This window comes from Sarcophilus harrisii, chromosome 4, assembly GCF_902635505.1.
Source record: "Sarcophilus harrisii chromosome 4, mSarHar1.11, whole genome shotgun sequence".
NCBI classification, from domain to species: domain Eukaryota; kingdom Metazoa; phylum Chordata; class Mammalia; order Dasyuromorphia; family Dasyuridae; genus Sarcophilus; species Sarcophilus harrisii.
The window spans coordinates 89907939-90484654 of record NC_045429.1 but is presented as its reverse complement, the minus strand read 5'-3'; the positions used below and the strand labels follow the sequence as shown (position 1 = coordinate 90484654).

The window sequence follows — 576716 nt, the reverse complement described above, 5'->3', positions numbered from 1 at the left end:
ATTTCTACTCTTCTAGATTCAATAGCTTGACATATTAAAGATGAAAACTGAAATGTGCTTTGCTTTAGACCAAAGATAGGACCTAAAAAGCTACTCTAAAGTGAATTTTGGTAACTCTAGTCATATATTAAATGCACCAGGGGGAGCTAGCTATTTAAAAGTAACTTCTGATATATTCTCTTGAAAAGTGGATGATTACTTCCTAAACTATATTCTAAATGGTGTCATACATTTATGTTTTTGTGTGTATAGTACCACTGTCAGATTTTTATATATATATATATATATATATTGATTGTTACAATATATATATATATATATATATATATACACACACACATATATGTATATATGTGTGTAATATGTCTGTATATACATATATAGCACAACTATCAGATAAATATACATATTTGCACATATATGTCATTTTCTTTAAACTAAGTTCACTTGTTGATATCAGGCTTTAGATAAAGATATACATGGCAGATCCCTCATAGGCAATGAAGAAGTTTAAGAGGAAAAATTAGTATGATGATTACTATCATGAAATTAAGATGAATGAATACAAAGATCTGGAAATATGAAGGTAATACTGGAAATGCAAGATAGATCCAAAAATCTGATAAGAAATTTATGAAATAATGCAAGTTTAAAAAAAGAAACAGAATCAGAAGAACAGAGTCACACTAACTAAGTTCTAGTTATATATATATAGCTGAGTATAAGTGAATGGAAATGAATGACCAAAGAATCTATTGGAGTATTAAAAGGAAAAACTGAAAAGATATTATGATATTTTATGCATTGGATCAATTAAATTAAATGTAATGAGTTACTAAGCAAGTTTAGTTGTTAGTATTGATGTTCATAATATTAATATTTTAACAAAACCTACATTTAAAAATAGTAGGTGAGGTTTGGGAACAAATCCCCAATCTGTGAAAATCAGCCTTATGATGGACAACTATCTTATTTTTCCCAATAAAGTCCTCTGGTACCAATGGTCCCATCATGCATAGCATTTCTTACAGAATTATTTTCTGGTTTGAAAACTAGCTCTCAAATCTGTTGTTTTACTGTAAACTTTAAGCAAAAATAATGAAAACAGATGTTGTTTAGCAGTTACATCTCTTTCATTGACAACAAACAGATTATATTCTCCCCAGTTAATTTTATAACCCAGGAAGTGTCAGTATCTCAATCAAATACAGAAATAAGGGAACAGATGTAAAAATATTTCCATATTGAGTTTGGAAGAGCTTCTCCCATTTGAATTTCTGATCAAACGAGAGCATTTAATTTTTTTTCTGATTGCTAAACTCAAAAATTTTTGGGAAGAGGTTATCATTAAATGGAAATAACACATATTCAAGTATGTCCCTTCTCTTAATAATTTTGGGAAATGATAACAAGTAAATTGGTCAGTGGTTTAATTCATCGTAAGAACAAGAAGAATGAAAATATCATCAAATTTCCATTCAGACTTCAGACTCCATTTCTCACTATATCTATATAAATATATACACCTGATAATAAAAAGTATGATCATAACATCATCATCATCTCAGAATAGCATATTTTAAATACTTTTAAAAGTTCTCTTTTGAATGATTAATTTGATCATTAGAACTTGAAGAGATCTTATCAGTCAACTCGTGCAACCCCACCTTTGTTAATGTGCACCAGGTGATGAGTTTTTGAGGTATGGAGAGATGTAATTAGGTCTGGGAATAAGGAACATCATAGGATCATTGATTTTTGGGCTTCAAGAAAAGTTATGAGATATTTAGAACAATCCTTTCCTTTGCAGATAAGGAACTGTTAAACAGAATGGTCAAATGATTTGCCCAGAGTCACATAGGTAGTAAATAGCATAGCCTACATTGAAACCCTAAGGCAATCTTTCTGCAATGTAATAGCAATGTCAACAATAACTGGAAGTGAAATGAAACTAGAAATGATAAAACTCAGTAATAGACTAAATAGTTCAGAGGAATCAATATTTTCATGATACAAAACAATTAGAAATAAAAAAACCTATATATGTGTATATATACATATATGTATGTCTGTATATAATCATAAATAATAAATCATCTTTTTCATTCACTTTTATTCACCAGCTCTAGTTAGTGTGACTCCATTCTCCTAGTTCTGTTTCTTAAATGTGAATTATTTTATAAATGTCTTTCCAAACTTTTTAATTCATTCTGCATTTCCAGTATTTCCTTTGTACTTTCAGATATCTGTATTCATTCATCCTAATTTCATGATAGTAATATATATATACATACATATGTCATATATGTCAAATATACATATAAGAGACAGGTATGGCATGAGTTGTGTACATTAATGCCAAAGAACATGAAATAAGGAAATTTTATATTTGGAACTGGTTAATTAGTTGAGGGCTGCTAGATGGTACGGCCCTGGGATCTGAAAATCTTAGCTTCCTGAGTTCAAATCTGTCCTCTGATACTTACTAGCTGTATTACCTGGACAAGTAACTTAACCTTGTTTACCTCAGTTTCATCATCAAAATGAATCAGAGAAAGACATGGTCTTTGTGGAGAAAATCACAAATGGAGTCACAAAGTGTTAGGCATGTGGGTAGGGAAAACAAAAAAAAAAACAAAAAAACAAGTTGGGTAGGGAAAGATTTTTGAATAATAAAGTTTTAAGTTAAATTTAAAAGGAAAAGAATAAATTTAAAATTGATGGCATGGAGGTAAGAGAATATTTCAGATATGGAAAAGTAACATAGAAGTAGAAAAGAGAAGTACTTACCTAGGATGATATAAGGAAAGTGTATTGCCTATCCCTAAAGAGCAGTGAACCCTCAGGTTAAATAATGCTAGTTGATGGAAATGCAAGACTGAAGAGGTTGAGTTTGACAAGCAATTAGGAAATCATATTTGTGGGGCATGTTTAAGATGAAGAAAATGTTTTGCCTTGTTTTAAATCTGTCTTATCAGGCATTCAACCCAAGTACTGAACTAGAAAAAATGTCCTTAATCTTTCTTTGAAAATGCCCACTTTCCTTGAATTCACAGGGGTAAGAGATGGTTTTGAGTCCATTACAATAATATCCAAGAGGATCTGGATACCCCTGACAGTCCCATCACTTCTCTATTGGGAATGCTAAAATTATAGAAAAGGGTGTTGGCTGTGTCCCCCAACCCACTTAAGAAAATGACAGGGTATAGACCTTTGTCAGAAAGGGACATTTCCCATGAAGACACATGTTACTCAGGCCAATGGAACTTGCAACCAAGAAATACCAATCTGAGAGATAAGAAAACAATGACAACAGAGCAACAACATAAAAACCTAGGGAGAAGAGACTTTGCAGAAGGGGGGGTTTGTCAACAATGTCAATTGCAGAGGGCACAAGAAAAAAGTGATTTTGAAAAGGTGATTCATCAGAAATAGAAATCACTGTTAACCTTAAGAGAAAAGTTTCAATTGAGTGATGAGAACAAAAGCCAGATTGCAAAAGTTTGAGATGTGAATAGGAGGTAAGAAGGTGGAGAAAAAAATTATGTAAACAGCTTTTTTCCTAGAAATTTGGACATGAAAGTGAGGAGACAAAGGATGATTGGTTGAGGAGATATGGTAGTCAGACAATAGTTTGTTAAGGATGAGAGACATCTGATTATGTTTGTAGGCAACAGGGAAAGGGAAAGTAAAAATAGAAAATGGAGAGGGAATTGGATGAATGAAGAAGCAAGCTTCCAGATGAGATAGGAGAGAATTGGATCAAAAAAATGGAAGGATTATCATTGGTAAGAAGAAGGAACGTCATATCCTCTGAGCCTGGAGTAAAGGAAGAGAGACTTAAAAAGCAATTTAGGATTGGAGTCAGAAAAGAAATAAAAAGCCATTATTTTAATACTCACCCAAAAATGTGATAGAAGCTATAGGTAATAGACTCAAATGTCCATTTTTCTATTGTAAAGATTTTATGAAAATCAACATAAGCAATGAGAGCATCCTCAAAGAGCATATTAAAGAATAGATAGCCTTTTATAAATGATATAGCAGAAAATATCATATCTTTATCATCATGTACTGATTGAATTGACTCAAAAACATAGAGAATTCAAAATCCTTTTTAAAAATTTTTTTCCTCAAGTATTTTAATTCATCTTTTCCACAGACATATAAACTTAAAATATGGAATGACAGGAAGGCAACTACAAAATGTAAGTTCTCTTTCAAAGAAGTAGCATCTAAAGCATTAAAAAGCGTATGCCTCAGGACAAGCTTCAAAAGAACAAGAAGGGAGAGGATATTGATGAAAATAAGGAATACACAATATACAATGCAAAAAATATAGGAACATATAAGACATAAAAGTACATTTCAAATAAAGTATTGTAAAAAACAGGCAAAAAATGCAAAAACAGTATTAGAAACTTTTGTTAGAATACAATGAACTGGTGATAAATATTTGGAGCTGAAAAAAATAAAGTATTTTGAATATTCTTCAGCTAAATAAAAAAAATCATGATCTGGGATTACATAGAAGTGACAGTACGAGAGATATATTAGATAGGGCACTATGGACAATTAAACCCCATTAATATTATATGTGTGTATTTATATATATATATATATATATATATATATATATATATTTATGTGTGGGTGCTGCAGATATTAATGTCATAACAACTAAATATTTAAAGTAAATAAAATCTACAAAAATGGAAATAGCCAAATCAACAAAAGAGAAACAGATAAACTCAACAACACAATTTTAGTATCATGCTCAATGTTAGGAAGTCTCCCCTGCATTGCAGTTATACTGCTATTTTCTTTCTGAGCTCTTCAGTCTTGCCTGAGTCCAGGTTAACTTCCAAGGTCAAGCAAAATGGTAAAAGGATTCCAAGTAATAACAGTCAGGTTCAGATTATCAGCAGGGGAAATATCTTATTCACTCTCAAATAACTTACCACACACAAATTTCACCTCCTACTGGGTTTCACAATATAGCTCAACAGTGATTGGCCTGACCCTATCACTAACAACTACCAACACAGAACTTTTCCTCCCAAACTGAGCATTGTTTCTTCTTCTTCCACTCAAATAAATCTTCAAATTTCCCTGAAGTTCTCCTAACTCTCAGCATCCCTTGTCTGAACTTATTAGTAGTGATAGCTATTAATTAAGTGTGGACTATTAATAGTCCATACTTATTAGTAGTAATAGCCCATTACCCACATAGTGGCTTTATCTGTGGTCAAATCCTGGCTCCATTTTCATAATGTTTCTGTGGCAAGAGAATTTCTGTCCCAGATCCTTTGCTGACTTTGAAATAAAAGAAAAACTGTGATGGGAAAGAAAATCTGGCTCAGAGTTCTTTCCACCTCTCCAATAAGAAAAAAAGATATTGACTCCATCACATAAACTCCAAGCTTAGGACATAAACACCAAGCTGTAATTTTAATCAACTAATTCCTTGTTCTTCCTCATACAGAATCCTTACCTCTCCTTTATGATGTTTATAATCTTATTTCACTTCCTATTTTCTGGGAAATTCTTTGTATTCATCCTGCTTGCATGTACACATACTACATTAAATTCCTGAAGATGATAGTGTGGTCTTGCTGACTTCTCCTCACTCCCATTACCAACTCATCCAGATGAGCCTGCACCCTGAGCATAAATTAATTATGCAAATAACTATTTCTGCATCTCTGACAATTACCTTATCTGTAACAGATTACTTAATCAACAAACCCCTCATTCTGTAAGAAACCCCATATTTGGCCCTATCTTTCCTTAGTAGAAAGAAAGATTTCTTTACTAGCTTTCAGGTGGACCATACCAATGGAACTATCAGTTCCTTTTAAGTGAATCCCCAAATGCCACACCATAGCCCTGACACAGTTAGCTGTGTCATTAATCATACAAGAAAGAATTTTTACAATATTTGAAAAAAGCTTTCACTTTTGGTGTTATGATATACTTATCTGGATCAGTTTCTCCTTTGGCATTCTGTGGATTCCTCAAGTTTCATGAAAAGAAAAGCTATAATGGCAGACAAGTCCACTTAGCAAACCTGTTCAATCTAATTGTTGCTATTAATTGTACCCAATGTTTATGCTCAGTCAGTTCAGAGAACCATAAAAATGAAGTCAAAGTGCATCACTGTTAAAAAGTTGTCCTCTTAATGGCCTGAAATCAGTCACTTTATTTGCTAAATAATGTATGATATTTAGTTGGTTATAACCTGATTCAGTAGACTAAGTCATTCAGAGTCTATTTGTAGTCTTAGTTTTTTTTTAAACTTCATTGTTTCTTGTAGCTTGGAGAATGGAAAGGTTTTACCTTGCTTTACCAACTGTCTTCTCTCTCTTCTTGAGTTATTTTCTGAAATCTTTTCCTTAAAATTAAGTCTTCTTCACTTAAATTGTTCCCAGAGTTATTTCAAATTATTTTAGATTACTCCTGCTGCCTGACCTTCTTCACAAATTTGAAGTCAGACAAATCATCTTCATGATCTCTCCATCACCAATCCTTTTTTTCTCTTTACCCTACATTTATCTTATGGAAATCAGACACTAAATAAAGTTTGAAGACATGAAAAACCAATAGAATTAATAACCAAGTTTGTAATGAAATGAGTGTAACCCTCATTTTTTCCATCCACAGGGTCATTAGAATGGAATCTAGGTGAGCCAGGACTTTGACTGCCTACTGAGCAGGCTACCCAGGTCCTAGTCTTCCTCTTGACATTGAACAAACTTCAACAAAGATGTCAAGGAAGTCAAAGAAGAAGAGACAATCTGAAGAGATGACAACAAGATAAATCTGGTTTATATGAATATCCATAAATCTATTTCAAGTAAGAATTCATATACATACACACACACGTATATAGTAGTAGTAGTGGTAATAGTAGTAGCAGCAGCAGTAGTAGATGACACATCCTTTCCAATCCTCACTCTCTATCCTCCATGGAGCACAATCAGTTAATATTCTTGTTTCCAAGTAACCAAGAATGAAGGGGGAAGGAGAGAACTGCTTAGCTACCAATTAGGGCATTCTGTTATTTTTGCATTGTAAATCAGAAGCAGGTTCCTTGTCCCCAACCCCTTCCATAGTAGACTGGAACCAAGAATGACTTTTGAGAAGACTTTATTGAGGGAAGGGTGCTCTACACAGATAAGATATAAATGACATCAAGTACTGATGTGGATTTATATCTAGTGTTCAATTTGCTGTATATCCAGATTTTCAAACATAGCTCCATGGTTTTGCTAAAAATATATAAACATCGATGTCAAATTGTCATAGTAAAAAAGTGTTTTCAATTAAAACAATTTCCCTAGAATATTGTTTTATGTTAATAACTTGCAAATGCTAACAAAGTACTTCCATTCATAAATTGTTGTGAAACAACCTACAAGGTAAGTAACTGTATCCAATATTACTTCCACCTATGAAACATTCAATAGCAAAATGTGGAAGATAGGGTTCTGTTTTGGAATCAGGAAGAACTAGAGTTATTCTATCTCTGACGTGAACAAGTCACTTCCCCTTTCTGAAGCTCAATAATACCTATTGCCCTTCCCCTCATCATTGAAGGTCAAATAAAATAATGTTTTAACGTACTTTCTAAAGGATGAACAACAAAATAAATGCCAACTATCGCAGCTATACTACTACTACTAATATTACTATTACCACCACTACTTCTACTATCTTGTTTGTTATATGTAGAATAAAATTTATCTAAAATATTTTAATAAACCTTATGGTGTAATGTACCTATTAGTAATAGACACTTAAATCATTTGAAAAGATTCTATTACCAGACTTCTGCTAGTTTTCTTTAAGGGTTTCTGTCACTATAAACTCTGAAAATTAATACTTTAAAACTAGAAATAGTAGATGTTCATCAACTGGGGACTGGATAAACAAATTGTAGTCCATAAATAGAATGTCACTATGTAGCAAGAAATGATAACTGTATAAATAAAGATAAGCATAAAAATGGATGTTAGTTCATACAAAGTGAAGTCAGCAGTGTCAGTAAAACTATAAATATATACTCCTCTGACAGTGTAAAATGGGATGAGATTGCAACAAAACAACTAAAACTGAATTCTTAGAAATTGTAATGACAAGATCGGCCTTAAAGAAGATTTTTGAGAAGATAGGTGAGGAACCATGGATAAGGTCCTTTTTTTAAAAAGCAAAATGTAGGTTTTTTATTATTTTTTAAGTGGGTCTATTTTTGCTTTTGCTTTGTCTGAAGTCATGATTGAAACCCCTGTTTTCTTTATTCAGCTGAAGCATAATAGATTCTGCTCCAGACACTTATTTGAATTCTGGGTGTATCTTTCTGTTTCAAATTGTTTTTTTGTCCAACATGTTGTTGGATTTTGGCTTCTAATTGATTCTGCAATCCTCTTCTATTTTATGAGTGAGTTCATCCCATTTTCATTCACAGTAATGACTGCTAAATGTATATTTCCCTCCATCCTATTATCTTACATTTATTCTTCTCTTTTTTTTACCCTATTTGTAGTCTTCTTGAGTCTGTTTTGCTTCTACACACTGCTTTCTCTAACTTTTTATCCTCTGTCCCCTTTCTTTTAACCTTTTCCCCTACTTCCCTTCTGAGTAAGATGAATTTCATTACTGAACTGTATGTATGTATATTTTTTCCTCCTTAAATCAATTCCAAAAAAAGTGAGATTCACCTATAACTTCCTCCTATCTTCATCCTCCTCTGCATTATATAAACTCCTCTTTTTATGCTCTATTTATGTAAGATAATTTTCCTCATTCTTCTTTTCCCTTTCTACCCTCTCCTGATGTATTGCCCTTTCTCACCCTTCCATTCTTCTTTTGAGATCATCCCCACATTATAGAAGCATGCCCATATTCTCTATCTAAGGGCACTCCCTTCAACAGGCCTAATGATGATTAAAATGTTGATGGGTTAAATATATCATCTTCCCATATAGAGATGTACACAGTTTAATCATGTTTAGTCCTTTATTGTATCTCACATGTGTTCACCTTTTTATGTATTTCTTGAGTCTTACATTTGAATGTCAAATTTTCTATTCATCGCTAGTGTTCATATCAGGAATGCTTGATAGTCCTGTATTTTATCAAATATTCATTTTCCCCAGTAGAAATATACTCAGTTTTGATTAGCATATTATGCTTGATTGTAATACTAGTTCCATTACCTCCTGGAATATATTCCAAAGCCTCCATTCCTTTTTATGATCCTGTCTGTGTCTCTAAAGTATTTATATTCTTTCTTTATAGTTGCTTTCAATATTTTCTCTTTGACATGGGGGTTCTGGATTTGGGCTATAATATTCCTGAGAGTTTTTATTTGGAATTTTTTTCAAATGGTGATCAGTATATTCTTTCAATTTCTCCTATTCCTTTCAATTCTAACATAACTGGGCAGTTTTCCTTTATACTTTCTTGAAATATAATGTAAAGGCTCTCAGGTATTCCAATGATTCTTAAATTCTCTTTCCTTGATCTATTTTCCATGTTTTTCCTATAAGATAGTTCATGTATTCTATATTTTCAGTCTTTTGACTTTGTTTTATTATTTCTTGATGTCTCATAAAGTTTTTTATTAGCTTCTACCTTGCCAATTCTAATTTTTAAGGAATTATTTTCTTTAGTATTTTTCTACCTCTTTTACCAAACTCTTAATTCTCTTCTCATAATTTTCTTGATTAACTCTCATTTCTTTCCCAAATTTATTGTCTACTACTCTAATTTCCTTTTTTAATTTTCAGTTTGGGAGGCTCTTTTTATCTTCTTTAACTCCTCTAAGAATTCTTATTGATCTTTTATTCAATCTGCATTTTTCTTTGAAGCTTTAAGTTTTTATTTTCTTCTATGTTTGTGTTTTTGGCTTTCCTTTCACCATAATAGATTTTTATGGTCGGTTCTTTTTGTTTTTGCTCATGTTTCTAGCCAACTTCTTGACTTTGGATTTTGTGTTAGTGTTGGGCTCTGCTCCTTCCTGGCAGGGGTGAGTGGGGGTGGGGGTGGGGATGTCTGGCCTGAGCGTCTGTCTTTTATGTCCTTCTGCTACTTTCATAACTCAGTCTGGGGATAATGCTTCCAAAGTGGTATATTGCAGGAAGAAGTCTGTTCAATCCCCTCCTGGTCTGCAAATTCCTAACCCAGATTAGATCTATTGGCTTGTGTATGGATGAGTTTCTGTAGATTGCTGCTGGACTCAGTCATACTTAATTTACTGGAAAATTCTATAAGTTCAGAGCAACTGAATTGCTATCTCCCTTTTGGTTTTGGTCTCCTGCCCTGGTTTATTCTTTTTCAGTCTTCTGTGCAAGGCTAAAGATTAGAATTTAGTTTCCCCTCTGTCTTTGACTCAGAACCACATAACTCTGTTTCTGGGACTTGTCCCTTCCCCTTTCACAGATAGAACTCTGCTCTCTTATTACTATAACTACTCCTCCCGACCTTGGGACAAACCATGTCCCAGAATTGTATAATGGGTGGTCAAATTGCTATGTGGCACCCATTCCTGCTCCTAGTGCTAGTGCAAAGGTCCCCAGGATCTCTTCTACCCAAATGTTCAGTCCCTTTACTGTCCCTGAGCACTGGCTTGCTTCTTGTCATTGGGGCTACTGCAGCCCCTGTCACTTTTTTCTGTAGCAGTGCGGCTACTACTAGCTGCTGCAATCCTGCCCAGCCCTACTCCACTGTTCACAGGATACTGTCTCCCTAAACTTCCTTGGCTTAAAAAAATAACTCATTGTAACTTTTTCCTTGACTTTCCAATCAAAATTTGGTCTAGTTCTCTTTATGGAGCATTGCAGGGGAGGATATGAAAGAGCTAAGGAAAACTTCTAGTTCACACTCTGCCATCTTTGCTCTTCAAACATTTAAAGAAGTCTCTTATATAAATCTCCTTTCAAATTGTTCTTCTTCCAGCTACCAAGGCCTTCACATGTTTCTCATAAGATTATTAATCACCATGATCACCCTCTTTTGTAGTCAATTAATCAATTACCAAACATTATTTAAGCACTTACTATTTGCCAATCATTATACTGGTTTTCCAATAAAGCACTTTAAAAAACATCCCACCCTCAACTGAATACAGTAAACTAGAAGTGGTCCTATTAGATTACATCAGTCCTATTACCTGCCCCAAGTCATTTTATTTTTATCATAACCTGATATTGTTTTCTCCTTAAATTATGAAATTTACTAGTTTGCAAATGAGACATGGCATTTTGTTACTTATTAATACTAATTATGTCAATAGCTATGGCTATACTGTCCTACCTAAATTTTCAGCAACATCTTCTTTAATCTATAAGAGATAATTCACAAAATATACTGGCTCCTTTGCTGAATTAATTCCCTAGAGATTGCTGGGCTTTGGTCTTATGTGAGTTCTATTCAGTAGACCATATTGGCTGCTTAAATTATGGTCATCAAGCAATTAAATTGCATGGGCCTTTTACTTTGAAATAAAATAAACATATGGTAAGGCCCATGCCTAGGAGAAAGCAGCTCCCATCCATCAGCTATTCCTTTAGACAATGTGGAACTGAACACCTGGGGAAGGTAACCATAAAAGAAATATATCTTAACTGGGTACTTCCCCTCTGGCCTTACCACCTCCAGCTTATGGCGCTGAAACAGCAAAGTCCTCTGCATAAGCTCAGTACTGTTTAAGTTGTAAAATAAAAAGTCCTGCATGGTCACATGATTACAACCATGCATTGGATGGCCCACCACTGAGGTTTTGTTTTTTAGCCCAGAAAAGAATGCTCTAAATTAATTACTACTTGCTTTAATTGATACCATGTGCTTTTTGATTCCTTCTCCCCATACCCAAAGCCATTGTCCTAACTGCTAAAAAATGTGAGTATTCTTTCTGACTTTCCTAAGACATCTGCTCTTAGTTGAAAACAGTCTTTGGAGCTGCTGAAGTAAATTGTTACTTTTGTTTGACAACAAATAAGTTATCTAATCATCTGAGGGATATGGGGACCAGTCCTATTTTGGTCTTACTATTAGGTTTTTTTTTATTTTTATTTTGCACAAAATGTTTCCTAAAACGTCTAGTATGTGTATTCTCAAAAATGTTCCGACCCCACAAAAACAACCTGCATGCATGCTTTGTAAGAAACATTCATCATATATTGGCAATCTGGAGAGGAACTTGTTTGCACAGGGACTGTGGTGAAATAAACGTGTCAACGTGAATTATGTAGGAGACTGAATGAATTTTTATGCTTGGCTTAAAGTGGAAGGCAAAATCATAAAATGAAATAACAATAGGGTGCTAATGACCCCAAATGGAGCAGGTCTCAAATCTCCTCAGCTGGACTAGATTGACTCTTCTGCAGATGCCTGCCAAGATACAGAACAGGGATGTTCTTAAGAGGGTGACTGTAAAGCAAAATTATTTCTATTTTCCCATTGAAAAGCTCATGAGAAATTTCATCTCTAGAAATAGTTTTGGCCCTAAGGCAAAATCAAGTTACATTTAAGAATGGGGAAAACCATTTCAAAGCATGTGTTTAGAGAAAAACAAACCAAAAAAAAATCATGATATAATGTTATCTTATAGATATAGAATAAGTCATAATCTAAAATATTTCAGATTTTGATTGCTTGGTGAAAGGGCAAAGGAGCAAACCATCGTGTTACTTTATTAACAAAGATTAATGAAAAGAGAGAGAAGCTTTATCTGCTTTTGGGTATATATATTCAATAACCTACAATGCACAAAATACTAGGCTAAATGCTGAGGAAGAGAACAAAATATATGCCTGCTTTGAAATGTGGGGTTTATAGGCTTATATCAACCCTCATTCCTTTCCCCAACATTCCCTTATAGTAAACTGCAAATTTCTTCGGCTTTACATATACATAAAATGGAACATCAAAAGTATTTGCCTAAAAAGTTTTTTTTTTAAATTACAAGATTATAAATAAAACTGATTTATTCTTTCTCCTTCTCCATTCATACATTATCTCCTTGGGAAACCTTCCTTCCTAGATCAGGGGTGTTGAAAATAATACTAAAATGTACTAATGATATCATGGAGCCAAAGATAGAAGGGATATTGAGGATTCTTAATTTAGAGTCCATAAACTTGGTGATGGTGATTGTTATTATTCTGCTAACTGTATTTCAATGGAATTGCTGTTAATTTTATTCATTTAAAAATAATTTTGAGAAAGTGTCCATAGTATTTAAAAAAACTGCCGAAGTGGTTCAAGACACAAAAAAGAGCAAGAAAACTCCTCTGCATCCAATTTTACAGATGAAGAAATTAAGGAAGGGGATTGGGGAAGTTAACTAAGCAACCCATCAGAGGCAGGATTGGAGACTAATCTTTCTCACTCCAAACCCAGTATACTACAAAGAAACTTTAGCATTCCTTTATTTCAAGTATATTTAATGGTAAAATATATATAGCAAAATTCCATGTCTGAATTATTTTGGAGTGAGGTAATATAGACTGACACACATTTATTAGAATATCTATTACGAGCTATTTTAGGCACTGGGAATAAAAGATAAAAATTAAATATCTGCTTTCAAGACCTTGTATGCACCTTTTTATTTGGATGTTTTAGCTCCATTTGGAATATATAATCCTTTAGAGCAGGGACTAATTTTGTCACTTCACCACCATAGAAGCCATGTCTGGCACACAATAAACACTAACTTGTTTGAAAGAGCTTATGTTATATCAAGGAGGAATGATGCATGTTTACATAAGCACAAAAGATATATTTTATCTCTTTGCATACCTATCCATTCTTTTATGCCTTTTTTAAATTATGTATTTTTATAATACAATTGGAATTAGAGGGGATCTTGCATACCACAATCTGCAAATAGTTATTTTTAATCCATTTATTTTTCTTGTATGGGTTATACCAAATTCTTTAGAACGATTATGGGTTTATTTAGAAGGCTCTACTATCTTCCAAGTATTAATGTGATCATCACAATATTAACTAGAAACAAGATCATCTCAAGGCTCTCACTATCTATACAGTAAACCCTCGTCAGCTTCGACTCTGTTCTAGATCTCCTCCTTGACATTGGTGAATTAACATCTTTAGCAAGTTTACCTCACTCTGTTTTATACCTAGCCTGATATTAATGATCAATGGTTATTAAGTAAGGCTTACTCTCATATTTTTCAAGAAAGCCTCTTGAATTTTGGTATATGCATGGGAGACACCTAGTTAGAGTAGAATCATTAAAGCAGTCTATTGCTCTTCAAAATCAAATAATTTTTTATAGTCAACAAAAATAGACCACAGCAGAATCTTGTATTATTTATAGCATTCAGCTAATTGTGAAATGATAAAGATGTAGACGGATGATGAACTAAGCTACTCATCTTTTAGCAGAGAAATGATGCATTCAAAATGAAGAATAAAAGACATTTTCAGTCATGGATAATATGGGAATTTGTTTTGTTTGACTACACATTGTTTTAAAAAAAAAAAGGATTTTTTTCTCTTTTATCCTTCAATACTTGGTTGAAAAACAAAATTGAACAGGAAAAAGTGTGTTTTACCATGAAGGATCATTTGTGTCTCTCTAATCTCCTTGTTTCTTTCTAATCTCCTTATCTAGGATACTCTCATTGTATAGATTATTTGCATAAAATTACATAACAGGAAAGTAAATGCATGGTTCCATAAAGATGTATTTTCTCTTGGAAGCTTTTTTGTGATAATAAGGTCATATATTTTTCCCTCACACCTTTGCTATCTCCTCTTCTCTTCCTTCACTTACTTTGAGACTTAGTCCCTCCTTGTTCTCAAAATTATGTTGTCTCTAACACAGATTTTTTTCTGTGTATCATTGGTCTTGTTTAACTACTTTCCCCTCTTTGTTTTCATCAGTGTTATTTCCACTTTCTATAGGAGCACACAGGCGAACATCAGAGCTAGAATTTGATGTCAGCACACAAATGGCTCTACTGTTTTTGTTGAGAGTTTGCTTTAAAAACCTTTGCAGATCTTTTCCATATTGTATTTGTCACCTTCCTTCAAGTTTCATTCTTAAATGTCTTTGGCTAACTGTGCTTACTTAGTTTTTTTTTTGTCAAAGTTTTTTTTTAATATTTTTCTCTTGTACTACTTAACCCTGTTTTATCAAACAATTCTGCTTTTTATATTTTACAATCATTTTCTATAAAATTTTATATTCATATTGAATGAATAAAATGAAAAAAAAATTAAACATTTACAATGTGCCAGGCACTGTATTAAGCTCTGAGGATACAAATATAAGCAAGCATGACAATTTCTCTCAAAAGGGATACTCTCTAATGTAGTAAGACAGTTCAGAGGGAACTTAGAGTTAAAAAGTGAGAGGGGTAGAGGGTGATAGTTAGCTGAAGGTATACATGTTGTGGCATGGTTTGGAGATGGCAGGTGACCAAGTTCTGGACAAGATGACAGCTCACCTATCATAGTCTCTTGTCCCAGGGGTAGGAGTCTGAGTTCCAGTGGAAGGTGAAATATGACCAGAGTGATTGCTACATGGTTTAAAACTGCCTGATGCCTTTAGCTGTCTTATCTACTAATTAGCAAATAAGTTAAATGACTGACCGAAGCACAAGAGTTGTTTTTTTTCTTAGCCCCCTTACTATGGGTATTTATTTACGCTGACTAAACTTCTCATGAAATTATTATAATTGGTGTTAATCACCTTTCCTCTATTTAGTTTGTTCATAATTTGTTTTAATAAATCACGATTGAAATACTGTCTTCTAGTTTTGTGTGTATTTTGATCTTTGCTCTAACAAGTTAATAATATGACTGTTTATCAACAAGTGAAATAGGAATCACTCTAACATGTGTATGGAGTTATTTTCAGGGACCTAAAATATAATCAATTTAATTTAATGTGATGTCATTCAGTGCTTTCAATAAATGATGTCTTCTTGATTCTTTCTTTTCTTAGAAGAAGATTCATGATGCATAAAAATAAGACTTCGATATACTCTTCAAAACTTTGGCTTATTCATTACTGCACAAAATTTTCCAACATCTTTCACCATCCTTATTTATGCTCACTTTTGAATAGAAGTCTCAAAATATGTTGATTTTAATTAGGAAGTTTCAAGTGAGTTATTTTGTAGAATTACTCTACCTTCCCATCCTCTGCAACAACTGATGGTTTAAAAGGTGAAATTATTTTCCTAGAAGTCTTTTGGTAAATAGTTATCATGAACACTTTAGTACAAGTTAATGAAACATCCCAAGGAAACACATTTCTTAATTCTTTCTTCAAACACTTGATAAAATGACCTTAGCTGACTTCTTTATTTGCCCCTCCTTGAAAAGACTTATGCCCTATCTTTTAATTTAATTGAAGCTTTCTTTGCTTTCTAATTGCATTGATAAGGAAAATAACAAAATTGATGTGGTTCAGCTGCCTAGGAGTATGTATATTTACTGACCAATGGAGATTGATTCCAAATTTGCAATAATAGTACAGCTAATATTAGTTAGTGAGCCTCTCTGTTAGGGTAGTTGTAGAAAAGCAAACTCAGTCTTTTCCCAAGACTGTAGGCAAAGCTTTTCTAGTATCTGGTCAGAATATCTATTGTACTACTATGGTGTTCAAGAACCCAGGGTCACTTCCATGAAAGAATGATGCATTAGGTACAAAATCTGTGATATAGGAAATTTCCTGTACCAATATGGGTCAGCATCTTCTCTGGAACTTAGTCTTAGAAAGATGCCTAGAGACTGCAGGATTGTGATTTACCCAGAGTTATAAAGCCAGTATTTGTTCAAAGGAGGACTTATGTTCAGATATCTCTTAGTTTCTAAGCTACTTTACCATATTCTATACCAAACTTCCTCTAATGTCACATTGTTGTTTAGTTGTTCAATTGTGTCCAACTCTTTGTGACCTCATGGACAGTATTGTCCATTGGGTTTGTTTGGTTTTTTTTTGTTTTTGTTTTTTTTTGGCAAAGATACCAGAGTGGGTTTGTCTTCTCTTTCTCCAGGAGATTTAGACAAACACAGCTAATAAGAGTCCAAGGTCAGTTTTGAACTTGGGTTTTTCTGACTCCAGGCCCTATCTACTGTACTCCAGTCACTGAGCCACCTAGCTGCCTCTTGTAGGCATTATGGAGTATTAGAGTAAGATTTTATGAGGGAAGTTTAGCCCAGGTAAATCTAGTGCCACAACGAAGCTCCTTGAATCTGTCTCAATCAACAAATACTTGATTTAGCTCCCAAGGAATGAATTAGGATAGCCACATTAGGCAACACTGATTATTTTGTAAATTATTTTATAAAATCATATGAAAGGATGGTGGCTAATTTGAAATGGTATTCCTCCATAGAACAATAAGAAACAATAAAAGATAAAGCATACTTATAGACCCCATTAAACAGACTTCTCTTGAGCATGTCAGAAAGGTTCTGAAAGGAAAGAAGACATGTTTTGTGTATATGTCAATCTGTGTGTATAGGTATATGTGTATGTATATAGAGGAAATATTGGTGCATGATTTTTGTTTGCATGTGACTGTGCACTCAATGCAGCCTACAAAGCTGAGATGGATCAATTCTTTGCTGTTTGTGCTAATTTTGGCCTAACAATTAACACCAAGAAATCAGGTCCTCCATCAGCCAACACCACACCATCCAACTGATGGAACCATCAGTTATGGTAAATGCTGAAGCTTTGAATGCTGTGGATAAGTTCTATTACTTTGACAGTATATCTTCCAGGGATGTGATTAGAGTAGTAACTATTAAAAGTTCTTTAAGCTTTCATTTTATTTTCCTTTTTAGTGAACATCTCTCTGTTCTAAATTCATCTAATACACCTAAACTTCCTAAAATGCCATTTCCTTCTAATCATTTCTCCATATTCAGTAGTTCTTCCACAGAACAAAGTCCAGTCTGAAAAAAACTAGATCAGAATTCCCCAGCCTGGTCATACAGTCATACATGATGAATGTTGGAGGGGATGTGGGAAAACTGGGACACTGATACATTGTTGGTGGAGTTGTGAATGAATCCAACCATTCTGGAGAGCAATCTGGAATTATGCCCCAAAAGTTATCAACTGTGCATACCCTTTGATTCAGCAGTGTTACTACTGGGCTTATATCCCAAAGAGATACTAAAGGGAAAGGGACCTGTATGTGCCAAAATGTTTGTGGCAGCCCTGTTTGTAGTAGCTAGAAACTGGAAAATAAATGGATGCCCATCAATTGGAAAATGGTTGGGTAAATTGTGATGAATGTTATGGAATATTATTGTTCTGTAAGAAATGACCAGCAGGATGAATACAGGCAGGCTTGGAGAGACTTACATGAACTGATGCTAAGTGAAATGAGCAGAACCAGGAGATCATTATATACTTCAACAACGATACTGTATGAGGATGTATTCTGATGAAAATGGATTTCTTCGACAAAGAGAAGATCTAACTCAGTTTCAATTGATCAATGATGGACAGAAGGAGCTACACCCAAAGAAAGAACACTGGGAAATGAATGTAAAGTGCTTGCATTTTTGTTTTTCTTCTCAGGTTATTTTTACCTTCTGAATCCAATTCTCCCTGAGCAACAAGAGAACTGTTCAGTTCTGCACACATATATTGTATCTAGGATATACTGTGACATATTTAACATGTATAGGACTTTTTGCCATCTGGGGGACGGGATGAAGGGAGGGAGGGGAAAAATCGGAACAGAAGTGAGTGCAAGGGATTATGTTGTAAAAAAATTACCCAGGCATGGGCTCTGTCAATAAAAAGTTATAATAAAATAAATAAATAAATAAATAAATTTCCAGCATAGAGTCAGTAAATGAAAGCACATAGGGATGTACTAGGATCTAGAAATATAAATAATAACTCAAATTTCTAAAGATATCTGAGATTTGCAAAATACTTTTCTCAACATCATCCTGGAAGTAGACTGTGAAAATATTCTTATCCTCATTTTATAGATGAAGAAAGAAGATTCCTGAAGTATTGGGATGGCTTTGAATGATCCATAATTCATGGATAACAAATATCTAAAGAGATATATAAACCAAGTCTCCTGAACTCTAGTTCAACACAATTTTTATTGGGCTTGAGTAGGTAGTGTTTCTGAGCAACAAAGCAATATAGTTCCTGCTTTCAAGGAATCTTATTAGGCACTAGATGGACAGAGGTAGGAGGCAGAGATCAGGGTAGATAATGACATAATAATTGTCATATAACATTTATGTATCATTAAATACTTATATAGCACTTTTCTAATTTGCAAAGCACTTTATTTGTTTTGCCAGGCGTGATATGTACATAGATAATAAGTATGTACATTATACTTACTTATAAGTATAAGAGAGAAGGATAAGGATCAAGAAGAAACCAAGAGGTGCTTATAGCACCTAGGGTACCTCCTCATGCATAGGTCTGCCTGAATTCTGTTTCTGGATTTAGGGCTCCCTATAGCTTTGGGTCATATTCAGTCATCTCAATCATATCTGGCTCTTCATGATCCCATTTGGAGTTTTCATGGCAAAGACACTGAAATAGTTTGCCATTTCCTTTTCTAGCTCATTTCACAAATGAGGAAACTGAGACAAACAGGGTTAAAGGACTTGCCGAAGATGACAGCTAGAAAGTGTCTGAGGCTAGATCTTAATTCGGGAAGATGATTTTTCCTGACTTCAGACACAGCACTATCCATTGAACCATCTCACTATCGTAGATATGAGTCAATACCTCCTTTAAAATTATATCTCATGAGTGAAATATATCAATAAATACCAATGTATTTCTTTTATCCATCCACCTAATTCAAATCAACAGAATTATATATTTTGGAGATCCCCTCATCTCATGAACCCCAACAATATGACCAGAGGATATACATTGTAAGACATATGTGTAGGGAATACATGTATCTAGGGCACATTTATGCCTATCGAAATACACTAATGTTGTAGAATCTCTAATGTTCTCTAATGATAATATCAGACATATTTCTTTGTCTGCAAGGCTGGGTGCTGGGGAGGCCAATTGTTCCTACTGCACTTTTCTCTCTGTCTTGCTTCTTCCTGCTGAATTCTTTCACAGTTAGACATCTATACTTCCTGTTACCATTTTCTAGAATTTACATCATCTTTTTGGGTCCCCTTATACTCGCTGCTACCATCTGCTGAAATGCAACTCTTAGGCATCTCATTTGCCTAACGGTTGAAGTATTTTCACTCTGCTGTAGCCACACACAGCTAGGGAGGGAACAAAAGCCAATAAAAGGCTAGTTCAAGTTGTCTGTCTCGTCAACTGTTTCTCCTCCTTCAAGTTTTTCTCCCACTTTTCTATTTGGCTTTAATTAAGTTAAAAATTACTTTTAGAACAAGCTTGGCCCCAAAGAAGAGATATGATATGACATCTCTTCCCTCTCTTTTGAAGAAATCAAGATGTCATGGGTGTGGAACATCACACATAATATGGGAGGATTTTCTTTTTGTTTCCCTTTTAAATATATTAAACAATTTTGCTGATAGTTTTCTCTTCTTCCTCTTCTTTTTTTTTTTTTGGAGTTCATTGTTATGGGAAATGATTCTTTGGGAGTGAAGAGGCAGAGAACTCTAATAATGTAAAAACAAAAGGTATCTACAAAAATCTACTTTTAAAACTAAAATTTATTTTATTCCTTATCATAACCCTAAGTACATCATAACATTTTGAAACATCCCAAAGAGTTCACTGAGTAAAATTATGAAGGAGCTATGTAAACATGTAGTGACAGTGTTCTTTTAAAATCATATAATGATCCCTGGCCTCCAAGTAACTTAATTCAAGACAAAACTAAATGAGCTAGATGGAGACAATGAAACTTCTACTATGGTCCTTATTCCTATTTTATTTATCAACAACAGCAAAGTAAACCAGCAACTAAATTTGTGATACTTGGAGAGTTTTATAAAAGATGGGGATTCAACAATGAGATGATTCAGACCAGTTCCAATGATCTTGTGATGAAGAGAAACATCTACACCCAGAGAGAGGACTGTGGCAATTGAGGGTAGCTCACAAAATAACATTTTTCCTCTTTTTGTTGTTGATTGCTTGCATTTTATTTTCTTTCTCATTTTTTCCTGTTTGATTTGATTTTTCTGGTGTAGCAAGATAATTGTATAAATATGTATGCATATATTGGATTTAACATATTTCTACCATGTTTGACATATATTGAATTACTTGCCATCTAGGGAAGAGGGTTGGAGAAGGTGGGGGGAATTGGACACAAGGTTTTGCAAGGGTTAATGTTGAAAAATTATCCATACATGTGTTTTGAAAATAAAAAGCTTTAAAGAAAAGAAGGGAAGGAGAAAGGGGAGAAGTTGGAGGAGGAACAACTTTTTAGATAAGATAGCAAGGGACTGAACCTGGTAGGAATTTAAAATCTTGAACAGGCAGAAAAATAAAGAAGAGTATCCACTTCTGCCATGGGAAATTTTATTAATCCATCAGTTAAAGTATAGCTGAGTTTTAGAATTTATCTTTTGAGCTAGACTTAGTACCTATTGACACAACATCTCTCTGAGTAACCAAATAACCTGTTGAGAACCCTGAATATCATTTTAAGTAGAAAAAGAAGCTGTGAAATCAAATAGGAATTCTGAGGAAGCTTCTACCCTAGCTACTGGTCCTGAATATTCCCTTATTCTTTGGAGTCGATAACATTTTCCACTACAAAGCCTACTTAGAGTCATCTGTAGTCATCCCACCAATAAAATCAAAAAGAGATAGTCATGAGAACTGATACATAGCCATCCAGTATCCAAGGTAAAGAATATCATATCATAAATTTGCAGAATCATTAAGCTAGAGAGAAACTCAGAGTACAATTAGTCTAGGGATTTTTAATGTGAGGGCCAAAAACTTTTTTTTTACAATAATGTTGACAACTGCATTTCAGTAGAATTGTTTTCTTTTTTTATTTATTTCATTTTATTTTGAGAAGGGATCTATAGATAGACCAAATTTAACTACATTGCCAAAAAGGTAAATGATGGAGGGGGAAAAAAAGGTTAAGCATCCCTGATCTAATCCAACCCTCTTCTTTTACAGGTGAAGAAACTGAACCCAAGGAAGTTAAATCAGCACATGAACATTGTTCAAGCATAGTGCCTGATTTAAAGCCAGAAAGAAGAACGTAGTTTATTATAGTAAAAACAAAACAAAAAATATTTAATTGAGAATCTGATGCCTTGGATTCAAATCTTGACAATGAATTTGATCTAACTTATAATTAATGTCAATTCATATTAATGTTAATGCACTATGTGACTTTGGCCAAATCACTCAAGCAGTCAGAGCCTCCATTTCCTCATCTATAAATCAAGAGAACTGGATGAAATCATCACTGAGATCCCTTGTAACTCACATTCTGTGATCTTGTGAACCATTAGTAACCCATGAATAAGAATAAGAACATGAGCACTACGGATAAAATAAGATAAAATAAGGCTGCAGGTCAATGATAAGGATTAAAAAGTATGGTGCTGAGGTGAACAAAAACTGATGACACAGAGTCCTGGAAACTGACACAAGAAGCTTCCATTATGCCTCCCTTAAAAACAGTCTGACTGCTGATTGCAATGCAATTGCTGATTACATTGATGGTTCTGCTTTGAACTATTGTAGACAGAATTTTTAAAAATCATTTACATATATATTACATATTATATATATATATACACATAAACATTCATACACATATATACATATATAATTTGTATGGATGATAAATTTACATATATTTCATCTATCCCCCTTCACTAGAATAATGTTATGTTAAATTATATCTATAACATATTGTATTTTATATATATATATAACATAAATATGTTATAGACAAAGCTAACCCTTATAATTCTTCTGCTCCTCTAGAAATGTCAACATTATTATGATTTTATATTCCCTACCCACCCATCCTAAGTGTCTTGCACAGTCTTACCTAACACAGGTCCTCAGCTTTTTTGACTGACTGATTTAAACTTGGCTGCCTGATATGATAATTTTGAAAACACCCAGTAGGGTATGTTTTCATTTAGATGCCCATATCCAATGTAAGCTACTCTGTCTTGGTGATGGCCACACTTATCAAAATAAATGGGGAGATGTGTTTACATTGAATACTGAGTGTGTCTGACAAATGGTAGGAGGCACTCCTCACTGCTTAGTCAAACTTATGCTTTATGGGAGAAGGTCAAAGAAAGAGGGTTAAGCCCCAAGCATTATTCTTTGCAACCAACACAGTGCCAGGAGCCCCAGTGTGCTTGGTATTATTATTTGACTGACTATAAATTTCCATGCTGAGGCATTTCACATAAACTGAACACTTAAGAACACAGAGCCTATTTTAAATCATCTGTTTATGATGGCTTTATGCTTCATTTTTACAGATATTAATTATAAAGGTAAACATTCATATTTAACAGCCTCAACTTCCTCTAACATTTTTCTTAGTCAAACCCCATCAAATCTGACAAGTGAACTTTTTAGAAAAACAAATTGTCCTAACGTGTATCTGCTAAATTGGCTTGTTGCTATTTATTATTTTAAAAGACCATTGTTACTGTTACACCAACAATCAAAAAACAGATGGGCTCTCTGCAAGATGGTACACAGAGAGAAGCTCTGGGGATATAAGCTGATTTTGTTGTCTTAATGAGACCTATTTGGGAATAATTCACTTTTCAAGCCAGCCCCACAAAGGAGAGGACTCTGGGTTGTTTACCAAGAATGTGGAAATTCTCAGACTAAAACAATGCTCTCTGGCTAAAAGGTGCTAGGGAAATCTAAAAATAAATGAAATTAATTACCTAAAGAGTGATTTCACACTCCTAGTAAAGCACTGCATGAATCTCCAGAGTGAAGTAAAGATTCAGCCCTTAGAAAGTAGTTTGCTTACATACCTCAATGCACAAACAAGGAAAAGAAAATGAAGGAGAAAAAGAATAAAGAAAAGGAAAAAAAGAATGTATTCAGAAAAAACCCAAGCTGAAAAACAAGAATAAGTATGAAAATAAAAACAAGAAGCTTCCTGGCAATCTCTTTTGACTTTGGGATACCTTTCTCCAAAAACATCTTTTTCTTTACAACTCAGATTAGACATGGTAAAGGGAGACTACTCCTAACAGAATAAGCAAGGGAAGTAGAAGGAAGGATGAAGACATTATTTCCTGATCCAAAGTTATTTTGAATTCAACCTCAAGAAACGTGCATCTTTTAAAAATTATTTTTCCTGATGGCACTGAATAGTAAACTCTATGAATCATCACCTCTATCATGTCTTGCTTTCAGGAGTCTTCCTCCACTTGAATAAAGTCTCTACCTTCTGTATTATTTTCTATATTACTACATGTATAGTCTTTTTCCCATCACAGCTCATTTTGTTATTCTTTATCTTTGAGATCTGTGGGAAACAAATATCAATACTTGTGATTGATAGCTAAAATTTACATATCACTTTAAGATTTGCAAAGTACTTTGTGTATGTCATCTCATTTCATCCTGCCATGACCCTGTATATTGTTCAATTGTTTTCAATCATGTTTGACTTTTCATAGTCCCTTTTGGGGTTGTCCTGGCAAAGATACTGAAGTGGTTTGCCATTTCCTTCTCCAGGTCATTTTGAAGATGAGAAAACTGAGGCAAACAGGAGTAAGTGACTTGCCCAGGGTCACACATCTAGTAAGTGTCAGAGGTCAGATTTCAACTTAGGAAGATGAATCTTCCTGAGTCCAAACTTGGAATCCTATCCACTGTACCACCTAGTTGCCTTGTCACAACCCTGTAAGGTAGGTACTATTATTCTTCCCATTTGACAGATGAACAAACTGAGTATGAGAAAGGTTAAAAGATATGTACTTTAAAAAGCTAGTAAATGTCTGAGGTAGGATCCAAACAATATGGCTTCCTAGTTATAAGTCCAACATTCTGGTCACAATAACTTCTGTCCACAAGTGGCATTTGTTAGAGATTCTTTTTCTTTGTTTTAGAGAGCAAAGCATTGATTGACCCTGTATAACACAGTCCAAGAACCAGAGTTGTGGCCAAAGGTAAAGGCATGGGATAAGGAGAACTAAAAATGCTCAGGAGTTAGGAGTCTGGGAAATGTCCACAGACGCACAGGTTGTGAAGGGTCTAAATACTCATGGAGATTAAATTAAATAGAATGAAGCAACAATCTAAGAAGTAAAGAAATTGTAAAGAATATGAGTATGCCTACATCTAGACTTAAAAAGTAACCTTTGAGATCATCCAGTTTAGTCTCTCATTCTATGAGATGAAGAACCTAAGATTTACCCACCAGCTGATTCTAAAGCTGCAATTAGAATTACAGAATAGCAGAATCTACAGTGGGCAGTCTGGCTCTAGTCGAGTCAGAACTTAAACAAGAATCCTCTTAATCATCAGCCCTCCTCTAAAGAGCTCTAATAAAAAAGAATATAACATCATTCCCAAGATTACCCATGCTGCTTTTGGACAGCTCTGGCTATCTAATCTTGGACAAGGTACTTAGCCTCTGTCTGCCTTAGTTTCCTCATTTATGAAAAGCAATAATAATAACACCTACTTATTTGCAAAGTACTTTATAAATATTAAGGCATTATATGATTGCTTGTAAAAGTTCCTATTCAAAAGAATATTCTGAGAAAGAAAAAAATTGATGCTGTTTCATAAGGTTGTCCAGATGTGACTCTTCCCATTCCTCAGTTACCTTATCTGTGAAATGATGGATTGGACTAGATAAATGGCCTTCAGCTCTTGCTATACAATCCCATGGTCTTGTGGAAGGGTACCAAGTAATGGAAGTCATGTACATTCTTCATCTCTTTCCATCTGCTTCAGGTAACCTAAACCTGTGGGGAAGGGTTTAGATAAATGAGAACCAGTTAAAAAAAACATATAAACTCTAATCTTAAAAAGTTGAAGATAGATTGGAGAAGATAAAAACTTTTGTAGGTCACAGTGATCCATGACTGGATCCACTGACAGATCAAGAGACTCTAGATGAAATACGCTGCACACTATAGGGTCAGTATGTATAGTTGATAATTTAGGGTATGTCACAAGGAAGGACTGAGGTCTGACACTCACTAGCTAAAGGACCCTTGAAAAATAAACTATCTATGCTTCAGATTACTTCCTAGTCCTTATCCACTAAAAACATAAAAAGACTACCATTTTGGTTGATAAAAGTAGTTCTCATACTGGTAGTTTCCTATCTCATTAAATCCTTTATGGTTTTGTTCCTTTAGGTATTTGCTTCCTTGCACATAGAAGGCATTGTGCTAGGTATGCACATGTATGTGTGTTGGGGAGAATACAAAACCAGAAAGACAACAATTCTTCACTTCAAGGAGCTTACATTATTTGGGGAGAGGGAAATTCAACACATACACCAAAAACTTCCAAAAAAAGATGAACTGGAGAGAGAAAGAGTCAGGACAAAAGAGGAAGGGAGGGCACACCTAATGGGATGAAGAAAGTCTCAATAGAGATACATGGTACATAAACTGAACCTTAAAGAAAGCTCTGATTCTAAAAGGCAAGGATGAGAAGGGAATAATATTCCAGCAAAGGAGTTCAGCCAAGCCATCAAGCATTTTTTTAAACACTTTGTGCTAGATTCTGTGACAAGTCCTCAGTATACAAATAAATGCTAAAATAAAGACAGCCCTTTGGTGGGAAGAGGACATGGTAGAGAATGAGAGGCAAAAGAGAGAGAGGAATGCAGAATGATTGGCCTTATGGGAGATCAAGGTTACATTCTAACGGGAAACACAGTAAATCATAATAGAAAAGAAAATTTTACATTAGTGGAAAGTAATCTCAAAAGGGATGGCACTAGCAGCTAGAGAGATCAGGAAATTCCTCCCAGAGCAGGTGGAGCTTGAAGTGAGTCTTAAAAGAATCCAAGGATTCTGAGAGGAAGACTACTTCAGGTATGAAGATTGTTACAATTGTAAAGAAATAGAGATGGAATCATATTTTTTGAGGAACAGCAGCTAGATGATATAGTGGATAAAGCACTGGGCTGAGAATCAAGAAGACTCATCCTTGTGAGTTTAAATCTGGTTTCAAAAATTACTAGCTATGTTTGCCCTCAGTTTCCTCATATGGAAAATAAGCTGGAAAGGGGCAAAGGCAAATCACTCCAATATCTTTAGCAAGAAAATCCCAAATGGGGTCACAAAAAGTTAGACATGAATGAAACAAATGAACAATAACAAAAGAAGCCAATATGGCTGAATTTCAGAGTGTGTGTGTAGAAAAGAAGAAATTTTTTTTTTGGCAAGGTAATTGAGATTAAGTGATTTGCTCCAGATCACACAGGTAGGAAGTGTTAAGTGTCTGAGGTCAGATTTTAACGCATGTCCTCCTGAATCCAAGGTTGGTGCTCTATTTACTATACCGTCTAGCTGCCAGAAGAATAGAATTTTTTCTGGAAATTCTTTTTTTATTATAGCTTTTTATGTGCAAAACATATGCATGGGTAATTTTTCAACATTTACCCTTACAAAAATTTCTGTTTCAGCTTTTTCCCTCCCTCCCTTCGCTCCCTCCCCTAGATGGTAAGTAGTCCAATACATGTTAAATATGTTAAAGTATATGTTAAATACAATATATGTGTGCATATTTATACAGTTATTTTGCTACCCAAGAAAGATTGGATTTAGAAAGAAGGTAAAAATAACCTGAGAAGAAAAAATAAAGATGCAAGCAAACAATAAGAGAAAGAATGGAAATGCTATGCTGTGGTCCATACTCATTTCCCAGTGTTCTTTCTCTGGATGTAGCTGGTTCTGTTCATTACAGATCAATTGGAACTGATTTGGATTCTCTCATTGTTGAGGAGAGCCACGTCCATCTGAATTGATCACCATATAGTATTGTTGTTGAAGTGTATAATGATCTTCTGGTTCTGCTCATTTCACTCAGCATCATTTCATGTAAGTCTCTCCAGGCCTCTCTGTATTCATCCTGCTGGTCATTTCTTACAGAACAATAATATTCCATAACATTCATATAACACAATTTACCCAACCATTCTCCAATTGATGGGTATCCATTCAATTTCCAGTTTTTAGCCACTACGAAAAGGGCTGTCACAAACATTTTTGCACATATAGGTCCCCTTCCCTTCTTCAATATCTCTTTGGGGTATAAGCCCAGTAGTAACACTGTTGGATCAAAAGGTATGCACAGTTTTATAACTTTTGGAGTATAGTTCCAAATTGCTCTCCAGAATAGTTGTATCCATTCACAACTCCACCAACAATACATCAGTGTCCCAGTCCCACATCCCCTCCAACAAAGAATAGAATTTTAAAAGACTGAAAAGGTAGGAAGGAGTAAGCTTGTAAATATCTTTAAGTGCCAAAGGACTCTGTATCTATTCAAGAGATAATAATTTTATTGAGTAGGGAAGTAACGTTTCAGATATGCATTTTAAATGCAACTCTACCCAACTTCAGCAATTGGGTTGAGAAAGGATTGAAGAAAAGAGGCTTGAGAGAGGGGTGATGTCTTGACTTGAGCAAAATTGGATGTAAGTCAGAGTTACACAAAGTTGTCAGCTTTACATTCTATTCCAAGTCATCAAAGTTCAATGGCAAGATAAAAATCAGAATGACTAGTGATGGCCGAGGGTGCAATGGATAACCTCGGTGTCTTTGATGTCTGACCAAGCTCTAAATGCTCCACAGTATCTGCTTCAGCCTCTTTCATGGTCATTGGAACAAATTGTTCTCATCTGTCCATTCCATCATGAGAAGTCTTCATGTGCTATGGGTAGACACCCCCCTAACTCATCAATGAGTATGAGACCAGTAGATTACCCTCAACATGATTTAGCTCATCTTCAGAGATGATTTTACTGGTCTATGGCCATTGAACATGCTATAGCTTCTTGGAACAACAAGTGAGAATTGAGTGCCAAGTGAATATTGTGTATGGGCAGCCCTGAAATGGGCTCAGCAAGCCCTCACACCAGAAGTGCAAGTCTCCCCTGAATGTCCTGCACATACCTAAATATAGAATATAAGAGATGAGAAAAAGGCCCAGAAGACTCTTAATTAGTGGGTGTGATATCAGAGCCTGAGAAAGAGAAGTCAGGCAATTAGGAGGAAAACCAAAAGAGAAGTCATAAAAACTCAAAGAAGTAAGAGGTTATCCAAGATGAATAGGGGATCAACAAACTGGAGTGTTTCAGATAGCAAGAAGGATGAGGATCTAGAAGACTCCATTCAATTTTTACGGTTATTGAAGTATACTCAGAAATCTATAGTTCCTGAATTAATTTTTAGTCTGAAACAGGCAACTCATTCAGGCTGACCCTTCCTGAGTCTCATCTTCCTGAGTCTCCACTTCCTTCAGAAGTATCCCAAAGTATGACTAATAAATATTGCCTACATAATGGCAGTAGACAAGATGCTAGCCCATCATGGAGTCAGCCCAAAGAACCATGAAAAGAGAGGTTTTTCTATTCCAAAAGAGAATAGCAGCATCCTTTTCCAGTCTTGTCTAAGATACCATAAGTGGAACATTTGTGAACATGAGAGGTGTAATTCGTCTTTGAGAAGTGTCTGCAGGAGGTGAAAGCAATGAGCTTTGTTTGCCATAGATGGAGATGGACATAGGCCTTCTAAGCCAGTTGATAAGCTGCTAACCTTTTGTAGCCCTCCATAATAAACCATCCCACAAAAATATCAACTAAAGACATTTTCTTGGGTTGTTTTCAGTTCACTTTAATGCAAGACTATTTGGCAAAAAAAAATGAGAAATGTCTTCAAAATAGCATTCTGAGTGGAAAGCTTTCTCCTATGACATTCTCTGCTTTGGTATTTTTCCTTGGGTGGAAATTCTACATTAGGTTTTTAATCCATTCAGTGACAAACTGTGAAAAGCTAAGTTTAGAGATTAGAAAATCCATTTTCACTGATTGCTTAGGAAACATTTAGCCCAAGTGTTGATAGCTACCTCTAATTTCTGTGCAATAGTACAAGCTCCAGGTATTTTCTCAATATTAACAGCTCAAGGTGGTTAGCAGGTAACTGGACTCTGGCATATTTCTCTTTGGAAAAATATGCTCTCCTCATTCACTCACTGACCAGATGAGAGATGACAACTTTTAAAACCTAACTAGCGTTCACACAAAATGGCTGTTTTGTTAACAGGTAATTACTATTCCACGTCCTCACTTAAAATGTCTTGAGATCTCCTAGATGCTTATGCTGGAGGCACAAAGAAAAATAAAATCAAACACCGAGTCTTATATGGAAGACCCTCCTGAAATCCTTCAGTAGAATTGTTTGTCATGAAATATACATGAAAAGACCTGGTGCCCTACTTGACTAGACATGACAATTTAACATTGTGTTTTCTATTGTGGTGACATGATCATAAACATATTAACAAGTCCCATAGTGTGATCAACAACAGATGTAGAATTAAAAGCGCTGACAAGCTTCATCAGGTAGTTTGGTTCTTATGTATTTTCTACCTAATGTAAACCCCAAGGCTTCAAAACGCTACCCAGGCACCACTCTCCCTGAAAAACTCCTTTCTTTGAAAATGGTATATTTGGTTTTATGCTTTGACTGGAATAAAAAACAAAACAAAACAAAGCAAAAAAGTGCCTTTCTCCCTTCTCCCCCCCCCAAAAAAATGGCTTTTCCAAGAGGATTTTTTTCCTTAGAAAAACAAATCTACTTTACAAAAATATTAACTTAACTTTTTTTTTAAAAAAAGGATCAAGAGAAAAAAGAGTTCATGAGAATTTTTAAAATCTGAAACATGCACCACTCAAAATGTTTCCAAAACACATCTGTGGAAACAGATGAGGAAAGGATCCTTGACAGAAATAGCACTGAGGAACTGATTCATATCTATGGACAAAAAATTATCATCATTTCAAAAATGAACAGGGACTTAGCACATATGGTTCTTTTTTAAAAAATGAAGCATACATGTCAAAATATAATTGACAAAATGCTAAGACTTATAAGAAGATTGCAATTATGTGAGATGTGTGATGAGAGGCAGTGCAGCAGCATGGATAAAACCAAACACCATCAGGAAGACCTGGATTCAAGTTCTGCCTCTCACATGTACATGCAGTTCCTGCTTAATGCAAATGATGAATCCATGCAATATTTGGATCTGCACTATAAATTTCTATTTGGGATGGAGTCAATGATTATATTTTTACATATAATTTCAAAAATCATGAATTTAAATATGAATGCCTATTTCAAGCTATTTACTATTTACACTAATTAAAATCTATACTGGGCCATGTACCCATGATCAGGTAATTTAACCTTTTGGTGATCCCAAGCAATTCATTAAGAATATTAGATGCAGAGCAGATATCCATCATCATTGGCAATAACGATAACAGCAATGATTATATTTATGAGATCCTTCCACGCACTGTGCTACATGCTTTACAATTATTATTTCATTTAATTAAGGGAGTTCCCTTAACAAGAGTTTTCCCTACATGATCTAAACTAGAAAAATGTTGATTATTTCAACTTTATGCTGCATATAGCTTTTTATATGTAGGTTTTTATTGTCTCTCCCTTTATTTTGTGAGCTCCTTGAAAGAAGGGACTATTTTTTTTATCTTTTTCAAATCCTCAGACCTTAACACAGTACCTAGCACATAGTAGACACTTAATAAGTGTTGGTTTACTTACCAACTCATCTATACAAAGGAAATAATGACAATTTTGCACTACCTGCTTTATAAGATTGAGCAATGGATTGGATACATGGGATGAAGGTAAATGAAAAGTTCACAATAATTCCAAGGTTGTGAATCTGGGGATTTAGAAGAATGGTAAGGTGTATCTGATAGGCTGTAAGCTACTTGAAAGTAGGAATTGTTTTATGTCTTGGAATGTAGTATGTGCTTAATAAATATTAGTTGATTAAAAGGAAATGGAAAGTTTTTTTCTTTATGGTTCCAGATGTGTATTAAATGTCATTCTCTATAACTATGTTTATTCCCTTTCTTCAACTGCCCTGAGATTGCCCCATAACTTTCATAGTTGATCTGCTTCATCATTTTGCCTAAATGGACAAACCACTCCCTGCAATCTTCCTTCAAAACTTGTCTATCCCCTTCCTTCAAACTCTTGGTCTCTATTTAAATAAGAACTTAATTGATAAACTAATTTGTGGCTGTTCATATGTCCCAAGTAAAATATTTCTCTACATAATGCTTTAAGTGAAAAGAGTGAAATAGTAAGAATTTCAGGAACTATGGCAGACTGATGGAGATATTTTTCAGAAGGCAATGTTATATGGTAGGTTGGTGTTGTGTGAAGTGTACTAGTCTTAACAGCAGGAGATTTTGGTTTGGTTGGCACTAATAAGCCAAATTACTTAACATTTCTGAGTATCAGTTTCTCTATCAAATAGGAAAACTGAATCTCCCATTAAATTGGGAGCCCCTTGAGGTCAAGTACTGCCTGTTGTCCCTTTTTGTATCCCTAGCACTTAGTACAGTGCTTAGAACATAGTAGGATTTAAATAAATGATTTATTATTTTGGGTTTTTTTTGATTGACTGCTATTTACTTCACAGGGTTGTGAATAAAATGTTTTAGAAATTTTAAAAAAGATTATATAAATGTGAGTCATTATCATCATGACTTATTTTTAGTAGATACCAAAACTTGAAAGTAAGGTTTTTCAAACAAACTTTAAAAATCTAAACTTAGAACTATAGATCTTAACTTCCTACTGTAGTGATTACAACTGTCCCTCAACATTTGCAGGTGTTAAGGACACATAACTGCTCCTCCCCAAAATGTGATAAAACATAAACAGGCCCCACCAAAATCTTTATTTTTAATAATTCTGATCATGTTTATTTAACACAAAAAAGTAACACAACACATTGCACCCATAAAAAATGTTGCAGTTTCTGTGAGAGAGAGATTAGCATCCCCCACACTCTGCAGAGTCTTTTCAGCAACTAGTCTTTTGCTTTCCTTCTCTTATAAAAAGAACAAAATCATTGAGGGAGAAACTCATGTTACTGAGTCTAGATATTAGAAGGGCAAAGAGGAGGGATTCCTAATGAAAGCATGGCCCATAGTTTAGTACACTGAAACTTTTAACAAAAGTTAGCTGTTTATAATAAATTTATATAAGTGTACTTATGGTAGCAAATGATAAAAAGAGATTAGTAATATACGGAATCTTTACATTTATGACATTAAAATGCTTTTGTTTTCTATAAATATGTACATTGTCTGCAATTTTCCATAATATGCTGCATCCAAAAATTCCCATTTGATTATTGATGGTCAAAACCATGAATGTTAAACTCAACTAATGCCAAGGGATGACTGCACTTTGGTTTCACTCTTTCAAATAAAAAAGGATACATCATCTCCTTCAGGATGACCTTGGAACCCTGAAAGGTTAATGTTGTATTTCTCTAATACTATCAGCTCAAGTTCCTCTCCTGGTATATTGTCCCACTGTTAACCATAGGTGATTAGCAGCCCAATTACATTTAACCAAATAACATCAATTAGCTTTTATGAACAGATATTTGCTTGAAAAATATAGCAAGAAGAGATGTATAATAATTTCTTCTGCAAACCCTTGGGGGCACACTCTCCCTATCCCATCTGAGAGTGGATTCAAGTCTTAATTTAGTTTCTACATAACATTCTATCCACTAAATTTACTTCTAAATGCAGCATAGCTTTGAGATGGACACATCTTAGCAAGTCTCAAAAATTGTTTTTCATTGCATCAATGCTGGTTCTAAACCTAAAATCAACTCCACTCCCAGGTCTTCTGTGGCTCATTCTACTTGCCTACCTACCTACCTTTCAAAGCTCACAAGGTTATAGCTATATTTCCTTCAGCTAAAACAGGAAAAGACAAATGCTGAGACAAAAAAAGCCAAGGCTGAAATTCATAGACTTCAGATGGAAGGAGTCTAAAGCATTGTCTCCCTGAAAACTGAACAGAAAGGAAGGAATAAAGGGTCAGACCTGGGCTGATTCATGACTTTTGAATGCACTCTAGTTCTGATTCCATATTTAAAGAGGCTTCTCTCTACTATGCAATTAGCAGACCAGAACAAGTTAGAATGTCCACAGATGTTCAAGATCACTCAAAGGCACTTCCTGTGTCATCATGCCTTTTGGGAGCAGGCTCTCCAGATTATCAGCACCCATCTATCAGTTTCTCCAAAAAAGTTATCCAGTCTCTCTCTGTCTCTCTGTCTGTCTCTGTTTCTCTCTGTGTGTCTGTCTCTGTCTCTTTCTCTCTCTCTCTCTCTCTCTCTCTCTCTCTCTCTCTCTCTCTCTCTCTCTCTCCACCATACAATGATTTCTTGCTCATACTATTGTTTATGTAACTGGCCCATTTGTCCATGATCCTGGCAGTCCTATTTCTGCACTATCTTCTTCCAAATTAAAGTACAGAAGGTATAGAATGATACTTTTTCTTTCTTCTTCATCTCTGTTTTTCTTATCTAAGGAAGGAAAACAGACAGAGACTATATATGGCAGGGATGGTAAACCCTTTTTTTTCCGCCAAGGACCATTTGAATATTCATAACATCATTTGGGGACCATAAAAATTATCAACTTGCAGAACTCAAGCAGTGGAAGGTTGTTGAACTTAGTTTTCGTCCTGAGGTTGCTTTAGCAAATGATTTCAAGGGTCTTATACAACCACAAATTAGATGTTCCCCACCCCTGATATATGTACAAGCCTCTCATTCACCTAATCACTGTTAATAGGCCTGTGTACATAATAAGAGAATTGATGTAATATGCTAGAAAGTTTACAAAGAGCTTTACACAAAGCTCTTGTTTCATTGGACATCAAATCCAAAGTGTTAGAGCAGAAAGAGTTTAACTTTTGATTGGAGTTCAAGGACCTGGATTCAAATCCTCTCAGCCTTGGTTACTACTTGTGTGATTTTGAATAAGTTTTTTTTTTTTTTTTTTTTTTTTTACCTTTTCGGGCCTGTTTTCTCACTGAAAAATAAGGTGGGAAAAAATAGAGAAGTTCATCTAAAAGATCCTTTTTCAGCTCCAAACATATAATAAAGTGATCATAGAATATCAAATCTTGTTATGTAGGTACTAACATCCCAAGTTTACATTTGGGAAAACCTGAACAACAAACAATTTCTCTTAGCTGCCCATAGTTCCACTGCAATTAAAAGCCAGAAGCAATATTTGACCCCAGGGCTCTCCTGATATCAAAATTCCACACTCTCCATTGTACTTCATTGGCTCTCATAAAGGAGTGGGCCAGAAAATCTCATGTAACTTCTTCTGGCCTCAGTCACTGTTGGACGGATGACCTCTAAGGTCCTTTCCAGCTGTAACATTCTATTACTCTACAATTCTAAGTTACTGGGTGACCTGGCTCCTAGCTATCACCACCAGCTATCACCACCCAACTCTAGGAAGGGTCATTAAATCTTATTTAAAACACAATCCTAACATACAATAGGGGGAGTTAATCACCACACTGGGCTTTCTGCAGAATCTGTCATGTCACCTTCTGAAATCTGCTTCTCATGAGTGAAATATGCATACATTTAGAATTGTATTTTTAAAAAGAAAAAACACATATAATTATCTCCATGCAGGACTGTAGCATCTCTCATACCATGGACAACATCAGCTACCTACTAGAGAGCATCCTCTAAACTGGGAAGCCTGATGTTAACATGTATTAGTGAAGTCAATAGATTTGGCAAAACAACAATTAAACAATTAGGGACAGCAGGTAATGCAGTTATTGTGTGGTAATTAATTTTGGAGACCTCATAAAGCTTTGAGGTACTGTTGAATGCATCTGTTTCCCATGGGAGTAATTAGATCCTGAAAACCTTACCCTGGAGTTGCTGTTATAAATAGTCTTCATCGCAGATAAATATGTTTCGAACAGTTGAATATATACTTGAGATATATTCAATTACACAGCAAGAAAATGAAGTCGCTAAAAACTGTTGCTGCTCAACTAGGGACTTGGGTAGTGTTACAAGCAATGTTTCCTATTAATCTTGCTAATCCTTGAAAAAACACGTGTGTGTGTGTGTGTGTGTGTGTGTGTGTAGACATACTCATACATATACATATGTTATTGTTGTTCAGTTGTTTCAGTCATGTTCAATCGTGTCTCACTAGTCCTGATCTTATGTGGGGTTTTCTTGGCAAAGCTACTGAAGTAGTTCACCATTTCCTTCTCCAGCTCATTTTACAGATGCAGAAATTGAGGCAAACAGGGTTAAGTGACTTGCCTAGGATTACACAGCTAGATCTGAGGTTTGATTTGAGCTCAGAAAGGTGAGCCTTGCTGACTCCAGGCCTGGTTCTCTACCTACTGCACTATCTATATTTGTACATTTATATATTAATAGAACCCTCCTTCTACCAATAGATTTTCAATTGGTCTGTAATTTAAATAGTTAATTAAAGCATTGAGAAGTTAAATAACCTGCCCAGGATCACACAGACAGTATATATCAAAAGAAGAATGTAAACCCAATTCTTGCTGACTACTAAAGTAGTTCTCTATCCACCAAGCCAGGACACCTCTTAGCATCATGTTGATAAAAACACAAAATAAAGTTCTTGAGTAGAGTGTTGAGCCAGCTCTGCCTCTATTTCCATTTTTAAACCATTTAAAAACCATTTTTTCAATAACCATTCAACTGTTATAAGATCATCTCTTTCAAAGCAAAGTATTTAAGTACTGGGTCTATCCTAGGTGTTAGGATTGTGATGACAGAAGTCAAACAGCACCAGTCCTCCCAAGAGTTTATATAATTCTGGGCATGTAGTAACTACTATTAGTGTATTAAATGACAAAATATATGCAGTATGTATTTCTACATTTACCACATGGGTACAAACAAGTGAAAGGAAACATATATAAAATAATTCCACAGTTAAGAGAATCCTAATAGTTGGGGGGATCCTAAAAGGATTCCTGTGGTTAGGGTGCTGCCTGAGCTGAGTATTCAAAGCTTGGGATTCCAGGTAGTAGCAAAAGTAACAGAGTAGATAGAGTGCTGGAGATAGAAGAAGGAAGACCTACATTTGAATCATATATTTCTGTGTCATCTAAGACTAGTCATTTAACCTGTAACAGTCTCAGTTTCCTCATCTTTATAGTGGGGACAATAATAGCACTTAGTTTACAGGATTGTATCAAAAGATTTATAAATACACTTAAATATAGTATATAAATCATTATATTAATATTACATGTTATATAGTATTAATATATTAACACAAAGTTGTTGTGAGTATCAAAAGAGATTATAAACATATACAAGTATACTACAAACATAATTAAATATAGTTCATATAAATTATATTAATATTAGATGTTATCTCATAATAATATAGGGTTGTTGTGAATATTAAAGATTATAAACTTACAAGTATATTATAAACAATTAAATATAGTCTATATAAATTATTATATTTCTATTATATCATGTTAATATATTGATACAGGGTCATATTAAAAGAGATTATAAATATATAATTATCCTATAAACACATAAATACAGTATATATTAATTATCAAATTAATATTCTGTTTCATGTTATATTAATATATTAAGTATTATAAATACTTATATACTTATAAACCTTAAAGTTCTAAGTATATATTTTTTAACTATTTTTAACTGAGCAGAAAATATCATGAGCAGTACCTACTCCTTTCAGAGAGCTCCTATATACTGGTAAGTCTGAATTCCCAAAGACAGCATATGTTTTAGTAAAACTGGGTGAAAGGAGGACTAGGGCAAGGTGAACCCATTATAATCTGTCACATTAATCAGTATGTAAAAGGCCTATTCCCTTCCTAAACTCATCCTACTTTCTCTAAAAGGAACTAATATCACTCTCTAAACACAAAAATGTTACTCTTCTCTGCACATAAAGAGTGAGAGAGATAAGACAACGTAAATCAATGTTCAAGATGGCTTCGGAAGTTGATAAAACTACTAGGAAAGTTATTTGAAAAATGTTAATTGCCTAACAAGGCTTAAAAGTCTTTCTGGAAGCAGGTGATAGCTAAAGTAGGAGTTCACATTTCAGTGGAAAGGATCTTAGTGATTGGATGACAAATAGTAGAGTGAAATGGTAGAGAAGTCAAAATCAAAGACTTTGCCATCTGAGGTCAATTGTCTGGAATGTCATTAAACTAAAAGTGATTTCTGCCTCTTCAACAAAGTTTTGAATGGCAACAATCGTAATACTTTAATATTTAATAAAGAGTCATTGTGCTATAGTGGGTAAACAGTTTGCCCCAAATCCTGAAAGACTTGGGGTTAAGATCTACCTCTGACATTCTGCTGTGTGACCTTGGGAACATCATTTAATTCTGAAAAGTTCTAGATAACTCTTGAAATCTGCCAGTTTCAGAGAAGATACCAGCCTGCATCAGAAAGAGTTTTCTCATAAGGAAATTACTTCATTACTTCATTTCCCAAATGAAATCACAGTGCCTATCCCTAACATTATTATTATATTATTGCTTTCTATTATTTAAAAAAAATACTCTCTTCACCCCACTACTCAGAATACATCAAAGTAATCTACTAGCAATTAATTTTTCTCCATTAAATCTGTTTAAAGAGACTTAAGACCCTCCACTGGGTCCTTGATACTTGGTAATCAAAACTCCTGGGAGGGAAAACCTACCAACTTGAATCTGTCCATTTCTGTTCTAGGAATTGTTTTATGAGTATTAGAAGCAGAGTTTCCAGAAAAAGGGAAAAAACAACCCCACTCTGCTCTAACTTGGTCATGGCACATCAAGAATACTGTGTATGATTTTGGGCTTTACATTTCACAAAGGAAATCAGCTGTGTCAGAAAAAAAAACTGGTGGCACAGTTGATATTAGAGCATTGGGCTTGGAGTCAGAAGGACCTCCAAGAGTTCAAGTCCAGCTGCTGACTGGCTATAAGCTGTGTGATCTTTAAAAAGCCACTTAACTTCTATTTGCCTCAGTTTCCTCAATTGTAAAATGAGGACAATAATAGCATCTACCTCCCAGGCTCAAATGAGATAATATTTGCAAAGCACTTAGCACAGTGCCTGGCACATATAAATTCTAGCTGTTTAGATAGGGACACAACTAGTAACTCAAAATTTCAAGGAAAGCAACTAGGCACTCAAAATGTATCAGGAACTGAAGATACAAAAATTAAAGAGCTCTTGCCCTTTAAAGAGTATCTATTCTATTAAAGGAAACAACATAACTATACAACAACTAGTATTTATATAGCTTCTATTACGTACCAGACACTTTGCTAAACACTTCATAAATGTTATCTCATTTGATCTTCTTAGCAACCCTGAGAAGTAGACACTATTATTCTCCCCATTTTACAGTTGAAGAAATTGAGGCAGACAGAAGTTAAGTGGCTTTCTCATTATTCCTGACTCCATATGGTTCTATGCTCTTCACCACCTTCAACCATGTTTTTTTGAAAAACAAAGAGTTTGTATCAAATGATTTGTAGAGTGCCTTCTACTGATAAATCTATGAACCTAATTTGCACCAATTGAAGGAAATAATTAGGGAAGCAGATTTCAACTCAGTTTAAGAGTGAATCTCCTAACACTTAGAATTATTGAACAATTGAATGAGGTATTGAATGAGGAGGTTGGTTGATCACCTGTCAGGGATGATGCATCGCGGATTTTTGCCACAGGTATGATTTGTGTCAAATGACCTCTTCACTTCCTTCCCACTCTGAATTTCATATTCTAGAAATATGATTAGGAGATATGATGTTCCATTCTGTTCTAAATAGGATGGTCAGGGCACTCATGCCAAAATTCTAATTGAACACCTTTTAGACTTGAGGCTTGCAAGGAGTCATTGATTGAAAGGAGAATATAATCAAATTTTAGAGATTTTGCAATACTGTGCTTGCAAAAGTTCCCCTAGGCTTAAGATAATACCCCCACGTTAAATTTGTTGTTTTTGTTGTTGTTTCTTCTAGAGGATCCAGGACATCATGGTAAGGTCTTGATTTGCAAGTGATTTGGATTTAAGTGAGGCTGAGTTGCACAAAGTCATCAGCTTCATTCTCTTTTCCATAGTTATCTAAGTCCAGGGGCAGAACAAAAATCAAGACCACTAGTCATGATCCAGAATGCAGTGGATGACTTTGGTGTCTTTGATGCCTTATCAAGTTCTAAGCGCTTCATATTCATTAGTATGGTGGGAGAGAAAAAAGTGGAGACAATCATTTCTCATGAAGACTCCAATAAAATGATGTCTTCACTCTAACTCTTGACCAAAACCCCATAGAAATCCCTGCCTTTTTCTCTGTTAGTTTCAATTTCCTCTTTTACCCTGGATGGTATCTAAAATCTCAGTTTTAATCTACAATTTTCCTGAAAACTGAAGACTTAGGAGAAAAAAGAAACCAAATTTCCAAAGGATCTTTTGTGAAGGAGTCAGGATGTTCGGTGCACTGATTCCAAATAATAGTATGTCCATCATTGGGCACTTCATAATCATGTACTATAGGCATCTTGTTAAAGTAGTCATAATGATGGGCAATCTAAGGCTGAGAAAACCAAAGTTCAAATCCTGCCTCTAAGGCTAGCTATATGATGCTAGGCAAATCATAGGGACCTCTAGATGCCTTGGACAATTCCCTAAGGACAAATCTTATTAATGAAGTGGCAAGTTTTGATTAGGTTTAGTAGGGATTTTCTTAGGCTGACTTTCTCCCATATGTCACCTATTTGTGAGAGGCATTGGAGTCTTGGAGATCTTGAAGTTTAAGTCTTGTCTTTGACAAATACTGTTTGTGTGACAGTGGACAGGTCCAAGACAACTTCCTTATACTCTGCCTTGCAGAAAAGAAGCAAATGTGTATTGATAGAGAATTTTCTTATTCTAGAGATCTCTATTATCAGTGAAATCACAGGACCACTCCCTATCCTTATTCATACAATATCTGAATAGTGAGAAAAAGCAAATAGTCAAACATATATCTTTCTCCTGGGACAAGAAGCATATGTTTCATTCCTGCCAGAAAGAGAAAGAAGAAATACCTGCTTCATGTCTTCAATGAAAGATAGCAAATCTAATGAAGTGCTATTTTTCCCCCAACAGCAGTATTAGTGCAACCCCTGATTGCAGTTAACAAAAGTTTCCGAAATAAGTCTTTCACCATAAAATAAAGATAACACCTTCTGCCCCAATGTATTTCATAACTGTATTATAAGGATTAGAGAGATTTAATACATGGAAGAAAGATGAAAGGAATTGAGATTATTTAGGCTGCAAAAGGAAGGTTAAGGATTGAATATTTGCAAGATGGTAACCAGCTGCTTTTCCTCTGCCTTTCTGTTCTAGGTCTAAAACTCTAATTTTCAGATCTCCAAAAGAAACAATAAATCAACAACCATGATCAATCAGATATTTAGTGCTAGGGGGAACCTTGGAGTTCCAGTTCAACCCTCCATTTAATAGCTAAAGAAACTGTGCCCCTGGAGGTTAAATGACTGGGTCCAAAGTTTCCAAAAGTGACTGAGATAAAATAGAAACCCAGTCCTCTACTTTTGAATGCAGACTGCTTTCTACCTCCCATGCTATATAGACTGCTTAAGAAAATAATGAACTGATGCTAAGTAAAGTGAACAGAACCAAAAAATCATTATACATAGCAACAAAATTATATGATGATAAATTCTGATGGACTCTTTCCAGCAATGAGATGATTAAGGCCAGTTCCAATGATCTTGTGATGAAGAGAGCCATCTACACCCTGAGAGAGGACTGTGGGAACTGCGTGTGGACCACAACATAGCATTTTTCACTCTTTTTGTTGTTGTTTGCTTGCATTTTGTTTTCTTTCTCTTTTTTTTCCTTTTTGATCTGATTTTTCTTGTGGAGCAAGATAGTTATATAAATATGTATACATATATTGGATTTAACAAATTTTTTTTAAAAAGAAAATAATGTTATCCAAAAATGATCACAGGGATAACACTATAAGTAAATTCCTATGGTGAAGCAGATCAAAAGTTCTGAAGTGAAGAATCATAAAAAGGCAATGATAGCTGGAGCAATCTAAAAACAATCAAAAGCTTCTAATTCCACGTTGTGAATTGAAAACCCAAACCTTAAATCTTGGACCAAATGAGTAAAAGGAAATTAAATCCTAAAAATCACAACTAAAAAAAAAGTACAAAAAAAATTTCCACTTTCTCTAGGGCTCTATAAGGACCTGTAGTAAAAATAAGTTTGTTTTGATCTCCTTGGTGCACTGTTTATCCTGTAAAAGAAGGATAGAAATGTTGCTGACAGATTCAGGGCACACCTTCCAGCTGTTATAAGTGGCAATTGCTTCACTACTATTGTTTCCCATTTCATTCTACTTCATTATGACTTCCATGACCTCTCTGTCTACACCTTCCCAAAGAATTACAGGACACCTAGAACAGGAAAGCAGTCCAAATCAAAGTTATTACTTCCCACTACCTCCTGTATTCAATAAGGGTCTACTAGATTTTCATCAACTTACTTTTATTGCCTAACTTCTTCCATCTAACCTTGTTCTATCAACTTTTTTCTCACATTTTTTTCTTTTCTTTTCAAATGCATGTGTATTTTTATTCTTTTCTTGGAATATATCCCACCTTATTTTTAAAGACTCCAAGATCCAATCTCCACAATTTATTTTCTACTGTTTTTATGCAATATTGATTTTCCCTTTCTCTGTTTTTCCCTACTTCTAAATCTTTCATTTTATCTTAAAACTTTCAATTGGGAAGATGAAATTTAAACATATGATTTAACTTTTTTATATCCCCCACTTTTATTCCTTTAATTCAGTCTAAATTCCTCTAATTCAGTTTAAAATAAACCAAAAAAAATTCACAATATGTTTTACAATTCCCCCCTTTTTATTCTCCACATTCCTGCTCAATAAGACCAGATGATGTTAAGTAGTTCCCTATTTAATGTACTATGAAGGCATTTTTATTTATCTAAATTCCTCTCTTTTCTGCACACTAGAAAAAAAAATCTATGGATGTTCAGTCCTGGAAGAAAGAGGTCAAAGACTGCTGAAGTACCTAAATAAATCTATAAATGGCTCATAAATAATTCAACAGACCAATAAGCTGGCTCAATTATAACAGAGAATGATTGTTTAGGGGCCTACATTATATCATTTGAAATAAAAAATGTTAAATAAAAATTTTAATCCCCTCTTCCATTTGCTTTTTGATTTCCAAAATAACCTGTTAAAAACAAATTTTGTTTTGTTTTTCCATACTTATTTTAGTCTAAGTAGGAAACACTGGTAGAAAACTGAAGAAAATTCTTATTAGGGACTAAAACTTTATGGACAGTAAAAGAAACATTTAAAATTCTAATATTAAAAAATAATTTTGTAGATTGGGTAAGGAAGTAAGAAGATTCTAACTAACAAAGTCAAACTATTGGAGAAAATTATAGAGAATTTTTGCTCATCAGAGTAAGATGTCAAACGGCTCTCTGCTATCTATTATCTTAAATGACATATTGTCCATTTTTCTAACTTCCATAATCCCTACATGATATAGGATGGCTGTCCTAGCCTATCCTCAAAATCTTTGGGGATAAGCAGAGCAACACAGACTCCTTTTCTCCTGGTAAATACAAGCTTATTCAAAGAAAAATCTAAATCTCCCCACATACATATTTATTATTTAAGAAAAGTTGTTAAGTAGTATTGTGAAATATAATTTTAAAGCAATGATAAAGTACATTTTTGGTGCATATTTGGTAAAAGATATAGACAGAAAAAGATAGAAATGGTGATATAGAGATAGAGACGTGGAACTGGGCTTAATAGAGAATTATAGAGATTAAGTTAAATAAGATAGATACAGAGATAAATTAGATACAGAGATTGAAAACCTGGAGAATAGATTCAAATAAAACTTTCAGATCCATAAAACTTTTTATCCATGAGCAAGGTATATATTGACTTTATTTAGGACTGCCTTGCATTCTCTTGCCAGTAATATCACTTTGAACAGGAAATCAGGAAGCAAAAGCCATCTGAAAATTTCTACCTACCGTCTCTCCAGAATGCCATAACCCTGCTTTTATCTAACTGAATCAACCCATTTATTTCATCCTAAACCAAAATTCCTATCCTCTATGAAGCTTTCTTATTCCTTGGTACTTAAATATAATGTTTATGAATAAACAAACCTATCTCACAGGGTTGTTGTGAATCTAGTGCTTTTTAAACTATCGATGTCCTTTAAAGGTGATCTAACATTAGTGTTATGATAATGTTGATATAGTGGTCATAATTAGCATTTATAAAGGGTTTTAATGTGAAGTATGTGTAAGTGTGTTTGTGGAGGGGTCTCATTGGATTCTCAGAATACCTCTATGAGGTAGATGCTATGATCATCCATATTTTTTTATTTGAAGAAACTGAAATTGATATAGGTTAAATCACTTTCTCAGAGTCACACAAGTAATAAGTGTCTGAGGCAAGATTCAAACTCAGGATTTTCTGACACCAAGTCAAACACTATCCATTTTACTAACTAGTAAACTTTGCTGATTTAGAATGCCAATGACCAAAGAGAAGAGACAGTCTTTCTCATATTCATGTATATGCCATAAGTTGAAAAGCCAGCTCTATTTTGTCTCAATATAAAAAGAAAAAAATTCCTATTAGTCCAATAAACAAAAACATTTTAATGAAAAAAGTGTGTCTATTTTATTTCTTATACAAGACAAGGATTAATAGGAGAAAAATATGTGTTATGCTTACTAGAATTAAAAAAAAAACCAAATCCTTTTTTATATGCCCAAGTGCTGTGTTTGGGTACTATATTTCCTGGAGTAGTACATACTGGTCATTTGACATTCCATGCACATTCGAGAAAAGAGCTTTTAATAAGAAGAGCTACTTATTTTCTTTCCCTACATTCCACAAAATCTTATGGAAAGAAAATGCCTATTTAAATAAATAAAACTTCCAACCTGTCACAGAACTTTGGAAATGCCTTCTTACCCCCCTGAGTAAGAGCAGCCACCGGAGGCATTTTAAGTAGTATGTATTGGAGATAGAAAAGGAGGAAATGCTGCAGGGATGAACTAGATTAAGAGATGAGAATATGCAGGGAGGGGCAAAGTAGCATGAAGGGAACATATAAATGTTACAGGTGTTTCTAACAGAAAAACTGTGGTTTGGGGTGAGAGATTTTCTTCCCCAAATGACTGCCTGAGTGTTTTTTTATTTCTTCTCTCCATAATGATTACCTTTTCTTCTTTTCAGTTTTCTGTTCTTCGTTTCCCTTCTATATACACTGTTTCATCACACATGGCACTGCATCCCCACTCCCACCATATTATTATTTCTATGGTAGATTCTTCCTCTGCTCTTCCATCACTACCTTTCTTTAATTCCATAACCTTCATACATGCTCCTTTCTTCACAAATCCTCATATGGTTACCTCGAGCTCACAGAATGGTCTCCATTACTTTCCATTCCCATTCCTGAAAAAAAAAAGAGTCAGAATAATCAGGCTACAAAAGTCTTTTCAGGTATAGCATTTATATAGCACATTTAAAGCCATCAGAAACAAGCATACACTCATGAATTTTTATTGAATGGTAAAACATTTGTGCAGTCACTCGCCATGAAATGAAGGAGTTTTTGGACGGCCATTTCTTGTCTCACAGAAACTCAGATGTTCTTAATTCTTTCCCTCTCAACACATTGGAGAGCATGTCTCTCTCATTTATATCCTCAGTTCTAGTTAGGAGACCAGACTAGCTCCTTTTCAAGACCAGATTGCCTCAGAACTGGCTTTTCTTTTCTTGTCCTGTCCCTCATTGGTGCCATGATATTTTTCTATATTTCCTGTAACACTAGTTCTATTCTGGTACAACTTGAGCTGTTACATCACACACTATTCTTCTCACAAAGCATTTGCAGAGTTCTCTGCAGTGACTGAGAAGCTATGGCTGATTGCTAACTTTTGAAAAGAAATATATGGACCATCTGTCATCACATGAAAGTCAAGTTGGCCACATCTCCTCTGAGAGCTTTCAAACTGCTCTGAGAGCTTGTGTCACCTTACTTTTCCTTTGCCTGGTTAAATTCTACTGGTAGCCTATCCTATAACATGACTGGAATGAAACAATCTCTTTGGATACATCAGGGATGATGTACTTTGTAATTATGATATTTAGATGAGGAAAGCATTATTACACCCATTTTACAGACAGCTAATCTGCCTCACAGAAAGAAAATATCTTTATCTCTGAAATGACTGTTTTTCTGTTGAATTATTTGATGAGGAATAGAATCATCAATAATAGTATTGTAGCTCTAGAGATAGAAAGAACCTGAGAGGCCATCTAGTCCTATCTTCTCATTTTTAGAGAAGGAAACTGAGACCCAGCAAGATTGGATTTTCCCAATATTGAACAGAGAGCAAGCATTAGAGAGAGTAGATTGTGAGCTTTTAGAGAGTAGAGGGTTGTCTTTTTTCTCTTCTTGTATCCCTAACACTTAACACAGAGCATGGCACATAGTAGTACTTAATAAAATCTTATTGACTGAATTGAATCAGATCCTTGCATTCCAAAGCCAGAGTCCAGCTAATTTTGAATTGTATTTTCTGAACAACTGATTAGATCAATCAGTCAATAACTTCTGATATGGTTAAAATAGCTGGAAACAGTAGATTGACTGTTTCAACCCATTGTTGGGGGGAAAGGATTAAGTAAAATACAAGAAGTTACTCAAATGTCTTCTTCCTAATGTACAGACAGTTAGAAAAGGAGCTAAAAAATCCTTACTTTTAGACTACTTTTGTTTGAAAATAAGATAAGCAGGATTTTTTCTGATCATAAAACCCTTTTAATATTTAACAATTATGGATAGAATCTAACATCTTTATAGTAAAGCAATTACAAAAGAATGACTTCTGATAAATTTCCAAAAATCATTACAATATACCTTCTTGTTACATTTTAATTAGGAGATGCAAAAGAAAATAAAAATCTTTGGAAATTGTTTCAGTTATTTCTTTCTAATTCAGTCAATCAATAAGCATTTATTAATGGCATATATGCTATACATCATATCCCAGGAATACGTAGATAAAAATTAATATTCCTATTCTTACAAAGCTTATATTCTATTGGGAAAGACAACATGTACAAAATTAATATTTGCTAAAAAGGCTTCATATGTCCCCAGAGTTTGCAGCATAGTAGGTGGCAAATAGATGTTCACTTATCAATTCTTCCCTCTTTCTCTTCCCAGCAATAATAGGGAATGTGATTGGACCTATAATTTCATTAATATAGAGAATTCCCAGGTAAAGAAATTCAATCTACCAATGTAGATTATGGGAGTTTGCTGGGGTTACAAAGCTAATATGTGATTTTTTCTTTTTAATAATAGCTTTTAATTTTCAAAATACATGCAAAGATAGTTTTCAACATTCATCTTTACAAAACCCTGTGTTCCAAGTTTTTCCTCTCTCCTTTCTTCCCACCCCTTTCCCCTAGAAAGCAAGCAATCCAATATATGTTAAACATGTGCAATTCTGCTATGCATATTTCCATATTTATCATACAGCTAATATATGTTAAGAGGTACAACTTCCTAGCTCTGAAATCAACTCCACCTACTATGCCCTACCTAACATAGTATAACCTTTAAAGTTTACAAAGCACTTCATGTTATTTTACTTAATCTTCTCAACAACCCTGTAAAATGAATGTGCTAATATGTCCATTTTACAGATGAGGACACTAAAGCTAAAATTGCTTTAGTAATGTAACAGTCTACCCTTATACCTAGCAAATGTCAAGGCAGGAGTCCACTTCAGGTTCTCTTAACTCTAGCTAAATCAAACTCTCTCTCTCTCCACCATGCAACCTAGAAACCTCTAGGAAAAAATGTTTCCCAGATACAAAGAGGGTATCCTTTTTGGCACTTGTGTATTGTCATTATTTTTGTTAGCCTGAAATCCGAACAGTATGAGGTAAAAGTAATTTAACCTAAAATTTCATGGGGCATTTAAGAAAATTAAGCATCTGTGGAGAGTCTATTAACCACTTACATTTACATGCCATAAAATGGGGATAAGTGCCCAATTAAGCACATTCTTATCCATCATAAAAGGGCAACTGACCTGAAAGCCAGAAAGACTTTTATTCAAGTTTCACCTCTGAAATATATTGGCTGTATGATCCTAGGCAAGTCATTTATCTTCTTATTACCCTAGTCAGATCTCAAAATCTAGAAATTCTATTCTGCTTTGGCAGAACCTAGATTCTTGGAAAAAGGTTTCTAAGCAGCAGATTGAGGTTTTAGATCATAGATCCAAGGCAATTGTGATAAACATCCCTCTAAAATAGGACCTAAACTTCTTTACAATTCAATTCAACAAATATTGAATATGCACCAAATATAAGGCACTATGCCAGGAGTGCTGAGACCAAAGGTCAGGATCTATGTCTTTTTTAACTTACAAATCCAAACATGCATATTAAAGCAGATTCACAGTCGTTAGACTTGGGGAGAAATTGTACCTATGGAAAATGAAAAGAAAAAGCACAGCATCTATGCTTCCTTTCTTTGGGCAACTGGTGTTTGCTGCCATAAGATTATTCAAACTACTATTTAAAAAAAGGAAAAGGTTCAGGCAATGAGCCATGGCCAAGGCCAGAGATTTCTGAGGCTGAAGAAAAGCAAAGTAAGTAAATAAGAGTTAATTCCTACCATTACAGCTTTCATAGAAAAAAAAATTCTCATTCCTCTTCATCCTTGGAGGGCTACGAAAAAAAATAAACACTGACTTGTCTTGGGTGGTTTATCCATTTCCCCTGCCTGTGGTTGCTGGCAGGTGGGGAACTGAATCAGGTGAGATCTATGACTTATGAATTTGCTTATTGCTTTTCCCTACTTGAATACTAACCTAATTTCTGGGTTGCCTTAATTTATTGACTAGCTATACTATATAGCTGCCCAGGGTCTAGATAAATATGTAAAACTCAAGCCAGTAAAACTTATGATTTCTTCTTCTTTTTTTTCAATTATCAAGCATTAATTTTTTTCTCCTGCTGCCTTCTCCACTCACTAGAAAGAAAGTAAGAGAAGGAAACGGGAGGGGGAAAAAAGGAAAGAAGGAAACAAGTGAAGGAGGAAGGAAAGGAGGAAGGAAGAAACTTTGTAAGGAAGGGAGGCAGGGAGGGAGGGAGGGAGGAAGGAGGGAAGGAAGGAAGGAAGGAAGGAAGGAAGGAAGGAAGGAAGGAAGGAAGGAAGGAAGGAAGGAAGGAAGGAAGGGAGAGAAAGAGGGAGGAAAAAAAGAAAAAGAATTCATGTCATATAAATATAGCCAAATAAAACCAATTACCACATTGTCCACATTCAATTATGTGTTTCTCATTCTGCATATTAATCCATCATCTCAGTCATGTGGTTGGCAGCAGTCTTCATTATCATTATTTAATAATTATATATTATTATATCAATATAATTAAATCAATATCATTAATATCTTCATTAATATCATTCATATAATTATCATTACCCCAGTTTTTCATTTTTTCTCTGGAATCATTGTTGATCATTTCATTTTTAAGAGTTCTTATGTCTTTCAGAACATTGATGATGTAGTGTGAATTGTTCTACTAGTTCTACTCACTTCATTCGGAATCAGTGTAAATATTCTTTTTCTCTGAAATAGTCTTTCTTCACTCCTTATAAAACAATTTATTCCATTGCATTTAAATGCCATTATTTGCTCAGCCATTCCTAACTTATTCTTAACCAGTCTGTTTTGCAATTTTCAAAAGAAGACAATTTTGGCTGTCTTGCATCCATTTAAAAAAAAAAAAAGTGTGTCATAAGGCAAGATGGTGTAATAGGGAAAGCCCAGAAACTGAAGTAAAAATTTCAAAAACTGAAATTTTAGTTCCTGCCTCACACTCATTTGTAGCTGTGTGATTATTTAGCATGTAATTTAATCTTCTGAATTTTTATTTCTTCAATTGTAAAAGTGAGCATGAAGATAGCATCCATCTCACATTGTTGTAAAGATCAAATAAGAATATATATATATATATATATATATATATATAGAGAGAGAGAGAGAGAGAGAGAGAGAGAGAGAGAGAGAGAGAGAGAGAGAGACAGAGACAGAGAGAGACAGAGAGAGAGAGAGAGACAGAGAGACAGAGAGAGAGAGAGAGAGAGAGAGAGAGAGAGAGAGAGAGAAACTTTAAAGTACTACATAAATGTAACTACATAATCTCCAGCTATAGATTAATAAACACTAATATGTACAAGGCAGCATTGAGCAATGGATAAATGGCTAACCTTGGTATGATAAAAACCTGGATTCCTGTCCTTTTTTCTGACATATCCTAGTTGAGTGATCAAGGGCATTCGGCCTCTCCCTGCCCCACTTCCCTATCTACAACCATTACCAAGATTTGTAAATCTATAATTGTAGAGGGAGTTTCCACACTGGGAGTTCTCTAAACAGATTAAATTGCAGGTTGGGGGTGGGGTGGGGAATTTGCCAGACTGCTACAAATACAAAAAGCAGGCAAAGATGAAAACTGCCTATCTTTGTCCACTCCTACCCCCAACTTACATTAGACCTGAGACCTAAGTATCTCCATGTAAATTGCCCCTCTCCTATGATTATACACACCAGGACTACCAAACTTGATGTGCACTTTTAAACAGGATTTTTTTCAAGTGCTAACTCTACTTTTTTTTGAGCCTATATCTATTTCCACAGGGTAAACTAAATGGCTTACTCATTTTTTTTCTTCTTCTTTGGAAGAGCTACAATTCTCCGAAATGGCAGCTTGCCATTTAAAGCAGGGTTGTTAGGCGTCTCTCTTGTGGATTTAAGCTGTGGCTGCTGGCTAAGAGCTGAAAGGGCCATTTTTCAAGCAGCACTTAGATTTTAGGAGCCAATGGGGTCCTAAAACCTGAAGTGTTTCTACATTTATGGGGGGGGGGGGGCAGGGGATTTAATTTTTTTAAAAGAACATAGATGTTTGCACTAGTTTCTTTCTTTTACACCCATTACAATTTGGAAGAATGTTTATCAAAGTGTCCAGACTAATGCATATATTCTATATTTGCCATATAATTTGCTGAAAATTTTGCCAGTTAGTAAGCCCCCTTTCATCATTCCTGTTTTATAAATATATAAAGGATGCTTCACACATGTATCTTTATGATTTGGAATAAATATATTTATGTGTGTGTGCATATAAATACATATGTAACTTTTAATCTAAAATCTCAATTATATCTTTTTTTAAAAAATAAAGGATCCTTTAATAATATGGATGCACAGTATAGTGGATTGAAAATTATGCTCAAAGACATTTAGTCTATTCAGGATTATTTTGTTGCTGATGATGGTGTTATTTTGGGGGGAGATAACTGGGATTAAGACTTGCCAAGGGTCACACAGCTAGTTAAGTATTAAATGTCTGAGGCCTGACTCTTCCTAAGGAATGCTAACTCATCCTGGCTATGTGATCCTGTAATTTAACCTCTAAGAACTCCAGGAAACATTTTAAGATGATAAATTTCAGAGAAGGTATCAATCTGCATAAAAGGGATTTCTTCACTGTACTAATAAATGAGTTCCAATCCTATCCCTTTTCCTCTGATGCACCATTCAGATACTGAGATCAGCTTGGCTTGTAGAAGGCTATGCAAATAGATGGCAAGCTTTAGGAGATTCAAACAAGCTGGAAAAACTTTGAATATAGAGCTATGATGAATTATCTAACATATGAATCACAGAATTAAAGAAACTCAGAGTTCGAAGAGTCCTTAGTTCCAACACATACTTAACAGGAATGTCCTGTACCATCCTCACTAAGGTAAAAAATTTTATCATCAAAAGGACATCAGAAGGTAATTTTTTAAAAATTGGCAGCAGTAATTTATGAAAAAATCTACTGAGACTTAGAGGGATTATGACCTCCATTGAAAGTAGCCATGCTGATGAAAACTCTGACTCTTGGGCAATCCTTCATAACATTATTTCAATGAAGACCTATTCTCTGAAAGTAAAGATATCATTGACCAGTTCCTAATTACATAAATTAATTAAAAATTTTGGAGGAAGGAATAAAAAGGGAGATTACCAAGAAGTAAAAGAAAAACGTGTTACTGATATCATAAAAGGTTTTTCCAATTCAAGACAATAATCTTAGAGATTATAAATTATCCAAGTCCTTCACAAACCTCTTAAAAAGGCAGTTGGATCATAGAATCAGAATTAGAAGATCATTTCAATAATAATGATAATAACATTTATATAGTGCCTAGTTTGTACCAGGCACTCTACTAAATGTTTTACAAATAGCATCTCATGACCAATTCTGATAGACATGGCCATCTCCAGCAATGAAATAAACCAAATCAGTTCCAATAGAGCAGTAATGAATTGAACCAGCTACACCCAGAGAAAGAACTCTGGGAGATGACTAAGAACCATTACATAGAATTCCCAATCCTTATATTTTTGTCTGCCTGCATTTTTTATTTTATTCACAGGGTAATAGTACACTATTTCAAAGTCTGATTCTTTTTATATAGCAAAATAACTGTTTGGACGTGTATACTTATATTGTATTTAATTTATACTTTAACATATTTAACATGTATTGGTCAACCTGCCATCCGGGGGAGGGGATGGGGGGAAGGAGGGGGAAAATTGGAACAAAAGGTTTGGCAACTATCAATGCTGTAAAATTACCCATGCATATAACTTGTAAATAAAAAACTATAATAAGAAAAAATAGCATCTCAATTTATCCTTACAATAATGAAAGCATTATTATACTCTTCATTATGTTGTTGAAGAAATTGAAACAAATTAAATAAGTTGCCCAAAGAGACACACAGAAAGAGACAAAAACAGAGATAGAGAGAAAGGGAGAGAGAGACAGATAGACAGACAGAGAAAAAAAGAGAGAGGGGGAGGGAGAGAGAGGGAAAGGAAGAGAGGGAGGAGGGAATGAGGGAGGGAGGGAAGGAGGGAAAGAGAGAGAGTGGGAAGGAGAGAGGGAGGGAGAGTGAGAAGGAGGGAGGGAGGGAGAGAAAGGGGAAGGGAATCTAGGGCTGGATTTGCACTCAGATCTTCATAACTCTAGGCCTGATGCTCTATGCATCTTCCATCTAGGTCATCTAGTCCCTCATTTTACTGAAGAGTAAATGGAAGCTCAATAAGTTAATATGATTTATCCAAATTCACATAGTCAATAAGTGGCAAAACCAGCATAGAATCCAAATTATCTAACTCCAGATCTCACATTTTTCACTGTATCATACTATCCCCCTAGAAATATCAAGAAGAAGAAAAATAGATACACACCTAGATGATAATATAGATCCAAGAAAAAATAAAATGAGCAAAGTACATAAAATCATCAATACAATAATCATATTTTTCAATTCAGTGAAGCTGCTGAAACTTGCCACAGTCAGATACATTGTAACTTGACTCTAACACAGTGACGTCATTTTGATTCTCTTTGAGAATGAAGGACAACAATCAACCAACAATAGAAAACAATGTAAGCAGTGCAATAAACCATCCATACCATTCCCAGACATATCCTCAAATGGGGTACCTTCAAAGTATTTCTATAAGAATTAAAAATCACAAGAGCAAAGGAAAACAAAGGAAGAATTTATTTTAAAAATCTTTAATCATGGGAAGAAATGAAGAACAGAAGGAAAAAATGTTTCAGAGAATGCCATAGGGCAGCTAGGTGACTCAGTGTATAGGAGGTCTTGAGTTCAAATCTGTCCTCAGACACTTCATACTTCCTAGCTGTGTGACCCTGGGCAAGTCACTTAACCTCAATTGCCTTAGCAAAAGAAAAATGTCCTGGTTATCATGAAAATACAAATCTAAAATATGATAGCAGGAAAAATATTTTGTTTATATAATGAAATCCCAATGATGTATTCTTAAAAATGTGTCCATACATATCTTAACATTTTTATCTATTAATGTTACCAGTGATAGGAAAACAACAAGTTTTAATTCGTTATTGAGGCTATTCCATGGTGGTTCCTTTAATGAATTCTACCACTAATAAAGTTTTCCGGTTTTTTTTTTAAAACAAAGAATTAAACTCCAGGCTGAAGTGGAAAGAAAATAAGACAAGAGATCTATATTTTATTCCCAATTTCATCATAAGCTGCCTGTGTTACTTTAATAAGCAAGTTTTTTTGCCTTCTTTGGGCCTCAATTTTCTTCATAGTAAAATGAGATGACTGAATCAGGTTCCCTCCAACTCAAATCTGCTAAGAGAGGAAGTAAAATTCCTTTTTCATAAAAGAACTAAATAACATATCTCATCTATTCATGTCAGTCCCTAGACCAAAACTCCCATCCCTGACCTCTACTCTCCTTTATATGCTGTCTCATCTATTGGCGTATAAGCTCTTAAAAAACAAGAATTATTTTAGCTATATTTGGCACTTTCACAAAAATTGAACATGTATTAAGGCATAAAAACCTTACAAACAAATGCAGAAAAATTAAATGCATCCTTTTCAAACCAATGCAACAAAATTTACATTTAATAAAGAGTCTTGGAAGTATAGATTAAAAATTATTGGAAACTACAAAATCTAATCCTAAATAATGAGTGGATTAAAGAAAAATTATAGAAGCAATTGATTGTTTCATTAAAAAGAATGACAGTAATGAGACAATATATCAAAATTTGAGGGATGCAAATGTGTGTAGGAGAAAATTATCACTGCTTGTTTACATCAATAAAAAAGGGAAAGAGGCAAATTAAAGAATTGAGTGTGCAATTTTAAAAAACTAGAAAAAAAATTTTAAATCTCTAATTGAACACCAAAAGAAAAATAATGAAAATCAAAGAATAGATTGAAAAAAAATTGAAAGTTATCAAAAACAACCTAAACTAATAAAATTAGGAGCTTTTAAAAAAAAAAACAAATCAACAAACTTTAAAAAAAAACAAATCGACAAAATAAATCATTGGTTAATTTTATTTTAAAAAAGAAAAAACTAAATTACCAGTATCAAAAATGAAAAAGTAAAATATATATATATTTTTTACATGAAAAGGGTGAATCATCATCAATGAGGATAAAATTTAAGCATTTAATAGAAGCTATTTTGTCCAATGATATACCAAAAATCTGATAATCTAAGTGATATTGATGAATATTTACAAAAATAGGAATTGTCCATATTAATAAAAAAGAAAATATAATACCAAAGTAATCCTATCTTAGAAAAAGTCATCAATGAATTTCCTCAGAAAAAATTTTCAAGACAAGATGGAATTATAAGTGAATTCTATCAAACAGTTAAAGAATAATTAATTCTAATACTATAAATTTTTTTGAAAAATGTGTAAAGAAGGAGTCCTACCAAATTACTTCTATGACATAAATATGAATCTGATACCAAAATCAGTAAGAGCACAAACAAAGAACTATAGACTTCCCTAATGAACATTTATACAAAACTTTTAAATAAAATATTAGCCAAAAGATTGCGGCAATATATCACAAAGGTCATATACTAAGTGGGATTTATACCACAAATGTAGGACTGCTTCAATATTAGAAAAAACTATAAGCATAATTGACCATATCAATAACAAAAAACACAAAAGTTATGTGATCATCTTAATAGATGCAGAAAAAGCTTTTGACAAGTACAATACTTATTACAATAAAGAAAAATACTAGATAACATAAAACTCAAAGGAACTTTCCTTAAAATAACAAGTAATATTTATCTGTAATCAAGTTATTATTCAGTCATTTCAGTTGTGTCTAACTCTTCACAACAACATTTGGAGTTTTCTTGGCAGAAAAATTGGAGTGATTAGCAATTTCCTTCTCCAGTTCATTTTGCAGATAAAAAACAGAGGAAATAACTCTCCCAGTATTAAATAACTTGCCCAGGGCCACACAGCTAATAAGTATTTGAGGTTAGATTTGAACTCAGAAAGAAATCTTCCTGATTTCAGACCCAGCATTTTATCTACCTGGATGTCTCATCTAAAATCAAGAATAAGAATTATGATAATATAGATAAATGGCAAGCCTTTTCATCAGATCAGGGGTGAAGCAAGAGTGTCCATTATCACCACTATTTATTATATTAGAAATGTTAGCTTTAGCAATAAGAGAAATAGTCTTATTTCTCACACCATATGTCTCACACCATCTACCAAAATAAGGTTAAAACAAATAAATTATTTAGACACAAAGAGTAATATTGTAACCAAAATTAGGAGAGTATGGAAAATTTTATCTATCAGCTCTATGGATAAGGAAAAAGTTATGATCAACAAGAGCTATAGAAAATCACAGGAGTAAAATGGATAATTTTGGTTACATTAAATTGAAAAGAGTTTGCAAAAACAGAATCAGTGCAGCCAAGATTAGCAGGAAAGCAGGAAACTTGAGGAATGAGGGGTTTACAGCAAGTTTCTCTGATAAAGGTCTCATTTCTCAAATACATTGGGAAAGGAGTAAAATTTATAAAACTAAGAACCAAGATAGGCAGTTACCATAAAAAATCAAAACTATCTATAACCATATGAAAAAAATGCTCAAAAAAAAAACATTAGAGAAATGTAAATAAAAACAGTTCTGAGATACCACAAGCTACACCTATCAGATTGGCTAATGTTTAAAAAAAAAAAAAGGAAAAGATGAATGCATGTTATAAGATTATGTGGAAAAATTAGGATACTTAACCCATTGTTGATAGAGTTGTGAACTGGTTCAGACATTTTGGAAAACAGTTTGGAACTCCATTGAAAGTAAGCAGAATCAGGAAAACATTGTACACAGTAATAGCAATATTGTAACGATGATCAACTATAAAGACTTTGCTAATCTGTTCAATATAATGATCTAAAACAATTATGAAAGACTCAAGATGAAAAATGCTATTCACTTGAAGAAAAAGAATCAATTAAATATTGAAGTATAATTTTTATTTACTTTATTTCTCTTGCTTTTTTATACCATGGCTAATGTAAATATATGTTGTTTTCACATGTAAAATCAGTGCCACATTGAATGCTTTCTCAAAAAATTTTAAATAAATGTTAATAAATATTAAATTTCTTTCTAAAAGTAAGGTAAAATAATCCAGGAATTGTGTCACTTTTGTATTTGTGTTTTTAGCACTTAGGTAAGTTAAAGCTTTTTCTTTCATTTATTCAATATGACTCATTTTACTTTGAAATTGAATATCAACAACACCACCAAAAATCTAAAAACCTTGGATCACTAAAAAATATTCTTTTCAGACATTTTGAAATTTTGTCTTATTTCACATGCAAAAAAATATTGTAAATTGTATGAGGAAATATGGCCTCTGTCATGTGAATCAGTGAGACTATTATGAGACATATGCCTCTAATGCAGGTCAAAGACAGAAAGAAAGGACCAATATACCAAAGTCATAGCAATATCTTTGAATGGTAACAAAAAAATCTAGAGATTGTGCATGCCAAGATAATTGTATAAATATGTATGCATATTTTGTATTTAACACATATTGGATTACTTCCCATCTAGGGAAGTGGGCAGGGAAAGGGGAGGGGAATTTGGAACACAAGGTTTTGCAAGAGTTAATGTTGAAAAATTATCCATGCATATGTTTTGAAAATAAAAAGCTTTAATTAAAAAAAGAAATTGTGCATACCCTGTTGGGGGAGTAGCTAAACAAAACATTGTATATGTGTGATAGAGTATTATTAAGCCATAATACAACAACTACCATAACATGGAAAGATTTGTATGAACTGGTGCAGAACAAAGTAGAAAAGACTAGGAGAATAATATACAAATGGCTATAATAACGTTGATGAAAAGAACTTGAAAAGACATTGAATTCTAAATAATCTTAATGATTATTTTTGATCCTAGAAAACAGATAATGAAAAAACTTTCATTAGAGGTAGAGAGGTGGAATTATAAATGCAATATGAGAAGTAATCACCATCTTGAAGATTCAATGTGAAATAAGAAGTGGAAAGTCTATCAGGAAATGATTGATGCAGAAACAAGAGATATCAATTAAAAAGAGGTGGAGAAGCTCAATTTGATTGCCAAAAGCAGTAGAAGTGAGTGCATTTTTTAAATTCAAAGATCATATATTAATACCCCTTTTCAGTGTATAAAATAGATACAAATAAAAATATGATTAAATCTTCTTTTTGAAAGATGAACCAAAGAGGGCCTGAACATACAGCATTTCATTTATTCTCATAATAGTTCTGTGAAGTATTTGAGGTAACAGGGCTTGGTACCCCCCATTTTCTAGGTGAAAAAGACCAGATTTAGAGTGGCCATGTTTCTGGAACAAAGCCATTGGACTAGAATATGACAGAATTGGGACTAAAATATACCTACTGCTCCTGATCTAAGGCTCTTCTCTCCACCCTCCTGAGGCATAGAAAATACTTCCTGAGAAAGTTGAAGTGGGAAGAATCCGTCAACATGTGCCCTCTGCTAGGAAATTTCCGTATTATCAGGGATACTCTTTGCAAAGTTCAGGACTCTTCTCTTTGGTCCCTCTAACAGTATTTTCCCCCAGGACTTTTTCTATACACTTTGGAAGTGGAAACAGTCAACAGTCAATCAGCATTTATTGACTGCCCATAGGGTACATAGCACAGTAGTAGGCTAGTTTTGTTCCTTTGATGTTCTGTTTTGTTTGGTTTTGTTTGGTGGCTGCTAACAGTGGACCTCTTACCTCTGCCTTTTGAGAGTGGGCTCTCTTTCACTCAAAAAATTGCTAGAGGGGTCAGTATCAAAACACCTCCTATTCTAAGAAAAGAAAGTTAAGTCTAAGCTTTAATAGGCTGCAAAAAGATTTTCAGGCTTTCAGGATTCAACCAAAGGTTGAAGTTCTTCACTAGGCTTTGTTGAAAAGAAAAATGACTTAAATTATATAATGGATGGGGAAAAAACTCAACCAACTCATGAAATGATGAATAGAGAGCTGGACTTGTAGTCAGGAAGACCTAAATTTGAACCCTATGATAACCCTTCCAGGTCAGGCAAGTCATTTTTTCCCTTCCAGGTCTCAATTTCCTCATATGTTCATATGTGAAATGAGGATAATGATATCAGTAGCACTACTACTGCACTTTTCAATGAAAAGTATGGGTATAGTATATTTCTTTGAATGAAATTTTGAGGAATAAGATTTTTCAAAACTTCTTAGACCCCCAAACTATGATGATTTGGTCAAGCTATATAAGAAACTTTGAAGCCAAGATAAGTTATTTGAGTGATATAAATAATTCTGAAATGTTAGAAATATATTCTAGAGCAACTAGATGAGAGAGAATATCAACAATAAAGTCTTTAAAAACTAAAGCCTCCAAGCCCTACATAATTATGATTTTGTCATAGAAGAAAGGGCCTTGGAGCCCGAGTCAGAAGATAAACAACCAAGTCACTTAAACTTCCTTTTTTTTGCTTCGTAAAACATAGATGTTAGCATAAATGACCTCTTGATTCTTTCCACCTCTACATCTATGATCTTGTAAACCAGGTTCCCAGGCCCAACAAAGTTATGCCTTCCTTGCATTAAACAGTACTTATTTTTAAAGAAAAACAATAAAGTAGGCTGCTTTCTTAGTTGATTAAAATAGAAATAACCGGTAATCTTTAGAAACAGGTACATGAATAAGCTACATGTAACAAGAAAAGGAAAAATTATTTTGAAATAGTAAATTTTTTTACCTCTTTAAGGCTAGATGCCAATAGAAGAAGAAATACCAGAAAAAAAAGAAAGAAAATGGAGTATGATGGGAGCACTAGGAAGGGAATTACTTTTCCAGTCAACAAAATTAATTGATGCTTTGATACTGCAATATTGCAAAATCAAGCAAGCAAGTAAAAACTATTTGCTAAATAGTCATTCTGTGTCAGATAGACATTGATTGTGATAGCACTGGAAAAGACGTATAAAGAATGAAACAGTCTACTCACAAAGAAGTTGTATTCTAAAGTTACATGAGTTTGTCAGTGTGGGGATGCTCTCCAATAGCACAGATGGCAACCTCTCCATGCTTTAGCAGGGCAGCTAGTATTCGTGAATTGTTGTGATCAAGGAAATTCATTAGCTGGTAGCTAATATTGTCATAAGGAATTTATTTAACTAAGCTTTGTTGTTCCTCAGTGACAACTAAAGGTTGATCTCCAGACCCAGATGATAAGAATTCCTAATCATTTAATCAACAATCATTTGATAATGTGCCAGGCACTATCTTGGTAGGACCTGCTCAGCAAGCACAGCTATCAAGAGTCTAGTCACTTTCATGCCCAAATCAAATATCAGAGGGGGTCAATAGAAGAATAATAGCTAGTATTTGTATAATACTATACAAGGCTTTAAGGCAGTGGTCCTCAAAGTGTAGTCCAAAGAATTGTTGGGGTCTCTGAAAACCTTTCAGAGGGTCTACAAATTCAAAATTATTTTTTATTTCTTATATAGTTAATAGCTATAAATATAACCCATGTGAACAAAAACTCTTTGAACAGATTCTCGATAGGTTTTTTTTTTTTTAACAACATGAAAATACTGAGAACAAAAGTTTGAGAACCACTGCTTTAAGGTTTGCAGAGTACTGCACATAATATTTCATTTGATTCATATACCTCTATAAAATCGGTGAGGAAATTGAGTTTGACTGTGGTTATATGACCATATGACCATAATCACAACAGCAGTAAGTGAAGAAGGCTTTGAACTCAACGCTTCTGGATTCCTAATATAGCACTCTATTTCCTATGTCTTCTATATATCTAATATAATTAGTTAAATTGACCAGCATATGCAGGATGAAAAGAAAGCCAAATTTTAGACTAAACATTAAAAACAAAACAAAAAACCCCAAAATTTTAAGGTAGAGATCATCTCAGAATATTGAAATTGGGAGGGATTTTAGAGATCATTTAATTTAATCTTGAGAAAATAGAAGTGACCTATCCCAAATCACACCACAATGAAACATTACCTATAAGTGAAACAAGGGGAGAAGTTAACTTGGGAAAAGTAGGACTAATTTAAACCAAATTAACTTCATTATCATTGATATTACCCTTGATTTCCACCTAGAAATTACATATTATGAATTTGGGGGCAGAAGATATACAAATATCTGTAAAAATTTTTGAGAATATTCTTTTCACAAAAAAAAAAATCCAGTTCAAAATAATTGAACTAGATCAATGCTAGTTTTTTCTGAAAATAGTATGAGTAGAAAACAGACAGCTAAAGAAAATGCCTTTACCATACCTTTTTCGTATCCTTGGATTTCTCTTCTTTCTCTGTTTTCTCAAAGCCAATTTTCATTGGTCATTAGTCCCAGTTGCATGACTTCTAACTAGTAATGGTTTAACCTGATGAATATGTCAGAAAACTGGCAAAGACCAGTGAAAAACTATGGCCTGAAGAATACAATCCCTTTGGCCCCAAGCCCAAGTCACTGAGGGGATGCTAAATAGATAGTCCACAGAACGGTACTACAAGCAACTCTGGGGAGCTTACTGGAATTCTCCATTTTTGGCAGGAATTCCTGACCACAGCATGTCCCTTTGTTTCTAGTGCAAGTTGAAGGGCAGAGAGTTTATAATTCTACTCTGTATATTTCTACTCTGTCCTGAGGACACAGGAACAGGGCTGAAGAATGAGATGTTAGAAACAATTTAATCAACAATTGTGTTTTTAAGTTGTTGAATTGAATTGGTTGGATTGAATCTGGTTATTGAATTGGTATAATGAAAGGCAGCCTGATAAGATAGAAAAAACTTGAATCTGAAGTCAGGAGTGATCCAGGATCAAATCTCAGCACTTTTACTTAACTAATAGTAATTTAACCATAGGAAGATCATTTAACTTCTTTGAGACTCACCTTACCAGAGCACTTGAACTGACCTAACACCCTACTTCCCCTTGAGTTCCTGCTAAGGCTTCAGCTGCATAGACTAGTGTCTTCTGCATCCGCAATAGTTGTGTTCACAAGGGAGTATACAGAAGCCTAGATGCCAGGAAGTTAAATATTGATGTAGTGTTATAGTTTGCACTTCCCAATGGCCAAAATCTGAACTGATACCAAATTTACTAGAAATATCAATTCAGACTGTGTATCTAGCATTTTCAGAGCTACAGATCTAGTAACTAATATTGTATTTATAAAGGTGGCATATAATGTGCTATTATTACTTTTTTAACATATTTACTTTCTGTGATTGTAAAATAAAGTCATAATCAAGGTTCTCTCCACATATTTAGCTCAGGTAATTAATAAATGGTAATTTATTAGATAATCACCATTTGTTTACATTCATGCAGCAAGGTCTTACTAAGAGTCTGCTCTGTGCTAGACACTTCTAGGAATTGCAAGCACAAAAATAATTGCCATTGCCCTCAAGGAATTTACAGTCTACAGATTACATAACAGTGTAAAGGTATAACCAAAATACATCAAAATTGATCATCTTATAGTCTTCTTATTGCCGTGTACAATGATCTCCTGATTCTGTTCATGTAAGTCTCTCCAGGTTTTTCTGAAATCATCCTTCTGGTCATTTCTTATAAAACAATAATATTCCATAACATTCATATTCTGTAATTTATTTAGACATTCTTCAATTGATGGGCATCCATTCAGTTTCCAGTTTCTTGTCACTACAAAAAGGGCTGCCACAAACATTTTTGCACATGTGGGTCCCTTTCCCTCTTTTAAGATCTCTTTGGGATATAAGTCCAGTAGAAATCCTGCTGGGTCAAGGGGTAGACACAATTTGATAACTTTTTAAGGATAGTTCCAAATTGCTCTCCAGAAAGACTGGATCAGTTCACAGTTCCACCAATAATGATGCACAGAAATCTTCACAAAAATATCCACTATTCCAGAAACATAAAAAACCAGACTCACTCTGATGATCTAGGCAGGGGTCCTCAAACTTTTTAAGTAGGGGGCCAGTTCACTGTCCCTCAGACTGTTGGAGGTCTGGACTATAGTGAAAAACAAAAACTTTGTGTTGTGGGCCTTTAAATAAAGAAACTTCATAGCCCTGGGTGAGGGGGATAAACGTCTTCAGCTGCTGCATTTGGCAGTGGGTCGTAGTTTGAGGACCCCTGATAGAGCCTAAGATTCTGGCCTATTTAAGAATAAAAAGATTCAGAACATGAGGTGATGGGAAGTTGTAGTCACTTGATACTGAGAACCTATAGAACTATGATAGAATAGAGGAAAATACAAATTTCCAAAATATTTTATCTGTCAAATAGACAAAGATCTTTGTGAAAAAATTAGCAAGTCAAGAAATATTTAATAAACACTTAAACTTTTATGGTATGTGAATGTAATTGAATATTATTGTTCTATAAGAACAACCAGGAGGATGATTTCAAAAAAGCATAGAGACTTACATGAACTGATGCTAAATTAAATGACTAAAACCAAAAGAATATTGTACACAGCAACAAGATTATGTGATGATCAGCTGTGACGAACTTGGCTCTTTTCAACAATGAGGTGATTCAGGCCAATTCCTTGTGATGGAGAGAGCCATCTGCACCCAGAGAGAGGACTGTGGGGACTGTGTGCGGATCACAACATATTATTTTCACCTTTTTGTTGTTGTTTGCTTACTTTTTTTCATTCTTATTTTTCCCTAGCTAATAAATGTCTGAAACCAAATTTGAACTGAGGAAGATGAGTTTTCTTGATTCCAGGTGCCACACTCCATCCACTTCACCACCTATCTATGTAGTGGGAGAGATAACATGCAAACGATTGTGTCATTATATACAATATATGAACACAGGATCAACTGGAGTAATTCTCAGAAAGAGAGTGAGAGAGAGAGAGAGAGCACTGGCTTAGCGGGAGAAAGAATACAGGCTAAAAATGGTTTCTTGCTATTTCCAGGAAGTGTTTTAGTTGATGCTTAAAGGGAAAACTAGGAGGTAGAAGATCTTTGTTTTATACTAAATCTGATAGCTGCTACTTGAGATTCTAGGGGCAGCTCACATGGGGTATAAGTATATATATTGAATGCAGTCCCCTATGTGAAATCTAGATAACTGTTCCCAAATTCCATGGTGAATACCAAAAGGAAGAATCTTTTTTGAAGATACACAAAGTCTGGCTGCAGATTTGAAATCAAAGGTATTATGGTATTGTGAAAAAGTCTAATCTTATTTTCATATCTCTAAAATGAAGAAAATGATATTGTTCTCTTTAATGCTTTGGGGGTAGTTGTAAGGACCAAAGGAGACAAGTGTTACATAACTGAAAGATGTCATATAAATGTGACTTATTATCATTGATTATGAAATCAGTCTCCTTGGTATTTTTCTAACTTGGCCTTCTATATTCTTCCTTCTGGACCTTAGCACACACTCTCATCCAGGATATACTAGTTAAAAAGAAAAAGCTTCACCTTATCCTGGAGTCACTCTACCTGGTTTTGGATAGATATGTATAGTGTCTGTGGATAGAGATGTATAGCTGTCATTCTCCCTGGTTCTAATCATTATGCCCTAGCAAATTGGAAATAAGATGGCATGAGTGACCCTTAAAAATGAGCCCAGAAGGGACAGTTAGGTGATGCAGTGGATAGAGCACCAGCCCTGAAGTAAGGAGGACCTGAGTTCAATTCTGTTCTCAGACACTTAACACTGCCTGGCTGTGTGACCCTGGGCAAGTCACTTGCCCCAATTGCCTTAACAAAAAAAAAAAAGAAAAAAGTATAAACAAAAATGATATATCAAGTTACTATTAGGCTGTCTGTCAAATACAAAAATAAAAATTACTATGTAGAAAACCAATTGCAGGAAGAGATTTTCAAATTATAAAATCCATACTAAATTAATAAACAAACTGTAGAAAATGCCAGGGAGATGACTGGTTAGTTGAACTTGCATCTCCAAAATCTTGGTCCTATTATAGTGAAGGCCAATTTTTTTTTTACCTTTGACCATTTCCTATGAATTAATAGTCAAAGGAAGAGGGTTCATCATATTACTCGCACTTTAAATAAGTTCATTAGACAATGGGTTATACAAAAAAGATATAAACATGGAAAAAGTGGGAGAAAGAGTCATTTGAACCTTAATTTCAATTAACTCCTACAAAAGACAGTACAATACCCACACATATGCATAGCAATTGCCTGATGGTTGATCTGCCTCTCACAATTCTCAACCCACTTCACTTCATTCTCCATTTAGTTGTCAATTATTTTCCTAAAGCATGGGTCTTACCATTTCAGTGCTTCTACTCAATAAACTCCAGTGACTGCCTAACACCTCTAGGATTAAATAGAAAACCCCTCTGTTTGGCATTTAAAATCCTTCATAATATACACACCCTTACTTTTCTAGTACTCTTATCTCTTACAACCTACACACCATATATTCTTCAATTCAGTGATGTTGCCCTCCTTGCTGTTTCTTAAACAAGATACACCATCTTTCAGCTCTGGGCATTTTCACTGACTGCACAATCTAGTATGTTCTTCCTCTTCTTCTCTACCTCCTGACTTCCTGGAATTCCTTCAAGCCCCAACTAAAATACAATCTTCCACAGGAAGCCTTTCTTGATCTCTCTGAGTTTGATTTTCTTCCTTTTGTTGATTACTTTCTATTTATTCTATATATAGCTAAGTTTCTCAGATGACAAAATTATATATAATGTTATTTTATTATATATATATAAGTATATATTAAAATCATAATATATACTTATATATAATATATAATTACTTGCATATTATCTCCTCCCTTAGACTGTGAGCTCCTCAAAGACAAGGACTGTCTTTTAACTTTGTATGAATTCTTCTCTATGATAATAGTACATACTGTTAACAAACATAACATATGCCTTTTTATGCCTCACCTAATATTAATGATAAGAAGATAATTGAACAAGATTCCTTTGATATTATATGTTTCAAGGAATCTTTTTTGACATATGTATGGTAGACATCTTGTTGGAGGTGAACTTTTGTGGTACCATTTTTCTCTCAAACACCAGATGCCTTTTATAGTCAACAAATAATAATTACAATGAGATCTTGTATTCTCTCCATCTTTTTGTCTTTGTAGGACATAAAAAGAGATATCCTAGCATGATTCCTGGAACATAGTGAGTGCTTTATAAATTATAACCTGATAGGATAATTTATATTGTGCAAAAGATATGGTCAGAATATTGCTTATGAGAACTTACTTATTGCCCTTAGTAACTTGATCAAGGATACCTTCAATGCCATCCTTCACATAGCTGCCAAAATAATATTTAAAGGGCACAGATCTGAATATTTAACTCTGCAGATTAAAAAGTATCATTGGATCCTTATTATGACAAATCTTTAAGAAAAAAAGCTAACCATAAATCCCAAGATATCTTGTGAGGTTTCATTGATCATGCATTTCAGGGCAGGTAAAGGTATGATACACTAGGTGAACTGAGGTAAACCAAGGAATTAAGGAAGGAAGGAAGGATGGACAGAAATAAATCTCATTGATTAACCAACAATAGTTGCCAGGCCAAGACTCATGTAGTCATGTGGCCATTGTTTGGGTCTTAATTGTGTCAGAGTGAATGTAAATAGTGATTGTTTCTGTATTGACCAGAAATGCCTAGATCTTCTCCTCCCAGGTTTTTTTTTTAATTCAAATTAGGTAAAAGAGGCCATTCTCTGCCTGCTTTCTTACCTGAATCACTGAGTATTGTCTCTATCAAACTAAAATCTGTTTAAAAATGTAGCTTAAAAAGGCTAAGGTCTCCCACTACATCCAGGGCCATCTTCAATCATCCTAATCTGTATCTAGCCACTAGCCTCCACATGACTACGGAAGAGAAAGTGAAGCTGGTAACTTTGCACAGCCCACCTTTACTTAAATTAATTCACTTGCATGTCGTACATGTCATGCCATTGATGATGATGACATCAGGGAGGTAATGATATGACATACAAGTGCTATCCAAGTCCTGTCCAGGAACAGAGGACAAACAACAATGCCAGATGTTAGGCCACTAAAAAATGAGACCATCATCTCCCTCACTCCAAACACTCTTTCTCTTTTGTGCCTCTTTCCTATGTTGATCCCGCTAAATCAAAATATTTCTCCTCAAAGTAATATTTTTCTGTTCTTTCTAGTGGTTTCTATTATTTGGCATTTTCTTTGAAAATTTGTGTTTCTGGTGCCTTACATTTACTCTTTCCCAAATCTAAAACACCTTATCATACATGCCACCATCCTGATTTTGGAAATTCCAAAGATGCAGACATAACAAAAAAAAAAAAAAAAGAAGAAGAAATTTGTGTTTTTAGGCGATTGATGATCTTGTAACTACAGTAAAGGGGGCTTTTTAATTTGTTTTCAAATAGCAAAGATTTCATTAGGACCAAATAAAAAAGTAATTATCAAAACAAAAATTCTTCATACAAAATGGGGTACAAGCTCTCATAGATTTCCTTACTATTGGTTGTAGAGAAAACACTTGAAAGAGAAATTGAAAAGCAACATCATTTGCTTCTACTCTCTCATTTTAGGCCCAAGGATTTTCTGCATACTCCATGCTTCAAAACTGTACATATAACTTTAATACAGAATTAGTTTTTCTAACTAATTTTCTAACAAGGGAACATAAGAAGCAGTCTTATTTTCTCTTCTCAAACTCCTAATTCATCTCCTGGTAGCTTAATTTCCAAAGTCTCACAGAGGAAAAAAAAAAAAAGAAAAGAAAAACCTGCTCTCATATTTTCCATATTGTGTGATGATTCAGCATATTGCCCTGACAAGAAGCCCAAGGCGTTAAAAACCCTAATAAGGGGTTATAATAAAGGAATCCTTCCTTAGAACACCCTTCCCCACTAAGAATCACCTGAGTCAGCTGGTTCAGTGTGCAACAAATTCTCTAATAAACTACGTATGTTTGTTTGCTTTCTCAGTAGAAACTAGAATATTGCGTTACAGAAAGTACAACGTGAAAATTCCAAATAAAAGATAACTAATGCAAAATGATAATAAAGTATTACAGCATTAGGCTATGAGATGGAAAATTAAAGAAACTTGTTTCACATTATTGTATCAAGGAATTGAGCTAGAAAGGACCATAGAACCCATTTTATACAGTCCTCTTGCCTTATAGCTAAAGAATATGAAGGCCAGAGAGACAATGTGACTAACTTAAGTGAGGTCCTATAATAAAAGCTGGGACTCACATCCACATCTTCTAACTCTTCTTTTTGTTTAAGAGATCATTTGTTTAAGAGAAGGGTTGAATAGGTGGATAGAGTGGATAGATTATTAGTATTGGAGTCAGAATGGTTCATCTTCCTTAGTTCAAATCTAACCTCAGATACTTACCAGTTGTATGACCCAGGGAAAGTTACTTTACACAATCTTCTTCAGTTTCCTCATCTGGAAAAATGAATTGGAGAAGGAAATGGCAAACCATTCTAGCGTCTTTCTCAAGAAAGCCCAAAATGGGATCATAAAGAGTCGCACATGACTGAATAACAAAGGAAGGGGCAAAGGTTTTCCTGAATAAGAGACTCTTTTAGAACTCATTGATGTTACTGGTAACAACTGTTAAATATTCCATTGGAATGGGAGAATCAAAGATAATTTTGACTCAGTGCAAGAGATATTAATATAAAAATGAAATTTATTTCTTTTAAATACTGCTCTGGATTTCAGTGAAGAGTTTCTCAGGATTTTTTCCTGCCTCCTCCTCCTCCTCCTCATTAAATATCAGGTGAAAACCACAACACTACACACAAGCCGGGGAAGAAGGAATTAAAGGAATTAAAAGAGCTTCCAGATCTAGAAAGGACTATCAATCAGAAAATATTGATGCAATATTCTCCTCTACTATAATCCCGAAAATTCTGGGAAGAATTTTTAGACTCTTCTACAGGTAGAGGTAAACTCTACCTCTACAGAGGTCTTTATGTTACCAGTTTCCCTAATATAAAGAGTTGGCAAACACCAGACAAGGATGATCAGGATGAGGAGTAACATAGTGTTCTATGAGGACTGGCTGACAGACTTGGGAATGTCTACTCTGAAGAAGACTTGGGAGAGACATAAATATTATTTTTTTAAGCATTTTAAAAATTGTCATGTTAAAGAAGCTATTTGGCTACAACCAAGAATGATGGCTGAGAGAAAATTTATACTCAATGTAAGAAAAAATATCCTGAACAATTAATTAGAACTAATTATCACTGCCCAAGCAAATGAATTGGCAGAAAGGAAAGAATGGCATTAGAAGGGAGAGACTTTTAGGATGGACTTAAAAGTAATAACAGTTAATGCTGTTCTTGTAAAGCAATATTATTGCACCATCAAGAAAAAGAACATTAAGAACTCAGAAAAACGTAAGAAAACTTGTATGAAATGATGTATTGTTGAATGTAGAAATCAGGAAACAATATACATAGTTGACAATAATGTTATAAAGACAATGCAAAGCAACAAAATTTAGATCACAGACAATGAATACTGTTAAAATATACATCATTCCTTTCTGACAACATCATCTAAGTAAAAAAATATAATAATAAATGTAGTAATATAAAAATGTAAAAATAAAAATTTGTGAGTGAAATGTGTACTATCAGTCACCCTCACTATATTGGACAGTTATTTAACTGTTTGGAAACAATGTATTTTTCTTTTTGTGGTGGAGTATTTAACTGTCTTTTAGGTCATGTGCATTGTGTTGAAATAACATTTGAAATAATATTGTGTTCAATAGGCACATTTTTTAAAAAAGTAATTAATAAGGAGAATTCCCAGGTGAGAAAATTCATTCCACCAATGTAGGTCAGTTTCTTCTTTAAAACTTGGAGTCTTTTAGTATTGCCTGAAGCACTAAGATATTAAGTGACTTGTCAATGATCATATAGCCAATATGTGTTATAGATATGAGTTCAACAAAAGACTTACTGAATTTCAGGTCAATTGTATCCACAATTTAGTGTTGCCTCTCCATCAGAGAAATGTATAATGGAAAAAGAAGAATACCCAGTGGTTTATCCAAGTGTTCCATTGGAATCCTAGTAAGATCAAGAGCACAAAAGGAAGCATGCCAAGTGGATGAATTTAGGGGAGAACATGGACAAGAGTAATACAGGATGGCCAAGCTCAAATGGATTGTGTGTTATATCATCAGAAGGAGACCCAGATCAATGAGATTCCAGATTAGAGGCAACCGGATGGTATGTTGGATAGAACATTGACCCTGAAGTAAGGAAGACCAGAGTTCAAATGCAGCCTTGCATATGTACTAGCAGTGTGATCCTGGGCAATTCACTTCAATTTTGTTTTACTCAGTTTCCTCATCTGTAAATCAGATAATAAAAGCACTTACCTTACAGTAGTGGTCCTCAGACTTTTGTTCTCAATATCTTTATCCTATTAAAAATGATTGAGGATCTGCCCAAAGAGTTTTTGTTTATGTGGTTTATAGTTATAGATATTGATCACATTAAAAATAAAAACTAATTATGAACTTGTACACTCTCTGAAAGGATTTCAGAGATTCCCAAGATGCTCTGGACCAGACTTTGAGAACCACTGGGGCTTTATTGTAAGGATCAAATAAGATAATAATTGTAAAGTGCTTAGCATAATGCCTGGGAATGTAGTAAATATTTTATAAGTGTTAGCTATCATTATTGTCATAAAACGGTGACCCAGGATATGTATTCACCGTTTTATGACAATAATGATCACCCATGACCCTAGACCTTCAGGAATTCTATACCTTAAATTTGAAAGCAAAGGGAATTTTATGAGATCTTTTCTTTCCTCACTGTCTCAGCTATGAAATTCACCACCAAAACTCTTAAAAAGTAACTTTCAATTTCTTGCCTCAAGCCTTTTCCTACAGTCATAGGATGGAGCCAGGCTGACCAAAGCAAATGAGAGGAAAAGGAAAACGTCTAGTATACATCTCAGCTAAGAAGCTGTGGGGAAGTGGGGAAACCCACTTCTGATTCAGCACAGGCTGATGCCACTTGAGACCAGCTTCTATTTGTTTTCCCCATAAATTGTGACCTCTGACATAAAGTCAATTGATCATCAATGAAGATATTTAAACAGACTCCACATAATTAATTTTAGGAGATTGCCAGTGAGGATTCATGATCCAGGTAGAGGATGGATTATATTGCTTCTGAAGTCCCTTCCAACTCTTAAATTCTATGAGTCCACCCTAAAGGTAATTCTTTACTTATTTACAAATTCTTTCTCTAAGATATATTAACTAATAGCTAAAATTTGTGTAGTATTTTAAGATTTGAAAAGTGCCTTATGAATATTGTCTTATTTTATTCTCACAACAATTTGGGAGACGGATGTTATTATTATCCCCCATTGAAGTAGACAGAGATGATAGTAAATGCCTGAAGTGAAATTTGAACTTAGGTCTTCTAGAGTCACATTAAGAATTTCAACACTTTATCTCTTGGCTGTCTCTGCTATCAGAGCATACCTGAAGAATCTTGTCCCCCTTTACTGGTTTGACTATGTGATTCATCTCTAGCTTAAGTCATTCAAGTTCAAGTCTTCTCATTCATAGGGAACAAGGTTCAAACAATATAATACTGATGATATCATTGATTAAGATATTTAGGAAATCATCAAAGACTTATGAAAAAAACATATAGCTCAAATACTCAATTAATAAACATTTGTTAAGCACTACCTAGTGTGCCAGACATTTTGGGAAGATAGGAAAATAATATAAACATTATTGCTGGAGCTTTAATTTTATAGAAGAGAGAAGACTTACAACTGAGGTAGAGAATAGAAGACAAAAAATAACTAAGAGATAATAAATGTGGCACAGGAAATTACAAGAAACATTGTGTTGTCATGGGGAAAGATTGGATTTGAAATTATAGGACCAGGATATGATTCCTGGCTCCATGGTCCTGGGGCGAACAGTCCCTGAATCTGAATAAGTATCTCCTGCATTGTTATTTTAAGAATCAAATGAGATCATGCACGTAAGCACTCTGTAATCAGTGCAAAACGATAGGATCTGGCTTTTATGATATATATTTATGGGTTATTAGGTGTCCCCTCTGACCTGCTGGACTGGGGCAATCTTCCATAGTACTGGATACAAGCACTCCAGCTCCTGAGAAGGGTCATGTCCCCTATAGATTAAGAGGGTCCTTTAATCAGCCCTGTTAGAGAAACAGTATGGTGATTATGCCATCGGAATCAAAGGATTCATTTTCTTTACTATTGGACACATTTGCATTCTTTCAGTGGTTTTTCAAGGATGAAAAAAGAAGCCTATATATGTGTATATGAACGAGTATGTTTGTAATCTTATCAAATCATGATCTAATGTGTCATGTGAATTTCAGTTGAATACAAAAAAAAAAAAAAAAAAAAAGCAAGTTCTCAGAACAGGAGTGCTATTAGCACTACAGGTGGAAAAACACCCCAGGACACTCTCCCCTATTAGCCAGAGAGGAAATGGGAACTTCAGTTCTGACACATGTCAGCATCAAGGGTGAAGAGGAAAGCACTCATGCAGATACCAGGGAGCACAACTGCCTTTGATTGCACTCTCTGCTCTTTATTCTGGAAGCAATCGACAGTCACCACAACAGGGGATTTACACACCAGGCAAGCTGTCCTCCGGCTGTGCAGACCTTTGGAAGGGAGGCATTTCTTTATCTTGTTTTTGCAATTGTGAGTGGACTGTGAAATTTTAGGAAATCTTGGAAGAAAAAAAGATTACTCTATGCTTAGAAAGAACACAAAACACTTGGCAAATTTCCCAGTGCAATGCTATGTGTTATATACAACATGTGTGACTATCTTAACTAAATATTCCTTCCATGAACCTAATAATTCTATGATTCCTAAAGCAGCATGATACATTAAGAGTGTCAAAATCAAAAAGAAATGGGGCAATTCATTCACATGTTGATTTAGCTTTATAATGCAACATTACCTATGTCTTAATGTATTTTTTTTTGGTTAAGTATTTCCCAATTAAATTTTATTCAGATAAGGCTACACTGACTAGTATTGTAGATTGTATGTCCTGGGCTGTATGTTTTATCCTTCTATCTTAAATTACATAGAAGATAAAGGGACTGAGAGTTTATGTTTTCATTTGATTTCTCATTATTATGAAAAATAGGTTGAGGTTTTTTTAATTAAAATTCCAAGTATATCAGAGGCTACCCTTTTCCCTCCCTGTCCTCTCCCCAACCTAAGCACGCATAGGTAGTCTGTGCCTATTTCTGGCCAACCCTGTGTGTGACTCAGCATTTAGATATTTTGGAAGATGACAAACTTTCTGGCTGCTGCCCAATATATGGCAACCCATTGCTGAAAGGACTTGGCATTCTCATATGTTACAGTTCCCTTCTCTCCACTCTCATAGTTACCACCCTCTTAAAGGCTTTCATCACTTCTTGCCCAGACTATAGCAATATCCTTCTAACTGGTCTCTCCACTTAAAGTCTTTCCCCAGCCCAATCCATCTTCTACTCAGCTGCCAAAGTGACCTTTTTAAATTACAGGTTTAACCATGTCACACCCTGCCCCCCACTCAATAAGCTGCAATTTACTCCCAGGATTAAATATAAAATCTTCTGTTTGGCATTTAAAGTTCTTTCCAACCTGACCCACTCCTACTTTTCCAGTCTTCCTATACTTTATTTCCTGTACACATTTTACAATTCAGCCATGCGATGTTCCATTTCTCCCCTCCATGTGTTTGCATTGGCTGTCCCTCATATCTACAATGCTTTCTCTCCTCACCTGGGATTCCTAGTTTCAATGACTTCCTTAGAAACTCAACTCAAATTTTACCTTCTAGAGGAAGCTTGCCTTAGTTCCCTTCTAATGTTAATTCTAAGCCCACTAGGTTACTTACCATTAAATATATATATTAACTATATATAGTTAATATATATATAGTTAACGATAAGTATATATGTGTGTATGTGTATATATATGTATATATATATATATATATATATATATATATACATATACACATTTGTATGTTTCTTTCTCTCTTGAATAGAATGTGAACTCTGATAACTGGGACCTTTTTTGTCTTTATTTATATCCCTGGTACATATAAGAGCTTAATTAATGCTTGTTGACTCACTAACTAAACCTAGAATGATCCTTTGTTTAACACTGAATGTGTTTTTAAAACACAACCCAAGTTGTTTTTCCAACCCAAGGCACTCCGAATATTTAGTAAATACATACTTTTTGTATGTAACATAACAACATAGAATATCAGAAAGATCAGTGAATTTGGAATCAGAAAACATTGATTAAACCACAGAGCTTCTAAAGACCTTTCTAGAGCTGCGATTTATATCCTAGAGCTGTGATTTATATCTTGTGATTCTGTTGACCTGAGTTGGAAACCCAGCTTTGCTGCCTACTTCTTATGTAAGCTTGAGCAATCTTCACTCTTTCTGAGCTTCAGTTTCATAATTTGTAGAATGAGAGGATTGAATTGTATTATCTCTAAGGATGCTTCATCTTCTCATATTGTGAGATTCTAAGAGAAAAGGGTTCTTCAGTTTTTCTAAAATGCCTGGCAATCTGTATTCTTAGCTGTAAAGTGACGATAGAACTTCCTAAGCTCAATGAACTAAAATATACTGTTTATTATTATACCAAGCTCTAAGAGGTAGAAATACCAAAAAAAAAAAAAAAAAAAAAAATCAAGGAGCTTAGTCTATGTTTACATAGAGGATTGGAGCATTCCCAGATTGCCAAAAATTGAGAAATCTAAATGGGAGACACCAGAGACCTGCTTCTGAAAGACGTGATATATTTGCGAACTTCCTACAGTTATCCTCCCATGTAGTTGATTGTATAATTTCCGTTGGTTGTAAAATCACCATTGGCTGTACCTTTAAGACCACTTAGTGAAACACTCTCAGTCTCTCTCTGTTCTGGATGTCAGGAGGAAAGACTCATTCACTCACAGAGGTGACACAACCCACTAAATGAGAAGGGCTGGAGAGCCACCCTCCCTCTCCCCATAGCACATGAAATACTACTGGATTTTGGTCTATTTTATTTATTCTTTTTAGTTCTAGATTCATGGAAGAGAGTCTGACCCAGGAGTTCAAACTAGGAGGATCTTGGAGCAAAGGATTCCAGATTAGATGTTGCAGTCAATTCAGAAGGGAAACTCTCAAAAGTCAGGGTTCCAAGAAACAAAGAGGCAAAGGCCACATATTAGATTTGAATTTGGAGGGATTAATGTGAAGCAGTAACTGAGTTAAGCTGTGAACCTTATCCACTGTCCTTCCCTAGACACTGAAGTGGTGTAGGAGGAATTATGCCCCAAAACACTTCCACATTTGGGGAAATGTTTAGGTTTATATTTTTGCTGTGCCTTTGAAAAAATATTCCTCTACAAAGCTAATCTGACTGTTTACTGGTTTATTGAAATTAGGGAGTTTAGGCCCCCCAAAACCATGGAAACACAATCAGATCTCTAACCAATGACAAAAAAAGAAAGATCCCTTATCTCCTCCAGACACTGGAGAACTTTAAAGGCTCTTCAGGAAGGAAAGAATTCAGACTGCATAACTATATATAAAATATTTTGGGTGGAAAGACATTAATATCTGATCAGGAAAAGGTTCATGTAGAAAGTTGTATTCAATCTGAACTTTTAAGAAAATTAGAGATTCCAATAGGTAGAAGAAGGGTGGAACCCACTGGGATTTTACTGGAATTCTCTGAATACTTGAGAGAGAAAAAATATATATCTTACTTTCAGGATTATAAGTGCTGACCCAGAAAATTCAGGAAAATTACTTCTTGACAGCATTCTGTATAGGGATACTAAAACCTTTTTAACAAGCATATGGTTCATAAAATTTAAAAAAAAAAAGACTTTTGATTGAGAAATTGAAGGGAAAAAGAGAGAGGACTTACATCATAATTCATAGGAAACACTCATCCTCTAATGAGTAATTCTTTTCCAAAGACCCATAGAGAATCCCAATCACTTGTTATAAATTTATAAATCCCTCTCTGTTGTGCCCAGCAAATGTTGCAAAGTGTGGCTCCTCCTGCAACCTCCCAGCTGCTCCCAGGAGATCTTGGCAAGACTTGTTCCCAGTGCATCATGGTATTATCTGGTCTTTCCATGGAGATTCTTCTACACAGCATCAGGCATTGCACTACTTCCCTCCTGAATTTCCTTGTTCGTTCTTTCTGTAGTTCTGTAAGGCTGTCAGTGGATAATACCAGGCATTTCTATCAGGCAAGGCAAATTGTTTTCTATTCTTGAGATCCAGCTTTGCCAGTAGAGCAGCACTTCAGTTTTCTTTCTCATAGAGACCATACCTGTGCTCTCCTTGAAGCTATTCCCCTTTGTCACTGCTTCTTGCCAACTTCTAAGCTCACAAAAACTTGCCCAAGGAACAAGTCCCTGCCTACAAACCTCCATCTTCAGGAAAGTCCTGATCATGAACTCCATTTCAAATGTGAGATTATTAAAGACACATAATGCCCTTTCTCAGACTAATACCTCAGAAAGTTGGTTTTGAGCACACCTCACTCCTTTTAGATCAGTCATTTCATTTCTTCCTGATTAGCACTCAAATTTTGATGGCTCTTGTAAACCACTAAGAAGGATTATTCTTACAACTCTAGGGACATATCCCAAATTAACCAGGCGAAGTTGTATGTTCCCTAGCTACTTTCACATGCTTTATATCAAGGAATTCATTCTAAAAGAGAGAAAAGAGTAAAAGTCTCCAATCTATTTACTTGTCAAACAATACTTTGAACTCTGGATCTAGCCTTGAAAAAAAAGATAATCTTAGAGGTCCTTCAGCAGAGATGTCCTAAAAAATGAACATTAGAAAAATAACTTGCCAGTGATTGGTACATTCTGCTGAAAACAAAGAAGAAATGAATATAACAAGAAGGCATGACACCATGATGGTAATTGCTCACTGTTCTAGAAGGTCATGAAAAAAAAAAAAGCAGTACCATTCTTCAAGTGGTTGAAATGAAACTGCCAGAACTAGATTCTGGGTATGACAAAATGGAATCACTGACTCATAGGCCAAGGCAAAGACTGAAAGCTAGAATAGTTTTTTTCTTTACCTTTAGTGACTTGTTCCCCTTAGCAATGTTCCCATTCTCTCCTTTTTCACTAAACTATTTTTAGCACCAGTTCTTTTAAAAGAGAATCAGATACATGAACTAGAAAAGAGAAACCCATCTAGTTAAAATTCAGAAAGTCATAAGGCTGTAAAATATCTCCAAAATTATCTTTTAAATGTTATCAAATAGGAAGATGGAGAAGGATGTTTAACTAAATATACAGGAAGTTCACTAAATATACTTTCCCATTTTCCTATTTGATAACATTTAATTCATCCCATAATTCCAGAAAATAATATTTTTAAATCTGAGAAGTCTATTCCAATGTCTATTAATCTAAGATACTAATAAAATATATAATTGCCCCAAAACCTTATAATATATTTTCTTTATCCTCATTGAAAAAGGGGAGTCCTTAGCCACCATTCATCTCTAACTCATGGACTCAGTTAGGGCTTGTTAGGACTTAATTGGGCAGCTAAATGATTCAGTAGATAAAGCTTTGGGTCTCGAGTCAAGAAAATCTGGGTTCAGATCCAGTCTGAGACACTAACTGAGTGACCCGGGGCAGGTTACTTAACCTAGTTTGCCTCAGTTTTTTCATATGTAAAATGACCTGGAGAAGGACATGGCAAATTATTCCAGTATGTTAAGAAAATACCAAAAGGAGTCATACATGCCTGGACTAAACACCAACAAGGATTTAACTGGGACTATTAAAGAATTAAGGCTACATTAAAGGAGATAAATACATATTTCACAAAGTAGATTACTATTATCTGGAGAATGGCAAATAAGGTGGAGTTCATGAATGAAAGAGAATGTTATTGCTCTGTAAGAAAGATGAATATAAAGAATCCAAAGAAGCATGGGAAGACTTATATGAACAGACGCAATATAAAATAAACAGAACAAGTTAAACAATATACACATATACAAAGGAAATGGAAAGAACAATAGCACCAAAAACTTGAAACAAAAGACTATGAAGTAATGCCCAACCATGCCAAAGAAAAAATATGAAAATGCACTTCCCTTCCTTTTTGCAGAGCTAGAAAACTATGCATATCCATCATCACTTAAAATATTGGACATGATAGCTGTGCTGCTCAGTTTTGCTGATTTTTTTTTTTTGCTTTTTTTACACTTTTTTTTAAAGAATGGCATTTTTGGGGGTGGCAGGAAAAGATAAATTGGGAAGTATAAATGATGTAAAAATAAAAAATGAAAATACATATTTAAAAATAAAAATAGAACTGTTTCTGTGTATATGATTTATAAAAACAAGGTGCTTTTTGTGATGACGATGAAAATCCAGGGCTCGTAATAAATATTGTCTAGAAAATTAAAACTACACTCTCGATAGAATGTAAACTCCTTGAAGTCAGAGTTCTCTTTTTGTTTTGTTTTGTTTATTTGTGCCTGGCAGAGTATCTTGCACAGAGTAGGCATATAATAAATGTAATGCTGAATTATTTGGATAACTGGAAATACATACATATATAAATACATATATGCATATATATAATCAAATACCCACACTAAATGCAGTAATTCTCTAAAGAGAATTTGTAAACATTGGGAAATGGGGGTGGGGGGGCGGAATTACTATCAGGAATATTTCATTGACCCAATCAAAAGGTCTAGGCTAACAGTTCCTATACATTTCTATGAAGATATCTCTGATTTTTAGAATCTTCTGTATTTAGGAATTCCAATGATACATATTGTACTAAAACAAAATCAAACATCAATCACAGCAACAGTCGATGCCTGAACTCTGAAGTGACAATGTAGAAGCTAGAGATTAGAAAAAAAAATATGTCCTATACCAGGAAAGGAAAGAAAAACTAAAATACGTCTTTCTGGCATAAGGTTGTAGCTTTTTCCCCAGATTGAAACATAAAGAAGCCACTCTAACAATAGCTCTTTACAACATATCTTGTGGTCTCACTGTCCCCCAGAGTTTTGATCAAAAAATGCTTTCACAAAACTAATGCAGACAAGATTAGAAGGGAAGCAATAAACTAGGAAAATATTTTTACAGTCAAAGGTTCTGATAAAGGCCTCATTTCCAAAATATATAGAGAATTAACTCTAATTTATAAAAAAAAAAAATCAAGCCATTCTCCAATTGAAAAATGGTCAAAGGATATGAACAGACAATTCTCAGATGAAGAAATTGAAACTATTTCTAGTCATATGAAAAGATGCTCCAAGTCATTATTAATCAGAGAAATGCAAATTAAGACAACTCTAAGATACCACTACACACCTGTCAGATTGGCTAAGATGACAGGAAAAAATAATGATGATTGTTGGAGGGGATGTGGGAAAACTGGGGACATTGATGCATTGTTGGTGGAGTTGTGAACAAATCCAACCATTTTGGAGAGTAGTTTGGAACTATGCTCAAAAAGTTATCAAACTGTGCTTGATCCAGCAGTGTTACTACTGGGCTTATATCCCAAAGAGATTATAAAGAAGGGAAAGGGACCTGTATGTGCACGAATGTTTGTGGCAGCCCTTTTTTGTAGTGGCTAGAAACTGGAAACTGAATGGATGTCCATCAGTTGGAGAATGGCTGAATAAATTGTGGTATATGAATATTATGGAATATTACTGTTCTGTAAGAAATGACCAACAGGATGATTTCAGAAAGGCCTGGAGAGACTTACACGAACTGATGCTGAGTGAAATGAGCAGGACCAGGAGATCATTATATACTTCAACAACAATACTATATGATGACCAGTTCTGATGGACCTGGCCATCCTCAGCAATGAGATCAACCAAATCATTTCCAATGGAACAGTAATGAACTGAACCAGCTATACCCAGAGAAAGAATGCTGGGAGATGACTAAAAACCATTACATTGAATTCCCAATCCCTATATTTATGCCCACCTGCATTTTTGATTTCCTTCACAGGCTAATTGTACAATATTTCAGAGTCTGATTCTTTTTGTACAGCAAAATAACGTTTTGGTCACGTATACTTATTGTGTATCTAATTTATATTTTAATGTATTTAACATCTACTGGTCATCCTGCCATCTAGGGGAGGGGGTGGGGGGTAAGAGTTGAAAAATTGGAACAAGAGGTTTGGCAATTATTTTTTTTTATTTAATAGCCTTTTATTTACAGGATATATACATGGGTAACTTTACAGCATTAACAATTTCTTCATCTGTAAAATAAAGGTATTATACTAGATGGCTTCCAATGTCTAAATGGTTTAGACTTTTTATTCTTTAAAGGACAGTGTATAATAAAAATAACTTTAATCAAACACACATTGTAGGATATAGATAAGAGAATAATCAGGGAGAAAAGAATTATAATATGAGCCATAATGTGTCCATAGGAAAAAAAATTTTAAAGAGATAAAAGATTTTGATAGAAAAGCATCATTCTCAAAAGCATTGGAGTTGAAAAAACTTTATTGAAGGGATGATGCCTAAACAAGATTTTGATGAGATACAAAGATTTCTATAGGTAGATGTGGAAAGAAAGCACTTTTCAAGGTTGGGGACCCTAGGGAAAAAGCATGAATACCATTTGATAGAGTGCCTTATCATTTCCTATATCAGTTCACATGATAAATGTTTTCAAAAGTCCATTGTGAAATAGTTGTATTTTATACCTCAATCAAACCAATCAGATTGTTGCATTCTCGGTTTTAACTGTTGCTCTTGTTGCATTCTCGGTTTTAACTGTTGCTCTTTGGCACACACATAGGTTCCTTGGGAAACAAGTAAGATTATCTGGCATTTCTATCACTTTGATAATTTATCACATTTTGTTATAATCCACACAGTCAAAAGCTTTAGTAAAAATCAATGAAGCATAAGATTTTAGAGGGGACACCTGTGCTTTCTCCATAATCCAGTAACTATTGGCAATTTGGTCTCTGATTCCTCTGCTTCTTTAAAAACCAGCCTACTTTTCTGTTATTTCTCAGTTCACATATTGTTGAAGCCTCACTTGCAAAATCTTAAGCACAATATTTCTGGCATGTAAAATGAGAGCAATTGTTTTGTAATTTGAACATTCTTTGACAGTTCCCTTCTTTAGTATGGAAATATGAACTGATCTTTTTCTAAAGTAGTGGCTCAAGATTTCCAAATTCTCTGGCATATTGAGTGCAGTGCTTTAATTACATCATTCTTCAGAATTTTAAATAACTCAGCTGGAATTGCATCACCTCCACTAATCATGCATTATCAATGCTTCCTAATGTCTATTTGAATTAACTCTTCAGGATCTCCAGCTAGAGATCTGTGACCTCATCTTTTTTATTTATATTCAGAGAACATCACCAAAATGTCAGGCTGGATGACTCAAAAGCCAGAATTAAGGTTGCTGGGAGCAGTAGTAACAATCTCAGATATGCAGATAACACTACTCTGAATAGTGGGAAATGAAGAAAAATTGAGATAAGTTCAAAAGCTGGCTTGAAATTTAACATCAATAAAACTAAGATTTTGACAACTGGTCCCATCACTTTCTAACAAATATAGAGAGGAAAAGGAAGAAATGTCAGATTTTATATTCATGGGCTAAAAGATCACTACAGATGGCAACTATAATTCTAAAGTTAAAAGACATTTTCTTCTTGCAAGGAAACTGTGGCAAATCTTATACTAAAAAACAGAGATATCACCTTAATGACAGAAGCTTATATTCAAAGATAAAGTCTTTCCTTCCAATAGCAATGTATGGCTATGATAACTGAACTGACCACTATAGATTCAAAGCTCTTAAATTATGGTGTTGGAGAAACCTTTTGAGAATGTTTTGGACATCAAGGAGTTCAAATCAATCAATGCTTAAAGAAACTAATTCTTATTATTCCATGGAAGATCAAATATGAAACTGAAGCTTAAATATTTAGCCCATATATTGAGAAGATGGGACTCATTGGAAAAGGCTCTAATATTGGGGAAGATAGAAGGCAAAAGGCAAAGGAGCTGGTAGAAGATGAAATGGATATATAGCATCATAGAAGCAATAACTATAAGCTTGAACAGACTTTGGTAACAGAGGATAGAAGGAGCTGGACATGCTATGGTTTATGGGGTCATAAAGAGCCAGACACAACTGAATAACTGAACTACAACAAAAATAAATATGGCTCAATATCTGTTACAGAATAAGAAGGAGTAGAGAACTTTAAAGGAAGTAACTAATATTCTCCCAACTAAAATGATATATACTTTACTATTCAAAGTCTTCAATACAAAGGTAGATAATGGGGGGAAAGAAAGAACTATAACTCAGAAGTACAAGGCAAGAAATGTCAAAGCCTTAAATTTATATCAATTAATCAATTATCTTGGTATAAGTATACTTAGTATATACAGATACTGTTAGGCAATAAGACTACAAAGACAAAAAGGAAATTGTTCCTGCTTAGCTCATTAATATTTCCTTTAAAAAGAATCTATCAGCAGGAAAAGCACAAAATAATATCATAAAAGAATTGAGTATATTTGACCAAATAGGAAATTATTAATGAGAAATATGCTTTCCTGGCCCTTTTATGGGGTCCTGACCCCTGTCATAGAGGGTGTCTGGTTCCAGAGTTCACGCAGAAAAAGTATTCTTTAAAGACTGTGAGGCCCTTCAAGTATACTTTTTTTTTTTTTACAAATGACATTGTATAGATGGAATCATGCCCCAGAACAGTTCAAGCAAAATTGATCTATTTGATATACCCTATACATAGGATTACATCTTACACCTCTATGACTTTACACAAGTTCTTTCTTACCTGGAATTCACCTGCTCCTCATTTTTAGCTCTTTGAATTCATAACTTCCTTTAAAGCTCATTTCAAGTAGCACCTCCTACAGAAAGATTATCTCAGTTCCTTCAGTAACTAGTGTTCTTCCATTCTCCCAAAAATCATTTTCTGTCTACTGTGTAAGAATTTGTAAATTTAGTTTTTTATGTAGTTGGTATTTCCCTGGTAAGATGCATATTTATAGGTAGAAATTGCTTCCTGGAGCAAAGTAGGCAATTAATAAATGTTCAAGGAATAAGAAAATACTAAATGAAATTCATAATTGCTCAAAAGTGAGTAGTCTAAATATCCATGTTGGAAAAAATAAAACAAATAGAGGAAGAATATTCATTGTCTAGTCTACAATATACAAATGGAGAAACAACTAGCAGAGCTGCTTGATCTCGAATAAAACAATACTGATAGACAGTGAGGTAGACAGCAAATTGACTAAAATGAAAAAAAAATGAACTGAATTGACTTTGAGAAATTGTATCATGGTGTTAGTACCCTTAGTCATTGAAATAAAAGGCCATCTTGGTTTTTTAATATCAATAATCTTCCAAGGATTTTATATCAAATCAATAAACAAGTATTTATTAAATAATTGCTGCATGCCAGTTAGCAAAAAGTCAGTATACCACATTCTCTGAAATAAAATTTCAGATCAAATCATCAAAAGACAAGGAAGAAGTGAATGATGGAAAATAGCTAGGTTGCAACATGTTAACAATGGAGAATTATGCAGAATAATTGAATTAATGAAAAGATATTTATTAACATATTCTTATATGCTAAGTATTGAGTATATATATATGTAGGGGGTATATACATGTAAGTATGTATTTATGTATTGAAAGAAAGACAGATACTGATCATTTGTTGTTGGAGAGATTCTTGTTCAGGTATGAGTTGGTTCACATAGATTCTGAGAGTTCCTGCAACATTGAAATTCCATGATTTAGACAATTTTAGGGGAAAAAATAGCAGCCTCTTCTTATGTATTATAAATGTATTGCATTTATAAGGCATTCAAAAGATGGTTATTAGATAGATGGATGTTAGAAATTCTCTAAAGTGAAAAACTATTGTGATAATACAGAAACAGCCAATAATAAAAAAGTTGTCATTAATGACCATTCTGCCAAACAGAAAATTCATTTACTTTTACTTTCTTGAAAGGATGAGACAGCTTTGAATAGTAGATTGAGGGTTATCCTCTAGATCAGTAAAATCTTCATTCTAGTCTTGTTTTTAATGCATATTTGCTTTATGATTCTAGATAAGTCATTTCAGTTGGCTCTAGTCAAATCTCTAAGACTATAATTTTCAAAGAAGCTGTTGATCTGAATATATAGTGAATTTCCTTATCTGGAAGCTCCCTACCTCAATGAAATTACAAATCTAATCCATATCCCTAGTTTTCAAGGATTAAAAAAAAAAAAAGCAAAACAAAACTGATAATCCAATGATTTTCCTTGGAAAAGTCTAATGATACTGGGATATGTTATTTAATAAAAGAATAAATAGACAACTGTCTCTATTAAGTGATTTAATCCTTCAGTTTCCTGAATTTGATCTATTTACCCACTGAGGTCCTTTCTCATACTATGATTCTAAGATTATATGGATAACTAACTCCTAAAACCTGACAGTGATTCATTTTATCAGTGACCTTTTCAAGTATGCTACTTTACATTAGGGAGAATTGTAGAAGTTCAGGACTGATGATAAATTCTTACTTTTATGTAAACAGTCTTACTAAAATTGTATATTTGTTGAAAAGTATAGTGCGTTTGGTTTAGCATCCTGGTCCCAACAAATTATACTTTTTTCTAAATTTTCCACATTACATAGGGATATAAGTTTATGCTATAGCTAATATTTTTAAATGAACTAATGTCCATGCAGCCTAGGGATTGGCTAATGTTCAAATTCAACTAAAGCACTCACTTAAGATGTGAATGCAGCTTCCATTTCCTAAGCATATCTTTGTGAGCCAAGTAAAACTTAATTGTTAAGCAAGTTCTGTCACAAAACAATAGTTGGACATCTTGCTTAACTTCTTTGGGCCTTAGTTTTATCACTTATAAAGTGAGGGGGAAAGTACATTCTAACTTTACAATTCTGGAACTCTATAAACCCAAAGGGAAATTTTCTTAAATTTTTGATTACACTGAATAGTGAAGGTTGGGCAATCTGTTATTTAACATTAGCCATAGCTCAAATAGGACAATATTTATAGGAGCAATCAAAATTGTCACCATCCTCCATTAAGGTTGTATTAATGAAACATTCATGGCATGCATGCATACATGCATAACCTAAAAAAAAACCTAATATGTTGATTTCCCCCAAGAAGCTTATAAACTAAAACTACAAGGGGAAGAGGGAAGTTGGAGCATATGAAGCATAATCCTTCTGATAGTCTAACAAAAAGATAGAGATTTTTTTCAAGAAAAAAATCAAAGTGCTTTTGCCATTTCTACTTCAAATTGAGATATGGTTTTTAAAAAAATGAACCTACAGTCATGAATGACATATTTTATTTTTGGAATGCCCTACATGGAAAGCAGGAAAAAGTTTTTGGTTAACGCAGAAAAACATTACATCTAGGTTTCTGACTTGCTCAGTTCAAAAAAAAAAATGAAATTGAATGAGTTAAGAATCTTTTGAAAAATCAATTTTTCAACTTCATTAAATTTTTCTATTTCATTTTTTGGCAAGAAACCCAAAATCTATACACTAACAACAGATTTTTAAAAGGCATCTAAATCAATCTCTAAAGTAGATCATCTCAAATGTATTTTAAAAAGCCCATACAATTTCTTTATTTGAAGAAAAATGGCATAAAAGATTCTTTTCAGGTATTTGCTAAGAGGAATATCTACCAGAATACCCCACCATGTAAAATGGACTAGTTCCCCTCCACTTAAAACCATAAAATGCTTGAGCCTTGATTGGCTCAAAGAACGAAAAGCTCTAACCGTTGACATCACTTCCTGATCAGTTGAATGTGAAAATCTTTGAGGAATTTCAAACTTTTTCTGATGTTTGTCTGGACAGACCACTCTGGACAAGTCAAAGGCAAAGGAGTTGTGAACAGTAACCTTGTGCTGCATATCCTTACTGTGTAGCTTTCTCCTGTTATGACAAAGTGAATTTATTTTTGTCAACTGTTGAGTGGTCTATGAGTGTCTTATTTAGTTCAGATATCAGACCTGCACAACCAAAAGACTGGTCAGAGTCAAACCCTATCTACAAGATATTAGTATTTCTTCAGAGCATCTTTGTCAGCCAGATAAAATATTCTGAATATTTCTTCCATTAACTTACTCTTTTTTTTTCTTTTTTAAAAAAATAAGTCATGTATTTGTTCATAAAGCTCACACAACCCATCTCAAAATTGCAAAATACATCTAAACTTTTTTCACACTTCATAAAGGATATTTTACTTTTAAGAATCTAATTTAGCCAAATATAATACCCACTGATAAGATCTATGAACGTAGAAGTAGAGGCTAATGATCCTTTCAAAGCTCTCTGTTGTCATGGAAGAAGGAAAAGAGTAGTAAACCATCATTAGACTGGTTAAGGCAAAATAAAGTCAGTCTCACTCTGGAATTTCTTCATCTTTGTCAATTTGTTACAATCATGAATTTAAATATCATTTTGTGGTTAATATTTTCTGTTTCAGTGGGAAAGTATAAAACAAAATATATCTTAACTAAGTTCATACATCAATATAAGGCAATGGAGACTAGAAAATCTTCTTTTACTTGCAGCAAATTTTATTTTCAAATAGCCAAAAAAAGATATCCATTTATGGTTTTTAAGATAACTTTTAAGATCATGCAAGATGTAAACATAAATCCAAAGGGAAAAAAAGAATCATTCCTGACAATTCTAAGATGTGAGGAGAAAGCACACTTAGATATACAGCAGGAATTTCCTTGAACAGATATCCAAACCTTTCATCTCTAGATTGCAAGCCATAGTAGTGTGAGATCAAGTATAAGGAAACATAAATTAAAAAGTTGGATTTGGGAAAACGTAGGGAAGATATGTATATTGGAGAAGGTTGATTACATAAAGAACTTCCCCCAAGTGGGAAAATTGAGAAGCAATCAGAAATAAGAATGAAGATTCACTTTGCAGAACAATTGAAAAGGAAATTCATTTTTAGCAAACATAACACTAAATAAAAGTGAGTTATCAATACTTACACCATATTCACAGACTTTTCCTAGAGTACCATGCACAATTCTGATCCTTTTGCTATGACAATATAGGAAATTGAAGCAAATATACCAAGGATAGGTAATCAAAATAATCCGTTACCTAAAAGTGACAACATTTGAAAAAATAAGTAACAACTAGAAAAATAAGAGAAATTAATGTCATTCTCCTAAAAGAAATGTCAATAGGAGAGTTGAATGAAATGCTTAAAAAGCAGAGACACAAATAAAGGAAATAGTGCTTTATGTAGGACACTAGCAATAAAACAAAGATAGATGCGCAAAGTTTAAAAGATAAAGCACGAAGTTTTATTTATTTGAAAAGTTGGAAATTATTCCTAACAATTAAGATAATAAAGTGGAAAGCCAAAAAAAGTATGAATAAAATAATTGGCATATACTTCTAATTGCACACAAAGTATGCTGAAGTTTCTTATACTTGAGGTAAATTTTAATTTCCTCTACTGATTCCTGGTGCTTAGAGATTTCTGGCTGTAAAATTTAAATGGTGTTGGATATTCCATTGAATAAAGAATCTCTCTACAAAAAAATTTCAATTTTATTTCATTGTCAAAATATTATTGTCAAGGTAAGTTATAGTGCTTAGCAAAGCAACATACCAATAGTTACTTAATAAATGCATTTCCATTTTCATATTAATAGTACAGTTACCCCTAATTCAAGAACTTAAAATAACCTCATTCCAAATATCCAATTCCTGCTCACTACTGGTGAATCAGAAAATTCATAATAGATATCTAGGTTTATTACCCTAACCAGGAATATTGTGAAGAAAAAATGAGATATTTATAAGATCTTTATTAAATGCCTTGAGCTCTTTGGAAGAAAGGTTATTTAAAAACATATTTTTAGCAAACTTTAAGTGACTTCCACTGAAGTTTAGATACAGTAAAAAAAAATCCTTTTTAGGCTACCAATTATCAAATTTTCAGAAATGCTTCAGACCTCTTATTGGCCTTTTCAAAAAATCATCTATTATTTTAGTAATTTAAAATGAAAGAGCTTAACTCAACCACTATTATTTCCAGTAATATTTAAGCATTTCAGTGAAGTCTTTGCCCTCCCCGATCCAAGATCAACTTGACTAAAATAGACAAGATTATCCTCAGTTCTTTTTTCCAAACCACAGTTTAGATGGAGAAGCTAAGAAAACTTTCTGCACTGATCCCACTTCGGAAGTTCATATTCTTCCATTCTCATTCCAACAGAAGTAAGTGGTTACCTAGACTCTTAAGAGCTGCTCTCTAACACAGAAAGCCACAATAGTTTCTTCTAACTCTGAATCATATGATTTGTATACATCCAACCTACTTAATTAGTTCTCCTTGCTTTTTTGTAAAATGTGCCTATTTAAAATTAATATTACATTGAGTTTTTTCCATATGTTTTTTCAAATATTTTTTTAAAATATGTCCTTTTTCTTTTAGTCCTTTCCCTCATTTCATTTACTAGACAAATGTTTAAACATCTACAGAATTAGAAAAGTTGCCAAAATATTTCTAAATCTGTCACAGGTGAGTGACAAAGGAGAAGAGTATCTCTGTAGAACAATAATTTAAATTAACTGACATGAAATGTATTTTTAAATTATTTAAACAGCTATAGTTATGAACGAGGTTTCATTCATTGAGGCATAAACATTCTAGTTACAGACAAAACCATCATGTTTCAAGTTCTCTCAGAATAGTCTATATATCATGGTGTATTGCCTTCTTAAGAGTTTCTCTCTTTTTTTTTCTTTTTCTTTCCTTTTTTTTTCTTTTTTGGTATTCAGAAGATGAAAGCATTTAAGAAAACATTCAAATACTGAGAATACATGTGAAATATTTAATGTCTGTCATAATTATTCATAAAAGTTACATCATTTACATAGGGTTTATTTGTATATAATAAAAATTTCATCTTAATGAAAAAATTTCTGGAAAGTATTTTATATGTTAATTTGTTTAACATATGCTTTGGATATACAGCTAAATATGAATAATTTTTAAAAAATTCTTTCTGCAAATACTCCTTCTAACAATTAAAAAACCTCATTACTAAATAATGGTTTATTTTTCCATTCATTTTTGCTTGTAAAATCATATGTAAATTGTACTGTGCAAAGATCAGATCCTTTCGTAGTTCAGAATATATTTTTATATGTGAATAAATTTGTTCATTGCATAGTGAGCATGTAAACTTATCAAGAATCCATAAATTTTATCCTAATGTTCTAAAAAAAAAGTTGCTGACAATTTTACACATGCTACTCTTTTTCAGAGATTTGTTTTTCTTATTGTTGTTTGGGTTTCCTCTGTATTTTTTAAGTACATGTTTCAATTGTATACAAGAAATGAAAGTAAGTCATGAAACACTAAAATCTAAAGGAAATTGTTTTTACACTAAGCTACAATGATACCTGTTGTTTTGGTTATTTGGTGTTTGTTTGTTTGTTTTTTTCTGTAGGCATAACAAATTGGAAGTTTACCAGTCTGCCTTTTAAGACAGTGTCCAAAATATTCTAAATTAATTTCAACAGCTAGATTAGGTGTGTTTACATAAAGTTAACTATGTTTGCATCAAATAAAATGTTTATTAATGAAAGCTATTTATTATACAAGAAACATCAAAGAGAAGTCATCATACAGAAATGTACACTATAGGTGACAAATGTAAAAGTGCATGCAGATTTTTCGGCTTTTAAAAAGAAATCATAAACAATAATACTAAAATTACTTAGTTTTGATCCCTATGCTCTTAAATGAGTGATAGCTTTTCTTTGAATTTACAAAAATGCCATTTAACAGATATGACTAGTACACATTAGCAAGCAGGTGGAGTGAACGTATTTGGATTTTATTTTACAAGTATTTGTGCTTGACAAATGTGTTGTTGCTATATTTTTAGTTTTTTAAAGGAATAATTGTCTTCCAACATGGGTAGGGTATATTACTGCCAGGTTGCTCTGGTTTGTACACAGCTTATCTAATTTTTGCTTTAAACCACACAATTTTGTAAGCCTTCATTTGTGTTAGATGCCATAAAGAACATAAATTTTGTTAACATTCAGGAAATGACATTTAGGTCTCTCTCTCTCTCTCTTATTTTTTTTTGGCTCAATAAATTTTTTAATGTATGATTATCATAACCTAATGTCTTTGTCTTCACTGCAGTGGATTTCCGATCAAACTTTTCCCCTTCTTTTAATACTTTAGGGAATTTTCAAACGTCGGGATGTTTGGCTGTAATGCCCCAAGATTTGTTCTCCCTGAAAGAAATCATAGTGACAATTTATTAAACTACAGAGCAACCTGGCTTGTAGGGGTCTGCAATTTCTATTGGGGTTTAGCATTATTCATTTGTGTTAAATATACCTAGCACTGAATCTTTATCATATTTAGGTGGTTTTTCATGCAATTACTTTAGCCACTATTTATCTGCATTTTTAGAATCTGAAACTGGGACTGTTGTATCAAATCAGTGGGGCTTTTTTTTTTTATTATCCAAAAATGATTTTAAAAGGAATCTGGAATTACATTGCATCCCAGTGGCACACACAGTGAATAAGAACCAGGGATTGAAAAGCTAGAGACTAATTGTCAAATATTCATAAAATTTGTATTACCCTTTTAACACGATTCAGTCATAAATATTGGAAAGGAGGGAAACACATCAATTCAGGGAGACCTTAAATAAAACTGATGGGAAATAAAACTCTTTAGATTCAAAATGGTTTATTCACACAAATTTAATAGGATATATCACAATTGTTTGGTCCATAAATATTTAGGGGAAATAGTTTCTATACAATGTATTTCTCAATAAACAAAGAAACATGGACAATTTTGCTAGACCACTTACTGTACTATAAACACGAAGCTCAATATATAAGATTATTGAATTTATCAACTATATTTGAAAGAGTGCACAACTGCTTTCTATGACATGTTTGTCCCCTCTAACAGGATACACCATAAAAAGAGTTTCAGAAATAAGAGGTAAAACAGTACAAAACTAGTGAGGTGTCAAAAGGGCTTAAAACAGTTAATTTAACAAACAACACATATATCCTGATTTTTCACAAACTTACTTCCAAGTTATATCATAAGGCACATATTAGAACTGAGTTATGATTAGTCTACTTAATAAAGTAGATCTATAGTACCATATATTGTTCTGTCAAAGAACAAAATTTATATGTATCAATATTTTTACCTGTAAAAGTGTATTAATAAGATCTCAGCCTTACCAAGGTTGTTTGGTCTGGTTAGTGGTAAATGCCCATAATGTAATAGAAATAGGAAAAGTCAAGATTTAAGCTCCATATAAGATGATAACCATACTTGCTAAATATATAATGGCAATCACACCTTTCTTCTGTTACAGTGTTAACATCTCTTCCATCATCTTTTTTTATTTTTAAAAATAAGCTACTTTCTGTGCTAATTTTCTAAAAACCCTGAGCAAAAGTTACAATAATGCACTTTAATGTGGGCAGTGAACTGTCAATATGTAACCACACATTTATACAGCCAAAAGGACACCTTTAAATATATTAAATAGCCACCCTGACCACCAAAAGAGATTTATGGGGCCGAAAAAGTGGAGAATATGTGCAAAGTTATTCTTAACAATCCACTAAAGCAAGACATATATCTTGACTTTTTCTGAAAAAATTCACAATCTAATTGGTATTTAACTACAACAGAAGCATACAGATGAACATTCACCACTGCCCAGACCATTAAGATTTTTAGTTTAAATTAAAAAAGAAAAAAAAATGCTATTGTAAACTAGGAAATTATTTCAGATCAGCATCCACAAGGCTTCTGAGTTTATCTGCTTCAGAACAGTTAGCTACAAATCCCAAATTCCAGAAAACCTTTTTTTCAAAAACATATCTTCTTATACAAAAGTAAAATAAAGCAGAACAAACAAAAATATAATGTTGATGGAAACAATATCAATGTGCTGAAGTTTTAAAAGGTGGTTTTTGTTTTTGTTTGTATGTGTGATGCCAGGAGCAATTGTATGGAAAATCTGAAGTAAATCAGAGTAGCAATGAATCAAATTAACTAAACCACTTTTCTAAACATCTTAATGAATTATATTTTGCTTATTTCCATTTTCCCTGAAAAAAGGAAAGTAACTTCTAGAGAATTACCTCAAAAACCATATACTTTTCAGTCGTTGGAGACAAAAAGTATAAGAACTTTAAAATTCTAGGTGGAATTTTATGGTAGGGAATGAATAGGGTAATATCTAGAATCTTAAATGAAATAATAAAAGAATTATTTTTGTTATTGTTGAATTATATGCCCATGGAAGGAAAATCCAACTTCCTAAGTAGATTTCCCCAATTAATCATAAATCATCTTGGAATTGGATGAGTTGGATGAGACTTCAACCATTGAACATTTACACTTTTCTAAATTATTTTGTAGTGCTTTTGTTTAATCATATTTTTCATTTGAACTTTTTGGTCCATGTGAGAAATCATAATCATCTAAGTTTTCTTTTAAGTTGCAAAAATAAAAATTAATGTGAAGACTGCAAAATTCCAGAATCACATATGTCTTTGCCATTCAGAAAATTCCATTTGGTGATAATTTATCTGATTGTTTTTAGCCTGGTTATTAAACTGGGAATTGGATTCTTTGCCCATGATAATAAAGCTCATTTTTCCCGAGATTCTGGAAATAAGTAATATACAATTTTAAGAGGCACTTATTAGAATGAGTCAAAAACTTCCCTTACCTACTGAAAGACCTAATGACTTTTTTTAAATCCAAATACAGTTTGTAGACAAAGTATGTTCATTTTAAACGAGAGACATGACTGTAAACTCATTGGCCAAGTGGCTGCAGATGCTACACACCAAGCTGTTGTTTTTTCCCCAAAATATCTTGTGGGTTAAAAAAAAAAAAGTCTTGTAAATAATAAAAATAATAATAATAATTAGAATAATAATAATAAAAAAGAAGAGGAAGAATTAAAAAAAAATCCAATGTTAGAAAAGGTTCGTTAAGGTAGTTTGTGAGGGGCTTCCGGATTCGTGGCTGTCCAAGTTAGAGGTCACGGATGTCACTACAGTGATAGTGGGATTGGTCAGGTCTGTTAAAGTGGTCGCAGTGCCGGGTGGAGAGAGAGCGCCGCTGTCTGCTGAGGGCGGTGCCGGGAGCGATGTGCCATCAGCTTTATCAACACCCCCATTCTCCTGCCGCAAAAGATTCCTTCTGAATTTGGCTCGTGCGTTTTGGAACCAAACCTGCAAACCAATCCCAATTGATTTCTTTACCGATGTTTGTTTTTGCTGGTTGTTTTTATTTTATTTTATTTTTTTGATGTATGTTTTTCCTTTAAAAAATGTTTTGTTTTGTTTTGTCCTTTTTTAAGAAACTTTTTTTTCCTCTTTTTCACTTATTTATTTTTTCAAATAAACTTAATATTAATGCTTTCTGTGCTAGACTGCACATAACCCCCCAGCATGTCAACTGGAGCTGAAGTTAAATAATTCAAATTAAGCATAGGAATAGGGGGTGGGAGTGGGGGAGTACACTATGCCCTTAGCTACTAGTCATTAAGAGGGCCTGATCTGAGTCTTTTGAAAGTAGGGAAGAATCATAATCATTGAAAATATCTAAAGGTGAACAGCAACATGGACGGCAGTTAGTATTAACAGAGTTTGTGATTGCTGAGATCACCTCCACTTAGACCTTTCACAGATTGAAAAACCTTTTTGTCCCATGGCCTCAGACGAACCCTGGTCAGCCAGACTGCAAATGCATGCTATTGGTGGTGAGGCAGCCTAGGCGAGAAAAAAAGTGTCTGTCTCAGCACCTCCCATCACCCACTGCTGGAAAAAAAGAATTCACAATGGGACTATAATATCATCTTCCCACATGAAGAACCATACATTAAGGGAAAGGGGCATACGGCAGAGCTAATTATTTGGAGTTTGTTTTTTTTTTTTCTTTCCACTGTTACTTGTTAGAAAATTTTGCTAGTTAGAAACTGACCAAAAAAAACTTGACAGAAAAAAAAAATCATACCCTACGCCTTGGGACGTGGCAAAGGGGACCACCTGAATTTTGAAAACTGTATTGTATCAATCCAAAGTTCCTGCCCTGTGACTAGAACTGCCAAGCTTTTGCTGAACTAAGTACTGCAATGACAATTCTCCAGAAGCCAGTATTCTAAAGCCTCATAAAATACCTTTGTCTTTGATTTCTAACAATCACAGTGTCATTGCTGTGTTAATTGCATGCTTCCTATATAAAAAAAAAATATATATATATATGGTAAACCCTGTATCCTCTATGGGACCCGTCTCTATAAAACAAGGAAGAATTTGACTTCATTTTTTAAGTTTCCTGGGCCTCTCTTTGGGTAGCCTGCCATGTTCCCCCTCAAATCCTCAGCACACCCGCTTGGGATATAGCTAAATCAAACTAATGAGAAACAGTACCGACAATATCTGTATCACTCTAAATGGGAAGATAACTACTTTTACTGACAGGGGGGAAGGGAAATTTTGACCCAGCCAGTGGTGGTGACTTCTTACCTGCAGAACTCTTTTGGTCAGGCCCGTTTTCTGGGCAAGCTGCTTGAGGTCCTTGGCGTCCGGGTTATGGTTGATAGCAAAGTAGGATTTCATGGTCCGGAGCTGGTGGTGCTTGAAGGAGGTGCGCATGCGCTTGGTCTTCTGGGACGGGGGATAAGGCTGCTGGTCTCTGTCCAAATGATCCGCCTCATTTTCATTACAACCTGGTGAAATGACAACGGAAAAACCGCTGAATTAAGAAAACAAGGTGGAGCAGGAGGAACTGGCTTGTTTGCCTCAAAGTAATTGTTTGAAAAAGGAATGGACAGTAATAGATGAAGTGAGACTGAAAGAAGCACTTTATTGGAAGAGTAAATTTTATTTTTTTTTCTTTTCTAAAAAGAAAGAACCAACTTTCAGAATCAGAATCTGGTCTGTATTAGAACTTGACAACTACATTTGGCAAATTATGAGATAATTTTCTTCTCTTAGATGAGAGAGTGATTATCTTATTGGGCTCCTAGGTTCATATTCTGACTGATGGATACTACTTGAATGACCTTAATCCAGTCACTTAACCTTCCTCATTTGTAAAATGAGAGATTAAATCTGTATGGTTTGATTGCACATTATAAAATTTATATCAAAGTTCTTACCCTCTCAGAGAGGGAGGAAATGAGGTGGGGGTTCATTTTTCTTAACGTTAAAAATTGTCTTTATATGTTCTTGGGAAAAAATAAAATCCCATTTAATTCTTTTTTTAACTCTCTAGCCTGTGAAGATCCTGTCAGCTTTCGATGTACAAACCAATGAGAAAATATATGACAAATTGAAGGACAAATTAAAGCCTGCTCAGCTTCTTCTTCCTTTTTTAAGCTTAGAGTCCTTCTCAATCCACAGAAAAATAGCAAATAGTAGAAAAGAGAGTAAATTTCTTTCACTTCTTCCATGTCAGATTTGAAAAACAGTAAATAGAAATGTGTAAATTTCTAATGTGGTTATAATTAGACTATTTTTGAGACAATGTGAACCTCTAGGTATAAATGGCTAAATTATGACTTTAATCATACAGAGAAGAGGTGTTCCCTTCTCCACTGGAGTTACTTTAGTAAGCATTTCTGAGGGAGTATAATACTATTCTTACTTCTCTTTATTTGAATTTATGCCTGAAGCATCCCCCTAGCTTGCATTTCAGAGGGGTCAAGTAGCAGACTCAGATCTACTTCCTTTATGTGATAAATATGGGTAGGCCTAAAAAGTGTGCCTTTAGCTGGCCTTGGAGAGTATTTCCTTTTCACCATTGGATGTACACCAAATATCTCTTTAACATTAGAGATGTTTTAAAGAAGAGGAAGAAAAAAATACTTGAAACCAGCCTAAAATTCATTATCTCACAGATATAAAGCTGCATGGACTTTAATAACCCGAGCTGGTCATTCATATGGAGAGTATGACTAGTAAAAATGAATGTATCACTACATCTAATGCCACAGCTAACTTCAGAACAATAAGTATAAAGGACAATTTTTAAAAATCCTTAGCTCATCCTCAAATGTACGCCTATGTTCTTGGTTCAGTTCTAATAAAATTTCACTTAAAAAATTAATCTGTGAGTTTTAAAATTAGCTTCATTATGGAAATAAAAAAACCACAATTACCATCAATTAATATTAGCTCTTCATTAGATCATTTAAATGTTGCCTACATGTTACCTTATAGTCAAATTTATTTTTCTAGTCTTGGAGAAACCCAAAAGAAAAAAATTAGGAAGGTTATATTTGATCATAATGAAAAACATTAAATATACTGAAAACTAACAAATAAGCAGCTACTCCTAAATAGTTCTAGCTATTTACAAAATGTTTCCTTTCTTAATATTTTCTTTAAGATATGCAAGATACTTGACAGGTCAAGTCCCAGCTAAAAAAACACCTTTTACAGAAAACCTTTCCTAGTCCCCTTATTTTTCATACCTTCCTTCAGTTATTTCAATTGATCTTGTATACCTAATTTACTCTCTATTTAGATCATTTGTACAAAGTTGCTTGCAAATTATCTCATTTACTAGATTATGTGCGTGAGAGCAGGAACTATCTTTTCCTTTCTTTGCTTCCCCAGAGCTTAGCACGATACCTGGCACATAGAAGATATTTAATAAATATTTTTTAACTGACCGACTGAGATCTGATTAGCTTTATTTTTAAAAAACAAAAATTAAATAAACTTGATATAAAGTTGGTCATGTGTAGATATTTAAACATTGTACTCAGAGGCCTTAAAGCTTGTCAGAAATTAGATTTTTCCTTGAGATAATGGACAATATTCTTCTAATTTTAGAGTTTACTTTATTCAGATGTAGCTACTGATGTTTTATTGCAAGTTTATATAGTATAACATTTTCACATCATCAGAATGGTTAAATTGGCATCCAGAAACCAACTGTAAACCTATACTTAGCCCTGTAAAAACAATTTATGCTTCAGGATTTGAGTACAGAACTACCCACCAATATCAAAATGACCAGAGGCGTATAACTCATGTTTCAGAGTTTTCTCTGAAGAAAATTTATATGCCTAGCAGAGGTGGGTAATAAAACAAATGGTAAATTTTCTTGGATGACATGTTGGATAAGAAACACACTTGGAACAGAAATTTAATTTGATTTTTAGATACATACTCAACTTTGCATACCTTACTTTTTTATTTCCAGGAAATATATTGATAGAGTTGCTCTTAGATAAGGATATTATATATACATATATATATACATGGATGTATATATACATACACATAATTCCATAATCACTGTGTTTTAAATCACATTTCCACAAGAGAAAATATATATGTGTGATTGTTTAAAAAATTTTTCTACTGCTGTACTTTTGTAGCCTTTTTTCTGATGAGTAGCATGAGATATATTTTAGTATATTAAACAAACTATGTAGTCACTCATACATAAATGCTAGCTAGTGAATCAAATCATTGTTGAAAGAGTTATTTTATTTTATTAGAATCATTGACTTTGTATTCCTATCAAAATGCTATTATACAATTTAATAAAGGAAGAATTTTCTACTAACGTATTCTCTTAATTTAGTTGTCTTATTACAATTTTTACTGTTGGGATTGAACCTTTGGTTTCATTCAAGGGGAAAAGTAGTGTCAAACTGCCCTCCCCCAATGAAGATCTGCAACTAGTCTGTAATTTATAATCTTACAGAATTGCCTGTGACACTAAGAGGCTAAATAACTTGGCAGGGTGACACAGCTAGTCTATTCTAGAGATAGCATTTGAACCTAGAGTCTCCCTGGCTTCAGTACTAGTCCTCTATCAACTCCATCATGCTTCCTCTGTTTATAGCAAATAGATTAGGTGAACATTTATAATTAATTGTGTCTTCCTTAGTTTACCATATGTTATAATTTTTCATTTTGAATTATGAAACATATAACTTAAAAAGAACATAAACTAGTAAGAAAAACTAAATTATTGTTATTTTACTTAGGAAAATGTCAAGGTTTTAAGTTTGTTGCTATTTTAAAATGGACAAGTTAAACCAAGTTGTGAGAAATATCCCCCTCCAAAGATACCACTAGGGGTCACTGCCACATTCATTTAATATTTGAAATAAGTGGAGAAGTTTGAAAGGTTAAGAAAAAAATGTAAAGGACTTGGGAAGGACACTGTTAGGTAGTTTAATAATAGATTGCTAAAATGATTTCTATCTGCTTCTAAAGCAAAATAATGTTTTTCCAGACTCTGAACTTCATTACTACTTTCCTCATTTTTGAAAACTTGTCCTCAGAATCCTCCCTCAAAACCTTGGATTTCCTTCCCCAAAGTGGCTACTTAGTTCATTCTTAATTGTGGAAGTGGGTATAATTTAAATACGAATGTGCTTTGGAATGCACCTAGCATATTTCAAATACTAAATGACCTATATAAATGGCCTCGAATTTTGAAAAAGGCATTTATATGTTACGTCTAACAAACATTTGATCCATGTATAAATATATATATAAGAATATATGTATATATATATATATATAGGCAATTGCTCTTCACTGTACTAAGTAGCAAGGTATACATGTTTATTTCTATAGGTACATATATTCTTTACGCATGTTTACAACATATCCATGTGTAAATTATACTTGTTTTCTTCTAATAATATGCCACCTTATGTATAAATATTCTGCATATTAGAAAAGATGCCAGCCAATAAAAATCCAACGAAGACTAGAAATTTAATGAGGTAAAACTGTTAGACCATTTTATTTCCTGCTTAAGGAAATGCTTAACATGTTTTTAATTCTCTAGGGTTTCTTTTGCTCGTTTTAGTGCCAGACACTGGCATTAGATTCGTAAACACTATTTTTAAAATGGTTTTGTGGCTCCTGATACTTATTCAAAGTACCACTTAAACCAGTTACCGAATTTTTGACATCACTGAACATTTCTTGACCCTTTTGTTTAACCTTCTTTCTAGAAAAGAAAATCTTCTTCATCAGCAGGAGCCCCAAAGTGGTGCTAGGTGCTTTTCAATAGAATATCATTAGAAACCCTAGATCGAGGAATACAATAAAAATTGTATTCTTAATACATACAATTTTAGAACTAAATGAAAAAAAAAATTTTTTTTTTGGTCTTTCATGAAGATGGTGGCACCATTGATTCCCGACACTCGGTTTTGTTTTGTTTTGTTTTGTTTTGAGGAGATCTTTCCCTAAATTGAAAATCAAATAACTGAATGACTCTTGTGAGTTTATTGGTTTGTTTGTTTTTAAAAGAACTTTGCATTGAGTTCTCCAGTTTTTCAGAGCACTCACGCTGACCACACCCTACAGTCCCCTTGGAGGGATGGTTTGAGAATACAAAATCAGAATCGGGGAGCGAATCAAACAGAATTAATTAGGTTAAATAAACAAATGCAAAACTCTATTTGTAATTTGGCTAGGAATCCCCACTCTCTGGGCTTTCTATAGACTGCAGGGAATCTCTAGCTAGAAAAGAGTCTTGTCTTTTTTTTTTTCTCCTTTTTTTTTTTTTTTTTTTTTTTTTTCCCTTTTCTCTTTTCCTAGAGACCAATTAGGGCCCCGGTGAGTGGCGAGGGATTCCGATGTCATCTTCCATTAATAAAGAACAATTAGTGCCCTGATTGCCCCGGCTCCGAAGGCCACGCATCAGAGGAGATGAAATAACCGCACTCGGTAATGCGGCCCTAGACCAAAAGCCCCTTAACGAGCCACTACAGGGGCAGGGGCACGGAAGGGCGGCCGCTCGGCTGGGGGTTGGCAAAACGAGGAACGGCATCCTGCTGCCCTCGGCAGAGAAGGATTAAGCAGGTCCCGGGGCAAGCTGGAGGATTCGGTCTTTTCCTTTTCTCTCCCTCCCCACTCCCATACCCCCAGATCTATTCAAAACTGCCCCAGCTTGAAAAAAAAAAAAAAAAAAAAAAAACCGAAGGACTAGTCTTTGAGAAACTCTCACCAACTCTGGACTTTCTGGGCCCCGGGAAGTGCAATGTGTCCAAAAGGGTGGCGTGTCATATTGTCTTCCCCACTCCAGACTTCTTAGGGGTCCCGATACCCACACCCGAGAAATATGTGGCAAGAGTTAAGGACCGTTGCTAAAAAGCGCACCGACCTTTTCACTGAATTTGAGGAACCTGGGGTAGGGGCCTTCTTACTCTTATTCTTTAGGATTGAGAGCCGGAAAGGGGCGGGAGCAGGAGGGATATAAAGGTTAAGGCGAGCCAAGGGATCCCTTAGTAGCTTTAAAATGGGACTTGGGCTTTTTGAGACCTTCCTCAACATTGCTTTTTGTGACTTAAAGGAGGAAAGCTCAGACCTGCTCTGCTTTCACCTCCAGCCACCCTGCTAATAGGAATTAGCTAATAGGCTTAGATAGGAGTGGGGGAGGGGGTGGAAAGCAACCAACCTTCCCTGCCACCTCCGAGTTTAAGAGAGACCCAGACAGATAGGTAGACAAGTTAAGAAAAAAGAGGAAAAATGTTGCCCTCAGAGAATAATAGAATTTTCCCGCCTCTAACTATAGAGGCTTTTGCCTCACTTTTGGAAAGAAGGATAAATCTCAGCTCTCAACTCCTGGAAATCCTGCCCAGCAGCTAAACTAGGGTCTCTTTCCAACCAGATTCAGCAAGGCCTACGTGACATTAATTTGTCAGTCATTCAGAGTGTGTTCGAACTGGTCGTTTAGCATATGTAACAAACTTATCTTTCTCCGACGTGATACCCAGCCAAAATCTTATTATTACATCAAGTTTGGGTTTACTACAACCAAGGGCCACTTATCATCAATTTAGGGCTAGCTAGTGATCTCGAACTCTGCTTTTTCAGAGTTAAGGATGAAATTAAAATTTCTTTTCACGGTGTTTAGAAACCCCTCCACTAGAACTTGTGCCTGGCAACCCACAAACTGCCCCTGGCCTTTCCTCCAACTAAAGATCCTGAAAGTAAATGGGCCACCATTGGTACCGGCCATCTGGGGATTGCATTTGTCTCCCTGCTGTGGAGGTTGTAGTTGATCGGTATGCCTCTCTCTAGATAAGGATTTTTTTTGGGGGGGGAGGGGGGGTAGGGAGAAGGAGACAAGGTGGAAATGAGGAAAACTGAATTGAGAAAAATCAGTCCTAGCCTAGTGACTTTCACAGAGAGGAAGGAAACCCGAGGTTTTTCCTCAGGATGCAATTAAGCAAGGGGTAAACTATCGATGTCCTAGGCCCACCTGAGTTGTAATTGACGATGTCCACTCCGAGGGCAGGGCTTTTTCTTTTTCTGGGCCTCCCTTTCTGGACAGTGCCAGTGCCGTTGAAGTAAGGCAGTGCCAACCCGCCGCTCTTAGCCGCTAACTCAGTGTAGCTAAGCTGCGGGGGATATTCTCCTTGTAAAAGGGTCTCAAAATGGGCCCGACAGTAAACCAGGTTGTCCTTCATGCCAAAGTGATCGCCGGTGGTCAGAGTTTTGTTGCAGGTAGTGCAGGTGAAGCAGCTCAGGTGATAGACAGACTCCCTGGCTCTCATAACCATCTCGGAAGCCGAAATCCCAAGGTGGCAGCGGGCACATCTCTGCACGGAGAACCTTCTGAAATGAAACATCAGAATGGGAGCATGAACTTAGAACAGGCAGAACCACGTCCCCCCCGGGATAGGGGGGAGGGGAATAAAAGACTGGGGGGGGGGGGCGGCAGCTGGGGCTGGTCTGCAGCTGTCTGACACCTTCCCAAAGGGCCCAAGGAAGCTTCTTAAGAGTCCAGGGACAAGTGAAATAAAAGAGTTTATTTTATGTGTTTGAAACAAAGGATGAATACTTTGCAATTTTCCTTTCCTTTTAAAATTGACTAGACATGCATGTGTATATTTTACAAATGTATATATATATATATATATATATATATATATATGTACGTATAAACATACATGCACACAGGTGTATTTGTGAATACACGCATTTTTAATGAAGACTCTCTTCCTTTCTTCGCTCTGCCTAAAATTTGAGTATGATCCCCTAGGCATACTTATATCCAGCTCTGTCCCAAAATAAGCAAAATAAAAACCGGGAAAAGTCCATTTTAAAAAAGCACTTTCGATTTCTTTCCAACTATTGGGGCAAGTAGAAAAATTCAGTGACCTCTTTCCATAAAGAATTTCACTCTTGGTTGACTTAAAATGTGCCCCTTAGAACCCTTTCTATTTTAATTTACAGGGTCCTCCCCAAGTCCTACAATATAACAATCACCATGGATATTAAATCCGGTTAATAAATGTAAACCTTTCCTTCTTCGCAGGAAACGGAAAATAGAAGGAAAGGGGGAAAAAAAACTCAAGTCTTTCTACCATAAAAATTCTGCTCTTAAACTTTACATAGCTATTTCCAGGCCTCCTAATTTCCTAGAACAAATTCAAGTCTTAAGAACTCTCTAGATCTAACAACTGAGATCTGAAATAATTATGCTTCTTAATGCTTATGTTTTCTATGATGACAAAGACAGAAATGCTTGATATCTACAGAACCAACTGCAGCGGCACCAAAGGGCAAGCTTTTTGCTTCTAATTACATCAACAAATACACAGGTTGTGCATGGGACATCTCTTTTTATCTTAGCTTTGTGCAAAATCGGGGTGTCTATAGCCTTGGGTAGAAAAATTTGTCTGAATGAATACCTGTAGTAATCCTCCTTGCAGTAAATGCTGCCATCCTTGGCAAAACAGGTGAGCTCTGACTCCAAAGCCAGTTTACATTCACAGCACTTAAGACACCTCAGGTGCCATTGTTTGTCAACGGCCAGCAGGTAATATCTATCAGAGATCTTCCCTCCACAACCAGCACACAAAGCAGGCTTTTCAGGGCTCATAGGGGGCATGCTCTGAAAAAAGAAAAAGAAATAAACCAACAACAACCACAGAAGATATGGGTTAAGAAAGAAACAGAAAAGGTAAGCATTGCACTGGAAGGTTAGAGTCTTGGCAAGATGGATCAAAACTGGTCAATTGAAGCAAAGAGAATGTTCCAGAACCCAATACTTCCCTGAGGTTGTTCAGAATACTGCGAATTCTCCGGCATAAAAGAGAAAGCAGCGTCTAATTTGGTAAACATGGAACTTTAGTGTTTGTTTCATTCAACACCATTCCCTCCATCTGTCTTTTTGTCTGTATCCTGGACTGCAAAATATTCGAAACTATGGAAACCTACTCCCAGACAACAGGCTACCAGTCGAAAGGCCGACATAGGGAAAGTACTGGGAGTTTATTAACAGCAGTCTGGAGGAAACTGCAGAATTAGACTAATTGAAACCTAAAGTGTCCTTTTAGGAATGGGCAAAAAGAAACCAGGGGGATTTGTTAACTGTACTCCTGGTATACAAAGAGTTAGATCAAGGCAAAGACTTGATTTTATTGTTAGGTTACATTTTCAATGGTATCACAACTATATTTCTAAATCTTAGTAGACACAGGACCAACCAAAGCAGAAGAAAAATCTTATGTTGGTCCTATGCCTGTGCTCTCAGTTTAGCAGATAATAAATTTCTACAAGATTTGACAGATCCTGAGTGTCATAACTTTGCAAAGTAGGCTATAAGGTTTCTATCTGATAAGTTAATAAAGTACATATATTATACTCGAAGTATCCCAAATGAACTAATGCTATACTATATCAAGCTATACTAAGACTTTGGGGACACCCAGTATACAAACATACATTTGTATAATGTTCATTGTTCACATGTAAATACATGCAGATACATATTTTACAATGAAATTCGTGGTCTAGCATCAGTTCCGCTTCTTGTGTTCAGTTGTACCTGACCAAGGCGATGGCAGTCATGGATTGGGCAGAATCCCATCATTAACAGACTCAAGTTCGACCAGAAGTTCAGGTTTTGTGTTTAAAAAAAACACACACACACACACACACACACGAGAGAAATGCCAAAGCCATCTGTTAGATATTTTCCTCAACAGGAGAGAAATGTTTTGTTCTACCACTGACGCCCCTCCTTTACTGAATTGCAAAACCTAAAGAGAGTTTTCGTGTTCACAACATCGTACGATGTGACCAGACGTTAAAATTACACAGAAGTCCTTTTAGCAGAACAAAACAACCCCCCCCCCAAAAAAAAAAAAATCGCTAAAGTGTTTTTTGGTTTGTTTGTTTGTTTGTTTTTTGGCCACTACTTTGTTTTATAATTCCCCATGTGTTATGTGTAGGAGATATGCAAGTAGGAGAAAAATATATTTATCTCCCTTTCCTGAAATCATTTCCGGAGTGTCCTGGCTATTTCCACCCATTTTAAGTTGCAAACGTTTTCGGCATGGAAAGGTGTCTAAAATAAAAATAGATGGATCTCTCTTGTTTTGATTTTGTTAAAAAAAAAAAAAATCTTAACGAGGGTTACTTTCATAACTGATCTCTCCCGAATTCTTCACCTGCCTCCACTAAGGAGGCTCGAGGTGAAAAGCCGAGATATCTTAAAAAGCCTCTCGTGCAGTGAATCAGGATGAAGTAGCGAAGGACATGGGGACCACGGACTTCGCTTCCTTCTATTCATCCCCCCATTCCTTCAAGTGGCATGTATAACCCTCGAGGGAAAGCCAAAGAGATTCCTTCTTCGTTAAAGGACTGAAAACTGAGAGTCAAGAGTTGGAAACAGCCTCAGAACTCAAATCTGTCTGGAAGCTCTTGGTCGGTTTCTTAAAAGTCCGCCCAGGAACAACCGAGAAGTTTAGAACCAGGGTGCCCGGAGTTTGCATAGAGAACAGGGACTTCCACCCACGCTAGTTCTTAAAAGCCAGCCACTGCTCCAAGGTTATCTCTCCATCCCAAATCCCGGGCAGAGAGACCCGTTATTTTTCGCACATTTTAAGTAAACAAAACAGTCTGAAAACCCAAGAGTCTACGGCAGAGTAGTCGTCCCTCTCGACCCCCAACACACACACATACAGAGAGAGAGAGAGAGAGAGAGAGAGAGAGAGAGAGAGAGAGAGAGAGAGAGAGAGAGTTTCCTCGCTTTACAACCTCAATGAGGAAAGAGGTGGAGGTTGTGGGACATCTTTTCAGTCAAGTAGAATTGGGAAAGAAGTGTGCCCGGGCAAAGTGCCGCGGGTTTCTTACCGCTTCTCTGCCATTCATCTGCCCTCCTTTGGCCAGGCGGGACTCCGTCTTAGATCTCCTCTCCATCTCTTCCATGATCCCTTGGATATGGCCCCCGGAGATTCCGTGGAAAAGCATGGCTGGGGGACGGAAAGGACAAGTATTTTCTTCGGCTCGGCACCCCACTATTTCCATATACAGACACCCCAGAATCTCAGATCATCCAAAAGGAAAAAAAGTCTACACCGTAGACAGTCACTGAGTGGGGGGTAGTGGACTAGGGGAGAAGAAGACGGAGAAAGAAAGAATAGAGGAGAGAAATTGCAAAACCAACTTCTTGAAGGAAAAAAAAAAGCACCAATAGCTTCTGGAGGAGATGTGCGGAAAACAAACAAACAAGGGGGTGGGAAAAGAAGGAGAAGAAGGCGAATCTTACTGCTCTGGAGAGATCGGATTACTAATGGGAAACAACTGGAACGGGGGAGAAAAAAAAATCTGGTGGAGACAGAAAATAGTTTTGAACACAAAGAAAGAAAAAGAAATGCTATTTTCAGCCGTCCCTGGATGCTTTAAAGTTCCCAGTGCCTGTAGGTTGGATTTGGGACTGCTGCTTTCCGGAGCTGTGTCCAATTTGTTAAGAGACTAAAGCCAGCCCATTTTTGATAATTTAGTAGGAGGAGTTCTCTCCCTTGAGCTGCCACTGATTTTTATTCAGACAACAAAGACCTGTCATACTCCTCTCAACCCCCTAGTGATCGGCCAGCAGTGACAAACATTACAATGGGGGGAGGAGGGAGGCAAGAAAAAGGGGAGGGGGACATTTTATGCAAGCCCCCTCCCCGTCTCAGCGTACACACACATCCCCTCCCCTACACACACATGCATACACACCCCCTCCCGGATGGATTCGCGCGCACGCACACACACATACACCCACCCTGGCGCACACGCTTACACACACACGCCTTCCCCTCCAGATACACACTCCCAACGGTTCCCAGCGGTCATGTTTTAAAGGCAAAAGGCAATGCTTATTGTCTTAGTCTGGGCTCAGGAAATGCAAAGAGGGTTCTAGGTCAAGACTAGAGCCTGGCCAAGAGAAGAGACAAACTATCTTGACTGCACAAACTTTGTCGGACGCCGTAGTTTGGGGCTCTGATCTTAAACCTTTCTGTTCTGCACCAATTACCGAAAACAGACACCTAGCTCAGTAAATTAAAGGTGTAGTTTCCTTTTTTTTCTCCTTTCCCATCAAAGACGTATATCCAATGAAGAGTTTTCTTTCTTCGCTTTCTCCAGGGTTTGGAAAGTGTTATTTAAGGAGATGCTTAAATAAGCTGACTTTTGTTTCTGTTGGCAGAATGTTTTAATCCTCAGATAAAGAAGTGTGTGTTTGTGTTTGTGTATGTGTGCTTTTGAATATGCAAATCTAATGTGTAGTTTCGGGATTTTATTCCCAACTCCAAGTGAATGGCAGTTTTAAAGACAATTTCTCGTAACTTTTAAATTTTGTTCGAAACTTGCCAATAAGGACCACAAATTCCTATCAGTCACGATTCCTGTTTACCCAACAGGTAAGAAGTCAAATCAATATAGACTCGACCACTACAGACTTTGCACATTCTCTCGTAGACTTCAGGGGTGAGAAGGTTTCAAGAGTAGGCAAATGTAGGGAGGAAGGAAAGGAAGGCGGGACAAAGAACTCGAGCTAAGAATGACAAGAGATTAAATTGTTCGCGTAACCGAAAGCCCTTTAACAATTTCCTCCAGCCAAAAGTATCTGACCACATCAGGGTGTTGTTATAGGTTGATTCTATCATTCAATACCACCACCTACCCCAAGTCCATGGAAATCTGATGGGTTTCCCAAGTTAGAAAGGTAGACAAGAGATTAGTGAATCCAGGCTAAAAATAACGATTCATCGATTCCTCCTCTCATTTCTTTCCTATTTTCCTTCCTTCCCCATGTCCTCCTTTTTTTTTTTTTTTTTTTTTTTTTTTTTTTTTTTTTTTTTCACTGAGCTCTCCCTTTCCGTGCCTTTCACTGAAACAGCTGCCGGCTGTTTCCTGACACCTCAATCCCTCCAGAAGGATCTTCCTGGAGGCAGAGCTAGCTGCTCCCCTAGTCCGTAGGGATTTCTCCACTAAACCCAACCCAGTCGTGAAAAAAACACCAGGCGGGGCCACGTTTCCTTTCCCCAGCATCACAATCACTTCTCCTGAGGGGTTGCTGGAGTCACCTCTTCCATGAAACCCAAGATGCATTCGGCTTTCTCCCAGCTCTTTCTCTGAGAGTCAAAATTAATGTTATTTGCAGATCGGCTGTTGTTACATTCCTCCGCGTGCCAGAATGCAGCTCATAAAACACCATTTCACACAAAAATGAAGTCAACCAAGTGAAATAAGCCGAAGATTCGCCCCCCCCCCCTTTCTGTTGGCACACTAGACCCTGGACAGCAGGGCTGCTATTTACTGTAAGTAATGTAATTAGCCCTTTTGGATGAAAATCAATGTGCTTTAAGCACACACGCGCACAACAAAACACCAAGGGCTTCTCAGAGTGAAGTTTGGGAGAGACAGTTGCCTTTTCACCAAAGGTCCTTTCACACAGAAGGAAGTTTTCCGTTAGAGGAGTTAATATCTAAGACTTTTGAAAAGGAAAAGGAGGTTTCTCTTTAGGAGGAAAGAAAACTTGTCAATTAGCACAAATCGTCCCTGGAAATTTAATCCGGGTAGATGGTTTGCATTTTTCCTAATGATCTCCCTCCCCACTCCCAGAAAAAGAAAGTTTGAAATTATAATGTGTGTCTGTTTCATACAACAACATCAACACAACATCATTCTGGGCCTCAGTTTCCTCACATATAAAATGATGTTGTGGAATAAGAAATGACCCTTCTACTTTATGATTCTATCAAGATTTTCATTTCAAAATTTGGAATTTCGTAGGATGGGGTTGTGAGACGCTTGGTTGAGAGAAAACAGGAATTAAAAATTATTTAAAAAGTGCTCCCTGTCTCTAAACTGGTAAAGCATGATTTAACTCTCTTGGGGGTGACATCTAAGTTCTGAGTGTCTTTTCATATTAAAATTCAGGTTGCAATTCTCTCTCCCATCATCTCTGCTCCTGCTTCCTTTGCTTCCTTCAATGTCTCATATTGAGGACTCTGCCTTCTCAAGTCCAGGAGGCCCCGAGAAACTCGAACTTTGCTTACACGTTTAGTTCCTATTCTGTTTGGTCTTGGGTTCCTCTTGTCTTTGTTAGTTTCACTCTAAATCGCTCTCAGCACAATCCCGGCCTTGCTCAGCGCCTCCTGATTCGTATAAAGAGGAAGTCCTTAGGACGCTCCCCGTGGAGCAAGAGACCGTTCAGAAAGCGGAGTTTTAGAAGTCCATGAGTCTTGCATTGTGCCCTTAGGCGTCCCGACTTCCATACAGGAAAAGCTAATTTCATTTGAAAACTAGAGGGGGCTAAGAACAATTCAACTCACCTTCCTTTCCGACGTAGGAAGAGGAGTGGTCTCAAGTCCCTGGGCAATCAGGGCTCAAATAAAAAAATAATTTTAAAAAAAGAATAAAAATAAAAGGACCTTCTCTATATTCTTTATGACTCCATTGGCTCTGTATTTCCTCAGTCTTTAATTTGAAAGTAGCCTCTTCCAGCCACAGGAGTTTCTGGTACTAACCGAAGAAAGCATCCAATAGTCTACCTACTCTACCCCACTTTGTGTCAACTCCAGAATAAATTGCCTGGAAGTGCCTATAAAAGTTGAAATATTTACTCTTCCCCTTTTCTTGCCCCTACACCCTGCACCCCCATTCTTTAAGCTAATAGTCTCCGCCTTGTTTAATGCAACCTGCAGGTGCAGAGAGGCAGTTTACTCCATCCAAGGGCTTTGAGAAAAGGTGCTTAGCGTCCTTCCCTATCTTAACTCAGTGACAGTTTTAGAAATAATTGGACAGATCGCACAAGTCAACTCAGAAGCAACTAAATCCCTTAAATTGGGCACACTTAATTAATTATAGCTTCCTTTCTTTCTGCTCCACCAGTCATTCTTATGCTACTGTTGCCAATGCTGCTGTTGGCTCTGAGAAGACCAGCATTTCCTTAGGTTAGGGATTATAAACATTGAAAAGATCCAAAATAGAGAGTCTAGGCTTGCTTGAGCAATAGTCAGATGAGTCTTCTAGAGTTCTCCAAGAGTACCTTAGTACACCAAGGTAAAGTTGTCGTCCTAGGATGCATCGGTGGCAAAACAAAATGTTTGATTAGGAAAGAAAATCACTCTTGACAAACACAAATCAAATGACTGCAAACAAATCAGCTGATTTGTCAATCAACATGTTTGTTGGATAAAATCTAAAGGTAGAGCCCCTTTCCCTGAGGCAATAAACAAAATTTCACAAACCCAAATTGCCCACTTTAATTCCGCCGCCGTTAGATAGGGCTGGATTTTCCCTTCTCCTAAAATGTACAGGCATTTTTACTACTACAAGGATGGGAACTGTGAAATTTTATAGTCACCTAAAGTAGTCAAATGTTTTGTGAGTCATTCAGAGCATTGCAGGTCAAAGCCCTCTTCCCCTACCTCTCCCCCCCCCCCCAGTTCCATCAAAACCTAGCTCTCTTTTCTAGTTCAATAAACAAACAATTATTAACTGCCTACTATTGTGCTAAATGTTGGCAAATGATGAAAACTTCATAGTCTTCAATGACCACTATCTAATCTGGAAACAACTTGGGATCTTTGGCAACGCCCTAAGAACCAAAGTGAATCTTTGTTGGGTGAGGTTTCTTAATGGTGACTGGTATCCCTACAGGTCACGGAAATACTGGAAGACAATTGTCCCAATTGAAGAGGGATGATTGAACATAATCCTCAGCAACTCTGTAGCAGAAATTTTTTAGGGTGGGAATTTCAGGACAGAGTGAAAGGAGGATAAGAAGTGAGAGGTGAGAATACACTCTGCCTTTGTCATAAATAGTCAGTCTCCCACCGGGAGCCAAGCCACAGTTCAGTCTCATGTCTAAGGCAACTTCACGACCAACTTCCCTCAGAACTCAGAAGCATTGTTCCTTGAGCTGGAAAGGTCAGCACCTCTCCCCTCTGCAACACACACCCATCTCCCCCATCAAATCTTTTACTGGTTGGGGAGGAATTTTCATTTCTTCTAAACCCCTTCTCTCCTAAAGCCCCTTAAGTTCTCTAGTATAGGGGTGCTGATGATAGAAAAATACTTTCAAAAACTAAAACTCTTTTACTAGTGAGTCTCCCCATATTCATACCAAATCACATCTCAAATCACCAGCGATGTGAGTATAAAGTATTGGTTCTCTTAAGAAATAAGGAGGGAAAAAATAAGAATTTGCCTTGCTACTTTACTGGATAAAAACATATCAAACTGATAGTATTTCTCAAAATTTTAGATAAAACACAATATTACTTAAATTGAGCTTGTAGTCAAGGTATATTCAGTGCCAGAAACTGTCTCTTGTTTCCTATAGGTTTTTCATCAGGTAATGTCACTTTCCACCGGCTCTCTTTCATTCCAGGGACTATATGCTCATTCGGACAGGGATGAAATCCTCCCTTACAAAAGATTAAGATATCTATCCTGTCGATCCAATTCCTTCGACTGTGCCCTGCACCGAGAACTATACCCTGGAGAAATGCAAAGACATTCACAGGAAAGGGAAGAAAGGATACACAAGGACACGAGAAGAAAACTAAATGGGGCGAAGAGAGGGAATCCCATTCTGTATATCCATAACCTCTTTCTTTCTCATCGTAAAGTTACTGAGTATTTAAAAATAAAAATTAAATACATGCAGATTCATCCCCCCACTAGCACGCAGGAAAGCAGAAACACACAGACAAAATCACAAACTCATGACACAGACACAAATATACAGATATAAGTGCAATCGCGAGGTTTGGGAGGTAGGGTGGGGAAGGAAAAACATAAAGAAAAGGAGAAAGGGTGTCGTGTATAACTGACCTGCCTCTAGAGTGGTGCCGTTCAGCATCCTTAAGGCTTAATTTTATCTCAACTTTAATGGTACTTGTCCGCCACTGTAATTAAAAGCAGCGCGTTAGATTCCCATTCAGATCAGATCACAGTGTTTCCTAAGCAGCACGGTCTTTGGTTAAACAAGGTTAGAGACTAACGCTAGTAATCACAGTCACAACCTCTAGCTGCAGTCAACCGCAAACTCAGGTGAAGGATGCAGCTCCCTAGCAAATGAGGCTTTTCCCCTTTAGGATCTAGAAAGGCTCAGTCTTCTGAAGCTGATGGGAGGCGGGGAAAAGACACTAGACGTTTGCCTGAGATTACACTAGGGGAATCGGCCATCCTGTGCTGTTAAAAGGGGGATGACACAAAACGGCATTCACCCGCAGCTAAGGAAAAGCAGGAGATTAAAAAAAAAAAAAAAAAAAAAACAAAAAAAACCTGGCGTAATCTTACCTTGAGTACTCAGGTGTTCCCCCAAAACCTGACTCCTTAGTAAGGGAAAGAACCCAGAGAGACGGCGACTATAAACCTGCCAGTAATAAATGGGTGTTGTTCCTCGTTTCTCGCCAAGGTACCTTGTTAAATCAAAATAAACAAAACTGCTGGGTAGGAAGACAACTCTCTCTCTCTCTCTCTCTCTCTTTCTCTCTCTCTCTCTCTCTCTCTCTCTCTCTCTCTCTCTCTCTCTCTCTCTTTTCTCTCTCCCTCCTCCTTCCCTCTCCCTTCTCCTGTCTCTGTCTCTGTATCTGTCCTCTACGTGTCTCTGTGTCTCTCCTCCCTCTTTTCTCTCTCCCATTGCAACCTCGAACATGGAATTGATGTGCAGCTCTCACCTCTGACCTCCTCTGCCAGGCTTTTCCACCTGTCTTTTATTTTCTGTTTGTTTCTAAATCGTGACTGAGGGGAAAAGGAGAAAATGGGGGAAGAAAGGAAAAAGAGGGAGAAGGGAAAAAAAAGGAAATAAAAGGGAGGAGGAAAGCAAAGAGCCTACTGTAGATCGAGATGTTAGCTTCCCTTGTTCAGTTTTTTCAACCCGTCAGTAATCAACTAAAGTGTTAATGGGGGAGTCAGCTATAAATGAAATTAATAAAGAGCATCTTTAGAAATTTGCAGAATGCTATATCTGGAGTCTTTCTGAGCAACCTGTATCTCCAGGCCAGGAGCTCGGATTTTCTTTCTTATACCCTGTCTTAAGATACTCCCTGCAATAACTTCTCATATAGTAAGTACATGGAAGAAGATGAATGAGAGGCAGCATCTATGGGTAGTCTGACCACTGCTAAATAAGTCTTCCACTTTCTCCTCCTTCCCTTACCAAACTCCCCATTTCTCCCCTCTCCTCTCTTCTCCCATCCCGTCTCCCACATTCTAGGTTCCTTTAAAAGAATTCCAATCTGAATTGATCTGATGCGATCTGATCTCCTGATGTATCCGAAGGGAGCGGTAGCCCACAACCCTCGTGTGATTTTGGCATTGTCTCGCTAGAAAGTCAGAGGCAGGGTAATCAGCAAAGTGAATCCAATTTAACCCATTAGGATAAAATCGGATGCCAGGATGAATGGAAATCATCGCAAAAGCTATAGTCCAGTGACAAGCGTCCAACTAACTGAACAATAGGCACCCACCCTCTGGTGGAGAATTTGTTTGGTTGGTTGGTTTTACCTGATTTCAGGTTCCTAACAGAGGCTCTGCCTAATTTTAGGCAGATCTAAGCAAAGTCCACCAGGAAGTTGAAGGGATAAACTAGAAAAAGATGTCCCTTTCACCCGTTATTTACAGATTTTTTTTTTCCCCTCGAAGAAAGGGGCGGGGATTTCGGAGAGAATTATTGGGAGGATCATCATATTTGTGGTTGTTGTAGGGGCAGAGAGATTGGCTGCCTTCTTTAATGTTTTTCCATGTGACAGTGCCAGCCACCCCCACTCTTTTCTCTTTCCTCCTTAGCCCAGCCAAACAATGAGGCTCTTTAGCATATCTAACCAACCTCTTTTATTCCAAGTGACAAACTGTGTTAATGAGCTTCAGAACGTTGGCTGAAATAGTTTCCATCCAGAGGGGCCTATCAGATTAAATTTTCTTTGGTACCTCCTATAGGAATGGACCTTCTGAAATCAACCAAGGCTAAGAAAATCAATCAAAGACAGGACATTGTCTTTGGGAGAGGTTCAGCAACATCTTTTAGGGGAGGAGAATCAGAAAGCCAGCTGATTCTTGATTCTCTCCTTTACTTCCAGCATTTAGAACTGGAGCTGTCACTCAACCTTGGGTCAGGGTGAACTGAATGGCTGTTTCTAGTCAAGCAGCTAGATTTAACAGAAAATCCCATTGGCTTACCTTTCTTCCTCTCCATCCCCTTTTTCTTTTTCTTCTCTCCTCACACAAAGTTCTTTGATCTGTTAACCTCCCCATCCCATTTGGATCCCAATCAGGAGTTAAAGAGAGGGGAATCTTCGAAGTGCCCAAGGTTCTTACATTTGGCTGATTCAAACATCTTGAATGAAGATAGCAAGGTGAATGACATTAGAACTCAAAGGGTATTACATTTAGGAGAAGGCTCTTTACCTTTGTTCATCTCCACCTAGCATATTTAAGCCTGGAGAGAGAACAGAGCCATAAATGGTGAGGGTCTCCAATTCTAAAGTAAGCACTAGAAACCTCTGCCAGCCAGTTTCTAGGAAAACAGTGACACTACTCAATGTGGCCAATATGGAACCGTATAGAGCAAATTAGTAATCCTTCTCTTGTGTATAGTCCATTAATAATATTCAATCAGTCTTTACCTCTGTGCTATGATTGGACTCAAAGATGGTGCCAATGGGTTTCACTTAATTATCCCAGAACCAGGACAGATTGTGAAGATTTTAAAGAGTTTTGTTCCTACTACTTAAAAACTCTTTCCCAGGAGTTTAAGTTTGCCTGCCAAGGACAATTTCTAAATAGAGCACAGGGGCTAAAGTTAATTCTGAGAGTAGAAAGGGAATATGACAGCAAATGGAAAGAAGAGAAAAACTGAGGTTGATTCTGTGCCAACATAAGAAATCCATTTGATTCCCAGTGAATTCACTGTAATGCCAACAAGCCATATTTCACTTGCCTGGCACCATGGCTCTGTCCTGTGGTCTCTTCTGGCGGGTGTTTGTGTCTGTGCCAATTTTGTGCTGCCAGGGGATAGTTGTAGAGGCAACACAGGGAAAGACTCTTTGAAGAGCAGAATACAGGTTAGAGGAAGCTGTCTAATATTGTCACGGGGGCAGCTCACACGCTTCCCATGGTCATCATCAGTTATCCCATCAGGAACAAACCCCAAACACGGCTTGGGAAGCCAACATTTTAATCTCTGAAAATAAAATTAGTTCCGCCTCTGCTCCCCTCAATTACCAGCATCTAAATGGTTGGAAGAGAAAGGGGAATATGCAAGAGCATAATAAGCCACCTGCTGCGCCGTGTCTCAATAATAGCATGTTCTATTTCATTGTTACAGTACATGATTGCTGCCCAGATAACGCCACTAGACCTCATTCTGGAAATTCTACAGCTAATAAGTGAATTGAAGGTGCAGGATTTTCCTGGCTGACAATAAGAACAACAAGCTTTTGTGGGGTCATTGAATTTTAGAAACGATCATTTGATTTCCTGCACAACGGGGTAAAAGGAATGCTCAGAAACCTTTAAATAGCAGTAGCAGCTTAATGCAAAGTTTTGCTAGACTGTGTGTATTTCTAAGTGTCCACACGTGTCCGTACAAACACACAGTAATATGCCCTCATTTTTACTTTACAACGTGTGAATACAATATAGCTCCAAGCACTTGAAGTGAGTCCCATTTATGTGGCCCTATTCTGTTTCATGTGGGAGCGGTCTCACTACTGCCTTTCCAGATGTGTTACTGACTACTGTCTCATTACTAGAACTAGAGCTGGAGAATGAGCATAGTCCTCAGCTTTCCAAGGTCCTGGTATATGTGTGCGGGGGGTGGGAGTGGGGGCGAAAACGGGGCAGATATCATCACAAAACTCTTCAGAAGCGGATTCCTGAAGGTTACAATCACATCGGTCCACAAGAGCAGAGCCCTCTCTAGGGAAGCATCTCAAAGGCGAGCTGCTAGAGTCCTTCAGTGACGACGAGAAGTTGACGAGAGATTAAGGTATCTTCTTCTTTCCTATGCCCACACCCACAGCAACACAGTCCCTCAGTAGGAGAAAACAGATGCCTCTTTAAAGGTATCTAAGCCTGGGAGGATTCCATTGAGAAAGTTGCTTTGACAAAACCTTTATTTCTTTTTTGCTCTCCCTCCCCATCCCCGGCAAAGAATCTCCTCCTCTTACCTTCCTTTCCCCCAGACCAGATCCCTCAAGTGCTCGGGGATGATATATTTATTCACCTTTCTGAAATCCCTCTCCCCCTCCCAGAAGCTAGTAAACCCAATAACAAACAGGCCTTGGTCCTCAGAAGAATAAGCAGGAATTATACTTCGGGTTTTTTCAAAACTGATGGGAAACCCGGAAGAAACTTATTCTTGGCATTAGAAAGTAAAGAAAACTAGTAATAATAAACTAACATGTCAGATATTCTGGAAATGCTAAACCACTCTTAGGGAAGAGTTGTTCCCTTCAGAAGCCCCGGGTACTCATGAGGCGAAACTCAATCTTTGTTCAACTCTCACCCCTGACCTGAGGGGTAGATTCCCCACCACCACTCAGAGAGGATGTTATTGAGAAGGCCAAATGAATATATATCATCCGAACACTTCTCTAAATTTGAGGGATAGGAAGCCTTTAGGAAGGACCACTGAAGCTGCTTTCAAATATCTTGGTTTTGTGGGCAAGATGAACTTGGCAAATTCCTTGCTTTACATTAGGACTCCCAGCTATAAAGAAAGATCCCCTGGGTCTCCTGGGCACTGATCAATGCAGAAAGGTGGGGGGGGGGGGGGGGGGGGATTGCTTATGTGAAAGCCTATTCACTTTTTCATCACACTTCAAACTCCTTGTGAATTAGTGGGAGTTTTCTCCATAGACAAACCTTGGGGAACGAAGAGCTAGAATGGATGGGGGAAATAAAAATTCTACACAAAAGAGAAGGGAGAATGGTCAAAAATCCTTCCCTCATCTTTATATTCTTGACCTCCAGGCGGCAATGATTTAAAGTTTTTGTTGAGAGAACAGATGGAAGATGAGTCATTCTATAGCAAAAAGTGCACTTCCTAGGCACTCATATGCCACACAAAATAAGGTTATGACAACTTTTTATACCTGTAGACAAAAATTACGTGAAGCATTGATTCAAATTTCATTAACCAGCAGCTAACAATCCTTTTCAGACGGATCATATATACACAAAAAAATAGTAGGAAGTTTTGAGGTAATATACTGAATCAAGAACTATCAATATGACCTTATTGCCACTATTTATTTAATGGAGCAGTAATTTTCTTGCTTTAACATATGTGTCTGGTAATGAAGCTAAAAAGGAGGAAAATAACTATTGATGTGTTACTTCTGTAACACTCAAGCATACAAAAACAACAGCTAGTTTTAATCTTAATTACTTTTTTTTAAGAGACCATCAATAAAAAGGAAATTAATGCTTCCACAAATAACAATTCTGGATTAGGCTTTTTATTGGATTTTATTTTGCAAGCTATTACAAGGAAAACACAAACTGACATTATTCTTAAATATAAAACAATGAGTTGAATCGCTTCCTCTTCGATAGATCTTTAACGTTGATTTGGCCATATGGACACTGAAGAATAAATAAAATAAATCGTTATTGCATTAAAAAAAAAAAAACAATCAGCATGAAAAACTACAAGGCTGCTTATGATGAAAAAGGAGATTGTTAATGATGTTATACAGCTCATTTGATCTATCGTGCCCTCCAGACTAAAAGAAAAAATAATGGCAGCCTCAAGCAAATGGTACTAATTAGTGTCCAAGAAACCACTTCCTAAATGCTCCTTCGAATTTTAGGGGTTTTTACAATCCAAACCCTCTCCTTAAAAAAACCTCCAATCACTTCAGTTTATTTGGCCCCTTATTCCTATCCATCTTATGTACTCTATCTTGAAACAGCTATTGACAGAGACAAGAAAATGGGCAAGTTAAATTTTTGCTTTTGAATACTGGCTACAATTATCACAAATGTTTCATGCTCTTTTTTCAGTTGTTAAAATTGATCATCAATGAAAATATTCTCCTTATACCTCTAAATCATACATACATTTTCTTCTTGATGCTTTGCTTTTATGCATTATCCTAAATGAATCTTTTTCTTAATCCACTGAAAACATACAGTAATTTGTATTTAACTCAGAATCATAGAACATAAACAGATTGGAGTAAAAACCTATCCTCCAAATTGAGAATTGCTATTTGTTTATTTATCCTAGACTTATCAAGTTCTTTTTTTTTTTTTTTTTAAATACAACTTGAAAAGTCACACCAAATAGCTTCTTTCTCCCATGGCAATATCACAAAATTGTTGGTTTGAAAGAAAAACAAATTAGATTTCCTAATCAATAAATATCATATGTTGCTATATACACTGTAACATATATATAGATATATATAGAAATATAGAGATATCAAGGAAGAAATCTTTTCAATAATCCAGTCTCTTTGCTATTTCCTAATTCTAGAGAAAGGTTAAAAAAAAAAAAGAAAAGAAAAAGGAAAGGAAAGGAGAGGAAAAGAGAGGAAAGGAAAGGAAAGAGGAGGAAAGTAAGACGAAAAAGGAAAGGAAAGGGAAAAGGAAGTAAAAAGAAATAGAAAAACAAAAAACCGAAGGAAAAAAGAAAAAGAAAAAGAAAGAAAAAGGAAGTAGAGAAAGAAGGAAAGAAAGAAAAAATTACCCAAAGCAAGGCCAAGAAACAAGGCTGGTCAATTTTCAACCATTTCAATTCAGACAGCATAGCCTGCAATATACTGGTTCTTAGCAATTTACCCTTTGGGTTGCTTAGTGAATGCAACTTGAAAAGAATGAAAAGTTTCTCTGTAATGATGAACTCCTGTGAATTTCAAATCACAGAATTTCAGGGAACTGATGTTCAGGTGAAATCAGGCAAAATTCTATTAACTTTAAAGGTCCTTCATTGGTCCTTAAAGACTTCATTGTCTTTGGCTAAAGTAGCTTGTGAAAAGTGTACAATAGTTTCATTTAGCTTTTTTATTTGATTTGTTTTTCAAATAATACCTCTTTACAAAGTTACAGAAGCAAGGCAAACAGCAGCAATAATGGGAGAGTTTACTACTCACGTGTCTGCAAGCAGAACCACAGCAATTCCCTCTTTGCAAATGGGCAACTTTGGTGAGTACTAAATAGCCAGTGGTTGGATCCACATAGTTTAGGTGGCCAGCCTTAAAAATAATAAGATAATTAAAATGTTAGAAATTTCTATAATCTTCATATTCACACTTCATTTTCTATTCAGAAGAGACTATAATTTTTCTATAAATATTCCCTGGAACTCAGCCCATCAATGACTAACAACTGCTTTTGAGTCACTTTGCATTATTTACATTATGGAAGGAGAAAATACACAACTTGGGGAAAACAAAGGAAATTAAATATAAGAAACCAAAAACTCAACTGCACCCAATGATGACTTAAGTATTCTTCATCTGGCTTCCCTGGACAATTTACACTTCTCTCCTTACAATTTATACTTCAGAAAATGGATAATCCTCTCAAAGTGCCAGAGAGCTTCCTTGAATGTGAAGTTCAACTTAGATTATATAGAGACTTAAATTTCCAGAAAAGATACCAATGAGAAGAAACAGCTGATATACAGGAAGCATAACATATGCTGTAATTTAACAATCTTCATTACACTTTATATGCTATATATCATTATTTTTTCACATTTTCTTTTTTTAAATGACTTATTTTGGAAAAAAGTTTATAAAATATTAAAACTTAACTACTTTCAACTGCTATTTGGTCAAAAGTTACTCTTATCCTAACAGTCAATGCTAAAGAAATACAGTATAATTTGCAAAATTAGTAAAATGAGGATTTAGTGTAAGAGTAAATCTCACTGCCTCTTTGAGTGGAACTCAACTATATGTACCTCAATATAATGCTGGTCTCACATTTTCATAGGCATACCTTTTCTGGATGTTTTAATATAGTCCTCTGGACATGCAGTAATTTTTAACCACTCATTCTTGAGAAGAAATGCCCTTCATAATCATTTAGAGGCCATTCAAATATTTTTGATATGTGTATTGGGGGGGGTACATTCAAATTATTTATGTGAAACAAAAACATTCAAATTATTTTAAAGAAATAATCATCTTTGATGTTAAATATTTTATGCTGATTTAACCCTCAAGTATCCTTTCCTCCATTAGATGAAAAGATAAAAGAGAACTAGTGTTAACTGCATTGTAATACTTTGTCTTAGAGGTAGATAGAATGAGGATTAAAAAGCAAACCATTCTGAAAAATAGATTCAGGATGCCTCTAAAATCCTTGATACTCACAAGGAAAGACCTCTTGGAAACAGAGGGCATGAATGCTGATCATTTTATCATCTCTTCTTTCTTTACTTTGTAAACTAGATTTAAGTTTAGGAATCAACAGCATCTCCCTCCCTCCCCCCATCCTCTCTACTGCCATCCCTTTTCAATAGCCTCTGGGAGCCTTCTAAGGTCACCCAGCAACCTAACAGATTACTCTTGATCTGTGCCTTCCACTCTGGTTGAGAACCTTTGTCCATAAGAATTTAATTTGTCTTCAGTAAATGAATTTCATAATGGTGGTGGGTGGATGAATCTGCAGCCGAGGTGCTGACAGTTTGGATGAAGAGCAAGATTCACATCATCAAAGCAAAAGAGGGAAAGTAAGACAGAGCAAGCTCTCTATCCTGTAGCTTTGAAGCAAGGTTTTTAAAGGAGTCTTGGTTTGTTGTTAAGAAAAATCACAACTCTGACACTACTGGCTTTGCTTATGGACTCTCTGACAATCATTTGGGCCAAGACACTGAGAACTGTGACTTTCTCTTGTAAAAAGGAATGTTACTTTCAGTCATTAGGTGGAGGCAGTCAATAAACATTTATTAAGCACCTAAGTGCCTGGGGTACTGGACTAAGCATCCGAAGAAACACAAAAAGGCAAAAGATAAATTTCTGCCCTCAAGGAACTCACATTCCAACTGGGGAGACAACATACATAAAAACAAACTATACACAATAAAATACAAAATAATAAAAACAGGAAAAGCACCAGAAATAAGAGGGGTTGGGAAAGACTTACTGAAGATAGGATTTTAGATGAGACTCAAAGGAAGCCAGGGAATCTAGTAGGCAGAAATGAGAACGCATAGCATTTTAGACATGGGAAACAGTCAAAGAAAATATTTGGAGCTTAGAGATAGGCACCATCACATTTTGGATTTCTGTGGCTATTAATCAAAAGAAAAAGAAAAAAGAACTTGTCTTCACCTATGTTAGAATAAAGTGGGAAAGAATAGAAGTTATCTCCAACCCTTAAAAATGAAACAACAAAATAGCCAACAATTTGTTGACAATCTCAGGCAATTTGTAATTAGAACATTTTAAAGCAAGAAATTTTATCTTAAAAAAAGAAGCCCCGAAGAAGTCTGCATGTATCTATGGCACACACTAATTGCTTTACAAAAGGAATAAGATTTTGAAGTAGTATAGTTCTTCCTCAACCTACCTTTCCTTTTGTCCCTTTTAATAAATAATATTAATTACTCGATTTCGATTCCTCTGATAGGACTCTCAGTCCATTATCTTCCAAAAGAAAGGTAGCGGGAGAACCTTTATTCACGTATAGGTTATGCCATAGTTTTGATAACAGCAATTCTCAGAGGATTGTCTTGGACATCAGGTTTAAACAATTATCAAAAGGCCCAGTTCATGAAAATGGAGTTTAAGTGTCTCTTGGAAACTACTGATTCTACAAATATTCTTCCTTCCAAATATTCTTATTTATGTTGAACGGGGAGGGTTAGTAGAAGAGGCAAGGGAAGAGATTGCTCCTACAATAGAGAAGCACTTACTTTGAATACATTCTGGATTAGGTGTGAAACGATGTATTTGTGAATGTTTTGTATTCTTGCTGCACCAATGTCATCACTTGCTCACTAAAACACAAAAGGTTTTGTTTTTACACGTGAAATAAACACGCAACTTTTTCTCCTACTTTGCCTTCTGGTCTACAGCCACGTGGGCTCACGTTCACACACACACACACACACACGGAGAGAGAAAGAGTGCGGTGCATTTGGCTTATATAAATCAGCTCGCAGAGAGAGGCTTTCCCCACATTCTCTTACGGGCACCTTCCCAGGTGCACCGAGGCGTGCCCGCTCTCGTCCCTGCCCGGCTCCTGCCGAGTTGGTTGGCAGAGCGTACACCTCCTGGGCCAGCGAGCCGACCCGCTGGGGCAGGCCTGGGGAGGGGACTGGGAGCGCGAAGCGAGAGCGGGGCGCAGGACGGCCAGGCGCTGCGCCGTGGCCCCGGCCTCCTCGCCTCTGCGAGCTGGGCCGCGGTCTGAAGCCGGCAGAAAGCGGGTGTCGGGGGGTGGGGGGGGGGGCGCAGGCGTGCGGCCTCGGACCAGAGAAGCGAGGGAGGGAGCTCACCGCGCAGGCAGCCGTGTGCAGCCGGGCGATCCGTAGCTCCTCAGGCGTGAGCTTGGGGCTCTCGGACCGCTCGGGCCTGGTGCTTTCCGGACCTTCCGGGGGCCGCGCTGCCGACCCGCCGCCGCCGCTACGGCCACCGCCACCGCCTTCTGGCCCGGAGGCGGAGCACAGCGCGAAGCCGGGGGGGAGCCGATTCCCTAGTGAGGAGCCCCCTGCCACCGCCCGGAGCCGCCACGCCGCCATGGCCGTGACCATGGCTGCCGCGGCAGGGCTGCGGGAGGCGGGGCGCAGACCCGGGAGATTTCTGGCCTGAGAGCGGAAGGGGCCTCAGAGGGCACCATCCACCCCTCACCCCTTTCACTTCACAGTTGAGGAAACTGAGGCCGGGATAGGTTAAGGCATGAGCCCAAAGACACCGTTTGAATCCCTTTCCCCTGACTCCAAAGCTCTCTAAAATCGTCCTTTCTCGCGGACCAGGAAGCCCACACCCCAGACTTAGTGGGAGGAACCTAGCAGGTGTAAACCTCCAACCCCATTTATCAGCAAGGAGCCTGAGACTTAGAAGTGACCGCCTGCCTTACTTTTGAGAGGACACCTCCCTATGGTAATATTTTAGCATGCATTCACCTTTTCTGCTCCCCTCAGAAAAATGACTCAATCCACTATTTTTTAGAAAACGTTTTAAAATACGATAAATCCATTCTTAAGATCTTGCATGTGGAATTTCCACTAGTCAAGAGCCACGATATTGTTGGTGTACAGAATACCAACTAACGAGTTTAGTTAATACCAGTTAAACAATTTACTCGTAGTTGTCTAGGAAACCGAGGTTTTAAGTAACTTACGGGATCACCAGACAAGGCTATCAGAGGCAGAGTTTGAATCTTGGTCATTCTGAAGCTCTGGTTCTTTATTCGCTGTAACATCTGCTTCTTCATGTTCTAACTTCCTATTTCTGTTGAGGGCACTACCATTCTTGTCAAGGTGGAGTCACCCTCTTCTTAATTTCAGTCCTCAAGACTCACAGCTGACAGATCCTATTAAATCCATTTCCCCGACGTTTCTTGTATTTCTTCCTATTTTTCTCCGTATACCTATAATTATCTTAGTCCAAAGTCTACAGCATTTCTCACTTGGACTATTATTGTAATAATTTTCAAATTGGCCTCCCTATCCACAGTTGTCAAATTAGTATTCCTAACACTAGCTAGACCATGTTCTTCCTGCTTAAGAAGCCTTAGCAGTACTTCATTGCCTTTAGGATAAACTACAAACTCCTTTGTTTGGCAGTTAAAAGACCTTCATAATCTGTTCTGTTCAGTCTTTCTACCTTGCTTGCACATTACTTCCTCTCACACTCCCTCTCAACTCAGTTGGTCTATTTGCTCTTCCCTGTATTTGATACTCCATGTGCTGCCTCCATGCATTAAAACCAGATGGAACCTAAAATCCTTTTCCTTCTCATCTCTTGGAACCTCTAGCTTCCTTTAAGACTCAGCTTCAAGGATTGCCAACTTTTTAAAGAGGTGTTTGTTTTTTTTTTTGATTGATTGAATGGTTATTAACCTCACTCCAAATCGATGTATATCCATTTTATTTATGTAGCACAGGTCCTGGAGGCATTTTTCCAAAAAACATCCACATTGGAAAGATAGGTTCCCAGAGGATTGCTACTATCCCTCCCTTAAGGATTCTATAGGTAACTCTGAGAGGCCAGAGTGAGAATATCTTTTCTAGAGCTGGTGAGCTGGTTAGTTAATAACAACTGACTACTGAAAGGAAGCAAAAGGTTTCCACTGATAAGCTTCCTTCAGTCAATTGTTATTAGCTAATCAGCCAGATTTTATTTTGTTTAGGGTATTATGACATAAAAAATTTGGAGAGATGTAGTTTCTGTGTAGTTTTATTAATCATACAGTTAATTAGTAAAAGTTCAGTGACTTTCAATGCTTATATGCTGTTGAAAGAGTGTAAATTCTAGAGGATGGCAATCAACTCTAGTTAACAATGAAAAGAATAAATATTATAATGAGAGGTGGGCCCATTCTAGAGAGGAGCTGAGAGATGTGACTTTGCTCACTCTCCCAGACCACTCCCAGTCTTGAGCAATCCAGACAAAGTCTCTGCTTCTTCTTAGACCTTGCTAAATGAAACAAGGGTCTGGAATTCACCTTAGATTAAGTTTTTTGTAAAGTTCTTTTAGTTGGGTGGGATAACAATTTCAAACTTTAATCTCATTGTTCTCCTTCAGAGAATTAAATTTTGACCTAATCCAAATGAGGAAAGGAAAAAATCCTGAATTTTCCCAATAATAATATTTAATAATCATCTGTCAAAACAGAGGCACATTGTCCCACAGTACATAGGGAGTCCAGGAGAAAGTGAATTTAGTGTTAAGGTGGGGGGAAGGAGAAGGGCAGGAAGTTTCAATTGAGCTAATTAAAATATTCTAACCCTAGTTGTCTTTATTAGGCCACGATATCTACATCAAATGCCTTAAGCAAATGTATGCTCTAGTAACACCCTGTGATGGTTTTATAAAATATCCATTAGTTTGGGTAATTAGATAAATGTCCATTATTTGAGATTAGAAACCATCTTTATCAGTACCTGGCAGCTTAAAATAGAGAATTCCAATCAAACTGGAATCACTGTGGGAGGTGGAGAAAATGATCAAGACAGTTTCAGCCTGTTCCCTATCCCTTTGTCCTTCAGAGGATTTGGACTTCTCATCAGTGTCCTAATAGTGTCCCAGAATAGCAATTTCTGCCTAGGTAACTGGGGACAAACTCTACCCAAAGAGGCAACAGATTCAGTAGGAAAACTATGAATCCCTCTCAAAGGAAAAAAAAAAAAAAAAAAAAAAAAAAACACTTTTAAGAAAAAGGATTCCCAGGAACTGTTAACTTTTTGCTTTAAGCATAACCCAGTCACCTGGACTCTTATGTACTTGTGGAACCTGGACTATGTATTTTTGTTTGTCTGAGGGAAGGAAATAGGGGAATTTGGTGGTGGTTATACCACTATACTTTTACCTTAGATTTTTAACAAAAATAATTGGCTATGGGCAGCTAGGTGGTGAAGTGGTTAGAACACCAGCCCTGAAGTCAGGAGGAGCTGAGCTCAAATGTGACCTCAAGATACTAAACACTTCCCAGCTGTGTGACCTTGGGCAAGTCACTTAACCCCAATTGCCTCAGGGGAAAAAAAATTGGTTATCTGGTTAATATCAACTGATAACTTGGTGATAAGCACACCAGTGAGAGTTCCAGAACTAAAGCACTGGAAACACACTCCCCATTTCCCTCAGTTCTGCTTACCCCACAAAAGAGAAGTAACTGTCCTCTGGGGACCAACTGGATACTATTATATTTACTAATCTTAGAGCATTTTTTTTTTATCCCTTGGTAGAATCACCTTCAGAGCAGAGAATGTCTGGCTTTTGTCTTTGTATCCCCAGCAGCTAACACAGAATAGGTAGACTTCTTTATAAATTTTTGCTCTTTGATTGATTGATGGGATTGAGAGTAAAATAAAGTGAAAAAAATTGTTGAAAATGCAGCTTTGGGAAGACTTTAGGAGAGATACCTCCCAAAAGAAAAAAATTTAACTTTCTCCATAGCAATTTTTCTTTGGTCCAGCTGAATAACAAAGATTCCCTTTGCATTTGGGAGGAAAGGGAATAGAGAAGGAGAATCTTCCTAAATTTTGCCTAAGAGTTGCTAAAAGAATACTAAATGATAAATCAGCACATATCAGATCACTCAGTATTAGGAGAATGAATAATCAAATTTCAGTCTTACTTTTTATTAGATGACCTAGATTAATGGCATATACAGCTCATACTCAACCAGTTCCAATGTCGTACTGATTTTATTCAGTCACTCAAACATTTATTAAACAAGTTCTATATTCCAGGCACCATGTTAAATTAAGGTCATACCTGGAATATTTTAATTTTTTTTTCCATTCCCTTCATTTACTGTCTTCATTTAAGTTGATGGGTCACATTCTAATAGCTTCCTGATAAGTCTGTACCTTGAGCCTCTTCCCAAACACTCAGTTGCCAACCTATCAAATAGATTAATTTCCCTTAAAATCTTTAGTGGTTTACCATTGATTTCCAAATAAAGTTTAGAAATCTTAGATTGAGGCCCTGTATCATCCAGCCTTTTTGACCAAAAGTCTAATTGTATATACTCTTTCAAATATCCTACATTCTGATTACACTGGACACTCACTTGAAAACATCTTTAAGTAGAGAGTATATATTTTTTATCTTCATGCCTTGGCTCCTGTCCTTTTTCTCCCCCACTTTTATATAGTTCACATATTTGCCTTTTGAAATCCTCTAACCTCCATCAAATCTTTCCAGCCAGAATTTATGTTCTTTGAATCCTGTATTTGGATGGATATTTTATGCAAGTTATCCATCATTATGTCTATCTAAAACAGAAGATTGTACAGATGAGCTAAGCCTAGTACTGAAAAAAAAAAAAAAAAGAATGGTATAGATCATTTTGAGTAATTGTGAAGCTCTTTTACTTATCTTTAGCTTATTATGACATCAAAGGCCCATCTTCAGTACTAACAGAATTATTAGCAAGATGTGGACTATATCTCTGAACAACTGAAAACAACCATTATGAGATATATATGCTAGTTGCTATGTGCAACATTGGAAAAAATTCTTGAAAGAATGAACTCCAAACCTCCAATTAAGGAGAGAGCTTAGCTTAGACATTTTATTTTTCACTTGGCTAAATTACTTTGGAACATCTATGACTTCTTCACCATGACCTCATTGGTTACCTATTCCCTACCATCCCACTCCCCTTTTTCAGTTTCCTTTTGTGTTTTGTCTTCCCCAATTAGATTATAAATTCCTTACAGAAAGGGGCTTTCCTTTTGGTATTTGTATCTCCTATGTTTAGCACAGCTCCTGGCATGTATTGGTTACTTGAACATTTAAGTTTATAGTGAGTTGGCTACCTCAAACATAGTAGTCACTTAATAAATGCTTGTTGGTTGATTGAAAAGAGTAATATATCTTCTTAATTTTTGTATCTTTCATGGAATCCATTATAGTATCGTGCATAGTAGATATTTAGTATTTTTATAAGAATAAAGATTGGACCTGTGACTTTACTGATAAAGGAATTATCTGTTGAGGAAGTGCATTATCATTGCATGTTTGCACATTTTCTGCAATTTAAAGTTTTAGTTTCCTTGAACACTGAAAGGGTTAAGTGATTTTTCCAAGGTCATGATCACTTTGTATCAGAGATGGAATTTGAACTCATGTCATCCTGACTCTAAGACTAGCAATCTCTCTCCAATGTACCTCTTTTGAGTAAATGAATTCAAAAGATGGAAGTAGAAATGAGGTCCCCTGAAGATACCATGAATTCAAGAAAAGTGAATTCAACAAAAGTGGAGGAAAAAATTATTTTGAGTGAAATTAACATAAGCTAATGGCTAAGAAATAGAGTTAACATCAACACCATACCATGAAGCCTAGACAAAGAAGGATTAAAGGGTTAAGAATTTTGTTTTTCTCCAGTTTGGTAGGAGGAAAGAAAGCTCTGACAATTTGAGCATTTAATTGTTTTGTGGTAGACAAAATCATAGAACTTAAATCTAGAAGAGAACTGAGGTCAACTATTCCAACACCATCATTTAACAGTTTAGGAATCCAAATATTTAAGAAATTAAGTACCTTGTACAAGGTCACAGATATTAAATGATAGAACTCTTTCTCCTGGTAGACTATACTGGAGAAGGGTAATTTGTCAACATAGCCATTCTTCCTTTGCCTTTGTCTCCTTGAATTCTGTATATACTGGTCAATTTTTTTTTTTTTATTTAATAGCCTTTTATTTACAGGATATATGCATGGGTAACTTTACAGCATTAACAATTGCCAAACCTCTTGTTCTAATTTTTTACCTCTTACCCCCCACCCCCACCCCTCTCCTAGATGGCAGGATGAGCTGGTCAATTTATTGATTGTATTTGATTCTCTAAATAAATCATTACCCCGATGAAAATTTATACCTGCCTTAAGTCAGAATCTGGTTAACTGGCCTGATGTAGATTTCATTGTAAATAAATAATTTGGCAATCCAGCTTATATCAGTGTATTTTTTTTCCTTTACGTATAAATATGCACACCAAGTTCCAATAAAACTATTCTTAATATAAAAGACCTGCTCCCACTAAATCCTACAAAATAGGTCTACATCCAGTTATGGATCCTACCTTGAAATCTAATAATAAAATACAATAAATAAAAAGACTATAAAGTTGACAACATAAAATTAAGTGCTTAATAAATTAAGAATTCTTAGAAGTATTTTAATATTAGGGCATAGAAATTCTCAAAAGTTATAGTATGCCCTCTAGAACCACTCCTCTAACTGGATACTTGAAATGGGATGATTACTACTGCTGGGATTGTAAGAGTAATCCTAAAGGTTTAGAATTTGTTGCTCATGAATAACTGGTGAAGGCTTTTCACAGTCTTTTACTCCCTGTTAATTTAATTAGCTTTTAACTAAGGTGTTTATTATGGTAGCATGGTAAGAACCGTTGCAACAAATCATTCCTCTCAAATATGAGGTCACCCTCCTCCAAATACACAAAAAGCCTGTGGGGCAAAAAAACTTAGAATACCAAAAACATACATAGAGCATACTTATGGCAAAAGGGTGATTCTTAATTGTACTGGAAATCCTTTTTATCATTGGTGGAATCCCTAAGCAGCTCCTCTTAGGTATATATCTGCTGGATTTTAAGGTATCTTTCTTAAATCCATCAGCTATAGTACTCTTCACTTCAGAAGACTTTCTCTATTTTCATCTGATTTCTCCCAAGTTCACCCAAGATCATGCAGAAGAGAGCAGATTGTGTAGTTCATATACTCATAACCACTTTGAGTAGGAGACAGGGAAGCTGTCTCACTTAGCTTGGGGAGATAATTTAAAATATTTCTGCCTTAGTGGAAGCAGCAAAAGAAAAGAGATGGACTGCTTCTTTTATATACCCATTTAGTTCTGACAGCAATCCCTGAGCCATCAATTTTTCTGAATCCATGGCCAATTAGAAGTCTTTTCATAATCACACAGTACCAGCCCCTCTGTCATGCATGACCAGAAGCCAGCTCACCTGCAACTTCAAATGTGGTTCCTTGGAGTAAAACCAGTCAAGAAATGATTATTCATAGGTCTGTTCTCATTTTACTTCCAATAGAAATACACAGTGTTTGTTTCTTATTCTCAAGGGGAAAATCTTTTCTTGATATGAATGGCAATCAACAGGTTCAATGTCCTTCTGAGACTCCATTTTTGCCATCCTGTATCCCATCAGAAATCTTCCCTCAGAATCTGGGTGAAAATATCTTTAGAGAGATCTCTTATTTTTCTAGCAGGATGTGGATCAAATTAATTAATATTCCTAATAAATTAAAACTAGATGTTTTCCTCTTCCCCCTGCCTCCTTTCCTAAGAATATAGAATAAATAGCTTTCTTTTTAGCTCTTCTGTATCTCCCTGTGATACTTCCTGACAAGCCCTTTTGTTTCTTGTCTTTCTAAAAGGTAGATTAGATGCCACTTCTTAATGAAACCTTCTTTAACCTTCCCAGTTATTAGTTTTCTTACTCCTTTTCTTTTTCTCTTGTATTAGGTTCATTTGCATTCCCATTTCATTCCTCCAATAGAATATAAACCTTTTAAAAGTAGGGAACATTTCCTTTTTGCTTAGTACAAAATCTTCACATAATTGGTACTTTGTGAAATCTTTGTTGAATTGAATAAATCAAATGATATGACCCTTTCTGGATGACTATTTCTTTTTAGTTGATTTACTTTGCTTACTTAGTACCCATCAAATATTTTAGTTTTGAATATAAATTAGCCATAAAAATAATAAAACTGATCTTAAAATGTTCTGTGATTCAAAACTTATTGTCAGAGCAACTTCTTTATCCTAATTTGGTAGGACTTAATGTTTAAATTTTATAATTCTAGTAAATTTGCCTTTGAAACTCAGCCTATTCAAGCTTGGGAAGCTGAATATAATTGAGAGAGAAAAGAAAGCTAAATAAACTTTCCTATTTTAATTATTTTTAATAGCTCAAATTTTATTTCAAGTTGTAACAAAATTCTAGTTACATAATTAACAGCAAAGGTTGTTTTTTTTTTAAACTTCAGTCAGCATTTTATTACATTTATAGTGTTATAGAATTTCTTTGCTTTTCATTTTCACCTAGGTCACTACCAGTCCATGTTATTCTTAATATATTTTAGAATGTATCCTTGGTCTTCCTTCATTACCTTTTTCAGTACAATCCAATTTTTTCCACCTGCTTCTCTAATTTTTATATTCCTAAAATCATAGAATTTAGATCTAGAAGAAAGTTTCTTATCTAATCCTTTATTTAGAGACAGGAAAACTGAAATCCAGAGCAATAACATTATTTGGCCAAAGTTAAACAGTTAGATAGGAGAAGCATAGTCAAAAACCTGACTACATCCTTTTTTATAACTCAGTATTTTATCATCATACACCGCCCCATACTAGAGCTATTTCATCTTGAACATTAGTGCCAGATCCTAATATTTATCTTTGTATTTAACCTGATTATTCAGGCTTACCTTCTTCATGGGAAGTTTGGGTTGGAGTAATATTTAGAAACATTATCTTATATCCTTCCCCTCCAAATCATCACCATTAGATTTTGAATATCATTTTAAATATAGTGTAATTATAATAAAACAACAAATACCTGTAAAACTCATCCAACCTTATCAGTATTTAGGTTCACATCTTCAACATATGCTTGTCATTATTTTTGTAATGTTGGTTCTTCACTTTCAAATGCAAGTTCCCAACTGTTGGACAAAAATGTCATATGAGGCTTTGAATTAACTTCCTGTACATCAAACTACTGCAGCACAGCAAGCATAGTATGTTTTGAATAATCACATGCAAGACTGACCACAAAAAAGCAATATTCTGAAATATTTTAAATTAAATTTATTGATATATAATATATGCCTTGCAATTGACAACAGGGTTCCTACAAAAGACCACAAATGCAGCTTAAATTTAATATAAAGAATAGCTATTATTCTTTTTTTATTTTCAAAATATATGCATAGAAATTTTTAACATTCATCTTTGCAAAACCTTGTTCCAATTTTTTTCTCCACTTTCTTCTACCCCCTCCCTTAGACAGCAAGTAATTCAATATATATTAAACATGTGCAGTTCTTCTATACATATTTCCATAATTATCATACTGCACAAGAAAAATCAGATCAAGAAAGAAAAAATGAGAAAAAACAAAAAGCAAGTAAACCACAAAAAGGTAAAAATACTATGTCGTGATCCACATTCAGTCCTGGCAAGTCTTTTTCTAGATACAGATGGCTCTCTCCATAGTCTATTGGAATTGAACTGAATCACCTCATTGTTGAAAAGAGCCAAGTCCATCAGAATTGATGATTGTATAATATTGTTGTTGTGTACAATGTTCTTTTGGTTCTATTCATTTCATTTAGCATCAGTTCATGTAAATCTCTCCAGGCCTTTCTGAAGTCATCCTGCTGATCATTTCTTACAGAATAAAAATATTCCATAACATTCATATACTATAACTTATTTAGCCATTCTCCAAACTGATGGACATCCACTCACTCAGTTTCCAGTTTCTTGCCACTACAAAAAAGGCTGTTACAAACATTTTTGCACATGTGGGTCCTTTTCCCTTTTTTACGATCTCTGGGATACAGGCCCAGTAGAGACGCTGCTGGATCAAAAAGTATGCAGTTTGCTAGTCCTTTAATCATAGCTCCATATTGTTCTCCAGAATGGTTGACTTAGTTCACAACTATATTACAATGTGTTAGTGTCCCAGTTTTCCTACATCCCTCCAACATTTATCACCTTTTTCTATCATTTTAACCAATCTGAGAGGTGTATAGTGGTACCTCTGAGTTGTCTTAATTTGCATTTCTCTGATCAATAGTGATTTAAAGTATTTTCCCATATGACTAGAAATGGTTTCAATTTCCTCATCTGAAAATTCTTTTTTCATATCCTTTGACCATTTATCAGTTGAAGGATGGATTATATTCTTATAAATTTGAATCAATTATTTATATATTTTGAAATGAGGCCTTTAGCAGAATGTTTGGATGTAAAAATGTTTTCCCCAGTTTTCTGTTTCCCTTCTAATTTTGTCTGCATTCGTTTTGTTTGTATAAAATCTTTTTTAAATTAATATAATAAAAATCACTCATTTTCCATATCATAATGTGTTCTAGTTCTTCTTTGGCCACAAATTCCATAGATCTAAGAGGTAGACTATCCTTTGTTCTTCTAATCTGTTTAGAGTATCAAAGAGTGCCTAATATTCTTAATAAACAAGAAATGAATTGAATTGTTAATTTGTAGACTTCCTGATTATCCTTTTTTGGATTCATCAGTACTATCCACAGATGTCATGCTAATATTCTCCCACTTCATCTGCTTTGTTCTGCCCTCTTTTCAGACACTAATTTATATATTGAGTGTTTCTCAAATAGCTGCATGGTGTCCCGTTATGTCTTGCTCCATGGAGAGTTCATTATCACTATCATTTCTCATGGTTGTAGGCAAATGTTACATGCCCTTAATATTGCCTTTGAGGATTCCTTGTATCCTTTAATGGGACATCCAATAGCATACTATGTGCTACTGAACATAAAAAATTCTTTAGGGGATTCTAACTTTTGTGTAGCATAACCAACAGAATCTAGTTAATATTTCCACCTAAACCTATCCCATCAAAAAACTTCTTATTACTGTTGGGAGCCCCATTATTCTTCCAGTCAATGAAGTTTATAATCCCAATCATCCTTGACTCTTTTCTTACTCATATCTGATTAGTTGACAAGTCTTGTTGATTCCATTTCCAAAATATCTCTTCCAGTACTCTCCTTATTTCCACTCATGTGATCATCCTAGTTCAAATCAACATCATTTCTTGGAAGGACTATTATATAGGTTTCCTAATTGGTCATCTTGCCTTTAGAACCTCCCCTCTCCAATTTTTCTTACACATAAGTTGCCAATATTTTCCCAAGTCACAGCTCTGACCATTTTATTCCTTTGCTCAAAAACTTGTCATTTCCTATTGCTTTTAGGATTAAAATCCCAGTGTGTTAGGTTTTTCACATAAATTACTTTTCTAGCTTTATTTCATATTACTTGTGTTTATCTTCTGTTTGTGTCAAACTCCTCTTGTAGTTCTTCCATGAACTCAATTTACCATCTCCTCTCTATAATCATTTACAGAAGCCATTGCCTACACTCTCCTCATCCTTCCTTTTCAGAATCATCATCTTCTTCAAGACTCAGCTAATGCCACCTGCATTAAGCCTTCCCTAAAAGAACCAGTTCTAACTTGATTCCCCTCAAATTACCTTTTATTTACTTGTCTGTGTGTATGTTTTATTTCTTAAGTGAGATGTAAACTAGAAAAAAGGCAGAACTTTTTTTCATTTTTGTCATTGTATCTCAAGGTCTAGTATAGTACCTTGTATGGTATCTTGTAAATGGTAGGCACTCAAATATTAATTGAGTTAAATTGATTTGGCACATAAAGGGCTCTGGCCAATGTAATCCCATTCTCAGAATTTATATATCATGTTAATCCTGCTGCTAACCCATTTGAAAGGGACAAGGCTTGATTTTAAAAAGGTAAAATGACGTGTAATGGAAGGGTCCTGCTTTGCATTCAGAGTATACATAGGCATTCTGAATATTTCCAATTGGTTGCTGAACCAGAACTGAGAATGCATTCAAAAGGTACTAACCAGACAAGGTGTTTCCTCTTGCCTAAGTGTGATCATATTTAAGTAAGTAAAAGGCAAACAAGAGATAGTTTCACTCCTTCCTCTGTCTTTTCCCCTTTATTTTTCCACATGGATCACCACCATCTGGCCCATGAGCTCATGTACTTGTTGCTTCTGTCTCTATTGTGTTTATTCCTACCTGCTTATAGATGAAAGAGTATGATTAGGTTATAGCCTTGTGAATTTTAAAGGTCAGGAAATACAACTATAAAAGGTCTGGGAGCCAGAGTCTAGACTAGAGTTTGTGATCTGATAGCATATTCCTAAAAAATGACCAGGACCAAGGCCAGCTCAGCAGTATATTGATTGAGCCTAGATACAAGTCCCATAAAAGGGAGGGCTACGGCTAATAGTGTGTTGGTGCAGAACATACTTTTAAGTTTAGTCTGCATTATTAGCATTTTCTCTATCACTTTAAATCTAGACAATCAAGAAAACAATAAATTAAGCCTTAGTTTGTAGTGTTTGCTAATTTACAAGGTGTAAAGTTCATGCTGAAAATTTAACAGTGCACCTGGCTCTCACACACCCCTTGATTATCTTGAATTTATAAGTGAACTTAGTGGGGCAAATGCTATGTAGAAACTCTTCTAAATTTGAACTCACTATTCTTGGGGATCATGAGATAGTATAGCACAGGGAACCCTCAGGTTTTGGAGGGAAAGGCTTATACATTTGTTATTTTCAATAAATATTCTTTGTAAGATAATTTATGTTAATCAGTTAAATGATGCTGGAATATTGATTACTGGTGATTGATATTATAGACAACACACTAGAATCAGGGCTTAAGCCAGTGGCATTAGGGAAAGATATGATATAACCTCTTAGGTTTATCCTTAGGACCCTAAAAGGGAAATGTGGGCTTGGTCTTGAGGACTTGATTCATTAGCATGAGTATAAATCTGGATGAAAATCCCCAAAGATTTATATGAGCTATACATGAAATATCTCAAATAATTATCATAGGATTATAGATTTAAAGTCAGAAAGGATCTTGCAGCCCATTTAGCTCAAGCTCGTAATTTTACAGATAAAGGAACTGAAATCCAGGAGGTCTAAGTTATTTGCCTAATTGGGGTCATCCAGGTGAACTTGGAGCTGGGATTTGAACCCCAGTTCTTTGACTCCAAATACAGCATACTTTCCATGGCATTATGCTTTGATGTGAAATCATAGCTTAAATATAGCTTCACTCAGCATTGATATTATTACCCAACATAAAGTCTTTGATTGCTGGGGAAATAGTTAATAAACAGTAACGGTATTTTAAAAGGTATCCTCTTTGAGTGCTAGTAGACATAGTAAATGAATTTATATGATTTTTGAACATTTTATAAGAAGCCAATCTTTTAAATTTTTATATATCAACATAGTTAACAAAGTCAAATGCCTTGGCAAAAGTCACAAATACAATATACAAATCACAGCGCCGTTCTTGGCACTTCTGTAGTTGCTAAGGGAGAAAAGCGTGTCTGCTGTTCCATGACTGGAATGAAAGCTTTACTGACTTTCAGGTCAAGTATCTCTGACTTTGATGTATACAACTAGACTACTGAGTATGATACATGTTAATATCTTCCCAACGGTGGACAAGAAAGATATGCTTCGATGATCATCACACCATTCACAGTCCCCTTGTTTTTACAGGTGCACAGTCAAGGTCTTTGAAATCCTGTGGAATATGGTTTGCTTTCCCCAATCTGCAGTTAAATCACAAAAGCTCATATTTATATGGTACCTTGCTTACAAAGTGCTGTACTTTTGTTATCTTGTTTAATTTTCTCTTATAATAATTTATTTATAACTTTACAAAGTACTATTCCTCACAAAAACCTGGGGACATAGAAATTACAGCTATCAATATACCCACTTTATAGATGAGAAAACTAAGGTTTAGAAAAGTTAAGTATATTGGCCAGAGTACTACCCAGTTAACTTATAAACCTAGGATTCAAATCCAAGTTTTCAGCCTCCTAGATCAGGCCATTTCTGCATAATCTCAAAACAAATGGTTAGTGCTATTCCCATGTAGTTTATTGATCATGATGCATTATGACTAATTATCAGCTAATGAGATAACACATGTAAAGCATTTTTCAAACCTTAAGGCACTATATAAATGTTAGCCATTATTGTTATTATGCTGATTGTATTAATTATATCCATTAAGCTAAATTTTTTACTCATGTATTGAGCAAAGGAATATGACATTCACTTGCTAATGGATAGAATCAACTTTTTATTGAACAAAGATACATAGAGGAATAAAGAGCCATTCATGCAGCAATCATGTTTGGGATGTAACATACTCCAAAATTCTTAGATATCCAGTGTTGTCAATATTCAGGGAGTTTTTTAACCAATTAGAAAATGTCCAATGTGACTTGGGTTCAGGACTCATGTGTCTAAACTGGAACAGCTTCAAGATGAATGCTGGTAGAAATTTTTATACAATAAGCGGCATGACTTAATACTGCTTCAATACACACACACACAATACAAGCATCAATACACACACACACACATACACACACACACACACATAGAAAACAACATGACAGCACATGTATCAATCAATGTATATAACAAGGATCTATCACTGCAGCATAGGTAAACATCAGGAAGTGACCACTGATATCTGGGAAGTCAAATATTATTATGCCTAGGTTATACAAGAGATGTAAGAAAAGGAAATCAAATAGTTAAAAGCTTATGAAATAAAGGCTACTCTGTAATAGGCGTTTTCTAAAAGGGTCTAAGCTCTATGCTGGCTAGGTTCCCTGGATATTTTTCTATGCCATCAATAATAGGTGCTATACCAATTTTTTTTGTTTGATTTGTTTGAATCAAGGCTGATAGAAATACAGATCTTCAATTCATCTTACATTATGGAATTATAGTAAGTAAAAAAGTGATTAGGTGACTTGAGTATTCAAAAAGAGAGAGATTTGAAAGAAAATGCTTTGTCTGTTATGCTTGTTAAAGTGATCAATGCTGTGACATCTTTGGAAAATGGTGTTTTGAATCATTTTATGCTACTTCAATCTGAAGGATTTTTTTTTCTAGTTACTTGTTCCTCTCACCTTCAATCCTTTTTGCCCACAAAGCTTTGCTTCAGTTCTTTATTTAGTTGATTTGCATACCAGCTTCTTTGATCATTAAAGCTGAGTAAGAGCTTGCTATAGTCACTGAGAACAGGATACAGTGTGTGTATAACCATGAAGTGTGTATAACCAGAAGTCAGAGCAGATGAAATATGGATGCAGAAAAATAGCAGCTCCAGATAATAGATATGAAAACTATACTAGTTTCCCTTTCACTCCTAAGTAAGGAGATGCAATGATTTCTGACCAGGTAGTAGATTGGCCCATTCCATTATTGCAAAGCTGTTTGTACTTACTGGCAGAAGGGAGAGCTAGTGAGCTTCTTCCTAATAAGGCATTATCACTGAAACAGTCTTTTGTTCTTAGGTGGTTTCATAATTCGTAGCCAAATAATATTGGTGTGAGATATGTATTGCTCTTGCAATAAATAACTATTAGGAATTATTAAAAGCATGGTGCAATTTCCCAAATATGAATGAATTCAATCTCTTCTTACTCAATTTTGTCCTATCTCATTGGCTCATTGTCCCTTCATTTAACACCTATTCATGATATAGCTCTATGCCTAACTCATAAAAACGTTTTGCTCAATAAGATGTCTTCATAGATGGTCAATATGTTTTTCATCCACTTTGTTTTTCAGTGATGGTGATTAGATTAATCTTTTTTTTTTTCTTTAACAAGAGACAGAGCCTCTTCTTTCACAATGAGAGAGAAAACCTTAAAATGCAAATGGCGTATTTTAAAATAGGATTGACTGAAACTCATTCACACAAATGTAGAATCAATGTGTTCAAGAAATGTAAATGTTAACAAGATACTATGGTTTTTTAACAGAGGGAAAAAAATTGAGAAGCAGGACCACACTGGCCACCTGAATAGATAGTGTAGGGAAGGAAAATATCAAGGGGAAAAAATAAAGAAAGGGACAACTGAGGATGAACAATTGGCTTTTCAGAGACTGTCATTTTCCCCATTTGTTTACCTTTATTTGTCCATGAACACAGTGGGAGTTTAATGGGAGCATTACTGTTAAATTGTATGACATATGTCAACATTATTCTTATTGATTTGTGAAAATTCTTTGGAATTTAATTTCCACAGCATTTGTTCATTAAGATATCTGCCAAATATTAAAAAACATCAATTGAGAATTAGACCTGGATCCTAGTCCTGGCTCCGCCCACTAAGTGTTTTAGATTGAGGAAAACCTTTACTCTTACTAGGCTTTAGTTTTCTCATCTGTAAGATGTGGGTACTAAGATAGATGAGATCTAAGGTCTTTTTTGGCTCTCCAGTTTGAGGATTCTAGATCCCAAGTGAAATATTTAATTTAATTCAATATTTATTAATTGACTAATATGTACAAATTAGTACAAATTATCAAATTTGTATAAAATTAAGCCCAGGGATTACAAAGAATTCCTGCTCTCAAGGAACCTTCTATAATAGTTTTTTTTAAATTTGTTTGTTTTTGTTTTTGTTTTTTTTGTTTGTTTTGTTTTTGGTGAGGGGAGAGAAGGGGAGAGGAAAAGAGGAAGAGAAGTAGATATAGGAAGGAGAACATAACGTGCACAAATAACTAAACACTAAGTATTTTAAAAAATAACTCAAAATTCTTGAGTGCCTTTCACATAGTCATTGCTTAATAAATGTCTGTTATTGAAGAAGAAAGCATTATAACTGAAAGGATCAATAAAGGCCTTGCATAGAAAGTGGCCACTGAAAAAGGAAAAAAAAACCCTCAGTATTCAAAAGATAGAGCTAAAGAAGGAATACATTCCAGATTCATACCACCTTTGTATAGATTTGGAGACAATAAATAGATGTTCAAATGGTAAGTAAAGTAATAAATAAATTAAAATCCAGATGGATGAAAAATCATCATAAACAAGCATCTGAAGCTATTATATCTTTTATGGTACTTATCTCTATTGCTAAATATAGATGAGCCTTAGTATTTATTTTTAGACATCTCTACTGACTATTGAGAAGCAAACTCATCAGTAGCTAGAGCTCTAGACCCCATGACCAAATCTCTCATCTCCCACAGAGATCAGTGGGTGTTTACCAGTAGATTTATCTTTTTTTTTTAAGTTCATTTGCTGCTTTTTGTTTTTAATAGTATAATAATTTCCCAATATTGTCTGTTTCCTTCCCCCACACACACACCATAGAGGTATCTCTTGTCCAAAATAAAATCACTTTAATAAAACCAATTTACACATCACTTTCATTTGGTAATGCACACAACATTTGGTACTCATAGTCCATCATCTCTCTATCTAAATGGAAGAGAAGTATATTTAATCATCTGTCCTCTGAAACCAATATTAGTCAGTGCCTATAATTAGTCTTTAGCTCTTTTTTGAGTTGTTTTAATTTACAGTTTTATTCATTATATATGTTGTTCTCTTCTTTCTTTAATATCAATCAGTTTATATTAGACTTCCCAAGTTTCTGTGTATTACTCACGTTTGTCTTGTGGTACCATAATAATTTATTTGCAAACATATTATTATATTGCAAATTAATATTTGTAAATTATGACAAGCATTATCTATTATTTTAAGATTTACAGAGTATTTTATATGTTATTTCATTTTCATAACAACCTTATGAGATAGGTGCTTTTATTATCTTATCTTAAGGAGAGGAAAACTAAGGCCAATTGAGGTTAAAATGGGACTTACCTAAGGTCACATCTGGAAAGTGGCTGAAGCAGGATTTGAACTCAGATGTTTCTGATTCCAATTCAACACTTTTTCAACTTTACCAGCTAGCTAAATGCCAATTGTCTGTTATATTTTATTATTACAGTTTGTCCATCCACTTAGTCTCCCTTTGTGTCTTTTGAATTACAGTAAGAAAATATTGCCATAAATATGTTAAATGTGAGGTCATCCTATTATTGACTAACTCGAGGGTACTTATCCAATAGAGGAATTCGGTAGGACAAAATATAAAAAAAGTCACTTTTCTTGCATAATATCAAGTATTTTCTACAATGTTTGGGTTTATTCTCAATGTCTTATGCATCTTCCCATAATTTTTCTATATCATTTCTGTCCTTTATCATTTACCTATGTGACCCTCTGCAAGTTATTTAAGTCTCTGTTTTAATTTCTTCACTGTTAATTGATAGGAATAGACTCAATGGTCTCCACAGTCTGTTACAATTCTAACTCTATGATCCTGTGATATTTTCCAAAAATGTGGTTTTGAGGCAAAACTTCAAAGTTGTATTAATTTGGATTTTTCTTCTTAGTGATTTGTAGCATTTTTGCATATTGTTGTTAATAATTTGTAATTCCTCTTTTGAAAACTATGTATTCATATCCTTTTTTTTTCTTTTAACTACTGGAGAATTGTTTTTGGTCTTATACAGCTGTATCAATTCTGTAAGTTTTTTGGCTAGGTCTTTATTAAAAATATTTGACACAAATATGTTTTTCTTCTAATCAATAATTTCTCTTCTATTTACATTGATTTTGTTCATGAAATACTTTTAAATATTTATATTTATTGAAATTGTCTATTTTTTCTTTCGCAACTTCTAGGTCTTGGTTGTGAATTCTCCCATTAATCAAAGATTTTAAGGGGCTTTCACTGTTTAATTTTAAAATTATGTGACCTTTTACATGAAGATCTCTTAACCATTTGAAAATTATTGTAATATATGACATATGATGTTTGCCTAAACTAAATTTTTTACCACATTGCTTGCCTTTTCTCGCAGGAGTTCAGAATTATAAAATCACAGAATTTGAGAGAAAAAAAAAAAGAGACTTTAACAGCCAACTAGCCCAAACCATACACGAAAAGAATCCCACTATATAACACATTCTTATTGAGATTTTTCTCTTTTTTTTTTTGGACCAAAGAAGATAGAGCTCATTTGACCTAGTTAAGTGCTCCAGGATACAAGCCTGGAAGGAAACATACTTTGACAGCAGAGGAATAAGAACTTGGCCAAAAAATGTTCCAGGGTCACAGTTGCTTAATAGAATGGGTTATAAAGGAACGTGGTCGTTCACAGATGCATCTGTGTAAATTATCCCCCAGCAAAGCTGAAAAGTAGATAGGTCAGATAACAAACATGGAAAAGCTTCTTATGTTGGGTTTTATAGCTGCTAAAACATAATTGATTGTGTTTGGGAGGGGCAACACCTCTGTAGAATGGTTGCCGCCATGTGGGGTATGTTGGTCATGATTCATAGATTTTGTTGAACAAAATTAACAACAGATAAGACAGCTTTGAGTTAGAGTGGTCAAGAAAATTTATGGAAGAGGTGCTATTTCAGTTAGACTTTAAAGCATGAATAGGACCTCAATAGGCAGAAAGGTGAATATTTCAAGAAGGTTTAATGGCATGGAAGATGGATTGCTTGTGACTTTTTAAAGAGATGATAAGTAAAACAGTCTGGCTAGAAAGGAAAGTTCAAATTAGGGGAAAGGGAAAGGGAAAGGAATAAGCATTGTTACAATGCCTACTATATGCCAAGTACTGTGCTAAGTAGGGTTTTTGTTTTTTTACAGATACTATTTCAGTGGATCCTCACAGCAAACCAGCAAGATCAGTGCTCTTATTATCACCATTTTACATTTGAAGGAATTGAAACAACCAGAAGTTAGCTTAAGTTCTGGTTGTTTCAGTTCCTTCAATTAGAATCACACAATTAGTAAAGGTCTGAGATCAAATTTGAACTCAGGATTTCCTGACTCCAATCCCAGAGCTCCAGTGTAACAATAAACACAGTGAGATGATTTTGTCTTCCAATTCAGATTATGTAGGGCTCTGAATGTCAACTAAAGCATTTTAATGTTATCCTGCAGGTAAGGATGAACTACTAAAACTTTTTTGTAATAGGGAATTATGTATCAAATTTAAGGGTTAGAGACCTAAAGGGGCATAGGCTCTCTGAGAGTTTCTGAAATGGATATAGTCCTTTGCCACCAAGTCTTCATCTTCATTAAAGCTAAGCTCATGTGGGGAAGAGAAACAATTGAGAATGAGAAAAATAAAGAACAACTCTGGAGCTTCAAGGGTCTTTTCTTTCACAAATTTACCTTTATTTCATAATTTTACTTAGGGTTATCCTAGTTGATGAACCTAAAAATATGTAACTAGATTCTAGCAAACATTGTTATCTGATTTGCAGTCCCCCCCCCAACTAAAACTTTTTTAAAAAATAAAGTTGTCAACATTTTTATACCTGTGTAAATTGCAAATTAAGCAATTCTACAAATAGCCTTCTTGTGCATTTTATACCCCTTGCTTTAAAATTCTACATACAATTTTCAAAATTATCCTGCTTGTCTGTGCCTTCTTCTGAATTTCTTTTTTTCTTCTGTGAATTTATTTTTTTAAAATAAGGACTCTAGATCCCCACTCTCTTTAGTTCCTCCTACAATTTGAAACTGAAAGAAATAAAATGGCAGGGGGGGGGGGGAGAAGAATGGAGGGAAACTTTGTAATGAATAAGCTAAGTCAAGCAAAATGAATCTGCATTGACTATATCCAAAAATGTAATGTCTCTGTAACTTGTAACATGCTTCATCAAAAATCCTCTGGAAACATACTTGGACATTGTGTTGATCAGAGCTCTTAAAGTTTTCGAAGTTGTTTTTCTTTTCACTGTTGCTGATCTCACATAATTTGTTTTCCTGATTCTATTCAAATTATTCTATTCACATTACTCTATGTCAGTTTATTCTACCAAGGTATGTCAGAATTCCTATCCTGTATCTGATACAATTAGTCAATCAATGAATAAATATTTATTAAACATGAGTTATATACAGAATAAGTTGAAAATATTCAACAGAGGGAAGGCACTAAAATTAAGAGGATGAGGAAAGGCTTCCTGGGGAAGGTGAGATTTTATATGGACCTTGAAGAAAGTTAGAGAAGCCAAGAAAGGGAGATAAAGAAGGAGAACATTTCATATTTTGGAGATGGACAGTGAATATATCTGAAGTTGGGAGATGGAGTGTCTTATTCTTGTAATAGTAAGAAATCAGTGCCACTGAATTGAAGCTTTTGTTTTTTTGGGGGGAGTATAAGATGACTGGAAAATTATGAGGGAAGAGGAAGTTATGAAGGTTTAAACACCCCAAAGAGAATTTTATATTTGATCTTGTAGGTGATTAAAAAAAAACACACTGTTTATTTAGTGGAGGGGGAGCTAGAGGAAGAGAGACATAGTTAGGCTTATACTTAATTTAAGATCACTTTGACATCTATTTGAATGAAGGATGAACTGGAATCACCAAAGACTTATGGCAAGCAGACCATCCAGCTATTGCAACAGTCTAGGCATGAGGTATTGAGAACCTGTACCAAGATGGTGACAATGTCAGAAGAGAGAAAGGACATATGGAAGAGGTGTTACAAAGGCAAAATCAAGACTTTGGCCACAGATTGTATGTGAAAGAAGGAGAGGGGGACTGAAATGATGAGGGTAATAACTAAGTTGTGAGGCTGAGGAATGGCAAAGAAGTACAGAAGGATAAGCATTAAAAAGATTATTAGTAACTTTTGAATAGAACCATTTCATTTGCATGATGAAGTTGCAAGCCAGTGAGACTAAGCAGACATCTTAAGAAGACAATGAGAGGTGAGAAAGTGGAGGGAACTATTATATACGTACAGCCTTCTCAAGGAATTTAGTCCCAAAAAGAGATATGGAATAATAATTATCTGGAATGGAAAGTTCAGTGAAGTTTTTTTGGTTTTGTTTTGTTTTTTTGAGAATGAAGAGAGATGGATATGTTTGTGGGCAACAGAGATGCAGACAATAGATAGGGAATAATTAAAGATGAAAACAGGAGGCAATCTACAGGAGAAGATGGAGTGGCATGTAGAGGAAGGACAAAGGGAAGAGTCACCTCATGATATGAGACAGGAATGAAGGAGAAATAGTGACAATCATCTGCGTGATGTGAGATGAAAAGGGGAGAAGATGGAGCTCTCTGAGAATAGTCTCAATGTTTTCAATGAAATATTAGGCAAAATTCTCAGTTGAGATGATGGTGGAAAGGGGAAATCATGGGAGGCTTGAAGAAAGACAAAAAGATTTGGAAAAGACATTGTGGAGAATAAGAAGTAATGGAACTGAGAAGTGTAAATAGTGTTTGCCTTCCCTCAATGAGGTCCTAGTTGAGATTATTATATTTGTAGTTGTCCAGTCAGCATGATTTTAGGGATTTTTTCCCTCCATGTTCCTTCAGTAAACCATGAATAAGAATAAAGAAAGCGAATGGAGGAGGTAATACAATGGGTGAAAGGACAAAACTTGTGATAAGAAAAGGGAGCAAGAAACTTGAAAGAAGAGGAGTGTAGAGTTGAATTAGTTCACTAAGGCATCAGAATGAGGAAGAAAGGAGGTTTTGCTAATGCATAGCAAAGAATTGAGGGACAGAGGGTTTGGAAGTCATGATGAAATCAAAGAACAATGATTGTAAAGTAGAAGGAAAGTAGAATAACAGATTATGATAGGATAAAGAAATTTCAAAATTCAGAAAACAGAATTAGAATTTATGGATTATAGCAACATGCATGTGGCTAACTATGTATATTTGAGGTGAGGAGGATGAGAAATAATGGGTCAAAAGAAAAGAAGAACATAAAAATTAGTGTTTGATAGAGTATCTATATACATGTTTTCTCATTTAACTTCAATAACGAACACATTAAGGTTCTAAAGGAACACTATTTTTTTTTAGACTGCTAATTCTATATCATCAAATAGCTCTTCCCAAAAATAATTTATCTTTCCAGTAAAAATAATTTACTATTTCAGATTTCCCACTCTAGTCTTTTCATCAGAAATACTTGAAAATCCTCAATTCCCTTAAAGCTCAATATATCCTCTACAGGATTATTTTCAGCTTTTCACCTTGCAAACCTATTTCTTTTACATTTTAAAATATTGTATTCCAAGATTTCCTCTTATATATAGTGAAAGCTGCCACATTTTTTGGTGATCCTCACTGTGGTTCCCTGGTAGTTGAATTATTTCTTTCTAGATGGAAACTTTGGATTTTGGTTCTTGGGACTTTAGCTTTTGAGTTTTTAAGGAAGTGAAGAGTGGATTCTTTTCATCTTTGTTTTCTGATTCTAAGAGATGCAGGTAGTTTTCATTTATGATTTCTTGAAATACAGGTTTTCAAAGAATCTATTTCCTGGAAGACGTTCATCATTTTCTCTTCTAAGCTACTTAATTCTTCTTCTAATTCTTCCCTCAAGAGATTTTATTTATTTGTTTTTTTTAATTTCTTGATTAATTTCTCCTAAGCATTTATTCATATAGTCCTAGTGAAGAATCAAATTTTATTCGTTTGAGTCTCAGCTTGTAGTTATATTCATTCCTTCTTTAGAAGAATTGCTAGATTTGAAATATACTCATATATTTATTTTATATTGGTCAGTGATTTCTTATTTATTCATCTCTTCATCTTTAATTCCCTATTTGGGGCTTTGTACCGGAACCAGACTGTTTCCTTCTTTGAGTGGGATTGTCGGTACTTCTTGTCCTTGCTTTCAGTCTTCTGGGTTCCTGTGTTGGCCTTTATCTCTCTGGATTAAACTTCCCCTGAATCTTTGAGGTTCAGAGTGCTGGATCTTTAAATTCTTCTTTTTCATCTCAAGATATAGTATTAGGGACCTTCAAACTTTTGTCTTTAATCCCCTTGAAATATAGAAAAAGTGTTTTGCCAGGCCATAAACCAATGTCCAAATATATTAAAAGAAGCTTCATAGACATGTAGAACTTATCTAAGCAAAGGAAAAATAAAGTCTTTCCCAAGTAGTAAAATTCAGAATTCTATTAGGTGTTTTTAAAAACTGATTTCAAATATAATAATCTAGGAGAGATCATGTCTAGAAGTGACACTTGAAAAATATTTGTTGAAAAAAAATCAAGTTTAAGGAAGAAGGAATAAACAGTGTAGCATTTTATAGTTTTAAATGCCAAACTTCTTTGATTGTCTAGTAAAACCTGTGGCACCCTCTCAGAATATTGTTTTCACAAACATAAAATACATAGTACTGCAAAGGAAATTAATTACATTGAAGTAAACTTATTGGAAAAAAAATTGTTAAAATAAGTTAACAACCCCCAGGTTAAGAACTTTATTCTAAATCATTTAACTAGCTGTATAAATCCAGGCTGTTGAATTGCTTTTCTCTGTTTTGGCTTAAAACTTCAATATCTGTAATGAGTCTAGTCTTGTAGTTTCAGAAGTTATGGGGAGGGGGGGAAAATTAAATGGTTTATAAGTTATATTTAGTAAATCATTGTCTTAACCATGGAAGGGGGAGACAAGGCTATGAGTCAGGCCCAGGAGAGACAAGGCAAAGGCTAAGAATGATGAACAGAAATAAATTAAGGAGGCAATCAAGATCCCAGAGTACATAGAAGTCAGAGACCAAGACAGAGCAGTAGGTCAAAGTCAGGCAAATCTAAGAGAATAGGAGAATCAACTCCTACCTGACAAGAAAACCTTGAATCTCAAGCACAGGCTGCCTCAAAAAGGAATCTTAGATTCTTCTTGCTCTAGGATAATAATCAAAGACATGCAAACTGTAATAGTTCTGAAATTTTACTTCATACCTAGCAAACTAGCAAAGATAACTTTTTCTTTTTCCTCAGGGATCTCATTGGTACATGGTACTGTTGATGAGAAGAGATGACATCTGAATGGCATAAGGAATAGCTATAAAATCACAATGGCAATCCTCAATCTGCAGCATATGAATTGAATAAAACCTATTAATGGACAGTTTTCAAAAGAAGAAACAAATAGTGAATAATCACATTGGAAAAATGATCAGCCTTTCTAATAATAAAGAGATGCAAATTATAGCAACTTAAAGATATCATTTTATGACCAACAAACTGGCAGAAATGATTAAAATAAATAAAATTCAATACTTATTGGGATTGTGGAAAAATAATTGCAAATCATTTATTGTTAGTATAATTGCAAAGTTGTAGAATATTTTTGTCTGTTATTATGAAGAAATCTTTTTAAAAAATTGTAACTTCTGACCCACTTGTTTTGTATATATTTCAAAAGTGTTATTTAAAGCAATAATGAAAGAGCTATCTTGACTTTCAAAGCAGTATTTTCACAGAGCTATAGAATCGTAAAGCCAGAAGTGACATCAGCATCCATGATTAAAGTCCTAATAGTCCATCTACTACTTTTCCTCTTACAATGAATTTTACTTCTTATTTGATCCATTTTTAATCGAGTACTCTTCATAAGTAGATGTCTAGTAGGGCTCATATAATTTATCATAGGATGATTCAAGATAGGAAGGATTTGGGTATGTCTTTACCTCTGCAGAATGGGTATATTCGCAAAATCACAGAATCTGTAAGTTAAAAAAAAAAAATCTTAGTGGCTATCTTATAATAATTAATATTTATATAGCACTGTGAGATTTTCAAATGCTTTACATAACACATCTCATTTAATTCTCATGACTACCCTGTGACATAGGTACCATTATGATCCCCATTTTACAGATGAGGAAATTGAAACTGAGAAGATAAATGGCTTGCCCCTGGGTCATACAAGCTAGTAAGTGCTTGAGGCAAGATTCCTACACAAGCCTTCCTACTTTCTAGTCCAGTTTTCTGTGGATAGGTCTTCACTATTATAACAGCCGTGACGAGCAATCATCCAAGTCTCTTTTTTTTTTTTTCCTTTCATAAATTTTTAGCATTTATTTTCCACCGCACACTATTAGAAGTTATGAAAGACACAAGAAAATACAAAACATGGTTCCAGATTTTTCTTTCTCTTTCCCTTTCTGACAGCAAGCAAGTCAATATAGCCTGTACACTAAAATCGTATTAAACATATTTCCATATTAGTCATGTTGTGAAAGAAGACTCGGAACAAACATGAAAAACAATGAGAAAGTAAAAATAAAACAACTAATGCAATCTTGGGCTGTATTACCAAAGGCATAGTTTATAGGAATAAGAAAGTGATAGCACTTCTGTAATCCGTCCTCAGCAGACATCATCAGAAGTATTCTAGGCAATAGAGAACGTTGATTTTCTCCATTTTATGATTTTAAAAAATTGGAGAACATTTCCCTCAGTGAAAGGGAGCCAGGGGAGTGAGGGAGACAACCAGGATGATCAAGGCCTTGAAAGCATAGTGTATGAGAATTAGCTGAAGAAAGTAGGGTGTTTTTGCTTTTTATTTGTATTTGTAATACTTAGCACAGAGTCAGGCACACAAGTAATAATTAATAAATGATATTTGCTTGAATAACTGATATTTAACCTGGAAAAGAGAAGCCAAGGGGAACCTGAGAGCTATCATCAAGTAAATGAAAAGCTGTCATGTGGAGGAGATACTAATTTGTTTTATTTGGATCCTTAAAACAGTACAAAAGTTAAAAAGAGAAAAATTCAGGCTTGGGGAAAATCTTGCTAACAATTAAAATTGTCCAGAAGTGAAATAGACTTTCTCTAAAAAAAAAAAAAAAAAATGGTGCATTCTCCTTCATTGGAGGTCTTTAAATAGAGGTTTGGCAGCTTTTTTTGTGGTGGCAAAGAGCTGGAAATTCAGAAGTTATTTAAATTGTATTAAAATATTAGAGTTACTTAAGATGACTAATAATAACAAAGTAAAATATATTATAAAACAATAAAAATAAAAATAGTTTAGTCTTAGGAAAAGAATAAAGAAAATACATCAATGGAACAAAATAAATCCACAGTTTAAACCACAAGGGAATGGAATCACACACATAAAAATTGCTGAAAAACTAACCAAAAATGAGTTTGGAGCCAAACCTCACATTAGACATGACAATAAACCCTAAAGGGATCAGTAATATACACATATATTAAAAATATATTTTATAATACATTTTAAAATCATAAAATGAGGTAAGAAAGAGGATAAAAATGTGTTGCCACTACATACAGGAGAAGCTTTTTTTTACCAATCAAACAAAAGGAAATAATCCTTGAACAAAATTGGTAAGTATGACTCAATAAAGGTAGAAGAATTTTTCATCACAAGATTTGGGGAAAGAATTTATAGTAAGCATAGCTGCTAGAAGCATAATATCCCAATGTATAAGAAGCTAATCCAAATTTTGAGAACAAATAACATGCACTCCACAATAGAACAATGGTCAAAAACACATCAATAAAAATTCACAAAGAGAATAAAAGCTTTTAATAATTCAATGAAGGGTAGCTAGATGGTATAGTGGATAGAGCACCAACTCCAAAGTCAGAAGGATCTGAGTTCAAATTTGATCTCAGACACTTAACACTCCCTAGCTGTGTAACCTTGGGCAAGTCACTTAACCCCAATTGCCTCAGGGTGGGGAAAACCACTACATGAAAACATGTTAAAGTTCTCTAATAACCAGAGAAATTGAAATCAAGACAAATTTTAAGATAGCTTTTTAATCCACCCACTAGAATGACCAAAATATTCCCAAATGATAAGATCCAAAGTTGGCCAGACTATGGAGTAACAATAGGTACTTTGACTAGTTGCTCATCTATCTGAGGAGCAATATGTCAAAACTTCTAACTTTTCATTCAGTGATACCATTGCTAGAACTCTCAGTGATTTCTGAAGCTTTGTTTGTTTGGTGTTTGATTATCACACAACTAGCAATTTCCAAAATAGGCTAGTCACTTTTATATAGGTCAGGGGTTCCAAGTCTGGAGTCCATGAACCTAGATTTTAAGAGTCTGTGACCTAAGAGATGGAAAGCAATATATACTTTTATTTCAAAATAGTTGTATTCCAATGCATTTTATTTTATGCATTTAAAAATATTATCCTAAGAAGAGGTCCTCAAGTTTCACCAGACTGCTAAAGGGATCCATGACACAGAAAAGATTAGGATTACCTAATGTAGGGCAATTTCTTCATAACACCCTGTGAAGTAGACAATAAAAAATGTCATCCCTTTTTTACAGATGAAGAAACTGAGATTCAGAATTAAATTGAATTATCCAAGATCATATAGCTTATATACAGTATAGCCAGGATTCAAACCCAGGTGCTGATTTGCTTGAATTATAATTCTATTGGATCCTTTTACTGCTCCAACATAAATACCAGATTGGTACCGATTTTTACTTTTTAAGAAGGTTGATAGAAACCTTGAAGGACTTTGGGCTCTTCATCTGAAAAGTCAGAGAACTTCGATGCACTAAATTAAACCTAAACTCTAAATTCTATGATTTGATTTTAAATCTTTGAACAGTTTCATTTTTTGAAGAACCTGGAATTCCTAAATTTAGTTCTTAGGGATTCTGATTTTGTCTTAAGTTGTTTAACAGCTACATTTTGATGAATGATGAGTTTTACAAATGACTAATTTAATTGTGCAATATTGATTTTTTTAGAACCTAAATAGCTTTTGGTATAAGGTTCTAGAGCTACTTTACTTCTTGAAGGTCTAAAAAGAATTTCCAAGAATCATTGGTACAAAAGCAGCTTCTGAAGCTGCACTCCTCCATGAAAATCCCTGTGTTACAAATTAAGTCTGATCTAATCAATTGGAAAAATATTAAATGCTCTTGGATAGGGTGAGCAAATATAATAAAGATGACAATATTACCTAAACTAATTTATTTATTTAGAGTTATACCAATCAGACTCCCAAAAAACTATTTTAATGACCTAGAAAAAATAACAACAAAATTCATATGGAAAAACAAAAGGTCAAGAATTTCAAGGGAATTAATGAAAAAAAAATCAAATGAAGGTGGCTTAGCTGTACCAGATCTAAAATTATATTATAGAGCAGCAGTTACCAAAACCATTTGGTATTGGCTAAGGAATAGATTAGTTGATCAGTGGAATAGGTTAGGTTCAAGGGATAAAACAGTCAACAAATATAGCAACCTAGTCTTTGACAAACCCAAAGACCCCAGCTTTTGGGATAAGAACTTACTGTTTGATAAAAATTGCTGGGAAAATTGGAAACTAATATGGCAGAAACTAGGCATTGATCCACACTTAACACTGTACACCAAGATAAGGTCAAAATGGGTTCATGACCTAGGCATAAAGAATGAAATTATTAATAAATTAGAGGAACACAGGATAGTTTACCTCTCAGACCTGTGGAAGGGGAAGGACTTTATGACCAAAGAAGAACTAGAGATCATTACTGATCACAAAATAGAAAATTTCGATTATACCAAACTGAAAAGTTTTTGTACAAACAAAACTAATGCAGACAAGATTAGAAGGGAAGCAATAAACTGGGAAAATATTTTTACAGTCAAAGGTTCTGATAAAGGCCTCATTTCCAAAATATATAGAGAATTAACTCTAATTTATAAAAAATCAAGCCATTCTCCAATTGAAAAATGGTCAAAGGATATGAACAGACAATTCTCAGATGAAGAAATTGAAACTATTTCTAGTCATATGAAAAGATGCTCCAAGTCATTATTAATCAGAGAAATGCAAATTAAGACAACTCTAAGATACCACTACACACCTGTCAGATTGGCTAAGATGACAGGAAAAATAATGATGATTGTTGGAGGGGATGCGGGAAAACTGGGACATTGATGCATTGTTGGTGGAGTTGTGAACGAATCCAACCATTCTGGAGAGTAGTTTGGAACTATGCTCAAAAAGTTATCAAACTGTGCATACCCTTTGATCCAGCAGTGTTACTACTGGGATTATATCCCAAAGAGATTATAAAGAAGGGAAAGGGACCTGTATGTGCATGAATGTTTGTGGCAGCCCTTTTTGTAGTGGCTAGAAATTGGAAACTGAATGGATGCCCATCAGTTGGAGAATGGCTGAATAAATTGTGGTATATGAATATTATGTTCTGTAAATAAATATTATTGTTCTGTAAGAAATGACTAACAGGATGATTTCAGAAAGGCCTGGAGAGACTTACACGAACTGATGCTGAGTGAAATGAGCAGGACCAGGAGATCATTATATACTTCAACAACAATACTATACTATATGATGACCAGTTCTGATGGACCTGGCCATCCTCAGCAATGAGATCAACCAAATCATTTCCAATGGAGCAGTAATGAACTGAACCAGCTACGCCCAGAGAAAGAATTCTGGGTGATGACTAAAAACCATTACATTGAATTCCCAATCCCTATATTTTTGCCCACCTGCATTTTTGATTTCCTTCACAAGCTAATTGTACAATATTTCAGAGTCTGATTCTTTTTGTACAGCAAAATAACGGTTTGGTCATGTATACTTATTGTGTATCTAATTTATATTTTAATATATTTAACATCTACTGGTCATCCTGCCATCTGGGGAGGGGGTGGGGGGTAAGAGGTGAAAAATTGGAACAAGAGGTTTGGCAATTGTTAATGCTATAAAGTTACCCATGCATATAACCTGTAAATAAAAGGCTATTATATTAAAAAAAAAAATCCCTGTGTTAAACCAATACTTAACTTTTGATGTAATGTTTAGAATCACAGATTTTGAGAGTTGAAAAGAACCTTGACATCCACCTAGTCCAAACTATTCTTAGAAAATATGTGGCAGAATCTCAGTAAATAATTATAATAGTTAGCATTTATATAGGTTTTTCATTCTGCAAAGCACTTTACATGCTACCTACCTCATTAGATCTTTGCAACAACCTTGTGAAGTAGCTGCTATTTATATTATATATAGTTTCAATAACTATTTCAATTTGTGCAATGAGAATAACAAAAGGGAGAGTGGCAAAAAATGCACACCCTTATACACTCTCAAAGTACTTCAAAGTATCATAGTGATTTTTGCAGAAGTTCAGTTCTAATGGAGTTCTTATGGACCCTTTTGTCAGTCTAGTGAAATCTATGGACCATTTCTTAGATTATTGTCTTTAAATATAGAAAATAAAATAAATAGGTGTATAGAGGAAACTAATTATATTGACATATAGTTATCATTATGTTTAAGTTCACACTCTCCTCTCCACCTCAGGTTAAAAAAAAAATACCCTTCTTCAATGCATCTAGATCATTTGTTAAACTGACAGATTGAAAACCCATAAAATTTGTTGATTGATACTTTTGGAGAATGAAGAACAAACCCATTGTTACTACTTCCTTAGATAGGGGCACTTTCTTATTAGTGCTAGCATTTGAAAAAGTTGGATGATCTCAAAACATGTCATGTAGAGAGATTGAGAATAGACCAAGAATAGATGTGGTGCAAAAGGTTTTCCTCTATTATATTGCCTGTTATCCTGCCATAGTATCCTGCCTATTAGGCCTTTCTATATCTTGGTTAGCTTAACCAAGAGAGGATAAAGAAGCACCATAATCATTCCTTTGTACATAGTGATTGACGCCAGTATAATTTTATAATTTTTATAATTCAAGGGATTGAATTCTCATGGGTTACTCACTAGTCATGATGTATTAATTTTAGAATTCAGTGGGACCTCTGCATTGGGGACCCAGCATTTTAAACATGGACTCACACGTCCTTACTTTTCAAGGGAGAGTGGTTTGGGACTACAATGTTGATTCCCCTAGCAAACAATACAATTAGTGTCATGGATTCTACAACTTTGCTACCTGACTGCCTCTTTATAACATATGAAGAGAAGGGAATAGATTATCTTCCCTCCTTTAAAATGATCCTAACAGCAGCAATAATGCCTAATATTTATAAGGCATTTCTAAGATTTGAAATTACTTTTACATTTGTTAATCCATTTAATCCCCAGAAAAGTGTTTTGAGGTAAACAGGGCAAAGTCTCATTAATCAGATTTGGACACTTACAGTTATGTCAGCTAGATTGGAACTGGCCTCTAACCTCTGGGTGGGTGAAGCTGAACAGAGTAGGCTACAAACAGGAGAATCAGGGATCAAACAAAAATTTAATTAATTTCAAAGTGAGGGGAAAAGTTTCAATCAGAAATCCTCCTGAGGAGGTGGGTTTAACATGCTGGGACAAAGACAACACTTTATATAGATAAAAGGGGGTGAACCATGATATAATCATTCTTAGATCTTGAGTAGTGGTTCCCATGGCATACTCAGGTGTGGATAATGGGTCTTGTGGGTCTTGTGGGAAGTCTTCAATTTGATCGTCTCACAGTGGGGTACAAAACCAGAGTTAGCATGATGGGAACATGAGTGCACTACCTGGTTCAGTTTCACTTAGAAATAGGGATTGTGAGCATGTAAAGACATGTGATGGATAGCTCTCAGGTCTCTGGGAAATAAGGGGAGCTCCAACAAATATAAATAGTTATTGATTAATATGAAAATCATAAGTCCCTCAGTGAACACCTGGTGCTGGTCAAAGCAATACACTTTGCCAAAAGGTGAAATCATCTAGGACTCAAAAGAGTATTATTATGTCAAACATACTTCCTGAATCTTATCTCTGTGAAAAAGGGTATCTCCAAAAATATTTTGACAGTCGAATACAGAAAGGTTAAATGATTTGAAAAAGTTTGCACATTTATTTAGTAGAGGAGTCAAATTAGAACCTCAGACTCCTGATTCCAAGTCCAGGATTCTTCACACACTTTCAGGGTTGGAAAGGAATTCAGAAGTCATTCAGTTCAAACTGTACCTGAACAACCTGGACAAGTGAAAACCTCCAAATAAAGACCTTCAATGAGAGGAAATGTGCTACCTTCCAAAACAACACATTAAACAGGGCAACTCTAATCATTAGGAAGTTCTTTTTAATGTAAAGTTAAAATCTTATTTTCAGCAACTTTCACCCACTGTTCCTTATTCTGACCTCTGAGATTATAAATCTAATATCTAAACAAACAAACAAAAAGCCCCCATAACAAACAGCTAGCATACCTCTCCCCAAGCTGAACCTTTCTAGTTCTTTCAACTAAATCTCATATGCTTTGCATTTTTAGATTTTCTTTTTATTGTAAGTTTAACATCATCAAAAATAGAAAAGTTTTGATCTACAAGAAAGAACAAGTAACTTGTATAAGAAACTGGAAACTTCCATTACATAGTTTGTTTTTAAAGTTTTAACTCTCTTCATTAAAGGGGAAAAGCTGCTATTTGTGTCTTTGCATTTTTTCTTCTGCGCCTTTAAAAAATTAGTTTATTGATGCTTTTAGGGGGCCATATTTGTTGCTTTTGTCTAAATCCACTACTTCATTTAGTAAAAGTCTCCTCTAAAAATATGTATAGGAAAATAAACATGTTTAGGGGGGGAAATCAACATATTGGTCCTATATGAAGATGTATATCTTATGTGCATCTTGAGTCCATTTCCCCTTTTCAAGAAATGGGAAATATGTTTCATCACAAGTCTTTTGAAGTCATGCTTTGATCAGCATTCTGAGGACATTCAAAGTTATTTTTCTTTATAGTACTGTTGTTCTCATGGCATAAATTGTTTTCCTGGTCCTGCTCATTTCAATCTGTATTAACTCATACAAATCTTCCCATGTTTCTCTAAGTATTTTATTCATCATTACTCTAACCATCTCAGTTGCCCTTTGCTGGACCCATTCTAGTTTGTCAATATCTTTTCTAAACTATGGCCTCCAGAATTGAACATAATATTATAGGTATATTCTGACCAGGGAACATTTATTTCTTTATTAAATTTATTAAACATTTATTTATTTTTATTCTGACAAATGAAAGTATAATAGCACATCACCCTGCTACTACCCCTCTTTCTGGGCTCCTTGGCATTCACCAGTAAGCTATTTTATGATTTCTTATACTGTTGTTAATTCATATTGTATGTTCAACCTTAGTATTTTTTCATATAAATTGTTTACTAGCTAAATAAAGTCATTTTGTACTTTTCCAGTTTTTTTAACCCCCCCCCCCAAATCTCTTTCTCAGGTAGCTGAATGGCATAGGGGATAGAATATTGGATCTGGATTTAGGAAAAACATAGTACAAATCCATCTTCGAACACCTGCTAGCTTTATGACCCTGGCAAGACACTCATCATCATCTCTTGCTTTCACTGGCAAGTCCCATTTGAAATCCTATCAAGTTTTTCTTGATCTCCCTTTATCCTAGGACCTTTCTTTTGTTCATCATGACCAACTTATTCTATGTATGTCTTGTTTATGCATAGTTGTTTCAATGTTACCTCTTCATCAAACTGTGAATTCTTTGAGTTTAGGAACTGTCTTTTGCTTTTCTTTGTAGTCCCAATTCTTAACATGGTTCTTGGCACCTAGATGCTTAATCAGTGTTTATGGAATGAGTAACTTTTATCTTTCTTGGTTTCCTCATCTGTAAAATGGTGATAATAACAGAGCCCACTTCCCAAGATTGTTGTGAGTAATAAAATGAGATGATAATTATAAAACACTATTATTAATAATTCTTGTTGTTTTTATTATTATTATCATCTCTTCCAGTTTTGTATCTTTTTTACAAACTTATCATCTAGCCTACATCTCAGTTTTATTTACAAAAATGGAAGGAAATTTTGTGAAATAATTTACTTACATCTAAGTCTTCTAAGATTGTGGCATTATCATGATCCCTCCCAATAGAAAGGAGCATAGGAACCATGCCAAGAAAGAAGATATTATTTTAGCAAGTCTTATTCTTGATGTTGTTGCTGGTGAGTACTACTTCCCTGTCTGATAGACAATGCTGCCTCTTATGCTGAATTTAACAGATGTTACCTCAAACAAGGCAGTCAATAATTCCCTAAACATCTCAGGGGGAGGGGAAGATTAGTCCCCATTGTATGATACCCCAGAGATGGTTCTTAGGATCAGTTTAGAAAATGGGCATGTATTTTCCAAATTTTAATGGTTTTCATAAAGGAGTCATTTGAAAATAAGTAGTGAAATCAGATGGCTGATATAGATGATCTCTAAATTTCTCTTAGCTATAATATTTTATATTCTAAAATGATCAAAAGAAATTAGCTCAGCTAATTAGCTCCTATTAAAAATCCACCTTAAATCCCATTACCTTTGCCTTAAGTCAGTCTACTCTTCTCCTAGGCTCTTAAAAAGCCAATTAAACAATTAGATCTGTTTGAAATGTATTTTTCTACCTCCTAGTAACTTAGAAATTTAAAATGAAAATGTCAATGTCAATTTTTATAAGAGCATTCTCATATAAAAATGTAAAACATTTATTTTTAGAAAATTTTAAACTTAAAATCTTTTAAAAATGAAAGTGACAGAGGAGTTGTCTTCAATTGATTCAAGTTTATGAATTATTAAATCAGTTCAAAGAAAACTAGTGCTGGGGACACTCTGAGTTAGAAAATGTCTTTAGAATGTGACAGATGGTGGCAAGAGAACTAGTTACTCTGAATAAAACAGGTCTATTTAATCTCTTTGCTACTTTCAAAAATGGAGGGGGAAAGTCTACTATTAATGTCAGATAAAATTTCCTGGATAATTACAATTCAGCAAGATTTGTGTCTTTGTAAAATAGAGTGAACAAAAACTCCATAATCACCTCCTGTGGCTACTTCCTCCTTAGGAGTCTTTATTTTTAGTGTTTAGGAGTTTTAAATTATGGTACTAAATCATTGCAGTTCTTAAATGTAAGACAGAAGTGAATAGTTCTGTTGGTTCTAAGGATATAATCATGAAATCACTGGGTAATGAAAAGTGGAAGACCTTGAAAAGGAGGGGCCAAGGAGTGGCCTCTCCTGACCTCTTGACTCCAGAAGTATGCAAATCATTTAGCAACATAAAAGGGATTTAACAATAATACAGTCCAAATTTCTGTAGTAAGAGTAATTTATATTCCTGCCACCAATCATTGAGAGAGAGGGACAAAAAAGTTTGTAGTAACCCATGATAACCCAAAAGACTAAAAATTAAAAACATCTTCAGTGTCTGTCAGAAAAAAGCACATGTAATAAGAGAAAACTAACATGGTTATATCTTTGAAGCGTCTTTGAAATACTTCAGATGTTCATCACTAGCTTCTTGTTCTGTCTTCATCAATGTGTTGTTCTGAAAAGAGGCCCCCCCTTAGGGAGGAGACCTGAACTCTCTAACAGCAAGCAATTACATATGCATAGTGCTTAGACAACCTGACTCAAAACCTTAAGAATAGTAGCATTCAGATTTTACAGATGAAAAATGTGGAGCTTAGGAAAGGGATGTGCCTCGTCCATTGTCATATACAGTAATAGACAATATCACAGCCAAGGTCCCTAGCTTCCTGGCTCCAAGATAGTATTTTCTTTGCTCTACCATGTTGTCTTCTTAGTTTCTAGTGATATCACTAATTGGTTATGTGACCTTGTATAAAATGCTTTACTTCTCTGTTCCTCTGTTTCTATATCTGTAAAATGAAGATTTGTGCTAGATAATCTTTATTGTCCCAATTATTAAATTATGTCCCAATTATTAAATTCATTTGATTTGAATCTCTATGCAATTCCATTCCTGAAGGATACTGAATCAATACAGGCTGGGGCAATCATCATTAAGCATGCAGTTTGACAAATAATACAATATTGGCTGACATTTACATGGCAATTTAAGGTTTTCAAAGTGCTTTGCATATGTTAACTTGTATTCAGAATAGTTTGTATTCCCAGTACTCATTTCCTATCCTTGTGTGGCATCTAACAGGTCCAGGAATTCTCAGGACAAGGAACCCAAGCAGTTAGTTCCAAATGCTAGATGTATATAAACATTGTCTTATTTGATTCTTACAAAAATTCTATAAGAGGGTAGAAAAGGTGTCCTTCTCATGCCACAGATGATGAAACTGGGAATCAGATTATTTAATGTCATACTAGTGGTAAATATCAGAGATAGGACTGAAGTGTAGTGTCTTCCACCTTTTTATATTTGGACCTTTTGCTTTTGGAATTGTTACATTAGGATCATATTTGAAGATATTGCATTTAGAAAACGACAGTATGGGAAGCTACAAAGAGATATGGAATAGAAAAGGAATATTGGGATTCAGATATTTTTCAAGCCAACTAACTAGTTCTAATTGTGAGTAGTTTATTTCCATCTCTAATACTTTATACATGTTTTAATATTTTAAACATGTTTTTCCTTAGTTTGAAATATTTTTTAAGAGTAATGGGCATAATCACCATGGATAGTGAAATAACTTCTAGACTGAGGAAAAGAGGGTAATTACTCTAGAAGTTGCCATTAATTCTTTCTATGGTTTTTCCCCCCTCCTCTTTCTTTCTATCCATTCCAACTTTGGCTTCTCCATTCTTTCTGTATTTGGTGTCACCTTGGTGACATAAAATATAATAATAATATCTAGCACTTACATGATCCTTTCAGATTTTTATAGTACTTTACTTGAGAGAGAAGATCTATTATCATTCCTATTTTTAAAAGGAGTAAATTAAGTGAGACAAAGGTTAAATAACTTGCCAAGGTCACACATATAGTAAATATTTGAGGCTGTAATTGAACTCATGGCCTTCTTTACCTGAGGTTCATTGCTCTGACTTTTGTGACACAACACCATTATCCCACATAAAATAGGCCCTGCACTTTAGGGAGCTATAGGAAAGAGATCTGTCCCCTTCTTGTGTAGCCTTTTTGTCTTTGGAAATAATCCTGTGATATAACATCACTTAGAGTAGTATGACTCTTGATTCACTCAGTGTCTGCATCCAGGGCCGTCTCCAATCATCTTGATCTATATTTGGCCACTGGACCCAGATGGTTCTGGAGGAGAAAGCAAAGCTGGTGACCTTGCACAGCCTTCCCTCACTTAAATCTGATTCACTGCATGTCATGATATCAGCTCCCTGATGTCATGGTCCTCTATTAGAATGAAGGACAAACAAAAATAGCAATAGCAGAGTATCTAGCACATGACAGGTGCTAAATAAATATTTATTGATTTATTTATTAATTGATTTATTCGTGTTGAGCACTGTTTCTAGGCCTTGTAATCAATGACCTTTGTAGGTGAAGCTCCTATAGTCTTGTTTTTCTGTCAATTAAGATAGAGTTGTTACTTTACCACAAAATTTACCACAAAAACCATTAATTAGATAGATGACATTTTTTAGACTTTCTATCCCTAACAGAATAACTATTAGGGATAGAGATAGAGATTAGACCTGTGATTTCATTGGTATATGAATTTTCTTATCTTTCCAGATAAGAAAACTCCCTCTGCAAATACAATTTAACATTATAGTCTGAGAGTTTCCTAGAATATTGAGATGAAAAGTGACTTGCCCAAGATCCCATTGTCATCAAGTATTAGAGGGAGAACCTGAACTTGAATCATCATTGATTTGAGCTCCACCCTCTCTATGATTATGGTCTGATTAACTCTAACTTTTGAGTGACCTAGCTACAAGTACAGTGAAATAGACAGTGACTAAAACAGGAAATAACAAAATGAAATAGTTTTTTAAAAATTACTTTTTGGATTATAACCCCATTCCTGAGAAAATACAATTTGTTTAGGATTTTTTTTTCTGGAATTTTGGTTTTATCTCCTAGCTTCCATTCCTATTCCCTTTTCCCTCTTTCTGTCTCTCGTCTCCTCCTTTTCCTCTTCTATTTTCTTTTCTTTTTTCCCAAAGACTTAGATGTATATATACTTTAACATATTTAACATGTATGGACTACCTGCCATCTAGGGGAGGAGGTGGAGAGAAGGGGAAAAGTTGGAACAGAAGTTTTTGCAAGGGTCAATGTTGAGAAATTACCTATGCATATGTTTTGAGAATAAAAAGCTATAATAAAATGAAAATAAAAGAAGATAAAAAGCCTCAATAAAAAAAGAAGTATATGTTTAGTCTTGCAGATACCCACTATCTAAATTATTTTAACAGAACTTTTGACATTCTACAATTTATAGTCATTCTGCATCATTAGTATAGTGGTTGTTTTAAAAGACAAATTTTTATGTCAGAGAACAGCTTGAGATCTTGCTATCATCTAATCTAACATTTGCTCATTGTCCAGAGATCTTCCTTATCCTAAAAAAATTTTTATGATTAAGGTTTAATGAAAAGGATGACATATGTAAATGAGGATAAGCTTATGGGTGGATATAAATAAGTTACAATCTGTATGAATGGAAGGAATAACCACATCAGTGAAAATATAAATCCATTGACATATTAGAATATGAAACTTTTGAAATAATCATTCAAATGTATATTTTTACAAATTTATATGAAGATTTTTACAAAGTGCTTCCCTTACAGCCCTATGAGGTAGACAGTGCAAACATTTAACTTCACTTTACAGATGAATTGACTGAAACTTGGGGTCATTTTACAGATGAATTGATTGAAACTTGGGGTCACAGAATTTGGAAGGGTTAGAGGCAGGATATGAGTCCAAGACTCTCTCACTCCAGAATCAGTGTACTTTGCCCTATTCCATGCTGCCTTTCAAAATACCACCATAATGATATTTTAAAACTAATAATAGAATTTTATTGTTTGATGATTAGTACTTATTCAAGTGATTTTTTTTGAAAAAGAAATTAAGATTCTGAATTAGATCCAGCCATTTGGTTATAAATTAACTTTTTACAGTTTGGCAATTATCAAGACTACATTGGAAAATGGTTTGCTTTGTTTTTTAATTTATAAATAACTATGCTTAATTGTACTTATTGTAGTGATTTACATTTACTTATTTATAATTTTTTTTTTTACATTTACAAATATCATTTCATTTAATCCCCACAGCAATTCTGGGAGGTAGAAGCCAGTATTGGTCCCATTTTACTGGGTTGAGTTGAGGAAACTGAGGCAATCAGAAATTACATAATTTGCCTAAGATCACAGAGTTAGTAATACCTGAGACTAGATTTGAACTTAGTTATTCCTGACTCCAGGTCTACTGCTAACCATTGTATCACAACTTCCGTTTCAAAATAGATTCTGTTGGTGCAATATTTGGGTCATCTTTAATTGATTTTCAGAATTGTAGTTTGGGTTTTAAGGTGTCATAATTCATTAGTTAAATAAAAAGTTTTCATCAATTTGGAGATTTTACTTAGTGTAATAATTTGCTAATAGAGTAAAATTTTTTTGGAATTTTATTTTTTGTTCATTGGTTTATGAAAGTACAGGTTAACATTCTAATACTTTTACTATTCTAGCCATGTTGGTATTTCTCTTTGGAGAAAATGGCAACAATAAAAGTGATGAATTTATCCTTTTCAAATAATATGCTTATTAAGAGGGAGGGAGAGAACTGAAAGCACACAACCTGTTAGTGACAGCTAGGATCTTGAATGTATAATGTCTGATTTCTAACCTGGTGGGTATTGGGGAATAGCTCAGTCTTGCACCTAGCCATGTGTTTATTCAGGCTTTGTCATGGAAAGTTTATGAATAGATCAAGTTGGGCAGCTAGATGGTGCAGTGAATAGACCATTGGTCTAGAAGTTAGAAGGACCCCAGTTCAAATCTAGCCTCAGACACATAACACTCATTAGCTGTGGGACCATGGTCAATTCATTACTCCCTCTCTCTCTCTCTCTTTTCTCTCTCTCTCTCTCTCTCTCTCTCTCTCTCTCTCTCTCTCTTTTCTTTTCTTTTCTCTGTTTCTTCTTTTGGATTTTGTCTTTTAGACAGGTTTAATTAAAATTCATCTTTATAGGGAAAAATTTACACTGTTGTCAGCTATAAGGAAACTGAAAATATAATTTTTCCCTAATTTGGAGGACCTCAAACTTCTTCAATGCATTATTAGTTTTGCTGGCTTTTTTCTCTTCTTTGTCTTTTCTTTTTTTTTTTTTTTTTGTCTTAAAAATACTATCTGTTATATGCAATGGCTTTTCTTCCTAGAGGAAATTATAATGATGTAAACAACAACAACAGAACACTAAAAAAATAAACAGTTTTCACATTTCTCTTTAAATACAGGATAGATCAAGCAATATTTATAGCCATAAAAAAAGGAAAAGAAGATGCCCAACAGGAACTATTTCCCTTAGTCAGAGTCTGTTTTATCCCTGTGCATTATTTCCATATAGACTAAGCCTCCTGAAGGATTAATCTGCAATAAATTGAGTCACTGAGTTTTGGCAGGCAATTCTTTTAGGCTTTCAGGATTTTGCTAAAGAGTATTGTATACTGTATCAAACACAGTGTTTGATGGAACCCTAGGTTTCTCTGACAATCTCTAAAATCTCTTGTTAAATTATTGGCTACAATACCCTGATCTCTCTTGCAACCTTTTATCCTTAAGACCCTCTGGGATTCTTAGAGGCTGGTGGGCAGTAACAATTCAATAAACATTTATTAAGCACTTAATCTGTGCAAGACACCAGTAGGTGCTTGGGATACAAAGGTAAAAAAAAAATGACAGTCCCTGACCTCCAAGAGTTTACATTCCATTGCAAGAGGATACAAGATATCTGTAGCTAAGTATAACATAGGAAAGGGTAATGGAAATAAAGGAGCTCTTCATATGAAGGTACCACTCTGATCAAGTTACTCCTTAATTCAATGGGTTCATATTGCCTGCTAATACAGAATAGCTCCCTATCTTGGCATCTGAAACCCTCCACAACGTAAACTCAAGATTTTCTGTTTCCTATTCACAACCCATCCTTTCCTATTTTCATGTATCCTTTGGTTCATAACTTCTTCCAGGTCAGGTAAATCCATTCCCTGCTTTCCCTTCTCCATCATTCTCTACTCCTGAAGTCTTTGAGATCTTTGTTGATTGAAGTTACTCCCTTCTCTAAATCAAAAAAGCCTTCACTGATCCCCCGCCTAAGAGTGACATTTGACCTTCCTCAAAGGTCTCGTCCCTTGACTTAGATGCCTCTTTTATGCATATATTCTTCCTTATATCATAGTTATTCATGTGCATGGCTTATCTCCACTCTAAAAGTATAACCTCTTTGAGGGGAGGGATCCTGTCATAGCTCTATCTCGACACCCTCAGCACCTAGCACAATGCTTGCACATTGTAGATACTTAGTAGACTTTATTGGAGTATAGAAGTAGCAGGAGGAAAGAGAGTAAGAGAGCCTTAATTTGGAATTTGGCTTCTGACATTACCAGATGTATCAACATGAACAAGAAATCACTTCCATAATCCTGTTTTTTTCATATTTAAGTGGAAATAAGAATATTTTCTGTATTTACCTCATTAGGTTCTAGCTGTTGTTTGTCCTTTGTTTTCAGAGGATGACATCACAGGGTAATGTCTTGACTTGTATGTGATTTGGATTTAAATGAGGTAGGTCCATCTCACTATCTCTTCCTGAGTTATCAAAGTCCAATGGCAGGAAAAATAACCAAAATGATTGGCAATGGGCTAAAATGATCTTGGTATCTTCAATGTCAGACCAAGTTTTAAGTGTTGCACAGCGTCTGTTTCAGATGTCTTCATGGCCATTGGGACATATTGTTCTCATCCATCGTGAAGGGGAAAGCCTTCACATGCTTGGAGAAGACAAACCAGGTGGATTCCAGTAAAGAATAGTTAGTTAATCAGCATTTATTAAACTCAAACAAGCTAACATATATAAACACATCTCACTCTATATTAGTATTACTTTTATAGTCATCATTCTTGTTGTTAAACTGAAATTCACCACAGATCAACAATGAGAAGGGAAGGGACATCAGATTAAAATCAATAATCTGAGTATATGAACAATTTACAGGTTGTTAAAGCAATAGTTCTTCTCTATGGCATGTTGACAGATTTTATTTGTTTGTTTGTTTGTTTTTTTGCTAAGGCAATTGGGGTTAAGTAACTTGCCCAGGGTCACACAGCTAGGAAATATTAAGTGTCTGAAGCCAGATTTAAACTTGGGTCCTCCTGACTTCAGGGCCAGTGCTCTATCTAGGCACCACCTAGCTGCCTCATGTTGACAGGTTTTTAACTCAAGATGTACAGTTAAAAAAGAAAGAAAAGAACACAGAAGGGAAAAAAAAAATGATTCCTATGCTCTAAAATGAGAAGAATTTTACCTCTTGGAGTACAGAAAGGCACGAGTATAGATGCAAAAAGACCACAACATTAGAAATGGCATGTGAGAAGGGAGGAGTGATCATAGCATAAAATAGAACATTTCTCCAACCCCAGAACAAAGGAATGGCAACATGTGCTAAGGGAAGGTGACCCCTTTTCTAAAAATGGGGAAGGGGAAAAGATATTAGGCTTAAAGAGAAGATCACTACTCTCCATGGAGGCCCATGACATGCCCTTAATGTATTTGATGAGGTTTCATGTGGCTGTTCTCATTCAAAATTTTGGCCAACTTGGTTAGGAATTTGAAATTAAAATGTTTCCCTCAGAAATCTTTCTGCTCAACTCCTAACCTTTGTTTGAGTCTACTGTGATCTTTGTTTTCTTTGAGTTTCTATAGCATACCTAATTCTCTTTTTAGGAGTTTCCCACACACCTTTTCTCTACAATTAGTTACTAAGCTGGAGGAAGGGGTTATAGCTGCATTTTTTTCATTTCCAGAGCCTAACACAGTTCTAAGGAAACAGTAGGTACTTAAAACATGTTTACTGATTTAACTGACCAGTTCGATTCAATAAACATTATTAAGCACCTACTATAAGTGCTATGTTAGTCATTGAAGATATAAAAATGAGACAGTCATTTTAATCCCTACCCACCTCCTTGACAGCTGTCTTGCTACTCAGATCAAAGAACATGCCTTGGAGGATTTAACTTAATCTTTTATCTCCAAAATCCTGCCCTGGGGCCTTGGTGTACTGATTGGTGAATGCCTCAGGTGCCTTACATTATCTGGGCAGGTCAGCTCAAATCATGTTTCTTTTCTCTGGCAATATATTCACCTGCTTGATTGCTGGGTGTATTTTCTTCTTATTATTGTATTTCCTTAATTCCTCCTATCTAATCTTGCAAGCTATCTAGTTCTGGAATCAAAATTAGATAAATATTTCCATTGTTGTTGAAAAGAATTTGTCAATTCATTGCCCTTTGGAGTAGCTGGATAGACTAACAAATGGAAGTATGGGCCTGGAGTCAATTCAAATACAACCTCAGATAATTACACTTAAGGAAGCATATATGTGCAGCAACATCAGAGGTTAAGTCTCTTAAGTATAAAAAGTACTATTTACTATGTAAGATAGCTTTCCTTCCTGGGGGAAACTATAATAATGTAAAAAAGCAAAAAAGACATTTTTTATACCATAGACAAGTCACTTAACCTCTGTCTGCCTCACTTTTTTGAACTGTAAAATGAGAATAATAATGGCAAACACTTCCTAGAATTATTGGAATGATAAACTGAGATAATGTTTGCAAAGCACTTAGCACAGCACCTGGCACATGGTAGGCTCTTAATAAATGATTTTTCCCTTCCTTCTGTTTCTCCCTTCCTTCTTTCCTACTGTCTCTCTCTTCTTTCTCTTCTTTTTTTCCTTTTTTCTTTCCTTCCTTCATCTCTATTCTTCATTTTTGTAATTTTTGAAATCAAATACTCCTTCCTGATGACTCTTTCTCCTTTATGTGCCAATCTTTCTCTATTAGAATGTAAGCTCTTTGAGAACAGGAATTGTCTTTGATTTGGTTATTTTTATTCCTAGCACTTAATGCTTGGCACATAGTAAATGCTACATAAATTCTTTTTTTACTCATTCATTCAGTCCCTGCCATCAGGAAGGTTACATTCCTCTAGAGTGTAAAGTTTAACACAAACACAAATAAATATAATTTAATTTGAGGAGAGGGTAGAATAAGGGGATCAGGAGAAATTTCCCATAGGAAGTAGCACCTGGAATTCTAAAAGTCTAACTATTCTATGAGGAAAAATGAGGATGGAATTCATTTCAAGCCTAGCAAGTATGAATTCTTACTGGGCTCAGAGTGACAGAATCCCTTTTCTTGCTCCACTCATATGCTCATCTGGCCTGGACCCACTCATCTGTTCTAGACTAGGTTCAATTTTGGTAGAATCTGAACCCCTATCAGAGGTTTCTTTTCTCACATTTTTTGATACCCTCTACCTTATCATCCCAGAGATAAATTACTTAAGGCTTAAGTCATGGGATCATGACTAGTATCTTCCCAAGTAGAAACTGAAGAAGATTTAATGTATTCACAATGTAAATTAGCACATGGACTGATATTTACTTCCTATATACTAAAGAAATGCCAAATACCAAACATTCACAGTCATTGCTTGAGAGGATTCACTTTCTTGTCACTACTACTGTAGTTTCCTAGGATGTTAGAAATTTAATCCCATCGGAACATTAAGTGTTGGCAGGACTACTGAATAAGCATGGTTATATTTCACCCTGCTATAATCAGTTCCAACCAAGGGATCCAGGATCTCTGAATCTCTTGACTTCTTGAAGTTGCCAGTTGCCTGTTCCTCCATCTATAATCAGAAAAGAAATACAACATAGAAGAGGCAGCTGAGATCTGAGGTCCAGTCTTAAGGCTCCAGATTGTCAGAGTATGTGCAGGTTAGCACTACTCTGGCCAGTAAGGTTTACTTCCTTATCCCCAAAGTGCCTCTTAGCTCCAAGTCAAACATGTCTAGGCTTTGTCATCCCTGAAGTGCTAACTTCTAAGCTAGAATCCCACTAGAAAAGTCCTATGAATGACATATACACCACAGTCATGTAAGCCTAGAGGTAGCCTGTGCAAACACATGGATAAAAGTATTGATGGAACATAAACAGTGTGCATACATGGGAATAATATATAATGCTTAGGAAAGTAGTCTTTCTGCCACATTGTGGAAGGCCTTAAATACTTTATATTATTTAAAATAAAAGGATTTTTTGGAGTTAAAAAAAAAGATCATTCTCCATAACTTCATCTAATCTTTTTTTAAAAAATTGTTTGTTTTAAAGGAAATAAAATCTAGATTGTTGTTTTTGTTTTTTTTTTTAAAGATAACCTTGGTGTGAGAACAAAAGACTGTTAGTCAGTGATAAGGTTTGAGGATTATGAGTAAGAAATCATGAGGCCCATCAACAACCTTATGCACTTGCTTTGTAAATATTCCCATGAGGCATTCTTGGATGACAGTAACTTCCCTAACTTCTGCTAATTACTACTTCCCTAACCTCTTGGAAACTTTAATATTAAATTCATATTTGAATTACCAATGCTTTCAGAAAACAAGTTGTTAATTGTGATTTTACACAGATAGCCTAGAAGCTATTGCATTGAAAACAGATGTCTAATCATGAGGCTAAAAGTCCTTTGTAGGAAATTATTAAAATTTTGAAGAGATTTCAAAATAATGAAAACAATTAATGCAGTTTTTTTTTGGGGGGGGTGATGTGTGAAATAAACTGAGCTGCCCTGAAAATTTATTTCTATATTTTCTAAATTATTGTTTGATTTGTTTCAAGGTACCTAAGTTATCGATGTGTCACAGTGGATGGAAAACTAAGGCTTAGAATCAACCACTGAGTCTAATCCAGTCACAGATACTTCCTAGTTATATGATTTGGGGGAGTCACTTAATATCTGTCTGCCTCAGTTTATTCTGCTATGAAATGGGTATAATAATAGCATTTGCATCCCAGGGCAATTATGAGGATAAAATGAGATGCTTGTAAAATACTTCACAAACTAAATTACTATAAATGATAGTTATTGTTATTCTTACAGCTCTACATTTCAAATATATGACAATAATCCATATCATAATATAATAGAGGATAAGAGCATACTTAGACAACCCAAGATGGTATTGTCCATGTAGAAGATGCTAGAGGAATGATTTCAAGATATTGGAGCATTGGAGAATTTTTGGACATTCTTCATTTGCCTTCAACATAGCTAGGAGCAGCCTTTGTACATTGATTTCATAGTCAGAATTGCTGATATCTTTAAAATGGCCTGACTCAGCAATAAGTGTAGATTTTTGCAATGTTTGAATGTAAAAGTGAAGTCTTCAATGTATCACTGAACTTGAGGTTAAAAAGACTATTAATTAGGAACTTCTTTTTTTAAAAAAAAAAAACATGGAAAAGTCACCTCCATGTTATGATTTGTGATTTTCGTGGGGTCATAGATTTAAAGCACAATGTGTTAAATTAGTAAGAACTCTAGATTTGGAGTCAGAGAACTTGGATTCAGTTCTTGACTGTGTTACTTCCTATGTGACTTTAACCAAGTCACTTCACCTATAATGCTTCAGTTTTCTCATCTGTAAAAAAAATTGTTGAACTAGAAGACATTTGAGATTCTCTTCTAGCTCTAAATCTAAGACATAGAATTTGAAGAGATCTTGAAAGTCATCTCCAATGAGAAAAAATATGGCCCAAGAGAAATTAAATGATATAAGAAGGCCACAAAAGTCCTAAGTGTCAGAGCCAAAGTCTCAACCAAGGCTTCTGAATTGAATCTAAAGTGAATGTGGTAACAAAGTGAAAAAGTGATGTCCTTCGAGAGGACATGGATAAGGGTCATATGGGATGGACAGGCATGGATGTGTTGACACCTATAACACGAGAAAGAACTCCCAAATTGCCGAGTTCCCAGATTCTTGGAATATTGAGAATATTATGCTATAAGAAATAATGGATAATAATCCAAAATACCATGGGAAGACATATATGAAACAATGCAGAGTGAAATAAGCAGAACTAGGATAATAATATAATACAAAAGCTATAATAATACAAATGGAATGAACAAAGACCCAGTACAGAGAACTGGGTTCAGTATTTTACTTTGAGATTGAAACTGGCCTCAGAAAAGAATTGAGAAAATGCATCTTGCTCCTTTCGTTGGAGAATTGTTCTTTTAATTGGAGAAGTGTCTGCATGGAGAAGTATAATAGATGCAATATATTTCATAGGCTCTAAAACAGTCAATGTGTTGGTTAGTTTTGATGAATTGCCCCCCTTGCTTTCTCTAGTTCTTTGTTACAGGGTATGGCTCATTGGGTGGGAATAAAGGATAGTTTGTAAATAAATATGATGTAAAAACAAGAGACATCAACAAAAATAAGAAAAAAGATTTTGATATTTCTTCTCCTAGAATATTGCTTTTCAAACTATAGTTTTAGATTCAAGTTTGTAGCAAACCTAAGCCTTATAATCAAATATCTATAGTCACACTTTTTTGGAAGGAGGAGAGAAAGGCAATCAGAGTTAGATGACTTGTCCAGAATCATATAACTAATAAATACTTAAGACTGGATTTGAACACAAGTTTCCTCATTCCAGGTACTGGTGTTCTGTCTATGGCACTACATAGCTCCCCTGATAATGACAACTTTTTGCAGACCCTAGAAATCAGAAATTTAGAGTTGACAGGGATTTCATAAGTCATGTAGAAACCCTTTTTTTTTACAGATGAGAAAACTGAGGCCCATCAAGGCTAAGTGACTTGCTAAACATCATACAAGTAGTAAATATCAGAGCAAGGTCTTGTGATTCTAAAGACAATATTCTTTCTATCATTCTATGTTGCTTCCAAGTGGTGGGAATGTGATCAGACTTTTTATTAATAACAAAAGGAATCAAGATGATAACATATTTGCTACAGGGTAGAGTTCATTTGTACTCCTAGAAAACAAAAATTTGTAGAAATTAATCTAAAATTAGAACCTGACTTCAATAATAAAACTATTTTTTATCAATAATCTGAAAAAAACAAATGGTAGTGAGATCTATCATAAATGTCTTTTCATATTATCTTTCATTAAAACAAACAATCAGGGACCCATAGTGTTGTTTTAACTTTACTAATTATACATTTATTTATTTATTTTTCTGAGGCAATTGGGGTTAAATGATTTGGCCAGAGTTACACAGTTAGGCAGTGTTAAGTGTCTGAGCCCAGATTTGAACACACATCCTCCTGACTTCGTGGCTGGTATTCCACCTAGCTATCCCTACTAATTATATTTTACATTTACTATATCCAGACAGGCATAGTTTAGCAATGGGCTATGTTTCTAAAGTTTCTTTGTAAGATGGTCAAGGCAGTATAGAGTAGTGGAAACATAATTTGATTTGATCTCAGAGCACTGAATCCTGGTTCTGTTCCTTACTACTTGTATGGTATTAGATAATTTAATTTACCTCCCTGGGTCTCACTTTCCCTCCTGTAAAATGAGGCAGTTGGACCAGATGGTCTCTGAGATGCTTTCTAGCTCTAAATCTATGAATCAAAGAACTTAATGGATTTTCCCATAGTTCAAATGTCATTAATTATTAATAGTTTCCTAGGGTCTTTACTCATGAAGTCTCTATAATAGAGAGAATCTATACCTCCTCAGAATAATAAGGCTAGTCCATGTTTCTTTGAGACTAATTTAAGCTGCAGGATAATTTGTAGTCCTGAGTCCTAGGTGAGATGGACATGATGGAAGCTGAAAGGAACTCACTCTTCTTAACCCAATGATCAGGAAAAATGACACAACCACAGATGACAGCTCCAGCAGATGATAGCATCAGTGTAGTGTAAGAGGAGGGAACAAAAGCTTTGTGAGCAGAGGGACAAAACTGAGGCAAGCTTGGTTGCTAAGAAACAGAGTCCTAAGAGGTGTTACAGATATAATTGCAACTATGGTATTGAGTTGACTACAGAGAGTAAAGGATGATCTGACTACTTGATGGGCTTTGTTATTCCATTATAATTAAATATTTCCTATTTAACTCATGATTCAAGGATCATAGTATTAGAATAGTAAGAAGAAATTCAAAGACCAATCCAACCCTTTCATTATTCAAATGGGGAAGTCAGAACCCAAGGAGAGTGAATGACTTGTCAAAGATGGAATATTGATCCAGATCCTCTGCTTCTAAGGATAGAGCTTTCTCCACTGCATCATGCCTACCATACATAATTATGATTACCCCCAAAATACCTCACACTGAACCTGGTATAGCAAGGGACTCCAGAGTTGAATGGGACTTTTGTTACACCTATTATGTGGCTGAATTATGGTAGCAACGGTAGGCTCCAGTACTAAGCCTATCAAATCTGAACTTCACAGTACAGTCTCATAGAAGAATTGCTTGTCAGTCCTAGGGTTGGGCAACTTAGTCAACAAGAGAACAATAGTGTTTCTAAGACTCTCAGCATGGACAGGAGGGTATTTCTGAATTTAAGTTGCTTTGTAAATTGAGTATTTACAAGGAGTGAAGGTAAATATTATTTTCCCTAATGAATTTTTGGGAAGCCATTAAATGATTTTCTAATTTTACAAATGAAAAGACTGAAGGGTTAAGTCAATTTCAGGAAACAGAAAGAAAATCTTTTTCAGAACTAAGATTGTAAAGCACTTCCAGCTTCTAGTCTTCTTACTGTTCCCGTCTTAATGAAAGCATTACATGAAGTACATAATTGTTCATTTCTTTCATTATCATTTCAGAAAGGTATTTCTCATGCAATATTTTCTTCATACTCTGTCTACTTGCAAAGCATGAATCTGAGAGGTTAAGGTGCATTGATTTCTTCAATTTAAATTACACTGGAGATTTATCTGCATAATACATTTCTGCCTGGGGTTGCAGCATACACTAAGAGCAGGGCTGTGTTATTGCACTTTGGTGTCAGTCAGTAGAGCAAAATTCCAGATTTATATTCTGCTGTGCTTTATGACTCATGAGCAAAACAGCATCCTTAGGAAGGGGATTCTGATCCCAAGGGTAAGACCCAAGTGAGATGACAATACCCTTTCAAATGTGATTTAGTAAAAAAAAAAAAAAGTCTCCCTCCTTCCTTTTATTAACTTTTTTTTTTTTTTCTGATAGTCTCCTTAACAAAAATTCTTGTTCTGGTTCATTATTAATTCAGGGGTAGGGAGCTGAAGACTGGAAATAATAATAAATAAGAGCTCACATGTATATAGGTTTACAAAGCACTTTGTATAGGTTATTTGAGATAAGCATTAGGTCTGGAATCATAAGACCTAGGTCCAAATTTTGTCTCTGCTATTTACTATTGATGTGACCCTGGGCAAGTAGCTTAATTTCTCTATGAGACATGATCAGACTTACACTCTGGGGAAATCACTTTGGCAGCTTCCTTAAGGATGGATTGGAAAGAAGAAAGATTTGAGGAGAAAGAGACCAATTAGGAGGCATTACAATAGTCCAGGCAGGAGGTCATAAGGGTTTGAATTATGTCATTGGAGAGAAGGAACCTATAGGAAAAGAAAGGACAAGATTTGGCAACTCCCCTATAAGTGAGCTGACTGAGAGAAGGGAGTTGAGGATAATACTGAAGCTGAGAATTTTGCTGATTAAAAGTATGATGGTGCACTTGATACTAACAAGGAGGGTTGGAAGAGAGTGATAGGAGAATATGAAGGAAGGAAGATAATGGATTCATTCATTTGTTCACTGAACAAGCATTTATGCAGAGCATTTGCTACTTGTAAGGAAGGCACTTACTAGATTCTATGGTGGTTATAAAAATCAGATAAGAAATCACAAAATTAAATTAAATTATCCAAAACTCTGTCTTTAAGGAACTTAAAGTTTGAAGTAACTCTATACTTTTGCACATTTTCTCTCTTGTTTACAATGTATATACTTCCTTGTAACTTCTGCTTTGTAGAACTCCCAGCTTTCTTTAAAGCATACTCAGATGACCTCTTATATGAAGGTTTTCCTGATACCCTTCACCCCCCCCCAACTCCCTAATATTAGCCCTCTCACCCCTTTGTAACTATTTAGTATTATTTCATATCTGCTTTGTATTTGTTTACTTATATAAAAATTGCATCCTTGTTCCCCAGGATGTAAACTACTTGAGGGATAAGACTATGTGTTTTGCATTTCCAGAGTTTAGTACAGCTCCTGGCACAAATGGGATATTTAATAAATATTTATTACATTAAGTTTGAAAGCAATGAAAAAGATGCTTTTATTAAATAGAATATTCATTTCTACGATCCAGACTAATCACATTAAAACAAACACTAAGTTTTAGTTGGAAATTTCTTTAGTCAGTCATTCAGTCAGTCAACAAGCATTTATTATTTCCTTTTTGGAAAGTAATTCCCTGTTAAGTGCTGGAAAAACAAAGAACAACTTAAACAAGTACCTTTTAGCAGCTGTTATTATAGTTATTTTTCATATCATATTTTGGTTTGTCAGTTCAATCTTAGAACTATTCCTGAAGCATGCCCACAAAGATGTCTTAAAGATGACAGCAGACTCCTTGGTTTTCAATTACATCTTGTGTGTTTTATTTCTACAGTCTTGCATGTAGGAGATAGTAAATATTTGTCAAATGAATTCATATTTCAGAAATACATTTTGTGACATGGTAGGCAAAATGTTCCTTGTTATTGCTTTGTAAGTATATTGCTTTGTAAGTATACCCATTATAGAATAAAATTAAATTTGAATTTTCAGAAATTTAATTTTAAGGTGGGAATGTACTAAAATCTTTCTACTGTGGAGTATTTGCGCAGAAATTTTGAGCTATAAAATCCCCCTTCTCCATATAGATTTATAATACTTAAAGAAAAAAAAATTGAAGAATATAAAAGGTGATGATAAATGGTCACAACCTAATATTCTTTTTAATGCTTTGCAAGCTAGCTTCACAACTAAATTTTGAAGGGAAAAAATGAAACAAATTAGCTGGAGGAAAATATATTTTTACCATTTTGATGACTACTCTGATTGATAGACCTTTTGCTTACTCTTATAGGTTACCTCATTGGTACCTCAGTTATATTTTTGGGTTGATAGAATGTTAAAGGTTCTTCTTGTTCTTTGTGATTGATATCAAGAATGAATGGTCAAAACCAACCAAGTCACGAAAAATCCAGGGTCCAGAAAGGGCTTTTACACCAAAACCTATCAAGCATGAAGTCGTCACAGGGATGTGGGAAATTCTCTCTCTCTCTGCCTGGTATTGTTTTCTTTTTAATTAGCTTGCTCAGGAAGATGGCCCACTCACCCATGCCCTTTGTGAGTGGTCACCTAGGAGAATTTTTGCAGAGTTTAATATTTACTAATGAGTGTGTGTGTGCATATGTGTGTGTATGTGTATGTTGTGAAAAGGAAAAATCAATTTGAATCAGTTTGCTGAGTGATGAGACAGTTGTTTAAATCATTCTAAGGAGTATGAAGTTGGAAATAATCTCCACTCATGCTCAGCAATTTTTTATAATAGACCAGATGCTTTTATTTTCTAAAGTAATGTTGTTGAATAGGTATCTAAAGATATGGTCAGTTAACCAAAACATCTCTCTGGTGAGGCCCCAAAAACATTGCCCACACTTAATGTTTCATAGACTTATCTATGTGTCTTTTCAGACATACAAATACTGACTTCACATTTATAGTATATGTAATATCCACATACACTCTGTCCAAAGGACCAAACTCTGTCCTCTGTTAACTAGTCTTGTAAGTCCCACATTCATTCACTCAGGGAGTTGGGTGTGAGTAATTGGAAAGGGAATTTTGCTCAGTGTCATTATAGAACTGCTAAACCAAAGCACAGTGTTTAGAAGAGATTTATTTGTTTAAGGTTAGGTGGAGAATGAGTTGCCAATTTATTGGCCCTGGCCAGTGCTGTGTGACCATCTGAGGAAGGGTTAGGGGACTCTAGCAGGAGGCAAAACTAAAAGTGTCAGACATGTATGATTACAAGGTAGTGGGAAGCCACAGGCTCATGGCTGATAAATTTATCTCACTATATCTTAATTTTGGATCACCATATTTTAAATATCGCAGAGGCATTTTTTTATTTGTATGATATGTTATAGAAACATTTGTAGACTATTTTTAAAAGTATTTAAAAATAAATAAAAATAATTCATCACTCTCTCTTCCTTCCCCTCCCCCCCCCATCTCATTTATTATGGTACTATATAAATCCCTAGATCTTAATAAGAGTACAATTTCATAATGCCTAGGAAATCCAAACACAGAAAGTGAGATTCTAAAGAATATATATTTGTATTTGTATGTCATAAATATTTGAAACATATCTGTGAACTTGGCCATTAGGGTGAAACATGCTTTATGAATGAGTCTTTGGATCAACTGATTATATTTAATCTTATTTTATCTTTGGTAAATTAATGCTGCTGGAGTTTTCTTATCTCATTTTCTTCATTCAAGTTTAGCCTGGTTCTCTTCTGCATCTAGATAATCAACCAGAGAAGAAAAAAAATCTTCCTCCAGCCCCATTTCTCAGATTCATTTAAGAAAAGAATACAATTCAATTCAAAATCAATTTATTAAGCATTTACTACATTTAAGATCCTGTACTTGGGTTATTAACCCCAAATAACAAATAATTTTGTCCTCAAGGAGCTTGCATTCTATTGGGAAAAGGTGAATATGAAATGACATGTAAACATATATAATTGTAGATAGATAGGTAGATAGATAGTATATATATATGTGTATATATATATATATATATATATATATATATATATATATTATCATGCAAATCTTTGAGAAGAGAGAGAGAGCCTTAATGACTAAGGAGTCAGGGAATGATTGAAGGGAGTCAGGAAAGACTTCCTATAGGAGATAAGACTTGATCAAAGGATTTTTTTCATATTTAGAGATACTGTGCTATAGATACTTAGAAGAAAGCACAGTGTCTGTGGGAGAATTGCACCCATACTTGGCTAGATTCCTGGATCCTACCCAACAGACATCAACCAAATCTTTCTAACTGGAGCAACACACAAGACTCATAGTTACAAATAAAAATGCAGTGCAAATATGTTCAGTGTGTGATTTACCCTCTGTGTGTGAGCCTATTTAGGGATACTCTGGGCATCCCTCTGTTGGTATGTGATAGTCTGCTCTCTCCTCTCCAGAGTGGGGGGCTGAGTGCCATATGTTTAGAAATAGCACAAGGAAGAGATAGAGGAGCATTCTGGGGAGTGAGGAGGAGCGAGGAGAAGGCTGTTTAAAGTAAAATTGTATGTACACTGCATATGGGATGAAATGGAAACAGCTATATCTCAATACTTTGAAATTAACTAGCCAGAAATTATTTATAACAGCAAAAAATGTGTATTTAACAGGGCCAGTGACATTATACTCAATTTAGGGATAGTGATGATTTAGGAGCTAGCTGCTTAAAGTTTACACTTTTGAGGGTTTTAAAAAAAAAATTGTTCCACCCCCACATCCAATTCCGCTGGATTCTAATTAGCAAAGGTACTTTTTAAGTCAGCCATTCTGCTATCAAAGGAAGATTAAGCAGAAAGGGGGATGAGGCAAAGGAAAAAGTGAGTCTTAAACCTAACCTGTCAGACTGGTAATCTCTAAATTCTGTCTTTTCCAACAAAAGAGATTGCTTACTGTTTTCCTTTCATACAGAGCGTATATATCTGGCAAGGTACCAGCAATTCCATTTATTCACTTGGAGTTGGGAACTTGAAAAAGATGAAAAGCCCAAAGTGCTTCTGTGGGCACTTTACACAAATGAAACAAAAGCAGAGGGCAGCTGGTGAAGAGAAAATGAAGGGCGTCGACCAATGATGCAACCTGCTAGCAACAGTGACTGTCACCAGACTGTGTTCTGCTCAAGGTTAGAAAGAACTGCAGACCCTGTCCAGCAGGTTGAGTCAGAAAGTACTCCTTAAAGGGCCTCTAGCATTTACATGAAACCCATGAACCCACTTTTCTATTAGGGAACAAAAAGGAATGATGTAAAGAGAAAGCAAATTGTCCAGTATTTTTCTGTAGACATTATTTGAATATCATCTCCTCTTTTCTTCCTTCTCTTTCTCCTCCTCCTCTTAACTAGAACTTAAATAGTACTTTCAGATTTACAAAGCAAGTAAATATTGTTCTGAAATCATGGTATTCCTTGACTTAATCATGTAACATTTTTGGAGGAATATTGATAATGAAAAAATAGACTTCAATCAATAGCAGCTTGAGATCATGATATTGGGGTAAATTATTTTTTAAAATACCTTATTATTTTTCAAAATATTTGCAAAGATAGTTTTTAACATTCACCTTTGCAAAACCTTGTGTTCTATATTTTTCCCCTCTATCTCCACTCCCCCTTCTCGATGGCAAATAATCCAATGTAGGTTAAAGATGAGCAATTCTTCTAAGCATATTTCCACATTTATCATGCTGCATAAGAAAAACCAGATCAAAAAGGAAAAAAAGAGAGAGAGAGAAAAAAAAAATCAAGCAAGCAAACAATAACAACAAAAAAGGTGAAAAAAACCATGTTGTGATACCAGCAGTCCTCCTTCTGGATGCAGATGGTTCTCTCCATCACAAGTCTATTGGAATTGACTGGAATCACCTCAATGTTGAAAAGAGTTACATCTATCAGAACTGATCATAACATAATCTTGTTCTTGCTGTGTACAATGTTCTCTTGGTTCTGCTCACTTCACTTAAACATCAATTCATGTAAGTCTCTCCAAGTCTCTCTGAAATTATCCTGTTGATTGTTTTATTATAGAACAATAATATTGCAAAATATTCATATACCATAACTTATTCAGTCATTCTCCAACTAATGGGTATCCATTCAGTTTCCACATCCTTGACATTACAAAAATGGCTGCTGCAAAAATTTTTGCACATGTGGGTCTTTTCCTCTCCTTTAAGATCTCTTTGGGTTACAGGTCCAGTAGAGACACTGCTGCATCAAAGGTCATGCACAGTTTAACAGCCCCCTGGGCACAGTTCCAAATTGCTCTCCAGAATGGCTGGATCATTATACAACTCCACCAAAAATGTATTAATATCTCAGTTTTCCCACATCCCCTCCAACATTCACCATTATCTTTTCCTCTCATCTTAACTTTTAATTTGCATTTCTCTGATCAATAGTGACTTAGAGCATTATTTTTCATATGGCTATAAATTTCTTCATTTGAAAATTGTCTTTTAATATCCTTTGACCATAACGTTAATTGGAGAATGGCTTTGTATTCTTATAAATTTGAGTCAGTTCTCTATATGTTATAAATGAAGCCTTTATCAGAACTCTTGAATATAAATTTTTTTCTCAGTTTTCTGCTTCCCTTATGATCTTGGCTGCCTTGACTTTGTATAAACCCTTTTTAATTTAATATAACCAAATTATTCATTTTGCATTTCAAAATGTTCTCTAGTTCTTTTGGCAATAAATTCCTTTCTTCTCCACAGATCTAACAGCTAATTTATCCCCTGTTCTCCTAATTTGCTTATAGCATCCCCCTTTATGTTTAAATCATGAACTCTTTTCAACATTATCGTTTTATAGGATGTTTGGCATAGGGTTGGTCAGTACTTAGTTTCTGCCATACTATTTTCCAATTTTTCCAGCAATTTTTGTCAAATAGTGACTTCTTATCCTGGAAGCTGGAGTCTTTGGATTTATCAAATATTAGATTACTTTAGTCATTATTGTATTCTGTCATCCTAACCCATTTCACTGATCAATTAACTACTCTATTTCTTAGTCAACACCAATTTTTTTTTATTAAAGCTTTTTATTTACAAAGCATATGCATAGGTAATTTTTCCAACATTGACCCTTGCAAAACCTTTTATTCCAAATTTTCCCCTTCTCCCCCATCCTCTCCCCTAGCAGGCAGGCAGTCCAATACATGTTAAATATGTTGAAATACATGTTAGATCCAACATATGTAGACATATTTATTCAGTTATCTTATTGCATAAGAAAAATCAGATCAGGAAGGAAGAAAAAGAAAAAACTGAGAAAGAAAACATAATGCAAACAAATAACAACAGTAAGAGTGAGAATGTTATGTTGTATTCCATACTCAGTTCCCACAGTCCTCTCTCTGGGTGTAGATGAATATCAAATAGTTTTGATGACCACTGCTTTATAATATAGTTTTAGGTCTGCTATGGCTATAGGTCACCTTCGTTTGCTTTTTTTTTTTTTTTTTCATAAATTCTCTTGAAATTCTTGACCTTTTTTTTCTTCCAGATGAATTTTGATATTATTTTTCTAGCTCTATAAAGTAATTTCTTGGCAGTTTGTTTGGTATGGCACTGAACAAGTAGATTAATTTAAGTAGAAGTATTATTATATTAGCTTAGTCTACTGGTGAGCATTTGATATTCTTCCAATTGTTTAGATCTAACTTTATTTGTGTGAAAAGTGTGTTGTAATTGTGCTCATATGATTCCTGGCTTTCTATTGGCAGGTGGACTCCCAAATATTTTATATTATCTACAGTTATTTTAAATGGAATTTCTCTTTCTACCACTTGCTGCGGGACTTTGTTGGTAACATATAAAAATGCCAGTGATTTATGTGGATTTATTTTATATCCTTCAACTTTGCTAAAGTTGTTCATTGTTTTTTTAATAGTTTTTTTTTAATTGATTTCCATCTTCCAGAAGGAAGGTGTAGAAAATAACTATCAATTCACAACCACACATACATCTCCTTCAGCAGCCAAAAGATAATCCAAAATCAATCTATTGTCCATCACTTCATGTGTCAGGGATCCAATGATTCCTGCAGATTTTGAAGTCCTGCATCAGTCTTATCTTGTCTCAGCGAATCCAGTGATTCCTGCAGGTTTTGAAATCCTGTATCAGTCTTATCATGTCTCAGGGAATACAATGATTCCTGCAGGTTTTGAAATTCTGCATCAGTCCCATTGACAATTATTTTTGATGTTCATGAGTTAATTGCCATACACATTGGGTTAACTGTCAGGCTCTTTCAGTGGTGGGCACAGTCAATGATGGAATCACCTGATGTTTCTTGAGTCTTCTCCTTCATTCCAAGGGTCTTCTCTTTTTCCATCTCTTTCCAATGGACAAAGCAGATACAGCTCATTGGCACCTATAGGATTCCTTCTCCTCTTGAGATACAAGTGAACCCTTTCCCCCAAGCAGTTAGCCTATCCAGTCCCTTCCATTCACCACTCTCCGGATCTCTCCACATCACCTGGAGATTATCTAAAGATATTGGAGCTGCTCACACTGGACACTGCCCTTCTGATGAGTTATGAAACCTGTCTTCTGGAGCAAGTGCATCTCCCTCAAAAAAAAAAAAAAATTAACATATAAAGTTAAATTTAGAAATTCTCTAGAGTTACCTATGGCTCCCCCTCTCTTTTATTTTTGGAGTAGCATCTTGATGTCTTCAAATTTCCATCTCAAAGGGGTAGCACTAAGTTCAGCTACTATTGATCCTCTTATGCCAGACATATGGGTGTTTGCCATAATCTTTGGCCAGTGACTGGGATATTGGCTACATATTCTCCAGTTTCCCAGATGAGTATATGGATAGACACTGTTTTGTAAGCATTGTCAGGAAGTGAAATGGTCAAACTGACTGTGTGTGAAGGCAAGGGACAGGTTTCAGCTCTCCAGGGGATATCTCAATAGTCCCAGTGGCATACCACTCTATATAATTGCAATCCCCTTCCCCCATGAGGTTGCTTCTCAGCTGACTGATCATGTTGGAGTACTGAACTTTTAAAGACTCTCTGGGTGGAGCATCAGCTTCCATCATGTCCCATGTGTTTTTTGCCTTGGGCCCTGGAACCAAGCCCCATTTCCCATTTTCCTGAGTTAGTTTACACTCTGATGCTCAGTGGAAACCCTTAGTGCCTTTCAGACACAGGGTTTTGGGTTTTCTCTCATCCTTTTCTTTCACTATATCTTTTGGCCAACACTGAGCTTTTAGATGCCCTGCTTTACCATATTGAAATCACTGATGAGTCTCTTTGGAAGTCCCTTCCCAAAAGGGACCCTGTCTTCCCATGTTCAGATCTTGAAAAGCCTGCATTATAGCCTGGGATGAAAGGTATTTATGCCCACAATGGCACAGCATCTTATGATCTCATCTAAAGGAGCATCCTTTTATAATCCTAGTATAATTCTTCTAAAATCCTCATTAGCATTTTCCTTAGCCAGTTGCTTTATCATAATTTCTGTTGCTTCATTTTCACCAGCAATTCATGTGACATCTGTCTGCAGATGTCCCATGAAATCAGCAAAGGATTAACATTTAGACCTTGCACTATTTTCGTAAAGGCTTCTCCTCTATCTTGTCTTCTTGGGAGGGTGCCCCATGCTTTGATAGCAGCAGAAGCAATTTGCTCATACACTGCCAAAGGGTAATTAATCTGTGTTAAAGTGTTAAAATTGCTAGTTGGTCAAAGGTGACTGGTATATTAACTACAAGTTGCCTATTTCATTGGACTTGTATTCTACATAGTTGACTATGCTCAGAAAGCCACAACAAGTTTTGTCCAGGTTCTCAACATATCTTTGCGATAGATCTCCAGTCATTAGGGGTTAAAATTTTAGAAGCTAAATTCTCTAACAGCATCTTTACATAAGATGATGTAGACTCATAAAGAATGTAAGCCTTTTTCAGATCTTTAATGATTTCCAGATTAGAAGGAGTATATCTTCTTCTGATTTGACCTGAAGAATCTGAAAAGTCAAACTCTTCATTCACAGGATATATTTCTATTCTCAATCCAATTGTGTCCTGTCCTTGCTCCTTAGCTTTAACTAATGCTTCTTGTAATGGTGACATAGGGGATAGGCAAAACTGCTGCATGGGAGATGCTGATGGTGTCACAGCCCTTCTCCCTCAAAGAGTGTTAGGAGATGAGGAATACCCTAAGGGCACATGCTCAGGTGTAAGAGGAAGTGAAAATGATCTGTGAAAGTGAGAAGCACCATATTCTTTAGGCTTATCAGCATGGTACTTAAGGTACTTAACTTGGCTCAACTGGCCATGCCCTCCAGCTGTTTTGTCAGTACCATCCCCCTCCTACTTTTTCTCCTGAACTATGCATACTTCATACTTCCCTCAAAGTGGGGGAGGCTCTTTTCTTAGTATTTGCCCTATTTCAGCTGGAAAAAGAAAGTAACTACATTAGTTCTTACTGATTCTTCCCACTTGCCTGTTTTTATACTTACCCCTCTTAGTCACTGAGACTTCTACTCAACTCTGCCAATCGCTGTCAACTGACCTCACCTAGAGCCCCACATTTGGGCACCAAATGTTGTGTCCTGCTTTCTAGAGTCCCCAAGTTGGGGTGACAAAATGTACCATTGCTTTCTAGAGCCCCACACTGAGATGATTAAAATATACCATCTTAGTGGAGAAGTGATGAGGTGGGACTCCTAAAGATGGTGGGAAAATGGAATCTGTTTATTTCAAGGACTTTCCCTTTTTTATACCCTCATACCCTTATGTAACAAAAACACTGGGCATGTGCCCAGTATATACTGCCCATTTGGGATCACAAAAACAACTTGCTATTGTATGTAGTTTCCCACCTGGTATCACTCCTCCACCTGGTATCACTCTGCGCCAATCACAACACAGATTGTCACTGCCTTATTGTTAGCAGGTTCCTTCTGAGCTGAAGGGTCTTATACCTCACCCAGAGTTCCCCCACTGTCTATGATCCTCTACAATTTATAGCATATATATCAATTTTAGAATCTGATGAACAAAGAGTTAAATAAGAAATTTACCTCTGACATCTACTTTGAATAAGTCATTTAAGTTCCCTGAACCTCAGTTTCCTTATTTGAAAAAGTAAGAGATTGGGCTAGATGACCTTCCAACTCTACTTCTAGGATCTATCTATATGCTTTTTCACTTTTATTCTTTGTAATGCCATACTTCCATTTATGAAATATGGTCATATTTCAAAAGCATGGACTCCAGACTCCAAGAAAGTTTCTCAGTGTGTGGCCAAAGTCAAGAGGAATAAACTAAAAATGTTCTCCCCAACGGAGAGGAGTGAGAGTATCTTCCAGCTTCCATTCCTTCAGCAGTTATATAATGGTTATATCCCAAAAAGTGACTCTAGGAAGAAAACTGAGAGACTTACTTACCCACCAATCAATGCCCTGTATGATCTTGAAAAGAAAGAAAACTAACAAATATTGAAGATTAGAACTTTCTTGTACAAAAAGGGAAATTTGGGAAGCCATTGTTTGTAAACTAATTAATACCTTGTCCTATTTAACCCTTTATCCTGTCCCCATCCCCTCTGATGGGGACACATTTTTGGAGATTTATAGTTCCACTCCTAAATTATCATCCATAAATCAGGGCTTCCATAGATCAGGGCTTCTTAAACTTTTTTCCATTAACAACCCCTTTTTATTCACGAAATTTTTATGCAATCCTGGGTACATAGGTATGTAAAATCTGTAAAGGGCTGAAACTCTTAAAAGATGTGCTTGACAAATGTTTGTGGCACCCCTTTTTGTAGTGGCTAAAAACTGGAAACTGAATGGATGTCCATCAGTTGCAGAATGGCTGAATAAATTGTGGTATATGAATATTATGGAATATTACTGTTCTGTAAGAAATGACCAACAGGATGATTTCAGAAAGGCCTGGAGGGACTTACACGAACTGATGCTGAGTGAAATGAGCAGGACCAGGAGATCATTATATACTTCAACAACAATACTATATGATGACCAGTTCTGATGGACCAGGCCATCCTCAGCAACGAGATCAACCAAATCATTTCCAATGGAGCAGTAATGAATTGAACCAGCTACGCCCAGAAAAAGAACTCTGGGAGATGACTAAAAACCATTACATTGAATTCCCAATCCCTATATTTATGCCCACCTGCATTTTTGATTTCCTTCACAAGCTAATTGTACAATATTTCAGAGTCTGATTATTTTTGTACAGCAAAATAACGTTTTGGTCATGTATACTTATTGTGTATCTAATTTATATTTTAATGTACTTAACATCTACTGGTCATCATGCCATCTGGGGAGGGGGTGGGGGGTAAGAGGTGAAAAAATGGAACAAGAGGTTTGGCAATTGTTAATACTGTAAAATTACCCATGCATATATCCTGTAAATAAAAGGCTATTAAATTTAAAAAAAAAAAAAAAGATGTGCTTGAATCAGACAACTGAGCACTTAAGGCGAATTATCTATTGGACAATAACTCTATTAGCATATGTTTGGAAAATGGCCCTTCCAACTATTCCATGCTGGCTCAGTCTTTTGGTGTATACAGATAATTGTAGGTAAGGATTAGGGGGTGGAGTGAGAGAGGCCAGAGAACTTCACTTGGCCTCTGGACAAGGAGGTGAAAAAGTGTGGAGATTCAAGGAAGGATCCTTAGCAAAACTCCTGGCAGTTTTGTCCATCTCCTTCACTTTTCCCCCTAAAGACCAAGGACTTTTGCTTATCCTGACTCTGGCTGATCCTGAAGTCTCCAGGAAGCTAACCTGGACTTCACATTGGTGCACAACGTGTGAACCAAGGACACTAATTTCACTGAAGAAGTCCCTGTGACCAGGAAATAGGGTGAGTATTTTAATAGACAAACAGGGAGCTTTCTTTTTTAAGAGCTAAACTAGTAACTCTCATTTTCTAGCTGAAATGGGGCAGATATTAGGAAAAGATTCTCCCCCACCCCCAACCCCATCCCAAAGGAGATCTACAGAAAGCATACTCATACTGATACAGAGTCAGGGTTTAATTGTAACTTGGGAGCAGATTGATGGACTCATGGAAAAATTAAAATGACAATACAAAGTACAATAGTATAATACAAAGTACAATACAGAGTAAAAGGTACTACTTAAAGCCACAGAAGAAGGCTTCCATTGGGCATCAGAATGTAGACTGAGTCAAGGAAACAGGATGAGGACTCCAGCCCCAGGGCCCAAGGCAAAAAATACTTGGGGCATGATGGTAGTTAATGCTACACCCAGAAAGCCTTTAGAAGTTCAATACCCAGACATGACCAATCAGCCAGGAAGCAATCTGATGGAAGAAAGTGATTACAATTGGGGAGACTAGAGTTGTATGCAGCTGGGACAACTGTATGTCCCTTTGGTTCTTCAAGGAAGAAGAAATAGAGGCAGATAATTGGAAACTAGTAGGAGATCAACTATGTGAATATTATAATGATAATGGTCCTGATTCAATTTCCAAGGAAACAATCTATATGTACAACATAATACAATTGGCCTTAAAGAATCCTACAAGTTATAGAAAAAAGAAAAGTTTTAAGAACAGCCAGATGAGGGAGTGTGTGGAAAAAGAAGAAGACAAAGGACAGATTAATGGCAATATTGCCAGAGGGCATGAGGACTTAAGAAAACCTGAAGGGTATGTGATTTTCACTCTCACAGACCAGCTTCAACTCCACATACACTGGAGCAGACTCTTGATGCCCTCCCCTCCCCCTCAATCCCCATCAACTTCACCTTCCAGGGTAGAGGGAGGAGGAATAGTGGGAGGGACATGATATCACCAGCATCTCCCCCCCATCAATCACTCCCTCCTGTGGTTAGATTGCAAAAGGTACTACTTAAAGCCACAGAAGAAGGGCAGAATACAGCTGATTTGAGAATAGAAATGTATCCTGCAATTCAACAGTTTAACTCTTCAGGTCAAGAAAGCAGAAGATATACTCCTTTTGATCTAGAAATCTTCAAAGACCTCAAAAAGGCTTGCACTCTTTATGAGGCTACATCATCTTATGTTAAGATGTTATTACAGAATTTGGCTTATGAAGTTTTAACCCCTAGTGACTAGAAATCTATAGCAACGACATGTTTAGAACCTGGACAAAACTTTTTTTTCTTTTTTCTTTTTTTTAATTATAGCTTTTTATTTACAAGATATATGTATGGGTAATTTTTCAGCATTGACAGTTGCAAAACCTTTTGTCTGGACAACACTTGTTATGGCTTTCTGAATATAGTGAGCTCTGTAGAATACAAGCCCAACAAAACAGTTAAACTGGAGTTAATACTCCAATCACCTGTGACCAAGTAACATGTGTAAGTTATTATGCAGACACTTCAGCACAGATTAATTATCTAATAGCATCATATGAGCAATTGCTTCTGCTGCTATCAAAGCATGGGGCATGCTCCCAGGTCAATAGGATAAAGGAGAGGCCTTCGCAAAAATAGCACAAGGGCCAAATGGAGCCTTTGCTGATTTTGTGGAATGTTTGCAGACAGCTGTCCTATGAACTATTGATGAAAATACAGCAAGAGAAATTATGAAAAGGCAACTTGCTAAAGAAAATACTAATGAGGTTTGTAGAAGAATTATACTGGGACTACACAAGTATGCTCCTTTAGAGATCATAAGATGCTGTGCCACAGTGGGTACAAATATAATGCAGACTTCCCAAGATCTGAACATGGGAAGACAGGGTCCCTTTTGGCAAGGGACTTCCAGAGAGATTCGCCAATGCTTTCAATGTGGTAAAGTTGGGCATCTGAAAAGCTCAATGTTGGCATAGAGATAGAGTGAGAAAACAGGGTGGGAGAACAAGACCCAAAACCCTATGTCCAAAATGCAACAGAGGCTTCCATTGGGCATCAGAATGTAGACTGAGTCAGGGAAACAGGATGAGGACTCCAGCCCCAGGGCCCAAGGCAAAAAATACTTGGGGCATGATGGTAATTAATGCTACACCCAGAAAGCCTTTAGAAGTTCAATACCCAGACATGACCAATCAGCCAGGAAGCAATCTGATGGGAGAAAGTGATTACAATTGGGGAGACTAGAGTTGTATGCAGCTGAGACAACTGAGATACCCCCTGGAAAGGTGAAATCTGTTCCTCTCCAGCCCATGGATCCCTTGCCTCCAGACACAGTAGTCTTGACCATTTCACCTCCTGAGAGCACTTACAAAACAGTGTTCATCCATACACTGAGGTGGGAAATTGGGGAATGTGTAGATAATATCCCAGTTCACTAATACAGGTAGATAACATGTGACATCACCCAGGAGAAGTAGTAGCATCAGGTTTCCTGATCTAGACTCCTAATAAGCAATCTGGTGACTTCTGACTACAAGCAACAAAATCCAGGAATATACTGTACAGCAACTGTGACAGCTGACTGACCTATGCTCACTATCTATATAAATGGCATACCATTAGAAGGAGTGGTAGACACAGGTATAGATCATACAGTCATTAGAGGTGCCAACTGGCCTAGTCACTGGCCAAAGATTAAGGCAGACACCTACATGTCTGGCGTAGGGGGATCAATAGCAGCTGAAGTTAGTGCTACCCTTTTGAGATGGACTTTTGAAGGTGAAACAGAAGTTTTTGCTCCTTTTATAGTTGAAAAAATCCCCATCAATCTGTGGGGAAGAGACATTTTACAGCAATTAGGATTAAAAATGAGTACTTTGGTTTTTTAGTCAGGGCTCCTGTTGAAGGCCAGCCAACACTTTCACCTGTTCCTATCCAATGGAAAACTTCATAAAACTGATGTGGATAGAACAGTGGCCCTTAGGTAGTGGTAAAATTCAGGCCTTATTAGATATAATACAGGAGCAACTTGACCAAGGGCACTTACAACCTTCTCTAAGTCCTTGGAATTCACCAGTATTTGTTGTAAGAAAGAAATTTGGAAAATAGAGGATGTTGACTGATTTAAGAAAGGTAAATGAACAGATGGAAACTATGGGAACTCTTCAGCCTGGGCTTCCATTTCCTACTCAATTGCCTAGAGAATGGCCTCTTTGGGTTATAAGCATTAAGGATTGTTTCTATTCTATCCCTCTAGATAAGGAGGATATGAAAAGATTTTCCTTTTCAGTGTCCAGTATTAACTTAGCTGCACCCTATAAAAAATATGAATGGACAGTTTTGCCACAGGGAATGAAAAACAGCCCTACTATGTGTCAAATGTATGTTGCTGCTGCTCTTACTTCAGTAAGAAAAGCATTTCCAAAAGTTATGCTATTATATTACATGGATGATATCTTGGGATGTGCACCTGAGGAGCAAATGTTAGAAGCATGTCTACAAAAGACCATGGAAACACTAAGGAAGTACAAATTGCATATAGCTCCAGAAAAAATTCAAAGACACGCTCCTTTCCAATATTTAGGATACAAAGTATCTCCTAAGGTGCTTACAGTACAAAAACTGTCCTTAAGAACAGAGAAGCTAAACACCTTAAATGACTTTCAGAAATTGATAGGAGATATCCAATTCATGCATTCAGTGTTACGCTTGACTACCTATCAATTGCAACATGACATTTTAAGGAGAGACAGTGCTTTAAACTCACCATGCCAGCTTACAAACGAAGCTCAAGGGGCTTTGAGAGAAGTTGAATGGCTTTATCCAATGTGGTTGAAAGAATCACTCAAAAACCCTTGGAAATATCATTTTTTACTACACAAGAGACACCCACAGCAGTCCTTCATCCAGGGACAGTGTGATAGAGTGGGTGAACCCCCAGCACAACCAGAACAAAGCCTTACTCTTTACCCAGTGCTTGTAGCTACAATTTTATCAAAGGCCATTAAGCGAGCAGTACAATTATCTGGGATAAGACCTGACAAGATATACACCTTTTACAAATAAATTATAGAAATACAAATTTTATTTATTTATCATTGGATTCTCGGAGACATGAAAAGATTGTTGTAGGACTTCAAAACCCTCAGGAATTATTGGATTTTCTGAGAAATGGTAAGACTGTTGCAGGACTTCAAAAACTTGCAGGGATCATTGGATTCCCTGACACATGAAGCAATGGACAATAGATTGGTTTTGGACTATTTCTTGGCTGCTGAAGGAGGCATATGTGTGATTGTTGTTTACATGCCCTCCTTCTAGGACTTCTGGAAATCTTTTACAATACCATGTTGATTCATATTGTTTGTTATACCACTACTTGCATGTACAATTCATGTCTGTTACACCACATTGAGCCTGCACTGGCTGTGGGGAGAGTCATCACTGCTAGCCTGTGCTTTATTGCTATGTGCTCGTGTAATACCTCCCATGCTGATGGGTGTGTGCATACCTGTTTCTAGTAAGACCCTTCAGCCCAGAAACCTGCTAACAATATCTGGCTTGACTCCCCATGTCCCTTTGGTGTTTTTCATCTCTCTTCCTGAGAAGTCAGGGAGGGTGTGACTCCCTGTGTTCTAAAACAAAAGAAAGTAGGAGATGTAAAGGGCTGAAACTCTTAAAAGATGTGCTTGAATCAGACAACCAAGCATTTAAGGCTAATTACCTGTTGGACTATACTCTATTAGCATATGTTTGGAAAAATGGCCCTTCTAACTAATCCATGCTGGCTTGATCTTTTTTTGTATACAGATAATTGTAGGAGGGATTAGAAGTGTGGGGAGCTGGCACTAATCTACAGCCACATAAGGCCAACCTTGAATAGGTTGAATCTCCTAATCACATTATACCAAAGACTTCCTGAATAGGAATCTCCTAATCACATCCTAACTTTGAATAGGCAGATATCTAGGCATCCCCTAATCACATCATAGAGCTTCCTGCCACCAGAAACATCTGAGTAGCTCATCCTTGGGCTGGATACCAACCCTTTGTCATGGACCCCCACCCTGTACTGTGTTTGAACAAACCCTGCCTTCTTTTCTACTGCTATATATCTGTACTATTGCACCCATTAAAATGAGGCTTGATCAGAATGATTTGACTTGCCTCCATTTTGTGAGTCCCCTCTCTCTTGCCCTTATCTCTTTTCTTCCAGGGTCCACACACTCTGCCTCGCGGGCCGAGGCAAATGGCGCCCATATGTGGGGCCCGGAAGATTTTGGAGAAAGGAGTAGCCATTGCTAGATCGAACCTCTCAATAAGAAGACTGCGCAGTCCCGGAGAATTTGGAGAATATAGAGAATAAGGTCACCACGGGTCCACCTGCCCCGAGGAACAGAGACCTGGGTATGGTAAGAGGTTTCGATACCAAGAGAGAGAAGAAATTAGTGTATATGATAGATTTGTTGAGGATATCAAGGATTTATTAAGGGCCGCAGAGTAAGGTTAAGAAAAAATGAGTTTGTAAAATTTTTAAGTTTTAGAAGATGTCTGCCCATGGTTCCCATGAGGAAGGAACCATTGATGAAAAAGGTGAAAAAGAGTTGGAGATTGCTTTAATGATTTTTATGTTTAACAAAGTAATTCAGGACAATGCCTCTTTCTTAAAGGTGCCTTTAAGCACACCAATTTTAGGCTCAAATTAGGCTCCCAAAAACAATGAAAGGATTCTGTATGACCCTCCTCCCAAAGCTTCAATGGCTTTTCTTCAGCTTCCCCAAGTGAGAGCCTTTAGCTCCGCTGACTTGAAGGAGCGGTTCTTCAGCTCAATCAGGCCTACAGTGGACAATGATATTGATTGGGCATTTGGGAGAGTAAGCCTGTCTGAGTGCCTTTTAGGTACCCATCTGGTTCTGGTTCTGGTTATTCTGGTTCTGTTCTGGGTAAAGTTTCGAAGCGGGTATTTTCTGGGACGCTGGAAAATATCCTTTGGTATGTGTTATATTTTAATGTTGTAACTTGTTCTATGTTCTGTGTGATTTGTCTGTTTTGTTGGTTGAAAATTTTTTAAGTACACTGTTGCAACTGTGCTTAGTAAAATGGAGCTCCATGTGTGTCTGTGTTAAAAGTTAGCAAGTTTCTAAAAGATAAGAATTCAGCCTCGGTGTTTCAGGCTTAGAAAATATCAAGAAGTTTGAAAAATCTCTCTCTCTCTCTCTCTCTCTCTCTCTCTCTCTCTCTCTCTCGTCTCTCTCTTGTGTGTGTGTGTGTGTGTGTGTGTGTGTGTGTGTGTGTGTTTCTCTGGCTGACTGCAGTAGCCTGAGAAAAAGGGAGAGAAGGGAAGAAATTAAAATGAAAGAATGAATGAATAAATAAATAAATGAATAAAATAAAAAGTAAATAAATAAATAAATAAAATTTAAAAAAAAAAGGGATTTGAAAGTTTGGAAAGTTTAAAAAAAAAAATCTAGAGCAGTGTGCTAACATTTAAAGAAAAGAAGTTTAAATGGAATATCTAGGCCTTCTCTGAAGGCACAAAATGGGCTTGGAAGTTCATAGAAGACTCTTTGGATTCTGGAAGGGAAAAAGGGAATTCAAGGTGAAACAAACTTCTCCCCCAGGGCGGAGGTCTTGGAAACAACCTAGTCTGTTTGCTGATGTAAAAGCTTTAAGTTTTTAAGAACAATGATTAAGGAATTTGGGAATTGGTTATTTGAAAATCTGCTCGTGATTTTAAAACTTTCAACCTGATGTACTAATATTGTAAGTAAATGGAATTTAGATATTTTAAACAGACAGGAAAGTTTTTTTCCCTTGAAACAGAGCCCGGCCCAAAGGAGCATCTGAGTGTTCAGGTATATAGCTAGGGAGAAAGAGAAAACTGGAAATGGATAGATTTGGGAAGAAAGTAAATAAAACTGATGGGCTAAATCTTGAAAAGGATCCCTATGTAGGACACTGAGCGGAGAACCTGAGAAGTTTTTTCCTAGGGGACAGGAGTGGGGAAGGGAGTCCTCCTCCCTCTCCCCACAGTGCAGCAAACTGTGATTTAAAGGAACATGCTTACTTTTAGGTTACTTGATTGAATATTTGTTTCTTGATACATAAGTTTTCTTGGTTGAGGAATATGGTCATAAATGTGATCCATAATTTGGTAAGAATATTTCTGAAAGTTAATTACTATTTTTAAGAAACTTCTTGAATTCTTATAATGGAATTGGGTATTCTGTATAAGTTTAAATTGAATGTATTGGGTCATCCTGAGGTTATTTAAAGGGCCTCTGAAATTTTTTTCTTTGTCCTTTTGGGAAATGTTTCTATTATGGACAATATTCAATTTGGGATATTTTTCTATGTATTGGGCATTTTAAAAGCAAAATGATTTGTATGTATAACATTCACTTATGTAACATCTACCTAGATATGATTTTAAGTTGTGAACTTAGACAAAATTTCTTCCTGTTATTACTATAAGGTTATGATAAGTCTTTTTAAGATTTATCAGAAATTAATGAAATTTGTTATTGGAAGTAAAATTTTTCGGACTTATAATTTAGTTAATGCTATTTGGGAGTTTTAAAGCTTCACCCTCTGACAGTTACTGGGACAATTGATTGGAATAAAACTGGGTTAAGACTATTTTATCCTGTATGTGCTGAAGGTTGAGTTTTAACTGCTTATGTTATGTTATACTTTTTCCTCCTGTAACTGATCTATGATCAGAGCAATGATCAATAGAAACTGTTAATTCACTTATGTCATACCTTGCTATTTTCAGTCTGGTTATATGTAATCATTGTATCCTAAATGCTTGGGCAACTAAGTATTTTGCCTGGTCATCTCTCTGTTACTGGATATTTGTGTTTCTTTAAGGTTTCTACATGATAAGAGGACAATTAATGGGTCTATAAGACAGCAGCCGTTTGCCTGGCCTGTAAAGCAAACTCATCTCTTCACATAGGAAACAATTTATTTTGGCCTCCTCATATTTTGCAGCAATCTGGTGAACTGAGTCTTTCCATCTGAGACTGATCTAAATTACTGGTCAAATTACAGATATTGGCTTGCTTTTGGAACCTTGATCAGCTTTGATTGTCAGCATGGCACACCCAGTCTGCATGGAATGAGAGCCTCCTATCACTTCACAGCCTGAAGCAGTAGTTTTTAAAATGAGACCATGGACTGGACCCTGCATCTACTGTACTTTGGACTGATATGAGGGACTTTGGGAATGTTTGATGACTGACTGTTGAATCTTGCCTGGATCATCTATCACTCTGTGTTTAAGATTTGGGACGGGATTTGTTAAAACTGTGTAATTATTGCTGTTATGTTTGAAGGATTTTTAGGAAATGCCACTGTACTAGTCTAGGGATTTTAATTCACTCTTGGGATTTATATGGGGAATAGTCATTTGATAATTCCTTTCTGTGAAAAAAAAGGGAGGAAAAGATAGAACATTTGGAAACTGGTAGATCTCACTAGTTTAGATTGAATTTGGATGCTTTAGCTTTAGAATCCCTTATTTTGTTAAAATTGCCCTGGCAGACTCAGTTTTGGGGATTATTTTTTAAGCTTTAGAATTCATTAATTAGTACTTCAGAAGTTCAAAGGGCCTTTAATTGGCCTTCTTTTGCTTTTGTCCCAAGTAGATAGTGCGCTGGCCAAACCCATTCATGTACACTATCACCGCCTTAGAGACTGGTGATGACCCCCTTGATGCTCATAAGCAATAGAAATTTTTGACAAACATTGAGACCTGGTTAGCCAATGACAGGTAAGATTCCTCAAGGACTAGCCGACCTAAGCCAGGAAGAGACGTTTCTGTACATCCTTCCTATGACGGGTAAGGCTTTTCCCCATAGGAACAACCTAAGCCAGGCACAGGTCGAGAAATGAAAAATTCTACATTTGATTCTTTTAATATAAATGAAAAAAGGGGGACCTGTGGGGAGCCGGCACTAATCTACAGCCACATAAGGCCAACCTTGAATAGGTTGAATCTCCTAATCACATTATACCAAAGACTTCCTGAATAGGAATCTCCTAATCACATCCTAACTTTGAATAGGCAGATATCTAGGCATCCCCTAATCACATCATAGAGCTTCCTGCCACCAGAAACATCTGAGTAGCTCATCCTTGGGCTGGATACCAACCCTTTGTCATGGACCCCCACCCTGTACTGTGTTTGAACAAACCCTGCCTTCTTTTCTACTGCTATATATCTGTACTATTGCACCCATTAAAATGAGGCTTGATCAGAATGATTTGACTTGCCTCCATTTTGTGAGTCCCCTCTCTCTTGCCCTTATCTCTTTTCTTCCAGGGTCCACACACTCTGTCTCGCGGGCCGAGGCATAGAAGATGGAGTGAGAGAGGGGAAAGGACTTCACTTGGCCTCAGGACAAGGAAGAGAAAAGGTGTGGAGATTCTGGACTCTAGAATCAAGGAAGGATCCTTGGCAAAACTCCTGGCAGTTTTGTCCATCTCCTTCACTTCTCCCCCTAAAGACCAAGGACTTTTGTTTATCTTGACTCTGGCTGATCCTGAGGTCTTCAGGGAGCCAACCCACTTTACAAAAATTGATATTCATATCAAACACTTATTGATAACAAATCATAATTTCACAACCCCCATGTTCAGTTATGGGACACTACATGACCCAGAGTTTAAGAAATTTTGGATTAGACAATAAGGTGTCTTCCAGATGAAATATTTTATGATTATAGAATGATAAGATTGGTACAGTAAATTTGTCATCCAAAACAAAAAAAGATAATAATTAAAATGATTAAAATGTATGGAAGAGCTCACTAGCATGAAGTTAGAAAAGAGAGAAATCTTTGGAGACTTAGAGTTGTGGTGAAGGAAAAATAGGTATCAGATAAGTGTAGAGGAATGGGAAGAACATTTCAAGGTACTAAGGGAGTTAACATGAGTAAAATCATGGAATATATTGAGGTAGGATATTGAAGAGACTGGCATGACAAGAGTGAAAGCTATACATTAATAATTATGAGAGATAAGGTTAGATAGGTAAAGTCAGATAATGGAGAACCTTGAATAGTAGAATGAGGAATTTGAGGAGTATCTCCTTTCCTTTTTGTATCCCCTAGATTCCAAATAGTGTCTTGTGATTGATTAATAAATGCTTACTGAATTGGATTGGAATAATACTCCTACACCTAATTAAACTAAGTGATTATTCAATATGTGCAAAGAGTTAGCCAGTAAGCTACCACTTAAATTAATGGAAATTTGCAAAGTTAAAAATCTAAATGAGGCAAATGTTGCAGAAATTTTAGCCAAAGTGGTATCATAAATCTGGTCCTTTTAAAGGAAGTAGCCAAAGAGCTTCAAGGCTGTGCCAAGCAGGGGAAATAGCCTGTATGTGATTTATAGCATGCCATCGAGTTAGGAGAAAATTTGAAGGAGGATTTACTTAAATCTTATGAAGACAATGATTTAGAACATGGAATTGAGCCATCAGTGTGGGCAGGAGCAAAAAAGGTTATTGAAGAAACAGCTTGCTTCCCCCTGGAGAGAAAAACCCAGAAGCAGGGAGGATTTGTACACTATCAGCATGTCTAAATGACTCTGTCACCCCCAAAAATGCAAGTCAACACATGGCTCTTCAAAGTTAAGAAGGATTTAAACTCCTTCTCCACCCCCACCAGTTCCTGGAATAAACCAACCCTTGTATTACACGCTAGAAAGAACCATCAATGAGTTGGAGTTCAGATTTGGAACAGAATACTGTAAAATCAATACACCAGCTGGAACTCTGAGACCAAGAAATGTAGATTTCTTGGAAAATGACCCTGCAACTTGGCAGTTATTACTCTGAATAAGCATCTCCACCTGGAACAAAGAAGTAGCTTTTTTTTTTTTTTTTTTGCTAAACTCCTGGACTATATGAAGATTACTCATGTACATCCTTGACTCATGATGGCAGTAAGATTTTTAATCTTAATTTATTGAGGTTTTAAAGGAACTTTACTGAATTTTTCATGTTTTAAAATATTTTAGCCTTTATTAAACATGACCTCTAGTTAAAGGTTTTAAGCAGATTTTTTTTCTCACCTTCAATTTTTTTAAGCTAAAACAAATAAAAGTCTTCATATAATATTTTCAAGGGACAAAAAAATCAACCTTTAGTCCTAAAAACATCCATAGTATATATATTTAGCCCTAGAAATTTAGTCTAAATGATTCTCTTTAGGGGGAGACTCTGCAGACAGAATATTGAGCCTGGAGTAAAGAAGATCTGACTTCAAATCCAGACTTAATTACTTAGTAGTTTTGTGACACTAGCCAAATCACTTAACCTTTGTTTGCTTTATTTCCTCATCTGTTAATAGTGCCTATCTCCCACAATTGTTATAAAGATCAAATGTAATAATATTTGTAAAGTACTATGCAAACATTAATCAGTATTATTAACTATTAAACAATTGCTATTTGACAAATCACCAACATAAAAAATTATGGCAAAAATGTCTTCTTGTTCACTAATTAAACTTCACTAATTAAACCCCCTTATATGGATCTTTTCTTTCCCTCTTAGAGTCTTTTATAATAGAGTCTTATATTTTAATTTGGTTTTGTTTTTAAACTAACAAGTATTTTGTTAGTCTGTCATTCTCACTACTATGTTCCCCAAATTGAACAATTTAAAAAAATGACAAACAATCCCTTAATACAAATCTACATAATCCAATAAAATATATTATCATAATAAACCTACATTAGGCATCTTTACACATTCTAAATTCAGCACCTCCCTACTAGGAAGTCAACCATATATTTCATTTAGATCTTTTGTACTCAGGATTTAGCATTGTATTGATCCAAATTCTAAATTCTTTTGAAGTTTATTCTACAATTTTATCACTGGATAAAATGTCCTCCTACTTTGGCTCTTTTTGCCATGCACTAATTCATAAAGATCTTCTCAATATCCTCTTAAATTACCCATTTCATCATTTTTATAGTACAATAATATTCAATAAAATTTTTAATGTCAAAATTTATTTAGTCATTCTCCAATAGGAAGATTTCCTTTTAATTTCCAGTTTGGGGTTATGACAAAAAGAGTTGCTGAAAATATTTTAGTATACATAGAAACTTTCTCTTTTTTGATTCCCTTGAAATTTAGACTTAGTAGCAATGTAGTTAAGTCAGAGGGTATGTAATTTGATAACTTTCTGGGCATAATTTCAAATTGCTTTCTAGAATAACAGGACCAATTCACAACTCCACCAAGGATGTACTAGTGTTCCTGTTTCTTGCAGCCTATACAAAATTTATTGTTTTCCTCCTTTATCATCTGTGCCCATCTCAGAGGTGTCTTTGAACCTCCAAAGTTGCTTTAATTTGCATTTCTTCAATTATTACTGATTTAGAGTATTTTAGATTATTATTGATAGCTTGGATTTCTTCTTTTGAAAACTTCCTTTTCATATCTTTTGACCATCTTCTATTGGAGAATGGTTTTTCAAATCTTTTCTTTTGTTGTTCAGTATTTTTATTTTACATATAGAGGTCTAAAAATTAAGGCTCTTATCCAAGTTTTGCTGTTGCTCAATCATTTTTAATCATGCCTGATTCTTCCTGACCCCCTTTTGGAGTTTTCTTAGCAGACACAAAGTAATTTGCCATTTCCTTCTCCATCTTATTTTACATATGAGAAAATTGAAGCAAACAGGGTTAATGACTTGCCCAGGGTCGTGCAGCTAATAAGTATGAGAGGCCAGATTTAAACTGAAGATGATGAGTCTTCCTGATCTCAGGTGGAAGCTATCCACTGAGACACGTAGGTGCCCCCTTATCAAGGTACTAAATTTTTAAGTATCAGATCCAGGATTCAAACACAGGTCTGACTAAATCCATTGCTCTTTCCATTATTCTAAAGCTATTCAAAATGAACTTATTTCAAAATGAATTCTACCCTCTATGAAATCAACTTTTTACTTGAATAAATTCACTGAACATTTCCTTTTAAAAGTTTGCAAAAAGTATGGATTTATGTGATGATCTGTAATCTGAATAATCAACCAGAGCAATACTTTGTTTGCTTTTTAAAAAGGCAAAGGATTTACAAGTTTTTCCATTTATGGAGTTTCATATACTCTAACAGTGCTTCTCTGAGTTAGACAAGAGACAATTATAATTGCACTTTATTGATGGGGGTCTGGCATGTATCAATAAAATTGCATAGACAAAAGAAATCATTTTGCCTAAATGAATTGGATTGCCCACACAGTCACATCCCTTACACACACTCAGGAGTAGAGTTCTAATTCCAACTTCAGTTATTTTCTCACTATATGCTTCTCATTTAATACAGTTCATGCTAAACAAGGCTGCACTAAGAGTGGGGTTTGGGTAATCTAATTTATAATCCAGTGCTTTTTTTTTTTTTTTTTTACTATTAGGTTATTGATGGGACTCATCTTATCATAGTGGGCATCAGACAGTATTTGGATATTTTCTTTGCTACATCAGAATAAATATGACTACAGAATTACAGAATTTGAGAATGGAAAAGAACCTTAACTGGCATCTAATACAATTCATTCATGAAAGGAAATCCCACACTAATATATCTGACAAATGGTTATCCAGCTTTTGCTGAAAAACCCTCTGAGGGAATCTTTTCAAGGTATTCTATTTCATTTTTTTGACTTCTGGGGAGTTTTTATCCTAAAATGAATCCAAATTTGTCTCTCTTTTTTTTTAATTTTCCACTTCCTGCTCATAGTTCTGCACTTTGAGATCAAACTGAATAAATCCAACTTGAAGATTGTTCCCATGTTTTCCATGAGTCCTCAATTCGTATATCAAGCTTATCAATATCTATCTTAAATTGTGGCATTCAAAACTAAACATAATAATACATCTAAAGTGTCATGAAAGCAGAGTACAGTTCCTTCACTATTCTTGGAAACCATTACTCTTTAATATAAACCAAAACTGTACTAGCTTTTTTTGGATGCCATAATCATACTTCCAACTCCTAATGAGTTTCTGGTATACGAAAACCCCCAGTTCTTTTTCAAAACAAGTACATGTCCCTCCAATTTAATTTTTGTGAAATTGAATTAGCATATTCAGGCTTAAGACTTTATATTTTTTCTTTTGAAGTTAATCTTGCATTTGACTTTGTGTTCTATTTTATGGAGATCCTGACTCAATTGCAACCCTCCTATCTTTGTATAATCTATAAAAACTGATGAGTATTTTTATACTAATGAAATCAAAGATCCAGACTACTCCACTCTCCCAGAAAAGTTCAACCTACCTTCTGTATCACAGAGCTATTGTGAGGACAGTGCTATACAAGATGTAAAGTCCCATATAAATGTGAGCTGTAATTATCATCTGGTGATAGAGTAGAGGATTTTTGGCTTGAACACTGAGTTGAAGTTTACAATGCTACCATTCATCATGGCTAAATAGCCTTTTTGCTATAACCAGTGCTGCAGTAAGTCACTACATTAGACACCCAACACACTGCAATGGAAGCTTTACCAAAGCTTAGTAATACCTTGTCTGATAAATTATAGCTCTATTCTACAAAGGGGAAATAGTAAGAAAAATAGTAAAATTGTTCTGTGTTCATTATTGCCATAATAATCTTTCCAGAAAGCATTAAAATAATCAGTATTAGTGTGCACATTTTATGGATGAAGAAGTTCATGCACTTAGGGAAAGTAAGTTCCTGAAGAAAAAATAGTGAGTCAGAAATGGAGTCATGGACAGGTTGTCTGACTTATAGGCTTTAGTTCTAGAGGGTAGGGATGGGATAGGGAAACAGAGCATGAAAGAGGAAAAATAAGAATAAGACTAGAGAGACAGTGTGGCAGCTGTGGATAAAGGGTCCGGACTAACACATACTGGATGTATGATCGTAATCTAGTCATTGCCTCAGGCAATTCACTCCTGCCTCCCTCCCTCTCCCTTTCCTCCTTTTCTCCTCTCCCACTTTCTTCCTTTCCTCTCTCTTTATCTCTCTCTCTCTCTCCGTCTCTGTCTCTCTTTTTCTTTCTTTCTTTCTTTCTTTCTTTCTTTCTTTCTCTCTCTCTCTCTCTCTCTCTCTCTCTCTCTCTCTCTCTCTCTCTCTCTCTCTCTCTCTCTCTCTCTCTCTCTCTCTCTCTCTCTCTCTCTCTCTCCCTTTCCCCACCTCTCCCTCTCTCCCATTTTCCCTTCTCTCTGTCTGTCTCTGTTTCTGTTTCTCTCTCTCTCTCTCTGTCTCTCTGTCTCTCTCTCTCTCTGTCTCTGTCTCTCTCTCTTTACCCTTCTCACCTCTCTCTCTCTTTTCCCTTCTCACCTCTCTCTCCCTCTCTTCTCTCTTTCCCCCTATCTGTCTTTGTCTCTGTCTCTGTCTCTGTCTTTGTCTCTCTCTCTCTCTCTCTCTCTCTCTCACTCACTCACTCAGTTTTATTGTTGCATTTTGTTTTAAATAAATATTTACACATTACAGAAGGAAGTTGGGACTTTAGCTGAGTTTTGAAGCAAGCCAGAGAAACCAGGAAGTTGAGTGGGGTAAGGAGAGCATTCCAGATATGGCAGACAGTCACTGAAAATGCCCAGAGTTGAAAGATGGGGTGTCACATGTGAGGAATAACAGAGAAGTCAGTATTCAATGGGAAGTGGTTAATTTCTACTTTGGACCTATTTTAGCTCTCTTATTACTAGGTCAACATCATACTATTAGACATTTAAAGTTAGAAGAGATCTCAGCCATCTAGTTCCCTCTTCACCTTATAGATGACAAGAACAGAGTCTTATGGAAGTCAAATGACAAAGAAGATTTAAACTAACATGGATTATTTAGAGCCTATTACAGTCAATATATTTTTTTCCTATTCTCACTTCCCAGTTTCCCTTCTCCCAACATTAGCTCTATCTACTAATGAAAATATTTCCATCAGACCAAGTAAGGAGGAATTTTAAATAAATTCCTTACAGAATTATTCTTTATTTGTCTTTCTTACTACTCATTTTCCCTGATTTATAATACAATACAATTCATGATAGAATCCTAGGCTAAGAGTCAGAAAGGCCTAAATTAAAATTTCTCCTCATTTACTATATGACTTTGGACATATCACATAATGCTTTGTGATACATGTATATGTCTCTGTGTATGCATGTGTGAGACTACATAGCATCAAAAATCTCTATTTACATAAATCTTATTACTTAATTTTAATTATAATAATAGGGTTATTTCAGTTTTGGTTTTTCTATTGTTCAAACTTGACAAAAACGCTTTTGGATGTCAGGCTGAACTTGGGCAAAGCAGAAGGACTGAAGCTAGAAGAGATGCTAATATTCTGCTTTAAACAGGAATTTTGCCTGCCATTTTCTAATTGCTTTTCATTGATATGCTATTAGCATTTCACTTAACAGAAACAGTCCCTATTAGCCGAGCCCAGCAATGGATTAGGACCAGAAATGAAGATACTTGAACAAATTAAAAGTCCAAGGGAAATTTTTGGTTGGCAGAATATAGTTACTGACATTGGAATATGGCCATAGCACCCTGGGCTCAGTCCCAAACCACACAGCAGCACATGGTAGCATCTGGGTGGGGATTATCTGAGTCTGCCGGTTTTTGTAGGATTTAATCTCCTGGAAACTAAATCCCCTTTAGGGACTATAAGGCAATTTATAAAGTGTAACAAAGGTTCAACAAACAAGGTTTTTAGAAACAAAACATTGTTCTGTATTCAGAATAGACAAGAATGTGTGGAAAACCAAAATATGTGGAAGAACATGTTATTTATTAGATCACTACACCTGTTCTGAACACAATTAACTGAAAGATGTAAAAGATACAATTGTTTGGGCACAATAAAATAGCATTAGATTAGGCCAGCAAAATATTGCCTTCAAGGCTCTTCTACAAGGAGTGTCACATATATCTAGTTAAATCATAGAAAATTATTTTACCTTGAAGGACATAATACAGAGCAGAGTCAAGGGCAGGGACTCTCCTGAGTTCTCCCAAATTCCTTTTCTAACAATTTGAAAATAAGACCACAAAACCAAACCTTGGAGCAGCAAAATCAACAGAAGTCAAGATGAAACAATTTTCCAGTCCAAGACAATTTAGGAGATTGACAGGAAAAGTCTGTCTCATCATGTTGGTGGTCTAGCCAAGAGCTCAGTGTAGCACAGGCCATGCCCCAGCAAGCCTGCAGTGGGCCTTGGGATTGTCTGCATCAGCTATAGGGACTTTAGGAGCTCTCAGTCCATAGATAATAAGGAGGGTCAGACAATTAGTCAGAAAGAGATTAGAGAAGACCCTTTGCTGGCATTGAGTGTAGAATTCAACCCCATTGCCTGAATGCAGTTCCAGATCACAGTCCCACTGAGGAGCACCACTAGCATACTAGCTCTTTTAGGGGCAGGGATGCTGGGACCCTGGACACAATTTCAGAATGTAGAAAGATATTCACAGGAGAGCTGGTGCCCTAGTCTTGCAACCACAGGAAAGCAGAAGCTTGTCATTATAGTAATTTGTTATGGTCAGGTTCTTTTTGTGGGGAGGGAGTTTGCTCATTTTTATAGCCTATTTCTTGACTTAACTGGGCTCTGCTCCTGAGGTGAAGGAGACATTGTCCCAGCTAAGCCTGGGAATCTGGAAGTTTTTGGTTCTTCTAAGTTATTATGATTTAAAGAGAGGTATGATTTAAAGAGACCTGTGCTCTGTTCAGTGAGTGACCATAAGGACTTTTCTCCACTATGGAACTGTGACCAGGGCCCTTCCTCCAAAGCAGAGCACAGGCCCAGAGAGCAGTTACCACATCCCTTTTTAGATCATATCACCTTAGAAAAGCCTAAAGCTTACAAACTCTCAGGCCTACCTCTGAAAATAGCAGTATGAGAAACGTGAAGCTTGGGACAATATCCCTTTCACCCCAGGAGCAAAATCCTATTTTAATATAAAGCTTAAAGTCAAAAAATAGGTTGTAAAAATGAGTAAATGAAAGTGAGATAGAAAGAATAAATGAGAGAGAGAAAAATATATATAGAGAGAGAGAGGAGGAAAAGAAGGAGGAGAAGAAAAATAAGAGGAAGCAAAGAATGAGGAGAAGAAAGAAGAAGAGGAAGAAGAGGGGGAAAAAAGGAGAAGGACAAGGAGGAGGAAAAGAAGCTGACCACAACAAATTACTATAGTGACAGGGAAAATCAAAACACAAACCCAGAACACAACAAAGTCAAAACAGCTAAATGCAAAGCTTTAAAAGACAAAGGTGAATTTATCACAGGCCCAAAAATAATTGCTGGAAGAACTCAGAAAATGTTGAAAAAAACAAATAAGAGTAGAATAAACATTGGGGAAAGAATTGAGAGTGATGCTATAAAATTATGAAAAAAAATCAACAGTTTAAGAGAAACAAATAAAAACTGAAGAAAATAACATCGGGGAGCAGCGAGGTGGTGCAATGGATAGGGTACCAGCCCTGAACTCGGGAGGATCTGAGTTCAAATCTGGTCTTAGACATTTAACACTTCCTACCTTTGTGACCTGGGCAAGTCATTTAACCACAATTGCCTCAGCAAAACAAAACAAAACAAAACAAACAAACACACAAAAACAGAATTGGCCAAAGAGTAAAAGAGGAGATAAAATACTGAAGAGAAGAAATCCTTAAAAAGCAGAATTGGGCAAATGGAAAAGGAAATATAAAAGCTCACTGAAGAAAATAATTCCTTAAAAACTAGAATTGGGCAAGTTGAAACTAACGATTCTGAGACATCAAAAAAACAATAAGAGAAAATCAAAATAAAGAAAAAATACAAGAAAATGTGAACTATCTCATTAGAAGAACAATTGACCTGGAAAATGTATTTAGGGAAAATCATTTAAGAGTTATTGGACTATATAAGAAGACTTGATTAAAAAGAAACAACCTAGGCATCACCTTTCAAGAAATTATCAAGGTAAACTGCCCTGATATCCTAGAACTAGAAAGTAAAATAGAAATTGAAAGAATCTATCAATAACTTCCTGAAAGCGATCCCAAAATTAAAATGTCCAGGATTATTATAGCCAAATTCTAGAGCTCCCAGATCAAGGAGAAAATATTACAAGTAGTTAGAAAGAAAAAAAGTTCAAATATAGAGATATAGTTAGGATAACACAGGATTTTAACAATTTCCACATTAAGGACTTAGAGTAACATATTCCAGTCAGCAAAAGAGCTAAAATCAAGAATCAGCTACCCAGCAAAACTGGATATAATTCATTAGAGGAAAAAATGGATATTTAATGAAACAGAGAACATTTAAACATTCCTGGTGAAAAGACCGAAGTTAAATAGAAAATCAAACTTTGAAATAATAAAAAAGGTAAACAGAAAAGAAAAATCATAAGGGATTACATTCTCTATATGGGAAGATGATATCTTGTAGGTACTAAGAACTTTATCATTATTAAGGCAGAGCATACATAGAGGATATAAATATAAATTAGTTATGGTGAGGTGATATTTTTAAAAATAAAATTAAGATGTGAGAAAGAGGAATGCACTAGGAGAATGGAAAAGGGAGAACTATAATTTGATTAATTACTTCAAATAAAATAAGGAAAACCTTTTAAAAGGAAAAGCTTTTACAGTAAAGGAAAAGATGTGGATGGTAATGGCTAGCAATGTTTGAACCTTACTTTCACTGGAATTGGCTCAAAGAGAGAATAACATATACATTCAGTTTGGTGTAGAAATCTATCTTGTTCTACAAGGAAGTAGGAGGGGAGGGGCATAATAGAACTAGGGGTATAAAAGATTAGAGGATGTTTTAAAGAAGGAATGCTACATTGGGGTCTTAGCAAAAGAGATTTAGGATGAACAGCATGAAAGGGGAGAGAGCGAAAACTAAACAAAAGTAAAAATAGGTTGAAGGGAAATAGAGAGTAATCATAAGTGTGAATGTGAATGAAATGAACTTATTTATGAGACAAACAGATAGAATGGATTTTTAAAAAGAATCTAATAATCTTATTTTTTTTTCCAAGAAACCAACATGAAATAGAGAGAGACAAAAGAAAGAAGATGGAACAGAATTTATTATACTTAAACTGAAGTAAAAATGAACAAAAACAAGAGTAGCAATTATGATCTCAGACAAAGCAAAAGTAAAAAGAGATCTAATTAAAAGAGATAAGGAAAGAAACCATATCTTATTAAAAGGTAAATCACATATGTTTTTGTTGTTGTTTTGCTGAGTCAATTGGGGTTAAGTGACTTGCCCACAGTCACCAGGAAGTGTTAAGTGTCTGAGGTCACATTTGAATTCAGGTCCTCCCGATTTCAGGGTTGGTGCTCTATCCACTGAGCCACCCAGCTGCCCCTTAAAAGGTAATATCAATGAAGTTATATCAATACTAAACACATATGCATGAAATGGCATAGCATCCAAATATTTAAAGAAAAAGTTAAATGAATCACAGGAGGAAATTGACAGTAAGACTATACTAGTGGGTGACTTCAACTTTACAATCTATGTACTAGATAAACATAACCAAAAATAAGCAAGAAAAAAATTGGAGATAGAATGGAATTATAAAAAAGATAAATATGATAGACCTCTGTAGAAAATTAAATGGAGATAGAAAGGAATATATCTTTTTTTTCAGTGGTACATGGCACCTACACAAAAATTGACCATATATTAGGGCATAATAACCTCATAATGTAATTCAGAAAGGCAAAAATATTAAGTGCATTTTTTTAGATCATGGTGCATTAAAATGGTGTATAAAATTGGTCATGGAAAGATAGATTAAAAATTATTGAAAACTAAATCTAATCCTAAAGAATGAATGACTCAGAGAACAGATCATAGAAAGAATCAATAATTACATTAAAGAGAATGATGACAATGAGAAACATACCAAAATTTATGGGATTCAGATAAGCAATACTTAGGGGAAATGTTATATCTCTAAATGTTTACATAAATAAAGAGCAGATTGATAAATTGGATACCTAAAACAACAAAAAAAAGAATAAATCTTAAATCCTCAATTAAACACCAAATTGGAAATCCTGGAAAATAAAGAAAAAAAAAGAATAAAATTGAAAATAAGAAAACCATTAAATTAATAAGTAAAACTAGGAGCTTGGTTTATTAAAAAAATAGATAAATTATTGGTTAATTTGATTTTTAAAAAAGAAAGAAGAAAATCACATTGCTAGTATCAAAAATGAAAAAGGTTAATTCACTACCAATGAAGAGTCAATTAAAGCAATTTTTGGTTTGGTTTAATCAGTTTTCAGAAGAAGAAATCAAAGTTCTCTATATGAAAAAATGTTTTAAATCACTATTGATCAGAAAAACGTACATTAAAACAATTTTCAGGTACCACCACACATCTATCAGGTTGATTAATATGACAGAAAAGGAAAATGCAAATATTAGGGGAGATGTGGAAAAATGTGGACATTAATGTACCTTTGGTGGGGTTGTAAACTGCTCCAACAATTCTGGAGAAAAAATTGGACCTATGCCCAAAGAGCTATAACTCTTGACTCAGCAATGCTACTATTAGGTATGTATCCCAAAAGAGATCTAAGGAAAAATAAAAGAATTTATATATACAAAAATATTTATAACGACTCTTTTTGTGGTGGCAAACAATTGGAAATTGAGAAGATGCTCATCAACTGAAGAATGGCTGGTCTATATATAGCTTCTGTCATACTGTTTTCCAGTTTTCCCAGCTGTTTTTGTCCCCAAAGCTTGAATCTTTGGATTTATCAAACACTAGATTACTATGGTCACAATGTATTGTGCATCTAATCTATTCCAGTAGTTCTCAAACTTTTGTTCTCAGTATCTTTATACTATTAAAAAATTATTGAAGATTTGTCCAAAGAGTTTTTGTTTATGTGGGTTATATTTACAGATAATTACCATATCAAAAATAAAAACTAATTATGAATTTGGAGATCCTTTGAAAGGGTTTCAGAGACCATTTCTCTGGATTCTCTGCAGCAAACTTTGAGAACCACTGATCTATTCCACTGATTCACTACTCTATTTCTTTTTATTTATTATTTTATTTTTCCCAATTACATGTAAAAATAATTCTTACATTCATTTTTAAAACTTTGAGTTCTGAATTCTCTTTCTTCTTCCATTTCCTCCCATCTTTCCCAGCATTGAGAAGGCAAGCAATTTGATTTGTTATACATGCACCATTATATTTTTTAGTCAGAACCAGATTGTTTTAGATAATTATTACTTTATAATACAATTTGAGATCTGGTATGTCTGCTTACTGATATTGTATTGATTGTGAGTCACCAGAAAATCTCAGACTTTCTTGGGCTCAGAATTGAAGAAATAAGTTATAAGGGCCAACTCCCTGCTCAGCATTATCACAAACTATTGTATAAAAACAGAAAATAATAGAAGCTTATGGAGAGGGAAGAAAACAATAGAAAGGAGAAATATTATGCCATAATGGTTAAGAAAGATCTCTGAGAGGAGATGAGTTGAATTAGACACTGAAGAAAATATAGTGTTTGTTGTTGTGGTGGTGGGTTTTTTGTTGTTGTTGTTGTTGTTGTTTGTTTGTTTTTTGTTTTGGAAGCAAAGGAGAAATTGGAGGTGGAGAGAATAGCATAAACAAAACATTGAATTCAGAGGCACAAGATGGACAAGTGTGGGGGGGAGGTAGTAAATATGACCAAGACATAGAGCATAATTACTAGAAGTACTTTTCCTACCTGGAGCAGGGCTTTTGAGCCTCCCTTTTTAAAAAAAACTTAGAATGGTCTTGCCTGAAGGAAAGGCAAGTCTTTCTGACTTCTTACTTGGCAAAGGGAGAAATCACCAATGCTGATTAGTTTGTTAAAAAAAGTTAATTGTCACTTTAGAAGGAATTAAAAAGCCTGGTCCTGAGGGAATAAGATACAGGGCAGATCAGTATCAAACCCCTGCCACCCAGCTGGAAGTGATCTCTATCCTCCTGGGAGCTTTCAAGGTAATAGCTTGGTGTTTGTATGTCTCTTACTGAATTCACTCTATTCTGTTTTGGATTAGTATTATCTGTGTGGCTGTTTTTATCTCTTCTAATAAACTGTAAGGTTGGGATTGTGTGTTACTTATCTTTGTCTCTCTTTGTGTCTAGCAGTACCTTAGTTATAGTAGGCTTCTACTGCTTGAATATTGGGAGCAAACATGATCTAATCAGTTAGAGTAGAATGAAAACTAGAGGAGAGAATGTGCTGTCCAAGTGACCATTTCTCTTCTGTCTCCTGCCCCTTCCCCTTCCCAAACCATTTATAATCTAAGACTGGTCCTGATGTTGGACCAAAAATAGCACGTAGTCAAATATAAATGAAATGATCTTTTCTGAAGTCTTCCCATGTATGCGTAAGCATGTGTTCGTGTTTATTTATATTTTATAACCCACCAGCTTCTCAAAGGATGTGACTTAGAAAATTAAATATACAATAATACAAAATAGAGACAAAAAAGGATAGTTTCTAAATGAAGTATATTTACAAGAGCTAGAGCAAGAAGGGAATTTAGAGATCATCTTGTCCCATTCCCTCATTTTACCAATGAGGAAATGAAGGCCTTGAGAGGATAAGTGATTTGCCCAAGATCACATAAGTGGAGCAGAGCTGGTATTGGAATCCAAGTCCTTATAAATTCATTCCATCCAAAGACTTGTATAGAAATAATATACAGAAGACTTGATTTAGGTTCATTTAGCTCCTAGTGATTTCCCTTCTGATATTACCTGCCATTTATTCTCTACATATCCTGCATGTGCTTAAACAGCCTCATTTGTGCTATTAGACTGAAAGCTCCTTAAAGCCAGGGATCGTGATTTTTACCTTTATTTTTATTCCCCAGTGTTTAGCAAAGTCCCTAGTACACAGCACATACTTAATAAAGGCTTGTTGACTGACTGATTGGGCAACTTGACCCTTTTCTTTCCACCATACTATACTGCCTTTGCAGTTAATGTGTTATCTGGAATAGAGTAATTAAACTAAAATAATAATAACCTGTACTTATATAATACTTCATCGTGACACAGCCTTTTCATATGCAACATAGAATATCATCTTCATAAGGACTTCATGAAGTAGTTAGCTCAAATTATTGTTATCCTTGTTTTATAGATGAGGCAACTAAGACTTTATTAAGTCTTTTGCCCAAGATCACCCATCCAATGTCAGTCCTGGAAACAAAATCTTATCCTTTCAAACTCTTCAGTCTAGATCTCTCGATAGTATACTATGATTCCCTAAAATAAGCTTATTTATTAAATATTGTTATTGATATTCAACAACAGTTATTAAGACCCTACTTTGAAGGCACTGGCAAGGCAAAGACAAAATTAGGTAGTTCTGCTATCAATAATCTTCTGTTCTACTGAGTATGTGCAATGTATGCACAAATAAGTTAAATACAAGATAGTTTGAGGAGGAAGGGATAGAGCTCTAACCACCAAGATAATATTATTTTCAAGGTCTTGCATCATTTAAATGTGGAAATAATTATGGTCTTATGAAGAATCCTTGATTGGGAATGAGGAGGCCAGAAATCTAGTCTTCTTCTAACTTTGAGTAGTTAACTTAAAACCTTAGTTTTAAAGTTGGACTAGAGATTCTATTTAGCTCTGTGACCATAGCAGTGGATTCTAATGGCTTGAAAGAGTTAACATCATCTCCTCACATGACCTCTGTATATTCTTATTCTTAATCCTTATTTTTAAATATTACCAGGACAACACTCAATATAACTAAAGATAATAATAATTACGTTTTATTTATCCTGAAAAAATTATAACAATCCTAGCCTACTTTGGGAAAGAACTGAATGAGAGAAGAGGAACTTCAAACAAAGAATTTCTAAGTCTTGCTATAAAAGTTCACTATAAAGCTCAGTTCAAGTCCATCTTTTGATCAGGCAAAATTTTTGAATACTCATATCAGACAAAAAGAATTGTAGATATGATTCTGTCTTTGGGGAATTTAAATACTAATAACACTAATACAAATTGTAAAAGTAACTAATAGTTATATAGCACTATGTGCCCGACACTATGCTAAACCCTTTTTAAAGTAAAGTATTATAAGTAGTATCTCATTGATCCTCAAATTTCTTAGGAGATAATTGTTATTTTTATCCCTAGTTTATTGCTAAGGAAACTAAGGCAAATAGAGGTTAAGTTACTTAACCAGGGATACAAAAATAGTAAGTGTCTGAGGCCTCACTCGAACTCAAGTCATCCTAATTGTGGGCCTCTCAGTCTATCCACCATACCACACAAGCTGCCACATAGTTGCCTCCTGATCCAACCCCTTTAAATGTACAGTTTTCAGGCTTGAAAATATTAAATCTAGAAAAGAAAATGATAGAATTATATACATTAATTTATTTCTTTGTTTTTCTAAGACCAAGATAATGAGAATTTTGGCACTTTGACTTGATTCTTCCGGTATTTTCTTATTTTTTTTTCTTTGCTAGCTCTTTCACCCGATTTATCTTCTTTTGTGTGATTTCCTCTCATCCATGCCCTCAACACTAAAAAGGGTCTACTTGAATGTCTAGTCTACCTGAATTTTTAGGCTCTCACAACACTAAATATGAAAACTTTCTAGATAGCTCAATCCAATATTGTGCCTTAGGGACATTTATTTCTTAGGACCTTTGTTTGCCTTGGGGACAGAAGAAGTTGGCATTTTATAAATTTAATGAAGCGTTTTTTCTTTAACTGGAAAAATAACTCCCCTTCCACTCATCCAGGCAGGAAATCTAAGTGTCATCTTAGGTTCTTCACTCTCACTCTATAATCTAATTAGTTGCCAAATGTCATTTCTTTCTCTACATTTCTCCTTAAGTCCCTTCTAACCATTCAACCTTTATACTAGATCAAGCCCTTACAACTTCATACTTGGACTATTGCAGAAGCCTCCTAATTGGTCATCTAGTTTCAATTCTCTTTCTTCTCTGATGCATTATTTTCACCCAGCTGCTAAAATGTTTTTCTGAAGCCTTGAGTGATTATAATGTCCCTCTACTCCAGTGGCTTCCTATTCAGTAAACTCCAATGGCTCCCTGTTATCTGTAGGAGCAAATAGAAACATCCTGTTTGTCATTTGAAACTTTTAACAACTTGCCTCCTTATTTTTCTGATTTATTTACATATTATTTCCCTCCTTGTACTTATTTTAAATAAGCTATACAGGCTAACTTCCAATTCTTTAAACACAAGCCTGTATCTCCCATTTCTGAGCTTTTGTACCAATTATCTTTCCTGTCTGGTATATTCTTCTTCCCCACTCAAAAGAAGGTTATGAAAGAAATAAAATCTTTCTGTTCTTCCCTCTCCCCAAGGATCTGGAGGAGACAATGAGAGAACTCTACATATCTTGCCATTTATCTGTCTACTTGAAATTTATTAGGCTCATAGATTTAAAACTGAAAAAAAATATCTGTAGTTATATAGTCTACCTTTCCCATTAGATTGTAAGTTTCTTGAAGATAAGGACTGTCTGGTACCTTTTTTTATATATCCATTGCTAGCATACTAACTGACACATATTGGTTGCTTAATTCATGTTTATTGATCAATCCTCACAGATGAAGTAAGTGAAGGTCTGAGATGTTAAGTAATTAAGTAAATAAGTCATAGAATTAGTATTTGAACCCAACTCCTCTGATTCCAAATCCCACATGCTTTCCTTTGCATCACATCCCCTCTAAAAACAGTATACATTTTCAAAGTGCTTTAAGATCTGGAAGTGATTATATGCGTAGTAAAATGTTCTGGGCTCATTAATGTAGAGGAAGGAACTTTGGAAAAGTATACTTAAAACAAAGTGTTAACTCAGTGGAATTGATAAGATGATTGTTCTCTAGTTCACATATTTACTTAGTACTGGTCATGTAATGGTTCTCTAATTCACACATAATTAGTATGCTGTAATGATGTAATTACAATAAGGTATATAAGGGCTAAGAATGACTTGGAAGAGGGATATTCTATCTTTGACCAGCCTCGTGGTGGGTCTCCTGCCTCCTGCACTCCTGCACTAAGATCAAGGCTGATCTTGAGGTACTCCAGAAAGCTAGCCTGGACATTACACATTAACCCAGAATCAGACTGCTGCATCTCCTTTTTGGTGTTCTAGGGGTACCCTGAGGGACTAGGGAATCTATTCTCTAATGATATTGACTTAAACCCCCTAGTTGTGCTTTGCCACTACTCACCCCATCTCTTATACTGATACCCATCAGTGTAAGTTGCATTTATCCACTTAACATTAATTAGCTTTTACAGAGGGATTTTTATTTCGAAGATATGGTAATAATAAAAATACAAATATTTCTCTTAAACACTTAATGAACACTACCTTGGTCTCTGGGGATAGTGAGTAGATTTAACACAGTCCCTACATAATGTTGGTCCCACCAAGTCCATGTCTATATATAAAACTGCCAGGGGAGTTCTTGCCTCATCTACTGCTAGACTGGATCTTAAAGGTCATTACTTATATCTTCGGATATTGATATTTATGTTATTGTTCAAATTATTTCAGTCATATTGACTCTTCAAGACCGTATTTTCTTGGCAAAGCCTTGGGGGGTTTTTCCATTTCCTTTTCCAGCTGGCTACAAAAACCTAGTATAAACTTTGACTTCCAGACCTCTGGCTTCCTGGAGGATTCTTTTAGAAATTCATAAATTCAGAGTCTATAGACTTATATACTTCTTCTAAAAAAAAGAAAAAAAAATTAATCATTAAAGCAGAAGTACTCTGGCTTGTTTTCATGGAGCCACATGTTAGCTTCAAAGCAAGGTCTAACTTTCTCAACTTACATCTTTGTCTCTCACTGAAAGCCATCAACTAACTCCAACTGAGATAGAGCAGCCCAAGAGTCTAAAAGGCCAAGGCTGAATAAAGTCTTTAAGAGTGCCCTCAGTTCCTGTGCTACAGCTCCAGGCAGTCAAAGAGGTTGCTGTCCACCATGTGGTTAGCAGATCAAAACCAGTTAAGGAATATTTACACATATTCTACGATCTCTCCAAAACACCTTAAAAATTCTTAAATATCACCCCACAGAATGGACTTCTCATTTTCTTCCACATGGGGAAGTAAATCAGCCAAGCTTCCTAATATGTTTCCCCATTTTATATATAATAATAATACTTCACAATTCTAAAATACTTTGAAGTTTGCAAAGTGTTTTTCCTATACTGCCCTATGAGGCAGGTAGCATAAACAGTATAATTATTTATATTCATATCACCTTTGGCTGTCTCCAAAACTACATGGCCCTCAGGAGTTTAGGCTAAATCTCCCAGTTGTCCAAAGCTATTGAATGGCTACATCAAGATGGGTCATCATAAATAATATAACATCGATTTAGTTTATACCAGCTTAAAAGCTTATACACACTGGATGATATATTTTATTTTAAGCCAAATAACTTGTGACTGATGGAAAGTTGTGACATAGGCTAAGGAAACTGGAACGAATGACAGCAGGATTATAGAATGGGCTAACTTGACTGAAGTGCAGTTTGGGTTAATTTGGTATATTTGGAGAAGTGATGAAGGCAGAAGAGCCACCACAAGGCTGGTTAAAGATGGAGTCCTGAATCTCCTCTGTGTCTGTGGCTAAGACTCATTGCCAGTCTTCCCAGACCTTAAATACTTCAGTCCAATTACATCACTACAGCAACTGAGCGTGTGCAATCATTACATCACCATATCACATTAAGTATATGTTTAAAGAACCATTATCTCACTCTGAGTAGGTGCTTAACTTCTCCACCTAAAGACCAAGGTGATCCCCCCAAAATCCAGAGATCCCCCAAAAAGCTAGCCGGGACATTACATACCATAACTTATTCAGCCATTCTCGAAATGATGGACATCCACTCAATTTCTAGAAACTCATATTTTAAAGGAGTTTCTAAAGTTCATATTTTAAAGGAGGGAACAATACAATTATGTGCATCCAAGTTATTTACACTAAATGGAAGGAATATCAGGGGAAATAGAACAAGAAACACTTCCTACAGAAGGTGGTATTCAAACTAATCTTGAAGGAAACCCATGAAAGCTAGGAATCAAAGATGAGCATCCCAGGCAAAACAGGCAACTAGTGCCAATGCAAAGTAGCAAATGGGAAAAATATTAAGTAGCCCGGTTCAGCAGTTTAGTAGAAGGCATAGAACAAGATATAAGAAGAATGGAAATACAAGAAGGACCCAGGTTGTGAAGATCTTAAGTACCCAACAGAATTTATTTTTGGTCTTGAAGATAATATCAAGTTACTTGAGTTTTCTAAGGGTAGAGGGATGATCCAGTCAGACCTGAGTTTTCATAAAAATCACTTTGGCAACTGAGGAGAAATCAGAGAGACTTGAGGGAGGGACAAATTACAAGACTATTGTTAGTCAATAAGCATTTATTAAGTGCCTACTATGTGCCAGCTACTGAATTAAGCACAAGAGGATATATAAAAAGATAAAAGACAGTCCCTGCTCTCTAGGAGATCTTAATCTAATAGGAGATAAAAATATGCAAAGGAATATGTACAAACAAGTCACATACATAGGAATATAGTAGATAACATATAGTAAGAGATAAACAAAAACAGAGGGAAGTTACTAGAAAAAGAAGTTACTATCTTTTCCTAAAAGGTGTACTTTTAGCTTGTCCAAGAAAGCTAATGGAAACCAGCAGGTGGAAATAAGGAGAGAGAACGTTCTATGAATGAGGAACCATCAGGGAAAATGCCTGAAGTATGGAGAAAGAGTATCTTCTTTGAAGAATGACAAGGAAGCCAATATCATTAGATCAAAGTGTACATGGCAGAAAGGGAGTAAGATTAGAAAGGTGGTGATGAGGAAGAATAGGTTTTAAAAAGTGCTGAATGTGAAAAACAAAAGATTTTTTTATTGATGCTGGAGGTGATAGAGAGCTACTGTAGTTTAGTGAAAAGATAATGGCATGGTTGGATCTGTATTTTAGGAAAATTACTTTGGTGGCTAATTCTTCAAAGGATAGACTTGAGTGGGGAGAGACTTGTAGCAAAACAGACTAACATTGACTATTGCAATAATCTAGGTAAGAAATAATAATAATCTGTACCAGGGTAATGGTTTTATGAGTGTAGAGAAATGAACATTTGTAAAACATTGCAGATGTAGAAATGACAAAACTTGGCAACAACTGGATATGTGAAGTGAGTGAGAGTGAGAATAAAGCATGACACAAAGGTTGCATGGTGGGTAGCTTGGAGTATAGTGGTGCCCTGAAGAATAACATGAAAGATGGGAAAATGGAAGTGTTTGAAAAGAAATATAATGAATTCTGTTTTGGACACGTAGGGTTTAAAATGGCTATAGGACATCCAATTTGAGAAATCCGAGTTAGTTTGAGATGCGCAATTGTAGATTGGAAGAGACACAAGGACATGATATTGATATCTGGGAATCATCTAAATAGAGATTATGATGATGGGAACTGATAAGACCGCTAAATTAGACAGTATAATGGAAAAAGAGAAGAGAGTACAGGACAGATCAAAGTGAAGGAGATCATCTAATAAGAAGAGAACTAGGAGAGAGTAGTGTTATGGAAAACTAGAAAAAAGAATCCAGGAGGAGAGGGTAAGATACAGTATAAAAGGTTGCAGAGGGACCAAGAATGATGAGGATCAAGAAAACACTTTTCTCTGGCCATTAATAAATCATCATCCCCTATTAAAATGTAAGATCTTTTAAAAGAATTACTTTAATGCTTGTTTGTATCATTTAGCACAATGTGCAGCACATAGTAAGCACCTAATAAATGCTTTTTCATTTGTTCGTTCATGAATCATAGTTCTGGAATCAAATGATTTTGTTTTCAATATTGAATTGCACCTGAAACTCAGTTTCCTCTTCTAAAAATGAGGAAGTTGGACTAGACAACTTCTAAGGGCCTTTCTATCTTTATAGAAGTTTTATACTTTGGAATTGTGAGCTTTAGGTTCATAACACAAACTTTTGAATACAGGAGACATTCAATAAATACGTGCTAAATTAACAAATGACACAAACATTGCATTTTTAAAAAGAAATAATTATTGATGCCTTTTGTTTTTCACAGTCAATTCTTTGAATACTCTCCCCCTCCCAGCTAGACACTGAACAAACCCTTGTAACAAAGAAATAGTTAAGCATAAATACCAAACTGTTGACTTCATCTGAGAGTACATTTGACATTCTATCCAAAGCACTGCTTTCTTTGCAGAGGAGAGGACAATGTTTCATTTTCTGTTCATAAGGATTATTCTTAGTTTTTCAGACTCAGAGTTCAGCTTCCTCTTAAACCTCTTTACTTACATTGTTGAGGAATGGATTTCTGTTCTACTCTGTTTCAGCAATGTGTACAGTTTAGAGCAGAGTCTGGATTCAGTTTCTGGCTCTCTACTTCTTAACTCTCTCACCTTTGGCAAGAAACTTAATCAGATGGGCTTCAGTTTCCTTATCTGTCAAATAAGGAAGTTAGACTAAAAAACCTCCTTCTAATGTCCTTTTCATCTCTAAATCTGTAATTCTATGTACTGAAATTTATCCAACCTTTCCACAGTTGATGGAAAATGTAGAATCCCCTTTGTTTCTAGTTCTTTGCTACCTACAATTTTGATATTTGTTTCTTTGTGTTTCTGACCTTGAAGTGTTATTATAAGAAATCTTTATAGAAAAGTATATGTCTGATATTGTTTGTGAGTATGCAATTTACCTGCCTGGTGATATAGGAAGAAAAATGGTACTTGTCAAATTTGTGAACAGATGTTGCCCCAGACTAGCTGCCTAGGAACTGTCTAGTAGAAGAGTATATTAAGCAGGAATTTTAAATTTAGATTCTAAGCACTGTAGGTAACAGGTGTGTTAGGAATGTATTAATTGATTGACTTCCCATAGTAAGTCCATTGTGAGAGATGCTGATTGTTATAACCTTGCTGTTTTTCTATAGAGGAGAATAATTGGCCTAGTTGGTAACTCAGGAAAGAAAATATTGAAGAAAAAGTCTTTTGGGGGGACACATTTAATAGCAGGAGAAGGTTTTGACTTTACTTTGCTTTTTAAAATTCATGAAGACACTTCTATTGCTCAGAAAAAAAATACTGTTGGGGGGGATGGCAAAAATTTCATTAAGAAATTTATTTTTAAATTTTCAGAGTAACAAACAGAAACCTTCAACATAAGTCTTCCATTCAGTTTAATTGTTTTAGTGGGATTTGAGAAAATATGAAGCAGTGGCTATTTCAAGTTTAAACAACTATGTAACAGGAGACTCAATTTTATTAACAGCAGTTTGAAAGGAGGCAGCCAAACAATGGGACCAGCAGGAGGAATCCCCATCAGTTAACATAGAAAATGCTTATGACAGCTCCACCTCTAAGTTTTCAGCATCTGCTGTGAAATAATTCATCAGGCAGAAGAGCCAGATGTGATAGCCAAAGGGCAATATTGAAGTGACCCATGATAGTGGAAACCTCAGGATTCTTTAATTCATGAAAATATTGAGAAGATATTTTTAATGTAAGTTGAGCTATTTTCTTTTCCTTTTTTTAAGATGGTGTTTATGCTGTACTTATAGCGATTTGTTCCCCATTAAGACATTAGGAAATGATTTCGAAATTAGAGAGAAAAAGGAATTGAAAACAAAAGACTAGGTTAGGCAAATTTGGGTAAGCTAGGAGAAGAAACTGGGAGCCACAGACCTTTGAATGATATAGTGATGAATTATATAGTACCCTTGAGAAAACTAAAACTATCTTATTATGAAATGAGTTCTGGGAACTCCTGTCCCCCTAGATATCATTAACATAATAAAAAAGCATTTATTAAACACTTTATTACCAACAACTTCATTTACAGCATCCAGAAAATTTCCAATTTGTAAACTTTCAGTTTCTGTATGGGAAGTCCCCATTAAACTTGAATTCTATATTTAAGCAGTTATGATTGTTCCTGTTTTTTTCTTACTCTCAAATTCCTTTTGAATAAATTCATCTAAATATCTGTAGAATAAGGTCTTATAATAAGTGAGAAAGTTATCTAGATAGCCTCTAATTGATACTAGATAAAGAGTGAAATGCATCCTTTGGAGAAATTTTTCATTTCCTTTTGGTGAATGCTTAAGGGCATTGATCCTGGAGAAGACCATTGATTTTGCCTTAGCTTGTGGCTCTTAAGTTTACATAAGGTTCTTTAAATAAGCACTGACCAACACAGGACCTAATATAAAGTAGGCAATTAATCATTGTTAAAGTGAATTGAATCAGTTGGTTGGCAAGAATATATTGAACACTATGGTCCTAGAATGTCTTCTCCACTCCTACTCAATGTTATTCATCCAATTTCTACCCATCCTTTAAGGTATGACTAAAACTTTATTTCCCCCATGATGTCTTCTGTAATCCCTCCAACCTGAGATTATTTTTCCAACTTTTCTTATTATACTTTTATATTTACCTTGTTTTATAATTAGTTATATTATACATGTGATTTTCCCCTTGAGAATTTAAATTCCACAAGTGTAAGAACCATATTTTATTCTTCTCTGAAATCCCCATTCTAGCATAGCCTTTATATAATTACTTATACATAGTAGATATTAAATAAATCCAGAGTCTATGTCTTTGATCTCACACCATTCCTTCTTCCCAGAATACCTTCCCCATCCATCTACTAATTTTCTCAGTTTAATGCCTAATTGTCTTTAAAGCTCAACTTAAATATTAGCTTCTCCATGAAGCTTTCCACTGGTACTTCACATATCATTTTGCACATCTCTTCTGCACTTATGATTTATAATTTTGCCTTACAGTTATTTGTGTATGTGTGATACCCCCTGCTAGATTGTTACCTCCATGATGGTTTTTCCATCTCATCTAAACTTTCTTTCTCACCTAGCACTTGCCACTGGGATTTTGTGTGCAGAGGCCCTCAGCAGGGCCTTAATAAATATTTGGTGAATTGAATTACTAAAGGAGAAAGAAAAGGAGGAAGGAATATGTCATGGCTAACATACAATGCATTAACGTGTCACTACCAAGTAGTTATGTGTTGGCAGAAGAGGTAAAGGGAGAGATCTTTGAAGCTATTAAGCCCTTAACTAATGTGAAAATATTTTCCCTTTTAGACATCTTATTTGTGTTCTACCGACAGGAAGAAGCCAACCAGCAGTCCACAGTTGTATGAGTTGATTTAATCAGTCAATTAATATATCCCCAGCACACCTGCTCCAGGCACAGGAACATTTGTGACCTAAATTAATCCCCATACAATAAAAGACTTGATCACACCTGTCCCTTCTCCTACCACTCTTTTAAAACAATGGGCCCTACCACACAACCTGTTACTTGCTTGACCATAGTCCTTTCTTGTGTTTGCTGAGGTTAAAGACCTAAAAGATTATTTAGTATCCTTTTTTCTTTTCTGTCAATTTATTTCTGAAACATACAATATTAAACTAACTAAAAAAGAAGAAAAAAAACAGGTGTTATTTTGATGTCATTATGATATAATGACCTTATTTTGTTGAGTGCATGTTTATATTGATTCCCACAGCAACGTGGAGAATCCAATGTAAAATATATGTTTTGCTTTCATTTATACTGGTACATGTTGTCTGACTCATGAAATGTAAGTTACTTGAGGAAAGATAATTTCATATTTGTACCCCAGTATTTACAATGCTTGGCCCAGAGTAGATCCTTAATAAATACTTGTTAATTAATTAATTGCTAAGTATAGCATTTTGGGATGACTTAGTGAAGGGTTAGTGAGTCTGTCAAGTTGCAACTCATTTATGACTTGATAAATAAGTGGTAGAGAGATGCTCAAGGCACAGGTAAATGAGTCACACTGTGTAACATGTTGAGTAGGTTTTGAATGCTTCTTGGCATCGAGATTAACACTCCATCCAATACATCATTGGCTCCAGGAAAGGATTATTGATTTTCTTATAAAATAGTTTTCATCACATTCTCCTGTGCAGGACCAAGAATAATTTTCTATTACTTAAAGCATCAGATCTAAACAAATCTATGTCTCTTTCAAGGCCTTAAATGGATTTAGTCCTAGCTAGCTAGTTATTCTACTTTTCCACTATTTCTCTCTTCTTTAATCAACAGACCTCATTAATGTCCCTCATATATATACTCATGTCCCTCATATTTTCTCATGTCTGGATTGTCTTCTTCCCCTACAACTATCCAAAGCCTATCCATTCTTCAGAGCCCAGTTCATATTCTCTGACCATCTTGAACCACCGTAACCCTTGTAATCAGAACTAAATTTAGAATAACTTCTATATCTTTAGCCATATAATAGGAAGAGCTTGAACATCTCAGGATGAAGTAGTTTCTTGGGTTCTAAGGAAAGAAGATCCTATTTGTGTTTTTCTTCCTATTTGTCCAACTGTTCTTTCTCAGCTTTTTTTTCTGGGTCTTCATCCATGTCATACCTACTAATTTTAGATATCTTCCAAGACTCTGTCCTTGAATTTTTTTTCTCCTAATTGCAGCTAGGTAGCAATGTGCATAAGAGAAGTAGGCCTGGATTTAGGAAGAACTGAGTTTAATTCTAGCTTCAGATACTAACTGGATAACTTTAGACAAATCATTTAACCTCTGTCTACCTCAGTTTCTTCATCTGTATAATGAAAATAATAATAGTACTTACCTCCCATAATTGTTTTTTTTTTAATTATAGCTTTTTTATTTACAAGATATATGCATGGGTAATTTTTTCAACATTGACAATTGCAAGACCATTTGTTCCAACTTTTCCCCTCCTTCCCCCCATCCCCTCTCCCAGATAGCAGGTTGACCAATACATGTTAAATATGTTAAAGTATAAGTTAAATACAATATATGTATACAGTCCAAACAGTTATTTTGCTGTACAAAAAGAATTGGACTTTGAAATAGTGTACTACTAGCCTGTGAAGGAAAGCAAAAATGCAAAAATTGAGGGATTGGGAATTCTATGTGGTGGTTCATAGTCATCTCCCAGAGTTCTTTCACTGCCTCCCATGTGTTATGAGGATCAAAAGATATATTTGTAAAAAGGCTTAGGACAGAACCTGGCACAAAGTAGATGCTTAATAAATACTTATTTTCTTCCTTCTTTCCCATCTCACTTGGTCTTCACCAAACCCCATGGGTCCAACTATTATTTCTACACTCGAATACTTCCAACCCTAGATTCTTTTTTAATTTAACAATCACATTTTGCCAACTGACTCTGGGATATCCTGAACTAAAATTCCTGTAGCTATCACAGACTTAACAGATTTAAAACAGAACTCATTATCTTTCTCTACCCCCAACCCTTTCTTTGTCCTTTCTTTCCTATGGCTGTCAAGGACACCACTATCCTCTCAGTGCCAAACTTTGCAAACTGGATTCATCTCTATTTCTCATTCTCATTTACTTCACATACCCAATCCATTGCCAAGTCTTGTCCTTCCTATCTTTATATTTCTCAGAAGCCCCTTTCTCTCAACTCACACAGCTCTAATCTAGTTCAGATTTTCATTACCCTTTCCCTGAACTTTTCTTTTTAACTGGTCATTCTCCCGCAAGTCTCTCCCTCCTTCACTCCATCTTCTACTCAGATATCAAAGTGATTTTTTAAAGTGCAAGACTCACCACATTATCTATTGAACAAGGGTTCAAAAAATTCTGGTGATTCTTTTTTCTTTCTTTGTTTCTTTCTTTCTTTCTTTCTTTCTTTTTGCTGAGGCAATTGGGGTTAAGTGACTTGCCCAGGGTCACACAGCTAGGAAGTGTTAAGTATCTGAGGTCAAATTTGAACTCAGCTCCTCCTGACTTCAGGGCTGGTGCTCTATGCACTATGCCATGTAGCTGCCCCTGGTGACATTTTAAACTCCAGAATAAAAAATAAACTCTTTTGTTTGGCATTTAACACTTCACAATAAGTGCATTTTGATTGACTGGAGAAGTAGATCCACAGATGCTCTTAGATTTGTGGTAGTGGTAGGAGGTATATGTTAGTTCTTCCCCATTATGAAAGGTTACCTTTTCCTTTAAAGGTATGGAGACTTAGTTCCTCAGAGGATGAAGGGCTAAGCTTATCAAAATCCCTTCTTTATCTCTTAAGGACAAGCAGCTATGAAAGCCTAGAGATTGGGGATCACTTAACAGTGTTCAGAACTTCACTCAAAAGAATCATTTCAAGATGTTCTCAATACATATCCTTGTTGAATATCATCCTCTTGCTTTGGTTAAATAAAGTTCCTTTTGTTAATTGTTGAATGACTTATGAGTGTCTCATTTTGTTCCGATATGAAACCTAAACTACCAGAAGATTGGCTTGAGTTAGGACTAAGTCAGAATAGAGATAATCTAAAAATAGTCAGAAGAAGAAAAACTAATGATAGTTGTTTACTCCTTGCTGAAGGATCCAAAGGCTGTTTTCTTTGATTTGACCTGAACAGTATAAAAGTCTACTGGCTTTTGGAAATATATATCTGAGATAAAACTAAGAACCTCCTAATTTTTTTTTTTTTTTTATCAAATCTAACAAGTACTTTTCACTCCTGGTAATTCATATAGGAACAAACTATACTTTCCAGAAGAACCTGGACAGTATAGGTAAGGATTATGAAGTTCTGAACAAATATATGAAGACCTTAGAAGGACAGATGGTATTTTCTTTACTGCAGCTGACTGAAAGCCCAGGGGATTCAGAGAAGGATGAATCTCGGAAACAAAGAACTGGTGGACAAGATGATGCTTTAAAACAGGATGCAGATTTTTTGATTTCCTTCACAAGCTAATTGTACAATAATTCAGAGTCTGATTCTTTTTGTACAGCAAAATAATGTTTTGGTCATGTATACTTATTATGTATCTAAGTTATATTTTAATATATTTAACATCTACTGGTCATCCTGCCATTTAGGGGAGGGGGTGGGGGGGGGTAAGAGGTGAAAAATTGGAACAAGAGGTTTGGCAATTGTTAATGCTGTAAAGTTACCCATGTATATATCCTGTAAATAAAAGGCTATTAAATAAAAAAAAATTAAAAAAAAAAACAGGATGCAGATTTTAGGATCAAAGCTTAAGAAATAGCTACAAGAGCCAATGAAAAATTTTTCAAAAATTCTTTAGAATTTAACAGTTTGTCCCCATTACATGAAAGTCTCCAGGGATACAAATATAGAAATCCAATAGTACCTTGTCTTTGAGGAATATACATTTTATTGTGTGATGCTTCATGTATAGAGAGAAGTAAATGCAAAGTGTTTTCTTTTTGTGATTTTCCCAATGAGAAAATTCCCTCTACCAGTGCAGATCAGCAACTTTTAGTCAGTCAGGAAGTTAAACATTTATATACCAGGCATTGCTTGAAACATTAAGGGATTAAGTGATTTGCCTAGTTAGTTTGTGTCCAGGATTTGAAGTTGTGCCTCCTTTATTCTATGACTAGCACCCTATCTCCTATGCAACACTATCTCCCCTAACAAAAAAGGTGCCAGGTAGGTGTTATAGTAAATAGAGTGTTGGACCTGGAAGAGGAAGACTCCTCTTCCTGAGTTCAAAGCTAGCCTCAGACACTCACTAGCTGTATAATCTTGGGCAAGTCACTTCATCCTGTTTATATCAGTTTCCTCATCTGTAAAATGAGCTGGAGAAAGAAATGGCAAAACCACTCTAGTATCTTTGCCAAAAAAAGTCTCAAATAGGGGCAGTTAGATAGCATAGTAAGTAGATAGAGCACCAGCCCTGAATTCAGGAAGTCCTGAGTTCAAATTCAGCCTGAGATATTTAATACTTCCTAGCTGTGTGACACTGGGCAAGTCACTTAATCCCAATTGCCTGGGGCGGAGGGGGGAGGGGAAGAAATTCCCATAATAAAAAAATACCAAATCCAAAAAAAACTCAAGTAGGGTCACAATGAGTCAGTTATGACTGAAAAAAAAAAATTGAATAACCAAAAAATGTTTACAAAGTAAATATAAAGTAGTTTAAGGAAGAAAAGAGGGATCTGGGAAAAAAAAAAAAAAAACCTTGGAAAGGATGTAATACTTAAACTGTCTTGGAAGAGTTGAGAAATCCCAAGAGATAAGGGGGAAGTGAAATACTTTCCAGGGAAAGGGGACCACTTCATCAAAGATATGAAGATGAGAAGCAAGAGCTAAAATGTATGGAGTAACAAAAAAGAAGGCCAGTAAAAATGTAAAGAAAAATAATTGAAGGAAAATAATATAAAAAGGACTGGTAATATGGGTGGTGACTAGATTATAGAACACTTCAGATTCCAGAATGAGTACTTTAAATGCATCTTTTGTATGTGTCTTTTCCTGGCAGCATAAGTCACTAAAGATTTTTTGAGAAGAGGATTTACATGGCCACATGTGTATTTTAGACATATCATTTTGGCAAATTGTGTGAGGATAGATCTTGATATACTAAGTTAATCAAACTTCTCCTTACACACCCTTCAAGGCAATAACATTACTACATTTTGCTGGTAATGTTGCATTTTTAGTCAAGCATAAATTTTATTAGAGGGTCTTGGAAATAGTCTCAAGCTCTGAGATTCTATAATTCTTTGATCTTTTTAATTGCTTGTTTCTGATATCTTCAAATGACCCACTTGAGATATATTTGGAAGTACTAATATTAAAAGTTCTTTTTAAATGTGAGGGGGAAATCATGGTTAGAAATATGGATTTTGAAGTCATCTGTGCAGTCATGATCATTGAAGTTTTGCAAATAGATGAGATCACCATGGGAGAAAATATAGAGAGGTCAAGATGACAGTCCTAGAGAATACACAAATTTAAGAGTAAAAAGAAAGAAAAGAAGGCTTTGAAAGAGAGAAGATGAGAGAACTAGCAAAGCATAATAATAGGGAAATTAAGGGATGAAAGAATTTTAAATGTTATGAAGACATCAAGCAAGACTGAAAAAAAGGCTATTTGATTTAGTCATTAAGAGATCTTTGGGAGAGCAATTTCAATGAATTATTTGAAATAGAAATCATATTCCAGGGAGTTTAGAAGTGAAGCCAGGAAGGACAGTCTACCCCTTTGCTACATAGTTATCCAGCTTTCTACTCAGCCATTTTGCTATTTGTACTACTGTTGTTGCCTTACTTCTCTTCACCTGGACCTACAGCCCCAAAATGCAAACCCCAAGTCCCAGAGGAAGTTAATTTACTTAGATTTGGAACTTCATGTCTGTAAATTATTTTAATGCTTGACTAAGTACAAACTTAATTATATCTAGGTAGCTCCAGACTACTAGACCATGCTTCATGTCTAATCCAAATTAGCACAGTGTCTGGCACATATTATACATTTAATATATTCTCATTCATTCACATTTATTCATTCTGAAAGCTTTGATGGTGATTAGAAGAAAGATAGTAAAATAATTATAATTGATATTATATGGTCTATTATGCTAATGGCATTGCTGGTACAAATTCAACTTAGTATAATCTTTTTGATAAGTTGCTGTAGTGTCTTGGTCAATATCTTTTTTACTTTATCTTTTTGGATATTGGGATATATTTTTGTTTTCTATTTTATCTCTTCCAGTTTAGTTATCAAGACCATATTTTTATGAATATGGTACATATGGTAGAAGTATATTTCTATTTTTCAAATAAAACAAAAGAAATTTAAAAAGGGTCAGTTAGATGGCACAATGGATAGAACACAGACCCTGTAGATAGGAGGATCAGGGTTCAAATCTGGCCTCAGACACTTAGCACTTCCTAGCTATATGACTCTGGGCAAATCACTTATCCTTAATTGCCTTGCAAAACATGTGTATGTGTGTCCATACATCTATACTGATATATAGATGTATGGATACACATTTACATATAGATACATAGATATAAATATATCTATATTAAATAATTTGTATAATATTAAAAATAAATTGTTTGAATTTTTTATAGAATCCATTTGTAAATCCATCTGGTCTTAGTTTTTTTTGGAGGTTCCTTTGTGATTTGTTCAATTTCTTTTGTTGAAATTGAATTATTTAAATTATCTGGGTTTTGTTCTATTAATCTGGACATTTCAAATTTTTGTAAATTTCATCCATTTCATTTAGGTTTCTGGGACAAGGACTAAAAAGATCACAGAGTACAAGATAGACTGTTTTGCCTACAGAAAATTTTTGCACAACCAAAACCAATACATTTAAAATTTGAAGGGTTTTGTGATGGCAAAGAATTTGAAATTGGAGGGATATCCATCAATTGAGGAATGGCTGAACAAATTGTGTTATTGTGCTTTTTCTTTCTCTTAATTTTTTTACTCCTTTTAGTCTGATGTTTGTTGTACAACATGTCAAAAATAGAAAATGTTTAAAAGGATTGCACATATTTAACTTATATAAGATTGCTTGCTGTTCAGAGAAGGGGAGGAAAAGGAGGAAGGAATGGAGAAAAATTTGAACATAAAATTTTACAAAAATGAACATTGGAAACAATTTTTAGTGTACTTGGAAAAAATAAAATAGTATTGAGCGAAAAGGAAGAAGGTAGTTTTAGAGCAGAGCAAAATCATAATATATTATTAAATAAATATGAATAAAATTTCAGCATACTTAAAAAGCATATCAGAATAGAAATGCCATTTGATAATAAATAATCCTGAATTGAAATATAGACCCACTTTAGGCCTTACTATTTAATTTGGGGGAAAAAAAGCATGATAGTTATACGATCTATAAAAACTTTTAAAAAGTGATGAGATATTAGAATGTTGCTTGGGTTCTATTTCCCAGTGCTTTGGGATAACAGGGAAAAGTTCACTCTTCCATTCATGTATTCTTAGCATAAAGAGTTCCTAAATAATTTGCTTCCTGCATCATCCATGCATGGCACCTATATTACCTGCTAATCAATACCTCAGGATTGTTGAGAGATCCAAGTAATAAAAAAAATTGTAAAGTACTTGGCAGCATTGCAACACCTATAAAAAGAATAATGCATATGTGGTAAAGCTTGCCTTTCTGGCATAGATATAGCCTTATGTGCATAAAACAAGGTCATGACTCAACACTTGGGAAATGCCCTTTTCTATTTTCTTGAACTGAACAAAACACAGTTTTGCTGTTTAACTGAGCTATTACTAACGATTGTGGACACTGACCTAAAAAATCCCCAATATTAACCTGTTCTCTGTGATTTCATTGCTTAAGAATATGTACCTACCTGCTCATTTACAGGGAGTTGTAAACTCATAGGAGGAAATTGGTCCTGTGGTAATGGCTTTATCCTTGACATTACAGAATTAAAATTAGTTATTATTGGTAGCTATTTAAAGTAACCATAATAATATAACTATGATTAAAAAAGTAAACATGATAATTAGTGACTCAACATATTCCTAATGCTCCATTCAATCAAATTACATCTGATGCCAAGCCTTCTAGTTCAGAAGCCAGTCTATTGTAGAAGAGCCCAACTTTCTGGAGAGTCTCAGGAAGGTTAGAAGAATAGATAAGTGACTTGGTCAAGAGGGCAGGGAAATAGGACAACTTTATCCAACCAGCAAAGCAAATCCCATTTAAACCATTGAACATTTTCCAGGTCTGACCCTTTTGTCCCTAAAACAGTGGATTTTTTTAAATGTGGATTATCCCTTTGAACAGTGAACAAGCATTTGATTATTAATGAAAGAGAAATGAGAAACCTGAATAGGAAAAAAAAAACCATGTAGTATATTGTGACTAATTATTTATTACTCTCCAAGTTACCTACCATCAACACTGCTTTTACAAAATCATTTCTCTCTCTTGCTGAGAATTAAACATTATGCTTTAAGTGGGAAGTAGGAGATCTAAGGTTACAACAGTTAATTTTTTTGACATTCTTTAGGATCAAATACCTTAAGGGCTCTAAAATCAATTTTATAGAATTTGAGGTTTGGAAAAGATATCGAGATCATTTAATTCAATCTACACCTTCCCTCCCCAAATCTCTACTATATGACACCCATACTAAGCTACTGGCCAATGAGGGCTCAGTCCTGAATGCATTCATATTTGATGAACTTGCGAATGGAAGTGCTCTGTTCTCCATGTTAGAGTATGAGCAAATATTCTCTTAGTATTATAGCTAGTCTGTCACCATGTTGTGAAGAAATGATTTTTGAATGGCTGGTAATTGGACTTACCAAATTGCTCAAAAAGCACTGACTAGCTAAAAACCAGATGACTAGTTATGTTTGAATATGGAAGCAAGGACTACCATAATAAATTGGTAAGGAGAGCCAGCACCAGTTTACTGTTCCAGGCCATGAAACTAGGTCTAATGTTTTGACTGTCCCTGCTATCTATTCTTTCCTATCTTCAACAAAAAAGTTTTTAAAAGTATTGGAAACTAGATTGGGTCTTTGTTAGCTTTGAAAGGTTGGAAGAGCAAACTGTCAAAGTTTTCCTATTAAAAAACAAAATCCTGAACAACCTACATAATGCAGTGGATTGAAGGAAGCCAAAAAGGATGAGCTATGCCACATTTGGAAATGAACTTTCTCAGAGCTAATGCTTTGTATCAACTGCTTTAATTTTGAGCTCACTTTCTTCACAAATATGGGCCGTGTAGTGAGAGGATATCCCCAAGTATTATACTTCTGCTTTTGCTGTATCTTTTCAGTAAATAAACCTGTGCAAAAACTAATTGATGTTTGTTGCTTGAAAAATACTGAAGGACTAGTCACTGGAGGATAATAATGATACAAGAGAGATATTAACTATACCCTTCCAGTCTTCTTATACTTTAATAGATAATGCTCTTTGATTCAGTGACACTGGCATTCTGGCTATTCCACAAACAAGACACTGTATCTCTTGGTTCTAGGAATTTTCTCTGGCTCTTCCCAATGACTAGAATGCTCTTGCTTTTCCACTCCAACTACTGACTTCCTTAAATCCCACTAAAATGTCAGTTTCTATTGGAAACCTTTTCTAACCCATATTAATTCCAGTACCTTCCCATTTTGAATTATTTACAATGTATCTTGTATATGGCTTGCTTTGTATATGTTTGCTTGCATGTTGTCTCCCCAGTTAGACTATAAGCTCCACAAAGGTAGGGACTGTCTTTTGCCTCTTTTTGTTTCCTTAGTGCTTATCACAGTGCCTAGCATTTAACAACTGTTTACTGAATTGAAATGAACTTAAAATTAAATTTTAAGTGTTATGTGTAGGAATGGCAGTATTGTTTTTTAAGAACAATTTTGAGTGACTAAGGACCTAGGAAGATGCCTCCAGAAAAAGAACTAATAAATAGAAGTGTGGATGTATATATGTATGTGTTTACACACATTTATGTATATATATATATACACATATTTGTGTCTACGGGTAGCTATCTCTATGGTAAGGGAAGGAGGGACAGAATGAAAAATATAAATTGTTCACAGCAGAGAATTAAAGAAAATGTAGAGGGAAGAATAGAATGCAGAGTAGCTTTGAAAATGACAAGTAGTACTTATATAGTTTTTCCAAAAAAGTAAATTATGAGATGTAAATTCATGGATTTATAGTGAATTTCTTTTTAGGTTATTTGTACACATGAAAATTTTTGTTTGAATTTTAAAATATACATATGCATATATATTTAAATTCATAATGAATAAAAAATACAAAAAACTGGAGAAGAACATATTAGAATGAAAGCATTAAAGAACTACATAATCTATCAGGGGAAGATGGAAGGATAAATGTAACTAGTAGCTAGCCCTTTGAAGGACCTGATTCATTAATGCCAGTGAACATGAGCATAAGTTAAAATGAGACTGAATTGGCAGAATCTTATCTTTAGTAAGTAAAAAATGATGCTGGAAATTTGGATAAATCACTGAAAGAGGGAAAGAAGATGATTGTTTATTATTTTGAGTTTTATCATGTTTACCCTCTAATGACTTCTTGGAGTATTTATTGAGCTCCATTATACAAATGAAAAATTTTTTCCTTACTTCTCAGTCTCTCAGACTTTAGTACCCTTGAAATAAGATTTTGAATCAAAAGGAAAGAAGATGTGAAACAGAATATTTCCAGTAGAATGAGATCAGGTGAGACCAAGTTCCTTCAGAGCTTGTCACTAAGTGGTAGCAGGCTGAAAATATAATTGGGTTCAAGAAGGATTTGATTTAAATCAAGGCCAAATGGATTGTTTGAGGGACAATTGATAGGCTGGAATTGAATCTTTAACTTTTTGGGGGGCAGATATCAGGGAGACCAACCACCCTGATCCACCAAATCCTAAGTAGATCTTGGTTGTTACTTTGGTGGTACTTTGAGAAACAGACTTGGGCCAATTCTCTCTCTGTCTCTCTCTCTGTGTGTCTCTGTGTCTCTGTTTCTTTGTTTCTCTCTCTTTCCCCCTTCCCCTTTCCTCTCTCCCTTCCTCCCTCCACAGTAAACCATGACTATGAATATGCAATATGTAAAAGTGGGGCTTAATGTTTTAATCAAAAGCAATTTGTAACAAAATTATTCTGTTGAATGTTTAATGAAATGCATACTCGAGGGAGTGGAGCTAAAATGGTGGAGAAAATATTGGCATTGGACTGAGGTCTCCCCCAAACCTCTTCAAACACATTTAAATAATGCCATAAAACAATTTCTTGAGTAGCAGAACTCATAAAAAGAACAGGATGAGAAAAACTTTCCAGCCAAAAATAACTTAGAAGGTTGTATTACACCTGGATATTGGAATTCAATGCAAGCTGTGCCAGCACAGATCCAGCCCCAGCAAACCTGGAGTAGGCTTTGGGAGCCACTGAATCAGTAGAGGAAGCAGCTACTTTTGGAGCTCTCAATCATAGAAGATAAGGAGGTCAGAAAGAGATTACAAAACTTTGCCAGCACTGAGGCAGGACTCCATTGTTTTGCACATACTTAGATCCAGGTCTTTGTTCTACATGGGAATCCAAGGGCAAGAAGGAATGCTGGCACACTAAAACTTGAAGCCACAGTACTCCCCACTGAACTCCCTACAGTTCCAGAACAGAAAAGAATGCTTATGGTTTCTCACAGATCAGAGCACTGGCCAAGAGAGTAGTAAACACGCCTGTCCTTAGAGCATACCATCTCAAAAAAACTGAGAATTTACAAGTTCCTGGAAGCATCTCTAAAAACAGCTGCACAAAACTTTTTTTAAAAAAAATTATAGCTTTTTATTTACAAGTTATATGCATATGTAATTTTACAGCATTGACAATTACCAAACCTTTTGTTCCAATTTTTCCCCTCCTTCCTCCCACCCCTTCCCTCAGATGGCAGGTTGACCAATACATGTTAAATATGTTAAAGTATAAATTAAATACAATATAAGTATACATGTCCAAACAGTTATTTTGCTGTACAAAAAGAATCAGACTTTGAAATAGTTGCACAAAACTCTTGACAATGCACCCTCCAATCTGGAAGGAGAGTCCCACTTTAATAAAGAGTTAAAAGTCAAGAAATATGCAGGGAAAATGTATGGTGACAAGGAAGATCAAAACACATACTCAGAAGATAACAAAGTCAAAGTTCCTATATCCAAAAGCCTCCAAGAAAAATATGAATTGGTCTCAGGCCACAGGAAAGCTCAAAAAGGATTTTGAAAATTAGATAAGAGCGGTAGAGGAAAATATTGGAGAAAAAAATGAATGATGCAAGAAAACCAAGAAAAACAAGTCAACAGCTTGGTAATGGAGAAACAAAATAAATGATACCTTAAAAAACAGATTAGTGTAATATTCTTCTCTAAAATGTAATGTTCTCTGTTGAGGTTTTCTTGGAGGTCCCTGGAAGCAGCCTTCCTTTCAGTTCAGTAATCACCACAGAAGTACAGCCAGGAGTTAAAAGTACAAATTCTTTATTATCTTTCAAAATCCTATCTCCTTTACTTGGGGCTTGGCTAGTTTTCTTAGAGGCCTGCCTCTCTCCTTGGTTCTGAGAGCTTGAGCTACCACCTGTCTTCTCTGGCTTCTGAATCTCCCTGAATCCAAAGGTGTGTGCTTCAGCCTCCAGCCACCACAAAGGTGGATGATGGAATGAATTTGTCTCAGCCTCCGAGAGCTTCTAGTATGCTTGTTTTTTTTTTTTTTTTTTTTTGCCTGAAAGTTTCTAGCTTATATGCCCCACACTGAGTATACACCAATCATTATATCATTAGGAAACCATTATTTGTTGTAGGATTAAATCAATGCTAAACTCAATTTAAACATTCTCTCCTCAATTCCACTTATTTCCACCACAATTCCACCTTGTTTCAAGTTCTGGTCCATAATGTTGGAATCTTTACAAAGTGTTAAGCCATTGGAGTTGATTTAATCTTAGAAGGAGTTATTTTGGGTCAGAACTTGAACTAGGTACTAAGTACAACTGATGGAAACAATGCTTGTGTTCACACCTTTAGAGAGCTCATAAGTATCTAAGAACTCAATGGAGTTCACATGCTTGGGAGATTTCAGAGAGCATACTGGGAGATATCCCACAATCCCACTCTCAGAGAAGTAGCATAAATACAGTTCCAGTGAGCATCTCAAGAGAATTTCTCTGGAACATCAACAGGGCTCTGAGACAGAACACTCTGGGAGAAAGGCCTACAAGCCCTATCTTCAAGGCAAGAGAGATCCATTGCATCTTCCACCTTGGTGCTGGCTGGAGGCTGAAGAAAGCAGAGGCAGAAGCCAAAGACAAAGCTGCAAGATCTCTTGGAGCCAGGCAGAGAGATAGGCCTCAACTAACCGGGCTAATTTGGAAGGAGAAATAAACGTTTGCATTTTTACCAGCTGGCTGCGATTTTGGAGTAATTATTTATTTCAACTGAGACTAAGGCTGCCTCCAGGAAAACCTTCACACCATAACATCTTCTTGTAGGATTAAATCAAGCATACTGAATGTAGATAACTATGGCTAAATTAGATAACTATTGTCTCTATCAATTCCACTGACTCAGTAACTTGTAAGAATCCTTTGTTTCAAGTTCAGAGTTCTGACCCATAACAGATCAAGTAACAAAAGAGGTATAAATGGCCAATGAGGAGAAGAATGCTTTAAAAAGCAGAATTGGCCAAGTGAGGGGAAAAAAAGGCATAAAATTCACTGTAGAAAAAAAACAACAACTCTTTAAAAAGTAGAATTAGTCAAATGGAAAATAGAAGCTCAAAAGTTCACTGAAAAAAATATTTCCTTAAACATTAGAATTGAACAAATGGAAGCTAATAGTTTTATCAGAAATCAAGAAATAATTTTTAAAAACCCAAAAGAATAAAAAAAGACAATGAGAAATGTCTCATTGGAAAAGCAACAGACCTACAAAATAGATCCAGGAGAAATCATTTAAAAATTATTGGACTATCTGAGAGCCATCATCAAAAAAAGAGTCTATACAATATCGTTTAAGAAATTATCAAGGAAAATTGTCCTGATATTCTAAAACAGAAGAGTGAAATAGAAATTGAAAGACTCTATGGATTGCCTCCTGAAAGTGATCTCAGCAGCTTCTACGTTAAAGGACTGAAGGGTCTGGAATAAGATATTGTGGAGGGCAAAGTTGCTGGGATTACAATGAAAAATCCAAACTGAGTAGGACCCTTGAAGAGAAAAAATGGATATTCAATGAAATATAGGGTTTTCAAGCATTCTTGATGAAAACAAAAACAGAGTTGAATAGAAAATATGATTTTCAAACACAAGTCTCAAAAGAAGCATAAAAAGATAAACAGGAAAGGGAAATCATAGGGGACTTAATAGAGCTAAATTGTTTACATTTCTCCATGGAAAGGATATTTTGTAATTGATAAGAACTTTCTCATTATTAGGGTGAGTAGAAAAAAGTATATATACAGATACAGGGCATAGGTGTGAGTTGAATATAAAGGGATGATATCTAAAAAAATAAAATTAATAAAAATGAGAGAGTAATGTGCTAGGATAAAGGAAAAGGGAGAGGTAGAATGGAGTAAGTTATCTCACATAAAAGGACAAGAAAAAAACCCCTTTTTACAATGAAGGGGTAGAGAAAAGAAATGAAGGAGAGTAAGTAAACCTTACTCTCATAAGAATTGGCTCAGAGAGGGACTAACATACATATTGAGTTGGGTATAGATATCTATCTTATCCCACAGGAAAGTAGTAGGGAAGCAGATAAGAAGGGCAGATTGGAGGAGGAGATAGTCAGAAACAAAACACTTTTGAGGAGGGACAGGGTAAAAGAAGACAGAGAATAAAATAAATAATGGGGAGACAGTCTAAAGGGAAATGCAGTTTGCAACAATAAATGTGAAAAAATTTTTGAATTAAGTTTCTCTGAAAAAGGCCCAAGATCTCAAATATATAGAGAACTGAATCAAATTTGTAAAAGGGAGAGACATTGATAAGGGTTCAAAAGATATGAAATATTTTCAAATAAATAATTAAAATCATGTATAACCATATAAAAATGCTCCAATTATTGATTGGAGAAATGCAAATTAAAATAATTCTGGGGTACTATCTCATACTTTTTAGATTAGCAAATAAGACAGAAAATGAAAATGACAAATGTTAGAGAGGGATGTTGGGAAAATGAGACATTAATGCACTATTGATAGAGCTTTCAATTGATTCAACTATTTTGTAGAGAAATCTGGAGTTATGTGCAAAAAAACCCTATAAAACCATGAATATACCCTTTGATTTGACAATATTCCAAAAGAGATAAAAACAAAAACAAAAGGATATATATATGTATATATACATATATATGAAAATATTTATAACAGCTCTTTGCAGGGGACAAAGAATTGGAAATCGAGGGGAAGTCCATCAATTGTGGAATGGCTGAACTAACTGTGGTGTGTTATTATGATGGAATCTTATTGTGCTCTATGAAATAATGATCAGGATGCTCTCAGAAAAAACTTGTAAAGACTTACATGAGTTGATGCAAAGTGAAATATACTGTATACAAACAAATATCAATGCTGTAAGATGGTCAGTTATGAATGACTTAGCTATTCTTGGCAGTACAATGATCCAAGATAACTCTGAAAGACTTATGATGAAAAAATGCTATCCATCCCTAAAGAAAGAACTGATGATGTTTGAATATAGATTGAAGTATACTTTTTTAAACTTTATTTTTGAAGATGTGGTTTTTTTGGTCTGTATTTTCTTTTATAACTTGACTACTATGGAAATGTTTTGCATGACTACACATGTATAATCCACATTGAATCATGTATTTTTAATAAGGGGGTGGGGACCAGAGGAAGGAAGACAATTTGTAAATCACAGTTTTAAAAGCAAATGTTAAAAATTGCTTTTGCATGTAATTAGGGGAAAATAAAATATTAAATTAATTTTTTTAAAAAGAAAAAATGATATGTAGACTCATTGTGCTGCCTGATAATTTGACAAAAAATGGTGGAGTAATTAGAAAGGCCCAAAGACAAACACCTTCTTCACTAATTTATCTAGGGCTAGTCATGTGATCAGTATTATAGTCAACCATGTGCAAAATCCTTACCTTACAAATTTATCTTATATATGCATTTATTTGTTGCTGGATTGTAAGGTCTTTTTCTTAGTGGTGGTGGTGTAATTTTTACCCCAGTGGTGCTTTAAGATTATCCTTGTTGCTAAGGGTACAAGAGTGACTTCTGAAAAAAATCTCTGAAGGAACTTGATTCTTGATTTCAGTCTGCTGGAAATAAATTGTTTCATATCTTCTTTCCTCTTAATCGAAAAACATTTCAGGGGCAGCTAGGTGGCATAGTGGATAGAACACCAGCCCTCGAGTCAGGAGGATCTGAGTTCAAATTTGACCTCAGATACTTAAACTTCCTAGCTGTGTGACCCTGGGCTAGTCATTTAACCCCAATTGCCTCAGGGGGAAAATAAAAGACATTTCAAAGTTTCCAGTGTCTGGGAAACTAAGAAATAAAAATGAAGGTGAACTAGTAGAAATTTATCTCAGGACAAAAATGGTGCTAGAGAATTAGGCAAACCTTCTGAAGCAGGGAAAGGAGATGATTATGTTTTTATTTTGAAAAAAATTTAGCTGCCCTTTGTCAAAAATGGTTAGCAGTAAAGAGATATTCACATTCTTCAGGACAACAGCATATATGCACATATCCTTATATGTATAAACACATTTCAGATATATACTATATATAAATGCATATGTATGAATCCAGCTAAATCCCTTTATCCCTAATCCCTTGCAATTCTATTGCTTTTCCCCTCTGTTGATTACTTCTTAAATATTCTATTTGTAGTGTTTTTGTACATAGTTTTCTCTCTTGTTAGACTCTGAACTCTTTGACAGCAAGAACTGCCTTCTACTCTCCCTGTGCTTACTTAGTCCAGTGCCTGGCTTTTTTTAGGTTTAATAAAGTTTTATTGTTTGACCATATATGTATACATATATACACGTGTTTGCATATGTACAGATATATACTATATATACATACATATGTGCATATGTATATGCTTATAATTCCTAGTATAGTACCTGGCATATATTAGCTGCTTAATCAGTTGTTTGTTTATTGTTTGATTGGGGAAGAAATTGTTTTTTTCTTCAGATTTTGCAATATAGAATAAAATAATATTTGACCTTTTGACTTTAAACTAGAAGTTTTATTCTTTACTTGGAGCTGCCTTTCCAAACCACAGTCAATAGTATTATCACTACAGTAGTTACTAGTTGGCTTAGACAAGATTTTATCAGCAAAGTAAAGAGCTGAAAAAACGTGGTGTTTGAGGTCCCTTATCAGTCTAGGGAGTGTCCAATTTAGAGGTGGTTCCCAGTTCAAAAAAAGGTTGTTTTCCAAAGATTCATTTTCAAGTAAGTTGTTTGGAACTTGAAACACATTTTTTCTGTTATAACAATGTTATAAATATTGACTAGATTATCTGTTCAGTGCACAAAAGCCTATTTATCCCATAGTGTACATGAAGTACAGTACTAATAGTTAGTTCAACTATACAAAATTACAGCTTGAGTTCCTGAGAAGCTAGGAATCCACCCTTCCCCTTCAGTGACAATTTCCATTATAGGGACTGGGTAGAAAAAAACAAAGTAGTGGTGGAGTTGGGGGAGAGAGAAGAGATCAGCTTCCTCTGAGAACCAGGTACTTTTGAATAGTCCTAATATTCAAGTAAAATGGACATTTCAGAATTGAAAAACAAAGAACAGTTGTCTACTAGTTCTCCAGGATACTCCAACCTAAGAAAGCCTTTCACTTTGTTGTTGCCATTTCCTTTCCTGGATACTTTCATTTCTGGGCCCCTGACCTACTCTAACTAATATCAACTCTTAGCATGCCTGCATGAATCCTTGTACCCAGTTTTAAGAAGTTGGTTTCCTGAAACATGTATAGTGGGTTTGTTGGTCTTGGTTTTACATACCCATTAGAATGAGATAATATATGATTTGTAAATATCAAATATATGCTAGCTTTCTTAATAATTCCTGATGCCCCAATCTTGCCTATTCCTAGTTCAGTAGGAAGAATTTCAGGCCCATTAATATATCTTCCATTCAATCCATTCTGGTGGGATAAGTGGAAACAGAGATGTCATTTCTGTTTAGATAAAGGATCAAATTAGTATACCAAAGTCAACAATGGAATCTTTATCATTAATCAAGGGAGATTCAATATTAGAAATTGAGATTTTTTTTTTAAACAATCTTTCCCACATATGGACTACCCAGTGAGGAACTTTCTGTCCCAATGCAAATCAACACCTGTTCTGCAACTTAGTCTAGGACACTGAGATAGAGAAACCTAGAAAAAGCATAATAAAGAAACCAGTTCCCTTATCTCTCCTTATATTTCAAAATCTTTCTGTGGTCTCCTCTGTTTATTTCTTCCATCTCAGAGTATGAGTTAGCCTTTTTCATTGTCAAGCCCAATTCATTCATCTGTACCAATACTACCAAGCCCTCCTATCTATTTGAGGTTTTTGTTCTAATGCATTTTTAACATTTCTTTTTCTAGTGGATTTTTTTCCTCTACCTACAAATATGCCCAGGTTGCCCTAATCAAAAATACTCTTTTTTGACTCTATTATTAGTTCAAGTTATTTTTCTTTCTTTCTTTCTCATTCCCTGCTAGAGAGAGTAGGCTATAGAATTTCTTTCTCAATGTTCAACTCACTATTTTTTTTAATTTTTATTTTTTTATCTCTGCTGAACTCTTTTTATTTTATTTAAAAAAAATTTTTTTTTTTATTTAATAGCCTTTTATTTACAGGATATATACATGGGTAACTTTACATACAGCATTAACAATTGCCAAACCTCTTGTTCCAATTTTTCACCTCTTATCCCCCCCACCCCCTCCCCAGATGGCAGGATGACCAGTAGATGTTAAATATATTAAAATATAAATTAGATACACAATAAGTATACATGACCAAAACGTTATTTTGCTGTACAAAAAGAATCAGACTCTGAAATATTGTACAATTAGCTTGTGAAGGAAATCAAAAATGCAGGTGTGCATAAATATAGGGATTGGGAATTCAATGTAATGGTTTTTAGTCATCTCCCAGAGTTCTTTTTCTGGGTATAGCTAGTTCAGTTCATTACTGCTCCATTAGAAATGATTTGGTTGATCTCGTTGCTGAGGATGGCCAGGTCCATCAGAACTGGTCATCATATAGTATTGTTGTTGAAGTATATAATGATCTCCTGGTCCTGCTCATTTCACTCAGCATCAGTTCGTGTAAGTCTCTCCAGGCCTTTCTGAAATCATCCTGTTGGTCATTTCTTACAGAACAGTAATATTCCATAATTTTCATATACCACAATTTATTCAGCCATTCTCCAACTGATGGACATCCATTCAGTTTCCAGTTTCTAGCCACTACAAAAAGGGCTGCCACAAACATTCGTGCACATACAGGTCCCTTTCCCTTCTTTATAATCTCTTTGGGATATAATCCCAGTAGTAACACTGCTGGATCAAAGGGTATGCACAGTTTGATAACTTTTTGAGCATAGTTCCAAACTACTCTCCAAAATGGTTGGATTCGTTCACAACTCCACCAACAATGCATCAATGTCCCAGTTTTCCCACATCCCCTCCAACAATCATCATTATTTTTTCCTGTCATCTTAGCCAATCTGACAGGTGTGTAGTGGTATCTTAGAGTTGTCTTAATTTGCATTTCTCTGATTAATAATGACTTGGAGCATCTTTTCATATGACTAGAAATAGTTTCAATTTCTTCATCTGAGAATTGTCTGTTCATATCCTTTGACCATTTTTCAATTGGAGAATGGCTTGATTTTTTATAATAGAGTTAATTCTCTATATATTTTGGAAATGAGGCCTTTATCAGAACCTTTGACTGTAAAAATATTTTCCCAGTTTATTGCTTCCCTTCTAATCTTGTCTGCATTAGTTTTGTTTGTACAAAAACTTTTCAGTTTGGTATAATCGAAATTTTCTATTTTGTGATCAGTAATGATCTCTAGTTCTGCTTTGGTCATAAAGACCTTCCCCTTCCACAGGTCTGAGAGGTAAACTATCCTATGTTCCTCTAATTTATTAATAATTTCATTCTTTATGCCTAGGTCATGAACCCATTTTGACCTTATCTTGGTGTACGGTGTTAAGTATGGATCAATGCCTAGTTTCTGCCATATTAGTTTCCAATTTTCCCAGCAATTTTTATCAAACAGTAAGTTCTTATCCCAAAAGCTGGGATCTTTGGGTTTGTCAAAGACTAGGTTGCTATATTTGTTGACTGTTTTATCCCTTGAACCTACGTTCAACTCACTATTGCTGGTATCTATTTCCATCATTTTAATGAAAAGTGCTCTAAGGTGACTGTTGACTTAAAATTTCAAAATCTTTCTCTTTTCAATCACCATTCTCTTTGACTTTTTAAACTTGTTGACCACTCTTATCTTTGGGATTTCTTCCTTCAGTTTCCATGACATTTTTTGCATTGTTAGTTCTTTTCCTTTTCCTTTTTTTTTTTTTTTGGTGGTCATTTTCAATAATTCCTTTTCTTTCTCCTGAAACAGGGCCAACTTCCAAAAGTATATGCCAATATTTGTCCAGTTCCTTATATCAGAAAAGAGGGCTTATTTATTATAACAATAACGCTCAAAGTTAGGTTTTTGATCACTGAAACACATTCAATTCAACAATCATTTTTAAGTGCTTAGCACAAGTAAGAAACTGTGTTAAAAGCTAGGGATACAAGGATGGAAATTCACATAGTCAAGACATGAGGATATGTCATGTATACAAATAAAGATGATACAGAGAAGAATGTGATAGGGCAAAGAATAGATTCAGGAAAATAACTCTAAGAAATTTTGAAGTCAGAGAGTCTCCTAGACTTAATAACCTAGGAGCTTTTTTCCTAAACTCTCTTTTCTGACTTCACATATCTAATCCAATGAAAAAATCTTACTGTTTCTAACTCATTTCATCTGACCCACTTTCACTAATCATGCCAGTCAAATGTTTGTCGATTGCTTGATTGAAAAAAGGGAGCATCTTATAGGTTTTGTTGAACACCTCTTTCTCATATGATATTCCCAAGGTTTCAGAATGATCACCCTTGTTGCTCGAATTACAAGGGATATTTCACAAAGAGGTTATAAAGAAACTTGAGTCTTCCCTGATTTCCTCTAAAGGGGTAAAGCTACATTGAAAAGGCAATATCTGGAAGATACTAGAAGGAAAGGTAATGATGAAATAAAGCCAGGCATAGATCTACATAAATGAAAGGGGAAAAGGTTGTGGAACAGAAAAGAAGAGAACCATAACTAATAGTCCAGTTTTGGATCTATAGTGAAGCAGAATATTGTGAAATATAAAAGAGTGGTTTGAAACCATATTATAGTTTTAAATGCCAAGCTAAGGAATGTCTATTTTATCTTCTTCTAGTACACAAAACTAAATTGTGCTAATTATTTTTTGACTATTAAAAAGGAGTGGATTAAGTAAACAAAGTATGTCCTTAAAACAAAATGTTCTCCATGCACATATCAAAATTCTGTAAGATTCTTTGAATGAATTGGCGGCAAAGTTTTGATAATCTTCTGATTTCTAATATTAAGCAAGGCATAAAACAAGAAGACTTGCTTGCCAACGATGTTTGCTGTTATCATGGTTCAGTGCAGAATCCAAATGCAAGAAAGTTTCCTTATGGTTAGGTTCTTTAAGTGATCCTGTTTGTGGATGACATTGTGCTGATTATAAGCTGCTGAACACTCTAAAGCCCTGTAAATGAGATCCATTATTAAAGAAGTTAAAATTAATTTTCTTCCAAAATTAAAAATGTATATATACACATATATTACAAAAATGAACATTTCATTATTCAAAGTTGAAACCCTCAACTTCTGTTATATAGTTTATTCTCAAATGTATATTAAAATTAACATAGAAGTAAAGAAACTAACTTGCTTATCACCTCCTGAACTTCCTTCTACTCACTTATGTCTTTTTCAAATATTTCATGGAAGTTTTTTTTTTTTCTTTTAAACATCTGAATCTATTCCTATTCACTCTTACCCAGTAGAAACTCTCTCTATTAACAAATAAATATAGTCAAGCAAAACAAATCAACATTACATTGGTCATGGTGGGAGGCATGTGTTATCATCATTTCCTGAAGTTATTATGAGTGATATTGCATTGATCAGAATTCTTGTTCTTCAGGATTGTTTTTCTTTTTACTGTGAGTGATCACATTACCTTAACTTCATATTCCATTCCATTACTGGATATCAGTTCAATTTTTACATTTCCCCCATTTCTTTGATTCTATCATGTTTGTTATGTCTTATAACAGTGTAATTCTCTAAAAACAGGTGTGGGGAAAATCTCAATGAAGAAGATCTAATTTCCACACTAGTAATATACCCAATAAGCTGGACAATTACAAAGCTTGTCAATTTTGTATGTTTTTTAAAAGAAGATATTGCAAGTGAACAATGATCTGAGTCCAGAACAAAGAGGACCACAGCTGAATGACTGTTGGGAAATTGCTTTGTAGTGTAATTACTTTAAACTTCACCTTGAAACAAAAACCCCAATCTTTACCATCAATAATTTTTTAGGGATGTTTTATGATTGCAAGTCAAAAGAAAACAATCTACCTTTTGAAGAAGCTTTTGAGATCCACAGAAAAATGTATGGTGGGTATGATTAAGCTTACAGCACATTGCCAATGAAAAATAAGGCAGATTACATAAAGGATGTCATCAGAGAGATGTAGGACTAGATGAAAAAAATGTCCTCAATGTCAAGAAATGGAAATCTCTAGCATGTTGGGCAGTGGATTCATGGAAAGAAATGGTCAGGATGGGGTAAACATGAATAAATTGACATTGTTGTAGTCATATTGATGAGATTAGATTCACTGGAGTAGTGAACGGGCAATAGGGATATTGTGTATATAATGTTTTTAATCTTATAAGAACCAAATTTCAATAATTTCTAAATTTTGTTGGGTATGATATCCATGTATTGAAATAATCTGGGAAATAGAGGAGGTGAAATTCTAATTATTATTGCTTTACTGAATTTACCCTACCCCATCCCCCCACCTTAACCTCAATTTGCGGGTGCAGGGATAGTTGGCAATGATATTGTCTTCTGTTTGGCATAGGGAAGACTTAATTATAAAGAAAGATGAAGTTCCACACATTCAGTCATGTATGGAGAGGAAGTGGTTTTCACTTCAGAGAGCAATGTGAAGCTTAGTAATTTCTGTTAAAAAAAAAAAAAGGTAAATGTAAGTGATTATATGCAGTATGTGTAATTAATGAGAATGCTTTGAAATTCATAGATTAATTTTTCAAAGAATCTTAAAAACTTGAGTAATATTCATTTGAAATATTCATTTCACATATCTTAATGTGAAACCCAAATGAACAATTCTCACTTTTACAAAGAAGGCAACCGAGAAACTTAGGTAAAAGGCCTTGTCCAAATATACACTAATGTTAGGAAAAAAAAACTTTAGATGTTTGATAATTCATATGTCTTTATTCTGTCTCTCTCTCTCTCTCCTTTTCTCTCCCCTCTCCCTCTCTTTTCTGCTTGGTGCTTGTTAATGATAAATTTTTTTAACATCCTGGACTGATAGTCACAGAACAGTTTGCCTAGAAAACAGGTCCAGTGTTGGAAAAAAGACCTTTTGATTCTTGTGATTTGATTCTGAAGATGCTTAGTCTGACATTAATATATCAAACTAATATAATGCCACATTTTGTGTGCCATCTTTGTGGAATAGCGCTGAAAAAAAAACTTACTTGAAGGAAAACATCAGGACCTGATGTTTTGTCATTTGTAAAATGAGAGGGATTGAAAAAAGATGGTTTAAAAAATTTTTTTTTCCCTGACTCATATAATCTGGTTCTCCCAGGTTAGTCAGAAGACCACTGCCATCTTTTCTAGGGAAAGTCTGTGAGAAGCTGGTATTCCAACACCTACCTCCCCCTTTCAATTTCTCTCCTTGGACAGTGAATAGTGTTGATTCTTTGGTATAATCTAAGTTAAAAGTCTTTGGTCCTCAAATGTCCACAATTTATAAGGGAAGTGTATGAAAGTCTAGTCAAGCCAAGAAGCATTTATTAAATATCTATTATGTTCTGGGCACTCTACTAATTAAATACTGGGTGTACAAAGAGAAGTTGCTGCCTTCAAAAAAAGAACTCAATATAGTGGAAGAGACAACATGAAAAGAACTTTACAAAAACAACATATATATGTATATATATATAAATATATATATACACACACACACACACACACAAATAGTATGTATGTATGTGTGTGTGTATGATAAAACTGGAGATGATGTCAGAGGGAAGCCATTAGTATTAGAGAAGAATCAAGGGAGGGATTTTAGCAGATACTTGAAAGAAGTCTGAGGCAGAAAGATACACATATATGTATCTCAGGTTTCTAGAGGGCAAGGACTTTTTTTTTTTTGCCCCTTTTTGTATACACAGTATCTGGCATAAAGAAGACAATTAATACATGGTTACTGAATTGAATATCACTTGAGGCATATAATTGTTACTGAGTTCTGAATCAAAGTTTCACTTGCTTTTTTTTTTTTGCAGTAATAATGGATGCCCAGAAATAAAAGGCACACAACAAAGTGCGAGGGCTGAGGACTGAGTTGGCAGGCTGCGTTCCACCGGGGGAACTCTCTGCCAGGGTCCCAGCGCTGACTAGGTGGTGGGGCGCTAGCAGGTGCGTGGTTCTGGACCGCGGAGTTCCGGACCCCGGGCCCCTGCAGGCTTGGCACAGCTCCCGACACAAGGTCGGTTCGGTGCGAGCGTCAAACTCTCCCAGCTCGTGCTGTCTGGATCCGTCGGTCACCTTCCCCCGCCAGTGACCCTTCATGTCCCAGGGAGTGTGGGAAACAGTCAAGGTCCAGAGTTCGACAGTCCCACTAAGAGCAGCTGGATCTTGACCTCTAGGGCGGCCTCGGCGCGAAGGGAGTGTGTGCGCGCGTGTGTATGAGCGCGCGCGCCCGGCCGGGGGTGCAGGGCCAGGCACCTGGCGGGCCCTCAAGCTGAGTCACCAAGGGACGCGTGCCCAGGTTCTCTGGGCTGCGCGGACTCTCCTTCCCCTCCCCCCAGCCCCGCGTCGTCCTCCCCTCCCCTCCCCCTCTTCCACCCTGGGGCGCGCTCCCTCCTCCCGGGCCTCGCCCAGGGCTGCAGCCTGAGGGCCCGAGGACCAGGTGTAGCCACCACGAGAGGCGTCCGCGGCCACCCCCCCCCCCACCCCCCCATTCCCCGCTCCTCGGCACTTCCTGGTTCGCCGAAGGTGCCGGCGCCACGGCGGCCGCCCTCCCTCACAGGAACTGAGGGGCCGGAGCTTTGGGCAGCAGCTGGAGCTGGCGGGGGCGGCGCCGCTGTCAGAGAGAGGAGCAGCGGCCAGGGCCGCACCGGGCCGGGCCGGACTGAGAGACCCACTACGGGGGACGCCGCCGCCACGGGCCATGGCTCCCCAGCCCCCCGCGCTGTGAGCCGGTCTCCGCGCAGCCGCCGACGCCTCCGGTCGAGACCACTCGCTCCGGCCGTGACGGAACTGCACCTCCTGGAGGGGCCGACCCCCGAGGCTGGCTGCGAGGGTGTAGGCGAGCAGCGGTGCGGGCCGAGCTCGGACTCGACATGTAATCATGGACTGCAGGACCAAGTGAGTGAGGGGCGAGGGTCCAGCTTCTTCTGAGCACATTAAGGTCCCGCTTCCTCCTCACCTCGCCCTCCCTAGCACCAAGGATGCGGGGGAGGGGAGGACGGATCCGGAGGGAGAAACTACCTCTGAGGGCTTTGGGGGAGGGGGAGACTCGCGGAGAGAACTCCCGGGGCGGCCACTGCAGCCCCTCCGTCCGCCCCCTGGGGAGAGAAGTAGGCCTCAAAGCCTTCCTTTGCCAGGACTCCGAGTCTCCTGCCTTGAGCGGTGGGGACCGAGCTGCCGGATCAACCCGAGGGCGCCTTGTCCCTCCGCGGCTGCAGCTGCGCTTGCCCGGGTCCGGGACGTTCTGGTCCTTCCAGCCGTAAGAGATGCGGGGAGGGCCTCCGGGATGGATACACCCAGGCTTAGAAACCTCATCCCCCCAGGGGTGTGTGTGTGTGTGTGTATGGTGTGTGTGTGTGTGTGGTGTGTGTGTGTGTGTGTGTCTGTGTGTGTGTGTGTGTGTGTGTGTGTGTGTGTGTGTTGGGGGATGGCCGAACTCGGCTCCTCTCCTCTTGACATCCATTCCCCAACCTCTCACGCTCCTCTGGGGTTTCTTTTTCTCTATCTAATGTGTCAGACTCTGTGTGTGTGTGAAGTGTGGTCTCAAAGGTGTCACTTCATACTTCATTGTTCTGAAGGCTTTCCTGTCCTCGAGATGGGACTTCTGAGGGTGGGTGCCTGGGATGTCTTGGGTGTGGGGGTGCCGTTCTGCAATTCTTGACTGGCCACAAGGCATTCCAAACTTATCTGGCCAAATCAGGATGTTAAAGTACCCATGCTGTGGTTTGTGATCTAATTTTTTTTTTTTTTGGTTTGGCAAATAAAGATTACTGTATGGGTTTGATAGATCTGTTTCTAGAGATTATAACATACATAATACAATAATAACACCTCACATTCATATATCGCTTTAAAATTATCAAATTTTTGTTTAGACTATTTTCACACTTTTCTGAGTAGCGATAGAATATTTGTTTAAGTTGATGCATAAGGATAACTGGACATGAAGGTTTAATGCTGAGAATTATATATAACATTACAAGATAGAATAATAGCAAGCATTTAAGTAGCACTTTAAGATTTTCTAAGCACTATACTTATTTTCTAATTTGACCCTAAAACAACTTCTGATTTTTCTTAATAAAACTGTTGACATGACATGTCAAGTATTTTGCTGGCCTTACAATAATACTAAGTGCTAGCTAATATTTTGTCAACTAATTTTGGGAAGGGTTACTTCTTTCTTCCTTTTTCTTTGATCCTTTCAAAATAACATTTAAATTTGGGTGAAATTGCCTTTCTTTCACTTTAAATATTGATATAATTAAGTGAAATTTAATTTTAAAATTTTGGAGAATTTTTTGTATTTTTTTATGTAATTTTTATGTACCACCCAGTAAATATGAACAGCTAAATAATTTTTAAAATATATGAAAGTTTTCTATGGTTTGTATTTATGCTTAAGTGATGACTGGCTTTCCACTTGAAATGTTTTCAAAGGTTGGAGGAAATGATCCTGACACTAATCACCTTGTCCACCTCAAAAAAACCACTCCCCTTTTACTAATACTATGGGAATATAGAATCCTTCAGAATTGTCCCCCTGAAATAAATTGAGAGTGAATGAACAGGGAAAGAATGCTTAATCTAAAAATATGTGATTTGTCACTTTCTGTGTGTTCCATGACAATGGAGACATGTAATTCACAAACTTTTTTTTTTCCCTGCTGATTTCTATGTAGGTTTAACTTCTGAAAAGAAGTATGAACAATTTTAAAATGAAGTAATAATGAAGATATTAACAGTCTTGGAATTCATGTGAACAGAAGTGGTTTTTAATCTTTTCTGTTCTATCAGAAAAGGAAATTAATCACCACTGTGGGATCTTTCAAGAAGACCTGTCTGTTTTTACAAATTTCATTCTTACATGAATCCTATACTTAGGTAGCTAGCCAGAAAAACAAAAGCTACAAATTTTTAAATAAAGAATAATTAATATAAAATAGAATATTCTATCATAACCCTAAAGCTTCTAAACAGGTAATCTAATAATAAATATACAAAACTTTAAATATGTAATCAAATTTATGAATATGCTATTAACATTTTTATTATTGTCTAACTTTTGGTGTAAAATTTTGTGACTTAGTGAAACAGCTTCTCCAGATTAGATTTGGTCTTTGAAAATTTTTTTTCTTTCCTCAGACTGGTAGTTTCTTGAAGTATTAGTGAGAAACTCTTGTAGATTTCCTTTTTATAAGATAAAGTAAAGCATTTTTAAGTAGTCAGAATGAAAATATGTAATTTTATGAACTGAGAAGAGGAAAAACATTTTACTATTAAAAAACTTAACAAATGTGAAAAATTAACTCTTTCTGTATTCATTTAACGGAATTCTTTTCCTTATAGAGAAAATCCAGAAAGAACATTTGACTTGGTATTGAAGGTGAAATGTCCTGCTATTGAAAATGAAGGTACTTGTCTTTAAGAATTTTTTTTGTTACTACACATATTAATGTTGAATTTGAAATATGATAATGCCAGCAATGAGTGATGAATATGTGTTCTGCAACTGTCTCAGATTACGATTAGCAAAATACTGTGAAAAAATATCTGTATAGCTTGAATTTCTTATAGTTTATTTAGTAATTTCACTAGTTTACTTTAATTTCTTTTCTTGTAAATGTAAATGGGTTTTTTGGTCAAATCTCCTTTAATCTTTGTAGAAGATCTTCTATGATATTTTGCCAATACCAATGGAAATTCCCCAAGTTTTACCCTATTGCTTCTTCCTAGTGGTATAGGGTAGAAAGCTGATCTTAGGGTCTAGAAGACTTGAATCCGGGTTCCTCCTCTGACGTACTGTTTGTTTGCTCTTAGGCCAATTAGTTGATCTCTCAGTGCCTCAGGCAATTTTCTAAAACTACCGATTACTGAGAAGGTGCTGTTTTGTATTTTTAGAGTATATTCCTTACTACATGCTTCCTATAGGTATCTGGCTTAAAAGAAAGACAGAAATATGCTAGACTCTTTAATTAACTTTGCTCCTATTTCACAGAAGTTTTTGAGTTAGGTGAATTGGAGCAATATCAATCAATTTTCTACTGTCAGTCATGAAAATATTTGAGAAGAGAAGCATTGTAGTATGGTTTGATAAATGTTGCATTTGAAATATGGAGAGACTTAGATTCAGGTCATGTCTCTGGCATTAACTAATAATATGATCACTGACTAGTCACATAATCTTCCTTAGCCTTATTTTATTACTCTGCAAATTGGGTTCTTTTCTCAAAGGGTTGTTGATACACTAATGAAATAATGCATGAAAAAGTACTTTGTAAATTTTAACTCTTATTTGTGAATTATCATTTGTTCTGACAATATTGTTTTAATGGGGGAAAGAAGGGATTTCTCTTGTTTATTTCCTTTTAACCAAGCATGATTTTTTTGAAATTGCCAGATTTGTTAGTCATGTGTAGGGTTATCTTTCTTAGCATTTTGGTTGGATATAGAATTCTGTGGCATTCAGGTGGACTCTGCTAAAAAGTCTAGGACCATTCCTTTCAGCTTTAGATACCAAACTCAAGAATAAGTGAAAATGAGAGAAGCAGGTTGGTGGCATTATATTCTTAAATTGCTGGAACCACTTACATTAAAGAACTGCTTGACTCATAGGAGAGTCAGGTTTGCGTTCATATCTTAAAATCTTAGCACAACTATCTACTCTGACATCTCTGATTTAATCAAGGCATTAAAGTGGGAAGACTTGCCTAAGCAACTTGTCTTTTAAAATGTTAATGTAGCTTTATCCAATCTTAAAGTACTTTTATGACATTTGTACATTTCCACTCTTCTTCAGACCACCTAAATTCTTCCTCAATTTCACCTGAACATACCATTCCCTACTCCCTCTGCCTCCTCATCCCAATATGAAATACTAAATTATCATATTGAAACTTTTGGTCTAAAGTCTAAGACATTTTACTAGATTATTGGTTCTGGTGAGTGTTCACAAGTAAAGTTTATAAAGTATATTTGGGGGAAGATAGAATGCAAAAAGACTTTTAAAATGTAGGCTATGGTTATTTATTGTAAAATTATGTTTAATTTATATCACAGTCCTTTTTTGTGTCAGTTTCTCAACAAGTATTTATTAAGCACTTACTATGTGCCAGGCACTGTGGATACAAAGACAAAAACAGGGTCCCTATTCTCAAGAAGCTCACATTCTAATGGAGGAGACAATATATAATAACTGTATACATGTAAAGTATATACAGAGTAAATTGAAGATAATTTTAGAGGGAAGGAACTATGGAAGAAGGAAGTACTGGGAAAGACCTTTTACTCAACATAAGAATTGAGCTGAGTCTTTAAGAAAGTAGGGAAATTAGGAGTTCAAATTATGTAGAAAGAGTATTCCAGGCCTGGGGATGAAGTTAGGAGGAGTGTCCTGTAAGAAAAAGTAAGACAGTATAGCTGGATATAGGGTTTGTGAGGTGAGTAAAGTGTAAGAAGACTGGAGTGTTGGAAGACACCAGGCTGTGAATGGCTTAAATGTTAAACAGTATTTTCTATGTGATTCCAGAAACAATAGGGAGCCAATGAAGTTTATTGAGTAATAGACTTTTTCATCTAAGTGGAGGATGAAAATGAGGATCAGAGAGGATTCAGTAAGAGTGATTAATTAGGTTACTGCAAATAGCTTAAGTAGGAGGTGATAAAGGTTTACATCAGTGTGGTTGCCTTTTATGTTGACAGAAGGGATGTATATCAAAGATGTTGTGAAGATAAAATGACAAGGCTTGGCAACAGAATGGATGTGTAAGGTGAGTGTAAGGGAATAGAGGATGACAACTGAGGTTGAGAGTCTGAGTAAATGGGAGAATGTAGGTCTCCTTGTTAGTAATAGGAAAATTGGGAAGAGATGGGGAGGATTTTTTGGGGGGTGAAGATAAAAGATAAATTTGTTTTATACATTTTGAATTTGAGCTTCTTATGAGATAATCCAATTTGAGATATCTGAAAGGAAATTGGTGAAGTGGGATGGGAGCTTAATTTAGGCCAGCTTGGTAGATTTATGAATTATCTGTATAGATATTAATCAGTCTATAGCATTTGATGACACATTAAATGAGATAACATAGCGAGAGAAAAGATAGCCCAGAATAGAGTCTTGGGAGACCCCAACTGTGTGATCTACAAAAAACAAACCAAACCAAACAAAAACCTTGAGAAGTGACCCTCGGATATTTAGGAGAAGAATAAGCAAAGAAGTGTGATGAAAGCCTAGAGAGGAGAGGATATCTAGGAAGAGAGGGTTGTGGCCAGTTTTTTCAGAGACCAGGAAGGAATGGGATTGAAGAAGGGTGCCTCCACTTGGCAATTAAAGTTTATTGTTATTTTTGAGGAAAGTAGTTTCAGTTGAATGATGAGATTAAAAGTCAAATTGCAGAGAGTTTAGAAGTCAGTAAAAAGAGACAGGTTCAGGTGAGAAATTGGGAAGAGATAGATAAGTATCTAGAAGGGATGGGAAGTGAGGATATATTTTTTTTAAGGATGGGGGAGATATAGGTGTATTTGTAGGCAGCAAAGAAGGAATTTAGGGAAAGATTGGAGGTAAGAGAGAAAGTAGGGGCTATAGTGGCACATTCTTTTGAAGACTATGTGAAGGAACTAGTTAGGATGGTTGAAGAATCATCAGTAGGTATGTTCAAATCCTTTTTGTATGGAGGTAGAAGTTGTGGTGGAAAGAAATGCTGTGAGATAGGTATTTAATTCATTAAGGCAGGAAGGAAAATGCCATCAGGATCAATGAATAATGACTACCACGATTTTGAGTGAATGATAAATTTGAATTGAATAAATCTCAGCAAAGGAGTAGTTGCTTAGTGATAATGGGAAAAGGAAGAATCTGGAAGTGCCAATGGAAAGCAAGGAAAATTCCAAGTCTCCCACCAGTGAGTCAGTGCTTTTTGTATGATTTTTTTTTCCACTGAGATTTTTGAGCATTTTTTATCCCATTTATAGTTTATTCCATATTTCATTCCATAAATATAGTTGATTATTGATTTTTCAGCCTCTTTTTTCTGCTTTTCTTCCTTTTAATGTTTTCAGTTAGTCTTATTAGCATTCTATTTCAGTTGATTATAGAAATAAAACTAATATTTAGTACATAAATTTGGAATTACCTGCTGACTTCAATGATTTATTCTGTATTTGTTTCGATTAATATGGATGAATCAGTTTTCATAGTTTTAAAAAAAAACTACTTAATTTAATTATAATAATAGTAGATCACTGTTTTTCCATTGAGATAAATTTTTTTACTTAAAAAATCAAAGGGGTGTGTGTGTGTGTGTGTGTGTGTGTGTGTGTGTATAATATTATCAATTAAATGGGCTAAAAAGCAAATTGTCATTTTGAGTTGAGAATTTTATATTTCATAATATTATTTTCACAATTCATTTGAGTAAAAATAATAAAGTCCTTCAAAGACAAAGAGATATTTGAATAGTTGTTTCCTATAGACATCTTTCTTCTGCATTTGTTTTGACAGGACTTTATTTATAGTAAGATACATTTGATATATGACTATTTAAGTTGATATTTGTGAAATTCTTAGGGTGATAGTAGCAAACCAGAATGCAAGGTCAGAAATTGTTGAGGGAGTGGGTTTAGGGGTGTGGTGCCCTTGTGATCTGGATACCAGTGTAAAATTTTTTGCTGCTTTTCCCCCCCTCTTTCATACTAGAGAAGTCTTAGTTATTAGGGTACTTAAAGAGGAAATATGTTGATGATATACAATACTATACATATGTTTTATGCATTTCTGATTTTCTAAATCTTTTGTGTTATCTGCTAATCTCCATGTGTTTGTAGCTTGTGCAAAACTCCCTCAAAATTCCTATTTAATTTCTTAGGCCAATCCATATTGAAAATCATGAATGGGGAAAATAGAGATGTGGAAGGGACAGCTGTATTTTCTTTACAATTGATTTAGTAGTAGTTAACACTATCAGATATTAAGTGTGAAATCTATTATTCTTTGTGACCTATTTTTTTTCATGGAGTTAATAAAGTTGCTATTTTTACAGGAGTTGGTATAGCACTTCTAATATTTATTGTGTACTTCATGACAGTTTTCTTTATTCAAAAAGAATTTTTATTAAGCACCTATTATAGTTTGGATACTCTTCTAGGTGCTTGAGAAGCAAAGATGAAAATTATACAGTTCCTCTCAAAATAACATTCTGTTTGGTGTCATGGAACAACATTTACACAGATAAAATAAAATATTAAATAAATAAATGCAGAAAACTTTCTGAGGGTGTTAATGGCAACTGGAAGAATAAGGATAGATCTTGTTGTGGAGTTAGCACTTTAACAGCATCGAAAGAAGATTGTTATAATTCATATAAATCTTTTCACTTATCTGGATGAATTTGAATATATTTTTATATTCAGGGTTGCTAGTTCCTTAATTTTTCAGGAACATAATATACATATAATTATTTGAAATATCTTTAGATATAGAAGCACTTATTGATTTGGTGTGTAGCTGCTATTAGTTATTGTTAGATGAAGTCCTTTATCATCAGTCTTTCCCTTCATTCAAGTCAATCAGCAGACATTTATTAAATACCTTCTGCATGTCAGACACTTTGCTAAGCACTGGAAACACAAAGAAAGGCTGAAGACACTACCTGCTCTCAAAAAAGTTTGCGGTCTATGAAAATAATTGAACTAGGCATTCTAAAAGAAATGAAGAGATGGTTAACATTTTAGACAGAAGCTTTGTTTTTCATCTTTGGACATAACTTAGTGTTTTAGTCAGTAAATGTTTATTAAGTTTCTCTTTTGTACTGTGTTAAGCACCTGGGATACAGAAAGAGGCAAAAGATAGTCTTTGTCCTTAAGGAGATTAAATCTGATACAGGACACAAGAAGAAAGCAAATTTGTGTAGATAAGCTATATCTGGGGATAACTAGGAAATAAAAGATGAAAGGAACTAGAATTAAGAGGACTTAGGAAAGTCCTCCTGTGATAGGTACTATTTGAGTTGGGACTTGAAAGAGGGACTAAGGAAGTCATCAGGCAGAGATGATGGATATCATTTTACACATGATGGTCAGTTAGAAAAATACCAATGGAGTATGTTGCTCCTGGAACAGATAAAAGGCCAGTATCATTGGATTTAATGGGATATGACCAGGAATAAAGTGAAAGAAGCCTGGAGGGGGAGATGTTAGGTTAGGAGTTGGTTTGAACAACAAAGAGGATTTTGTATTTATATGGAAACACTAGACTTTATTGAGTAGAAGATTGATGTGGCTAAATCTGCAATTTAAAAAAAAATCATTTTGATGACTGAACAGAGGAGGGCTTGGGGCAAATAAACCCATCAGCAAGATATTTCAGTAGTCCAAGCATGAGGTGATGAAGCCCTATATCAAGATGGTGGTGGTATCAGAGGAGAGAAGGGGTTTGTCCAGAAAGGACAGAAGAGTTTTAGGGTAAGAATTAATGGAGGTGAAAGGATTAAGGGAGAGGGTTTTTTTTTGATGTTGGGGAAGAAATGAACATATTTGTGAGATAATAAAAAAAGAGTTGGTACATAAGGAAAAGATAAAGAAAAGCTATAGAATAGAGATGAAATATGGGGCATTCTGTTGGAGAAGATAGGATGGAATGAGATTGTTTATGCAGATTGAGAGGTTAGCCTTGGTAAGGAGTAAGGCCACACTCTTTGTGACACAGGAGTGAAGTAGGAGATGGTAGAGGGATTTGAATGATAAGGTGTGAGGTCATTCACTGTGATCTCACACCTTATCATTCAAATTTTTTTCTGTAGAATATGAAGGAAAGTTCTCATCTGAGAGGCTGGAGGTAGAGGGAACCGTGGGAGGTTTGAGGAAGGATGAAAACGATTGGAACAGTTGCTGTGGAGATCTGGATAATGAGTTGATGATGGAAATGTAGAAGGATTGTCTAATGACAGTGAGGGCCCAGATAAAGTTGTGTCACATAAATTTTTAGTTGGCTCCATCTTCATTTAGCTGCTCGAGGCTTGTCAGAACATAATCAGCAATATGGTAAGGGAGCCAGGGACTAAAAAGAAGAGGACAGCATTGAGTTCCACTGGATCATTAAGTAGTAAGACAGGGAAAAGAGAAGAGGTGCTAATGCAGAGGAGGTAGTTTGCGGGGCCAGGATTTGGTAAGGAAGGGAAAGGGAGAAAACCAATAAGTATTGGTTGGATAAAGGGATTTTGGAATTCGTGAACATGGTGGTGATTCACTTGGATGTTAAGATCAAAGACATGACCATCTTTGTGTGTGAGGAATTGTGTGGTTAGGGTATTTGAGAGAGTCTATACCACACTTAATGTGTATATATTTATATGTGTGTATGTGTATGTATATATATATGTGTATATGTCTATGTGTATATACACATATATACATATATATGTGGAGAAGGGGGTTAGAGGGGAGGGAGAGAGAAAAAGAAAGTGATCCTTTGTGTGATGAAGGTAGGAGTTAAAGAGGAAAGAAAAATTGTGAGCTAGATATTGAACTAGTTGGGGAAGGAAGGGAAGAAAGTAATCTAGAGATCTGCAGATAATAGCTACCAAGAGTTTTGTTGGGTAGTTGATATGAATTGCATAACTTTCAAAGAGGAAGAGTTTATAGAATAATGGAGTTAGGGAGAGAACCTGGAAATGGCATTTAGAGTACAAGAAACATTCCATCTTCAATACTTTACCCATGAACAAAGGACAATGAATGAAGGTGCAACCAGTGCTGAAAGGGTGCCCAGGGATGGATGGGTAAAAGGGAGTCAGGCTTTAGTGATTGCTAGAAGATGAAAGGAGAAAAAAAGATAAAGGATGATGAGAATTTTGTTGCCTTTAAAACAAGCATTCTAGAGGGCACAGTAGATGGGGTAAGTGGTTAAAATTTCGATGTAGGAGGGTTTTGGTAATGAAAATAAGGAATTAAGTGCTGAGAAATGGAAAATGGGATTTGGATAGTGATCTACAGATATTAAGAATCACTGGGATATGTAGGATATAACCAAGTGTAAGACTTTTGACCTTTGAATTAAAGTCTCCACTATTTTTCTGAGAGGAGACTAGAGATCAGGCAGAAGACAAATCCAGCTTGAGATGGAAGGCACATGTTTATATGGTCAGATGGGAGACACTGTTTTTCCATATCTTCCCAACTTTTCTCTTCCTTCCTTTAGTAGACAGATACAATAAGGAGATGGAAGGCTTGAAGTCAAAGGGAAAGTTGGTTCTCTTCCAACAAGAGCTCTCTACATGGGGAGGGTGTGGTGCTGATGAAAATCAGTCTGATGGCAGGAGATGGAAATTGCCAAGGGGAAAATTGCATTAGCCCAGAAGTCAAGCCTAAGCCCCTGGAAGCCTTCCTCCAGAAGACATGTACCACATGATGGAAGAGAAAGATCAGAGGAAAGTCTGGTTACTCTTCTTATCTGAGACTCGAGATCAGGTAGGAGAAGGGGGATGTGAAGTCTCCAAGTCCTGAAGGAGGAAATGCCTTGGCTTCAATGGAAGTCAGGTTAGGTCTGCATTCCTTCAGAGAACAATTGTGTTATCCTACTAAAAAGAGTTTTTTCTTTGTGGCGTCAGATATCCTCCTCATGATTACTTCAAGCAGGTAAGTATTTTTTGGGGAAGTCTACCAAACTCATAGTGTCCTTCAGACCATCTCTTCTGTAGACTATTGTATCTTTTCAGGAACCAGTTTTTCATTATTTCCAGATTTTGAATTTTACTCCAAGTTCAGTAGTTGGGAGGTTCATTGGTAGTATTTCTTTTTGGAAATCTCTCTTATCTTACCTCAGTGGTAGCTGGATTTGTTGGTTGGTTGTGACAGAATTGAGCAGGAGTCCCCTAGCATTCTCCTTTTGGCAACTTCTGTCATAACTGTCTCAGACAGTTAATTTATAAAATGGTTAACTAAATCAAACTCAGTATCTGGTTTTTTTGCTTGTTATTAAAGAGTAGGAGTATACCATTTTTCATGTTGCAATAAGATTTTGTTATTTGCCAGTGTTTTGATGAACATATACTGAAATTGCCTGCATGCACAATGGATCCCATTGTAAATTCTTTTGTATTTCTTTGCCTCTAGTATTTAAACTGCCAGGAATCTCCTTGTCATCCAAGTACAAGATTTGTATAGCTTATTAATACATTTGTGTAGCTTTTGTTTGCAGAACTACACTTTTACAGTGTGGAATGAAAACTTAATAGAAAGTAGTTGCTTTGTTGACTCATGTTACACACTGTTAAATAGTGTTGGTTAGAAATGGGATAATTGTTTTGTTGATGAACAAGGATCAAATTTTTTGAAAAATAAAGTTTTCATGCTAAGTTGTTGACAACAGTACTGTACATTAAATTGCTTTCTTCTCTCTGTCCCTTTTGCTCCAGGTGCAATTAAAAGTGTTGTTGTAATTACAAATTATTTTCTGGATATCTAAAATAGTATTTTTCTTCCTATAAAGAGAATGAGAAGCTAATATGTTAAATATTTTTTTCCTCAGGGAATTTTTTCATTAATTCTTTTGAGAGTAACCTTTTTGGCTTGTCACTTTTGGTCTTTGAGGAAAAAAAAAAACCCTGAAGTGAAGGGGCCACAGTGTAAAGAGCAATTTCATTTTTACATTAAGGACTAATATGCAACATTTTAATAAAACTTCCCGTTAAGAATAATTGTAGCTCAGGTGTCAAAACTTCTGTATTTTACTCCATATCTCTTGACTTTTATGAGTATAAAAAAGCATTAGTAATGTATAAGTTACAGGATTTATGTTTTTGCATTGTTTGTTGTTTTCTCTTCCTTCCTTTCCCCATCTCCCCAAAAAGAAAAACTAAAACCCTTGAAACAATTTTGCATAGTCAAATGACAAATTCTTATATTGACCATATCAAAAAAAATTGTTTCTTGGTTTGCATCATGAGTTCATTGTCTCTGTGTCAGAAAATGAATAGCATGTTTCATCATGGATCCTCTGGAATTATGCCTAGTAATTATTATTCTTAAGTTATTCAAGTTATCTATCTTTACAATGCCATTTTTATTATCTAAGTAATTTACCTGTTCATTTAAAGCTGCTACACTTCATACAAGTGTTCACAGATTTCTCTGAAACCATTGTCTTCATTTCTTTAACACCATAATTTGTTCAGCTGCTGATTTGCTGGGTACCTGTTCAGTTTCTACTTTATTTACCAAAGGAAAACATTTATAAATATTTTTTGTATTTGTGTATTTCCTTTTCCACTTTCTTTTATCTCTTATCTTTTATGTAGACTGAAGTCTAGACCTATTAGTTATTACAAGGTCAAAGAATATTTACAATTTAATAACTTGGGGGGTGCATTACTCCAAATTATTTTCCTTAATGGCTGGACTAATTCTGTAATTCAGCTCTGTGGTTCAGTGTACTGTTTTCCCTATAGCTCCTTCAACATTTGTCATTTTCCATTTTTTGATCAATTTTGCCAGACTGATGAGAGTGAAGTGGAAACACAAGCATTAGTTTTAATCTTGATTTTTCTTACTGATTTGGAGCAGTTTTTCATATGGGTATTGATAGTTTGGATTTATTCCTTTGAAAAATGTCTGCTCATATCCTTTTATCAAATAAGGAAATGACTTCATTTTGTAAATTTGAATCATTTTCCTCTATATCATAAAAATGAGACTTATTAGAGATACTTGTTGCAAAGATTTTTTTTTCCTTCAGTTGTTTTCATATTCTTTTTTAGATTAGACTAGCTTTTAACATATTTTTGTTTTGGTATACTTTATTTTATTATTTTATTCTAAGTTGACTTTCTGATATTCTACGGTAATTATATCTAATTGTTAAATTTTGAGGTATTGACACAATTGTAGTTTTCTTTTCAAGTGAAAAGAAACTCTCTAGAGCTGTTGTTGAGGGCAACTAGCTGGCTCAGTCGATAGAGTGGGGAGGATGGGCAGGAGAGAGACTGGAAACGGGAAGACCCAAGTAAAAATTTGGCCTCAAACATTCAACTAGCAGTGTCACTTAGGGCAAGTCAGCTCAACCCTGTTTGCCTCAATTTCCTCATTTGTAAATGAGCTGGAGAAGAAAATGGCAAACCATTCTGGTTATCTTTGCCAAGAAGACCCAAAAAGGGTCATGAAGACTTGGACTGAAGTGACTTAACAAAATAACTTGTTTAGCTACTGCTATGCTGATACAGTAAAGCAAGTTTACTGTCTTTCTCTTGGAACTTTGTTCTTTCTTTAACTTTTAAAGTTATGTGTTCCAGAGATACTTTTAAAGATATTTGAGATTTGAATTTCTTATTTTGGTCCTAACTTTATAAGGATGCATTTAATAATTTATATAGAGAGAAGATGTTCATCATTACATTAAACCTCTTATTCATTCATATCTCTGCTAAATGTTAACTAATCAGAATAAAGAAAATTTTCTTTCTTTACCAGACCTCTGGGTCTCTCCTCTGAAGGGAAGCAAAAATGCCTGCTGCCCAAGAGTTAATGATTCCTGTCTCATTGATATCTTGAAAGTTTGGCATAATCTTGTTTAATTCATTATAACTTTAGTGCCAAGTATAGTATTCTGTTTTCAGGTGTCACACACATAATATATCTGTATTCTTTACATAGTCTTGATTCTGTTTAACCAAGATCCATTTTTTCCCCAACCACCTTTGGGTAATGTGATCTAGATGACAGTAGAAATAAAACCAAAGGATAGTTATAATAATAGAAAGATGATGAAATCAAGAAATAAAGGACAAAAAGCATCCAAGAATCATAAACACTGATCTGGGAGTCCTGATATTTGGGTTCTAACCACATTTAATCTAACTTCAGCAGCTGTGATGATATTGGACAAACAACATTTGAGACCCAGTTTTCTTATCTGTAAGATGGAGTCATTCAGTAGTATCTAACATATTTTTACTAGATACTTATTATGTATACAGCATTGTGCATGACCTTATGAGAGAAAGAAAAAAACATTTGGGATAATTAGTTGACATATAGTGTTTTCAGTTTCACAGAGCCTTAAGTATACATTTGATTTTCATAGTGCTGTGATTCACCCTCCCCCTGGATATCATTTCCATTTTCCAGATAAGAAACGGAGGTTCAAAGAAATTTGTGATTTGAACATAAGTCATCATCTAGGAGCAAGATTGGTCATTATGCTTATTTAGGCATGGCTGTTCTTTTCACCGTTATTATTATTTTCCATGTTCTGCTTTATTTACCCTGTTTCATTTCATACAAGTTCTTTATTCTCCTTTTTACTTGATTTAAAAAATTCAGAACTTTAACAAATATCAAATAAGATTAAAATTTCAAATCCAAATTAGAATAAAAATAAAGGATCGTACATGAAATTGTAAACCTATATCATGTATAGCTTGTTTCTCTTTTTAAGTATATAATAAATCTAACATACTCTTTTCAAAGCTGACCTGTTTGTCTATATTTATTGACCTTAAAATTTTTTTTGCTTTCTAAAATGCTTTATTGATTCTTTTAATTTTTTTTTAATTTGATAACATGTATTAAGTTCTTAATCCCCTCCTATTCTTCCCAAAAATTCAAAAGAGGGAAAAACAAAACAAAACCCTTCTACTCAGTTTGCATTTACAATAAAGCTCCACATTTGTGGCATCCAAAAATAAAATTCTTGGTGTATAACTTAAGTTCATTACTATTTTATTAGGAATTAGGTATGCTTTTTTTACTAGGCCTTTGGTTGGAATTGTGGTTAGTTATTACATATACCAAAATTCTTAATTTTTCATAGTTGTTTTTTTTTTTTTTTTTTTTTTTGCAAGGCCATTAATATTTACATTGGTCCTGGGTTTTTTTCTGTTTTACTCTACATCATTTTATATATCTTCTCAGAATTTCCAGAAACCATTCATTTTTTCACATCTTTTGGCAGAATATTTTTGTGTATATGGGATTTATTTTCTTTTTCTTTGATTTTTTTTTGGGGGGATATTGATCTAAAAATGATATTTCATCATAGGGTAACTTTTTGGGGATAGTTCCAAATAATTTTCCAGAATGGCTGGACTAATTCATCATGATACCAACAATGTATTAGTATACCTGATTTTCAATGATCTCTTTAGCAATTGTCATTTTTGCTACTCTTTATTAAAACAGCTCTGAGATTTCACTTCATTCATACAGATTGGCAAAAAGAGATTGAGGTGAAATCTCAGAGTTGATTTAATTTGCATTTTCATAGTTAGTAGTGATGTGGAGCACTTTTCCCCCCATGGATTTTTGATAGCCTAGATTTCTTCCTTTGAGAAGTGTCTTTATATCCTTTGACCATCTATTTATCTATTAGGGAATAACCTTTGTTCTAGTAAATTTGAATCACTTTCTTATGTATTTTTGATAGATCTTTATCAGAGAAACTTTCTACAAATTTTTTTGATCAGTTAATTGTTTCTCTTCTAATTTTTAGCGATTTAATTTTATTTTGTAAAATCTTTAATTTTATTAAATTTTACCTTTTGGATATTCTCTATTCCTTGTTTGGTTATGAAGATTTTAATCTATAATTTTGATAGATATTTTCTTTCTTGCCTCTGATTTGTTTTATGATATAAATTTTAAAAAATGTATTTTTGTTGCATTTTAAGCCCTGTTGATTTCCTCACCCCCAACTAGAGAAGATTACCATATTTCTGTTTCTCTGTCTCTCTCTCTCTGTCTGTCTCTCTCCTTCTCTTTCTCTCTCTCTCTCCACAGACACACACCCCTTTAACTCCCCACTCCCATCTCAACCTACATGGTGTACCACACCCCCATACCATACTATGCATATTTCTATTTATCAGGTCTTTCTATGGAGGTGAATAGCATCTTCCTTCAGATGTCCAACGGCTAGACATCCTTTCAAAAAGTTGATTTGACTATTTGTAATACTCAGAATAACTTAGAAGTTCATGGGTGTACTCCAAACAGTATTGCTGTTATATACAACTTTCTCTTGGTTTTACTCACTTAATTTTTCATTATTTCATGTGAGTTTTTCCACATTTTTCTAAAATCAGCTCATAAAACACAGCTTGTTTAACCATTCCCCAATTGAGTATCCCCTTAGTTTCCTGTTCTTTGCCACCACAAGGAGAGCTGCTGTGAATATTTTAGAACAAGTTATGAATAAACCAGAACTAGAAAGCAAAGTTAGGTATAAAATGAATAATATGAATTGCACTAAATTAAATGACGTTATGTATAGAATAATTATATATATATATATATATATATATATATATATATATATGTACTCTTTTGTGTCTAATGGTAGCCATTTGTAGGATAGGGGGAGAATAGAAAAAAAAAGAAATCTACATGATAATTTTGTTGAATATTTGAAAGGAATAGCAAGTTATGCTATGTTCAGCTATCCATTGGTCTGAATGTGTTCTTATTCTCTAGTAAAATCTCTTATTTCTGGATTACATATATCTGGTTTAATTTTATCTTGGTAAATAGTGTAATGTTATGAGCCAGAACTTGAAACAAGGTGATAACTCAAGGGAAATATTGGAATCCTAGTGTTAACTCAATGGAATAGATACAATGCTTATTGTTTCCCACATTAAGAGCAAATCCTTACAAAGTGATAAGTCAGTTGCCTAATTTAGCATGGTACTTTGCAAATTCTCTAACTCACTAATGTATTTAAGTATTCATTAGAGTTCACAAGTATGGGAGATTCACCGAGTTAACTTTGTAAATTTGTGAATTCATACTTCCCTTAATCCCTCCCTCAGAGGAGGAGTCAACCTTTAAGAGATCATATATAAGAAGCTGACAGAGATTCAGTCAGTTCGGAACATTGCCAGGAATCGAAGAGGAGCACTCTGGGAGGAAGCCCACAAGCCCACTCTTGGAGGTGGAGCCAGATTCATTCCTTCTTCCACCATGGTGCAGGCTGTAGGCTGACCAAAGCAGAGGCAGAAGCAAAGGACAAAGCGGCAAGAGCTCTTGGAACCAAGCAGAGAGATAGGCCTCTTAAGAAAGCTAACCCAGCCCAAGAAAAGAAAGAGATAAGAAATAAATGTTTAGATTTTTATCAGCTGGCTGTATTTGAGGTGATTATTACTCTGAACTGAAACTAAGGCTGCCTCCAGAAAACCTCCCCAAGAAACCTGCTCCCAGAGAGAACCATTATATTATAGAAAAAAAGAGAACATCACAGTGTAAGATGGTGGTTTATGCCAGTTTCTTCTGCACTGCTTTCTAGCTTTCCCAGCAATTTTAACCAATAATAAATTCTTATCCCAAAATCTTAATTTTCTTTACATTCTCAAATACAAGGTTATAATGTTTATCTGCCACTGTAAATTGTATGTCTACTCTATTTCATTGATTTACTTTTCTATTTTGTTAGCCAGCACCAGATAGTGTGATTTTTTTAGTACCTTATAATATAGCTTAATCTATATTATCAAATCTTCCTTTACAATTTTTCTATTAATTCTTTTATTTTTGACTTTTTGTTCTTCCAAATGAATTTTGTTATTTTTTTTTAGCTCAGTAAACTATTTTTTTTTTAATAATTTAATTGGTGTGATATTGAATAAGTAGACAAGTTTAGGTAGAATTGTAATTTTTATTATATTAGTTCTCCCCACCCATGAACAATTAAACATTTCTCTCTTCTTTCCCTCTCTCCCTTCCTCCCTCTCTCCCTGCCTCTTTCCCTCTCTCCCTCCCTGCCTCTTTCTCTCTCTCCCTCCCTGTTTCCCTCCCTCCCTCCCTCTCTTCCTCCCTGCCTCTTTTCCTTCTTGCTTTCCTTCCTTCCTCCCTTCCTGCCTTCCTCCCTTCCTTCCTCTCTTCCTCCCTCCTTCCCTCCCTCTCTCTCCATTCTTCCTTTCCTTCCTTCCTCCCTCCCCTTCCCACTCTCTCTTTCTTTTTTTCTTAGAGAATAAACCTCAATTTATTTTTTTTTCTTATCATAAATGACTTGAAAAAAATCTTTCATATGGTGATTGATAATTTGCCATTCTTTTTTGAAACTTTTCACATTTTTTAACCACTTATTTAAGAATTATGCCTGCTTTTATTTATTTTCAGTAATTTCCTGTGTATCATTGTTTTGGTTATTATTATATAAAAATGTTGATCATCTTGTAGACTTGTTGTTTAGCATCACTTTATTGGATCTCAGGTTTCAAATGGGTTATTACAGTTTCCTTGCTAATTTTCTTGGTGTTTTGGCTATGTGCAATAGGAATAATTCTTCTTTTCTAGTATTTGTTCTTTTAGTTTCTCTTATCTTTTTGTTTTTGCTAGCATTTCATTCAGGTAGTTATTAGAAAGCTTCCACTATTTCTGTATTGTCTATAATGTTAGTGCTTTGGTTTTAGGTATATTTTTATCATATTGGGAAAAAAAGCCTTTCATAGCTATGCTTTTTAGTTTTGATTTTTTTTAATAGTCTAAAGATATAAACACATAGTTTTTCTTAATAGATTAGAAATAAAAGGAATCTCAGAACTTGTTGAATCTAGCCTCATCATTTTTCAGCACTCTTTTCATTGTATCACATTATTTATATGATCATGATGATAATTTTTAAAAACATGTCCTTGTATTCTGCTATAGACATTTTAAAAAACATCCTTGCATTCTGGTATAAATCTTATTTGATCATAGTAAATTATTTGCATATTGTAGTCTTTTTTGGTGTAGTTTTATTTAAACATTTAAAAATCAATATTGATATTGAGATTCTTTATTTTCCAAATTTATTTTATCCTCTTGTAATAATTTAAGATCATATTTGTTTCATAATATCAAAAACATTGGTGAGATTAATTTATACAGATACTGAAGATGAATCTGATAAAGGTATGAAAGGGGAAGAAAACAGTTTTATAGTCATACAGTAGACTGAAAGTTGTAGAGAAAGTTGTATTTATAAGTTTGTTGATAAAAGATCAGAAAAATTCTGATTTAAACACTTTACCAACAATGTCTTTCCCTTTTTTATATCAAAATTATTATTCACAAAAATTTTTTGGCTTTATTATTATTATTATTATTATTATTACTATTCTTTTTCCTCCTACTCTAATTGAAAATAGGAACTTTTATTTCCCAAAGATGTTTATTATTTTCATAGAAGATGTTCAGAAAAGAATTCATATGTAAAAGAAATTGTTTACAATTGATAAACTTGTCCAAAATGTCATGTTTATATATGACAGTACTTATTTCATCAAAACTTGGGCAAATTGAATAGCTTCTTGAATGAGATATAAACTCATTCAATTCTAATTACCCATAAAAGAAAAGCCAAATGCATGTGAAAAAAGTTCATGTGTACTGATTGACAAAACATACAGCTGATCTATTAGTACATAGGATATCATTATATTGGAAAGAGATTGGTTTAATGTTAAATGGATAAAGAAGAGTCCTTGGATTGTATTTGGGAAATTGTGTAGGCATTCCTAATGTTTCCTTGCATGTTTAATATCCATTTCCCTTCAGTGATAGGGTATTGTTGGCAAGTCATGAAATACTACATCTCAGAAGAATTAATGTTTCAGGTTATCCAAAAGACAGTGGATATGAGTAAGTTGCATTGTATTATTAATGAAGAATTATACCAAAGAAATGGAGTAAAGCGTGTTGCAGAGTTATCATTCAGATGTTTGATCATTACATGAGATAAGCATGTGGCTCTTGTGCTCCAATTAGTGTTCTTGAGATAGCAAAATATCTTAGAGAAGATATTAGGAAGCAAAAGATCCATCCAACAAATTGAGTTGATTTCCCATGGAGATTTTATAAGAGAACATGGACTAGCATCAGAGTAAGAAGTGAAGAATGGGTTGTGATCTGCATCTTTGGAGATAGTATACACTTTGATGAAATCTCCCATCTACAGAAGTATTGAAGTATGAATTTGTTTTCTTCTAAGTACTCAAGATACAAAGATGATAAGACAGCATTTTTTCCCCTGAAGAATTTACTGTCTAACAGGATGAATGTGCTACAAAGTTGAATATAGTAAAGCTTCAGAAGAGAGATTTAACCAAATCTTGATATGGGATACAGGAATCAGGGAGTTCTTCATAGAGATTTTAATGTCTGAACTGGATCCTGAAGGAAGAGGAGAATTTCAGTAGGTGGAATACCTTTTGGGAATGAAATGTATAGGACTTCTGGCCAAGATGGCAGAGAGGAGGCACACATCTGTGTAAGCTCCGTGTTTTCTCTCAGAATTTATTTCATGACAAGCCTCGGAACTAAAGCTTGACTGAAAAAAAGCCCACAAATAATTACCAAGAGAAGACATCCTTGAGATTCGCCAGGAAAGGTCTGTTTTTTTCTCGAGGGAGGGGAAGGTTTTAGATCAGACTCAGGCTGAGGGCAGGCAGCTCACAGCCAAGCAGACAGAGGGGGCTGGGGTGTGATCTCAGCCATTATTGGATACTTTGTTCTGGCAGCAAGCCAGTAGACAAATAGAGAAACTTAAAACACTGGGAGGTGAAGACTACAATGCAGAGCACATGGAGTCTCTGTGGATCTGGCCACCCCTCCCCCACAATGTCTCAGCACACTCTGAGAGCACAGGCACAGCGCAGCCATCACTGTCCTGCTAGTTCCTCACTGCTGCCCCTCCCCCCCACAGTTTGTAGAGGAAGCTCAGTAATACCACCTAGCCCCTCCCCCCCAAAAAGCAGATTCCATTTGGGTTTTTTTTTCTTTTTTTCTTTGCTAGTTTGTCTCTAATTCTTCTCTGACAAAATGAGCAAAAAATTTAAATGGACCTTAACCATTGATAGCTTCTATACGAATAGAGAGCAGACTAAACCCTGAGGAGACTAAAAACAGACTGTCTCCACATGAATCCCCAAAGGAGGAGATGTCTGTTTCTCAGCATAGATGAATCTCGTAGAAGAAATTAAAAAGGCTCTCACAAGAGAGCTAGAAGAAAAATGGGAAAAGGAAAGGGAGGCTTGGCAAGAGAGTCTGGAGAAGTCATCCCACTCATTTAAAGACAGAATGGATAAAGAAATCAAATCCCTGAAAAATAGAATTAGTAAACTGGAAACAGAAAATAGCTCTCTAAAAAATAAAATTGGCAAAGTGGAAAAAAAAACTCCATAGAACAAAACAACTCACTTAAAAACTCAACTGGACAATTAGAAAAAGATATTAAAAAGGTGAAGAAAATACTTCAATGAAAATCAGAATTGAACAAATGGTATTGAATGACTCCAGGAAACAATAAGAATCAGTCAAGCAAAACCAAAAAAATCAACCAATGGAAAAAAATGTGAAATACTTTATTGGGAAAACAACAGACCTGGAAAATAGGTCTAGGAGAGACAATCTGAGAATTATTGGACTCCCTGAAAAATATGGTGAAAAAAAGAACCTGGACACGATTTTCCAGGAAATTATCAAAGAGAACTGCCCAGTCATAGAAACAGAAGGCAAAATAGACATTGAAAGAATTCATAGATCACCTACTGAAAAGGATCCTAAAATCAAAACACCAAGAAATATAGTGGCCAAATGCCAGAACTATCAGACGAAGGAAAAAAATACTGCAAGCAGCTAGAAAAAACCAATTCAAATATAGAGGTGCCACAATAAGGATTACCCAGGATCTAGTAGCGTCCACATTAAAGGATTGAAGGGCCTGGAATATGATATTCCAAAAGGCTTAGGAACTCGGTGTGCAACCAAAAATAACTTACTCAGCTAGAATGAACATCTTTTTCCAGGGAAGAAAATGGACATTCAGCAAAATAAGCGAATTTCAACTATTTTTGATGAAAAAACCAGAACTTAACAAAAAGTTTGATCTACAAATATAGAACTCAAGAACTAAAGAAGTAAAAAGAAATCTTGGGAACTATTTTTCTGCCATAAAGATATATAAAGAATACATATATACCTTGTTCTAGAAACTAGAGGTGGAAAGGAAATTGTATCAGAAAAAGGGTAAAGTGGGGATACTACATCTCATGAAAAGGCAAAGAAAAACTATTATATCTGAGAGAAAGAATGGAGGGGGATGAATATAGTGGGTATCTTTACTGCCATCAGAATTGGCTTAAAGAGAAAAATTTTAGAGATATTCGATTTATAGTGAAACTTCTCTCACCTCACTGAAAAGTGGGAAGGGAAAAGTGAAAAGGGAAGGAATAAGCTAAGCAGAAGGGAATACAGAAATTGTGAGAAAAAGGAGTAAGATAAGGGGAGGAACCCTAAGGCTGGGAGAGGGGGAGGAGGGGAGGGATACTAAAAAGAGAGGGCTGTGAGAAGCAAGTGGTGCTCACAAGTTTAATACTGGGGAGGGGAGTAAGGGGGAAGGAAGGGAGAAAAGCATAAACAGGGGTTAATAAGATGGCAAGTAATACAGAATTGGTAATTTTAACCATAAATGTGAATGGGGTTAATTCCCCCACAAAGAGGAAGCCTTTAGCAGAATGGATTAAAAGCTAGATTCCTACAATATGTTGTTTACAGATTATACACCTGAAGCAGGGAGATACATACAGAGTAAAGGTAAAAGGTTGGAGCAGAATCTACTATGCTTTAGGTGAAGTAAAAAAAGCAGAGGTAGCCATCCTGATCTCAGATTAAGCAAAAGCAAAAATTGATCTAAGAGATCAGGAAAGGCATTATATCTTGCTAAAGGGTAGCATAGATAATGAAGCAATATCAATATTAAACATATTGCACCAAGTGGTGTAGCATCTAAATTCTTAAAAGGGAATGAAATGTGTAGAATACATACCTGTCATACCTGTTTATATTCCTACTATATGTGTGTGTGTATGTGTGTGTATACATATTACTATATTCCTTTTATGTCCCTACCACTTTGTTGTGATTTTTGATCATGAGTTTTCATTGTTCAAGGAGAGGAAAAATAAAGGGAAGACTGTTTAGCTGGGAAGAAAACTTACAAATAAATAACTTTTAGCTATGTTTTTTTTTTATTCAAAGTCGTGCTTTTAGAGGGTCTTGGGTTTCCTTCTGTACTCAAGGAGCCTCCTAGGCCTAGACCTGAAGATTACACATCTTATGCCCCCCTCTTTAGTTCCCTTCCTTAGATGGAAATCAGTGTAGGGCCAGCTGTTTGCTGAAACTGGGGGCTTGGCTAAGTTCTGAGTAAAAAAGTTTCTATTTCCCTTGAGCTACATGCCTTTTATTTAAAAATAATTCCATATTTATTTGAACAAAAAATCCAGTTAATATATTAATCCAAAGAAGTAAATCCTGTTGCACATTGATTTTTTTGGCCAAAACTATGATGTAAAGATGAAATAACCTGAAAAAGAAAACACACTTCAAAAAAAAGTTAACATAAAAAAGTTTTGTTGCAAGAGAACTTGTAACCCAGGAATTGTTTATTTCTTTTTTGTCTTAGTATTGACAGTGTTTTACATAGGGCCTGACCTATATTAGACTCTTTATATTTTATTCCACTGTTTCCTTTTTCATAATCTCACATCATCTCCCTAGTTCATATCCTTATCACTTTTTAAAAATTATAATAATGTTTCAGCGGCTCTCTCTGATTCCTGTCTCTCTTCTCTAATTCACCACCAATTCAACTGGAAAAATAATTTTCCTAAATCACAAATAGGAGTTTTGTCAGTTTCTTGTGGAATCTTTTTACTTCTAAGATAAAATTCAATTTTTTCAGCTTTGAATATGGGGATCTACAAACTCTGACTCAAAGTGTACTTTTTTAGCATTTTTTTACTTCATCTTGAATTATTAATCAATTAACATTTCTTAAGTACCTACTCCATTCTGGTACTCTGCTAGATGATATGAATATAAAGACAAAAGTGAAAGTCTGCCCTTGAGGAAACTATAATCTGGGAGAGACAACATTTATGTATGTAGGAATATAAGAATATCTACTAATGGTATTGCTGACATAAATTATTCTGAGTCAAAAGCATACTTAGAGGTAATGTGGATCTTCTAATAATAGTTCAGTAAATGGAAAATGCTATTCTATATGTTTTAAAAAATCATCTTTCACTTTCTTTTTTATGATTGTTGTTAAAAAAGAAAATTTAAAATCCATAGCATAGGCTTGTAACAAAATGATAATTCAGAGAAAAATTATTTTATGCATTAAAGTGATGAACATAACATAATTTTCCCCTTTACTTTTGCTTTATTTGTTTTATTCCCTTATTTATTATTGCTATCCTGAGACTAAAATAGATAACACAAAACTGGTTAGTTGGTTTTTCCTCCTCAGTAGTATTTTATTTTTCCAATTACATGTAAAGATAGTTTTCAACATTCATTTTTGTAAGATCTTGAGTTTCAATTTTTTTTCTCCCTCCTTTTCTTAACTCCTCCTTCCCCAAGACAGCAAGCAATCTGATATGGGTTATATATGTGCAATCATTTTAAACATATTTCCATATTTGTCATGCTGTGAAAGAAGAATTAGAACAAAAGGGAAAAATTATAAGAAAAAGCAAACAAAAAAAAGGTGAAAATAGTATGCTTTGATCTTTATTCAGTCCCCATAGTTATCTCTCTGCATACAGATGGAATTTTCTATCTCAAGTCTATTGGAATTGTCTTGGATCACTACATTGCTGAAAAGAACCAAGTCTTTCATAAGTGTTCATTACATAATCTTGCTTTTACTTCCAATTGCTTTGGGAGGCATCACTTAAAGCTAATAAGATATGAAAATTTGTATTTGCACACAGGAAAACATCATAATTTACACCATTTGTTTGTTGGACTATTTTGTTGAATGTAATTTTTAGAACCTTTATATAAAGTCCAACTCACTTTCATTGCTTCCATCTTACATAGTTGTCTTGAACTTATTAGACACTTAACTGTGGTTATGACTATAATTGGATCTGAGGATGCAAAGAAAAAAAAACACCAATTTTTTCTTTCAAGGAGATTACATTTACCAACATGTAAATAGGTAAGCAAAAGAAGTAAGAGACACACACACACACACACACACACACCCAGATTGGGAGAATGAGAGGGAGAGGATGAGAGAGAAAGGGAGAGGGAGAAGAAAAAGGAGGAAGAGAGAGAAAAACAGATACATAGGGGCAGGGAGAGAAAGAGGGAGAGGGAAATAGAGAGAAAGAGAATAGAGACAGAAAGGGAGAAATAAGAAAAAAAGAAGGAGGAAGAGAGAAAAGAGGAGGAGGAGGAAGAGAGACAGAGAGAGAGAGAGAGAGAGAGAGAGAGAAAGAAAGAGAAAGAGAAAGAAAAGGAAGGAGGGAGAGAGCACGAAGAAGGAGAGTAAAAGTGCATTAACAACTAGGGGCATCCCAAAAGTCTTTTTTAGTGATTGATACTTAAGCTGAAGGTTGAAGAAAGAGGAATTCTAAGGGGAAGAGTTTAATAAGGAGTGCATTTTGGCCAAACAAAGCTAATAAGATTGGAGATGGAATATTGAATTCAGAGAACAACTAACAAGCCAAGTTATCTGGAATGTAGAGTGTATGAAATAGAGCAATATGAAGTATCAGAAGTAGTTATGGGGCACATAAAAATTTAAGTAATTTGTTTGTGAATGAGTGGTATCTTCCAGTTAGAGTTCAGGAAAACCTGAATACAGCTGCTTATAAATATTCTAATTTAGTTACAACTCATATGCAAATTATTATTAGCCATTAAATTAAAGGCTTATCTAGAAAATAACATCTATGAGACAATTTTAGGTTTAATCTAGTATATGAAGAATAGGCCAATTTGTCTGAAATTTAATATATGTGAAGGAGAATGATATGAAGTACTAGAAATTTTTATGGGACACATAAAAATGTCAATCAGCTAATAAACATTTATTAACACCTAAAATGTGCCAGAAACTGTATTAACCATTGGGAATATGAAGAAAGGTAAAAGAAAATTTTGCTTTCAGGGAGCTTACAGTCTAAAGGGGAGATGCCATGTACATAGCTGTGTACAAACAAGCTATATATAAAACAAATTGGAAGTCATCAACAGAGAAAAGGCACCTGATTTAAATCTAAGTAATTAGTCTATGGATGAGTGATTTTTTCTGATTTAATCTGAATCTTAAATGGAATAGTGCTCCCAAATATTGTTTCCCTCCCCAAATGACCTCCTTTTTAATTAATTTCTTTTTCTTTTTTTTCCAAAACTTTTCCCCTGGATATACATGTGCATTTATTTTTTAATATGAATCATGTTGGGAGAGAAAAATCATAACAAAAGGGAAAAACTATGAGAAAAAAAACAGAAAAAAAAGAAAAAAAATGAGCATATAGATACGTTGATTTATATTCAGTTTCCATAATTCTCTCTCTGGATGCAGAGGGTGTTTTCTATTCAAAGTTTATTGGGAACCTTTGAGAAGAACCAAGTCTTTCTTTCTTTCTTTCTGTCTTTTTTTTTTTTCCCTGAGGCAATTGGGATCAAGTGACTTGCCCAGGGTCACATAGCTAGGAAGTGTTCAGTGTCTGAGGCCAGATTTGAACTCAGTCTTTAGCACTCAGCTGGTGCTCTATTCACTGTGTCACCGACTTTCATATTTGATTATTGCACAGTTTTGTTCTCATTTGTAAAATGTATTCCTGATTCAGCTTGTTTTATCCAGGCCTTTCTAAAACCAACTTGTTCATCATTTCTTTATGGAAAAACAATGCTCCATTACTTTCCTATACTATAACTTATTCAACCACTCCCCAAATGATGATGAGCCAGGATCTAGTATCTCTGTTGCTGATTTGCTGTGATTAAGACCTTCTCACTGCCTTTCCCAGACTTTGAGCTGGGCTGAATACCCTTTTCACTCCAGTGAGATTGACCTTTCTTGAAAGTCCTTCTAATTTGTCTTCAGCTGGAGAGTGGTTTTATTTCATCATACTCTGTTCAGAGGCTTGTTTTCATGTAGTTTTTGAGGGGAACTAGAAAAGCTAGAACATCTTCCTGGCTTCACTTCACCATCTTGGCTTTATCTTCAGAACTCCTCTTCTAAATATCTTAATACAGTTGCAGTGAATTTTACATGGTGAGAGTACTTCTACCAATGCTGATCTCAGAACTTCAAAATTTTTAGTAAACTGCTTCATGATTAATTAGACTGAAAAAGGTAATAGTTTAGTTGCCAATCAATATCTTGATAAATTCTTATTTGATCTATTACTGCTTTAGAAATATTTTGTTGTGGTACATTAGAATTAGTGAAAAGATAGCAGTTTTTGCAATATTAATTATTGGATCTATCTATATATTGAGATTTCAAACTTACTTTGAATCAACTTAGTATTTTTTAGATTTAATTGAAAATACTAAAAATATTAATTGTAGGAGTGATTAATATATATATTTTGTGATCTAATTTAACCTATTATTTGTTATGTGAAAGTGCACCAGTATTGTGGCTTGCAATAATGTTTTATATTAGTTAGTATTACTTATACTTCCTCCAAGTGAAACTATATCACACAATAATCACACTCTACAGTATTTTACTTGCTACTTATTTATATACTCTTGAAAAATGTCAGAGAATATTGTTTTTTTTTTTTGTTAGGAGAAAAAACACTGCTTTTATGTCAAATCCTTTGGAATGCTAAAAATTCTTTATCTATCTTATGAAAATAAATGATTATTTGGATTCACTTATCAGAGCAGGTAATTGAAGTTTGGTGATATATTTCCCCTTGGGTAAAAATGACTTATAGTATATAAGGGTCAACCAAGGAGTTAGAAAGTCACTGGAGTACCTTTCTCCATTTTCTCCCAGCTTTTATTCTCCTCATATTGGTTTTAGCACTTACTGTGTCTGGACCAGAAGTTAAGAATCTTTTTTTTTTTTTTTTTTTTAATGACATGAACAGCAAGTCTAGCAGTCTAGTGAAGCTTGTGGGTCCTTTCTCAAAATGCTTTTAAATACCTAAAATAAAATACATACTATTACAGAGAAAATTAATTATATTGTCATAAAGATTTAATTGTTTTTCCTGACCAAGTGAGTATTCACGTTAACCCCTAAGTCTAGACTCTTCATTCCCCCCTTTTTTCATTCTATCTTGTTTTATTCTCATTTGTATACATAATATTTTTTGCCCTTTATATAGGATAATGTGTTGTATTAAGTTAATGTTACTTAAATTTTTCTTCAAGAAGTCCAGTCATCCTGAGCCAGGAGGTACTTGGAAAAAATGCAAATTGCTCTACACACTGATCAGTTCTACTTGGCTTTCTATACTCTATAATATTTATATACTATACTAAATTTGGAAGTTTTCCCCACCTTGTTGAATATAATAAGAGAAAATCTAGAATGAATTGAATTAGTCCAAATTGTAAACAAGTGCTTAATCAGTTTGGAAGAAGAAAAGTTTTGAGTTCCAAATTCTCTCCCTCTTTCCCTCCCCATTCCCCTGCCTGAGATAGTAAGCAACCTGATACATGTGCAGTAATGTACAGTATTTCCATATTAATTTGTGCAAGAAGATTCAAATAAAAAAGAGAAATTTAAAAATAGTGTGCTTTTGTCTATATTCAGATACATTAGTATTTTCTCTGGTGGTAGATAGCATTTTTCATCATGAGTTCTTTGAGATTGTTTTGGATTGTTTTATTATTTAGAAAAGCTAGGTTATTTACAATCCTTTATTAACAGTATTGCTATTACTGTATACAGTGTTCTCCTGGTTCTGCTAACTTCACTTTGTAGTGATTCATGTAAACTTTTCATTTTTTTTTTAAATCATCCAGCATGTCAGTTCTTACTTAGTATTCCATTACAATTATATACTGTAGCTTGTATTTCCCAGTTGTTGGACATTCCTTCAATTTCCAATTCTTAGCCATCACAAAAAAGAACTGCTATAAATATATTTGAACAAATAGGTTTCCTCCTCTTTTTTAAATGTCATTGGGATGTAGACCTAGCAGTGGTATTTCTGGATCAAAGGATGATGCACAGTATTATAGCCCTTTGGGCATATTTCTAAGTTACTCTCCAGAATGGTTGGATCAGTTCATAGCTCTACCGTCAGTGTCTCAGTTTTCTCACATCCCTTCTGATATTTATCATTTTCCTTTTTTTTTTTTGTCATGTTAGCCAGTCTGAAAGATGTTATTTTAATTTACATTTTTTTGTCCAGTTGTGATTTAGAGCAGTTTAATCAAATGACTAGATAACTTTGATTTCTTTGCTTAAAAACTACCTGTTCATATCATTTGACCACTTGTCAATTGGGGAATAACTTGTATTCTTATAAATTTGATTCAGTTTTCTTATATATTTGAAAAATGGGGTCTTTATTAGAGATATTTGTTGTAAAATTTCCTCACAGTTTTCTGCTTTCCTTCTGATTTTGATTGCAGTGGTTTTGCTTGTTCAAAAACTTTTAAATTTTATATAATCAAAATTATCCATTTTACATTATGTAATGCCCTCTATATCTTTTTTTAAATCTTAAATTCTTCTTTTATCCATTGATCTGACCCACAAATTGAGAAAAAAGTTATAATCCTTTTACTCCCACTTGAATTTTTTCATAGTTCTATCATATTTAATTTTTCTAAATTTTTAAAAACTCCTTTGACATTTATTTTTACCTATTACATATATCTATTACTGAAAGGGCAAAGTTTAGATCGGATAAGACCACCTGTACACACACACACACACACACACATACACACACACAATTTTCCTTGTATATCAGTTTTGATGAGAATAAGATGCAAGTATTGCCATACCTTCCCATTTTCTTCTTCACTGCAATAACTTCTTTGTATGCTTGTTTTAGATGAGGTGATTATCCCCATTTATCTTTCTGTCCCATCCCTTCTCCCATTCCTCATTTTTACCCATCCATTTTTTTTGAGAACATCCCAGCATAATCAGCTCACTCTTTTACTGTCTGTCTATGTTAATTCCTTTTAATTGCTCTAATAATAAGAATCAGAAATACTTAAAAGCTCTTTATTTTATTAAATATCCAGTTTTTTCTTCTGAAACATTATACTAATTTTTACTGGGTAGTTGATTCTTAGTTGTTGAGAAATTATGATGTGGGTCAAGCATAACAAGTTCTGTGGGGATTTACCAGGAAAGACCAAGATTGGTGGTGCAAAATGGGGTAGCAGTCATACAATTTGTGTTTAATTAAAAATGGAGGGTATGGAGGCAAAAAAAGCTCTAACAGTGGTAAAAAAAATAATACAGAGGCAGATGGTAACAAGGGAATAGGGAATTGGATAGTGAAGTTAGGCAGGCAGCATGACACAGAAAATGAGGTAAACAAGAAGTTAATATCACTTATGTCATGATGGATTAGAATTGGGAACACTAGACAGTGTGGACCTCAGTGAGATGGAAGAGTGCTCAGGGGGCTGGATTTGATCTCATTTTTATAGGTTTCTTTTTTTGGGGAAACAGACCAAACTCTATGCCTCCTTGGGCTTAGATAGTTAACTCCTTCTCCCTTGTGACCAAAGCACTATTCTCTGCTGTGAAACTGCTTCCGGGTGCCTACACCAATTCCCTACAGTTGTCAAATAGCATCTCATCCTGAGTTCAGTATTGGCACAAGGTTGTCTTGTAATCTCTTTCTGATGGATTGTCTCAACCTCTTTCTATCTTTAGTTTGATAGCTCCCAAAACTGTTGCTGTTCTCATTGCTGGTCCAGCTGGTGTTACCCCCTTATGGGTTTTGGGAAGGCCTCCACCTCAGTGCCACAGACTTTTCCTTCTAGCTTTTTAAATAGTCTTGGGATGAAAAATGTATCATCTTGACTTTTTTGTTGACTTTGATTTGAAGGGTTATTTTGGAGTTTTTTGAATATAAGTACTGGAAGAAATAGGCAGTAGTGCTTCCATTACTCTAGCATCTTGACTTCCCATTTCATCTAGATTTAGTTTTGTTGGCATATAATTGGAGAAGATATTTCAGAATATTTATTTTATTCTATTGTTTTCATTATTTTAGGAAATTATTTGGTTTTCTTTGTCTTTTACAAAGGAATAAGACTATTTCATTATTTTTTGAAAGCTCCCAGCTTTATCATCCTTTAATTTTGTTAATGTTTTCTTTATTTTTGAGGATTTCTACTTTGATATTAATGGATTTTTATATGTTTTTCATTTTGTTCTTCATTCTTTGATTTGTTCTTTTTCTTTTTTATAGATGATTTCTAGTTAAAGTCTGCTTTAACTTCATTCCAAAAATTTTGTTGTTTTGTATCATTGTCATTTTCTTTGTAAAGGTTTTAAAATTTTTATATGATTTGTTCTCTGATCTACCAATTCTTTCAGGTTGTTCTTTAGCTTTGATTTAATTTTTTAAAGGACCTTTATTGAATTTAAATTTTTTTGCATTTTGGGAATTAAAATATTTATTCAGATTTTCTACTTCTCTACATGTTTCTTGATTTGTCCAGATGTCCATCATTTAAAATTTTTATAATATTATATTTCTTAGCTTTTTTTTTTTTTTGTTTTTCTTTTTGGTAGGTTTGTCACAGTCCTCAAGGAGTATCTTGACTGATTATTATTTTCCTTTCTGTTTTGATCTATAGTTGGATTTATGATTACTTAACATGCTATGTTGTTTAGTACATTTATGTAATAAACATTTATATTGTTGCTTTATTTATGTTTCCTTTAAGCTTAATGTGGTCTCTCTGCTTGATTCTTTTTATTGTATCTACTTTTATGGTAGTCTCATTTGAAATAAGGCTTATTGCCTTACCTGAAACATGATAAATTCTCTTTCAGCCTCTAATTTTAAATTTTAATGTTTTTAATGGTTTTTAAATAAATAATGTATTGATGATTTTTGCTTTTTAATCCATTCTACATCTTTCATATTTTAAATAAGTTAATCCATGTTTATAATTATCATTATTCATCAGTTTTTACCTTAATCTTGCCCTCATATATTTTTTTCTTTTTGTTCCTCCTTCCCTCTCTCTGATTCCTCCAATGAAAAAAGCTGGTGAGAGAGGCATTTGTCTAACACTTGTGATTTATAAATGATGTAATGTCTTTCCACTCCCATACTCCTCTTTCATTTTTTGGGCACGTTTTTGTGCTTTTTTTCATTACTTTTCTTTATTTCCTTCACCTTGCTCTCTTTGATTTTGGAGATTGTTTTTCTTACTACTACTCCTTTACCTATCCTGTCTTTTCTCTCTTAAATCTCCCTACCCCTTAATTCTTTCTTCTCTGGTTTTCATGTTGAGTTTAATTTGTCACCATGCCATACATTTTACATTTAATTACCTTCCTTTGTACAGTTGAGATCAAAGTGAGATTGGTGGGGTCCTCATTCTCTCCCCACCTTTCTGCATGCATCCCTATTGAATTCCTTACTTTCCACTTTCCTTTATAATATAGTTCCTTATCTTCTACCTTCTTTCTTCAAAAATCATCAAAATTAAAAAAAAAAAAAAACTTTGCAGGTCCTCTCTCTATTTTGCTTTTCTTTTCTGTGACTTGCAGATTATATATCTCTGAGAAGACATTTCTTTCCTAACTGTCAAACAGTTGATCCTCATTAGTCCTTTCTCATTGGTCAAATGTGTTTATGTTTCTGTTGTCTTATGCATTTCCATTTCTGAGTGGCTTTTGAGTTGTCTTGGCTTTTCAATAGGAGTGCCTGGAAATCTTATATTTTAAGATATCTATATATCTATATCAACTAAATTCAGAGAGTCTGTAAACTTGTATTGGAAAAAAATTATTTTCGCTTAACTTCTGACCTAAAATTTATTGTTTCCATCAATTTTGAGTTAAAAAAAAGTTCTGAAAATGACATCACCATACTGTCAAAGGGATACATTACACATATCTAAAGGATTCAGAATCCTTTCTGGATTTTATTAAAAGTCCCTTTGCTCTCTAGTAGTATTATGCTTAGTTTTGCTAGGAAGGTTATTCTTCATTGTGAATCTTTACTTTTTGAAATATCATATTCCAGCTCCTCTTTCTATTAAGAGGTTCTAAGTTTTGTGTGACTCTGTACCTTTGATACCTTGGTACTTGAATTCTTTTCTTTTGGTTGCTTGTAATTTTTTTTTTTTTTGACAGACTTTGTTTTTGGGCTTATTGTTTTTACTTTTTCCCCACCCACTTGTTCTAAGACACTGGTAACTTTGATTGTAATTTTGGTAATCATACTTTGTTTGGTCATGACTTTGCCATTCAATTGAAACTATTCTATTCCTTGTTTCTAGGGGTGTTTTAGTTAGAAGTTCAATAGATTTTTCTCTGTTTTCATCTTTCTTGACCCTCTTGAGGTCATTTTCTTGGATACTTTCCCCTATATCTACTTTTTTTTTCTTTAAAAATTTTATTTTTGTCTTTTGTTTTTAATCACTTATATATCTGCTATCCACTTCAAGAACTATTTGTTATAACAAAAATAAAAGAGAAAAAACATTAATCAAAACCAGCTGATATCTCATCTAAATCTGACTTTATTTGCAGAGGTCCACTCCCATAGTTGCCCTTCTCTGCATAGACAAAATGAAATTCCTTTTCTTATCTTTTTTTTGGAGTTATACTTGGACATTATCATTTTTACAATTTTTCAACTTTGTTTATTTTGTTCTTTTCATTGATTTTGTTGTTCTATATGTAGTTTATAAGATTCTGCTTATTTCACTTTGCATCAGTTAAAGTATGTCTTGGTTCTTCATCATTTTCAGTTTTAAAATTCTGTAATAGTATATTACATTCATGTACCAATATTCGCTTAGCTATTTCTTAGTAGATTGATATCTATTTTGTTTCCAATTTTTTGCTAATACAAAAAGTTATGCTATAAATATTTTGATGTATAACATATTTTTCCTTTTATTACTGATCTCTTTAGGATATTTTGTATTGTAGGGTGTGTGTGTGTGTGTGTGTGTGTGTGTGTGTGTGTATACAATTTTTTAAAATAAATTTTTTTGGTTGAGGCAATTGCGTTTAAGTGACTTGCCCGGAGTCACACAGCTAGGAAGTGTTAAGTGTCTGGGGTTAGATTTGAACTCAGATCCTCCTGACTAAAGGGCTGGTTCTCTGTCCACTGCGCCACCTAGCTGCCCTGTGTATATATTTTTATATACATATATATGATGAAGTGTGTGTGTATGTGTGTAAGTGCTTTCTTGGTATAATTCCAAATTATGTTCCAGGATGATTAGACCAATTTACAGTTCCATTAATAGTGCCTTAGTATGCCTTTTTTTCTATTCCTCCAGAATTTACTGTTTCCAAATTATGTCATCTTTACCAGTATTATGGATGGGAGGTAAAACTTCAGAATTGTTTTGGTGTGCATTTTTCATATTGATTTAGAGCATTTTTTCATGATTATTAATGATTTGCATTTTTTTGGAGCGTGTGTTGTATTTTGATTATTTTCTACTGGGGAATATGTCCCTACTTTTTAAACATTTCTTTCTCCTGGTTTTCATACTTATATGATCCTGTTTGCTTCATTCTCTTGTTCTGAATCATCCTTTATTCCCTACTGTGTTCCCCCAAGCTTATTACTTTTACATGTCTCTGGCCTGGAATTTCTTTATTTTTAGTCACTCTCTTAGCAATTTTATCATGTCTAATGGGTTCAGTATATCTATAAAAAAATTCTCCTAAATCCACATAGAAATCTGTCTCATGAGCTCCAGTCCTACAATCCTTTGTAGATGAATGTCCTCTATGAATTCCAAACTTAGTGTTCCAAAATGAAAGCCTTTCCATTACTCTTTAGCTTTCTCTATTTTATAGATGCTTTTTTATCATCAACACAAAAACATAGTCACTCTCAGTTTTTGTCTTTTCTTAATTCTCCTTCTTATCCTTGGTGACATTTAAGATTTGGAAGGGCCATTCATTTTTCTTCTTCCTATTAGAATGTAATGGTTAGTCATTTAATCTCTCCTAAATGCTCAAATATACTTACTTTTCTACAGTTCTTCTGAATGCTGTGTTTGTTTTAGAGTCTTTCCAGCTTTTGGTGTTTTTATTGGAAATACTAATAAGTCGTCTTTGATTAAAGGTCTTTTGTTATCTGGTTACACTTATACTCTAGTGTTTCAGGATAAGTTATTTTGGGAAGGTTTTATCTTTTGCCTTTGGAAGATTGCATTTCTAGAACTCTTTTTCCGTGATAGTGGTAGCTGTTAAATCATTTATGATTCTGATTGTGATTTTTTTGGTACTTGAAATCTTTCTTTCTAGCTGTTTACATACATATATATACACATGAATACATAAATATATACACAGAAATATGTGTGTATATATATTATATACAAACAGATATGCAGACACATGCCAGTGAATGTATTTTGCTGACATATATGCCTTTCCTTTATGGACTTTCTTAACATAATGTACACTTACTAAAATACATGCAAACTTTCATCATTTTAGAATTCTACTCAATTTAAATGACTAATGGCTATATTCAGAAAATTAGAATGCATTGTTTGAAAAAAATTCTAAAATTTTCTTTTAAGTGATAGTTTATCATTATATATACATATATGTATATCTATGTAGATCTTGATTTTGTCTATAACCTATGTTTTTTCATTTATGGGTTTATCATATTCTTTCCATTTTCATTTTGCCCTCTCCTTCCAATTAATCAGGATATTTTTTTCATTTATGCTTTCTTGAAACATGGTATTCAGGGATTTTAAAAAATTAATTCAAAGTTTTAATGGAATTTGATTCCTAAATTATCTCCCTGCTTGTTTTTTAGTTATTTTTGACAGATACTTTGTTTCCTCCCCTAGCATTTTGATTTTATTCTGTTATTTCATGGCGTTAGTGATTTCTTTTTGGTCTTTTCTAATGTTTAGGATTCTGTTACTCAGGTAAGTATCTATTCTAAGGTGTTCTTCTTTCCTTTCTTCTCCCTTCTTTCTTTTCCCCCCTTTTCCTTTCCTCACCCCTCCATTCTGTAATTCTTCTATATATACTTCCACATTTATTATGCTGCATAATAAAAATCAGATCAAAAAAAGAAAACAATGAGAAAGAAAAAAAAAACAAAGCAAATAACAACAAAAAGGTGAAAATACTCTGTTATGATCCACTTTTAGTCCCCATAGTCCTTTCTCTGGATGCATATAGCTTTTTCCATCACAAGCCTATTGAAATTGGCTTGAATCACTTTATTGTTGAAAAGAGTCATGCCCATCAGAATTGATCATCATATAATCTTGCTATTGCGGTGTACAATGTTCTCTTGATTCTACTCACTTCACTCAGCATCAGTTCATGTAAGTCTCTCCAGGGCTTTCTGAAATCATCCTGATGTTTATTTCTTATAGAACAATAATATTCATAACATTCATACACCATAACTTATTCAGCCATTCCCCCACATGATGGGCATCCACTCAGTTTCCTGTTCCTTGCCACTACAAAAAAGGTTGCCACAAATGTTTTTGTACATTTCCCCTTTTTATGATCTCTTTGGGATACAGGCCCAGTGAAGACACTGCTGGACTAAAGAGTATGAACAGTTTGATAGTCCTTTGGGCATAGTTCCATATTGTTCTCCAGAATGTTTGGATCCATTAATAATTCCATCAACAATGTGTTTATTATTGTCGCAGTTTTCCCACATCCTCTCCAATATTCATCATTATCTTTTCCCGTCATCTTAGCGAATCTGAGAGGTATATAATGCTATATCAGAGTTGTATTAATTTGCATTTCTTTGTTTAATAGTGATTTAGAGCATTTTTTCATATGACTAGAAATGGCTTTACTTTCTTCATCTGAAAATTGTCTGTTCATAACCTTTGGCCATTTATCAATTGGAGAATGACTTGTATTCTTATAAATTTGAGTCAATTCTCTATAGATTTTAGAAATGAAGCCTTTATCAGAATCCTTGAATGCAAACTTTTCCTCTCAATTTTGTACTTCCCTTCTAATCTTGTCTGCATTGGTTTTGTTTGTACAAAACCTTCTTAATTTCATATACACTCACATATGTATACACAAACACATATACATATATGTATTTCCTCTTGATTTTGGACTTTGTGCCAAGTTTAGGGTCTGTCTCTTCTCATATTCTTGGTGGTTTTGCTTAGGTCCTTTTTTGTCTGAACTTCATTTTTTGAGTTTCCACTGTGGATTTTTACCTTCTCTGCTATGTCTGGGTCTCAGGTGCTAGTTGCTTCATTGTCTTCTGTTAAGATTTGTGGTTGACTGTCTATTGTTAGTGTGTAGTTATGTTCTTCCTTTCTTCATGGGCCTTTTCCTCTCAGGTTGTTGCCACAGTTTTCTTTCCTTCTCCCCATTTCTCTTCATTTATTTTTTCTCTTTTCATTCCTTGAGCTTCTTTTGTACCTTGCATCTTCAGTTTGTTCATCTGAATCCTTGCCAGCAAGACTTCTTTTCCAGTTCTGCCTGTCTTTGTGTCTCATCATGAGAAAATTTTCTTTTTTTTTTTTTTTGATCATTTTAAAATTTGGTATCTTTTTTGGATCAGTATTGGAGTATATTATAGATATTTTTCTAGTTATTACTTTAAAAAATCTATTAAAAAGGTTGTTCTTTAAAATTTTAACTTAATTACAATACATACTGCTTGAAGAATTTGTGATTTCATTTATGTGGACAGTCCCCATCACAAGCCCAGTAACAAATTAAGTGAATAGTAACTAGTTGTATTGACTGATTGCATCAATTTAGCATTTAATAAGTGTTTGTTGAAGACTGGTTTTCACTGATTCAGTTCACAGTTCCTTCACCATGTTTCACTCATTGTTGAGTCCAGTGACAATGACAACAACTCTCTCCAAACCAACATAGGCAGATCCTGAGATAACCAACATTTTTGTTTTGGGGCATATATTCCAGGATTTTCTAATTTGAGTAAAGTAGTGCTACATGGCAATAACTGAGACTTAGTTTAATGCCATGATTAGGCATAAAGATAGAACCCATAGAAGAACAAAGATTTATATGAAAATATCTAATAACTTCTTTTTATCCTTACATTTTGCCTGGAGTCTTATTATCAATTAATATAAATTAGCCAATGCCACATCTTTCAATATATGCCTATCTTTTGAATTCTTTAAATTCAAGTTGTTTTTGAAACAATGAATTATAATTTTCTGAATGTATCCTTTAGTTATTTAAATTGAATAGAGCTCTAAATGCTGAAGGTTTGCTTGTTATATAAGCTTTGCATTATGTTAAATGAGTTCATAAAGGAAAAGCTTTTATGTTAGCAAAATACATTTATTGACCCATGGATGAATTTGGTACCCATGACTATTTAAAGCTTTGAGCTTTAAAAGTTTTTCTCATATCTTTATATTAAACAATGGAAAGTTTTACCATATGGTCAGATAACATCTTCATCAGGTTCACAACAGGATACCTTAGTTAATTTTCAGCTGAGTGCTTGACAGGATTTTCTCTTTGGCTGGCTGGTTGGGTGAAAGTCTAGACACTGAGAAGCTAGACTTTAGTGGAGCCTCACAATATAGTTATTGTGAATGTTAAGTAAGAGCAGCTTCCTCTGATGTCCAGACTACATGCCCCAAACACCAGTACAAAGACATGCCTTTTGTTCAAGAGGAGGGAGCAAATCTGACTGTTGCATACTGTGAAAAATCTTTTATGAGAGGGGGAAAAATCTTGCCTGGAAGGTGAAGGGTTAGCAGTTTAACCCTTGACCAGAAAATAAGGTGGGGGGGGGGAGGATGGAGAAAGGAGGAAAGAGGATAGCTAGGATGGGAGTGAGAGAAATAGAGGGAATGATGGGGGAATAAAGGAGAAGAGAGGAGAGAGAGAAGAGATAGAAAAAAGGGGGAGAGAAGGAAGATAATATTGGAGAGAGGAGAGATGAACAAATTCTAAGGCTATATTACATATATTTTATTTGTAGATTATAATAAAATGTTTTTATTCTTTGATTTAATGTTCTTAGATAGAAGTATTATCTTAAATCTATCTCATACTTATCTAGTTTACTGGCAGAAATAAGCAGAGGCAATTATAGGAGAAATTGAATTTTTTTCTCTTATTCCTTCTACTCAGATAAGAAATTTAATTTTGTTTTGTTTTGTTTTACAGGGTGTTTACCATACTCTATTGTAAAATTTGGGTTAAATATTTGGTCATAGGCTCTGTGTCATCTGCTGGACTTTGTGTCTCCTCCATGTCTTCTACAAAACTTCCCCCAAATTCCCATTTAATTTCTGCCAAGCCACAACATGTTAAATCTGTGATCAGGAAAGACACCATGTGGAAGGGATAACTATAAATAGAGAAGATTGTGTAGAGTTGAGATGGTTCACTAAATTATTGGTTCTCAAAATGAGGGGCTGTGTTATAACTCCAAGAATGTGTCATCAGCCAATTAAATAGTAGATGAATGTGTCACATCTCACTCTCCTTGTAAAAGCCAGTCATTGTGCCTGCCTCAATTACAGCTTTATCACCCCCTTCATTCTTTGTTACCTAGTATTTCTCATTCACCACATCTTATGTCTCTGTAAGCTCCCACTATCATCCCTTCTCCCTCTCTTTAGGCCCCTCAAGACAGTTATAACTAACTTCTACTTATGTATTGCTAGCTGCACATTTGCCATCTAGAAAATCTCACCTTCTTTTTCTACCTCACCTTATGGTTGGTTCTGCACTCCTTGATTGTTTCTGTGTTTAAAAGGGTGAAGAAGTCTTTCTCCCTTTCCCTTTCCCTTATCCCTCTTTGTTTTCAGAAAGATAGGGTATAGGTTGATAAAATATAAATGGCTTATATTCTCCATCATAGGGCTATTTATATTTTACTACTTTTTACTAAGTCCACTTCTCTTCTAAATATCTTTAATACTGTCTAAATTATCACTATCCTTTCAATTATTAAGATTTATTACCTAAGATCTATGAACCAAGGTGAGCTGGATGTGGTCAAACAGGAAATGGAAAGATTATACATTGACATCTTGGATGTCAGTGAAACTAAATGTATGGGAATGGATGAATTTAATTCAGGTGGTCATTACATATATTATTATTTGCAAGAATCCTTTAGAAGAATTGGAGGAGTAGCTCCATAGTCAGTGATAAAGTGTGGCAGAGACTAATGGAGGTTGTAAGATAACTTGCTGGTCATAGTAAACATTATTTTTCAACAACCAAAAGGCAATTCTACATGTGGACATTACCAGATTTTCAATATTGAAGTCAGATTTATTGTATATTCTGCTGCAAAAATTGGAGAAGCTCTATGTAGCCAATTAAAACAAAATTTAGAGGTGATTGTAGACCAGATTATCAGCTGCTTATTGCAAAATTCAGATGTTAAATTGAAGAAAATAGGGAAAGTTATCAAATGGTATAGATATGAACTAAATAATGTCTCATACAAATATGAAGTGGGAATAGATATAGGGGATTAAATTTAGTAGAGTGCCTGAAGAACTATTGACAGTGGTTCACAGTATTTTACAGGAGGCATCAACAAAAGACATTCCAAAGAAAAAGAATTAAGAAAACAAAACATCTGTCTGAGATTTCACAAATTGCCGAGGAAAGATGGAAAGCACAAGGATGATGGTGTAGTTACTGATCTAGAACCAGACATCCTGAAAAATGAACTCGGGTGAGCCTTTGTTAGCATTGCTAAATGAAAGCCTAGTGGAGATGTTGGAATTCCAGCTGAGCTATTTAAAAATCCTAAAAAATGGTGCTGTGTATGCCAGCAAGTCGACAGTGTCCAGTAGATTGAAAAGTAGTAGTTTATGTGATAGTTCTAAAAAAGGACATAGCTGAAGAATGTTCAGGATATCAAACCTTTGTACTCATTTCACATGCCATCAAGGTTATATTTAAGATTCTGTAATCTAGGTGTCAGTAATATGTGAATCAAGAATTACCAGAAAAGGAGGTTGGTTTTTGAAGAGATAGAAGAACTAGTGACCAAATTGCCAACATTTGCTGGGTTATGGAGAAAACAAGGGAGTTCCAGGAAAAAAAACATTTATTTCTTCTTCATTGATTACATTAAAGCTTTGGACTATGTGGATCACAACAAAATATGGCATTTCTTCAAAGAGATGGGAGTATCAGATCATTTTATATGTTTCCTGAGGAACCTATATGTGACTCCAGAAGCAACAGTTAGAATTGAACATGGAACATCTGATTGGTTTAAGATTGGAAAAGAAGCATGACAAGGCTAAAACATTGTCATCTTAATTTATATGCTGAATTATGCATATTCGTTTTTTGTGAGGCTCAAGGGATCAAAAGCCAGAATTAAGGTTGCCGGGGAGAAAAAATGTCTCAAATATGTAGATGATATCACTTTGTTGACAGAATGTAAAGAATTAAGAAGTTTTTTAAGGAGGTGAAAGAAAAGAGTGTTAAAGATGGCTTAAGTTTAACATAAAAACAAAAAACTGAGATCTTGGCAGCTGATCTCATCATTTTCTGCTAAACAGAAGGAAAAGAAATGGAAGCAGTGTTAGATTTTATATTCTTGGGCTCACTGATTGCTGGTAATGGTTACTGGAGATTTGCTATAGCTTTTCTTCCAAGGAAGAATTAAAAATTAAATTGCTCCTTCGAAGAAAAATTATAGCAAATCTGGATAGCATATTAAAAATCAGATATTATCTTGTTGACGGAGGTCCATATAATCAAAGCTGTATTTTTTCCAATAGCAGCAGCGTATGCTATGAGTTGGATTGTAAGGAAAGCTGAGCACCACAGAAATGACACTTTTAAATTATGGTTGTGGAAAAGACTTTTGAGAGTTCAAGACAGCAAGGAAATCCAATTAGTCAATACAGTATATTCACTAGAAGGTCAGATGCTGAAGTTGAAGCTTAAGTACTTTGATCACATAATGAGAAGACAAGATTCATTGAAAAAGACCCTAATGTAAGGAAAGATTGAAAGCATAAGGAAAAGAGGACAGCAGAGGATGAAATGAATAGATAGTGTTGTAGAGATAAACAAGAGCTTGAACAAACTTGAGGAGATTGTGGAGGAGAGAAGGGCTTGGCGAGCTGTAATCTATAGAAGTAATGAAGAGTTATGGACATGACTGAACAACAAAACAATAACAGGCATGATTTTGGTGTCTTCCTTGACCCCCTCACACTACATGTCAGTTGTCAATTCCTCCTTTCTCAATATTTCTCAAATCTTTCCCCTCCTCAATTCAACCCCTGTAAGTAGTGCATACAGAGGGAGTAGTGTTGACCTAGATTGGCATAATTTAGTATTATAGGGAATGAAAGACTAAGAGGAGGAAGGAATTTGCTATCTATTGGGGAATGAGTCGAGGACAAAGTATGAGAGGATTGGAGGGAGGAATCTCACTGATGAAGATAGTAAAAGCAAATAGTATATTCTCTGGGAACTAAAGATAATAAATAATAATGCATAATTTACTTATCAGATTTTTCCTTTTAGTTCTCATCATTTTTTTATAATAACCTGGGAAAGAACATATTTCTTACTTTTTCTTTTGTTTCTTAGAATACAAAAATGAATTACACAAAGATCACCATGGTCCATATTCACTCATTACTTTAAAATGAAGGGAAGTGGCATACCCTTTGATCCAACAGTGTTACTACTGAGATTGTATCCCAAAGAGATCTTAAAGAAGGGAAAGGGACCCATATGTGCAAAAATGTTTGTGGCAGCCCTCTTTATATTGGCCAAAAACTGGAAACTGAGTGGATGCCCATCAGTTGGAGAATGACTAAATAAGTTGTGATATGTGAATGTTATGGAATATTATTGTTCTGTAAGAAATGACCAGCAAGATGATTTCAGAGAGGCCTGGAGAGATTTAGATGAATTGATGCTGAGGGAAAAAAGCAGAACCAGGAGGTCATTATATATGGCAACAACGATGATCAATTCTGATGGATGTGGTTCTCTTCAATAATGAGATGATTCAAACCAGTTCCAGTTGCTCAGTAATGAAGAGAATCAGCTACACCCAGAGAGAGAACTATGGGAAATGTTGAATCACAACATAGCATTTCCACTCTTTGTTATTGTTTGCTTATATTTTTGTTTTCATTCTCAGACTTTTTTCTTTGTAAGTCCGTTTTTTCTTATATTTCAAGATAACCGTATAAATATGTATACATATGTTAAATTTAACATATACTTTGACATATTTAACATGTATTGGACTATCTGCCAGCTAGGGGAGAGGGTGGGGGGGAAGGAGAGGAAAAGTTGGAATAGAAGATTTTGCAAGGGTCACTGTTGAAAAATTACTCAAGCATATGTTTTATAAATAAAATGCTATAATAATTTAAAAAAATGAAGGGAAATGATTAGTCAGAACTTTTCCTAGTTTGACTAAAATCTTCTAAATCTCCATTTTTTCATTATTTCTGCTCTTGGTAATTTTTATGATTTGTTTTGAACACAAATTGTCATAATTTTCCTCTCAGTTCAATGGTCCAACATTATTTGCATTGTTGGTGGGTATAAAGCACTGTCCTAAGTATGAAGAGGGGAAGAAACAAAGATAGTGAGAAGTTTGATGAGGGGAAATACAACATTTACTTAAGTAAGTAAATATAATTTGAGGAGCAGAAAGCACTAACAACTAGGATGGTCAAGAAAGTATTTTGCCCTTCAAAAGGACCTGCTTTATTTAATACTCTGAGTTCTCACATTTTATTATCTGTTATAGTATAATACACCCTTTTTTTGGGGGGGGGTCAGGTCTAGAATAAAATGATACTCTCTTTACCTTTGTTCATTACATTAAAACAAAAAATTAAATATTCAACTTTACCAAAATAAATAAAATTTGATAAGATTTTTTGGAATGAGATAATACTCTTATCAATATAAAAATTTTCCATCTAAAATAACTTGAATGTGTACTAACTTGTAGGCTCATTGAAATTAGAGGCTGTGATATATAAGGGAATAGTAGACATGTTGTCATGTGAGACCTGAGTTCAAATGTATTTTCTAACCAGTAGTCTGATAAGAATAAGTTGCTTTACTTCTTTGAGCCTTGATTTCATTTCATTTCATTGTTTTGTTGTAAGGTTCTTTGTAAATGTTAAAACATACACATGTCAACTATCATTATCATTATTATATATTTTGCTTTCAATATGATTCTTAAACATAAATGAATTTTGCAAGTATTTAATGAAATAAAGTTCATGATATCATTGCAAAGAAAGTTGAACTTTGAGTCAGGAAGACCTTGATTCATGTTCTACCTATGTCCTTTATTAATTGTGTGACTCTAAACATGCCCTTGGCAATTCATTAAGCCTATATGTTTCAGAACAATTTCTGATCTCTCTTGATGGAAAAGAACATTTCCACTAAGTTCCTTATGCCAAGAAAATTACAGGTTTGGAATAAAAAATATGGTTGTCCATATTATTGGATAATATTTTATTAAAGAGCCATAGAAGAATCTATGAATTCAGTCATCTGAGAGAAAAGATAGAAATAATTTTGTTTCTAAAGGCATTTAAATTAGTGTCTCTTAAATTTAATCAGAATTTTTTTCATTTATTAAATTTCACTTTTAGATCAATTAATCAATCAGCTTTGATTTATTAAGACTACTATTTGCAAGGTGCTAAGAAAAAAAATACAAAGTATATTGGTATTTCTCTATGTCCCCTTTAGCATTTGTCATTTTCCTTTTTTTGTCATTTAGCTAATCTGATTGATGTGAGATGGCACCTCAGAATTGTTTAATTTGCATTGCTCTAATTATTAGTGACTTTGTGCAATTTTTTTCATAAAAAAAACTTTCTGGAACTGAACTACCACGGATTCAAACCTTGCTCCAAAGAGTGCAGTTCCAATGGGCTGGCCATTTTGTTTGAATGCCAAATATATGTTTTCCTAAAAGATTATTTTACAGAGAACTCCAAGACAAGCACTCACACGGAGGTCAGAAGTAGTAACACAAAGATACTCTCAAAGTTTCTCTGAAGAACTTGGGAATCAATTATGGGAGGCACTGGCACAGTATCATGGAGCATGGCATGCCTGCATCAAAGAAGGTTCTTGTGCTCTGTAAGCAAATCAGAATTGCATTAGCTCAAAAGAAATGTGAGATATGCAGATTTATAGATTTAGAAACAACTTCATTCCAAATGTTCATATGGGCTATTTGTGCTTGACCTGTGGTAGAGCCTTCTCTACTCATATTGGTCACAGACATACTATACTTAGCCTGATAGGGTGATATAATTTTGTTTCTCATTTCTTTTCAATGATTCTCTTGATCTTTTATTTCTTCAATTGAAATTTCTCCTTCTAGTTCTATAAAAGTTCATTGGTAATCTGATTAATATGATATTGAATAAGTAAATTGATTTAAGTAGCATTGTAATTTTTATTATATTGTCTTGCTCTATTCATAAGAAATTATATTTCTCTAATTATTTAGGTATGTTTTTATTTGTTGGAAGGGTATTGCAAGTTAAACTCTTAGGTTCAATAAAAAATATCCTTGGTGCAACTGTAGTAGTAGATAGGATGATATATATCTCATCCTATTCCCATGTAATTTTGTCTAATCTATTGGGTCTATTATTTTAAAAGCTTCAGATTTCTTTTGGCTGGGAGAGTGAGCCTTTCATATGATGACATCTATTAATAGCTTTGTTCTTAAGTTTTTATGGACCATTGTTATGTTCAGGAGACTTTATATAACAGTGTAGTTTGTAATAATGGCTTTACTCCCGTACAGTTTATTGATGGAGTTCTTCAAAATATCTTTGCAGTATGAGAAGTTATAATGTCACTTACTGAGAAATAGTGTGCTAGTGAACTTCTGATTATCCAATTAATTAATCAACAAGCATTTATTAAGCACCTGCTATATACTAATCACTGTATTCTGACTGAGGGGATATAAAGAAAAGCAAAAGTTAGAGCCCTTGCTCTCAATTTAATTAGGGAATAAAACATACAAGCAACTTTTGATAATTGGCAGGATGGAAGTACCCTCAACATAAATAGGGAAGTTTTGAAGAGTGGTAAGTCTAGAATAAAGGGTGATGGTAAAAAGATAAATTTATTTAGGGAAGGGGGAGCGTGTTGGGTTTCACATGCCAATAAGATATCCTTTTGTAGGTGTCCAGAGGGCTTAATGATATAGAATTAGATCACCATAGGGAGATAGTTGTAGGATAATAGATTTGTGAATTATCTGCAGACATGTTAATTGAGCTCCTGAGACTTAACTGGGTGTTGGGCATGTGTGGGCAAGGGAGAATGTAGAGTACTTAGTAATGGGAGTTGGCAGAGACTGAGAGACTTACTCCATTTGGAAGGAATACTAACACTTAGTCGGATGGGGGAGCATGGAAAAATCATCTAGCAAAGGTGATTGAAGAGCAGTGATTAAACAGTCAAGAGGACGACCAGTAAAAAATAGTGTTATAGAAGTCAAGATATAAAAGAATATGCAGAAGGGGGTGATCAGTAGTGTCAAAAACTATAGCAATGTAACTTTGAATAATGATTGAGAAAACATTTAGCAGTTGAGAGGGAAGGACAACTGAGTGATTCTTATATGTGGAGGTTATAATTGAGACAGTGGGACAAACACCCACATTTAAGAGATACTAAGACAAAGAGATGGTCATAGGAGAATCATGACAATGCATTGCCAATTTTTATAGAATTTTAATCTGGATTTTGGGAATTGAAGATTGAGAAAATTTAAATTTGAATGCCATAGAATTAAATATTTTTCAAAAATCCTTTTTTTCCCCTAAGGGTAATTGAATATTTTATCCTTTATCTCATTATATTAATACTCAATTTATTACACAACTTCGTATCTTGTTTATTGATTTCTCTTGATTCATTAATAAGATAAGGAAAAAGTACATACTTCTAACAAAGAAGTGAATGATAATTTCCTTTAAAAACAAATGTCTTCAAACTCTCTAGTCACATGAAAAGAAATGTATAGATTCTATCTTAAATTTAGTTCATGAATATGATCATGACGTACTAACAACTTGGTTAAAGTTCACATTTAAAATCAGCAAAATAGCAACTTATGACTTATTTCTAGAAAAAAAAAACTATCTTGAAACTTGCAGCAGATAAATCTGTTCATCAATATTTCATTTTAGCTTTGAGGGTGAAGATCACATGGTTTAAGAAATGTATTTTTATTCAGAACTTAAACATCAAATTCATTTGCACACATGTAGAATAGAAAAAAGGATTGTACATAAAATAAATATAACTTATTTTTCTCTTTACATATATAACCAGTAACTTTCACAGCTGTTCTGCTTATGTCTTTCTTTTTGTTATCTTCTTTGCAAAACAAACAAAACCTCCCCAAAAAAGATGTCTCATTATTCCCCTTTTCATTTTTTTCTCTCTACCTTTTTCCTATCCCTTTTCATCCATTTCTCTACCCCTCAGCACAAATGAGTAAAAAAAGAAAAGAAAAATAAAGCTCCTATAACAAGTATTTATTGTTAAACAAAACATCATTAACTTGTCTGAAAATAATGTATCTTATTGTGTATTGAATCCATCACCTCTCTGTTGAAAGGTGATTTAGTCTGCTTCATCTTTAGTCCTCTAGAGTTATTATTTGTATTTAAATGCATTGATCACAGTTCTCAAGTTTTTCATATGCTTTTCTATTATATTCTTATCCATATTTTCTTCAGCTTGTTCAATCTTAATTTCTTTAACTTTCATCATTTTTATTTTCCATTGTTGTAGTTTTTTTGAAACAAGCATAAATTATTTTGTGTAGTTCTCAGATATTCGTATTTTTCTAATTTGAAGTCCCAAATAGCAGTTCTCCAATTAAAATGAAATCAGTGTTGATTATAAGTGGAAGCTTTTCTTATTGTTTCCTGTTTTTTAATGAAAGTTGTCTGTGTGTTTTCTTATCATTAATAATAGTTATCTAGTTTTGTAGCTCCACAACCTGGATTTGGAGTCATAAGATTAGGTTCAAAGGATGAAAGAATTTAGAGCAAAATGGATTTCAAAGATGATCTAATTGGACTTCTATATTCAGTAGATGAAGATACTAAAGAATGTATGGTTGTGACATGCCAAAGCTCACAGAATTAGTAAATAGTAGATAGTCTACCCAACCCAGACCATATCAGGAATGCTGAGTAAGACAGATATTGAGAAATCACCATCCCTTTATTTCTGCAAGATATTCTTTTGTACCTCAAGAGTGTAATGGATTTTTTTTTACTGTCACATTATGGCAGTTGTTTAATAGTATATTATTTTTTTCACTTACATGTAAAGATGATTTTCAACATTCATTTTTGTAAGATTTTGAATTCCAAATTTTTTCTACCTCCCTATCTAAATTCCCTCCTACTCAAGACACCAAGCAATCTGATATAGGTTATATATGTATTTTAAAAATATTTCCACGTGAGTCACAGTGGAAAAGAAAAAGAAGAACGAAAGGGGAAAACATAAGAAAAAAAAAGATGAAAATAATATACTGCATTCAGTCTCCATAGTTCTTTCTTTAAATGTAGATCGTATTTTCCATTCAAAGTCTTTTAGACTTGTCTTAGATCACTGTATTCCTGAGAAGAGCTAAATTTATCATAGTTGATCATCACATAATCTTGTTATTTATATGTAAAATATTTTCCTGGTTTTTGTTCACTTCATTCAGTATCAGTTTATTTGTCTTTCCAGACTTTTCTGAAATCAGATTGATCACCATTTCTTATAGAACAATAGTATTACATTACACTCATATATTTTAACCTGTTCAGCCATTCCTTAATTGGTGAGCATCCATTCACTTTCCATTTCGTTGCCCCCACAAAAAGAACCGCTACAAACATTTTTGCATAAGTGAGTCCTTTCTCTTCTTTTATAATCTCTTTGGAATACAAATCTAATATCTGTGGTATCTATAATGCCATGTTGACTTTTATTAAACTATCAAAATCCACTGAAACCCCAAAGCTTTTTTTATTTGTTTGTTTTAAGATTTGATTGGGCTGCTGTCTAATTGTGATCATGCCTCTTCTATCTTGTAGCTGTGAAGTGTATTTTTTGAATAAACTTACATGACTTTACATTTATCCCTATTATTATTTTTTTGGTTGTAAAAGATAGTCCCTGTCCTCAAGATGCTTGCAGTTTAATGCAGTCAGATATACAAAAAGCAAGTTATATACAGGATAAGTAGGAAATAATTAATAGGAAGAAGACACTGGAATTAGGAGGGGTTGGGGAAATCTAGTTGTAGAAAGTGGGATTTTATTTTGAATTTATAGTAAGTCAGAGAGATTAATAATTAGAGTAAGGAGAGCATTCCAGGTATAGAGGGGAAGAAAGAATGCCCACAGTTTAGATATGAAGTATCTTGTTTGTGAAATAGCACATGTCATTGGACTGAAGAATATATATCAGTTTTCATTTGAACTCCTTTTGCTATTGTTGAAATGTCCTGATATTTGTCTTGAGAAGCAGTGTAGTAGAATACTGGACCTGGTGCTAGGAAGATGTGAGTTGGAATCCCACCATGTATTTATGGTGGGATTATGTTCTGTATCTATAGGAAATTATTCAATCTCTCTGTTTCCTTATTTGTGATATGAGGGAACTGAATTTGATGATTTATAAATTTTCTTCTAACTCTAAATCTATGATTGTATGATTTTTTAAAAAAGCATTCTGTTCCTTTGATCCAGCAGTGTTACTACTGGGCTTATATCCCAAAGAGATCTTAAAGAAGGGAAAGGGACCTGTATGTGCAAGAATATTTGTGGCAGGTTTCTTTGTAGTGGCCAAAAGCTGGAAACTGAGTAGATGCCTGAATAATTGGAGAATGGCTGAATAAATTGTGGTATATGAATATTATGGAATATTATTGTTCTATAAGAAATGACCAGCAGGATGATTTCAAAAAAGCCTGGAGAGACTTACATGAACTGATGCTGAGTAAAATGAGCAGGACCAGGAGATCATTATATACTTCAACAACAATACTATATGATGATCAATTCTGATGGACGTGGCCATCTCCAGCAATGAGACGAACCAAATCAGCTCCAATAGAGCAGTAATGAACTGAACCAGCTACACCCAGCGAAAGAACTCTGGGAGATGACTATGAATCATTACATCGAATTCCCAATCCCTGTATTTTTGTCCACCTGCATTTTTGATTTCCTTCACAGGCTAATAGTACACTATTTCAAAGTCTGATTCTTTTTTGTACAGCAAAATAACTGTTTGGACATGTATGCTTATATTGTATTTAATTTATACTTTAACATATTTATCATATGTTGGTCAACCTGCCATCTGGGGGAGGGGATGGGGGGAAGAAGGGGAAAAATGGGAACAAAAGGTTTGGCAATTGTGAATGCTGTAAAATCACCCATGCATATAACTTGTAAATAAAAAGCTATAATTTTTTTTAAATAAAAAAACATTCTGTTATCTGATTTACTTTTAAGATAAATGGCTTGTATTTGTTGTTGCTGTTGTTCAGCCATTTCAGTCCTGACTCCATTTGGGGTTTTCTTGACAGACATTGGAGTGGTTTGCCATTTCTTTCTCCAACTCATTTTTACAGATGAGGAAACTGAGGTCTTAAAGTTAAGTACCTTGTCTAGAGTCATGTAACTAGTGTCTGAAGCTTCATTTGAAATAAGGTCTTCCTGACTCCAGGCCTGGCACTCTATTCGCCGGTCACCTGGCTGGGTTTTTAAAAAAAATTTTTTTTTTTTATAACACTTAGCCACATTAGATTTGTATATTTTGCTTTTCTTTTCCAAATTTAGTACCATTATTCATTATTTTGAACTTATACTCCTGGGTTTTGCCATTTTTGTCTACATTTTTAGTTCATCAAGTTCACTATTCATTTGTCATGGTTAATCAAGATGCCATAAACAAAACTAATAAATGTTTCATTATTCAAGTCATTGATATAAACTTTAAATATTGATAATTTTGTACTTGACTTGTGGAATATATTTTTCTATTGACAATTATTTTAGGCATAAATTAGCTATGAATTTCTACATACACCATAGTTACATAACCTATAATTTCCTAGCAAAGTGATAAATTTGACATCTAAAAATATTTTAAAGCCAAATCAACATATATTTATTTTATCTACTTTTACTTTGCTTTCAAATTGGATGCCAATAAAATTGGATTTAATGTGCATGTATATGATATATAGTAGTGTCTTGCACAGTAATAGGAATTCAATAATATATTTGCAAAATGAATGATTGATTATTTTATACCTAGCCATGGGCTCAGTACAATGAGGATTATATGAGACAAGTTTTTTTTTCTATATAGATTTCCACATCATGCTGCACAAGAAAAATAAGATCAAAAAAGGGGAAAAATGAGAAAGAAAGAAAAAAGCAAGCAAACAACAACAAAAAGATGAAAATACTATGTTGTAATGCATATTACGTCACCACAGAGCTCTTTCTGGATGCAGATGTCGCTCTCTATCACAAGTCTATTAGAATTGGCCTGAATCACCTCATTTTTGAAAAGAGCAAAGGCCATCACAGTTAATCATCACATAATGTAAGAAAAGTTATGCCTGGATTATGTTCAAACGTTTGTTAGCCATATGTTAGGAAAAAATAGCAATTTTGCTCATTGGAACATTATAATTATTATTTAGAGGGGAAACATATTTAAATTATAATTAAAATGAACCATGAATATAACTGTCATTTATAAATTTGAATTTGTGGCAAAACATGCATTCCAAGTTCAGCCTGGATGTTAGAGTCCTGTAATCTCTGACACAGATATGCTCTAAAGAATACTTAAAGGTTCAGAAAGTGTTACAGGGAACAAAGAAATTGCTCATCTTTGTGACTTAGCATCATTACAACGCAATCCTTTGGTGTATGCTGTATTTTAAGACCTCAGTCATATTGCAATACAGCTCTCATCCTAGAAAAATAAGGAAAACCACCTTGTATGGCAATGGTTTCCTCAGAGATAAACTGTTTTGCTACACAGAGATCATACCTAACTTTCTTGGTCTTCTTCTAGAGGCCTACTTTTATCTGTTTAAACTGCTCCCAGAATTATTGGGAACTCCTTTGCTTTTCTCCTTCATAGTTGTAATTACAGTTAACAGTATCCTGTAAGACCCATCCTGTCCTTTCTCTTTTCCTGATAGGAGTGACTTGACTTCCTTTTCTGTATTTGAAGGAGAGGGAAGGGAGCTAATAAAGAGATAGATATCCTTCCTTCATTGCTCTGTGTGAATATTATAGTCTAGAATTGCTTGACTTGCTTGCTTCTTGTACCATTAATTAGATGTTTTGCGGTCCTCATGTTTGAAAAACTAGTTTAGGGTACTGCATTTTGGAAGACTAATCTTAGGGCTTCTTTACTTTTCTAAAGGTCCTCTCTTTTATTTCAGACTGGACTTACTGATGCCATGAGGGTAAAAGATCAGGGATACTACATACCATAACTGTAAGCACTTAGGGGACTGGATTCTATGACAAAAGGGAGAATTCCAGTAGGAAATAGCCAGTGAGAATATCTGTAGATTGGAGATGGAGTAAGAAACATCAAAGAAGTTCGTGCCACTGGATCAAAGAGTTCATGGGTAGAAGTGGTGGTGGTGGTAGTGGTGATAGTGGTAGATTAAAGTATAAAAATACTTGAAAAGTAGGAGACTATGTTTTGAAGGTCTGCATTTAAATGAGTATTACCTCATTTCCATCTAAAATGGTTCCCCCTTGCAGAATTTATTAGTATAAGTTATCAGTGATACATCTCCTTTCCTCAGTTGTAATCAGAGTTTGATTGTTAGCATCTGGGATCTAGGATAATAGAATGAGATGTGAAAGTGGATCTTAGAGTTCATCTATCCAACCCCTCACTTTTTATATGGGGAAATAGGCTCTAATAGATATTCCAAAAGTGCAGTGAATCAATTTTTGAAAGTTGATGATTACTCAAGAGGTGCCTTCCCTGCTCCATCAGAGGAGCCGTTTAATATAGTTATTCTTTCCCTGATTTTCCTTAAATGATTGTTACCCTTGCTCTTAAATACTAGTTTACACTGATTTTGGAAGGCTAGTTTCTTCTGCCTTAAACATAGATAGAAAAATAGTAGCAGCTTCAAGTAGCAGCAATGCCACTAAAAGTGGGGTGCTAGTGAATCACCAGTTATCTTAGGAAACTTTCTTGCTGTGTGCCACAAGTTATTTATCCAGCCCTTCTAGTCCTTTTAGCTGCTCACCTATCTCATGCATGGCTTTCATCAGGCCTTCTAGGATTAAAGAGTAAAGATGAACTATTACAGTTGTATGCTAGTGTATTCATTTTTTTGTGATCTTCAGAATAAGTATGCATAAGGGATCTGGGAAGAACACAGAAATTGTTTTCTATGCTATAGCTTTGGACGCATTTATATGATTCAGCCTTATCTTTTTCAAAGCCCTTTGGTGTGCATGTCTTACCTTAAACATTGAACATATTACAGAAAGCTTTATTCAGAGATACACAAAGCACAGAGAAATGCAAATATGATAATTTGATTCTGGATCTCTTGCTTTCCCTCCTAAAACACAGCATTGCAGCATGAAGGCCAATTTAGAACTCCTGACCAAGAAACCTGGATTAGTTCAGTTTTTATAGGCTGGTTATAAGAAGCTCTAGAATAGGAAAGGAGTTTAATGCTCTCATTAAAGTTATTGGTAACATCTGTTACCTTCCTTTTTCACAGATCAATTATTCAGTCTTCCTGAGTGTAGTAACATTGGAATTATGGGAACAACATCTTTCTCTTCCTTGGCATCCATACAGGGGCAGGTGTTAGCAGGCTCCTATGGAGAGAGGATTAGAGGATTTGAAAGGGGGAAATCTAACCCTCTTATCTCATGTCCTGGCAGTTGGAAGTAGAAGTGGGGGAGGGAACTTCTTCGGTTCTGGCAGTGGAAATTTCTGTAACGATGGGGCCAGTGGTTTCAGTGGGGGTAGAGCTTTATTAGTGGTGGATGTGAGACCAGTGTCAGTGGGCACTTTAGTAAGAATTAATGTTCTGGAATAGACAGTTACATTTTGCTGTAATTAATGGCTGGGTTAGGTCCACTAGTGGCAGAATTATATAAGCAGTGATACTGTTGTTAATGACTTTGGTAATTGATCTGGTCTCTAATGGTTGTAGGCAGGAAAAATAACTAGTTTGCATGTATGAAACTCATATCGTGAATATTTTAAATTCTTTTTTTAATAATAATTTTTTAAAAATAAATTTTTGATATCTTGTTTTTGTGTAGTTTACATTTCACGCTGAATTCTAAAGAGAGAGAACTATGAAGATGACCAATCAACACACATATAAGAGCATGGCATAGAAAGACAATATTAGAGTCAGAGGACCTTGATTCACATCCTTACTCTGTTCATTGCTCCTGGTCTTGAGCATTGGCAAGTTACTTCTGTAGACCTCAGCTTCTTTTTCTGTTAGTGACTCTTACTAGCAATCACACCCAAATTGAAAGATCTAGAAGATGCCTGGAAAGTTGAAATTATATATCACTACTAAGTTATGCCTCTGTCCTAAGTTTATGATATGTTTTCCTAAACTTACCTATTTTTTTTTATTTCTGTTGAGAGGCTGTATACTAATACTCCAAAGATAGAGTCACTTATCTTGCTCCTTCTTTTGATTATCACTCAAATACTCTTCATACCTAGATTTTCTAATGTACTTTTTAAAATATAAAATGCAAATTCTTTACCTTTAACTTTGCCTGCCCTTTTCTTTTAAATAAGTTATACCCATTCAGAGCTATTAGCCCACTTATAACTTTCATCCAGCCAACTCATAGTGACAGCTGTGAGGTCAAATTTGCTCTCTTAGATTAGGACCTATTCCTGTTGATTTGACTACACTTTGGGAATTTGTGTATAGACACTTAAAGTCCTAGGTTTTACTACTTAACTAGAAAACATAGGTTTGGTTAATTTCTTGGATTTCTGTGGTGTTCTTTTTCCAAAACACAGCCAGGTGATAAAAGTTCAGATCTTTTATTGTGTCCTTCAGTATAGCCCGGTTAGCTCAGAGGCCTATCTCTCCACTTGGTTCTAAGAGCTCCGCCTGAATGTCTCCAAATCCAAAGGTTTGTCCTTCTGACTCCAGACAGCACCAAGTTGGAAGATGCAATGAATCTCTTGCCTCGAAGATGGGGCTTGTGGGCTTCCTCTCAGAGTGCTCCTCTCCGACCCCTGGGAATGTTCCCAAGAAACTCCCTCGAGTGGCTCACTGGAGCTGTATTTATGCTACTTCTCCGAGAGTGGGATTGTGGGATATCTCCCAGCATGCTCTCTGGTCCTAAGGGAGGTGTGAATTCAGATATCTCTTTCTAAACCCTGAAATCTCCCAAACGTGTGAACTCCATTGAGTACTTAGATACTTATGAGCTCTCTAACGCTGTGAACACAAGCATGGTTTCTATCAGTTGTATTTAGTACCTTGTTTCAAGTTCTGGCCCAAAATATCTCCTTCTAAGATCAAATCAATCATATTGAACCATGCCAAATTATATAATTATTGTCTCTATCAACTCCAATGGCTTAACAGTTTGTAAAGATTCCAACAGATTTCCTTTCCTGTGAATTTCAGGAAGTCTGCTGAGACTATTTTTCTTCCTACTTTGAAGGTATGGTACCTGACCTTGGGGATATAAATAGTCTTTTCACCCTTCCCACCAACCTCACCCCTTTGATTACATTTGTAAAACACTTTGCTCTTGACTCACCAAAAGTGGATAGTTGTAATCCATTTAGATAAATTTTTGGATGTTCTTTGTTATGTCTTAGATACAAGCCCTAGAAAGACAACGGATGTCTATGTTTTTGTTATCAGATTTACAAACATACTTCCCTTGAGCTGGGAATTTGGGCCTGCAATGAGGAAGACTGGCTTCAGACACTTAGTAGCTGTGAAATCCTGAGCAAAGGCACTTAACTGTGTTTGCCTCAGTGTCTTCATCTGTTAAATGAGCTGGAAAAGGAAATGTTTAATCACTCCAATATCTTTGTCAAGAAAACCCCAAATGGCATCACCAAGAATTGCATGCAACTGGAAAAAAGGCTGAACAATAAATTATTTCTTCGTTCTTCTTCCTTTTCCTTAGTGATGATTTCTCTTACTGATAGCTTACTTGGATATATTATTAACATATTTGGGAAGACAAAAAGCTTCTTTCTTCTCTGAGAATCCATCTCTTTTTTATTCAGGCAGAGTTTTAAATGTGATTTTAAATTCTAATAGTATAGTTATCCTTTTCCTTTCCTTTCCTTTTTTCTTTGTGTAACACTCCTGTGCTAGTTTTTCCTCTAACTTAAATTCTTAAAACAAAAACAAGACCTTTTCCATTGATGCCTTATATCTGTTTTCTTTAGAAAATCTTCATTCTTCCCAACACTGGAATTTTGACAGGTATTATTTGATTCTTTTTACCTGGTTCTCTTTGAGATCAGTTTTTACTTATTAAGGTGACTATGGCAGAAATATACAGATTGCCTTTTAGATTTCAAGTTAGCACATAATTTTGCCTCCTTCATAATGGCTGCGATTTCTCTTCTTATTTATTGAAACTACTTATGAATATTCTGCCATTTCCCTTGTCAAGGTCACTCCTTTTTGCAAGAAAATACTGAAACAAGGGGTCAGCTAAATGGCACAGGGAATAGAGTCCCTGTCCTGAAATCAAGAGGACCTGAGATCAAATCTGGTCTCAGACACTTAACACTTCTAGCTGTGTGATCCTGAGCAAGTCACTTAACCCCAATTGCCTCAGCAAAAAAACCAAACCAAAACAACAATAACAACAACAAAAAAAAACAAACCAAAACAAACAAACCCAACTGAAACAAAATGACTTGAGTAGCAATGCTTTATTTCATTTGTAAGTTATCATTGCCCCATTCACTTCAAATAAAGGTTCTATTCCCTTTCCTCCCCTTCCAATATAACTAAAAAGGCAGTTTTTGCTGTCCCTAAGTTTCCTACTTAAATCTTAGAATCTTTAGAATCCCTCATGTTCTTTTTTTTTATTAGTGTATCATGATATATTCGCCTTTGTTACCCTGCCTTACTTACATCTTTTTAAAATCCATGTTAGGTGATGAGTTTCCTATGTATTTATATCAGCCTCTTAAGAAAAATCACATTTTCCCCTCTTAATTGGAATTTTTTCCCTTTTTGTTGTATCTTTAGAATTTTATTTTGGGGCATTTCCCAGTGATGCTTATACTTGAATATTAAATACCTGGTTAAAACTTTTTAATTTTATTTATTTATTTTTTACAACTAGTTATCATATCTTAATAACTTGACTACATTCAAATTAGCTTTTTTCCCCCTCAATGACTACATACCAATAGCTATACTCAGTTCACTTTTAGTCTTGGACCAATTTACTATTGTTTTTACCAATTTGTCTCACTAATCCATTCTTTTAATTGTCATCTTTTATCTCATGCAACCTTATATTGCCACTTACATTTTTATTTTTTTCTTATTTACCTCTTTAGATTTTCATTTTCAATCCTCTATATCCCTTTATGTCTACCTTATTTGTCATCTATCTTACTTCTGTTATTCCCTAGAAGCAGAATCTGGGCTTGGAGATTGTTCTTTAAATTTTCTTCACTTTGTCCCAAATTTTGCTAAATATATCCTGTACAGATTCAACATCTGATCTACTATACTAGTCCAAATCCTTCCAAATCACCTCCATGTTTTTGTTTTCTTTTTTATTCTTTTCTTTTTTATTTGGCTTTCTTCTTTTGTCCTCTTTTCCAGCAACTTTCTTCTATGGAAACCGTTTAAATACAGATGAATGAATCAGTACATTTTAGAATTTGTTATGCCTTTTAAGAGAGCATCTAAACGAAAACCTTTGGAAAGATATAAAGTATTCTTAAAGAGTTAAGGATATATTTTCTCAAGGCATATGAGATTTTATTTAATGTAAGGCAAAAAAAATTAAGAAATATTTCTGTTGAAATTGATGATTGCATTTTGGTTCTAAATCTACTTAAATGTAAAATAATCATGTTACAACATTGGGAAAATTAATTTCTAATATTTATATAGCATTATTTTAATTCTTAAGACTATGTTATCTTCCTAAATTCACATAACACACTACTTGAATTACCAACTGGCTTAGTAAAAAACTGACTTTCACACACATAAGCTGTATAATTATGAGTAAATAACTGTTCCTTTTCCCCCAACTGTAATGATAAGAATAGTTAACTTTACTAACTTTACTATAGCCAACCACTATATCAGATGATTTACAATTATTTTCTTATTTCATCTTCAAAAAACTCTGGAAGCAAAATTTGGGGCAGATTGAAGAAAATTTGGAGAATCTCCAGATCTAGATTCTACTTCTGGAAAGTAAGAGAAGCAGTATAGAGAACAAATAAGGTGGACATAAAGGAATGTGGAGGACTGGTAAGAAAAACCTAAAGAAATAGATTCAAGAAGGATAAAGAGAATGCAAGCAAAATAATCTTAATAATAGGTGCTATTATTGTACCCATTTTATAGATGAGAAAACTTATTCAGAGATTAAGTGACTTGCCCAGCAAATCTGTGTTTGAGGCCACATTTGAATGCAGGTCTCAGGCTCAGCAGCTTGTCCACTGGTGCTACCTGCTGTCTCTATTTTAGGCCAGCTCTTAATACATGTGTATTCATTCTTACAGCAATATATGTAAATTACCTTGTAGATGTTAGTCATTAGCTATGTTTTAAAAAACAGTAAGTTCAAACTAGCATTTGGAAAGTTTAGAATTTCTCTATGATTTATTTCTTTTTTACCCATCTCTTCCATTTCACTTTCAAACACAGTTTATTCCTAGACCTGACCTGTTCATTGTTGAGGAGCAGCTGGTTATTTTTTCTTTCTTTTTCCTATTTCACCTTGTATCTAGTCTACATTCTTTAAAGAGCTTTTCATCTCTGTACCATTTCTCTTCTTATTTGCTGCTGCTGCTGCTACTGTTAATAGCTAATAGCTACTTAATCTTAACTTTAATTCTGTATTATATACACTTACTGTAGATTCTTATTTATAACATTATTATTACTTAGATTTTTTTCTAGGAGGCTACATGATGTTCTTTTGGAGGTTAAAAGAAAATGCTTTTAAAAATCCAGTATAATATGACAACTTATAAAGCAGATGTTAGTATTGTCTTCCAAAAAAGATTACAAAAGTATTATGCGATATGTTTAAACACTGTAAAATTGTTCTTTACAATAAGAAAATCTTTCATAGAATTCTGTATAGTAAAAGAAGAAAGAATTTGTAATTTTAAGAATTTTATTCTTTATTATAAATTTGTAATCTTTTTGCACCTGATCTATCACCTAATTGTTAAATAGTCTTTTCTCTTAAATTTAATTGCACATTCTAATTCCTACTTCTGAAAGCCAACATATTAAATATAATACCTAGCATTTAATTCGTTTGGCTATGCCTGAAGTGGTTTCTTTGAAATTGTTTTTTGATATTCTAATATTATTTTGTCAATAGGTATTTTGTTAAGTTATATGTATTTTATAGTACCATAAATTTTTTCAAAGTAAGATTTTTGTTATTTTTTCTTTGTTCTTAATTGTTCTCTGTGAATTTAACTTTAAAATGTACATTGCCATTATTGTGAGTAAGCTTTGAAGCTTACAATAAGTTTAGCAACTTTAAATTGATGAAAAGATATTGTTTGTTGTCAGGATTTTCATGAAAAAGTTAAATAATCAGACAAATTTCTGAGAAATTAAGGTAATTTAACATTTTTAAGCTTTTATGTTGTTGCTTGTATTTCTTGTAACTGTTTTTGTTCATGGAGTTAAACTTATTCAGAAGTGTTCAAAAAATAAATAATTTCTTTTGATAGGATAATGTACTTAGAAAATAGCTAGTGATGAATGAAAAAGGAAAAGTAAATTGTACCAGGGTTAATACTTAGAATGAGGTGATGGTTTTTTTGTTTTTGTTTGTTTTTTTCCCTCTGTACGTTTTATTTAAAGTATAATCTATAGGCTTCAAATATAGAATATATTGAAGATATCAGCTGACTAAAAGGATGTCAGTGGTTTCAGAAAAAAAATTGTGATCTTCATACTTACAATCTATTAACCTATTTTCCTTTCCTATTCTTATCATAACTTTTGTGTTGACTTTCAAAGATCGCTATCTGAAAAATGTCAAAACATAAGATTCTCAGTTGTGACCTCCCTGTCATAGCTCAATCAAGACTGAACATCTGTGATACAGCATTTCTTTCTCTCCTCCTCCCTCACTCCTGTTTTTTTTTTTTAAACTTCCATGGAAGACCCTTGGGACAGATGGCCCCTCACTGTTGATGGTTCGATTACCATGATCACCCACAGCTTCAGAAGAGTGCGAAGAAAAGAAATTGCTTTCTTTGTCAAGGTGTTTTCAATTCAATTCTCACCCATTAGCCTTGTTTGGTTAAGTTTTGAATTACTCCATCAGGTGATTGATGAGGTTTTTTCCCCCTCTTTATTATAATAGGTTTTATTTAATGGGAAAAGAAGAAAACAGCTATACAAACCCTACTACTTATTTTTAAAAGGTTCTTTGAAGCTATATTATCATGTCCTTTAACTAGAAATTACAAAGATATAAGCAAAAACTCAACTATTTGGTTATGCATACCTGATTTTTAGCAGTTTAGTTGTTGACAGAAAAAAGGAGAAAGAAAAGCTAGAATTCTCCATTAAATTCCTTACCCCTTGCCAGGTTGTGACTTAAATTTCAGAAGTAACAGCCATAATTTAACAGTAGGTGATGAATTGTTCTTTAAGCTCCTTATAATAGTGAAAATGTAATGGGATCATCAAGTGTGTATGTGCGTGTGTTTATATACACACATAATATTTTAGAAACACAGCCTGAGAAACCTGTCTTTGACTTTTGGAGGGGGTATATATATATACACACACACACATGCTTATATGTGTATATATGCACACACATATATGTGTGTGTGTATATACATATATATATACATGGAATAAGTAGAAAGTTATCATTGTCATTTTTTTCAATTGGCTATAAAAATAACTAGAATGAACTAGAATCCCTGAATGGGATTTCCCTTATTAAAAATTGTTAAAAAATTAAATAAAGGAATATCTCATTTACAGATTTCTGGATAACTTTTTTTTTGGTCTTAATTGTAATTAAAATAATTTTCTTTACTTTTACATCTATCTATCTATCTATTAATGTATTTGTTGAGAGAGATTCTCAGAATTTCATTGTTGATATTGAAAAATCCCATTGTAAATGAATAATTTTCTATATATGTATTTGCAAATATATATATTTTTTTACAGAAGAAAACAATTTTGAAAAATGATTATAGTTGAAAATGTATTGAAACTATCATGGAGTGATATTGTAATGAGATGCTACAAATTTAGAGATGAATAAAGTTTTACAGATACAGCTGGAACACACTTCAGACTCTGTCTATTTAGGGATTCTTAACTTTGGGTGCATAAGTAGATTTTAGGGAGTTTGTGAACTTAGATGGAAAAAAAATCATTTTTAGTTTCCACTGACCTCTAACTAACATTTAACATTTCCTTTCATTAAGAATTTAAAAAAAAATGAAGTGTTATTCTGAGAAGGGGCCCATAGAATGTATTAGAAGGCCAAAGAGATTTAAAAAAAAAAAAAAAGTTAAGAACTTTTGATCTGCTCTTGCTAATTTTAGAGATGAGGAAACTGAGGCTTTAGAGTTATACAGATGGTAAGTTATAAAACTACAATTTAAATTTAGGTTCTCTGACTTCTAATGCAAAACTTATTTCATTTCATGACATTGCTTCTAGAAGAGCTTTATTAGTAATGTGATGTGTTATGGTTGATTGGAAAGAGAATTAATTGGCAGTGAAAATTATTTTGTTCAGCCACTCTTTTTTCATTTGTGTCCAACTTCTTGTGACCCCATTTGAGGTATTCTTAGCAAAGATACTAAATTGGTCTGCCATTTTTTCTAGCTTATTTTACAAATGAGGAACCTGAGGCAAATAGGGTTAAATAATTGTCCAGGGTACACAGTTATAAACATTTGAGGCCAGATCAGGAAAATGAGTCTTCTTGACACTAGGCCCAACACTCTTAACTGATGTGCCATATAGCTGGCTGCTTCTTGTCATTTTATTTATATTTTAATTTTCTTCCCTTGTAAAATGAGGTATCCTGTATAAAATGAATCACTTTTTTATACTTCATTTATTTTAAAATTATCAGGTGGCTCTTTCATTCTTTAAATTTAAACTATTGATTGTTCAGCCTTACTACTTTAAGTTGGGGAGAAAACAGTTTACCATATACCATTATTAAAATGAGAAGGTATAGGGATATACCTATTGGACAAAGAATACAAATTGTGTGTGTGCATATGTGTGTGTGCTTTCTGTTAAATATTAAAAAATCCTTACATGCATATATGTATACATATTTTCATGTACTTTAAAATTTCATTTTACCTTGATTTTGGTATCTTTTGTTATTAATGTTATAGTAAATACAATCTGTAAAATATTTAATGTGAATTAGTAATTAACAAACAGAATCCTTTACTATCATCTCATCAAAAGCAATTTCATTCGTTTTTTAATTACATGGTTTTAAATTTTTTTTTTTTTTTTAAGGAATAGACCTTTCTTCAGGTGATTTCATTAGGGACATTTGCCTGAAATTTTTACTACACTACATGGATCTTTAGACAGAAAAGTTTTAGCTATACTTTACAAAACAAACAAACATATGAATTGTAGTGCAAATAGTGTTTTTTTTTTTTTTTGCTTATATTATTGTATCTTTTTTGACTATTTAGTTCTTGGATCAAAAAAGTAAGCCTTGAAGAAAATAGAGTAGCAGAGGAGCAAATTCATCTATATCTTAAACATTTGGAATAAATCTCAACAAAGTATTTTAAACCTAACAAGCACCAAAATGCCTCTTTATGATGATGTTAGCATTGCATTAAATAAAATTTATTTTACTAGCTTCTGAGAAATATGCCCACTGGAATTTGTTCTTTAAGAAGCAAGTTTATAAAACCTTTTACACTGGGAAAGTATATTAAATTCAGGTGCCTCATAACTTGGTTGGATCCTGAGATCTTGTCAATTTACAGATCACAATCTATCCGTATCTTTCATTGTGTGTACTTTTTTACATTGTGCAATAAATCTTAAATAGAAACCATCCAGTTCTTTGAAGACTCTTTTCTGAATTTTTATTTCATGTGTAACATTGTAACTCTTGGGCTTCCTATCTGATTTTTCTTTAGTTACATGATTGATTAATCCCTTTTCTAGTTAAAAATGTTTTTGATATCTTTTATGTTCTTCCTTATGCATGTCATTGTCAAAAATATTCCATATCTATTTTCAGACACCTTGTGCCTTTCCATTGCCCTTACCTCATTTATCTTCCTAGAAATTTTATCTTTTATTGCTTCCAGATCTAGGTAGAAAGAAGGTTTATACTTAGGGTCATATTCTGATTTCTGTTCAGATTTGACTAGGGTTATAAGGTTGAAGGTGGGATTTGAACTTAGTTCCTGTGATTCAAAAACAGTAATGCTACTATTTTGTTGTCTGTGTTTATTGCTGTAGCATTCATATGAAATTTACTTAAGTAGTGCAGAAATGAAGGAATATTAGAATAAGAATTAGGAAATCTGAATTTTAGTCTTAGCTCTAGGACTAGCAAATTGTGTGATATTGAGTAACAAATTCATATCATACTCTCTGATAACAAATTAGGAGATTGAATTAAATGACTTAAGTAGAGATACCTATCTGTTGTAACATTCTATGAATATATATTCATTTTAAGGGGAAAAGAAGGGGTTGTATCATTTAGTGAAATACTGTGAAAAATTTAGACCATTATCTAAAAAACAAAATTGAAGGAATGGATTATTCATGAAAGGGATGAAAAGGATTCAAAGGGATTCACCTCTGGTAGCTCTGGTTCAAGAATAATCAATTAAAAAAAAAAAAAAGCCAGTATCTCCATTCCTACGTAGATGTGATCTATCTTGGGAATCTTCACGGTTTTCTGGGAAGAAAGTAATCTATCTTGGAAGAAAATATGGAAAGTCATAGCATTAATTATTGCCACTGATTTTTAAAATATTTTTTCATTCCCATATCTCAGTGCTGTCTTTGAAAAAGAAAGTCATGTGCTAAAATTTCTATGGAGAAGTTAGACTAACAGGATATAATTTTTACCTCTCTCATTCTCTCCCCCTTTCCCCTCCAAAGGATATATACACATTAGATTTAGGGAAAGAGCTTAATTCAGTTCAGAGGTGCACTGTGGGTCATTTCCATATATTACAGATTCTTCTCAAAATGTCTTTTCCTCTATATTACCTAAAAACTTATGTGAGGAAAGGTCATAGGACCTGTTGCAGCTTATTCAACTACTTAAGGATCCATGCAATTGCAACTACTGAGTTGGAAGAGACCTTAACATGCCATTTAGTTCAAGCTATTATTTAATAGGGATTTACTTTACACTAGTAATGGGAATTTTGTTGCCTCCAGAATTAGCCCATTCTATTTTTAAACAATTTTAGTTGAACATTGCAAACATATCATCTTTATATATTCTATATAAAGTAGAATTCTGCCTTTGTATGATCTTAGTGAGTCCAAAAAAAAAAGTTTAATCTTTTTGCATGACATTGCTTTACGTAATTGAAGACATCATCTTCCTATTTATTAGTGGTTTTGTAAAACGTGGCACTTGGAGCTGCAAACAGTTTTCCAGATGGGAGATGACCAGGACACAAGTACAGTGGAACTATCACTTCCTTTCCAGAGAAAATACTTCTATTATCTTTTTAACTTTTTGGCTTGCTAGTCACACTATTAATTTGTATAGAGATTTCAATCTGCCAAAAACCCATAGTTTCGTTTATTACTTTCTGAAGCTAAGTTCAGGACTTTGCATTGATATCTGTTAAATTTTATCTTGTTAGACATGCCCATTGTTGCAGCCTGCTAAAATTTTATGGATACTAATCCTGATATTCAGGATGCTAACTCACTTATAGTCAGTGGCAAGTTTGATTAGCCTGCCATCTATGCTTTCATGTAAATAATTAATAAAAATATTTAATAGGATTAAGTTAAAGACTGAGCTATCCATATGGACCTTTATCTATTAGTACATCTTTGGATTGGTTGTCCACTTAGCCTAAATTTACTAACAAGTTCCCAATTGTGCTATGATGTACTTCATATTTATGAATCTTTTCTTTCCAGAGTATTTGAAGGGACTTTGAAATTTAAATATCTTGTTGAAACATGTATATTATATTGCATTTTTCCTCATCTAGCAGTTTCTTCTCAGTCTGAAAAAAAGAGGAATCAGTGGTCTTTTTTATTCTCTTCATAGAGAATAAGTTATCAGTCATATCAGGCAATTTTTTGGTTTTCTCTTTATCTATGTGACTTTGGACAAGTCATTTAACCTCTTAACAAGGCACAAATCCCAATCTTGCTGATCCAGAATATAAGGATATCAAATTAGATCTCTTATGCCAATTATCTCTATTAAATTGGGCTAATGAAATGATTTTTCTGGGCTTCAGTCTTGAATTATGTAAAATGAGGGTGAGTTGGATAATTAAGGTTACTTCTGTTTTCTAAATTCTATGATTCTATTATTAGCCCCCCCTCCCATGTATGTATGTATGTGTGTGTGTGGGTATAACAGGGGCATTTAACACTACACACATATGTATATATGTTACACATGTCTTGAGTTCAGACAAGTAAAAGTAATCATCATCTTCTGGGATAATTTTCTTTCCAGTGAATTCTCTCTCTTCCAAACTGTATTCTCTAGCTATGGTTATAATTACATTATGCTTGAAAAAAATTACATTGCATTTAGTAATATATTCTCTAAAATTAAGTAATTCTTATCCTTGAGGCTTTATTATACTATTAAGTTACTAAAATATTTTAAGCTCATTGTTGCTGTTCTGTTTGCTTGAGGAATATTAATGAACAGTTTGCTTCAATAAATAGAATCACATAATATCAAAGTTAGAAGGAATTTTGGAAATTCTCTCATCTAACCTTTTCTATTCCTATAGGTCATTACAAGAAAATAAGTGAGAATATCTTTTAGAAATTTTAGATATAATAGAATAACATTTATTAGAAAATTATCTACTGGTGAATATCCTATTTTGTTCACTGAAATATATTTTCCCTTTCCCTTCCAAATTATGAAAATGATCTGAATCCCTATATAAAAATGATTTTTATCATTGATTTTTAATGTAAATTGTGATACTGTCATACATTTTTACATGAACTTGTATATTTTTTTACTTAAATGAATATTTTGAAAGGATTGCTGATGAGTTCAAAATGTACTTCTAGATGAAGAAACATAAATTTAAATATTTTCCTCATTTTTCCTCATTATTTTAGTTTATTTTTATAAACTGCACAATTTGATTTTTCCGTAAAAAGAAAATAAATATGTATTGCTTATTTTTAGATTTCACTTTGGTTTCCATATCGTCAGCAGAAATTTTTTTTTTATGTAATTAAGAAAATGACATATATGTCCTTCAAGTACTGCTAGGCACAGGATTTTGGAGAAATCTTGTATATATCAGTCATCGCTGGCAACAACTATTTCTGCCAGCAATTCTCATCCTCTCACCCAGAAAATCAGCATAAAATTGACCTAACATTGAGAGATCAGATGGAGTGTCTGGAAAGTAATCCTCAGGGGGAAAAAAATTCAGTCTTTGTAAATCTCAATAAAGTGCATAAAGTTGCAGAATCGGATTATTCCCCCTTTTTTTGGATTTGGTACTCTTTTGTTTCTTCCTTTGCAGTATTTGTGAGAAGTTGGCACAAAGATATCAGATGCTATCTGAATCTAACCCCCAGAGGCTACAACAAAAGTAATTTGTTTAAAAATATGGACCCAGATGATTGTGTCATAATTTTTGTTTGGGTGGGTAAAGAAGGGAAAGTTTAAATGAGAAAGGAGAGAAATATATATTTTACTGTATTATATTTCTATCGGGGTTTTTTGTATTTATAGTCATATGATTTTTTAAGAAGAGGAAAAAAAATTAGAGATAGCAGAGTACAAAATACATTAAAACAGTCCTACAAATCAAGTCCAGTTCTGCTTAAAAAGAAAAAAAAAGAGGTAAAAAGTTGCAATTTAAAAACACAAAGCCCAAACCCAGAGAGGGCATAGAATATCTTGAAAGTAGTGTTAAGAGAATTTTAAATTGAAGAAATGTGATGTGAAGGGACTCAAAGGGTATTTTAAAGATTCTCTTTGGAGAAAATTTATCCATGTCATTCGTATAATAAAGAAAGGTGATAATCTTATTGCAGTAAATTGGTAATTTGATTAAAATGTCTTTTAAAAAATTTCTTAGGGTGATACATGTTTAATATTTAATATAAATTTGTATAAGATGATTTTTAAACATTTATTTTAATAGTTCTCATTTTATAAAAATTTATATTTACTCTTAGACTGGCCTGTTTTAGACAAACAAAATAATAGGTAATAATTAGGTAAACAAAATAATCTTCTAAAAGGTATTGTATTTTTAGACAGTCAACTCATCCTTATGTAGTATAAAAATAAGTCACATTTCTTGATGTAAGAAATTATTATTTCTGTTTTAAATGGAAGAAATATACTTTAAAAAGCAAACATGCCAATTAATAATAAATACGGCAGTAGAATTCAGCTTGATTATCATATTCTTTGAATATATTCTTAAGAAATTATTAATTACTGATAAGAAATCTTAAGGTGAGAAAAAAGATCAAATTCAAAGATTTTTTTTCTTCATATGTTAAATGTTTGAAATAATTTTCTTTTGAATATTCTATCTAATAAAATAAATCATTTTGGGCCATCTTTTCTCTTACCATCATCATGATGTAAAAAATTTCCATATTTTTATTGTTAGGAAAAAACAACAATAATAAACTAAAATCTTTTACAATTCAATGTGTAAAATTATGAAAAAAAGTATTATGTTTGGAAAATAAGAGATAGAATTACATTTCCTTTTATTCTCTATATGTCCAGACAGATCTTTGACTACTTAATGTTTTTGCTATGAATGGTGCTATACTTCTGTCCTCCATCAGTGGTTCTTCATAAAACTGTTGGTTATCTTCGGGTTTTGAAAGCATTTCATGAATAACTCATTAACCTTTCTTAAATCTCCATTGAAGCATACTTATGTGTTCTTTAAAGTTTGTTTTCAAAGGATAAAAATTTATGGTAAATAACCAGAGAAATTTGCTAAAACTGTTTAAAAATTTAGGACTTTGGATTTCCATTATATCAGTAGAAGAATAAAATTTTAAAGATCTATAAATTTAGATTCTAAATGAGGAGCAAAGGTGAATTAATTTGTTAGTTCATTTCTGGTAGTTACTTTACAGAATTGCTTATAGAAGTGCAAACATAAAATTGGATGAGGTGACTTTTAATGTAAATTAGGCATTGGTTACATCCCAATGTTTTTTTTAGAGCTGAAATATAATTGAACTGATAACTGAAAAAAAATTAGATTTACTCACAGTTGCTTCACTTCTAGTCTCCTTTATAAAGAAAGTAAATAAATTTGCATATCAAGATAAGTATCTGAAATATAAGCAGTATTAAAACATCGTTTCCTCCCTAAGGTGCATTTATTTTAAATTATAATTTATATTTTTCTGGATCTTGTTATTTTGTGGTTATTATCATCTGAATTAATTGATGGATTAATTTATTTGGATTAATTGATTTGATCGACATTTTCATTTTATTTAAATTATTTTTTGTTTTTATGTTCGAGTCAATTGAAATCCTTAGTTAAAACATTTAATTTGATAAGTAAATGTTAAAAAATGAAGGAATTGAAATGTGTAGAACTAATGTTACTTGTCATTTATTTACAGAAGCAGTGGTACTATGGAAATTCCCAGAAGACTTTGGAGATCAGGTTGGAAAATTTTAAAAAATTTTAATGCTAATTTTATAGGTATTACTTCTAATGATTACTAACAATAACACTTCTCCCATGTAGTTTTAAAAGTGGAAGGATATAGGACACAAATTAAAAAGATTTTATTCATGAGTTGGTAATTATGGAACAATTATGTATAATGACTAAAAACCACTTTTTAATGTTTGTATTTTCAATATAATTTTAAATATGAAATTGGAAGAAAATTAAAGTTTTTAAAAATAATTATCTGCCTTTAAACTTAACAGTACTTGAGATTTTGTTATTGCTTTTTGTTGAGGTGGAAGTAGATGCTACACAAAATAAACAAATATTTTTTTTCCCTATAGTGTTCTAATCTAAAGAAATTATACTAAAATTGAATTATAAAGTATGCATTGTTATTCATGCATCTTTAAAGAGATGGTATGATAATTCTGTGGGATCACTTGTTTTAATCATTTAAACTTTAGTTAGCTACTGAAATTATCTTATTTTTAATGGATAAAAACTTGACTGCTACTATTTATGCCAAGTAAATTGAAAACAATTAAAAAATTATAAATACAGTCAACATTTTGGCAGGTCTCTTCTATTTCCTGACAAAGAAAGGAGGCTTGAAAATAACAGAATAGATATCTGATGGAGATATTGAATTACTTCAGTTGGCACAGACATTGGTTAAATTAGGCTTGTTATTGTCAATATTAAACAGTATGAACTTGGGATTTTTTTTCATATCCCATATGATATGGGCATCTTAGGCATAATGATTTTGATTAATTAAAAAATTGGCCAAAGTTAATAAGAATTTATATTTAAAGCAGTTAGAAAAAGAACAGAGGGACATATGTCATAAGTTAATTGTCTTTGTCCAGACACTGTCCAACTTATCTGTTTCTAAACTATGGTAGATGATAAGAATCATAATAAATAGGCAGTGATATTTCTTAATCTTTCCATTGCATATATAGAGGAGGATTTTGAGGATGGTGAAGGCTCTTGAGTTCATGTCATCCGAGATCTGTTTAAGGAACTGGTCATGCTTAGTCTGCAGAAAAGGAAACTCAGGTGGTACATAAGAGCAGTCTTTAGGCATTTGAAAAACTTTCAGGTAGAAGAGAATTTAGACTTATTCCATTTGTCCTATTCTATCTATTCTCCTACAGTCCTGGCAATGTGAGATGTATTATTTGGAAAGTCAATTTAGATTTGATGTCAAGGAAAGCTTCCAACAGTAATAGCTACTCGTAAGTGAAATGGACTGCTTTTAGATATAGTGGGTTCTTCTTTGGAGGTCTTCAAGCAGAGGCTAGTTATGTAATTGTTGTGGATGTTAAAAATCGCTTTTTTGTATGGGTTGACTAGATAACTATTTAGTTTCCTTTCAACTTTTAAATTCTGTGATTGTTATGATTCCTCCTTTAAATTCACTATAAATATTGAGTGTTCGCTATCATTGTGTGTGTGTGTGTGTGTGTGTGTGTGTGTGTGATATAATGAATATCAGTGGAATATGTGAACTTTTTTTTTTGGCTCTTGTTGCTTGATAGACTTATTTGTTTTAGAGGATATTATTAGGTATGAGAAATATTTAGCTCAAAATTGAAATTAAGGAATTGTTGTCTAGAGGGGAAAGGAATGTTAATCTTTAGTCAGCAAAGTAATCAGCAAACATTTGTTAAGTTTTTATGATATTATTGTTATTCATTTGTTAACTGAACATGTTCAAAGTGTCTAGTTCTTTGTGACCACCAGTATTATCCATGGTTCTTTCATGGGAAGGATACTGGTGTGGTATACTGAAAAGTGCAACACAAGCAGGTTAAGTGACTTGCCCAGAGACACATAGCTAGTAAGCATTTGAGGTAGCATTTGAAGTCATCTTCTTGACTTCTTGCACTATATAATCACTGAGTCACCTAGTTTCCTCATTATATAGCAATCACTAGTTATTAAGGGCTGATGTTACATCATCTGAGGAACAGTATCAATTGCAGATCCATGGGATCAGTCACTTTTCCTGGGTGAGGACCAAATGAAGAACAGGAGAGCAATGACCATATTTCTCCCTAGATCACAATTCCTTGGAAACATCCCTCCAGGATGACCTTTGAAAATTGCAGTGTGAAAAAGTCTGAAGCTTGAGATTATATCACTCTTTATTCTCCCCTATGCCAGCAGCAAAACTCAACTTTAAAATAAAGTTTAAAGCGGAGAAATGACAATAAATTTAGAAAAATGAGCAAACAACAACATGTACATATATATGAGAATATAAAAAACTACTGTGGTAAGTTTTCGAATATGAATCCAGAAATTCATAAATAGACAATCAAATCACATATCTATAAGGAAAATTTAAAAGGAAAATGTGAATTGGATACAAGCCCAACAAGAATTTCTGGAAGAGCTAAAAAATAATTTTCAAACTCAAATAAAAGTAGGAGAGTAAAAATTAGTTAAAGAAATCAGAGCAAAGTAAAGGAAATTGTGAAAGGATGTTTAATAGTTTGGTAAAAGAGGTACAAAATGCTGAATAAAACAACATAAAAAAAACAATAGACCTAATGGAAAAAGAGGTACAGAAAGTCACCGATGAAAATAATTCACAAAAAATTCTATTTGAACAAATAGAAGCTTATGAGTCCATGAGACATTAAAGAATAACAAAACAAATTTGAAAGAATAAAAAAAAATAGAAGAAAATCTGAAACATCTCAATGGAAAAATGACTGATGTGGAAAATGGTTTGAAGAGAGATAAATTTAAAGATTATTTTACTGTCTAAAAGTCATGTTCAGAGAAAGAGCCTGGATATCATGTTTCAAGAAATTACCAAGGTAAATTGTCATGATATCCTAGAATCAGCAGGTAAAATAGACATTTAAAGAACTCATCATTTACCTGTAAGAGATCTTCAAATGAAAACTCCCAGGAATATCATAGTAAAAATCTTGATCTTCCAGTTTAAAAAGAAACTACTTTAAGTAGCAAGAAAAGAACCATTCAAATATTGTAAAGCCAATCAGGGTCACACAAGATTTAATAATATTACTTTATTAAAAGATTGGAGTGCCTAAGGCCAAGAGCAGGGTTTACAATCAAGAATAACTTACCCAAAAGAACTGAATTTAATGTTGCAAGAAAAAAAAATCCTCTGGACATTTAATGAAATAATAATTTTTAAAAGATTTGAAGATTGGGCGAACTGAGGGAGCACTTTTCTGAATGGCTCATTTTCCTGAGGATGAGTCATCATTTATCAAGAACATGAATTGGGAAGACTGGAGACTTCTGGAATGAGAAGAAAGTTGAAAAAAGCTAATGTATGCCAGTCCTTATTGAGGGCTTATTTGAAATTATTTTTTTCTTTTAGAGTTATGAGAATGAGCATGCTAAAGATATCAGTATAGTCCTTTGTATAATATTTATGTGTCCCACAATGCTTCTTGTAGTTAGCCTAGAAATTTTAATAAAAAAGAAAAATTCTGTTTTATATTAACTGGTGGTTCATCTGTTGTACTTTTCCCATAATGTCCACATGGGGAAATGTCTTCTCTCACTGGATTGTAAAGTCTACGAATTTTGTAAGGACCCTTTTTTCTTTTTTAAAATCATTGCTTGTTCCCTAGCACCTAAGATAGTATTTTACCCCAAGTTAAAGCTTAAATTAATAAATCTAAGTAATTTGAAGCTGTACCTCCTTGAAAAATTAAAGTATTTCTATTTTTAATCTCAGTTTGTGAAGTTCCTATTTCTGTTCCCATCCAGACACAATTATTTGGTTATGCTATCATCAAAGTATCAACTAAAAGTTCCAGTTCAATCCATTTTCTTTTGATAAGCACTGTTTCAGTGTTGGAAGGTTCTTTTTGATTAAGTCTGTGTTTTTGTTGATCTTGCCAATAACATTGAATCTATAGCATTAATCATAAAATCTGAGTTAAAGAAAACTCAGTGTTCTCTAGTCCAATTTATACTTTTAATAGGAATTTTTTCTGAAATAACGTATGACAAATGGCCAATCTAGCCACTGCTTGTAGGTATCCACTGTTTCTTAGGGCCAAATGTTTATTTTGAAATGGCACCAATTCTTTAGAAATCAATCCCAAAGTAACTTAAAAAAACCCCCACAACATTTCTACCTTGGTTCCAAATTTGTTGTCTGGGATCAAGAAGAACAGTTATATAATTAGAAAACTTGAAAGATGAATAAAACGTATTAATTATTTGCTATTTACAAACATTGTACTTAATCCTAGAGATATAAATTGAAAACTTGGACAAACCCTGCTCTCACTGAACTCAGAGTTGAATAAGGGTGATAACATATGAACACAAGCAAACTATATTGCAGGATAATTGGAGAAAACCAATACAGGGAAGTTCCCAAAGTTAAGGATAGATTAGGATGAAGAAAGTGGGATTTTAGCAGGGACTTACAGGAAAGCAGAGATGTCAAGAGATGAGAAAGGGAAGAAATCCAGGCATAGGGAACAATAATAAAAATGCTCAGAATTGGAATTGTCTTGTGCAAAGAATAGTGATGAGGCTAATAATGTTACTGGATTGCAGAGTATGTGGCAGGGGCAGAGAAGAGAAGAGGCAGTTTTAGGAATGATAAGATAGGAAAGGTGTATGTGGCAGGACAGGTTATGCAGTACTTTGAATGCCAGAGTTTTGTATTTGATCTTGAGGTAAAAAGGAGCTGCTGCGTTTTTCCATTAAAAAAATGGAGGGTTGTGACATAGTCAAACTTAAATTTTTACTTTAGCAGCTAAATGGAGAATGGACCAGAGTGGTGAGATTCTTGGGACAGGAACACCAATTTTGCAAGCACTATTCCTGATACATATTAAGCTCTTCACATTATACTCATTGATTGATAGAGATGGTCTCAATTTTCTCTGTAGATTAGAATTGTCATTGGATAAAGATAGAAAAGTCATGAGTGTAAATAGGATTCAGAAGCAAAGAATTTAAGACTAGTGAGTGTAACTGATCATCAAATGATATGATTGGGAAACAGAAACATTAAAGAACATGATCAAATAAGTGAAATTTAGAGTTCTTAAAGAAGGAACTGGGACACTTATAGGTTATAACAAGATCAAGGATGTGACCATTCTGTGTAGCTGAGGTGGAATAGAGTAGATGATTGAAGAATTGAGGAAGTATTGACATTCATGTTGTTATCTCCTAGACTGAGAGAAGATGGTGGTAGAGAAGAAAACTGTGAATGAGGCACTGAACTTGCTGATAAAAGGAAAATAGCTTTTGGATTGGTGGACAATAGCTTCCAGAATGTAGATTGTGAGATAAATATAGAATGCTAATCCTAAAGCAGAATTTATTGAAGAGTGATGTTGGTAAAGGATGAGTCTAGAAATGGCAATGGGGAACAAGGATTAATCTCTATAGCCACAGTCATTCTAGTTATGAAGTATATGTGAAAATGTAACCAATAGGGGTAGAGCCAAGATAGCAGAGAGTAGACTCTAATATTTGACCATTTCTGAGCTTCCCTCAAATCAACATCAGATCAAGCCTCTGAATTGGTTTTGAAGTGACAAAACCCACAAATGTTTGGAGTACAACACATTTTCAAAAGAAAACACTTTGAAAGAACTTCAGAAAAGGTCTGTTTCAATTGGGCAGGGAGAGAGGCTACAGAGCCCAAATGTCAGTGCAGGGAGCCTGGGGCAAAGAAGCTGGGGCAAGAAGTGAGGGCTTTGTGGTTGCACCCAGGAATCCTTTGTGAGATTCTTAGGCTACTCTGCCCTGGTTACAAGCCAGTAGATCAGCAGATTTTCCATGAGAACCCTAAAGCAAATACAAAAGGCAAATTGTGAGCCTCTAAATCCCTGAAAAATGGGGGATCTGGCCACGCCTACCCAGCACAAAAAGTCAGTCAGCAGCATTGTCCCCAGAGCAAACTAAAGTGGTTGTTGCCTCTTTCTTTGTCTTAAGAGCAGACCTCAACCTTTAAAAAATGAGCAAAAAACCAAAACAAAACCCAAAAGGAACTCTGTCCATAGACAACTTTTATGGAGAAAGAGAAGACCAGACCTCAAATCTTAAGGATTCTAAAAACAAATAATCTCCAGATGAAACCTCTAAAGTGTGATATGAGTTGCTGCCCATTTCATAAGGCTTTTGGGGAAGAATTCAAAAAAGGATCTTAAAAGAGAATTAGAAGAAAAATAGGGAAAGGAAATAAGATCTTTGCAAGAGAGTTTGAAAAAGGAAAAATAGAAATTATCTGTAGAAAAATCCTTAAAAAGTAGATTTGATGAAATGGAAAAAACATATAACTACAAAATAGATGTGAAAAAGAAATCAGTTGATTGAAAAACAGAATCTGTGAAATGGAAAAAAATTTGCAGTGAACAAAACGCCTCATTTAAAAGTTCAGTTAGCCAAATGCAAAGGGAGATAAAGCTTACTGTAGAAAATAATTTACTATAAATTAGAATTAAGTAAATGGAAATGACTCAATGAAATTTCAAGAATCATTCAAACAGAACAAAAAAATTGAAAAAATAAAAGAAAATGTAAAATACCTCATTGAAAAAACAACTGACCTGGAAAATAGATGTAGGAGAAATAACCTAAGAATTATTGGACTTCCTGAAAACCATGATGAGAAAAAGAAATTAGACATCATCAAGGTAAATTGCCTGGATATCCTAGAATCAAAGGGTAAAATAGTTATTGAAAGAATTCACTGAAAACCTCATGAAAGAGATCCCAAAATGAAAACTCTAAAGAACATTGTAGCTAAATTTGAGAATTATCAAATCAAGGAGAAAATATTACAAGCCTACAGAAGGAAACAATTCAAATACTGAGGAACCACAATCAGAATTACTTAGGACCTAGCAGTTTCCACTTTAAAGGATCAAAGGGCTTGGAATCTGATATTCTGAAAGGCAAAGGAGCTTGTATTGCAGCCACGAATCGCTTGTCCAGAAAAATTGAGCATTATCTTTCAGGGGAAAAGATGGACATTTGAAACAGGTAAATTTCATCTATTTCTGATGAAAAGACCAAAGCTGATTAGAAAATTTGGTCTCCAAATACAGAACTCAAGAGAAGCATAAAAAGATAAAACAAAAAGAAGAACGTTTAATAACAGGAGAATGTTGTAAAGGTAGGTAGTGGGAAGAAGCCAACTCTTCAAAAAATGGAAGAAGTGAGAAAAAGAGAAAACTGAAATGAAAGCAAGATAACAAATGATGGAACATGCTTTTGAGAAGGCATGTTGGAAGGGATGACTGTATTTGGAGTAGAGCACTGGGAATATATGAGTAGGTTTGAGGGAAATGGGAATGATAAAGTTGGTACTTGACAAAGGGAAGTTTATTCTTCAGCAGTCAGAATATTAGTACCAGAGGAGGGGGAAAACAGGAGGGAGTAGGAGTATGTTAACCCTTGTGGAACATGTTCAGTGTCACATTGAAGTTTGCTGATGAGTTAGGTAATTAGAAAGTTCAAGGTTGATGACTTTGACTGGCAGACTTCCTGCTGCATTGCTGTGAATTGGCGCAAATTTGGTAGTGTTGTGGTCTTAGTCCGATTGTTTACTTGGAAGCCTAGGAGTGTTGGAATCCTTACAAAGTGTTAACTCATTAGAGTTAATAGAGACAATAATTATCTAATTTAGCATGGTTCATTATGATTGATCTGATCTTATAAGGAGATGTTATAGGCCAGAACTTGAAACAAGGTACTAAGTGGAACTGATAGAAACAATGCTTGTGTTCACACCTTTAGAGAGCGTATATAAGCAAGAAGCTCTCAGGGCCAGATACAGAGCACTCTTGGAGGAAGCTCACAAGCCCACTCTTGGAGGTGGAGTCAGATTCATTCCGTCTTTCACCTTGGTGCTGGCTGGAGATATTTGGAAGAAGAGAAGCTGAAGCTGGCAGAGGCAAAAGATTAGCGGCAAGAGCTTTTGGAATCAAGGAAGGAGAAAATAAATGTTTGGATTTTATCAGCTGGCTGTATTTGAAGTGATTATTGATCTGAACCGAAATTAAGGCTGCCTCCAGAAAACCTCCCTAAGAGACCTGCTCACAGAGAACTATCATATGTTATATAAAAGAAGAAGAACACCACATAGGAAGGTGCAGGAGGTGGTTTTATTCCCATTTGGAAGACAAAAGACAGAGAACATCAAAGTCATTGATCGTGGGTTGTGAGTTGCCCCAGACATGCATTCCTCATTCATGTCATTTTTGCTGTGAACCAGCCATCTTCATCCTCTGTCCTACCCCCTTACCTTTACTCCCCAAATAATTTGTTCATTAGTTGGAGTATACATTTTAGGCTTGTAGATAGAATGTTATGTATGTAATTGAGTTAATGATATTAGTTTTGCTAATTTGTTAAATGGAAAGCTAACCAATGGAGGACTTAGAAGTTTCCTCACCAGAGTGACTCCTACCTAGTATTCTGAGAGTGAGTTGTAACAATTTTCTCTGGGAGCCTCCAACCTATTGTGAGTACAGGGGGTCCAAAGAGACACCTCTCCCCCCCCCCCAAAAAAAAGGGAGTAATGGGGGTGGAGTAGTTGGAGTAGTTTGTCAGAACATCTACACTTATAATAGAAAAAGAGTTAAGCCAAACCAAAGGGTATAATAACTGTCTAATGTAGTATGCGACATTTTATACTCTTGGTCTGCTATCTCTACTGAGAAATGCTGACATGTTTTGCTATCTATCCTCTTAAACCAAGATTAGTTATTGTGGTTAATCTGAGTTTGATTACCTTTTATTATTGTTCTAATTTTTTAACTGCAGTTTTTTTTGTTTTCCTGATATTACTTATTCCATTCTCTATAATTTTATACACGTTTTCCAATCTTTTTCTAAATTCTTCATATTTGTTACTTCTGATTGTCCAATAATATTTTATTACATTCATACATCAGACTTTATTTAGCTGCTCCTTATTGATCAGTACTGTTGCTTCTTTTTCACCACTGTAAAAGACAATACTGGTATTTTGGAGTTCTTTTTTATTAATAGCTAACTTGCCTACTTAAAAGTAGTCATATGAAGTTAAATGAGTTTGAAAATGTTTCTTACATTATTACTCATAGTAAAAAGTTAAAGGGAATATTCTATAAATTCTATAAATCTTAGAGGACTGTGAGATCAAAATGATCTTTAGTAGGCAACTTATGGTACATTAACAATGCTTGTATTTTCTAGAGCAATTACAATTTCAGCAAAGAAAACATATTTCTAAATAGAGGCTTTGAAAAAAATTCAAATATCTTTTGACTTGATTTTTGGTTCACAAAATATAGTCTGTAATTGTATTAAAATACATCTTGAATATTATGCTCACCTGTAATTGTGATCATATAAAATACATGATCAGGATTAAATCAACAGATTAGTTTAATGTTTCTTTTATAGTTTGAGGCAGTCTGCTAGTGAGCTGGCAAAACAAATACATTTGATAATGTATTTTATGTTTGTGTGTATATACAACCATGCACAAGCATATATTCGTATTTTGTTTCAGATGCAGTGATATGTCTAAATCCTCTGCTCATTTTAATAATCTCTTATTAATGTGTTACTTTCTGAAATTTTTTATGTTTTCATTTATAAGTGGTTTGGGCAAAATATTATGATTATTTCATAATCTAAAATTGAAGCTAAGAACTTTTGAAATTTCTTACATTTTTGCTATATAGTAATAATTTATTTGGCGTTTTTAAAACAAAAGAATGTTAAATAGCAAAAAATATAGATATATTTTCAGATTAGCCTTGGGATTTGAACTTAATTTAAAAGATGTTACTTTATTTCTATTTTAAATTGGTGCCATTTTGGATTATTATTTTATAGATTGTATCAGTGAAAGTATTTTTCAATTGATTTGTTTCAACCAGACAGTAGATTGATGGTCTCAATCTGTTTTTGATTTGTGTTATTTTCTCCATGTATTATAATTCTTTATTGCCTATAGATATAGGATGTGTTATCCATAAGCATGTTTAAAAAAGAGATTTTATTCTTCAATTAAAAAGTAAAATAAGTTCTTATAAATTATCCTTCATTTAACTAAGTACTAGATGCTCTTATTTATAATTTTTTTAATGACTTCCACTTCTTAGATGTTATATCACTGTTGGCTGTTTTTTGTGTTAGTAATAATTTTAATCATTTAAATAGTTTATAATAATCCTAATATTAAATATCTTGGATCAGGCTATTTAATTTAGACCTGACATGTAAAATTGATGTTTCAATTTTTATATTACAATTTATTTAAAAAGATAACTATCCATTTGGAGCAAAAGATATAAGATCACATAGAAAAGAGCATAAAATTACTTTAGGTAGTTTATAAATATAAGTAAACCATATATATGTACATAATCATGTAAATGAAACATAAATATCAAGAAAAACATTAGGTTAATTGGTTAAATGATTTATATAGTAAAAAATAACTTTTTGTTAGTTTTGCTTTCGTTACAGATGTATTTTTAACAGGTAATATATTGTATAATTGTATTTATTTATCATTTTATTATATTATTACATTTATCATTGTATAATATATTATGTATTAGCTAATTAGAAAATGGAAAGTGATAATTTATCTTTTTAAAAAAATCTTTCTTCCAGTCCTGCATTCTTAGCCTTGCATTTTCTAAAGTTTAAATTTTAAATTCTTAGTATAATGCATTTTGTATTTTGGAAGAAGAAACTGTGCATCTTAGAATGTTTGTTTTTGTTGTTAACACTTTTTTTGGATAATAATGTAAAAAGAAACCTACGTAAAATACTTCTGTTGGACTGAGTATTTTCTCAGCATGGATTTTAACATATATTATTTTATTTGAAGGCTACCTGTCAGGAATGATGAACAGATATTGCTGTACTGTGTTTTGTAGGTGAAATTTATATTAACTTTTTAAAGCTCTACAATAATACCATTATAATATTTAAATATCTTAGATTGGTTTGGAATTTTTTTGTCTATTTTTTACAATGTTTTCTTTTGAGATTAAATAAACTAACAGATTAAATGAGATATAGGTAAGAGATTTTGTAGAACTGAATTTGATTTTGGAAAAAAATTTGCCTTTCTAACAAGCAGGATTTGATTAGTTGTTTGGGAGTTCAGTTCTGGGTTTTTTATTTTTAAAAAGAACTTTGATTGGTACTGGTGATTGAGTATACAGTGTGCTAGGGCAGAGAGAAAGGGATAAGATCAAGCACACGGGTAGAGAGGGATTGGTGTTTGAAAGGAGGACTCTGTGTTAGAAACCCAGGAAAGGGAAGAAAGAGTAGGAAATGCTGAGAAAAGAATGGAAGTAGGCAAAATACTAAACTCAAATAATAGATGAACGCAGTTGCTGATTTTAGTTAGAAAAAACAAACTTGAAACATTTGAAAATACCTAGACTATAAATGCTAATTATGTTAAATTCACAGAAGTTAGACTGAATAACCAAAGAATTAATAAAAAGCCAGGGCATTGTGATTTTCAAATAAAATAATATGGGCAAGGCGTTTCACTGTCTTAGTTAATTGTTTCTATTTGTATATTTTCTTAACACTTAATCTTAAAATTAAGTTAAAGTTATATGAGATAAAATAAGGAACAATAGTTATTTTTCTTAGGAGATTACAAAAAATATCCACATTTATTTAGTAACAGTGGCATAAATTCAAGTAAAATATGGTTTTATAAATTTATAATATTTGATAGAGTGGGAAATATATTTTAAATAGGCTGCTTCAGTATATATCTACATATATATGTATATTGTTTTTGTAAAAATATTTCAGAATAATTACTTGATAATAGTTAAGATGCTGTAACTTGCATTTTTAATGTGATCAATGTTATTAAATTTTCTCTTTCCTTTTCCCCTTTATATACTTTTCTTACAGAAAAGATCTTTAAATGAAAAGTTGTAGTACTTCTATTTATGAATACTAATTTATTGTTTGGGGTACTAGACCATAGTCATTAAATTGTGAAGTTTCAAAAAATTCTCTTTGAGTTAAAAATGTTGAACTTGATCAACATATGGTATTAGCCAGTCTCATCTCCACCAGCTCTTTTGTTATCTAGTTATTGTTATAGGTATTAATGACAGTTGTAAGCCATAGTTCTAGATGTAGGGGTTAGTCCACCCTGGGGAGAAGAGGGAAAAACAGCAGTGTGGATTATGGAAATATGAATTGATCTAAAAAGAACTCTCTTGTAATAGAATAAGACTCAAAGAAAGACTAGGAGAAACTGATGAAAAGACGATGGAATATGATGTGAAAATGATCATTTGAAATCTTTTCCTTTCATTCCCAGCTGCTGTGTTCTGGTGAAAAGGCATACATTTGTATATCTTAAGGCAGAGCAAAAAGGAACCAGATGAATGGTTTTAGTTGTTAGATATGTTTTCATTTTGAGTTAGATAAATTATGTGCATTTTAATAGACTGTATACTTACATTAGCTTTTTTTAGGTTCTTGTAAATGTAATATTGAGTATTGTGTTTTGTAAATGTGTTATATGATATGTTTATTCAAATAATATTATTTATTTAATACTATGTTCTTTTCTAGTTATGACTCACCTTTAAAAAATTAAAAAGTATTGCTTCCTCTAACATTAAGTGCAGATATTTTTATTTATTACACATTTTACACATGTAGATATTTAAATCTCTGATTTATGATTTAAAATATAAATGATTACATCTTTCATTTTCTGAAAAAAAACGAAAATTGTTTTAAGTTCTGTAGGTATATAGTTTTTGTTTCTTTTCATTTTTGTAAACAGATGAGGAATAGCTCATAAGTTGTAATTTAATTTTTAATAGAGGGTTTTAAAAAATCACATTTTCTTATCTTTATAACTCAATAAACTATTTGTAGTAGACCTTAATTATGTACATACATGCTGCCTAATAAGCTACATATATTGATTCTTCCTATAAAATACATATATACATTTCTTATTTTTCCAATAAGCTTTTAAAAAATATAGAAGCATAGAGGTTAATTGTTCCAGTGTAGAAAATTCCATGTATGAGAGCTCTTTATGTCAATGTAGATCAAAATCTATGCATGATTTAGTATTTAAGTCCTAGGGAATTACCTCAGGCATATAGAGGTTAAATGATTCACCTAGACTTATATAATTAGTTTCAGAAATAGGATTTTAGCTCCGTTCTTCCTGATTCTAAGGACAGGAATCTATTATCTCACACTACCCCTACCTGTGTATATGATATGGTATGGTTTCATATTATTTTAATAATACTTTCCCACTTATTTTTAAATGAAAAGTTAGGATTACACATTCATAGAATTTACAGATGGAATCATAACAATCATTTAGTCTAGGTACCTCATTTGAAATTAAACTCAAAGCATTTAAGTGATTGTTTGATAACAAAGTAATATATAGTAATGCCAAGATTGAAACTCACCTCTTTGAGTCTATATCTAGGGTTCTATACTAAATCATCTTCTTTTCTCCTAACCATAACATTCAGTGTTTCTAAGTAATAGTAATCATGGTGGACTTTTTGCTATTGCTTATTATGAGTACAGTATTGATATGCTAGCCTCTTTCTCTTTCTACTAACTTCTAGCTTCTAGTTTCCATCTTTCTTTCCAACCTTTCTACTTGAAGTTTCATCTGCTTTCTGACACAAAATTATGTTGCTCTTCCATCTTTGCTTGTAGCTGCTGGGGAATTTTAATTTTGTTCCCAATGACAGAATCTATTAAATGTGTTCATTTTGAGGTAAGTTCCCTACGCAGTTGTCAAATTATGCCAAGAATATTTTTGAAAAATATATTCTGTACTAAATAAAAATGGACATTTATAAACCTTCTTTAAAGTTTGCAATCCCCCAAATATTTTAAAATATTTGTTAAATACTATGTGCCAAACACATGCCACATACCAGTAATATATTGTGGAAAAAAAAGACAAAGTCATTGCCCTTTGGGAGATTGCAATATAGGAATGTAGAGAGTTACATACAAATATTTGTCCTCTGTAAATAAATTAGTTTGTCACCAGTTATTTTAGCTTAATCTACTTTAAGGCATTTCTGTTCCCACAGATTCTCTTCCCTTTACTCTCAAGCATATGCTTTTAAAAAAATCTCTTTTCCTAGTTTTGCTTATTTTTTCTTCCCTTTATCTCATTTTTCTTCCCTTCATTTTTTCTGTTCACAAATTAGTTAAATAAAATCCTTTGCTCTGTCCTTCACTTCAATTTGTATTCATTAGTTTTTATTTAAAAACTTTTTTTTGCTCTTTTCCCTAAAAAAAGGATTTCTTTATTCTGTTTCTCTTTTTTCTTTTATTCTTTGAGAGTTTATTTAATTTGCTATTATACTTATGTTTACCCTTTTATGTTTTTTTGAAGGTTGTGTTTGAATATCATCTTTTCTATTTCACTCTGGTTATTTCATTAGAAATCCTTGATAGTCCTTTATCAAATGCCCATTCCTCCTATCCCTTTCCCCTTCCTCCCCCCCAAAAAAGGATTGTATTCAGTTTTGCTGGGTGTAGGATATTTTTGGTTGTAATTCTAGCTCCCTTACGTTTCAGAATTTTCAAGTTTTCAGAAGCCCTCTGCTTCTTTATCATGGTAGCTCCTAAATCTTGTGTTACCCTGACTATGGATGGCTCCATATTATTTAAATTGTGAATTTCTGGCTACTTGTATTTCTTTCCTTGACCTTAAAGATCTGAAACTTGGCTATTATGCACCTTGGAATTTTTATTTTGGATAATCTTTCAACTGGTGATTAATGGATTCTTTCAATTTCTACTTCCAAGCTATTAGGACAGTTTTCCTTTAAACTTTTTTGAAACATGATGAGTAGGTGCACTTTCTCTCTTTTTCCAAACGTTCTTACGTTGTTCTTATTTCTTTCTGTATTTTTTTCCTCTACTGTTTTTATTTGATTTAAATAAATTTTTTTTGTACTTAAAAACCAAAACCCAAAATTCTTTCTTTAACTCTTCTAGGAATTCTTGTTGGGTTTGTATCCAATGTTTGCATTTTTTCTTTGAGTCTCTATATGTACATTTTCCCAAGTCATTATCGTCTTTTAAGTTTGTATCTTGAGCTTTCCTGTCACCTTAATAGTTTTTATGATTGGATTCTTTTTTAGTTTGTTCACTTTTCAACCCTATTCCTGTCTTTGGACTTTATGTTAGAGTTTGGTTTTGCTATCCTCTATGGGGTGGGCAGGATGTTTGATTTTATCTTATCTTTCCTATCTTTATCCTTTCACTGTTAGATCAGAGTAAGAGGTCTGTAAGTTTTGGTTACTTTTAAAATAATGTGGTCCAGAGAGAGTTTTGCTCACTGCTTCCCTGTTTTGCATATCCTTTGATAGGACTCTTGCTCTCTCTCAAGATTAACCATTCTTCTCCATGGAACTGGATAGTGGGTGACAAAATTGACAAAAAGTGCCTAGTTCTGTGCCATAGAGATCCCCTAGAATCTCTTTCTGACCAGGTATTTATCCATACTCCCTTACAGTTCCTGACTACTGAGTCTTCCTTGGCTGCCACCAAGTTCTACAACTTGTGTCATTTTTGCTAAATTCTGCTCATGGCTAACTCCAACTGCAGTGTCCACAGACTACTCTTTCTTTCTTCTTAAGCTGCCCTGAACTCGAAAAATGACTCACTGTGACTTTTTGTTTATTTTCCTAGTTAGAATTCATTTTGATATGTTTTTTTTAAACATTGTTTAAAAGGTTGTATTTGGAGAGCTTGAGGAAAAAAAAACTTATTACACTCTAGAATCTTGGTTCTGCCTCCTAATATCTCTTCCTCAATGTAATTAAAACTTCTAAGGCATGTATGTTGGGTTTCTTCTAAAGAGTTTCTGTTATTGAACTGAATTCTGTTATTCTTGATTTACTTTTTTTCTCTTTGCTGTATTCTCTATCTTCCCTTTCCCCCTTTCTCCTTGTTCTTTTCTGTTGTGCTTTACTCTTAGAAATACCTGTTCTTGCAAATGTTGGGGAGGTTATTTCATCATGGTAATAATTTTCTTATGTAACTGTTCAATTCATTATTAACTTTGTCTATACTATGATCATTTAAAAAATATTTGATATTTGCCATGCAGCCTTTTCCCTTGGTTTATGCCCTCTGCTTTCTAGGGTTTTAGGTAACCTCAAGATCTCTGATTCCCTTTTCCCTAGGGCAGGAATGAGTGGTACTCTAAAAATGAAATCCTTGCAAGTAACATCCATTTTAAGATCCTCATCTCACTTACAGAATCTCTCTTTTCTTACTGGGAACACTTATCAGTAGAACCATGTCCTACCACTGAAACAATATTTCCTTTTTATTTTTCCTTTCCCCCCCCTTCTCGTTCTTTCTTTCCCTTTGCTCTTTTTCCCATTCTTATGTAGAAAATAAATCATGTTATTTTCCTTTCATTGTTCGCCTTTGATTTGATTAACATATAACTTCTTGTCTCCTCTATTTTCTTCCCGTTTTGTCTTTTCATATGCTGCACCTTCTGTAGTTTAATCCCATTAAAAACATTGATTCACCTTTAGATGGAGTTTTGTGAGGGTTATTCCCTAACATTTAAGACCTGCTTTTGTACTCTCACTTTTGTTTGATTTTTGCTTTCTACCCTTGTCTCCTTGCATATTTTTGTAAATAATATTCTGTTACTATTTTGTTCTTCTTCTTGGTTGTTGTATTTTTTACCCTTCTTGTATTTCTGTTATTAGGGATATTTGAAAACCAGATAATTTCTACAGATCTGGCTTTTTTTCTCTAGAAGTGATTAGAATGCTTCTTTTAAAATTGAATACCATCCTTTTCATTATTGATTAGGCTTATATTTGCAGCTTAAGTCACATGGGATTGCATCTTAAATTCCTTTGCTCTTTTGAAGATGTAATTCCATTCCCTTCTGTAGTTTCAAATGAGTGCAGAATAGTCTTGTATTATTAAAATTTCCTTTTATTGATCCCTTGTAAAATTTTTCAGTAGAATTATTAAATTTAACTTAATATTTTTCTTACAGTTTGTAATAGTTTCTTTCATAATTTTTTTTTTCGATTATCACTTTGTTTCCCCTATTCAGAAGTTTTGAGAAGGCTTCTTGAATGATTTCTTCTACAGTGTTATGGTTTTCAGCATTTAAGAAATGTTCTTGGACATCTGTTATCCTTAAGTTATGTGTACATCCAATCTTTGCTATCTATATGTTTTGCTTGCATGGATTTTTTTAAAAGATTTTTTTTGCTTAATGTTGCTTTTCTTCAAAAATGTTCTCTTCTGTGTAGTTGTATTTCCAATCCATTATTTTCCTTTATGTTTTTTTAATGAAACTTGCCATGATATATTCATATTTTCCATTCTACCTATTATTTGTTATGCATACTAAACATTTTGTTTCCATAATTCTTAATTCCCTTTTAATTAATTCAGCAATATCTTGCTGTAATTCCATGAACTCTTAGTTCTTTCATAGATTTCTCTGACATTGATTCAATTTACTTTGTCCTACAATATTAGTTCATAGAGGTCTGGAATTGTTTAAAGCTAATCTGGATGTAGTATTCTTTTGTACTATTATTTTTTTTTTTGATGCTTTATTTACATATGCTCAAAGTCTTTGGGTGAATTTTCTTTCTCTTGAGTCTTTGATCATTTTAGTCTCTCCCCACTTCCATCTCTACCTCCTCTTAGAGTCTGATCATTAATTTTCTGACTCTTTTGGTTATGGTTTTTCTGTATACATCAGTGTCATCTCAGTTTCATTCTGGTTTGGCCAGTGGATGTTTTACCATCCTCAGTATCTGACCCAAATGACTTCTGAGGGGACAGAACTCATTGCTCCTGGATGCTAGCCTCTATAACTGAGTTCTGGTTGAGTTTAGAGGGTTTATACATAGCTGTACCAACCAGGGCAAATTTCTGCTTTCCTATTTCCTCCACCTTTCCCTCTCCCCCATTAGGAGGAAAAAGGTATAAAGTTATATTCTGTTAGGAACTTTTGGCTTTGCTCATGTGTAGCCCAGTAATGTAGAGGGGTGTTATTGAGTGAACTAAGGATTAAGGATTAACCTTTTCTTTTGTTAGTTTACAGAATTTTTGTGTCTTTAGAATTCTTAGTGTCTAGATCATGAAGTCAGCTAAAATGGCATTGATGAGGTCTTGGTTAACTGGTGGAGTTGGCAGAGAAAGTGCTGATAAGGTTACTATACTTTCCTGAGGCAAGCAGGGAAAGGCATTGATGGGGATCAGTTCAGCCTTATAGTCCCACTGTGGAGGTCTTGGGAAACCTTGCCAATTAGCAAACCAAGTTTTAATGTCAAACTCCCGAGGTTAAATTTCCCCTATAAATCTTCCTCACACCTTCTTTGCTGAATCCCTTTTGGGGTTAGTCTGCTGCTGAGTTCTGCCTCATGATATCTTTCTTCTCACTCCTCCCCCATGCCTCATAGTATCTTTCTCCTTGTTATAGCTAACCCTTTTAGGATTGGCCCACTAGTCAATAGTGTAATCCCCTTCCCTTGCTAACCCCTTTTAGAATCAGTCTGTTAAACTCCTCTATGGTTTTAGCCTGCTAGCTAATGGCATACTCTCATTTCATGGTGTATTCTTTTTCTCCTAGTTAATTGTGAGTTCCCTATGGGAACTTTCCCTTGTTAATTGTTTCCTTATTAACTATATGCTTTCTTGAATATATTTCACATTCACCAGTCCTGGTTTCTATTTTACCTTTTCATTTTGCCTCTTCTTGTAAATTAAAGATAATACCATTGTGAATTCTTCATATGTGCCTTGTACCTTGTATTTTGAACTAGGAATTGCTACTCTGACCTCATCATTTGGTGCTGGACTTCATTGGGCATCATTTATTGTGCATAGTTTCTGTTTTGAAGATGTATGAGAGGTCATGAGGATCAGAGAAAATTCTAGCACTCCAGTCTTGTTGATCTCAACCCCCACTGTAATATATACAGATAATTATCACAAAATTTCAGATTTAAAGCAATTCTAAGAAGTCATCTTTCCAGTCAGAAGCTGACTAGGAAAAGATCTCCTCTGTGAGGACAGAGTGAGGCTGATGACTGTATAGTCCTATCTTACTTAAATCCAGTTCACTTGCAAGTTAAGACATCACCCTCTTGATGTTGTTGGTCATGTCTTGAGAGTATGAAGGATGAGCAGCAACAACACTGATGAAAGTGGTAAGGAATACAAAATTTCCCCCAATGTCTCCTTTGGCTACTTCAAATAAATTCTGGCACGTTGTCTCATTGGTATAATTGTATTTTTAAAATTATTGTTATAATTTATTTTTTGACCCTCCAACCCCACTCCCTACTGTGCTGGCAGCCTACCCTGGTATCACATTTTTTCTGCTGAACTCCTAAGCTGTCTCCTGAAAAAATGTTCTACTCTGTCTTTTTAGATGTTCTGATACTCTAAAATTTGTTTAGAGTCATCATTTCAGGGAATTTGGAGCAGTTTGGCAAGAGATTGGGCAAGTTCATCTTAGCTCTGCCTCCCTTGTGTGTGATTCTTTTATGCCTTGACACAGTCATTTTTTATTAACAGCGCCCAACAGCCAAGTATATAATTTTTAGCTTCTGTTGTCTCTTAAGATTTTTGAAGAACTGAGGAAAAGCAGCTGTACACACTGAAAATGCAGATTGGGAACTTCCTTCTCCCTCCCACCCCTCTCAAAACAAACAAAAAAAGAGTTGGAGCATTTAAAAAGAACACAGAGCCTTGCTCAAGCACAGAGTCCCAATTTAGAAAATAAGGCTAGAAGAATGAGTTAAAAAAAACATGATAAAAACTGTTATGGAGGCAAGTTTATGGAGCCAAGACACTAAGACAAAAGAAAAGCATAACTCCATACTCAGTTGATGCTGTATCTATTGGATCTGGTTCCAGGCTCTGAGTTCTGGGACCCTACAATCCTGTTTCCTATTCTTGCTCCTTCTTCCTTCAGGGAACATAACCATAGACACTATTTACCTTTCTTCTTTCCAACTAGGGTGATAACCTTAGGCCCTTTCCCTTACTGCTTTTTTGAAGCAGCAGGACTTTCCATTCCCATTCTGGAAGACCCATCCCTGGTTGTCCCTTTATGTTCATCGGGCTAGAAAAATGACAGATTGTGGTTTTTCCTTGTACTTCCTGATCACTAGCTGATCTGGTCTTTTTCTATTTTTGTTAGAGTTGTTATAGAAAGAATTGATGTTCTTTTTATTCTGCCTTGTTTTGCCATTCTATTTCCTCATTTTACTCTGTTCTCTTTACCCAGTAGTAAGTACTGGCTCTCTAAGCCCAGTAGTAACACTGCTGGATCAAAGGGTATGCACAGTTTGATAACTTTTTGAGCATAGTTCCAAATTGCTCTCCACAATGGTTGGATGTATTCACAATTCCACCAACAATGTATTAGTGTCCCTGTTTTCCCACATCCCCTCCAACATTCTGCATTATCTTTCCCTGTCATTTTAATGTATTAGTCATAAGAAACCTACTCAGTTTTCTGGGGATATCCTTTTAAATGAATGCCTGTTTTTACCTTTTTATTTACTCATTAGGCTTTTTTTGAATGTGTATGTAATTTTTGTGCATGAAAATCTTGCATGAAGGGGAAAATATACATATGTCAGTCATTAACTATGTGCTAGGCATAATGCTAAGTGCTGAAGATTCTAAGAAAGGTAAATCTGTGGGAGCTCACAATCTAATGGAGTATACAACATATAATTATGTACAAATAATTTGATTTGATGCTAATCAGTAGAGGTAAGACAGTATAATTAAGAAGTAGTAGGAAAAGTTTATTGTGGAAAGTAAGATTTTAAACAAGACTTGAAGGGAGCCAGGAGGTAGAAATGAAAAGGCAAAGAAATACAGGCAAAGGAAATAGCGACTGAAAATACCCAGAGTCAGGAAGAGTTTCTTGTATGCAGAATAGTAAAGAATAGCATTTGGATTGTAGAATATATAAGGGGAAAGGGAGAGTAGATATGAGATGATGGAGAGTCTTAGTGACTGGGCAGATGTGCTATCCTTAAGAGTAACAAGGAAGTTTGCAAAAAGGGGATTTTTTTTTGGGGGGGGAAGATGAGTTCACCTTTAAACCATTCAGTTTAAGATGTTTATGAGACATTCAATTTGGAAGTCTAATAGATAGTTTTAGATGTGAGTCTGTTGGTTAGGCTAGAGAGAAAGCTTGATATAGAGATCTGAAAATCATTAATATAAAGATGATAATTAAAACCAGAAATGGGGCTGATAAGATACCTAGCAAAATGCTATAGAAGAAGAATAGACCCTGGGACACAACCTTGAGGGACACTTAGGGTATGGTTGACCTGGATAAAGTCAAGCAAAGAAGACTGAGGAGCCTAGAGAAATAGGAATAGAACCAGAATAGGGTAGTATCACAACAAAATTTAGAAAAGGGTGATTAGCAGTGTTTGAGGCTGCAGAGAGATCAAGAAGATTTGGATTGAAAGAGCCCCATATGTTTGGCAATTAAAAAGTTATTGATAACTTTTTTGGGAAAAGTTGAATGATGAGATAAGAAGCCAGGGATTTGAGAATGGAAATGAGGTCGTCTATTAATAGTTTAGCTATAAAAGGAAGAAGAGATTAGAAGGGAGACATAGGCATGTGTGTAAAGTGTTAGGAAATTAGCTAGCAAATTAGGAGATACTAAACATAAGTAAGAGGGTAGATATGGTAGATAGGGAAAACTGTTGGAGAAGACTGGATGGATGTAATCACTTGTGAATATAAGAATATTTCTTTTGGTCAGAATTCATCTCTTTATTTGACAGAAAGATGAAGGAAGAAAGAGTGGCAGAGGCATTTGAGTGATATGAAAATGAGGAGGAAGGGAGACAGAGAGAGTGCTCTCAGTGACTAACCTGAATTTTTTCAGTAAATTTTGAGGCAAGGTTCTTGGGTGAGAAGTTGAAGGAAGGGAAAAGAGAAATGATTATTTTGAGAAAATTTGAGGATGGATAAAAATGTTTGGAAGAGCCACTGTTGCGAATGGGATAGTGAATCACTTAGGGGAATATAAGCAGATTGCTTTTCCCTAGTGAGGGCCCATTTGATTTTATATAACATAAATTTGTAACAGATCCATCAGCATAGTTTTAAGATTTTTTTTTCTCCTCCTTTGTAGTATACATGATTTATGACTGAGGCTTGAGAAAAAAAGAATATACAGTAGGATAAGTGGCAAAGGACTCAAGAGAAGAAGATAATATAAGGTTGAATGGTTTTATCAAAAGGTCCAAATGGGGAAGGAAAGAGAATATGTAGAAGAAATGGCCTGGAAATGGATTGAGAGATGGAGGATTAGAGGTCATATGAGGTCAAAGAACAGAGTTGGCATGACAAGGCAGAAGAGGTAGAATGACAATAGATTGTCATATAGAGAAATTTCAAAGTTCACCTTCCTGGAAGTATTTCATTGTGAGTGAAAGCACTCACAATGATCAAAAATATATTTGTTTCTGTGTGTATCTGAGACAGAATGGAGGAATTGGTCATGTGAAATAAGTAAGTTGAAGACCTTTTAGGAGAAGGTATTTGATAGAACATCAATATGTCTATTTAAAATACTTAAGTCTGCTTTGTTTAGTGAATTGGAGCAAATGAATGAGTATAGTCTGTGATGAAAAGGGAAGCCAGGGAAGTTATATCATCAAAAGATGGAAAGCATGGAAAGGAAAAGATTCCAGGTAAAAGTTAATTCTTTTTTTTTTTTTTTTTAAACCTAGTGAGTTTGTATTTCAGAGAGCACAGTGAAAAGAGTAAGTATCTGTAGAGAGTGACATTAGATAAGCTTGGGTGAAAAAGAGTGACCCAATCAGGGATTATAAGGGGAGATTTTATCATTGAGCAATTAATTCTGGTAGGCTTGGCCTTAGGGTAGATCCTTATAAGGTCTTGGAGGTTAAACATAAGGGAGTTTGTAGAGTGCCACAGATAATGGGGAACCTTGGGCAAGGTATAAAATTCTTTAGTCCAGTAAAAGGAACCCTGCTGACAGGGTCTGATTCAGCTCCTCATCTCCACCAAGGGCTCTCAGCCTTCCTGAGAAGTCAGGGGGTGGTGACAACCTGTGTTGTAATTAAAGCAGAGTGATACCAACTGGCAAAGAGATACCTACATACAATAGCAAGTTCGTTATGTGGTCCTGCATGCGCAGTATATACTTAGCACATGCGCAGTGTGCTACACTTATATAAGGGTATTAGGGTATATAAGGCTGAGAGAATTTGCAAGAAATAGACTCCATGTTTGACCATCCACGTGAGTCCTGCCTCATCACTCCTCTTCTAAGATCAAGGACTTTGGCTGGTACTAAGATCCTTCAGAGAACTAGTACAGATATTATAGGGGCTAATACTGAGAGCTGAAGGAATGATGTTATTTTCTTTCCACCAAGGCAGGAGATTAGTCTGAAGGTTTGATGGATTTCTATTTTTCCTTTTGCTATGGGAGTCAGGAAACTAGGCAGAAGACTTGACATAATAAAATAATGTCTTGGTTGCCTTTTTGGGGGTGTTAGAAAATAAGATTCATGATTTTTACCATAACTTTAGTATCTTCTTCTTTTTTTGTGTACCTTTAACATCTTTTCAAAATGTTTCCATCTCCAGCATTCAACTTCTCCATGTTTATTTTACCTAATTCAGCTACTACTATCATCAACACCATAGCAAGGAGATGATGTTAGTATCTAGATGTGATTGTTCTCTTGACCTTGATAATATAGAGTCTGGTATAATAATATTGACAGATCTTTTCCATTTTTCAATTGACTTCTTTCCAGTTTAATTCTTAATACGGCAGGAAAAAAATCACCTTTGCTGTCATTTTTCACTGTTCTCAATTCATCTTGAACTTTAATATTCCTAATGCTATTTTTATCAGATTTAGTTATACTTTTCTGTTAATCTTCCATTACCTTCCCTTGCTTTTATTTTCTTCACATATCTTTTAAAATCTGAGTTGGTCACTGAATTTCTCTTTTATCCATATTATCCTTAAAATTTTTTTTTAATTATCTAGCATTCATCTTTTTCTTCCTGATACTTTCATAGTCTCCCTGAAAAAGAGAGACATATACAGAACTTCTCTATGACATATATAGAACATATTTCTAAATTGGCCAATGAAGGCTTTACTTGTAGATATTTTCATGTAACCATCTTCTTCTGAGTTTGTCTTATGCTTTCTTGTCTCCATGGTAACTTTGTGATCAAGTTCTTTTTACTGTTGTTGTTTGCTTATTTTCCCAGCATATTTTTGACTTTGGATTTTGTGTTAGAGTTGTGCTTTGCTTTCTTCTGGGACAGGTTTGGGGTGGGATGGGGCATCACTGTCTCAAGTTTCATTATTTTCACAGCTAGTGTTGGGAATTGTGAGTCTGTGATGTTTCCAAAGTGATTTGATCTGGGGAGATCTGTGATCCCTATTCTCCACAACTGTGCTCTAGTCTTTGCCCATCCCTATTCCCCTTCCACTGACTCTTTAGTATTCTTCTCTGTTTTGGAACTCTAACTAGTAACTGGAATCCCATACTCCTTTGTGAGGGACCACAAGAGCCCCTGTCTTCCCATTTAGAATTCCCAATTAGAATTGGGTAATGGACAGTGGAGTTGTCAAAATGGCACAGGAGTCCCCTGCAGTTTCTGATCATATAGCCATACTTGGGCTTCTAATCAGCTCTTACTCCAGTACTATAAACCTTTCCTTCTGATCTCTGAAGTTATATGGGCCTGCAAAAATATCTCACTTCAATCTTTTTTTGTAATATCACTTTAGAATTTGATTTGACATGTTATTTTAAAGAGGAGACTGTTAATAGAATTCAACTTGAATGCTACCATTTTGGTTCTGCTCTTTAATATATTATCTTTAAAGCTCCTTATTTTCTGAAATTTATATAACTTTAGTTTGCATCATCATTCTTTTATCACTATTTGGAGAAAGTCAAGGAAAATTATATTTTTCAAAGATTGAAAACCATGGAATATTTTAGGAATGTTTTATGGTAGTTATTAAAAATGAAACAATTAGAGCAATAAAATACCATGGTGATACTTGGCTCTGGATGAAAATATAGATAGAGTGAGAATGAATGGTTAATCTTGAATGAACACATGAGGATACAGGTCTTAGATCTTGTATAACAATGCTTCTTAAACTGTAGATTGCAACCTCATAAAGAACTGCATAACTGAATGTAGGGGTTGAGAAAAATTTAGCAACAGTAAAAGGTATCAAATATTCCACCAAGATTTAATTTTTTATGTAAAAATAAACAAACACACCTGTTCATTAAGTGCAAATTTGCTTTTATTTTTAATAAATAGTAAAATTATATGTATACCAAAGAATTACTTTAAAACAAACTTCTTTATGCCTTATTATCAGTAAATGTTTGATTTTTTTATGCCTGTTTAATATATTTATATACCTGAGATAATATAAAAATTTCTTGGGGGAATAGAAGTTACGAATGGAAAAAGTTTAAGAAGTTCTACTATAAACTTCAAGTGCCCCAACTTTTGTCTCACAGTTTTGGTTTTTCACTAATTTATAAAATATAGGATTAAAAGAAAAAGTACATGCTTTTTGTTCTTTGTTAGAATTCCATTGCCTTTTAATTTGAAATTTGACAAGTTTTTCTTGAATGACTTTAATTTTAAAGATTTTAATTAAAAGTGTGGAGTTATTATGCAAGCTTATACTATTCCACTCATAATGGAAAACTCTTCCTGAAGTAAAAGAACAATTTACACTATGGAGACTCTCTATGCTGTGATTACTGAGTTAAGATGCTAATTGTATTTCCTTTCTTAAAATGGAGAACTATTCTCAATTGATATTGAAGAACACAATTTCTTTTCACAGAGCAGGAAACAATTAAATAAATCACAATACATAATAGTAAAATTTGAGTACTTCTGGCTTCCTTCACTTTTCTATTAGTGACCCCAAATGGAAATATTTCTTTTTCTAACTCCCAGCAATTTTCTGAGTCTCTTTTACAAAACTTGAAAAGGATTTTTACTCATTAAGCTAATTGTTTGGTAAATTGCTACAGAAATTTTATTTTTATTTTATTTTATTTTTTACTGTTTTTATTACAGCTTTTTATTTACAAAACATATGCATGGGTAAATTTTCAATATTGACCCTTGCAAAACCTTCTGTTCCAAATTTTCCCCTCATTCCCCCATCCCATCCCCTAGTTGGTAGGTAGTCCAATACATGTTAAATATGTTAAAATATATGTTAAATCCTGTATATGTATACATATTTATAGTTGTCTTGCTGCACAAAAAAAATCGGATCAAAAAGGAGAAAAAAAACCCTTAAAAAGAAAACAAAATGCAAGCAAACAGCAACAGAAAGATACATTTTCTCCACTGAAACCAAGTCCTGTCTGAAGGCCATGAGGAAGCTGAGCATCAGGCAAAGGAGACAATAAAGGATTTGGACTTTAACACTTAGGTATTCTTGTGGTGATTATTGAAAAGAAGGCTGGTCCAGAGCCCTCCAGAAAAAAAAAAATTATCAGTGTCCCAGATTGTCCACATCCCCTCCAACATTCATCATTATCTTTTCCTGTCACATAGCCAATCTGAGAGGTGTGTAGTGGTATTTCAGAGTAGTTTTAATTTGCCTTTCTCTGATCAATAATGATTTGGAGCATCTTTTCATATGACTAGAAATAGTTTCAATTTCTTCATCTGAAAATTGTCTGTTCATATCCTTTGATCATTTATCAATTGGAGAATGGCTTGATTTCTTATATATTTGAGTCAGTTCTCTACATATTTTAGAAATGAGGCTTTTATCAGAATCTTTGAATGTAAAAATGTAGAAATTTTTATTTTTTAGATTATACATATTTTTATTTTTAAAAATTATGTATTAATCATATGAAAGAACCTTCACTGAAGATGTTTATGCTATCCTATTTTACTTTGTTATCTTTCATCCTTCTAACTGCAACTTTCTTCTTGATCCTTGATCCCTTGCCAGACTTTTACACAAATTTTACTTCTAGCTTGTGGGGTTCACTATTGATACTTGTTAATGTAACTTGTTAACAGCTGTAGATCTTATAATACTAAATATGTCTAAGCTATTAATGTAAATACTGCTGAAATTAATTTTAGGCTAATAATGCTTTAAAAGAACAAATCCATTTTCTTTATATTAGTCTTTATATTAGTTTGTTTTTAATCATTTTACATAATTGTCATATAAGAAAGATTTTGAGCTGGACCAAGTTTCCAGGTAATTATTGAATACCCTTAATATATATTTATATTAATATTAGAATCTAAGCTCACTGTGATGAATAATCATTTAATCTTTTTACCTGTAATCTCTAGTTCCAGAACAGTACATGACAAATAGTAGATATTAATAAATATTTTCGCATGTAAATATGCATAGAAACATATACATTGTATATACACACATATATATTTATGTATGAGCATATAAACATGTGCATATATTTGTCTCTGTACAGAGAACATCATCCCAAAAATGAAATCACCCAAACTAAATTTCAGGATATTGTTCAGAACTCTTAAAGGGATTCATTTTAATTGAACAGGCATCTATTAAGCTTTAATTATGTTAGGAGTTTTGTGCCAGAATCTGGAATATAGTCACATAAAGCTTGTTTTTTCCACTTGTGGAGCCTATAATCATATGGGAGGATTTTTTCTTTACTTAAATACTGATGATCAGTGTTTATCTGTTGGCTTGCCCTTATTGTTGATTTTTATATTACATTCATATAAATTTAGTGTTGGGAGAGACCTTGGTGTTCATCTAGTCCTACACCAACTCAAACTTCATCACAATTCTTTTATACTATATATATAATTCTATACTATATATTATTAATTAATTATTTTATAATTATATAATTATAATTATTATCATAAAATTATATTATTTATTATCATTATATTATACATTATATTATGTAAAATTATAAATAATATATAAACATATTATATATTTAAAATTATAAAATTATAATTAATAAATAATAAATAATATAATATGATATAATATAATAATATATAATTATATAATTCTATCATTTTTAGAATAAGATACAAGTTCTTTTTTTTAATAGCTTTTTATTTAGAAGTTATAAGCATGGGTAATTTTATAGCATCGACAATTGCCAAACCTTTTGTTCTAATTTTCCCCTTCCTTCCCCCCCCACCTCCTCTCCCAGGTGGCAGGTTGACCAATATATGTTACATATGCTAAAGTATAAATTAAATACAAAATAAGTATACATGTCCAAACAGTTATTTTGCTGTACAAAAAGAATCAGGCTCTGAAATAGTGTACATTTAGCCTGTGAAGAAGATCAAAAATGCAGGTAGAGAAAAATAGAGAGATTGGGAATTCTATGTAATGGTTCTTAGTCATCTCCCAGAGTTCTTTCTCTGGATGTAGCTGGTTCAATTCATTCCTGGTCTATTGGAATTGATTTAGTTCATCTCATTGCTGAAAATGGCCAGGTCCATCAGAATTGATCATCATATAGTATTGTTGAAGTATATAACAATCTTCTGGTCCTGCTCATTTCACTCAGCATCAGTTCATGTAAGTCTCTCCAGGCCTTTCTGAAATCATCCTATTGGTCATTTCTTACCGAACAATAATATTCCAATAATATTCATATACCACAATTTATTCAGCCATTCTCCAATTGATGGGCATCCACTCAGTTTCCTGAGGGCTGCCACAAACATTCTTGCACATACAGGACCCTTTCCCTTCTTTAAAATCTCTTTGAGATATAAGCCCAGTAGTAACACTGCTGGATCAAAGGGTACAGTTTGATAACTTTTTGAGCATAGTTCCAAATTGCTCTCCAGAATGGCTGGACATATTCACAATTCCACTAACAATGTATTAGTGTCCCTGTTTTCCCACATCCTCTCCAACATTCCGCAGTAAGATACAAATTCTTAATACTAACCTTGAAAGCCCTTTATAATCTGACACTACTTTACCCTTCTAGATTTATTTCATAGTACTTGTCTTCAATTTGGTTAATTTTCAATTCACTAGTATTTTATTTTTCTAATTACATGTAAAGATAAGTTTTCCATATTAATTTTTTTCTTTTTTTTCATTAAAGCTTTTTATTTTTCAAAATATATGCATGGACAATTCTTCAACATTAGCCCTTGCAAAACCTTGTATTTCAATTTCCTTCCCTTTCCCTCACACCCTCATCTAGAAGGCAAGTAGTCCAATACATGGGAGAAATATATTCAACATTAATTTTTCTAACATTTTGAGTTCCAATTTTTTTCTTCCTCCCTTACCTTCCCCCTTCCCCAAGATCGTAAGCAATCTAAAACAGATTATACATGTACAGTTATCTTTTAACAAATTCTCAAATAAGTCATGTTGGGGAAAAAAATCACAACAAAAGGGAAACATTACCAGAAACAAAACAAAACAAAACAAAACAAAACAAAAAAACACATGAAAATAGGATGTTTTAATCCATAGTCAGTCTGCATAGTTCTTTCTCAGGATGAGGATGGTATTTTCCATCCCAGGTCTATTGGAATTGTTTTGAATCACTGTATTGCTGAGAACAGCTGAGTCTATCATAGTTAATCATTACTCAATCCTTTACAATCTCTTCCTGGTTCTGCTCACTTCACTCAGCCTCAGCTCATGTAATTCCAGGCTTTTCTGAAATCAGCCTGTCTCTCATTTCTTATAGAACAATAGTATTTCAATATATTCATATGCCAAAATTCATTCATTCCCTCATATTCCATCTAAACTGACTTACTAACAATTTGCCAGAGTTAATGTATCTTCCTTGGTTGCATTTTTCTTCACTTCTGCTTTTTAGAATTCCTACTATTTTGAATTCTGAGATCAGCTACAGCTTTATATGCAAAAAATTTCCTGTCAGTCTACTTGCAAGCATTTACTAGCCATATGCTAGTCCCTATGCTAAACTCTTCAGATACAAAGAAAAGCAAAAAACAATCCTTATAAGGTACTTAAGAGTCTAATAGGGAGATGACATACAAACAACTATGTCACAAAGAAGCTAATGGTAGGTTAAATTGGATAGGCACTGAGAGAAGAACCTAGATTAAGGAGGACAGGGAAGGGCATGTCTGAGAATGTGAGATGGAATCTAGGGAAATCTGGAGGCAGAAATAAAAAGGAAGAGAGCTCTAAGTATGGGCTATGATAGCCAACAAAAACTCCTGGAATGCATTATAGGAATGGGATGAGGTGTATGAGAAATAACAAGGAGGCCAGTGTTAACTGGTCACGGAGTATTTGGGAGTAGAATGGATTGTTAATTATAAGAAGATTGGGGAGATAAAAATGGACCAAGTTTATGGAAAGTTTAAAAGCCAAATGGGATTTTTTAAAATATATTTTGTCATAGATGTCACCACTAGGTTGGCAGTGGAGTTTGTTGAATAGGGAGATGACTTGGTCAGAACAGAGTTTAAAGAAGATCAACCACTTTGATATCTCTACCAAAAAAACCTAAATGGTGACATAAAGAGATGGACATGAATGAAAACAACTGAATAATGTTGCAATATCAAAAACTGACTTTTGAGGTATAAAAACAGCACAAATAAATGCATAAAATGGAAATAGTAAACATATTGATGAGAATGAAATAAATTTTATAAAAGGCAATTGAAAGAATGATTAAAAGTTCATTTGAGAATAATTTAATCCTCCTAAATTGAGGAGGATCAAAGATAGAAATCATAGAAAAGCAGTTTAATTTTATTAAAGAAAGTGACAGTAATAAAACCATATATCCAGATTTTTGGTATGTAGCTAAATTAGTTTTTAGGGAGAAATTAATATCTCTCAATGCATTCATCTATAAAAGAGATAAAGTAATGGTCAGTAGTTTGGGAATACAACTAAAAAAATCTTTAAAAGTAAGAAAGTTTAAAAAACCCAACTAAATACAAAATACAAATTCTGAACATGAAAGAAGAGATGAACAAAATTAAAAACCAGGAAAATATTGAAGTGATAAACAAAACTAGAAACTTTTTTGACACAATAAAATGGGCAAATAGCTATTTTGATGAAAAAGAGAGAAGCAGGCCAACTTATATAACCTATCTTGCCTAATTATATGCCAACAAAATGAATGTTTTTGAATTATCTAATACCAGAAAAAAATTGAAAAATCTATAAATGAACTCTAAAGGAAAAAAATGTTATGACCAAGGAATTCTATGAAGTCCTCAAAGAACAATTAATTTAAACATTACATAAATTGAATAATTACATTACATAAATGATTTGCAAAAGTTGAAAGGGCCTTTTTCATACTCCATAATACAAATTTGGTCTTATTGCCTGTACTAGAAAGAGATGAAGCAGAGAAGGAAAACTGGGACTAAGATTTCTTAGTGAACAACGACAATTTAAAAAATTAAATGATTTAAAATAAAATATCAGCACAAAGACTATAACACCATATATAATAACATAAAGCAACATGAAAGATTGTACATCATAACCAGATTGTGCTTATATTAGGAATATATGATTGGTCCAATAAAATGGTTGGTTCAGTAAACCAAATTAATAAAAAAGAATAATTTAAAAATATATATCAAAAATGCCAAAAATTATTTACAAAAACTGAGATTTTTATTTAAAAACTTTTAAATGCAAAAATAGAGATTTCCTTAGTATTGGGATGTATCTAAAACAGCATATATCTAAAAAATGAGAATTAACCTTATATATCAGTGGGAAAGGGGTAGATGCCATTGTAATAAGATCAGAACTAAAGCAAAGATATATATTATGAGTTCTATTATTGATATGGTTCCAGAAATACTACTATTAGCAGTATTTTTAAAAAGAGAAAGGGGACACCAATAAGAAAAGAGAAAACAGAATTATTGCTTTTTGTAGATATATTTAAGATATTAAAACAACCTGCATTAATTCTTAACATTTCATTAATTAGGAACAGAATTTAGAAGAGAGATAACAAAGATATTCTTGCTGAAATAAGTTCAAATGAAAAATTTGAAATCTATTTGTGAAGACACTTGAAGGAATTATATGCTAAAACTACAAGGATTCTTCTATAGACCTGAATAATAAGAGAAATATTGATTATCCATGAAGGTACTATGTCAGGATAATAAAAATGACATTTATTTCCTGAATTCCTTTACTTTTCCAGTGCCATATTAATCAAACTACGAAAGGGTTATTTTATTCTATTGCTAACATAATAATGAAATTCCTATGGAAGAACAGAAAGTCAAGAATCTCAAAAAAAATCATGAAAGAAAATGGGAATAAAAGGAATTAGGAAGTACCAGATCTCAAGTTAACCTACAAAACATGTCATATATTTCTCTTGAATTGGTTAAAAAATGAGAGTTGATCAGGGGAACAGACATGGGTAGAAAACATGCACATGTAAACAAAGTAACAGTATTTCATAACATCAGATATCTGTATCATATCATCTGTAATAGATAAGTCAAGAGGTAATAAGTCAAAAATAGTCCTATAAAATGTCCACAAGCATTAATAATTACATAGATGCACATTAAAGGAACTTTGAGGTTCTATCTCACATATGGACTAAATGAATGGACAAGAAAATTACTGTTGTTGGAGAGAAAATCAAGAAATCAAGTGCTTCAATGCATTGTTGATGAATTGGAACATGTATTCTAGAAAGGAGTTTGCAATTACATCCCTAAAGGCATTAAACTATGTACAACTCTTGATTCTTTTAATGGGTATATAAACCCAAAGAGATCAAAGAAAGAGGAAAATATACATATATAAAAAATAAGAATAGCTTCTCCCTTTATACTATTTTGCTTGGTGATCTCGTCAGCTCTCATGAAATCCATTATCATCAATTTGTAGATGATTTTCAGAGGTATTTGTCTAGTCCCAGATTCTCTCCTGACCTTCAGTTTCTCATCTCCAACTGTTTATTGGTCATCTAAAGTTAGATATCCTGTATGCATCTTAAACTTAACATGTCCAAACTGAAGATATTATTTTCTTTCCAAAACATTTTCCCTTCATAATTTTCCCATTATTATTGAGGATACCACATTCTTCTTACAACTCCTCTTCCCCCCCTTCATCCAAATAGTTTTCGAGTTTTGTCATTTCTACCTTCACATCATCTCTTTTCTAACAGTACTACTGTATAATATCCTGCCAGTTGGTCTTCCTGTCACAAGTCTCATCCCCACTCTAATCCATCCTTTCCTCAATTGTCTTGAGATTTGAACTGGAAGACTCATCTTCCAGAATTCAGATCTGGCCTCGAACAATTACTAACTATGTGACTTGCCCAGACAATCTCTTGCTAGAGATTTAGCACCCTGAAAGAGTTACCCGTAAGAAAGAGAAGGAATAGAGACTTGGTGGGGAATAAGAGGCGAGGCAACATGTGGTATAGGGGGAAGATGAGGGGAAAGACATCAAAAGGCAGAGTGTCAGGGTGGGCGTAACCCAGAGAGTTTCATCTAGGATGGCAGGAGCCATCGACAAATTTAGAAGAGAAATTTAACCTTGGGGGTTTGACATAACTTGGATATCTGACCAGACATAGTAAGGTGGGACTACCCATGACCTCCACAGAGAATGGGATTATTATGCTAAACTGATAGCTATCAGTGTCCTTCCCTGCTTGGCTCAGGGAATATTATTCCATCAGTCTTTCTCTGCCGATCACATCTAGTTACCTGGGACCTAATCCATTACATTAAACGTAAGAGTTGATGTTTAGTGTTGGATGGGATTAGTTAATATAAGTCCTGAAGTTACTTGGGGATAATGAGTAATAAAATTTCAGGCAGCAATCCTTATGTTAATCATAGGAAAAACTGTCTATTGACACAAAGGGAGAAAAAACTTAAAGATAAAATTTAGAAGATGGTTTATAAAAAGAATATTTAGCTAAAAGACAATAATACCTTAGAATGTATTCTTTTCTTTTTTCTGTTTTTTTTAATATTCTCTTTTATCATAGATAAAATTAAATCTATTTTAACTTTTTCTTGCAAAGTTTACCACCTTGCTGTGTTTCTATATATTTAATGTGTATTTATGTATGTATAGATATATGTATAGTTTGTATGTGTGTGTAAAACGCTATTCTCATCTCTTTTGTTGTTGTCTTTTTAAATCAGCATTAGATAAAAATGATTCTTTGTAGACTCCATAGATCTGATCATTTACATAAGACTGACAAATAGATTAAATACAAATCCTTGAAGTTTCCATTTCAAGCAAAATTTTTTTTAATATGTATGAATTAAGAGATATACTATGATACTTGCTTTGAGGCAGTCATTTAAAGTCTTTCAAGATAGAATTTTCCATTAAACTGTAGATATTTAACATGTTAAAAAATTGAAATGGGAGACTCTAAATATTATTCCTATTTTAAGGGAAATAAGGATCATTTCAAAATAAAACTAAATAAAGTTAAAATTTTTGTTCTTCAACTCAAAGTTTGCTGTATAGTGCTATAGCACTTGCATTTTGCAAATTTGTAGATAGATTACTTTTATCTTCTAAAGGAAGAAAATATGAGTTTAAATTAGAAAATTCTCATTCATTACAATGAACTTTAGTTTACCTCTTTTTTATAAAGAATATTAAGGTCCAAAGATTTTTAAAATATTATTATCTTGGAAAAATAAAGACATCTTTATGCTTTGCTTCTAGGCAGATAAAATATTTGTGTACTTAGCATTTGTTTTTAGGATTTGTTCCTAGACTCTTAAATATGTTGTAGGCTTTCACACACCCAAGGTAGAAGTAGAAATCTAATATTGTCAAGGAATAAGATCTTCTGGGTAATACTTCTGCTTCTGTTTTTTCCTATGTACATAAAGACATGTAGATTCATATGTCCTCTTGGTTTAAGAGGTGTAGATATTGCTTCCTTGCAATTATAGAAATGAGTAAATAAGTTAATTACTGACATGGCAGAAGTTTGAAAGAATGTATTCACATGGAATAAGTTTGACCCAAGTTTTTGAAATATTCACAGAATGGAAGGTGTTAATCTGTTATTTTCCCTCATATTTGTTACAGTTTTATTACTTATTTAGCTTTTTGACAGACATCTATCTTACAATTAGAAAAACAATCTGAGAAACCTACATTATATAGTTTTAATGAAAACAAAATAAAACAAGCCTTTTGACTTAATATAACTACTTGATTATAATGGACCCTACCTTCCCAATTGAGTGCCTTGCCTAATATTCTATAGAAAAAATTGAGGCCATTCTCCATGAGCTCCTGTTTTATCATCTGCCTTATCTCCTATCACTCAGATGCCTTTTGGTACTAACTCTTCCTTCACCCCGTCACACTTACAGTCTACACAAGTGATTCTATTCCGTTTTGTCTCCCTCAACAGATTGCCTTCCTGTTTCCACTCTATCACTTAGATTTTTGGTTTTTCCTAGTCTACTAGCTCCTTTCCTACTGCCTTTTAACATGTCTTTTGCCTTTTTTTTGGTCCCCAATATTTAGTTCAGTAACTAGCAAATGGTAGATTCTCATTGTTTATGAGCTATTTACTGAATGCTGGAATTACAAATAAAAGCAAAAATAAAAACAAGAAACTCCTGAAAGAGCTTCCTTTCTAATGAGGGAAGACAACACATTAATAGAGAATTGAAAGGGAGTTAGTTATTGAAAACAATATTTTTAATTCATAAAACACTGTAATGTTTAAAAGTACTTGAGGAGCAGCCAGATGTTACAGTGGATAGAGTGCTGGCCCTGAAGTTGAGGATCTGAGTTCAAATCCAACCTTGGACACTTAATACTTCCAAGCTGTATGATCCTGGGCAAGTCATTTAACCCCAATTGCCTCACCAAAAAAAAAAGTGCTTTATATGCATCAAGTTACTATTACAAGTCATTATCACCATTTCACAGATGAAGAAACTGAGGCTCAAAGATTTAAGAGGCTTAACAGTGTCGTGGTCTGTCTTCAAGACCTTAGGTTTTATACTCTATCTAATATATTATGCTGATACAATTACTAGAAAACAAATCTCACTTCTTGCTCTTAGCTGTAATGTATATTTCATCAGTTTTATTTTTGTATCTTATTATATGACAATCATTTCCATATATAACTCAACTTGTCCTCCCTAGGTTTTAATTCTACCTTATAATAAAGCAAAAAAACAAAACAAAACAAAACAATATTGTGACCAGTTCTGAAGTTGTGATCATTTTTTGACCATATTTATGATCAGGGAACATTTTGCCCAGAATCCTGTTCTTCTCTAGTAAGGACTTTGTTAATCTATAATTCAGGAACCATTATTGGTATTTTCAGTCCTCAGAATTTGGCTTTCTTTTACTAATCTTCTTATTTAATATTTGATACACACACATATATTCTTAAAAGAGAAACATAATTATTATGATTGCCAGTTATTCCTTTTAAAGAAATGGAAATGATATTTAAATGAGGATAAAACAACTTTAACTCCAGTTTTCCAGTGGATCTACAGTCTCATCAGTTCTCCTTAGCAATACAGGTTATGATATTTCCAAGCTCACCCATCTCATATGGCTTTTTCATGTTCTCTCAAACTTTATAGCAGAGTGTCATTTTGATTTTTTTCAGAGCTTTCACTCTCTTGACACTGAGAAGATATCAAGGGAACAAAGATTTTTCATTCCTTATTCCTCCTATTTTATATGTCAGGCCCATCTTTTTACACTATACATTTATTTCATGACATCCTATACCCGGCTTTTTCTGCCTAATTCTTTCTTTGAAATATTTTATAGTCTCCTTATGACCACCATGCTCCTCTCTGTAGCCATTTCACTGGCTTTCTCTATGCATGGAATTCTCTCCTCATTTCTACCTCCTGGTTTCTTTCAGATATCAAAAGAAGTCTTTTAAAAGTCCCTTTTAATCTTAGTACCTTCATTCTGAGATTATTTATAATTTATCCTTTGTATATCTTGTTTTTATATAGTAGTTTGCATGATGATGTCTTCCCTATTAGACTGAGCTCCTTGAGAGCAGGAACTGCTTTTTGCTTTTATTTGAAGACCCTGAATTTTGTCCAATGTACCCGGCACATTGCAGAGCATCTTCTTATCTTGATTTGTTCTGTGGTTCACTGCCATACATCACCGGAAAAATGTTGGTGTTAAAAAAAATTGCCAAAATCTAAGAACAGAGCATTAGTCAGTAGAACTTTAAAGCCTTTCCCAAAGGCATCTTACCCTGCCCTACTTTTGTTCAAGTAAGGGCATTTGCTTTGTTCAATCTCTTCAAGGAGAAGTTGAGTTCAGATAAGGTCTCAGACACTAATTGTGTGACTCTAGGCAAGTCACTTAAACTGTTTGCTTCAGTTTTCTTAACTGTAAAGTAGAGGTAATATCAACGTTTTGTTCTCAATGTTGTTGTGAGGATCAGATGAAATGATAATAGTAATTCCCTTATCATAGTACTTGGCACATAGTAAACACTGAATAAATCTTAGTTTTCAATTCTTACTCAGTTTTATTGTCTCTTTGCTGTGTCTATTCAGTGTGAACACTTGTAGATGCCCCTATGAGTACTTTAAATTATTTTGAGTCATTGTGGATCTCATCTAGGAGATTCTATAGTGCTCCAGGACTTATAAAATCAGTACAATTTTAGCTGCACTTAGGAGGATCTGGAAGATCTCTTAATTTTGTACGAAGTTTCTTTTTAACCAGAACTCTGTGCTGGATTTTTTGTGATGCTGCAAATATATGCCCTCCTCCATGATTGGCTTCATATTGATAATTCTGTAGTTATCATAGTAGATTATTTCTCATATCTTTCCAAAATATTTGGTTAACTTTGAAGTACAGATATACATACATACGTGTGTGTGTGTGTGTGTGTATATGAGATTCCTTGGTGGAATACTGTTCCTTATAGAAAAAATGCCTTTTTTTTTTTAAAGCCAGTATATAATTAGGACTATAGAGGTGAGACAAGCAGTGATTGTGACTTTTGAACACTGGTGTTAGAGTCAGAGGATCCAAGTTCAAATTCTATTACTAGTATGAAACAAACCACCTGTGTTTCAGTTCATCTTATAAAATGAAGGAATTTATGACCTCTGAAATTTATTTCAGCTGTCTGTCTCTTAAATATGTTCTTATATGATCAATATTTTTCAGTTCTTTTGTGGATTTTTTTTACTTGTTTTTGTGGAATTTTTACTTATTTTCCTTTAATACTATTATCAAAGATGCCCTCAATTTGTGTAGATTACTTTTATAAAATTTTATATAAATGACTTCATAATTGTTGGCAATGTTTTTTATTGGTAATAATAATGATCAGACAAAGGCTATAAACAAACAGTTTTCAAGGTAAAAGTTACAAATGATTTACTATCATATGAAATTTACTATCATGTTTCAAATCAGTAATAATAAGAGAAATGAAAATCAGTATGGTTTTTAATGAAAATCAATATGGTTTTTTTTTATAAGATTTCATCTCACAGGCAGCAAATTGCCAAAGATAAGAAAAAAATAAGAATAGTTAATGTTGGAGTGAGTTCTGGAAAGACTAGCACATTAAATACCTTGTTGGTGGAGTTGTTTTTCCAGAACAGATGTTCTGGAAAGCAGTTTGAAATTTTGCAGATAAAATGGCTAATATGTTGATTCCCTTTTAGTGATTCTGTTGTTGGGCTTATACCCAAGGAGGTCCTTGACCAAAAAAAAAAAAAGTTATATGAATACACCAAATATTTATTGCCACACTTTTTTGGTTGCAGCGAAAACTAGAAACAAAAATATATTATCCGTTATCTATTATGAAGAAAATGGTTTTATATATACATATATATCATACTTTTTCAGGTATCTTTTGTGAAATCAATGGAATTGTAACAAAAATGTAAAAAAGAATAATTATAAGTTCAATTTTTGACATGTAATTTTCTTGCTAGAATTTTTAGTTCTCTTTGTATGTTTTATTTTAAAATTTCTTCTTATCTAATGAAAATATGATTCCTGGGTGTCAGTGATGTGTTAATTTTAAATCTGATAGGTCAAGAAAGTTTTTTCAGTTGTTATAGGCATTCTTTACTATCAAGATTTCTGGAACGTTAGTTTCCTAGTTCTGTTTCCACCTGTCTGCTTTTCCTTAGTCTTGTTTTATGTTTGATTATTCACTTTTCATGACCTATGCAGGTGTGTTTCTCTGAGCTTGTTGTAGGCCCTGTTCCTTTTTTCTTATATATTTACTTACTTGTTGCTTTTTTTTTGGTGACAGGAGGCAGAGAATCAATTTGTGTACCCTTAAATTATTACTTTCAGTTTTTTGTTTTGTTTTGCTACAAATATATATTGTTTTTCACAATTTTAATTGGTTCAGCTTTCAATTTTTCTTTATGTTGCTTTTTTCAGCAAGTAAATCATATTTAGTCAATTCTTAATTTTTTTTTGTGGAAGAATTGAGATGTTTAGGAAAAATAAAATATTGACCAAATGATTATGAGTTTCTGAATAAATAAACTATTTATTCTGATTTAACTGAAATATTTATCTATAAATATTGGACTAACAGGAAATTGGTGCTTGCTAAATACTATATAGTTTAAAATCGTAACTATGATTTATGAAAGAGAAGCTAGTAGGATGAGGGATTGTTTAAAAGCATGTTATATAAATACCAATTTTATGCCTGTGTTAATACTTATAAGGCATTTAAATATTCTATTTTCAATTAACTATTGTCTCTGGAAGGACATAATCCAAGAAAAAATTTAAATTCCTCTTATCCCTTGCCTTAAAAAATATTTCAGTTTGAATAGTACCTGTAATTAAGGAAGAAAACTGAGCTCTGGGAGCTAGGTAGGACTTCCAGCTATTGATCTGTGTAAACCCAGCTTATACTGTCAAGGGAGAAACAGTCAACTGCTGAGCTGCTTTGTCACTGACATAAGCTGAGGGAGGATTTTTTTGTCTATACTGTTTATACACCAGTCTATAGACCTGCTGGCTGGTTGAATTTTAAAGAGTGCGGAGGTTTAAAGACTTGTCCCCTGAGGGATGCTCCTGCCAGTTGGGAAGCGAGCTGAGGCTGTTTCGCAGAAGTTATGTGCATGTGTGTTAGTTGGGACGAAGATAAAAAGGGGGAGGGGTGGGAACTTGAGTAATGAATGGGGAAGCAATGGAGTTTGAGTTTCAAAATTGATACACTACATATCATAATTTGTATATATTTTTATTAAAGTGTCAAATTTTAAACACTCATGAGTTTTAAAACTGTGTGTCAGATATTGGATACATAATTAGTATATAATACTCATCTCTAGTTAAATCTTCCAATGTGATAAGCATGATTTTTATAGTTATTGTATCAAACAGTTTATAAATAAGAATAATTAGCAAAATTTAAATTTTCATTTTGTTTAGTTTGAGTGGAAAGAATACCTTGTAATTGAATGAATGAATGTTTTCTTTGATATTTATTAATGTTTTATTTGCTATGTTAGTAATTTTTATGCAAATCTAATGTTTGTTTTGATTATTTGATTATTTATATTGTTATAGCCATGATAAAATTGCTAGCAGAGTCTTCTGAAGACTTTTTGTTATCTTTGCCCCTCTTATGAAGGAATTTTCACTAGCAAGACAGTATCTTGCTACAAAGGTGGCATATTGTCTTACCTTGTCTTATTCTTTCTTAGTTACAGCCTTTGATGTAGTCTGGCAAGTACTAGAATTAACTTTATAACGGGTCACTTTCTGTTATATCTTGAAATAGTCTTTTAAAATGAACTGCATTTTATACTTCAAAATACTCCAGTAGATTCTGATTTTTGTGATTTTCTTAAATGCAAACTTTATTGATAAAAACAGTTGGAAATAGCTAAGTTTTCAGCATATTGCACAGTTTTCTTGCCTTATTGAAACAAATATTAAAAACCAATACTTTGCTCTGCATTAATATGTGATTCTGAAAGATATATAGAGATGTTTAAACATATATATATATATTAAATATATATATATAATATAGATTTTTCTCAGCCTCTGTCCTATATTTCTACAACATGAATTAATTTTAAGTATTTTTTGAAATATGGACATATTATTCTTTTCATATTGCCATATTATTGGTATTTTTTGTATTTTTCTCTATTTACCTGATGGGCTTGTTTTTCCTTCTTTTCAATTCTTCTTTTTTTGTACTTTTCAGCTAATGAGGCTATTTTCTTCATTTTAATGAAAAAGTTTAATTTGCTGCTAAACATCTTAAAAATATACAAGGTGGAAATTTGGTACTATTTAATTCAATTGGCTGCATTTTGACTTTTTTTTTAAAAGAGTAAGATTTATAAAGAAACTTAGTATTACTGTTGTTGAATTGTATCAAGGGGTTAACTATGTAAATGCCTTTTTTTTTTTAAGCCAATGGAAGATCTTTTTTAAACATTTGACTGTGAAACATGTAGAGTTGTTATACCTCTCAGTAATTCATTCTGCTGCCAACTTCATTCCCCTTTCTCTGCCTGCATTTTAATTGAAACAACATTTATATTTTTGAGCCAGGATCTGTCAGAAGTCCCTGTGGCTAGTCTGTGGTACAAGTAGCAGCAGACGTGGCTTACCCATATGGTGCGGTGCTTCTTGTAAAATCCATATGGCCTTGTTGAAGGGAATCCCAGCGGGGATGTGAAGGGTGTTAATACCCTTCAGGCCAGGCCTTTCCCTCCTGGGGCTTCCATGGCATTGTCTTTGCAATCTGCCAAAGCACAAACATAATTCCTTTTTAATAATCAATTATTTTAGGCTAGGAATTTGTGCTATAGTTCTTGGGAGGGGGATGAAAATCTGAATATATATGTTAAACTTTTAATGGAAAAACTCGTACAAGAAAATGTTAACTGTGAAATTCAAAAAAAAATTGATTAAATTTTGTTTTTATTTGCATTTATAGGAAGTGCTACAGAGTGTGCCAAAGTTCTGTTTCCCTTTTGACATTGAAAGGTACAGTATAATTACTTGAAGTAACTTTAGCCTTAACATGTCTTAAAAGCTATTTGCTGAATACATTTTCAATAAAAAAAGTATAACTATAAAGTCTTCAATAAACTTTTAAGTGAAATCAGTATTATGGATTAAGACAGTTTTTAGAACTATCAAATGTTCTATCTCATTCTCTTCTCCATAAACCAGTGTGAAGTGCTAGTTGTCAATTTCACTATTTCCCTTCTTTGTTCTTCAGGAATCTGTTGTAAATATTTGCAGAAACATTTTAATATGCTCTTGATTAAAACAAAACTTTAAAATTATGTCTTTTGATACAGATCTATAGATCCTAGTTTCTGTCTTTATTACGCCTAATTGAAAACACCATCTGTGTAATATAAAGCTTGAAGGAAGTTGTCTACTAGGAGTAGATTTATAGAAATAGTGCATTATATTAGAAAAATCTAACAGGTTTGAAAATGTCATTATTTGTTGTTTACTGAACAAATAGTAGCTGAAGTATCAGGTTAGAATTTCTTTTGAGTGTTCTGCAGTTCCTGCTATAAAAATCAAATCATTTGTTAGTTTCTTTTTGATTTGCATACATTCTTATCAAGTTTTTCCTGAAAACAATATCATATTTCAGTGCAGTGATGATTGATTGTCAAGACAGTTAGGTTTTTAAGATTTGCTATATTTGATGCTAAAGCTTTATATTGCCAGCTTTAAGAGATTGAATGATTTTTAAAAAAGCAGTTTGAATGAAAAATTCTGTTGACCAAGTAAATATTCCCCAAGAAATATCATGGAAAAATATAAGGAGAAAAAACATAAAATAAAGCTGTACACATTATAATTTTTAAAATGCAGATAATATTTCTTAAATTGTGTGATATTTGCAATAACTTAAAGTGCATGGGTTTTGCTTATATAATCTAAATAATTTGGGAGCATCATTGCACCAATAGTGAAATCATTCCTTTTTAGAATTCACTTAAGCACTTCAAAACCAAAATTCAAGTGCCATAGGCATTCAGTTTGGTACTATGTAGTCAGGTAAGATTCTATGACTGCCCTCCAGTGGCAAGAATGCAGTCAATAGTATTGGCAGAGATGTGTGTGTGTGTGTGTGTGTGTGTGTGTGTGTGTGTGTGATGTATATGACACAAAAATAAAATTTTAGTTCAAGTCACTTGTGTTATGCCTTTTCTATAATAAACAGCTACTTATTATTTTTTTATAATTATTTGATTTATCTCATGCACTAGCTTAAATTGTTCATAATAAACTTAATTTTTTGTACAGAATGAATTGTTTGTTTTTAAATACCTGTACTTCAGTAACATACTCTAAATTTTTTTTAACATGCTGATTAGTTTTCAGTTGTTGATTTTTAACAGTATAGATTTTTGCAAGACATTTTTAATGTCAAAAGAAACAAGTATACTTTTTAAAATTGAAAAGTTTTCTTTCCATAATTCCTGAGATATTGGTGAATAAAAAAGCAACATTCTTTTGAGCTGTTCATGTACTATGAGATATCACTTTTAGATATAAGGGAAGACTAAAGGAATTTAGTTAGAAATTGACTATGTCAATCATTACTGATTAAGGAATTGGATGAATTAAATAAATATTGGTACAGTGCTTCAAAAATCTCTATATTGATCAGACTACTCCTTTCATAAATGTGAATTGCAGTGGTATTTCTATGAGAAAAAAATATTGTCCTCGTCTATCATACACATTTGATAAATCTTAAAAAAAACAACAAACCAAACCAAATCTACACTTGTCCTTAGAGACTAGACATACAGAATATCATTAGGCCTATAATTGTGTTTTACTCTGACGCCTCTTTGTGGCATGGAGATGACCCTAGGTTGTTAAAGGCCACTCCAAGAAATCTAAAATTCTTTTGAGTCCTACTTAACTGGAAAGGTTTCTGGTGCCAGTATTGTGATAATTATTGGCATAAATAGTAAATGGAAAGTCATAGTTGTAAAAAATCTAAAAGCTATTTGCTTGGGCTTTGTGTTCAGACTAGAAATAGAAATAAAAATAGAAAAAACAAGCAAACTACTATACAAAAAAAATGCAGAAGGCAGCTAGATGGCAGAATAGATATAGAACCAGTTATGAAGTCAGGAGGACCTGTGTTCAGATCTGGACTAGACACTTAACACTTCCCAGCTGTGTGACCCTTGACTCTGGGCAAGTCACTTAACACCAATTGCCTCAGTACCCCCTCCCCCCCAAAATGCAGAAACCCTTGCCATTGAATAAGAACAATACTAAATTTTAAATATTCTTCTTCATAAATGAGAAAAAAGCTTTTGATATGCTATCAGCAGAGCATGTGTTTATCTTTGTTATTTTAGGTCCTATTTTGCTGTATTGTTTTAAACCATACACTATTTCCTGATTCAACTCAACAAGCTTTTCTTAATTCCATATATATATATATATCTGATTTGTATGTCATGGTGAAAGAGATGGTAGCCAACCAAGGGCAATACCAGTTTAGGGGGAATAAGGAGAGGGAATAAGAATATATATTGCTTAGTGTGTGCCAGGCACTTTGCTAAACAATTTTATAAATATAATACTATTTGATCTTCACAACAACTCTGAAAGGTAGGTACTGTTTTGTTGTTCAGTTATCCAGTCATGTCCAATTTTCATGACCTCATGTAGGGTTAACTTGGAAAAGATACTGGGGTGCTTTGCCATTTCCTTCACCAGCTCATTTTAGAGATGAGGAACTGAGAAAAAAAGGGTTAACTAACTTGCCTAGATTCACACAGCTAGTCATTATCTGAAACCAAATTTTAACTCAGGTCTTTTTGACTCTTGTATCAGCTCTTTATCCACTACATCACCCACTGCTTCAATATTTTTTAGAACATGAACTCATGAGTAAAATCTTTCAGAAAAAGATTATAAAAATTAATGAACCTCCCTATGAAATAGAAGCAAGTTGTAGAAGGTAAAAACAATTCTAAAAAAGCTTAGTGAGAGCTAAAGAAAAGTTATATTGAGTACATTTAAGGATGAAACTGGAATGGGTATTACAGCAGAATAAAGATAGAAAAGACTTGAAAATATTGTTATGAACTCTTTTCACCTTCAGGAGAAAAGAGCCATCATCTTTGGATTCTAATATTATGGTCCTAGATTTACTTATAACAAAGGTTGAAATAATATTTCAAGAACAAAAAGGGGGAGAGAGAATTGTATTTGTCTACTCAGAGGAGATATTTGCTTGAAAAAAAAAAAAAGTCTTTTGTGAATACGGAAGGATCAATTCTCAAAGCATCTGATGAGGTGGAGGTAGGTGTGGGTGGTGGGTGATGGGTGTTGACCCAGAATGAAAAAGAAGCATGAGAATAATCTAGGTTGCTTTGAGTAAATTAGGTAAGTCCCAGAATTTTCAGGTACACAAAGGTCCATCTTTGTAATACGTATTTTAGTGCTGTTCTGTGGCTGCAATTCACAGAATATCGGATTCTGATGCTCTACTCATGCCCATATATATTGATACTCCATAAAACACTTCCCATTTCCTCCAATTACTCTTTTCCAGTAATGTACTCTTTTACCTTACATCAGGCACACACAAAGATGGGTCAGACCTCTCACCTAAGTGTTCTATTTTTATGTCATGATCTTTGAAGTATATTTATTTGACCATAGTTTTTTGCTACTCTGTTTTGCCTCCTGTTTAAAACCCTAAACCTGCCCTTGCCATCCTTGCTTCCTTAGTGTTTGTACCCCTCAGGTCTTTCCTATACCATGCATAGGCTACACTTTCCTCCCTTCTTCATTTTGACTACTGGGTGAACTGTTTCAGATCTATACTTGCCTCCTCTGTTGAGTCCTTTGCATCCTTATCCTATAGCTATTCTTGTTTTTACCATGCCCCAGTCATGGATTGTTTCTACCATTGGTTGCTTTTATTTCTCTTCACATTCATCTGATTGAAGTAAGAGAAAAATTTTCAACTGTTAAAAAAGAATGTGGTAGCAAATGTTTAACAACTGAGGGGAAATATACATATGCTTTAAAATTTCATCAGTATTGTTATTTTTTCTATTACTTTGCCAAGTGTAGATAGTCAATAGAACAATAAATCAGTCCCTGACTTGTAGCATTTGCTAATTTCAGGGGTGCAAATGTTCACATTAAAAATTTAACATTCAGCTCCTATGAGCCAGTTTAATGATCTTTAGAATACTCCTGCCACTACCCATGAGTCCACTACTCATGTATATATACATAATCTATATTGATTCTCACTGTAGCAATGTAAAGTTTTTATATGTTTCCAATCATTTCATTATTGTGCTTAGCACAGTGGCTTTTTCAGAATTTTCCATCCTTTCTCACACTTCATGAAACACCTTCACTCTTATCTCTCTTCTAAACTTTTCACTGAGAAACTTGATAGTTATTACTCTGAAAACATCGATACTTAAGACACTGAAAAAATTAGATGAGATCTACTTTTCTCCTCTTCTTCATCTCCTATTACATAGGTACATTCCCCTCCTGTCTTACATGAATAAGTAGGTCTTCTTTTTGCCAGGGTAAATCCCTCTACAGACATGAGTAATCTTATTCTGGCCTGTTTACTTCAGTAGATTGACCCCTCTTATTTCCTTTCTTTCACTTATCTGCAAGGTCTTATTGTGTACTGATTGCTTTCTTGTTGCCTATAAATATAATTCCATGTCTTCTTATACTTAAAAACTACTCAATTGATTGACTCATCCCCTCCATCATTATCCTATATTTCTATTCTCTTTTGTAACTAAGCTTCTCAAGACGATCATGTATAATCAAGTTCTACTTTTTGTAAAAAAATGCTTGTCTGATTTCCAATCTCATCTTTCAGTTAAAATTGTTATCTCTAAAGTTCCAGTGACCTCTTAACTACAAAATCTAAAGGCCTTTTTTTCCAATTCTCATTCTGCTCGACACAACCAGTCACCTTCTTCTTGTTACTCTTTTCTCTCTTGGTTTTTGTGACATTGTTCTTTCTTGATTCGCCTTCTTTCTATCTGATAGCTCCTTCTCAGACTTTTTTCCCAGATGATCATTAGATCAGGCCCAATAAATTTGGTTACTCAACAAGACTACAAGACTACATCCTGGACTTTTTTCTTTTTTTCTACCATATTCTCTTGCTTGGTAATTTAATAAATTCCAATGGATTTAGTCATCAGCTTTATGCAGATAATTCTCACATTTTATTTAGTTTTAATTTATCTCCACTCTCATATTTCTAAATGTTTATTTAGAACATCTCAAATTGGATGTTCCATAGACATCTTATCTTTAACATGTCCAAAACTGAACTAATTTTTTCTTCATACTCTTTGCCCCAGAAAGAAAAACAAAACAAAACACTTCCCCTCTTCCTAATTTTCCTACCACTATCTTCCAGTCTTCTTTTTAATCTACAAGTCTTTTTGACTTATGATTCCTTCCAATTCCTGCCAATCTGTTATCAAGTCTTGCTAATTCTGTATTTGCAATATCTTTTGTATCTGTCCACTTCTTTCTTTTCATACTGCCACAACCGTATAGCCCTCATGATCTGATGTTATTTCTATTGCAATAATCATTTATTTGGAATCCCTGTGTTTTATTTCTCCATTCTAATCCATCTTTCACTCAACTTTCAAAATGATATTTCTAAGCATAGGTCTGGTCTTTTTACTGTCCTACTTAGTAGACTCCAGTGGTTCCCTATCAACTTTGTTACCAAATATAAAATCCATTGTTTGATACTGAAAGCCCTTTGTGACCTTGCCTCTTCTACTTTTAGACTTCTTATACTTTATTCTTCCCTTCTAAATACTTTGTCATCCAGTGATACTGACTTTCTTGTATCTTCCTCCATTTCCTGACTGTGGTTTTTCTCTGGTAACCTCCCATCAATGAAAATGAAACATAAAGGATTTCATCAAAGAAATCTGTAGTTAAAAAGGAAAATGAACTGGTTATGGTGTGAAAGAAAAAGATAGTTCTTGGATGGCCAAAATAAATTTGCATAAGATTTGGAGTGTTTTTGTATTTATTTAGATTTGAGCATACTTTTTCACTTATATTTGATAAAACACACTCAAGCACTTATTAAAGTCCTGAGAATTCACATGGTGATCAATTTTACTCCAGAAGGCTTAAAAATGGCAAATGAGGCATTTTATTTGATCCCTGTCACCTTTCAGACATCTCCAAAACAAAAATTATGTACCATAGGTAAAGCAACTTCAGCGATTTCCTGGTTTAGTACAAAAATAATCCTCTACCTAGGACCAGATGGATTTTGCTTAGAGGAACGTAGGATAGTTTACCTCTCAAACTTGTGGAGGAGGAAGGAATTTGTGACCAAAGAAGAACTAGAGATCATTATTGATCACAAAATAGAAAATTTTGATTACATCAAATTAAAAAGCCTTTGTACAAACAAAACTAATGCAAACAAAATTAGAAGGGAAGCAACAAACTGGGAAAACATTTTTACAATTAAAGGTTCTGATAAAGGCCTCATTTCCAAAATATATAGAGAATTGGCTCTAATTTATAAAAAAATCAAGCCATTCTTTAATTGATAAATGATCAAAGGATATGAATAGACAATTTTCAGATGATGAAATTGAAACTATTTCCTCTCATATGAAAATGTTCCAAATCATTATTGATAAGAGAAATGAACATTAATACAACTCTGAGATACCACTACACACTTGTCAGATTGGCTAAGATGACAGGAAAAAATAATGATGAATGTTGGAGGGGATGTGGGAAAACTGGGACACTGATACACTGTTGGTGGAGCTGTGAACGAATCCAACCATTCTGGAGAGCAATTTGAAATTATGCCCAGAAAGTTATCAAACTGTGCATACCCTTTGATCCAGCAGTGCTACTACTGGACTTATATCCCAAAGAGATACTAAAGAAAGGAAAGGGACCTGTATGTGCCAACATGTTTGTGGCAGCCCTTTTTGTAGTGGCTAGAAACTGGAAAATGAATGGATGACCATCAATTGGAGAATGGTTGGGTAAATTGTGGTATATGAATGTTATGGAATATTATTGTTCTGTAAGAAATGACCAGCAGGATGATTTCAGAGAGGCCTGGAGAGATTTATATGAACTGATGTTGAGTGAAATGAGCAGAACCAAGAGATTATTATACACTTCAACAACAATGCTGTATGAGGATGTATTCTGATGGAAGTGGATATCTTCGACAAAGAAAAGATCTAACTTGGTTCCAATTGATCAATGATGGACAGAATAAGCTACACCCAGAAAAGGAACACTGGGAAATGAATGTAAACTGTTTACATTTTTGTTTTTCTTCCCAGGCTATTTTTACGTTCTGAATTCAGTTCTCCCTGTGCAACAAGGGAACTGTTTGGTTCTGCACACATATATTCTATCTAGGATACACTGTGACATATTTAACATGTATAAGGCTGATTGCCATGTAGGGGAGGGAGTGGAAGGAGGGAAGGGAAAAGTTGAAACAGAAATGAGTGCAAGGGATAATATTGTAATATGTTCTGTCAATAAAAGCTTGTAATAAAAAAAGAAAGAAAAGCTATGGGGAAAAAAGACACACGCACACACAAAATATTGCATTAGAAATGGTAGTTTCGGCAATAAAAGTTGAGAAAGAGATTAAAGGAATTAGAATAGGGAATGAAGAAACCAAATTATCACTCTTTGGTGATGATATGATGGTATAGTTAGAGAACCCCCGGAGATTCTACTAAAAAACTTTTAGAAATAATGCACACCTTTAGCAAAGTTGCAGAATACAAAATAAACCCACATAAGTCATCAGCATTCTTATATATCACTAACAAAATCCAACAGTTAGAGATACAAAGAGAAATTCCATTTAAAGTAACTGCTGATAGTATAAAATATTTAGGAATCTATCTGCCAAGGGGAAATCAGGAACTATATGAGCAAAACTACAAAACACTTTCCACACAAATAGTCAGATCTAACCAATTGGAAAAATATTAAATGTTCTTGGATAAGGTGAACAAATATAATAAAAATGACAGTACTACTTAAATTAATCTATTTATTTAGCACTATACCAACCAGACTGCCAAAAAATATTTTAATGACCTAGAAAAAATAACAACAAAGTTCATATGGAAAAACAAAAGATCAAGAATTTCAAGGGAACAAATGAAAAAAAAAATCAAATAAAAATGGCCTAGCTGTACCAGATCTAAAATTATATTATAAAGCAGTAGTTATCAAAACCATTTGGTATTCACTAAGAAATAGACTAATCAGTGGGGAGTAGGTTGGGTTCAAAGAACAAAATAGTCAATAACTTTAATAATCTAGTGTTTGACAAACCCAGAGACTCCAGCTTTTGGGATAACAACTCACTGTTTGACAAAAACTGCTGGGAAAAATTAGAAATTAGTATGGCAGAAACTAGGTATTGACCCACACTTAACACTGTACACCAAGATAAGGTCAAAATGGGTTCATGACCTAGGCATAAAGAATGAGATTATAAATAAATTAGAAGAATATAGCATAGTTCACCTCTCAGACCTGTGGAAGAGGAAGGGATTTATGACCAAAGAAGAACTACAGATTATTATTGATCATAAAATAGAAACTTTTGATTATATCAAATTGAAAAGTTTTTGTACAAACAAAATTAATGCAGACAAGATTAGAAGGGAAGCAATAAACTGGGAAAACATTTTTACAGTCAAAGGTTCTGATAAAGTCCTCATTTCTAAAATAGAGAATTCTCTCTGATTTATAAGAAATCAAGCCATTCTCCAATTCATAAATGGTCAAAAGATATGAACAGACAATTCTCAGACAAAGAATTTGAAACTATTTCTAGCCATATGAAAAGGTGCTCCAAGTCATTATTAATCAGAGAATTCAGAGACATTAAGATAACCCTGAGATATCAGTACATACCTGTCATATTGGCTAGAATGACAGGGAAAGATAATGAGGAATGTTGGAGGGGATATGGGAAAACTGGGACACTGGTACATTGTTGGTGGAATTGTGAATACATCCAGCCATTCTGGAGAGCAATTTGGAATTATGCCCCAAAAGTTATCAAACTGTGCATACCCTTTGATCCAGCAGTGTTACTACTGGGCTTGTATCCCAAAAAGATCTTAAAGAAGGAAAAGAGACCCATATATACAAGAATGTTTGTGGCAGCCCTCTTTGTAGTGGCCAGAAACTGGAAATTGAGTACATACCCATTAATTGGAGAATGACTGAATAAATTGTGGTATATGAATATTATGGAATGTTATTGTTCTGTAAGAAATGACCAGCAGGGTGATTTCAGAAAAACCTGGAGAGACTTAACATGAACTGATGCTGAGTGAATTGAGCAGGATCAGGAGATCATTATATATACTTCAACGACAATACTATATGATGATCAATTCTGATGGATGTGGCCCTCTTCAACAATGAGATGAACCAAATCAGTTCCAATAGAGCAGTAATGAATTGACCCAGCTACACCCAGTGAAAGAATTCTGGGAAATGAGTATGAACCACTACATAGAATTCCCAATCCCTCTATTTTTGTCCACGCATTTTTTATTTCCTTCACGGGTTAATTATACACTATTTCAAAGTCTGATTCTTTTTGTACAGCAAAATAACTATATGGACATGTATACATATATTATATTTAACATATACTTTACCATATATAGCATGTATTGTTCAACCTGTCATCTGGGGGAGGGGATGGGGGAGGAAGGGGGGGGGGAAATTGGAACAAAAGGTTTTGCAATTGTCAGTGCTGAAAAATTACCCATGCATATAACTTGTAAATAAAAAGCTATAATAATAAAAAAATAATCCTATAAAATGGAAGATTTTGAAATTTGAGCTAATTCAGTCCTGCTCCCCAACTTCTCACATTAGTATTAGCACCCTCAAGGACATGATAACAGAATTACATTAAAACCTGTATCTGAAACTCATTTCCCTCTCTTTTTTTCCAGTGGTTTGGAGACATAGTTTCAGGTTCTTAGTTACTCAGGCCTCAGTAAGCCAGCTTCCTACTGTTCTTATGGAGCAGACAACCTGCCGAGGGTTACAATTTAGAAGCACCGATGGGGAAAAGCAGCTTCTGAACTTGAGGTGCCAGGATAGAGAACTAAGGAAGGAGGGAGATCATCACCCAGGTCACCAGTACAGAAATGAGATTTGGGGAAGCTGAAGGTACAATGCAGCATTCCATGAAGTCTGAGGAAAAGGGCCACCTGAAGTTAGTTCTGAATACCCAGGAGTTGCTTGAAACATAGACCAAGGCTGATGAACCATGAAATGCTCATCTAAGGAGGAGGCTGAGATACTTTTCTGACTCCCTTTCCTTTGATTCTGATTTCTTTAGAGGTTAGATTCCAGAAATGGGTGGTAAGGAAAATAAGAGGGGAAAAAGATTGAAAGTACTAAAGATTCCAGGAAGAAAACTCAGAGAGACCTTGAAGAAAAATGGATAATTTAATAGGAAAAAGTAACAACAAAAGAAAAAATAACTTCTAGATCTAGTAAATGAGTTTAGAAATTTATGAATAAAGACTGAAAAAAGGAAATGTTCTAACACTTGATGACATAAGTGATAACATGTTAGATTCTATACTTTTAATCTAATTTATTAACTTTTAATAATTTAATAACAGTTTACTTGCTTAATTTTTTTTTTCAAAATCAATGGACTACAGTGTTAGGGATGCTGGGGAATAGAGGCATATGTAGCAAAAAGAATATTATGATGAAGAAATCTAAGAAGAAAGATTTTTGATTTTTTTTATCTTAAGTAAATAGAAAAAGCCAGAAATCTGTGGACAGTAAAACGATGGTCCAGCTAGACTGAGCACATTGAATTCTTTACATGAATTGATCAGAGGTGAACCAGGGAAATCTAAAGCAGGTGTATTGTTTTGACCATAGAGTCAAGTGGTTGCAGAGTCCACTTGTAGTGGGTAGTGTTGAGATAATGTCCTGTAATCAGATTGCTTAGATTACTCAAAGTTTGAAGTTTACTGGCCTGAGCTGGTGACATAGCATTCAATACTCAGAGGAAGTAATAGCACAACATCAGATAATATGGACAAGAATCAAACAAATTAAGTCAAAAATCATTTATTAAGCATTTGCTGTGTACCAGGCATAAACAAACATCCATTATTTCTTCTAGCAGTTCATAAAATCTGACTATGATTTGAAGTACTAATTAAGGAAGCAAGGTTGGGATAATGAGTAAAGAAGAGAGATTTTCAGTAAATCAGTCAGTCACTAGTTTATGAACCCGACACAATGTTTAGTGCTGGGGATTTAAAGAAAGGCAGAAAATAGTCCCTGAGTTTTAAAAATATACATTGTAATGCAGAAAAAGTTTAAATAATTACATACATACAGAGAAGATGGAAGGCAATCTGAAAAGGAAAATATAAGTAGGAACCAGGAATCCATATTGTGGATCCAAGGAGTCCAAATCATAAGTTGAAAAATAACAACTACAGAACATATATAAGTACAGCTTCAAAACAAAGCAAAAACATTAATACAAGACTTATTAGAATTCCTAGAAAAAAATGGTGATTTTTTAAAAAGCACACTATAAACGAAAGAAAAAATCTAGAGGAAGCAAATAGAAACTAAATAAAATTCTAGAGGAAAGAAGGAAAGTATAGTAGTACAAAGTGATAATTTTAGAGCTGGTAAATTGAGATATTGGAGATTATGTTAAATACAAAGAATAGGAACTTATCATTTCAAGTCAGAGGGACAAGTTACAATTATGATTATAGAAATAGAATTTCAGAACTCATGAAGTAGAAGTCACACATTTGTAGGTAATGATAAGATCAAGGATATGACTATATTTGTGTAGCTGAGGTGGGGTAGAGTTGTTAAATCATTGTAGTTAATGTCCTACTCATTGTGACCCCATTTGAAGTATTGTTGGCAGAGTATGGTTTGCTACTTCCTTTTCCAGCTCATGTTATAGATGAGGAAACTAAAGCAAGAGGGCTTAAGTGACTGTCCTGTGTCATATACCCAGTAAGTGTCTGAGGCTAGATTTGATTTCATGACAGAAAATCTTCCTGATTCCAAGTCCAGTGCTTTATCCACTATACCATCTAGCTAGAGTGGAGAAGTAGATCATATAAAATACGAGGTAGTCAGAATATTTAATGAAATGTCACATATATTAAAGTTCTCTACTCTGAGAGCAGGGTTTAAGGAGGAGAGAAAGATTGAGTCATAAGTTGAATTCATTGAGGAAAGAGAGTATGCTCAAGATTAGAACATAATAGCTACCAGAATTTTGAATGTTAGATATAGGTTGAGTGCTTTTCAAAAGAGGAGAGATTATTGATTGGTGGTGGTAGAGAGAAAGCCTAGAAATGGCAATGGAGGGCAAGGAATACTTCAACTTTACAAGTTGTCTTTTGAATTGGAGGGATGACTGAAAGTTCAATTAGTTCTGGAAAACATAGGTAGATGGTGTCATTTTGAAGGAACCAGATCTTAGTACAAGTCAGAAGATGGAATGAATGAAAAAGAAAGATTTAAAATGAAAGCAAGTTTGTTACCTATCGAGCAGACATTTCAGCGAGCACAGTGGAAGTGATATAAGGCAGGGCTTTTTAAACTTTTTCCACTCATGATTCCCTTTCACCCAAGAAATTTTTATCTGACTCAGGATATACAGATATATAAAATAAGTATGCAAATTCAACATTTACTTATAATAAATCTTAATTTTCTAACCTCCATATTCAGGTGTGACTCCCCATTTGAGGTTGTGAAACAAGTTGAAGATGCTGGAGTATATTACACTAAATGCCTTAGAATGAGACATTAGGAAAGTTTGGAAGAATTAAGAATAAAGGATAGGCAGTGGGGAAATGGAGATTCAGATTGTAAATATGGATTCAGAATCCCTGGAATGGGAAGAGTATGACCTGATGGGAGTTTCATAATCATTGAGGAATAATTTAATAATTATCAACATCCTTAGAGGCTTGTCTGTGGATAGAATCCTCTCAGTGACTTAGGCAGCTCATGTGAGGAAGGAATGGTATTTTTCTTTTATCAAGAGACACTAGGCTGAAGACCCTGGTCATGATTGAATGGCATTTTTCTTCTTATCTCACAAATAGGGGACAGATATGATGAGAAGGAATGGTGTTTCTCTGAGAAGCATGGGTTCAGAGCAGTCCATCCATTTTCTACTTTAGTAATTTAAGAAGTAATTTAAAGCATCTTTTTAGAATCTAATTATTTGTTCTTCTCTTGCTTCCCTCTCTCCATGTTCTCTTAAAGACCTGGAAGTTTGATTTAATTTCAGTTATTTAATTCCTGGTCTTAGCTTATTCTCCCCTCTCTCTCTTTGGTAATATTTTTCTGAGCATTTGATATGTCTCTACATTAAACTTTTTTCATTTCATACAGGAGTGAGGTTCATCTTCTGTTCATTTTTCCTACCCACTTTTTCATGTTTTTATTTTCTTTTCATATATCATAATTTTAAAAAATGGCAACTTTCCCTTTTCCTCTTTTATACAGTAGGATGTTCTTTTTACCTTTCGTTTTCTTTTTCTTCTTTAAATTCTCATAACTTCACTTTCAAGATCTCTGTTTTTCTTACTTAATTTCCTCAATACCCTTTTAGGATGTTAAGTTTCTGAAGGAACACTTCATTGTACATCTTCCATTTGTTCAAATTCATTTATCTTTTCAGATTTCTACAGAATCTTGTCTTTGTATTTCTTAGTTCCTTTCTACTTCTTCTTTTCATCAGAAATTCTTGACAGTCCTTTGTATTTGTTTCAAAAGGTTAATTTTCTCCTTGCAGGCTTAAACTTAACTTTGCAGAATAACTTTTTTCTGGGTTGTAAACTTCTCTCTCTTTTGAAATATACTCCAAGAAAACCTCTCATAGTTGGAGTTTCCAGGTCTTGTTGTGATCTTAACTGTTGTTCCTTGGAAGTTGAATTGTTTAAAATCTATATGTATACACACATTTATATTATTTTCATGTGTTTACATGAAAGCTTTATTATCTATATATTTTGAAACTTTATTTTGGACTTTCTTTCAGAAGGTTTTTTTTCATATTTGCTTTTCATTTACAAGATATATGTATGCATGGGTAATTTTTCAGCATTGACAATTGCAAAACCTTTTGTTCCAATTTTCCCCTCCTTCCCTTCACCCCTTCCCCCAAATGACAGGTTGAACAATACATGTTATATATGTTAAATGCAATATATGTATACATGTCCATACAGTTATTTTGCTGTACAAAAAGAATCGGACTTTGAAATAATGTATAATTACACCTGTGAAGAAAATAAAAAATGTAGGTGGACAAAAATAGAGGGATTGGGAATTCTATGTACTGGTTCACACTCATTTCCCAGAGTTCGTTTGCTGAGTGTATCTGTTTTAATTCATTATTGCTCTATTGGAACTGATTTGGTTCATTATTGAAGAGGGCCACGTCCATCAGAATTGATCATCATATAGTATGATTGTTGAAGTATATGATGATCTCCTGGTCCTGCTCAATTCACTCAGCATCAGTTCATGTAAGTCTCTCCAGGCTTTTCTGAAATCATCCTGTTGGTCATTTTTTTTTTTTTTACAGAACAATAATATTCCATAATATTCATATACCACATATTCAGCCATTCTCCAGTTGATGGGCATCCACTCAGTTTCCAATTTCTGGCCACTATAAAGAAGGCTGCCACAAACATTCTTGTACATATGGGTGCCTTTCCCTTCTTTAAAATCTCTTTGGGATATAAGTTCAGTAGTAGCACTGCTGGATTAAAGGGTATGCACAGTTTGATAACTTTTGGGGCATAGTTCCAAATCGCTCTCCAGAATGGCTGGATGTTTTCACAATTCCACCAACAATGTATCAGTGTCCCAGTTTTCCCACATCCCCTCTGACAGTGTAGTGGTATCTCAGAGTTGTCTTAATTTGCATTTCTCTGATTAATAATGACTTGGAGCACCTTTTCATATGGCTAGAAATAGTTTCAATTTCTTCATCTGAGAATTGTCTGTTCAAATATCCTTTGACCATTTATGAACTGGAGAATGGCTTGATTTCTTATAAATCAGAGACAATTCTCTATATATTTTGGAAATGAGGCCTTTATCAGAACCTTTGACTGCAAAAATCTTTTCCCAGTTTATTGCTTCCCTTCTAATCTTGTCTACATTAGTTTTGTTTGTACAAAAACTTTTCAATTTGATATAATCAAAATTTTCTATGTTGTGATAAATAATGATCTCTAGTTCTTCTTTGGTCATAAATTCCAGAAGATTATTAATGGATCTTTCTGTTTCTACTTTTATACTGAGGTATTTAAATGGGATGTATAGTTTTCATTTATGACTTATTGCAATCCCAAGTTGCTTTTGTGTTGTTGTTATTTGATCATAATTTTAGTCCATGATTCATAAATGACTTCTTCTTGTCCTCTTTTCTATTTCCTATGTTTTTGATATCAAATATCTCATATTTTCACCTATTTCTAAGATTTCTCCCTTTCTCATGGAGTCAGGAGTTTTGTTTTTGTTTTTTTCTATTCTAGTTTTCAGAGATTCCATATCTTGGTTTAAAATTAGCACTTTTTTCTATAAATTTTTTTCTCATTTAGTTCTTTCAAAAGCTTTATCAAAAGGTTATATCACTTTTAAAAAATCTTGCTTCTTTTTTAAGGTATTCAGATAGTTTTTGTGGGCAATATTTTTTTCTTTTGAGTCTGCTTGCAGTTTTAAAAGTTACATTTGCAATAATTTTTGATACTTATTTGTCCGGTTTTCCTTAATTTATTCTCATCTCTTAGCTTTGGTTTCTGAATTATACCTGGGACTTTGTATTAGGGACAGGATATGTCCCTTGTTGCTCTATTATGTGAGAATGTAATCCCTGTTTGGTCTTGTCCTAAGTTCCCCAGGGTTCTTGTACTGACTTCCACTTTCTGGGGGGTAAGACTATCTCAAATCTTTGAGGTTTAGAGGCCTGTATTGTCAGAATGCTTGCTAGAATCTCAGTGAATAGTATTTCTGACTTTAGAGACCTTGGGGTTGAACTTTTTTGATCTGAATGTTGGTAACAGGCAGGTCATTAGTTAATGTGTGCTATTGCTCCCTAGCTTCCCATCCTGGAGTCTTCTCACTACCTTAGGATTTTCATAGCAGAGCCTGCTACTCTCGTTTTCCCCAATCAGTGAGCCTTTAAGGCTATAAGAATTCTTTTCTCTTTTCATGCTGGAAAATTTACTTTTCCATGCACTACTGCTCTGGATTTGTTTAAGAGCTCTTCTTATTGCACTTGGATTCTATTCTAGTGTCCTTGCTCAGAAAACCCCATATGGGATCACAAAGAATTGAACATGGATGAAATGATGCAACAACAACAACAACACCAGTGATAACTGTTGTTCAGCTGAACACTGCTAGTGTTTGCTGTGACTTTAGTACTGTACTAAATTTTGGGGATACAAGTCAAAAATCAGTTTCTACCCCCAACAAGATCACTATCTAACAGAGGAGGCAACAAGCAAATAAGCAAAATATATGCAAACAAGTTATATACTGGGAAAGTAGGAAATAATTTAAAAAAAGGAAGCCACCAGAATTTAGAGAATTGAAAAAAAAATGTCTTGTAGAATATGGCACTTTTATTGTGACTTGAAGGAATCCAGGAAAGCCAGTAAAGGGTGATGAGGAGGAAAAGGTGCTAATCTTTGAAATAAGTGATTTGTATTCAGTAAAAGTATTATTATATACCAACTGCTATTGCAATGGCCATTCAGTATTTTTAAACATCTCAAGTTTTAGAATGTAGGTAGTATTAAGGATGAAATATATCTTTAGTTATTAGCAAAAAGAAATCCTCAGCATGTTTGGAATTTTGTGGAATCTTTTTTCTATTGGGTATGTTGCATGACTTAATATTTCATAATCTTAATTTTTTTAGGGTTTCCCAAAATCAAGTTGGACAGCACTTTACTTTTGTGCTAACAGATATTGAAAGTAAACAGAGATTTGGATTCTGTCGTTTAACATCGGGAGGCAAAATTTGCTTATGTATTCTTAGGTGAGTACTTGTAATAAAACAATTTTACTAGTCATGCTATTTTTTCCCAACTTATATTGTTATACATTATGTTCATTTAAACAATTTATAACTATGTCTCATTGAGAATTGAGTGTTATTGAAATGAAACAAAAATGTTATTTTATTTTTTCCCCTTTTCATAAGTTTTAAATCATTGAAAGAGCAATGAACTTTCATTAATGTAATTTAGCTTTGTTTTCTTCCTTCTATTTAATTCTGGATCAACTCTACATGTTCTGTATTCAGCTGATTATCATTTTTGACAATGATCATCGTCCATTTGACTATGTACATAATTAAGCTGAACTTTTTTGAATGATTATGGATCTCACATAGGAGGCTTTGCATTGTCCACAGGAGCTTCTACAGAATCTCACTGTGTATAAGGAACTCCTCCTCAATTTGTGCCTTGTACTTTGGCAAGCATTTATCTCCTGATTTTATGTCTTGTGTGATATTTATAATCAAATATTAACCACAAAACTTGTATTTGCTCTTATATCTACAAATGAACTATTTCTATTCTATATAGGTGCATAAAATGTTTGAGAACAGTATTTAAAGACTTCATTTTACACTGTTCATTCAAATGCTTTTTTCATATTCCATACATTTTCAACACATTGGGGTTTTGTATATCTACTCATTTCAGTTTGTTCAATTTGTGGCTAAAAATGTAGTCTTCAGTAAAATGGCATCTATAAAAGCCTGATTGTTCTCTTCTCATATTTTCACAAAAGATACCTTTGATATACAAAATCAGTCATACAAAGGTTCTGAAGTTGAAAAATTAAATGTATCAAACAGGAATTCTATAGTCTATCTCCTTATGCTATCATACTCATAATTATTTGATTTAATTTTTACTTCTTTCAGATATCTTGAGAGCTTATCCCTATTAAGAGCTCCTCAAATTATATTACTTATCCCATAGACCTCATCAGTGTAGATGATCAGATGGTTAATGTAGCTGTTCTTTATTGTTATTTCCACTTCTTTATGTATCAAATCTGGACTCATTGGTGGAGATAGCACTTATTTATGGAAGTCTTGACAGTTCTCTCCCCCCCCCCCCCATTTCATTTGTTTATTGTCTGCCTTTCAGTTTTATCCTTAACTGTTTGGGGGATGATATGAATCAGGTAGGTCATACAAGCTTTCTGTAGATGTACTATTATTATTATGAAACAACCATCTCCAGGGACTCAAGTCTGGATTTTGCAAGTGTAGGAATAGAAGAATATGTTGTTGGTGTGGATAGTTTTTAGTCTATTACCAAAGTCATCCTTCCTTTGATTTCTAAGAACCAAAACATCATTCTCTTATATGTGTTATATCCCTCTATTAGAATATAAGTGCTTTGAGGACAAGGACTGCCTTGCTTTTTAGTATTTTTTATCCCTAGTACTTAGTAAAGTTTCTGAAATTTAATAAATATTTCAAATCAAATGATCAATTATGTGCATGTGGAGTTAAATATTACCAAAGAGATTGTGACTGGACCATGCTTGTAGTTAGAGTGATGGGTAGCAGATGCACATCCTGCCTATAACATTGCTATCTGTATAATATCAAAAGATCAAGAAAGTAGTCTCAGCATGCTAGGTGAGGAAGAGAAAGAAGAGTAGGACCCAGTAGGGTAGGAAATGAGAAAAATAAATAGATAGGAAAAATAATAGAGGTCTTGGAAATAGAGGAGTTAGAAAATATGGAAAACATATTACATAGAAGTAAATAAACTGAAGACTAAGAAAAAGCCCAGTGGATTTGATAATTAGAATGTCATTGATGACCTTTGAAACAAGCTTTTTAGAATAGTGATAGGGAAGGAAGCCAGATTTCCAGGCATCATGGAGGAGCATATAGATGGTTTCTCTTTAAAACTGAGGATTATTTAAGTATGAGCAAAGAGGAAAAAAATCTCTTATTTTTAATAAATATAATGACTTATTTATGGCATCTTAAAATTCAACTATAATTAATTAAAACAATAATTTTATTAAAGTTGCAGCCTATAAAATACACACATGTAATTTATCAGCTTTGCTTATACACAATGAGTAAATAAGCATAGTGTTTGTTGAAGCCAGAAACTCCAACTACTGTTATGTCTCATTTTGTATTACTTCACTGTTAGGAGGTGAAATAGCATAGATCATCATTCAGTCATTCATGCTTAGTCAATTCATTGATCAAATATCATAATTTATGAATGACTTTGTTTTTAAAATGTTGACATAATTTTGCAATTTGTTCTTCTGGCTTTGCTTGCTTCACTTCATATAAGTCTTTCTTTGAACTCATCACTTTTATCCTTTCTTTTGGAAAGCTAGGGATTCTTAAAGACAGGTAGGGAGGGAGTATATTCTATATATGAGAAAATGTTCAGAAAAAGGAACTAGAATGTGCTTGGTCAGTAAGTACACTGGTTTGGCTGAAGGAAAGTTATGTTCAATGATCCTCAAGAGGCAGTCTACAACAAGGTAATGAAAGGACGTTGTATTCTAAATAGGGGAGTTTGTATTTTCGTCTAGAAATTATAGAGAATTACTGGAGCTTTTTGAGCAGTACAATGATGTGTCCAGTACTTTTCTATAGTGTTCGGATTGGTTTTCTGGAGGTCTTGGAGCAGCCTTTGTTTCTGTAGTGTAATTATCACAAGAATAGCCAGGTGTTAAAGTCCAAATTCTTTATTATCTCCTTCACAATCTAGTTTCCTTGCCTTCTTGGAGGCCTTCCCGAGTCTTAGTTTCAGTGGAGAAACAAAGGAGGACAGGCCTGTCACCACAGTGGTGTGAGATGGAATGAATGCATCTGCCCGAGTTTTTGTCCCAGCTTATATGCTCTATTACATTAAATCCATTCATCATACTGAATATAAACCAATCATTATATCACTAGGGAACCATTATTTGTTGTAAGATTAAATCAATCATACTGAGCTTAGAAAACTATTAATCACCATGCTAAACTAGATAACCATTGTCTTATCAATTCCCATGAGTTAGCAGCTTGTAACAATCCTTGTTTCAAGTACAGAGTTCTGGCCCATAACGCTTTTCCTTAGCAGTATTACTTTGGCAGGTGTGTAGATTTGAGAAGGGAGAGGCAAAAAACAGCGATGTCAATTAGGATTCCATTGGGAATAGACCAAGTTAGGGGTAATGAGGGGTAACATATATTAAAGGCCAAAGATAATGGACTTTTACTCAGTTCTCATCCTGTTTTTAACCTTTGTAGCATTTGAGAGTGTTGACCACATTCATGTTCTAGTTACTGGATATTTATGCCATTTTTCTCTATTAACTGCTCCTTCTCACTCAATCTATTTTCTACTTTTTTTATATATAACATCCACTTTATATATACCAATTCTGGCTATTTAAGATTCCATCCTGAACCTGCTTTTCTTTTCCCTCGTTATCCTCCTGATGATCTCATCAGTAAGTCAGTCAACAATCATTTATTAAGATCTGCTATGTGCTATGTACTGTGCTGAATGATGGGGGTTCAAAGAAAGGCAAAAAAAAATGTCAGCTCTCAGAGTTTATTTTTTAATTAAATTTATTCATTTAAAACTTAAATACAAAATAAGAAAAAAACAAAATACAAAAAGAAAGAAAGAAAAAGGAGGAAAAAACCCCTTGCTATTTACCCACAGGACTTCAGGGATGATTTGAAATATATAACAAAAATTTTTCATTTCAGGAAAGCAATATAATAATAGAAGACATATTCATGATTGTACATCTTTCTTTCCTTCCTTATAGGTTACTTTTTTGTTCTGTGCATTTTTAAATTTATTCTTTTTTTCCCTTTTATCCCCCCCCCCAATCTCTCACAAGCAGGTTACAGTTAAGCCTAGATATAGATTTTTAAAAATATATACATATGTATTCATATACACACATACATACATATACTCAGACCCATATATAAATATATATAAACACATATCTACACCTACACATATATTCACGTGCATATACACATACATAAATATGTATTAAAACAATATTAATGACTGACATATTATGTAGATTTCTCTCTTGACTGAATTTTAAAGTTTGACTTTGATATTAAAGTTTGCTAGCACTGTTTTTTTAATAATAAATTCTACTCCTGCTCTTTGTTATTGTATTTGTGTATATCTTTCATTTTCTATCCCTATTAACTCTTCTACTTTAATTCTACTCCTTAACTTGCCTTGCTGTTACTTAACCTCCTCCAACTCATGGATCCCTCCCTTATCTTCTTTCTCTTCTCTCCTTTCTTTATCCTATTGCCATTAATCTACACATTTTATCACACTCCCATTAATCTGCATACCCTTCTGTACTCCACCTTATCCTATTCCCTTCCCTCTTATTTCTTTATAGATTTTGGAGGGTGTATCCTTCATAGTTATTATCTGTATTGTTCCCTTTTTAACCCATTCCTGATGTGAGTAGGTCAGAACTACCAGTCCTTCTCCCTCATCTATGTCTCTGTGTCAATTCTTCCTCTGTACCTCATTCATATAGAATAATTACTATTTTTATCTTTTCCTAGATGTTTTTGCTATTTAGAGCCAAATCATACTCAGCTTTATCCCAGTCTTTCATTTGAGTTATGCAAAATACTGATGCCAATCTTAGACATATAATTTACATTTTCACATATAAAATGTAAACAGTTTGTCCTTTTTTGAGTCCCTTGAAATTGGCCTTTGTTATTGGCTTTTATATGTTAAATTTTCTATTGAGTTCAGGTATATTTGAGACAAAATACCGAAAATCTGGCAGTTCAATGAATGTCCATTTTTTAATTCAATATTATATTTAATTTTACATGGTGTAATATTTTTGGCTACATGATTAATCTTTTGATTATTGTTATATAGTGTTCCAGGAGCTGCAGTCTTTTGTTGTAGATGCTGATAAATCTGGTACAATTCTAATTGTAGCTCCTGTATATTTGGATATTGCAGGATTTTTTATTGCTTTGTTTCTTGTAAAATTTTCTCTTTGTTCTGGTTAGTTCTAAATTAAGCAATAATATTCTTATATGTTTCCCTTTTAGGATCTCTTATTCTATTATTTCAGTACAGTTTTCTTTGATTATTTCTTGTATTATTATATTATTTTTTTGGTCCCAGTTTTCTCTTAGACCAATTATTCTTATATTTTCTCTTTATGATCTGTTCTTCAGATCTGTTGTTTTTCTTATAAGATGTTTAACATTCTTTTCTACTTTTTCATTTTTATATTTGGTATTATTATTTCTTGGTCTCTTAAAAAGATTTGGCTTCCCCTCGCCGAATTCTAATTTTCTTTTTTTTTTTAATTAATTAAAGCTTTTTATTTTTCAAAACATATGCATGGACAATTTCCCAATATTAGCCCTTGTAAAACTTTGTTCCAATTTCCCCCTTTCCCCCATATCTTCCCTTAAATGGCAAGTAGTCTAATATATGTTAAACATGGTAGAAATATATGTTAAATCCAATATATGTATATATATTTATACAATTGTTGTGCCGCAAAAGAAAAAAAAAGAGAAGCAAAATAAAATGCAAGCAAACAACAACAAAACGAGTGAAAATGCTATGTTGTGATCCATACTCTGTTCAGAATTGATCATCATATAATCTTACTATTGCATTTATACAATGATCTTCTGGTTCCACTCATTTCACTTAGCACCAATTCATGTCAGTCTCTCCAGGCCTCTCTCTCTAAATCATCCTTGATGATCATTTCATACAGAAAAATGATATTCTATAACATTCATATACCATAATTTATTCAGCCATTCTCCAGTTGATGGGCATCCACTCAGCTTCCAGTTTCTTGCCATTTCAAAAAGGGCTGCCACAAACTTTATTGCACATGTGGGTCCCTTTCCCTTCTTTGAGATGTTTTTGGGATGTAAGCCCAGTAGAAATACTGCTGTGTCAAAGGGTATGCACATTTTGATAACTTTTTGAGTACAGTTCCAAATTGTTCTTTGGAATGGGTGGATTTGTTCATAATTCCACCAACAATGTATTAGTTTTTTAGCGATTTTAGTGATTTAGAGAACTTTTTCATATGAGTAGAAATGACAACCAATGTTTCTGATAAAGATTGAATCAAATTTATAAGAATACAAGTCATTTTCCAACTGACGAGCATCCACTCAGTTTCCAGTTTCTTGCCACTACAAAAAGGACTGCCACAAACATTTTTGCAAATGTGGGGCCTTTTCCCACCTTTTTGATATCTTTGGGATATAAGCCCAATAGAAACATTGCTGGGTCGAAGGGTATGTACAGTTTGATAACATTTTGAGCATAGTTCCAAATTGTTATATTGGAGATTACAGGGGCCCTTTTCTGGCACCAGGATTCAGGGATTTATTGTATCGCCCATATAAGGTTCTGGATTGCAGTCCTAGAATGAGGAGGAGCCCTAGCAAAAGGATGGATGGTGGTGAAAGTGTGAGGGTGGGAAAGAGTACTTGTGGTCTCTCACAGGCCAGAGCTCAGATCAGGAGAGCAGTGATCAACACCTGTTTTTAGATTATGCCACTTTGAAAGAACTGAATACTTACAGATAATCCTAAATTAGCTCTGAAAACAGAAGTACAAAAAACTTGAAGCTTGGGATGATGCTCTCTCCATCCTAAGAGCAGAGTCCAATTTTGACATAAAGTTAAAAATCAAGAAATAGGCTAAAAAATGAGCAAACAAACAAAAAGAACCTGACCAAAGAAAGTTACTCTGGTGACAAGGAAGAGCAAGATAGAAACCCAGAAATCAACAATTTCTACATCCAAACTCTAAAGCAGGGGTACTCAAACTTTTTAAATAGGGGGCCACTTCACTGTCCCTCAGACTGTTGGAGGTCTGGACTATAGTAACAACAAAAACTTTGTTTTGTGGGCCTTTAAATAAAGAAACTTCATAGCCCTGGGTGAGGGGGATAAACGTCCTCAGCGGCTGCATCTGGCCCGCGGCCATAGTTTGAGGAATAAAAATGTGAATTGATTTCAGGCCTGAAAGAACTCAGAAAGGCTTTAAATTTGGAGAAAGTGAGTGATACAAAGAAAAATGTGAAAAAAAGAATCAACTTGGTTAAAGGAGGCACAAAAAATTTCTGAAGAATATTATACTTTAAAAAAATAGAATAGGCCAAATGGTAAGAGGCACAAAAATCCAGTTGAGAAAACTCATTAAAAAGCAGAATTAGTCAAATGAAAAAGAATGTACAAAGATACAAAGGTTACTAAACAGAAGAATTTATTAAATAGCAGAATTGGCTAAATGGAAAAAAGATATACAAAACTTCACTGAGTAAAATAATTCTTTAAAAATTAGAGTTAGACAAGTGAAAGCTAATAACTCCATGAGATATCAACAAACAAAATCAAAAGAATGAATAAAATAAGTGAAATATCTCTTTGGAAAAATCTGACCTGGAAAATAGATGGAGGAAAGATAATTTTAGACTTGCTAGACTACCTGAAAGCTATGATTAAAAAAAGATGCTAGATATTATATTTCAAGAAATTATCAAGGAATATTGCTCTGCTACTCTAGAACCAGAGCATAAAATAGAAATCAAAAGAATCTACTATTCAATTCCTGAAAAAGATCCCAAAATGAAAATTCAGGAATCTTTTCATCAAATTCAAGAGCTCTCAGGTCAAGGAAAAAAACTGTAGCCAGCCAGAAAGAAACAATTCAGACATCCTGGAACTACAGTCAGCATAATAAAAGACTTAGTAACTTTTACTTTAAAATACCAGAGGGCTTGGGATTTGATATGCCAGAGTATGTAGGATTGTCACCAAGAATCACCTGTCAAGCAAAACTGAGTTATATAGTCCTTCAGGAAAAACAAAATGAACATTTAGTGAAGAAGACAATCATTCATAATGTAAAAACCAGAGCTGAGTATAAAATTTGGCTTTCAAATATAAGACTAAAGATATAAAGACTAAAGATTAAAGAGATAAAAAGGTAAACAGGAAAGAGAAATCATAAGAGATTTAATAAAATTAAACTTTATATTCCTTCATGTAAAGATGATATTTGTAACTCCTAAGAAATTTCTCATTAGTAGGGCATTTAGAAGGAATGTATTAGTCAATGGACTGGGTTGTGAGTCTACTGTGATGGGATGATATCCAAAAAATAAAAAAATAAAATTAAGGAATTATAAAGAAGAGTGAACTGGAAGAAAGGGGAAGAGAGAAGTAGTGTAAGGTAAATTATCTTCGCTAAAATAAACATGAACTTTTAATAATAGAGAGAAAGATGGAGGGGCAGGGTAGTCATCACTTGAACCTTCTCTCATCAGAATTGGCTCAAAGGGGTAGTAACATACAGTCGGGCTTTAGAAATCTATCTTATACAGAGATGTAAGAGGAGAGGGAAAAAGTAGAAGAGGTAGAGCTGATAAAAGGGAAGGCACATTGGGGGAGACAGTTTTTAGAAGCAAAACACTGTTGAGGAGAGAGAGGGTAGAAGAGCAAGATAAATGTGGAAAGAGAATGGAGAGCAATATACAATTAGTAATCATAATTGTGATAAAATTTTTACAGCAAGTTTCTTTGATAATCACCTCATTTCTCAAATATTTAGAGAACTGAGTCAAATTTATAAGGATACAAATCAGTCCCCAGTTGATAAATGGTTAAAGGATATGAACAAGTACTTTTCAGAAAAATCAGATAAAAGTCATATGAAAAATGCTTAAAATCTCTATTGATTAGGGAACTGAAAATTTAAACAATTCCTGAGATGTATCACTTCACACCAATCAAATTGGCTAATCATAGAAAAAGAAAATTACAAATTTTGGAGGGGATGTGAGAAAATAGGGACATTAATATCATTTAATACTATAAATTATCATTCTGGAGAATAATTGGAGGTATGCCTCTAAAACTGTAAAACTGTGTGTACCTTTTGACCCAGAACTGGTACGTTTGTATCTCAAAGAGATTAAAAAAGAAAAAGGACCTACATATACAAAATATTTTTAGCAGCTCTTTTTGTGGTGGTAAAAGGTTGGAAATTGAGAGGATGCTCATCAATAAGGGAAATGAAGAACAAGATGTGATATATGATTGTGATAAAATGTTGTGTCCTGCTTTCTAGAGTCCCCAAGTTAGGGTGACAAAACATATTGTTTTCTAGAACCCCCATGCTGGGATGATTAAAATATACCTTCCTAGTAGAGAAGTGATGAAGTGGGATTCCTGAGGATGGTGGAAAACGTGGCGTCTGTTTATTTCAAGAACTTTCCCCTTTTTATACCCTCATACCCTTAAGTAACAAAAACATTGGGCATGCACCAAGTATATCCTGTGCATATGGGACCACGTGAACAACTTGCTATTGCATGTAGTAGTGTATGTATGTATATATATATATATATATATATATATATATATATATATCAATTTATGGTGTAGGCCAGCAATTTGGAACTCACTATTTAGAAAAAAGGTTAAAATTTTTTAATACAATTGGAAAAAATAAAATATTCTAGCAATTATTCTGTCTCTGTTCTCTAGCTTGTAAGCCTTTGTGATCCCCCAAGTAAGTGCAGTGTTCTTCAAAGATCCCAGTAGCAAATCAGGCCAGGAAACTATAAACTTTCAGTGTGCTCGAAATAGTCTAATCTAGAGCTCAGTGTGATTGCTTTTTTAAATTTATTTTTAAATACTTGGAAAGCTTTGAATCATGATTTATATCCAAGCAGCACAAAACCAGGTTTGCCTTTGAGGAGAGCTCTAATTGCTGGCTTCGTCTCCTATTAATTAACTACACTTTTCAGGTTCAGTGACAAAAGTATTTCCCCTAACCTCTACACATTCCTTGCTCTACTTTCTTACCAGTGGCCTAAATCTTTGAACATTTTAGTGTCAGAGGGACAAAACCGTACTATCCCTACCCCCTCTCACCATTAGTTCTTTTCCTTCTCATTTGTATGTGGGCCGAATTTACAACCTTGGGATGGAAAAATACTTATGACATTTCTCCTAGAATTTGCTAATCATTACTTGGCCTAGTGATCTTTTGAAATATTTGTTGAAGTTATTTTGGGAAAGAATTTAGCTATACTACTTTCTCCTATTCCACCTTCTTTGTATGCTGATAATAGACATTCATTATCTAGTTCTCAGCATAGAATCAGTAGTTAAATCCATAGGAGCTGATGAGTGTAAGATATCTGCTGGACATCCAGTTCAAAAATGTCTAAAAGACATTTGGTTATCATTTCTAATGGCATAGCATCTTTGTTTCAAATGTGTCTTGTGACCTCTCTTGGGATTTATTTGGCAAAATCTGGAGCGGTTTGCTATTTCCTTGTCCAGCTTATTTTACAGATGAGGAATGGAAGCAAACAGGGTGAAGTGACTTGTCCAGAGTCACATAGCTAGTCAGTGCCTGAGACCAAATTTGATCTCGTGAAGAAGAGTTTTCCATGCCTGTATCCACTGTGCCAATTAGCAGCCCCTCCCCTCACATAGCTACCAACATCTTCCTTAGAGATTCAAGGGAAAAAAATAAACAAGCCTTTAAGGCAAGAAGGATTGGAATTGAAAGATGTGAATAGGATGTCCTACTTGAATGACTAAATAAGTTATAGGATAGTAGCCAAATATTCGTGAGCTAACAGAATCAATATGAAGATTTCATAGAAGGATGGAAAGAATTATATACATATATTCATTTGTACTGATAGAGAATTGAACAGAACGTAGTGCAACTACTTCTTTTCTTGGAAAATATCAGGACCTATGACTATGGAACATGGAATATATTGATAATGTGGTTACTGTTGCTGAACTGCCTATCCCCTCCTCCTCCCTTTTAAGTCCTGTTAAGTTTTAGGCCTTCATCTTTTGTCTAGATTTTTATAAAGGCCTCCTAATTGATCTCTCCCTTAAGTCTTTATTCACTTTGATCTATTTTCTACACAGTTGCCAAGATGTTTTCTTTAAACACATATTTGACTTTCTTTAACTTAATCTGTTCTAATAGTTCTCCTTTTCCTTTTAGACTTAATATAAACTTCTGTTTAGCATTTAAAGCCCTTTAAGATGGCTCTTAGCTTAACTTTTTGCCTTCATTGTACAACTACCCTCATATGCTGTTATGTTAGTCAGCAGGATTTTCTTCTCTTTTCTTCACATACAGCATTCTGTCTTCTTTCTCTGTGCATTTTCATCACCATTCCTATACCTGGAATTTCTTCCTTTCTTTACCTTTATGTATTCCATATAAATGCAGCTAAATCAACATCTTCTATATGGAGCTTTTCCTGATCTCCCCAACTTATGTTCTCTCCTTCCCAAATTATGTGATTAACTACTTTGCATCTATTCTAGTTATAATTATTTATATAATTATTTTGCATACTTTTATATATTCATTTAAACTTGTTTCTCTTTTAGGTTCTAAAATCTTTGGGGAGTAAGGATTCTATCATTTTGTATGCATATGCATAAAAATAGATATATGTCACTTTTTGTATTTATATCCAAAGTGGGTGTGTAAATCAGTAGTGGATCTGTAATTTCAAGTTCCTTTCAATGATTTATCAAAAGTGGTCCATGCTCACATCTCTTGTGTTTCCCACATCCATATAAACTTTAAGATTTCCACAGGGGACCCACCTAACTTTCTAGAGACCTTTTTCACTTTATTCTGCCATTGTAGTGGTATCAGTAGACTAGTTTGACTGGCTCGTCATGTCATCTCTCCCCCTCAAAACAGAACCAGCTTTTCTTTTCATCCTGTTTCACAGTTTCTGTTGACATTTTATTACTCTTGTTCTTCAGAATTTCTCATTATAGTCATATTTACTAAGAGCTTTATATTGACCTTGGATATATCATTTTTCCATATTCAATCACTTGTATTTTATGCTCTACTGCACAATAGGAGCACCGATAGGACATTAGTATTTAAAAATTGGACTTGTGTTTTCATGGCACTTAATAAAGGAGTTTTGCAGTTTCCTTAAGGCAGTCTAACATGCTCTACTCCTGCTGTTTTACTCTAAATTGACTCACTATTAATCTGCACTGTGTATTTCTACATATATGTACTCGTGATCAAGCTCTATAGTTATAGTTCTTAATTTGATTGAGATCCATGGATCACTAAGCAAGTCCTTGGATAGATTTCAGTGCCTCTTTGAATTTTAATAAGAAAAAAAATTCTAGCTTTGAAATGAATATAATGAGTTTGTGCTTTTCTTTATAATCCTATGTATTTTATTTTATGCATTTAAAATGTTTGACAAGGCTTTTACAAAACTACTGAAAAGGGTTGTAGAACACACAAACCCAGCCCTCTCAGCTCTGTAGGGTGTCCATTCAAATGCATGTTATTTGAGAAGTAAATATTCTGAATCCAAATATTTGGACTTTAGTGTATCAGTGGACAAGTACAGTGTTCTCAGAATTGCTGTAGGTATCATACATAGATGGTAGCATCTGGAAGATCTCACTGTTTTCCAGGAATATTTAAAATTAAGTTTGGTGTTGGCTTTTTTTTTTTTTTTTTTTTTTTTTTTTACATCAAAGTGGCAAATGTCTTTGTTGAGTGGAAGTCTCCTTTATTCCTTTTGATCAGAGAATCGTTGAATACTATTATCATTTCTGTTGTTATTCCTCTCAGGAATCTTGAGAAATTTTGATGTATGAATTAGATACACTTTATTATATAAAAGAATATGTAACTGATGTTTTATTTTTACCAACTCAAATAATTTTTTTAGCAATGGAATCTTGTATGTGCTACATTTTAAATTCAGTTGTGAAATCAAGATATGGTATAATGTTGAAAATGTCTTGTAAAAGACAGTTTATACCATACTGAAACCTTCATTAAGAGAGCACTGAATGGACCCACACTTAACACAGTATACCAAGATAAGATCAAAATGGGTCCATGATTTAGACATAAAGAACGAGATTATAAACAAATTGGAGGAACAAAGGATAGTTTTTCTCTCAGACTTGTGGAGGAGGAAGAAATTTGTGACTAAAGACGAACTAGAGACCATTATTGCTCACAAAATAGAAAATTTTGATTACATCAAATTAAAAAGCTTCTGTACAAACAAAACTAATGTAAACAAGATTAGAAGGGAAGCAACAAACTGGGAAAACATCTTCACAGTTAAAGATTCTGATAAAGGCCTCATTTCCAAAATATAGAGAACTGACTCTAATTTATAAGAAACCAAGCCATTCTCCAATTGATAAATGGTCAAAGGATATGAACAGACAATTTTCAGATGATGAAATTGAAATTATTACCACTCATATGAAAGTGTTCCAAATCATTATTAATCAGAGAAATGCAAATTAAGACAACTCTGAGATACCACAACACACCTGTCAGATTGGCTAAGATGACAGGAAAAAATAATGATGAGTGTTGGAGGGGATGTGGGAAAACTGGGACACTGATACATTGTTGGTGGAGTTGTGAACGAATCCAACCATTCTGGAGAGCAATCTGGAATTATACCCAAAAAGTTATCAAACTGTGCATACCCTTTGATCCAGCAGTGTTTCTACTAGGCTTATACCCCAAGGAGATACTAAAGAAGGGAAAGGGACCAGTATGTGCCAAAATGTTTGTGGCAGCCCTGTTTGTAGTGACCAGAAAGTGGAAACTGAGTGGATGCCCATCAATTGGAGAATGGTTGGGTAAATTGTGGTATATGAATGTTATGGAATATTATTGTTCTGTAAGAAATGACCGGAAAGATGAATACAGAGAGTCTTGGAGAGAATTACATGAACTGATGCTAAGTGAAATGAGCAGAACCAAGAGATCATTATATATGTCAACAACGATATTGTATGAAGATGTAATCTGATGGAAGTGGATTTCTTTGACAAAGAGACCTAATTCAGTTTCAATTGATCAATGATGGACAGAAGCAGCTACACCCAAAGAAATGAATGTAAACTGTTTGCATTTTTGTTTTCCTTCCCGGGTTATTTTTACCTTCTGAATCCAATTCTTCCTGTGCAACAAGAAAACTGTTTGGATCTGCACATATACATTGTATCTAGGATATACTAGGACATATTCAACATATATAGGACTGCTTGCCATCTGGGGGGTGGGGGGGTAGAGAGTGGGAGGGAAAAATCTGAACAGAAGTGAGTGCAAGGGATAATGTTGTAAAAAAAGTTACCCTGGCATGGATTCCGTCAATAAAAAGTTACTATAATAATTAAAAAAAAAGAATTCCTGTCTGCAGATAGCATATATTAAATAGGAGCTAATTAAATTGATTTCCATAGCTGCCTAAATTAATTATATAGATAAATATAATAAAATACTTGTAATATAAAACATATGACAAATGATATATAAATAATATAGAAAAATAATGTACAAATGATGAATAAATGTGTGATTCAGAGGGAATAACTTAGTGAATAAAATGGTAAATTAAAAAAAAAAGAGAGCACTGAAATCATGTATAGATAATTTGCAAGATTTTGTTTAAATGAAGGAAAATAAGTCAGTTTTTTGTTTAAGTGATTGAGAGTTAATTTTTTTCAAATGCATGGCATGTAAATTTTTTCAGTGGGGCTTGAAGCAAGCTAAGAAAGTCATTTCCAGGCAACTAGAACCAACTAAAGAAAATCTCTAGAGGTGAGAGAGAGTATCTAGCATGAGGAATAGTAACTGTCACTGGATTGAAAAGTATGTGGTAGGGCAAAAGAAGATGGGAAAGGATGTGTATGATGGTTAAGTGTTGGTTATGAAGGGCTTTAAAATTTTTTTTTCATTTTTGATGCTAGAAGTAATAATGGATTTGATTTAGCAAGCTAGTAGGCAAATTTAATTGCAGTGATGCATGTAGAAGAATAACATGAAAAATATTATATATATTGGGTCCTAGGACCCAAACTTTGAATGGCCTTATGTACAGGACTGCAGAGTTTGAATTTTATCCCTAAAAAGAATAGGGAACTATTGAAAAATTTTTTCAGTAAAGGTGTATCAGAATCAGGCCATTTATTATATTATTATATCCCCTATATGCATTTTTAAAAACAATTTTTAGTTTTTGTAGAGTCTCACTTAGAGTTATTCACAATTTCTCTATAACTTTTATGCCAGTTTAAAAAAACTAACTTATCTAATTTTTCCCTTTTTACTTGCTTTTAAAAAACTGTCAGATGGTACACTGAAATGAATTTTATTAAACTCATCTACCTTTATATTTTGAGCATTTACTCAATTTTGAAATAAATTACTTATTGAAACATTTCAAACTTTTTGTGAAGCTTTGTTTTTCTTGTTTTGCAGAATTAGTTAATAATTTCAGAAATGTTGATCCAGAATACACAGTACATTTCAGAATAGCTTTTTTATTTAATGTTTTTTTATTCTTAACTTAAAGTACTAAAATGAAGCCTTAAAACATCAAAAGAAAATGATACAAGAAAGTGCAAATGTCTTTTATGTACAGTTTTTTAAAGGATATAATAAATCTAACTTTACATATTTAAAATGTTGTAAGATCAAGATAGAGTGGATAGTGTCACAATTGGAGTTAGGAATACTTGAGTTTAGATCCTGTAATACTTATTAAATAGATACATCCTCTGGCAATTCACTTAGTGTCTTTGAACCTATTTTTTCTAACTACAAAGTGGAGATAATAATTGCACCTATCTCACAGTATTGTTGGGAGAAGCAAATGAGATATGTGAATCATTTTATAATCTTTAAACACAATATAAATGTTAGGTTAGGTTTTTTTAAAATAGTGATTTATTCTCACCTTTGTTTTCTTTTTGTTCTTTTTTGTTATTTAAAAGCTTTAGTAACCTTCTTTTGGTTTTCTTTTTTTCTATTCTTTTTTTTTTTTTTGGTGGCAGCTGAAGTCTTAGCCTTCTTTTCTGTCTAAATTCTTCCCCTACCCATTGGGAAAAAAAGAAAACCCAAACTTTTTTTTTAATACGTGGTTTTGTCTCGACAGAACTCAGTCTTTATTGCTATTCAAAATACAGAATTGTAAATCCAAATGAGCTTTAATGAAGTATGTTCTATTCAGGAATAGCTAAACAAATAATGGTATATGAATAGAATGGACTATTATTGTGCCATGTTAAATGAATAATTTCAGAAGAAACTGGGAAGATCATTATGAATTGATGTAGAATGAAGTAATCAGGAAAAATTTCTAAAATGATAAGAACTTTATAGAGAAAAACAACTTTGAAATATTTTAGAAGATTGATTAAATATGATTTAATGATTTAATTTAAATATGATTAAAATGATTAAATAAGAGTCCAAGAAATGAAGATTAAATATGCTACTTTGAATGGACAAATGATGAACTTAAAGAAAGGGTATAATTTTTTGAATAAAAACTAATACGGGAATTTGCTTTTCAGTACTGTGTACTATGGGATTTGTTTTTCAAGATTCCATCTTCTGCTTCTCTTTCCCAATTGGAAGATAAAGAGAATGAGTGGATTGGTTTATAACTTAAGAAAAAAAAGAAAAAGTACATTGGTGGAGTTATTTTTTCTTATACATTCCAACAATCATTATGTTCCTTTTTTGTCATCTTTTATACTTGATAGGAATGAGATGGAATCTAGGATAATTTTCATTTTTCATATGGCTACCAATGGCTTGTATTTTTTCTTTAGATAAGCTTCCTGTTCAGATTGTTTGACTTTTTCTCTCTTGGTTTTAAATTTAAAATTGATTTATATGTCCTATAAAATTTCTATGATTATCATTATTCATTCTTGGAGATATGTGTATGTGTCTTTATTTTAATTTGTAGATGAAGATTGTATTTTCTCTTAGTAATGTAGAATGATTACGAGGAATGAAATATCTTAACGATAAAATTCCTTTTTTCTTTAAAAGTAAAAATTTTCAGTTGATTAGGTTTCCTGTAACAGATTTTTTAAAAAATTTGACAACTGTTATGTAATAAGGACAATGAAGCATCTTCTTTAAGTTATGTTATAAAGTATGATTTTTACCATAAAGGGGTTCTTGTTCATTTAATATTAATTGAGTTCAGTAGGATAGAATGCAGATTTTTTTTTTTTTAGTATACCTTGAAGTTTTATAAAGTATGTAAGATTTTCTGAAATAGTTATGGTTCCTTATCAAAGAACACTAAGCATCATGGATCTAACTAACTAATCACTAACAGTGATTATTTTGATTTTTTGAGTATCCTCTATAGACTTAAAACTAAGTGTGTAGTAAAGAAAAAGAAATTATGACTCACCTTAAACTTTAAAAAATCAGTTAATTAAAAAAATGGAAATATTTTAGAGTTATTTTTAAGCCAGCCTTAATGAAAAAAAAATTTACAATTTTAGTAAAAGATTAAACATGATCATCTCTTATTTGTTTATTTTCAGTGGCAAGGTTATATATTAAACTTATTTAGAGTATTAAGTATTAAATCTTTGAATTCCAAAATTTTATTTTGCTGAGACTGAAACAACACAGAATTTAATATTATCTACAGTGTTTTCTTATGTTTTTGTTTCACATAATCAAGAATTAACTAATACCTAAATAGACTTCTGAATAGTATTATAAATAACACATGTATGTTATATACATACATATATATAATAATGTAATGTAACATGTATAGAATATAGAATAGAATATTGAATCGTATTGATTTAAAAATTGTAACTATTGTTTTATTTTCTTATTATAAAATGCAAAATATTTTCCTTACTTGATTAATATAATTTTTAAACTATAAAATTGTCACCTATAACTTCAGATTAAATAATATAAGGAAGAACATAGATTTATATAGAAAGCTTTTGCAGGCTTTTTTTTTTTAAACATAGCTTAAAGTTTTTATATCTTTCCTTTAGGCAACTCTCTTATAAGTAAAACATTTTAGTTTTATATATTTTGTGATAGTTTTCCAGACAGCAAAGGGGCCTATAGTCATAGACATTTTAGCTATGGAAAGGCAGTTTTCCTCAGTTTTATTTGGTTATTATAAGGTAGATTCCTGCTGATAGTTTAGGATTGTTAGTGGTTATATGACCATTTGATAGAAAACATTTCCTTTTCTTTATTTAACTTTTGATTCATAAACATAAAGCTTTTATCAGAGCTCTAATGGAAATCCTAGTGAAATGGATACTTACTTTCATATAATAGCAAAATTGACCAGTGAGTTTGATGATTGCTCTTTCTTTTGTCCTTTATTTTTTAAACTACAGGAAGAAAGTAGTCTTGTAATGAAACATAAAATATGTTCCTATTACATTTAAAAATTATTGGTGATGATGTATTCATTTTGTCTTTTTATATAGCCTAAGGAAGTTAGAACACTGAAGTTTTTTTTTTTTTAAACAAGATTTTGTTGTTGTTCATGAAGCCATTTCATTTTTTAAAAATTAAATCACTGAAGTAATTGTATTCTAATTAAATCATTACTCTGCATGTTGCCATTTAAAAAATAATTTTGCTTAATTGTGGAAGTTTGTAAATCAGTGCCAGAGGGCCTGACCTGAATTTAAGTAGTCAGAATTTAACTTTGAGTAGGTTATATTTAGCTTCATTTTTAAAAACCTTAATCATTTTCACAGTTCTAAACCAGTGCGTTATTGTTTTGTCTACATCACATTGTCAAGGTGTAGGAACTCTTCCTATTCATAGAAATGTCAATGAGTCTACCATTTAGTCTTAGAGAGTTTATTGAGAATCATAAAGGTTCAATGGTTTTTCAATGGCCATATATCTACTGTGTCAGGATTGGTATATGTAGTGTTCTGGTTAGTTTTCTGGAGGTCTCTGGACCAACTTTTGTTTCATTAATCACCATGAGAATAGCCAGAGATAAAGTCCAAAAATCTTTATTGTTTCCTTCACAGTCTTGTGACATAGTCTTGTCTCCTTGCCTAGGGGCCGGACTAGTTTACTGGAGGTCCTCCCAGAATGTGTCTTGGTTTCTGTGGGGGAGGTAGGAAGACCACCACAATGGTCTTTTTCTTGAAGTCTCCCTGAGTCCGGGAGCTTGTGCTCCAGCCTCCAGTCCTCTGTCTTCCCTGAGTTTGTTCTAGTCCTCCTCTAGGTCTGACTCTGACCTCTTAAATACTTTATTACAATTAAATCCATTCATCATTCTGAGTATAAGCCAGTCATTATATCACTAGGGAACCATTATTTGTTATAGGATTAATTCAGTCATACTGAACTAGAGAACTATTAATCACCATGCTAACCTAGATAATCATTGTCTTAATTCCACTGAGTTAACACACCTTGTAAGAATCCTTGTTTCAGAGTTCTGGCACATTACAGGTATATAAATTCAGATTTCTGGATCTAAATCCAGTTTTGTTCATTATCCCACACTACCTCTCATATCTTTGTTAATGTTTATTAAATTATTTGAATCTTAAAAACTAATGAAGAAATTAATGTTTAATTGACTTTAACTCAAGAAGATTGTTAACAGTTTCTATTTATAGAGAATTTACTGTTAATAAAATCTTTTTTCTTCAGTGAATGTGGAAGATATTTTAAATCTACAACTAAGCTTTATGCCATTACATGCAACAAAATTCTTAGGCTTACTTATAATTGTTATTGTTTTTATTTGTTAAAAGAATGACCTCACCAAATTCCTGTAATAAATATGTATTTATTTATTATACAACAAATGCATCTCTTATATTGGTCATGTCCCAAAACATAAATGCATCATTCTATACCTTGAGTCTATATCAAAGCTTGCTAAACTGTGAGTCATGACCTGTATGGGATCATGTAACAGCATAGGGATGTCATGAAAAATTTGGCAGCAGTAAAAGATATTAAATATTCCACCAAGATTTCATTATTTATCTAAATATAAATAAGCATATCTATCTCAGTGGCATGGAAATGTGCTTTTTGTCTTTAATAAATAGTAAAATCATATCTATACCAAATAATTGCTTTAAAATAAACTTCTCTATGATTTATTATCAGCAAATGTTTGATTTGTACACTTCTTTTATATGTTGATATACCTGGGGTCTCATAAAAGATTCTCAGGCAAAAAGAAGTCACGAGTGGAAAATGCTTAAGAAGTCCAGATTTATATCATATATCATATTTCATATATATCATATATCACAAATCATAATTTGTTCAACCATTACCCAGTTGTTGGGTAGCCCTTGGGTTTAGCTGCTAAACTATTTTAGATGTATATGTTCTTTTTCTTCTTGTTTTAATTGTTTGTAAATCTCTGAAGAATTGTCCTAGGAATAGTATCACTGGGTCACAGAGAATGCATAGTTTATTAACTTTTGGAACATGGTTTGAAATTGTTTCCAAAATGGGTGGCTCAATTCACTGCTCTTCCAACAGTGAATCAATATGCCTGTTTTCCTGTAGCCCCTTTAATATTTTCATTTTTGAGTTTGTTTTTATCAAGTTAATCAATCTAATATGTATGATTTGGCACCTCAATGTTGCTTTAATGTGCATTTATTAATTCTTAGTAAATTGGAGTATTTTCCTTTTGACTGTTGAGAATTGTTGTTGCTTGTTTAAAATTTAAATCTTACAGTTCATCCTACTATTCAGTCAATGCCACTTAACCCTTACTACCTCCAGGATTATCTATAAAATCATATAACTTGGTTTCGTATATACTTGGATCAAGTGATATTGCCCTTCTTCCTGTTCCTTAAACAAGACACTTCATCTCCAAACTCCAAGAATTTTCTGACCTTTACCTTTGCTCAGAATTCTATCCTTCCTCTTTTTTTTTTATCTCCTAGTTGGCTTGCTTAATGGCTTTCAGGTCCCAACGGAAATCTCATCATCTTCAATAAACCTTTCCTTGCCCCAATTAAGGCTAGTGCCTTCCCTATGGTTTATCATGTTTATGTCTTACTTGTACATAGTTGTTTGCTTGTTTTTTCCTCCATTAGATTCTCAACTCCTTGAGGACAATGTTTTTGTTACTGTTGTTTATTTTTGTGTCCCCACAGTGTACCTATCAAACATAGTAAGCATTTAATAACTGTTTATTAACTGCCTTGATTTCCTTTGACCATTTATCAATTAGGGAAATGCTCTTCTAAGAAAATGGAATCTTTATACACCTTGGAAATGATGAGATCCTTATCTGCTGCATTTTTTTCACCCAATTATGATTTTTTTTTTAAATTGGTTTTGTTCATGCAAAACCTGTTTAATTTTATGTGATCAAAATTGACTTTTCTTTTAAAATCCCTTATTTGATCACAAACTCTTTATCCAGAAATATGAAAAATAATTTCTTTCTTGCTCCTCTATTCCATTTATAATGTTAACTTTTTTGTATAATTTATTAATCCATTTGGGTCTTCTTTTGGTATAGTGTGGGAAATATGGGTTAATACTTAATTTCTATATTACTATTTTCCAGTTTTCTTAGTTGTTTTTGAGTTCTAACCTTAGTATCTTATAACTTGGATTTTATCAAATACTTGACTTTTTTGTTCTTTTGCATATCTGATCTGTTTCATTTCTAAACTTATCTCTGTGTTTTTAACTAGTACCTAATCATTTTGATGATTATAGCATAATTTTATAGCATAATTTCGTATTTGGTGTTGCTAGAACTACTTTTTTTTTTTCATTTTTTTCCCCTTTAGATTTTGAACCTGTTTTTCCTATAAATGAATTTCATTATCTTTTTTTTTCTAGTTTAATAGTTTGATAGCCATGGCATTTAATAATTTAACTTATATATTGCCATTTTTTCTTGCATTGGCTCAACCAACCTTTGAACAATTAATATTTCTTCAATTATTTAGGACTTTTAAAAATACTATAAAGATTTTTTTGTAGTTCTATTCCTATACTTCCTCTGCATATGAATTGCCAGATAGAATTTGAAGCATTTTATACTTAATTTAAGTGGTCTTTCACTTTAGGTTTTATTGTGTGATCATGATTTTTAAAGGTTATGAAATGCAAGTTCTAAAAGGTCCTATGAATTTGAAAACCCATTTTTGTTAAATTGAGAAAAGAGAGATTCATTATGAAAAGTTGAATAATAGTACATGGTTAAAAAAAAACAACAAAAACAACAAGCAGTAAATAAACTGTGTCAACCCATAAAAAGGATAAAAATGCAAAATTACTATCAGAACAATGTAATCCATTTTCATTTCAATTGAAGCCAAAAACATTTATTAGTAGTTCACTACTCAAAGCACTATGCAGGTGCTATAGCTGTTAAAAGAGCAAAAGCCTACATTCCACTGGCAGGAAAATGACATGTGTAGAATTACAATAAATACCATGTAGTAGAATATTAAGCTTTCTGAGGACAAGACTAATACTTCATTTTTTTGTTGTATCTACATCCCCATAATAGCGTATTGGAAGATGGGAGAGCACTAATAATTTTCTCCTATGGATAAATGAGAGAGAGAAAGAAAGACAGAGATAGGGACAAAGACAGAGACAGACTGAAAGAGACAGAGGAAGGGAGGGAGGAGAGGAATGAAGAGGGGAACTGAGTGTTCAGATATTTCACTCATGTCTAACTCTTTGTAACCCTATTTGGGATTTTCTTGGCAAAGATACTGGATGGTTTATCATTTCCTTCTCTAGCTAATGTTACAGATAAAAAAAAAAAAAAAAAAACAAAAAAAAAAACAAAAAAAAAACTTAAGCAAATGGGATCACATAGCTAGTAAGTATCTGAGGCCAGATTGGAATTCAGGAAGATGAGTTTTCCTGACTTCAGGCCTGGCACTCTATCTACTCTAGTACTTTATTGCCTCTAGCTGCTAGTGCCCAACCTCATAAAGTGCCTTGAATTGTTACATTCCATTTTCAATTATTCTCTTTATGTTTATTCTGTATATATTTATGTATGTACTTGTTTCCCTTCTCATAATGTTTGTACCTCAAAAATAGAGATTTTTTTTCATGAATTGTATTTGTATCCCCTAGATCACTGCCTGTCATATAGCAGGAATTTAATACATGCTTATTGATTTACTAAATGCATGGGATATATGTGTACTGTAACTGTACAGGTGATGATCCTAATCTAGATATACCATGTTATATGAAAAATCTTATTTGTACACACTCGTTTTGGATTAAAAATGACATGATTTTATTTTTATCAAATCAGGTTAATGCCTGTATTGTTGTAGTTTTATGTATATCTTTAAAAAAATTTTTTTGATGAGTATCATAGAATATAGTTAAGTAATTAAGAAACCTTGGCATGTAATAGAAGTAGTACATAAACTCTGAGAGTAGTAAAATGTGCAAATAATTTATTGAGACCAGTATATTTCACAATTAGCAAAAATGTGCCTGAAACAGAATATTGTATTCATTTATTAATTTGGCCATGTATTTATTGAATTATTTTGTTATTGATATCACAGTGGATGCTTTAAGTGATATGTTTATGTTAATCTTTTTTAATTGCCATCTGAATTTTCAGTTCTTTCTCTCTATATGTAAATATAATTTTTTTTTTTCAGCTACCTTCCATGGTTTGAAGTGTACTACAAGCTTTTAAATACTTTGGCAGATTATTTGGCTAAGGAGCTGGTAAGCAATCCTTTATTGGGGGGTATTTCAAAAATTATATATATGTATATATGTATATGCACATATATATACCTCTATATACATACATATATGTATATACCCATAATAATTCATTAACAGTAGCAATAATTGCTCCACTTAGATGGAAAAAAAGGAAATTTTCTCATTTTCACATTCATTTCTACTAAGAGAGAATTTAGAGATAAATCGCATTGATTACTGCTTTGTTTCCCTAAGAAGGAAGCAAACTGCTTATAGCATTTAATTTAAATAACAAAATAACAAGTTTATATTTTCATGAGAAATTCATCCCATTCTCCAGGATAGTGAAGCAAAAGATTAACTTTGTCCTTTTCTCATTAGTATTAACAGTGACCATTTACTTAATTTTCAGTGCTTTACATAGTTATTGAATAAAAAAGACAATGACCAACCAGATTTTCTTAGATTAAAATATATGGAGATGATAGGGGAAGATTTCTAACATTTGGTAAAATGTAAAATTTTTGATAGAATATTTTGACATAGGCCTATTTAATTATTATGTTTAAATTGCTATAGATGCCTGGAGAATTCAAGTAATTTGATGAATTTTTCCTGTTCTTTTTCTTAGAAGCACAAAATGATTGCTTTTATTTGTTTTGCCTTGTTTTGATTCTTAAAATGTGAATCTATTTTGAAATCATGGGCTTTTACCTATTGTCACTTGAATTGCCATTCAAGTTTACAACTTTCAAGATTATAACTCCTGCTTTGTCAAATAATTGTTTGCAGTTTTCCAGTTTTACCAGTGAGGAATCAGTTTCTAACTGCGCCATTATCATTTTTATAGGTTTATACCGTTTTTCCAAGTACATTTTCCCTAGTGTTTATGTAAGGTTGAACAAATTGCCTTATGTCTCTCTTAATAATTTCTTTAAACTAAGAAAATATGGCAAGTATTTTTGTAGGATTTGATTTTAGATGACACTATTTCACTTTTCAAAGGCTTTTGAGTCAAAATTGGTATCTGAAATTACTTAAAAAATATGTCCTGTTGGGTATGGTGTTTATGCATGCTTGAAATCCCAGTACCAGTGAAGCTGAAGCTAGTAGATCCCTTAAGCATTATTGCTCAGAGTTATAGTAGGCTTCGCCAATCAGATGACTTCACTGACATGATACCAGAGGGGTGAGTCTCTGGGCAGGTTGACCAAATTATCTAAAAAAGGCTAAACTGATATAGATTCTATGCAGGCAGGTCAGAGCTCTTGTCCTGATCAGCAATAGTATGATATACCAATTCATGAATGAGTCCCTGTACTTCAAAATCCAGTCTTAAAAATAAATAAATAAGTAAATAAAATATTTGGCTTCCTTCTCCCTACCATCAATCCCTCCAATTTTAAATAATATATAGAATAAGACAATAAGATGAATTATAATAATTATATCACAGGATTCTTCTTCTTCCATCTAATAACTTGAGAAATTAATCATAGTTATGTTTATTTTAGGGAACAAAACTACTTAAGAGGTTAATGTACAGTAATACATAAAATGTAAAATAACTTATCAGGAAAAAATCTTAAGATAAGGATATTATGCAAGAATACTTGTCTTTTGGCTCTAATAATTCCCCTAAGGGGAGCATTTTGTTGTTGTTGTTGTTATTGTTGAGTCATGTTTGACTCTTCAAGATCCTTTGTGATCATGGCAAAGATATTAGAATAGTTTACTGTTTCTTTTTCCAGTGTATTAAGTTAAATGGAAATCAGGTATCTTGCCCAGGATCACATAGCTAAGTGAGTGTCTGAGGCCAGATTTGAACTTAGGCTTCATCCTATTTCTACCTACTGAGCCTCCTAATTGCATCCAGAGTGCCTAATAATCAATAAATCAAGTTTATCTCTGACCTTTCATTTGCTTGCTTTTTTGGAAACAGAATAATACTAATATAATTAAATTACTTATTTTTAATCTTCTGATCACAAGTTAAATGCAAATATAGGTTGTGCTATTTCCAAAGGATATTGAGTATTGGGCCCAAAATTTAAATTTTCCCATAAATAATTATTTATTGCATATTATTCAACTGATAATTGAGATATGGCTCATTTTATCTAAGATTTAGTGGACATTTTACTGGCAAAATTTTACATATAATTATGTGCAAAAATCACTTTATCCCTCAATTCTCCAAACTACTCTAAAATTTTTAGTTGCAGAGAAGGGGCCTATCTGGATTGTTCCAGAGAATTTTCTTATCTGGGAGTTTCCCATACTAGTCAAATCACAGGGATACTCCCTCTCCTCTATCCTTCAGTTGAATTATATTTTTTAAAATTAAGGTTACATGTTCACTCATTTAAATTGAGGAGAGAGAAAGGAATAAAATAATTACTTCCAATTTGCTAGTCAGAAGCACATACTGGTATAGTTTGTACAATATAGTTTGTTAAAATTCCAGGTGTTTACAGTATGATTTTTAAAAATATATTTGATATATTTTACTGTCAGTTTGAAAGTATAATCTTTCATCTTTACATTTTTATGCTGATATTCCAAAGTCATTCTTGTTTCCCAAAAAATTCTCAGAGGCAATAATGTGGCAGTAGTTGTAGTAGAGTTTAGCATTATATTGTGTTGATTATTTCATAAGGTTTATTTTTGTTTACCTACATATAAAATTAGAATTATTCATATAAATTCAAAATGATTTGATTATATTCTTTAATTTCATATTTACAAATTAATAGTTGGCCAAATATCATGTCATGCTGTGAAGTTGGTAAGTTCAATATCTGGAATATTAAAATATTCAACAAATTTCTATTTATTTTTGTTGTTGAGGTTTTTCTTTTTTTTTTTTTGTTAATTAGCTTTTATATCCTGAAAGATATTTTACACCTTATGGTTATTAATAATATAAATTAGTGTTACAAGAAAATTGGCCCTTCCTAATCTCTGGGACAAAATTTTATTAATCTTTAAAAATGAAACGCCTAATTTTTTAATGTAAATATGTATGTAAACACATATATACACCTATGTAATCATACATTATTTTCTGTAATATTCTATATTCTATATACTCATGGGATGCTCAAGCAGAAAATGCCTTAGCTGCAAATTAACTTTTTCAGGTATACTCAGTATCATATGTTCACATAAGTATATATTTCTAGTCATCCTTTAAGACATAATTTAGGTAGCTGTGGATTGTGAAAGCCAAGAGAAAACACACAATCAGCCATATTCTTAGAAGGGCCGTAGTGTGGTAGAAACATAAGGTACAAGGAATATATTAACTGCATTTAACTGGATTAAAAGTGACAGGCAATAATTTCATATTTCTAAGGCACAATTTTAGGATCTGTAAAATGAGGATAATATTATGCATTGCATTGCTTCACAGGATCACAATTGAGATAAAATATTATAAAGCTTTTTACATCTTTACATTGCTATACATTAGTAATAATAATATAATAGGTTTCCTCATTTGAAAATTGTAAAAATAATATTTTTACTACTTAGCTCCCGATTTGTGAGGAAAATCCTTTGTAAACATAAAGACTGGAGAAATGTGTGCAGTTTTTATTATTCTAGTTTCTTCAAATGCTTCTTTTGCATTCTCTCAAATGTCTAGCGTGTCTCTGTCTTTTAATTATATAACATCTTAATTAAAGGAAATATAAAAACAAAGGAAAGGAGGATAAAAAAATTTAAAAACAAAGGAAGGTACATATTTGAGTTATGTACATCTGTTCTGGTTTTATGCATGTGAGATATATATACACACATATTATAATTGTATTATTTATGATACTTTGTAGTAGACATTCATAGAAAATAAAGTGTTACAGTGTTATAACTTTTGCTTAGAGACTAGCACAATGTGAGCTAAATATCAGAAAGCAGTAACCAGGGAGGAAGGAATCCTTTAGAGTAATTTCTTCACATTTTAGTAGAATATGGATTTGGGTGTGGATAATCCACTCAAGTTAAAATTCTTCTGCTCTTTTAAAAATTCATCTTCTTCCTCAGAGATGAAAATGTGATTTATGATTTGTGAATACAAATCTACCTTTTTGGATATCTTCTATTACTGCTATATGCTTTTCATGATAAAGATAATAAACAGATTTTGTTAGAAGAAATGTTTATATGAAACAGATATTGCTACTACCATTTCTTAGAGATAAACATTTCCACAAATAAAGTTTATACTTATTGGAATTACAAATTTTGTGGTTGTAAGAAAATATGCAAAAAAGAACCACATAGAAACTCAATATTTTTTATTAAATTATAGGTGCTTGAAATTGGTCCTGATGAGCAATTTTGTTTCAAAGATCCATTAATTTGCAATATTATGAATATATATGAATTTATGAAATGGACTTGTGCCTCTTTTTTTGCTCCCTCAGGAAAATGATTTGAATGATATGCTAAAATCATTATACAGTCAACCTGTACCAAAGGCAAACATTTCTGTCAGTTTGAATGTGGTAAGTATTATCTGTATTTTTTATTTTAAATTCTCATAACGGATTAAAATTTGTTTCCTTCCAACTTTTCCTGAATCCTACTTCTCTCAAGCTATCATCTAGTTTCTCTATCCCTCTCTACTTTCTTAGACCAGTATCTCCCTTAAAAAAAATCTTGCTATTGCTGTTAGAATAAAATACAAACTCCTCTGTTTGCCATTTAAAGAGTTCTTCATAATCTTGTTCCAGGCTCTTTTCCAGGCTGATAGAACATTATTTTCCACTACATATTCTAAAATCCAGCCAAACTGGCCATTGTAATATTTATAAGTCATTTCATTACCTGCCTTTGTATTTATGCACAAACCTGTACTCTTTCTCCCCCTCCTTGTGCTGACATTTTCTTCCTTCTCTTCACTACACGTCCCCCTCAGCTCTTTTTAAAACTCATTTCAAGTTCTCCACTTCTTCAAGATACCCTATTCTATTTTCTTAGAGATTCTCATTCCTGTCCCAGTCACTATGTATTTATCTTGTATATCTTGTTTATTTACTTATTTGTAAATAAGAGAATACAAGCTCCTCAAAGGCCTAGGCTCATTTATATCTCCAACACTTTACACTAAGCTTCGCACAAAGAGTAGGTGCATCATAAGTACTTTTTGATTGAAATGTAGTGTCTCCTTACAGTTAAAAGCAAAAATTTCTATTTTTCTTCCGGGAAAATCTTTGAGATGATTTCCTGCTTTTGACAGTGCTGACAGTTTTTTCACATCCTTTAACTGTCATAATTTGTTATGTGGGTTATGTGTTTTGGTTGTTGTTATATCACATACATTATCCAGTGGCCATTCTAGAAGCTCCATTATGACTCTTAGTTGTCAATTTGCCAGTAATAATGATCAAATCTGTGAGATCTATAAGGGCATTTTCCTGTCTTGGAAAATTTAGTTTAGGATAGTGCAAAAAAAAAAAGATTAAATTTCCTACATTTAAAACAATATTGTTAATTTACAAAGCTTGACAAAAGTAGAAGACATACAAGATTGTGTTTATTCTATGAAAATAAAGGATGGAGACTGGACCTATAATTTTATTGTCATGGGAAACTTTCGAGTGAGGAAATTAGTTTCACCAAGTCAAGTGAACCTTCTCTGCAATTTATAGTTTTAGGTAGTTTTCTAGAGCATTAAGGACATGTAACTTTTCAGGGGTCATACAGATACCACATATCATATCAAGACTTAAACCTAAGTCTTAGAGAGAGGTACCATAATATAACCTAACCTCAGAATCAGGAAGACTTGTGTTTTAATTCTACTCTGGCACATACTGTCTCTGTGATACTGAGCAAGTAATTGATGCTGTTACTATTTCAGGTAAATCTAAAACAGAAAAAGAATGATGATTTAGTAATGAAAGTCTGTGATTGAGAGATTTATCGAACCCTAGAAATATTATATAAAGAAAAAAGAAAGAAAAAACCAATACAAATTTTTTTAAAACATGGTTTGGCATTCTTTTTCTGGTTTTATATTATTCAGTGTATTAAATACTTACTAAGTTCCAGGCACTGTGCTATGAAGTAGAAATAAGATTATAAAAATTAAATAATCTTCATTCTCAAGAAGGTTGTATTTTATCTTGATAAGAGAGTACATGTATAAGTGTGTGTGTGTGAGAGAGAGAGAGAGAGAGAGAGAGAGAGAGAGAGTGTGTGTGTGTGTGTATGTGTGTGTGTGTGTGTGTATGAAATAAATTCAGGAGTATTTTAATAAAGTTAGGGAAAGGAGACATTAGTATTTGGTGAGATTGGAAAAGGCTGTTTAGAAGATAATGCTTGAACTTAGTCCTGTACAGTAGGAACAGTAGACAGTAGGAAGGGTTCCTCTGTAAAGAGGAAGAATTACATTGTGGGAGACATCCAATGCATTGGCATAGAAATTTAAAAAGGAGTGTTATATGTAAGGAACTACGAACAGTTTTAGTTTGGCTGGGCCATGAAGAGGAATAATAATGTATTTGAACGAAACTGGAAATGTAATTTAAGACTAAGTTGTGAAAGGCTTTCAGATGTAACTAGAGGAGCTTGCATTTGAACCTGAAGGCATTTATTTATTCCATCACTGGAATTTATTAAGTAGGAATGATCAGATTTGTATTTAAAGAAAATCACCTCTTTAACTATTATATATAAGAAAATGCCTTGGATAGAGGAGAGGTTTGATACGTGAGGTCCTTGTTAGAATTTAAAGTGTTACAGTAGATAAGATAAAAAGATGCGAAGAAGTTGAACTCATGTGCTGACTTCGTGAATAGAAAAAAAAAAAACCAGTTGAATGGGAGAAATGTTGTGGAGGTGGAATGTCCAAAAAACCAGTACCTTACTGTATATATGGGTTGAAGAGTAGATTAAATATGATAGTTTGGAGAGTGGAAGAATATTATTTAGAAATTTGGAAGATGCTGATGTGAGAGGTCACAAAATATGCCAACAAATCTATTTCTTTTCACATTTGTTTTCCTTGGGACTTTATAAATATACCTAACGTAGATTTTGATGGATTTCAAATGCCTACATATTAAAATTACAAACAATTTTATAATAATACCAGTTAGGTTGGAAAACAGTGAGTTTTAATTAGTTTTAAAAAATAAATTTGATTTAGTGTAAATTGTAAAATGATACTAAGCATTTAATGTGAGCCAAATGTTAATTAATGTCACACATGTGAGTTCAAATGTTTTAATGTGCCACAACATAGCTTGAACTTGAATGAATCTCTTTACATGTGGATATAGTATACTCCTATGTATCATAATGATAGCAGTTGTGTTAATTATTTTTAAAAGATCCCTTATCAAACTGGGCAACATGAATTCTTCAGTTTGAAACACTGCCAGCCCCCAAAAGAAGGGGCCTATTATATCACAGAAAAAAAATGATGTTAATTGAGTTGCTTGAACTTGGTCATAAGTATCTCTAAAATAAGATGAGAGGTTGAGATGTTTGAATCTTTGGCATGGAGTATTATAAAACACAAGTGAAATAAAGAAAAATTACTAAGTTGTATATCAGTTTTTAGTGGTTTATAAATGGTTGTGAGGAATAGAAAGGTAACATGATAGAAATGGAACATTTTTTAGCTGTTTGGATTGAAGACTGAAATTTTAAAAAAATACGATTCCTCTTTGAGAAGCCATTCAGACAAAAATCTTGGTTTATTTAAGGCTGCATAATGAAACATAAATGAAGTAGAGAATAAAGAAACCTTAATTGTTAGTAGCTAGCTTGTTCATTTTAAAAATTGATTTCACTTGGAAAATGTTAAAATTACTGGAGAGATAACTAGCTAGTTTACTTGAGGACAAGCATCTAAACATCCTTTTGTTTTGAAGAAAAAATCCAATAAACAGATTTTTCAAATGTATATGAAACACTTATTTTGGAAAAGAATAGACATTTCTCAGAGGAAAATGTCAACCAGAATTTAAAGTGTCTGAGGATCACCTGACATTTTTATTGGGAAATAATGCAGAAAGTGACTTTAATGTTTCTTTATTCATTTCTAAATTCTCTGAGAGGCTATATATCAATTGCTTTCAGTTCTTTGGCGGGCAAATAAGAGAATGAGTTAATAAAGATATCTGTAATGATTGTTTTTAAATTATTTTAGTTTATCTATTAAAAATATTGCAAAGATAATTATTACATATAAAATTACTGAATTTAGATAATACTTCAAATCATCCAACTACACATAGTTTATTGTATGAGATTATTGTATGCAAGGCATTCTACCAGATTACTTTAATGAAACAAATATGGTTTTGATAATCTGCTATGGTGATTATCTGGTCCAAGAAGAGCAACAATAATAAAAAGTGTAGGCTAATATTCCTAATGAAGATTTGTGCAACAAATTTACAGTATTAGTAAAAGATTTCAGAAACATGTCGTGAAGATAATATATTACAAGGAAGCTAGATTTAAATCAGAAATGCAGGACTGGTTCAGTATTAGGAAAACTATAAGCATAATTGAATATGTAAACAGCAAAAACAACAAAAACATGTTTATATTGACAGATGTAGAAAAAGGTATGGTCAGAATATGACATTCATATTAAAAATTCTAGAAAGCCTAGAGATGAATGGAATTTTCCTTAAAATGTAAAGTAGTATCTACTAAAGGATGCACTCTAAGATTTGCATTGAAGGAAGGATAACTTTATTATTCAATATATCATACTAGAAAAGCTATGATAGCAATAAGAAAAGAAAAAGAAGTTAAAGGGATAACCAGAGGCGATTAGTAAATAATCACTTTTTGTAGATGTTGTAAGTATAATTAGAGAACCCTAGAGAATCAACTAAAAAACAAGTGGAAAAAAATTAACCTTTAGCAAACTTATGGGATACAAAACAAACTACAGAAATAATGAGTATTTCTACATTTTACCAACAAAACCCAGCAAGAAAAGATAGGGGAAAAAATTCCTGTAAAGTAACTATAGGCAATCAATGTAAGATACTTGGAAGTCTGCTCACCAGGATTAAACACAAGAAGTATATGAATACAATTACAAACTAAACTTCACACAAATAAAGATAGATCTAAATAATTGGAGAACTATTAATTGTTGCGGTGGAGAAAAGATGTGGACTAAAGTCAGGAGTACTGCTCAAAATATCTCAACTTTCCCTCAAAAATCACATGAAACCAAACCTCTGAACAGAGTCTGATGGAATTAAACATTCTGTAGCTCAAGAGAGACAAAAAAGTTTCAAGAAAGGTCAGTCTCAATGAAACGTAAACGGTATTTAACCCAGCTTTACAGATTGTGGGAAAGTCACTGAGAGGGTCTTAAATACAGCAAATCGGGATCTAAGTTATGCAGTCCTGACTCAGTAGTAGAGCACAGCAGTGGAGCAGCCTCCAGTCCCAGCTCAGAAGGCAAACTCTGGGAAACCAGACTGTTTCCTCAACAGAGTAGGAAAAGCTACCCCCTGCAAACACAAGGGAGCACTGTGCTCAAAACCAAGGCTTAGAGCTGCCCAGGAAGCTTGGGATAGCATCCCTTTTAGCCTAGGAGTAGAGCCCAACCATAAAAGTAAAAAAAGAGCAAAAACCAAAATAAAAGTGAAGAAAATGATCAAGAAACAGAAAAAAAATTGACCATAGAAAGCTTCTATAGTGACAGGGCAGACTAAAACACAATCTCAGATGAGGACAAAATGTCCTTAGAGGAAATCTCAAAGAATGATATGAATTGGTCCCAAGCCCAAAGAGCTTCTTGGAAGTGCTCATAAAAGACTTTAAAAGGCAAATAATAGAGAAGAAAAAAATGAGAAACGAAATGAGAGATGTACAAGAATCAGCAGCTTAGAAAAGGAAGGAAAAAATTATCTGAAGAAAAACCTTCAAAAGTAGAACTAACCAAATGGAAAAAGAGATATAAAAGCTAACTGAAGAAAATCACAAATTAAAAACTAGAACAGGGCAAATGGAAGCTAATGACTTTGTGAGACAGTAAGAATCAATCAATCAAACTATAAAGAATTTTGAAAATGGAAGAAAATATGAAAAACCTCATTGGAAAAACATCCAACCTGGAAAATAGGTCCAGAAGAGACAATTTTAAAAGGCCATGATCAAAAAAAGAGCCTGGTTAACATTCTACCAAAGATCATTAAGGAACATTGCCCCAATATTCTAGAAACAGAGGGAGAAATACTAATTGAAAGAATCTATCAAACATTGTTAAGAAAATCCAAAACTTCAATCTCAAGGAAAAAATGCTGCAAGCTGCCAGACAAAAATTATTCAAATATCAAGGAGCCAGCAGTTAGGATTACCTAGGATCTGGTAGCTTCTGCAATAAAGATATAGAGGTCCTGGAATAACATATTCTGAAAGGCAAATGACCTAGGGTTACAACCAAGAATTAACTACTCAGCAAAACTCAGCATCATCTTTCAGCTGAGGAAGATGATGGACCTTCAATGAAATAAGAGACTTAGATCATTTCTATCGAAAAAAAAGAAACCCAGAACTAAACCTAAAATTTTAGCTACAAACACAGGACTCCAGAGAACCATAGAAAGATATTTAGGAGAAAATATATATATTTAAAGATTATATTGTTTACATCCCTAGATGGGAAAACGATATCTGTCGCTCTTAAGACCTGTATCTGTCACTGAAGCAGGCCGAGGGGGCATCACATGGACTGAGGGTATGGTTATGAATGGTCCCTACTGTGATGACATCAAAGAAAAAGATATTAAGGAGTGGGAAAAGGTTTGTACTAGAAAAAGAGGAAGGGGGAGGTAGAATGGGAAAACTAGTTCACATGAAGAGGTGCAAAAGATCTATTACAATGGAGGGAAAGAAGGGAAGGGGATGAGCTTTGTCTGAAGCTTGATCTCATCAGTTTTGCCTCTAAGAGATATAGAAATTTATCTGACCCTATAAAGAAGTAGGAAGAGAAAGAGGAAAGAAAAGGAGAGACAGGATAGAAGGGAGGGCAGAAACACTAGGGAAAAAGGTAAGAGAAGGGGAGAGGAGTGATAGAAGATAAAGTGGAGTGGGTGAAATGGGTTAAAAAAACACTATTGAGGATAGGGTGGAAATAGAACAAAATTATATACAGGGGAGAAAGTAGGGTGGAAAAAAATTACAGAACTAGTAATCATAACTGTGAATGTGAAGGGCATGAATTCTTCCATAAAATGGAAATGAATAGCAGAGTGGATTAAAAAAATCTCACAAAAATGTTGTTTACAAGAAACAATTTTGACACAGAGACAGAGTAAAAGTAAAAGCCTGTAACAAAATTTATTGTGCTTCAGCTGAAGTAAAAAAGAAAAAAAGCAGGGTTAGCAATTCTGAACTCAGATAAAGTAAAAGTAAAACTAGATCTTATTAAAAGAGATAAGGAAGGAAAGTACATTTTGAAAAAAAAGGTTTCATAAATAATGAGGTAGTAATGATACTAAATGTGTTTATGCCAAGTGGTAAGAGTAGACAAATTCATAGAGAAGATTATAAAGCAGGCAAATTCCTAGAAATTTTAAGCCAGTTATAGGAAGAAATAAATAGCAAGACTATATTAGTGAGGAATCTCAGAGTAGGCAAATCTAACCACAAAATAAACACGAAAGAAACTAGGGAAGTTAATAGGATCCTAGAAAACCTAGATATCATAGAACTTTGGAGAAAATTGAATAGGATTGAAAGAAATACACCTTTTTCTTGGTAGTAGTACATGTCCCCCACACAAAAATCGACTATATATCAGGACATAAACACTTTACAATCAAATGCAGAAAGGCAGAAATAATAAATATTTTCTTTTCAGACCAAGATATAATAGAAATTATATTCAATAAAGGGTCAGAGAAACAGAGAATAAAAAGCAATTGGATGTTAAATAATCTAATTTTAAAGAATGAATGAGTGAAACAATAAATTACAGAAACCATCCATAATTTCATTCAAGAGAATGACAATAATGAGAAAACATACCAAAACGTATGAGATAGAATAAAAGCAATTCTTAGGAGAATTTTATGTCTCTAAATAGGTAAATGAATAAAAGAGAGAAAGAGGAAATCAGTGAATTAGGCATACAACTAAAAAAAAAAAAAACTTGAAAAAGAACAAGTTAAAAATCCCCAATTAAATATCAAATTAGAAATTCTGAAACTCAAAGGAGAGATTTGTAAAACTGAAACTAAGAAAACTATTGAACTAATAAATAAAACTAAAAATTGGTTTTATGAAAAAATCCAATAAAATAGATAAACCATTGGCTAATTTGATCATAAAAAGGAAATAAAAAAATCAAATTGCCAACATCAAATAGTGAAAAAGGTGAACTTATCACCAATGAAAAAGAAATTAAAGCAATAATTTGGAACTATTTTGCTCCAACTATATGGCAGTAAGTTTGACAATCTAACTAAAATGGATGAATATTTACAAAAATATGAATTGCCCAGATTAACAGTAGAGGAAATGATTTACTTAAATAGTCCCATTTTAGAAAAACAAATTGAACAAATTATTGATGTACTGCCTAAGAAAAAATCCCCAGGGCCAGATGGACTCACAAGTGAATTCTTTTTTTTTAAAGCTTTTTTAACATTATTAAAATCTGCATAGATAAGTTTTAACATTTACCCTTGCAAAACCTTGTGCTCCAATTTTTTTTCCTTTCTCCCCACAACCTCCTCTAGATGGCAAGTAAGTCAATATATAAAACATGCCATTCTCTCTCTATATTTCCACTATATGTATATATAGTGGAAATATAGAGAGAGAATGCATATATATATATATATATATATATATATTATATATATATCCCACTGCTCAAGAAAAATCAGTTCAAAATGTAAACATTGAGAAAGAAAACAAAGTGCAAGCAAACAATAACAAAAAAATGAAAATGTTGTGATCCGCACTCAGTCCCCACAGTCCTCTTTCTGAGTGTAGATGGCTCTCTTCATCACAAAACCATTGGAACTGGCCTGAATCATCTCATTATTGAAAAGAGTCATGTCCATCAGAATTGATCATCATATAATCTTACTGTTGAATGTACTCCAGTTGTTCTTTGGCCATAAATTCCTTCATTCTCCACAGATCTGAAAGGTAGACTATCCTTTGTTCTTATTTGCTTATAATGTCACTCTTTATGCCTAAATTGTGAACCCATTTAGATCATATCTTGGTATAAAATGTTAAATGTGAGTCAATGCCTAGTTTCTGCCACACTGATTTCCAATTTTCCCAGAAATTTTTGTCAAATAGTGAGTTCTTATACAAATGAATTCTATCAAACATTTAAAAAACAATTCTATCAAACGATTAAAGAACTATGTAAACTATTTGGAAAAATAGGTAAAGAAGAAGTACTCCCAAATTCCTTTTATGACACAAATGTGGTAATAATACCTACACTAGGACATGCCAAAATAGAGAAAGAAAATTACAGACCATTCTTTCTAATGAATATTGATGCAAAAATTTTAAATAAAATATTAGCAAAGAAATTACAGCAAAGTGTCAGTAGAATAATACACTATGACCAAATGGGATTTATACTAGGAATACAGATCTGGTTCAATGTCAGGAAAATTATTACCATCATTGACCATATCAATAACAAAACCAACAGAAATCATATGATAATCTCAATAGTTGCTGAAAATGTTTTGACAAAATACAGCATCTATTCCTTTTAAAAACACTAGAAAGCATAGGGATAAAGGAGCTTTTCTTAAAATAATAAGCAGTATCTCTCTTAAAACCTACAGCAAGCATTGTTTTTAATGGAGAGAAGTTGGACACATTCTTAATATGATCAGCAGTGAAATATGGATGTCTATTATCATCACTATTATTCAACATTGTACTAGAAAAGCTGGCTTCAGCAATAAGAAAAGAAAAAGAAATAATTAAAGTAGCCAATGAGAAAAAAAAAAACTAGCACTCTTTGCAAATGATAGGATATTATTCTTAGAAAATCATTCAAAAACCTATTGAAACAAATCACAGCTTTAGCAAAGTTGCATGATGTAAAATAAAACCGACAGAAATCATCAGCATTTCTATATATTACTGAGAAAGCTCATCAGCCAGAGATAGAAAGAGAAATTCCATTTAAAATTATGGTAGACAAAATAAAATACTTGGGGGTCAACCCAAGAACTCTATCAACACAATTACAAAAACAACAACAACAACAAAGCTTCTCAATCAAATAAAGTCAAATTGGACTTTGGAAAAATATCAATTGTTTTTGGCTAGGCTGAGATTAAAAATGAAAATTCTGCCTAAATTGGTGTACTTGTTCAGCACCATACCAATCAAATTGCCAAAACGTGTTTTAGAAGTAGAAAAAATACTAACAAAATTCATCTGGAAGAACAAAAGATCAAAAATATCAAGGGAATTGATGGAAAAAATTACAAAACACAGTGACTTAGCAGTCCCAAATCTAAAACCATATTGTAAAGCAGCAGTCATCAAAATTATTTGGTATTGGTGGTGGAATAGTGAAACTGATTAGATACATGCAACACCATAATCAAGACGTATAGTAATCTACTATTTCATAAATCCCCAAACTATTTGACAAAAATTGCTGAGAAAATTGAAAAATTATATGTCAGAAAATTGGCATACACCTACATCTCATTCTCCAAACCAAAATAAGGTCAAAATGGATACATGATTTGTACATAAAGGATGATAGCCTAAACCAATTAGGAGAGCCAGGGATAATTTACCTATCAGATCTTTGGAGAAGGGAGAAGTTTATGAGCAAAGAACTAGAGAGCATTATGAAATGTAAAATGGACAACTTTGGTTGTATTAAACTAAAAAGTTTTTGTACACATAAAACCAACAGAAACAAGATTAAAAGGGAAGTACAAAGTTGGGGGAAAATCTTTACAGCTAATATTTCTGATAAAGTTTCATTTCTAAAATATATAAGGAATTATGTCAGATTTATAAGAATACAAGTCATTCTCCAACTGATAAATGGTCAAATGGACCATATGAACAGACAATTTTCAGATGATGAAATTAAAGCCATCTATAGTCATATGAAAAAATGCTCTAACTCACTATCGATTAAAGAAATGCAAATTAAAACAATTCTGAGATGCCATCTCATACTTCTCAGATTGGCTAAAATGACAGAAAAAGATAATGATAAATATTGGAACAGATGTGGGAAAACTGGGACACTAATGCATTGTTGGTGGAGTTATGAATTAATGAGCTTAATTAGAAATTATTCTTCTGAATGATTAGACTACTTCACAGATCTACCAACAGTGCATTAGTAGTATCTATCTTCCCATAATCCACCAGTATTTCTCATTTCTTTTTTTGTCTTCTTAGCCAATCTGACAGGTATAAGATGTACCTCAGAGTTATTTCATTTTGCATTTCTCTATTAGATATGTAGAATATTTTTTCACATGACAATAGCTTTCATTTCTTCTTCTGAAAACTTACATCCTTTGACCGTTTATCAATGGGAGAATGGCTGTTATGTATATAAATCTGGCTCAGTTCCTATGTGAGAAATGAGATCTTTATCACAGAAACTTACTATGTTTTTTTCCTGTTTCCTATTTTTCTTGAGATTTTGGCTGCACTTGGTTTGTCTGCAAAGTTTTTTTAATTTAGTGTAATTAAAGTTATTCATTTTATCTCCCATAGTCCTATCTTTTGCTTCGTCATGAACTTTTCCCCCTATTCATAGATGTGTCAAGTAATGTTTTTTTTTCTGTGCTCCCTTTTATATTTAAATCATGTAACTATTTTGAATTTATATTGGCATATATAGTGAGGTATTGGTCTATTCCTAGTTTCTACTAGAAAACTTTCCAGTTTCTAGTTTTCCCAAAACTTTTATCAAATAGTCAGTTCTTGTCCAAATAGGTGATTTCTGTACTCATTTGCTTTTATAAATTGTGTAATAAATCTATTCCACTGATGAATAGCACTATTTGTTATCCAGTATAAAACTGTCTTGATGATAGCTATTTTATAGTATAATTTGAGACCTGGTATTGCTAGATTGCATTTCTTCCCAATTTTTTAAATTGATTTTCTTAATATTCTTAACTTTTTGTCCCATCTCCCAATGGCATCCCACATGGCACTCATTTTATTCATTAAGCAAATAAATACTTAAAAAGTGCCTACATCTTTTTCACAGAGGTCTAAGTCTGTATCCTTGAATAGTTCTGGTGTCCTTTTTCTAACAGTATAAGCTTGAACCAAAATTCTTGTGTCCTTTCCATTCCTATTAACTAGTGATTAATGACTGACTATTCAGTTCTATTTAACTAATTTAACCAATGTCAAAAATATGGCAAGAAGGAAAGACAAAATCTCCTGAAGTCTTTTAGGATACACTTTCTCCTGTACTATGTATTTTACTCAAGAAAGTGACTTCAGATCTAACAGACTTTCTACATAACCCTGTTAACAAGTTCATGTTCAAATGCGTCTTTTTTCCAAGTACTATTGAGTCAGATCCAAAGGTTGCTCCCCTGGGCCTCAGAAGTGGAACTACTAAAAACAATTTGGAATGGACATGACTTTGTGACTTTTTGGAATTTACAGTATTGATATCCATTACCTAAAACAAGAGAACAATCACCAAGGCAAAAATGGAGATCTCTATTTAAAGGCTATATTTTGGGCTTAGATGAAGAGGATCCAAGTCCACTCCCTAATGTTTCTTCTCTTTAGAATACCAACAGGTAGGAGAAAGTTAAAGAAAAGGACAAAATTCTAGTTGCCTTATGCCTTTTGAATAACCCCCTAATTTTTGCTCTGAATCCAGTTAAAGTTGTTCCTTATTGTGTGATTGATTAGCAAACTAGTATCAGTTGCAGAATGTCTGTGCATGTTTCTGATCTTTTCAAAGCCCTTTTATTATTGCATGTTAATCATGATAATCTCTGAAGGAGATTACCCAGCCTTTAGGGAATAGCATTAACAGATTATGCTAATAAATGTTTATAAGGACTGTGTTCCTTAACCACTTTCAATAACAATTCCTTATTTAATTTTTAAAAATTTGTTATCCTAAGAAAATCCCTTGGGGTGCATTTCAAATGGATTTTCCATATTTCCAATCCAGAATGTACTTTGGGGTCTCTGGATATAAGCATTGCCCTTTCATTTGATTTTCCAGCATCACACAGAGTTTCAGTCTATGTGGCATGGTCTAATACATTTTCACATATATGTATATATGAAAATTAAAAATTTCCCCAAATATAATGTTACATAGATTCAGCAGAGAATATTTTACAAAGTTTAGTGCTTAATTTTCAACAGCTCTCTACTTTGCTGCCTTGGTATTAAAAAATACTCTTTTCCCAACTCAAAGTCAATAAATAAAAGGCAAAGAAAATTGACTTTCTTTCTTTCTTAGAAGAAACTTTATTATACAAAATACCAAACAATATATGGAGCTCTCCTTGTAGAGACTTGGGATCCCAGGTTGACTGGAAGCCTTTCCTCCATGTTTGGGTGAAAAATCAAATCAATCTGACTTGGGGCTTAAAAACTAGTTCTGCCTCTTGGGAGGCTGGGATACTGCATCCTTTCCCTTGCTTTAGACCCATATTCATAGATTGGTCTTAATTATTTAGTAAGTTCAAAGAAAAAGACAACCAAACTTCTTATTTCAGAAGGAAAGCCCTACAGCAAACTCAATGGATGTATGACTCTCTTTCTACAGGGATTACAGATCAAAGTATATGTGGGTTACATGTAGGACTCCTACATGTAGGGATAATATGAGTCCATTTGAATTTTTAGGAACCTGTTGGAGAGACTTTTCACTCTGGGCTTTATATCTTATTTACTATTAATCCACTGAAAAAAAAGTTGCATTTTCCCCTCTTATTTTAAATTGCAATTGTGAACAGTACTTTTTTTTTTTTTTTGGTGTGTTTCTGTAAAAGTAGGACTAGTTCATTTTACAGACTACCTTTTCTGCATTCATTGAATGGTTGGTGATACTTATATTGTTATTATTGAAACCTTGCAAAGATATTGATATTGAGGCTAAAATGAGAAGTATGAAGTTTGTATTCCTAAGATAACATACTGGTATATAACAGTTAACTCAAAGTATTTTAGGGTAGCTTATAAAGTTTCCTTCCCCCCCCCTCCATTTTTTAAAAGTTTAATGCAGTTTTATTGCTTACCTTGGGACATGCATCCAGATGGCTTATCTGAGATCCTTTTGTACTGTAGGTCCATAGGATAAAATGCTTGGTTGCCTAGAAACTCCTGAGTCATCAGATCTAAAGTGCTTAACACTTTTTCTTGGGAGGCTCACAATTGTTTGAGTTTATTTGATTTTATTTTCTTTAGTCTCTGACTGGGACTATTTGTTCTATTATTGAGTGAGTTTGGAATTCCTGGAGGATTGCTTTCAAGGGAAGGGATGCTTTGAAAGAAATTTCAGATGCCCTTTGATCTAAGGACACAGAGGGATCTTCCTGGGTTTCCTAGTGATTGAGGACCCCCCTAGAAAAGTTTTGATATGCCTTCTTTAGAATGGGATAACTAGAAAATTTTGTCTAGATTCCAGTTAGGATGATCTTATATGACATTTAAATCATGGAAAATCTTTTTCTCTAGGACTGTTTGATTTTTCACCCAACAGTGATGAGGTAACTTCATTCCCCTAGGGAGAGGCCCAGATGATCAGGAAGTTCTGTAGGAGAATTTAGATTTTCTGAATTTTTTTATATTGGAAAAGTTGTTTTGCAAACAAGATGGAGTAAACCAATAACATTTTGGTTAAAAATGTTAATTTGTATCAGACATATCTGGAAGTATAGAACGATATTTACTATAAGGTTTGATTATGAATTGTGTCAAATATAATTTTTTTCAGTCTTTAATACAAGGCAGTGGGGAAAGAATCCAAAACAAAACAAAGTAAAACAAAACTAAAACTCTCAGACCCTCCCAAAGTCACTAAAGAACTATCTCAGATTTTACCTTTGCCAAACAAATTCTAGGACATTTGCACTGGGCAGAAAATATTTAAACTTGTATTTATATGTATGTATGAATACAATACATATTGTACATACATATGAATACAATAAGGGTTGTATTGAAACCATTGTATCCCATGATAACTTAACTAACTGAGAAAATTCATCTCAATAAATCACTCAAGAGTAAGACCATCGACTAGAATAAGTTGTCATATAATAGTCCAGGAAAACTTGACCAAGTCCCAGGGATTATCCATCTATAAGATAAATTATCATAAAATTAAGTTAGTAATTTTTCCATAAAATTGAACATTTGATTTTTTGCTACACTCCAGAGAAGGAACCTCCAAAGAGAAGAAGAATGATCCTTGACTAGGTCTTTCCATGCCCTCCCAATCTCTGTTTGACCAGAATAAGACATTTCAGCTTTAAAGGATCTGGATGATGTTAGGCTTGCAGTCTGCCTCGCAGAGTTTTAGATGGCATTCCCAGGTTAGCTGGTCTTCTGCAAGGAGTACATCTACAAGGAATCCATCAAAGAGACCACATTATTCCTAAAGGGAATTTTTGTGGAACTACTAGTGGGAGAAAAAGGCTTCATGTAATCAGGGACTATGAGTGTGATCTCTAAGCTTGAGACCTGTATCCTCTTGATTTTGTACTTGAAAAAAGTTTGTCACACAGAATTTTTGCAGGATTTTGCCAAGTATCACCTTAAAAAAATCTGTCTAAAGACGTATGGATAGATAACTACATAAATTCTCAAAACAGATGATTTGAGAAGATAAACACACCAGTGTTGGATCAGATCTATTGGATTATAGAATCTATTTTGACCCCAGAGGACTACTTTTAAAATCCTCAGAGGAGAGATATAGGCAACTTGGAGAACCATTCATTAATGGGATAGTTTTGAAAAGCATCAAAACTTCAGTTTATATGAACTACATCAGATTAAAGAAATATCTTCAACTTTTTACCTTTCCAGCTCATTTTAGATGCAGCTGCCACATTGTTCATAAACAGAGTTCTATGTCAGTCCCTTTTTCAAGAATTTTTATTGGTTCTTGAGTGTAGAGGGCTGGAACTCTGAAGAGGTGTACTTGAATCAAGGGCAGCATGGTGCTTGTAGTTGAGTACCTACTCAGTGTGAGATAATGATTCTTTATAGTAATGTAATAGTTGTGCATGCTCAGTGTGCTATAGTGATGTAATTGTACTGAGGTTTTTAAGGGAGTTTCAGACACAGGAGATGTTTTCTCAGCCACAGCTCTCAGCCACAGACACAGAGAAGACTTCAGGCTTCAGACTCCAGATTCCAGACTCCATCTTTGATCAGTCACGTGGTAGTTCTACTGTCTCCTTTACTTCTCCACCTAAAGATCAAGGACCCAGGCTGATTCCCAAGGTCCTCCAGAGAGCTAGCCTGGAGATTACACTTGAGGATAGGATTAAAAACAAACTGCATTTAAAATCTATATCATTAACCTGGCTTCATCCTATCTTTTTAAAGGATGTTGAACATTTCACTCCATAAATTGCATTATATCCAAATAAACTCATTTCTATTCTTTGAACATGCCATTATATCTCCTGTCTTTCCCCTTGGCCAGGCTGTTAAAATCTCAAATGCTGTGTCCTACATGAGGCTCATCATAACACACCAGAACATCTCTTTCTTCCTTCCCAACTCCTCCTTATCTTCAACCCACTATAGCAGAGGAATCTTTCTCTCTTTTTTTTAATTAAGTCTTTGCATTCCCAGTCCCTCTAGCACAATGCCTTCCACAGAACAGACATTTAATAAGTGATTTTAGAATGCATAATAGAGAAAAAATTTATTCAATTAATGCTGAGAAATTCTTCCAAATTTATTTTAACTAATTCCAATTCATAGAATGTTCTTAAAACTCAATATAGATTAGCAAAGGCCTATTCTAAACTATTTTTTCTTATTATGAAAATGCTTTTCTATACAATTTAGGCAAATTTGTATATATAGTTTTAAAATTGTCACTCACCTCTTGTGTGCTTTTTGGTAAATAGTATAATTATATTATCATTAATGTCCCTTCCAAATAAAGTTCTGTGATAGATATATTGCAATGGACTTGTTTCACAATTATAATTGTGATTTTAATTTAGTATACCAAAATGAAATAATTTTTTCTCATGCATTACATAAGAACCAAGAGAGATTTATTGCCTGTAAACAAGTTCTAAAAAGTCATCTTTTCTCAGTAGTAGTGAGGTAAAAGGAAATTGCAATTTAGGTTGAAAATAAAGTTACATGTTTTACAACACCTTGTATGTGAAAGATGCTCAGTAAATATTTATTGATTTAAAGAAAATGACAAATATATTTACATGTCCTTTGAGACTTGGTAATTTTTGCTACTTCCTTTAAAGTTTAATAACAATTAAAATACTTTCTGCTTAAATAATATCTTTAAAAAGCCATTTTAAAGAAATATGATTATGTCTTTAAAGTAAAATCAAACTAATTTGAAGGCCATGTTTATTTTCACTTCTTCATTTTGAAAGGAGCAAACTTAATTTCTATACTAATGACTCATGTTATATTTCTATCTTGAGATTTCCTATAACTCTAAGATATTTTTTTGATGACTTAGAATACTTTGGATTACTCCCTCTCATCAGAAAATAATAGCTTATTATACTCACTATCAGGTGTTTTTTTTTTTTGCCAGTAGTGAATAATTTGTTTTAAAGTAAATAAGGATTTACTTTTATAGATGAATAGAAAATGAATAGAAATGAAAAATTTTCTGCTAACTATGGGATAATCTGTTTCAAGTTATGAGTTTTTGATGTTGGTGATACTGCTTGTGTGTCAATATTTATAATGACTATTTTCTGTAAATACCTTTTTTTTAAAAATGAAAGCTTTGTATTTTTCAAAACACTTGCAAAGATAGTTTTTAACAGTCATCCTTAAAAACTTTGTGTTTCAGACTTTTCTCCCTTCCTTCCTCCTTCCCCTAGATTAGAAGCAATCTAATATAGGTTAAACATGTACATTTTTTCTAAACATATTTCACATTTGTCTTGCTGCACAAGAAAAATCAGATCAAAAGGGGTAAAAACATGAGAGAACAAAAATAGGCAAACAAACAAACAATAACAACAAAATGAAATTATTATGCTTTAATCCACATTCACTCTCCATCATTCTCTCCCTGAATGTGGATGGCTCTTTCTATCACAAGTCTATTGGAATTCACCTCATTATTGAAAAGGGCCAAGCCTATCACACACGCACAAGTATATCGTCACATAATCTTGTTGTTGTGTGCAATTTTCATCTGGTTCTACTCACTTCACTTAACATCAGTTCATGTAAGTCTTTCCAGGCTTCTCTGAAATCATCTTGCTAATCATTTCTTATACAACAATAATATTCTATAATGTTCACATACTATTACTTATTCAGCCATTCTCCAACTGATGGGCATCCATTCAGTTTCCAGTTTCTTGCCACTACAGAAAGGGCTGCCAGAAAATATTTTTGCACATGTGGGTCCCTTTTCCTCCTTTATGATCCTTTTGGGATACAGATCTATGACACTGCTGATCAAAGGGTATGCACAGTTTGATAGCCTTTGGGTATAGTTCCAAATTGTTTTCCATAATGGTTGGATCATTTCACAACTCCTTGAACAATGTATTAGTGTCCCAGTTTTCCCACATCCCCTTCAACATTTATCATTATCTTTTCCTGTCATCTAAGCCAATGAGAGATGTGAGGTAGTACCTCAGAGTTGTCTTAATTTGAATTTCTCTAATCAGTAGTGATTTGGAGCATTTTTTCATCTGAATAGAAATGACTTTAATATCTTCATCTGATTCTGTTCATATCTTTTGACCAATTATCAATTGGGGAATGGTTTGTAATAAATGGATGCTATATATTTGCCTTCTAACAGTTTATAAAAAGAAAATCTTGAATAGAGTAGATAATATTAGTTGATGAATGAACTTTTTATAGTTAAAAATTTACTTTTCATATTTGATATTCACATTTAGCTTTTATTGAAAGTACTAAGGATTTTAAAAAAAAACAAGAAAAGAATAGTTTTACATTAATGTTTCAGAAATAAAATACGATGTGGTAAATTTTTAAAATTTGAGACATTTCTGTACTGTTTATAAAAAAGAAAAGAAAGCTCTACTTCCTTTTCTCCTGTTAGAATTAAAGGCTTGTAGAAAAAAAGTGAACAATGAAAACTTCTTGATAATTGAAATTAAACTGTTTAATTGACTAAAACTGTTGTATTGCTGCTTAAATAGTGGTCTGTAACATCTATATACATATGTGCATATGTGTGTGTGTCTACATATATAGACACACACAGATAAACATATGGACACAGAGTTTTCCATCATTGCTTATGAATTGCCTTGGGACAAAAGTTTTAAAAGATCTTAATGTCCTAATGCATTACAATTTTTATTTTTTGAGCCTTTCCAGAGTTAATGTGTTTTATCAACAATGTGAGAATCTTGTACTTTTTCCATTAATAAGCTTTTCTTCTGTCAGAATTATTTCTTTCTTTCATTTTATTTTGGTTGATGTTAATTGCTTGAACTGATTTATCCCCAACACCTAATCTTTTATACTGGAGACTTACTGTTATTTCTCACTCTCAACTTTGCTATGCTATTTAAGAATGACTTAATTTCAATGAAATCTATGTATTATTTAAATTTAATATTTGTAATTTCTTTGATTTTACTTCCCCCCCATGTAATATTATATTAGATTTATTAAATGCATTCACTGTGTTTTATTCTTACTTTTTTTAAAAAAATTGATTAGCAGTCTTACTTCATTGCCCCGGATTTAACTGGACTACCAACAATACCTGAAAGTGTAAGTATTTTAGTATTTTCAAATTAATTTTCTCCTTGGAAATTTTGTGAAAGGACTTTAAAGAAGGCATTTTGGTTTCCCAATATTTGAAAATTGTGCTCACCCATATGTTTACTGAATTCTTTGATCTTTCATTGTAGCATGCAACTTGATTTATCACAGAGTAAATACTTATATAACTTGCAGAGTAGAATTTCCTGACATTAAAATGTGTCTTTATTAAAATGAATAATAGTAAGTTCCTTCATCATGTGTGTCCCACTATAGATTGTATGGTACTCAAGCAGTCTTATTTACCTAACCTTAGTCCTGGCTGTGCTTGGAAATGGAATTTGATATATAGGGACTGGAAAAAAACATTGTAAGATATTTCAAGGAGATATAATGCTCAGGGAAGAAATGCTTCCATCAGAAGCTAAGAAGCTGGTTTCTATCCCTGGGGCTTTCATCCCTTTTCAATTTTCTATTCCTTTTCCCATTAACTAGTTATGTCTGAATCTGGGTAAGGGTATTAAAAGGATTTACTTTCCACTTATTTAGGACAGTTGAGCAGTAATGCTTGTTCTTTCTTTATTTCCTAATGTTTCTTTCATCAATTAGATTAGATTCCTTCAATTTTGTATATAGCTTTTATTTTTAATCTATAGGAATGAATGAAGAAATTTAAAAAATAAGATAAAAATACATTTGCAGATTTTGACATTACCACCATATTTTTGATAACTATATTGGACTGTGTTCAAATCGTTTATGTTCTGTAGTATGAAATCCTTCTTTTTAATTTTAAATAGAAGTTTTTTGGTAGGTCTTGAATTTTGTAAGGAAATGCAAAATATGACTTAAGTGAAATTAATTTTAAAATGTGAACATTTAAAATGAAGCTTAAATAGGAAAATGTTATAGTACTACTCTTTTAAAAAATTAGGACTTTAAATATTTAAAACTTTTTGTATATGGAATAAAATTTTGCATTGCAACTGTTGTTCATTTCTTTTCCTTGTTCATGTCTTTTCAAATGTAAATTTTTTCTTTTCCTATGGAGTTTTCAGGTTATAAAGTAAATTTAATAAAGGGCTTATTGTATGTAGAGGTATATTATGGAATTTTTCTGTTTTTTACATAATTTTTAATTTGTCTGAAAGTGAAAAGCAGTCACAACAAAAATAATTAAATGGAAATATAACTGAAGGAAAATGGGGCAATAATAAAGACTATATGACATATTTGTATTTTCCTTTCTTTAAATTTTTTAATATAATTACATTTTTTTCATCACTGTCCAATTGCATTTGATTTTATTGTACTGACCGAGAAATTATGATTAATATTTTATAGTTGCTAGTTTATCAATACAAGACCAAAAAATAGCATAATCATAATGTGTTAGTTTTAGTGTTTGCCAAACCCAGTTACCCATCTGCAAAAACTGTGTAGCTTGCTTCCTAGAGATCCCAGTATTCTTATTGTGGGTCTGAGACAGCCCATCAAAGCCCTTAAATCCCTTAATAGTTTCTGAACCCTTGTGTACTGTGTATCATGGGCCAGTTACTGCATGTTATGTTTTTCCTTGAGACTGACTGACAACTTATACACCCTGGCCTCTTAATTGCAGTGTGCTTCTCCCTGTTAAAAATGGCAGATGCTAGTTACTACCCTTCTCCTTTGCTCACAAATATCTGCACAGCTGAAAAGGCTAATTTCCTGATTCACCTATTTAGATTATCATCTTCCCACCCCAGCCCCTCACTCCCCCAGCAAATGCTACTTTTCTGGAACTTTAAAACAAACAAAAACTATAGCAAAGTGTAAGAGAATATACACCTTCACATTTGTAATAAATTATTTCTTATTCAAAACACAATTATATGTTTTAGTTATATGTAAATAAGAAAAGTATCAGTGAAAAAGAATGAGCAAATAAATATGGTTCTGCTTTGCAGACTGATTTCCCACTTAGTATTTTTATATTTATATAAAATTATTATCTAAACAGTTGATTACTCTCTTCATCAGTGGAGATCATAGCCCATTGATATTGTCCCTTCCTGTGTAAAGCTTGATCATGTCTTTTCTTAGTTTCTCCATCAATTTCTACTCAAGAACCAAAAAAACTTCCTCTAAGTTCTTTTTATATTTTGTAGATATCAATTTAACATTTAGATCATGTACCTGGTATTTAAAAATACAAGGTAAATAATCAACCTTTGATAATTATCATTATATCTGGCTTTTACATAATACTTTAAAGTTTGAAATCTGTCTTATTTAATAAAAAATCATAAGAAGAACTTTACAAATGTATCAAATTGTCTAGGAAGATGTAATGGATCTAAATGAGAAAACTCAAAAGACACTGTGCTATGTTAAATGAGGGATCAACAGGCCTAGATTTTATCCCTCCTCTGAAACTAGCTATTTGACTGTCACTTTCTGATCATCTGTAAAAATACTTTAAAGATATATATATATATATATATATATATATATATATATATATATATATATCTTTAAAATGAAGGAATGAGACAGCATATCTTTAAAATGAAGGAATGAGACAGCTAAGTGGTATGATGGATAGAGCACCAGCCTTAGAGTCAGGGAAACTTGAGTTCAAATTTAGCCCTAGTCACTTGATATTTACTAGTTGCGTGACCCTGGGCAAGTCACTTAACTTCATTTGTTTTCTTTTTAAAAAATTCCAAATAATATAAAGGAGTAAGAACAGATTAAATCTGTGTGCTTCTAAGTATAAAGTGCTGCATAATTCTAGGAAACTATTTTTTTTTTCATTTTGTCTGCAGTCATCTTCATTAGTTTACCTCTGTTCTGTCAGGTCTAAGTTATTTCATACAGAAAGAGGTTTGGTTTTCTCTCCCATGATTGCTAACATTGCTAGATTATTGTGGTGAAATATATAATTCTGTGGGTTTTTGGAGGGAAGGGGGAAATTATATTTGCATTATTTATTTATTTATTTATATTTTTATATATTTATATTATATTTATTTATTTATATTTTTATTTAACCATTATATATTTAACTGCCTTATTTCCTGATTTAACCAAACACTATATAAAACAGAATTCACTACTACTCTTGTCAGATTGTTCCTCTATTATAGCTAGGTTCTTCTTCACTTTCATTTCCTTACACTTAGAATTTGTTTTTTAATGTAAAAAGAATAATTGTCATACTTTTACATTTTTAGTACTTTTAAGGTAGAAATTCACATTAATGAAGGTGGGTATCAGAAAGATCTTTTCATGCTGAAACATTCATATTAAAATTCATTATATTGGGTGAGGAGTTTTTATGTACTTAGGGTAAATAATCGGAACTTTCCTGGAACATTGCTTGACATACTGTAAGATTTAGGCTAAGGCAGATTTCATGGACTGAATCCAAGGATTTTAGTTAGTGAAGTTCCTTATTAATAAAATAGGTAGCATTAATGTATAAAAGACTCCCCTCAAACACCAGCCTAGAAAAGCTTCCCAGTATATTATAAAATAAATGTGTATACATATGCGTGTGTGTGTGCGCGCGCGTGTGTGTGTATAATAGTAACATGGTCTTTCTGACTTGACAAAGGCAATGATAAATATCTGTTCTTAAGAGTATTTTTAAAAGTATTTTTATGCAAAATTACTTTATATTTTATTAATCTGTAACAGAATGTTTTTTTTTTACTCATCCAGAGAAATATTACAGAATATTTTGTTGCTGTGGATGTGAACAATATGCTGCAACTGTATGCCAGTATGCTACATGAGAGGCGCATCATCATTACTGCTAGCAAATTAAGCACTGTAAGTACTTCACACATCGCCTCTTAAGTAGGCTATATTCAGCTTTTCACAAAAAAGGCCTACAGACCTCTGAAGATTTAGATATGTTCCATGTGTACTTATAAGACAATATCTACATATTTTTTTTGATATGTGATTTTAATCTGACTCTTGAAGTACAAAAGTCTGGTTTATATAAGGCTCACTAAGATACATTAAGTCAGGTTAATTATTTTTTTCTTATCAGAAGATGAGACTTCTTTAACTCTCCAGAGTTCATTTCAGTGCCTCCTACCTTGTAAAGAATTCTTAAGAGGTATTATGAGGTCTTTATTATTCACTTGTGGCTTTTTCCATTGGAGCTACTTGAAAGAAATCAAGGGGCCATGATAATAGCTACTATCCTAACCTGGTAATAGGTAGATTCATTTTTGTTCCAGAATAGTGCTTTGGAAGTGTAATAGCTCTGATTTGGAGGAGCTCTTCAAACTGATAATAACTTACAACTCAATAGCATTTTTTTTATTATTGATTTTATGCTACTCTCCTTCCTAAAATGTTCTATGTGGAGACCTTTTTTTTTTTTTTTTTTAACAAGACTGTTTAAATATTAGAATTTTACGCTGTTTAAAAATGTCGATATTAATATGTACATTAGTTTTTAATTTCGGTACTAAGATGGTGGTTGTAAAGTTAACATTGTTATTTTATATCTAGATAGATAATATTTTAAAATAATTTATTTGACAGATATTTATTAAAATTAATCATTTAATTACATATTTTCCTTTAAAATTTATGGCCATCTTCTAAATTATTCATCATTACTATGGAAGCACTTAATAATTTTTCATATTTTGATTTCATATGGTAGAAATACACTTCTCATTTTATAGAATTTTCAGTTGGAAATTACCTTAGAGGTCCTATAGTCCAACTCCTTAATTTACTTGGTGGATTGCTCCTCAGTTTCCTTTGCTGGATTATAATCCAGAATGGTGATTTCTTAGATCTCTGTTTTAGACCTTCTTCTATTTCACCTCTCTACTGTTTGAAGAGTAAGTCAATAATTATGAGATCACTGAATAAAATAATATAAATGAAGAAGAGAAGGGGACTCATAAAACAGAGCCTTGGGCAATACCCATGGTTACCAGATTTTACCCAGATGTAGATCCAGCAAAGGAAACAGTAAACAATTTGTGAGATGTTAGGAAAATCAGGATAATGTTAGGAAAACCTAGAGAGAAGAGATTATTAAGGAGAAAATTTTGATGGGGTGAAAGAAAGCTTACAGAGAAGTGAAGGATGAGAATTGAGAAAAGGCTCTTAGATTTGGTAGTTAAAAGATTGTTAGTAACTGGAGAGAACAGTTTCACTTGAATTTTGAGACAAGAAACTAGGCTTTGAAGAGTTAAGTAAAGTTAAAAGAGGAAGAAGGAATAATTTTTTTTTTATTTAATAGCCTTTTATTTACAGGATATATACATGGGTAACTTTACAGCATTAACAATTGCCAAACCTCTTGTTCCAATTTTTCACCTCTTACCCCCCCACCCCCTCCCCTAGATGGCAGGATGACCAGTAGATGTTAAATATATTAAAATATAACTTAGATACACAATAAGTATACATGGCCAAAACGTTATTTTGCTGTATAAAAAGAATCAGACTCTGAAATATTGTACAATTAGCTTGTGAAGGAAATCAAAAATGCAGGTGTGCATAAATATAGGGATTGGGAATTCAATGTAATGGTTTTTAGTCATCTCCCAGAGTTCTTTTTCTGGGCATAGCTAGTTCAGTTCATTACTGCTCCATTAGAAATGATTTGGTTGATCTCGTTGCTGAGGATGGCCTGGTCCATCAGAACTGGTCATCATATAGTATTGTTGTTGAAGTATATAATGATCTCCTGGTCCTGCTCATTTCACTCAGCATCAGTTCGTGTAAGTCTCTCCAGGCCTTTCTGAAATCATCCTGTTGGTCATTTCTTACAGAACAGTAATAAGGAATAATTTTTGTATATGGTGTTCGCAAGGAGCTTTAACCATAAAAAGGAGGAGAAATATGGGAGAGTTGGGGGAGGGGAGAGAGAGATAATTGAATGAAGGGACCTCATCAGCTTTTGTGGATTATCATCAATTTATTTATCCTTTCTTAACCTCTGTTCTGACCTTCAATCTTACCTCTCCAGTTGCCTGTTGAACATATGGAACTAGAGGTAGCTGAGACATTTCAAACTCAACATAGAAAGTGAACTTTTTTCCTCTCATCCCTCAAACACTTTCCTTTTCTTGACTTCTCTTTTATTGGTTTCTTGCTGTTTTTCACACGACATGCCATCTACCAATTTATAGTATTTTTTTGATTTTTCATCAAGCCTAGAATCCTTTTCCTCCAAATCTCTTTCTCCTGTCTTCTCTGCTTTCTTCAAGTCTCAGTTGAAGTTCTATTTTCTACAAGACCTTCCTAGTCCTACTTTAGTGCCTTCACTCTAGGACTATTTCCAGTTTATTCTGTCTGCCTTGTTTGTACAAAATGGTTTGCATGTTTTTTTCCATTAAACGATGAGCGCTTTCAGAGCAGGAACTGTTTTTTGTCTGTTTTGTTTTGTTTTTGCCTCTTTTTGTGTCTCCAGAGAAAAACAATACTTGGCACATAATAGGCATTTAAAAAATGCTTCTTGACTGAATATCAAGGTAACCCTATATGAGGTCCTCTTATCCTCATCTCCCCATTTCATTTCTCAGAAACTATTAACTTTCCACATTTTCTGTTCTTTTGTAGATACAGAGTTGTAATACTGGTAGATTTGGGACTTAGAACCAAGTACTCTGGACTCCTACTTCTCTATTCTTTTTTTTTTTTTTTTTTTTTTTTTTTTTTTTTTTTTTTTTTTTTTTTTTTTTTTTTTTTTTTTTTTTTGTTTTTTTTTTTTTTTTTTTTTTTTTTTTTTTTTTTTTTTTTTTTTTTTTTTTTTTTTTTTTTTTTTTTATAATTCTTACATTAAATGAATTGGATTAGATGGCCTTTGTTGTCTCTTAAAACTCTGATTCTTTGCAGTTCTAACAATTTTTTCAGTTTGATTGATCATTTACTTTTCTGAATTTGCATGTAAAATCCTGAGGCCTTTGCAAATATTTTTAGCTCAACTTAAAAAAAAGGAATTCCTTCCTCTCTCCTAAATGATTTACATTTATTTTCTTTAGGAATAATAAAAAATATCAATTTATCTGCTAGTATTTGTTTTTATGTATAGTTAACTACTTTATTAGAATAGACTGACATGGATTATATGTTTGTATTTTTATAATTTAATGCTTTTACTTGTGAAAGATTTTTAATAATATAAAATGCATTTTAGAAAATATTGCCATCACATTCCATGATCAATAGAATTTATTAGAAAGGTAATTCTTAAAAGAAATGTCTTTAGTAAATGCATGGTATTGTTAAGGGAATTATCTTCTGTCATTGAAATCAACTTAATTCCAAAGCATTAATGACAGTTTTTAAGATTTTGCTGTGATGTCATTTCTTAAATTATAATCTATATCTTATTTCACTGTCATAGAACAATAAAATTAATGAGTCATTACCCCTTTCTTCTTTTCTATATCCTAGTCCTTTTTGTGTATGGCAGATAGTGTATTACTTGAATTTATCTTTTAAAATTTCTTTAATTACAACATTTAATTCCTATAAATTTTTATTCTTTGGTCATGTTAAAAAGCTCAAGGACTGACTGGTACTGTTGGATAGAACAAAATTACTTTTTTTAGGATTTATTTGAGATTTAAGTGTGTCAGTTAAAAAGATGGGAAGGGCCACCATGAATTGACTAATATTTTCAATTGGTAAATAAATTAATACATTCTTACTTTATTTGTTAACTAATATAAACTAATGATATCTCCAGTTTTAATGCAAGAAAATTCACTGTAATATACTTTAACAGTAAGTATATTTGCTGTTTTCCTTAAGAATCTATTGCTAGATTTTTATGTATAGGTGTGGATGAAAATTCCTCTATGTTCTTAATTCTATTCTAGCTTCAGGGACATAATTTTACTGGGATGTTGATTCTTTGCAAGAATTGCATTCCAATGAATGTAATAATGTGATTTTTCATTAACCTTACAGCTTGCTTGGGGCTTTAGTGTTAGAATATATAAAGATTCAGTTAGCTGGAGGATCACATTCTATAGTAGGCTTTTCTATGGTGCAACTCAATGTTTCAGCAGTAAGGAAAATTTAGAATGACTTAAAATCTTTAAGGAAAATAAATTAAATATTTTTAAAAAATGAACAACATTTTTACTTTGTTTTGACAGCATTTATTTAACATTGTTATATGAGCATAATTTAGAATATAAATTTATATTTATATATGATTGGTTTCAATGCTCTGAAACAAAATCACTTCTTAAAAAATTCAATTACAGTTTAAATTAAGAATGTATAAAAACACAGACTGTTAAAACTGATCTGCAGTACTGATTTTATGCATGCTGAAGGCAGGCTGTAGATGTTTGAGCCCCAAGTAAACTTTCTGTGGTAGTCTACCAGAGCATCATACTGTATTCTCATGTATTCAGAGCAAAGGAATAAATCATTATTTTACAACAGTGCATCTGTTGACTTATTGCTGTTTTGTGACCAGAGGTAGGGAGGATGGCTGTTTAAAACCATGTCATTGGTTCTCAAGTCAGTCAAGCATGAAGGCTTGTCATATCCCTATATAATTGTATCTCACCAGGCTTTCACTAACTAGTCAGCTGGGGCTATGCATTTTGTCTCAGAACACTCGACTGACCACCATTTGACAGAAGCTTTCTTATCATCCTGTCAGTAATATGTTAACTAGAGTGAATCTTTTGTGGCCTATAATGGCAAGTGGAAGGGCTGCTTCATTTTAAAGTAGATGTCTAAATGTTCACTCTAATTTTCGCTGATATTTATCTGGCAAATCTCATCTCTCTAAGTCTGTAAGCATGTTAGTTACAGGGATTTGGTTGGTTAATATATGAGGTTATGCTTCAGTATTTTGAATAAGCAATATGCTGTCAACAGTAGAATTGTGTTAATATATAATTTATTTTTAATTGTTATTTCTATCTCAAGGCACACAAGTATATACATTTTTCCTTAACTCATTAATTCTATCAAAAATCTATATTGAGAGAGTTCTTAACAACTTCCCCCCAAAATAAGGCCTTAAAACATGTATTAGTGAGCTGGAGAGGAGAATCTAAAGCATTTTGCTCATTCTGAGTTGTCTTTCTGATTCACCTAGTTAGAATAGCAGTGTTTAACTTGAAACTTCATGAATTGTTCTCATGCAAAACCTCCATTAGTTAGAATAGCAGTATTTAACCTGAAACTTCATGAATTGTTCTCATGCAACCTCCATTAATAGGACAAAAATCCATTTAGACTTTAGAGCAGAGGTTCTTAAATGTGTGTGTGTGTGACAGAGACAGAGACATAGACTGCTTTGACAGAGTAGTGAGACTTATTGACCCACTTTTTCAGAATGTTTTTAAATTAATAAAATATACTGATTTACAAAGAAAACCAGTTATATTTAAATTCAGTGAAATATTTTTAAAAAACAAATTTATGGCCCCCCAATTTAAGAACCTCTATCCTAAAGAGCATAATACTTTGACACGTCATCTGTAAGATTTTCTAGGTTTTGTGCGCAATTCACATCTGGAATTTTCTTTTAGTTCTGCCATGGAGGCTTTAAAACTTAAAGGCTATAATGTCCAGTTAAAGCAGGACATTTTAATTTCATAGACTAAAATCTTTTTTTAAATTTTTTTTAATTTTGAAAAAAATTTCTTTACAACATAATCTCTTGCACTCACTTCTGTTCCGATTTTTCCCTCCCCCCCTCCAACCCCTCCCCGAGCTGGCAAGCAGTCCTATACATGTTAAATATGTCACAGTATATCCTAGATACAATATATGTGTGCAGAACCGAACAGTTCTCTTGTTGCACAGGAAGAATTGGATTCAGAAGGTAAAAATAACCTGGGAAGAAAAACAAAAATGCAAACAGTTTACATGCATTTCCCAGTGTTCTTTGGTGTAGCTGCTTCTGTCTATCATTGATCAATTGAAACTGAGTTAGATCTTCTCTTTGTTGAAGAAATCCACTTCCATCAGAATACATCCTCATACAGTATTGTTGTTGAAGTATATAATGATCTCCTGGTTCTGCTCAGTTTACTTAGCATCAGTTCATATAAGTCTCTCCAAGCCTCTCTGTATTCATCCTGCTGGTCATTTCTTACAGAACAATAATATTCCATAACATTCATATACCACTATTTACCCAATCATTCTCCATTTGATGGGCATCCATTCATTTTCCAGTTTCTAGCCACTACAAACAGGGCTGCCATAAACATTTTGGCACATACAGGTCCCTTTCCCTTCTTTAGTATCTCTTTGGGGTATAAACCCAGTAGTAGCACTGCTAGATCAAAGGGTATGCACAGTTTGATAACTTTTTGGGCATAATTCCAGATTGTTCTCCAGAATGGTTGGGTTCGTTCAAACTCCACCAACAATGCATCAGTGACCCAGTTTTCCAGGATTCCCCTCCAACATTCATCATTATTTTTTCCTGTCATCTTAGCCAATCTGACAGGTGTGTAGTGGTATCGCAGAGTTGTCTTAAATTTGCATTTCTCTGATCAATAGTCATTTGGAACACTCTTTCATATGAGTGGAAATAGTTTGTTTCATCATCTGAAAATTGTTTTCATATCCTTTGACCATTTATCAGTTGGAGAATGGCTTGATTTCTTATAAATTAGAGTCAATTCGCTATGTATTTTGGAAATGAAGCCTTTATCAGAACCTTTAACTGTGAAAATGTTTTCCCAGTTTGATGCTTCCCTTCTAATTTTGTTTGCATTAGTTTTGTTTGTACAAAGGCTTTTTAATTTGATATAATCAAAATTTTCTATTTTGTGATCAATAAGGATCTCTAGTTCCTCTTTGGTCACAAATTCCTTCCTCCTCCACAAGTCTGAGAGGTAAACTATCCTATGTTCCTCTAATTTATTTATAATCTCATTCTTTATGCCTAAATCATGGACCCATTTTGATCTTTTCTTGGTATATGGTGTTGTGTGGATCCATGCCTAATTTCTGCCATACTAATTTCCAGTTTTCCAGGAATTTTTGTCAGATAATGAATTCTTATCCCAAAAGTTGGGATCTTTGGCTTTGTCAAACACTAGATTGCTATAGTTTACTATTCCACTGATCAACTAATGTATTTCTTAGCCAATACCAAATGCTTTTGGTGACTGCTGCTTTATAATATAGTTTTAGATCAGGTACAGCTAGACCATGTTCATTTGATTTTTTTTTCATTAATTCCCTTGAGATTCTTAACCTTTTGTTCTTCCATGTGAATTTTGTTGTTATTTTTTCTAGATCATTAAAATCGTTTCTTGGGAGTCTAATTGATATAGCACTAAATAAATAGATTAGTTTAGGGAGTATTGTCATCTTTATTATATTCACTCAGCCTATCTAAGAGCACTTAATATTTTTCCAAATATTTAAATCTGACTTTATTTGTGTGGAAAGTGTTTTGTAATTTTGCTCATATAATTCCTGACTCTCATTTGGTAGATAGATTCCCAAATATTTTATGCTATCGATGGTTATTTTGAATGGAATTTCTCTTTGTATATTTGTATATTTAAAAATGCTGAGGATTTATGGGGATTTATTTTATATCCTGCCACTTTGCTAAAGTTATGAATTATTTCTAATAGCTTTTTAGTAGAATCTCTGGGGTTCTCTAAGTATACCATCATGTCATCTGCAAAGAGTGATAGTTTGGTTTCCTCATTACCTACTCTAATTCCTTTAATCTCTTTCTTGACTCTTATTGCCGAGGCTAGCATTTCTAATACAATATTGAATAATAATGGTGATGGTGGGCAACCTTGTTTCACTCCTGATCTTACTGGGAAAGGTTCCAGTTTTTCCCCATTGCATATAATGTTGACTGACAGTTTTAAATAGATGCTCCTGACTATTTTAAGGAAAAGTCCATTTATTCCTATCCTCTCAAGTTATTAGGAATGGATGTTGGATTTTATCAAATGCTTTTTTTTTTCATCTATGGAGATGATCATATGGTTTTTGTTAGTTTGGTTATTGATATAGTCAGTTATACTAATAGTTTTCCTAACATTGAACCAGCCATGCATTCCTGGTATAAATCCTACTTGGTCATAGTGTATTATCCTGGGGATGATTTTCTGTAATCTTTTTGCTAATATTTTATTTAAGATTTTAGCATCAATACTCATTAGGGAGATTGGTCTATAATTTTCTTTCTCTGTTTTCAACCTACTTGGTTTAGGTATCAGTACCATGTCTGTGCCATAAAAGGAATTTGGTAGGACTCCTTCAGTCCCTGTTTTTTCAAATAGTTTGTATAGCATTGGAGTTAATTGTTTTTTAAATGTTTGGTAGAATTCACATGTAATTCCATCTGGTCGTGGGGATTTTTTTTTAGGAAGTTGGTTAATAGCTTGTTCTATTTCTTTTTTCTAAAATGGGACTGTTTAGTCTATTTACTTCTTCCTCTGTTAATCTGGGCAAGCTATACTTTTGAAGGTATTCTTCCATTTCATTTAAGTTATTGAATTTATTGGCATAAAGTTGGGCAAAGTAACTCCTAATTATTGCTCTAATTTCCTCTTCATTAGTGGCGAGTTCTCCCTTTTCATTTTTAAGACTAACAATTTGATTTTCCTCTTTCCTGGTTTGGCTATTTTGTTGGTTTTTTCATAGAACCAACTCTTAGTCTTATTAATTAATTCAATAGTTATTTTTGCTTTCAATTTTATTGATCTCTCCTTTTATTTTTAGAATTTCAAGTTTAGTGTTTGACTGGGTTTTTTTTTAATTTGTTCCTTTTCTAGCATTTTTAGTTGCAAGCCCAGTTCATTAATCTTCTCTTTCTCTATTTTATGAAAGTAGACCTCTAGAGATATGAAATTTCCCCTTGTTACCGCTTTGGCTGCATCCCACATATTTTGGTATGACATCTCATTATTGTCATTTTCTTGGATGAAGTTATTAATTATATGTATGATTTGCTGTTTCACCGGATCATTCTTTAGTATGAGATTATTTAGTTTCCAATTATTTTTTGGCCTATTTTCCCCTGGCTTTTTATTGAATGTAATTTTCATTGCATCATGGTCTGAAAAGGATGCATTTACTATTTCTGCCTTATTGCATTTGAATTTGAGGTTTTATGTCCTAATATATGGTCAATTTTTGTATAGGTTCCATGAACTGCTGAGAAGAAAGTGTACTCCTTTCTATCAACATTTAGTTTTCTCCAAAAATATATCATATCTAACTTTTCTAGTATTCTATTTACCTCTTTGACTTCTTTCTTATTTATTTTGTGGTTTGATTTATTTAATTCTGAGAGTGCAAGGTTGAGATCTCCCACTATTATAGTTTTGCTGTCTATTTCTTCTTGCAGCTCTCTTAATTTCTCTTTTAAGAATTTAAATGCTACACCACTTGGTGTATATATGTTTAATATTGATATTGCTTCATTATCTGTGCTACCCTTTAGCAAGATATAGTGCCCTTCCTTATCTCTTTTAATCAGATCAATTTTTGCTTTTGCTTGATCTGAGATCAGGATGGCTACCCCTGCTTTTTTTTTTATTTCACCTGAAGCAGAGTAGATTCTGCTCCAACCTTTTACCTTTACTGTGTATATATCTTCCTGCTTCAGGTGTGTTTCTTGTAAACAACATATTGTAGGATTCTGGCTTTTAATCCATTCTACTAACTGCTTCCTCTTTATGGGGAACTTGCCCCATTCACATTTATGGTTAAAACTACCAATTCTGTATTACTTGCCATCTTGTTAACCCCTGTTTATACTTTTCTCCATTCCTTCCTCCTTACCCCCCACCCCAGTATTAAACTTGTGAGCATCACTTGCTTCTCACAGCCCATCCTTTTTAGTATCCATACCCCCCACCTTAGTTCCTCTCCCTATCTTATTACTTTTCGTCACAATTTCTATATTCCTCTTCTTTACCTTTTTACTTTTCCCCTCCCACTTTTCAATGGGGTGGGAGAAGTTTCACCATAAATTGAATTTCTCTAAAATTTTTCTCTTAAAGCCAATTCTGATGGCAGTAAGATACCCACTGTGTTCATCTCCCTCCATTCTTTCTCTCAGATATAATAGGTTTCCTTTGCCTCTTTGTGAAATGTAGTACCCCCATTTTACCCGTTTCCAAGTACAATTTCCTTTCCACCTCTAGTTTCTAGAACAAGTTATACATGTATTCTTTATATATCTTTATAGCAGAAATATAGTTCCCAGGATTTCTTTTTACCTTTTTAGGTTTCTCTTGAGTTCTATATTTGTAGATCAAACTTTTTGTTTAGTTCTGTTTTTTTTATCATCAAAAATAGGTGAAATTCGCTTATTTCCTTGAATGTCCATCTTTTTCCGTGGAAAAAAGATGCTCATTTTGGCTGGGTAAGTTATTTTTGGCTGCAAATCAAGTTCCTTAGTCTTTGGGAACATCATATTCCAGGTCCTTGGATCCTTTAATGGGGATGCTGCTAGGTTTTGAATAATCCTTATTTTGTGGCTCCTCTATATTTGAATTGATTTTTTTCTAGCAACTTGTAGTATTTTTTCCTACATCTGATAGTTCTGGACTTTGGCTACTATATTTTTTTGGTGTTTTGATTTTAGGGTCCCTTTCAATAGGTGATTGATGAATTCTTTCAATTTCTATTTTACCCTCTGTTTCTATGACTTGTGGGCAGTTCTCTGATAATTTCCTGGAAAATTGTGTCCAGGGTCTTTTTTTCATCATATTTTACCAGGAGTCCAATAATTCTCAGATTGTCTCTCCTAGACCTGTTTTCCAGGTCTGTTGTTTTCCCAAGAAGGTATTTGACATTTTTTCCATAGTTTTATTTTTTTTGGTTTTGCTTAACTTATTCTTGGTGATTCCTCGAGTCATTCAATTCCATTTGTTCGATTCTGATTTTCAATGGAGTATTTTCTTCACTTACTTTTTAAATTTCTTTTTCTCATTGTCCAATTGAGTTTTTCAGTGAGTTGTTTTGTTCTATGGAATTTTTTTCCATTTCGTCAATTTTATTTTTTAGAGAGCTATTTTCTTTTTCCAGTCCACTAATTCTGTTTTTCAAGGATTTGATTTCTTTATCTACTCTATCTTTAAATGAGGGGGATGAATTATCCAGACTCTCTTGCCAAGCTTTTCTTGGCACTTTTCCCAATTTTCTTCTAGCTTTCTTGTGAGAGCCTTTTTAATTTCTTCTGTGAGAGTCTTGCGTGTTGAGGATCAGATTATAACTCCCTTTGGGGATTCATCTGGAGACGGTCTGTTTTTAGTCTCCTCAAGGTTTAAAGTCTGCCTTCTATCCATATAGAAGCTATCAATGGTTAGGGTCTATTTAAATTTTTTGTTCATTTTGTCAGAGAAGAATCAAAGAAAACAAACTAAGCATATGCAATCTCCTTTTTTTTTGGGGGGGGGAAGGGGACTGGATGGTATTACCGAGCTTCCTCTACAGACTGCAGGGGGCAGCAGCGAGATACTAGTAGGACAGCAATGCCTGTGCTGAGTATGTGCTCTAAGACTGAGAGTGTACTGAGACACTGCAGGTGGGTGTGGCCAGGACCCGAGGGACCCTACTTTTCGGGGTTATGGTCTTTACCCCCTGTGTTTTTAGCTTCTCTGCTTGTCTACTGGCTTGCTGCCAGGGTAAAGTACCCAATACTGTAGTAAAGCTCTCCGTGCAGAGACCGCTGAGATCACCCTCCCCTCCTCCCCTCCCCAGTCTGCTCAGCTGTGAGCTGCCTGCCCTCAGCCAGCGCCGGATCTAAAACTGTCCCCGCTCTCGAGAAAAAACAGACCTTTTCTGGTGAATTTCAAGGATGTCTTCTCTTGGTAATTATTTGTGGGTTTTTTCGGTCAAGCTTTAACTCCGAGGCTTGTCATGAAATAAATTCTGAGAAAAAGCAGAGCTGAAGTAGATGTCTGCATCCTCTCTGCCATCCTGGCCAGAAGCTCAACCTTGGGCTTTTTAAGCAAAGGTCTTTACTAGGTCTTAGTTGAGTATAACAACCACCGATTTAGTGATTAAGGATTGGTTAGAAAACAATGAGACAAAGAATGGCTTTAAAAAAAGAAAACCTAAATAAATAATTTAAAAAAGAAATCAATTTGGGTTGGGAAGGTCTTAGTTAAAACAACAATTACTATTTATATTCACTCTGAAGCACTTGGGACAAAACAAATACCAATGGCTTGATCTGGTATCTTGTTGGTTAGTCTATGATAATCAGAGTAATTTGGGTTTAAGTTATGATCCATAAGAAAGAAATCTAGCCAGTGAACCCATGATGGTGAGCAAGGAAGGAAGCCAGCCAGCAAGCAAACAGGCTAGCTTGCTGTGCTACACAGGTCTTCAAGGGCAGCTATAGAGGTTGCTGTTTGTCATTTATCCTAAAAGAGTTAACTGTGATATCAGGGAGATGATGCCATGACATGCAAGTGCAAGAAACATTGACATATTTAATAAGGTCTTTATAGGTATTAGTATTTCTTATTACAGTGAGGGCAAGAACCTTTTAAAAAAAAAATAGAAGATTTTGGAGGATTCCAGGAAGATGTCAAATTTCCTCCACAGAATAAGACAAGTTGTTGCCTCAGAGGGAATACAGAGCATTGGAAATAAATAAAAGTCAAGGTAAAGCAGTTCTCCTAAAACATCTAAGAAGCCCCCACAAAAGACCTTTCCTCATGGGCAGAAGTTTTGCCTAAGTGAAGTAGTGCACACCTGATGAGTCTGCTGTAGCAGAGGGATGAGGATCCTGCTAGTGGTGGGCATTTGCAGGTGAGCAGAGTCGGTGGAGGACAACTAGCTTGCAGTCACCTGAGAAATCAGGACTACAAGAAATAAAATCATTTATGGGACATTGTGGCCAGGGACTGTAGTCCAGGCTTGGGATGAAGAAAAGATCCAAGATCTGGGACAGACCTCAGAAACTAACAGTAAAAAAGGACCTGAGATTTGGGGCATAATTCCCTAAACCTTAGAATTAGAATTTGGTTACACAATAATAATGAAAATAAAATAAAACAAAAATAAATAAATAAAAATGACCAAGCAAAGGAGAAATAACTCAACCATAAATAGCTTCTATAGGGGTAGAAAAGATCAGTTTACATTCAAAGGAAGATAGTGGAACTACTTTTTCAATCAGAATTATGAAAGGATTCTAAGCACAAAAAGATTTCTTAGAAGAACTCAAAAAACACTTTAAATAATCAGACAAGAGAATTTGGAGAAAAATTAGAAAAAAATTTAGAGCAATCCAAAAAATGGAAAAAAAGAAAGTCAACCAGCTTGAAATGGAGAACCAAAAATTTAAGGACAAAAATAATTCCTTGAAAATTGGTATTGGGCAAAAGAAAACCAATGATATTTTAAGACACAAAAGAAGTAAGTTAAAAAAATGTGAAACATCTTATCAGAAAAACAATTGATCTGGAGAACAGCCGGAGGAGAAATGATATGAAAATAGTTGGACTGCCTGAAAATTATGTTTTAAAAAAGTGTAATGGATAGTGCACCAGACCTGAAATCAGAAGGATCTGAATTCAAATCTGTTCTCAGACAATTAACACTTCCTGACTGAATGACTCTGAGCAAGTCACTTAACCCCAATTTCCTCAGCAAAAAAAAAAAAAAAAAAAAAAAAAAAAAAGAAAAGAAAGAAAGAAAAATAAATGTACACTGTTACAAGAAATTATCGAGAATAATTACCCTGAAGTTTTGGAACAAGAAGGCAAAACAGAAATATAAATACATATATTTAATATGTATATATATGTTCTGGTGAATTTCAAGGATGTCTTCTCTTGGTAATTATTTGTGGGTTTTTTCAGTCAAGCATTAATTCCGAGGCTTGTCATGAAATAAATTCTAAGAGAAAATGCAGAGCTTAAGTAGATGTCTATATATATAAAACAAATGTTGTTCTAGCCAAGATCTTGACAACCCAAATTTTTTTTCATTATTTAATTTTTAAAAATTATTTTAAATGATTTGTTTAGTAAAAAACAAAAGGCATTCTTTGCCATGTTAATTTCTTACCAATCCTTAAAAAACAAAACAAAACAAAACAAAAAACCCATTTTCACCATCTGAAAAACCTCAGGAAGAATACTTGCAAGAATATCATACTCAAATTTCAAAGCTCCCAGATTAAGGAGAAAACATAGGAAGAAACAAGATAAAAAGAAAAATAACCAAGCGGAACTTAAGGGAAAATTTGACATATAACATTTAGGAAAAATATAAAGTAAACATTAAGAACCAATTATAAGGGACTCAAAGTCAAGTCATTTATTTCTTATGAAAATATTATCGATTCTTTTGTGATTGTCATTTTTATTTAGTTAATTTGAATGAAAGGCTTTGATTGAGCTGAGTTTGATGGGGTGATTCTAAAAATGGGACTGATAGCGAATGATAAAAAGGAACAATTATTTCACACAAAAAAAGGAAAAAATAAATACAAAAGAAGTTAGAGTGCTGGAACCTTATTTTTATCAGAATGGGTTAATGGAGTAGACTCTGTGAAAGGGTAGGGGCAGGGAGCAATGTTTATGGCGGGGTGTGTGTGTGTGTGTGTGTGTGTGTGTGTATGGGGATTAAAAATCTTCTAAATTCAGAAAGAAATTAGACTAGGGGTTGGAGTGAATGAGAGGATAAGATAAAGATTCTTGGAGTGTTTGTAAGTTAAGGAATAGGAGGGCAAAGTAACATGTAAAAGTAAAGCAGAGGAAGGATAAAGAAGGAAAAAAAAGTAAGAGGAAAATGTACAAAAAATAATTATAACTTAGAATGTGAATGGGATGGATTTACTCACAAAATGAAAACTGAATTTGAATTCAACAATATTGAATTCAATAAGTACACACAAACATAAAATAAAGGTCAGGAGTAATATTTATATTTAAAAATAGGGCTACTAATCATGATTTTAGACAAAGTAAAAGCTAATATAAATTTAATCAAAAGAGAAATATAGTGTTTAACTATATTCAGTATCGTTTTGGACCAGTTAAAATAGCTAGACAGAATAAACTGCCTGATATTCTATCTGCCAAAACAGACACAGGAATTATACAAATATAAATATAAAATGTTTTTTGTATGTCATATCTAAATAGTTTAAGTAATATTTATTGTTTGTGTATAGAAAAGCCAATGTAATTTTATTTTATTTAATTAAAATAAATTTAAAACTAAATACAGAATAAGAAAAAAACAAAATAAACGAAGAAAGAAGAAAAGGAAAAAAAAAAAAAAAAAAAAACAATGTGCCCAGCAGAATATCAGGGAGGATTCAAAATGTGTAACAATAAATTTCCATTTCAATAAAGCTTATAAAATAATAGAAGACATTATTTTCACAATTATTCTATCTTATCCTTGTAGATTATTCTTTTGTTTTTTGCTGCACACTTTGTATGTTATTTTTTCCCCTTTCATCATCTTTTTTTCTTTCTTTAAAAGTAAACACAAAATTTAAAAAATATATATGAAAAGAAAATCAGAAAAAAACAATTAAAAACAAAAAACCCAAAACATATCAGGGAGGATTCAATATATGTAACAATAAAATTTCCAGAAAGCATATATAATAATAGATTTATATTCATGACTATCCATTTTTTCTTTGTTTCTTTATAGGTTATTGTTTTGTTTTGTTTTGTTTTGTTTTTTGCTGTGTACTGTTTACTTTATTCTTTTTTTTTTCCACCTTTCATTCCCTCTCCCCCTCCCCTTTCCCCATGAAGGCTACATTTAAGCATCAATGTACATACATGCACACACATATACACATACACATATTCACACATTCTCATTCCTATATATGTATACACATGTACATACATGTACATGTACTTAATCCATAAATATGAACTTATATATATGTATACATTTAAAATAATCTTCATATAGCTGACAGATTTCTCTCTTGATTTTAATCTTTAACTTTTGACTTTGAGATCAATGATTACTGGCCTTCATTTTTTTTTTCTAATAAATTACACTTCTCATTCTTGTTATTGTATTTGTATATAGCTCTTATTTCTTATCTCTGCTAACCTTTCTACTTTCTACTTTACTTTTACTCCTTGACTTGCTATGCTATTATTTAACCTCCCCCCTACCCAGGGTTCTCTCCCTTATCTTCTAGTCAATATAATTTTTAAAATGACAGTTTTATCCAATTTATTTATTTATGTAATTCCATTCCAACTAAATTACTAAAAATTTTTTTTTACTGATTTAGAAAAAAAAATTAATGATAACATTCAATTAGAGGAACAAAAGTTCAGGAAATTTAAAGAAGCCAGGGGAAAAAAGATGTAAAAAAATAATTTGGTAGTATTAAACTTCAAACCATGTTATAAAGAAAGCATTGTTGAAGTGTAAAATGAATAATTTTGATTATTTTAAATTAAAGTTTTTTATAAATAAAACCTGTGTAGTCAAGAATAGAAAGAATGCAAAAAAATTGGGGAAAGTTTTATAGACATTCTCTCAGATGGAATGTGATTGGGGAATATTGCTGTGGTCTAGGGAATCTGGTTGATTTAGAAAAACATGAAAAGCCTTGGACTTATGACAGATGCTGCTACCCATCTCCAAAGAAATAGATGACAAGTGGAATTAAGGATAGTACAGTCTTACATATATGTGTATGAGCATGTATGTGGATATAATTATGTATTTATAAATATCACTGTGTGTGTAGTTACATATATATGTTTATGTACATATATTCTCCCCTAATTGGAACCTCCTTTGAGGGTATGGGATAAGGAAGGGGAAAATATAAAAAGTATATAGCAGAGAATAAAAGAAAACCTACAAAGAAGCAAAGAATACCTGAACAGCTTTGAAAATAATATGTAGTATTAAGTTTTCTTGAAATGGAAATTTATTACTCTTATGTGTACATGGGAATTTTTTTTATTTAAAATGTATTTGTTAAATACGTTGAAATACATGTTAGATCCAATATACATATTTATACAATTATCTTGTTGCACAAGGAAAATCAGATCAAGAAGGAAGAAGAAAAACTGAGAAAGAAAACACAATGCAAGCAAATATCAGAGAGAGTAAGAATGCTATGTTGTGATCTACACTCTGTTCCCACGGTTCTCTTTCTGGGGGTAGATAGCTCTCTTCCTCACTGCACAAGTGGAATTGGTTTGAATCATCTTAATGTTGATCTAACATGTATTTCAACATATTTAACATGTATTGGACTACCTGTCAGCTAAGGAAGGGGGTGGGGGAAAGAAGGGAAAATTTGGAACAAAAGGCTATGCAAGGGTCAATGTCAGAAAAATTACCGATGCATATACTTTGTAAGTAAAAAGCTTCAATAAAAAAAGAGAAAGGGCTCACATACATAGCACTGCCAGCAACTACATTTGACCACCTGCCACTAATAAAGAGATAAACACAAAAGCTGTGCGAATGGAAATTGCCCCCTCCCCAGACCCTTAGTCCTGCTTCCAGTTCATTCCTCATAGCTATCATTCAAAGAAGTGCCCATTGTGGAGCAGGGACCATTTACCCCTATCATTTTTCAACTTTTAAACAATTGCCTCCAAGCAAGCCAGGCTAGCGGTAGCATCAAGTCACTTTGAGCAATAAGGCAAAATGTGCCAAAAAAATCAAACCATTACCACCACCATCACCTTTAATACCATCACCCCTTAAATTCTAATGCAGATAATCCAGGATTTTAATTGCCAATAAGAACAGTTTACACTTTATTCTAGAGGCTAGAGGAAGGCACAGGTGTTTGTTAGGTAGCGTTAAGTTAGTTAAGTTAGACAGACTTATGCTTTAGGAATATTGTTTTGACAGCTTTGTGGAGTAAGATAACCTTTGAGTCAGAAAAACTGCGTGGGAGGATAGAGCAGGCTAGACTTGGCAAATAATTGGACATGATAATTGAGGAAAAGAGAGAAGTAAAGGACAACATTTAGATTGTTAGTTTAGATTATTTAGGAGAATGATAGCACCATTAACAGCAAGGATATAACTACCAAGTAAGTAGGACCTGGGGAGAAAGATAATGAGTTCTGTTTTGGTCATGTTAAGTTACAAATGTTTAGATGCTTTGGAGATGTCCAAAAGGCAGTTATTAGTGAAAGACTAGATGTTAGGAATAGATGAGAGAGTGATACGGCTATATTAAAGAAAATAGAATTGTTAAACCTGTTAGATTTGATGGGGGATGAGGAAGGAGAGAGGAAGAGGAGAGAGCTTGTGAATATGCCATAGGGTACATATATGCATTATGCAGCAATCAGGAAAATTTACTGCTTGCTTACAGCCTCTAAGGTGAAATCCAAGGCAGAGTTTATTATAGGCTAAGCTGTAAAGTAAAACTAATGGGAAAACACTAAATCCTAGTTGCAGTAGAGAACTTCTAAAGTAATGGTTTTCCACTAAAGTACAGAAAATCACAAAATTTCCAGAAATGTTTTTAATGCATAGAAAAAGCCAGTTCAACTGGATTGCTGAGTGTGGGAGGAGTTAGGGCTGGAAATATAGGTAGAGACCAGGGCTTTCAAAGCTAATGAGAGTAATTTATATTTTATTATAGATGACCCAAATCTAATGTAGCTAGTGTAGATGGCATACTTCTGAATTCTGCAGTATGTCATCTATCATTTTAAAAGATGTTTTTATATTTTTCCTCATTTATTTAAAAGAACTTCATATTCTCAGACCAAAAATCCATTAATTCCCCAAATAGGAAATAACTAATAATTCTAAGTTTCATTATTACTATTTAATATTTTACAGGTACTACCTCATATATCCTCATAAATATTTTTGTTTTGGGTTATCTGTACCTGTATATTATGTTTCCTAAAATATATTTAGGAATTATAAAATTATAAAAAAGCCTAAGATTTTTAACAGTCACCATTTTATTAAATTATTTATTTCTTATTATTGTAGTGCTGGTTGCTTTATGACTAAAATTAAGAATTAATTATGAATTTTTTACTTCATTTATATCTAATATAAAGATGTGTGAATAATAATGGTTGGATAACTAAGGAAGAGAGATCACATGGAAGGTTTTTTAAATTTAAAAATCCTTTTCAAGTTTTGATACATTTACTTGTGAATTGGCCATTTCTGTAAATTATATTACTTCCTTTATAATAACTTGGTATTACTTAATGTGATGTCTTATTTGTTCACAGATTAGACTGGATTTCTAAAATTTACTTTAAGTTGAATTTAAAAAATAAACACTCTCCTTTGACCTACATAAAATTCCCATTTCTCACTGCAAAATCCTGTTACCTATTCCACTCCTATTTAAACTTCCTTTTTTTTGCATTATGCCCAATTCTGTGATCCCCTTCTATTTTCAAAGCCCTTCATCCCTGTTCTAGCTTCAGTTCTCTTCTCACCTAATCTCAATCTTAGTGATTTCACATTTCAACATAAATATTTTTCTCTGCTGTTGACTCTCTAACAGGGGTCCTCAAACTAGGCCCGCGGGCCAGATGCAGCAGCTGAGGACGATTATCCCCCTCACCCAGGGCTATGAAGTTTCTTTATTTAAAGGCCCACAAAACAAAGTTTTTGTTTTTACTATAGTCCGGCCCTCCAACAATCTGAGGGACTGTGAACTGGCCCCCTATTTAAAAAGTTTGAGGACTCTTGTAAGCATTGGACCTTCCATTATTTCTCTAGTGCTAATACTCAGTGTTAGCTCCATCATCAAACTTTTCCATTCTGACTGATAATTAGCTTACATTTACTTGGAAAAATAATTTTTTTAGTTTAACGATTAGGTCCATTGCAAATTTTAAATTTAGAACGGCCATTTTATTCTTCATTCCATTCTCTGAAAATAAGGAAGCCTTTTTTTTCTTTTTACTTTATACTTCCACCTCTCTCCTTTTCTATTGGCTGTTTCTCCTCTAGTTTCCTTGTCTCAGTTCTCTTCGCAAGCAAGTCCATCCTACATATTGCTGCCAAAGTTATTTTCTTAGAGCACAGATCTAATCATATCACTCATCTATTCTCTAGGATAAAATATAATTTCTTATGTTTAGCTTTTAAAAGCCCTATACAACGTAGTTCCAGTTTATTCTTCTAGCCACTCATGGTCTACAGTCCAGCCCAAGAGAGCTCTTCTCTCTGTTCCTTGTACACTACATGTTATTTCTGGTCATCTTGTTGAGATGTAGACCACATGTTGAGTACATTTGGGGTACCTAAATGAAATTAGGGTTTAGTTAAGGTCTAGTGTCAAGTTTGGGGTACAGGGAGTCAAACAGAGTTCCCCTGCAACCCCCTTCGATTCGGCGCAAGGATACGGCGGTATTTGGGGTCTAGTAGCGGCACGGAATTCCCAATAAAAGCATTTATTGGCCCAGAGAGCTAGATTAATAAAAGAGGTTTATTACTGAGTTTAGAAGTAGGAGATAGGTGAAGGTAGAGATAAGGAGGGCACTGGACAGAGGGTCCAGTGGACAGAGGGTCCTCACATGGCGACCATGTTTGGAATCTCTGCAAAGAGGGGTTCCCAGTGTGGTCCTTTTAAGTCAGAGACTTAGCTCGAGGGGCTTTGGGGTGTAGCCCCAGAGTTGGCTCAGATCCAGGTGTGGCTGGGACAGGTCCGGACCTTCTATTGGAATTCAAAGGGACCAGGATTTGTGAGTCAAAGGGTAATTTACATTAGCTAGGGGGGTTGGAAATCAAAGATTGGAATCTTTCCCTCATCATTCCCCCCTCAAGCAGTTGGAACTTAAATTCATTTAAGGAAAAAGACATGGGGCAAAGTCAATTATTGAGACAGAATTGAAGATTTTCTCCTTCCAGGATTTTCCAAGTTCAGGGGTCCCCTCTTCAATCTTGACTTCACACTGACTGAATTGTACTTCCTCCTTTTCTCTGCTTCAGTGTTTCCTTTCAACTCTGACTATATCTAGCATCCAAGAGGTTTTATCTTATCCTCACTTATATCTTGAGCAAATAGGATAAAAATGGCAATGTTTTTTAATCTAATAGATTGTAAAAATATACAAGTTGCTTCTTAAAATTAATATCATAAAATATAAATGAATATATAGGTTAATAGTATATCAAAATAGTGAAAAAAAGAAAATGGTGAAAAACTAACAGTACTTGATTTAAAAATTTATACAAAAATTGTTTGGTATTGGTTAAAAAAGGAAGTTACAGATCAATTGAAACGTTAATAAAATTAGCATTTTGATGAAGTCCATGCCTTTAAAAATTGGGTTATGAAACCATTGCACATTTAAAGCTGAATAAATGTATTGAAGAAAAAGGGTTTGGATCCATGATTTCTAACACACACTAAAATAAATTCTTGAAATTTGTTCTTTTAAAAATCTAAATTTGTTCTTTTAAAAAACCATTTTAAAAACTTTCAAAAGAAATTATATATTTGTCACAGCTACGGAAAAGAAGAACATTTTGTAAGTCAAATAGAATGAATAAATTTTTCTTTGGAAGGGAGACAATTTAATCATTTATTAAGGCCAACAGGGTGTTAAAAAGAAGTCATTTGGCCATCTCTTTTAGACCCAAAACAAATACTTTATCAAGAGTTTCTTGGGACTTATGTGGGAAGACAGTGTGAAAGGAAAAAAAAAATGGCTTGATCAAAAGCAAAGGGAGCAATCCCCTTTGATAACATTGACGGAATCAAAGAGGGTAGTCCCCTTTGATAAGTAAACCTTAGGATAAAAAAACATAAGGAAAAAATAGATGTCTCCCTGAATGAAGAAATCTTTGAAGACAAAATTTGTAGGTTTGAGTATAGCTAAAGGGGAGAAGTAATCTACTGTAACATACAAATTAATTAGGACAAAGTAAAATAATTAAACTTACTGATACTAACCATTATAACTTTTTGTGTCTTAGAAAATTTTATGCAAAATGCTGTTCCTTTGCTGCGATCACTTTTTTTCATATATAGTATGGCGTAAGTTCATAAGCTCCTGATACAATTTCTGTAATTTGTTAAGAAAGCATCACTTCATAACGTTAGATATTATGCATATCTTTAGCAATCCATTTTTCCAAGTTTAGCTTATCAGCCATAGTTTTTCATTGATTTTAGATAAAGTAAATTCCAGCATGTTTACCTCCAATTTTTAAAAACTTATTTTAATAAATTGCTTTATGAATCATGTTAGGAGAAAAAAATCAGATCAAAAGGGAAAAGCCATGGGAGGAAGAAAAAAACAACAGAAAAAAGAAGTGAACATAGCATGTATTGATTTGCATTCAGTTTCCATAGTTGTATTTTTTGGATGCGGATGACATCTTCTGTCCAAAGTCTATTAGGATTGCTTTGGATCATTGAACCATTGAGAAGAACCAAGTTTTTCATAGTTGATCATTGCACATTCTTGCTATTATTATGTATAATGTATTCCTGGTTCTACTTGTTTCACTCAGCATCAGTTTATGTAAATCTTTCTAGGTCTTTCTAAAATCAGTTTGTTCATCCTTTTTTTTTTTTTTTTTAAGAACAGTAATATTCTATTACCTCCGTATAGCACAGCTTATTCAGTCATTCCCCTATTGATGGGCATCTACTCATTTTCCAATTCTTTGTTACCACACAAAGACCTGCTACAAACATTTTTGCACATGTGAGTCATTTTCCCTCTTTTATGATTTCCTTGAGATACAGACCCAGTAATGACACTGCTGAGTCAAAGTGTATGCAACAGTTTGATAGCCCTTTGGACATAGTTCCAGATTGCTCTCCAGAATAGTTGGGTCATTTCACAACTTCTTCAACAATGCATTAATTGCCTCCAACATTTATCATTATCTTTTCCTATCATTTTAGACAATTTGAGAAGTGTGAGGTGATACCTCAGAATTATTTTGATTTGTATTTCTCTAATCAGTAGTGATTTAGAGCATTTTTCATATGACTATAGATAGCTGTAATTGCATCAATTGAAAATTGTTCATCTCTTTTGACCATTTATCAATTGAGGAATGACTTGTATTCTTATAAATTTGACACCTTCTTTATATATTTTAGAAATGAGACTTTTACTAGAAACACTGGCTATAAAGGTTTTTTCCTAGCTTTGTGTACTTCCTTTTTAATATTGTTTTTGTTGGTTTTGTGTGTGCAAAACATTTTTAATTTAACGTAATCCAACTTGTCCATTTTGCCTTTCATAATGTTCTCTAGTTCTTCTTTGGTCATATAGTCTTCCCTTTTCCAAAGATCTGATAGGTAAATTATCTCTGTTTCTTTTAATTTGTTTATGGTATCATCCTTTATTCCTAAATCATGTACCCATTTTGACCTTATTTTGGTATAGGTGGTATTTTCCCAGCAATTTTTGTCAGAAGCTGGAGGTTGGGAGTTTATCAAATACTAGATTACTAGAGGTCTTGATGACTGTGTCATGTGTTTCTAATCTATTTCACTGACCTACTACTCTGTTTCTTAGCCAGTGTCAAATGGTTTTGATGATTGCTGCTTTATAATATGGTTTTAGGTTTGGTACTGCTAAGCCATCATCCTTTTGTATTTTTTTCATGAATTCCCTTGATATTCTTGACCTTTTATTCTTCCAGATAAGTTTTGTTATTATTTTTTCTAGTTCTATAAAATAATGTTTTGGTTGTTTGGTATGGCACTGAACAAATAGATCAATTTAGGCAGAATTGCCATTTATATTATATTAGCTTGGCCTAACCATGAACAATTATTTTTCCAATAGTTTAATTCTGTCTCTATTAATGTGAGAAGTTTTTTTGTAATTCTGTCCATATAGTTCTTAGGTTTGTTGCCTCCATCTTTTAAATACATTTCTTAAGATCCACAGTGATATTTGTAACAGTCATTAAGGGTGCTTTTTATGAGCTATGGATACTATGTTTTCTTGGAATAGTATCTAATTTGAAAAATCTCAGAATAAAAAACGGCCAAAAAATAATGAAACATATAGTAAAATGATAGTGAATGAATCCGTAGTTGGGCCAGTTCCATCTAGTTACCACGGATGCTTTGAATCAACGATGTCAGTAGAAACACATATGTAAAACTATTACTGTCACAAAGTAGAACCATATCAAAATGATTGTTTTTCCAAAGCAATTCACATATCATGATATGTGTCTAATGACTGGATTAAGATTAAATAAAGAGTTGACAAACATTAAGTTACTTGTCTAAGATCACAAAACTAATAAGTGTCAGTAATAGAATTTTGACCCAGGAGTTTCTGATTTATAGTCTAGTCATTGTTGTTCTGTCCTTCCTATGAGAGAAAACAGATTTCTAAAAACAGAAATAGGATAGGACAGAGCTTTATTTTAAGGAGATCTTATGGTGGTGTTGGTTGAGGAGGAGATATTGGAGGGAGAAAAAATAAGAATAGATATGGCTACATTAATAGTCACTACTTAGTTTCTTTTATTGGCTTTTCATTACTCCTAAGAAAATAAGTTAGGGCTCAGAATTTGCTGTGAAGAATGTAATTGTTGTTGACATTGACAGTCATTTTCACTCAGCCCTTGGTTATGTGATTTGATATATATTTCACCCAAGTCCTCAGGAAGCAGAGAATCTGGATCTCCTTTGCTTTTTTTTTTTTTTTTTTCCTTCTCTTTTGCTTATAAGCAGATGAAGAATGGATAGAGAGATTGATGCTGATGTACTTCTTGGGACTAAAGGAAAAAATCGCTGCTCTCTTCTTATACTAACCACTCAAGTTTAAAGGATGTAGCGCTATAAAGAACTTTCCAACTTGATGAGACTATAAACTCTTGTATATATTAACCATTTTAGGAGAAATTGAGAAAAAACATTCAAAATAGTAGAATTCAAAATAGACCCACAAGGGTACAGAGAACAAAAACCATTTTTTCTTCATTATATATATTAACTTATTTGATTTTAGCTTTTTTAATGCTAAAGGTTTTATGAAAAACATTATTCCTTATTTTCTATATTTATTTGCTTTTGCTGATGGAATTTTAAATTTTTATATAAATTTTAAAACTATCAATTAAAAAAAGATCTTAACTTTTTCTCCTGTCCTGGACCCCTTTGGTATTTTGGAAGTCTGTGGTTACCTTAGAATAATTTTTAATGTATATAAAGTGAAGTAGTATTTCAACGGAAACCAATTATATTGAAATATAGTCTAAAATATTAAAACTTCTATTTCACAAACTGCTTGAAATTTATCCAACCTTTGTGCTTCTTGACGCCCAGATCAAAAATCTTTGTTATAAAAATATTCCTTTTTCATATTTCAAATTTAAATTTTTTGTTTCTGTGTTGTTTTTCAAAAGAAAGGATATGGCACTCTCCTTTATAGAATATAGAATATATTCTATATAGAAATATAGAATAAAATCTAGATAAATTGGTAGATAGAAAAAGGTCAAATAATGGACATTGAAAGTAAAAACTATTGTAATCATAAGAGTCCTTTGATATTTTGATAAGAAATATTTTGGAAATAAATTTTAGGATTGATTGGATGGTGGAATGCAGGAGGAACTAGTAAATCAGCAAGTATGAAAACTCAGAGAATTGTAGAATTGAAGAGATAGTGCATACTTAGATAATTTTGAGGAGGAATCAATAAAATCAATACTAGTTGTTAATTTAGTACAGTGAAGGCAAATGAGAAAATAGAAAAAATTTTGGTCTGTAAAATATATGGAGACATAGAAACAGAGAAAATTAAAGAGTTATATAAATATATTAAAAGGCAAAGTTAATCAATAGTGACTTATTTTCATTTACAATAAAACTTCTCAAAATACTCTTTTGAGAAAAAAATAAAATGTGTCATACTTTAAAAGTTTTGAATTATTTTGCAATAATAATGTGGTAGTTTTGTAGTTTTCTTTTTTGATTTCTTATTCTTCATGTCCTTTAATATGAGTGCATATTAAATGTTTATTTTTAAACCAGATGGTTATCACTTTTCCATCTGAAGCAGTTTATTCTTTATAGTTGCAAGTTTTTTTAGTACTCATATTTTTCATTTGTGTGTTAGATAAAGTGCTACATCTAAACGATGCATCATTGAGCTTTACATATATAACACATCCTTACAGGATAAAAATTTGCTCAGTCACACATGTTGAAGTCAGTGGGATTTCTGCATGATTAACTGAAGATAAAGTTTGGCAAGAGGTTACTAATATTAAAAGTAACACTAATTATACTTTTTATATTGGTGGAAATATGAAATCTCTGATTACTTTGTATGCTGATTAATATTTTGATAGTGTTTTCATAGCAAGTGTTGCTCAATAGCATCTGTTTTTCTTACCACCTTCTATTATACAAGAATCTGATCCTCAGTGTATACTTTTCTATTTACGTGAAATGGAGACACTTTTTATTTAGCTCAAAAATATTATAATGCCTGCAGATCAGTTTTTTTCAGTATGAAGGACACACTAGATTTTATTTCCTAAAGAGCAGAGTGATTGTTTGAATTATATCATAAAGGCATACACAAATTTAGGCTACCTTTGTAGAATGTTTGTTTAGTTTTTTTTTTTTTTTTTTTTTTTTAAAGATTTAGTCTTTATTTTATGTCTACTCTGTGGGAATCCTAATGAAACTGCAAATTTTAGGGCTAAGCAAAAGTTTTGTGAGCGAAGGAGCTTTTCATAGAGTTCCATTTCATTGTACAATGACCATCTTTTGATGTATGAGAACATTAATGCTAGTGTATTCTCAAAGTAAGATATTTCGTTTACTTTTGGTCATAGAATAAAAGACATTAATACATCTATTAGTTATAAAGGTTTATGTTTTTAATGTTCACAATTGCTGCTATAAGAGGTAGGATCCTTAAATACTAATCATTTTAGAATTTTAAGGTTTTTGCTTATCAGTTCTATCAGAATAAAATTCCTACATTAGATCTTATAAAATTGTTTACCGTGTATCTTGCAATTTAGGACTCAGATTCCCTTTCCAAATTGTTGTTGCTTTTTTCTCTTTCTCTATTGTATTTGATAGAGTTGTCCAGCTTCTTTTTCATGATAGGAATCATTAGGAAGAGTCTCTGTAGAAAGTTTTGCTTCACAATCATCTCTTTTTCAATGTATTTTTCCATTTATTGAGTATTACTTCTAGCTGTCATATATGTATAGAAAGGGTTCATTTTTATAAACCATTTCCCCAATGATAGTAAAGAAATTAGTTCTCACAAACCTAACTTAGCTTTACATATTCTTATACTTAATCCTTTCACAAATGCTTCCTTTTTTTCTAGTTTCCCTTTATTTGGTATCCTATAATTTGTACTAAAGACCATTCTCTTTTCTTTCATGAAAAAACATGGTTACAGTGAAAAGAATACAGCACTAAGAGTCAGGAGACTTAACTTTTAGTTTGCTATAAATTATGTATGTAGTCTTAGAAAACTGAAAATTACTCTAGGCCTCATTTTTGTTATCTGTTTTTAAAAAAATGGGATGGTGGGGGAGATAACAGTAGCAATCTCCTGGGATTGTGTGAGGATAAAATAGGTTAATATTTTTGAAGCACTTTGCAAATCTTAAAGTGTTTTATAAACAATGATGATGGTGATGATAATGCATTTACTGTATGGTAGCCAAGTGTCAATTGGGAATATGATAGCGGCCACAGTAATCATAAATATATTTATATAATGCTTTATGGTGTGTGGAGTATTTTGTATAAATCATCTCATTTTATTTTCAAAACAACCCTGGGAAGTAGATGCTATGACTACTGTAGATGAAGAAATGGAGTTAGAAATCAAATGACTTGTCCAGGATCACACTGTAAACGTATGAGGCAGGATTTTAGCACAGTTCTTACTCACTCCAAGACCATTGTCAGCTGATGCCACTAAGTTTTAGATTGTAGATAATAGTGATAACAACCATAATGATAGCAGCTAGCATTTGCTTAGTGTTTTAAGTGTGAGAATAGATGCTATGTGGAATTGGCTTGGTTTAGAGTTAGTTTATTGGATCTAACATATTCTTACTAATATTAATTTATATATATATATGTATGTAATTTCATCTCTTTTTAAAATTCAGTAAATAATTATCACATACCTACTATGTGCCAGGAAGTAGAAACACAAATAAGAAACAGAATGATAATTCCTACCCTCAAGGAGGTTATGATCCTTTTTTCTCTTTTTTTTAATAAAAGTTTTTTTTTTAAATTTTCAAAACATGGAAGGATAATTTTTCAACCTTGACCGTTGAAAAAAACCTTGTCTTCCATTTTTCACCCCCTTCCCTCCATCTCCCCCACCCAATGGCAAGTAATCCAACATATGTTTAACATGGTAAAAATATATGTTAAATCAAATATAGGCATGCATATTTATATAATTATCTTGCTGCACAAAAACAAAATCAGATCAAAAAGGAAAAAAAAATGAGAAAGGAAATAAAATTCAAGCAAACCACAAGAAAAAGAGTCAAAATTTTATGTTGTGATCCACCCTCAAGTTCCCACAATTCTCTCTCTGTGTGTAGATGGCTCTCTTTATCACAAGATCATTGGAACTGGTCTTTATCACCTCATTGTTGAAAATAACCATGTCCATCAGAATCGATCATCATATAATTTTGTTGTTGCTCTGTACAATGATCTCCTGGTTCTGCTCATTTCATTCAGCATCAATTCATATAAGTCTCCCTAGGCCTCTCTGGAAATCATCCTGCTGATCATTTCTTTTGGAACAATAATATCCCATAGCATTCATATACCATAACTTATTCAGCCATTCTCCAACTTATGGGCATCCATTCAGTTTCCAGTTTCTTGCCACTACAAAGAAGGCCTCCAAAAATATTTTTTCACATATGGATCCCCTTCCCTACTTTATGATCTCTTTTAGTTATGACCAACAGAAACACTGCTGGATCAAAGGATATGCACAGTCTGATAGCCCTTTGGGTATAGTTCCAAATTGCTCAAGGAAGTTACAATCTAATGGGGGAAAACTTATAAAAGGCAAAGTAAAAAAAAGGGAAGAGGGGAAACCAGGAAGTCCCCACTGCAAGGGCATGATCTTCATGGAATTAAAAACCAAGTGAATAGAAGAAATAACACACAGGATTGTTTCAGAAAAGCTTGAGAAGACTTACATGAGCTTATGCAAAGCGAAGTGAGCAGAAGCAGGAGAACATTATACACAATTAACAGAAATATTGTTCAATGAAGAATTGTGAATGACTTGCCTGTTCTCAGCAATATGGTGATTCAAGACAATCTCAAAGGACTAATGATGAAGTATATTATTCACCTCCAGAGAAAGAACTGATATTGATTGGATACAGAATAAAGTATGCTTTTTTTTACTTTGGGATTTTTTTTTAATTTTTTGAGTTTTTTTGTACAAAATATGGAAGTTTTACATGATTTAACATGTCTAACCTATGTCTGCTTATCATTTCAGGGAAGGGAAGAGAAAAGAAAGAGGGAGGGAGTGATGGAATTTGGAGTTGGAAAATTTTAAATAGATAAGTTTTTTTTTTTTAAACAGAGTGTGAAATGGAGAGTTACTTAGGAAGTTCTGAGCCCTCTAATAAAGGCAGATGTTTGGGAATTTTTTGAATCCTCCAATGAGAGAGAAAAAAGCATCTAAGGGGCCAGGAAGTTGAATTACTCTGCATGGTGATGAGATTTCAGGTTGCCAGAGTTCCCATGATTTTTGTGGAATTAAAACACAGTAAAGCTGCTCATGGTATCTATGAAAGTTCCCTCCAACAATAAAGATCACTGCTTATTGACCACAGTTTTTCTATTCATAACATCCTGCAGGCTTTTCTTTATTTCTTCTGATATCAATATAATACTAGTATCACTGGCTGTTCTCTTATTCTTTGTCATGTGAACAGTTTATCTTTTCTTCTATTATACATTTCCTTGATGTATTTTATTACTTTTTTTTCTTTGAAGTTTTACATTGATTGTACATTGAACCTCTTTATTGCCTTCAGTATGTTATTAATTTTTAAGTTTTAGACATTGTTTTGCTGTGTGCAGTACAGCAACGCTGGTATGATGTTGGTATTAAAAGAGGTGCCTTTGTTTGCTGGAGCAGCTTGGAGGTCATTAAAAGAACTATGTAATTTTCTGAAGGCATTTTAATCTGCTTTTATCTTATTTACTTCAGAACCCAACTTTTCTTTTTTTCCTTGATTTTTTAACTTGTTTGTATTTTCTATACTAATATTAAAGATATAATCCAAATTCATATAGTTTTTTAAAAATTTATTTTAAAACTTAAAAGTTTATTAAAATTTAAAATATTATATAGTTATTTAAAAATTTAAAAAGTGCTTTTTGCAAAACAAACCCAATTATAAAACAATGATACTTTTTTACATATGTAAATTGTGAAATACTTCACGATTATGGACTATATTTCTAAAGTATGCAAAGCTGTTTTTCCATTTGCATTAATTTCTCAGAAATACTTGGTAAATGACAATGAATATAACCAGACGAATGGAGACTTCTGTGAAAAATGTTGATTATTAAGAGCCTTTTTAACAGATGTGTGACTTCTGTAATTTCAGATCCCTAAACAAATTGATAGTAAATATTTGACATGTTTAAAAAGTACTCTAGGGTAAATTTTCAGAGGAGAATTTTTAAGTAAGTATCCCCTTGAGAATAATTTATATGTCCTAGTTTCCTAAGGTCAGAAAAATCCCTCCTGAACAGTTAAATGAATACTTGAAATAAGCTTTGTTGTTTTTATTACAATGGTAATACCCAAATTAATATTTCCTTTAACTAGTATTTCATTTTATTTGTAAGGCTTCTTTCCGATTCTAACAAGATGCTTGCCATAATAATTTTTTCCCCTTAGTCATTCATAGAGTCATCAACAAAGCAAGTGGGTTTGGCAGTTATTTAGGTAGGTGTGTGAAAATTAAGTGTTTGCCAAACATTCAACCGGATATTGAGAATAATTTTCTTGGTTCTTAGCCATACTTATGTTGGTTAAAGGAATAGTAGGATATGATGAGTGAAAATATAAAACTATATTTTAGGATGTGTATTGATTAATGGGGATAATTCTATGATAATGCTAGCAATGTGAATGTAACTTCATGTAGCCTTTTTTTTGTGTGTGTCTTTGTTATAAAAAAGAGTGAAAATCATAAGATATATAATTTGGAATTAGTGGCTAGTATATTTCTCTTTCTTTAAAATATAAGTATAGATTGTGGCAATATCTGAATAATGTTCAATACAGGGATAAGTACTTTTACTACAGTGGTTAGCAAATATGTATTTTTCATAAAAATATGAAGTTAATGTAGATTAGAAAATCGAATTTTTCCTTATTACTATGCTTTCTAAAGAATACCTATTTTTAACAACTCACTTTGTAAAAATTAGGAAAGATAGGGCCCTTTAGAAGTTAGGCTAATCTTTTCAGAATAACAACTCAGTACAGTGATTGGACAAGATAATCTAAACAACAAAAAGCATTTAGTTTAGCTTCAAGATATGCCTAATTTTAGAGAGAGAACTTAAATAATATATAATTTTGCACAGTGAATCAGAAATAGAAGTCCAGAATCACAGCTAATCCTCTGACTTTTCTCTACTTCAAGTGGAGAGAACATAAATAATTTCATGATCTATAATACTCACACACAAGTATTTGAATGCCTCCTAGTGGTGCTTTCTCTAATTATAATGGTATTTTTAAAGAGAATTCTTGATAAAGGAATATACTGGGTTAAACTGCTAAAACTTCTGAATACTGTGGCACAAATTACTAGAAGCATTGATAATATTATTGGCAGGTCATATTAAAATAAAAATATATTGTTAGAGATGCTGAAAAAAGAATTCAAAATTAAGTCAGTATATATTCTAGATAGTGAGTTACATTATAAAAATATTACTTCTTATGTATTCATTTAACAAATGACTCACTAAATATTTTATACTTGAACCAAAAATTATTAGTCATATCTTTGATTCCTTTATATGTGCAAGGTAGTTTTAAATTTTAATGTATTAAACTTTATTGACCTCTTTGTAGTAATGACAGTCCTATTCTAAAATATCAGATCTTAAGTAATTGAATCTGAAAAATAGGTGTAGTTAATACTTTATAAAATTCTATGTTTCATTTTATATAAATAAAATAGTTTGACTAAATAGGCTTAACATTCTAAACCTAGCATAACTAAATAATGGGGAATTATTGAATTAATCATTTCATGACATACTTACAAATAATAATATATAGGGAGACAAGCCTCATTTACAATTGAAATTAAAGCAATTTTTGAAAATTGTGATGATAATCTAAATATAAGACAGTGAGGAGATACTCTTTTGTTAAGTATTCAAACACAATTAATGGCTTGCTACACAAAAAAACAATAATTAAAATGCCATTTACCTTTAGAGTAGGGGCAATATAATTGCAGCTGTTGTGACATAAAAATAGAATGCAAAATGTTAATCTGAAATGAACAGTTTAAATATGAAATTATGATATACTTGGCTTCCTGTAGTATAGCTGTCAAGCTTGGGCAGTTTGCTGGTCAATAGTGACATTCTCTGTGTCAGTGAACAGAGTCTCTTGATACCATAACCTGCAGTTCACACATTACTGAAGCTCCAACTGTCGAACAATCAAGTCCCTTGGTATTATTGCAGCTTCCAGACTCTCCTGACTGGCTCATGTTTCATTCTTTGGCAATTTGCCCTAATGATATCCCTCAGGAGCTTTCAGACTTTCTTCTTTTCCATATTTAATCGTGCTATATTAATCTGAGTGATGAGCAAACTGTGATGCACACATTTTATTTTTTGATTATTTTTACTAAGATACTCTTCCAAATATTAATTTTATTTGTCATTAAAAATTTTGCCCATAATTACATATTTTAAGTAGGCAAAGCTGCCCAAGATTTATTAGAAAATTGATTATTTTCATTTTTAGTGTATCTAAAATGCATATTGTCCTTAAATTCGTGATGAAAATATGATTATTTAATTTTTTTGTGAAGTTAACTAATGATGAACATTGCTTCATTTATCATACTTAGTTTTATAATTGTTAATAATAATGGAAAACTTTGAGCTTGATGTTTTAATTTTAAAACAAGTTATTAATTTTCATCCTTTAAATTTTTTTTTAGTTAACTGCTTGCCTTCATGGATCAACTACACTATTATATCCAATGTACTGGCAACATATTTATATCCCAGTGCTTCCACCACATCTACTGGACTATTGCTGGTAAGTTAGGTGATATAATGTATCTTTATATCTTCTACTTACTAAAACTCTACAATTCTCTTGTTTTATATTTTTGAGTATGCATTGTGTTTATAAAAGGTTTGTTAATAATGTATATTTTTGAATATCTCAGATATTTGTAGATTATGTATTCCTATGCATTATATACATTGTTTGTTAATGTAGTATACTTAGAAAAAAGAAGGCTTAGGCATTTAATTTTACGTATATAAAAGATTGTTTCCCTACCAGAGGATAGTTATTATTCCCACTGTCTACTCATCAAAGGAGACAAAAAGGTTTTAGGCATAACCTGTGTTTTATAATAACTAGTTCTGGTTGTAGGATACCATTGGAAGACAGTGTGGATGTAACACTAATATGGACCTAACATTGTCTTTATGGTCAACTCAGTCCTAAAGGTGTAGTGGAAAAGATTATTTCCAATTAGGGTTAGCTTCTAGACTGCGGACTTTTAAATAGGTGTTGTGAGTTGGAAGGGTGGAAAGAGAATGGTCTAGGGAATTACACATTACATCATAGGTTTTAGTTTTGCTTGGGACCCTTGAGATATTTTAGTCTAATTCTTTCACTTTTTTATTGAGGAAACTGAGACCCATAAAGGCTAAAATGCTTGTTCAAGTTCTTAGGGCCATAGTTCAACTTTGAAATACCTGGAGATTGCCAGGAATTACAGGAATGATTTCAGGACTATTTTGAACCCATGTTCTCTTACAGTCTTCACCCTAACTATAAAACTGAACATTTATTTTCATAACTTCTTTACTTTTCATAAATATAACTTAAAACTGTACCTGTAGAGTACCTGTACCATAGGAGTCCCCAAGTTGATTTTTTAAACCATCTTTTAAAATAAATAACATAAATTTACAATTTGCCCTTTTATATTAAAATTATGTTTTTTGGTTAAAAAAGTTAAAAAGAGCAGAGATTTCATTTTTAATTCTGATTGTAATTTTTTAGAAAAGATACTTTAAATCATTTAACTTCTTACATATTAGATCATTTTCTGTTGAATTCATTTCTCTGATTAGTTATATAGTCATCCTCAAAGAAACAGATCATGCCAATGACATAACATTCAGCAGAAATACTTTGCTATCAAAATATATTATAGCCAAACCAGGGTTTAGAGGTTTGACCAGAAGCTTTCCATAGCTGTACCTCCATGAGTACAACATCCTGTAATGGTGCTCAATGACCTACCAATGATGTACTGATTTTTTATCAATGGGAAAAATAGAGGCAGTTGCTAGGGCATTTTTGGCATCTTCTTAGAGTTAGCAGTTGACTGCTGTGTCATAGGTTAACAACTTTGTAAATAGTCATGTAGCTAATTAGTAGTAAAGCCATATCTACAAATTGCTTTATTTTAACTTTTAATTTAGAGCTCTTCTCATTATTTTGTAAGCTTCACAACTGCAAAAATACAAAAATTCTTTTTTTGTAATAAAGAACTTATAAAAATTTTTTATCATTTAAAGAACCTCTTATATTGACTCACCTTTAGTAACTATTACCTTTTCAAAATATGGATTTTTAAAAATATTAAATTTTTAAAAGCATTTTTTACATCATCTGGGTTTTTAAAAACAATCCTGGGAGAATATGACTCTAATAAATGAACAAACTTTAATACTTAGGATAATAAATAACAAGAGCTAACCTCAGTATCAAATTAAATTGTCTACATAAATGCATGCAGGGCCATCTCCAGTTGTCATGCTCTATATCTAGCCACTGGATTTAACTTCTCTGGAAGGGAAAGTGAGACAGGTGATTTTGCATGGCCCTTTCTCACTTAAACGTACCTCACTTGTATGTCATGGCATCATCTCCGTAATGTCATAGTCCTCTTCGAGAACAAAGAACAAACAACAACAATAAAATCCTTAAGACATAAGGTAATATTTCTTTAACTTAAATAATTCATAGAACAGAACTTAGATAATTTATAGCACAGAAAAATCATTACTGATTGCCTTCCTCTAAATAAAGATAATTTGAGAATTCTGTGTCTTTCCTAACACTACTACCTTTTTCTGTCATAATTGATTATTTTAAGATGTGTTATTAGTAAACTTGTTTTTCCTGTCACTGATGACCATGAAAGGCAGCACTGGATTTATTACCAACCTTTGAATCTTACTACCATTCCATACTTTCTTACTTGAAGTCACCTAGAATAACGATGATGATGATAATGATAGCAGCTAACATTTATATAGCATCTATTATGTGCCAGGTACTGTGTTAAGCACTTTATATCTCATTTGATTCGCACAAAAACTCTGGGAGGTAGGTGCTATTAGTATTCCCGTTTTACAGATGAGGAAATTTAGACAAATAGAGAGATTAAGTAGGGTCACAAATCTTCAGTGAGCGTTGAAGTTTCATTTGAACTTAGATCTTCCTCACCTCAGGTCTGGGGCTTTATCCACTAAAGTATCTGGCTGCTTAGCATAGAATCATTTCAAACACTGACTTCATGTCACATGGCTTTCCACATTGGGGGCAAAGAAAAACAATCTGAACTTTGGGATATCATTGAATCCAGCCATAGCCCTGGAGTAGATATATTTATGTCCAGGATTTTGGTAATAGTCCATGCTCTAACCTATCTAAGAGTTTGGTTTAGTATATTTTCTTAACAATTTTTTTGTTTTAATTAGCTAAAATCTGTCTTTTCAGCTTCCTCACCCCTCAAAAACACAAGAAAAACAAAATCAATTACAAATATATAGTCAATTAAAATAAATTCCCTCAGTGGTCATGTCCAAAAATTTAAATTATTCTGCACTGTGAATCCTTCCCCTCTATGAGGAGAGTAGGTGTGGTGTTCCATCATGTGTCCTCTGGAATTCTGGTGGGTCATTACTCTGTTAAGAATTTAGCACAATATTATTCAATTTCATTCATTTGACTTGTTCATTCATTTCCCAATTTAAGGATACTTCTCAGATTCTCATTCTTTGCCAATACAAAAACAAACAAACAAAAAACCAGCCCAACTATAAATTTATTTGTATTTTTATTGTGTGTTGTAACATCCAGAGTTTGTTTTGCTTAAGTCTCACTTTTCCCATAATCTAGTCTCCTTCTAATTTCCATTACCCTCTTTTCCCTTTTGCTCTTATCTTCCTTGGAGGGGAAATACATATATGTACTTGAGTGTATATGTGTGCATGGATATACATACATATACATAAGTACCTAGACTTCATGACCATAGATGGATTAACTTCTCAAAGGTTTAATTTTGTAATTGCTAAATTAGAGGAATGGGAGTATAATCCTTGCACCCACATTGCAATATGGTTGTATGGATTAAATGAAAATGTGGTATCATATATAATCTTTGATTATTTTTAGATGAACCCTTTTGTATCACACACCTATATTTGACCTACTACTCTTGAAGACATGAAAAATATTTTTCACGTACCCATTTCAGAAACTTTCTAATTATTACACTAAATTTTATATCCCACTTTATTTTATCTGATTCTGTTTAGTCTTAATAAACTTCCTGTGTATTAATTTTTGGGGAGCAAGGCAATTGGGATTAAATGACTTGCCTAGGATTATACAGCTAGGAAGTGTTAAGTGTCTAAGACTGGATTTGAACTGAGTTCCTCCTGATTCCAGGGCCAGTGCTCTATCCGCTGCACCATTTAGCTGTCCCTTTACTGTATATTAATGATCAAGCTCTTATATATTGGTTATTCTTACTTAGTATATGAACTTGAACTCCCTCTCAACTCCTTAAGCCTACTGCTGTTAATTCCCTGCTTGTGACATAGCAATCCTTCATTCATTAAGTTTTCCCTTTTCTCAGGACTTTTTAGGCCACAAGTTTCAATCTATCAAAAACCAGTAACATGTAAATTGCTAAGTCCCTGTTTTTTCTCAGAAATTGCCTATTAAACTGATATAACTTGTGATTAATAACCTTGGTGCTGGCCAGTCAGGTGAGATTTACTTTTGCTATACCAAATTGATGTCACTGGCTATTTTTTGAGTTTCTCAGTATGTCTGTAAAAGAGGTATCTTGTTTCAGTTGTATCCTTAGACTGAGGAGCCTCATTTATTGGCAATTGCTAGCTTTGCTAATGAATTAACCCTACTCAGAACATTGTTGCCTCAGTTTCTCTTATTCACAGTTTTTTTCAACATTAAAAAAATCTTATTATGTCAGCATAAGTATTCTTTGCAGTTCTTCTAATTTGATCAGAACCTTCCTGCAATTTCTTTGGTAATTCTACTCCAAAATATCTTTTCTTCAGATCTCTGAGGTATTTTAGCATATAAAGTGATGGTGCCATCTTGAGGCTATTCCTAGTAGCCATCATCCCATTTTATCAGTAGAAAATTATTTTCCCCACAGGTGTAGGAAAAATATGAGCAGCACCCTTCTTCCAATGACAAATTCTTTTAGAATGGCAGTTCTCTAAGTCAGTGAGTATTTTGAGATATTATTTAACTATTTTTGCCATACTAAAGGCTACCTGTTCTTTGGAGATAATGTGGCTCCAGGAAATTAGAGAATTGACCCTATATACAATATTTAACTAATTATTCTTATGGAAATAATCATTTGCTATCCTACCCTACATAATTCTGTTTGGACTATGCTATGGCCATCCAACTGGTTGCCCTCCATCCACATAGAGATAAACTAATCTCCATTATTCAGCGTTTATATACAGTTTAAAAAATAATAAATTGATGTTATTATAATCCATATCAAAAAATAGACTTTTGATGGATTGTATTTTATGTGGGTGGCCTGCTTTTAAGAATCTATCTTCCTAAACAAAAAATATACTCCACTCAATTTTGCTATTCACATAGTAATTATATTTGAATAAAGATTAATTGCTACCCCCCAAAAAACCCTACCAACCATCTTCAAAAAGCAGTCACATAATGCCTTCTGTATCTAATCTTGGCAAATAACTTCATTGAAAGAAAAGTGCAGGACAGTTTTGCATATTTATGATAAAGCATCTGTTTTACCAAGGATATCCTTCTGACTTATTAACACTATAATCTAATTAGGAAATTCCAGCTAGGGTTGCAAAATTACTTTTTATGCGATTTAGTCAATTTCACATTAGGATGTACACAGTCCTCTTTTCGTGAGAAAGAAATAATTATTTTTCAATTAACTTTATGTTCTGAAAAACATGGTAATTATTTTAAAAAATGATGTTCTAGATTAATTATGGTTATAGTACTAATATGCATATGTTTTGAATTTTGTGAGAAATTAGTGAAGAAAAAACATGTAGAGACACCCAGTAATTTCATTATTGACATTTTCATGATATTTTCCTTTAATAGATTTAGTTTTCAGAGGCTTATGAACTATTCAGGTGGTCCCTGTTGATTTTTTTTTACATTGACAAATTCTTAGACTTTTATTGTTAATACTCTCAAGAGATACAAAATTTCTAATAAAGTTCAGTTTCTTAAAATAAGGTTTTGCTAAGTAAAATCATTTTAAAAATATTGTACTTTAATAGTAGGTACTTAATATTTATTGGACTGCTTAGTATTGCTGTGGACAAATATGCTATAAATTCTGGTAGTAATTGTTTATATCTCAAAGTTGTCAATAAGGATGCATGTCTTGTAAGTCAAAGCTAATAAATGTTGCATTTGTAAAAGTTGAAGCATAAAAAATGTGCTGTTAGCACCTTTAGGCTTAATGTTTTAAGAGGAAGTGAATATATACCTACATAGGCATTTATGAGAAATCTCATTTATATATTATCTTACAACTTACAAAGTTTTTTGGCATTCATTTGACATTCACTACATTAAAATGACTTAGAAAGTGTGTATATTATCATTCCCTATTTTATTGATGGAGAAACTTAGATTGAGAAGGTAATAACTTTTCCAAGGCTACATAGTAAAAACTGAAACAGGGATTTAAATCCAGATCTTTTGGCTCTGTGACTAATTTTCTTCTCATTACTACATGGTTTGTATAAAATTAAAATATTTGAATTTTCACAAAGATACTGGGATTAGATTATTGATGTTGATGGTGACTAGTTACTAGTTTCTAGAACCCAGGACTGTAGAATTTCAGAGTTTCTTACATAGCAGAGTATTTGCTTATTTAATCTGCAATAGTTCTATTTATTGTCTTTAAAATTACTAGTTAAGAGACTTTTTTTTTCTAACATTTCTCCAATCTAGGAAGCTAAAATGAAAAAAAAATACTGTTTTTATAATCAAATAAGCTTGCTTCTGAATCCTTGTAGTCTAGTCTTCATGATTTTCGGCAAGTCATTTGACTTAAACCCAAACTCCTTATGTAATATGGAAATGATACTATTTGTAGAATGAAAAGCCTTTTATGGAAGATGCTGTCTTGTATAATATTTTTTCTTGTATTTAATATTTTTGTCCTAATATTTAATATAGTTCCTGGCATAGAAGGTGCTTAATAGGTCCTTGTTGATTATGCTATTCTAGTCCTTGGTTTATATCTAGAAAGTACTTTGTAAACTAATATTTGTTATTCAGTTATTATTGAATCCTTTTTGTGACCCCATTTGGGATTTTCTTGGCAAAGATACTGGAATGGTTTATCATTTCATTCTCCAGTTTATTTTACAGATGAGAATCTAAGGCAAATAGAATTAAGTAATTTGCCCACAGTTACATAGCTACTAAAGTGTGTCTGAGGTCAGTTTTGAACTCAGGAAGATGAGTTTTTCTAACTCCAGGTCTGACACTCTATCCACTGTGCCACTTAGCTGCCTTAATAATTAGGTTAATTAAATGCAAGTTAATATTGTTATTATTATTGACTAAATTTTTTCAACTCAATTCAGTTTTTTGTGATGTTTCATACTTCTATATTTAAATTAGACAATGAGAATAATTGATTTCTTGTGTCAGCAAATTCAGTTCAGTACTCATTAGATGTTGATAACAGTATGCTAGACACTTGGAATTAAAAATACAAAGACAAAACAGTCTCTGCTTTCAGGAGCATACATTCTCCTGTAAATATATGAAACCTATTTAGACAAAAATACACAGAGAATATTTAATAGTGTTGACAGCATTCTTTATTAATTTGTTTGGTGAGGTTATTAATCTCACAAGAAAATGTGGCACTTTCCTGGTATATGTAGAATAATATATGCTTTTCATCTTTTCCATATTTTTTTAAGCAGTGAGGAGAAAGTAGTAATGTTTTGAGTCATTGAAGATCATGGAATTTTGCCTATCTTGCTTTGTGCTTCTAAATGTGGTTCTAGAAAGTAAAAAAAAATGCTTATGTATTATTCTTAATTCTCTTTCCTGTACAGTTCCTGATAGAATATTAATTGTAGAACCTAAATTAGAAAGATTACCAGTTATTCCTATTTAAAGCAGAAGGCGATTGATACACATTCATAACCTATTATTCTGAGCTGGATTTAGAGTATTCCATTACAGCACCATCAAGAATGTCACTAATAACATGGGGTTCTTCAACTAACACATATATTTCCTGTTTCTTTCCTCTCTCTCTTTCCTTCTTTCTTTCCCTCAAATTTTTTTTCATCATTTTCATTTCCCATCTATCCCTTTTCTTTTCCCTTCCTGAAAAGCAGCTCTTTATAGCAAAGAATTAAAAAAAAAAGTAGAAGGAAAACTTCTAGGCAATTGCATATTGAAAATGTTTACTATTATATCTAGTATTCCACACCCTTGATCCCTTCTGCAAAAAAGAAATCCTCAAGTTTCAAGGATATTATTATAACCAAGGAAAAGATCCTAAACATTTATGTATGCTAAATTGTCTTTTTTCATGAAAATTACAGGGGAAAAGCAAAAATAAGATTGATCGAGGCAATTTAGAAAATTTAGTTCAGTACTAAAAATTTCCAGTTTTTTTTACTCTAATCCACAGATTAGAGATGTGAGTTCTTTTTCCAGAAGTTTTTCTTTAGATTGCTTCATCAACTAACATTTATTAAGAGCTTAATTATGTGCTAGGCACCATGCTAACATAAGAATATAAAAAAAGACAAAAAACTGTCTCTGCCCTCAAGTGGTTGGAGTGTAATCCAAGAGGAGAAAGTTCTAACAATTGAAATATGGAGTAAAGACCTGCAGAAAACAGGCTTGATAAAGTTTGGAAAGCTACCTTATTTTAACAATTAAAAAAGTATTTTAGAAATGATTGTGGAAATTGTTTGAGAAAAGGAAAACTCCATTTCCCACCCCATTTTGAATGAAGGTTATCACTAAACAGGATTCAAAAATTCTTTAAAATATAGTTGTAATTATTTTTTATTAATAAGAATTATGTGCATTTGTTATAGTCCATGTGTAAAAACCTATCCATTCTCAATGTGTATAATGTATTGTTTGTATATAATATAATATACACACTTTATATAATTATTTTTAAAATGTAAAGTCAAAAGCTTCAATTTTGTATTTCATACTAAATATTGATGCTTTTGATTTAAGACAAATCATTTAAAAAATCTGAATGATTTTTCACTGCAAAAATCACATTGATATTAAGAAGAAACCTGAGAAAAATAATTTACAGGTTATAAAGTAGAAAAAAAGAAGAGTAGCACAAATGAAATATTAACAACAGAGAGATCAATGGAAACAAATAAACTATGGTTCTGTTACCTTATTGGAACAGACAACTTTTTTTAGCAGGGCAGATTATTATGTAAACATATGCTTCTCTCATCCCCACTTCTCCTGAAGTACTTTGTTAACTAAAAAGTTCTACATAAACGTAAAATATGATTAATAAATATGCTTAGTTTAAAAATATGTTCTATACTCTTAAAACATAGTTTATCTATGGATTTAGAATTGTTTAAACAAAAAGGTAGTCAAAAAATGACAGTTGTCAATTAATTTGACTATGATAATGTGCATTGTACAGAAAATTATTTTTGGACCAGGGTAATGGACATTTTATAGAAATTGATTCAACTCAGGCTATGGCCTTTTGACCATATTTTCAGTCAATTTTTTTTCACAATGGAATGCTTACTCTTCTTTTAAGTGTTTTTATTTGTTTTCTGAAAATATTAATTTAATGAATCCTAGTTAATAGAATTTGACTTGGTTGTATTGACATTTCAAAATGTTTTTGATTATTTGTAAAAACTGATATAAAGGAGCATTTTAATAAATGTTTCTACAATTTCTTAATTATTTAAACTAGTTTGAGTTTTAATATGGTGCATATGTGTATATTCCAATTTAGTGCCCCAATGCCATACCTGATTGGAGTTCACTCCAGCCTCATAGAGGTAAGTATTTTTTTTCAGACTTAAACTAAATCATAAAAATTGTAGTCATAATGATTTTATTTTCTTGAAAAAAAATTCAATTACTTTTTGAAATAATTTCAGTCCTGTATTTGGAGTATCTGCATAATAATTTTTGTGATGTTGTTCCAGTACTGTTATTTAATATGACAATTACTACTTTTCAAGATCAGAAGCACATGAATATTAGAATATCCTGTATAAAAGTTATATGATTTGAAATTTTGAATTTTTTCATCTTTACTGAAATCAATTTTAGGATTTTATTGTTTCTTCAAAGTGATTATATCTTTTATAACTTATTTTTGAATTGATTTTTTTCCTTGTAGAACACATGGTAACCTATGTCTTACTAGCATATTCAATACTTTTTTTACTTTGTGCCCTGTAATGTAATGCTTTTTAGAAATTTACTTTTTGAATACGCATTTTATTATATTTTGTTTTATTATGTTGTTCTGTTGTTTTTCAGTCATGTCCAACTCTTTGGGTCCCATTTGGGGTTTTGACAAAAATACTAAAGTCGTTTACCATTTCCTTCTTCAGCTCATTTTACAGATGAAGAAATTGAGGCAGACAGGATTATGTGATTTGTTCAGTATCACAGAGCTAGCTACTAAGTCCAAGACACCAAATGTGAATTCAGGAAAATGAGTCTTCCTGATTCTAAGTCTGACATGCCTGTGCCACCTAGCTGTTTATTGTTTTATTATACAACTGTGATATTTAAGTGGGAACTTTTCCTGTTGTGTTAATGTGAAGCATTTCAGGGATTATAGTTTTGGCCTATATTTCTTAACACAAAGAACATGAAAATGACAATTGTTTTTTAAGTCAACTGTGTACTGAAATACATAGTATTTTATGTATGATTTAAGTGACTTCTTTCAAGATTAGCATCATAGCAATTTATCACTATGTTCTCTTATTTTGCTTTTGATTCCAGAGCCTAAGACATGTCCCTTGGAATTTATCAAGTATTGAAATAAAAGTTAATACCTTGCAATAGGTATATCCCACTTCTCATTTAAGATGAATCCAGAAATTCTTGCTTATTCCAAAGTCTCATTTGATTATTTTTTTTACAGTGTAATGCCTGGCTTATAAAATTTGCTGCTTGCTCAGTTCTAATGCAATGTAGGTCTTTTGGGGATCTTTGGGGAGGACATAATGCAAGGCCTGAAATATATGTTATGATTTAGAAATTTATTTATAATAGATATTGTCCTAATGATAAATAGAATATAGCTGTTCCATTGTGTCCAACTCTTTATGACACCATTTGGGCTTTCTTGGCAGAGATACTTAAATGCTTTGCCATTTCTTTTCCAGTTCATTTTAAAAGATGAAGAGACTGCAGCAAATAGGGTTAAGTGACTTACAATTAGTAAGTAGTAGATTTGAACTCACACAAATAAGTCTTCCTGATTCTAGGCTCATGGTTAAATGGTTAAACATTGGCCTGCCTACCTGCCCACATATATACATACACATCTATTTGTGTGTATACTTGCATACTTGCATACACACACTTAAGTTTTGCAGAGTGTTTTATATATATTATCTCATTTGATCCTCATAACCCTGAGAGATAGGGGTTAGTGCTAGCCCCATTTTACAGATCAGGTAACTGAGGCTTAGAGACATTAAGTATAAGGCAGGCTTATACAGCTGGTAAGTATCTGAAGTAGGATTTGAACTCAGGTCTTCATCATTCAAAATCTGAAGCTCTACGTGCCCATGTAGCTGCATTGAATTTTCTGAGAACATTTTATGTGATATATTAACTTAATTGTCATCTTTCCCCAATATAGTATAAAGTAATAAACTTTTTTATAAAGTTTAAAATATTACTATATAGTGCCTTCATTTTATATTATTTTATATTGAGTTTTTAAAAAACAATTATGCAACTTATGAAAAATATGTCAAGAAAAATGTTATAAATCAAAACTAAATAGGTAGAAATAAACTGTAATGCATTCTTTTAGATTGTTTCAAGAAATTAATGATGTAGGATTCAGAATCTTGTGTGGCATTAGTTTTGCCTTGTAACCTTATTTGTTGTGATACAAATAAGGAGTTATGTGACGTTAACTTAATTGGTATGATGGTATTATGTCCTGAAAGATAATGTTCTTTCTGTCATGCCAATCTTAATAATCTTTACATTTTATTTATCACGCACTGCATGTCTGACATTTCCTTTAGAACAGTGCAAAAGTATAAAAACATAAAAACTAAACAAATTCTATCTGAAATTAAATTATATTGCTCTTTACAAATATGATATTCCTTAACTTGGCATCTTTCCTTTATTTTGGCTGCAATTATAGCCTTTTTTGATGAAGAAAATATTCCCTTATCATACACTTTCTTCTTTCCTCAACTCCGCTCTAACTTATTTCACTATCTCTCTAGAGGCATCTAAGCCTAGTTAGTCAGAGAAACATGAAATTAATATGTATTCCTTTATAAAACTTTCATTTGATCATTTATATATAATTATGAGGAAAAAAACTGTTTTTATATGTTCATACAAATTTGCTTCGAAAATAAAACCTAGGTTTTGTTTATTTGCTTTACCCCTAAAAACAAGATTGGGAAAACAGCAAATTCATAGACACATTGGAGAGATTGGCAGTATACAAGCAGGTGCTGTAAAAGTGTAGTTTCATTCCAAAGCAACTGTAAGGGGGAATTTTGACCTATTTTTAGAAGTACAGGTGATATTGCTCTCATGTCATTTATTGCCATTAAGACATGTTTGCAGGGACACATTTTCAGGGACATCATCATTTTATAGAAGTATCATGCCTTAGATTATATGTGAGAAAAACTACTTACTAAAGTAACTAAGGTCCCTTCCTCTAAAAATCACTTTTACATATTTTCATAATATGATATTAATTCATTAGTTCTAAAAAGGCACAATTCTTTTCTTGTATCAAAAGATCACTTTTTTCTTCTCCTACTCATTAAATTGATTCATACTATAAAGCTTTTTGTGAAAAAGTTTCCTTTCAAAGATAAGTGATATAAAATGAAATCAAAATGATTTAAACTCAAATTTTATTAAAAAAACTTGAAATACATATTTATATTTTCTTTAAATATATCAGAAATATATCGATTAGTATTCGTACTTTCATATACATTTGTTAATTCTTCAATTTCATTTGACAGCTATCCTTTAACCTTATAGGAACTCATCATATAAGATTCTAGAGAATATTGTTTACTTCCTTGCATTTTTCATTTCTTTACATCATTTTCATTTTTTTCAGAATTGTCTATTTCTTTTTAAAACTCCTCCATTAACCATTTCTATATACTTCCTATAATTTCCATTTAAACTTTTTAAAAAAGTACAAAAAATTTCATGACATTTTAAATAGATAGAGATTAAAGATGAAAATCTTTGATAAATTTTCAAATACTAATATTTTATTACCTGTAAGTACTTGGATGTATAATACTTATAATTTTAGTCTTACTAAGATATGTTTATATATCTTCTGCCAAGAAAGTGAAGGAACTAACTTTAATTTTAAATTTTAAAATCTTACCTTTTCTACCATAATTTTCACTTTTTTACTGATTGATACTCCAAGAGAAAAAAGTATATTAATTTTCATGGTATTGTTCTGTCAAAGAGACTTTTTAAGAAACAAGTACATTTTACCTCTTATCCCCAAAATTTGGTCATACATGATATAGTACAAAAGATTGAACCATACATTTTAAAATAAACTTAGCATTATTGCTTTGGAGATTTGTTCTTTACTTTATTTTTAAATTGTTTAATCAGTTTAGGTATGAAACATAATATAAATTTAAAAAGTTGATTTTATTTTGGTCTCGGGAAAATATGTAAGATTTCTAGTTGACAAGGGCTGAAATGCTGAGAAAATATAATTATGTTACTTAGATGCACTAAAAAGTAGTATTCATTCTACAATTTTATTAGAGATGACAGTGATTCAATTTAATTGGAAAACAAAGTATTAACATTACTTATAGCAAGGCAGGAATTAAAAGGAGCATATGAACTTATGAGTTAAGATTTTTGCCCAAAGGCTTGACTTGTTGGATTATTTTAACAACAATTATTAAATTACTTTATTATATTTTTTATATTTTCTTCCTCAAAAGTCTATCCGATAAACCCCATTTCAAAATGTTTTATTGCAATAGTCATAAACATGGCTGTTAACTATGAGATTTATGTTCATTTCTGTTCCTATATCCTTCTTCCTGCTATTTCCTTTCTCATCTTCAAGATACTTTCCTAATCATTGTGTACTTAATTGAAAGAAAGAAAAATAGGAAATATTTCCAGATCTTAAAATTATTATAGTTTCTGCGATTGCAGCAAAGTGAAATTTATTCTTTTATGTAGAAGTTTATGGCCTGACATGTTTATGAATATTTAAAACTTAGCAGCTTGATATTACTCTTACCTAAGTATTATTCTTATTTACCTATTTCTCAAAGTCCTATGATGATTTTAATTTTTATTTCAGTTCTGTTTTCATAAATATCACTAAATTGTGAATTCTTAACATGTATATATACGCATGTATATGTGTGTATATGTGTAGTGGACCTTCTTTGGCATTCTGGTGTACACTTAATGTTTTTAAATGGATAATAATATGATTATGAAGGAAAAGTTACATTAAAATACAGTTATCAGTTTAGAAAATTCATAGGCCACATTTTAAGAAAACATTTTTATTCAGTTGTTTGTGAGGGGAAAAGAAATGCTGTTAATACACTTTTCCATCGTAGTTTAAAGTCCTTGATATTTTAGCATTATTATTTATGTATATCTTATTTTCTACAGTTATATTATAATTTTTAATTTAACAACTTCTAGTTCAAATTAATTCTTGCCAAATAATAATTTTAAAGCTTTCTTAGGTGGAAAAAAGGACTTTTTGGAGTTTAAAAAAAATATAATCAAGTTCAGCTAAATTTATTACCTTGATGTATAATTTAATAATGATAATCTCTCTTTCCAAATTCAGATTGTTCTAAGTAAAAGAAAATGTAATTTATGCATAGTTGTATGTGTTTTTTAAACAGAGAGTGAAAAATAAATCATTGGAGGACGTGGTTATGTTAAATGTTGACACAAACACTTTGGAAACACCATTTAATGACCTGAACAACCTACCAAGTGAAGTGGTAAGTCTGAAAGACTATTTCATAATGGGTGTGTATGCTTTCGTCAGGTTTTTTTGAATTATTGGTAGTTATTTTTGCCCCTTTTTCTACCTAATATAAAAGCAAAATTACTAAGGGTGGGAAAAAGAAAAAAGTATCAGCTTTAAAGTCCATATTTAAGATTATTTTCCCTTTTTGACAGTTGAGGAAACATTGAATGGAACATCACATTACTTATTTTAAAAGCAAGATCATAATTACAAAGCTAGCTGCATTCATTAGGCATAGCTGCTTTAGACGCAAGTCTCTTCATCTCATCTTAATCATTATATTACAAAGTAGGCATTTCTGTCTGCCTAGTGGCATGTCTTGCAAAAGAACGAGAGAGTTTTTGAAGGCAAGAAGAAGAAGGGGGCCAATTATCGGCTTTCGCTTCCCTGCCACCTGCCAGTGCTTTTCCTTTTAATTAATGATCTGATGGCACTGGTCAATATAATAAGAAATGCTTGTACAGTTGGGGTCAGAAAATTCTGGCTTTGATCTCTCTCAACTTTCTGAAACATTTATTTGTTTTCTCTAAATTATTTCAGTTTTATTTTAATCTTTTCTATCCAGCTGAGGGCTGCATGAATGAAAACCTACACTATTTGTCATATACTTTGGAAGAGCAAAGACTGCTTACTTAGAATTCTATTTGTAAATTAAACTGCAAACCCAGTTTGTCATAAAAGACATCTGATCCTTTTGAAATGACGAAAACTGTCTTTTGTCTGTAAAGGCTGATAAATTAAGTGCCAGTTTTTTCCTGGTCTTTGATCTTGCAGAGGTTTTTTTGTCTGCAGCTTATAATGGAACATATTCTGTATTTCATGTTAAATAGTCTCTAAAAGTGCATTTCACTTTACTCTTCTATTCCTTAGTATGGTACTGAAAAGTATGTTGGCATTGCTTCTATGTGCTGAGTTGCTTGTCTTAGAATGGAATGATAGAATATAATAACACATTGTATATGTTTAGAATTTCAAATTTTTCAAGAGTATGTAAAATTGATATTTTTATAATAGTTTGGGAGTATTTCTATTTATTGTACTATAATATAAAAAGTGCTTTGAAATGAATTTTAAGATTTTTGGATTCATACTAGAATACTGATAATTATTATTCCTGTAGTGTATAATAGGGAGTAAAATATTAAAAATCCCATCTAAGTTACTAACAAATAACTACCAGGTTAATGTTAACTAACTGCACTAAGTGAAAACTAAATCAGTCTATTGCATTGCAATAAATTTCATATTGAGTATATCTAAATCTAACCCAATGAACATTTATCTTTTAGTTTATAATATGCAGATTTACTTATTATAAAAAATTTGGAGAAGCTGCTAAAAAGGATTATAGTTGTTCATTAGAAATCCATCAGAGTACCCTTCTCTGGATTGAGGGAAAAAATGAGAGAAAGATCAGTCTCAACTTTAGGAATATATTCTGCATGTATATACATTTCCTCTTGTAATTCCCACAGGAGAGAATATGGGTGCTTTGTAAAAAATGGAGTTCAGTTTTTCGGTATTTAGTATTAAAATTATTGTAGTCACCTTTAGTGATTGATATTTTCTTTGAGAATTATGTTTTGATATTCTTTCCTATCAAAATATAAAGAAGAAAAACTTCATTCTTGGAGGATCTCATTTGTTTAGTAAAAGCATTCATGTGAACATATTCTGGACTAAAGTACTACAAAGAGTATAAAACTCTGAGGATATACAATGATATTTTACATTTTACTGAGAAGAAATTTTATTTAAATATGATAAAAGTGCTAATAGATACAATTCAAATATGATAAAGTTGAGTTAAAGTATAGCACAAAAAAGTAGAAAATGTATTCCATTTTGATACTTAGAGATAGGGCCCAGAAATTTATAGAAGGTCTTTTGAAGATTACAAAAATAGCCAAAACGACAATGTGAAATTAGAACTACTAACCTCTAAGGAAAGCTTATCACTTGGTGCCAAAAACAACCATGCAATTGTGTGAATTGACATCAATAAATTCAAAATTTTCATCAGTATTCCCAAACTACCCATTATAGTCCTAGAGAACATATGATAAAAAGCATTGCAGCTTGATTTGTACAATGGCAAATTATTTAAAACTAATCAGATATATTAATCTAACAAAAATATGAGATGATGTTACTAGATTTTCCTGTTAATGAATGAAAAGAAAAAATCTGAAAATGATTATTATTGGTATAGTTTGATGTGTAATAAATTAACTGAGATTTAAAATGGGTCCTTTTTAAATCATTCACCAAAGCATTTAAATAATACTTACAGGGTAGATGACTTTCTATGCATGTGAACTCTATTATTGTGTCAGATTGACCAGTGGTCTTGACTGTTCAAAGGTCAGTGGTCACAGTTGTCCTGAATTACCAGTCCTTTTTTCCTGTGGACCCTCTGCTGTGTTGCATGCTGTAATCTTCTTAATGGCTTCATTCCAATATTCACACATAATATTTTAGATTTATTGACTGTTAGAAATACTACCATGCCAGTAGCAGTTCCGCTACTCCTAAGGTTATTTCAAATTGGAAAAATAAATCAGGGCAAGGCTTTCAGGAATCCTTTGTTTTCCTTAAGGAGAGGGAAAAAACTGCTTCCTGTCTTCTGACAAGAACACTTGTTTTTAGATTTCATCATTTCATTGTAGATTTGGATCATTAAAAAAAAGAAGAAAAAACAAATAAACAGCCACTTTATTGAGAATGAATTTTAAAATAAATGACTATTACTCAGAGTACATTTTCAAGATAATTACGCTTTAAAAATGTACTTGTTAAGTTGGCATTTTTTGCAAATCTAATGATATTTAAAGAAACTATTGTGAAAAAATGTATAGCTGTGACCAAATATTTGAAGATTTTTAATTGCAATGTAAAACATTTTTATTTTGAAACAAATATTTATTTTCAGTATGTCACATGGTACTTTTATGAGCATATTCTTAATTATATAAAATTATTTTATATCCATTAATTTACTAGTTGTTATTAGTTGTTTGTCTGTATGTGTGTGACAATAAACATATAATAAATACATTGAATATGGGGTAATTTAGTTTAGGAAAACATTTAATTGATCTTTCAATTTGTTTTTATATAATGATTTTGTGAGAAAAGCAAGCAACTGCATTCATTGACATGTTTAATTTCTAAAGTTTTGCTACAAATAATCAATAAACATTTATTAAAATAAACATTTATTAAACCTTTTCATCAAACATTGTGTTAAAATCTGGGATATGAAAAAAGGCATACAATTTAATAGGAAAGAAAGTTGGAATAATAATTTGGAAATATTTTTCATAATTATTTTAAAATGTGATTCTATTAGAATATCTTCATTAAATTCTTTTTATTTCAATAGAATAGCAAAGTAGAAAATGTTGTAATTCAATGGAAATTTTGAGTAAACCTTGAGATTATTATCAAGTCTGGAAAGTAGTATTAGGGTTTATTTAAAGAGAAATTACAATTTTTTTCTTAAGAAAATCTAGAAGCAGAAAGCCTACATTCTCATTTCATTTTACTTATTCGTCAGCTGCATGATCCTGTCCAAATTATTTAACCTCTCTTTTACTCCATTTTCTCATCTGTAAAATGTTGGGGTTAGATTTGATAGCTTCTAATGTCCCTTCTATCTCCAATTCTGTTATCCTGTGAAAAGCATGATGACTTAAAAATACAATCAGGACTAAGTTATTCAGCCTATGTGAGAAATTTATATAGTATTTGTATATGTGAGAAAATGATTATTACTAATACTTTTGAACAAATTAACACTTTTTAATCACATTTTATGAAGAATTTAATTAGCATATTCTATAAGAAAAGACAGTGTTTTGAACTTGAAAAAAGATAGTATTAATGATAGAATCATAGGATGAATTTATATACATTGCCTTTGATATTTGTGCCATGGTCAGTGTAACACGGTTTTCTTCTTAAATCATAAAAATGTGCTGTATACTGAAGAAATTTCTTAAAGGTTCAATAACAATTTTTTTTTTAAATTTCAGTTTCATTGCTTAAAAAGAGTAAATGTGATTTGTCAGGCTTCTAGTCTCTAAAGTATTATAATCTTTCAATCTTTATTTAATACTAAATCAATTGGCAATTGGTTACCTTAGTTTCAGGCTAAAAATGCCCCTGACAATCTATTCCCTTTTTGATAGTAATGCATTGAAACCTTATTTTTCCAAAATTCACTATAGACTAGAATGTGGTTGGAAGTGATTCCATTGACATTACCAAATGGGATAAAGGGTTACTAAGCTTCTCAAAAGACCTCATGATAAAGTAACATAACCTGTAAATAAATTTTATCAGCACTGACAGGAGATGGTTAGGGTTATTATTAAACTTTCATGTGTATCAACAAGTTTAATAGTGTTATCAGGAATGAATAGAGTGCTAGGCCTGAAGTCAAAAAGATTCATCTTTGTGAGTTTAAATCTGGCTTTAGATACTTATTAGCTGTGTGGCCTTGAGCAAGTCACTTAATCTATGTCTGCCTTAGTTCCTCATCTGCAAAAAAAAATGAGCTGGAGAAGGAAATGGCAAAATACTCTGGTATAATTGCCAAGAAAACCCCAAATGAACTCATGAACAGTCAGACATAAATGAAAGAACTGAACAACAATAATAGAATGTGTGTGTGTGTGTGTGGGAAGTAACTTTTACATTATTTTCTAAAAACAAACAAAAAACACAAATAATGCAAAAAATTGGGGAAATTCCGGACACTCTCAAGCTGCCTTCAAAACAAGTGCTTATTTATAACCCATCCCTAACTTAATGTTCTGTGGTTTTAAACAGACAGTGGTTTATCTTTGAAGTTTAAAAATAAAATTTTATTTGAATGCTCAAGCAAATAATTTTATATGTCATAATTCTTAATATATAATCAATTTTTCCACAAATTAGATTGAATTTTATTCTTACTAAATTTCTATATGTATTTAATATAGTAGCATCAGTTAGTTATGATATGGATTATGACAGGAAAAAAAAGACCTGGATCATTTTATTTTGGTTGCAGGTTTGTCATACCTGTGCTTTGTAGCCTTTGCTTTTTAGTGTTGAACAATTTTTGAAATGACCTTCTTAAGAAATGGTCAGGTCCCAGGCCATCCTCAGCAACGAGATCAACCAAATCATTTCCAATGGAGCAGTAATGAACTGAACCAGCTATGCCCAGAAAAAGAACTCTGGGAGATGACTAAAAACCATTACATTGAATTCCCAATCCCTATATTTATGCACACCTGCATTTTTGATTTCCTTCACAAGCTAATTGTACAATATTTCAGAGTCTGATTCTTTTTGTACAGCAAAATAACGTTTTGGTCATGTATACTTATTGTGTATCTAATTTATATTTTAATATATTTAACATCTACTGGTCATCCTGCCATCTAGGGGAGGAGGTGGGGGGGTAAGAGGTGAAAAATTGGAACAAGAGATTTGGCAATTGTTAATGCTGTAAAGTTACCCATGCATATATCCTGTAAATAAAAGGCTATTAAATAAAAATTAAAAAAAAAAAAGAAATGGTCAGGTCAAACAAAAAATAAGATTCAGATTTCGGTGTAACTGAAGGAATATTCTTTTTAGCTCTTAGATCACTGTTTCTTTAAGATGCAAATATAGTTCTTTTACTTCATTAATCCATATGGAAATAGCTCTTTCTGTCAACTATTGTTATTTCTTTGGATAGTGATTATTTACAATTTGATCATCAATTTTATAACCAGCAACATTTAAAAATTTTTTAATATTATTTTTCCAAGTTCATACAAAGATACTTTTCACTATTCACCCTTATAAACCTTGTGTTCCAAATTTTTCTCCATCCTTTTCCCCTTCCCATTTCCTTCCCCCTCCCCAAGACAGCAAGAAATCCTATAGAGGTTAAATACATGCAATTCTTCTAAATATATTTCCATATTTGTCATGTTGCACAAGAAAAATCAGATCAAAGGGGATAAAAACAAGAGAAAGGAAAAAAAAAGTCAAGCAAACAATAACAAAACAGTCTCCATGTGATAATTGATGAACTTTTTAAGCTGGCATTATTGTGGAGAACAGACCATTACTTGTGCTTGAACAGACACCTTTTTGGTGTAATTGCCTAGATTTTAGATCTTATTGAACAAATTTTACATTGGATTTTTAATTTTCATTTTCAGGATGTTTCAAAAAATTGAGTAGTTTTCTTCTTTCTATTGATCTCTATTTTCTAATTTGAAAATAAATATAAATAAATAAATAATTTTGTACTTATAAGTCCTTTTCTTTTTTTAAAAAAATCTTTTTTGGGATTCATGCCTAGTAATGGTATAATGGGGTCAAAGGCTATGCATGGGTTTGGTCATGCCCTTTGGTCATGGTTCATATTTTTTGATCATTTATCAATTGGAGAATGGCTCTTTTTTAAAAGATAAATTTGACTCAGTTCCTTATACATTTGAGAAACGAGGCTTTCATCAGAGAAACTTGCTTCAAAATCCTTTTTTCCAATTACTATTGCTGACTCTATTCCTCCCCTGTTTATTCTGTTCTCTTTCTCATTTTACCCTTATCCTTCTTCCAAAGTGTTTTACTATTGACCATCCCTTTCTCCAATGTGCCCTCTGTTATCTCTCCCTTTCCATATCCCCTACTTTTCTGCAGTATTAGATAGATTTCTATATCCTTATTGAGTATGTATGTTGTTTCCTATTTGAGCCTGAGTGGCTGAGTTCACTCCCTCTCCTTCTTTCCCTCCAATGTAAAAGTGTTTTCTTGACTCTTTTATAAAAGAGATATTATCCTTCCATATTCAACTTAGACCTGTGCTCTCTGTCTATATAGACTTTTGACTGCCATAAAAATGAGAAAGTTCTAATGATTTACAAGTATCATTTTGCTATGTAGGAATGTAAACAGATAAACCTTAAATCCTTTATGACATCCCTTTCCAGATTACCTCCATATGCTTCTCCTGAACCCTATATTTGAAAATAAAATATTCTATTCAGCTCTGAGTTTTTTTTTTTATCAAGAATACTTGAAAGTCTTCTGTTTCAGTGAAAGTTCACCTTTCCTCTTGAAGGATTATACCCAGTTTTTCTGAGTAGATGATTCTCAATTGTAATCCTAGCTCCTTTGCTTGCTGGAATATCGTGTTCCAAAGGCCTCTCATCTGGGAATGAAGAAGCTGCTAAATCTTGTGCTATTATGGTTTCACTATACTTGAATTATTTCCTTCTGGATGCTTGAAATATTTCCTCCTTGATCTGATAGTTACAGAATTTGATTATAATATTGCTGCGATTGGTGCATTCTTTCAATTTCTATTTTACTCCTTGGTTCTAGAATATCAGCACATTTTTCCTTAATAATTTCTTGGATGATAATATCTAGCTCTTTTTTTTAATCATTGTTTTCAGGTAGACAAATAATTTTTAAAATTATTTCTCCTGGATATATTTTTCAGGCTAGTTGTTTTTCCAGTGAGTTCATTTTTTTTTTCATTCTTTTGGTTTTGTTTTATTGTTTCTTGATTTCTTATAAAATAATTATAAATCTCCCATTTGCTCAATTCTAATTTTCAAGGAATTGTTTTTCCTCAGAGAGCCTTTGTATCTCTTTTCCCATTTGGCCAATTTTGCTTTCTAAAGCATTCTTCTCATTACTTTTTTGTATTTCTTTTTGCACCACTTTCAATTCTCTTCCCAATTTTCCTTTGTCTCTCTTACTTGATTTTCACAATCCCTTTTGAGCTTTTCCATGCCATGAAATCAATTCTTATTTTTCTTGGAGGCTTTAGATGTAGGAGCTTTGAGTTTGTTTTCTTCTTCTAAGTGTTTTGATCTTCCTTGTCACCATAGTAATTTTCTATGGTCAGAAACTTTTCTGTCTGCTCATTTCCCCAGCCTATTACTTGATTTTCTCCTTTTCCAGGATCGAGGATACACTGTCACAAGTTTCAGGGGTTTGTGCAGCTGCTTTTAGAGATCTTTCTAAGACCTAGCCACAAGTCCTCTTCTGTCCTGGAGCTGTGAGGAGGGTCCTCACCCCACTGTGGCTGTAAGTTCTAGTGTGTTAAAATAGTAAAGAACCAAGGTCTCAGGGAGCTCTGGACTTCTCCTCCATCCATGACCACTTCTGGTTTGCCACTTTCCCAAGGTCTTCTTACCCTAGTTGAGACAAACTTTTCCTTCCAATATTCCAAGCCATCTTCCATGACTCTGCGCTGGGAGATCTGGAAACCATCAGGACTACCACTGATTCAGAGGCCCAAGGTCTGTTCCTACTTTGCTGGTGTTGGGCCAAGGCTGCCCATGCCAAGAATGCCCACTTGGCACCCACCCTGATGTTATAGACCTTTCTTGCTGAGCTTCAAAGTTGCCTTTGGTTGGAAAATGTTATACTCTGTCTTTCTGGATGTCCTGACACTCTAAAATTTGTTTAGAGTCATTATTTAAAGGAGTTTGGAAGGGTTTGGGGGAAAGCTTGGGTGAATCCCTGCTTCTGTTTCACTATCTGCCTCCTTCCTCCTTTATTTTTAAATCAATTATCATCTTTTTTCTCAAATTCCACTAAAATTCTCCATTACAACTCTTATATGTCTTTTTTCTCCCATCACAAAGCTGCTGTAATAGTTTATCTTGTTGAGATTAATAGTCTACTGATTCATTCACCTACTGCCAGTCTCTCCCCTCTCCAATTTATCCTCCTCAGACTTGCCAAAACAATCTTCTCACGGTAGGAGTTTGGCTCTGCCATTCTCCTGCTCCTGTCATTTCACTGGCTTCCCACCTTCTTACCCTTTATGCTCCCCATTATCTCTGTGCTCCAATAAGCCTGAGCTTCATGCCTGGATCCATGTCTCCCTTTCCATCTCTGCTTCATGCTTTCTCTGATTTCCTTCAGTGAAAACCCTGTCTTCTGTTGGAAATGGTTGTGATGTTTTTTTCATTTTAGTGCCTTCTCTTTTGTTATTTCTGATTTATCTTGTATATATATTGTTTGTACATATTTGTTTGCCAAGTTGTTTCCCTCATTAGACTGTGAGCTCCTTGAGAGCAAAGACTGTTTTTAGCTTTTCTTTGCATCTCTTACCACAGTGCCTAGCACATAGTAGATACTCATTGTCCATTGACTGCCTGTAGCATAAAATTAAAGCTCATTAGTTTGGTCCTGAAAGCCTTGAACAACCTGGCTCCCAGTCATTTTTTTAATTAGATTCATACTGTTGTCCTTCAAATACCCTATATTTTGCTTTTACTCCATTACTAACTCATTTCCCCAGATTTAACATCATATCATCTATCTCGGTGCATTTAGATAAACTCTTGAACACTACCCTTTTTACTCCCAAGTCCTAGAATTCTTCCTTCAAGGTTTGACTTGGGAGCTGCTTCCTAAAGCCAAATGTTGTGGGAAGAGTGTGAGATTGAATGCAGTATTTGGACCAGTAGAAATTGTTCAATACATACTTTGCAGTGACTTAATTTTTAGAAAAAGAAATGATTTTATGTGAGAACTTGAAAATTATGAACTTACTTGAAAGGTGTATACATATATATGTGTATATATACATATGTATGTATATATATTTGTTTCTTTTTTGTCTTTTCCATCAAATTTTAAGTTCTTTGAGGGCAGCGATTTTGTTTCACCACTTTTTTTTTTTTTTGGAGTGTGTGGGGGGGTGATATATCTCCACTGTTTAATACAATGCCTGGCCACAGAGTAGACACCTAATAAATGTTTTTTTTGGGTGATTGTTGATTGATTGAAAATGTTAGAATAAAAGATCTTCCATTTCTCTTTCAACTGTAAGTCTTCTAATTTTAGGAATGTATATTTTTAATTGAATTCTGTGAATCTTTAAAGTGTCATGATCCCCATCATAATTTCCTTCCCAAGTTGCTTATGGCTTAAAATGAATGAACCCTACAGTTTTATAAAAGCATTTGAAAAGGCATGAACATTTATTAAGCCATACATTACTTAAGTGTTCCTTCTACTGAGAAGATCCAGTTAAACAAATGTATTTCAGTTCTAATTGGATTATTATATTGGATAATTAGGCATTGTAAAATAAGTAATCTTGATTTTATTAAATGACAAAAAATAAGTCAACCATCTTGTTAATATCAAAATAATTTTGAATTAATACCTGTGTGAAATGATAACTACTCATAGTCCAAAGAGAATTATTGAAATGGTAAAGTTTTAGAAAAAAATTTAAAATATGAAAAGCAAAACAGTTGCTATTGAATGTGAAAAAGGCTTTATTTTATAGCTGTTTATTATACATATATATAAATGTAAACTGCTGAGCATCTAAAGAAAATTATAGCAGACAACGATAGCACATAGATCAGTGTAAAATCACAGTTGACAACATTATTTTGTCATACTTTTAACATGTTCACATCAGAAATGGTGGCATGATTTTTAAAAATATATATTTTCTTCTTATGCATTTTCTTTTAGATACTGACCAGCACAAAAGAACTCTAAACTATTACTGCTTTGTTCTCTAACAAAGAAATGTAGGAATGATTCAAATCTATTTTTGTATGCTGCTGATGGGAACCCATTCAGCATGAAAAATTATATGAAAAGAAGAATACCTTTGGCTCTATGCTTAAGGTTGGAGTGGGGTAGAAAATGGGTATTAGAAAAACATATAAGTAAATACAAGGTATTATTCTTGTTAAAGCTTTCTTGTGATGATTTCACAGTTTCTGTGTGAATTTAGTTCCTTTAGACTAAAAACTAAGCTTCTGGTCTCTTTTATGTCTTTCTATTCAAATAGGTATAAGTCAATAATTTTTGTAAGTCTAATTTGGAAATAGAGTAAGATACATTTGTGGTTAGATCATGAAGGCCTTGGTTCACTCTTTTTTAAAAAAAAGAAATTAGAAAATACCCTCTCCTTTCCCTTTATTTACTGTTTGTAATTTTTCATCACATTCAGAATGTGGCTACAACTTGAACAAAGAAAGAGATTTTTGACAGTTATTCTCTTTATTGCATTAACTGATTAAAAATAATTGATACTCATTAGCAAGTCTTCAAATGAAAATATATTTCCAAATTTAGATAAAACACAGGACAAAAACTATCATATGATAAGCATTTTTTAAACATTCAAATGCATCAGCTCTTGTGCTAATAAATTTTTTGAAAACATTTAGTGTCTTTCAATATATAATTTAATATTTAAAAAAAAAACTCTTAAAAAAGTGCTAGCATATGCACTTCATGGGCTAAATGAATTAGGCTCTAAACTTTTATCTGAATCTATGGAGCTTGGATATAAATTGAAAAGATCACAGCTATGGGGAGAAGACCTATACTGTAAAGGCCTTTCTGCATAGATTATGAACATCATAACTCAATAATTTTTTTCAAAACTATAGTTATAATTGGACCCAATGGGGGTCTCTTTCTTTGATCAGATCACAGTAACTGTGACTTTACACTGGAAAATGTCACTACTGTGAAGGTTTATCACCTGTAGAGCCAATCTTTTCTCTGATGCTGTGTTCCTTTCTCATTAGCATTATTCAAAGTTTAGTTGTTAATTAGGTTGACACTTCAGTTACAATAATCATCTATCTATAAGAGCAGTCATGACTTGCTTGCATAACCCCCCCCAAAAAAATTTTTTTTCCCTGTATACATTCAAAAGAACAGAAGGAATGAAAGTATTTTGGCTCTAGGATAGGTGAATATACCCTATTTTCAAAAAAACAACTTGATTTTGTGCTTTTTTTCCCTGTCAATTTAAAAATATTTTGAACCATCTTAATCATTTTTTCTGGTAGGTAATTATAAGTAATTGAATATGAATAACCATATTTTCTAGGTGAACAAACAAATTTACATGCTTTCTAAGTATTTTAACATTGCACTATTATTTAAAAAAAAAGAATGGAATACATTGGAGGGAAAACAAACCTATCTCCTTTCATATTTTTTTATATTCAGATCATGAATTTTACTTAAATTATCATATAAAGTCAGGGCTATTAGTATATGTATTATATTATAGTATATGTAGTATAGTATTAGAAGATATTAATAATATCTTCTAAAATATATAAAAATTGAACTTTGTGTCATCAAGCCAAATACGATTGTTATACCTCAGAAATCAGGCAAAAAAATTAAGTGGTTATTCTTATTTAGGGATACTTCAAAAATAAAAATATTTTTGTTTTTAACCATTCTAAGTACTGAGAAATTCCTTAAAGACAATTATGTTGAACAACCCCCATCCTTCTTAAGTAACAAATCATGGTTGATCAAATGCATAGGTACAAATTGTACATGCTAATAAGGCCCACAACAAAACTTAACATCAAGTAAATGTTGAGTAAACCTTGGGGGTCCTTAACAAATAATCTTACATATACAAATGAAAGATACCCAACTGGCTTCATCTCAAACAAGTAGACACATGTTATGATTGCTAAAATCTTTCTGAAAAGTGACTCACAAGCAGTTTACTATAAAATAATTAAAGATTATTTATGTCAAGAGGCCTTGGGAAAAAAAAAAAAGAGAGAGCATAAACCAATTTGCATTAGCACTTTACCATCATCTCCTGCTTTCCTTTCAATTAACGAACCAGCAGGTGCTCTCTTCAGTTAAAAAGATAAGCTATCAAAGAGAAGGATGATTTTTTGGCTGACCTGCAGACACTGTGGTTTGCCTGCTGATTGGGTTCATACCTTGCTGTACCAATTTCTGAGGTGTTAATTTAACTGTTCCTCTCTGTCACACAGGTCTCGGCCTTGAAAAATAAACTGAAGAAGCAGTCTACAGCTACGGGTGATGGAGTGGCTAGGGCCTTTCTTAGGGCTCAGGCTGCTTTGTTTGGATCCTACAGAGATGCACTGAGATACAAACCTGTAAGCATTTCTCCATTATTTCAATTTGTTTGAAGTTGGGGGGAAGTATGAACCCCATTCGCACCTGAAAAAGATTTTGGGGTGAGGGTGTTTTTTAAGAAAAGTTCATTTTCATTCCCCTTCTACTCTTTATTTTGGATCCTAAAATTAATTCATTTTTATGGATGTTATGCACTTATTTAGCTTAAATTAGCAGTAGTTCTCTTCATTTCTATTATTGTAGTCTTCCTTATTCCTAAAAATGCAACATAGAACTGATTCATGAGTTGTATTAATTTATTTTAAAATGTCAATTCTCATGAAAATAGATAAATGAAAGTAAATAACAGTTGGATTTAAAAGATTATTTAGTTCTAAAAATATAACAGGTGAACATAATAGAAAAACATTTCATATCAAATGTTATAGGTAAAATCTTTCATGTTAATGATCTTCTTGTCCTCTCAATGTTATAACATTCAAGTGTGTGCTATTTTTAGTTTATTTTAAATATTTAATATGTATCTTTTAACTGCATTATTTTATTTTTTCCAGTAGAAAGAGAATGAAATATAATGCATCTTTGTTCTGTCACCCAGATAGCGTATCAAGTTTTGTAATCTAATAATATTCTGTGATTAGATGAACAAGTAAGCATTAGGTCTTATATATTTTATAATAAAACATGTGTATACATTAGTAATGGCTTAATCAGTATTTGTAGAACTGAACTTAGTTTGCATTTATTAAAACAATACTTAGCATGTGCAAAAGAGAACAAGTGCCAAAGCGCATACATTTCTTTTGGTTAAATAAGTTGTGATTTTGCATTTATGCTTGTAGAGAGTACAAATTGGTATTTTTGTTCTCTTCATGGTAATGATTGATGTACATTGATTAAACTTTCTTTGAGATAATGGTAATAGACTATTATCTATTCTTTTATCAGTTTTCTATTTTTTGGCTTAGTTTGTTTTAAATGAATCAGATAAGACTTATCTCAGTTATGTGCCCTATCTTACTTTTACTCAGCTCAATCACTAGTTCTTCCAGGAGGCCTTTTCTGTTCTCTAAAAATGCTACTACCTTTTCTCAAAGACAATGCATTCCGTTAACTTTGTATAAGTGTTGTGTATATGTGTATTTATATAAAATTCTTTGAGGTTCAATATTGTTTTTTCTTTTTCTTTGTATCCCCAACACTTATCAGAGTGCCAGAGTAAAAGTTTAATAAATGCTTGACAGATTTTTATCATCATTCTAACAAAGTCATTTCATGTCTATTTCAATATATTTCACTTTAATGGTGTTATTATGAGTTGATATTCACTATGCAGCCTCTTCCCTTTCCCTTCTTGAAGAAAAAAAGTATATATAAGCATGAACACATGATATATTAGCATGTAATTTCTGACTTTAGCTGCTTTCATTTCTTGCTTCCCAACTATGTTTTCAAATGTACTTTTTTTTGCTGTTTTGCTTTGTTTAACTTTTCACTGCAAGCACGAAGTATTAAAATTATTTCTTTATTGAATTTGAAAAGTCATATTCATATAATTTCTGTACTTATTAATCCTCTCCATGTTATAGACTAAAGTAACTTCATGGTGCTCTTTTTGCAGATAAGTTTAATGAATACTAAAATAAAAGAAATGATGATTCTTTGAGTACACAAAACCAAGTCTGTCAAATCCTTTATTTGCTTCTCCAAGGGAGAACCGATGAGCTGTGCCTTTAGTTAGTTGCAACTTTGGTGGTCTTGTTTCATTTATAAAGAGAAGGTTTGGTTTCATATTATTTAGTTCCTCCCTTGTAATATCTATTTGATTGCTGGCCTGTAAGCTCATATTTATATTGCAAACACTTAAGTATTTATAGGGATGGTCTTAAAATTGTATGATTATCTGGTTTCTTTTGCCCCCTTTTTTTTGCTGTTCTGCCTATATCACTACTGAAATAGAAGAAGGCCACACTTGGTTCAACGTCATTTTGGCAGAGATATGGGAAGTGGTCATTCTTGTTGTAGGAAATAGCCTTTGCATAGAGACTGGGGCAGAGTGAATAGTAGATTTTAGATACAGTAAATAATTGAGAAGAGGCATAGTGTAAGATAAACTTGGAGATGGGGAGGGGAAAGGTTGTAAATATGTTATGGCATTCTTAAATGCCAGGCTTAATTTGGTAGGCAGTAGAGACCTTTTGAAGGTTTTAACTTGGGCATGGAATCTTATCAGAACATAAAGTTTTAAATAGACCATTCAAGCAGCTTGACATCACAAATCTCTTAGCAATTTGATTTCAGCCCACTTTTCTTTTCCAAGCATATTTCATAAACTCATTTTCCTAATTCTTGACCTCATTATCTATACTAGAGTTCTTTTTCATTTGTCTCATAGCGAGCTCTAGCATCATTTAAAGTTAAGCTTAATGGAAAACATTCTATGTAAGACTTCTCTCTAATTTCCCAGTTGTTTATGATCTCCCCTTACTCAGATATTTTAATATCTACTTACCCATATTCTTTCTGCTCAGTTTAATAAATCCTGCTTGAAGGCAGGGACTTTTTTGCTCTGTCTTTGAATTCCCAATATCTAGCATAGAGCCTTGCACTCAGTAGACTTTCAATAAATGATTAGATAAGCAGAAATGATTGAGGGTCTTAGCAAAAAGTAAGGAATTCATTGTAACTAAATTTTAAGTAATAATCTTTTTCCCCCAAATTCAGTTTCATCTTTTAAATAGATTTTGCTTAAGTTAGTAATTATTGTTTTATGTCAAAATGAGTTCATATAAATGACTTAACAGGTGAATGTAATTTCCTACTGAGTGCACTAACCATTGAAGGGGAGAAAATTCTAGGGCACCTATTGTAAAAACAATTACTTTTTTGTTTAGTTGTAGATTGTTTGCCTCAAGTACTTTAATTCCTGCTTTTCAGGAAAAAAAAAACACTTATTGAATTTTGATTAAATAGACTTTGATAGTAGTCAGTATTTTTTAAAGGTAGTTTATAGAAAGCAAAGTATTTTCATCTTTTGTTGTTATTGTTTATTTTCTTGTTTTTTCTTTCTTTTATTTTTCCCCTTTTGATCTGTGCGGAGTATGATGAATATGAAAATATTTAGAAGAATTTTACATGTTTAACCTATATTTAATTGCTTCCTGTCTGGGGAGAAGGGGAGGGAGAAGAGAAAGGGAGAAAAATTTGGAACACAAGATTTTGCAAAGGTAAATGTTGAAAGCTATAGTTGCATGTATTTGGGAAAAATAGTATATCCTTTTTTTAAAAAATAGTTTATAGATCATTATTAAAGAAATTGTTGTAGTGATGTTTTGCTATTTGCCTTTTTAAAATTTTTCAGTTTGTTCTTTCCTTTTGAAAATTTGAGTTTCAAATTCTCTCCTTCTTTTCCATATCTGAGAAGGCAAGCAATATAATAGATATTATATTGTGAGAAGTTATGCCATATGTTTCCATATTAGCCATATTTTTTTAAAGATGAGAAATAAAGTGGGAAAGTTTTACTTCAGCTTGCAAAGGCCAATCAATTCTCTCTCTGGAGGTGTAGAGTAACATTGGAATTGTGTTCCTATTGGAGTATCTATTCTAAATTTCTTCAATCCTGACTTTTCCAATCTCTATATAGATTGATAAGAAAGGGATCAGAATTAAGAGGAGTTGGTGAACACTTTCTATAGATGGGATTTTAGTTGGAACTAAAAGCAAGCCAGGGAAGTTAGTATGTGGAGATGAAGAAAAAGAACAGTACAAACCTAAGGAGAGTTAAAGAAAATGCCTGGAGCTAAGACTTGAAGTGTGTGTGGTTCACAAAACAGCCAAGAAGCCAGTCTCTCACTAGACAGAAGAATATGTGTCAAGTATCAAGTGTGATAAGACTGGAAAAGTAGGAAAGGAAAAGGATTCTTAGGTTAGGTCAGACTTCAGAGTTCAAGCAGAGGATTTTGTACTTTATCCTGGAAAGGATATCACGGTGAGGGTGGCAGTGAAAGAGACAGGTTTGAACATATACTTTAGGAAAATCACTTAGTGACTGAATGGACAGTAGGGAGAGACTTGAGGCAGGAAGACTGACCATGGGGCTATTGCAGTAACCCAGGCATCAGGTGATGAGATCCTGCACCAGAGTGTTATTGGTGTCATAGAAGAGAACGAAATGGCTATGAGAAGTGTTGTAATAGAGAATGACTCCTCATTTGTGAGCCTGGGGGACCGAGAGGATTGGTGTTGTCTGCAGCAACAGAAAGTAGGAGAGAATGGTGCTTTGGGGAAAAGATAATAAATTTGCTTTGGAGCATGTTTAGTTTAAGATGTCTACTGTATGTCTATGTTTAGATATATGAAAGGAGGTCTGGAGATGTGATTGTAGCTCAGTAGAGAGGTTTGGGGCAGGAGAAGTATATTTGAGGATTATCAGTATAGAGATGGTAATTAAATCCATAGGAGTTGATGAGTTCACCAAGTAAAATAGTATAAAGAACAGAGAAATGGGCTCAGAAGAAAGTGATGATAGTGAGAGGAAAGAAAGTGGAGACCTCATTTATATTACCTTTTGAAGGAATTTAGTTACTAAGGTAGAAGAGATATTGGATAATAGTAGGGATGGAAGGATCAGGTGAAGGTTTTTTGAGGATGGAGATAGGTATGTTTATAAGTAGTAAGGAATAAGCCAGAACAAAGAAAGTTCAAATAAATGGTAGAGTAGGCATTACAGAGTAGTATTCTGTTAGAGAAGATGAGATGAAATGCAATTGTTTAAGTAGGTAGAGGGATTAGTCTTGTGTAGGAGTACTTACAGTCATCATGATGAGATGGAGGGGAAAGAAGAGATAAAGGCAGAAGGCCTCTATAAGGAAGAGGGCAAAAGAGGGAAGTCACTGACTGTGGCCTTAATTTTTTTTCTGTAAAATATGAGAATATTTTAGCTTTAAAGGTAATGGAAGGGGGAAGTTTGATAAAAAATAACAAGGTTTAGAAGAGTTGATTTGAAGAGTAGCATAATGAGTTGATAAAGTAGATGTAAAAGAATCATTAAGGAAGAGTGAGAACCCAATATTATTCCATAGTAGTATTTCCTATAAGTCTCAAATAGTAATCAAGAGCACCCTATCCTGGCCCCAGTCAACCTCATTTTCCACTACTTCCCTTTACCTATCTTATTTTATATCCAACTTATTTGTCCTTTGTCAGCTCTCTTTCCAAATAACCTCTTGACCTAAGGAATCTAAATTAGGTATTGTATGCCCCAGGGCTCCTAAAATAGTACTTAAAATTGTTTTAAACATAACTCTGCTTTAATAAATTTGCTGTGCATTGTTACTGCAAGTCATTAATCATTGTTTTACTTTTCAGCAACTTTCTTTATAAGCATTATATTGTCAAAGGCCTATTTAGGAAAGAAGTTTACAGATAGTGAGAGATCTGCCAGTGTCAGAATTGTTTGATGAGTTTTGAACTGAATGAATAGTATACAATGATAGCACCAGATTAAATTTACATAGTTTGCATTTGTCACTGAAGTTATACTGATTTGGTAGACTACTAGTTTTACTATATAGCAAATGCCAACAAAAAAAATAAAAGAATAATTTCTACTGAGTAAAATGTGAAGACTGATGTAGGAAACAAATATTATTTACTTAAAATTGCACTTGTAATCGTGAAGAAAAGATAATAAGTTCAAGTGAATGGCATATTCATAAGAAATTAAGCTTATGATAAGTACATTATGAAAATTATTAGATTATAAGTAATCAGAATTTTAGTCAGTGAAAAAATATAAATATAGTAATGAAATTCATATTTGTTGAGTATTTGCTAATGTGCATTTTAAAGCATTCTTTTATTTTCAAATTTAATTCTAAATATTTGCCTTCCCTCTTATCCCTCCCATACCCACTAAGACAGAAAACAAACTGATTTACTTGTGAAATCATGCAAAACATTTTCATATTAACCATGAAATGCATATTTAAAATCTAACCAATAGGCCTATGAAACCTTTGTTAATTTTGTGTCTTGGGAGTATCAAGGATTGAGTGCTTCCCTTACTTAGAGTTGTCTCACTTTCATTGGGAGAGGACTATCTACTTATTAGGTGTCCTAATTTATAATCTATATTTAATTAAAAGTATATAGTACTTAGCAGAGGCTAATTAGGAGAACCATACTTCTTGACTAACAACTGTCTTTTCTGTTATAAGATCTGAACAATATGTCACTTATAAGCACCATGAAGGGAGTGCTTATCCAAATATCTCAGAGTTCCCAAGTTTTTAATTTACACACACACACACACACACACACACACACACTTTTGTGTGCTATAGGTATCTAGATACATTAAGGACCCCACATGGTATCTTTATGATTGTTTACTTAGATCTTTATAAATCTCTATTTACATTTAGGGAGAGCCTATCAGTTTTTGTGAAGATAGTTTTGTAAAGCATCGTTCCAGCTTAATGAAACAATTTTTGGAAAATGCAGTGAACCTTCAACTTTTCAAGCAGGTAAGTGTGGACAGCTTTGATTTACTTCTCTGTTGTACAGTTATCACTATGACACTTTTTATTATTTTGAAGCTACGTTTAAACCTTACTGTTTGATCTTTTCTAGGGAAAATTACCTTTTTTTTCCTTGCCAGATGAAATGTTGCCTCTTCTCTTCAATTTTGTAATGCTAGAATGTGTGTATGTGTATGTGTGTGTGTATAGACTTAAAAGGAAATTTCATTTGTCAAATATGTACCTTGACTCTCCAAACTCTTCTTCTCTTCCTCCTCCTCCTCTTTCTCTTTCTTCTCCTCCTCCACCACCAACCATCACCACCACTACCACTTCCCTTGCTGTCTTAATAAAATTATCTGGGGGCACTGAAAAGTTCCATTAACTTGCCCTAAGTCAGAGGCTGAAAGCAAGATTTTAACCTAGGTGTTTCAAAATCAGCTATCTCCTGCTCCTTCTCCAAGTACCCTCTGCAAATTTTATATGTTAAAAATTACTGTTAGGAAAAACTTCATGTTTACTAACTTGTAATTGTTGTAATCTGCTAAGGACAACGTATTACCCTCAATGTAAGGCAACATACTTAAAGAGTCTTATGTTGTGGTAGGATAGTATGATAGAGGAATTCTGTCAGTAAGTATTTATTTAGTGTCTGCTCAGTATCAGGCACTTAAACTATGGGTATATTTCAAAGAAAAAGAAAATATAGTTTCTGTTTTCAAATTACAGTCTAATAGGAGATACAACATGCTAACAATTACATGCAAACAAGCTTCATTCTTAAAGGGAACCAAAATGGCATCACTATATTAGAATCAGTACAATGTGCCTCACTGTGACTAATCACATCAGTAGTCCAACCCAGGTAGGCACAAATGGGCAGTGTGCAATTCTCTAAATTTATAGAACTCCTGTTTCTTGAGCTGCTTTTGAGTTTACTTTTTGTGCTTATAGAACACAGCACACCTTCTTTGATAAAGGAACACTATGCTGGGCCAGTGTCAACTCCACAGTTCTTCAGAGAGACTGTGAGAGGATCCTTATATATCTTCTTCTTACTAGGATGTGGGCACTTGCCTTGTGTGAGTGATCTATAAAATAGTCTTTTAGACAAGCATACGTTTGGCATTTGAACAGCATGGCCAGCCCATCAAAATTACCCTCTCTGCAGGAGAATCTGATGCTTGACAGTTTAGTTTGAGAAAGAACCTCAGTGTCCAATATCTTATCCTGCTAAATAATCTTCAGAATCTTCCTAAAACAATTCGCATGGGAGAGATTCAGTTTCTTGTCTTGACGCTGGTTTCCTTATCCAGGTTTCACAAGTATACGATGATGAGCTCAATTCAACAGCTCAGTAGGCCTTCAGTTTGGTCAGCAGTCTAATATTTTTCCTCTCCCACACTTTGCTTTGGAGCCTTCCAAATACTGAGTTAGCTCTGGCATTGTGTGCATCAACCTCATTACCAAAGTATACATTTCTAGAAAGTGTCCTGGAAAGGTAAATAAACTTATGTATAGCATTCAAAGATTCTCCATGTGTTGTAACTAATGGTTCCACAAATGGATGGTGTGGTGCTGGATGATAGAGCATCTCTGTTTTCTTGGTATTGTTAGGCCAAAATTAGACAAGCAGCAGAGAATCAATCCATACTTTGTTGCATCTTAGCTCCAGAGGCTGTGTTGATTGCATAATCATCTGTAAATAAAAACAATATGCTTCCACTTTAGTCTTAGCTTGTAGTCTTTTCAAGTTAAATAATTAATTACTGCACCATTAGTGCAGTAGCTGATCTTGATGCCATGTTCATCCTCATTGAAAACATCTAAAAACATTGCTTAAAACATCATGCTAAGGGCAACTAGATAGTGCAGTGGATAGAGTACTGGCCCTGAAGTCAAGAGGGCCTGAATTCAAAATCTGGCCTTAAACACATAATACTTACTAAATGTGTGATCCTAGGCAAGTCACTTAACTCCAATTGCCTCACACACAAAAAAAAAAAGAAGAAAAAGAAAACAGCTTGATAAAAGACATAGAAGCAAGTATACAACCTTGTGTCCCTTAATTAGTGACTGGGAAAGCTCAAAAGCATCATCCTTTATCCAGAACCCATGAAATTGATATACTATACTGATGAACTTCTCAGAGAATCCAAATTTTGACGTAATTTTCCATAACTTCTCATGACTGACAATATCTAACTTGGCCAGATCAATAAATGTTGTTTACAGACCTCTGTTCTGCTCCTGGCTTTGCTTGGGAAGCAAACATATCAGCTACTCTTTGCATTTTTTGAAGTCATGCTGCCTCCCAGGTACTTGACCATATTCCAGGTGAAAAATTAGCTTATTAAGACAAGAATCCATCCACCATTAACTAAGAGAGGACCCACCCTGTGATCATCACAGGGCAGTTTCTTTCCATTACCTTTATAGAGAGAGGAATCCTTGAACTCCTGAAATATAATCTCTTGCCATTTAATTTGGAAAATTGCGGTCATTCCTCCCAAGGATTCACTGCTATGTCTAGTAGTCTATGCTACACTAGCATTAAAGTCACCCAGAATTGTAAGTTTGTCTTCTTTTGGCATATTAATAAAGAAGATCTCCAGGTCTTCATGATTTTTTTCTTTGACTTATGAAATATGTCATTGTAGGAGCATAAGCGCTTTCTTGCAAATGGCAATTTATATTGTCATGAGCCTGTCATTCACTCCTTTTGATAGGTATGCAAGATTGTTGCAAAACTTACTCCAACTTCACGATGCTCCTCTTCATTGCAACCACTCTAGAAAAATATGTATCTAGCTCTGACTTTGGTAAGTTGGCCTTCATATGCCAGTCTTGTTTCACTCAGGGCTGCTATTTGGATGTGATACATGCTGAGTTCTCTTGCAACAAGGACTGTTCATCTTCCAGGTCTAATAAATTGTGTATTATCCATAAATGCACACATTCCAAGTACCATTGGTGAATGGAATCATCGTTGTAGAAGTTTTGGGGGGGTTTCAACCACAGGATAGAATACCCTGCTTATCATGATAAATAGATCAAGGTTGGGTAAGCAGAAACCTTTTAGTTGCCAAATCCCACTGCTGCTTCCAATGAGAACACATCCCTGTGGCCTGAGCCTCTTGTTTGCAGGATTGTGACTACAGCTATCAATATATCCTCACCAGCTGCTTTATCACTTCCTTGTCACCATAAGACTAAAAGAGTAAAATGATATTAGTGATGTCTTTTAGATTCATGCATAAATTGGATTTATGTGAAGAAGAATTGCACAAAATCACTGACTTTATTCTCTCTTCCAGAATTATTACAGTTCAATGACAGGAAAAAGTCAAGATAACTAGTGATGGCTTGAGATGTAGTACAGGACTTCTTAAATTTGTTCTGCTTGTGATTCCTTTTCACCTGAGAAATTTTTGTGACTCCAGGTATATAGATATATAAGATAGGTATAAAACCAAACATATACTGTTAATAAATCATAATTTTGCAACCCCCACATTCAGGTACAAGATCATTCTATATGGAGTCACGAACTACAGTTTAAAAGTTTGGAATCATGAATAACTTTGGTTTCTTCAATGTCTACCAAGATCTAAGCACTCTATGGCACCAGCTTCAGCTGCCTTCATGGCTGTTGAAACAAATTGTTTTCATCTGCCCATTCTGCCAAGGGAAGTCTTCACGTGCTTGGGTAGACACCCCTCTGTTCCCAAAGTTTGAGACTCCTCAGTTACTTTCAACCTGGCTGCTACAGCTTCTGTTAGGTGGAGAGTTAGGTGGATCAATTAGGCACCAAAGATAGAAAGCCAGACTGAAAGTCTTCTTTGAAAGCACATTGCATCCCAGTAAATAAATAATACAAAAATAAGTCAATAATAGGTAATTTGAAAATACTCAACAGAGTGAAGGTATTAGATTATATTATTTCATCATTTTCATATTTCAGATGCTTTCCAGTTCTAAATTGCTAAATTCATTGATGTGATCAAGTCTCGTGACTACTAATTGTTGACTTTTAAAAACCACTAAAACTTTTTATTAAAAAATATAAATCTGCATGAAGGGGTTTCATGTTTTGAGGTATTATATATTTATTAGTAACTAAGCAAATGAACAAAGAAAGTGAATACAAATTAGATAGAATGTATTTCATTTTGGATAGATTATTTTCATAACAATAATGATGATAGATTCACATAAAATATCAAGAAAAGCTTTTTAGATCCATAAATTCTAAGATATGACGGATTTTGTACGATGCTTTTTTTTACTCTGTTAGCATAACATAAAAGAATGATAATTGTGCATATTTGAGTATTTAAAAATATAGAAGGTCCATATAAAATATAACTTCCTTTTTTCATTAGATTATAAGGCTTAGCACAGTATCTGGTATGTTTTTATTGTTTAATTATTTTTCAGTCATGTCTGACTCTTTGTCATCTGGTACATATTAAGTATTTAATAATGTTTATTAACAAATTACATTAAAAAGTATCTTTAGAATTTACAATTTATTTTCAAGTTACAAATAGAAGAGGGGCAGCTCAGTGACCCAATAAATTGAGTTTTAGGCCTCAGAGTCAGGAATATTCCTCTTTGTGAGTTTAAATATGGCCTCAGACACTTAAACTAGCCATGTAGCCCTGAGCAAGGCATTTAAACCTGTTGTCTCATCTTCTTCATCTATAAAATGAATTGGAGAAGGAAACCTCCAAAGTAGGCTTTTGAAGAGACAGACATGAGTGTACAGCAACTATCAAATATAAAAGATGCAGTATGTGTGAAGTGGATAAAAGAGCCAACTCTGGACTAACAAAGATTCTGTATTCCTCTCGGTTTCTTTGAATATCTCAAACTCTCAGCCCTCCATTGAAGTTCTCTGCCAGTCAGTCAAAACAAGTTTCTATAGGTATTTAATATGTAATGAACTCCCTGCTAAGTGTGGGGAATACAAAGAAAAAAAAAGAAGAGTTATAGGACATGTATATAGAAGATATGTAAGTAAATACAAGGTACATAGAGAGGAAGGGACTAGTGGGTGGGGGAAAGGTGGCAGGGATAGGAATAGCCTTTAAAAGGAGCATTTGAGCTGAGTCTTCGAGGAAATCATGTATTCTTCGAGGTTCAAGTAAATAGGGAAAATTAAAAGCATGGCATGTCATGTCTGAGGAATAGTAACTAAGATAGTATAGCTAAGCTGTAGAGAGTAAAGCAGAAAGTTAGAAAAATAGGAAGAGGCTAGCTAGCTTGTGAAGAGTTCCAACTAAAGAATTTTATTTTTTCCCAAGAAGTAATTAGAAAGTCTGTTGAGTGTGCATTTTGGATTTTGAATGATAAGAGTGAGTCCTATACTGTAGGATAGTCATTTTGGCAGCATTGCTCAAGACAAATTGTAGTGAGGAAAGAATTGAGCCAGGGAGATACTTTAGAAAGCTCTTGCCCTGTAGGGTACATGGAAAATCTGAGAAGGACTTTTGAAGTAGGGTGGTGGCTTTGTGAGTAAAGTAGAGAGTGTCAATAAGAAATGTTATGGAAATTGAAATAAGATCTGGCAATTGATTGATTATGTAGGGTTACTGATAGTGAGGAATAGAGATTAACAAGTTGAATTTGGTTGATTAGAGGCTTCCTGAAGAGAATTAGTGAAGTTCAAAAGGAGAGGCAGATACAATTTTGTTTGGGATATATTGTATTTGAGATGCCTATGACATATTCAGCTCAAAATATCTAATAATGGTAATGGCACTGCAGATTAGTAGATACACTAGTATATAGATCTAGAAATTAACTAGAAAGAGATAATAATTGAATCTTTGGGAGTCAATGATACCCCCAAAAATGGAGATATAGAAAGTAAAAAGTAAGAGAGCCTACTATAGAGACTTGGGATATGCCCTAGAGTTAGGAGAACCTGAGTTCAAATTTTGAGCAAATCACTTAATCCCAATTGCCTCACTAAAAAGTTTTTAAAATAATTAAACTATCATTGGAGAGTTATATGATCCACAGAATGAAAATGTAGACAACAGGACTTAAGAGCCAGAGATAGAACAATTTCCACTGTCTCCATAATCAAAGATACCAAGAAGCCTAAACTTTAAAAAAAATTTTCCAGGAAGATATATATATATATATATATATATATATATATATTATGTACATATATTTATACATATAAATATTTCCCCCAGTTACACATAAAAATAACATTTTTGAAGGGATTCTACATGTTGTACATACATTTTTTTTACATATTTCCATATGAATCATGTTGGGAGAGAAAAATAGGAACAAAAAGGAAAATCCACAAGAGGAAGAAGAAAAAAGGAAAAAAAAAAAGTGACCACAGCATGTATTGATTTATATTCAGTTTCCATAGTTCTTTCTCTGGATGTGAATAGTTATGTTTTCCATTCCAAGTTTATTGGGATTGTCTTGGATCACTGAATTACTGCCAAAAACTAAAGTCTGTTATAGTTGATAATCTCATAATCTTGCTGTTATTGTTTTACTGGTTCTTTTTGTTTCACTCGGTATCAGTTTATGTAAATCTTTTCAGGCCTTCGTAAAATCAGCTCATTCATTATTTTCTATAAAACAATATATTCCATTACTTTCACATATCAAACTTATTCTGCCATTACCCAATTGATGGGTATCTACTCATTTTCCAGTTCTTTGCCACCACAAAAAGAACTGCTACAAACATTTTTGCACATGTGGGTCCTTTCCCCTCCTTTATGATTTCCTTAGGATACAGACCCAGGAGTGGCATTGCTGGTCAAAGTGTATGCACAGTTTTATAATCTTTTGGGCATAATTCCAAATATCTTTCCAGAATGGTTGGATTAGTTCACAATTCCTCCAACAATATGTTAGTGTCCCAGTTTTCTCACAACCCCTTCAACATTTATCATTATATTTTTCTGTCATCTTAACCAGTCTGAGAAGTGTAAGGTGGTACCTAAGAATTGTTTTTAAATTGCATTTCTTTAATCAATAGTGATTTAAAACATTTTTTCATGTGATTGCAGATTTAATTTCTTCATATGAGAATTGTTTGTTCATATCCTTTGACCATTTATCAATTGGGGAATGACTTGTAGTTTTAGAAATTTGAGTCAGTTTTCTATATAGTTTAGAAATGAGACATTTAGGCTATTGAAATGTGCATACCCTTTGATCCGGCAGTGTTTCTACCGGGCTTATACCCCAAAGAGGTCTTAAAGAAGGGAAAGGGACCCACATGTGCAAAAATGTTTGTGGCAGCCCTTTTTGTAGTGGTAAGGAACTGGAAAATAAATAGATGCCCATCAGATCTAGAATGGCTGAATAAGTTACAGTATATAAATGTTATTATGGAATATTATTGTTCTATAAGAAACGATCAGCAGGATGATTTCAGAGAGGCCTGGAGAGACTTACATGAACTGATGCCGAGTGAAATGAGCAGAATCAGGTCTTTGTACACAGCAACAAGAAGAGTATATGATGATCGGTTCTGATAGATTTTCAACGACGAGATGATCCAGGCCAGTTGCAATGATTTTATGATGAAGAAAGTCATCTATACCCAGGGAAAGGACTGTGGGAACTGAGTGTGAATCACAACATAGTAGCATTTTCACTCTTTTTGTTGTTGTTTGCTTGCATTTCATTTTCTTTCTTATTTTTTTTCTTTTTTGATTTGATTTCTTGTGCAGCAAGATAATTGTATAAATATGTGTATATATATATATATATATATATATCGGATTTAATATATATATTTTTACCATGTTTAACATTTACTAGATTACTTACCTTCTAAGAGAAGGGTGGAGGGGAAGGTGGGGAAAAATTGGAACACATGGTTTTCCAAGAGTTAATATTGAAAAATTATCCTTGCACATGTTTTGATAATTAAAAAGCCTTAATGGAAAAATAAATATAAAAATGTTTTGAATGTAACTGGGAAAATATTAGGCAAATAAATATTTTTTAAAAAGAAAGAAATGAGACCTTTATCAGAAACACTGGCTGTAAATTTTTTTTTCCAGCTTTGTGCTTCCCTTCTAATCTTAGCTGTGTTGGTTTTGTTTGGGCAAAAACTTTTAAATTTATTGTAATTAGAGTTGTCCATTTTGAATTTAATATTTTCTCTAATTCTTCTTTGGCCATAAATTCCTCCCTTATCCTAAGATCTAGTAGGTAAACTACTTGTTCTCCTAATTTGCTAATAGTTTCATCCTTCATGCCTAAATCATGTATCCATTTTTATCTTATTTTGGTATGGGACATGAGATGTAAATCTATACCAACTTTCTGATATCATTTTCCAGTTTTCCCAGCAATTTTTGTGAAAAAGTGAGGTCTTATTCCAGAAGCTGAAATTTGGGGGTTTTTCAATTACTAGATCACTATAGTCGTTGATTATTGTTTCATGTGTATCTGACCTATTCCACTGATCCACCACTCTGTTTCTTAGACAGTTTTGATAACTGCTGCTTTATAATATAGTTTTAGGTCAGGCACTGCTAAATGCCTAACTTTTTAACAGCTTTATGAATTATCAGCCAAGAACACCAATTCCTTATCACTCTCCACCTAATCTTCATACTTTAGAAGACCCACACAATCTGATTTTGGGATGTATTCAGCAGTTTTCCATGGTATTACAATAGTCATTTTAGCAGTGCATCTCCCTTAGCTCAACCCACTATTCTGTGGAAAACAAGCACTAGACTGATATGCTCCCTATCCATTTGCAAAGGAGGCCTTAGTATAGGATGGTAAGAGCACATTTTGCCTGGGGATCAGATGGGAGGCCCTATTTCACTACTTCCTCATCATCTGAGGACTGGGGATTAAGCAGTGAGCAACTATGCAATGGGAGGTAGATGTCAAACTTGCCCAACAGGCAATGGAAACCCTGCTCCCCACTGACTTTTCTGTTTCTTTTGCCTCATGGAATTAAGTGCAAAAGGAAACAGAAGATGTGAGGTCAAGAGAAAGGTTGTTTCTATTTCCATAAGTTTTCCACATCATGCATGATAGATCATATCAGTAGCAAGAGATAGAAATTTCTTTAGGCAGAGACAGAAATCATGCTGGTGGCCCCTGCCTTCACTAAAAGAACAGGAGAAACAGGGCATGGTCAGAGGAAGATCTTTCTCCTTTCCTCCCTGAGATTGGGAATCATCCTTTAGTTCAGCCTCTGCAGAAGTATGATAAAAATCAGAAATTAGCAGATGAGCTATAGGGGACTTTAAGAAGAATGATAAATAAGGGGCGGGAGGAAGAACAGCTGCTTTTGAATACAGCTATATTGAACTGAAGGACAACCTGGAAAAAGTTCTAGAAGAGAAGCAAAAGGCAAAAGTGGTAGAAGCATTTATGCTTGTGTACCATTTATGTGGTGCTTTAAGGTTTACATATTTCTTCATAAGTATTCTCATTTTATTCTCATAATTGTGATAGATAAGTACTATGATAATACCACTCTATAGATGAGGAAACGAAGACATATGGCGGTTAAATGATTTACCCAGGATGACACAACTAGTAGCTATAGCAAGATTCAAAGTCATTTTCCTGATTCCAGATGCAATGCCCTGTCTACTGTTCTGTTGTGCTACCGGGAGCTATAGGAATACAAGGGAGCCACCTGACAGTGGCTGCTGCTGATTCAACCCAGACCTGCAGAATGGATCTCCTCGTATGAGAAGATGACCCAAGGAGACTGAGAGGCAGTTGCTGTTCTCTGACTTCTCTGACAGAGGCTGTTGTGTTGTCTGACCTCTCTCTTCTTCCCTTGCATCCAATTTATTTCATTCCCAGTCCGCAACACCTGTGTCAGCAAAGGCTGTCCTGCAACTCCCTGAGATGCTATGATCCACAGCTGTGAAGGCTCTGGGAGAATTGAACTGACCCTTAACACTCTTCTACCTAGCTGACTCACAAGATCAAAATACATTGATTTCATAGACAAGATAGGTAGCTCTTCCAGAAGAGAAAAAAATACAATCAAATATCTGCACAGTATAATGTGTGAAATAATACAAGAACTCTGTCAAAAACTTCTGAAAGCAGAAAACAAAAGCTCCAACCAAAATGATCCAGAGGTCATGATCTCAAAAAAAACAAAACAAAAAACCCTACATGCCAAGCTCCAGGACACACAGTGGTGAATTTTCATTGTTCTGGTAATGAATAACAAATTCTCCAAGGCATCAGGAAAAAGATCTTCAAATATAAAGGAAAGTAAATTCAAATTGTTATGCCACAGTTCTCTGTTCTTGTCCACAGTTCTCTGTTCTTATCCTGACTCATTTTCCCTAATTATCCTGACTCAGTCCTGCCTTGGTTTCCCTGCTTCTCAGTTCTGCAAAACTTCCCCTCCCTCTTTATCAGAGTATTTGATAGATCCCCATCCCAAGCTATTAGAATCTCAGATACTGTCTTATCAAGATGCCTCTCCCCATGTCTGGGGTGCCTCCCCCTGATTATGTCATCCCTTCTCCAGAGGCTTACCCTATCCTGTCAGAGTCCTGTTCTGCTCTCAGTACCCTTACTCTGCCACTGCCTCAGTCTACCCTCTGCATCTGAGCCACATGTACATATGTCATTGAGAACTCTGATTGTTTGCTGGATTCTTGGAGACCATAGTCTCATTCAGCTCTGGGACCAACCATGGATCCATTGGTCCCAGTATATTTCTTCATTTAATGAATTATTAAATACTCTCTAATCTCTATCTTGCTCAATTTCTCTGGCATTACAAAATATCTCAAGTCTTCTACACTTAACAGCAATTCTAGAAGAGAATAGAGTAATATATTCTAGAAAGCAACAAGCTCAATATGTTCTCCTAATTGATCTATTCTGCAAACCTGAACCTAATCATTAATGAATAAAGATGTATATTCAATAAAAGAGGCATTTTTTCAAAAAGAAAAAGGCCAATTGTTGAGTAGATCATTTGATTTGCAAATACTCCAAATGGCAGAAACAAGAAAGTGAATACAACCACTAATTAAACATAGGAAATTATATAAATAACCTCATACCTAGAGACTATTTATTTGAAGCAAAAAAAAAACCCCAGACCAACAATTAGATAAAGAAACCTTTATGGCTAAAATAAATAAATAACAACAGAGGAACAATTAAAATTATTCTATCTAAAAGTACACAATAGAGTAAAGGTAAAAAAGAACTTATAAAAAAATAGAAGAATTGATGGAGGAATAAATAGTCTTGAAATTCTATGGACTAAATCTTAAAACCTTTGCCTGCAGGTAAATCAGTGTATTTTGTTAGACCAGTATGCACAATGGGAGGCTGCTGAAAAGGACAAAGTGAACTAGAAGGGAAGGTATTGTGACGACCACGCTAACACCCAGGATACCTCAGAATCAGCTGGAGTCAGGATAAGCAAAAATCCTTAGTCTTTATTCTTGGTCTTTAGCAGGATTGAAGATGATGGAAGCAGAATCTCCATGACTGTCTTCTCCCTTGACTATGGCCAAAGTGTGACTCTGGCTAGTCTTACTCCACCTCCTAATCCATCCTACAATCCTCTGTATACACCAATCATTGAGCCAGTACAGGATAGTGGGAAGGACCATTTTCCAGCATATGCCCATAGAGTATTGTCCAATCAATAATTAGCCCTAAGTGCTTGAACCAACCTCAGTGCAACGACTCAAGAGTTTCAGCCTTCTACGAGGTATGATGCACCTTAATCACCTAATTGATAAATAATAGGGAAAAATCACTCCTGTGATTTCTCAGAAAGAAGTGGTGCAACAGTATAATAAATAACCGAGAGAACAAAAAGGAAGAATTAAAAGTGGTGAAAAAAGCAGATGTTGATTCAGTAGTTGGAAACCTCAGCAGAGGGAGATTTGTAGTCAGAGATGGGGACCTTATATTAGGTCTATTTCACAAGGTTTTGGTGCTCAAGGACAGTTTTAGCATGTCTTCACTAAATTTTGTCCACCGTGATTGTTATATGTGCCACCCTAAGGTATTAATATTCATTTTAAAGCAGAAGTTTTCAACCTGCTTGTAGCTACCTGTGAAACACCAAGAACAAGATAACAATGCACATATTAATGAAATGTTTTAGATGATTTGGAGAATTTACTCTTCCCTATTCACTCAATAATTAATACCTCTGGCTTTACAAATCCATATGTATTTCTTGTCAGTCAGCTTAGTGGACATCACAGAATATTTCTATAAAGTGCAAAGAGCTTTGAATATAAATATTAAATATTGTACAGTTGAATATCTGAACGTACAAGATTGGCAAAATGCTGTCAAAATAGATCCTCAGTATATTTGAAATCTGAAAACAAATGATGAGAATATATATTCTATATAAATTATGAAGTTAAAAAAACACTTGAAAGAAAATGTAAGGACAAGTGAAAATTAGGAAGAATTATCTAATTCCTCAGTCTTAAGTGGCAACAGAGATTCTACAGAGCAATACCAGTGGGTAGATCTAAAGTGCTAATTCACAATCTAACTGATGGATCTTGAACTTCTAGTGTCTGATTAGTTTCATCTTGCAAAGGAATGTTTATTATCAACTGTCTTAGTAGCAACAGAGTCAGATGAGGTCGATATGAAGTTGGAAGCAAAGTAATTTAAGACTACTATCTTCTCTGACATCCATAAGACTGCTACTCTCATCAGCATCTTTTAGCTGTTAAACTGAAGTTAAATATTGTTTGATAACAATGTTATCCTTGCCGAGGATAATGTCAACGTTCTCCTGGAGAAGGAAATTGAAAACCATTCCATTATCTTTGTCAAGAAAACCTCAAATGAGATCATGAAGAGTTGGATATGACTGACCAACTTAAGTCTTTTTTTTAAAAAAATATAACACTTTATATCTTATTGAGCATCTTTTATTCCAAGTACCTTAAATGGTTTTATTATCACTTCCAATTTCTAAATTAAGGTATTGAAGGCAGAAAATTTGTCAAATTCAATGACTGTTAAACCGTAAATTCACTATACCAGGAACAAGAGTCAGGGGTATAAACATAATCTTCAGTTTCTAGAGATTTTTCCTAGCCCCACTATCTTCCTCCATCTTTCCTTCTCCTCCTCCCTCTTTCTCTCTAATCCCTTTTAGTTTTTTAATTCTATAACTGCCAGTATTAGCAGCATTAGCAGTGTGCTGAATTCTCCTTCTCTCGTTTCTCTTTGTCTCATTGTTGTCATCAATTATGATACCATTTGTATAAAGAAACTCATTGATTATCCCACCCAGTTAAAATAATTATTTTTGTCATGTAGGAATACTTTCTAATTAAATCAGACTATCATAACCAAGTGTAAACAGTGCTTGTATGCCTCTTTGAATCAATGAAAGTCATCGTGTGAGATTTTGGATCTTTAAAGAATTTGTATAAAAGGAAGAAGTTATATGAAAATAAGGAAAGAGTTTAAGGATATGGTTATGAGAGCCTGAAATGTTTACCTTTGAGAGGGAAAGGAAGGACTTAGCTATGACAAAAAAAGGAGTATCTTAAGAAGTCATTGCTCTACTGTCATCAGATGGATACTGAGAGGAGTAGTAGTACAAAGAAAAGCTCAGCTTTTTACTCATATTACCCTCCCTATGTCCAGTCTATCCATAACTTAATCTACTGTGTTTTTTTTTTAATATAACATTTCCAGTAAAGTTTTCCTCAACTACCAAGGCCATGGTTAACTAATGGGCTGTCATTGTCTGTCTAAATGTTTTCAATTGTCATGACTGAGAACTTGGAGTGATTGTGACTGAATTTAGGTCATTTCATCTAAAATAAACTCCTTAAAGTGGAGGAAGAGGAATTAGCTCATTTTAAGCTTAAAATGAGCTAATTGTAATATGGTGTTAAACTTTACTTAGCATAGATCCTGAAGGAAGAGCCACCATTTGCCTAACTAAATTTTTTGTTGTTGCCATTTCATCTTTATTTCTACTTATGACAAATTTTCATGTAACATATCTCCAGTTTTGTGCTAGAAATCTTTGGAATGGTAGAGCTTATCATGTAAAATTTTATTCTGTACTGTTTCAGAGATTGAGTTTATGTGTGTGATTAATAGATTTACTAAGCTGAATATATTCACTAATATTGATTTTAATATTTGTGAATTTATATTCTGAAGTACTTAAAAACTATAATATTAGCTATTGTGAACAATGAGAATTGATGTTAGAGCTACTTAATATTGTCAAAATGTAAAGAATTGGAAGTCAGGAGATAATGGATTTTTAATTCCATCCTAATCCTTAATATCTGCAAGACTTTTAGCTAGTCCTTAATCTCTTTAAATTATATGATCCTTTTATATATTTCAAGTAAGTAGAATACTTAAAAATGTAAAAGATATATACAATTTTATTAAAATTAACATGTTCACAAATGACATTATAAAGGCATTATAAAGTTAATAGAGTTAAAATGTAGCATATTTATTATACCATACTGTGATAGAAATTACAATTTTTAACTATGTTAAACTTTCAAAAATTATGCTTAAGGAAAATTTATTTAATTTGAAATGAAAATAAATGTCAGTTTCTTAAAAACTGATTAAGGCTGAGTAGACAATTGAAGTATAATAGCTTTTACATAGAATCTTGGCAAACCTTGGGAAACTCCATCATGGATTGTATTGAGAGAACACCTGGAAATCTATGATTTGATTAAGGATATCCAGAATGGATTCAGGCAGGGGAGGTCATGCTTAACTAATCTGTTAGAGTTCTTTGAAGATATACTGCCATGTCAGATAAGGGAAATTCAGTGAATATAGTATACTTTGACTTTTAAAAAAAGCAACTGACATTGTTATACATCAAAGATTAATGACTAAGTCTTGGAAGGGAGGATAGGAGGCAAATAAAATGTTCTCTATTGCATCTATAGGGATACTTTTCTGTGTTCTGTATATACTTAAGTTTCAGATCCTATATCATGACATATACTTAGAAATATCTTTAAAGTAATTTTGGAAATGAAAGTGGTATTATGGAAAATAACATTATACTATGCCATAGATTCTTAGTGATCTGTTTGTTTATTCAATACACACCTTAGATATATGAGATTATTTTGCTAGATGGTGCCAAGTTTTTACCATTTCTCATAAAAAGTAATTAGATTTCATCTTAAACCTTGTCTTGTCTTGCTCTCTCCATCTTCTTACATTCATCAAAACTTGACTCTCCTTTGCTGACACTTTGTCCTGGCTATTCTTTCTAGCACTGGTTTATATTTTAACTTATTCATCCAGATACATGTGTTGTGATGGGGGAAGTTGGGATTACTCCTACTTTCTTTTTCATTTTCTGGGCTCTTACTTTATCACCATCACTCAGAATCCTCTCCTCTTTTAAGGTTTACTCAATCCATTTATATCACTCAATTAAAATTCTTGTACCTGCTGTCAACAGACTGCCAGGGATATTCTTCTTCCTATTTGAGTTCAATACTTGGCTCTTCCCCTACTTCTACTAGATCTTTCCTTACTTCTACTCTCATAGTAGGAGATTTCAGTATACATATTGCTACTTCTTCAAATCCTCTAATTTTTTAATTCTTAAACTTTCTTATTTCCTATGACCAACTTCTCCATCCAATTATTGCTACACAGAGGCAGTCATAGTTTTCAGCTGCACTAATCATGATCTGCTGCCATTCCACCTATTCCCCAGCTTTGCAGAATGAAGCTGGAGAAAATTAGGAAGCCATGCTGTTTTGGCTCTAGTACAAGTATAATGTTAACTGAGTTCTCAAAATGGCAAGGAAATATACTTCCTTAATATTCACTACTCTCTTCACTACAATGGTTTTACTAGGTCTTTTAATTCTTCAAGCCTTCCACAACTTCCCCTTCTCTTCTCATTTGAGAAGTTTGTCTCATATTTTATGGAAAAATTGAGACTTATTTACAGAGAGCTCTTGCTTCTTCCTTCCTCTTCATCTCACTTCATTCTAATACTTTCTGCCCCTTTCTCCTCCTCTTTTCCTATCTCATAAAGTGGTATTTCTCTTTGCCAAAGCGAAGCCCTCCACATAAACTAGGGAGAACACTCCATTCTGTCTTCTCCAGCATATTACCCCACTGCCATTCCTGCTTTCTCACTAATACTCACACTTCCTGTAGACTGATTGCTTGCTAATTGTCTTCAAACAAGTTTATGTTTTGCTCATTCTCAGAAAAACTTCACTTGAGTTGCCTGCCCTTACTATCAATTGTTCTATATCTCTACTAACTTTTGTGGTGAATCTCCTTGAGAAAGCCATATTTTACAGGTGTCTCTACTTTCCTCTAGTTATCTTCTTAAGCCCTTTTTAGGCTGGCTTCTAACTGTTCTTTTTGAAGTTATTAATGATCGCTTGTCTCAGTACTCATCTTTCTTCTGCGTTCTTCAGCCTTTGACACTCCTTATCACCATATTTTTCTTGATATTCTCTAGTCTTTAGATTTTCAAGTGACTGTTCTTCCCTCATTTTCATTCTGTAATGCTACATGGTACCACTGAACCAAGCCAATATTCCTAGTATAAATACAATTTGGTCACTTTTTTTAGTACATTGTATAAATATTTTTTAATATATGGTAGCAATCTCTTTCCTAATACTTTGACTCTTTTCATGTCATTTTTATTAGTGTTATTCACCCATGGTTTTCTTTTTTGTTTGGCTTTTTCCTCATTTAAGTATCAGAACCTATTTGTATCATAGAAGAACTTAGAAGAGTTTCTTCTACTTTTGTTGACAGCTTATGTAGTATTGAAGTTAATTATTATTTGACTATCATAAAATAAAAAATGTTTATTTTCTTAAATTCAGTTGTAAATTGAAGTTAATTATCATTTGACTATCATAAAATTAAAAAAAAATGTTTATTTTCTTAAATTCAGTTGTAAATCCATCTAGTCCTGAGTTTTCTTTAGTTTGGGAATTCACTTATGGCTTATTCAATTATTTTTTTCTTAAAATTGACTTATTTAAATAACTTTTTAAAAAAACTTTTATATTTCTGTCAGTATTCTTCTATTAAATTTATATTGATGTTTTTGTTGGCATATAATTGAGTGGTTCCTAATGGTTTATGTTATTTTTCTTCAATTGTGAAATTTTTTTTCATTTTTGATACCAAAAATATTCTCTTTAAAAAATACTTTTATCTTTTTTTTCCAGAAAGACAGCTAATAATTTTATTATCATTTCAATAAGGTTTTCTCTCTCTTTTTAAAAGAATTTCCAGTTTAATGCTTAATGGGGAATTTTATTAAATTGTTAAATTCACAGATCACTAGCCTCACTCTGCTCCAGGTGACGTTTGGATGGTGGGAACTGCCTCCTACTCAGTATAGTGCTCTTTCATCATAGTGGTATGCTTCACAGCTTCCCACACTCACAGTATCCTGTCCTGGATATTTGCCCCACTCCATATGTTCCTGTTCTCCAGCCTCAAACAGGCAATTCAGAACCTCCCTTTCCTGGCACTGATAAAGGCTGCTTTCCCTAACATTGGTACTTCCAGGTTTAAGCCCCTAGTGGGCTTTGGGTCCTGAAATGCTATGGACAAGCTGGCTGTTGAACCTTGAGGAAACTTCCATAGCCTGGAGCCAGGACTCTTATCACACTGGAAAGAGGGAGGTGTCACCAGGATATATGAGTCGGTTTTGATATAAATCTGTATCAAATTCTTGGGTCTGATAGTACAGATAAAGACTGTGCTCTATATTTATCTAAATAAACATATTTCCCCAACCTATAGGGACAAGACATGGTACCATATTGTTAAATGTTTATTGAGAAGCTTTTTTTAGAAGGAAGAACAAATAAACTATATATTTGTTATCCCAGAGTATATATTAAAATAAAAACATTCTGACCCAGAGAAACTTAGTAGAGTGTTATAATAGTTATCCTTTAATAGTTTTTAAGGTTAATTAACTTTAATAGTTAATACAGAGTTAAATTTTTTAAATAGATCTTCACCTTTTTTTCTCCAGCCCTCAAGAAGATTATTTTCATTAGTTGAGACAGCTATCTTTTTCCCAAGAAGGAATTCTTATTTTAAATAAATATTTTAGATATGACAATTTTTCCTCTAGGCTAAAAATAAGACTTCAGTTTGTAATCTTGATGGTTGTGTTACTTCAATGCATTCTCCTCCTTTGCTTCAGTCTTTAGCCTGGCATCTCAATACTGAATATGGTATCATCAAAATGGTTTTTTATCATTGTAAAAAATTTACTTTTTTAAAAAAATCAGACTGATATTACTCATATTCTTTTAAGCAAAATGCCCAAATTCATATATTTTTCTACTAATGTAATTGTTATTTTATGTTACCAATTTCAGATTAGCCAAAAATAACTTAAATGAGTTTAATTTTAAATGTCATGACTGTGTGATAGAAATAAGAACTTTTAAATAGGGATAGGGATAAAGTTATAGTAGATATGTGTAGTTTCATTGATAGAAATTCATCACTAGGAAACCTTTAACAAGGTAGCTTTTTCTATTCAAATTATAATATTAGAGTTTGCTAGGGCACTATCAAGAGGGTTGAATGATTTACCCAGGTTCATAGAACCAAAATGTATCAGGTATTGAAATTAAAAATGAAGTCTTTCTGACTTCATAAACAGATATCTATCTAATTCTCTGTGCTGCTTTTTGAACAGAAAAGTTAGAATATCTAAGACTATAATGAAGCATATGATTCATCTTTTAAAATTTGCATTTCCTTCAAGTTTAACATGTTGATATAAGAAAATATTTTTTTCTATCCCGCAGAAAATTTTATACTAGTTTCACTTTATGTTCTTTTGTAGTTTAAGGTTCTCCATTTTAAAAGTACAATTTAAATGGCAGTTACTTGTTACCATTTAACAGTATCATCTATTGCAGACTAGCTGAAACTGAAAATATTTTAGTAAATTTAGCTCTTTTAAAGTTTTCAAAGAATTTTATATTTGTTATCTCATTTTTCATATCAGTTGTCTAATCGCTCCTTATATTACTATTTGAAACATTAAACATTTTTTAAAGTATTAAATGTACTGGAACAAAAAAGAATGACACAGAAGAAACTGTGCTATGTATGTCGTACTAGGATATAAGGGAGCATTTTGTAATGGTTGAAAGATACTCTTTATACACTACTGCATAGGTATCCTTTCCATCATGATTATGTACAAACTTAGGATCCTTTTAGACATAATTTTTGAAGTGCTTTTTTGAGTGATAATTTTAAAAATATATATTTATTTGCATAAATAATTTTTCTCTTGATTTTAATACATCTATATACCTTTAGCTATGCTATAGATTTATTATCACATAGCACATTCTTTTAGCTATCTACTTCGAATTCCTAGAGTTTACTTTAGGGGGAAAAAAGATTATTTATTCAACAAATGAGCTCCTAATAAAGTCCAGACTCAGTGCTGGCAAATGTGAGTGCTTCAGAAATTAATTAGATACTGTCTTTGTCCTTAAATAATTTAATCTAAGTGACTGCAAGATAGGTGTTGATTAATGTCATTAATCTTAAAACTGAAAACTCCATTGAAAAAACTCTTTGTCTACAATGTTTTATTTTATCCCTGTGTTACTACCATTGTTTTTATTAACAATCTTACTTGGCATTACTCACATTTAAATGTCTCACTGTAATAATCCACAAGCTGAAAACTGAAATTCAGTGTTCCAATTATCTAGGAGTGTGTTATTGCCAAATGATGAGGGTGACCATTAATCAGGTGTCACATTGTGTCATGTAGCAAATTCATAACTGTTCTGAAAAAGATAATATCTTTTTAGTTCAAAGACAGTTTTCTACACAGCAGTAGCTTAAGATGGTCTTATCTCTTTTACTGTGAAAAAGTCCAGTGATAGTTCATGGTCAGACTAGTATAATAACTCAATTTGGAAGTGAAAAAATTGTGGGTTTTTTTAATCCAAAAATGAAGAGGAAGAAGTTTAGCAAAGAAAACATAAACTATTCTCACTTTATTCGTTTGTTGCATATTTTTAAGAACTTTTTAATCACATTGTAAATTGACAGGTGTCAGATTGCTACTGACAATTGTTTATAAGAAGGATGATGAATTACACAGTCCAGATGATTAATTTCTTTCGATTTCAATATACTATTTTAGCAACACAAATTATAAGTCATGCTGGAAAGTGCATTATCAGTAAATAGCTTCTGAATACCTTTTTCCTTAGTTATCAGTTGTTCTTTTCAAACTAAAATGGATGGATTATTTTTATGAAAAGCACTATAAATTAAAGCTTTTTTGAAAATTTCATGACCTTTATCTTTTAAGACAGATTAAGTAATTTAAAATAATTTCTTCTTTTAAAAATATTTTCTTTTTAGAAAAATTCAACATATCATTTAAATGTATCAATTTACCTTCACTTTTCTTTTCTTTCAAAATAATTTTTTGCACTTTTTTTATGCTAAATATTTGTATTTCTGTGCCTGACTCATAGTAGATCATTAGTACATAAATTTTGATTGCTGTTTGATCCTCAGCAAATTTACTTAACCTCAGTATGCCTCAGTTTCTTCAGTTGTTAAATGGGGATAATAATAGCACCTACTTCCCAGGGCTTTTGGTAGGATCAAAGGAGATAATAATTGCAAAGTGCTTAACACAGTGCTTGGCATATAGTACATGCTTAAAGAATTCTTATTCCCTTATCCTTCCTTTTCTCTGTCTACTTAACATCACTTTCAGGTTTTAGTTTAATTTGTATTTAAAATATGTATGAGAAAGGCTTGGTGTGCATTTAAAACAGATTTTTAAATTCACAATTTATTATTTACGGCAGAAACTAAAAATATTTGATTGTCTCAGTCAATCTTATATTTAAGCATGTTTTTATTAATTACAGTGATTTCTTAGTCCAAATATATGTTGTGATATTTTATACTTTAGACAAATATTTCATAAATCATTTCACAATATATAACATTGAATTTACAAATCAAATTTGTTTTTGGGAATAAAACCTTTTTATGTCATCAAAAGAGATTTTTAGGAACAAATAAACATTTATTGTTGGTGGACCTTTCTACATGTTGAAAATAGTTGATTCATTCCTCTTGCCTGCCTAGTTGTGCATATGTTAACTATAGCTAAGAGTTATATATAAATAAAGACCTTATGCTAAAGTCACCAAGTGAAACTGGTATATTTATTCAACCATTAAAAATTTTAAAAAGAACTGCATAGTGGAATTTTGGCTTTCATGTTATCTCTTAGTTATTGTTTTTTTAGCTATTATAGATATTTTCATGTACTTTTTACTTTGATATTACAGAAGAAAAACCGAACTGGTTTGTCAATTTTAACATAAATAAAAAATGATTGTGAATCAGTGGCTCCTTGTGGGACCAGAATGTATTTTTTTAAAATAACTATATCATTCAGCTTGGGTAAAATACTTTTTTGACCTGTACGGTAGAGATTGTTTTCTATTTCTTACAGAAAGATCCTTGACAATTTTCCTGATGAACTACCAAAATAACAGCCTGAAAACTTGTGTTATATCAAAGGAAAAAAAAATAATGTTCTACTTTGTAGATATCCAAAGCATCATAGTCTTCTGTCCTAATTCCCATGTTCTTAGACATTTCTCGGGATGATTTTGTCACATCTGTAAGAGTCTTAAAAAGGAAGATCATAATGTGATAAATTTAAAAAAATACATAATGGGATTAAAATACATTTTTAACATTCTGCAGTAGTCACTCCTCAGTTCCACCTTTGACCATTCCCTTCAGGAACTGAAAAGACTTTCTTCCTGTGATCAATATCTTAACACTGATTGCAAAAGAAAATTCCCACTCACTATTGTGAAGGTTTTCTGGAGGCAGCCTTAGTCTCAGTTGAAACAAATAATTACTCCAAAATCACAGCCAGCTGATAAAAGTTCAGATCTTTTATTGTGCCCTTCAACATAGCCCAGTTAGCTCAGGCCTATCTCTCTGCTTGGTTCCAAGAGCTCTTGCAGCTTTGTCCTTGGCTTCTGCCTCTGCTTTCTTCAGCCTCCAGCCAGCACCAAGTTGGAAGATGCAATGAATCTCTCTTGCCTCGAAGATAGGGTTTGTGGGTTCCAAGAGCTCTCTACGACTCCCAAGAAAAACTCTCCCAAGAAACCTCTCTCAAGTAAACTAACTCCAATAACTAAGTTCAAGGCTCTAAGAGCTTCCTGTTATATATGATCTCCCAAAGGTTAACTCCACCTTCTGGAGGGAGAGAGATTCTGGGTTATCTCCCAGAGTGCTCTCTGGCCCTAAGGGAGGTATGAATTCAGTTATTCTTTCTAAACCCTGAACTCTCCCAAATGTGTGAACTCATTGAGTACTTAGATACTTATGAGCTCTCTAAAGGTGTGAACACAAGCATTGATTCTATCAGTATTAGCAACTTCTCACCTTGTAAGGATTCCCTCTAAGGTGTGAACCAATAAGCACTGTATCAATTCTATTGAGTTAACACCAGGATTCTGACATCACCCTTGAGTTTTCACCTTGTTTCAAGTTGAGTTGACACTAGGATTCCAACATCAGTCAGCTTCTTCTGTGAAGCAGAATATGACAAGATTAGAAGAAGAATTAATTAAAGCAAAAAATAAAGGAGAAGCTATATCTGATTTTATACATGCATATCCTGTGATTGAAAAGCTTGACCCTTCAGGTCAAAAAGAAAGACAATACACCCCTTTTAATTTGGAAAAACTTAAAGATTTGAAAAAGGGTTGCACTCTTTATGGGCCTACATCATCTTATGTGAAGATGTTGCTAGAAAATTTGTCTTATGAAATCTTAACCCCAAATGATTGTAAATTCATAGCGAGAACATGCTTAGAACCGGGACAAAATTTGTTGTGGCTTTCGGAGTTTCATGAATTATATAGGATTCAAGCCCAACACAATAGGCAAACAGGAACTATTGGACAAATCACTTTTGACCAACTAGCTGGTGAAGGTCAGTATGCAGAGAATTCAGAACAGATTTATTATCCCATAACAGTGTATGAGCAAATTTCTAAGGCTGCAATAAAAGCTTGGTGTTCCCTCCCGGGACAAAAAGATCGAGGGGAAGCTTTCACAAAAATAAAGCAAGGTCCCAATGAACCTTTTGCAGATTTTGTGGGACGTTTGCAAACAGCTATAATCAGAACCATTGGAGATAATGCTGCTACAGAAATAATAACGAGACATCTGGCTAAGGAAAATGCCAATGAGGTTTGCAAAAGAATTATATGGGGATTAGACAAAGATGCTCCTTTAGAAGAGATCATAAGACGCTGTGCCACAGTGGGCACTAATGCTTATTATACCCAAACTTTGATGAACATGGAAAGATAGGGTCCTTCTTGGCAAAGGACTTCTAGAGAAATTCGTCGATGTTTTCAGTGTGGAAAAGTTGGACATTTGAGAGCTCATTGTAGATATGGAGATAGAATGAGAAGACAGGGTGAGAGAAAACCTCAAACTCCATGTCCACAATGCAATCAAGACTTTCACTGGGCCTCTGAATGTAGATTGACTCAGAGAAGTGAAAGGCAAGACCCAGCTCCTAAGTATCAATCAGGGCCCCGGGTGGGGTTAAGATGGCAGCCGAGGTTACACCCAGAGAGTCTTTAGAAATTCAATAGTGAGATATGATCAATTAGTCAAAAGGCAATCAGATGGAAGAAGGAGATTATACAATCAATCTGCAAAAAGGCAATTGGAGGGTAAAAAGGGATTGCAATTAGGAAAAACAGAGTTGTATGCAGTAGAGACTACTGAGATATCCCCTGGAGAAGTGAAATCTGGTCCTGTCCAGCCTATGGATCCCTTGCCTCCAGGCACAGTAGGCTTGACCATTTCACCTCCGGAGAATGCTTACAAAACAGTGGCCATCCACACACTGATGTGGGAGACTGGGGAATCTGTATCTAATATCCCAGTCACTATCACAGGTAGACAACCTGTGATTTATCAATCAGGGGAAGTAGTAGCATCAGACTTACTATTACATACCCCTGATGATAGTTAACACTAGAATTCTGACATCACCCTTGAGTTATTACCTTGTTTCAAGTTGAGTTGACACTAGGATTCCAACACACTATTACTTTTATCTCAGTACTAGTCATTTTAGGAGAATGGAGAATCAGTGATCTTATCTAGAGAAGATAAGTTTGATTATTATCTTTGATCCATTTGTTCTATTTACTTATCTAAAGGGAAAAGTCTGGAAAAGGTTTTAGATAGGAGAAAATATTGTTTCTTATTATTTTCAGTACAACTAAAAGGAGTTTTTGGTTTTCTCTAGTATTTTATTTTTTTTAAAGGAGATTTTTAATATCCTTCAATTTTATAATGTAATCATATGAAAATTATGGTTTACTTTCTTTTATCTATATGTTTGTGTATACATATATGTACATATTTATATATACATATATTCTTATATTTTAGATAATCTCATCATTGTCAGATCACTGTACATCCTTATCTACATTATAGTTACATTTTTCTCTCTCTATCAAATAACCAAATAGTTACTTTTGAAATGGTTTTTATTATTAAGTATTTAGTTATTTTGGAGCCCATGCCATCTTTCATAAAAGTAATACTTTTACATTGTTTACTTGATGGTAAGTAGTTGAAATATGCTTTTTGTTGTATATTTACATTGTAATTAATTACATTTATCAAGTACCTAATCTGTACTATGCTCAAGTTTTCTAAGTTTCTTATTCTGTCTTTATATATGTTAATAATAGTAATAGCTTCACATAGGCTTGATACTTTGCGAAGCACTTTGCTCACTTAAGTCAGACCTATAATATTATCTCTCTTTTACAAATAAAATCCTGCAGTGCAAAAAGGCACAGTGACTCGACCAGTCTCATATGCTGGTTAGAGGCAGAACTGAGACATTTAGGCTCTTTCTACTTACTGTTTTATATTTCTGTGTTGGGTATCATTATGATATTAACAGTAAATAATGAACATGAAGTCCGTATTTTTCTATTTCAGTTTATTGATGGTCGACTGGCAAAACTAAATGCAGGAAGGGGATTCTCTGATGTATTTGAAGAAGAGATCACTTCAGGTGGCTTCTGTGGAGGTATAGACTAAATTAGAACAATTAACCATTTACTTTTCTTAAATTTAAATTTTTAAAATTCTTTTTCGTAAGCATTAATAATACTGCTTTTCTGAAAAAAGGATTATTTTATTTCAGCTGGTGACTCTTTTGTAACTTTTGGGACTTTCTTAATTGACTGATTTAGAGCAATTAATTTCACCTTGGTTTCTGCAATATTATATAAGAAAGGTTTATTCAGGGGTTTCTTTGGTCCCTTACAACTCTAAATTCCATGGTCTATAATCTTTTTCTTCCTAAATATTTGTTTTAGTTAGTTGCATTTACAATGAATTTAATTTTATGAAAAATTCCTTTGTTAATGAACAAAAACTATAATAACACAGCTGTTTTTATGGGCAGATAGATGTTGCAGTGGATAGACTGCTAGGCCTGGAGTCAGGCCTTTTCTATAGTCAGAAAGACTCATCTTTGTGAGTTCAAATCTAACTTCAGACACTTACTGTGTGACCCTCACCAAGTTATTAACCCTGTTTGTTTCAGTTTCCTCATTTGTAAAATGAGTTGAAGAAGGAAATAGCCAAACCCCTCCAGTATCTCTGCCAAGAATGTCCCAAATTGGCTAATGAAGACTGGGACACAATTAAAATAACTGAACAACAGCAGCAGTTTTATGCATTTTTTAAAATCTAAGAGTTTAATAATCACCTATCATAAATTAGCAAAATAATCAAAGAATCCTATTTTAGCCAGTATCATAACACTTCAGATTTTTAAAAAATGATTTTCAGAACATTGTAACTGGTTAGAAAGTTTATTAAGTTGTAAGTAATAACATACTCTTGTTTCCTGTTTAGAAAGAATTGCTGTCACTAATTTAATAAAAAGTTGAATATCATTCTTGATGAGATTACACATACAAATAGTTTAATCATCTTAAGGTAAAACATACTACATAAATACAAGTTTCAGTATATAGTAATTACATTGTTGCACACAACCCTGTTTTTTTTTTTAAATTCCCTTAAGATATTCTCTGAGCAATGAAAATGTTTAAATAGTATGACCACTCAGATGGATTTGGCAAACTAATATAAATCTTGAAGGACTTTTTTCCCCATTACAATTAAAATATTATATTGGCAACATTGAACTTGGAGGAAAAGTTAGTTTCCTTGACTCAGCAGTGATGAATGTGGTATTATCTTGCTTGTCTAGGCTTGTGAGTTAAGAGTTAGCTTCAATGGAAATGGTATGTTAAAATGTGGCTTTTTTACTTTTCAACTCAGACAAGCAGAATATTGTCAGGTCATGGACAAATTGCTGAAGGCATATATTCAGTATTTACATAACTGCTGTCTCATTATCATTATGACCTGTGGGGCTAGCAGAGTCTGTGGAATTGAAAATGACATATTGTGACAGTAATAGGGTAGAACTATGATCCTTTTTATAGTTTAATCCTATCAATTTTATCATTGGTCCACAGTCCTCTGTAATAGATGTTTTCAGGGAGGCCACCAAAACTTTTAAGTAAAATTACTATTTTTAGAAAAAAAATATTAACTAAAATATGAAGTCTAAAACAATCTTATTCTTTCAAAAGAAGAATTTGATTTTTGTTGAAAATAAGTTTATTATTGAAAATAAATTTTATTTTGATATTATTCATGTCATTCAGAAAAAGAAAATTTGTTCAGTAAAAATTATTCAATTGTGCAGGATAAACCATTTGTATATATGTGTGTGTGTATGTGTGTATATATATATATATATATATATATCATAATTGAATAATGTCTCCTCTTAAAAAGAAGCCAAACAAAGTTTATTTAAGAAAAAAATAACCCGAATAATTCAAATCATGAATTGGAGCTTCCTATGTTAAACATGGTACAGGTTGCTATTATAGTTCTGATGCTGTTGGGGAATTAGACATGGCTTTACTTTGACTTTTTCAAGATAAACCATACATTTAGCAAATTAGGGGAGTTGTAGTTGAGGACTGACAATTCTTAGTATATTATCCCTAAACTTTTAAATTCAAACAAATTGTTTCTATGAATACCATTACTTGGGATGTAAATATTCACTAAATAAAAAGAAAATATTAATTGTTACTAAAGAAATTTTACAATATACTGGAAAAGTAGTATTTCTCCTTTTTATCACCTTTGAAATACACACATTCTTTCCTTGGTCTTGATTTAAAGTTCATTTGTCTAAGAAAATGAAAATAAAAATAAAATTTAACTAAGTCTTGTTATGATTCTCATTGTTTCAGTACACTTTTTAATATGTCTGGGGAGACTAAAAACTAGATTCATGCTTTGACTTTTTTTTTTTAAAGTCAAAAAGCTCTCTTAACAAATGTGGATCTTCTCTTCAATTTAAAAACTGATCATTGGCCTTCTTCTTTATATACAATTATCAAGTCCACTGTATACCTCTGTCCAGTCTGGCCTTAGTCATATATCTATCTCCTGAAGGAAAAATAACTTGATCATCTCTTAATCTCACCCATAACCTAGTATAGGGAAATGTAATTTAAAATATTTATTAAGTAGATGTTAGGAATGTTCAAATTAAAGAACTCTTGAAAAGTAGATCAAAATTTTCTCAAGAAGAAAACAATGAAATAAAGCCTAATTGGAAAATGTGATATCAAAAGAGAATAAGCAGACCAAAATGAAAAAACAGTATGGCTGTAGAAAAGATGTGACAAGACATATCATATTCAGAAAAAGTAATTGTCATGTCATACAATCTGGAACATGTATTTTTCCTCTTAGAATTAATCATGAAAAGTAATTCTTATTTTTGTATTTAAAGTATATTATTAATTCTTAACTTTAGAATAAAAGATATTTTCAATTAAAATTCATATAGATTTACCTACAGATTTTCCTATGTGACATGTGATTTTTTCCCCTATATTTCATTTATTAACCAGTGTGCCAAAATTTGAAGGAATATAAGCTGAATGATTGTTTATAAATACAACTCTAATAGAATGTTTATAAGTAATAATTTAGGCAAGCATAATTCAAGAGAAATCCATCTTAAGATGAATATCTTTTTAAATCTGCCCAATAACTTTATTAGTATTTGTAATTTTCATAATAGTAAATTGTAATTATCTTAAAGTAGGGATTTTGGAGGTATTTTATTCTGAAAATGATAATTTATAAATGTGTTTATGAATATCATAATTCATTAAAAAATCTGGCTTTACCAGTAAATAAAGTCACTTGTAGCTGTTTGCTGCTATTAGTGAATCACTGGCAGCTAGCTACCTCTTCTCAAAATATTACCTATAAATGGCTGGTTACTTTTATTCCTTCCATTTATAATCCCCTTAAAAAAGTGTTGTAGGCTATATAAGAGAAACCAGATTATGAAGCCTATTGATATTTGCAATATTAATTTGTATGCAATTTTAAGTAACAAGATTTTAGCCTTAGAAGTTATCATATGACTTCCATCAACAAGCATGTGCATGTGCTTGTAATAGCTTTTTGCTCATTGCTTATAGAATTACTTATTAATTCTAGATGCTACATGTTCATTTTAAAAACCTTTTTTATTTAATTTTCAAATGAACATTATTTCTTTTTTTCTTTCTGAAACAAATATCTGAAAGAAATATAATGCTTTTATGCACACACACACACACACACACACACACACACACACACACTCATTTATGTGAGGTTCATAAGTAGTCCTGAAGGAAAGCAAAAATTTGAACATTGCTTGAAAAGAGCAAAATCTGAAATTGTTAAAAATGATAGAATTCATATGAATACCCCAGGGTATTCCATTACGATTTTCATGGTACTCTATCTAGATAAAAAGGATTTGGTCATTAAAATCCTAGAAATTATACTCCATGATTACTTGGATCTACCGATTTATGGTAAAATCAAATTGATTATTTCTTCTTTTATGTTCCAGGAAACTCAAGATCTTATCAGCAATGGATGCATACAGTCAAGGTAATATATATATTTATCTTTAAAAATGTTTGTCAGATATTTTAAGGCAAATTAGGGATGATCAGTTCTATATATTTATCAATTTGAAGTATAGAATTGCCTTTCTTTCAAAATAATTATTTTGTAAATCAATTGATTTAATAATTTCTTTTGTTTCCTAATATTTATACAGAGAATCTTAAAATTAAGTGTTTTTTATGCAGAATAAATGCATTTTGAAAGACATATTATATATCTCTCACTTTGGCCAGGGAATTCTCTAACTTTGTCATGTTGCATAATCTCATGTGAGTTAGATGTGACTGATATTTAATAGGAATTGCATCATTTCTAGCAAGATGATAAATGTTTTTATAATAGTCTAACTTGAACCTAATAGATGATTTTTTGTACACCCTTAAAATAATTGATAATGGTAGTATTTATTTCTATTAAGCATTTAAAAACAATAAACATAATTTATGCTGCTTTAGTCTATACTGATATATATGTAAATGTCTGTGTTGACTATATATAGATATATATACACACACACATCTATGTTATGTCTCCGTTTTAATTGAAATATAATTACAAGTTATTTATATTTCAGGTATTTTTACTGTTTCTGTTCTTAATTGTATTTTTAAATTATGATTTAAATCTGATAATTTTTTTTTTCATATGATGGGTGTTTTTCCCTTGTTGTTACAGAAAGGAAGTGCATTATTTAATACAGCAGTGACTAAAGCAACCCCTGCCGTACGAACAGCATATAAATTTGTAAGCTCTTTTCATTTCTTAAATTAAAAAAAATTGGTAAGTGAAAGATTGTTGGAAAATATCAGCTATTTCAAAATCAGCATTTAAAAAAAAATACAATTTTACATTACCTAACAAGTAAGTTAACCTTACTGAAATTTTTGCCACAATTTTCATCCTTTATGGAATTTGAAATTTTTAAGCATAGAGTTTTGGAACTCAATAGGACTTCATCCTGGATTAGATTTCATCCATTTCCTTTATTTTACATATCAGGAAGAAAGTATTCATTTAATGAATTGTCTAGGGTCAAAACCAGAACCAGAACCCAGAATGTTTTCTCATCTGATCACACTGATTCACATTGGGTATGTTGAAACCTAATATTCATCAGTGTCTATTAATTTTAAATAAAAGTTATAAAATAATTTTAAGTTTCATGCCATTTTAAATATTATATAACAGTGACATATAGAAAAGGTAAACAAATATGTCAATTATTCCCATATATATTTAAAATTCAGTTAAGGTAAGAAACTATCTTTTTATTTTTGGCTCCTCCATGCATTCTTCAGTCTAGTACACTGACTTCCTTGTTCTTCCTCAGAAAGGCTTTTCCTATCCCATTTCTGTCCCTTCATTGGCTATCCCACTTGCTGAATGATCTTCCTCCTCACTTTGCCGCTTAGTTTTCCTGACTTTTTTAAAGACTCAGCTGAAATCATGCTCTCTACAGGCTGTATTTCCCAGTCTTCGCAATTTTTTAGTTTCTTTGTCTCTGAAGTTACTTTTTATCTATTTTGTGTCTTCTATGTATCTATTAATTTACATATTGTGTCCCCCACTAGAATATGAGAGAACTGTTTTCTTGCTTTAAAAAAAATTCTCAGTGTTTAGTACAGTGCCTGTACATAATTAAACACTTAATAGTTTCTTGTTGACTACCTGTCTTAGAAACTTTTTTAGAACTTGCTTTACCATATACTTACTTTTCCTTCTACCTAATTATATTCATATTTTTATTTGACTTGCCATATTAGCTAACAGGAGACAGACATTTATTTTTGGAAATAAATTTTCCAAATATTTTGGAAATAAATATTTTAATACAGGAAAGGAGAGGAAAAAGAAGAGAATAAGCATTTCTACAGTGCCTGCTGTATGTGCCAAGTACTTTACAAATAACTCATTTTATCCTCATAAGTTTCCTACAAGGTAGCTGCTGTTGTTGTATCCATTTTACAGTGAGAAAATTGAGTCAAACAGAGTTTAAGTGACTTGTCCAGGGTCACACAGCTATTAAGTGCCTAAAACCATTGAACTGAGATCTTCCAGACTCCAGGCCCACAGTTCTACCTAAATGCCTCAAAAGCTGGAGTCTAGTTAGGAGGCTGTTGCAGTAATCCAGGCCACAAATAGAGAAAGAACTTGTGACTTATGGGACATGAGGAACTCCCAATATGGGGACTCAGAATTTCTACTAATATAGATTCAACCTTGTGATTTAGTAGCTTTTACTTTCTTGTTTCATGGAACAGCAAACTTTTTCAGATAAAAACCACTGGTCTCTTCAGACTGAATTTCTTTGCAAATCATCAAAGAGAATCACTTTTATAGTCATTTTAAATGTACATTTTCCCCAAATGACCTACCAGATGTTTTTATACTCTTTTTCCTTTAAACCACCATTGCTGGGCATTGATTATCTGGCTAACTTCGATGTGTTCTTTCCTATATGGGAAGCTAAGCATGTCAGAGATTGTCTTTGCTTAAAATTTATATTCAAATAGAGTAAAACTTATTAGTTAATCAGAAAGCACTTATTAAACATCTGATCTGTGCTTGGTACTGTACTAAATACTAAGATTACAAAAAGAGATAAAAGAAAGTTTTTACCCTGAAAGACATCACAATCTAATGAATCATTATACAAACATACTATACATATACTAACATACAATATCTATCTTGGGCAGATATATAACTTGGACAAATTGTAAGTGGTATATGAATGTACTTGAAATTTGAGTTCACAATCTGTCTACTTAATATGTACTTTTCATTGCTTTCTCTTGACTAATTCTTTGAATAGAACTAAAACAGATCTTTTTTTTTTCATCCTCTAGGCAAAGAATCATGCTAAACAAGGAATAAAAGAAGTAAAGAGTAAACTAAAACACAGGGTATGTCATAGAGTTTTACTTTCTTCCAACCTTAACTCTTGCATTAGTCTGAAGTTTATACTTTTACATTATATTATACATTACATTACACATATACATTATACATTAGTTTAAAGCTTATACAAATCCCATGAGATTTATGTTTTTAATGACTTTTGAAATATGCTTAGCCCTTTGTTCAATAATACATTTTTCATAACAAGCCCTCTGGCAACTATCTGTCATTCTATATGTATTCACTGAATAATCTCTTTATTGTTTGCATGTTTTATCATTGAACAACAGAGGTCTTCAAAGTTATTTTAAGGCATGTAGATTTTTATAAAGTTGATTGCCTTGATATCATAATAGAATTTTTTTGCTTCAAGCTGAGATGTTAAAAATTGAGGATCTTTAGCTTGGAATTATCTCAGATATTTTTGCTTTTACATGGCCTTTGTAATGTTAGCTATGTTAAACTGGGTAATGTTTTCTACTTTCCAAAGGCAGAATTAATTTTAAGATACATTCTGAAAATAGTTTCTCAGCTTATTGCATTCTCTTGAATTTTCATTCTATTCAGAAGGGGAAACACTTTGCACTAAATATTTTTTCATGTTACAAGAGATAAAGATAAACAAATTGTGTTTAAAATTTATTTAAATTATTAAACATTTACAAAATTCATTTAGAAAGCTGTTAGCTTCATGTAAAAATGAAGTTCGTTTTTCTTTTGGATAAGTACTATTCCTTTTTTTTACAGCCAGTTGTATAAGATTCATATTTATTGTACATCCTATCTTTTCAACTTTTTTAAAGTAGGTAGGTGAAAATGTTAGCACATGGTAAAATGATCTCTTTTTATAGGAAAATGAAGAAGATTATGGAGCTTGCTCTGGTTCTGTACAATATACACCAATGTACACATTACACAGCGAAAAAGGTGGGAAACTAGAGAAGCGTAAACTAACACAGGTAAGACAATATTGATTTGAAATAAGAAAATAATCAGTTTGTCTTCATTTTTATATTTCATTTTATATAGTACTTTTTATGTTATATTAAATAGCATTCTATTTCCTTTCCATGTACCTTACTATAGGTTCCTACCTCAGCCTAGAATTTGCTACATCCTTACTTTTACTTCTTAAAATGACTTCTGTTAAAACTCAGCTAATGCAAAACTCTTAGATCAGCATTTTCTCACCTCCCTACTTGCCAGTGTGTGCCTCCCCCAGTACCTGTAAATATATTTTGTTTTTATTTAATTGCATTTGTTTCCCCAATTAGAAGCTAAATTTCTTGAAGGCTGAATTTTTTTTTTTTCTTTCTATTCCCTATTGCAAGATTTAGCAGCTGGCATGTGGTAGATACTTAATAAGTCCATTTTGATTAACTATACATACTTTGTTTAAAAATATGTATATGTGCTTATCTATATACACACATTTATGGAGAGAATTTTGAGAATGGGGAATTCCATAAAAAGACAAAAGAGAAATATGTACATCGAGTCATGACTGTAAGCCAACCTAATGAGAATAGAAAAGTAGAAAGCAGAACCATGATTTCAACCCAGTTCTTTGGACTTTGGAATCTGGTGTTTTTTCTATACATCCTACTTTATCTTTGAGTCATTTTGGTTTTGGAAATTTACTAGGATAATTTACCATTTTTCTTTTTTTTTTAATTTAATAGCCTTTTATTTACATGATATATACATGGGTAATTTTACAGCATTAACAATTGCCAAACCTCTTGTTCCAATTTTTCACCTGTTACCCCCCTCACCCCCTCCCCTAGATGGCAGGATGACCAGTAGATGTTAAATATATTAAAATATAACTTAGATACACAATAAGTATACATGACCAAACATTATTTTGCTGTACAAAAAGAATCAGACTCTGAATTATTGTACAATTAGCTTGTGAAGGAAATCAAAAATGCATGTGTGCATAAATATAGGGATTGGGAATTTAATGTAATGGTTTTTAGTCATCTCCCAGAGTTATTTTTCTGGGCATAGCTAGTTCAGTTCATTACTGCTCCATTAGAAATGATTTGGTTGATCTCGTTGCTGAGGATGGCCTGATCCATCAGAACTGGTCATCTTATAGTATTGTTGTTGAAGTATATAATGATCTCCTGGTCCTGCTCATTTCACTCAGCATCAGTTCATGTAAGTCTCTCCAGGCCTTTCTGAAATTATCCTGTTGGTCATTTCTTACAGAACAGTAATATTCCATAATTTTCATATACCACAATTTATTCAACCATTCTCCAACTGATGGACATCCATTCAGTTTCCAGTTTTTAGCCACTACAAAAAGGGCTGCCACAAACATTCGTGCACATACAGGTCTCTTTCCCTTCTTTATAATCTCTTTGGGATATAATCCCAGTAGTAACACTGCTGGATCAAAGGGTATGCACAGTTTGATAACTTTTTGAGCATAGTTCCAAACTACTCTCCAAAATGGTTGGATTCGTTCACAACTCCACCAACGATGCATCAATGTCCCAGTTTTCCTGCATCCCCTCCAACAATCATCATTGTTTTTTCCTGTCATCTTAGCCAATCTGACAGGTGTGTAGTGGTATCTTAGAGTTGTCTTAATTTGCATTTCTCTGATTAATAATGACTTGGAGCATCTTTTCATATGACTAGAAATAGTTTCAATTTCTTCATCTGAGAATTGTCTGTTCATATCCTTTGACCATTTTTCAATTGGAGAATGGCTTGATTTTTTATAAATTAGAGTTAATTCTCTATATATTTTGGAAATGAGGCCTTTATCAGAACCTTTGATTGTAAAAATATTTTCCCAGTTTATTGTTTCCCTTCTAATCTTGTCTGCATTAGTTTTGTTTGTACAAAAACTTTTCAGTTTGGTATTACCATTTTTCTTTAAAAGTATCTTAGATTTAGTATGAAATTGTAGGATTTTAGAGCTGTATCTTGAAGAATTACTTAGGAAATGAGTCTCAGAGAAGATAAATGATTTGGATTTGAACTGAGATCTTACTGATTCTGGGCCCAGTGTTCTGTTCATTGCAACTTCTATTCTCTAATTTTATCTATTTTATAAATCTATATTTTTTTTGCATTGGACATGATTAAAGTAAGATAGACCTGTAGTAGATGGATCTATATGATAGAGTAAGTACTTCAAAAATAAATAACTTGATTGCACAAATATTAACCTTCTCAAGGGCATGAATTATTTCAGTTTTGCTTTTGTATTGCTTGTGTTCACCAAATTCCCTGGAACATAGTATGTAGTTATTAAATCCTTGTTGGAAACTTCTATTGAACTATTGTAGTTATTAAATTGTAACTTGGAAACATGATTTCATTTTATTTCTGTTGGTGACCATGTCATTACCAGATTATTATATCTATTTTTTATGATTCCAAGTACTTTAATTTTTCATAACAGGCATATTGTTTCAATTATGATATATGTATTAATTTTCAAATTCAAATTTCATTTGTATTATATCCCTTCTTTACAATGTGATTAATGTTTTTAATTATTTCTTTTAACAAGGCCACTTATCTGTAGAAAAGAAATTTTCTTTGTAACCCCAAAGGAATCTAACCTGAAAAGAAGAATTAAATGCAGAGGAATATGTGTGTTAGAAATGGCAAATAAGTAAAAAAAAAATCATGCTGCTATATCACTAAAACATCATATAATTATTATCTTCTTATTCTGTATTTCTAAATGTAAATGTAAAAATAGAGTACTGCTTTATGTCTTCTAGTAGTATTTTTTTCCCAAAAAAAAGCAGGGCTATGACATAGAAAATAAAATTAGGTTGCATAACACATTGCAAATTTTCTTATATCTAGTCTGAATCTATTTGATGATTTTCTATTATGGGATAGTATGGCGTAGCTCAAATAGTATTCTATTACTAATTAATTGCTATTACTAATTACTTTTATTATTACTAATTTACTATTACTATTACTAATTAAGAAATTAAATAGTAGCATCTCGTTTAATATTCCACTGGAAAACTGTAATTGTTAAGATTTATTTTTTTCTGACATGAATCTTAAATTTTTCTCTTTACAACTTCCACTGCATTTTATTGCTTCTGACTCCAGGGTCTCAAAATAAATCTAATCTTTCTAGTTTATGGTTGAGTGAGAGTAAGTAGTGTAGAGTGAGAGTAAGATTGTGATGGCACTAAAGAAAAGAACAATATCTAAGGAGATATCTGTTGTTCCTGAACCATAATGACTAAAATTGCCAGATTTTGAGTTTATTAAAAATACTAAATATTGAGCAGATCAACTGCAGATGCCAGGCTGAGTATGTGAAGTTTTAGTGTATTTGTATATTACCTTAATTCTTGGCTTTTGAAAGATGTTATTAACATTTTTTTTCTGTCTTATGAAGTTTAAAATTGGTTTATTTCAAAGATCAAAGATAGCCTGGTGGGCTGTAAAGACAATCTACTGTGGTTGGTTTTGTCTCTTTGTACATAAATAATTAATGGTAAAAAAAAAATGTATTTTTTTTCTTAAACAGATATATTATGTAGTAGTATCGTAAATTTGAGACTTTGGTATCATCTTTCTTAAATGAATCTAACTGAATTAGGACTGATTTTTTTTTTTAAACTAAAGTGTCCTCCTCTGAAGTGGAATCCCATTCTTCTCTGTTCCCATAATATGTTTCTCTGGTGAGGTTTTTTCTTTGCCAATTCTTTTTTTTTTTTTTTTTTTTAAATTAGAGGTATTGGTGTAAGCTCCTCTAATCACAGGCTGGGGAGATGTTGCCTCAAGCTGCCCTTCAGCTCTCCATTCTGACCAGGAACCCCAAACCAAGAATTCTACTCTCCTGCAAGTCCCCAGAGCTGGTAGTGCCCCTGCCCCGCTGCTTCTGCACTTAGCCAGTGCTGGTTCCTTCTCACCCAAGGCCATGTCTTAGCAGCACAGCTAGGCCTGGCATTTCCAATCAGCTGAGGTTCACCCTGTCTTCTCAGACTCAAACCCAGACTTCACTAACAGTCTGGGAAAGTGAAAGTCTCTGTGGTTCCTGTTGAGGCTCCAGCTACATCCAGATAGCCTGAGGGATCCTCACTTGACGTTTCTGAGGTATTTGCACTTCAAGGTAGGTTAATCCCCAGCCTGGGGCCTTTCTTCAGATTTTGTTGGGTTGTACTAGGAAGACCCCAGTTCCGACCCAAGTCTTCTTGGTTTTTCACCAGTCTCTGTTCATCCTGAGGCACAGAAGTAATTAAACTGAATATCAGGAGAGCTTGAAATTTACCAACTTTTTCTTCCATCTTCCCAGAATCCTCTCCTGTGGATGGCATTTTCCATCCCAAGTCTATTGGAATTGTATTGAATCATTGTATTCTGAGAAGAGTCAAGTCTGTCATAGTTGATCATCACATAATTTTGCTGTTACTGTGTACAATGTTTTCTTGGTTTTACTCACTTCACTCAGTACCACTCATTGCAAGCTTTTCTGAAATCATTCTGTTCATTTTTCTCACAGAACAATAGTATCCCATTACATTCATATACCATAACTTATTCAGCCATTCTCCAACTGATGGGCATTCACTAAGTTTCTAGTTCCTTGCCACTATAGAAAGGGCTGCTACAAACATTTTTGCACATGTGGGTCCTTTTCCCTCTTTTATGATCTCTTTGGAATACAGACGCAGTAGTGGCATTGCTGGATCAAAGGGTATACTTATTTATAGCTTATGTGGCCAGTCATTTTAAAAAGTGTGTTCATAGTTAATATAGATAACTTATTAACATTTCTTTAAGTTTGTCAGTGGATTATTTTTTAATTGTGTGTTTTTTAAAAAAAAACTGCATTATATTTTGAAAACAAAGTATTTTAAAGTTAAAAATGAGTTTTGAAAACTTTACAAATTGAGTGCTATAAAATATCCTGTAATAGTTAAATGTGTTCAAGTTCTCTTTTATTATTGGCTTATCTATAGAACAGAATGTAAATATGTAATCCACTCCAACAAATAGTAGTTTGTGTGCTGGTCTGCTAATTAGTACAGTTATTTTCCATTTTGTTGATGAAGCTTAAATAAATGTCAAGGGGACAGCCACAAAGATTCCCCAATTAGACTTCACATTTGTAAAACCCGCCCTTTTTCCATTTTTGCAAAGATGACAGTTCCAACTGTAGCCCCAGCCTAACAGGACTCCAGGGAAAGGATGTTCCTCTACTCTTGTTGAAAATAGAGCCATTTGGATCTAGAGAAATATTGCTACTGGTTACAGTGTAAAATAGTTTTAACAGTTAATATTTACTAATATATTCTATTTCTTTCATAAATTTCTTTTTTTATAAAAAAGCTGCTCTTTATGTTTAAAATGAACAGTAAATCATGATATACGGTTATCTGTGAAATCTAAAAGTAATTTGTCTGTTACATGAAATGATGATTTGAGTATATTTACTTTCTATAGCCATTACATTTTCAGGGAAGGAAAGAAATTCCCTCCTAGTTATGTATACAATTAATTAAACTGAAACTATTATGCCTTCCTCTTCCTTAGGTTAGTTTTTGAGGGGAAAAGGAACAGTATGTAAATGAATGTATATATGTTTGTTTGTGAGTGCCTATGTATAAGAGAATGTTAGTGTGAGTAAGCAAGGGAGTTTAACTGAACTGCAAATCGACATTAACAGATGTATTGCCTTAAGCAAGGGAAAGCTACAGTAAAATCTAGTGGATAGAAGAATGAAGCTTTTTATTGTTAAGCCTTATTAATAAGACTTTGTCATGTACATTGCTGTTAACTATTTCATTTCTTGAACTAATAAAAATTCACTCATTTAAAAAAATTTTCCCAATGTATTAAACAGGCAAAACCAATATAAGGGATTATGAATGATGGATTATATCCTTTTTTATTATATGGTAAATATTATGCATATTGAAAATTGTGGCAGTTTGTATCACTTACATGCTTGTTTATTTATACTTACAAGCCGGAAAAGTATGTAAAAATTAAATTAAGATAACATATTAGTGAACTAGTAATAGTTGTATTTTACCCTTTTCCCCATTCCACATAGACTTCTGTTTTAAGATGTGAACAAATTGAACAATCCACTTAGTGCTATTTTGTTTACTTTTAAACACACCAACACACATGTATATCCATATATGTACAAATTCTACTTACCCAGAGCAAATCCAACAAGGTAAATCTTTTTTAATAAAATATAAAATATAATTTTTATTTTTTGTAACATGTAAAAGCATTACACAGCGTATTGGTATAAACAAACTCAATTACTCTCTTTTAGTAGTTCTTGTATTTTTAGTGATTTTACAAATCATTATAATGGTCTGTAACATAATTTTTATTAATTCATTTCATAATCTAATAATGTGCCTTTTTCTCTAAAGAGATGTCATTATGATAACCTTTAGGTAACCATTCTTAGGATATGTTAGTAAGGTATGTTTTAAAGATACATTTTGGTTATAAGTGGATATTTGTAAGGAATCCAAGAAACAAATTAAACACCAAGTGTGCTTTTATGATTTATAACAATATTAGATTTTAAGGTGCTATATACATGAAATATTTCTGTGGTCATAATACAAATTGTCTAAATCTCCCTGTTTCAGAGATTGTAGTAGGTGAGAGAATAATTGAAGAATGTGTTTATTATATAATTTTATTCTTAGAAATCAGCATATATTGGACTAAAATGAATAGAGAGAATAATACTTGCTAAGGAGATAGAGTAGCTCTGAGAAATATTTGAGATATATTTCTTATAAAAGAGTATTTTCCATTGATTTAATAACTATCTGTGGAGAAAGGAAGCTGCTTACCAGCTGGTCAAGATGAAGATGGGTGGGTCCCAAGTACTAAAGCAGAACCAAGATCAAAGAAGACAAAGGGGAGAGAAGATAATTAGAAAATGGAATGTTGAAAATAAATAGGAGTAAAGCCAGATCATATTACCCTTTACTGATTTCAGACACAAATTCTCAGTGTTTTGTTTAATTTGGCTATGTACTGAGGAACTAGTAATGACTGAAATGTTAGCTTAATGTAAAATGAAAATCCAGTGAAAGAATTTTTCATAAAATGAATGATATTGTATTGAATGACATGTCATGTGCACTGATAGTAAACATGAACTTAATGTAACTCATTAGTAGTCTTAAATTTGGCAAGATTTTAGCATGCAAGTTGATGCTTTTACGAAGTTTTTCCCCCAATTTATTTTAAACTAGTTCTAATTTAAAAAAAGAATAAATTGGACTTAGTTTGAAAAATACAGACAGCAAAATGTTAGCCTTTTTTTGAAGATAAGTTGTTTTGTCCCTCTTGTTTAGATATCTTCTCAAATGTTGAACTTCCTTTTAATTAAAGTAGAAAAAAAGTGTGCAAAAAAAAAAATCACTTTATAGATTATGAGACTGCCCTCTGGTGGGCATTACATTAAACTTGTTTCATATAAAAGAAGATCATAGCAAAATTTAAATACTTTTCAAAATTAAATCTTTTAGAAACAAAGTGGAATAAATAGTTGAATATTTATATTGCCATAATTTTTGAAACATAATCCAAAAGAATATTTCGGAATTAATTTCATTTTACATTATCTAGGGGGACTGGATCAATGATTGTGCTCCTTATTCTCTGAAATTCTGACATCAGAAGGAACACATTAGATGGAAGCATAATATAATAGGTTTTGTATGAGTTAATTTTAATTTCAAAATATTGGTGGGATATTTAAAGTAGAGCTATGCTATGGACAGTTGGAGAAGTGAATCTAGGGATTAGAGAAGGGATCTTTGCTAGAGACAGATTAGGTAATTGTTTTCAGATAGACACTGAAAACTGAGAGGAAAAAAAGTCAGTGGTTCTCATCTTTGTAACTGATATTAATGCAATTCTTGTTTTATATTGGTAATGCCAGAGCAAAAATGGTTAGCTGATCATCGAAAGCATATGTATAAATAAGGCTATAATAAAAGAGCACAAATTACTTAGAATTTTAGATATCTTTGGATACTAAAAGAGTTAGTAGTTGTGATAATTAAGCCATTTCTAGTAATATTTCAGACTTTACTTAACAGAACAGGTACTTTAAGACTTAAGGAAAGCAAATATTAATTTTGTTAATGTTTTTAATGTAGGAGATTGCAAACAATAGGACAGTCAACTTCCATTCTTGAATTAATTCTAAAGAAATAGTGAATAATTTAATTTTTAAAAATAATGAATAATTTTCAAAAATGATTTAAAAGAGTCTACCTAGCTTCATTGAGAATAGGTCATGCCAGATTTAACTTTTATCATTTTGGGGTAGGGGACAGCGTTACTAAAGAAATGGATTTGGGAAATTTTGTAGATAAAGTTTACCTAGATTTTAACGGAGCATTTGGTAAAGTATTCCATAATATTCTTGTGGAAAAGGTAGAGAACTATGAACTAGGTGCCAAAAAAATAGGCTTATTCAGAATTGGTTGACTGGCTATACCCAGGAGCAATGGTTAGTGAAGAGCCTCAGGAATCTATACTTAGTTTTAATTATTTTAACCAATGACTTGGATAAGGCATGGATGACACATTCATCAGATTTCAGGAAGACAAAACTAAGAGGAATAATTAACACATTGAATTATAAAGTCAAGAAAAGACATTGACAGATTAGAGTATTGGAATTAACCTAATAACATGAAATTCAATAGGAATAAATGTAAAATCATACTTAGATTTTTTTTTAAGTTTTCAAATACAAGAAAGAGAAAGCCTGACTAGAAAGTTATCTTTCTAGTATGAAAAAGTATTTGGCAGTCATAACAAATATTTATAATTATAAAGTTCTTAGCATTGTACTTGGCACATAAGTGAACATTTAATAAATTATTGTTACTTTCCCCTTCTTCCTTAGGGGAAGAACATGTTCCCTTTATACTAGTAATGTGATATAGCAGTATCTTGGACTTTATAAATAGAGACATAGCATCCACTAATAGAAGGTCATACTCTTGTAGTCTTTCTTGGGCAGATCACATCTGTGGTATTTTCTTAACTTTGTTACCACCACCACCACCATCACCCACTTCTTGTTGAACTCCATTGGCTCCTATTAACTTTAAGATCAAATATAATTCCTCTGTTTATAATATAAAGTGCTGTATAATATGACCCCTGTCTTTCCAGTATTCTAGCACATTATTTCTCTCTATGTGTTCTGCAATAGAGTTCAAATATTCTGGCTTGTCTTTAATGTTATCTTCATTGGAATATAAACTGCTTGAAAGCAAAGATGGTTTTTGTTTATATTTTATCCCCAGTGCAAACCTGGTATATAATAAGTACTTTGTAAATGCAATCTGTGTATTGCAGTTTTCAAAAAACATTGATAGGTTGAAGAACATGTAGTGGAAGGCAACCAAAATGCTAAAGGACCTTAAGTATATGCCATATAATAATTAGTAAAAGGAGTGTAAACTTCTTAGCTTGGAGAACTAGTTAGAATTTTACTGTGATAGTCCAAATAAAAAGTGATGAGTGCCTAAAGTTCTAATTGTGTGAGTCAAGAGAAGATATATATAAGATGTTTTGTGAAGGTAGAAATGATAAAATTTGACAGTGAATTGGATATGTAAAGTGAGCAAGAAATAGAGGATCATATATGAAGCCTGAAAGCTTGAGTAAGTAGTAGGATGATGGTGTCCTCTCCTGGAATAAAAATGTTGGAATGGAATAGAATATAGAGCCCCGAGTTATAAGTCCAGGTCCAGCTTCAGACATTTATTAGCTGTGCTACCCTGAACAAGTCACTTAACTTCTTTTTGCCTCAGTATTCTCTCTCTCTTTTTTTTTTAATAGCCTTTTATTTACAGGATATATACATGGGTAACTTTACAGCATTAACAACTGCCAAACCTCTTGTTCCAATTTTTCACCTCTTACCCCCCCCACCCCCTCCCCTAGATGGTAGGATGACCAGTAGATATTAAATATATTAAAATATAAATTAGATATGCAATAAGTATACATGACCAAAACGTTATTTTGCTGTACAAAAAGAATCAGACTCTGAAATATTGTACAATTAGCTTGTGAAGGAAATCAAAAATGCAGGTGTACATAAATATAGGGATTGGGAGTTCAATGTAATGGTTTTTAGTCATCTCCCAGAGTTCTTTTTCTGGGCATAGCTAGTTAGTTCATTACTGCTCCATTAGAAATGATTTGGTTGATCTCGTTGCTGAGGATGGCCTGGTCCATCAGAACTGGTCATCATATAGTATGCCTCAGTATTCTCAACAGTAAAACATGGTTATTAACATCACCTTTCTCCTAGGGTTCTTGTGAGGCTCAAATGAGATAATATTAGTATAACACTTAACACAGTGCCTGACACCTAGTAGGCATGATATAAATTTCCTTTCTGTTTCCTCTTTCTCTTTTCTCCCTTGACTGTTTTCACTTTCCATTTTTCTCTTTTACTCTTTTCTTTTCTCTTCCTCCTTGTTCCTTTTCTCCTCTCTCTGTATTTTCCCTTTTCCTTCCCTTGTTTATTCCCTGGTAATTTTTTAAAGAATAGTTTTAGTTTAGCGATAAAGTCAAAAGCCAGATTATAAAATGTTTAGAAAATATTGAGAAGAAATGAAAAGCACCAAGTCATAAAGTGTAAACAGCTTTCTTTCTTTCTTTCTTTCCTAATAGGTTTGAGAAGGGGAGAAGAGATTTGGGATGATAACTAGCAGGAATAGTGGGATATAGTACAATATCTCTTTAAAGAAGAGGGAATATTAAGGATTGTATGTTTGTAAGCCACAGGAAAGTAGCAACTAAAAATTAGAGGGGAAAAAAGGAATAATAGCAAAAGTAACCTGTTAGAGAGATTAGGAAGGGATGGATTCAAGGGAGACTGAAGCAAAGGAGAAAATAATGGAGGATGTTATCAAGTGAGAAGCAGAGGAGAAAAAGAGACAAAGCTTTTGGCAAAAAAGGCCTAGATTTTCTTGGTAAAAATATGAGACAAGATCCTCAACTGAGAAGATGTGAAGAAGGAATACTTGGGGGGAGGGTGGCAGAGAGAAAAGGTTGTTCAGAATAGTCATTGTGTGAGTACATATATAAAAATATATGTATGTATGAAAGGATAGTGAATAGAAAATAAAAAGAAAGAGGTAAATTTAAGAAACAATCAAGAAAAATCTGATGAAGTTTATTACTGATTAGCTATATTGAACAAAAGATATTATTTGTTTTTTAGATGAGTTAAATGTTCAGGTAGTCCATTGGTTTAGCATAGCATAGCTAAGATCAATAGTCCTTACTTATTTTTTCTTATGGTGAGGCAATGCTGGTTAACTGACATCCGGCATAATACAGTAAGTGTCAAGAGACAGTGTTCTATCCACTGTGCCACTGAGCTGCCCCTCCCCCCCATACTCAGTTTTAAGGACTTTTCATTTTCAATCTCCTTCCCCATTGTTTTGAATCACAGTCTGGAAGTTTAAACAGATATTTCTAAAAGTCTTTCATAACACAAGAATCTAAACAAGAAATAATTATCAAAAGATGTTTAAGATCTCATTATATCCAGAAATAACAGATGGATTTGTTTTAGCATCAAAAGACTTAGATTCAAGGCTTGCCACTTTGTTTTACTCCCTATGTGATATTAGAAGCAAGTCATTTTAGTTCTTTAGATCTGTTTCTTTATCTTTCAGATGAAGGTAATCTGTTATATGATCTTTGAGATCTTTTTTTATTTTTTGCTTTTATGTTCTATAGTTGAAATGGTATTGAACTTTGAATGTTCTATAAATAAAATATTTAATTTTTAAGTGGGACTTACTAAATTTTAATGATAAGTTTATTGAAAAAATAGTTTAATTTTTATTGACTTTAAATTATCTTAATATAAATCCTTGAAGAGACATATCCAAACTGTTTAGAAGGGAATTAAACTTCACATTTTACTGAAAATGTAATAGATGAATTTTGAAACCTTTTAAAATGTTGAAATATTGAAATATTGTCAGCGAAGGTGAAATTGCAAATATCTTGCCATTTATCAAAGTATTATATGATTTTTTTTTGCTTTGAGAACCCTTTATCCAATATCCTTGTTAAACCAACTGTATGAACACTGATCGATAATGACTGAGGCCTTGCAAATTGTACTTTGGAATACTTTAGTAAAACTGACATTTTTAACCATTAATATTCATGAAAAAATAAGTTTTGTAATTGTGACCTATCTTTATTTCTAGATCATTGCAACTTAAAATAGTGTTTTTCAGATACTTTGCAAGTCAACCAGTTTAACACCAAAATATACAAGAGACAGAATAAAACTTTCCATTACCATGTGAAATTTTTTCTAACTTTATAGAATATGGTCTGAAGGAAGGGAAGGCTATAATTCTTAGTAAAGTTCCATAGTATGCCATTGGTTAAACATTAGTCTATGATAATTTTGCAGAAAACTGAATGTAATAAATCTCTGTTCTTGAAATAAATGTTTATCCAGTCTCTTGGTTTGATGTAGAATAGATCTACTATAAGACTCATCATCTGTCTTCATTTTTAAGGGATTTTATGAAAAGATATCAATTTTTGGTCTCTTCTTGATTTCAATCAGTTTATAAGTAAGTTTAAAGGTTGCAGCTTTGGAGTCAGGTCAATTGAATAGGGAATCAAAACTCTAATAAAGAAAATGAGTCAAAATTAATCACAATAGCCACTTTTCTGGAGCTATTTCATATTTCATTTCTTTTGACAGACTTGCTCCTATCCCTTTTATCATTAAGGTCCTTAAATAAATTTGTTTTTAATTTTTTTTTTCAATTGGCCTTCACTAAGTAAGTAATCCAAACCATTTCCTGTTGCATGAAAGTGCTGCTTCCTGCACAAAGATAACCACTAAAGTTAAAGTTTTAGTATACCTGCTTTCTCCCATCATCTGGATTGTGAATTGTTTGTAATATTTTTATCTTTATTTCCAATATAAGAGTTTTTGTCAGAATTTTAAAAGATTTTTTTGAAATTTTCAATAGTATTTTATTTTTTTCTAAATACATGCAAAGATAGTTTTTAACATTCATTTTTGTAAGACTTTGTGTTCCAAATTTTTCTCCTTTCCTCCCTTCTCTCTCCCTTCCCCCAAGATAGTACACAGTCTGACATAGGTTAAATATGTACAATTAAAAGTAATTGTTCATTAATATGTATAATGTTCCAGAACAAGTCTCAACTTTTTAAACATTAGAAAAATCTTTCCTTGACATAATTAGTGATGCTAAAGCTTTTAAGAATAACTTTTCTAGATCAATCAACAAAATTTTATTAACTTCCTACTATATGCCCCATATGCTATGTCCTCTGTATGTGTGTATGTATAAGAACTTTATATATGAAATTGTGTCATGTTATTAATATCATCATAAAACCCTCAATTTCACCTATTTTTGTAACTTGAGATATTGAAGCCAGTTTAATTTTTTTACCTAAAATGGCTCTTCTCATCTTGTAACTAAAAAGAAATTTTAATTATCTTTTATCTACTATAGCCAAATTTCTTCCTTTGTACTTCTCAAACACTGTTGTTATCATTATCATCAATAATATATCTCAACTGACTATATGTTCTAAATATCAAAGAGGTCTAAGAAGAAATGTTTCTTGCTTTTAAAAACTTAATAGTCTAATTGGAAAAACATAGAAACATAGTCCTAAGATTAGTAATCATACTAATATTTGATATTTATATAATGCTTTAAAATATATTTGTCATTTCGCTTCAATCTGACAACCCTTTGAGGAAGATGCTGTAGGTGTTGTTAATCCCTATTTTATAAATGTGAAAACCAGCACAAAGAAGATATAATTTGCCAGATCTTAACTCCAATTCCCATGCATTGTTTGGCATGGATGGTATAGATGCTATGTTCAGATTACTTCCTGTGGCATAACTTCAGGTTTTCTGGTAGTCTAGTATATCAATCAGAATATTAATTTTCAGAGGATGTGCTCACTATGTTAAGCAAAATACCATTTTATATCAGCAGTGAAGGTATATGCTTACAGAGTTAAAAGAAACCTTAAAGATAATCTCACCATAGACTCATTTGGTTATAAATTTAAAGTTAAAAGAAACTTCAAAGGCATTAATCTCCTTATTTTACAGGTAAGGAAATTGAAGTCCTTAAATTGTTAAGTGACTTGACCAAGTTTACACAGATAATAAATAAGTAGTGAAAAAATAATTTGATGAATGTAAACTGCTTGCATTTTTGTTTTTCCTCCCGGGTTATTTATACCTTCTGAATCCAATTCTCCCTGTGCAACAAGAAAACTGTTTGGTTCTGCACACACATATTGTATCTAGGATATATTGGAACCTATTTAACATGTATAGGACTGTTTGCCATCTGGGGGAGGGGGTGGAGGGAGGGAGGGGAAAAATCAGAACAGAAGTGAGTGCAAGGGATAATGTAAAAAATTACCCTGGCATGGGTTCTGTCAATAAAAAGTTATTTAAAAAAAAAAAAAGAATAAACTGTTTGACAAAAATAAATAAATAAAAATAATTTGAATTCTTAGTTAGAAAGAGGAACCTTACAATATGATTCACTGAGTTTTTCTCACTGTTATCTGGCAAGCAGCTGTGCCATGTCCTCCACTGTGCTTCTTCCATCCCTGTTGGTATGTTCTCTTCTCAGTCCATCTCAAAACTTCCTCCACTTAAGCTTGAGTGAAATGAAAAATTAGTTGGTTTTATAAGCCTTCTTTAAAAGAAGTGTTTGGGAGGATATTTTTGCTTCATCCTCTTGTCCTCCAGTCAGAAGAGCAGAAGTGACTGAGGATATTATCCATTGAGCACCAAAGCAGAAGCAATCTCCATATTGATGAGTTTCTTGATGATGAGATTTTTTGGAGTATTTGTGGGGAATTGGACATGATAATGGTAAAGTCAAAACCAAGCATTGCAGCTGGTAAGAAAATGAAGGATATGATTTATTTTCACCTTTTCTCTCCCAGAATGCAAGATGCATGCATCTCCTAGTGCATGTCTCCTGCTGAGAATTTTCTAAAGCTGGCACCTTTTCTTTAACCCTTTTACTTTCTGCCATGTCTGTAGCATCTAGGACTGGGGTCACTTGTCTTGAAGCTTCAGTGAACATCAAAATAGTACTTAATTCTGGAGAGGGGGAGAAAGATAAAACTATTGACTTTTGTCCAATGATCTTGCCTTAATGATCAGTGGCCCGTGCTCCTTTACATATACATTTTTAACCACACTAATTAAATGGCACTAATTATTCTATGTGTTCTACTAATAGTAAAGGAAGCCACATTATAATGCATAATGCATAGAGCTATCCTCAACATCTGAGGTTTGCATCTGAGATATGCTGCCTAAGTGATCCTGTGTAAATCACCTGCTTAATCCTTGAGTCGTCTTAGAAATTATTTAAAACTATAAGTTGTACAAGACTAATGTGGAAATATATATTTTTAATAATAACTTTTTATTGTCAGAACCCATGCCAGGGTAATTTTTTACGACATTATCCCTTGCACTCACTTCTGTTCCAATTTTCCCCCTCCTTCCCTTCACCCCCTCCCCCAGATGGCAAGCAGTCCTATACATGTTAAAGAGGTTACGATATATCTTAGATACAATATATGTGTGCAGAACCGAACAGTTCTCTTGTTGCTCAGGGAGAATTGGATTCAGAAGGTATAAATAACCCGGGAGGAAAAACAAAAATGCAAGCAGTTTACATTCATTTCCTAGTGTTCTTTCTTTGGGTGTAGCTGCTCCTATCCATCTTTGATCAATTGAAACTGAGTTAGATCTCTTTTCAAAGAAATCCACTTCCATCAGAATACATCCTCATACAGTATCGTTGTTGAGGTATATAATGATCTCCAGCATCAGTTCATGTAAGTCTCGCCAATCCTCTCTGTATTCCTCCTGCTGGTCATTTCTTACAGAACAAATATTCCATAACATTCATATACTACAATTTACTCAGCCATTCTCCAATTGATGGGCATCCATTAAATTTCCAGTTTCTAGCCACTACAAACAGGGCTGCCACAAACATTTTGGCACATACAAGTCCCTTTCCCTTCTTTAGTATCTCTTTGAGATATAAGCCCAGTAGAAACACTGCTGGATCAAAGAGTATGCACAGTTTGATAACTTTTTGAGTATAGTTCCAAATTGTTCTCCAGAATGGCTGGATGTGTTCACAATTCCACCAACAATGTATCAGTGTCCCTGTTTTCCCACATCCCCTCCAACATTGCGCATTATCTTTCCCTGTCATTCTAGTCAATCTGACAGGTGGTATCTCAGAGTTGTCTTAATTTGCATTTCTCTGATTAATAATGATTTGGAGCATATTTTCATATGGCTAGAAATAGTTTTAATTTCTTTATCTGAGAATTGTCTGTTCATATCCTTTGACCATTTATCAATTGGAGAATGGCTTGATTTCTTATAAATTAGTCAATTCTCTATATATTTTGGAAATGAGGCCTTTATCAGAACCTTTGACTGCAAAAATGTTTTCCTAGTTTGTTTCCCTTCTAATCTTGCCTGCATTAGTTTTGTTTGTACAAAAACTTTTCAATTTGATATAATCAAAATTTTCTATTTTGTAGTTAATAGTGATCTCTAGTTCTTCTTTGGTCATAAATTCCTTCCTCTTCCACAGGTCTGAGAGGTAAACTATCCTATAGTCTTCCAATTTATTTATAATCTCATTCTTTATGCCTAGATCATGAACCCATTTTGACCTTATCTTGGTGTACGGTATTAAGTGTGGGTCCATGCCTAATTTCTGCCATACTAATTTCCAGTTATCCCAGCAGTTTTTGTCAAATAATGAATTCTTATCCCAAAAGTTAGGATCTTTGGATTTGTCAAACACTAGATTGCTATAGTTGACTATTTTGTCTTGTGAACCTAACCTATTCCACTGCTCAACTAATCTATTTCTTAGCCAATACCAAATGGCTTTAGTGACTAGCTGCTTTATAATATAGTTTCAGATCAGGTACAGCTAGGTCACCTTCATTTGATTTTTTTTTCAATAATTCCCTTGAGATTCTCAACCTTTTATTATTCCATATGAATTTTGTTGTTATTTTTTCTAGATCATTAAAATATTTTCTTGGAAGTCTGATTGGTATAGCACTAAATAAATAGATTAGTTTAGGGAGTATTGTCACCTTTATTATATTCGCTCAGCCTATCCAAGAGCACTTAATATTTTTCCAATTATTTAAGTCTGATTTTATTTGTATGGAAAGTTTTTTTTGTAATTTTGCTCATATAATTCCTGACTTTCTTTTGGTAGATGGATTCCCAAATATTTTATGCTATCAATGGTTATTTTGAATGGAATTTCTCTTTGTATCTCTTGCTGTTGGATTTTGTTGGTGATGTATAAAAATGCTGAGGATTTATGGGGATTTATTTTGTATCCTGCAACTTTGCTAAAGTTATGAATTATTTCTAATAGCTTTTTAGCAGAATCTCTGGGGTTCTCTAAGTCTACCATCATATCATCTGCAAAGAGTGATAGTTTGGTTTCCTCATTGCTTACTCTAATTCTTTTAATCTCTTTCTCAACTCTTATTGCTGAGGCTAGTGTTTCTAATACAAATTGAATAATAATGGTGATAGTGAAGCAACCTTGCTTCATCCAGATCTTACTGGGAAAGGTTCCAGTTTTTCCCTATTGCATATGATGCTTACTGACGGTTTTAAATATATGCTCCTGACTATATTAAACGAAAATTCCATTTATTCCTATACTCTCAAGTGTTTTTATTAGGAATGGATGTTGGATTTTATCAAATGCTTTTTCTGCATCTATTGAGATGATCATATGGTTTTTGTTAGTTTGGTTATTGATATAGTCAATTATGCTAATAGGTTTCCTAGTATTGAACCAGCCCTGCATTCATGGTATAAATCCTACTTGGTCATAGTGTAATATTTCTGGGGATATCATCCCCATTTTATAAATGAATAAACTAAGACTGAGAGATTCCATGACTTATTAGCACACATCTAATAATTTTGAGATAAGATTTAAATTCAAGTTTTCTTCACTTCAAATCCATCACTAGCTATTATATATATACCACTATCTACATCAATAAAATGTGAAAAATTCTTATTAAGGCAAGACTGTAAACCAAAGTCCTAGTAGAAATAATGTGTGTACATTCTGTTATATTCTTCAGCATTTCTCATCATATTACAAAAACTCATTAATTTACCAATATAATTAATGACTAGTTATTGTCCCCATAGAACACATGATATTAATAGACGCAGGGACCTTGTGACTTTCTAACTAGGATCTAACTATGACAACATATGACACCCAACGTGGGGCAAATTCTGTGGACTTGGAGGAAGAGGAGAGTTCAGAGGGATATAGTCTAAAAGTATGTTGTAATACGGAAGTCATCTGACAGTGACTTCTGGACATCCAACCCAGACCTGCATGATGGATCTCCTCTTGTGAGAGGGTGATACAAGGAGACTGAGAGGCCCTTGCATTGTCTGACCTCTCTTTTCTTCCCTCTGCCTCCAATTTATTTCATTCCCAGTCTGCAACACCTGTGTCAGTAAAGGCTACCCCGCAACTCCCTCAAGTGTCATAATTCACAGTTTGCCAAGGCTCTCGGAGAATTGACCTGCCCTTTCACCCAGGCATGGTCCTTAACACTTTCTGAAATAACTAATTTTATGCTTTCTGATTTTATGAACATACAACTGATATCATTATATTCTGTTGAGACAATAGTATTAAGAAGCAACAAAAAAGGGATTTTGTTTCTTGTAATAAATTTAAACAAAAAGGTTAATATAATTTGGATTAGAGAGGAAACATCCTCTCTTTTCATAAAATATATGAAAAAAATAGCATACACTTCACAATACAGAATAACTGCAAACACTAGAGTATACAGGCAAGTGGAAGGTTTGTCTAAATTTCTGACAGATTTTGCAACTTCCATATCCAGCAGAGATTTGAAAAAATATTTGTAGTATTCTTTTTAACATTTGTAAAGAATGTTTTTCTCCCTGCTTTTCTTTTGTTTTTTGTTTTTTTTTCACTTGCAATCTGTTCCTGTCCCTCCCTCACTGTCTGTTATATTAGCACTCTAAAAGAAAAGCTATCTATTTACAAATTCATACTGTACTGTGTTTTGATTAGGTTGATACTCTCTGGTTGATATTTTATGGTATAAGTGTTCAATGACTCTCATAAAGATAATAACACACTTTGTAATTTGAGTTTTTACTGTATGTAACACAATTATTTTCTGACTAAATATGATCTCTGCTAATACATAGTTCATTCCATTGATACTTGCCCCTAATTATTCTCCATATAACACAAATAGATAAATGAAACTTTTTCCTGTCTTATTGTAACTTTTAAAATTGTCTTTCCCCTCATTTGTAGATATTTTTAGGACTCATGATTTCATTAATGTGAATTGTAAAATTATTGAAGGGAGCTACTATGGATTTGTTATTTTTGTTCATTTTTTACATACGTAGCTCCACATGCAGTGAATTTTCTATAATGTAAATTAATTCAATCCCAGTCTTCTGCTGACCTCTAATTTTAAAGTTATAATGAGTCATTTTCCCATATTGTATTTCCTAGTATAATGTTTTAATACGTTATCCACCTGAACATATCTAACATTTTTTCACTGCCACATATAGAGGACTATAGATGTAGAGGTGGAAGGGAGATTAACATGTAACATGTAACATAACTTCAGCTCCTTCATCAGCAAAATGAATTTTAGGGAAGTTAAGGACTTGCTCACCATGACACAGAGAGTAACCAGCTAGAGGCAGGATTTGAGCCCCAGTCCTCAGACTCCAAAAACCAAGTCTCTTTCCATCATAAAGTACTGTCTCCTCAATAATTTGCTGGAAAAAATAGTCCAGTCATAACATGAGTTGAAATTTTTCATTTTCATATTTTTCAGAGCTAATTTCTATTTTGGACAAAAAAGCCTCACAAAATAGGGGCACAATTTTTTGAGAATTAATTTTATCACTACTATTTTGAAGTTGTTTTTTGTTCATTAAGCTTATAATCTTTTTTCCTCTATTGGTTATTTGGCATTATTTATTTTAAAATTATCTTCTCTTCTGCTTACTTAGTTATGTTGTGCTGTGCCTAAAATTAATAGAAAGGCAATTCTCTCACCTCCTGAATATTCCTCACCAGATATATAACAATTACTTATTATATATGTGTGTATTTGTAATAGTTGCTGTTATTAGAGTGTGCAGATGAATTCAATACATTCTTCAGTGTTGATGTCATTTCAAAGTAGGCAAGTGATTTTTCCAAGATCTTCATTGTCCCATAGATGTCCAATAAATATTTTACAGATCAATTATTAAATTGTGTTTATAAAATATATAGTCTATTAAATTGTAAGAAACTGATAATATAAAAGATGTAATTATTAGTTCATTTATTAATTCATTTATTTCTAATTCTTTTGTAAATACCAGTAAGTTTTTTTTTTTGGTATTATGCATTAATTACTAGTCTAGTTACACAATACACTGATAAATAAAAAAGTAAAATTTAAACATACTTTTGAAATTCAAAGTCATCATCCTTTAATGTCATAAACTAGTGGTTCTAAGAAAGTCAGGCTACTAGCCAAACAAATGATTAAAATAGACAATTTAAGTAAAAACAGAGCCTGTAATTTAATTAGTTTCTTCAGCCATGGTCATTCCTTCCCTGACATTAATAAATACAATGGTCTCTTCTCAGTCCACATTTTAAATTTTTCTCTTTACAGGATTAGAAACTTAATTTTCCCTACTCTGATAGTTTCTCTTCCTTGTTTTTTTTTTTTTTTTTTGACACTTCACTGTTGTTCTCTTGCTACCTGTTGGACTGTTATTTTTGAGTCTACTTTGCAGATTCATTATCTGTGTCCTGTTCTCTGTTTGAGTGTACCACGTAGTTTTATCCCATGACAGATCAATAATCAATAATCAGTCTTCTTTCTATTCATCAATGAAATTGTGGGTAAATACCACCTCATCTTTTCCACATCAGAACATTCCATGCAATAGATCCAGCAAAACAGCCCCACCCAGAGAATTGTTAGCTTCATCAAAGTCCTTGAAATCCTCTGAGGATAACCTGAAATCTGAAAACCTTCAGCTGTCCAGCATCCAAAGCCCAAAGCTCCACCAGCACAAACAAAAAAGAAGAGTGATCATTTGTCTCTGTTTCAGGAACTTAGTTTAGGTAGTTCATCAGATAGCAATGGATTTTATTCCTATTTAATAATCAGTTTTTTTAAAAGAGAGAATCTGTTTCCTTTTTTGTTGTTGGCTTTTTCATTTTGTTTTCTTGTATCTGTGTGATCCCTTGAGTTCCTATTGAATTAACTATCATTCATCTTTATGCAGATGAATCCCAAATATACATATTTAATCCTTGTCTCTCTTGAGGTCCTGCTTCACATTTCCAGTTTCCCATTTGACAATTATACTTAGATGTCCCAAAGTTGTATCATATTCAACATGTCTGAAACAGAACTGATTTTCTTTTTCTCTAATCCTACTCTTACATTTCTTCTCTATTTCTGTAAGGGAACCACTATCCTTCTAGTTACTCAGATTCAAAAAGTAAGATTCAACCTCAATCGTTTTTTTTAACTGATCTCTCAGAAGGTTATTTTTATTTTTCTCTCTCAATAGTATTTTATTTTTCCAAATACATGTAAAGATAGTTTTCAATATTCATTTTTGCAAGACTTTGTGTTCCAAAATTTTCTCCTCCTTTCCTTTCATTCCCCCTCCCCCCAAAATAATCAATGTGATATTAGACAATATTCCATATTATTAATCCATAACTTATTCAGTCATTTTTCAGCTGATGGACTCCACTCAGTTTCCAGTTTCTTGCCACTTCAAAAAGGAGTGCTTATAAATATCTTTTCCCTCTTTTATGATCTCTTTAGGAAACAGATCCAGTAGAGATACTGCTGGATCAAAGGATATGCACAGTTTTGCATAGTTCCAAATTGTTGTCCAGAATGGTTGGATCATTTCACAACTCCACCAAAGCACATTAATGTCCCAGTTTTCCAACATTTATCATTATATTTTCCTGTCATCTTAGCCCATCTGAGAGGTGTGTAGTAGTACCTCAGAGTTGTCTTAATTTACATTTTTCTAATCAATAATGATTTAGAACATTTTTTCATGTAACTAGAAATGGCTTTGATTTCTTTATCTAAAAATTGTTTGTTTATAACCTTTGATTTATCAATTATGGAATGACTTGTATTTTTAGAAATTTGAGTTAATTCTCTACATATTTTAGAAATGAGGCCTTTATCAGAAACGCTGTCTATAAAAATTATTTCTCAGCTTTCTTTTTCCCTTTTAATCTTGACAGCCTCAATTCTTAACTTTCCCTCACCTCCATATTCAATCATTTGCCAAATCTTATTCATTCCACTTCCTTAACATTTATCAAATCAAAATGCCCTAACTACCATAATCCACCCTCACTAACCCTTGCCTGGACTGTTGCAGAGCCTTCTATCTGGTTTCCTCAATCCATTCTCTCTCTACTAACATTCACCCAGCTATCAGATTTCATTTATAAAGTACAGATCTGACCCTATCAATTCTCTGCTTAATTAGCTGCTTTGACTCTGATGCTAGCTAGCTTCTTGACTCAGCTGCACACATTGCTATTGCCCATTCTCTTCCACCTCCGATCTTTCTTCACTGAGAATAAAGACTGATGATTTTCCCCTAACCTGAATTCCTGACTCCGGCTGATTTTAAAATATGCGGTCTTCACACCTCCCCCTGCCTCCTTCCATCTTCCCTTTCCCCTTCTTCCTCTCTCCTTCTCCTTTTACTTCTCCCTCTCCCCTTCTTCCTGCTTCCACTCCTCCTCCTCCCCTCTATTTAGTGCAAAATAGAGGAGCTTGAACTTCATTCTTGAGAGACAAAAGAGGGAGAAAGAGAAGGGGAAAGGTGAAAGAGAAGGGGAGAGAAAATAAAAGGGGGAGGGGGAGAAAGAAAGGGGGATGAAGAGTGGAGAGAGGAAGAGGGGTCAAGGGAAAATGGAGGGAAGTAGGGGAATGAGAGAGAGAAGGGAAGGGCACCAGTACAATGTAATGCACTTAAGAGCTAGGATATTTTTTTTTTTTTGTCTCCGTATCCATAGTGTCTAGTATAATACTCTGAATGTAATAAGTATGAAATAAATTCTTGAATTATGACATAAAATAATGACATGAATCCTTTCTTAAAGACTTCTGACAATCTCTTGAGCATGCCATCTGCTCTCTATCATCCTCATCTTCCCATCAGAATGTTTTATCCTGCTCTTATGTCTGTAGGTTCTGGTAGACAAGCTTTTATTCTATCTTGAAGTTACCAAGGCCTCTGTGCAACTTCTGAGCCATATTCTCACTACACCCCTCCCAACTTCGTTTTCCAGTCCCTTTTATTGTCTTCTTTAATTAAATGTAAGCTCTCTAAGGCATTCCTTTTTTGTTATTTGTATTCTCAGCTTAACATAGTGCCTACACGTTGTAAACAAATAAGTGCTTTTTTATTTGTCTGTTTTAGAAGTGGAGGTATAATTCACTAGGCAGCATTCTAGATACTCCTGGTTTCCAGTTGCTTATCAGTTTTCTTCATTGGACACTTCCCACTGGTTCTGAATTGAGGAACTTTGATCAGTTACCTCCAATAGTGCTTTTTAAATACTTGGTTATAGATATGTATTATTTGCATGTCCTGTTTATAAGTTAAGAAGAAAATGTGTATGTACATATACATAATATATAAACTATATATATCTGAGTATATTTATGTATACATGTATATGTATTCAGGTATTTTTATAATGAAATTACCAGCAAAATAATTGCCCAATTCTCTAATCTTGATAAATAACTTTGAATAGGTATTTTTTTTCAGCTCTTCCTCAAAGTGATATTGTTCTAGAAATGATATTTAAACTGATCAGTTATTATTAATTATAACTTTTAGGCATGCTTAAAAAGACCAGTTAAAAGTACTGACTGTGTCCTGTTTGAAGATGATGATGATGACATGGACAGAGCTAGCAAGTGAGTAAATTATTTGTTGACATGTTACTTGAGATCTTAAAGCAAGTGATGTTTTAGATCCTAGTAGATATTTCAAGATGATAATATAGTACAAAACAGTCTTATTAACCATTAGATCTTCCCAAGCAAGTGTCTATAATTTCTGTTAGGGGAGACTAAGGCTGGTGGTTCTCTCAGAATTGAGACTTCTGAGTTACACTAAGACAAGAACAAATCAAATATCTGCCCTTTAAGTCTGCTAGTGAATTGTATCAGGTTAAAGGGCCAATTGATAGCAGAATGAGGCCATAGTGGCTGCTATACTTCAAACCTGAGCAAGATAGATTCAATATCCCAAAAAATATGGGAGAGAAAAGAAAGAAGAAAGATAGACTAGATCCTTGGGTAAATGACTAACTTTTGTTCCTCACACACAGCATTCCATTTCCCTTTACACAGGAATTCCATATTTTCTAGAATGTATTTCCTCCTTAATTCTACTTCTTAGATACTCTATTTAACATTAAAGCTCGGTTCAAATGGTACTATGTTCAAAGAATTTTTTCTACTCTCTCATAATTGCTAAATGCTCCTCTGACAAAATCACGTTGTATTTTATTTTGTGTGTTCTCAATTATGTTTTGTCTCTCCCTGTGGGATGTTTGTTACTTAAGAGTAATAAGTGTTTCATTTTTGTATCTTGAGAACCTATGATAGTGATTGATGATTAATAAAAACTTATTGATTTATTATAGTTGAAAATTTTCATTCTTGAACCTAAATTCTTGATCCCGTAGGAAAATTTCTGTCTAATTTTCCATTTCATTAGATCAGCAAAGGTTGAATTGTTATAAAAATCAAAATCTTTGTCCTTCTGAAACTTTGCTTGTGGGGCATAATGTGTATTTTTCCTATCTTTTGATTCAATTGATGGATACTCTTTCATTCGAAATTCAAACATGAATATTATAATTAATCAAAAAGTTGTTTACATCCAGATTTTGTAATCTAGAAACATGTTTTTGCATACCTTCAGTTCTGCCTTCTTTTTTTCTTTAGGTTATCATCAGAAGACAGTGAGGAAGCTTCTGCTTATTTTTATGAAAGTGATGATTCTGTTGAAGCTAGAGTAAAGACTCATTATCCAGGTGAAATGGACTTACTAGGAGAAATTCTTGATACTTTGAGTACACATAGCTCAGATCAAGGAAAGCTATCAGCTGCAAAGAGCCTGGATTTTTTTAGATCAATGGATGATATTGATTACAAGCCTACGGTTAGTCTTTTTTTTTTTTTTTTTCTTTTTGCAATTCATGTTTCAACTTACAGTCTACTTTTCATATGCTGTGTTTGTTTGGGCCTATGATAGAATCTGTAGATTGTTTAAAGTCATTTTATGCTAAGCTGTGTTAGGTAAAATGCCAATATTTCAAAAAACATATTGCCATTTAATTACCTAAAATTATGCTTAATTATCAAATGTTGATATTCCTTGTAGGTTCCTTGGTTCAAATCACCACTATTGCTAATTAGACTTCTTTCAATCAAACAAAAAAAATTAGCTTTCAATTTATTTTATACTTTTTCTTCTTTGGGAAAATATTTAAATGAAGTATGTTGTTCTGGAGTTCCCAGAAATATTAATACAAACAGATTTTGACAGTTATTTATAACTTCCCATTTTATTGCTTTAAAGATTAATAATAGTATTGTACTGTATTATAAAATATTTAGCAGACATGATATTATGTATTTAGTCTTTGTACTAGAAAAGATCAGATGTTTACCCCATATGACATTGAATGTGTAAGTTCTAAGGTGAGAAGTTCAAAAGTAGAATGGGCTTGGAAACTAAACTTCTGTTTCATTCCTATTAATACTAATAGAGAAATTTAAAAGAATTTAGTTAACTTCAGTCACATTCTTCATAGAGTTGAACATTTATTTTAAAGTTTTTAAAATGCCAGGGAAAAACTATGAAGTTTTCTTTAAAAAAAATAAATTTATGTCTTCAATTGTATATTCTTTCAGAACAAATCCAATGCACCTAGTGAGAGTAATCTGGCTGTACTTTGTAGCAATTCTGATGATCAAGCTGAATGGAACCTTGGTCAGGATGATAGTGCTCTCCGTGGAAAACATCTCCCACCATCTCCAAAGAAACATGCTTCTTCTGCTGGTTTAACAGAATCTCTCTTCATTCTGAAAGAGGAAAATGGTGAAAAACACCTTAGTGCCAACAATGTGAATTGCCCAGTGATGGTGGTAAATTCAACTTCTCCTGTAGAATCAATTTTACAACTTGATTCTTCAGAAGATTTACAAACAAATAGTCCTTTCCAAGGAAAAACTGACAATAATGAAACACTAAGCCATACCTCAGATGATCAACTTGATCTCCGCCTTAGACGACACCTATCTACACTAGTTCCTTGGGAAAAAGATGGGAACGAAGTAAAGGAAACTTCTGGAGATGTTGGACTACTTCATGAAGTAGTGACATTATGTCATATGACATCTGCATTCCATCATGGTTTAAATATTTCAGAGGATAACAGCAGTGGAAATAAAGCTTAAGTTGATTGTCAAAGAGGAGATCACTTTCTTCAAAGGTTCATAAGGAATCCTCTTAGACTTTCAAGTTATATGTTAAACAAGTTTTGTAGGAATCATAAGTCTTATAATTTTGAAATAGTTTGCGTTGGTACATGAATTTTGCCTGTTCAGTAATTTAATGGCTATTTCATCTATTGATTTGTTTATTCAAAGTCTTAAAGATAAAGCCAACAGTGCTGTTGTATTCTTAAATCAGGTACTAGTTTGTTGAGTCTACATATTTAATTGATTGCCCCTGGAATATGGTGCTTAATGTCATCCATTTCATTTATCCAGAGGGAAACATATATAACTTTCAGATAATCAATTAGTACTGCATCCATTTGGTTGAGCATGAGCTGAACAAGTTGTTATAAAATGAGCCTGAAATTCTTAAAATACTGATCAGCAAATTGCCTTAATCTTAAGCCTATATTAAATATTACACAATAATCATGAGTCATTTATAAGACTATACTTGTCTTGGAAGGCAAATGTTCTGAAGAGCAATAATGACTTTTTATGCATTGTGTCAAGGGCCAAAAGCACTTTTTCTAAAGTAAAAGAATCTCATAGAAATGTTGCATGTGATTTATAGAAAGAAAAATAAGGCCATGTCTTCCAAAAATTTGAAAGGTACGAGCTTACCTTTTATTCAGTATATGAAGTGCTGAAACATAATGTGAAGTGAATGAACTTCTGTTTACAACTGAGACACTTTAGTTTCCTCTGCCCCCATGTACATCTCTACTATCTAGGAGTCTTGAGAAAGGGAAATATGGTATAAACTAATTTATAGACTATGTTCATTTTATCATTATTTGCCAATCTTTTGAATACTATTTACTTTCAATTTTAACATTTTTCTGGATTTTGAAATTTTGAATTAGGTTTAACATCTTCTTGGATTTTGAAAAGAAATAATGAACTATTTCATAGTAATAGGATAAATCCAAAAGTACAGCTAGAAAAAGTAGTGAAATGTTATGTTTAAATTTTGCAGCTTTTTTATATTATACACAAGGATATCATTAGAAAGAAAAAGAATGGGACAGTATTTTTAGGAAAAGATAAACAGTTTACTTGGAAGGGTTTTAAGAGGCAGTCTAATATTAGACCTTCACTATGAAATATTTATTAAGGGAATACTTTTTCCATGTATGCTTGATTTCTTAAGTACATTTTTTAGTTACCAAAGACCTTTTTAAAAACTAAAAAAAATCATGCCATTTGAGCAAAAACATCAATCAAAACATTTGAGGAAAAAAAAATTGTTGTTTTTTTCCCCATCCACACTCCAAAATTACAGTGGACATTTTTATATCCATTTAGGTTTCAAATGGAGAGAATAATATGTACACAGTACCTTTTATGAAGAAAAAATTTTTTTTGAAATATCTTTTTATAATACAAAAACTCAAGGCTTTATTTATCAAATACTGTCTTAATCTGCTCATTCCAAATTTTATTATAATTTATTAAAGTTATATGCAATATAACAATTTAAGAAAAAAGAATTGTAGAATTGCCCAGTGATTACCTCTGATTAGTAAATTTCATCACCTAAGTTAACTGTGATAATTCTTAAAAATGAATTTTGACATAAAGTATTACTTTAGAAATCATTCACATCTCTGAACCTTATAAAAAAACTGAACTATAGAATATACAAAATTTGTTTTCCTCCATTTGCTTAATTACATGAACCATAAGTGTATTTGACCTATGTTTGCCTCCTAAATCCTTCAGTCATTGTACAAGGTGGGCAGTTATAAAAATGTGATCATTTTGCTGAAAAATGTTTTGCCATAAATATCTAAATTACATATTTGATTAAATGATTTAAGGTACATTTTTAAGATTGTATAAGTTATTTTTTTTAGTTTCAATGATTTTTAAAGGCTAAAATTTGTGCCTTACTTAAAACATAAAATTGATAGTTGTTCATAAATTTTAAATCCTTTGCTACTGCCAAAATAGCCAAAAAAGTAGTCAACACTGGTATTTCAAGCCATTAATTTATACCTATATTCATGTAGTCAGTATGTCTTCATAATGTTGTAGGTAATTTAATAACAATAGTCCAGGAAATAAACTAATCTTAATTTCTTCTTTTTTTCTTGTTTTTTAAAAAGTATTGATGATTGATGATAAAATCGAAATTGAATTTATAAATTTCTCTCTTCTATTGAAGAAAATTGCCATGAAAGAATTTTTAGAGAAATTAGGATTTTATTGCCTACCACGAATTCCCTTTTGAATTTGCTATTCTTCCTCAGCAAAGTCTTGGCCATTATTTAATTGATGTCCACACAGAGTTTTGTATGTTTTAGACTTTGATCCAATTGTCCTGTTATCAGATATACTGTATTTAAGAGGAAAGAGGAAGGAAAGGAAAATTAGAAACAGGAAAATGGCAGACTTAGAAACTGTAATTTTGTTTTAAAAAGAAGTGACACATTTAATGATTATATCTTTTTGAGTATATCTTTACTTATGTAAAGTTATAAATATAGAACAGGATTTTCTTTTGTGATTAAATATTTAACATTTCAGTCATTCAGTAAATATTATTTGAGTACCAAGTATGTGTAAGGTATTTTGCTAGACTGTGGAGAATTTATAAAATTGTACTGATGACAATCGTTGCCCTCAAGGAATTTGCAGTCTAAGGTAAAATGAAAAGTATTTCATATCCTTAAGGTAATATTAATTTTATCTAATAAGCATTAATTTATCTAAAAAGTGTGATCATCAATTTTTAAAAATTGTATTTTGTGTAGAAGTCACTAAAAGGTTCAAAGTTTTCTCAGAAAAAAAGTAGGGAAAGGCTTCTGTAAATGATCAAACTAAAGAATCTTGTGACTAAAGATCTTTAGAAGGTTTTCCCAGCTTTAAGCACTCATTTTGGTATAATATGCTACTATAATGTTGACTTCCAAGACTGTCATTAAAGTCTATTGAATGAGAATATCTTTTTAACACAAATTGTACTAAATTATTGTAAAAGTTTAATCAAGAAAAAGAGACCTGCTGTTGGTCTTTATGTCAATATGACAAATTCAAATTAATAGAGGTTCCCTTTTTTATGGATTGCCTCTTAGTCTATCAGTAAAAAACACATTCATCCCTTTATCTGATGCATAATTTTTACTTAATACTGTAGTAGTCTTACTATATACCTTCGGGAATGCCATTGAATTGCATCGTTTTTTTGGAAAACTGGGTAGATTTATAACAAAGGCAAAAGTTATATTTACCAAGAAAGACACAATATAAGTTTATTTGTTTTTTAAAATATGTCTTATTATTCTAAACAAATTAGCTACCCTAAAATCAGCTATTTTGGTTTTGTTCTTGTTTTTGTTCATTTTGAAACACCTTGCTCCTTGGTAAATCAGAAAATAAATTCAAGAATGTTAAATTCAGGTTTTATTGCCCAAAACAAAGAACCCACAGACACATACACAAAGAACATTCCCTCATATACACTTCTAAGGTAGGGAATATTTTCAAAAAAATCCTTGTATCAGTATTGCCACTTTTCCCATCTAGATTCCAATAATAATGTTTCTTTTTTTTTTTTAAGAGATGGTGTTGCTTTTTTGAACAATTTAATATTTTGATCTAGTTGTAATAGGAAATTATGTGGCTTTATAGGGAAGTGTATTAGATTTTAAAATTAATAGGATTTTGTGCAATATTTTTTCTTTAATAATTTAGTTGAAACAAAAACATAGATCTGTTTTCTAGAAGATAAAGGTCACGTTTTTCAGTTATGTACAAATATATGTAGCATTGTTCATTGTGATTATGGAAGAAAAGTATGTGATGTATGTTGTTGGTAGACAAGATGTTGTCATTTATTTAAAATTAATATGCGCCTCACATTGTGGTGTAATAATGGTCTTAGCAACAGGAAAATATGCAATAAGAAAATAATGTACCTAAGATTAATACATTTAGTACCATGAATCAAAAAGTATTATACTTTGTAACAAATATGCTTAATCAAATGTACATTTAAGATTCTAATTGCTGTATTTGTCAGGTAATTCCTAAGCAAATTATTCATTTCTGCACCATCTAAATTACATAGTATTTTTATGGCGATGAACACATATTCAGATTGTGACATCCCTTATTGTGATATGTCTTTGCTAAGGTTCATAAAGGGCATTGCTTATACTTTTTGATTCTCTGTAAATTAGGTGAATTTTTCTTGTATGTATGTACAGTTTGTTTAACCCTAGAGCTTCTATAGATTCCTACTTTTATTATACTTGAATAAGGTAAAAAAGCACTGTGGAAAATCTGTAGTTCTGGATGCAATATGCAAATACACCAAACAAACAAATCAGGTACTGTATAATTAAGATAATCTTTTTTGTTTCACTTCAGTGTTTTGCATTCAAGAATCTATGTGTAAAATATATTTAGTTTTAAAAAATCTTTTATTGTTTAAATGATAATTTAAAAACCTTAAATTCTGAATTATTAGAAATAATGAATCTTAACACTGGACCTCAGTTATGACCTATATGACCACAGCAGTCCTATGATACTGATTTAAGTCCACTCAAGTCCTGGACTCAGTGACTCTAACCTTAGAAAAATACAAAAATACGTACATGTGCCTAGAAAATGCACTAAATATATGTATACATATGTACATATATATGTATATATATATTGTACTCCCATATCACAACATACTAGTAGTCTGCTTAAAAAGCCATTCATAGTATATATAGGTTTATTATTCTGCTGAACTATTGCTAAAAATGCAAACCTATATTAACTTCAAAAAAGGTTCCTAGCATTGTGGATAACAAGTCCTTATTATGTAACAAATCTCTTTGTTACAATTATCAACACTTTGTAGGATCTAAGATTTCTTGAATTTAGATAATATCTCACTAAAACAGATATCAACCTCCTCCCCTTCCATCAAGCCTCATCTCTTGTGTTTCGCTTGGCTAAAATATTTATTATATCTGAACAGCCTTCTGATGATTGGCCTCTTAAACTTAGATCAGTGGACCTCTGATAATGGAGACCAAGAATGCCAGCCAACTATACTGATATTACTTACTTCTTGAAGACTTTGTAGATCACCATAGACCTTACTCACAAGCAGTAACCTTTGAGATTTCAGGGTTATCTTCTCATTATGAAACTTTGGAAAAGGTCCACTGTAGAGAACTGAATTATAGGCACCAAATTGAATGTTTCAATAGCTTTTTTATTTAAAAATAGAATTGTTTTGAGTAAACTTTAAAAAATAAATTAACATCTGCACATCCCCTTGACCTGTTGTTAGTCACAGATATTTATGAAAATTTGCACCTAGCATTAAGATTTGATTCATTGCTATTGCATCCTATAGATTTCAATATAAATCATCTCCAAAATTGCAAACCAGACCTTTGACTACTATCTGTAACATAATGTGTGCATATATATATATATACGTATATAATAGTAAGTATATGTATGCATATACATGTGCGTGCATATATACACATATTCATATATGTGTTTATATCTACACATACATATTTGTATGTACACACACACACACACACACACACATATATATATATATATTAGTGACTGCTGTGGAATTTTAAATGTAAATGCAAATTTTGGGTGAACATCTTGCCATAAAGTGCCCCAACATTGTAACATGAAATAAAATTTGTCTATGACAAAGCTTTTGGTGATGAAGCCTCTACTAAATGACTGATTATTCTTATAAAGATGGACAAATCTCATGAAAATTCTATTACTTTTGTCCCTGGATAGTATGGTTCTTGATGCCCATGAAAAGCCAATTAGGTTTAGATACAGTCAAGAAATCATAGACACAACCTACAATCAACAGGCCAACTGTTATAATACTGCAGCTATGTGTGAAAGGCTTTGAAGTCAAAGGATGTTAACAATGCTTTTTTCTGCATGCCTGTCTGAAGGCAAAGAACTGCTTCATTGACATTACAAGGTAAAGAGTCTCACCTTGTCCCTTCCCCTTTGAGGCCATATAGACCAAGCAAAGGGGTTAAGGCTTTGGCCTTTCCTTTAATTCTTTTCTATTCTTAGTGTAGGGAGTGGGGTCTCCAAAGCATGATTTTGAGTCATGGGCATTCAGAGGTCCAGAAATCCAGGACAAGTATTGTAGCCGGCTCAGTAGAGAAGCCCTAGGGAGTAAGGTTCCACCTCCAGGGGACTTTGAACTTGAATTTAGTGAGAATAATGCTTGGCAGGAACTGATCTAAACTGTGAGCCTAATCTTCCTCCTCAGACACTAGGGTAGCATATAGGAGGATCATTCCCCCCGAGTACGCTGAGAGAAAGGTTATATTTGTTCTTGCTATATTTTTAAAAATAAATACTCTTTTATAAAAGCTAATCTGTATGTTACATGATTAAATAGAACTGGAGTGCTAGTCATTGAGCCCTAAAATGAGGAATATATTTTCATATCGGTGGTAGAGAAGAGAATCCCAGGGAGGGATAGGCATCAGGGGAGGGGGAGTGATAGTGATAGAGCAGACATCGTGCACAATGAGGACAAAAATCCACTCATGTTGCATGTGAGACTTGATTTGGTATAAAAAGGACCCTTTGTATTTGTATGGACCATTGGAGTGCACCTTTGGGTATCCCTCAAGGCTCATTATACTATTTCACTTGTTGAGAACAACTCCCACAAATTCAAGTATCATCTCTATATAGCTTATTCTCAGATCTCTATATCATCTCTAAACTCTCTCTTCACTTCCAATCTCACATTTCTGTCTATTACATATTTTGAATGAGGTATCCCATAGACATCTTAAAGTCAACATGGCCAATATTGATCTCCTCTCTTCCTAACTTCCTTCCAGGACTGCATCCTCTTCATCTAGACTCTCAGTCCTCAATTCCTCACTTTCTTATCCCCCCTTATCCAAGTCCTGACAGTTTTACCTTGGCAGCATCTCATCTCTGCCAACCTATCTCCTTTGACACAGCCTCCATCATCATCTCATATCTGTATTATTGCAATAGCTTTCTGGTTGGTCTCCTTGTCTCCAGTTTCTCACCACCGCAGTCCCCCTTCTACTCTGTTACCTCAAGTACAAGTCCAACAGTGGTTTTCTAGACATCTAGGATCACATACACAATCCGCTGGCTTTTAAGGCCCTTCGTAACCTGGCTGCTTCCTATCTGCCCTGTGTTCTCATACTTTACTCTCCTCCATATACTCTTCAACAGAAATGTCAGTCGTTGACCACATGTGGTCCACAACAATCTCTAGGGGTGCCCTAAGCCCGATCAAAATGTAATTGGAAAATATTTAGCAAAATAAGTAAAAGAAGTACAATCAAATCTAGATAATATTACATTTTAAAGCTAAGTCTGTGCAACCTCTAGAGGATCTTTATGAGTGGTTTAGTGGACTTCTTTCTGTTTGACAATATACAAATGACTTCAACATGGCACTTTTCACCTCATTCTGACTGATCTAGTGGCAAAATTATCATGGCCAACAGCACCACTCTGGATAGTGTGAGATGTCTATCTGAGCCAACTACTTTCCTTTCCTCCCCTTTAGGATATTATGTAATGTGGTGATTCCCTTTTGTTTAATCACTCCTGTACCAGTTAATTCAAGTTAAGGTAATCTTGTATATCTATGTACAATATTCATTTATTTTGTAGGTTACTAGGTTTCTGTGAGCTAAACTGGGTGGGAACAATGGACTTACTGCTATTTCTAACTTTGTTTCTTTTGGAAAATATAATTTAATTTTAAAATAAACTATTACAAGTTTCAGAATCCTTATTCAAATGCACAAACTTATTCAAAATGTACAAAGTATATAATATGCCTTTTTATATATTTATAACCCCTAGATGTCACCATGGAAACCAAAACTACCTGGCTGGCAGCAAAATTCTTGTCACTTGTTTCAAGTGGTAGGAACAGAATCTTCCCAAAATATGCCTGTCTCCATCTACTTAAGTCAACGCAGAGACGGGATTTATTCTGTCTCCTCCCTTTGTGGAGATGGGAGCCCCAAGCTTTCCTTGTTCCCAGTCATCTGTACTTTCAGATACCAGCTAGATAAAGTCATGGTTTTTCATTAGGAGTTCTAGTTCACAAAAGATTCCTTCCTTTGCTGATATAAATATATTATCAACATACATATTAATATTAATTAAATTCTAGCTTGAACTTTCTAGCTAGAGTAGATTCCTCTAGCATTGATCAGAAACTATAATTTCTATTTTATTTCAGATAGCCACTGTGTTTTCCATTAATTCCCTCTCTAATCCACCCATGTACAAAGCCATTTACCACACTTCAAGTTTGAACATAGGGTTTATATGAAGTGAAACTAAGTCAAATTCAAGCAATGTAAAGAAATAAATCCAGGGACCATGTTGCATCCACCTAAAGGAGACAAAAAGGAGGTGAAGAAGAAGCTAAAAAGACTTTTGCTCTTTTTTTTGCAGTTCTTAGGAGTGTGATCACTCACCAAACTCACTTGAAAGTTTTTTTAATTTCTAGACCAGAGGTTGCCTATGAAACTAGCCTTCTATGCTCAGTCTAGTCCTGGTTCACATATTGCACAAATGTCCCCAGAGACCTGATTAATCACCATGGTGCAGCTGCTCAACTCCTGTAACATCTTTCCTCACGCTGTCTTTCTTCTCTGGCTTCTCCTATACTCTCTTACCAGATGCTTTTAAATATCCTGCTGTATAGCCTTGATACTCATTTCTAAAATGAATCTTCAGTGCGTGAATCATGAAATTAGCTAACCCCAGAATGCTCTTTACTTTGCTTATAAAAAGTCAGTTTCTTTAAAGGGCATAATATATATTCTAACAGTATGAATTAAAGATCTTATTAAACTTCACTGTGATGCAGGGTATCTTTTGCAATAAGATATAACAAGTTTCATACACTTCTTTACAATTTATGTTTTGGGGAAATCAAGTATTCAAAAGTATTCAAAATTGTCATTTTTTCCACATTTCAAAGTTTAGTTTGCAATACCAACATTTTCTCCAACGTGTTCTTTTTTATTTCATTTATTTTGAACTTAAGAAATAAAACAAGCAATTCCATAACATTAGAATAGAAAAAAGATGATTATTCATGAAACTGCAAATCTATTATGAACCACTTGCTATTCCTTTTAAATATATCATGTAACTTTCTTTTTTCCCCTTTTTTTCTTCCCTTCTCCTTCACTTTAGAGATGGCTACTATTAGACAAAATGTGTGTTTGTGTGTGTATATAACTATTCTATATATATATATATATATACATATTTATAATGTATATATATATATATATATATATATATATATACTTTTACTTTTTAGTTCTTTCTTAGAATGCAGATAGTATCTTTCTTCATATGTCCCTTTTAGTTAATTTGGGTATTTATAATAGTCAAAATGATTTAGTCACTCAAAATTGTTCCTAAAACAATATTTACTATATAGAATATTCTCTTGGTCTGCTCATTTTGCTTTTCATTATTTTACTCAAATCTGTCCAAGTTTTTCTGAGATTATTCACCTCATCATTTTTTATAGTACAGTAGTATTCCATCACCATCACATAACACAACTTGTTCATCCTTTTCCCAATTGATGGGCATCCACAAAATTTTTAGTTCTTTGCCATCACAAAGGGAACTGCTATATTTTAGAATATTTAGGTTCTTTATCCCTTTTAATTATCTTTGGAAATAGGACAGGTAGTGGTTTGTTGAGTCAAAGGGTATAAGTACTTTTTTTTTTTCTTTTTGGCAAGGTAATTTATTGGGGTTAAGTGACCTGCCCAGAATCACACAGCTAAAAAGTATTAAATGTCTAAGACTGAATTTGAACTCAGGTCTGATGCTTTATTCACTGTGCCATCTAGATGCCCCACGATAAAGTAGTTTCATAACTTTTGGCATAATTCCAGGTTGCTCTCCAAATTTTTGATCAGTTCACAGTACCAACATAAATTTATGTCCCACTTTGCCCCCATTCCATCCCACATTTGTCACTTTCCCCAGTAATCATTTTACTCAAGCTGATAAGTATAAAATGATATTCCAAGGTTTTACTTTATTTTCCCCAATTAATAATGACTCAGAGCATTTTTCTTATGACTATAAATTGTTTTGATTTCTTTATTGGAAAATATCCATATCTTTTGATAGATTTGACAGTTTTTAATATATGTGAAATATGAGACCTTTATCTGAAAATTTGTCTATGAAGTTTCCTCCTCCACCCCAATTTTCCTTTTAGTTTTGGCCACTTGTTTTATTTGAACAATTTTAAAAATTTTAATGTGATCAAAATTTGCCATTTCACATTTCACAGGGCTCTATCTTTTGTTTATTCATAAATTATTCACCTATTCAGAAGTCTGATAGGTAATATAGTCCATGTTCAAATTTTCTTATATCTCTTTTTAAATATAGGTCACATATCTATTTTGATCTTATCTTGGTAAATAGTATAAGATAATGGTCTGTGCTCAGTTTCTGTGCTGTTTCTACCAAACTATTTTATAGTTTTGCCAACAATTTTTACCAAATAATGAACTGTTATTCCCCTAACTTAAATCTTTACACTTATTAAATGTTATATTTATTTGCTGCCATAAATTGTATGTCTAATCTGTTCAGCTGATCTGTTTCTAACTACCAGATAGTTTTGATAATTACAGCCTTATAATATACTTTAAGATCCGATACTGCTAAAACTTTTTCTTTTACTTTTTTTTTATTACTTCCTTTGAGATTCTTGATTTTTTTTCCAAATATATTTTGCTTTTTTTTCTAATTGGGTAAAAATTTTTTGGTATTTTAATTGAGATGGCATTAAATATATAAATTAGTTTGGCACTACCTACCCATGAACAATTAATATTTATCCAGTTGTTTAAATTTGAATTTAAATTTTATTGATATAAAAAGGTATTTGATAGTCTTGTTTATATAGTTCTTGGGTTTGTTTTGGGAGGTGACTTATTTTAAATGGTATATCTCTTGCTATCTTTTGCAGGCTTTTGTGATATATGAGAATGATGATAATTTATGGGGATTTACTTTATATTCTATTACTTTGTTAAGTACTAAAATTACTAATTGCTTAACTTTTTAATTGAGTCTTTGTGGGTTTCCAAGTATATTATCATATCATCTGCAAAAGTAATGGTTTTATTATTTCATACTCTATTCTGATTTCTTCTATCTTATCTCTTATTACTATTCCTAGGATCTCCAATACAGTATAAAATATTAGTAACTGTGATTTCAAAAAATGTCATCATGTGAAACAGATGATCCACATAGAGGGGCATGATTATTAATAGATAATTAAGAGAACATTTCTAGATTCCTTGAGAGTTACTTTAAAAATAATTATTAGAAGAGAAAATTTATCCAGCAGTTATTTATGTGTAGTTATGTTGTCATTTCACTTCTGAGTTTTGTTTCCTTTTCTGTAAAGTGAGATTCTTTAAAGTTTTAAGATTCTTGTGCTAAGTAGAGCTAGTTTACAAAGATGAGAATGATTATGTAGGTAACTCTCGGCCTATATTTTTATTGCTGTTTTTGAACCAATAATATTTGTGTATCACTTTAAAATTTGTATTATATATTATGTGATCCTTATAATAATTCTAATAAGTAGGTGTAATTATCATCCCCATTTTGCAGATTAAGGAAGCTGAGGATGAGAGAAGTTAAGTAGCTTGTTGAAGATTGAGTAGCTAGTAAGTTTCTGAGGCAGGATTAAGTATTAGATCCATATCTGTAACTCTATTTACTATGCCACATAGCTGCCCCTATTAAATTTCACCTAATTAACATCAGCACATCCTTCCAGACTATCTATCTAGATAGATGCCAATTATTAGCCAATATATTAGCTGTCACTTCTAGTTTTTTTTATCATATATAGATACAATAATCATGCTTTCTATGACATCATCTAAGGCAATAATATAATTCCTAAGACTGTAACATCCTACAAAGAACTACTACAGCTTGACGGCAGACTCCTTGTAGATGAGGGATTGGAAGGTGTAAGTTTCTTAGTATTTATGTAGCCTAAACTAATATTACAAAGACGTAAAGGCCATGAAAGAACTTTCCTAATATAAGTAAGTAACAAAATTGGGAAATTAAATTTGGTCCTCTAATTCCAACTTTAGGACTTTTCCCATAATACATTGCCTCCACAAATTAAGTTTTTTGGACTTGGAGAGTGACTTAATTCTAAACCCAGTATAATTATCTTAATCTATATTCCTCCAGTGTGTCCATAATACTATTATGAAAGACTTTTGCCAAAATCCAAATATACTCTCTTCATAGCATTCCCCTAGTTTGCTAATCAAGAAATTCTTTTCAGATGAGAAATGAATTAATGTTAGAGAAACTATTTGGATGCTCAATATTAACTTAGAAGGAGGACTCTAGTTAAAGGCCTCCAGATATCTTTATGTCTAACCTATATATCAATAACTTTGATGAAGACTTATTAAATTGAAGAGAAGAGAAAGGTGGGAAAATGGGCAGAAGGCAGAGAATAAGATTTATGTAATATCCACTGTGTGTTAGGAACAGTGCTAAATGCTTTTACAAGTTTTATTTCATTGATCCTCGCAAGAAGGCCTGCAAGATAGGTGCTATTATTTCTATGTTATAATTGCAGAAACTAAGGCAGAGGCTAGAATCAAGCAACAAGTAATTGTCTTTGCTCTTGCTTCAATTTTTAAAAAATTGATTCTTTGGGATAAGCCCTGTTTCTCTGAGAATTTGCTTGTAGGAATTTTGTATTAAATGCTTCAACTGGTTTGGGATATTTTATAACTCACCATCTTCATTCTTTATAGTAGCAGTCTGGTTTGTTATTTATGTGTGTGTGTGTGTGTGTGTTTTGCTTTGGATGCTTTTCATTCTTCTGGCCTACTTCCTACATTGGAACTTTGTATTGGAGCCAGACTCTGGATTCTTTTTTTTTTTTTTCCTGAGGCAATTGGGGTTAAGTGACTGGCCCAGGGTTGCACTGGTAGGAAGTGTTAAGTGTCTGAAGTCAAATTTAAACTCAGATCTTCCTGACTTCAAGACTGATGCTCTATCCACTGCACCAACTAGCTGCCCTTAGACTCTGCATTCTTCTGGTGGAATTTCAGTGACTTTGAATGGCTTTTATATCTAGAGTCCTGTGATTACATTCTCATGGTACTTAATCCTGTCTTTTTCAAAAATCATAGGTTATCTTGAGTTAGGGAGCTTAAATTTTTCAGCAAACCCCAAGCAATATGATCAAAGCTATATTATGATCACTGCTATCCTAGTATTTTCCAGACTTCCGACTCTGATTGGTCTAAGCAATATAACTGCATAACTACCCTGATGGACAGGAGCTGGTCTGCTTCTATTCTGAATTCTTGATCCTGCTCTGGAGTAAAAGGGCCAGTATTGCTAATCTATTGCTAATATACTTTTGGATTGAGTCTGAGGGCTAAATTTGTGACACTTCTTTGAGTCAGAGAGATAGCATTACCAGAAGCTAAATCTATTTTCTTACTCTAGGATCAGAGTAATAGAGCTGTAGACTTATCCCTGTTTGAAAATTCTTATCTTATTTGGCTTACCTGTGAGCCAAATTCATGATATTAGACTGGAAAATATGATCTTTTCTGATTTCTCCTTAGATTTGCTCATCACAACTAAGACTGGTACTCTTTTTAGGTCTTTATTGGAGTAATAGTGAGGTCAAGGGAACTGGAAGAAGAGAAGATGATAGAATGTCACAACTCCTAAATTTCCCCTATCAAATTGATTATCCTTTTTTTTTTTTAACAATCATACTATAGTCTTCAGATGTTTATATAATTTATCATTTTTTAAAGTTTTGCCTACTTTATCACAAAATAGTTGTATGTAAATGAGTTGAAATAATACAATTCTTTGTAACTCTTAGCTTTAAGAGTTACTATGGTCTTACTGTTTCATTGGCATCCTTAAAGTTGTATTTATTTACACTCATTTATCTGGTTTTTAACAAATAAAATCTATCTTCCTGTTTTTAAAAAATGTCAAGCTATTCATATAAAAGGAGACATTATTTTACATCATTGTGCTTAAATGACTTGAGTCTTAACATTTATTCCACAGTTAATTTTCCATTTAGTCAACTCCTAATTGAAAGATCTGTTTTTGCACGTGTTTGCAGGTTTTTTTAAGTTATATGTGCAAACAACTGGTTTACAGGATGAAAAAGGAAATAAAAAAGGGAAGGCAATAGAATTAAGATAGGATAAGAAAGAATGATATTGGATTTTAGTTGAAACTTAAAGAAAGCAAGGAAAGTTATCAGAGAGAAATTAGCATTCCAGGTATGAGGGACAGGCAGAAAAAAATCCCTGGAACCAAGAGATACAGTATCTTATTCATGGAAAATCTGGGAGGCCAATGTCACTGAATAGAAAAGTGTGTGGTGAATGGGAAGTTAGGAAGGAGCTAGGTTATGAAAGACTTTGAATACTAATTTTATTTAATCCTAGAGGTAAGAAGGAGTCATTGGTATTTATTAGGTAAGAAGGTGACATAGTCAGATTTGTGCCTTAGAGGGGAAAAACACTTTGGTGACTGAATGGAGAATAAGTTGAAATGGGCATAGACTTGAGGTAGTCAGACCCACCAGCATCCTATTACAATAATTCAGATGATCCACCAGCAGCAGTGTCAGTGGAAAGAAGAGGACATATTTAAGAGATGTTGCAGAGACGAAATAGATAGACCTTGGCATCTCATTGGGGGGAATGCATAGGGTATGGTGAGAGGTAATGAAGAGTTAAGGATGACATTTAGATTGAGAGCCTGAGGACTAAGAGAATAATGTTACTCTCCACAGAGGCAGGGAAATTGGAAATGTCAGGGTTAGGAGAGAAAGATAATGAGTTCAGTTTGGGGTATATCGAGTTCAAGAGATCTATTGAACATCTAATTCAAGGTGTCTAGAAGACAGAATTGTGAGATAGAAGGGTCAAGTTGAGAAGGATAGGTAGATTTGAAAATCATCTATATATCAATGACAAACTATAAGAGCTGATGAGATCACCAAGTGAAGAGGGGGAAGAGAAAAGATTCTAGGGCAGAAACCATGGGGGACACCATTACTTAGATGGATCATCACTTGGATGAGAATTGAGCAAAGGGAACTAAGTGTTTTTAACAGGAGGAGAATGAAGACCAAAACTCTAGAGAAAAAAAGATTATCTAGGAGAAAAGGATGATCAGCAGTGTCAGTGACTAGAGAAAGATTTAGGAGAATAAGGATTGAAAAAAGGCCACTCAATTTGGTAACTAAGAGATCATTGGTAACTTTGGAAAGAACAGTTTCAGTAGAAAGATGAAGTTAGAATCCAGATTGCAAGGAATAAAGAAGTGAAAGGAAAAAAAGTAGAGGCACCTATTATAGACAGGCTTTTCAAGATATTTAGCCACAAAGGGCAGGAGAGATGAACTGTATAGACATTTCACAGTAGAATATCAAGGCTGAAGGATATCTCAAGAAAAAGGTGAGTGACCCTTTCCTCACTGTTTCTTTCTAATACCGACTCATCCAAAGTCACTATAACATAATCTGCAATTACCCAGAATGTTTAGTGACTTCAATTTTTCCTCAACCACAAAGAAACCAAGGGTTACCTAGAAATAAATATAAATGTCAAGTTAGAGAATCAACCTAACCTCTGCCTAAATGTAAAGAGCCCGACTAACTTGGGAAATAAAGCAATTATGAATTAAATTTTATATAATTTTTCTTCAAATAGGAACTTTTAAAAGTTGAAAAGCAAGTCTCATGGACAATAGGGATTATTGTCCCCCTACGCTCAAACGGATGATCATTATTAAAAAGCAAGGTTATCAGATACAAACAAATCCCACTGCACACACCCTCCAAAAACTTTTAAAATGTACCACTTTTTAAAGATTTCAAGCTGCTCTGAGGTATGACCTCACATCTGTCAGAGGGGCTAATAAGAAAAAAAAAAAGGAAAATGTTAGATGTTGGAGGGGGTGTGGGAAAACTGGGACACCAATGCACTGTTAGAGTTATGAACTGATCCAATCTTTCTGGAGAACAATTTGGAACTATATCCAAAGGGCTATATTCCAAAGACATTCAAAAAAGGGAAAGGGACCTATTTGTACAAAAATATTTATAGCAGCTCTTTTTGTATGACTGAGAATCGGAAATCAAAGGAATGCCACATCAATTGAGGAATGGCTAAACAAGCTGTGATATATGATTGTAATAGAATGTTATCCGATTTAAGAAATGACAATCAGGATGATTTAAGAAAAAATATTTACTTGAACTGATGCTTAGTGAAGTGGACAGAACCAGGAGAATGTCATACAGAGTAACAGCAATATTGTTTAATGAAAAACTGAATAATCTGTTTTCAGTAATACAATGATCCAAGACAGTTCCAAAGGACTAATGATAAAACATACTATCTATTTCCAGAGAAAGAACTGATATTGATTAAATACAAACTGAAGCATACTGGTTTTCATTTTCTTTCATTTTTGTCTTTTGAGTCTTTTTGTACAAAATGACTAATATGGAAATTTTTTTATATAATTGCACAAGTACGACATATCTAAATGCTTACCATCTCAGGAAGGGGAATGAGCTAGAAGGAGAAAATGAGGGTTAGAATTTAGAACTCAAAATTTTAAATAAAAATGTTAAATAAAGAGTTCAAGTTGCAAAGGGCATTACTGAAAGGCCATCTAGACAACCATTGCATTTTATAAATGAGGACGTTGACACTCAGGTCTAAGGTTACCCAGATGATTAGTGACAAAATCAGGACTAGAACCTAAGTTTCCTGACCCCCAGCCTGCAATTTCTACTACCATATTAAAAACAAAAGAGAAAAATAAAGGTTTTATAATCTAATCAGTGCTGACATAAATCATAAAGGTTAAGATGGATATTTTGTATTTATATTTTTCTCTAGGATTAATGGACTCATCTCTCATCAGTGCCACTGCTTATACTTTTTGTATTTGGGGTAAATGGTACAGAATATAGTTAGGGCAAAAAGCATGAAGCATACCCTCAATTTATTTGGGAAACAAGCAACAGAGTCCTTGGTCATAGGAAGGATGCTTATGGTCAGGTCTTGGTCAGGGAAAAGCTCACCTGATGTAATTGCTAAAGATCTGTTCTGGGAGTCAGAAATTCTGGGGTTCCAGTCCTATTTCCACACACAGTCTATGTGATTCTGAGCAAATTACTTGTCCTTTCAGTTCCCAAAACAAATCCCGCAGATAATAATTGGTATTTGGTAGAGGGAGAATGCATTTCAAAGAACTCTCTAACCTAATTAAGTCAAATTTTTTAAAGCTTAGTTAAGGGTTTGTTTGTTTTTGCAAGCAATTGGATTATTAAATCCTTGTGACTTGCCAAGGGTCATGCACCTAGTAAGTGTTAAGTGTCTGAGGTCAAATTTGAACTCAAATCCTCCTGACTCCAGGCTTGGTGCTCTATGCACTAGCCTGTCAGCTGCTCTTAGATTGTTTGGTTTTTTTTTAAATGCTCTTGAAGGAACAGCCCTTTAACATAAGGCTTCCACACTGGTTTACAAGTCTCTTCAACAGTAAGCACATGGATGAGATTAGCTGTATATTGGCTATTTGGATTGGAAGTATCTATTACCCAGAAATTCCCAAGACACAGTTTCATGAAATGGTTCATAGTGTTAATCCAGCTCTCTTATTGAGAAACTAAAACTCACATCTGTTCCTCCTTTAAGAGATTGTGTAGACATATGTTAAAGAATCAACTCCATGCCAGGTTTCTTTACAGTTAAATGGAGAGGACATAATTCACTTCATGATTCAAAGGTGCTTTGCTTGCTTTAAATGAGACTTAGCCTCCTTCTGTAACATTTTAAAAGTTTCTATCCTCTAATCTCTTTTGTACAGAAAAAAAAGCCTGAAGACTTTTTTTTTCACAGCCTGATCCCCCTAGCTATTAATATTTTCTTTCTCCATAAGTAACTTGAATTTAAACTTATCATCTGTTTACATGTCATTTCCTTCCAGGAGAATGTGAGCTTCTTGAGGGCAGGAACTGTTTTTCATTTTGTCATCTTATCTCTAACACTCAGTATGGTATATGGTATATAATATGCTAAATGGAGGATTAGAATTTGAACTCATTTGCTCAGGCTCATGTGGGAGCGAACAAGGAGAACATCCCCACAAAAGGAAAACTTTTCTACCTCCCTGGATTATCAGACTTTCAGAAATCCTACTCTTCACTGGATTCTCCCAATCCCCATGTCTTTCTCTATAATTTAAATCTTATTGTATTACCTGGAATAGCCAGAGTTGGGATGGAGGCTTATTTTTTTCTTCCCTGGGTTCTGAGACAATCTGCACTCATCAGAAGCAGAAGAAAAGAAGTAAATTCTTACCAAAGTTGCCAGTGACTTCCTGTTTCTATCAATCTCTAGCTGTGCCAGACAACTTGATCTTATCATGGGAAACCTTCAAAATCTGCACAGACTCCAATATTTTTTTGGTACCACTCCCTAACTTTAGTTAATTTTGAGGCTAAATGATGATAAACTGTCTTCCCCATCAGTGATTGTACCTTCTTCAAGGTCCCATAGCAGCCCACTGTCCTTGCCTTCATTCAGTACTAACATGAGACGAACTCTTCCTCTGAAAAGCGCTGGAACTCATCTGCCATTGGAAGTTCCTTAGCCATCATACTAGTATTGGAGCCAGGGAAGGGGCAAGAAGGAAGCAAATCCAGTGAAGCTTCTAGGATTCTAGATTATTTTTATCTGATTGACAAGTGACAATAACGGCCAAAGACCCAACAAAGCCTGAAATATGAGGCGAGTGTCTCAGTTCAGGCAAAGGCAAATTGGTTTGTGACTTTTTCATCAGACAAAATCTGAGGAAATTCATAAGGCTTGCAGATCCCTAGAAGCTTCCTCGAAATCAAGTTTCCAGAAATCCTCCTTTCGAGGAGAATTTTTCCTCTATTGAAACCTGAGGAACTGCAGTGGTTGAAAAATCTATGGCCAAGATCTCTTTTGCCTTCTCCCTGGATTTCTGCCATGAGTATTTGGAATGTAAACTTTTATTCTCAAGAATTCCCCTTTCTTTATATAATGCTGCCCATTAAGAGAGCCTAGTGTTAACAATGAGAAGCTATTATGTATTTTAAGGGTTAGATTTAATAATCCAGACAAGCACCTGACATTTGGTATGTTCCATGGAGCCCTCTACATAGCCATATAATGATTCTGAAAATGCTAACAAAGTAAGCAAGAATTAAAATGTCATTTTCAGGTATATTTGTATTTAAATTATTTGATAGAATCTTGACTAGATTTGCCCCCTGGCATATTCTAAAGGGGGTCATAGCATTGTTCTGACACTATGGATACCTTGAATGCTATTCTGAACAATGTTGGCATTTCAGCCTAATTAATTGCATCCTATTTTGTGATTTGTCTGGGGTGGCTTTGGTTGCTGGCTGAATTTTCCCCCTTCCTATCTATGTGCTCATCCTTATCTTGTTTTAAATGTCAACAATTCACTATTTGTGTAATTGGCTTCTTTCTCATTTCATCTCTTCTTCCACAACCCCATTACTCACTTTACTCAGTGCATGAAAGTTTTATCTGGGACTTCAGATACTATGAGTTCAGGTAGATTCTTGTGGTGTACATATTTTGTCAATCCTTTCCACACTCCTAATGATCAACTTTCCCTCTTGTAAGTATGGCAGAGTTAGAGAGTAGAGAAAGAGAGAGAGAGACTAGTACAAAAAGAATAGGAATAATACAATAGAGACCAATAAAAATTTTTATTAAATAACTTGGTGAGATTTTGAAGAGAATGCTGGATTTGGAGTCAAGAAAATCTCACATTTAATTCTGCTTCAAATACTTTTTAATTGGGTGACCTTATGCAACTCATTTATCTTCTCTGGGTCTCAAAGTTTTCATCTATAAAATGAAGGGGTTAAACTGAATGACTTCTAAGGATCCTTCCAGCTCTAAAACTAAGATCCTATGTTCCTCTCATATATGTAAGATACTGTCCTAGGTTTTGGGCAAAAACCATAAAGCTGAAATATGTATACTTTAAGATTGATAATGTGCTTTTATGTGGATGATTGCATTTGATCTATACTAATGATGTCAAACTCAAATAGAAATATATTCTGTTGTAGGGGCTCACTGGATAGAGCACAAGGTCTGGAAGTAGGAAGACTTGAATTCAGATCTGACCTCAGATACTTTCTAGCTGTATAACCCTAAGCAATGCCTCAGGCTCAAACTTGGAGAATGACATGACAAAACCATTCCAGTATCTTTGTCAAGAAAATGCCTAATGGGGTCATGAAGAGTAAAACATGACAACAATAATGTAATATTGTATAGTTGATTTTTTTGTTAAATATTTCCCCATAACATTTTATTCTGGTTCAAGTTGAACTTGGGAGTGATGGGGATGAGTGCCTCTGATCTATGTAACTGCCCAGGGTAGGATAATATGCAAAGGAAACTAAGGCTCCCAAAAATTATTCATTGGCAGTGAAAACATCAGATTCAGTTCTTTTTTTGACCCTCAAATAGTGACAGGATATAAATGATGGATAGTCCATTCTATCATACCGCTTCCTAATATGTTAGAGAATTTCTATTTATTTTCAGTGCACAAACCTGTAATGGGCTAAGGCTTGAGTTGATGCACTGATCCCAAGCATGTGAGGCTAAATAGTAATTGGACCATACTCTATTAATATATATGCTTGGAGAAAGAATGTCCCCGCCCACTCTTTGTGTAAGTCCTGATGTGTTGTAAAGGAAATGATGTAGGGACAATTTTGGTGGATGGAGGCAGAGGGGCAGGAAGAGAGGGGAAAGAGACTGCTGGCTGGGTTCTTGTTGCAGCTGCTCACATTGCTATAGCCATCCCTCTTCACCTCTACAAAGAATAAATTCGAAGATTTTCCCTTAACCTGAATTCCTGACTCCAGCTGATTTTAAAATACGCGGTCATCACACAAATCTATTCATTATATCAGGTATGCAACTTATTTCCAACTAATTTGGATGTTTTATTTAAATAACGATCAAAGATAATCACTAACTGTGTGATCTTGGGCAAATCCCTTCATCACTTGGCCTTAGTTGTCTTCTCAAAAAAAATGAAGATGTTGAATTTTCATAGTATCATAGTTCTTGATCTGGAAAGGACCACAAAGGTAACATTGTTGAACTCCTCATTTTATAAATGAAGCGACAGGAATTCAGGGAGGTAAATTGGTTTGCCCAACACCAACCAGGTAATGAACATAAGGCATGGAATTTGAATCCAGATCCTATGACTTTACAACTGTTACTCTTTTCATTATACCTCATCTTAAAAAACTACTGACATTCCCTTCTACTTTAAATCTTGTGATCATAGAATCAAATTGGAATCTAGAATCTAGACCTAACTTTGGCACTTTTTATCACTATTTCTCTGAGCTCATTTTCTCAGCTAATTCCATTAGCAGAGTGAAATTAGAGTTGAGGGACATCAACAAATTCTATAAAAATCAAATTCAACATTTATTAAATGCCTACTATATGCAGCAGATTATGTTCTGCTCAGGGGGGATATAATAAAAAACATTAGTTCTGGTTTTGAGAAGTTTACAGTCAAAAACAGAACAAAGCCAAACCACAAATAATTATAAGACAAATTATAGTATGACAAGGAATAGGAGTGATTTTGAGTAGCATAAGAAATGCAAAAGAAATCAGTTAAGGCTTCATTGAAAAAGTGTTCCCTGAGGCAAGCCTTGAAGAAAATTATTTTAATGGAAGATATAGTATGGAAGAAAGGAAGAATTAAGGACTTTCAAAGATATGGCCTGTGAAATGATAGGTAAAAGCCAAGGTACATGCCTTCCCTGCAACATGATGATGTATTCTAACTTGTAATTTTTGCCAATTTACAAGGTGTGATCACACTAAAAATTTTAATAATGGGTTCTCCAAAGCTCAGTTCAACTAGTCACCTGTAAGGAGGTGATAGGACTGAAAAACATAAGTAGTTTGGGTGAGAGACATATTGCAGATAGAGTTGGACTAGATCAATGGACACCTTTTTTATGCAATGGACCCCTTTGATAATTTGGTGAAATCCATAGACCTCTTCTCAGAATAATGTTTTTCAATGCATAAAATAAAATACAGAGAATTATAAAGAAATCCAATTGTAATAAAAAGTAGTTATCAAGCCATTTCTTTTAAAAAGATCATTGATCCAAGGTTTAAAACCACTGTACTAAAGAATCTTTAGGGTCTTCTGTCTCTGAAATTTTTTGAAATGTTTAGTGTTTTGGTTTACAAAAGATCATATGATTAATTCTCCATAGATATGAAGAAGTTACAGTTATCTATAATGTTTTTTATATTACCACCTGTGATATGTATTTAAAATATATCTAGCACTTTTGCCCTGGGCATGATTGAAGAAAATTTCAAAGGACCCATCATGAAAAATGCTCTCCACTCCGGAGAAAGAGAAAGTGATGATCTCTGAGTGCAGATTAAAGCATATTTTTAAAGTTTTATTCTTCTTGGGATTTAGTGTCTATGTTTTCTTTTTGATGTATTTTCTTTTGAAATGTAACTCATTTAGAAATGAATTCTGCATGATTTCACATGCATAATCAATATTATATTGTTTACCATCTCAGTGAATGAAGAGAGCCATGATGGAGGGAAATAATTTAGACTCAAAATTTTTAAAAAATTTAAAAATGAATGCTAATTATTTTACGTGTAATTGGGAAATATTTAATGGAATAAATATATATGTATTTTAAAAGTTATACACATTCATTTTTAGAGATGAAAGTTATAAAAAAAAAAGATTGACCAAGGTTTTTGTTTTGTTTTGTTTTTAAAGAAGAGAACGTAAAAGACTGTGTTGGGAAGCAGAATAACAGGAGAGAAGGATAGACATAGAAAAAGTAAGAATCTGTTCCTCAAAACTAGATGATCAAGTTAGATGTAGCAACAAGAGAAAACTAACAATACTGTCTCTGAAACTATGAACTAAGAGACCAAAGGTAATAATGCCTGATTTTGATCGATAAAGTAGTTACAGGTTTCCTAGAAGGATTAACACTGCGTATTAAGATAAATTCAAAATGATGCATAATTTGCACATAAAAGGTGACAACATTAGCATATTAGAAGAGCAAGGAATAGTGTACCTTTCAGACCCATAGGAAGAGCAATAATTTATGATAAAATAAGAGAAAGTATTAGAAAGTACCAAATAATTTTGGTTATATTAAATGCTTTTGTACAAACAAAAATAATGTGACCAAGATAAGAAAGAAGTCCAGTGCCTACTCTTTACTCTCCCTTCCAGCTGTCTCTCTACCCTCTTATTAAATTCTGCTCTCAACTTCCTTTTTATCAGAATTAATTATAACTTGTTCAAGTAATCTCTGCTTATTCCAAAGCATTTCTGTATGCTTGTGACATGTTAATCATGTGCTTTAGGAATGTCAACCTATCAATCCTCTTCTTCCTTTTCGAAGAAGTGTTCATCTGTAACTGCTTTGGAATGGTACACCTTGTGTTTAATTAGTATTACATTGGTTTTTGTTAGCCTACTGTCTAAATTTTTTTATGATCAATACTACATTTTTGAAAGTGTATATTAAGATGCATTCTAAGCAATAATTGTTTTAAATATTATTCCAATTAATCTTTTATTTCAGGATGCTTAAGCCACTTAATGCATCAATCATAATTTTCTCATTGATAGTTTTATTTTCAATGTATTTTCATGCTCAAGGTCATCAATACCTATCTTTTCTTG

General features: G+C 33.6%; 3 protein-coding genes across 9 annotated transcripts; 1 reads left to right on the top strand and 2 right to left on the bottom strand.

The window, feature by feature from the left end:
• Positions 1 to 90470: 90470 nt before the first annotated feature.
• LHX9 (LIM homeobox 9) lies at positions 90471 to 112091 on the bottom strand. 5 transcript variants are annotated; one of them, XM_031937091.1, is made up of 7 exons: positions 111998 to 112086; positions 111530 to 111603; positions 105551 to 105669; positions 103102 to 103304; positions 101667 to 102022; positions 94940 to 95142; positions 90471 to 90643 (listed from the first exon to the last, which is right to left on the bottom strand). In XM_031937091.1, exons 2-7 carry the CDS (start codon positions 111555 to 111557, stop codon positions 90587 to 90589), a joined length of 966 nt encoding a protein of 321 aa, XP_031792951.1. In that variant the 5' UTR covers positions 111558 to 111603; positions 111998 to 112086; the 3' UTR covers positions 90471 to 90586. The 5 variants fall into 5 exon arrangements, with proteins under 5 accessions (XP_031792951.1, XP_031792950.1, XP_003767592.1 ...); XM_003767544.2 differs by lacking the exon at positions 90471 to 90643 and adding an exon at positions 93353 to 93643 and having other exon boundaries at positions 111998 to 112091; XM_031937089.1 differs by lacking the exons at positions 90471 to 90643; positions 111530 to 111603; positions 111998 to 112086 and adding exons at positions 93353 to 93643; positions 105966 to 106198.
• Positions 112092 to 117146: 5055 nt separating this feature from the next.
• Positions 117147 to 123113, bottom strand: C4H1orf53 (chromosome 4 C1orf53 homolog). Of its 2 annotated transcripts, XR_004229314.1 has the most exons (4): positions 123002 to 123113; positions 121575 to 121658; positions 118801 to 118902; positions 117147 to 117289 (listed from the first exon to the last, which is right to left on the bottom strand). XR_004229314.1 is itself a non-coding variant. In XM_031937088.1 (3 exons), the coding sequence occupies exons 1-3, from the start codon at positions 122409 to 122411 to the stop codon at positions 117218 to 117220; spliced, it is 429 nt and encodes a 142-aa protein (XP_031792948.1). In that variant the 5' UTR covers positions 122412 to 122597; the 3' UTR covers positions 117147 to 117217. The 2 variants fall into 2 exon arrangements, 1 of the variants encoding a protein (XP_031792948.1); XM_031937088.1 differs by lacking the exons at positions 121575 to 121658; positions 123002 to 123113 and adding an exon at positions 122157 to 122597.
• A 122305-nt stretch (positions 123114 to 245418) lies between these two features.
• Positions 245419 to 557204, top strand: DENND1B (DENN domain containing 1B). 2 transcript variants are annotated; one of them, XM_023501849.2, is made up of 22 exons: positions 245419 to 245535; positions 247987 to 248051; positions 314724 to 314767; positions 356883 to 356932; positions 373977 to 374096; positions 397650 to 397719; positions 402132 to 402212; positions 421603 to 421653; positions 425353 to 425463; positions 458806 to 458906; positions 468184 to 468229; positions 473339 to 473440; positions 486282 to 486407; positions 492816 to 492917; positions 518007 to 518097; positions 522034 to 522074; positions 522768 to 522836; positions 524942 to 524998; positions 525845 to 525952; positions 550099 to 550178; positions 551217 to 551433; positions 552189 to 557204. In XM_023501849.2, the coding sequence occupies exons 1-22, from the start codon at positions 245519 to 245521 to the stop codon at positions 552732 to 552734; spliced, it is 2295 nt and encodes a 764-aa protein (XP_023357617.1). In that variant the 5' UTR covers positions 245419 to 245518; the 3' UTR covers positions 552735 to 557204. The 2 variants fall into 2 exon arrangements, with proteins under 2 accessions (XP_023357617.1, XP_003767600.1); XM_003767552.4 differs by having other exon boundaries at positions 421600 to 421653.
• Positions 557205 to 576716: the final 19512 nt, after the last annotated feature.

What these genes read in the sequence shown, in the direction of transcription:
- LHX9 (XM_012547768.2), bottom strand. Translation starts at nt 105,724, where the DNA reads ATGGAAATAGTGGGGTGCCGAGCCGAAGAAAATACTTGTCCTTTCCGT. An exon ending in CATCGTCAATTACAACTCAG is followed by an intron (nt 95,143 to 101,666) that starts GTGGGCCTAGGA and finishes TCATTTCACCAG; the next exon opens with GTTGTAATGAAAATGAGGCG. An exon ending in TGACCAAAAGAGTTCTGCAG is followed by an intron (nt 93,644 to 94,939) that starts GTAAGAAGTCAC and finishes ATTGGTTTGCAG; the next exon opens with GTTTGGTTCCAAAACGCACG.
- C4H1orf53 (XM_031937088.1), bottom strand. Translation starts at nt 122,411, where the DNA reads ATGGTCACGGCCATGGCGGCGTGGCGGCTCCGGGCGGTGGCAGGGGGC. An exon ending in TGCACACGGCTGCCTGCGCG is followed by an intron (nt 118,903 to 122,156) that starts GTGAGCTCCCTC and finishes ATTATTTTTAAG; the next exon opens with GCTGGCCACCTAAACTATGT. An exon ending in GTGGTTCTGCTTGCAGACAC is followed by an intron (nt 117,290 to 118,800) that starts GTGAGTAGTAAA and finishes TTTATTCTTCAG; the next exon opens with TGTCCATATGGCCAAATCAA.
- DENND1B (XM_003767552.4), top strand. An exon ending in TTCCCTTTTGACATTGAAAG is followed by an intron (nt 356,933 to 373,976) that starts GTACAGTATAAT and finishes TAATTTTTTTAG; the next exon opens with GGTTTCCCAAAATCAAGTTG. An exon ending in TTTCTGTCAGTTTGAATGTG is followed by an intron (nt 402,213 to 421,599) that starts GTAAGTATTATC and finishes AAAATTGATTAG; the next exon opens with CAGTCTTACTTCATTGCCCC.